This window comes from Homo sapiens, chromosome 7, assembly GCF_000001405.40.
Source record: "Homo sapiens chromosome 7, GRCh38.p14 Primary Assembly".
Classification (NCBI taxonomy): domain Eukaryota; kingdom Metazoa; phylum Chordata; class Mammalia; order Primates; family Hominidae; genus Homo; species Homo sapiens.
Window position 1 is genome coordinate 15108958 of NC_000007.14, and position 500961 is coordinate 15609918.

At 35.3% G+C, this 500961-nt stretch overlaps 1 protein-coding gene and 2 long non-coding RNA genes across 9 annotated transcripts, besides 7 other annotated features; 2 read left to right on the forward strand and 1 right to left on the reverse strand.

Moving 5' to 3' along the window:
- Positions 1–8265: 8265 nt before the first annotated feature.
- On the reverse strand, positions 8266–453058 carry AGMO (alkylglycerol monooxygenase). Of its 7 annotated transcripts, XR_001744759.1 has the most exons (17): positions 452763–453058; positions 451184–451314; positions 435815–435966; positions 322048–322151; positions 309601–309696; positions 285156–285222; positions 281883–281948; positions 281714–281793; positions 278449–278583; positions 276489–276605; positions 257183–257265; positions 256557–256662; positions 49236–49410; positions 37710–37867; positions 36687–36803; positions 36278–36334; positions 8266–8332 (listed from the first exon to the last, which is right to left on the reverse strand). XR_001744759.1 is itself a non-coding variant. In XM_017012204.2 (13 exons), the coding sequence occupies exons 1-13, from the start codon at positions 452886–452888 to the stop codon at positions 49399–49401; spliced, it is 1275 nt and encodes a 424-aa protein (XP_016867693.1). In that variant the 5' UTR covers positions 452889–453058; the 3' UTR covers positions 49224–49398. The 7 variants fall into 7 exon arrangements, 6 of the variants coding, with proteins under 6 accessions (XP_016867693.1, XP_011513704.1, NP_001004320.1 ...); XM_017012204.2 differs by lacking the exons at positions 8266–8332; positions 36278–36334; positions 36687–36803; positions 37710–37867 and having other exon boundaries at positions 49224–49410; XM_011515402.4 differs by lacking the exons at positions 8266–8332; positions 36278–36334; positions 36687–36803; positions 37710–37867; positions 49236–49410 and adding an exon at positions 49448–50506.
- LOC124901592 (uncharacterized) lies at positions 128199–203793 on the forward strand. The gene is made up of 3 exons (XR_007060218.1): positions 128199–128259; positions 201911–202089; positions 203751–203793. It is a non-coding gene; the product is annotated as an uncharacterized LOC124901592 (long non-coding RNA).
- Positions 298967–299261: a silencer, noted in NCBI's record as "tiled region #14752; HepG2 Repressive non-DNase unmatched - State 24:Quies". NCBI's record gives its function as "weakly represses a minimal TATA promoter and a strong SV40 promoter by Sharpr-MPRA in HepG2 cells {active_cell/tissue: HepG2}" and the evidence as "EXISTENCE:reporter gene assay evidence [ECO:0000049][PMID:27701403]".
- Positions 298967–299261: an enhancer, noted in NCBI's record as "tiled region #14752; K562 Activating non-DNase unmatched - State 24:Quies". NCBI's record gives its function as "activates a minimal TATA promoter and a strong SV40 promoter by Sharpr-MPRA in K562 cells {active_cell/tissue: K562}" and the evidence as "EXISTENCE:reporter gene assay evidence [ECO:0000049][PMID:27701403]".
- Positions 408956–409764: an enhancer, noted in NCBI's record as "H3K27ac-H3K4me1 hESC enhancer chr7:15557538-15558346 (GRCh37/hg19 assembly coordinates)". NCBI's record gives its function as "activates a minimal SCP1, AML or CMV promoter by ChIP-STARR-seq in primed H9 embryonic stem cells {active_cell/tissue: H9 hESC(primed)}" and the evidence as "EXISTENCE:reporter gene assay evidence [ECO:0000049][PMID:30033119]".
- Positions 438074–438624: an enhancer, noted in NCBI's record as "OCT4-NANOG-H3K27ac hESC enhancer chr7:15586656-15587206 (GRCh37/hg19 assembly coordinates)". NCBI's record gives its function as "activates a minimal SCP1, AML or CMV promoter by ChIP-STARR-seq in primed H9 embryonic stem cells {active_cell/tissue: H9 hESC(primed)}" and the evidence as "EXISTENCE:reporter gene assay evidence [ECO:0000049][PMID:30033119]".
- Positions 438625–439173: an enhancer, noted in NCBI's record as "OCT4-NANOG-H3K27ac hESC enhancer chr7:15587207-15587755 (GRCh37/hg19 assembly coordinates)". NCBI's record gives its function as "activates a minimal SCP1, AML or CMV promoter by ChIP-STARR-seq in naive and primed H9 embryonic stem cells {active_cell/tissue: H9 hESC(naive and primed)}" and the evidence as "EXISTENCE:reporter gene assay evidence [ECO:0000049][PMID:30033119]".
- Positions 449900–451243, forward strand: LOC124901591 (uncharacterized). The gene is made up of 3 exons (XR_007060217.1): positions 449900–450070; positions 450224–450356; positions 451139–451243. It is a non-coding gene; the product is annotated as an uncharacterized LOC124901591 (long non-coding RNA).
- Positions 489722–490252: an enhancer, noted in NCBI's record as "H3K4me1 hESC enhancer chr7:15638304-15638834 (GRCh37/hg19 assembly coordinates)". NCBI's record gives its function as "activates a minimal SCP1, AML or CMV promoter by ChIP-STARR-seq in naive H9 embryonic stem cells {active_cell/tissue: H9 hESC(naive)}" and the evidence as "EXISTENCE:reporter gene assay evidence [ECO:0000049][PMID:30033119]".
- Positions 490253–490781: an enhancer, noted in NCBI's record as "H3K27ac-H3K4me1 hESC enhancer chr7:15638835-15639363 (GRCh37/hg19 assembly coordinates)". NCBI's record gives its function as "activates a minimal SCP1, AML or CMV promoter by ChIP-STARR-seq in naive H9 embryonic stem cells {active_cell/tissue: H9 hESC(naive)}" and the evidence as "EXISTENCE:reporter gene assay evidence [ECO:0000049][PMID:30033119]".

Below are 500961 nucleotides of genomic sequence, written 5' to 3' on the forward strand. Positions count from 1 at the left end.
TCTAATATGGTCTTCTTTTTACATTAACTTATCAGCTTAAATGAACTGCTACTTAATCTACCTTCATTTTAAAATGAAGGCCAAAATTGTTATTGTATTTTAAGATCGTACAAAGTAGTAAAGCTCTGTATAGTTTTAAATGATGCATTTGACTGAAAGCCATGGATAGGCAACTTTGAGTGTGTGTCCACTTGGCTAGGCTCAACTCTGTTTCTCAGAATTTCCACACACCTGCATAGGCGCGTGTGTGTGTATGTGTGTGTGTGTCTCCTAATTATAGTGAGCTTCAAAAGATATTTTGCATGAGATGTAGATGGTGGAAGTGAAGCCGCAGCCATGTTTTTCATGCTCACAATGCCAGGGCTGGGGCTAATGCATGCTGTTGCTTTTCTTTTTGCTCACCTTAGCAGTGTCAGACAGCAGAGAGTCTTGCAGCTGATCCCCCTTCAGCTTGACCCAACTCCTGGGCCAAGTGTAGATCTAACTCTGTAACAAATGGCACTAACTTTTCCATGGGACACTGACATAATTGAGGTTGGTGTAAGTGAGAAGTGACACAGACTCTGTTCTGGCCTTACGGACTCTAGTTTGTGCTCATGGCTTTCCTTGCACATGCTCTCCAAACTTTACATCCATCTTTACTTCCTGACTGCCTGCCTCAGCATAAAGGCAAATCTCTGTAAAAATGTCCTTAAAAATATGTATATTTGTGTGTATATTCATTCTACTTCTTTGATTCAATTATCAAGTATGGTTTCAAAAAATGGTTTTGATGGATTTCAGGATAGGCTACTTGAGAATATGGCACTTTAGTATACTGAATATTTTAAAGTGAAGGAATTTGAGAAATGTCATGTGCAGGAAAAACTTTCTGACCTTCCCCTTATACAGGTCATGAGACCCTCATGTCAGAAGTGCCTTCCCTATACCTGGAGAAAGGAACATCCTTATCTCTGAAAATGGAAGAATGCCAAAAAGAATCTGAACAAATAACCCTTGCTAAGTTTTCCCCAGTTTACCACAATTAGCTCATACCCTTTGCCCCGTCACGTTTTTCTACAACTTTTTACTCTTCATCAAACCTAGCATGAAAATGGCCATGTTTCACTGCTTTTGTGAATCTTCATTTCTTTACTAAGGCTTCCATGTCACATAAAACTTATATTACATAAATCTGCATGCTTTTATCTTGTGTTAATCTGGTTTCATTGTTGTTGTTTCTTTATTTGTGACAGGGACCCCAGCCAAAAACTTAAAAGGGTAAAAAGAAAAAAAAAACCACATATATATATATATATTTTTTTTCTTTCTTTGAGACGGAGTCTCGCTCTGTCACCCTGGCTGGAGTGCAGTGGCATGATCTCAGCTCACTGCAAGCTCCGCCTCCCAGGTTCACGCCATTCTCCTGCCTCATCCTCCCAAGTAGCTGGGACTACAGGCGCCTGCCACCACACCCGGCTCATTTTTTGTATTTTTAATAGAGACAGGGTTTCACTGTGTTAGCCAGGATGGTCTTGATCTCCTGACCTCGTGATCCACCTGCCTCAGCCTCCCAAAGTGTTGGGATTACAGGCGTGAGCCACTGCACCAAGCCAAGAAAAAATATTTTTATATCCCCCACAGTTTATCTGAATTGGTTCTGGGTTATCTAGCACTGGTTTTCTCATGTGATTAAATGTAAAGGCAGTAATAATCCTACATACTTTAATTAAATGTCTATAGAAGACAAAGCTTTGGGTGAACAACTATTTGCTGCTGTATAACATGTTAGTGAAAATAAGGAGAATAATGAGATTCTTTCGCTACTTCTAATGGCACTGGAGAAAGCTAGGGAGAAAGTATGTACTCAGGGATTTAAATTTCCAGCACAAGGACCACATAAGAGACCTCAAAGCTTCTGTTACTTCTCTTATATTCTGTACCTATCAAGATTTCTGAAAAGCAAACTCTAAATATTAATATATAGATAACTGAATTACAACACAAATTTAATTCTTAAACCTCTCAGGATTTCTTTTGTTAAGGTTGCCATCAAGGTTTGGGAAGGAATGAGACTGTGAAAATTAGGATAGAGACCCATGGAGACATTCCACTGAAGCTGAGAACTTTGAAGCCTGAAATTCTGCCAAGATCACTCTGCCACTAGAAGTAGCCCTCTTAAATCTGCAGAGGAAGTCAGTTCCCCCTTACCTGAAGACGTTGTATTGGCTGCCCTTTAGGTACTTGCCTTACAAGGGGCTACCTATCCTTCCTAGGAACTACCACTAACCCCATCTCCTTGCTTCTAGACTTTATCACAAAATTCCAGTCACAGGAGGTCCTAAAAGATGAAATGCAAAGTTTGACCCACGAGAAGGTACAGTTCCATCATTGATGGAAATAGGACCAAAAGTAATCCCACACCAAATGAGGCTGAAATGCTTTCTTTTTCTGAGTAAACTGTAGAGGAAGTTATCCAAAGTCTTAGTGCAACTAGAATTATGTGCTGGATTTACCATGTAAGACCTGCTCAACCCTCTCATCCCTTAAATATACCCTCCAGGGTCTAAAGTACACTCTCTTTCTTATGAAAGTAGGAAAAATTTTTGAAGAAAGTCTCTCCCTCCTCTTCCCCATATTCTTAAAGAGCTCCATAGTGTCTCTTCTCTGTAGGCCAGTTATTAAAGAGGAAACTGCTATAGTTAAACAGAAATCTCTAACTACAATTAGAATCCTGGGATTGCAGGGACCAAGTAGTGTCATTTAATGTTCAAGGACCAAGTGAGCATGGTTATCGTGTTAGACACAGAGCCAGAACATTAATCAGAATAGTCTGATCCACAAAAATTTGTGTTATTGGCAACTTGATTATAGTGTCCCTAGAACTGAAATAGGTACATAACATATTGAAGCTTATTTGATTTGCATAAGTCAAAAACTCTAGATCTAGTAAATAAAGGTTGACTTGAATCACCAAAACAAAGAGGCAGGACCCTCAATCAATTTTTAAACTTGAACAAGCTTGTAGTTTAAATTCCTTAAATTCAAGAAATTTAAGTTTAAATTCAAGGAATTTAAGTTTAAACTCAAGGAATTTAAGGAATTTAAGTTTAAATTCCTTCATTTAAATTCCTTAAATGAAGAGAGGTGGGTTCCCTTAAGGAAGGACCCTTCCACTCTGCGAAAAATTTAAAGAGATGACCTTATTCTTCCTCAAAGAGACCTCTAGCCATTTACAAGAGTGACCACACATTGGAGAAGAGGAAATAGACTTCTAGGATATTACTAATTACTGAATCTGAGCCGACACTAATTTTTGCAGAACCAAAACGTTGTTTCACCAGTCCAGGTAGAAGCTTACTGAGGTCAGATGATCTGACTGAGATTCACCTCTCAATGATCTCAGTGGACCTGTTGCAGAAGTCTTGCCGCTTTTTATATAACTCAGAAAATGTATTAAAGTAATACTCAAATGAAGTATATGCTTCTGCCTACATGCAGAAAGATCCAGTTGATATTTTACCTCTTTTTAAGTGGTAGGAGGGGCCAGATGTAGCAATTTATTTTTAATCTTGGAAGAAATATCCTAACATGTCCCAGACCACCAAATTCTTAAAAAATTTTCCAAGGCAGCAGTATCCTTCATTTTTGTGTATTTTATTTTTAAACCTCTGTCACACAAGAGTCTTACCACTGTGTTTAGAGTAGTTGCTACTTCCTGCTCACTAGATCCACTGAGTATAATAACATCAATGTAATGAAAAGCAATACCATTTTTCTGGTGGCTAACTACTCTGTTTTTGAGAAGTTTGTTTAGATTCTGGTTTGCTATTAGGCTTTAGGAGAGACTGAATGCTTGACCATGACTCCCAAATTATCATGTAACTTGAGCTGCTCATCATAAATTGGATATTGTCTGACCTACCTAACCATACGTTTGTGTGTGGACAGCAAGCAGCATGCTGTCATCAAGTGAAAATGATATGTTTGAGATTGGGCTTCAGCAGGTTGTGCAGGCACTATAATTTATATGAGAAAGTTTCCTGAAAGCCCATGGTTCCTATTCTTGCAAAACTTACATTCTTTTACTCAACCTTCACCTATGGCTTCATTAGGAGTGTCTATGACTAGTTGGCTGAAAATGAATAAGTAGAGTTTGAAGTATATAAGTTCTGTTTGATAAGTAGGTGCCATCCAAATGTGACCAGTCGAAATGATATAGTTCTACTCTGTGGGGCCCTGTTGACATCAATTAAGGCAAAGCTGCCTGATCAGCAGAACTTTGAGCAATATACCCAATGTCCCTTTGTTGGAGAGAGAAATAGAGGTATGGTTTATACCAATGTATGAACTGTGGGCTAATAGTTTCACTGAATGCTGGAAAATACACAGTTAGAAAACTGGTCTCAGGGAGAAATATCTCGAGATGTATATATATATATATATATATATATATATATATATTTTTTTTTTTTTTTTTTTGAGATGGTGTCTCGCTCTGTCACCCAGGCTGGAGTGCAGTGGTGCAGTCTTGGCTCACTGCAAGCTCCACCTCCTGGGTTCACGCCATTCTCCTGCCTCAGCCTCCCGAGTAGCTGGGACTACAGGTGCCTGCCACCACTCCCGGCTAATTTTTTTGTATTTTTAGTAGAGACGGGGTTTCATCATGTTAGCTAGGATGGTCTCGATCTCCTGACCCCATGATCTGCCTGTCTCAGCCTCCCAAAGTGCTGGGATTACAGGCGTGAGCCACTGCACCCAGCCCTGGATAGATATTTCTAAGTGGACAGCAAGTTAAAGATATTTATGTTGCATGTAAATGCTCACAAATATGTGACCACAAGAGAGGAGAATTTTAATAGGTGGATAAGATGGATCATTCTATAATTCTTGTCATTATATTAAGCTTATGAAAAAATTGGCCATTGTGTCAGAAATGAGGCCATGCAACACCTACTTCTACTCACTAAGGTTAAGCTACTCACTAACGTTGAGCAACTTCTCACTGCCCAATTGCCAAATCAGATGTGAACATTTAACCTCCCATATAACATAATTTACCAGGGGAGAATTAGTCAGCTACATATTGGCAGGTTGATTACATTGAGTCATTTCCATCTTAGAAGAGGCCTTACTTTATTCTCACTGAAAGAGACACTTGCTCTGGATATAGATTTTCCTTTCCTATCCTCAATGCCTCTGCCAAAATCACCACCTTTGGACTTACAGAAAGCCTTATCCACCATCATGGTGGATACCATCACGTTATTCCACCTAACACCACTTCTGGTGAAGGACATCTTTCACAACAAATGAAGTAGAGCAATTGGTTCATGTTCGTAGAATTCATTTGTCTTACCATATTCCTTATGAACTTGAAACCACTGGCCTGTTAAAATGGTTGAATGGCCTTTGGAAGAGTCAGTTACACTATCAGTTAGATGGCACCCCCTGGCAAAACCGGAGCAATGTTTTCCAGGGTGCGGTGTATACCGTAAATCATTATTCAATATATGGTGCTGCTCTCCCATTTGCCAGTATCTAAAAATTTGTTTAAAACAAATGGAAGAAAATAACTAAGAAAAGAGCAAGAGTTATGAAATTTAAAAATAAAATCAATGTAACCAAGAGCTGATTCTTTCAAAAGATAAAGTTGATAAATATTGACCACATTGATCAAAGTAAAGAAAAAGAAAGAAAACACAAAAATTACTAATAACAAGAGCAAAAGAGAGGATGCCACAACAGATTAGACAGGCACTAAAAGATAAAAAGGAAATATTATGAATAACTTTTTTTGTAATAATTTGAATATGTAGATTAAATAAATTCCTTAACAGACATAAACTACTGAAACTCACTCAAGGACAAATAGATAACTTTAAAAGTTTTAAACTATTAAATGTATTGATTTGTGATTTAAAAGTTTCCAGAATGGAATATTTACATTCAGAAAGCTTTAATGGAAAAATTCTATCAAAATTTTAAGGTATAAATAATACTAATTCTACCCAAACTCTTGGAGAAAATAGAGGAGGATTGAACATTCTCCATCTCATTTTATAAAGTCAGCGTTACCCTGAGACCAAAGCTAGGCTAAGATGTTACAAAAAAAAAAAAAAAGAAGAAAGCTATACAACAATATACCTCATATACATAGATAGATGAATACTAAACAAATTAATAGAAAATCAAAGATAGCAACATTTCAAATATCATACCTCATAAGCAAGTCATTTTATCCCAAGAATGCAAGGTTGATTCAATTTTTGAAAATCAATTAATGTTATTTACTAAAGAAAAAACCCATAAACTTACTTTAACAGATAAAGGCATTAGACAAAATCCAAGATATATTTATGAGAAAAACTCTATAAATATTAATATAAGACCTCATAAGACATCTATGAAAAACCTGCAGCTAATATAATACTTAATGGTAAAAGACTAATTTTTCCCTCTGACAGTGGAAATAAGTCAAGGATGTCTTTTCTCACCACTATTACTAAACATCATGTTGAAGATTATAATCAATAATAAAGAAAAGAAAAAACTCAAACAACTTGGAAAACAAGAAATAGAAATGCCTTTGTTCACAGATCCCATGATGTCTATGTAGCAAATCACCAAAAAAAAAAGTAGAAGAAAAAATTACTAGAATTACTCTGTGAAGAAAGTGAATTTAGGAACTTTCCATGGTACAAAGCCAATATAAATAGTCAACTTTATTTCTACATATTAACAGTAGAAAAATTGGAAATTAAAATAGAAAATAGGGTAATTTACAATGTCATCAAAAACAGAACATCAGAACATGTAAAGATAAATTTAGTAAAACCTGAAAAAATCATATGTAAAATGTATACGCTATGAACTACAAAACTTAATGAGAAAAATCAGAGAAGATATAAACAAATAGAGATATATACCATGTTAATTGACTACAAGGAAATATTTTAAGATATCAATGCTCTTCAAATTAAACAATAGAGTCAATGCAATCTCTACCAAATCTCAGCCGGGTGTTCTGGGTAGAAATCAACAAGTTGATTTCTAAATTTACATTAAAAAGTAGAAGACTAAGAAGAGCCAAGGTATTTCATAAAAGAAGAAAGGTCCAGAAGTCACACAACCTGATTTCAAGACTTACTGTAAGTTTATAACATAGAGACATTCTATCCTTGCCTAAAGGACAAACATACAAATCACTGGAAAATAAGAAGGGTGTAGAAATAAGCCAACAAATATATGGCCAATTGATTTTTGTCAAAGACGACCACGTAATTCAGTGGAGAAAAGGGAATCTTTTCAAGAAATTATGCTGGAAAATTGGATGCCCATATGCAATAAAAATGAGCTTCAACATATGCTTCATATGACTTATAAAAATTAACTCAAAATTCATCATGGATTTTAATGTAAAACCTAAAATTATAAAACTCCTAGTAGGAATCATAGTGGAAAATCATTGTGGTTCTGGATAAGTCCATAAAAATATAACCCATGAAACAAAGTGAACAAATTGATTTCATCAAATACCAAACATCTTTTTTTTTCTAAAGTAACTATTAAGAAGCTGAGAAGATAAGTCAATGACTGGGAGAAAAATGACATATCTGATTCAAATAACCTATTTATATAAAGTACTTATATCCACAGAATTCTGACAGCTCAATTAAAGAAAAAAATGGCCCAATTTTTAAAAATCAAGAAAATATTTGAGCACATACTACATCAAAGAGGAAACATGGATGGCAAAGAAACACACTATTAGTAATAAGGGCAATGTAAATATAACTACCAAGAGATATTGCGCCTATTAGAATGTGAAAGTCAAAACGCAAATAGATGACACCAAGTGCTGATAAGGAGTACAGCAATTGCAACTCTCATACATTGCTCCTAGAAAAGCAAAATGGTACAGAAACCTTGGAAAACACTTTGGCCGTTTCTTAATATTAAAATGTATACTTACCTACATGCCAGTAATACTGTTTCTAGGCAGTTTCCCACAATAAATAAAAATACATGTCTACACCAAGACCTGTATGCAAACATTCACAGCAGCCTTATACTTTACACCAAAAATTATAAACAACCCTAATATCAGTCAGCTGGTGAGTGGGCAACTAAATTGTGACAATGGTATCACTGAGCAATAAAAAGAAGCAAACTGCTGATACATGTAATGACATAGATGGCCCTAAAAGGCATTAGGCTAAATAAAAGAGGTTACATACAAAATACTGTTACTTATAATTACCTTGATATCACATTCTAATAAAGGCAAACATACAGCCACAGAAATCAGATTAGCGGTTTCCAAGGCTTGGGGATGATAGGAGGGTAATAACTGCAAAGGAACAAGAGAGGACTTTATTAGGATCATGTAACCGATGTAATGGATACTATGTAAATGTCCATAACTGACTTGTAGGAACATTTCTAACTTTTTAGGGTAATATTCTACACCTTGATTGTTGTGATGGTTATATGACTTTGTACATTTGTCAAAATGCAAAGAATTTTAATTCTAAAAAGAATAAATTTCACTGTTTGTAAATTAGTGCTCCAATATACCTAACTTTTGAGGGAAGGAGGGGAGTGAGGGTTGAAAAAAATTACCTACTGGGTACACTGTTCAGTATTTGGGTGATGGGTACACAAGAAACCCAATCCTCACCATGACACCTATAATACCCATGTAACAAGTACATGTACTCCTTGAACGTGAAATTTTTAAAGAGAAGTAATTGAAGAAAATTATAGATAGAAATGTCCACATGGCCGCATGCTTTCTTATCTACTGTTACGTCCAATGAGAAAACTTCAGATGGGTGTTGGATTAAGCAAAAGATAGGTAAAGTGCTCAGCCACATTTAAGGGTACAGGAGAGGAGAATCTAGTATATTATGGTTTATTGATGTATTTATTATTCTCCTATCTGCTGCTCTCAGTTCTAAATCTCTTTTAGATGAGGTTTTCTTTTTTAATTGAAACTGCGAAGTTTGATGAAACCATATTTCACCCAACAATGGCATTGATTACAGACATGAAATGAATGCTTTTTAAATACCTTCAGCCAAAATACAAAAGAAATTTTCTTATTGCAAACATAATTTCCCTGTGTAATGTTGCTTGAAAAGTTGACCAACTAAATATCAATATTATAAAACAGTCAAACATGCATGAGAGTCAAGGTTAAATTGGCCGGAATTTAAAAACCACTAAAGAGAAACACACACACACACACACACACACACACACACACACATATATACAAACAGATAAATATTTCAGATAGAACATCCAAAATTCATTCAATGGAATACAATTCTATAGTCTGAACTCATTATTGGCTCAAAAATCAGATATTGACCATAATGAAACATGCAGAAGGATCTTTTAGGGGAGATTATAGTTACATGCAATTATCTGCTATTCCATTTACACTGACAGAGAAGCTATATTCTCCAGGGAGCAATTTTTACTTAGACAGAGAGTTGTCACTATTGATTATAGAAAACTGATCATGTTTTCTCAGCATAAGCTCACTTGGTCTATCACAGTTTCCCTATCTAACAAAAAACAGCTTTCCTATCTAACAAAAATCATTGACTTCCTTGTTGATTTGCCTTATGTGTTAACATTTCTAATATCTTCCGTGTAGGTATGTTACTAATGACACTTTTCATAGTTATGAAACCAGAGAAGTGATGAGTATAATTTGCCTTTGTCAACCACTGATTATCTCTGCTAAAGGAAGCTCAGCTCAATATGACTAGATAAGTAAACCTCTTTTAAAAGCTATTGGTCTTCAACCCTGGTTTTCCATTAGTACCACCTGAGGAGCTTTAAAAAATACAGAAACTTAGTGTCACATTTCCAGTTCTCTCACCCCAGATATTTCAGTGTCTTGGATAATTCCCAGACGTCAGTATTTTTTTTTTTTTTTTTTTTTTTTTTTTTTTTTTTTTTTGAGACAGAGTCTCTCTCTGTTGCCAGGCTGGAGTGCAGTGGCACGATAGAAAACACAGAATTAAGCTATTGGGGTTTTTTTTTCCTTCTTTTGACCTTTATAAGAACTAGATATGAGTGGAAAATTGATTGATATTAATTTCACTAATAGTGATTCCTCCCACCTGCTCTGAGAGCAAGACATGAACAGTGAAGGAGTTCTGGGCATCTGATATGGTTTAGATCTGTGTCCCCACCCAAATCTCATGTTGAAATGTAATCCCCAATGCTGGTCGTGGGCCCTGGTGAGAGGTGATTAGATCTCCTGCTCTGGCCATGTGAAGTGCCTCACTTCCCATTTGCCATCTGCCATGATTGAAAGCTTCCTGAGGCCTCCCCAGAAGTTGATGCTGCCATGCTTCCTGTACAGCCTGCAGAACTGTGAGCCAATTAAACCTCTTTTCTTTATAAATTACCCAGTCTTGGGTGTTTCTTTATACCAGTTTAATACTTATAATTTCTACAATCTTAAATTTTTAACCTAACAACTTTTAACTATCCTCTACTGTCTTGATGTCTCTCTTACTTCCTTACCCAGCTTAAATTCTAAGGTCAGTCATCATAAACATTTCCTTGCATACATCCTCAGCTTCCTTGCAACATCTCTGACTTTATAAAACTTGTTTGGCCAAGTATATCCAATGTATTAATCCCTTCATTCTTGCAGCTGAGTGTGGCTGGAGAAAAACACACAACCTGTTGATTGGTTTTGCTTTTAATACATGACCAGAAACCTCATATGGGCCCTTTATGCTTCCATACAATTATACTATATGCAATTATAGACATTCTTTTTCTTAACTAGACACTTTTTCCCCTAGCCTCAATCTGAGCTAATTATTTTATATCTTACAGAGAAAATGGAAACAATTAGAAAAGAACTTTTGGATATTTCCATCACGTATCTTCCAACCTCCCAGCATTAGTTTTCACACCCTCTGCCTTATAAATGTAGCACCAGAGATAAATCATGCATGCTTTTTTTTTTTTTTTCTAAATCCAGTTTCTCCTCTTCTGCACTGGTTCCTCTCCTGGATCGCCTACTTAAGAACATCTTTCCAACAATTCACACCTTGAAATCCCATTTTTGAGTGTTTACTCATTACTAGATCTTTTCCGTTGACATAGACAGTATGCTGCAATTTACCCTCTCCCTACCAAAATCAAAAACAAAAACCAAAAAAGAACAAAAAAGCTCAATTTTTTTTAGATCTTTCATTTACTGTCTCCACTTCCTTTTCTCCCATTCTCTTTGAAGTCACCCCCACTAGATTTTACCCTCACCACTCCACTAAAAATGCTTTCCCAAGGTCACCAGTGATGTTCAAACTGATAAATCCAATGGTTGATCCTAAGATCTCATTTTAATTGACATATCAGAAGCGTTTGACCCTGATGATTAGTTCTTCCTTCTTAATATATATTAATATGTTATGGACTAAATGTTTGTGTCCTCCCTGAATTCCTATGTTAAATCGCTAACCCCAATGTAAGGGTATTTGGAAATGGAGCCTTCGGGAGGTAATTAGTTATAGATAATGTCACAAGGATGGGACTCCATGATAGGATTAGTGTCCTTAGAAGAAGGAAGACTACAACTCCTTCTCTCCACCCTGTGAGGACACATCCAGAAGAAGGTCTTCAGCAAACCAGGATGTGGTACCTCACCTAGAAATAAATCAGTGTGCATCTTAAACTTGGACTCCCCACCCTCCAGAACTGTAAAAAATACATGGCTGTTGTTGAAGCCACATAGTCTACAGTATTTTAGTAAAGCGACCTGAGCTAAGATAATATATTTCTTTCTTTCTTTTTTTTCTTTTTTTGAAGTTTTCACAGTATTTCTAATGAGGTTCTTTTTTAAATTTTTATTTAGGTTTTGGGATACATGTGCTGAGAGTGCAGGTTTGTTACACAAGTATACACGTGCCACAGTGATTTGCTGCACCTATCAACCCGTCTTCCAGGTTTTAAGCCCTGCATGCATTAGGTATTTGTCCTAATGCTCTCCCTTCCCTTTCTGCCCACCCCCAGACAGGCCACCGTGTGTGATGTTCCCCTCCCTGAGTCCATGTGTTCTCATTGTTCAGTTCCCACATGTAAGTGAGAACATGCAGTGTTTTGTTTTCTGTTCCTGTGTTAGTTTGCTGAGGATGACGGCTTCCAGCTTCATCCATGTCCCTGCAAGGACACAAATTCATTCTTTTTTATGGCTGCATAGTATTCCATGCTGTATATGTGCCACATTTTCTTTATCCAGTCTATCATTGATGGGCATTTGGGTTGGTTCCAAGTCTTTGCTATTGTAAATAGTGCTGCAATAAACATACATGTGCATGTGTCTTTATAGTAGAATGATTCATAATCCTTTGGGTATATACCCAGTGATGGGATTGCTGGGTCAAATGATATTTCTTGTTCTAGATCCTTGAGGAATCACCACACTGTCTTCCACAATGGTTGAACTAATTTACACTCCCACCAACAGTGTAAAAGCGTTCCTATTTCTCCACATCCTCTCTAGCATCTGTTGTTTCCAGACTTTTTAATGAACACCCTTCTAACTGGTATGAGATGGTATCTCACTATGGTTTTGATTTGCATTTCTCTAATAACCAGTGATGATGAACTTTTTTTCATATATTTGTCAGCTGCATAAATGTAGCCAAGACAATCCTAAGCTAAAAGAACAAAGCTGGAGGCATCATGCTACCTGACTTCAAACTACGGAAGGCTACAGTAACCAAAACAGCATGACACTGGTACCAAAACTGATATATAGACCAATGGAACAGAACAGAGGCCACACATCTACAATGATCTGCTCTTCAACAAACCTGACAAAAACAAGCAACGGGGAAAGGATTCCCTACTTAATAAATGGTGCTGGAAAAACTGGCTAGCCACATGCAAAAAACTGAAACTTCCTAACACATTAAACAAAAATTAACTCAAGATGGGTTAAAGGCTTAAATGTAAAACCTAAAACCATTAAAAACCCTGGAAGAAAACCTAGGCAATACCATTCAGGACATATGCATGGACAAAGACTTCACGACTAAAACACCAAAATCAATTGCGACAAAAGCTAAAATTGACAAATGGGATATAATTAAACTAAAGAGCTTCTGCTCAGCAAAAGAAACTATCACCAAAGTGAACAGGCAACCTACAGAATGGGAGAAAAGTTTTGCAATCTATCCATTTGTCAAAGGTCTAATATCCAAAATCTCCAAGGAACTTAAACAAATTTACTAGAAAAAAACAACCCCATCAAAAAGTGGGCAAACGATATGAACAGACACTTCTCTCTTTCTTAATCTACTTTGTTCATGCCTCAATTTCTTCCCAACCCCTTAATGTCAGACTATCCATATGCTCATTCATTGTTCCTGTGTACTTCTGTATCTGCAGTCACCGTCTTTGTTCACATCAGATTTCATGGCTTTAAATAGAATCAATGCACCAATTGCTAAATTAACATTTCCAGCTCAGACTTCTCTCCCAAACTACAGATTCATACGTTCAATTGCTTATAAACATCTCTACCTGTTATTCTAATAGGGATTTCAAATCAACATTTCCAAAATGAGCTCCTAATCTGCTCACCCTCTCCCTAACCTGCTCCTCCAGAAATCTGTCTTACTCCACGTCACTCACATTTCTACCCTTTCGCTTGCTCAAGCCAAAACCATTGCATTCCACTTTGAGTCTTCTATTTCTCTAACAGTCACATCCATTCTCTAAGAAATACTGTTTTTATAAAATTTCAAAAATCTGTCCACAATGCAACCACTTCTACCTTCACAGCTTCCACCCTGGTATAAGCCACTACCATGTCTATTATGATACACTTATTTGTTTTCCTCACTTCTCTCCTGATTTCTATATTCTGCTTTAACAGAGTGGCCAGAGTGAAACATTTAAAACTTAAATATAATCATGTCACTACTCTCCTCAAAACATTCCACTCAGAGTAAAAAACAAAGTCCTCATGGTTGCCCACAGGATAGTATATAATCTGGCCCTCCTGATGCTTTCTGACATGTTTTCCTAATCCCTGTCATGCTTTCTTTTCTTGAACAACACCAGCCTCCTTACCGTTTTTAGAGCATGCTAGTTGTGCTCTTGCCCTAGGGACCTAGACTATTTTTTTCTCTTTCTGTTGTTTTCTTTTCCCAAATATCTGCATAATCAACTCCTTCACCTCCAGCAAGTCTTAGCTAGAAACTCATCTGCTCAATGATCTCTATTTTGATTTACAACTTAAATTCAACAGCTCACCCCTGAAAAGTCTATTCTTATTTACTGTCCTTTATTTTTGTTTATCTACAGAACTTCCAACATCCTAAGATAGTATACAGTTTAGCTATTAAGTATGTTGCACCTTTGTTTTGTATACTAGACTGTAAGCCATATGAGATCTGAGAAGTTATTTTTTCAATGTATCCTAAGTGCCTAGTGTTGTACTTGGCATAGAGAAGGCCCTCAATAATATTTGCGAATGAAAAAAAAATGAACAAAAAACAAAGGGATGAATGAATCATGAATGAATACTTATATTCACACAGGACTTCAAAATTTACAATGCTCTCTAACATGTTACTATACTTGACTCTCATCACAGACTTTTGATAATGTATAAATAGCTACTCCTACTTTAAAATGAGTCTTCAAGACCTGCTAATCTCTTCTCTCTCCTAGTTAGAAACATGAACATAAGATAAATTAGAAATCATAAACTAAGTTTGAGCCTGGTCATTATGCTTCACTGAAAAAAGTGGTATTAAAAAAAAGAGAAATTAGCTATTATCAATTTCTGCTGAAGTAATTTAATTGACTCAGGTTTTAAATAAAATCATTGATGAGTTTATTTAGATCACATAAAAACTGACATGAGCAGCAGTAAAATGAAGTAATTTATTCCAGTAAAGTGAGCGTACGCTTTGCTGGGACAGGTTTCTTACTCAGATAACTTTTTGTAGCACTTCTATTCAATCTGTATCAGTACCATCTCAAATATTCTTATGACGTGTCTCGCATTAGTACCTTGTAGTACAGCCAGAGTGTTTTAAAAAGCTTGTGGTTTTTATGATATTTAGAATCAAGACCTGCAGTAGAGATGGCATAACTGATTAAAAGGCAGTCCCTCACAGCCATTGTTTCCCACATAGAGTTTCACTGTGTGCCTGCACTAAAAGGCAGGCAAAACAAAACAAAACAAAACCCCAAACCGACCAACCACCCAACCAGCAAACCTGTTAACAGAATTACTCTTTGTTTCATGATGGCTGACTGGTTTTTTCCCTACCTTGCCTTTCACCTGAGCCACTTATCTCTGTGGTAGCCATGGTGCCTCCTTGGTAATGTTCTTTTTGTATGATCCAATATGCGTGGCCAGATTTTTTCCATAGTCAGTTTGGATTGCCAGTTATCACGGCAATAGAATTTTCCAACAGTCTATGTTGTGTTGTTTTGGCCTAACATGAGCCAGGATACAAGAAGAGCCCATAAAGAAATTGGGGCAATTTACAGTTTTCAATCAGGTCACTGAACTTGAATCAGATAAAGCTTCTCCTGCTTAAATTTGCTGACATATTCTCCTGTTGAAAATATTAAATTTGCTGACATACTCTCCCAGTCTTCTGATCTTTAGAAGGAAGCTAGAGATGGTGTTGTCCTCCTCTCCAACTCTTTAGAATTCAAAAGATTTCTTTTCTTTATAACTAAAGATGGACATGTTTCAACATTGGAGTGTTTACCAGATTTTACATTTGATTCAGGGATAATATCAATTAACCACTTCTCAGGATGTTATGCAAATGCTAGGATTCTTGTAACTGGATTCAGAAATTCAGCAAGTGTTCCTGAAAATAGTGCCTCCCACAAAGGCTGAAGTCATGGAAGCACTTAAGTTATAAAACTGAACAAGATACAGTGGAGCTGCTGCTAACTAGAACATAGTCTAATGGCTGAACATAGAGGGGGGACACAGAAATCAGTCACAAAAGAGAGTTTGGTAAATTTTATAACAAATTTATGAAATAATGTGAACATATAAAAAAAGGGAAGGTTAAAACAGTATTTTTGGAATGGGATGCCTTCAGAAAAGAAATGACAGTTGAGCTAGGAACCACCTACTGGGAGTATTTTTCATCGCATCCAAAACCAAGATACCTGTATGTGCAAGCTCTTGTCTGTTTTATAACCCATGCAAACAGTATTATGCAGTTTGTTCACTTTGAGAAGATATTTGATAGCTGCTTCTCCAGTTGAAATGTTGAACATTTAATCAGAAGGCAAGAGTTTGCCCTCAGAGCACAGAGGCTGGAATTGTGACTTCCTTCTTCCCTCTTCTGTGCCCTACTCACAGAATGACCAGTGAGGTTTGCAGTCTGCAGTTTGTGGCTAGAAGTGCAGTGGAGGTAGGCTTCTACTCAGACTACTACCAAGAGCCCCATAGCTTAATGCTAAGATGTGACTGATTTTGATATAAAAATCATAGAGTAATAACTTTTTAAATAACTTCCAACTTTTTGAAGTATGCCTCTGCCTCATCTACAGAATGCTTTAGCTATTATTACTCTCTTCCTGTGGCAATCCTCTCTATTTTTTTAAACACTCTTGCAATAGTGTTTATGCTTACCAGGTGTCTTCTGTTTCTCTTCCAGACAATACGTATATATGACCATCAGCTTAGAAAAAAGAGGCCTTAAGTAAACTAGCCAATCGATTGGTCCTTAAAGAATCAAGAAAGAAGATTCAACAATAGTTACATAAAAATTAGAAGGTGTTCTATCTCAAAAGGAGCAGATCCTAGAACAAGCAAAAATTAAATAGACATGGGTATGAATCCTAGCTCTGTCATCTATATGAGTTTAGACAAATTATTTAGTCTCTGTGAATCTCAATTTTCTTATGTAATAGAGAAATATCTCCTACATTTAAAAATCATTGTAAGCGTTAAAGAAAATATCTGTAAGTCACCAAATACAGCACCTGGTACTTAACAGGTACTTAATAGTATATTAATTAGTAATGAATGCTATTCAAATGCTAGGATTGCTTGTAACTAGCTTCAGGCATTTGGTGAAGTACCACAGTCTACTCCAAAATGAGCTAGGAGCTAGGCACACAGAAGCCTCCTTCAGATGAGACACACATAGCATAATAGAAACTACACTCAGTTTGAAATGAGAAGACTTGGGTTCTGATTTAGACATTACCACCTACTAGCTGTATATTTTCATAAAAAATACTTAAACTCTTTAAGTCTGTTTTTTATATAAAGCCAATGCTAACATTATCTTAGTAACATTTTAAATATAAATGAGGTGTTTGTATAATGGAGCCTACACTGTGAAGTTAAAAAATATGCAAGAAATGTAATCACATCCAAATTTATATGAATCATAGAGCATGATTATTGGCTAAAAACTATTAAGTTATTGTAGTTGCCCCTTACTGTGCTCTATTACTGCCTGTAATCATGGGAAATAAAGAATGTGTACTCCTGATAGTTACCTATGAAATAAAGTTCAAGTGATCAAATCCAAAAGTGAAAAATAAACTTGCGGACTAAGCTCTGATTTTTTTATAATCTTGCCCCAATTCCTGTCTAAGGGTCTGGGGAGTCATGCCCTACAAACCATAAATTCTCATCAGAAAGGTTTTATTTAACCGTGGATATTGTGACTTACTTTTCAATCTGACTCTGGCATACCAAGGAAGAAAATCAAAATATTTTACCCCAAAGCACGTTTCTCTGACATATCTTGAAATAACCCTGCAAAGCTGTCCCTTGTGGGAAAAATCCACATTCTATAGAGAATCCTCTTTCCCCTTGTTTTCCTTCCTTCCTTTTCAGATCCAAGGAATAATCAACTAAGAGCCAGGCACCCTTTTAGGTCTGATAAGAAACATTTTACAACCTGCTGTCTCTGAAGTCTGCTATCTGAGAGCTTCCTCTGCACAACAACACTTGGCCTCCACAATCCTTTATCTTAACCCAAACATTTCCTTTCTATTGATCCCAGGTCTTCAGATAAACTCAGCTAATTGTCAACCAGAAAATGTGTAAATTTACTTACAGCCTGGAAGCCCCCTCACCAGCTTTGAGTTGTCCCATCTTTCTGAACCAAACCAATGTATTTCTTAGATGTATTTGATTGATGTCTCATGCCTCCCTAAAATATATTAAACCAAGCCGTACCCTGACCACCTCGGGCACATGTTCTCAGGACCTCCTGAGGGCTGTGTCACAGGCCATGGTCACTCATATTTGGCTCAGAATTAATCTCTAAAATATTTTACAGAGTTTGACTCTTTTCATCAACAAACACATATAAATAAATGATTTTAAGACTCATTGTTGCCAAGGTATTCTTTTTATAATATGGCACCATTGTTGCCTTTTGTGTTGAAATAACAAAAATTTTCTCAACCTTAGAACTTAACGAGTAATACGTAAATAAATCTTCAGAAAAAAATTATCTAGTATATGTTGACAGTTCTCCAAGATCTTTTGACATTGAGAGCAAGCTTATTAAATTCACTCTAATAGAAGATACCAAGGGAAATACGTTCCAAATTAATGACTGTCTCCTTTCAAAGATCAGGTAATAATACTTCACTTAGCTAGTCTAGATAAAGAAGTCTAAATCATCCCATAACAAAATTCATAGATTAAAATTGAGGGATTACTGTAGAATTATTGCTAAGAATAGCTTTTCTAAAATTATCTGCAACTGGATTTTATATTTCTATTTAAGCAATATTCTTAAGTCAATATTTTAATGAAATCACATGTTCATTGTTCTATAAAGGCTTTTAAATATTTTATTCTGTGGTTGTAAATTTAACTTCTAATTATTTTTTGAGTTTTGGAAATGTAGTAAAAATAGCTTTTTTTAGAATCCATCTGATTTCATGTTTATTTCCCATATCTTCAGGAATTTACGGTGTTTTCTTCACCCCTTTCTCCATTAGTGACATGTTTGTTCCCTCCCTCCTTCAATTCCTGCCATCCATATTCATATAATTTCCCTAGTTCTGAGCCATTGCTTGTAGTTTGGATATACAACCACAAGGTTCATATTGAATTTTGTGTTTATTTCCTCCTCTCTGTTTAGAGCATCAGTCCTGCCTTTCTTGCCCTGAACCCTGCCAGTGCCACCCAAGTTTGCCTCTTGTTACTAGTGCTTCCTACTCTGGCAGACACCTTCAGAGGAGAAAACAGGTGGCACCAATCCAAACGAGTGTGATAATAGACGTGCTTGGTTTCCCAGGTAGACAAAGAAGCAGCAGCTGTGGTTATATCTCCATACAGCTGGAGAGAAGAAAGAAAGAAAAGGAAGAGATGAATTTAATGAAATTGAACAAACTCTTCAATTTCCCAAAGTCACCAGTACAATAGAAGATATGCTGGGTGAATTACTTTTCTAAAACAAATTTTAATTTATTTTTTTATTAGTAGTCACTTATCAGTGCCTATAAAACTGTTGTTTATATGCTTGCTATGGACTTTGTGATAATTCATTTGAATGCGTAATTTGTCTTAGTTCTTTACATAAAGCTTAGCTCTCTAATTGAAGACAAGATTATTTCTTATTGTTTATAAATAATTTTGGAATCAGTGATACTCAACTAAAATATATATAAAGTAAAAGTATATAAGTATATATATCTGTATGTGTATGTGCATATGTAGAAAAAAGAAAGTTACCCATTACATCTAATCTATGCCCCAGAAATAATCATTTGAAACAGTTTAAAATGTACCTTAAAACCAAGTGTAATCTAAAATCTTATGAATATGCTTTAAGAACATTAGCATGTAGTAGAAATAGACAATCAGCACTTAAATTAGCATGAGGAAAGCCTGTTTATTAAGAGCTTGCTGTAGCTAGGGAGTCAGCCAATGTCACTTTGCTATAGCTAGGGAGTCAGCCAATGTCGCTCACATTTGGCAGATACTCAAAGGCAGTCAGGGTTGTCAAGAGCTTTATAGTGAAAAAAGGAAAGGCTTCAGGTTTCTCCTAATTGGAGGCTGTTTGAATGCGGGTGGTGGTGGGCTTACTAGAAGTGGGGCATCCTATGTGATTAGTTGGGAAGCATGTTTGGCTTTCACTGGTTGATCCTGAGTTGTGGGCAGGTAAGAGAGGGGGAAAGGACAGGTGAGCTGAAGTCTTGGACCAAGTCAATCATCAAAGTATGATTGCTACATAAGTGTGGTTTGACTTCTGAAATTAGTTGCTGCAGAAGTTGTTGCTCGGTTTCCAGGGCTGGTTGCTACAGGGTTGTAGGTTAGTGTTCTCTTTTACTTATAGTGCCTGGCCATTGTTCAGTTGTATATCCAGCTTCTCAGTTAACACATAAATCCATTTTATTTCTACCATGTAGTTTACCAAATTATTTCAGAGAACATGTATAGGAAATCAGAAATGAATAAAATATAGGAAGATAATTCTATGTGTTTCACATCACATTTAAAGAATCTTTTTTGTGTGAAAAATAAGGAAAGGCAACTCATTCTGACCAATTTAGTATTTCCCATTGTTGTGACTTATAATCACAGAAAAATAATCAGTGTTAGAAAGGTAAAGTCCATATTACTAAAGAGTCACTTAAAAATATATTCTTTAAAGACAACAGCTCTCCTAGGAATACAAACAAAGTATTAGTGGCCCACCACCTGGGGCCAGGATGAAGTATTTTCCCTTAGGGGTAGAGAATTTCATATCCATCCAATTGCATTATGGGTGGTTTTGCCCTGCTTTGGAAGCATCTGGTGGAGACTGCTTCCCAAACAGGATATTGAACAAGAGTTCTGTTCTGGTATGACAATAACCACAGGCAGATCCTGCAAATATTCATTTAGTGATAGGGCCTGCTTAACTCAATACAGCCTTGTTGTCACTTGTCAGGTAAATCAAAGGCACATAGTGTGTATTAAATGCCTGATATTATCTAAGTGTATCAGCCATGCTCGAGTAATCCCAAGGGTTTAATTTAAAGAGAGAATTAGAAAGCCTGTATTGTATAAGAGTTGGGGGTCTAGGACATATGTTCCAGAAATAGGAAATTGCAAAGTGCTACATGCGATTCCTCCCCCTTTGCAATTTTAATATCTTAGTTTATTGGGCATATGAATCAAACTAGAAATATAGTTTTATTTTATTATAGTTAGCATAAAATATATTTAAAATTGCTCTCTGTCCACCCAGCTTTGTTTAGAGTAATGATTTTCAAATTATTATGATAATTATATTTCAGAACTCTTAATATTTATTTTCCTTTTTTTCTTTCATGTTTCAAAGTGTCATGTCTTTTAATCTCTCACTTACCCCACCTTTTTTTTTCTGACAATAGTCAAATTCTATTTTTATTATTTTTGTTATTGTTTTGCTTTTTTCTCTCCTAGAACTAAAAATAATTTTCCAGAACAAGACATTTTCTTGAATGTTAATAGCGTATTTTCAACATCTTTCTCCACTCCTCACTCTCCACTCAGGCCCCCTAAAAATGATAAGCCCTGGAAATTGTTTAAAACATTGTTCTATTACGATATTTCACAAAAAGGTTCTCTAATTGCTATAAAATGTGGCAAAGAATACTACAGCACAAGAAGTGGACAAGGAAAGGAACGATTGAAAATAGGGGAACAGATTAGGATATTAATAGTTAAATTATGTTAGCTATATAATTGTTAGAATTAATACACTTTGCTATTGGTTTTATAGTGAAGAATATTTTGTGTTTGTTAAAATATTGCTTAAAGGAATACAGAAGTGAGAAAATACAGTGTTGAAATGATGACATCACTTTAATCTCAGTGATATGTCTGGCATTTATGTGTGTGCTATGTATATATACAAAGATATTTATCAGGAGTGAGTAATACATGAGCAATGCTTTTCATTTTTTTCTTGAGCATTCCATCTGCTCTATTGTTTGAAATAATTAACTTCCTTTAACATAGAACCTTGGCTTATGAAAAAGAATTTTAAAAGATCAGAATAATTTATTAAGCTTCAAAAACTTTTGAGCTTCTAATTGCCAATAGCTATATCATTCTGTTTCAAATTTTTGCTTGTATTTCTGTGTGTGTGTGTGTGTGCATGAAACCACTTATGTAAAACAGGAGGCAACTTTGGAAACATATATCAGAAGGAGGCGTTCTTTTCATAGCCTCATAGGAGTCTCGGTTTAAACAATGATTTCATCAACATACAGAATCTTGTTGATCTGTAGAACAGTTTTCATCATTGACGAATAAAGCAGTATTTTAGGAAGGGCATAAAGTTGCTGAATTATTTGCAAAGTGGAGTTAGAGCTCCATAACTTAAAATATAACAGGATGTAATGCTAGTCATCCCTTGGACTCCAGAACTGGTTTAAATTATATTAACTCCTGGGCAGCACAGCTCCAACTTACAAACCTCAGTGCTTTTTCTCCCTCTCCTTATCTCCATTCCAATAAGGCATAAACAAATGAGTTGACTCTTGTTAGTGACAGGGAAATAATGGCGTGGACACCCCAAAGATAAGTTGAAATCATTTCTGCCTAGACTATGGCACAAGTTGTGGATGAAGATTACATAAATTGTTTGACTACTTAGCAGAATTTGTTTTTATCCTGCATTTTTCAGTGTTCCACAAATAGTACATGATATATTCAAAACAGGGCAGTTGGAGGCTAGTTCATTAAAGGGGCAATTTATAAATGTAGGGATAAGATGTAGAGAAAGACCTAGTAACAGAAAAGCTGTTATCACACTTAGGCTTAAAAAGCCAAAGAAATTAACACACACACACACACACACACACACACACACAAACAAGGTAGGAGTAATTCCTGGCACACATGGAAGCCAAAAGGAGACAGCTGGGTAGAGCAAGCTGCCATGAGAACAACTGCAATCCTGAGTTGAGGAAATGCAACCAGCCCAAGGCAACCCCACAGAGAAGGATCTAGAGTGATAAAAATTCTGAATCCACTCTCCTGTCTGCCTCCAAGCTCCTGCTGGACTCACAATTGTCCAAATCTTATCAGAAAGCGGGGAATTAGAACACTTGTAGCTGCATGCATACAGGCCAGCCTTCTGAGGCAGAGAGGAGTGGAGATGGGTGCATAAGGGATTTGAAGAGCCACACAGAAGATACCATGCAGCACTGGAATTATTACCTGGAGGACATCAAATGAAAATTACAAGAAGACAACTCTGGTGTTCGCTGATATTAGAGGAGTATAAAAAGTGTTGACTTTATTTAGGCATTCATGAATTCATTCAACAACTTATTGTTAGCATTTAAATGAAATACTTCAATATTTCAGGCACTACTCTCAGAGTTGGGATTCAGTTTTTATGAAGCTGATGGTGTGGGAAGACAAATACTAATCAAATGATATCAGCTAATAGTGCTATAAGGACAACAGAAAAATCTGATGTGACTTAGGGTTGCAAGTTTCCTTTTAGGTACAATTGTCAGTGAAGGTGTCTCTGAGGGGATGACACTAACTCCTGGGCAGCACAGCTCCAACTTACAAACCTCAGTGCTTTTTCTCCCTCTCCTTATCTCCATTCCAATAAGGCATAAACAAATGAGTTGACTCTTGTTAGTGACAGGGAAATAATGGCCTGGAAGGTGATACAAGCAAAGTGGATTTAACAACATGGAGGCAACTTGTGACATCAATTTAAAAATCTTGGGAAAGTGATCGTGGCTGAAGATCAACTGGGGTGAGCTGAAAATAGAATGTGAATCAAGGCAGTGAAGACTGTACTCAGATTTTAAGGAGGGAAAATTAAACCATAGATAAATGACAAAGACAATGTGAAGTCAAGGAAGGTTTTTCCCTTATTTGTTTTCATTTTACAACAGGGAGTTATTACAGCTTATTTGTCTGTTAAGAATGATCTGATTCAGGGACATGTGAAGAATTCAGGAGAAAAAGCTCACAATTACAAGTGCTAAGTCTTCAGAAAGGCAAGAGGGATGCAAGAGGGGAGCACGGTTATAATGGTCAACCTTTGACAGAACCATTTCACTATGAAAACAACTGAGAAGGGCAAGAATATGAGTCTAGATATGGTAAGCAATTACATTTACTGGGAAATTGAGCATTTCTTGTAACTTACTCCATTTTATCTATAAAGCTGTGTCAAATTAGCTATTTAGCTTTTTGAGAAGGTTTGAGGAGGGAAGAATAAATGTGACATAATCCTGTATGAGAGTGGGAAAGAGTATGCTAGGAAATGATTGACAAGCAGTGCAATAACCTATTTAGGAATTGCAGGCATAACTTCAGGACAGTAACTGTTCCTTTTGTGTAAGTGTCTGTAGCAATATCCAGCTACTCAGGTAAAGACAAAATGAAAGTGGACAATTGTTTTCAACAACTGAACAGGTGGAGACAATAAAGGAAGATGGCAAAAGTGCTGAAATGGTTTCAGTTGAGTAGTTATTGTACGGATCATGGACTCTAAGGAAGTAGGGAGGGAAGACAACAGGGAAGAGATAGAATGGAGAGAGAATACCATTAGCTGGAGGCTAAAATCATCAGTGAAAAAGGGATAAGGACCAAGAGGCAAGTCAGTGGCATCAATAAAAATAGGTAAGTAATAAATTCAAAGATATATGAGTCAAAGGAGCTAGGATTTTTTTTTGAAGTATAAAAGTGGACTTAAACAATTGAAGCTACGCAGAGGATGGTGATATATAGGAAAAGTGACATCATCAAGCCTATAATCCCAAAAACTAAATTAGTAACTGTTTTGCCTTTGTTACACCAGAATCCAACATTACCACAACCCAGGTGAGAGTTGGAGGTGAGAACGTCCAGCAGTGACACAAGTCAGCTGTTCTGCCAGCCAAGTGTTCACTCACACAGCTCACCAACACTTCAAATGCCGTGGATCTGAAACTGAACACCTCATCTTTGCCTCCAAACTGGCTTCTTTTCCCAAATATACTGTTTCTGACAATTGTTCCAGTTCTTAAGCACATAAACTTTTGCACACCTTTCTGTTATGGTCCCTATATCATAAATACCATCGAGAGTTTGAGAACACAATTTCTTAACTTTCATTTTAGGTTCGGAGGTACGTGTGCAGGTTTGTTACATGGGTAGACTGCATGTCACAGGGGTTTGATGTACAGATTATTTTTTCACCCAGATAATAAGTGTAGTACCTAATAGGTATTTTATTTTCTTTTTTCTTTTCTGAGACAGGTCTGGCTCTCTCACCCAGGCTGGAGTACAGTGGCATGATTTTGGCTCACTGCAACCTCCACCTACTGAGCTCAAGTGATCCTCCCACTTTAGCCTCCTGAGTAGCTGGGACCACAGGTGTGCACCATGCACCACCATGCCTGGCTAATTTTTGTAATTTTTTTTTGTAGAAATGGGTTTTCACCATGTTGTCCAGGCTGGTCTCAAACTCCTGAGCGTATGCAATACGTCACAATAGATTGTTTTCAACCCTCACTCTCCTCCCACCCTCCACCCTCAAGTAGGCCCTGGTGTTGGTTGTTCCCTTCCTTTTGCCCATGTGCACCCAAAGTTTAGCTCCCACTTAAAAGGCAGAACATGTGGAATTTGGTTTTCTCTTCCTTAATTAGTTGGCTTAGGATATTGACTGCCAGCTCCATCCATGTTGCTCCAAAGTACATGATCTCTTTCTTTTTTATGGCTATGTAGTATCCCATGGTTATATGTACCACATTTTCTTTATCTGGTCTACCTTTGATGGGCATTTACGTTGACTCCACGCCTTTGCTGTTGTGAACAGTGGAGTTGGGGTTTTTGAGGAAGGAAGGGGAAGAAAGCAGTTTGATAGTGAAATTGGGGAACATAAAAGATTTTCTGTAAAACACTTCACATACACGTAACTGAGAGCTAATGGCAATTTAACTAGGGAATTAAATCTAATAAAGTCAACAGTGGAAACTTTTAGTTTACACACGAATGACGTTCACATATTTTCAGTGAATATATCACTCCATGGTAACTCTCCTTATTTCAAGATTACAGATATTAAAAAAACTAAATTACTATCCATCTGATTCCAGGAATAAATTATTTGTAGATAAGTAAATTTTAAATTAGATATATAATATATATAACACATATAATATATAATTTCAAGTATATGCATATAAGTGGAGAACAATAACATAGCTAATCAAAATTTATTTATATGAGTTTGTGTGTGTGTGTGTGTGTGTGTGTGTGTCTGCGTGTGTGTGGCATATACGTGTGCCTATAGTTTTTTCTACCAATCTGATAGCTAAGAGAATTTTTAGCATGATAACAAAGACTCATTCTGAAAATGGAACCCGGGAAGCTATCGAAGCTGATCAGAATCTTTGAACTGCCTCTCTGTTCAAGGTATCCACCACCCTCTAAATGTGGAGAACATCACCTCTCAAATTAGCATCCAGTGACTTCTCTTCATGACTGTAACATCTGCCATGATAAATGAAACAGCCATATATTTTGACTTTATGAGTTTGTCTTCAATGTTTGGAAACAGGCTAGCTTAGAAAATGAATGAAAAGGGTTGTTTTAAATCAAAAACTGCATATTTAAATCACATAATACTGCTGTAAAATCTGTAGTTTTATAAATATTCATTAATATAGTAGTATATCAAATAATAAAAACTTAGGATAAGAAGGAATTATATCTGATACCAAAGTCCTATTCCTCAGAGGACTCTTAAATGTTTCTGTTTTAATTTCTTCTGGTATTCATCTTCATATTTCAAGATAATCTGCTTATTCCTCTATTTCTTAATATGTCAACTTTAGACAATATTCCAACTTTAAACAAATGCATTAATATTCCCATAGGAAAGATGAGGACTTTTTTTTTCCTTTTACTTTCCCTTCTTCCAGCTGTCTTTCTTCAAATACTTGCTACTTATTATTTTAAATGTTCATTTTTAAATTTTGTATTTTTTAGTCATGTAATGAAACAACTATGTTTTTCTCAACATTTAATATTATATTTTTTCTTTTCTTTTTTTTTTTTTTTTGGTTTTTTGTTTTTTGAGACGGAGTTTTGCTCTTGTTGCCCAGGCTGGAGTGCAATGGTGTGATCTCAGTTTACTGCAACCTCTGCCTCCTGGGTTCAAGCGATTCTCCTGCCTCAGCCTCCCTAGTAGCTGGGATTACAGGCATGTGCCACCACGCCAGGCTAAATTAGTATTTTTAGTAGAGACAGGGTTTCTCCATGTTGGTCAGGCTGGTTTTGAACTCCTGACCTCAGGTGATCTGCTTGCCTCGGCCTCCCAAAGTGCTGGGATTACAGGCATGAGCCACCGCGCCTGGCCTAGTATCATATCTTGATGTGTCACATTGTAAAAAAGGGCTACAAGCTCCCTTACCCTTTCTTGCACCTTTCCTCCCTGCTTTTTATCTCCTAATTACTGTCAGCTGCACTATTCCATTTATATAATCAAGGTATTTACACCCACATTCCTTTCTGCAGTTGAGTCATCATTGCTTTAGCATTGGTTGACTCTAACATCTGTATTTTTTTTTTAAAAGGAGCATTTACATTATTACTAAGATTCCATTCTTCACTAATAGTGTGTTGGTATTATGCTCCTTCTCCATTGGGTCCAAAATCTCAGTCTCTGGAGCACTTGAAAATTGAAGTTTTCTGCATGAAGGAAAAATAACGTGTTTTCTTACAGTTCATAAATTGTTTTATGCCACATTTTTTTTTGCTGTATACGGCAGCAATTAATTCCTAATAGGACCGCCTTTATTGTTGTGTGATGTGTATGTGTGTGTGTGTGTGCACGCGTGCGTATTTAAGAGTCTCTTGGTTTTATTTTCTTCCACTACCTATCTCTTGTCAAGTTTTCCCCCTCCAGAATCCTCCTGTGGGATGGTTTACCTTCTAGATGTGCTATACAGGTGTTCCACAGAGGTTTCCCTACACTGAAATTCTAGCCTAAAGACTGTTCTCTAGGTTCCATGACTTCTTCTCCCTTAGTTTAATTCTTTGGCTTGCCAAATCCTATTTTCATAAGATGCCAATAAGATATTCCAGAGATGTAAGATTCTCTGGTTTTGCATGTCTGAGAATGATTTATTTGTTTACATTCCGCAGTTGGTTGTGAATTTTCTGGTTATAGAAGCCTAGGTTCAAAATTATTTTATCTTAGAATTTGAAAGCCTTCTTCTACAGCCTTCAAGTATTCATGGTTTCTGATATTTCTTACACATTTGTCGGTAACTTGTATCTCTAGAAAGCTTTGCATATTCTTTTCATCAATGCAGTTCAGAAACTTCTGAATGATGTCTACTGGAACGATTACTTTTTTATACGTTTTCCTCAGAAACTCCTGGATACTTTTTATCTGATAATGTATTTTCTTCAGTCATGAAGATTTCTCTTTGATTTTTATTTGTTATTTTTCCCTGTCCATAATTCTTTGATTTCTGTTATTCAAATTGTTAACAGTTTAGTGTTGTACTTTCAGTACTGTAGAGAATTTTGAAGAATAAATTGTTCCTCAGGGATTTGGGGAAAGTTTTAGGGGAAGGAGGGCTTGATAGGAATCCTGAAACAGATGGCAAAGGTTGTGATGCAGTGCTGGTCGAGGTGGACATGTACAATCAAGTGCAGACCAGCATACAAACCAAAGATGGAAGATAATGGATGGGTTGATTTTTTTCATGAAAGAGTTTTATAGCAGAAGATTAGTAGGAATGATGATTCACAAGAACTATTATGATCATGTTGAGGAGGTCCTTGAGTTCAAGCCCCAGAACAAATGTCACCATAGGTAAGGGAATGTCAGTGAATGTTTTTAAGCTAGGGAGTGAAATGACTAAAAGTACATTTAAAAGAGCAGAATCATAGGTTAAGGAGGAGAGAGAGGGTGGAGATGAGGAAACAGGCAATGAAACAATGTAGAAGGCTTTAACTGAAACAAGTGCTCTCCTTGCTTTATTGTTTGCTGAGAACGGCAGTCTCCTCATCACTTCTGAGTCTACAACACTCTCTGGCCCTTTGCTTAAGCCATATCCTGGCCCTCAAAGGCTATTATCCTCGCTTTCCCCCCAAATGATACTGTACACCAACTTCAAATCTACCTCAGCTCTCATGTTCCTCCATTCACTGTCTCACCAGCCCCCCAAAAAGTTAGAATTGCTCTCCCCTCTTGGATGACATTTCCTCTTTTTAGTACATCTATTATTGGTACCTTTAGCTTGCATAACTGTTACTTATTCTGAACCCGTTCCTTTCCAAAGTCCTGGAGACAGAGCACTTTGTTTTATTCTCTTATGTTCAGAAAAACTTCGTGCAATTGAAGTTAGAAAGTAATGGCGAGGTACATTTTGTATACGTCTCACGACTTTACTCTCTCCTGGATGATTTAAGTAGAGTTAAGCACAAAGCATGTAATGTAATTAGATTCCACTGTGCCACTTGGACAGGCTAAATCATAATCCCGACATCCTAAATATTGTTTGTATTCTCAGACAATGATCTGCTGAATCAGTATTCATCAAGTTTAGTGATATAAAATAAGACTTCAATTATCTATGTGAGAAAAATATCCTGCCCAAAAATACATAAAATAACCTGAAAGCGTTTACAACTATCTGCATTTCTAGGCAATACATTGCAGCACATACAATCAAGAGTCAATTAAGCTGAGAGAAGCAGAATAAACCGTTTTCTAAACACCAATGTTTCAATACTTACCCGTTCACAAATAATGTACAGCCTGAGACGGTAACATAATGAGGTCGATCAATAGAAAATTAAATCTTTTTGAATGAAGACAAAATGCCCATGGAGCCTTTACATAATAAAATAAATGTAATGTAAGGCCTGAGTCTATAAATAAAATTCTCAAAAAATTGTAAATTGACTTTTTCATTCAGTTCTTAACAATGTTATTGGGTAGTGTTTGACACATCATAAACATTATGTGTATTTATATACATTACATATATCACATTAGTAACTTATAAAGCTTAATAATAAAATAAATATCCTCCCTGAACTAACCACCCAAATTAAGATCTAGAGCATTCCTGACACCTAAATTTCTATCTGTGTCTTCCTATCTGCTCTTCTTCCTACTCTCAACCAATTAACCACTTTCTGGAATTTTAATTTATCACCCACTTGCCATGTTATTATTCTTATCACATAAAATATGTAACTCCAGGTAACATATACTTCTAACTTTGTTTCTGAGTTCTCTAAAACGGTATTATGGTGTACACTGTTATCTTTGACTTGCTTTATCCACTCCCAATTATTTCTACGTTTCATCCACATTTGGTATATGTAGTTGTTCATTCATTTTTCACTGCTTATATAGTATTCTCCTGAAAATGGGGCTTTTAATTGATTCTGATGTTGTATTCTTTCTTTAACTTTTATCTTAGGTTCCAGGGGACATGTGCAGGTTCGTTATACAGGTAAACTCATGTCATGGAGGTTTGTTGTACAGATTATTTTGTCTCCCAGGTACTAAGCCTGGCGTTCATTAGTTATTTGTCCTACTTCTCTCCCTCCTCCCACTCTCCACCCTTAAGTAGGCCCCCGTGCCTGTAGTTCCCTTTTTTGTGTTCATGAGTTCTCATCATTTAGCTCTCAATTTTTTATTCTTGGTAGTGACATTATAGATTTTTTTTTCTCCTGATGGCCAGGTATTAGAGTTGTTTAGGGGCAAGGAGTTGGTACATATTGAAATAGAATTGCTGGGTCATTTGGTATATGCATGATTAATCTTATGAGATTGTGCCAAATTTCTTTCCAATATATTCCTTTGCACCACTGCACTCCAGCCTGGGCTACAGAGCTGCTAGACCCTATCTCAAAAGACAAAAAAAAAAAAAAAAAAGAATAATACAGTATGTAAGTTAGTGGTGATTCACTTTCCTGCCATTAGTCAGCATTTAACCCAACTATATATAAATACAATGTATAGAATAAATTAAATATATTATATGTTAGAACCTTATAATGGCAGGAAATAGAATACAAGTAGGGATTCAGGCTAAGAAGTAAAACTGGACAAAAAGAGGAGATTTGAACTTGGCAAAAATAAAGTTATAAATTATATATTAACTATAGGAAATAAAATATAAATTATAAAAATATAATATCAAAAGTAAAAAATATGCCATAAAATGTAGAAAAAGTTTCATTCAGGCTTTTGAGACTGAGCTCCAATAAATTAAAGCAATAATGAATACAAATTAATTTGGTTAAGTACACCAAACTAGGTTTATACATATTTTCTCTTAGGAGTCTGAAGGTATTGTTATAACACCTTCATCCATTACTGTTGTTGGCAAACAACTGTCAGTCAAATTAATACTTCTTTGAGGAGATTTGTCTTTTCCCTCTGGCATCTTTTAAGATATTTATTTTTTCTTCTCTGTGTTTCACTACAATGCTATTAGCATAAGTTATTTTTACCTTATCTTTCAATGGTAATAGAAAATATAGTGGTAATCTCTTGAAATGTTTCTTCTCTATCATTTTATTTATTCTGTCTTCATAGGACTCTAATTAGACATATTTCAGGACTTCCATTCTCAAAATATCTTAATCTCGCCTTTACTTTTTTTAATCTCCTTGCTTCCTTGTGCCATATTGTTAGTAATTTCTTCAGATAATATTTTCTAGTTCATCGGTTCTCTCTTCAGTCTAATCTAAACTTCAACCCATATATTAAGGTTTTGATTATTATTTCAAAAATTATGTTTTTCATTCTTAAAGTTTATTTTGGTTCTTTCAAATTTTTGGATTTTTTTACATACTTTTTTGCTAATTGTTCCTTTCTACAATTTTACATTTTTACCTAAACATTTTGCATATGTTTATTTCATATTTTATATATGATAATTCTGATATCTGTAATCCTCAGGGCCCTTAAACAAACACCTGTTTCCTGCTGGTTCTTATTCATGGGTATTTGTTTTCTTGTGTGTTTGGGGCTCTTTGACAATAGGCTTATATTTAGTTGACCTTAGTCAACGACCTTTCAGAGTAAATGTGCATTTTCTCCTCCCAGGAATCAGGGAGCTAACAAATGAGACCAATTTATCTACCTTCTAGGATTCTGGCATTAATTAAATCATCTAAGAACTTTCATCTTGTAAATGGCTCATAGTCCAGTCACCTGATCCTAGTCCTGATGGATTTGACCTGAGGAGAGCCCAACGCCTTGGGAGTGCTTGTAGGACAGGCTGCAGTTTCAGTCTCAACCTCCTTTCCTGTCTTTTTGTGGTTTATGGTTTTGTCTTCTTGGAGACTTCTGATTAATTAACTAATATTAATAGTATAAAACTATGTGTTGGCGGGGCACGGTGGCTCACGTCTGTAATCCCAACACTTTGGGAGGCCGCAGCCGGCAGATTGCCTGAGCTCAGGAGTTTGCAACCAACCTTGGCAAACGATGAAACCACGTCTCTATTAAAATATAAAAAATTAGCCGAGTGTGGTGGCGGGCGCCTGTAGTCCCCCCAGCTACTTGGGAGGCTGAGGCAGGAGAATTGCTTGAACCCGGGAGGCAGCGGTTGCAGTGAGCAGTGATCGTGCCACTGTCCTCCAGCCTGGGTGACAGAGCTAGAATCCGCCTCAAAACAAACAAACAAAACAAAACACAAAAAAACTATGTGTTATGCAAGACCTAGTTTAGTTTTATTTCTCTAAGACCATTAAAGCAACTGCCTGAAATGGAAATGCTGCAGATTTTACCTTATAGATGTTAAAACACCTGATAGGTACTTCCAAGTAAAACTGGCGAATCTATTATTTGGGCTAACTTTGATATTGTCACTAAAATACAAAATTATTTTTTAATATTAAACTTATGTTTTTGTCAAATATTATTCTTTTTTGGTAAATGCCTAGAACTGAGCTAGGATTCTCACTCTGCCAGGTAACACAGCAATTTAAAGAATATGTTTAAAAAATCTATTAAGAAAGGTCACTTCAGCCAGCATTTCTCTTCCTCCCAAAAGATGGGACACTGTGTCTTTGCCTGTAGGCTTAACCTTTTGCTAATTCTCAGAGTCAAACTGCCTGATCCATGAGGTATTCATCGAGCTCTAATACTATACAGTGGGTTTCAGTATCAAGGTCGAGATCTGTCATGTTATTCTTAATCTCTAAGCCTTTATTCACACCGCATTTTGCTAATAATGACATTGTTCCCAATCCACATATTATATAAACTATATATAAGAAATAGCCACTTTTTAATCTTAAATCATCAAATTAAAACTGATTCTAAGCCTCTATCCCACAGGCTTGGTGGGAAATCCAAAGTTAGTTATTATTAGGGCCCCATTATCTTTCAAGGTCCAAGTGAAATATGGCCTGGAGAAAGAAGCAAGACCCACCAACTTATGAACCATAACAGTCATAGCTATAAACATTACTGTACAGCTCTGAAGAGGTTCTTCAGATCTAGAAAGGTTTCTTTTCATGGTTTTCTAGTGATAAAGGAGTACTGTCCTGAGGCAGTGAATTCTGATGTTTATTATTCAGCCTCCATAATTTCTTCTTCTAAACTTTACCTTTGGTGTTGTCTCATTAGTCTTTTCTCTTAATCTTTCAATTTTATCTTTTCTCCTCTACTTATCCTCATAAGCATGTTACCTAATTCCTTTATCCTGAAGCTTTAAGACCTCAAATAGCACAAAAGGATATGTGTCCTGTAAGTGGCTTTTAGTTTTGGTCCAGCAATGCAACCTTCCCTGAAGCTGTGGAATACAAAAGAGCTAGGCTACCTTAGTGAAGTAAGGGAGAATACGAGATTGCCGACAGAAAAGACAGAAGAGATCACCTTGCCACAATCATTTCTGCTAATATATACTTAATATTTATTGAATGTCCGATATGTATTAGAAGTGAAACTAAGAAACTTGCAGTTGTTATCGCATTTAATCCTCACAACCACGTTATGGAATCTAGGTACTATTATCTCCATATTACAAATGAGATACTGAAGCAAAGAGTTTAAATCATAGCTCTTGATCTCACAGTTACTAAACTGAGGAGCCAGGATATAAACCCCAACAATCTGATGATAAATTATATTGCCTTTGTTTATTGATTAGGTTTTTGATTTATTATTTTTCCCTGGTTTCTCTTCTAGTAGCCTGCCTAAATTGCCAATCTCAATTAGCATTAAATATCTTTATTTCTTCTGACAGTTTTCTCCAAGGATTTGGAGTGCTTCTGCTATTGAACGTGAAATTGATGAGTGGAAATCACTGTCTCTTTAGTTGACAGACTTTTCTAAGTCCAACATTTAGTAACAGACAGGCCACTCCACAGAATCCCCTGACGTCATGCATTGTAAATCTGATGGACCAACACGCTGTTATTGCCCTAACATATGTGACATGCTGAGGTGGTGCTCAATTTATCTACCCAATAGATATGGCTAGATTTCTTACCTATCCCTTCTCAAATTCCTTCCCTTTACCATAAACATGGCATGACACACTGGATGCCAACATCTAACTAACTGAACATGCAGACTGTTGTAAACTCAGAGGTACTTTAACAGTAAAAGGCATTTCAGACAATAATAAGTAAATATTTACACTTTAAATATTTGGTGTTTGGTACTATGGGTATATTCAGAAATATTTAAAAACATATTTCCATTCAGTGAAACAAGATGAGCAGACGGAGTTGGCACTGAAGTTTTTGTTTTGTTTTGTTTTGTCTTTTTTTTTTTTTTTTACTTGAAACACATGTAAAACATATACAGCAATAGTTTCTGACACAATAGAACAGCTTGCTCCTTAAAACTTCATGTTTTCTTAGAATGGAAGGAATGATGGTGAGATTTTGAGAATAGCTTTGGTCATCGTGAACAATTCTATTCCAGTACTAATCATTTTGTGAATGCTCAAATAGGATAGATTGCTCAGGAATTAGAAAGCCAGCGCACTGTACATTTCAAAAACTTATAAGTAGCATGCATTGTAAATTATACATTTCAATAGGAATCTTTAAGGTATAAACAGATTATCACAACACATGTATTTGGTGGTGTTGACAATCATTGACCTATTGAACTATTTTAAATTTTTACTAGTTGGCCACTATAAAAAGATATGCATCAGTGTTAAATCTGAATATCATATTTACAAATATTTGTCTTTCAAATGCACAAACCTGTCAGACCAGAAAGGCAATTAGATTCTGTGGGTTTTTTTTCTTAAGTCTAGAAACTTAGCTAACATTGGTGTTATTAGGCAGATGAGTATGCCTAATATATTCAGTCAAATATTTTATAAGGTAATCCAAAAAAAATGCACAGGTCTGACTTTTTCAATAGCATCATACAATCTTTGATTTATACAGAACAATGATGTTTTAATTACTTAAATATTAGAATACTTTTCCCAATCTTTCTGACAGAGTAGAAACTGAAAAATTAAAAAATAGTAATTAAATACCTCAAGTGTTTGTTTACCTGTTACCCAGAAAAGTATAAGAAATGCAAATGAGAAAAATAAGTCAAAAAAGGTGTGTGAAGAGGATTTTTCAGAAATCCCTAACATCTTAATACGTGTACGTGTATAGAGAATGGTACTTAAGTATGCGCATGCACGTTTTTAGTCAGGAGCAATAAATGCTTCCAAGGTACATTATATTTACCTCTAGTTGCACTTCTTCAGTTGTAATGATATGTTACATGGCTGTCTGCCCTTGCCGCTTTACAGCAGGCTACAAAGTTTAAATTACATCACCATTTAAATGTTAAGATGTTCTGTATACATACTGGTGTTAGGAATTATGTCTGTGTCTGATTTCCAGTGGAGGCAGAACAAGTGGCGTAACTTTTCTTTTTGTTTGTTTGTTTTTGTTGTTGTTGTTGAGACGGAGTCTCGCTCTGCCGCCCAGGCTGGAGTGCAGTGGTGCGATCTCTGCTCACTGCAAGCTCCGCCTTCCGGGTTCACGCCATTCTCCTGCCTCAGCCTCCCGAGTAGCTGGGACTACAGGCGCCCGCCGCCACGCTTTGCTAATTTTTTTATTTTTAGTAGGGACGGGGTTTCACCGTGTTAGCCAGGATGGGCTCGATTTCCTGACCTTGTGATCCGCCCGCCTCGGCCCCGCAAAGTGCTGGGATTACAGGCGTGAGCCGCTGCGCCCGGCCGGCGTTAAGTTTATTTTCATCAATAGCGTCAAAATATCACCTGCCTATTGCCCTATACTTTTGAAAAAAGATGAGGTAAAATAGTAAATAAATGTATTATGTCTTACCATTTTCAACTTGCTTCCTACTAATAGTATTTGAAAAGGTACTTGCTTCCTGAATGCCTGCAAAATGAAGAATGATTATAAAAATCCTATAAAATAAAATAGCACACAGTTATTTAAAGATATTTAAAATAAATGAAAATACTCTTATAGTATGAATACAATAAAACTAAATGAAAATACTGTCTTATAGTATGAATACAATAAAAATTGACTATCTTCATAAATATGTAGATATGTAGATACATAAGCTTATATGTTCAAAGTAAATAACAGAATAGAAATATATCAAGATATTAATGATGACTATCTCAAGATGGCAGTATTATCGGTAATTGTTTTTACTGTATTTTTGGTATTTTTAACCCATTAAACCCTAGTGTTTTAAAGGAAAAATAAATTGTATTTTTACCTTATTTTAAATTACTTTTCACCTTTCACGTATTTCCTTAAACTTCACAATGTCAACCTCCATTATGCTCACAGTAGAAGATATAAAGATTATTACCCGTAGGTTTTTGAGGATATTCTGTAACAGAAATTTAATCATCATTACACAATTACGCCATACAAATTGAATAATATAACCTGTATCTACTTTCTTCCAAAGCAGAGCAAATTAGAAAACTCTAATTTCATCTTCAAATGTTTGGTATAGTATGTTTTAAAGTATTGTTTATCATTATCTCAAAGGCAAGTTTATGTTAGCAATGAAGCGGAAGGTATTTGATTGTTAAAATGTTTACGCAATTATGTTTTACTTAAGAAAATTAAACAATTTTTATTCATGGAATGAGTTGATTTATTCAGTGCATTTTAATATTAAAAACTAACGAAACAGATCTAATCCTTCACTCAAAGTGTAGCTAACAAATAAAAATCTGCTATAGCACAGTTAATAATAACCACATGGTTAATTCTATACACCTTTATAATATTTGAAATATAACCATTTAATCTTATCAAGTTATGTTATAAAATATGTATTTTCAGATTCTTGGAAATCAATTCTGAAAGGTTAATATTTTCTTATTGTAAATTTAGCTTATTCAGAAACGGGTTTCTTAAAGTAAGAATGTACATAATTTATATATGAAACACTGGGCTTAATGTATGGCTCAAATATTGTAATCCCAAATGAATTACCCAAAGAAAGAAAAATGTGATAGAATTATTAGGGTTGCATGAAAACTAGGCTTAAATATTGTGTAACTTAATCATTTCCTAGGCCTAGCTCTACAGAATACGAAGTGATTTTGTCTAGACAAAGGAAGCAATCAGCTATTTTTTTTTTTTTGGTCAAAGTACCAAAGTACTCTTTGTTAAAATGAAGTAATTATGTATGTTAGTTGTCTTAGCTGAGTCTCCATTCCAGTTTTATTAAAACTAAAACCAACAAGCATTCTCTATTTTTCTTGTTATTACTTAAAGTTACCTGTACATTGGACAGGGCACGAGAATTTAACCTTTAAAGTACATGCTTTCTTTTTGGAGGACAAATGCTTCACAGATGCAAGTATCACCATAAAACATTCCCTGCAGATTGCTCTAGTGCATTCATGATCATGGCATCATCTTCTGAAACAGTAGCATCTCAAAATCAGTGAAATATTGACAGCATAAAAAGTAGCTAACACTATATTCAGTGAAATGTAAAGATTTAAACAGTGTTTACAGTAATGAGTTTCAGTGTGCCAATAAATTAACATATGTATTTTTTATAACCACTTTATTATTTAGGATATACATTTCACGAAATGTTAAAATATATACACAAAACAAAAAACAAAAAAACCCACAATGGCTTAAAGAATAGTAAAGTGCTCTGCCATGTCTGAGGTCCCAGCTTCTCCCTTCTTGTTGCTTGGCCTTCTCTGGGGTCCCTCCTCCTCAGGGTCCAAGGTGGCTCATGGTTCAGGACCACATGCCAACCTTAGAAGAAGTGGGAGGGGCAGTCAATGGCACCCTCCTGTCTTTTATAGACACATCCTGGAAATTGTACCCTGTATTAGTCTGTTCTCACGCTGCTAATAAAGACATATCCGAGACTGGGTAATTTATAAAGGAAAGAGGTTTAATGGACTCAGTTAAGTCCACAGTTCTAGATAGCTGGAGAGGCCTCACAATCATGGCGGAAGATGAAGGATAAGCAAAGGGACATCTTACATGGTGGCAGGCGAGAGAGAGGACGTGTAGGGGAACTCCTCTTCATAAAACCATTAGATCTTGTGAGACTTATTCACTATCCCAAGAAGAGCATAAGACCCGCCTCCACGATTCAGTTACCTCCCACCCCATGACACGTGGGAATTATGGGAGCTACAATTCAAGATGAGATTTGGGTGGGGACACAGCCAAACCATACCATACCCATTATCTTTTAATGGATTTCCTTGGCCAGAACTTAAATTTCAGAGCTACAGCCAACTACCAAGGAGACTGAAAAATGTAGGCTCCATTTTGGGTGGCTGTGTGACTAGTTAAAAATAAGGAACTCTGTCTCTATCAAAGAGGGAAAAATATATACCAAGAGAAACCTAGTAGCCTCTGCCATAGTCAGACGTACACAGACTGTAAAAGGCAAGTCCCTGAAAAATTGTAATGGTAAAAAAAATACTGAAACATAAAATCATGTCTTGATTTGGAGATTATACCTGCACTAGCCTAAGCATTATTATTTTGACTATTATTCAATATAAAATATGCTTGTCATAACTTCAAATTCAGGTGTCAATTTTGGAATATTTTCCAATCACTTAAGAGGAGCGGCTCAAACTAAAGCAAAACAGTCTTGCTCAGTGGTAAAGTGTATTAGAAGGAATCAATTATTAATAGTATTAATTTTATTTTTAAAATACTTACTATTTATTTAGACTTAGTTAACATTTTCCATATTTGTTTTACTACTCCTTTTTATATTTTGGACCTTCTTGGTGGAATTATTCTCCTTCTGCCTAAAGTACATATTTTAGATTTTTCTGTTAGGGTAGATTTGTTAGTTAGTGGTAAATCTCTTATGAGTAAAATGTATTTTGCTCTTATTCTTCAAAGATAGGTTTGTGGACATAGAGTTCTAGGTTTACAGTTATTTTCTATTTTTTTCAACTTTTATTTTAGGTTCAATGAGTTCATGTTCAGGTTTGCTACATGGGTAAATTGCATGTCGCTGGGGTTTGGTGTACAAGTGATTTCATCACCCAGGTAGTGAGCATGGTACCCTGTACATAGTTTTTTGACCCTCATCCTCCTCCCATGGACCACCCTCAAGTGGGCCCTGGAATCCATTGTTCCTCTCTTTATGTTCATGTGTACTCAAGGTTTAGTTCCCACTTATAAGTGGGAATTCATGCACTATTTGGTTTTCTGTCCTTTTGTTAATTTGCTTAGGATACTGACTGCATCCATGTTGCAAAGGACATGATTCCATTTCTTATGGCTGCATAGTATTCCATGGTGTATACGTAGCATATTTTCTTTATCCAGTCCACTGTTGATGAGCAGCTAGGCTGATTCCATGTCTTTGCTATTATGAATAGTGCTAGGATTAACATAGAAGTGCATGTGTCTTTTTGGTAAAACAATGTATATTTTGGGGAGTATATACCCAGGAATTGGATTAGTGGGTCAAATGGTGGTTCTATTTCTTTGAGAAAACTCCGAACTGCTGTCCACGGTGGGTAAAATTATTAACATTCTCACTAGCATATATAAACATTCCCTTTTCTCCACAATCTCAGCTCGCTAACACCTGTTATTTTCTGACTTTTTAATCACAGCCATTCTAACCAGTGTGAGATAGTATCTTATTGTGATTTTGATTTGCATTTCCCTAATGATTAGTGATGTTGAGAATTATTTCATATGCATTTTCCATGTATATGTCTTTTTTTGAGAAATGTCTATTCATGTCCTTTGCACACTTTTTTAAATGAAGTCATTTGTTTTGGCTTGTTGATTTAACTTCTTCATATATTCTGGATAGTGGACCTTTGTTGAATGCATGGTTTGTAAATATTTTCTCCCATTCTGTAGGTTGTGTGTTTACTCTGTTGATCACTTCTTTTAGCATGCAGAAGTTCTTTAGTGTAATTAGGCCCCACTTATCTATTTTGTTTATGTTGCAATTACTTTTGGAGACTTCACCATGAAATCCTTGCCAAGGCCTACATCCACAAAAATATTTTCTAGTTTTTCTTCTAGGGTTTATATAGTTGTAGGTCTTACATTTAAGCTTTTAATCTATCATGAGTTGATTTTATTATATGGTGAAAGGAAGGGATCCAGTTTTAATCTGCATATGTTTAGCTAGTTATCACGTACCGTTTATTGACTAGGGAGTCTTTTCCCCTATTGCTTACTATTGTCCATTTTGTCAAAGATCAGATAGTTGTAAATGTGTGGCTTTATTTCTGGGTTCTCTAACCTGTTCTATTGGTCTATGTGTCTGTTTTTGTACCAGTACCATGCTGTTTTGGTTATTACAGCCTTGTAGTATAGTTTGGAGACAGGTAGTGTCATGCCTCCAGCTTTGTTCTTTTTGCTTAGGACTGCTTTGGCTATTTGGGCTCTTCTTTGGTTTTATATGTATTTTAGAATAGTTTTCCTTAATTCTGTGAAAAAAATGATGTTGGTAATTTGATAGGAATAACATTGAATCTGTAAATTGCTTCAGGCAATATGGACATTTTAACAAAATTGATTATTCCTATCTTAGAGCATGGAATGTTTTTCCATTTGTTTGTGTCATCTCTGATTTGTTTCATTAGGGTTTAGATCTTTCACCTTCCTGGTTAGCTGCATTTTTAGGTATTTTATTCTTTTTGTGGTTATTATGAATGGGATTGCATTCTTGATTTGGCCCTCAGCTTGGACATTATTGGTCCAAGTAGCATAGAAATGCTACTGATTTTTCTATATTTATTTTGTACCCTGAAGCTTTACTGAAGTTGTTTTTCAGTTGTAGGAGCCTTTGGGTAGACTATGAGGTTTCCTAGGTACAGAGTCATATCATCTGTGAAGAGAGATAGTTTTACTTCCTCTCTTCCTATTTGGATGTCTTTTATTTATCTTGCCTGATTGCTCTGGCTAGGACTTCCAGTAGTATGATAAATAGGAATGAATGCTGAGAAGGCACATTCTTGTCTTATTCCTGTTTTCTGGGGGAATGCTTCCAGCTTTTGCCCATTTAGTATGATGTTGGCTGTGGTTTTGTCATAGATGGCTCTTATTATTTTGAGGTATGTTCCTTCAATGGCTAGTTTGTTGAGGGTTTTTAACATAAAAGGATGTTGAATTTTATTGAAAGCCTTTTTGTGCATCTATCGAGATCAAGTGGTTTTTGTTTTTAGCTCTGCTTATGTGATGAAGCACATTTATTGATTTGCATACATTGAAACAACCTTGCATCTCAGGAATAAAGCCTACCTGATCATGGTGAATTAGCTTTTTAATGTACAGCTGGATTTGATTGGCTACTATTTTATTGAGGATTTTTGTGCCTATGTTCATCAGGGAAAACAGCTTGAAGTTTGCTTTTCTTTTTGTGTCTCTGCCAGGTTTTGTTAGTATCAGAATGATGCTGGCCTCATCAGAATGATTCATAGGATGAATTAGGAGATAGTCCCTCCTCCTTGATTTTTTTGGAAACATGTCAGTAGTATTGGTACCAGTTCTTCTTTATATGTCTGGTAGAATTTGGCTGTGAATTTTCTGGCCCAGTGCTTTCTCTGGTTGGTACATTTTTATTAGTGCTTCGATTTCACAATTAGTTATTGGTCTGTTCAGGATTATAATTTCTTCCCTGGTTCAGTCTTGGGAGGTTGTATATCTCTGGGAATGTATTTATTTCTTACAGGTTCTCTAGTTCGTGTGCACAGAAGTGTTCACAATAGTCTCTAAGTTTTGTTTGTTTGTTTTGTCCTGTTGGGACAGTGATAATTTCTGCATTGTCATTTATAATCATGTTTATTTGAATCTTCTCTATTTTTTCTTTATTAATCAAGCTAATGGGCAATCCATCTTATTTATTCATTCAAAGAACAAACTTTTCGTTTCAGTGATCTTTTGTATGGATTTTTGGATCTCATTTGTGTTCAGTTCATCGCTCGTTTTGGTTTTCTTTTTTTCTGCTAGCTTTGGGGTTGGTTTGCTCTTGTTTTCTAAGTTCCCCTAGGTGTGATGTTAGATTTGAGATCTTTCTAACTTCTTTCTGTAGGTGTTCAGCACAATAAACTTTCAACACTGCTTTTGCAGTATCTAAGAGATTCTGGTATATTGTACTTTGTTTTCATTAGTTTTAAAGAATTTTTTTCTGTTTTAATTTAATTGTTTATGCAAAAGTAATTCAGAAGCAGGTTGTTTAATTTCCATGTAATTGTATGGTTTTGAGAAATATTCCTGGTGTTGATTTCTATTTTCATTGTGTCGTGATGTGAGAGTGTGATTTGCAGGATTTGGGTCTTTTTAAAAATCTGTTGGGAATTGCTTTATGGCAGAACATATGGTCCACTTCAGAATATGTGGTGTGTGCACATGGGAAGAATGTGTATTCTTTTGTTGAGTTATGTATTCTGCAGATATTTGTTAGGTCCATTTGGTCAGGGTTGACTTTAGGTCCCTAACATATCTGTTAGTTTTCTGTTTCAATGATCTATCTAACACTGTTAGTGGTCTTTTAGGTCTGTGATTCTTTCTTCAGGTTAGTCTATTCTGTTTTTAGTGCTTCCAATTGCATTCTGAAATTTCTGTAGCAGGGAGCTGAAATATCCCAAATATTGTCTAGTTATTTAAGTCTCTTCGTAGGTCTATAAGAACTTCTCTAATGAATTTGGGTGCTCCAGTGTTGGGTGCATATATAGTTAAGATAGTTAAATCTTCTTTTGAATTGAACCTTTTATTATTATGTAATGCAATACCCTTCTTTGTCCTTTAGATCATGGTTGGTTTAAAGTCTGTTTTGTGTGAAATAAAAATAGCAACACTCTTTTTTTGTTTTGTTTTTGTTTTCTTTTAAAATTTTTATGTATATTTGAACAGACAGAAATTCATGAATTGGGCAGCATCAAACTGTAAGCAGTTCAGGGCGGCACTGAAGGTGTGCAATGGTAAAAGGTTTTTTGAATTTATTTTTTATTTCAATAAGTTTTTGGGGAACAAGTGATGTTTGATTACATGAATAAGTTCATGTAAGATTTTGGTGCACCCATCACCCAAGCAGTGCACATTGTACCCAGTGCGTAGTCTAGTCTTTTGTCTCTCAACCCCCTCCCACCCTTTCACCTGACTTTCCAAAGTCCATTGTTTAATTAGTATGTCTTTTCATCCTCATAGCTTAACTCCCAATTATGAGTGAGAATATATGATGTTTGACTTTTCATTCCCGAGTTACTTAACTTAAAATAATAGTCTCCAATTTCATCCAGGTTGCTGTGAATGCCATTATTTCATTCCTACTTATGGCTGAGTGGTATTCCATGATATAAATATACAACATTTTCTTTATCCACTCATTGATTAATGGGCATTTGGGCTGGTTCCGTATTTTTGCAATTGCAAACTATGCTGCTATAAAGGTGTGTATGCAAGTATCTTTTTTGTATAATGACTTCTTTTTCTCTAGGTAGATACCTAGTAGTGGGATTGCTGGATCAAATGACAGATCTACTTTTAGTACTTTAAGGAGTCTCCACACTGCTTTCCATAGTTGTTTTACTAGTTTGCATTCTCACCAACAGTGTAAAAGTGTTCCCTTTTCACCACATCCACAGCAACATCTATTATTTTTTGATTATGGCCATTCTTTCAGGAGTGAGGTAGTATCATGTTGTGGTTTTGATTTGGATTTCTCTGATAATTAGTGATGTTAAGCATTTTTCCATATGTTTGTTGGCCCCTTGTATATCTTCTTTTGAGAATTGTCTATTCATATCCTTAGCTTGGTTTTTGATAGGATTGTTTTTTTTTTTCTTTTCTTGCTGATTTGTTTAAACTCTTTGTAGATTGTGCATATTAGTCCTTTGTCAGATATACAGATTGTGAAGATTTTCTCCCAAACTGTAGTTATCTGTTAGCTCTGATGATGATTTCTTCTCCTTTGCAGGAGCATTTTAGTTTAATTAAGTTCCATATATTTATCTTTATTTTTGTTGCATTTGCTTTTGTGTTTTTAATCATGAAGCCTTTGCTTAAGCCAAAGGCTAGAAGGGTTTTTCCAATGTTATCTTCCAGAATGTTTATGATTTGGGGTCTTAGATTGAAGTCTTTGATCCATTTTGAGTTGATTTTTGTATAAGGTAAGAGATACGGATCCAGTTTCATTCTTCTGCATGTGGCTTGTCAATTATCCCAGCACCATTTGTTGAATAGGGTGTCCTTTCCCCATTTTATGTTTTTGTTTGCTTTGCTGAAGATCAGTTGACTGTAAGCATTTGTGTTTATTTCTGGGTTCTCTATTCTATTGGCATATGTGCCTATTTTTATACCAGAACCATGCTGTTTTGGTGACTATGGCCTTAAAGTATAGTTTGAAATCGGGTAATGTAATGCCTCCAGATTTACTCTTTTTGCTTAGTCTTGCTTTTGGCTATGCAAGCTATTTTTTGGTTCCATATGAATGCTACATTTTTTTTCTAGTTATGTGAAGAATAATGGTGGTATTTTGACGGTGGTATTTGATGGACACTGAATTTGTAGATTACTTTTGGCAATACAGTCATTTTCACAATATTGATTCTATCCATCCATGAGGAGGCCCACTTGCACTACTTCTATTCAACATAGAACCAGAAGTCCTAGCCAGATCAATCAAACAAGAGAAATAAATCAAAGGCATCCAAATTGGTAAAGAGGAAATCAAACTGTTACTGTTTGCTGATGATATGATCATATACCTAGAAAACCCTAAAGATTCATCCAAAAAGCTCCTAGAACTGGTAAATGAATTCAGCAAAGTTTCAAAATAGAAAATTAATGTACACAAATTAGTAGCTCTGCTATATATCAACAGTGACCAAGCTGAGAATCAAATCAAGAACTCAACCCCTTTTACAATAGCTGCAAAAAATAATAATAAAATACTTAGGAATATACCTAAGCAAAGAGGTGCAAGATTTCTACAAGGAAAACTCCAAAATACTGCTGAAAGGAATCATAGATGACACAAACAAATGAAAACACATCCCATGCTCATGGATAGCAACACTCTCTTTTGGTTTTCATTTGCTTGATAGATCTTTCTCCATCCATTTACTTTGAGCCTTTGGGTGTCCTTGCATCTGAGATAGGTCTCTTCAAGACAGCATTCAGTTGGGTCTTGCTTCTTTATCTAACTTCCACTCTGTGTCTTTTAAGTGGTACATTTAGCCAATATACATTCAAGGTTAATCTTGATATGTGAAGATTTGATCATGTGATGGTGCTGTTAGCTGGTTGTTATATAGACTTGATTATATAGTTGCTTTATAGTGTCGGTGAGCTATGTACTAGGCCACTGGAGCTGGCAGGTATTCATCTTTTGTTTGTATGTTTAGCAATTCCTTAAGGATCTCTTGTAAGGCAGGTCTGGTGGTAACAAATTTCCTTAGCATTTTCTGGTATGAAAGGATTTTATTTGTCCTTCACCTATAAAGCTTAGGTTGGCCAGATATGAAATTCTTGGTTGGAATTTCTTTTCTTTAAAGATGCTGAATATAGGCTTCTAATATCTTCTGCCTTTTAGGGGTTTTGATCAAAACTCCACTGTTACCCTGATGGGGTTCTCTTTGTATGTGATCTGCCCCTTTTCTCTAGCTGCCTTTCAGATTTTTTCTTTCACATTGACTTTGTAGAATCTGATGACTATGTGTCTTGGGGATGGTTATATTGTATTGCATATTGAAAAGGTTCCCTGAATTTCCTGAATTTGTATTCAGCCTCTCTAGAGAGACTGGGAAAATTTTCATGGACAGTATCCTCAAATATGGTTTCCAAGTTGCTCACTCTCTCTCCATGTCTTTCAGGAATACCAATGAGTCTCAGCTTTGGTCTCTTTACATAATCCTATATTTCCTGGAGGTTTTGCTGCATTAAAAAATTTTTTTCTTTATTTTTATCTGCCTATGTTGATTCGAAGAAGCAGTCTTCTAGCTCTGAGATCCTTCCTCAGGTTGGTCTATTCTATTATTAATGCTTCCAATTGCATTACAGAATTTCTTTTTTTTTTTTTTTTTTTTTTTTTTTTTTGCATTCTGAAATTCCTGTTGTGAATTTTTCACTTCCAGACATTCAGTTTGGCTCTTTATTAAAATGGCTACATCATCTTTCAACAATTATACTGTTTTACTATTTTCCTTGGATTGGGTTTCAACCTTCTTTTATATCTTGATGAGCTTCTTTGGCATCCAGATTCTGAATTCTGTGTTTGTCATTTAATCTATTTCAATCTGGTTAAAAACCATTGCCGGGGAGATAGTGCGGTCATTTGGAGGTAAAAAGACACTCTGGCTTTCAGAGTTGCCAGAGTTCTTGCACTGGTTGTTTCTCATCTGTGTGGGCCGATGTTCCTTTAATTTTTGAAGTGGCTGTCTTTTGTATGGGGCATTTTGCTTTTATATTCTTTGATGCCCTTGAGGGTTTGAGTGTGGAATAAGTTGCCTTTAGTTTATTTGCTTTGTTTCTGGATACTTTCAGGCAGCCAAGGCTCAGCCCAGCACTCCTGAGCTACATGCTCTAACCCTGAGGAGTTGTAACCAGGACTCTGTCTTTGTCCTCTAGCCCCTCAAGGTGAAGCACCTGCTGTGCTAGAGGGGTTGAGGTATTCCCAGGCTATTGGCAACTACGCTCTAATGGGGGCTGCTGGTAATAGTGCTCCAGTGAGGGGTGGGGGGTCCTTGTACATATGCACACCAGTAGAGTGGCAGGGAGTCCATGTGTGCATGCGCACCAGCAAGGTGATGGCGGGAGGCTATGGGCAAGTGCACACTGGCAGGGAAAGGCTGTTGGTGAGTATGCACTGGCAGGGGTCCATCTGCAAAAATATTGTAGTGCTTAGGCGAGATCTGCCAGTGAAAGAGCTATGGCAGTGGCTGCTGGCAAGCTGAGGCTGTGCAGCAAGCAAGTGTAATTAGGCATTAACCCTGGGAGAGGCTGGCGGATAGGGGGTGCTCAGATCAGACTGGCCCCCTCCCACGGGCAAGACACCCCTGTTCTATCCAGTTCCAGCAGCCAATACAAGCTAGAGCCTTGGGGCATGGGCACCCATGGCTGTGCTCAAACCCTCTGGGCTTAATGCAGGCTGGAGTTCTGTCTCTGCCAACTCCCCAGACAGTTCTTGCCAGATCAGATGTTCTTGGGGGCTGTGGAATCTCCTGCAGCTAGGATCCTGGAGGTCAATGATGAGAGTAAGCCACTCCACTTTTGTGTCATTTACTGCTTCTCTAGGAGCCACTCAGGGCCAGGAACAAGTCTTCATGCTCGGCAACCACATGCAGTGTTGGTAGCTTCCTCACCTTTCAGCTTGGGGTCTGTATCCTCCCTCTGTCCACTCTCAGTGCCTTCTTTCCAAAGATCTGTTTGGAGTGCACCAATCTATTTCATGGCCCAGTCTCTCTCAGTGGAAAAAGCTCTTCTTAGCTCCATCTAGTCAGCCATCTTGGCTCTCCACCTTACAAATATTTTCTTTCAGCACATTGAACATATTATTTCTTTGTTTTCTATTGGCTTTCAAAGTTTCTACTACAAAGTCAGCCATCTAATTATTGTTCCTTTTAAGTAGGCTGATTATTTTTTCTGGCCATTAAATCATTAAGACAACAAATAGCACCGTAGTTTATTGCAGATTTAGAATTATTTCTACAATTATATCACAATCATTCACTTGAATTGCGGTCTACTTTATTATTATTAATAATAACACTAGTAACAAACATTTACTATGTGCCTGACAGTCTGGCAAAAAAACACCCTACCTTATTTATCAGGTTCAGTTCTCACAGCAATCCTTTGAAGCAGGCACTCTTACTCTCTCTTTTATCAAATGAGGAAGGACCATGAGGCTTAGGAGGGTAAGATACCTTCCCAGATCACACAACTAGTAAGAAAGAGGGTAGGAGAGTAAAGAGTGGAGTGACAGGGAGTTAACACAACTGTGATCAGCCCATGAGGGCAGAGTATGTGTTATGTAAATAAAAATTATCTAACATCTGAGGGGAAGAAGAGGGCTGCATTTTGTACGTGTCAACTTGGCTAAGCTGGAGGTATCTGCAGGTACATTCAAGTTTGCCTTGCTATTTCTTACTCAGCGTCCCACTCTCTTTTTGCCAGGCTGCAGGTCCTGGTGATAAACAGTGAACCCCGATCCCACACTCCCACCCCTGTAGACACAGAGGCAACAGCCTTGAAGAGACTTATCCCAACTCATCTTCCCTTTGTTTGTCTCACCTCCAAAGGGGGACAAGCCTGGCTTTCCAGATTATCTGCAAGCTTCTAACCTCCCATCCAGGTTCAAGCTTGCTGGTGACTTCTCAAATCCTCCACATCTTATTTCTCGACCTTATTTCTCTGTACTTCTCACAATTGTGTAAGGTCTAACTCCTCTCATAAATTCCTTCTGTAATACTTGCAATAATTCCATTTCTCTGATTGAAACCTGACTGAACACAGAAAGGATGTAGCTTTTAAAAATACTGCTCGAGTGTTTCAAAAACTTACTTGTGAGTGCTAGTTGAAATGCAGATTCTGGGGCTCTTGCCTTGAATATTCTGGTTGCTAAGCAGGATCCCATTTTTATTTTCAGGGGCTCTAGGCACTATTATATTCAATAGATTCTTTTATCCGTAAAAATATTAAATATTATATTTTATGACTGTATTGATATAAAGACAAATATAATTGAGGATGGATTATATTTGTTCTTCAGATTTCAAAAGAAATTAGTGCATTTTTTTAGATCCCTAAAAGTTCCATGAACCCTAGGCACCATACCTACCGTGGCTAATGAAGAACTTGGCTCTGTTACTAGGTTTGGATTGGGGTTCAGGAATATGCATCTAGCAACCTCCCTTGGCAATTGTTCTCATTAGGCAAGTGTGAGCAGCACTGCTATAGGACACGGGTGTTTCAGGACCTCAGGAAGTCTCTGTGATCACATTCTAAAAGAGAAACTATGAAAAACAACCTTTACATTTGTGAGGAGCACAACTGCAGGGAAACACTTTTTAAAAGGTGTAACAACAACAACATATAATGTCAACAAAAACAAAACCTAGCAGCCAAAAATATTTCACCTCAACTTTGCTCATTACTCATTTGGTTTTTCAGGTTTTGTTTTTTCCCATGCATGAGTCTTACTGTGGAATCACAATAGCATTCATGCAAAGGAAATAGTTTCATGCCAATGAATATGTCTTGTGAGCCCCTGGGAATTAAGGCCCAAAGGCACAGAGAACTTACAATAAACTAGGTCCATTCATAAAGCAGAATCGTTCAGTCTGTTGTGCTTATAAAGCCCCAGCATAGAATTGATTGCCTCTTATTTGTTTCCTGTCTCTGAATTAAATTTTAATCTCCTTTCTAGAGGGAGATAAATTGTATAATGTATGTCAGGACTTAGGACAGTGTTTTAATCAGTGTGTACTCCTCAAAAAAAATAAAGATAAAAATCAAGGCTGCAAGTAAATTTTATTTTGTCCTTAAAAATAAATACAAAATGTTGAGCAAAGGCAAGTATCCAGAATTGGATTCCATGTTGCTATTTTTGGGGTTGGGGTGAGGGGTAGATAAAACTACATTCTCTTAAGCAACTAATATGTGTATATCTCTTATACACATATTAGTTTCTCATAATATATCAAGAAACAAGATAATCAAGAAACAAGATTGTTTCTTGATTATATTCTCTTTGTATTTTATTCCAAATAACACCCCATGTGTTACCACAAAAGTACAGGTCCCTCAACAATGACTGATTGTGCACAATGAAAGAAGAAAAACTTGAGATACACTGTTAAAATATATTTTTAGTTATTCAAGGGGATAGGGAAATGTAAGAAACCTATTTATGATGAGGCAAACTTTGCAGACCTTGGTTGAAATAAACTTTTCAAATATCTCAAAGTTTTAGTCGGATAAAAATCTTTAAGCTCTACAGAAGTGGTAAAAGACAGTGCAGAGATTGATTGCTTTGTTTTTAATTCTTCTGCTGAGATTTCAGTTCTTCTGTTTCTTCTCACTGCATGCTCCTAGGGCATGAGTCCAGGACTGGAAAAGAACACAGGGTTACTACTTTCTCCCTAGGCTCATTCTCATTTAGAATGTACATTTAAAAAATAATTCTGTCATTGCCTTTCCTAGGGAAAACAGGAACTAAGCAAGAAAGCTTTAAAGGAGTAAGCACAACATGAAAGAATCTGTACCAACATCAATCTGAGGCATGTGGCTGTCCCACTGTCACAATATATAGAGGGAATACTAACAGGCTGCAAATGGGACAGGATAATACTTTCAAAGATATTCCAGTTGCTTCAACTTTGCTAATTTGTGAATTCTCAGAAAAAATATTTCAAAGCATACTATAAATAAGATTTTCTACATGCGATTCTCAAGGTCCAATCGGTCCATTCATTTGCTTCTAGTGACAAAGGTCCTGCATATTGTGTGGTCTCTTCTTATGATCCCTACACCCATATTATTCCTCCAGAATTCTCAGATCCGATGTATTTCTCTGCCAGAACATGCTTAAACTTGTTTTTTGCCTACTGGGCACTGGAAGCTAAAAGTGCTGCTTCACTTTTATTTATCCAGCCACCACCTTGGTGAATGCTAATATATCACTTTTGCACTATATTGGATAATGGAGCTGAGCCAAATCCCAAAGTTCTCTTGGAAACATACAGGTAATCTCATGCTAGAAGAAGAGGACTTCTCATACATGTTGATATTTTCATAGCACCCTTAAACTTCAAGGGGATTGATCACGGAACAGCGAGAAGTAGGAATTTTAACATTAACACCTGACCTTCCGTCACTACTATTTCCTTCTTCTTCATATACCACACAAGGGGCAGAAGGATTTCTCCCTTTCTCATTGGCAGAGATTTCATTTATGACAAATTCTTAATTGTGTTCATCTAATTTTATAGTAACTTTGATAGTAAATTTTGTCAGGCCTGTGTCTGATACAAAGAAGTATTAAAAACTATAAAATGTAAATCCGTAATGACTTAATATTCCCAAAATATTATTAACGAGAACTGTATATTTGTATTATCTGGGTCTATCTGTCTATATACGATTTGTCCATCTTTTTTTTTCCATTCATCTATTTGTCTATAAATCTGATCTACCTAAATGTACACATATGAAGTAACAAAACTTAAAAGGATATAATTTAATATATCTGAAAATTAATAAACTACCATAAATTCCATATGGAAAGGAACAATAATGCAAATCTATTTATAATTATCCAGTATGGTCATTCAAAAATATTTATTAGTCACCTACTTTGATGGTTAATTTCATGTGTCAAATAGGTTAGGCCATGGAACCCAGGTATTTGGTCAAATGCTAGTATAACTATTGCTGTGAAAGTATTTTTTAGATGAGATTTATCTTAATGCACTCTGTGCTGCTATAAAAGAATGCATGAGGCTGAGTAATTTACAATGAACAAAAATTTATTTCCCACAGTTCTGGAGGAGGGAAGTACAAGATCAAAAAGCAAGCAACTGACAAGGGGCTTCATGCTACATCATCTCATGGATGAAGGCAGAAGGGCAAAAGAGTGAAAGAGAGATAGAAAACAGAATGAAACTCATCCTTTTATAGGGAACCCACTTGCACAATAATGAACCCACTCCTGTCATAATGGCATTAATCCATTAATGAGGGCAGAGCCCTCATAGCCTAATCACCTCTCATTAGGCCACACATCCTAACACTGTTGCACTGGAGATTAAGATTCCAACAAATGCTTTTGAGGGACACATCCAAATCACAAGAGATTCATATTTAAATCAGTACACTTTGAATGAAGCCAATTACCTTCCATAATGCAGATGGGCCACATCTAAGCAGTTGAAAGCTTTGCAAGAAAAAAGACAAATGTTCCCCAAGAAAGAGCAAATTCTGCCTGCAGATGGCCTTTAGACTCAAGCTGCAATTATCAACTCATCCATGGATCTTCCTTAAATCTCTCTATCTCTCTCTCTCTCTCTATATATAAATATGTATATACACAGACACACACACACATACATATACACATATAAGTATATGCTTGTATAAATACACACATATGTCATATATGTATTAATGCATATATGGATCATATATGCATTAATACATATATACACATGTGGATTTTACATATATGTGTATATATACATATATGTATCCATCTATAATCCATATATATCCCTATATTCATACATATATATATATCATATATAATCCATATATGGATTAATGCTATATGTATATGTATATATGTGTGTGTGTATACATACACACACATATGTAATCACATACATGTATACCCCTCCACACACGCACACCCTATTGGTTCTGTTTCTCTGGAGAACCCTGAGTAATACATATACCATTTGTCTGGCATCCTGTTAGTATGTGGCCTGCACAGATGAACAAGACATTGTTCTTGTCTTCATGAAGATAATTGTTTGCCTCAGAAGGTTAACTTCAGATAGGTTCTATTCAATATACAGCTTTGGATATGATTCGTCTCAGTGTCTCCACCCAAATCTCATCTCAAATTGTAATCCCCACATGTTGAGAAAGGGACCTGGTGGTAGGTGACTGGATCATGGGGACGGTTCCCCCATGCTGTTCTCATGATAGTGAGTGAGTTACCTTGAGATCTGATGGTTTTAAAAATGGAAGTTTCCCCTGTGCTTTGGCTCTCTCCTGCTGCCATGTAAGACCTGCCTTGCTTCTCCTTCACCTTCTGCCATGATTCTAAGTTTCCTGATGCCTCCCCAGCCATGCAGAACTGTGAGTCAACTAAACCACTTTCCTTTATAAGTTACCCAGTCTCAGGTAGTATATTTATAGCAGTGTGAAAATGGACTAATACACCTTTAATAATTTGCAAACAGTTTACAACTCAAGGTAGGTTTCTGTATGATCTAATCTTATCATAGGTTTGCTATGCCATTTTAGGATGGGGTGATTAGAAATAATCAAAGGTGACCAGGCATGGTAGTTCATGCCTGTAATCCCAGCATTTTGGAAGGCTGGGACAGGTGGTTTGCTTGAGCTCAGGAGTTCGAGAACAGCCTGGACAACATGGTGGAAACCCAGCTCTACAACAAAGACAAATAATTAGCTGGGTACGGTGGCATGCACCTATAGTCCCAGTAACCCAGGAGGCTGAAGTGGGAGGATCTTCAGAGCCCAGGAGGTTGAGGCTACATTGAGCTGTAATAGCACCACTGCACTCCAGCCTAGACAACAGACTAAAATGCCATCTCAAAAATAGTAATAATAAAATAAGAAATAATAAAAGGTAATCACTATCTCTTTCTCTGTTACTACAAATGTCAACATAGAAGAGCCTGAAGTCAGATAAAGTGATACCTCCAGCTTTGTTCTTTAGCTTAAGATTGCTTTGACTATTTGGGCTGTTTTTGGTCCCATATAAATTGTAAAAGATAGAATTTTATTGCATCTGTAGATCACTTTGGCCTCTATGGTCATTTTAACTATGTTGACTCTTGTAATGCATTACCATGGGATGTTTTCCCATTTATTTGTATCATCTATCTGTGATTTCTTTCATCAGTGTTTTATAGTTCTCCTTGTAGAGCTCATTTACCCCCTTGGATAAATGCATTTCTAGGTATTTGATTTTGCGGGGGCTTATTGTAATTGAAATTGAGTTCTTAATTTGGCTCTCAGCTTGAAGGTTATTGGTGTACAGAAATGCTAGTGATTTTTGTACATTGATTTTGTATCCTGAAAATTTACTGAAGTCATTTAACAAGTCTAGGAGTCTTTTGAAGGGATCTTTAGGGTTCTCTAGATTTAAGATCATTTTGTCAGCAAACAGAGATAATTTGACTTCCACTTTTCCAATTTGCATGCTTTTTATTTCCTTCTCTTGCCTTACTGCTCTGGCTGAGTTCCAGTACTATGTTCAGTAAGAGTGGTGAGAGTGGACATCTTTGTCTTGTTCCAGTTCTTAGGGGGAATACTTCCAACTCTTCTCCATCCAATATGATGTTGACTGTTGGTTTGTCATATATGGCTTTTATTATTTTGAGGTGTATTCTTCTATACCTAGTTTGTTGAGCATTTTTATCCTAAAGGGATGTTAGATTTTATAGAATGCTTTTTCTGCGTTTATTGAAATGACCTATGGTTTTTTATTTTTAATTTTGTTTATATGGTGACTCACATTTATTGATTTGCGTATGTTGAACTACCCTCATATCCTTGGGATAACAATCCCTTGATCATGATGTATTATCTTTTTCTTATATGTTGGATTCAGTTTGCTAGTATTCTGTTAAAAATTTTTGCATCTATGTTCATCTGGGATATTAGCCTACAGTTTTCTTTTTTTTTATTGTTGTGCCCTTGCCTGATTTTGATATCAGGATGATATTGCTTTCACAGAATGAGTTAGGGAGAAATCCCTCCTCTTTGATTTTCTGAAATAGTTTTAGTAAGATTGGTGCCAGCTCTTTTTTGTGTGTTTGGTAAAATTTGACTATGAATCTGTCTGGTTGTAGGCATTTTTTGTTATTGTTGTTGGGAGATTTCTTATTACTGGCTCTGTAAGGCTATGATAAGCAAAACAGCATGGTACTTGTATAAAAATAGACACATAGATGAATAAAACAGAATAGAGAACCCAGAAATAAAACCACATACTTACAACCAACTGATCTTTAACAAAGTCAACGAAAATATAGAATGGGGAAAGAACATTCTATTCAATGAATGGTGCTGGGAAAATGGGATAGTCATATGCAGAATGAGCTTGACCCCTATCTCTCACCATATACAAAAATTAACTCAGATGGGGTGGAGACTTAAATGTAAGACCTGAAACTATAAAAATCCTAGAAGAAAACCTAGGAAAAATTATCTGGACATTGGCCTAGGTAAATAATCATGACTAAAATCCCCAAATCACATGCAACAAAAAACAAAAATAGACAAATGGGACTTAATTAAACTAAAGAGCTTCGACATAGCAAAAGAAATAATCAACAGAGTATATAGACAATCCACAGAATGGGAGAAAATATTTGCAAACTATGCCTTCATATTCAGAATCTATAAATAACTCAAAAAACTCCACAAGACAAAAACACCCCATTAAAAGGTAGGAAAGGACATGAACAGACAATTCTTAAAAGACAGACAAGCAGCCAACAAACGTATGAAAAAATGCTCATCCTCACTAATTTTCAGAGAAATGCAAATTTTTTTTCAGAGAAATGCAAGTTTAAACCACAATGAGATACTCTCCCACACCAGTCAGAATGGTTATTACTAAAAAGTCAAAAAAACAACAAATATTAGCAAGGATGCAGAGAAAAGGGAATGCTTATTCACTGTTTGTGGAAATGTAAAGTACAACCTCTATGGAAAGCAGTATGTAAATTTCTTAAAGAAATAAAAATGTAACTACCATTCAACTCAGCAATCCTGAGTATCTATCCACAGAAAAAAAATTGTTATATCAAAAAGTCACCTGCACTAATATGTGTATCACAGCACTATTCACAATAGCAAAGTCATGTAATTAACCTAAGAGTTCATCAACAGATTATTGGATAGAGAAAATGTGGTACGCATACACTATGGAATACTACACAGTCATGAAAAGAATAAATCATGTCTTTCTCAGCTACATGGATGGAGCGGGAGGCCATTATTCCAAGTGAAATAATTCAAGATATAGACAAATATCACATGTTCTCACTTACGGGGGGAGCTAAACAGTGGGTACACATGGACATACCAAAGAAAATAATAGACACTAGGGATGCTAAAAGTGGGGAGGGAGGGAGAGAATAAGGGTTGAAAAATTTCCTATTGGGTACAGTGTTCACTATTCAGGTGATGGGTACACTAGAAGCCCAAACCTGATCATCCTGCAGTATATCCATGTAACATACCTGCACATGTACTCCCTGAATCTATAAACATTAAAAAATTCTGAAAGTTACCATAAAAGACAAGAGTCTGAAGGGTAATTACAACTCAGAGTTTGAGGGTAACTTAATATGGTAAAACTACACTTCAATAGAGTCTTACAGTTCCTAAAACAATAAGCCTTATGTTTTTGTATTTAACCCTATAAACAAATGACATAGATGATAAAGTGTATATTATTTTAAAAGTCGAGAAAAACAAGCTCAAGAATTTTAAATAACTTACCCAGATGTAAAGAGTAGCATATCTGAAAAGTTTTACTGTTCCTAGTCTAGTACAATTTTTTCCATTATGTTACTTAAATGAATATGACATATAATTTAATCTCTTAAAATGGGATATAACACGTGGTTAATTGGGACATTGTAAAACTACCCAAGGTACTTTTTCTATAAATGAGAATCTATAAAAATATTTACATACATGCTTGTTCATTAAAGATTAAAATAATGGGAACCTAAAGCATATTATTGCTCCATAGTAAGGAATTAATTGAAGAATTTATTGTGTACTCATACAAGATAATTTTAAGTATACCTTAAGTGATTTATAGGTATGTATATAAATATGTAAATATTCATATGAAATCTTACTTATATCATTCATTTGTTCAATAATTGTGTACCTACCATGTGTTGAGCATGATACGTTGCTAACAAAACAGACAACGACCCCAGGCCTTGTATACATTCTTATAGGAAGTGACAGATGCTAAGTAATAAACATAATAAATAAGCCTATTATATCGATTCTAGAGACGTGAGAAGAAAAAGAGATGAAGTAGAGCCAGATAAGAAGGATCGGTGGTGCTGAGTGAGAAGAGGAGAGCAGGCTGCTCTATTAAGGGGAATCACCAGAAGGATGCTTGAGCAAAGACTTGAGATGAATGAAGAGTGAGCCCTCCTGACACGTTAGGGAAGACCACACCGGTGGATGGAGCAATGAGTGCAAAGCCCCAGGGCAGCTGGGTGTGTGGTATATTCAAAGGACAGCAAATATGCTGGTGTCGGGAGACCAGAGTGGGGAGGGAGAGAGTAGTAAAGGAGGAGTCAGAGAGGAAGAAGGCATCCATCATACAATGTCCCTTTGGACAGTGTAAGAACTTTGGCTTTTATTCTCAGCAAAATGCTGAGCTGTTTGTAGGTTTTAAACAGAGTAGGAACAGGATCCATCTTACGTTTTAAGAAAAGTTATCATTCCAGGTGCTATATTAAGAAGATTACTTAAGGAAAAGGGGGAAAAGTAGAGAAACCAGTTAGAAGGCCACTGCAGTCATCCAGTAAGAAGCGGGATGGGAGTCAAAGCAGTGAAGGTGATGAGTGGTCACATTCTTCATATATTTTTACTGTAACATCAATAGGATTTCCTAATGAATTCAGTGTGGGGAGTACATGAAGTAGAGGAGTCCAGGATGATGCAAGCTTTTAGCTTGAGAAAGTAGAACTTTGGCATTTCTGACAACTGAGATAGAGAAGTCTTTGGATGGAGCAAGATTAGGGGTGTAAGTGGGAGGTCAGGTTGCTCAGTTTGAGAAATGCTGAATTCAAAAGGGCTCTTATCCATTCAGTAGAATGTCCAGTAGATACTTGGAGAAAAGATAATAGAGAGTGATTCTATTTTTATTTTTTCCCACATTGGGAAATTTCTAATAGTCTAAACTGACATTCTAAATTTCATCAATAAGTTCTAAAAAAAATCTTAGATTCTAAATAACACCATAAATCATGAAAATTTATAGCAATCAGTGTTTTATAGAAATTAAAACAATGTCCATGAATATTGAAAAGTTATTTCACTGAAATATACTAAAAAATATTCTGTGGAGAGTTTGAAAAACACTACTTAGAAATAATGATTGGTAAATTTTGGTTATATATGGTGTTGAAGGTAAACAACTCACATAATTTCAAACATTGCTTTATAAATTAAGCTAGTTATTTAATATCTCTAAAATTAAGAAATAGCTTCTTTCGGACTTTATTTGTTCAAAAGGATTATGAAGAGACTTATATTCAATAATAATAAGTAGGCACATCACAAGTAACATTCTGCAAGAGACGCTAAAGAGTAGACTGCAACAAAAAACCAGGTGACTACATTATACTGCTTTGGCAATTACAACCTCCAAACACTAAAAGGAAAGAAAAAAATATCACGGAACATTTTTAAAGACAATTTTAACACATTTTAGCCATTCACTAGGTTCTTATATCAGACTGAAAACCAAAAGTTCGCACCTATCTAAGATTGCAGGGCTAAGATTACTATTCTGAAAGCTTTTCAACCACTTTAGAAGCCTCTCTAAGGTCAACTCAAGCAAGACATTTACACCTATCAGTGCTTTGGCATCATCAACCTGTCTTTTAGCTGTATGGCAATAAACATTTAAAATTCCAAATCCTGCACTTTTGGAAGATGTTCTGGAAATGAAAGTGTGATTTAATTTTAAATGCTGTGTCCTCAAGGAACACTTCTAAACCTTAATAAATATGGGATATAGACATCATCATTCATGGCAGGACACAGTGATCTTATCTACAGGCAATGAGCTGTCTCTATAGAATAGAAATGCTAGACCTTGGTGAACACACAAGAATCAAAGCTGGTCCTAGCAATGGTGCAGAGGCTAAATATATCTCAGCAAACATGCAAGCTCACGGGCCTTAAATGACCTGTTAGCCACACAGACATTTATTGCAGATTCTGATTGCACAGGGTGTGGCCAGTTAATACCAGCTGCACTGGCCTCAGTAAAGGTACAGGTCATTAGCCAGCACAGGCAGCTTCAGGGTACATATGCTTAGTTTGATTTTAATTTTTAACTATGCCTAGTACACCTACTGAAGGGAGAGGAGATCGCCAGCATACGCTGGTGGTAGGTCTCAGGCCCTAATAAGCTAGTGCAACAGAAGTAAAGAATCAGAAAAAGCAATGAAAAAATAAATAAATAAATAAAAAGGGCGGGGCTTTATAGCCCTGTAATACATTAATAGTTAGATCAATGTTTCCTGTTTCAAAAGCATTCATGAGGCCCTAAGCTCACAAATTTTAGGGCACCACCTGGTCAGCCAGCATGTGCTGCCCAAATTATTACCATGCATCCAGAGCTAAGACGGGAATTGTGGAGAGGCTGACCTTGAATTCAAGAGCTTGTCCACAGACCTGTGTATCATCCCTACCACTTGGTCTTCTTTTGGCTCTGCATTGGCTAATAACATACGAGAAAGAAAGATTCTTTCCTTAGGAGGCAGGCTATTTTTAAGCCAAGGCATTTTCATGAGACAATAAAAATAGTTCCTTAGACTCAGAACTGAAAAGGAAGTATGCACGCTCTGTCACTAGATGGGGCCCACACTCAATGCAGTTTTTGGGGTGTCAAAACATATGACTCAAAAAACAACAGAATGAAGATGCTTTCAGTGAAACAAAGGCACTTAGAATAAAGCTGGCAATTGGTGATGCCTTCGTTGCAAATTCCTAGTGCCACTCTCATTGGAGAAATTCTGACAGGCTCTATGGATAAACACAGTTGGAAGTCATTTAGAATGAACAATGGAACTTCAGCCTTGAAGTTGGATTAATGTTTTGACCTTGTTCAGAGGCTTCTGGGAGAGTTGTCCTAGGGGCTAATCCCATTTGTCTATTATTGGTCCCAGGTGGATAACCAGATGAGCATTGGTTGATGGGGTGGAGAGACCTCAATAAAGTGACAAATGAGCAGGAGGACTGCTGACCTTCTTCACTAAGGGAGGGAGACCGAAGTCCCTGATTGACTTTAGGTCAGGGGTTGGCAAACTGTTCCTATAAAGGGCTGACCAGAACATACTTTTGGCTTTGCAAGCCAGGTGGTCCTTGTCATAACTACTGAACTCTGCCGTCGTGCAATATGAAAGCAGCCACAGACAATATGCAAACAAATGAGTGTGGATCTGCCACTGATTTACCAATTGCTGATTACACCATTAGTTCATATTCTCAATTCGACTGAATTAAGATATTGAATCATAGGTAGTTTGTGGGCAATTGGTGTCTTTTTCTTTTTTTTCTTTCTTTCTTTTTTTTTGAGACAGTCTCGCTCTGTCACCCCCAGAGTATATTGCAGTGCTGCAATCTCGGCTCACCGCAACCTCCACCTCCTGGGTTCAAGCAATTCTCCTGCCTCAGCCTCCTACATAGCTGGGATTACACGCATCCACCACCACACCTGGCTAATTTTTGTAATTTTAGTAGAGATGGGGTTTCACTATATTGGCCAGGCCAGTGTCGAACTCTTGACCTCAAGTGATCCACCTGCCTCAGCCTCCCAAAGTGCTGGGGTTACAGGCGTGAGACACCACACTGGCCAACTGGTGTCTTTTCTTACACTTTACTTGGAACAGTTGGAGTCAGTAATGTGATCACCAAGTCCCATCTGCAGACAAGTAAGAAGTCAATGAAGGAGTTTGTTTCAGTCTTCTTCAGGTCACCCATGTATCTGAGGAACGTGACTCTATTGCTGGTTCTGGGTGGATATGATTAGGCCTTACCTGTAATTCCCTATTCCATTAACAGTGACTGGTTCAGAGAATTTGGCTTAAGCCAGTGAACATTTGTAACATGTGATGGCAACTGTGACTAGTTAGGGATGGGTACAGTTACCTGAGTTGACTCAAATCTTTTAGGGAGATTGGAGTAGATGTTTTCCCCTCTTCCACGGATATAAACAAGAAAGCAGGTTGTCATGTAATTAATGCTGACATCTGTCTTCTGACCAGGGGTGAGCAAACCTGAAGACAAAGCTGTCATGCTGATGGCCAGGAGCTGAAAGGGAGAGTGAGACGTTCCCAGAGCTCTGACTTTTGCATGAGAGTATCGACCTTACCTCTGGATCTCTTGATTTGTGAGAAAATACATTTGTTTATTGCGTGCTATTTCTGTAGCTTGTATTTAATAGTTGAAATGAGATGTATAAAAGGAGACAGAAATTTTGTAGTTGTTTATTTTTATTACACAAGCAAGAAATAATTAACATAGAAAAATATAGATAAACAAAAAGAAGGTATACCCACAATCAAGGAATAACCAAGGTTAGCATATTACAATGTCATTCTAGCTGTGCTGCTGTGTATATGCATGCATACATCTATATGCACTTTCCACTAACCAAGGCTTATATTTATTTTTATTTTTTTATTTTTAAAATTTTAATTAGTTTAAATTTACAGAAAATTTGTAAAGATAGTATAGAGTATTTCCATATACTCCATTCCAATTTAATTACATTAGCAGAGTACAGTTGTCATAATTAATGAACCAATACTGATACATTTTTATTAACTAAAGTCCATACTGTATTCATATCACCTTAGTTTTTTCCTCAGGTCCTTTTCCTGTTCCAGGATCCTATTTCAGACAGATACATTCTATGTAGCTGACATGTCTCTTTAGGCCCCTCTTGGCTGTGATAGTGTCTGAGACTTTCCTTGTTTTGAAGATCGTGATGGTTTTAAAGAGTACTGGTTAGGTATTTTGTAGAATGTTACTATATTTGGATTTGACTTATTTTTTTCCTCATATTTAGACTTTGGTTGTGGTTTTTGTTGTTGTTTTTTGTATGTTTTTTTAGATGGAGTCTCGCTCTGTCACACAGGCTGGAGTGCAGTGGCGTGATCTCAGCTCACTGAAAGCTCCGTCTCCCAGGACGGAGCTCACACCATTCTCCTGCCTTAGCCTCCCGAGTAGCTGGGACTGCAGGCGCCCGCCACCACGCCTGGCTAATTTTTTGTATTTTTAGTAGAGACGGGGTTTCACCGTGTTAGCCAGGATGGTCTGGATCTCCTGACCTCGTGATCCACCTGCCTCAGCCTCCCAAAGTGATGGGATTACAGGCTTGAGCCACCACGCCCTACCTTGGGTTACGGTTTATGGCAGGAAGACCACAGAGGTAAAGAGTCATTGTCCACACATTCTATCAAGGGTACATATTGTCAACATGACTTATCACTGTTGATGTTGACCTTGATCACCCACCACAGTAGTATCTGTCAGTATAAAGTATACACTTCTTTCCCCTTTCCATACTATACTTTTTGAAAGGAAGTCACTGTGTTTGGTCTAGATTTGGGTTGTGAGGAGTTAAGCTTTATCTCCTGGAGGGCAGAATATCAACACAAATTATTTGGAATTATTCTGCATGGGGGAATTTTCTACTTTCCTCATTTAGTGATGTGTAATATATTTAATCAGCACTTTCTTTCACTAAACAATTTACTGTATCTTTCCATGTCATAAATTATAATTTGTATCATTAAATTGGCTGTCTAGTATTATACCATGTGTGTTTTATAATTTATTTCTAACAAGTTTCTTATTAACATTTAATTAACATTAACTCCATGCCTTTTATCTTTCTATTATAAACACTGCAATAAATATCAAGAAACTTGAGAAATTTGGGGGAAAGATTCATGCCACAAATGTAAGCTGACTTTAAAGAATGATAGAAATTATGAAGAAATGGACTATCTCAAAGGTGGAGAAACCCACATATCTAAGTACCTATCTCTGTGGCTCAGCACTATAGGCCACTTACAAAACAAGTATTGAGGGCCTGGGATAACCTCAGATCTAAAATTCATAACCACAACTCAATGAGACAGTGATGTGCTCTTTTTTTTTAGATTCCCACACAAAGACATGCTAGAATGTTTTGTTCACCACAGCAAGACTTAGAGCAGAAGCTCCAGATTACATATGGAAGTTAATTGTTTGTAGTTAGTCTTCATTGTAACCCTGAGGGTGTCCCATCCTCAGATATAAAAATAAAATAAGTATTCGTGGTCACCCTTTGTGTACAAGATTGCCAACATTCCAGGCAGAGGTACAGAGCTGTCCATAGAGGATACGTCCCCAGACATCAAGTGAATCTCAATAAGTACATTTAAATAAGTTGAGTGTATAGCATACCTTTCCAATTCAGCTTTCTTCCAGAGCCATCACTGGGTTCAGGTTGAAGATGGTACTTAGTTACCTCCAGTCCCACAGAGAGGGCCACAACTGGGATTGCAGCAATCATTCTGTAGACCTCCGAAGAGTGAGGCAGATTCAGTAATCATGCCTAGATTGACTAAAGCATCAACACTTAAAATAAAACCTGCCATGTGACTTAGTTATCAAGTTTCTGATATTTATTGCGATGTTCCCTAAGACTTTGGTGGTTGAGTACACTTTTTTTTTAATTGAAGTTCCAGTGAGAGAGACCCAGAAGAGTTCCTCAAACTCCAGTCCCAGTGGATTTTGAGGGCTCAGCAATTAAGCTTCTCTGATGCTCCAGAGGTGTGAGGAAGAATTATGCTTATGCTTATCTAGAATCCAGAATTGGTAAAGAAGAAGCTACAGGTGAAGTGTGAAGTAAAGAAGTTGAGCGTCGCGGAGACTTGTGTGGGGAGAGCTCATGGAAGAGGATGGCGCTGTGTTTCCCTAGCCTCATTTTCATTCATACACAAACACTACCCAGCAAATATTTTATATCTGAAAAACCTTACAATCACAAGTGATAGGCACAAATAACTTAGTTGGGAATCAAATCTCAAAGATAAGGGCTTCTCAAATAACTAGGTCTCATTACATATCCTTATGACATAAAATATTTCTTTATAGCTTCTTTTCCTCTATACTTTTTACTAAATCTGTTTTCTTTATTGAAAAGTAAATATGTTACATAAATCTATTGAATACATTTATTGAAGTAAATCTATTGAATATATTTGTTGAAGTAAATCTATTGAATATATTTATTGAAGTAAATCTACTGAATATATTTATTGAAGTAAATCTATTGAATAAATTTACTGAAGTAAATTTATTCACTTGTATCACTGCAGAAGGCCCAAAGGCATGCACATAAACTAATTCAAAGGACATTCCTATTTCTTGAAAACAAAAACAAAGCCCAAAGAAATGGCATGGTATATCTGATTTGATAGGAAGGGATAAAATGTCATTTACTTTTATGGACTAAATTGTTATTGCTTGGCATTTTATATAGTATTGATTCCTTTTAAAGCCACATTGATTTCTTAAATAGTATGAGCAAGATCTAGCCCCTGTAACACAAGTCAAAATTAAATTGTCTGTCTGGTCCCTCGATCATCACCATGAGATTCAGAATGAAACTACAAATTAACAGGGCAAAGAAATGTGAAGACAATACAATAAAAAACTACAAATGAAATATAAAATAGGTAAGGATAAAAACTACTATATTGTAATGTTATACATTATAGAATCATAACCATATACTATTAATATGGTTAATAGAAAATGGGTTAAGGAATAAAATGGAAGTTAGGAGTTTAAGTTTACAAATTTCCTTATTTTACATAGCAAAGAGCCAATAGATATAAATTTGAAAATTTAGTTTAAAGAAAGGTTTTTTTTTTGGTATTTCTTTCTTTTTTTTTTCTATTGTTTCTCTTATGTTTAGTGGGATCTAATTTTTAGGAAATATCTTTCAGGTAAAGAAACATTTAAAACTCATGATCCTTTTGATTTTATTTTTAAAATTTTACAAATTTCATGTTATCTTTAATACATTTTAAACTTTAAGATGACATGAAGAATATGACCCCATTTTATGTTTCTCTTTTATTTCTGTTTAGAGATGTGAAAAGCCTGAGATGATGTTTGTAAAATATTGGGAACACATGTTTCTTGATGGTAGCATTTGGGGACTTGGTAATTTCTTTTTTACATTTTTTGGTACTTCTATGTATTTCTTGAATGTCTGATATTAATATATCCCCCAAATATATAGATATGCAAATTAGATATAAATAGAAATAATAGATAGAAACATGCACTGTACCTTTTGTGTATATACATCCACAGATATGTAAATACATAAAATCTGGAAAACTAAAGTTAACCCTTTTACCTGAGAAGTGAGGAGTGGTGGTATTAGGGGAGGAACGATCACTTTTTGATCTGCATGTACTATTTGCATTGTAATGTAATCATATATTACTTTTGTAATTTTTAAACAGAGAATAAAAATAAATTTTAAGAAAGATACTTTTCTCCATCACATGCTTGATTTTATCACATTGGTAAAAGCTCAAAGAAAAAGATGGACTCCTTGGTAAGCTCTCCAACCCAGCTCAGTGTAGACAAAATGTGTACTTTACAGTCTGTTTTACCAGATAGGAGCGTTTCCTCAGAATTGTGTGCTCTATACTCCCATAGAAATGCATGAGAGGTCATTTAGACACAAAATACCCTGTGTAGACCAAGCACTCCCAGATCTAGTTAAAGATAGAATGGAGTAGTAATTACAAAGTAAGCATACATGCCTTACTGGGCACACCTATTTTAAATAAATGTGGAAAAAGACTAGCTAATACATTCCAAAAATATTTTTTCTATGAAAAGGACATTCAAAGATTGAATTAAATTATTTTGGAAAGCATATTTTCTTTATGTATCATCAATCCAAATGATAAAAAAAATTCAGAGAGCCTGATAGGCAAAACTTGAATATAAGCCAAACTTAATTCTTTTCTTTTATTGTTTAATGTTCAATAGTTTGAATCATGAATCCTATCTAGAATGAATGAGTTTTAAAGGATATATTTGCAATATATATCCTTTAAAACTATTGCAAATAGTTGTATTTGCAATAACAACTACTGAATTTAAAAAGGTTTACAGGATTAAAAACTTACCTAACTGTGTTTTCAAGCAGTTAGACAATGGTGCTATTAAAATGGTTAATGTACTATATATTCATAATTTTTAATTTAAATTTGGGTTTTAAATTTAATTAGCTTTTATTTGCCTTCAGAAAGCAAACATATCAATATATTCTTCCATTTTTCCAATAGATGTCAGTATCAAAAAAGAAAAGAGCTACTTTAACTATCTTCCAGTACAAAAGGGAGTATTATTTTCTCTTCTTTCCAGTTTCACTTACTCAGAATCGCCATAGTTAGTGTAAGCAGCAGTCTGACAAAGAAGAGTAGTTTTAACACACACTAGTTATGATTTTGGGGGGAAAATTCATGTAATTAATTTAGATAGGGATTATGGTGTTTACAGTGGAAGAAAACAATAAACATCTGAATGTTTTCCATGTAATCCCTATTTCTATATACTTATTTATTTTTGGCTCTTTTATTCTCTCTCTCCTATCTGTGTAAGGTCTAATCCCTCTTCTTTTGTTTACATCTCTCAATGATAATTCAACAGATGATTTTATGTCCAAAAAAAAGGAGGTTACATATTTCACATGGCATTTTAATCTTTAAAACACAATTTTTAAATGATAATAACATTAGTAGTCCTTGTCATCCATTCTATTTTCACTGTTATATAACTTTAATTTACTTTAAGGAAAGCATAGTATATAGATTAAATATTATTTTCAAATTAATTCATCAACAAATATGGAATTCAAGGCTGAAGAAAATTGAAAATTGAGAATTCTGTTAAAAATGGGAAAGGTATTTACTATGAAATTTGTATTATACATCATCAGTATCCATTGAGTTTTACTAAACTTTAATATGTTATATACATCACCGAGCAGATTTATTACTGATACATGGAACCAAGATCACAAGGAAGGAATGATATCTTCGTATACAAAGAGTAGCGATGTAATGTTGTTGGGAGCAATAGGTAACGACATTTATGTCATGTCTGCCACTTTTTAAAATTGCTATCATTACACTAGTCTAAATTTACGTTTTCCTATTTTTATGCTTCAAGATTTATACTTAATTTATCAAAAGCAAAATGAAAAGCAAACACATACAGTCATTATTTACATTTCCTTTTATGTGATTGCAGCATCAAAAAAGTTTTTTATCCTGTTTCTTCGGGCTTTGTTCCTCTTTCCTCCTCTGCATGATGAAGACTGGAATATAGATGGACTAAGACAGAAGCCATGTTCAAGTTTCCGATCTACAACTGACTCAGTTTTTCCCTTGAGCACGTAAATATGCCAAATTTTTAGGATTCAAACTGAATATTTAAAGAAATGTTTCTTCTTTGCAATCAGAAAGGATATTTTATACAATGTATGGGTGCAGACAGGAAGTTTTATTATTCACTTTCTCTTGTATCAAGAGAAACCACAACATGAGAATAGTTTTTCCCCCTGCTTTATTGAGGTTATTTGACAAATAAAAATTATATATATTCAAATGTACAATGTGATGACTGGATATACTTATGCATTGTATAATGATTACCAAAATCAAATTAATTAACACATCCTTCACTAGACTTAATTTATGTACTAGTTGGGTCAGGGGCACTTAAGCAAATTTGTGTTAGCAAATTTCAAGTAAACAATACAGACTTATTAGCTATAGTCAACAGGTTGTACATTAGATCCCCAGAGCTTATTTGTCTTAAAACTGAATATTTGTAACATTTGAGAGAGAAGTTTTGGTGTTACTGAAATCATAGGCTTCTGACAGAATTTGCAGGATGCTATACACAACTAAACAGAAGTATAAACAATAGTTTCTGGGACCAAGAGTCAAAAAGACATGGGTTATTATGACTTACCACTGCTTAATCACATGACCAAGACATGTCATTTAATCTTTCACAACTAGATGTCTCATTCTTGCCTAGCAAATAAATGTCTTGTGAAGATATTTTTTAAAGAATTTCATAAACATAAAAAGGTAATGCAAATCTGATGCTTTTAAAATAAGGGGAGGAAAAAACATGATTTAAAAACATTTTTTTTGGATCTGAGAATACAACTGCTCCATCCAAATTGTTAGAAATTAAAGGGCATAGCTACATTGCTTTTAATGAGATGAAGTCTTTGCATTTGAAACATACCAAAAATTTTTAAAAATGAAAAAGTATATTAGGTAATGAAAAGAATGAAAAAGATGTTTCTTTGTTTGTTTGCACAAACAAACTTCTCTCTGGCCTTTATTTCTCTTTAAACTAGTTGCTTTTATTTTTATCAAAGATACACTGTTTCATTTAAAAACAGTCTTTCTGCCCATCAACACTTCTGTTCTTCCTGAAGCAAATGCTCTTGCTGTTTTCTGGTTTTAGTTCCAGTGGTTTGTACCTCAATCTCTAATTTTTTAAAAACACTTTTTCTTGATTCACAAAATGTAGATATTGTCTGCTGATTTCTTCTTCTGGTAGGAAAGTAACAGGATCACATTTGTTACCCAGTACACCTCTCTTTTTCCTCTACTTCAGAAGACTTTATTCAACCTCTGTTTTTTAGCCATTTGCCATGAATAGCATGTCTTAACTCTTACTCGGTAGAATAGAAGATATTTGATCTTCCATAATTCTCTTTACTTTTTTAATCCCCTTCCACTCCCCTGCTTATCTTCTAAACCTCCAGTTTTATAATTCTAAGGTAAAAATATATACTCTCCCTTCAATAGACACAATTACATTGTCTACTATTTCTATTGGGGGATTGTTAAAAGTAAAAATCAATAAAGAGTGTTTACTACATAATGATATTGCTTTCTTTTATGACTCCGATGTCCACCATATGTCTCTCAATAAAAAATGTTTGGGACACAAATTAAAATCGATTTTCATTATATATCCCAATAAATAGTCAATTATTCCCAATGTCTTAATTATATTGTTCGTTTTATGTACTCCACTCTTCTTACCCCTCCTCAGCCTGCAGAACTCCTTCCTGGTTCAATCCTTATTAGTAGTAGTTAGCGTTATCCTGGGACATCCTGGTACTGCCCTTTTGGGGGAGTGGAATATACTGTTCCTGCCTTACCATCTCCTCTTTTTATTCAATATTTGGCCAGAATATGTTCTCAAATAACTCTCTAAGAAGGGAATTTTCCAGAGAAATATTCTGAGTCATTGCATGACTAAAACATCTTGATTCTAACTACTGACTTCATTGATAGATTGGCTGATACAGAATTCTAGGTTAAACTTTCTTGTCTCTCAGGCCTTTGAAGGCATTATTGCACTGCTTTCCTGCAGAGTAATCCTTTTGAGAAGTCTGAAACTCATTTACTGCATAATCTGTCTTTCTCTCTGGAAACACTTGGTTCCTTAGTTCATGGGAATCTAGTGGTGATGTGTCTGGTTGTAGACCTTTTTTTGTTGTTTTGTTGTCCTGCTTGTATAAATCAGTGTTTATCTTTTGTTTTGCTGCTTTTTTTCCTCTATCTGGTGTTTCTTCATGCCTCTTTCCATCTGAGAAAGAGGCTTTATTAAAAATGGCTGTATGTACTTGGTACATAAGTGCAGCTTCTTGACTCCGACATTTAGATTTTAGGTGGACAAGAAGGACTGTTATGTAACATTTTGCAAGTAGTAAATACCAGAAGGAAGGAGGCTTTCTTCTAGGGTATTGTTTTAGTCCATTTTCTGCTGCTATCACAGAATACTACAGTCTGGTAATTTATTTATTTACTTTTTAAGTTTATTTGGCTTATGGTTCTGGAGGCTGGGGAGTTCAAGACCATGGCATGAACATCTGGCAAAGGTCATCATACGGCAGGAAATGGCAGGCAGAGGGACAGAAGGGCACTCAAGAATGTGAGGCAGAGGAAATCAGACAGAATTTGTCCTTTTATAAGGAGCCCATTCCTGTAATAATGGCATTAATTTATTCATAAGGGCAGAGCCCTCATGACCTAATCACCTTTTAATAGTCTCATTTCTTAATGCTGTTACAATGACAAATTTCAACATCACTTTTGGTGGGGACATTTGAACCACAGCATTCCTTCCGAAACTCATGTCCTTCTCACCTATAAAACACATTCATCCATCACAATAGGGGCCATAACATCAGTCGGGAGCCATCACAATAGCCCAAAAATCTCAACTTGCTATAGCATCAACCCCAAAGTCCATAGTCCAGAGTCTCATCTGAATCAAATATGAGTGACACTAAAGGCACCCTTTATCCTGAGGCAAATTTCCTCCAGCTGTGAGCCTGTGAAATCAAACAAATTATCTACTTTCAGAATATAATGGTGGGACAGTCATAGAATAGACATTCCCATTCTGAAAGTGAGAGCTATGCAAGAAGAAAGGGATGACTTGTCTCAAGTAAGTAAAAAACCTAAAACGGAAAGCAATATTAAGTCTTAGAGCTCCATTTCCTAAATTCTGGGAACACACTAGGGCAGGGGTAGAACTCCTGAGGTCTCAGGCAGCCCTACCCCTTTAGTTTCACTGGGCTCAGCTCACAATTTCTGTCTCTTGGGTTGAAGTTGCACACTTGTAACTCTACATTTCTGGGGTCTCAGAGAAAACCCTACTCTCATGACTCCTCTAGGCACTGCCCTAGTGGAGATTCTGTGTGTCTCTGCTCCTGCAGCAGGTTTCTGCCTGAATCCCCAGGCTATATGTGACATCATTTGAAATCCAGGTGGAGGCAGCTATACCACAGAGCCTTTCCATTCTGTAAGCTTGCAGAATTATCAACCGGTAGACACTGCCATGGCTTTTACCTTCCAGAGCAGGAGATAAAGCCACACTCAAGTTCACTTCAACCATGGCTGGATTGCCACAGGGGTACTGTGCTAGAACGAGGGGATGAGAATCCCAAGATGGCTCTGAGTGGCAAACCTATGGGGCATTCTCTGGGGGCATATCCCAAAACCATTTTGCCCTCCTAGAGCTCTGGGTTTGTGATGGGAGGAAAACCTCCAAGATCTTTGAAATGCCTTTGGGGTCTTTATTATGTTGATGACTAACACCTGGCCCCCTTCTATCCACAGTAATCTCTTTAGCAAAAGGCTGCTTTGCTACACCTTTGGCGTTCTTTCTTGAATGTGCATTTTTATGTCATCAGGCTACAAATTTTTCAAATCTTTCTACTTTGCTTCCCTTTTAATTAGAAGTACAATCTTTAAGTTATTGCTTTGCTCTAGCATCTCACTGTATGCAGTTAAAAGTCACCCTATAGAAGCCTGAATACTTTGCTATTTAGATATTTTTTTTCATATTCCAGTTCATCACTCTAGAGTTCTGAATTTCATAAAGTCCTAGAACATGAACACAATTCTGCCAAGGTCTTTCCTATTTTGTAATAATAATAGTCTTTACTGTAATTTTTAATACTTTGTTCATTTCTGGTGAGGTGTGAGACCTCACCAGAACGCCTTTTACTATCCATTTCTACCACCATTTTGGCCATGACCACTTAAGTGATCTCTAAGAAGATTTAGACTTTCCCTACTCTGCTCTTCTGAGCCTTCACTATAATTTCACTTAATGCTTCATTCACAGCAATCTAGGCCTTGTCTAGTCTGTTCTTCCAAATTCTTCCAGTCTCTATTCATTACCCATTTCCAAAGCTGTTTCCACATTTGCAGGTGTTTGTAACAGCAGCAGCCCTACTTCTCAGTATTTATTTTCTGTTTTAGTTCATTTTCTGTTGCTATCGCAGAATATCACAGACTGGGTAATTTATAAAGAAAAGTTTGTTTGGCTCACAGTTCTGGAGGCTACGAAGCCCAAGAGCAGGGCACCAGCATCTGGCAAAGGTCATCCCATGATGGAAGGCAGCAAATGAAAGGGTGAAAAGGCTCACAAGCAAGGGATACATAGATAAAACTGGGATGAATTTATGAATTCAGCTCATTTTATGTAAAGCCCCTCTCCTGTGATAATGAACCCACTCCCTCAATAATAGCATTAATCTATTCATGAGGGCAGATCCCTCATGACCTAATCACCTCTTAAAGGTTCCACCTCTTAATATTGTTACAAAGACAATTAAATTTCAACATGAGTTTTGGAGAAGACATTCAAACCATAGTAGGTACCAATTCCTAAATTATTCACAGTTCATTAGAGAAGAATTCTCACTTTTCCTTTCTAAGGAGGTATCATCTGGCTATTATCACTTCATGCTAAGTGTAGAGAGGTCTTTCACATAAAATTTCAATTGACTGTTATTTTAATGCCCACATTTTATTCCTACTTCCTATTTCTATCAACTGAGACTCTTTAGGGACAAAACTACTTCCTCCTGAGCTAGAGCCCCTTCTACTCTCATTCTTCACTGGACCCAAACGAAACTATTTTATCAGTCACTACCCATATATGAATTGGCTTTCTAACTTCCAAAAAGCTTCTATCTTTCTAATCATTTCCCTCTTATTCTACTCCTATTCTATTTTTGTTCTAGATACATACCTTTTATTCCATTGCTCTTAATGCAATAGGTTTTCAGAAAGGAGATAAGCTTGTAGGTTCAATATATTATATATATTATCTAAAACTGAAGCCCTCCATTATTCCTTCTTTAACTTTAATATTCACTATAACGGAAAAATTCTAGACATTTTGGAAATATTATTTTTGATGGTAGTGTTTTGTTCTGATTTGCTTTATATAGTTTTAGTATGTACAGCTCCTGAGAAAGCAAACAAGAAATACTTTTACTGCATTGATTGATAGTGGGTGACATAGAACTCAGGGATTTCCAAAGGTTTTTAAGGGTGGTGCAGATAAAATCTGTAATCTATTATTATATATGAAACATATATTGTGCACTCATACTGATAGCAGCATTATTCACAATAGCCAAAATGTGGAAGCAACCCAAGTGTCCATCCACAGATGAAAGGACAAACAGAATTTGGTATATACATCAGGAATATCATTCAGACTTGAAAACGAAGGGAATTCTGATACATCAGTAAATCTTAAAAAATTATGCTAAGTGAAATAAGCCAGTCAAAAAAAGGAAAAATATTACATAATTCCACTTGTATGAGGTGCATAGAGTCATCAAATTTATTAGACAGAAAGTAGAATGGTGTTTTCTTAGGTTTGGGGGAAGAGGGAAGTGGGGAGTTAGTGTTTAATGGGTACAGGATTTCAGTTTAGGAAAATGGGAAAGTTCTGCAGATAGACAGTGCTAATGGTTACACAACAACGTAAATACATTTAATGCCACAGAACTGTGTACTTACAAATGGTTCGAATGATAAATTTTGTTATATATTGTACCACGATAAAAAATTAGGAAAAAAATCAATAATACACTGTTTTTATTTATTTATTATTTTATTTGAGACAGATGTCACTCTGTTGCCCAGGCTGGAGTGCAGTGGCACATTCTCAGCTCATTGCAACCTCTGCCTCCTGGGCTCAAGCGATCCTCCCACCTCTGCCTCCCGAGTAGCCGGGACTGCATGTGTGCACCACCATACCTGGCTAATTTTTTGTATTTCTGGTAGAGACGGGGTTTCACCATGTTTCCCAGGCTGGTCTTGAACGCCTGAGCTCAAGTGACCCACCTGTCTTTGCCTCCCAAAGTGCTGCGATTATAGGAATGAGCCACTGTGCCTAGCCTCAACAATACACTTTGTCTTAATGGGTTCCGACATTGCTATAAATAAATACCTGAAACTGGGTAATTTATAAGGAAAACAGGTTTAATTGGTTCATGGTTCTGCAGGCTGTAGGGAGCATAGTGGCTTCTGGGGAGGCCTCAGGAAACTTTCAATCGTGGTGGAAGATGAAGGGGCACATCTTATAAGGCCATACAGGAGGAAGAGAGAGAGTGGAGGGAGGTGCTACATATTTTTAAACAACCGTATCTCATGAGAACTCTATCATGAGAACACCAACAGGGGATATCCACCCCCATGATTCAATCACCTCCCACCAGGTCTCACCTTCAACATTGGGGATTACAATTTGACATGAGATTTGGGAGGGGACACAATTCCAAACCATATTGCACTTCTTTTGTTCAAGTATACTTTTTTTTTTTATAATGATGGCATATATGAGCAACTGAAGAGGGGTCTGCCTTTATATGTCTATTCTATCCTCTTGATATATTTTTCTTGCACCATTTTGACTTTAAAGAAAATAAAATTTTCTCATTTCCAAAGCCCACAAAACTGGAAGAAGATTCAAGTAAATGGATCTTAACTAACATTCACCATGCCCCATCCTTTCTGCAGGGTGAAAGAACAATAGACAAGGTGTGTGAAGTTTGCAAGTATTCATGTTCTTATTACCTATCATAATATTCTGATACAATTTACAATAGACAAAATGTTAATTTTATGCTTAATATGAACCACTGTTCTTGAAAAATGCAGGCAATATTATCAACCGCATCCTCACTTAAACAGAGTTGTTTGCCTATTGTCCTTGGCTTTCAGTTCAGTAATCTAAGATTCTAGAGTCAACACTTTTGGTTCTTCTTCAGATTCTTACATTTAATGACCACTTGACTTGTAGAAAGTTGCTTACACTCTGTAAGTCTCAGTTTCCTCAACTGTAAGATGGAAGTCATTGCTACTTAAGAGAGTCAATGTGAGGATTCAATGAGTTAAGACACATGATGAATTGGTAATCTGTAGCATCTATCACCTTTTAAGGTCAAACTGCAATTAGAGAAAATTAAACCTTTAAGCATCAAATAGTTGTATTCAAATAAAAAATATATAAACAAATTATTTTTAATGTCACAAGGGGCTAAACAAAGACAACATAAGAATTTTAATAATTGTGGTTTGTTAAACACATAAAATTTGATAATTGTCCCTTCCCAAGCACAGTTTTCTATAAAGTGATTGTTATTGTTAAGCAAATTTTAATTAGGCAGAAATACTCAGCATGTTTTAATAAATTGTTAAAAACAATATCTCCTGGGAAAGCACCCTTTTATTTAATTTAATCTCTTCATCTGCATCAATCTGAATATTTTAACAGATACCATATACTCAATATATATCAAAAGTCTCAATGTAAATTCTCAAAAACCGGAGTGCTCATTTGAACTTGAATTTTTAAAGCTTTAAAAGAAATTAAAATGTCATATTTCTTTGGAAAAAAGAAAAGTAAAAAATGTAAGGAAGGAAGGAAAGAAGGGAGGGAGGGAGAAAGGGAGGAAAGAAAAGGAAGGAAGGAAGGGAGGCAGGCAGGGAGGGAGGGAAGGAGGGAAGGAGGAAGGAAGGAAGGAAAGAAGGGAGGGAGGGAAGGAAGGGAAGGAAGGAAGGAAGGAAAGAAGAGAGGGAGGAAGAAAGGGAAGGAAGGAAGGAAAAGAAGGAAGGAAGGGAGGGAGGGAAGGAAGGGAGGTAAGAAGGAAGGAAGGAAAAGGAGGGAGGGAAGGAAGGAAGGAATAGAAGGAAGGAAGGGAGGGAGGGAAGGAAGGGAGGTAAAAAGGAAGGAAGGAAAAGGAGGGAGGGAGGGAAGGAAGGAAGGTAGTAAGGAAGGGAAGGAAAGAAGGAAGAGAGGGAGGGAGGGAAGGAAGGAAGGGAAAGGAGGAAGGGAGGGAAGGAAGGAAAAGGAGGGAGGGAGGGAAGGAAGGAAGGGAAAGGAGGAAGGGAGGGAAGGAAGGAAAAGGAGGGAGGGAGGGAAGGAAGGAAAGTATTAAGGAAGGAAAAGAATGGAGGGAAGGATGGAAGGAAGGGAGGAAGAGAGGGAGGGAGGAAGGGAAGGAAGGAAGGAATGAAGGAAAGAAGGGAAAGAAGGAAGGAAGGGAGGGAGGGAAGGAAGGAAGGAATGAAGGAAAGAAGGGAAAGAAGGAAGGAAGGGAGGGAGGGAAGGAAGGAAGGAGAAATGAAAGAAGGAGAGAAGGAAGTATAAGGGAGTCGTGAAAGCTACAATTGAATTGTTTTGTTGTGCAAGTACATTTTCTACTATATAATGGTGGCACCGATAATAAAATAAAAATCTATTCTTTCAATGTTTTTCAGAATATAAAGAAAAAATATTCATATAAGGTTAAAATTTAGGGAAGTTTTTTTATATTCACATTCTAATACGGCCTACTTAATTTTTCTTAAATGCCTCCAAAAATACCATCATCTTATTCTTCAATGTTCCATTTCAGTTAAATATTGATTTTAACTAATTTGATCATACTGTCTTTCAGAAAATAAATATAAACTAAAAGATATAATATATTTGAATTAGAGAATCTAAGGTACTTGTTTTACTGGCCTTTCCACTTGCCTGCCTGGTTTTGACAGTAAAGTACATTAGGTTTCAATTTTGTTCTAACTTTAGAACAAATACTTGTTGAAAAAACTACCTATGAACATATTTCTGTTTCTGGTAGGTAATGAATGAGGTCTAAAATCCCTGAACGTGCTTGACATCTCCTAAACCACGCACTTTGGTACTAGGTGATCTATGGCCCTAGGATAAGTGGTTCTTTCATGAAAAACTACGGGGCTTCTGTCTCATGACTGCCAGTCGGCATCCCAAGGAGGCAGTCCTGCTCACGGAGGCCAGGTGTCAACCAGAAGGAGAGAAGGCAGATGATTTGTCTGAAACTTAATCATAGCCTTAGAACTTTTCATTTGAAGATTGGAGTCCAAAACCCTGGCTGAGGCACTGAACCACAGGTGAGCAGTGAAAATCACAATCTATAAAGAATATGTGCCTTGTTTTCTAACAGAATGAGGTTAATGGATTTTCAGTACCACTGTATTTGAGACTTATTAAATTGGCCTAGAATCAAAATTAATTAAGCAGTTTCCAAAAGTTCGAGGTATGCTTTCTTCTCATCCAGTCTTCTAAGTATAGCTCTGCCTCATAATGATTTTCAAAACTCTGTATACAGAATTTTAATTATCTTCTTACAAAAGCTATTTTGTGGGCAAGATGTCTAGTTACAAGTGCTGTAGACTAAAACAAATCGACCCACAAAGCTCATCTGTGAGCATTTGATAGGTACATAAATATTCTTGTCACTCTCAATACCTTGGCCATTGCAGTCGGAGACTCTCCCCCTTATTGGAAAAGTCAACTCTAAGGCTGGTTATTGCTTCAGTAATATTCTGTTGGTAATAAGCCACTTTGTAAAGCTTTGTTCATGAGTTCCAGAGAGCATTTGGCTTCCAACAATACAAAGGACCACTGCAAGCATTTTTGGTCAGTTTTGATTGAATGCAGATTGCAGGATTGTTTTGCTAGACCACATTACTCTTTCAAATGTTTCTTCAGTAGTTGCATATTACTTTCTAATGATAATCATTTGCTTTTCCAGAGCCCTTTGGCTCCTGATGTTTTACAGTGAATTTCCTCAGAATCCATCTCTGTCTTCACTGTGCTTCCCTCTGGGTTAAGAGGAGGCCTGTAGCTCCTAGTCTTTCACATGGCCACATGAACAAATGGCTGCAAAGAATGAGTAGGAAGAAACCCATGAAAACCACCCAACTTAGGCTCTATAGAGGGTGATGTGCAAAGTAGAATGTTTCTTATAGTTGCAGAAGGAAAGAATTCTAAGAGCGTGCTATGAATTCTATTTCATGACATTTAAAAATTGTTTTTAATATAAATTTTATAGCTCTTAGAGTTCTTATATAACCCAAAAGGTAAACTAAAGGTTAGGCAATTCAGTTGGATGTTTGGGCCTAACCAGATCCCAGTTTTCTTTCATTGTCTGCCGCCACCGCCCCCACATGCTTCCTTCTCATTCCACTTCTGGTGGTCCCGGCGCACTTTGCAGATGTTTCTCCCACACAGTGGAAACATTCCCTAATGTGTCCGTAGACTTCCAGGCTTGGCTCATATGGGAAAAGGAAAAATTGGAGAGAAAGAATACGTTTCTGGATTGGTGTTATTTCCTTTCGGGCCTTTCAAAAGTGCTGAAATAGAGAAGAAATTTAATTTAGACCTATTCATCTTTCCCACGCTGCTAGCCATGTAAATGGTTTATAAAGTAATTTTCTTTTTAATTTAAAAATGTAAATAAACAAATAAGTGAACCTTGTCATTCAGTCTTTCAGACGTCTCAAGATAGCTATCTGATGTTAGAAAATTTTATAGAATTGTGTCTATGTTTCTTGCTTTTAAAATAAGAGTTGCTATCAATGCATCAGTTACTTGGAAAATTAGAGTATCTATGGTTTATTCTACATAAAGCTTAAATACTGCATCCTGTAATTTTCAAATAATTTTCATTAAGAGATATTTCTTCCCTGTTTGCACATTGCATATGGGACACCAGTATGCTGAAAAAACAGGACTCATAGATAAAAAAGGAAAATAACGATTTGCATTTCCTCCATTGCCTCTCCAGCCTCTCTGTAGAGCTACTTTTTGTCCTTGGATGACATCTTGGGCAGCATCTGTATTTCACACGTCCTTTCATAAAAATCCTTTCATCACGTTAGTCATAAAAAATATTCTCCATTCAGAAATTAGCATGCCAGTGTCCATATTTGAAAAGCAAACTTCATTAGAGTTTTTCCCTCTCCGGTACCACCCCTTCCTCAATTTGCCCTGCTGCCAGTGGGAAGTGTGCAATTAATATGTGTATGTGTGAGTGTGTGTGGGTCTGTGTTGTGTATTGGGAGTTTGGTCTTGGTTTTTCTTTACTCTGTTACATCTTCTATCTCTCCTGAAGCCCAGAGCTCATTCACCATGCAAGTAGAGGGGAGGAGAAGAGTCAAGAAAGGGCTTTCCTTGCTACCATTCATTTTCAGACTGTTTTCCTCTTGTCTTGTTGGTGTTTAAAGTTACTCCCCATTAGGATCTCTCGGGTAAATTCGTGACAAGGATTAACTCCCCCCCGACTGCCCATGCATCTGGCTCCAACCTCACACCAGCATCTAGCTTTAAATCTTAACAGTGCTCAACTGACATTATGTCTTTCCAGACACCTTATGTCTGTTCTCACACTCACTATTCTCCTTTTAGTTCACGGCAAGCTTGCAAATGAGACCCGCTGCCATGAACGAGGCTACTTCCCAAATGGAGACACTGGCCACTTGGGTAGACTGGTATGGGTCAAACAGAGGTTCACGAAGAAGGGCGCAAACTTCAATGGATGAATACTATGGACTTTATTGACCTTTCTGAAGCCCCAGTTGCCAGGAGGTCCAGGTTTGAATTTGGCAGTCCTATCACTAGTTGTATGATTTTGAGTAAACTGCTTAAGTCTCACTCAGTTTTCTCAGCCAAGAAAAGAGTATATTACTATTTACCTCATAAGGTTATTGTGAGGATCACATGAGTTAGTGAATGTAAGATACTAAGAAGAATAGCTGGTACATGGGAAGTACTATGTAAGATTTCATGTCCATTATTATACTTACAATAGTATAGTAATATGTCCATTACCATACTTGTACTAAACATAAGTATACTGTCAATAAGGACATGAGTCTGTAGTTAAAGAGAGATTTATGAGCCAGATACATACTTTTGGTGTCTTCAAACTGTAGATGTGGTTAGTATAATGAGACTGGGTGATAACAGCTAAGGAGTGAGTATAGACAATTAAGAATTTTCAAGCACTGGGCTCTACATCCTGAGCACTGAAAGGATTAGAGTATGTGGAAACGAGAAAATTGCATCCCAAAAGGCTCATGAGTTCATAGAAAAGCAGATAAATATAACGTCTGAACTGAGGTAATACAGTCTTTCAAAGACAGTGTGGTTAGTGTCAGATGCTACTGAGAAGACAAAACAAGTAATGGCCATGAACTGATCGTTGGAGTTAACATCAGCATTGTTCTGATTTTGATAAGAGCATTTTTAAAGAATAGTGGAACAGTGAGGGTGAAAGCAAAACCAGTTGTGTCCAAGAGAGAATCGGAGGAGATAAATTAGAAACAATAATTACAGACAACTTTTTGAATGAAATTTGAGGTAAAATGATGGAGATAAACATGGCTAGCTGGAAGTAGAAGTGAGATGAAGAAATAGTCTTTTAAAAAGTTGGGGAAAATAGCATTTTTAAAATATTTTGAAGGATCCTAGAAAGAGCATTTATGTGGTATTAAATTCCTCAGAATTATGAGAAGAGGGGCATTGGGGAAAATGAGAGTGGGCCACCATCAAAAGGCTTTAAGAAAAACCCAAGACAATTAGGGGAGAAATCCAGGGAGGAGTAAGAACTGCCATGAGGGAAATGGCCTTATTATTAATGAAATTTACAAATAGGGCCTTGCAAGACTTCCTAAAAGAGAGAAGATTCTAACTGATTTTAAGTTTTTTTTTTCTTTTCCAGTGAATTAGGAAAATAGACTCATTTTATAAACATTTTACAGCCTCTCTTCCATTAAAGAGCTGGAAAGAAACTCAACTTTGTGCTATCATAGCTGATTTTCCATTTGGAGCAACGAATGCTAGTGAGATAGAACTGGTATCTTTTAACTGAATGCAAGGTCCTCCAGCTTTGGAGCCAGCACATTAATAGCTAATGCTTCACTTTTTGTTTTTTGAAGTGAAGTCAGCCAATAAAATGTTAAGGAACAGCATCTTCTTTCCTATCAGCAACATTCACAGCGCATCGCACCTTCCATACCACTCCAGGATCTCATCAAGACACAAAGTTGTATATTGAATTTCAGTTATGAAAATATCTAAAGAAAGTCAAGTTTTAGATTTGATCTTGTCTTCTCATGTCTTCGAGCGCTGAGATGTAACAATAGAAAAAGCTATTTCTTGTTGAATTTTTAAGCTGATAGTTTACAGTTTTCAGAAATGTAAACTATCAGCTTAAAAATTCAACAAGAATTTTTTATACTAGTTGCTTAAATGTATGTTGTTTACCATTTATATTTCATAATAAAGTTAAAATCTAAATTATTCTTAAGACTCAGAGTAAGCAGTTTCCTTTTGTGTTTTGGGACCTTCCCTGCTGTTCCAAGGAGCTACCCATATCCATATGTACCAAATGACCTGAATTTCCTGAGGTGTTTGTGTAGTCCATGTACTCAAGATTTTTAAGTGCCATATATATATATATATATATTTATATATATATATATATATATATATATATATTTATATATATATATATATATATATATATATATTTATATATATATATATATATATATTTATATATATATATATATTTATATATATATATATATATATATATATATTTATATATATATATATATATGCAGCAAACAGCTGTTTGCTTTTTAATATCAGAAGAAATGCACATTAAGGAACTACCTGAGATTCTTTACTCTTCCAAAAGAATAAAAGGAAGGCCAAAGAAGCAGGTTATCAACTAGTAAGTCAAAATGTGGTGGCCTTTATAAGCACACAGAGAGTAAAGTAGATCATACTTCATATAAAACTTTGATTTCTCCATAGTGGAAAGAATAAGGGAGGTAGAAGAAATGGAAGTAACAGAATAAAATATACAGCAGAGAAAGGACAATAGGCATTAGAAAGGGCAGGATGTCTGAAAAAATAAGAATTAGAATTTGTAAAATTCTTCTAAGATTCTTTTCCATTTTTTGCATTAGAATTGTCTGGCTCCCTTCTAAGGTTGTCCCCATTGACTTGATTCTAATGAACATACTATGAAATAAAACCTTATTAATTCATTACCAACGAAATACAAATTATTGAGTAGTCCATATCTGATCAAAACAGAAAGAGTTTTATTACTTTAAAATATAGAAGTAATTTGGATTAACTGATACAGGAAAGTCAGAGTTGCAAAGGAACACAGACTTGATCTGGACCATTGCTCTCATTTTTTTTTTTCACTGAAGAACCAAAGGAAAGAATAACCAGACTGGGTTTTGAGGCTTGTTTTCTAAAGACCTCTTATTCACTTCCCATGTCTGTTCAGGGTCACACATCTAGTAAGTGGCTAAATTGGCATGAGAGTCTAAACACAATTCTTACCTTAGGTTTCTGCAACCAAGCAAAATTCATCTTCAAGAAACTCAATTAATGGATTACTTACTATATGTGTGCTGACAATTAAGGCATTTCTTTGGGAACAAAGTTATTTTAAGGAGCTTAAAGGTGACCTCAGGAATTTCCATGGAAATATTACATAAAATTTCTATTTTAAATAAATAGAAAAAGGACAGTTTCTTTATAGAGTGGGAAAGAAAATTTTAGACCATTCAAGGATCAGCAATCACAAGCATGAAAAGAAGTAGAAACGCTACCAAGTAACACGATATCTTGCTAAATGTGGGAAAATATATGAACCCTCTTTTCCTCTAGAACAGGGATTCTTATATTTTAGGTTGCACATAATCCCCCTAGGAACCCAGGTACTTGTGTACATACCAGAACGTATCTCTGAGGTCTGGATTACTTCAGTCTAAGATGGGCCTTGGGAGTAACAGGTGTTTTGATGCAGATAAACCACAGCCCACAAATTTGGAATCAATGACCCAGTCAGATGACATAGTTGAGACTAAACACCAAACTACTGAACATGAACTTTTGTCAGATATTTTTTATGTATTATAATTGAATCTCTTATAATTAAGGGCAACGAAGTAAGTCTTCGTCAAATTGAATGGATTCTTGAAACTGTTCAGTGATGAAAATCATTGTTCTTCAAGGGTCTCAATAAATTAGCTTAAATTTTTAAAATCACTTTACTATTAAAAGTTTTTTTAAGGCACTAAGTCATTCATTCTTTTATTTGCCAAGTTAGTATATTTAGAATGTAAGATATTGAAAGTGCTTAACTCCACTTCTGACTCTTCAGCCTAGACACATCAAGCAGTGTTAAATAATGTAAAAGAATTTTCCTCTCTCTAGCATATTTATGAATGGCTTACATAGGTTTTACTGGTAGAGTGATTGTCTAAATCATTGATCGAATAAAATCTCTCACTCTCACTCTCCCTCTGTCTCTCTCTCACACACACACACACACACACACACACACACACAGAGAACTATTCATCAAAAATCTGTTTTAATATGTTGGCAAATTTATACAATAGTATATTCAAAACTGTTTCCAAAATAAATGTTTTTCAAAACAAGAAATAACAAAACCATGTTAATATGGAGAAGAGGCAGAAGTGTGGGATTCCCGACCAAAGGCCCCACCTTCGAGCCTGGAAACCGTGACCCTAAATGAGAAGTTATCCCTGTTTTCCTGCCCAAAATGTTGCTTTATCCAAAATCACCCTGGCCCGCCATGCCCCCCACATCCTGTACCCATAAAAACCCCAAACCCCAGGCTCCACAAGCAAAAGAGTGGAAGAGTGACAGAGCAGCATGGCAGAGAAGGAGAGAAGAGAAGGAGCATCTGAACACTGAGAGGAGTTCGGCTGGGGATGGTTGGAGAGATCAGCCACAGGACAGCCAAACTCCAGGGAAGGTCATCTTCCCACTCTATCTCCTTTCTAGCTCCTTTCTAGCTCCCCATCCATCCCACTGAGAGCCACCTCCATCACTCAGTAAAATCCTTGCATTCACCATCCTTCAAGTCTGTGTGACCTGATTCTTCCCGGACACTGGACAAAGGTCCAGGTACCAAGAGCGCAGGGTGTAAAAAGCTGTCACCCTGACTCTCCACTGAGCTGATTAACACTTAGCCATCCCTAGACAGCAACTGCTAATAGAGCATTAATTGTAACACACCCTTAGACGCTACTGTGGTTCCAGCGCCCAAAAGTGCCCGCCCTGGCTCCTGCACCTGTCCATTTGAGTGTTCCCCCTCCCATAAGGAGTTTGAGCACCAGGAGCCAAGCAAACTAGCCACACCCCTGTCGTAAGTCCCATAAGGGGGTCAAGGAACTTTCCTGTTTCAATGTCACCAAAGCAAATTTTTAAAAAACCTTCACACTAATCATCTAGGTTATAGAATATTAAAAATGACATAAACAGAATAATTATTCTTAATATATACTCTAATCAGTTTTCTTAGTCACTTCTATCTTTAATAGCATGCCAGTGGCATTTTTTGAAGATATTGTTTCTAATATGGTGTTATTATTTTGAATTTTTAAAATAAAATTATCCGTATTCTTATTCAAAGTTTCATCTTATGGTTAATACATTCAAAAGTGTTGACACTTGCAATTGACTTTTCTCTGCATAACACTTATATTCTGAAAATACTATCCATACAGGTACTGAAGTATCTAACAAGCTATAAAATACAGCAAATGTATGATATTTTCTAATTTTTCTCTTATTAAGTGATATAATTAACTCCAACATATGTCATAGCTCTTGTATTTTTGCCTACATTCAGAATAACGTTTCAAAAATATTTTACAAAACAAAATTTATCAAGTAATTTGTCTTATTTATTACTTGTTAATTGTTTTACCAAATTTACAAGCTGTGAAATTATGGCTTTTTAAATTCTGTTCCTTCTTGGTACATAATATAAGTTTATCTCTTTTGAAACAGAAGTTTCATCAATACTCTCAAGCTTCAACTTTGGGTGTCAGAGTTAAATCTCACTTGAAGTTGGAACTCTTATTATATAATTTGTTCAGTCCTTTCCTAGTTTAATAGGGATCAATTTCAATATCTCCCTGTTTGCAAGCTTCGTTTTCAATAAGTGAAATTCACTAATAACTTCAGGAACAAAAGTTTTGTCAATCTTTACTGATATTTGTCTAAAGATCTCCAACTAGTTCTAAACAAATGCAACCAAGTTTGACAGAGTCTACCATAAAGTTCAGTAACATGAGAGGACACAGGTTTGATTTAGAAAATTTTTTTCAAAGTCTTACTCACTTCTAAAATCTGATGTCTGGCAGCAAAACATACTTTTATTTTGATGTATTCTTTTGTATTTAACATCAATTGTACAACAAATAAATTTCTAGGCAATTTGCAACTTTGTATACATAAAATATTTTTAAATTTTCACAATATACCTCTCTAAATACTATTATTTTTATGTCCAACACAAATAATTTCAAGAAATTTTTCTGCTAACAATCAATCTCTTAATTTAGAAAGAACACTGCTTTGTATTACTACACTTATCCACCAAAATTTCTGTTCATACTATCTCTACAAAACAAATATAATTTTATTTTCAGTATTAAACTTTTTAATTTGTAATGATCAAGTGTTTCACATTTGATGGGATAGGCTGTTAAAAATTACTTCAGTTACATTAATTGAATGAAAATATTGATCCGTTTGGAAAATCAGATGGCAGTGAGATGAAACTGGTATCTTTTAACTGATTGCAAAGTCCTTCAGCTATGGAGCCAGCACATGAATAGCTACTGCTTTATTTTTTGTTTGTGCACAAGGTAATTTTAATGGTTAAATAAGTAAAATTAAAAAAAAAGAAAAATATATATAAGTAAAATAACTTAAAAGTCTTTTAATCTGAATAATGATGCATTTCAGAGAGTGCATATGCCCTCTGCAGTTGCATGTGTTAGATCTCCCCTTTGAGCATGAATATCTTAAAATGAGTACAAACTTTCGAAATAGATGCTGATACTTCTTCAGCACACTTATTCCTTCTGGTTTTTGTGCAATCAGTAATATCACTGATCTTCCCCCACCCTGTGAATAATATAAGTTGATAAACATTTTATGCAAATTATATGTTTAGCATAAGTTTTATTCAAAAGCAAATCAGTACTTAGCTTACTAAATATGGAGTTATTAATTTGGTGGGGAGGGGCTCATGGCATCCTGATGATTTTATGCATCTTGCAGCCTATTACGTAGGCCAAGCCAAGGTTTCCTAGTGTGCCGTGTGGCTGCCAGGTTCCATTTTTAGATGATCTCCAATACCCCCTGTCTAGAGAGAATTAGCCCCCTTTAGGCTCCGATTGTCTCAGCAGACATCATTTTACCAGCAAGTTAAAATGCATGCTGTGTACTGCCTCAGAAGGGGATGTGTTAGTTGCATTTGTCTAATGTCTCTGAAAGGGATGTGTTGGTTGGATTTGCCTGAATAGGATAAGGGGAGGAGAGAAACCATTATGTATGGACATCTTTTACATTTAACTTTGTGTTACAGGGAGAGCTCCCTTCAGTGAGCACACATACCTCACACTACTACAAGAGACCCTGGAAGAAGCCAGAAGTGTAAAATAGGGATCTACCAAACCTAACCCCCTGTATATTTTAACACTAAAGCAGTCATTGTCTGGGATAGATACCTGAGGTTCCTTGCCTCATGCCAGGGAAATTAAGGACATGGAAACACAAAAGAAGTGAGTTGAAGAGCAGAGGTTTAATAGGAGCAAGAAAGAGAAAAGAGAATAGCTTTTTTCCTTGCAGGGAGAGATGGGTGCCCCAGTGGGTCTTCCGTGCCCCTGGTAAAGTGCACAGGGTTGTACAGATTGGCTTGAGGAGGTAGTGCCTGATTTACATAGGGCCCAAAGATTGGTTGGACCAGGTGTGACGCTTACATAGTACTGCGAAGAAGCTTGTCACTCCACCCTAATCTTTTTATTATGCAAATGGGTTTTGTACTTGGCTGGCGCCATGTTGTCTGCTCCTTACCGTACACGTGGTTAGCAAAGAAAAGGGAACATGGAACCACCGTTTTGAACATGCCTAGTCCCCAGGTAGCCCCTTTCCTATTGGCACAACTGCTGGCATTTACCTGTGCAAGCTTCTAGCTTGCCTTTCCATGACTGCAGCTTGATTTTACAGACTGCTTTTTGTTAGAAAAGAAAATGATTTAGGAGCTGCTTTTCTTTAAAAGGAAAACCTTACCGAGGACTTCCTTATCCTCATAATCTGCCCAAATAATGCCTTGTTAACTCCTGTATCATTACCATTATTAATAATCTTCCATTAAAAATGAAAAATCAGACAAATGCAAACAGGACCTATGGTGACAATATTTTTCGACCACATCTCCATTCCCCACTCTACCTCCATTCACTCTCCAGCTTGCTGATGCTTACATAGTATTTACATTTTCTGGCTCAGTTCCTCCCCTTCCCTCCTCTCTTTTCTTTTCTTTCCCCCTCCTCTCCCCTCCCCTCTCCTCTCCTTTTTGACAGAGTCTCGCTCTGTCACCGGGCTGGAATGCAGTGGTGTGATCTCGGCTCACTGCAACCTCTGCCTCCCGGGTTCGAGCGATTCTTCTGTCTCAGCCTCCAGAGTAGCTGGTATTACAGGCACCACCACCACATCTGGATAATTTTTATACTTTTTTTTTTTAGTAGAGAAGGGGTTTCACCATATTGATCAGGCTGGTCTCGAACTCCTGACCTCATGTGATCCACCCAACTTGGCCTCCCAAAGTGTTGGGATTACAGGTGTGAGCCACCACGCCCGGCTGGCTCCGTTTCTTTTAAAATGTATGCAAAATGATCTCATGTGAAACAGAAAACTTTGGTGGCATGTCTAAATATCCATGCTTACTTAATCAGTATTACCTCTCTTAATTAACATCTTTGCTATAGAAACAATATTCTCTCACACTGCACAACTTTTCTGCTTATTTCTAAAACTTGACAGGAGGGACAAGAGAAGTTCTCCTTCATTCTAGTTTGGCTGTAGCTTCTGCAGCTTATCATTGCCAGAGGTTTGAAAAATATAGAACCTTTGGCACGTCCTCAGTCTTACTAAATTCAGTGTTCCCAACAGTCATTTCCGTTTCTAAAAAGATCCACAGGTAATCCTGATGCATAAAGCAAAGACTGTGTCTTCCTGGTTTCTGTAATGTAAATCAAGACAAGTTGTAATTTGGGGCTTACTGCTGTTAAAATGAAGAAAGAACATGCCCAAGAAATGAAGTTATTATGATTCATGGATATTGGGGTGCCTGGGTGGTTGAAAATGTTTACATAAATAGTGCTAGAGTTGTAGAATGTCAAAAAGAAGGCACAATCTGCAAGAGATAAACATCAATGCTTAATTTGCTAATTTTTTCTAATTGTGTCTTGGGGAGGAAGGAATGTAAGTTGTTAGGAAGAACGGATGGCAGAACTGGAGTGAGATTTGAAAAAAATGTTCTAATAATGAATAGAACGTTTTTTGTTGTTGTTTTTTTTTTCCACTGAGGCAGGCTTAAGATAGAGCCAAGCTGCTTCCATCATGTTGCTGAAAATTATAACATAAAAAATGTTTTAAGATTCTGAAAGTCAAACTAGTCTGTTTTTTGCTATTTTATCTTGGGTTTCTGGAGTCTATGACTATGAGAACATGGGCGAGACATTAAAAAGGAAGCTTATTTTCTATTGTTCTCCCGAATAAATCCTATTACTGTACACTATAATGTATACCATATGTTAAAGAATTCCAGTCAATGATTCTATTGCAGATTCCACACTGAGGGATTAAATTATATAATCACTAGTAAAAATGAAATTTGAAAATATTTAATAAACTATCATGTAAGCTGTTAATGTTAAATACAAGGGTTTATATACTTTAGCAACTAATTGAACATCTGATTCATGATTAGGAATGCACATATTGCTAAATATCAGGACTCTGAGACGATTAGATTCAGTTTAACAAAAATAATTTGATGGAATGAGATGATATGGAAGTAAATGGCATAACTAATAGAGCTAAGGTAATGAGCAAGTCTGGAGGAAACTGACAAGTCCTGTAGCCTCTTTCAGACATATGGCAATCCTATAAGTAAACTTACGATGTTGCCATTCTTAGAAGGTTTAGAAGTTCTGGACTCATTCACCCTGTCAATTAATCTTATGACTAAAATACTTATCCTGAGAACTTTTTTTGTATCTTGGAGCATCAAATTGAATTGAAAATACTCTGAACTTAAACTCCTCAGCTTATACTTTTAAAGGCTTGCCTTATTCAGATGTCTGACATCGTGGAATGGGGAAACATCATGGACTTCAATGTTCGACTTCAGAGAGTTTAAATTTTATTTTGGTCACTTATTACATTTCATGGGCCTGTACAAGTTATTTAACCTCAGACTCAAAATTATCTGCTATAAAGTAGTGTTAACAGCTCCTAACAGGATTGTAGAGACTAAATAAAATAATACTAATAGAGGACTACTCATTAAACAAATGCTCCTTTCCTCTATCTTTTCTTATGGTAGATTAGGAAAAGTAAATATCTTCATATGATTTGCAAAGTCAGTTTGCATCTCTCCGATAGAAGTGGTGAGTAATTGACGAGTCCTATTTTTAGGGCTTTCCCGAGAGAGAGAGAGAGAGAGAGAGAGAGAGAGAGAGAGAGAGAGAGAGAGAGAGAGAGAGACAGAGACAGAGAGAGAGTGTGTTAAAGTCCTTCCAGTAAGCATACATTACATGGTATCACTCAAGATCAATTTACAACATTAATAATAGCTGTATGTTCTGTCATCATGTATTAGTGCTCTGCAAAAGAAAACTGGACTGGAAAATTAGCAGGGTTAAAGAATAAAGTGAAGAATAAAGTGCCTTGGTTAATAATGCACAGAGGCCCTAGAAATGTAATCGCCCAATGGGTTCATTGCCTGCTGCCAGGACAGAGCCGATTTATCAAGACAGGGAAATTGTAATAGAGAAAGAGTTCAATTCATGCAGAGCCAGCTGAATAGGAGACTGGAGTTTTATTATTACTCAAATCAGTCTCCCTGAAAATTCGGAGACTGGGTTTTTTAAGGATAATTTGGTGGGTAGGGGGCCAGGGAATGGAGAGTGCTCACTGATCAGGTCAGAGATAAAAATCAAAGAGCCTTGAAGCTATTCTTGGCTGAGTCAGTTCTTGGGTGGGGGCCACAAGACCAGATGAGTCAGTTTATCCATCTGGGTGGTGCCAGCTGATCCATGGAGTGCAGGAGCTGAAAAATATCTCCAACACCAATCTGAGGTTTCACAATAATGATGTTATCCCTAGGAGCAACTGGGGAGAGTTCGAATCTTGTAGCCTCTAGCTGTATGACTCCTAAGCCTATTTTCTAATCTTGTGGCTAATTTGTTAGTCCCACAAAGGCAGCCTTGTCCCCAGGCAAGAAGGGGGTTTGTTTTAAGAAAGTGCCGTTATCATTTTTGTTTCAAAGGCAAACTATAAACTAAGTTCCTACCAAAGTTAGCTCAGCCTGTGCCCAGGAATAAACAAGGACACCTTGGAGGTTAGAAGCAAGATGGAGTCTGTTAGGTCAGATTTCTCATTGTCTTAATTTTTTCACTGTTATAATTTTTGTATAGGAGGTGTCTGGAACATTACCTGTCTGGTAACCACTCCCACTTTCATTGGCACAAATTTGTATCTTGAAAATATCTGTATTTCTAATAGAAAACCATTCACAATCACAGTGAGGTAAACCCAAGAGAGAAGAGAGAGAATAGACAGAATTCAATTTACTCAAAGAAAACTGAACTTCACCACAAAAGGATCTTTTCTCATTTGGGGGAATTATTTATTAACATTTCTATTATTAAACTCATTTTTAGGCTAATCCTATAAATTCACATATATTAAAGCATATACACATATTTATGTATCATTCCTTGGGGAATCATTAAGCTCTTCTGACATACTAAACAACTATGTAAAGATTAGCAAAAAGTCTCTTTTCTTTGCCATTACTGAAGAATGTGTTTTACCCACTGAAAAGTCTCTAGAATGTAGAATCAGGGTCTTGAGAATGTTTATGCCTTAAATTTCCTAATTTCAAGCCAGCAGAGGGCTCCCTACTGTAACATGATTCTGTATATGTATACAAAATTCTGTGAAAATTGTTGTTAAGGGACAAAAGCAGGATTCAATATATGTTATAGGCTTACGTATTGTCTATAACTATGTGTTAAATTAAGAAGTATAAAAAGAATGAAGCAAAGCCAAACCCACTTCTGATACTTGAGATAGAATGTGTTGCTTTTTCATCATGCAAAATTTAATCTTCCTCTGCTGTTCCAGTTTGAAAACTAAATATGCTTCAATTCTGTATCCTCAGTTCACATAGACACCTGCAGTCTGATTCTCTTAATACTCTATATTTTTGTCCATTCAAAGATTAAATAATGTATTGCTAATATGAGATTATCTAAGTCAGGCTCCTTAACCCAGTGATACATAGGCAAAGCTCAATGAAGAACAGCATTAGTTTTTTTTAGTACATGTGTCTTTGATTATTTAAATTATTAAATTTTATTATTAAATTATTAAATTTTAACTTGATTTCAAGAAATATTGGATAAATGAAAAATAAAGATTTTTTTTTTAACTTTTTCCAGTTCTCATTCTTTGGACTTCATCCTGCTTATCCCTGTCAGTTCCCTCCTAACGAAACACTTGGTGGATTTTTACAATCCCAATGAACAATGTACACACAACACCTTGGGTAATTTTATTTAGAGAATTAACATTGTTCTGATAACTTTAAATAATGCAGAATTGCTGCATGCTGCCCAGTCTGCCAAAACAAATTGACCAAGCATATTAGAGAAATGTATGACAAAGTAACCTGTTGAAAAAACTAATTCTGACAAATTCTGTTCATTTTTCTTTCAGTGATGTCTTTTTTCTTTGAGACGGAGTCTCGCTCTGTCGCCCAGGCTGGAGTGCAGTGGTGCAATCTCCACTCACTCCAACTTCTGCCTCCCAGGTTCAAGCGATTCTCCTGCCTCAGCCTCCAGAGTAGCTGGGACTACAGGCGCACACCACCATGTCCAGCTAAATTTTTATATTTTTAGTAGAGACAGGACTTCACCATGTTGGCCAGGATGGTCTCTATCTCTGGACCTCATGATCCGCCCACCTCAGCCCCACAAAGTGCTGGGATTACAGGGGTGAGCCACCGCGCCTGGCCTCAGTGATGTCTTTTTCTGGAATGCAGCTTCTTAGGTTATATGGATTGCAAAGGTAACTGTGGCCTTAGGAAGACAACCAATGTAATACATTTTTATGACTACAAACATGTATCTATGCATAATTTTAGCAAACATCAAAGGAAACATTGTTTTCAAATTGATGTAAAGGCAATATTCCTTCTTGTTTTTACTGTTTTTAAGTTTCATCCCTTCTTTTTATACTTGTCATATAAGGCTATCAGTTAATATAACATCATTATATTTGAAATCTTTTTTTAATTGTAGTAAAGGGGGGAAGTAACCAAAACTGACTTTAATTTTTAATAGAAAATAACAAATGTGAAAGGCAAACAATAGTAAATAAGTAATTTTACTTTTCATTGAAGAAATAGTTCATATAAGCATTACATAAAATAATTACATTTTAATATGCAGTCATAATATGCGTGTGGACAACTCATTAAAAGAAGAGAATTATGTACAAATTCAGGTTATTTCCAAGGGTGAGAGGTGAGTTGTTTCATGCTTCTAACTCCCCAGAAAGCAATGCAAATGGAAAAAACAATCTGAAGAAATAAAACACAAAGAGAAAAAAAAATTAGAAGTGAATCAATACTATTGCTCAACTGAATTAAAAATATTTCCCTAGAGGAAAATGAACATGGACATTTTAGGGAGTCAAGTTATTAAATTAAATCTAGCAATTGTTCACTGATAGAACTTAGCCAATTTAACTTAAAACATGGTGTGTGAAGACAGGAGCAGGAGTTAAGAAGTTTTATTTCTGTGGCTTGTTTCTTATATTCACAAATCTGGGTCATTTCAAGGAATGAGGCTAGACAAGTTAGATATTCAGACATTTCTTCTGACATTTGGAGATACAGCATGCTGTATGCATTATACTAGATGATCTAATTGCTTATATAGGTTAAGAAACCTTTGGAATAGGAGAAGTAAAAACACTGTTAAAGAATCCCTCCAAGTCAGTATGATCTAGCTTACTATGAATTTCGCCCAACGTGAATTAAATTCTAAACACTGCTGATGATTTACCTCCTCAGTCTTTTGATTTTATCAGGTGTAAAAATGTAACTGCAAATTTCTTTCACACTGAAGACTTAACTGAATCATATTAAGCAGCCTGAAAATTTCATTGAGTTTGTTCAATCCAGGCTCTGGTCATGGTCTTTGCACCATCAGATTTCCCAAAAGTAAACACTTCCCTATGCTCTTACCTAGGCACCGACAATTAAAACTATAGGATTGCTTTCCTGATCACCATTTTAGGTGGTTGGGTAACTGGAATGATGATGAAAGCAAACAATGCCAAAACAACCAGAGTTATTGGGATAGCTGTGCAGGAGTTTCTCTATATTTTTCATGTATGTGTATACTTCCCCTCCATACTATTAAAATAGGACCAGATGCCTCTCCCCAAGAAGAATATCACTATACCTGGAAGATTCACTGAAATATACAAAGAGAGAACATTTAATTAAGAAGATGAAGGCATGGGAGCATTCTGGTGTGGGGAACTCCGGTGAAGTCAAGACTGTTAACTGAGGACAGCTGTTAACTCACAGAAAATACCTTGAACTATGCTGATTTTGCTATTAAAGCATGAATGAGGAAAAAACATCACCAACAACCAAAATACAAATGAGCAAAAAAAAAAAAAAAAAAAAAAAAAAAAAAACCCTCCCAAACAAGGATGTTTCCATTTATGAGTGGGTTGTTCAGTTTCATATGAACCTCCTGGATCTTTCTAGAGAACCATCATCCTTCACATTAGTCAGGTTGATGGACTTCTTCAAATTCATGCATTCCTTTTAGCCTATAACACCCACAATATGAAAAAATACTAAAAATAAAATCAGCAGTTATATTGAAGGAGAAGTCAAGAATAATATTAACGTCTTGGAGTTGCCTCAGAAGTCAAATACAATATATTTAAAGGCTGGTTTTGATTTTGTTTCTTTTGACTGTAATTCAAGAGAAATGACCTCATGGCACTTCTTCTGATGGTGCCAGGTAAAATAATACTGCGCTGGGGGGAGTATTTTTGAAAGCTCTTAGACTTGTGCAATGAGTTGCATTTGTCCATGAAAATGGGTTAATGCTGAGAGGGGCGCTGAGAAGATAGCTTTTCAAGTGAGACAGAGATGATAAATCTATAATATCAGAGTAAATAATTTACTTTAGATCCAGAATATTCAGCAAGCAACTAATACATACCTTGTGTTGTGCAGGGTGCTGGAATCTAAGCTATATTTGGCACTAGAAGTCTTTATTGGTTACAAGGATGATCTCCCTGAGGGAAGGCTGAGTACAATTACTTCAGTGAAACCTCATAAGTTGTATATAAAGTTTTCGGAGTATTCTCATAAATCTCATAATTCTCCTCTTTTCCATTCTCAATTCCCCTAGACTATCCATACTTTCATCTCGACTTCCAGTACTATTAAAAATTTTTACCTAAATAGGAAGTGGAAAAGATTACAAGTCTAGTTATGCCTTGTTATTAATCCACCACTTTCCACTAAATCTTTCCACCTTTGAAACTGTGATTCACATCCTTTATCCTCTAGGACCTACCTCTAAGTAAATCACAAAAATCTTCCCTTTTCCAATTATCTGAAATGCTTTCAAATTCCTACCGAAAATGCAGTACTGAAGTTAGCAGTCTTATTTTTTTTTTCTTTTCTTTTTTTTTGTTTTTTTTTTTGCTTGCTTGCTTGTTTCAGGCTCCTATGTGTTATCCCTTCAAAGAGATGTACAACTGGTTAAGCCTAGGAGTCAGGATCAGATTATATTAATGTGCAATGAAGACCTTTGCTTAGGCCAGCACTGTCCCACATGCCTTTATTAGATTATGTCATCTAATTCTCATGACAAACTTTGGTGTACTGGTATCCAATTTGGCAGTGAGACAGTAGGAACTCAAAATTCATGTGGTTATACCAAGGAATCACAAAACTACTAAATATCAGAGCTAGAATAAAGTTTTACATTTACCCCAAGAAAATCTAACTGCAAAACCTAGGAAATCATTTCAAAGAATATGAACATCCATAGTGAATTCATTTCCTTTTCTGTAGTCATCACCTAGATTTTCCTAGTTATTTTTCTTCTTGTGTCAGTAACCGCTAGGCTTCTGAGACCTTTTCACTATCAATATTTTAAGAACAAATTTGGAATTTTTATATATAATAAAATCCAGATTGGCAAAGGATCATAGAAATAAAATAACATAAATGTGCCCTTCTAAAAATATGTGACTCTGAAATATTCACCATTCCATTAGAAAATATTTCAGTAGAAGAAAACAGAGTTAATTTTACACTTTAGAATATATGTGTTTATATATAAATATTACATACAATGTATAGATTCAAATATATATTGCACTATAATTTTAAGCCAGAAAATTATTTAACATAGAGTCAATATAACCACCTGATTACCGTAGTCACTCCATTTAAAATTTTCCTTGTCCAACTGTTCTCTTGATTTTTGTATTACGCCATTTATTTTAGGTCTCCTTAGTTGATTAGATTAAATATGTCACTTTACTTGATAGTTCATTAACACATTTCTCAAATATTTGTTAAATAAATACAGAATTCCTACTTAGGCTAGTGAAAGAATAGATGAAAACTGTAGACTTCTTATTTTGCAATATTTGTCTCTAATCTACATATATGATGTTTCCGGATACATACAAACTCAATGCACACTTATTGTATCCTAGTTCTAGGCAAGTCCCATGATTTTAACAGCTGGATTCTAAATATAAAGCAGAGGAAGTTCATTCTTAGTGTCAAGCCGTCCTTGTGCTAACACATCATTAGTGGTCCTTGTCTTCAGGCTATTTCCTTGACTTCCCAGGAACCTCAACTCTGATGCCTGAACTTTTGGCCTGTACAGATGCTGTCATGTTTCCACCATGCCTTTCCAAAAAGTTCATCAATTGGCAGGTGGCTAATCTGTCAGTAATCCATATTAAAATTTTAATGGGGACTGGTGTTTTATTCTGCTGCTCCTCTCAGTTATGTGTGTGTGTGTTTGTTGCTTTTGTTTTAAGAGACAAGGTCTTGCTATGTTGCCCAAACTGGACTCGAACTCCTGGGCTCAAGCACTCCTCCCATCTCAGCCTCCCTAGTTGGGCCTATAGGGACATATCATCTCACCCAGGTTTATGTCTGTGTTTTGAGAGGCCTTATTCAAAATGGCTCTAATGAAGAGGAAATCAAGCATCTAATCTTAAAGGAGAGAGAATAGTGTGCTTGTTGCATGCTCTCAAATTGCAAACCCTCAAATTACAAAGAAATGTGGTGGATTTGACTTATACCTATGTACATATCTGTCTCTTCTGGTTTTAATACACTTACTATATTTATCAATAAGCAACCAGAAGAGAAAAGAAAAACAAATATCACTTTGTGCAGTGGAAAGTTCCAATTACAACTAGCTAGGGATCTTCCACAGCCTTTGTGGTAGTGATGAAATAAGACTTTTCAAATAATTCAGCCTTCAGATAAGCTTACAAATAAAATGAAAGCTTTAATGTACTTGAATAATTATTCACAAGAGAAAAAAAATCTCTGAAATTGCTAATTTTTTTGGTCTCCCAAACATGTATTTATGTCACAAAGATTAAAATAGAAAACATTCATTGAGATATATCTTATTTAATTTTATATGGATTGCCAGCAGTGGTATGAATATGTATATCCCTGAATCACTAATAAGATGAATAAACATGTTAAATGAGCTAAGTCATTTTGCTGAATGATAAAGTCACTTACTCTACTTTGTAAAGGAAGAAATTTGAGTTACTTTAAGTATAAAATGGCATTTTCGTGAAGATGTCAGACTTAGTCATTTTACAACAAATTGAAGGGTTATTACTATTTAGTGAATTATATGTTTTCAGCCAAATATAGGTTTATATACTTATTTCCTAAAATTTCCCTAAAATTTTTAAGAATTAGAATATTAGAATAACTATTTTGTATTCTAAACAAATGTATACCCTGGCCCTAAATGGAAGAGTACATTTTTCTGAAAAATTGTTTCTGTAGTATCAGTGAGGTTTATAAAATACCAGTTAACTATTTAATAGAACTAAAACAATCGCAACAGTAAGAATTGATTTAAAGGAAACACATTAAATATGGAGTACTTTTTTCCTAAATTATTTAAAGAAAACTAAAGGTAATCCTTTGTTAAATACACTTTTTAACACAATGTTTTGGTTTTTTTTGAGATGACCATTGTCAGCTGTACAGATAAGAACCCAAAGAGAGATTAAGCCTGAACTGCTCCAAAATATCTCTATTTCCTATGAGCGCAAGAGGACAAATAAGCACAATGGAACTAGAATATAAATTAGAGCCAAATGTACCATAGCTCTTTAGGAACTGGAAACATCAGAAATACATTAGATAATTATAGATTTTTTTTCTAGAATTTTGCAAGAACCCAGTTTCACAAATGCCAACTTACAAGAAATTGAGAATTGTTTTCACTTTGAAAATATTCTATATATACAAACATATTTATTCATATTCAGAAAAAGGGAAAGAAAATGTTGAAGAAATAAATTACAAATACTGCATCTATGACTTTGAAATCTTGCATTATCTCTTTGTGCTTATTTCTATACCCCATTCAAGAGAGAACACAATCACAGCTATGTTTAATATGAGGCCTTTTAAGGTTTTTTCCTATCTAAATTTTAAATCAAACAGTATTACATTAGTTTATAAATATATATCACAGTTCTTAGCTGATGAAAAACAATGTAAAAAGAAAGTTCATGTGAATGACCATGTGATAACATCACCTTATTGAAAAGAATATCAATAGTATCAGAAGAGGTTTTTGTGTGCTTGTTGCACACCTTATTGAAAAGAATATCCTTCAATCAATAAGTATCTACTGATACTCATTTTCTAACAGGAGAAAATACTAAACATAACGCAATCAAGTTTTAAAAAGATAAATACAAAATACACATTAAAACAGAGTTTTCACTGCTCCAGCTGAACTCCGAAAATGGAAACATCAGATTTTCACTATTTTACTATTTAATGGGGGCAAAAGACACTTATAATTAGAGTAACAAAAAGTACTAGCTTAATTTACACAACAAATGCAGAATCTTTCATTTCACGCATTATTTCAGTTCCCTAATTTTATACAATTATTTACTCACTTCTAAAGGTCTAAACTGCCTAAGAAAGTGTGCATCCTTTTGGACACTACTACAGAAGAGAAGCCTATGGTTCATCCAGACCGCATTTCAACTATCACGATAACATTTGAAAACCATAAATATTAGCCACAAGATTAGAGATCATTTAGAGGTCTCCAGAGCCTACCCATAATTCAGAGAATATACTTTAATACGGTTGGCATGAATTAGCTACTGCACATGTAAACCCATCTGGTTAAAATTGTATAAACCATAGTTAGCATAAAGTGAAAATAGATGCTACCTTTCTCAAAAACATCTGTGAATTTTTAATCTTTGATTTGGAAGTTATGAATAAAGTGTTTTTAAAAGATGGCCCTAAAAATTCCAATATTACCAACCCTTGTTCTAAGAGAATGACAACTCAATAATGTGGATTTTTAAATTGTCTTTGAATAACTACTAGATTCTTGCCTTTCCTTATAAACACCGACACACTTCTATTTACATTGTTTTCCTGGAGAATTTCTAAATATTTTGATACACATACTCTTGATGTTCTGACCTAACTTCTCAATTTTTACCAGCTTAGATTGTTATATTTTTAGTTTAACTTTGTCAAAAGGTCAGGTACATAGACACTAGCATAAAGTGAAAATAGGCCGGGCGTGGTGGCTCACGCCTGTAATCCCAACACTTTGGGAGACCAAGGTGGGCAGATCACGAGGTCAGGAGATCGAGACCATCCTGGCTAACATGGTGAAACCACGTCTCTGCTAAAAATACAAAAAATTAGCCGGGCTTGGTGGCGGGCACCTGTAGTCCCAGCTACTCGGGAAGCTGAGACAGGAGATTGGCATGAAGCCAGGAGGCGGAGCTTGCAGTGAGCCGAGATGGTGCCACTGCACTCCAGCCTGGGTGACAGTGCGAGACTCTGTCTCAAAAAAATAAAGTAAAATAAAATAAGGAAATAAATAAAGTGAAAATAGATTTACCACAACTAACACACAGAGAAAACTTAGAGACAACCAAACTTGATTATGTCTGCGATTTATAAATCATGAATCACAAATTATGCCTGTGATTTATAAATAATGAATATATTCATGGGGTGTCCAGAAAATGTGCCTTGTTTAAATTGAAGCTTGAATTTGTAGTTTTCTAATCATCCAAGTTCTTAATGCTACAGAAGAGTGACTTTTTGGACTTTTTCTTAAACACTACAGGGCAGAAACAGTAAGGATACATAGAGAGAGGGTTGCAATAAGGTCAAATTAATAAAGGACCAAATATCATTTGTGAGAAGAAACATTTGGAAGAACACTGACCATCATGTTGGCATAAGTATCTTAGTAAAGGTGTACTTTAGAGAAATAATCTTTTTCCACCAATAATCTTCCTCTGGTGCTCACCATGGAACCTCATGTTCTTTACTTTTTATGGATATGAGAAGAAAATTTTTTAAAAATCAGGGCTATAAAAAACTTTTAAGAATGGTCTGTTTTAGTTTTTATAAAGTTGGGAATAAAACAAGAGCAGAAAAATAACAAGGCATTTGGTGAACATTATACCTAGCTTGACTCTCTGCTGAGATTTTTTATGCATTAAAATTAGTGATGGGCAAACCATTCAAAATAACCTGCACCCATGCTCTGAAAACTATGATAGCACTATTTTTTGAAGTATAAGATAGTTCTGTGAATTTAAAAATTCTTTAACTTTCTTATTTTACTCATATTTCTGTAAATAAGTTCTAGCTACAAGTAGAAACAATTTCATTTAATTTTTCTGCATACGCCTAACATTGGCACAAAATTGTTTGCCTCATATCCAGCATGTTTTGAAACAGAAGATTTTTGAATAAGATGTTGCTGGATTCATCATAGACCTTAAGTGTCCTAACAGAACTCTCTTGAATGATGAGAAACACGACATTTAATCTAAATTCAAAGTACTACACTTTTCTAATACCTTTTATTACTGACCACTAAAATTTAAAGCATTTACATTTTAAAACCAGAGGTTTGTTTCCATAAAAAATTATCAAGAAAATAATTCAGTCCTAATCTTCTACCAAAAGGTCATTTTTGTGCTAAATGACTGGCAGTGTCGCCCATTTCCTCCCCAATCCTGTTATCACAGCCCACCGATTTTCAGTGTATTCCAAAGAGCAAAATGTACTTCTGGCATTTCTCTGACATAAATAAAGAGTCTAAGGCATCTCACATGGATAACAGTTTTCAATACTTGATGTACAAAAACTTCAATCTGGAAGAGCATGTGTTTACAAATGCAGAATAGCATGCAATACTGCTTATCCAGGATTTTTAGTGTGCTGTTAAACAAATTATTTGACTTTCTCTACCATGTAGGAAACAAAAAAAAGTCTCAAAAAATGAGGTTTTTTTTTAGGGAAAAAATGCCATGTTTACAGAAATCACAGAGATGTCTGGTTTTAAAAATAAGACAGCCTATCTTGAAAAGATATGTTTTGAAAAGATTCTTTCGTATTGTTTTTGTTTATGTCAAAGGGATGATTAGAGCCCCAGTAAATGGGAACCTCCCAGCATACGCTAATAGAAGGCCAGCAGCCCACATACGGCTTGCAGCTTGGGGGATTTCTCTCAGTGTTCTGCCAGAGATGGGACTGCACAAATGGTTTCTCGCCTAAGTCTCAAGTCATAAACTGCAGGACCAGCCATGCCAGAACTGGACCCAAGGGTATACAGAGTCTTGACTGATGGGAAACAATGACTGGTTCCTAAGAAAGCCACAGCTGCTTTCCTGAGAGACACCTCAGATGCCTGAATTTTCCCTTACTTTCCATTTTTGACTACCTGTTCTGGCAACAATTCCAACAAAGGGAGAGGCAGGCAGCAGGCACCCAGCTGTTTTCAATAAGACTTGGCAATATAGGTACTGATTACATAAACACTACAAACATTCAAAGAATATATTTTCTCCTTTCAAGCTATGAAAAAAGGTGTGAGCCTGTATCAACACCTCACATCTCTTCTACTCCAAATGATGATGATATGATGATAATAATAACTTTTATTATTAAAACAAAGATTGTGAAAAAAACCTATCAACTGCTGGGAAGGAGCTCAAATGATACAGAGTATTGGAAAGATGTGAAATCTCCACATTTCAGGGACAATAATTTTTCTTTTTCCTTATGAAATAAGATTAAAGTGTGCACTTAATTTGATTGATTTCTCATTTTTCCCATGACCCAGGCAAAAAGCAATCAGATATTGCATTACCATTTGCATTACATTTTCTTTTTCATATGTTCAAAAATATAATTTAAAAACCTTAACATATGCTACAATCTCCAGGTAAGTATATCAATGAAATAGTACATAAGATCCTCTGCTAATATTAATCTGGAAGATGTTGATTTACTTTTTAAGTCAGATGGACAGAATTTCCTGGCTTTTAAAAAATATGTATTCACTTTCTGGATTTGTTATTTGGAAACTGAAATTTTAAATAACTCATTCATGCTTATAGGTAGCAGATGCAGAGTATTTTAAAAAATGATTCCTATATTTGACATACTAGAATAAGAATTTACCTAAAGGAATTGGAGCTTCAGTAATCTATATTACTAGGTAACTAACTGTTCAATTTCCTGTATAACGGAGTGATATTCCTATAACAGAGAACAGAATTGCATTTAATTTTCTGTCTTAAGATTCTTATTATTTTTATCCCAATAATTCAAAATAAATCTTTGGCTAGGCCTCTTCTCCTTAATATGTCTATTGTTTCTGTGATAATTTTCTTTCCTCCAAGGTGGTAGAATATATTATTTGATCTGGGTTTTAAATTAGACCCTTTCAAATAAAAATAAGTACTGAATAAAAGCAGCAGAGAAAATATTTTTCAAGTTGTTTATGAAAACCAGCTTTGGATAAAGTGATACTGTTAATTCAAAAACTTAAAGCTATTTTACAGAAAATAACAGTGTCATAAGTAAATTAGTGAATAGACTAAGAAAGATATACTGCATACACATTGCAATTACCATAACTTGGGACATAAAGGGACTGGTAAAACAAAAGAAAAAAAAACTCTGAAAAAGGAGTAAGCAAACTAGGATGTCCCAGTTCAACACAAACTATTTTGCCTCAAGAGGTCAATTTGATTTTGTTTCTGTATTTATAAAATGGGAGTATTAGCTTCCCTGATTTTTCACAGGATTTTATTGAGTATTGACTTACTTTTTTAAATTATAAAGTATTATAAGAATATAAGAGAGACTATTATGCTACTATTCTTGCTTAAAAGACTCAAATTAAAAGTGAAAACAAAGTGACAGATGTGACATAAATTGTAAGTAGATTTTGGAACATGAGAGATTTTAGTCAACTCTTTCTCGTTGGTGGTCATAAGTTAAAATGATGCCTTTAAAGCTGCGGCTATATGATAATTGCTGGGAAAATAGAATTCTGCAAAGTGGCATAAAACTTTAGTGGGTAACTATTACAATTATGGATTGATCATTTGTTTGGAGTATTTCTATTATGGACCCTGTCCTTTTACAACATGGTGTTCCATGTTTTTTTTTGAGTTTTTATACAAGCCTTTTGAAACACATTTTAGTGTCTTAACATAATTTTTATTTTAATTCCTTACTTATGACAAAAATATGGAATAATTTCTAAAGATCCTCCCACTCACTATTACCAAACTACTGTTTTGTTCTTTCATATTTCATTAAATTCCCCACTCATATATAAAACTATGTCCAAAATAATTATTTTTATACAGATCTTTTTCAGGGGGATCTTGAGCAACACAATGGAAATACATGCATAAACATTTTCTACAAAAAACAATTTTTTAGTTATAGTGTTTCTTGAAGTATTTTTTGACAAACATAAAAAGAATAACATTCAACAAAGCTGAGTCAATTTTGAGCAGAACCACAATAATGCCATGATACATTTTTGGACTAGCGAATTGACAGCAGAACTGCAAAGGAAAGGGCCAAACTTGAAGGACACAATGGAGGAAGAAAGGTCAGAAAAATGCCTTGGAGAATTATTGTTCCATATCTTTGCTGTATTCTAAACAATGCTCTGCTAGACAATCAAAACTCTTGAAAACCTATTAAAATGTTCAGTCCAGACTCAATGTAGGAAAACCTAACATATTAAAGTCACAAAATAGTAACCCTTCAAATTTCTCTAAAATAAATACATTATTCTATCCATTCACTATTTATTTAGTGTTAGGTGTGGAGTACACACACACACACACACACACACACACACACACACACACAAATAGCATGGGACCTACTTCAAAGGTGAATGGTTGTATAAAAAGAATTACATCGAATCAGTCTCTATTAGGTTGTATTCATTCACAAATATTTATCTCACTCTTTTTTTATGCCAGGCCTTTCACTCTTGGCAGAGATGTTACTGGTGAGTAATACGGCCCTGAGTTTTTCATGAACATATATTAGATTTGTACAGACCTTATTTCTAAATCTTCAGGTAGAATTATCTTTATAATGTTGTCATTCAATGAAAAAAGAAAAATATTTTACTAAAATGAGATCAATCCCAGGACTATATTACATTTTCTACTGACTTAGCTTACTTGTAAAATGAATCATATCTAGCACAGCTATCTTAACAAGGTTCTTACAAGGGTAAGCGATGAATCATCTTCATCTAGCAGGTAGAGTATTCCCTGAAGTAACCATGATTCAGTGCTTTGAGTAGCATTTTGGGGATACAAACGAAGTCAATTTTACAGTTCCACCTTAGGCAAGTTATTTAATCCTGCTATGCCTCAGTATCTTCAGCTGAAAAAGATACTGAGCTTACAAAGAACAGCTTACAAAGTTGTTGCAATGTTCAATTTAAATAAGGTACATGAAAACTTACTACAGACTTTCATACGTGCAAACATCAACAAACGTCAGTAGTTTCAATTGATTATATTGTGTTATTATTGTCAGCATTTACATTAGATCAGCATTTACAGCAATGTTTTCCAAACTTGGCATTGAAAATGTATCATCGAAGTTCTTCCCCTCATTGGATTTAACTTATTTTGTTCAATTATTATTGATATGACACACATAAAAATAGATCTTTTTTAAAATTCATGAGATAAAACAAGTATAAATAAAAATTCTATTTTTTTTTCCAACTCAATGGATCCTCTCACCCATCACTTTTGAAAACCACAATCAAAAATATAAAGAAGTCTTCTATGTTCCAAAGTTTGATATCCTAGAAAAAACATTGGCTGAGCACCACGAAATGTGGACTCTCATCCTTTGGGTCACAAATAGCTGAATTGTTTTATTTTCTCAGGACAAGCAGTTTATTTGTTCAATGCGAGGGTAGAAATAGAAAATCTCCAAGATCTATTATCAGTTCTATTATGTGAAAAAAATAATAAAAATGACCAACACAATATTAAAAAAATATAAATTTCCCCAGATAGCCTCCAGGAAAATTTAAATTTATAATAAAAAGGATACATCAGAAATATTGGTTCTTGTCCCAGTTTTTTGCACAATAATGTAATTGAACAGTAAAAAAACCCTGAAAAATCCTTTTATAAAAGCATCCTCCACACATTTGAAGTATGTATAGAGGATGGCAAAGAATGGAAGAGACAGATTCCAAAATCGTCAATTCCTAGATATCAAGATTCCTGATCTCCTCGATGGAGATAAGCTAGCTTCCTGGCACTCTGCTTCCCAAAATTTTACAAAGTTAGGATAGACAAAAGTATATCCTAATAACTTAGTGGATATTGCCAAAGGTATGGTAGATAAAGCATCAGCAGTAGCAATAACTCTTATGAAAATTTTGCAAAGGCAAGTACTCAAGTAAAAACATGTAAAATGAACAATTTTGATGGTTACTGGTAAATGATGGAGTGCTTCAAGGACAACAGAAATTTCACAGGTAAAAACATTTTGCTTGTTTGTGTTTATAGTTCAACAAACACAGATTGGCCATTAATGTATTGTATATATCCAGTAACAAAATTAAACCTTTAAAATATTTAGTTTTTACATGATCCATAATTTGTTGCTGTTTATTTCTCTCTTCAATGAGACATAAAGGAGGGAGAGAGACAGAGAGGAAGAAATTACTAGAATTTCTAAAAATAATTATGTTATGAAAAATCTGTAAAAACAAATCCACGGGGAATTTGTAACCAATATTAAATATTGAATAAGAGAAAAATCACACTTTGGGACACTACGAATTTTCAGAAAGTATCTTTGTAGCTGAAAATGTGTTTCTGATTATGTCAAAGGTATATTTTATGGATTCTGGAGAAATGTGTTAATAATTCTCATGGCTAAGTAAAAGCAAAAGAGACCTCTTTGGTTAGCTTCTGAAGTTAGCACATGCAGCAAAAGTTATGCAGAGTTAAAATTACCCTAGAAAATCCCTTCAATAACCCCTAAAGTATAATACACATGGTTTTGTATATACAAACGCTTTATGACAATTTTCTCACACCCTCAAATTTGAGAACCATTGTGCAAGGCTGAGGAAAGTAACCAAAGGAAAGTCTATATGCAGGTTTCTCACAATTCAAACCAATCCTACCTTTGGGTCAAAGGGAAAAGAGCAGAGGAAAAAAATGGATGAGGAGCTCTAACATGTTTCTACTTATCTGTAGGGCTTGCTACTTTTTATTTTTAATATTGAACCTTATTACTCGAATACATTTTTAAAGGATGTGGTTGCTTTTGCGAGGGTCAAAAAAAGAGTGGAATACACCTTGCAATTGGTGGTAAGTCGTAAATCCTGATAATAGCTTAAATGCACAAATGATGTCATTCTACTTTATCTTAATACACAGAAGAATATTTAGTTTGCCTTCTCGGACATAAAAAGCTTATTTTAAAGCAATGCTTTAACTGCCTACATCTTTTTGTATCTCTTGCTATTTCTAAGTGCATCTTTGACAGCAGTGATCCTATAAGAGCCTATGCCAACAGAAATTTTATTTCAAACTTTCAAATGAATGAGTCCAGTATAAATTCTGTCACAACACATGTAATATATCAAGACCTTCTGTTATAAGTAGAGTAAGCTAATTTTAAATCGAATACTAGCATTTTCTTTCCCCAGTGATGATCCTCTGCAATAAATCAGTCCACCACAGAGTATTTACTACAAGGGTTCTCCTTGTTATGAAGCAAGACTCGTAGAGAAACTTACACAATCCTGAAATGAGAAGACTGTTGTGGCCCTTGGCAATTTCACAAGGAGGAATATTAACTAAATTCATTATAATTGGCTAAATTTCTCCACAATTTGATCAAAAGAAAGCACATGTATGTGGAAATTTTATTTTTCTTTTTTTTCCTCTCTTTTTTTTCTTTACTGTGATGAAGTGAGTTACCAGGTCCCCCAAAGACCTGAAGACTCAACACAGCTTGAGTTGTACACCGGAATTCTCCCCCATGAGTTTGGCGGCTGGGTCAGTAGGAATGATATTAGTACATTTAATTTTCAAAACACACACAGTGGAACAGATGTGTTTTATAGAGACTGCAAAATGAAGGGGGTCTGCATATTGTTTTGGTACTATATGGTTAGAGATCGCTGTATGAATCTAATTCCTGCTGATAATCATAACTTGTCTTTGTGAAAACTAGTTTATAATATTTGTGTATAGCACTATGGAGAATATCAAAGCTACCAAGATTTGAAACAGTGCAGCAGGAGCTCCAAGACTTTATGTAAATTAACCCCACAACATGGAACACATTAACTTGAGGGTTTTAGGAATTTGGAACTCAGAATGCCTAGGATGTGGGCTTAATTGAAATGCAGTATTATGACAATCAGTTTTTCTCTAGAGACAGGATTTTTTAAGGTGCATGCGAATGTATAATTGAGCACTGACGTATTACATCATGGTGATACATTTTTAAAAACCCGTATCGGCTTCACAGTATTTATTTCACTGAAATACCACTGGTCATTCAAAGATTCCTCCTTTAGTAACAAGCCATCTGAATAAATGAACAGTACACTGAGGTGAGCCAGTCAGCTCTCAGATGGGACCAGACCTCAAAGGCTCACACATACACAAAGCTCTTCTTCTGGAAAAAATGTTCCTGGGTTTTCAACATAAATCAGGGTCAACACATAATACAATCACACTCTAGTGTATTTAAAAGCTGGAAAACAGTCTAACTAGGACTGTGATGCTTTTAGCAAACTTTCAGGCCAAACAGCAATCAGAAAGAGTATTAATGGCTTTGGCTTTGTGATCAAACCCTGTCTCTGTTCTTGTCCACAGAGGGGTTGCCTGCTTTCCTGGGGAATTGTTAATGGGCGTTAGAAAACTACACTTTCTGCACTGCTATAATTTTATAGGGTTCCTTTTTCTATGTTTTTTTTGTAAACTGTAGACACAAATGAACATAGTGGTAAGTAACACTAAAATCCAAGAGCCTTGATTTTCACACTGTAACAGTTAATTTATTAAACTTTCACGGTCAAAGAATAAGCCAAATCTTTCTACTGGAATTCTATAGGCATCATTCATTTGTAGTAGTAATGAAAAGATTAAAGAATAATGATAAAAAATAATGAAGTGTCACTAAAATTCAATATAATAACAAAACTCATTTGGTCCAATTGCATACTGAATTCAAGTGTATGTCAAATAAAATCAAGTTTTTTTAAGATATAAAATATAAAGTATGAAACTAAAAGTTGCTTACTGCATGGGAGATTTAAGAACTCTAGGATCAATAGATCAACACATATCAATTGAGCATGCATTACGTTCCTATATAAGTGCAAGAAACAAAGTGAAAGAAAAAGTGTGTGTGTGTGTGTGTGTGTGTGTGTGTGTACACATGCACACATGCCCAATCCCTTTGACAATGTTTGGCAATGTGAAATATAGATGTACATATCTCACACCCTCAAAGGGGCTGGGACTTCCATAAAGTGTCCTAATTCACAGACACAAAACTCTCTTTTACTATAAATAAATACATCATTTGAATACCTAATATATAGCTTACCTTAAAAGAAAAGAAATACTAGAGTCTATGGAAAACGAGAAGGTGAGGAAGGAAATACAGTTGAAGTTGTGATGTTGCAATTGAGCCATGAAATGTGACCTTGAATCTATGAGGGCTGTGGTAGATGGAAATGATAATTTTCTTTCTACAATTTGTCATATGAAATTGTTGGGGCCCCCAAAGAAAGAAATGTTAAATACTGTAAAGATGTTCCCATATCCCAAGGAACATGGGAAGCCCAGGGATATTGACAATCTCAACTGAGGAGGAGTTCATAATAAAAATTTAAATGCATGAACACATACATAATCTCTCTCTCTCTCTGTGTGTGTCTCTCTCTCTCACATGCACACACACAAGAAAAACAAAGACATCTTGAGAGAGACTTTAATATGTGCAAGAAATGGAGAATTTACACCACAAATATAAAAAGTAATGAAGAAGCAGGAAAGATATTATAAAGTAAGTTTTAAGTTTAAAGGGATTAAAAATAGAAATAATGAGAAACAAATAAGGGACTAAAAATAAATAGCAGGTAAATTTAAACATACATCAAATAGAAACATCTTAAATTAAAATATAAGATATTGAAATTAAAAATCCAATGAACTGGCAAATAAAACTAATCACTCAGAAGAAAATAATGCAAGATGAAAATAAATACTTGGAGATATGGAAGTTAAAATGAAAAATACAGTGTGTCTAACTGAAATTCAAGAAAGTAAATGAGAAGAATGGTGGAGAGGAAATAACAATAGAAAGCAAAATAGAATTACTAAAGACCAAATACTGGTATATAAATGGCACACTGTTAATTTATTGTTCGCCATAATTTATGAGAAATATTATTATTTATTTATTTAACTTTATTTTCGATTCAGGGGTACATATGAAGAATTGTTATGTAGGTAAACTGTGTGTCCTGGGGGTTTGGTGCTATTAAATAAAACTAAATGACAACGAATATACTGCATATCAAAATTGAGGGATACAAGTAAAATTGTAGAAAGAAAATTATTAAATTTATCAATAAGAAAAAAGACGTATAAACGGTAATATATCCAAACAATTAAATGCTGTAGATGATAAAAATGAAAATGAAGTTTCATATTCCAATGTGGAGAAATTTCAAGAACAAATTTGAGTGAAAATGTAACAGTGTGAAATTATTTATGTAATTTTTTAAAAAGCAGAAGGCTGCTATATTAAGGATATATAGTGAATAGAACTATATCTTCCTTCAGAGGAATGAGAGACATTAATACTATATTGACTATGGTGTGTGTATGTGTGTGTGTGTGTGTGTGTGTGTGTGTGTGTGTATTTTGTGAATTTTTGTTTTACGATTTTGGGCCATATGTTTTAGTTCTTTTAATGATGACTCTTTCAACAGTTCTTTCAGTTCTTTTAGTGGTTAGTTCACATAGTGATTGCAATGGACAGGAAGGAAAAGAATGTGGTTGAAGGGAGTGGGCTTCCAATGTTCAGATAAAAAATTCATTTCCTTTAAAAAAAATCTTAAAATATATTAACTCTCTGTAAGCTTGGCTAATATACAATTTTGGATATTTTATTTTTTCTGTATTTTTGAAAAAATATATAGTTTAAAAATACTTATTAATTTAAAAAAAGAGTTCAACAAGACCTGTGAATGGTCAGGAAAGCTTCAGAATACAGGTGATATTCCTGCTGGCCTGAGAGACAGATCAGACCCGAGGTGGCAAGAAGAAAGACTAACTCAGTTGAAGCATGGTGCACACAGTCCACAATCAACCTTTTGGTAGAAAAGACAGGCCTGACTCTTTTTCAACATATTTGGAATTAACAGAAAAATTGAAAGAGAAGTCCATCTATGGGGCTATTCAGTGCTAGACTGAATAAGGTGAATCTTATTCAATGACTTTGAAGGATAATGCCATAATAAAAGTTAAAATATGTAATATGAATTAAATAGGAGAACAAGTCAGGTAAAGCTGTCAGAATCATGTTAGATAAGAGAAAGTATTGTAGCTTCATACATTTACTGATCAAATTTGTATTAAGTACCTCCATGCACTAATTATCTACACAATGTTCATTAGCATAAAGGTGAAGATTAAAATACTTATTCAGGAAATAATTATTTATAAAATTACAATAATCACCCAGGCCATTTCTACTCTTACGGGGTTTGAATTAGTGCAGATAATACAGATCTTTGCACAATTACAATGCAGTGTGCTGTGTGCAGTAGAGACATCTAATATAATCTAGACAATCAAGGAAAGTGGCAGAATGAAGTGCTGGAGCACAGTAGTTGTTCAATTAAGTATTTATGAATGGATGATTGCATGATTACATTAACTAATATTTAAAGTGAGACAAGAAAGATGAAGAGGAGTTTGCTAGCTGAACACAGGAGGAAGGAAAGTTTTGGGGCCAGAAACAACAATCCAGGAAGGAAAAAAAGACAATTTTTTTTTTTAAAAGAAATTAAGAGACATTCTGAGAGGTCTGATCCTGAGAAGCACAAGTAAAGAGTAAAGAAGGATAAGGCTTGTGTAAGACAAGATAGGTGATTGAAGCGTTCTCATCCTGGAGCTATGTGATTCGATTTACTCTTCAGCACCCAGGCTGTGGTGTGGAGAATGAAGACTGGCTAAGTGGGTAAGTGGATGAGAGTCCTGTTAGGACACCATCTCAGTAAGCTGATGATGACAGTGGCCAGAGGGAAAGTAGTATTGGCTATGGGGATGGAGAGAAGAAGATGGATTTAAAGGATTTGAGGGGATTACACTGTGAAAGTGAATGAGTTCTCCAAGGAGTATATACCTAAGAAAATATATCTATGCTCTCCTGATAATCCCCTAACATCTTTCCAGACAAGCCAGATGGCTTATTACATGTTTCCTGCACACACCCCAGATCTTTCCTGTTGTACAGCTCCCTTCATACTCACTTCCTCTAATTCTTTTCTTCAATCCCACTTCTTAAAATCCCACCCGTCCTTGAAGGCAGGCCTCAATGATACCTTGCTCATGGAATCTTCTATGATGTCCATTCTTTTATACAATATATAATCTCTGCTTCCTCTAAGTCCTTAGAATTTTTGCCTTATTTCTTTTATTGCATTACATACTGACTGCTATAATGGCAACTGAACATCTTATGTGTCCACCTGACTGTGCCTTTTTTTTTTTTTTTTTTTTTTTCCTGGAGATGGAGTCTGGATCTGTTGCCCCAGGCTGGAGTGCAGTGGCTTGGATCTGGGCTCACTGCAACCTCTGCCTCCTGGGTTCAAACGATTCTCCTGCCTCAGCCTCCCAAGTGGCTGGGATTACAGGGGCCCGCCTATCATTCCTGGCTAATTTTTTTTTTTAGTAGAGACTGGGTTTCAATGTGTTTCCCAGGTTGATCTCGAACTCTGAGCTCAGGCAATCCGCCCACCTCGGCCTCCCAAACTGCTAGGATTACAGGGGTGAGCCATCATGCCCGGCCCTGACTGTGCTTTAAGGCCTGGAAAAATATCAAATATGAATTGTTCCTATTTAAAGTGCTTGGCATACTGTCTTGTGCATGTTAAGGACACAGTGATAATAATATTTATTCAGAAATAATATAAATCCAGTAATATTTTATTAATATGAATATATAAATTATCTTATTAGAAAATTAACCTTATTTCAAAACCATTTAAATTTAGAACCGATTGTAAAACCAAGCCCAGAACTGGAAATTGGCTAATAACAACATATGCTATTATTATTACCATAAATAGCATATATTTTCAGGACACAGATCTAAAAATCTGTCCCCTGAAATTAATCTAATTATGTCCCCTGAAATTAATCTAATTTTAAATAAAGTGGGTGTTCAAAGAGATATGTAGGCTGAAAATGATGATGCTATTTTCTGTGATGATATTCGTAAATCTTATAAAATAATGAAAATCATAAAAACATTCAAGAAAGTTGGAAGACTAGGAAAATACAATGAGGATGTCAGAATGATGAATAACTTGGTGTTGTTTTACACCTCCAAGAAAAGAAGGAGAAAGAGGCAAATCATGTAAATATTTTCTGTTGTTGTTTTCTCAATCAGTATGCCTCCTTGGTAGTGGGCTCACCGAAAATGTAGGAGAATCATTTGGCCCCTTTTACCTTCTGGATATTGAGGACATGTGTGTCGGATCAGAGTTACAGGGTGACTTCCATGAATCTATTCCAGCCCCTCTGGAAGTAAAGGCCATCTGTCAGTTCCTTGAGCCAGGGCTGAGCTCTTGTAAGTCATCTAGCAAAACTTTGGAATCTGGCTGATAATGCTGATAGCTAGAAAGCTGCCTTTTGTGAAATAACAACTTTACCTACATCATAATCACAGAAAGAGAGAAAAAAAATGACACGGCTAAAAAAAAAATTCCTCCTTGTTTTTCACTTTAAATTCTTTATTTCCCTTGCTGAGACAAAGGGCAATAGTGGTGACTATAGACGTAATCCCCTTTCCTCCTAAAAAATTCAAGTACAGGGTTTTGGTTTCACAGCAGTCAACTCTGATATTTCTTCTCCTTGGTGAGAAGCAGGATATGCTACGTGGCTTTTGTTTGTAGGCACACTGGAAATTGTAGAATCCCTTTTAAAGAGAAAATGAGCATATGGAAGCTCTTTTTTGTAAAACTATTGTTCAAATGAATGTTAAACATACCATCCACAAAATTAAATTTAAGCATCTGCTTCCTTCAAGGAATAGCCACTTGCCCTTCCCCTAGAGAAAAATCCAACAAAGGAAACATAGTTATTCTTCTATTGCAGTATCCGTGAACTAGAAGATAATTGTTAGATATATGTTGTGCAATTTCACCAATTTCATAACAATTTCTGTATGTAAAAGGCAAATATTTTTAATATTTATATAGCATTACGTTTTCACTTTCCAATTATTTCAAACTTCACAACAAAACATATAGAGTGTTTACATAATTTTCTTATGATTAGTTATTCAGTTTGGAGAGTAAAACTTTAATATAATCGTGCAGTTTTCCTTTGAAATCTTTTCGTCTAAAATGCTATTATTGGAGGATAAAGCAAGATGTAAGCTTCAAATTAGTCCAACTTGCTACTTTTTAGTCACTTTATTAAAGCATTTTGGGAAGAAGAGTTAATATTTCTGAATCCAAAATGTTTAACAAGTTATCTAATAACAGATTTTTTTTGGTCTAGGTATTAGAATCCTGACATTACTCAATAATTGGTGATTTATTTAATTAATTAGTTCACAGATACCTGAAATGTAGCCTCAACTTTTGATTTTGGAAGTCAGAATGAACTTAGAGCCTGATGAACAGCAAACATAGACAAAAAGCTCAAAATATTTTGAAAATAAAACTGATAGAAAAAGAAAGACAGTGAGTGGCTAGAGCGATTGAGATTTCGTGATCTTTAGCATTCACTCAAATATTCCCTTAAAGCAAAAACATGTTTTTCAATGTTAGTCATCTTGCTTTTTGGCTAGTCATTAGAAATGGTCAGTAGTTATTAGCAACCATACCTGTATATTTCTTTATAGAAGAAACTGTTATGTCTATTAACCTATCCTCTTCATTTGTTAAATAAATTATTTTCCCCATTTCTTTATAATGAACATTTTCAAACTTACAGAAAAATGGAAAGTTTGGCACTACAAATACTTCAGCCTCTTTCAATTTTCCACATATATTTTTCCATATGTGGTTTCCCCTATCTTTCTCTCTCTGTCTCACTCAAAACATTTCTGAATATTTGAAGTTGCAAATACCTAGAAATTTACCCCATATACTTTAGTGTTCATTTCTTAAGAACAAGGATTTTCCCCAACATGCGTAACAAAAATATCATCAATGAAACGTAGTTAACATTAATATAATTATCTAATATGCAGTTAATATACAATTTTTCCAAAATGTCTCAAAATATGCCCTACTGATTTGTGAATACAGATGCATGAGTGTGCATGTCTATGATTGTGTGTAATGTGTATATACTCAACAATGAAGCATTTCATGTAGTTTAGTTTTATATTTAATTCAAACACCACTTCAAGATTTATGTGTAGATAAATCATAACAATTAGAATACAATAATTTCACAATAATTTTAAGTGAGTGCTCAAAAGGCTATTTAAATAAAATACTGAAATTCTTCAAGACCTACAGTAAGAAGTGTTATAGTAACTGTTACTTCTGACTTGATCATTATTGCTGTTCAATTTAGTATTAACACTATAGGTTACTAGAAATACCATCATTATTGATATCTAAGAGACAACTAGCAGGTACAATTTTTGATAAAATTGTAGCTTCAGTGATATCATTGCATTATATTGAAATGCTCCTTTATCCTTATAAAAATACAATTTTCAGAACAAAGTGATTTTCATATAGATATAAGAATGAACATTTGTTAAAGATTCTATTCAATGAGGAAACTAGGTAGATGCTATAACTTTTTAAAAAGAAAATGTAAAGAACAGACACATTTATAGAATATTAAATGTCCAATAAGGGAGAAATATTTTTTCCACAGGGATTGGGGTTAAGGCTAGACAGGACAGAATTTACATGTTTACATATAAGAATTATTGGAGTTATAAAAAACTCCCATAGAATAAGACTCTGCTACATGAAGAAGTCTTCTCTAGCACCTAGACAATGCATAGTCTCTGAAGTACATAATTTTTCCTATATCTTTATTAATACCTGCCCCATCCATTTAAAATTTATTATACACTTAATATCAGAAAAATATTCTTGTTATGAAATTTGAATTATCTTGATCTATACAATTAATTAATCCTTGACAAAATTTAAAATAAATTATGAATATGTCAATGTCACAAATGTTTTCATCAACAGCTTCATTGGGAAATGTTCCAAAAATATGTACTTGAAACAAACTTGGCTGGAGGCTATCAAGTAAAAACTTTATTATTTAAAATTCTATTATGATGAACCTCTGGCATGTAACATTTATTTATGCTGATGTGTCAGAATTATTATATGTGGGTAAAAAGAATAAAGAGAGATCTAAATTAAATGAAGAAGTCAGAGAGCATCTCCTTCTAAGAAGGTATGGTGAGTCTCTCTATGCACAGGTTTCCAGAGTTCTGGAATCAGATTATGAGTAAAAGAAAAAAAAAATACGATTCACAGAACTACACTCTTGTCAGCAACCATATACTCTAGCCAAATCTTTCACCTCTGTTGCAGAATGAATATTTGTGTCCACCCTCACAAATACAGATGTTGAAATCCTAACACCAAACTGATGGTATTATGAGGAGGTAATTAGGTCATGAGGGTAGAAAGCTCGTGAATGGGATGAATGTACTTATAGAAAGAGATAAGAGAAAGCTTGCTTCCCCCACCCCTTTTTGTCTCTCTGTCCTCTCTTTCTCTCTCTCTCTCTCCTCTCATCAATGTGAGGATACAAGAAGAAGGCTATCACCAGAAACTGGATGTGCTGGCACCTGGGTCTTGGACTTTCCAGCCCCCAGAACCATGAGAAATAAATTTCTGTTGTTTAAGCCATCTCATCTATGGTATCCTATTATAGCACTCAAACTGACTAAGGCAAGCACTGAATGTCTTATACCCCTCCCTTATTGCCTCATGTCCCTGAAACTCTCTATGCTTGAAAAATCTTTTGTATTGTTTGAGCACCAACCACTTTCCTTTCCTAACTCAATTAATTAAATAGAGCTGTCCCAAGGAAATATAAAATTATGGTTTGGGCCATGAATAGGAGCAAAGCAATTAGCAAATTTGGCAGTATAGGCAACAAGGTCTAATTATATTTACAAATTTTAAAAAAAATGCTTCATATTGCACATCTAGTGATATTGGCACAATTTCAAATTTTTAATTTTTTAACTTGTGATAAAAATACGCATTTTGATTGTGGAAATTTCGGACAGTAGGAATATTATATATAAAAAATAAATGTCCTAATTCACAGGTAGAAGGAAGAGTTTGGGGAGACATCATTAACATTTGGTATACTTCTTTCAGTCTTTTTTTTCTTTTTTCTTTCACTTTCTTTTTAAAATTTAGTTCATGTTAAAATTATACTAAATATATTGTTTGATACAGATTTTTATTTACCATCAGACGAACATTTTTCCATGTGATTGCATAATCTTCAAAAATAAGATTCTTAACAATTGTGTAGTGTTCGACTGCATGAATGCTCACAACTTTTATCCGTTCCCCTGAAGTTGCATTCCAAATGCTCCTAAAAATTTGCCTTTATAATTAGATGATGGTAATCTCTGTAAAAATATCCTTCAGTTAATCTTTGTATTTTCTTATGATATGTTTTTGTGGTTTTAATTACTATGTCAAAGATTACAAATGTTTTAACTTTCTCAATATGTTTTGCTCCAAATCCCTTTAAAATTATAGTATAATTTTAATTATTATTTCACATGATTATAAAATTGTGTGAAAATTTACCATCCTACCAGAAGTATAAATGTATAAAAGTGTGTACATCTCATTACACCTACATCAATCTTGGTAATATCCTTTTTTAAAACTTACATTAATATGAGAGATAAAAAGACAGACTAATAACTTAAGTTGAATATTTTTTTATAGCTGTTAATATTATTGAGCTTCTATTATGATTGTTACTCATGGCAGAATAAAAACTTAGCATATTCATGTAAAAGGTCATTTCTTGCTCATAAGATTAAATAAATATATCTTTGTTCATAAAATATTTAGGAAAAACAAGCTCAGACATAGTAAACACATTTTCTTAAATATTTAAGAGTTGATTAATCTGATAGATTCAAATTCTTATATTCAGTCTGTGGCTGTTTTTGACATTTTTTTCATAATTCTCTTCTTACCCTGGCAACTTGGCATCTAATCCACTATCTATCTGACACACAGTACATTTTAAAATAAATATTCATTGAAAAAATAAAAGAGATAAATCAGCTTCTATGATGATGTGTGGTTTCTCATTTCATGTTTCAGATGTGTAAATGTGGCCAAAGTTTATCGTTGCTTTCTTTGCCCCAGTCCTGTTCATCACCTTCCCTAAGAAAAACTAGCCTTTCTCACCTTAGATTTTACTGGCTAAAATCTTATCAAACCTGAGCTTGGAGGATTTCCAAAAAGCAGAACTTTGAACTCTATGTTACCTTTTCATGGCATCTGATAACAAACTCTGTATTTTAAATATCACTGAACTAGCTCCATATCTAAATCAGACCAATGCAACAAGAAAATTATGTATGAGAATAAAACCAATTAGGTTCTGAATTACAAGGACTCTGATGTTTAGCCATGTCAGACATGACCTTAGAAAAGTCAGTTAAGCTTTAAGATGACAATATTTTTCTGACACCAGTTCTGAAAAGGACATTCTGTGTTGATTTCTAATGAGAAAATAGTAGATACAAAATCAGTTACAACAGAATTTTCTATGGACCCCACATTAACAAATAATCCTTGATTTTCCAGTCCATGACTAAGCATATGAAGCCATGCTAAATTTTTAAAGAGTAGAAATATGGGGTTAGAAGTACTGTTTAGGCAGATATGGAGCTTAAAGAGAAATACTCTCTCTGCATAAGACCTTTATTATTAACCCTGAAGAAAACAGTCCTGAAGAATGTCAACTAGCTCACTGACCCACAGCAAATCATTTTGGCACCCAACAGTACATTCAATTATTGTCAAACCTTGATTTCTAACTATTTCATGGGGACAACACTGGATCTTGAAAATTACAGATATAACTCACTATTAAAGTCACTGTCTGAAGAATTTTTATATTCATGAAAAATAGTCTGGCAGAAAACGTCATTATAAAATCAGTAAAAAGAAAATGCAAGAAATGTATCTCTCAAAGTCAGTATTTCCAACAAAATACCACCTATAAGAGAAAAGAAGAGAAAGACTCTTAATTATGGTTAGGGAAGAATGTTGCGTTATTTCCTGAGTAATTACTTGAAAAATCCAGACAAACGCAAAAGTCTCTTCCTTAACTTCATCTTTTTCCTAGAACCAGCTTACCTCGATTTTATTGTTTTTTTCTTGCTTAATTGAATTAAATTGGACATAAAGCCACCTTTAACTTTGAACTCCTGCATACCAAACTGCAACTTAACTTAGTACGTAACCAAATTGCAGTCTAACATAAGAGTATATTCTCAGTAACAAATAGCTGAGTATCAGCCAATCACATCAAGCAAACTTCAGCCAATCACATCAAGCAAACTTCAGCCAATCACAAGCTGCCTACTGATCAACCATGTCCATGTAAGGCAACGCTGTAACCAATCAAGCTGTGTATATGGTTATTTCCAGTTTCTACCTATAAATACTGAAACTGTGCCCCAAAGAGTTAAACAAACAAATATATCAACAATGACAACAACAACAACAACAAAATGGTGAAAACGGTGACAAATATAAATTCTTGAGTTTATAGGATGGCAGATTAAAAAAAAAAAAAAGAAGCAACTTACAAAAACACTAAAACTCCCTCAGCTTATAAAATACAACTGGCTAAAATCACTTGGGACCAATATGGCCAACTGGAGTCTGCACAAAATAAGGATGCTGACATTATGGCTGGAATTTCCACTGCATGTTTCACGGTAACGCCTCCTGAATTTACACGTATCATCCATGAGGTAGCATGAACAGTAAGTACACATGCCCAAGGACTTTGACTTTCCAGACTTTTCCTTTCCTTCTACTAATCAACTACTAGTTCCAGAATCCACCCTCTAAACCTTTTCTAATAAAGTTAATGACTTAAAATCAGCACAAGGTGACAGATTTGAACTGGACTTCTGCCTCTTTGTAGGTCAACTTAGAATACAAAGCTTTTCTTTCCTCAAAAGCTTGGTATTAGAGTATTGGCTTCTCGTGTGTTGGGCAGCGATCCCCTTTTACACAGTAAGAATACTGACTGCCCATGTTGCTGGGTGGAGCTCTCTGAACTTCTACTGGGACAGGGTGCTGCCTGATTCATGAATTCTTATTCATGCATATAAACTCTGCTTATTTTAATTTCTTTAAAGTTTTTCTTTTAACACTCCTATTGTTTGGAATAAAACTCCATTTTCTTTCCATAGTATTTCTCTCCACAGGAAATTAAAGTCTACACTTTTCCAACAGATAATAGTAGAAGTCTACTTTGGTGGGCAAGTGATTAAAAAAAATCCATCTTAAATTAACAGGTAGTTTGAGTGACACGTGGTCAAAACCTGAGTTGAAGGCTTTCCAAACGATAAAAATACTCCACATAGGGCATAGAACATCTACAAGATTCATAGAGCTCAAGGAAATGTAATTTAAAACAATCTTGCTAGCTATAGAGCTTAAAGGAGCTTGAAGGAAGGCAGAATATGAAGAAAGAGAGATGTATGGAAGGAGAAGTAAGGGAAGGTTGAACAAAATGGGCTGGAGAAATAGTTGTGAAGGAGTCAACTGAAACAGCCAGAGTACACAAGGAGAAAATAAAATATGAAGGGTTAGGCAGAATCACATATTGCAAATGCAGGACAGAAAAGTGAAAGAGCAAGTCATTAAGAGAAAAGGAGGAAGGAAACAAAATAACTAAAGTAAAATAAGTAAAATATACCAAGAGATATAAATGATCACTTAAAAAATGATCTGGCATTTATTCATGTTTTGCCATAGTAGTTATCTGCCAAAGCTGAAATTATAGTATTCCTCTGTGATTTGTTTTGATAGATTCAGCCAGGTGCATTATCTGTAGGCATTCTCATCCAGGAGAAAAATTAGCCAATCATGGATCTGGATGTAAATTTAAGGGACAAGAATAAGTAAAAGCTCTCCAAATGATATTTACGCAGTGGTCCAATCAAAATTGCATAAATTACTGAGTTCGACTGCCAGGAAAAGGGGTTAAATTTAATACAGCTAGACAGCTGAGCAGCTGCTTTCAGGATTTAAATAAAAACAAGCTGAAACTCCTGCTGTCAGACCAGTGATATATGACTTGTAATGGGATGTTTCCAACCTTTACTTCCATATGGCTGCCTACACTTTAGGTAATGCTCCCTGCCTCCAGTTCAACCAACTTTTCAGAAAACATCTGGGTCCCATTCCTGCTCCATTAGCTACAATGTTGCCTCCGACAAACACAAATGATTCATTGGACAACAACTCTTCACTTTGGGATCAAATTAGGGAATTTCATTGATAATTTTATCATGTCTATAACCAGAGGGAGTATATACGAACATGGCACATGTTCAATTTATGAAATTTCTTCACACAGTGTTCATACTACTAGGGATAATATATTTAAGATGAAAGGTGGATTCTAAGGGTTCGAATACAAAAATAAGATAAAATAAAATAAAATAAATAAAAGCTATCCTCACAAGGTGGGGTTTTTGTCTCGCTACTTTCTTACTACTTCAACTAGAAACTTCTCCCCATCTACACATCCCCTCATCCTTCCAAAAAAAAAAAAGAAAGAAGAAATAAAAAATGCCAAATAACCCTTTGAAAAGTGAGTTCAGTACAGGGGAAAAACGTGAGAACTTTTTGCCAACTTCACAAAACTTTCACCCATTTCAAGTTCAAATTAAAAATGGATTCCTTTATAAGAATTATGGGAAAATGCGAAGTATACACATATATATAACTAATTATTTATATATATATTATATTATATATAAATTATATATTATAATATATATAAATAATTAGTTATATATATAATTATTAGATCAAAGTATTTGTGTGCTCTGCAAATCAAACCAAGTGGGAGGCTCACATCTCCTAATAAGATATTTGATACTGTAGAATTCAAAATGTACTAGATGTTATTCTGTAAAAGGAATTAGAAACATTATCTAATACTTTGTGATTGTGCCTCCGATTGTCATCTTGTAACTCCCAACAATACTTAATACAAGCCATATTTCTCATTTTAATTCATTGAAACAAAATTAAAATTATAATTTATACAATTTACATTAATTTCTTATTTTAAAACAATAAATGTCTACACATAGGCACATACAAAATTTCAAGCCAAATTTTCTTAAATTATTGCTTTCCCCATTAAAGGACTTACAACAAAGGAAAAGAAAAGAGGAGGAGGAAAATAAGAAGAAACAGTAATACCAGCAGCAGCATATTGGTGGCTGGATACAGAAGTTTTGAAAATTTTGTGACAGAAATGGAGGAAACCAGACAAAAGCCCTTTTTCTTAGCAAGAGTATAAAAGTGCTTACATTTTTTCCCCTTACAGTTACAAGTTTATTGGTTGTCTGCAAAATTTAAGGTAAAAAAAAAATTACCCATAAATACAATCGAGGAGTTCATCTCCTGGGAAAATCCTACTTGAATCTAGGCAATTACAAAGGCCTGACAGGTCCCACATGGGACCTATGTCAGGGACCTGTCCTATGGCAAGTCCTACAGGGGAAGCTCCCCTCCTCACACCAGACTTGGTGCACAGAGAGTGTATCACAGATTCTGAAGATATTTTCAGTAAAAGACTCAGGCCCTCTGTTGGGTCATGCTCTTTGACATATTTACATTTCTAGTACAGGCAATTTCATTCCTAGGTCTCTTTATCTGAGGCCTTGTGCAGAAGTCTTTTTCAGGTGGCTCTGCAGAAACCTCCTTATAAGGGAAAGAGAGAGAAATCTCAAAGACACTTTTCCCCACTCTGACTCGGTCCACAGTACTTCTCACTCCTCGCTCTTCCCCTTTGCTCTCTCCCCACCGCAGAATCCATGAAACTCCTAGAGCCTTTTGTTTGGGACTCCCTCAATATTGAGAAGACTGCAGTACCTCTGCTCATCCCATTGGCCCTCAAACTGTGTGTCCTTCCATGGGGGAAATGGAACGAGGGAAGTCATCACTTTCTCTGGTGTTAAACTCTTGCTTATTCCACTGCACCATTAATGCTTAACTCTTTCATTTTTGGCTTGTTGCTTTAATCAGCTATTTTAATTCAGGGTGGCTCAGTTCTCTTTCTCAGCTTATTGAGTCCTAGATCATGATAGTGAACCAAGTTCAAGTTCATTTTCAATTTAGAGCTTCATCAGAAGAGTTTTCTGGAGTGTAACAAAATATAGACTGCCACCACTCCCCTGCTTAATTTCTCCGTAATTCCTAAATATATCAGTGTGATGGTTCTAGTAGGGCAAATGGAAGTTGCAGTAGGACAGGGATGTGGTCCTATTTCATTGGGAAGCTTGCTCCACTTCCAATGTCTTTTTGTCCTTTTTGTTTGACAATCAAAACTTATGAATACGATAGTTTGATGGACTCTGCTTCTATACTTATCTCTCACTTCCCCAGCAGTGAGTCAATGTATTCTTCCATGGGCCCCAACATTCTCTCCCTATCTCAAAGCATAGATCAAATTGGCATCCCTCATATCATGAGCTTTCTTTGAAATTCCCTTTTGTATTTAACACAATGCAAATTTTGCGTTATATTTTATAATGTCAGTTTAAAATCAAATAATGTGTTACACATCACACCATTTGAGAAAGCATGTGACAGTGTTTATTCAATAGCTTTGCATAATGAATGATCATAATCAATTGATATGAATGTTCCATTTTGCAAAGCAAATTCTAGTGGAGCTAGTCAGACCTGGGTTAAGATTATAGATCTTCTAGGCATTACTAAATTATTTGTAAGGATAATGTTACTTGTCTTGCAGCGTTCTGTGAGGGTAAAATGATATAATGTGATTTTCAACACCTATTTCTTCCCTTTCTTTTGCACCTGTTTTCATATGTGGCTGGTACAAAGCTGTGCAGCTTTGTGGCTCAGGTATAACAGGAGTGGTCAAAGTAACACAAATCTGACAATAAAAAATAATAAAGTAGTTACTTATATATTTATCACAGATTGTTAGAAAAATGCCAAAGGTGGGTTATGCACAGAAAACAAAATGCTCTTAAAATGCTCTTTAAAATTGCTAATTTTCCATATTTCTCCCCAAAGTCATATTTGTCATATAATTGTATCTGTTTTCAATCTCTCTCACAAAATCATAAGCGATTTTTTATTTCTCATCCTCCCACCTGCTGAAGATTTTCTTCTCGTTTCCTCAACTATTAAAGAGATCTTTTCAATGCAAGAAATCTTCCCTTGCCTACGCTCTACATTATCCATTTGCTCACTCTGTACAACAGTATCCCAAGACTCTGGCTAGAAATTTCAATCTCCTTCTTACAAGACATGGGAAGTGGAGGTGCCACAAGTATCCACAATATTTTAGGAAACAGGGCTTGTGAAGCTAAGTGACTTGCACAAGGTCATAGCTTTCAGAAGTAAAAGATAGCTTTTCCCTTTTCCCCCTTCTTCCTTCTCTCCTTCTCCCCACTGTTCTTGTGCCAACGTTCTTTCTTAGTAAACCAAACTGCCTTAATCTTATATCAATATATCAGAATACATGCGGCATAAAAATGTGAGCCTTGCACCACTGCTAATTTGATGGACAAGAGGATTGGAGAAGAGCTGGTAGTGATCAGTTAATGAATGTCAAAGTACATTATGAAGAAAAGAGTTCTGCCTTTATAAATTGGAATGTCTATGCTAAAATTTAAAGAATGTGTGCTACACAGCCATGAATAAAACATCTGCCAATGAGTAGAATACGAATCAAAGGAAGTTTTACCCAACAAAATTGCCTCAATTACAATTCAACACTTCAGTACTCTATAAAAATACAGCAATTACACCAATATTTAACTTTAAACATGGAAACCACACACACACGCACACACACACACACACACACACACAAAAACTAAAGAAAAAACTCCATCTGGTTTAAGCTATCACAAAAGTAGATAGTCCTAGCAACAGCAAGTAGGAGGAAAGGAATTTAGGGTAAAAGAGGGAGAAAAAGAATGAAGAAGTTCTAAGAGAAAACTGAACAAAGCATTTTAAAGAGTAAACAGAGGCTATAAAATATAAAATGATTGCATAGATGGAATTTTATGCCATGCATCCCATTATAAAATCATACTATTATTCTAAGAAATAGCCATGTAGGTTTGATTCATATTAACTGTCCGCAAAAAAAGGCAAGAATTCTAAGAGATAAATTGGAGACACCAGGGAAGGAGAAAGGGAATTAGTAGCCTTAAAAATCTATAAATTTCCACATGAGGACATTACTTTTTTAATTTGGACTACTGTTAAGAAGATTTATGAAAAGCATGTTAAAATCTGTAAGGTATCGTGAATCCATCTAAATTACCAGCCACAGGTTGATAGTGTAAACACTTGGCTGGATTGGGTATTAGGAACCACACTCACTTCCTGGAGTCACAGGAAGTGATTCCTTGAACATATGTGTATCATCCAAGATCCAGGCAGAAAAACACAGCCCTCTCCAGGGAGACTGAGGGAGGGATTCGAATACGGAGAAGCAGTTACAAAAATGATGTCAGAGAGTAGAGGGTACCAGGGAATGGGGAGAGGTGGACTAGGGAGCTATTGCTTAATGGTTACAGAGAGTTGTTTTTTTTTTTCCCCCCTTTGGATGATGGAAAAGTTTCGGAAATAGTGGTGATGATTACACAGCATTGTCCATGTACTTAAGCATGAAAAAGTCAGGAAACGGATTTAGGAGCAAAGCGATTAAAGCCCACATAACACACATTGCTGCAGTATGTAGTTGGGCACATCACAAATGATTCTGGTGAAACGTAAGAATTTAAGATACTATAGAACATATTAGGCCAGGTGCAGTGGCTCACACCTGTAATCCCAGCATTTTGGGAGGCTGAGGCGCGTGGATCACGAGGTCAGTTCGAGACCAGCCTGACCAACGTGGTGAAACCCTGTCTCTACTAAAAATACAAAAATTAGCTGGGCGTGGTGGTGCGCCCCTGTAATCCCAGCTACTTGGGAGGCTGAGGCAGGAGAATCACTTGAACCTCGGAGGTGGAGGTTGCAGTGAGCCGAGATGGCGCCACACTGCACTCCAGCCTGTGAGACAGAGCAAGACTTCGTCTCAACACAAACAAACAATAACAAAAAATATTAGAGAAGAACAGGTCGAAATAAATCTTCACCTGAAACTTCACTACTGACTACAACTTCCGAAAATGAGATTAAATATAGTCCTTCCATCCACTTGCTTTCTGACCACAAGTAAATTTATGTTTGTCAGATAAATAATAACTTGAATCTTCCAAATTGAGGTTCATGATTACCTTTCTCAAAGGGGACTTAGCTATTTCCTTGCCATTCCTAAGACCCTTATTCTGTGTAAATGTCTATCTCTCCCAAGGTTAGTGTCACATTTTTCTCTATATCTTCCTCACTTTCCCCCACACAGCAAAAGTCCAAAAATATCTTGACTCCTTTATCTGCTGATGGCTTAGTTCACTTGGATACCGGTCTTGCCTACATGCAAACTAGTTTCAAGATACGCTAAGAGAACAAGTTTACAAAACAACTCTTAATGACACACCCACGTTTAAAACCCAATCTCTTTTTGGTTTTGTTTTGTTTTTGTGTTTTTCTTATAGCATAAAATCTTAAAGTTGTTGATCTATAGCTGGGGTCAGCAACATTTTTCTGAAAAGGAACAGCTAGTAAATATTTCAGGCTTAGCAGGCCATATGGTCTTGGTCACAACTACTCAACTATGCCATGATAGTGCAAAAGTAACCATAGACAGTCTGTAAACAAAGAGGAGTTGCTATGTTTCAATAAAATTTTATGATCACTGAAATTTGAATTTTACATCATTTCATATGTCACTGAATATTATTCTTCTTTTGACTTTTATTCTACAATTTTAACATGTAAAAAGTGTTCTTGGCTTGTGTGCAGTACAAAAACAAAAGACATGCTACAGACCCTTGATTTACAACATAAATTTATAAAGATCTGGTCTCTCCCTACTTTTTCCGTTTTAGCTTTTCCTAATCTTCTCCTACCCTATGGTTTTGCTATGCTAAGATACTTGCAGTTCTCTGAGCATATCATACCATTTGCTGAAAACTTCATCTGCCTTGAATGACTCCCTCTTCTTTCTATAGATTCTGCAAATCTATAGAAAAAGAGATCCTCCTCTGCTCAAAAAGATCCTCCTCTGAGACTCTCCCCCGGGTCCTTTGAGTTGTGTTTTATCCAACATTTCTTTTATAATCTCTCTTAATCTATAATATATATATATCTAAACATGACTCTCACTGTATTGAAATTATGTACACACACTGTCTTCCCCATTGGCGCTTTCCTTAATGAAGACAAAGACCTTGTTTGTGTTTTTGTCCCTAGAATTTTGCAAAATTTTGAGAGAATGGCGAATGTGTAGTAAGTGTCCACTGAATGACTAGAGTGTTAATTACTTAAAATGGAATTCAACTATTTGCTTTATCAAGTAAGGTTGAAATTTAAGGTTTCTTCATTTATCCACTAGTGAGTAAGTTTGATTCAGAGTATTATAATTAAAAATTCTCTTCAAATTGGATGCTGTTCATAGACGACTAACACAAAGACGGAAAGTACTGGTTCTTGTTTGTATAGTTATGATCAGAAATAGGCCGTTCTGATTCATTTTGTATTTTAGAGACTAAATTAACTACTGTTTCAGAAAATAGATCCTAAAGAAAGAAAATAGAGATAGGGATTGTTATAGCCACTAATAGCTGTAGACCTTTGGGGGCATGCAGTCGAAATGCCCAGAAACCACACTGGTGACTTTTTCTCAATTTAACTCTCTTTGGATAGAAGAAGGAAGCAATTCACTTTGGAAAGTAATTCAAAACATTACTTTTATGGAACAAATGTAAGCAAGCTAATGTTGTGATTCAGACTGCAAAATTTGCATCATTTTCTTTTTAAGAATAAATCAGGAAATTCTACAGAAATTCCCCACCAAGCGTGGCTTATTCTTCTCTGCCCTTTGGTTTACTTTACAGACAGATTCTTAAAAACATTATTATTAGTGGATGGGACCTCAAGAGCAAGTTTAAAATACACTTCAAATGCTATAAAGAAATATTAAATAAAGGAAAATGATATACTGTTCTCTATTTCCTGAGCAAGAGGGGAAAGCACAAGGAATTCAGGTTACACACTGGAAAATATTGTTCATGTATAAAGATTTAAAGACATTGCAATGATTCTGTAACTGAAGGCAATAATTCTTAAGGAAAAGGTAAATTTCTATCAGTTTGGGGTGGTTGAATAATACTCTGTCTAGAAATAATTAACAAGATTTTATATAGTAAGATACCATTTTATAGATCTTGTAAAAACTACATTTACATTAAACTACATAAAAACTACATTATAATTTATAAGCATGACTCCTTTTTTAATGAATTTGAAGGAGGACATATAATGATTATGTGTTTATTAACAAATATGTCAGTAACAAAAGGGAAGTAGTTTTGCTAGGTAAGTGTGGCAAAGGAAGATAAAGAACTCTGTCTTGAATTATCTACATCAGATGTTAGATGTGACAATGCTGTTTCAAGATCCCTGCTTCGACATGGACATAAGAAATATACAGAGACAATAATCAGTTATAAGGCTGAAATGTGTAAATTAATAGCTTAAACAGGCCAGTCATCGATGATATTATTGAAAGATCTGATCAACTGAAAGATGAGTAAGATATATGTTGAGGATATATGATTTAAAGATGCAGATTAGGGTGACTTCTCATTGCTATCTACTGGAAGTTGCCTAATTTAAAACAAACAAACAAACCACAAGAACAAAAAAAAATGGAGTCTAGTTACTAGTTAGTGATTAAAAAGCTCACCTGATACTATGATTATATGACAACCAAACTGAAGGGCATGACAAGCACACCTCTGACCTAAAACCTGATCAACTAAGAAACGGCCATCTAAGAAACTGGTAAATAAAAGTGTTGGTAAAACAAAAGAAATTGGTAAAAAAAATAAAAATAAAAAATAGTACTCAAACAAACATAAAAAATGTAAAAAGTGATGAAACCTTTATTATTGAGGCAAAGAAAGATCCTTTGAATACCTTTTTAAAGTAAGCATTGTGAAATCAGTCTCAAATGTGCTTTGTAACTCTTGGAACTTCCCTAAAGATTATTTTGCTGTGCAGCTCCGTATGTGCATATATTCACACCAGACAGTAGACAGAGAACAAGAGGAAGCAGATTCCAGAAGCAGCAGCTGAGATCCAGTAAGTGTGCGTGGAGAAATTGTGTTTACCATGTTATATGTTCTTTCTTCTTTGGAGGGTCAGGCTTGTGTCAGTGTTTTCAGAAACATTTTCACTAGAACAGATGAAAGTAGCACAAAGGAAGGTAAGAAGCTCATGCAGGCTTTCTTTTCTTTATATTTCCTGTGTTTGTCATTTATGGAATAAGAAAGGTCTAGTGACCCTTTAAGATTTTGCCCACAGTTCTGTTACAATGTCTACAGAATATACTTCGGTTAGACCTAGAGAGTGTTTTTTTTTTCTTGGCCAATAGAATAATTTACATGTGGAATCTCACCACATGAAACTACAGAATTTAAAGTCTGTTTCAGAAGGTAGAATATGAGAGAGCAGGGAAACTAAAAGATATCCTTCTATAATAAATCAAGATAAAAGTTAGAATGAACATTTCCCTTGTGGGTTTAAAATACCTATAATTGCCCTTTAAATGATAGCAATACACACACACAAATACACAAATACTGACCAACACAGTCTTAACGTTCACCTCAGCTTGACCAAAGTGTAGACAGGCTTTCTTCTTGACTGTAGGCTTCAACCTCCCTCCTAACCTTTCTCTTCTTATGTTAGAAAACAGAATTGTAAATTATTTCTCTGCCCCTTTGAATATAAACCTTCTTTCAACTTCTTGACAATTTTACAACTCCATATAGTCTTTCTCAGAGATCCGTACCTCAGGAAAGACAGGGCTCTTATTTATCCCAGTTTCTGTGGGAAGGTAGAAGCCTAACTTTGATTAGTCCCACATCAGCAAACATAGATGGCCTAATCACATTGACCAGCCTCTCCCTTAATGACCTACAGTGCATTTCTATTAATTTTCCCCAGCATTTAAACCCACTTGCTTTTTGTTCCATTGGAGCTGAGGTCAATTTCTCTCTTTTTTTCAGTAGTATTGACCCTTATATCAATAGTTTGAATAACTTTTTCATAGGCATTTAAAACAAGTGTCTGTGGCAATTTTTCTTTTTCAATACACACACGTGTGTGTATTTTTAAAGAAAATAATATTTCCAATTATTTATATTAGGAATTTCTTAAGGCATACAAAAATACAGTTAAACAGAAGGAATAAGTTATAGTATTCAAAAGTTCCAGGTGAAAATTATAGTTAACAATAATTTATTGAATATTTTGAAATAGCTAGAAGAAAAAATTGTGTTTAATATTCCCAACACGAAGAAAATAAATATTTGAGTTGATAGATATCCCAAATATCCTGATTTGATCATTATACATTATACACAGGTATCAAAATATCACATGTGCTCCCAAAATATGTACAACTATAATATTAATATAGCAATTAAAATAATTTTAAAAATTTTAATTTTTCATTTTATTAATAATTTAAAGGCTATAGAAATAGGTTAAAACACAAAGGCAAAAAGGATTATATAAATTAAAATTATTATATGTGGAAAATGAAGGAAATTCTAAGGCCAATGTTCAGAGAAATGGAGAAAGTACAAATTGCACCAATTAAGGGAAAACTTCCAATTTTACATTCTATTACAATAAATAAAATGCATCCCTTTTATGCAATAAAATGTCATAGAAAGTCATAAGTATAGTCAGATTTGAAATATAAAAAATACATGTACTAGGAAAACATAACTTTTAATAATATGTACCCCCATTACTATACACCAGGCGCAGGCGCTATTTAAAGTTGTTTGCATATGTAAACTTTTTATTGCACATAATGACTTTTTGAAGTATTATCCGCCATTTTACAGATGAGGAAACAGAAGCACAGAAAGAATAAATAACCTTTCCAAGGTCATGAAGGTAGTACCTGGCAAACCTAAAACTTAAATTCAGGAAGTCTGGTTCTAGATCTGTGCCCTCAATGTTATTGAATGCCTGCTCTCCAAGCACCATCAACACAACTTGTTGATGAGAAAAGGCTGAGATTGTTGCTTACTGTTCAAAGGGAAAATATCACAATGAGAGGTTTTGCAGTAGTGACTTGGCTAGGATCAGGTAAACATCAAGATACAAACAGTATAGGATCCATAGGAACGTTTAGATAATGATATTTGATGCAAAGGATTTAAAACTTAGGGTACAAAGTGTCTGCTAATGAGTTCCATTGCAGATGGATTGATTGGGAAGTTCCTGTTATGAAATATTAAGCAAGTTGCTTGGGTTAGAGTCTCCAGGGATAGTAAAATCATGCTGAAGAAAACAATGGAATAATTAAGTCATGTTACCATATATAGCAATCTCTATGAAGGTTAGGTAATTCTGTCTTCAATGTCCAACAGTGTATATGGGTATGTGGTTCTCTACATTACTTAAAAGAACCCTATAGCAATTCGTGTTGTTATTTGAAAGCAGTGTGCCTGTATAATTTATCTTTCCAAGGTTGACATTTCAGTATGAGTTTAAAGCCCCATTTATGTTAGTAAGCCAATGAGGATAATTTGTAAATCAATCAGGGCGTTTTACAATTTCATTTGCTATCAATCAACTCTATGTAGGTGTTTCTTATTATGTACACTTATTAAGTACACTTACATATTAAAAATATGTAGGTGAACATATTTTGAACACACTTGAACTGAATAACACTGTTTAATGAGCCTCACCGGTTTTCAGCCTTAAATGCAGACCTTATGATTTTGTCTAGGACATGTAAGGACACGCTGTTTCCACATGTGTATTTCCTTATCCATGCATTTTGAAATTAGCATTTTCCCTTGCAAATACCTTGTTGCTTTATCTTTTGTCATTGTTTTAACTCATTATGAAACAACAACTTCTGCTGCAACTCATTACGAAACAGTAACTTCTGCTGCCAATAGAAACGTCAAAAAGAGAAACATGCTTTTTCCTAACAATCAAGCTACATCAAAGGGGTAATATAATGAAATAAACATCTATTTATTCAATACATGCTAACTACCTGGTGTGTTAGGTCTCTTCATATTAGGCTTGCCATATTTAAAAAATAAAAATACAGGACGACAAGTTAAGTTTGAATTGTAGATAAACCATAAATATATTTTTAGCATAAATATGTGTCATGCAATATTAGAACGTATACTAAAAAATTAATTGCTTGTTTGAAATTTAAATTTAATTGAGCTTTTGTGTTTTATGTGCTAATTCTTAGTGACCAGCCTTCATCTGACAAGAATTGAGAGAAGCTGAACCTACAGAGGACACATTTTTCTATCTCAGTCATTTTGTTCTAAAAATGTTCCTTCTATCATTTTCTTTCATACACGTAGGCTGCCAGTTTCACTTAGGTGCAGAGATAAAGACTGATCTTTAGTATCTTTTTATCCTTTACATGGACATAACTTAGTCTTTCTTAAGGTTAAAAAGCAAAATCAACCTGAGAATGTTATATAAAACAAATACTTATTTTGATAACTTTTACAATCACTCTCTCATATTCCACATTTCTAATAAATACAGATACTGCCTGTTTAAAATTATAATCTATAGGGCAATTTTCAGAGATCTAAGACATTTTTAAAGAAATGAATAAATACCAACAATTCCTGAACACATGCAATATGCTCAGATCCGTATTAGAAGCTTCAAGACATTGTTTTAGAATTTTATTATTTAATTCTTATAACATCTAGGTGATTTTTTTTTCCAATATGAGAAAGCTAGTTCAGTGGAGTTAATTCATTTCCTTAGGCTACAGGAATTGTAAATAGTGAAAGCAAAATTTGAACTAGGTCTTTCTCCATCTATTAAACACATTTTGTCCATTTTATCAGCTGGATCTAGATTCCAATGAGCTTTAACCACTATATTAAATACATGTTGCCAAAAGAAGAAATCATCAATATCAGGGAAAGTCAGTCAGTTCCTATCAGGAAAAGTGAATATCCCAGAGATAGAATGCGCTCACTCTGGTAGGTATCAAGCCAACATGGTAACATCTATCACTCAAGTAAAGACTAGGGAAGTGGCTCACGCCTGTAATCCCAGCACTTTGGGAGGCCGAGGCGGGCGGATCACGAGGTCAGGAGATCGAGACCATCCTGGCTAACACGGTGAAACCCCGTCTCTACTAAAAATACAAAAAATTAGCCGGGCGTGGTGGTGGGCGCCTGTAATCCCAGCTACTCGGGAGGCTGAGGCAGGAGAATGGCATGAACCCAAGAGGCGGAGCTTGCAGTGAGCCGGGATAGCGCCACTGCAGTCCAGCTTGGGCGAAAGAGTGAGACTCCGTCTCAAAAAAAAAAAAAAAAAAAAAAAAAAAAAGACTAGGGAAGACACAGAGTAGACAGTCCTTAGGAAATAATGATCACCATGGGAAAGCAAGGTTCCGTTCTTTTGACTTTGCTGTGTCCTTCCCTCCATCCTAGTAAAGGAAGACAACTGACATGATGAGTCAAAGATGAAGAGATTCACTGGACTCTCATAATTTTCTTTTATCTCTTGACTGTGAGTTTCCCCAAAACCACTGTGTAACAAAATACTAAAAATGTAATGGCTTAAAAAATTCCCATTTATTGTTACATAATTTTGTGAGTCAGAAGTCCAGGTAGACTTAGATGAGTTCCTGGCTTAAGGTCTCAAAGGTCAAAAGGTGTAGACCAGGCTGGGCTCTTATCTGTAGGCTCTGAGGAAGAATCAGCTTCTAAGCTCATTCAGTTTTTGGAAGAATTCAGTTCCTTGAGGTTACGACTGAGTTTCCTGTTGCTGGCTGTTAGCTTCTACAGGATGCCCACATTCCTTGTCACATATATTTCCTCCCTCAATCTTATAAGTATGCCACATGGAATACTTCTTAAGCTTGGAATCTCTGAGACATCCTCTTCTGTTACCAGACAGAGAAAACCCTGTGTTCTTCAAGAGTATAATTAAATTTTTCCCCAAAAATCCCTCTCTTTTGATTAATTTAAAATCAATTTATCAGTAGCCTTAGTTTCATCTTTGTCATACATAATCAGGGCATGATATATTATCATATTCACAAATCTAAGTTTAGGGCAGAAAATCATGAAGGACCATTTTAGGATTCTGCTTACTACACATGATCTCTTGAACTCAAGAAGAATTAGAAGAAATTTCAAGATCATCTAGTTAATGGATGGATCTTCCAGATAGTGAGAACTAAATTTAAGTCCTAATTCCATCCATAGACAAGTACTTCACATCACAAGGTTGTAGGGTAAAATTGGGCTTATTTTTTAACCACAGTGTTTGGAGTAAAATTATCATTGGTAAATGGTAATGTCAATAGTCTTAAAACTAAATGCTGGAGGAAGAATACAAAAGATTGGTGAGGCTAAGCTGCTAACTGGTGGGTGTAAAGATCCAGTATCTAACCTGGGCATATTGGTCCCAGAAACCAAGACTGTTAAACTGATCAACAAATAACTAAGTTAGAAACTACATCAGATAAAAGAGTTAAGCATTTCTAGGAGTAATCAATAAAACTGAGATAGAAATAGAGAAGGACCTAAATATTTACATGATTACCACTTTCCCCACTGCTGAGTAAAAAACTTCAGGGGAAAACACATGATAATCTTAATATACAAAATATAAAATAAATATGTGAAACAATGTCACCTGATAATTATACTAGTTATTTTAAAACAATAAAATGATTTAATCTATTGAAATATAGAAATAAGATAAATGACATTAAGTGTATATAATGATGAATGCTACTACAATATTTTAGGAAGTTCATTAATCTAAGATGTGGGACAGATTTTAAGTCAAAAAATAAGCATTATTGGTAAGAACTGGGGCAAGATGTCAGTGGGGGGAGGTGAAAGGAATTTAATGTATCACTTTAAATGGCTATTCTATTATTTTGTGTTAATAATTGTATATGTGTTAAAATACAAGAATTTAGATACTGAAAATATCTTTAATATTAATATATAAGACTTATTAATATACATAGGTCAGTTCTCAAGGGATTGCTTTTATAATCCTACTCACTAAATCCAAATCATCAGGAAAATGAACATCTTCAAATTAAATCCAAGTTCTTTATAGAGCTGGGTGGTAAATATTTATCAATGTTTCTTTGTTCTTCTAAGCAGCTACAGCATTATTCTCTAGACTATTCTGTATCTGTAGACCCAAAAGAGCATCCGGTTAAAATTCATAGACCCTGGTTACTTAGAAACCTTATGAGCTAGATGTTTTTTTTTTACAAGTTAGAGCAAAAAGTTAAATCAATCCAGATCCATCTATTTTATTCTCTGTTTGGGAATTGGAAGAATCTCTGTTTTTCTAGTGTTGGCGTATGACGGATAGCTATGGATAATGTAAACGTCACTTGACACTAAGCTGAGATGAGTTTGCATGATCGTGGCTGGAGAGTTTCAAAGACAGAAGTTACACAGTGATCAAAACACATACCAATTAAGATTTAAATTGGATTTTAAATATTTTAAGTAGTAATATAAAAACCATTGAGTTGTTTAGTCAAATAAGGAGATTTTAGCAGTCATCAAACCCCAGAAATATACCAATTCCAAAAATGCACAATCTGTGTATTTTTTCAAAGCACGAAAAATTTCAGGGCTATAATAAACAAAAATGCCCACAATTACCTCTAAGCCACTTGTCCGGTTTTGTCTGCCACTACTCTCTCCATTTATACTCTAGGCAACTACTTGATACTTTCTAATCATTTTCTAAACTTCCACTTTCCTGCTTATGAGATGTTGATTGTTTTAATATGGAATGATCTTCCCCTGTATTTCCATACTTTAGGTCATAAATCAAACAACCTGTCATCCTTGAAACATCCCTCCACTCTGCTGAGCTAGAAGTAATTTTGCTCTTTTGTCCTTTCCTAAAAGCATTTTGTTCAGATCTCCTAGCAAACCCTGTCTGAGAGACAAAATGGTGTACATATGTTATTGTGAGAGTTAAGAAAGAAGGGAAAATAAAAATGCATATATATAATTTAAATTTGTACAATAAATAGAAGGATACAAAGCATAAAATGTGAGAGAAAATAAACATTCTCAATGTGTCTACCTTTGTCCACTTGATTTTTAGAACCAGGTGATGATCTGCTCAAAATATATTTGAATATATAAAAGACTACCTTGATTCATTGTTGATTGTTTATGAACATTCTCTCCCTTTTTTTGTAAAGTTCCTCTAAAAAAGAGGCTATAGACTGTATATCTTTTTTATCTCACGTCTGACTTTGTATAGTTTATGCATTAAAAGCACTGCAAAACACCATTACCCGACTCCTAATCCCTCCCATTAGGGTATATTCTAGAACAAAAGCTAATAAATGTCAATGCAAAGAACGCAAATCTTTATATTCTATAGAAATAATGGTGTACTATAAACAGATTGATGATGAGACCAGTACTTCTTTTCTGACTTAATCAAAGACAATAAAGTATTTGCTCATTCTTTTTTTTGTTTGTTTGTTTGTTTTGTTTTTTTGGAGACAGAGTCGTCTCGCACTGTCGCCCAGGCTGGAGTGCAGTGGCGCGATCTCGGCTCACTGCAAGCTCCACCTCCCGGGTTCATGCCTTTCTCCTGCCTCAGCCTCCCGAGTGGCTGGGACTACAGGTGCCCGCCACCATGCGTGGCTAATTTTTTTGTATTTTTAGTAGAGACAGCGTTTCACCATGTTACTCAGGATGGTCTCGATCTCCTGACTTTGTGATCTGCCTGCCTTGGTCTCCCAAAGTGTTGGGATTACAGGCGTAAGCCACCACGCCCGGCCAGTATTTACTCATTCTTAAAGAGATAAATGTGTAACTAATTGACTTAGTATCTTGGAAAAAATACATATCTCATTCTTAGACTACAAAAGAAAGCATCTTCAAGTCTAGGAAATTAAAACTAAAGGTTAGCCTGTGGACTATCAGGATAAGAATGTATTCCAGATCACCTTGAAGTTCCAGTACCCTAGTAGATTAGGGTATTGTACATTATATGGTACATTTCATTACAAATTTAATGTTTCCTTTTTCTTTGACTACAATGAAAGATGTCCTCTGCACCAACTAATCTCCTACTCTACCAGATTCCCAATGTCGTCATCACTACCTATCCCTTTTCTTGTTGTTGTTTTCCCTGAGGTCTGGGAATAATATACCTCTCTTTCCCCTTTGACCAGGGGAAATGCTAAGGATAGTCTAAATTAGAGCCTAAGCTAGTCTAATTGGCTGAGAGGGAGTTTGAGATTTGCAGACTTCTAAATTAGTCCTAGATTCCTAATTAGCTCAACAGGGAACAAAATTGCATTCAGCCTTCCTTCCTTTTTCTGATCCTCCCTCAACTTGGCAAGGCAATCTGCAACCCAAGAGGTTCAGTAAAAATAAATCACTATCATAGAGGTATTGTGCACCATAAATATTCCAAGACTACCATCAGAAACCTGCAAATTGGGAGTTTCATATACATGTTCTGAGTGCCTAAAGTTATGAACAATTTTCGCTACTAAAAAGGAGAAAATGCTACAATGATTACTCATGATAATTTAACCACTTTTATTTTTAGTTAAAAATATTATTTAATTCCTAAGTACAAGTCTAATTTGCCAATCCAGAAATAGCACAAATGCTTGGATTTTCCTCCTTAGGATTAGTACAGAAACCAAAGATTAAAGGAATAATGGAGGAAAAGAAGGGAATCCCCCAAAGCATTAAATAATAGGTCTGCATATTATAGGTCATCATCCCCAGGCAATCAGACACTACATAAATGTTTCCATTGTTCCTTTCCTTTATTGCACATACAATGAAACTGTCCAGTACGATTAAGAGATGTCTTACCATGGAAAATAAAAGCATTTTCCTTGAATACATCACTGAAGGCTTAAAAAAAAGCTGATTAAATGGCTCCTCTGTTTCATCACAAACTCTCTTTTACTAAAGATAAAGAAATCATGTAATAATTCAAACTACATTTTTAGGGATTAAGTTTTATGCCAAAGTGATTACACATTCCAGCGTTAGCTCTCTAAGGATGCTGATTTTACATAATAGCTTCAAGTGGTTAAAATAAATAAGCGTTTTTTCCAAACTGAATAGGCTGTATTTGGTACTCAAAAGACATTTGTTTAACTAATGAATACATTTGTTCCTGTGAACTGCTGTTATTAAAACAGTCTCCAAAAGATGTTTTATATATTGACATTTTGGAGAAACAACTACTGATAAAATCCTGTTTTTTATATTCTCTGATAAGGTAGATTTTTTAAAAAATTGCCATTGGAGTTCATAGACAATGACTTGAAGTTTATTCACATTCCACAAATGATGTTGCATTCTTCAACAGAAAACAGAAGCTATCAAATAGAGCTTTCTCAAATTCTTGTAGCCCCAAATATACATCCCCATACTTCATATTTTTACTGTTTTATCTCTACTTTCCATGGTAACGGGGTCTTCAGTTGATGATTCCTCTCCTGTACTGAAGACCCAATATCATATTCCTTCATAATATACATGGATGCATGTCAAATGCCTTCTTTCTTTCTTGAACCTAGCACTTCTCACTTTCTACCTTTAAACAGGCCTAAGATTCTCTCAACCTCCCCTTTCATCCTGCTTCTAGCTAGCATTCCTCTTCTCCTCTTGAAAGCCAAGCTTCTAAAAAGCATATTCTATAGTTAAATTCTCCTATTTTCTGGCTTCCCATTGAACCTCAGGGCACACTAGAAATCTATTTTCCATCATTCCTTCCCGCTCAGCCCCCAAGTAGCTGGGATTACAGGCATGCACCACCATGCCTGGCTAATTTGTGTACTTTCTGTAGAGACATGGTTTCAACCTATTGTCCAGGCTGGTCTCAAACTCCTGGGCTCAGGCAATTCATCCACTTAGCTTCCTAAAGTAATGGGATTATATGCATGAGCCACTGTGCCCAGCCTGAAAAAAATTTATTTATTAGAACATTCATCTCACAGCACTGGTTATCCTAAAAAAAAAACTGAGAAACAAATTAAATGTCCAACAGTAGAGAAAGATGTTTATCAATACTAATAAATGCTAAACAGCTATTTAAAAAAATGCAAATAATTATATGTATTTATATTTACAATACATTTTCATGTTGAAAGTGGATAATATTTTTCTTTAAAATTTATTAAAATTTCAAATGCTGAAAAGATAAAATATGATAAAACAAGGATAGTCTCCAAGTTATAGTTACATTTTGTTAATATATGACTTGGAGATTTCACACACACACACACACACACACACACACACACACACACACACACAGAGAGAGAGAGAGAGAGAGGGAGAGAGAGGGAGAGAGAGACAGTATATCCTTTTACACATATGAATAGCCACTGCTCCATTAGCATTCACCACCAAAGCCATTTTCTGACAATCCTCAAACATACACAGACACATTCACAGTGAAACAGTTCCATTTCAATTGCAATATGCTGTTTACAAAAATAACAAAAAAGAAAAGGAGCATATTCTGAAAACTAATAACAAAATATTTTCCCAACATGACTAAATTATATCACTTTATTATATACTTTAAATACTACCAGTGAAAGATTTAATTATTCATTTTTTCATTGAATAAAAAATTTCCATATACACCAAACCATACTAGACAATGGAAATAAGTCAATTCAAAATTGAGTTTGTGGTAGAGGCAGAGATCCAAATGACAACTCAAAAGGCTCTCTGATAGAAGAGTGCATAAAGTACACAGAGGATGAATGCCTATATTAGTCAGAGAATGTATTGAGGGAAGAGGAAGATCAAACAAAGCCTCTTAGAGAAACTGAAGTAAGTGAAGTCTTAAAAAGAAGAGAGGAATTAGTCAAGCAAGCAGAATAACAGAATGCTTCGAACAGAAGAAACTATAAGCATGAATGTAGCTGATGTAAGATGTAGACAAGAAAATCATTAGCTGTTGTGGTGTAAGACGAGTTTAAACATGTCATAAAGAAGTGTCACAAAATCTGTGATCCAGCACCATATATATATATATATATATATATATATATATATATATATATATATCTTCATCTTCAATTCTAGTCTAAAAATAATTATTTTCTTTCTTTCTGAGCATTAAATTAATGAAATTCCTCTTGCCATTAATATATAGCATACAAGAGGATCATATAGAACATGCTGGAAACAGAGACTGATCACAGAGAGCCCATGGAGAGGTGGAAAGCTATAACAAATAAGTATTTTAGAATAGGTTATCTAGACCAGAGATGGCAAGGACTTTCAAATTAATTGCCAATTTCTATTCATTGGGAATATCTGAGTAAAGAAAAATTCCCATTCCCATCTAGACCATTCCTAAGGGCAAGTGGTGACTTATGAGTCTTTTGTTCCACCTTTCAAAAGAAATTTCTACCTGCTCCTCAACCAAGTTCAGTGGTAATGAGTGATGCCCACAATTAATGACACTTGCTATAAACACTGAACTTGAGAGTGGTGACACACAAGACACATATTGTCCCATGGCTATTTTTGGGCTAGAACATAGGCTGTATTTGGAAGAATGACAGGAAATGGTGCTGAATGGGCATGTAGATGCCATCATAAAGTTGTTCTGCTATTCTCAGAATTCTTGACTTGAGCCAAGTGCAGAGTCATTAAAGAGCTTAAAGTGAGGAGGCAATCTGATAATCCTTGTTTCTACAACGCCAATCACTGCAATGTAAGAAAACGTCCTATTTTACTCTCTGATTTCTTTGTAAGACTCTAAGTTCTTTCTTTGATAAAAAGGGAGGATACATAAATCGGTATGCTAAGTGGAAAACACAGTTTAACAAATGAGTATGGATAACCTTCCTTTCCAATATTTAAAGACACCAAAGAACCTACAATACTATGTAGGGTTGGCCAGGAAAATAGGATGAGCATTAGGTGCCATGGATACCAAGAAGGTAGAGTTGTTTTCATATTTTTTCAAGAAATAGTATTCATGTGTGTGAAATTTTTTGAAACAATCATGTTAAGAGCTGAATAATGGCTGCTGAATTTAACAATTGGAAGGTATATCTGACTTTAAGGATAGAATATTAGTGATGTATGGGTGGAATTCAAACTGCAGTGGGTTTAGGAGTGAAGAAGTAGCTGACAGAATATAGCCTGTTCTTGTGTGTAAGTGTGGAAAGAGGGAGAAGAGTAACTATGGAAACATAAAAAGTTGAGGATAAGATTATTAGAATAAAAATCTCCCAAAGATTAAAATACCTATAGATAGATGAAAAATATTTTGTTATTTAGAGTGTATGACACTTTAATTTGTCATTGTTTTCCTGCTATCCCATATCTCTTGTTTTGAGGAAATGATGATTTTAATCAGGGCAGAAGGATATTTAAAAAGGTAATTCTGAAGTATGACACCCTTTTCCATAAAAAGTCATTCTCACCTGAATGGAGTATGGAATAGACTTTATTAGAGCAAGTCTTGGGTTAATATGAAGGCTGTGGATAATCAGAAACAGAGTTACAAGGATGTGATGGGGGGGAAATAAAAGGGGTGGTGGGATTTGAAAGATGAGGTACATCTATTTCCCCAAATTTTCTAGATCCATAGTCATGTCTGGGAGATGGGTAGGAAACTATCTTCTCTCAAAATACTTTCCCCAGATGTGAAATTGGGAAAGAATTATGACTTAATATCATAGGTTCAATGGTTTCTAAAATTTAGCTTGAGAACTTTAGGTTTATACCATTTCTCTTAGGAAAAATGTCTAAAGAAAGGTTTTAAATCTTTACTTAGAAACTATTGTTTGATAAACAGTCTTTTCACAAGATTGCACCGGTCAGTATTTATTCCCAGCTAGTAGACAAGTGATTACATTCCACTTGTGAATTTATCCTTAATCTTTTAGTAAGTGTAGTTGAAGCCTTCAACAATTTAATATAATTGTGCTGTTATCACATTTTGTAAAATGATTAGCTAAAACCCAAATTTCATATTGTTGGCTGACCCAAGCTCCCCTAGTTGATCCCTATAAATGAAGTCTGTGAAATCCGCTGCAATTAATTTTTCTTAATGATAAAATTGGTTATCAAAAAAGTATTTATTTATATTCCCACTACTGTACAAAGAATCCTAATACACTCAAGACTAGACAATTAGTCTTCCTTGTTAAGAAAATCAGATTCATATACATGAAAAATTAAGGCACAACAGTAAAGTAGCAAAACGTGTGTAATTACTAAGATGAATAATCTGTTTATTTTGTACTAGGTAGAACCAGAGTCTGATAGCATTCAAGCATTATTCTCAATATCTGATGCTTTGATAATGTGTTACAGTAAGGAGAAGTCTCAGAAGGAATTGAGCCTAAATGGAAATTGAAGTACACACACACACACTAAACACACACACACACACACACACACACACTCTGGTTTATATCACTAAATTAATTTGCAGATATAAATATGAAACTGAAGAAATCTGGAGATGACCACTGGAAAATATTCAACCATGGCTCACGCCTGTAATCCCAGCACTTTGGGAAGCTGAGGCAGGTGGATCACCTGAGGTCAGGAGTTCCAGACCAGACTGGCCAACAGTAGAGGTGAAACCCCATCTCTACTAAAAATGCAAAAAATGAGACCGGCATGGTGGCAGGTGCCTGTAATCCCAGCTACTCGGGAGGCTGAGGCAGGAGAATCGCTTGAACCCGGGAGGCAGACGTTGCAGTGAGCCGAGATTGCACCACTGCACTCCAGCCTAGGCAATAAGAGCAAAACTCCATCTCAAAAAAAAAAATATATATATATACCTGAATGTGTTAGCAGGAAAAAAATTATTTCTGAACCAACAAAGTTTGCTTATACATATACAAAATACATATATATTTTTATACAGGCCTGTTTTGCTTAAATATATTAATATAATATTTGATAGCACAACTAGAATATTAAATACTTTAGCCCAGCTCAAAATGCTGCCTCTTTCTTTGGGACAGCCTTTCACTGGTCCCATTAGCTATACCTTTACTTCATGGCCCTGTTTCTTTGTCCATAGCTCACAAATTAAGGAGTATACACATGACCAATATGAGCCAATTAGATACCCTCCTAGAGATTTGGAATTTTGAACTTAAATCAGAGACTGAGGGGTCTATAACAATCAGGTACCAACCAGGAAAGTAAAAACTGTCCTGGGAAATTAAAACAAGATAACTTAATGCAGAACATTTGTTCCATCTGTGATGAAAGAGCTAAGAAGCCAAAGAGGGGAGAGTAAGTCAATGAAGAAAGGGAGCAACTACATTCCTAGACTTGAGAACAAAAGAGGGGGTGGTATTACCAGCACCACTGGAAACAAAACTGTCAGAAGTCTCTGTCCTTGTGAAGTTAATGTTCTAAGAAAGCAAGATAGATAACCATTATAAAGCCTATTAGTAGGGTGACTTTTTGGTCTCTACTAAGCATTTAGATTCAATGGACTGCCCAGTCTACGCAGAAGGATCTAGGACAGGAACCAGAGCTTACTAGAAGGCTAGTGTTAGACATTCCTCCCAGTTGAGTCCTTGCAGCAGCCATGTAGAAGATAACAGAAGTAGCAAAGTGAGGCACGGGGGGCAAGTGCAAGAACTAATGGACAACACAGCTTTGCCTTACAACTTCATGCCCCACAGGAATTAATGTTGCCTTTAATAATTCCATAGGCATAACTTTCAGTGTTCCTTGCAAGAGGCATGCTAGTTATAAGACTCCTGACATTCAGATAAGCCCAAAATATAATATGTTTACCAGGTTATCTGTAGTTCATTCATAGTTTGCTCCCATTCTGATGTAATTTACTAATCAAGGGTCATTATTAGCATAGGCGATTGTGCTTCATAACACAGTTGACACCATCTTTAGGTCTTTTCATGGAAACAGAGCCAGAAGTTTAACTGAAGATCTGATTCCCATGCAGTGAGGAAAGGGGGTTTGTTAACTCATTTACCTACAATAATCACAATAACAAACATAAATTATATAGTATGTAAGAAGTTGGTAAGTATTATGGAGAAAAGGAACTAGAGAAGGATCAGAAGGGTTAGTAGTGGTGGTGCTTACAATCTTAAACAGGGTGGTCAAGTGTGATGGGAAAATTCTAAGATCGGCTCCATGAGCCCTGCCTTCTAGTACTCATGCCCTGTGATATTCCTTCCCTTTGAGTGTGGGTGGAGCCCATGACTTGTTTATAACAAATGGAATATGGCAAAGGCTGCAGGATGTCAATTCTGTAATTACATTACATATGACTGTACTGCCTTTCCCTTTCTGGCTTTGAGGAAAGTGGCTATTTAGAAAATGCCTATGTGGAAAGCAGCTGAGGGCAAACTCCAGCCAAGCAACAGAGGCTCTCACTCTAATCCTATGAAGAACTGAATGACACTGAACACCACGTGAGCTAGGAAATAGATCCATCCCCAGTCAAGCCTCAGATACGACCACAGCTCTGGATGCTCGATTGTAGGCTTACAGAGGACAAGGCAAAGCTATGGTGATAACTGTCAGAAGCTCAGTTAAGAACTTGTGATTCTTGAAATGCCTGTTAGATTTCCAGCTGGAACTGTTGCATGGACTGAGCTGTGTAACACTCCACACTTAAGCCATTTTAAGAAAAGAAAGAATCAGTAACAGATACTGAAAAAGGGTGGGCGGGGGCAGTAAGTTGAAAGAAAAGACAAGAGATCATGACATACAGAGAGTTAAGTGAAGAGAATGTGTCCAGAAAGAGGATGTGATCCACTATGTCAAATGCTGGTAAAAGATAAAATAAATTGAGAACCCCTAGATTCAGTAGAAGTCATTGATACACTACACAAGAACAGATTCAAAAGAGTAGTGAAATTAAATTTGATAAATGGGCAGCAGCTCATGGGATGAAGAACAAAGATTCATTTGCTATTGTAGATATTAATTTGCTATTGTTTTGAGATGAAAGAAATAACGGCATAGAAAAATTGACAACATGAAATAGAGACAAAATTTCTGGAGTGCTATTTTTGTGTAGATGAGAAAGGATTGGGCTTTTTCAAAAGCAAAGGCCTGGGTAGGAACAAAAAAAGTGTGCATTTCAGAACTTAAGAGGTAGCTATTTATGGAGATGCTAATGTTGGTACATGTGAATTTACCAAAGTTCTTTCTTTTATTACTTTGACTTTCCCAACTAAACAGGGAGTAAGACTATCAGCTAAAAATGAAGATGAAGGGAGGCTATTAGTCATTCAAGTAGAAAGTGGATATAAAATAATTATCTGGAGAAGGGAATGGATGGGAAGAAGAGAATGATTTCTGAGCAAGGTGCAGGGCCAGCTTGCATTTCCTAATAATGAATTTGAAGTGAGATGAGTCAGGATGGTATTACATCTTTTTTTAAAATGGACACATAATGATTATACATATTTAGGGACTACAATGTGTTGTTTCCATATGTCTACATGGTATAAAGATCAAGTCATAATAATTAGTATATCCATCACCAGAAACGTTTATTATTTCTTTGTTGTGACAATACTGAAAATTCTCTCTTCTAGCTATTTGAAATATACAATCCGTTATTGTTAGCTATAGTCACCCTACTGTGCAATAGAGTACCAGAACTTATTCCTCCTATGTAACTGTAACACCGTAGTCATTGACAAGCCTCTTCCCATCTCCTTCTCTCGTCTATTCTCCCAATTCTCTGGTAACCATTATTCTGTTTTCAATTTTTATGAGATCAATATTTTCAACTCCATGTAAGAGTAAGATTGTGTAGTATTTTTTTTTTCCTGTGCCTGGATTGTTTCACTTAACATAATGTCCTCTAGGCTTATCATCCATGTAGTCACAAAATGACAGGCAAATATGATAGAATTTTATCATTTTTATAACTGTATAGTATTCCATTGTGGATATGTGTAATATCCATATTTTCTTTTTATTCTTTCTTTTTTCCATTCATCCATTGATGGGCATTTAGACTGATTACATATATTGGTTATCTTAATAGTGCTACAATTTTCGTGAGAGTGCAGATGTCTCTCTAACATATTGGTTTTATTTCTTTTCAATATTTACACAGTAGTGGGATTTCTGGATCATATGTTAGCTCTGTTTTTAACTTTTTGAGGAACTTCTATACATTTTTTCATAATGGCTGTGCTAACTTACATTACCACTAACAGAGTATCAGAGTTCCCCTTTCTCTACATCCTCGCCAGCATCATTACTTTTTTTGTTATTTGATAATAGCCCTTCTAACTGAGGTGAGGTGATATCTGATTGTGGTTTTGACTTGCATATCCTTGATGGTTAGTAATGTTCAGTATTTTTTCATACACCTATTGGTCATTTCTTTATAGAAATGTTTGTTGAGGTCTTTTGACCATTTAAAATCAGATTAATTGTTATTTTGCAATTGAGATGCTTGAGTTCCTTATAAAATCTGGATGTTATCCCCTTTAAAGAAATAATAAAAATCAGAGCAAAAATAACCAAAATACGAAAGATCAATGAGACAAAGGGTTGTCATTTTAAAAGATAAAGAAAATAGACAAACCTTTAACCAGCCTGAAAAAAAAAGAAGACTCAAACAAAATCAGAGATGAAAAAGGGGACATTACAACTGATACCACAAAAATACAAAGAATCATAAGAAACTACTATAAACAATTTATAACAACAAATTAGAAAACATAGAAGAAATGGATAAACTCCTCGACACCTACCATAATTGAATCAAGAAGAAATAGAAAATTTAAACAGACTAATAATGAATAAAAATATTGAAGCAGTAATAAAAAGTGTCAATCAAAGAAAAGCCCATCACATATACACCATGGAATACTATGCAGCCATAAAAAAAGATGAGTTCATGTCCTTCGCAGGGACATGGATGAAGCTGGAAACCATCATTCTCAGCAAACTATCACAAGAACAGAAAACCAAACACTGCATGTTCCCACTCATAAGTGGAAGCTGACCAGTGTGAACATATGGACATAGGGAGGGGAACATCACACATTGGAGCCTGTCCGGGGAGGGGAGGGAGGTTAGGGAAGGGATAACATTAGGAGAAATACCTCATATAGGTGAAAGGTTGATGGGTGCAGCAAACCACCATGCACGTGTATACCTAAGTAACAAAACTGCACGTTCTGCACATGTACCCCAGAACTTAAAGCACAATAAAAAAAGTTTTTAAAGAAACTGATATTTTCGCTGCCGAATTGTACAAAACATTTAAAGAAAGACTAATACCAGTTCTTTACAAACTATTTCAAAAAAACTGAAAAGGATTGCATTCTTCCGAATTCCCTCTACAAGGCCAGCATTGCCTGTCTCCAAAGCCATGTAAGAATACAAAAAAAAAAAAAAAAGAAAGAAAGAAAAAGAAAACTACAGGCCAATATCCGTGATGAACACAGATGCCGGAATTCTTAACAAAATATTAGCAATCAGAATTCAATAGCACATTAAAAAGATCTTCATAATGATCAAATTTTATTCATCCCAGAGACGCATAAATGGTTAAATATATGCAAATTAATAAAAGTTATACATTGCATTAACAGAATAAAAGATAAAGGCCATATCATTTCTGTGGAGGCTTTTTTCTGTTCAAATTTAGGTAGGTAGGTACAGAAAAGGAATAGGTGAATGTTTGAAATTGGCCAGGTTGTGGTTTTGTAAAGCACCATGATGAAATAAAGACAGCAAGACGGTTGAAAATATACACAAAGTGTTTTTAATGACTGATCATGGGATTCAATCTGAATAAGAGAGAAGAACAGATATCAGGGAGGTGAAGATAATGAAAAGAAAAACACTCCATCAATTCAATGCCGTGGTATAGTGAAAAGATTATTACAGCTAAAATACTTGAGGTGGTAAACCCATAAAATAGGAGGTGCTGACCAATGAGGGGGATGTATGAAAATCAGAATTTGGAGGTGGCAGCAGTTATTGGTAATGACAGAATCTTTGATATATCCAAGGAAACGAGAGTGTTCAGGTAGGAAAAAGGACTGAATCACTGGAGGTGAGCAGCCAGAGTTTTGTAAAGAACATCTCCATGTACAGTCATGTACCACATAACAACATTTCAGTCAATAACAAACCACATATACGGTGGTGGTCCAATAAATTGTAACAGAGCTGAAATTTTTATTTTTATTTTTTATTTTTTTGAGACGGAGTCTCGCTCTGTCGCCCAGGCTGGAGTACGGTGGCGCAATCTCGGCTCACTGCAAGCTCCGCCTCCCAGGTTCACGCCATTCTCCTGCCTCAGCCTCCCGAGTAGCTGGGACTACAGGCGCCCACCACGACGCCTGGTGTCGTGTGACGTGTGTAATTTTTTGTGTGTGTATTTTTAGTAGAGACGGAGTTTCACATATTAGCCAGGATGGTCTAGATCTCCTGACCTCGTGTTCCACCCACCTCGGCCTCCCAAAGTGCTGGGATCGCAGGCGCAAGCCACTGCACCTGGCTCAGAGCTGAAAAATTTCTATCATCTACTGGTTTGTGTTACAGTTGCCTACAGTGTTCTCTACCTGTAGAGACACATGCTGCACAGGTTTGTCGCCTGGGAGCAATAGGCTAAACCATATAGCCAGGTGTGTAGTAGGCTATTCCACCTAGGTTTGTGTAAGTACTGTACACTCTATGATGTTCACCAACAATTCTAAGATGGCATGGGAAAATCATAAACTGTTTAACTGCCTTGTATCCAAGAAATTCCTACAGAGATACCAGAGAAAATAAATAAATAAATAGGTAGGCATTCCATGGTGTTCTTCTTGTAAGCCTCTAAACAAAGAGGTGCATTTCTTTTATAAGTCTTACATTTGTATTTCCATGATTCTATACTTCTAAAATGAAAGAATGATAAAAGCAACTGTGGTTATTTTTGGCATATGTTTTTGTATGCTGCGGTTTTAGTATAAATTTTACTTTAAAAAAAGTTTCAAGCAACATGGATAATAATTCACGAACTCTAAAGGGGTGAAAAATGCTTCAAATGCATTATTTACATAAACCATATAAACAAATATGGAATAAGTGGCTAAGAAAGATAACTATATACAACATAGGAAGACTATCTCAGGTATATTTTTAATATACTCCAAATAATAAGGTATGAACTTGATACCTACTATGGACATATTAATATTATAATGATTTAATGCTGTTTTAATGTAGAATAAAATTTTGGATTACTTTATTGAAATATTAATTCACCTATATTCTTATAAGAATGAGATATTTATTATTGATATTGCATTGACATTTGGGCCATAGTAAAGAAGCAAATTTAAGTGAGTATCAACTTTCCTAATTGTAAATATAAAAAAAGATAAACTTCTACATAAGTGAGGAGATTCTTTTGCAATTTTTCCCCTCTGATGATTAGAAATACAATTGCCTTGGGGCAAATAAATTCTCACAAAAAATCCAGTGTAACAAGAATAATTGAGCTAAAAGATGTTACATATTACTTATCAACATAATTCAGCTGAAACACTATCTGTTTAGGAAGTTACAGTAATAAGAAAGATAATTAAAAACCTGGGTGGGAGACAGGCAAGGAAGGATTTAATAGCTACTCTATCTAAATGAAATCATATGTTTTCATACCACTTTTTAAAACTTCTGTGTGCAACTGTTGTGGGCAGTGGAGATTACCCACCCGTTTAATAGTTTATGCTAAAACATAAAGCTGCTTCTTAGAGCCACACCCAATCACATATCCCAAACAGATTGATTTTATGGAGTCTTTTCTTTGTAGTTAACCAAAACCGCATTTTCAATGATCTATTTAGCATAGTATGAAAACTCAGAATAATAAACTAAAAACACATGATTCTCCATTCTTCATTAGAGCGATAACATTCTCAACCGGATTGCCATCTTATAACAACACTATCCGTATAAATTCCTAGTATTAATGTACTATTTTAGGTTATAATTTCATAACAGCTAAGCTATCATCTTTAGTTATGAGCCAATATCTTAATACTTTTTTATGGCTTTCAATTTCAAAGCACACAATCTGAAATAAATTTTGAAGTGGAAATAGTTTATGTGGGACCAAAGATAATTGTTTTTTAATTATAGGCTTGGTATACTTTTCTTTTTTTGGGGGGGGTGGTATGTTCTTTCCTTCTTTTTCCTTTAGTTTTTAGATAACCAAATTACCTGTTGATTCACTGTCTGTATTTAAAAATACTGATTCGTGGTGGCAGGCGCCTGTAGTCCCAGCTACTCGGGAGGCTGAGGCAGGAGAATCACTTTAATCCGGGAGGCGGAGCTTGCAGTGAGCCGAGAATGCACCACTGCACTCCAATCCAGCCTGGCAACAGAGCAAGACTCTTTCTCAAAAAAAAATAAAAAATAAAATAAAAAAAGAAAAAGAAAATTCCACTTCCTGGCTGAAGGCCAAGCAACATAAAACCAGTGCACTAAACAAAAACACAACCTAGGACCCTCACAGAGTCCCCTCCACTCCCTTGCTACCTCTACTGGAGCAGGGGCTGGTATCCAGGACTGCAATATCTAAAGACAGATCACATCACAGAACTCTTTCTAGACACTCGCCAGTACCATCCCAGAGCCCTGTAGCTCTGCTGGGTGGCTAGACTCAGAAGAGCAAAAACAATCACTACAGTTTGGCTCTCAGGAAGCCTATTCCTTAGGGGAAGGAGGAGAACACCACAACAAGGGAGCACTCCACAGGAAAAAAGAATCTGAACAGCAGTCCTTGAATCTCATAGTCTACCTAAATGAGAAGGAACCAGAAAAACAATTCTGGTAATATGACAAAAGAAGGTTGTTTCACACCCCCAAAAGATCATCTCAGCTCACCAGAAATGAATCCAAATTAAGAAGAAACCTCTGAATTGCCAGAAAAAGAATTCAGAAAGTCGATTACAAAGCTAACCAAAGAGGAACCAGATAAAGGTGAAGTCCAAAAGAAATCAAAAACATGATACAGAATATGAAAGAAAAATTCTTCAGTGAAATAGATAGCATAAATAAAACTCAATCACAATTTCTGGAAATGAAGCATGCACTTAGAGAAATGCAAAATGCACTGGAAAGTCTCAGCAATAGAATTGAACAAGCAGAAGAAAGAACCATAGAGCTTGAAGACAAGGCTTTTGGATTAACCCAATCCATCAAAGACAAAGGAAAAAAAAATTGACAAATGAACAAAACCTCCAGGAAGTCTGGGACTATGTTAAACATACAAACCTAAGAATAATTTGTGTTCCCAAGGAAGAAGAAAAATCTAAAAGTTTGGAAAACATATTTGAGGGAATAATTGAGGAAAACTACCCCGGCTTTACTAGAGATCTAGACATCCAAATACAAGAAACCCAAAGAACACCTGGGAAACTCATTGCTAAAAGATCATCGCCTAGGCACATAGTCATCAGGTTATCTAAAGGCAAGACAAAGGAAGGAATCTTAAGAGCTGTGAGGCAAAAGCATCAGGTCACCTATAAAGGAAAACCTATCAGATTAACCGCAGGTTTCTCAGCAGAATCCCTACAAGCTAGAAGGGATTTGGGTCCTATTTTTAGTCTCCTTAAACAAAACAGTTATGAGCCAAGAATTTTGTATCCAGCAAAACTAAGCTCCATAAATGAAGCAAAGATACAGTCTTTTCCAGACAAACAAACACTGAGAGAATGCACAACTACCAAGCCAGCACTACAAGAACTGCAAAAAAAAAAAAAAAAAAAAAAAAAAAGCTCTAAATCTTGAAATATATCCTGGAAATACAAGGTTCAAGATAGAACCTCCTTACAGTATAAATCTCACAGGACCTATATAACAATAACACAATGAAAAAAAAACCCAAAGTATTTAGGCAACAAATAGCATGATGAATAGAATAATACCTCACATCTGAATATTAAAATTGAATTTAAATGGCCTAAATGCTCCATTTAAAAGATACAGAATGGCAGAATGGATAAGAATTCACCAAGCAAGTGATCACACAACTGCACTCCAGCCTGGGTGACAGAGCGAGGAAAAAAAAAAAAAAAAAGAATTCACCAACCAAGTTTCTGCTGTCTTCAGGAGACTCAACTAACACAGAAGGACTCACTTACATAAACTTAAGAGAAAGGGGTAGAAAAAGATATTCCATGCAAATGAACACCACAAGAGAGCAGGAGTAGCTATTCTTTTATCAGACAAAAGAAACTTTAAAGCAACAGCAGTTAAAAAAGACAGAGAGGGATATAATATAATGATAAAAGGACTAGTACAACAGGAAAATATCACAATTCTAAATATATATGCACTTAACACTGGAGGTCCCAAATTTATAAAACCATTACTACTAGACCTAAGAAATGAGATAGACAGCAACACAATAATAGTGGGGGACTTTAATATTCCACTGACAGCACTAGACAGGTCATCAAGACAGAAAGTCAACAAGGTAACGGTGGACTTAAACTATACCCTACAACAAATGGACTTGAGATATTTACAGAACATTCTACCCAACAACTGAAGAATACACATTCTATTCATTAGCACATAAAACATTGTTCAAGGTACATCATATGATGTACCACAAAACAAATTTCAGTAAATTTAAGAAAATGAAAATTATATCAAGTACTCTCTCTGACCACAGCGGAATAAAATGAGAAATCAACTCCAAAAGGAACCCTCAAAACCACGCAAATACATGGAAATTAAATAACCTGCTCCTAAATGATCATTGGGTCAACAATGAAATCAAGATGGAAATAAAAAAATTATTTGAACTGAATGATAATAGTGACAAAACCTATCAAAACCTCTGGGATACAGCAAAAGCAGAGCTAAGAGGAAGGTTTATAGCATTAAATACCTACATCAAAAAGTCTGAATGAGCATAAATAGACAATCTAAAGTCACACCTTATAAAACGGGAGTAACGAGAACTATCCAAACCCAAGCCCAACAGAAGAAAAGAAATAATCAGAGCAGAACTAAATGAAATTGAAACAAAAAAAATACAAAAGATAAATTAAACCAAAAGCTTGTTTTTGAAAAGATAAATGCAGTTGATAGACCGTTAGTGAGATTAACCAAAAAGAGAGACGATCCAAATAAGCTCAATTAGAAATGAAATGGGAGATACTACAAGTGATACCACAGAAATACAAAAGATTATTCAATGCTACTATGAACATCTTTATGCACATAAACTGGAAATCCTACAAGAGATGAATATATTCTTGGAAATACACAACCCTCCTAGAATAAACCAGGAAGATATAGTATCTCTGAACCGACCAATAACAAGCAGTGAGATGGAAATGATAATAAAAATATTGTCAACACACAAAAAAAGTCCAGGACCAGACTGAATCACAGCTGAATTCTATCAGATATTCAAATAATTGGTACCAATCCTAGTGACACTATCTAAAAGATAAAGAAAGAGGGAATCCTCCTTAAATCATTCCATGAAGCCAGTATCACCCTAACATCAAAACAAGAAAGGACATAACAAAAAAAAGAAAACTACAGACCAATAACCCTGATGAACATAGACGCAAAAATTATCAACAAAATACTGGTGAATGGAATCCAATGACATTCCAAAAAGATAATCCACCATGATCAAGTGGGTTTCATACCAGGGATGAAGGGATGATTTGACATCCAGAAATCAATAAATGTGATACACCACATAAAGAGAATTAAAAACAAAAATCACATGATAATCTCAATAGATAAGCATTAGACAAAAATCCAGCATCCCATTATGATTAAACCCTCAGAAAAACCAGCATAGAAGGGACATATTTTAAGACAGTAAAAGCCATCTACAACAAACCCACAGCCAACATTATCCTGAATGGAGAAAAGTTGAAAGCATTCCCCCTGAGAAAAGAATGTCCATTGTCACTACTTTTATTGAACATAGTACTGGAAGCCCTTGCCAGAGCAATCAGACAAGAGAAGGAAATCAAGGCCATCCAAATCAGTAAAGAAGAAGTCAAACTGTCACTGTTTGCTGATGTGATTGTATACTTAGAAAGCCCTAAAGACTCATCCAAAAAGCTCCTAGAACTGGTAACTGAATTCAGCAAAGTTTCAGGAAACAAAATTAATGTACACAAATCAGTAGCTCTGCTATACACCAACAGTGACAAAGCTGAGATATTAATAACTCAACCCCATTTACAATAACTGCATAAATAAAATAAAATACTTTGGAATATACCTAACCAAGGACATGAAAAACTTCTACAAGAAAAACTACAAGACACTGCTGAAATAAATCATAAATAACACAAACAAACCCCATGCTCACGGGTAGAATCAATATTTTGAAAATGACCATACTGCCAATAGCAGTCTACAAACTGAATGCAATTTCCATCAGAATACCATCATCATTCTTCACAGAACTAAAAAAAAATCCAAAAATTCATATAGAACCCAAAAAGAGCCTGCATAGCCAAAAGCAAGACTAAGCAAAAAGAACAAATCTGGAGGCATCACTTTACCTGATGTTATACTATAAGGCCCATAAAAATGGGCACATATATCAATGGAACAAAACAGAGAACCCAGAAATAAAGCCAAATACTTACAGCCAACTGATCTTCGACAAAGCATACAAAAACATAAAGTGGAAAAGGTTACCCTACTCAACAAATGGTTCTGGGATACCTGGCAAGCCACATGTAGAAGAATGAAACTGGATCCACATCTCTCACCTTACAAAACTCAACCCAAGATGGATCAAAGACTTAAATATAAGACCTGAAACCGTAAAGATTCTAGAAGATAACATTGTAAAAACCCTTCTAGACATTGGCTTAGGCAATGACCTCATGACGAAGAACCCAAAAGCAAATGCAACAAAAACAAAGATAAATAGTTGGGACTTAATTAAACTAAAAAGCTTCTGCACAGCAAAAGAAATAAACAGCAGAGTTAACAGACAACCCAAAGTTTGGGAGAAAATCTTCACAATCCATACACCTGACAAAGATTTAATATCCAGAATCTACAGAGATGTCAAACAAATCAGGAAGAGAAAAAAAATCCCATCAAAAACCAGGCTAAGGACATGAATAGACAATTCTCTCAAGAAGATATACAAATGGCCAACAAACATATAGAAAAAAAATGTTCAACATCACTCATTAAGAGGGAAATGCAAACCAAAACCACAATGCGATAACACCTCACTCCTGCAAGAATGGGCATAATAAAAAAAATAGATATTGGCATAGATGTGGTAAAAAGGGAACACTTTTATACTGTTGGTGGGAATGTAAAATAGTAAAACCACTCTGGAAAACAGTGTGGAGACACCTTAAAGAACTAAAGTAGATTTACCGTTTGATCACCAATCCCACTACTAGGTTATCTACCCAGAGGAAAAGAAGTCATTATATGAAAAAATAATTTTGCACATGAATGTTTATAGCAGCACAATTTGCAACTGCAAAAATATGGAACCAGCACAAATGCTCATCAACCAATGAAGGGATAAAGAAATATGGTATACCATGGAACACTACTCAGCCACGAAAAAGGAATGAAATAATGGTATTTTCAGGAACCTGGATGGAATTGGAGACTATTATTCTCAGTGAAGTAACTCAGGAATGGAAAACCAAACATCGTATGTTCTCACTTACGTGTGGGAGCTAATCTATGAGGATGCAAAGGCATAAAAATGATACATTAGACTTTGAAGACTCAGGGGAATAGGTGGGGCGTGGTGAGGGATAAAAGACTACACATTGGCTACAGAGTACACTGCTTGGTTGATGGGTGCACCAAAATCTCTGAAATCACCATTAAAGAATTTATTCATGTAACCAAACACCTCCTGTTCAGTAAAAACCTATTGAAATAAAAAATGAAAAATTTATAAAAATAAAAAAATTAAATATTAGAAAAGAGAAGAAAGCAAAAAATATTTTAGTGTCATATTTATGAATTAGTTGTGTGCATCTAAAATAATGACCAATTAAAAAACAACCTTTTAAAAGACTGGTAATTATTCATTTTCAAATAATTTTAGAAAAGCTTAAAATATATATTTTACCCCTTCAATCATACATCATAACTACGTCAAAAATGGCATGAGACTTTCCTTACAGTGAAATAATTGCCATATATTCTATCTTAAATTATCTGCAATAAAACCAAAGTAATGGACAACCCTAGACCCAAAATATTTTAAATTTTATTTGGGAAAAAATGCACCCTAGATTAATTCATCATTAAGTCTTTTCTATGATACTAACTAGTATTGAATGCAATAAGGCAGATTTTCAAACAAATAGAATAATATCAATTATTATTTCTATTCTCATTTAATCTGACAAAGGTCTAATATCCAGAATCTACAAGGAACTTAAACAAATAAAGCAAAAACCAAAAAATCCAATTAAAAAATGGGCAAAGGACATCAAGAGATATGTCTCAAAAGAAGGCATACAAGCATTCAACAAGTATATGAAAAAGTGCTTAACACCACTAATGATTAGAGAAATGCAAATCAAAGCCACAGTGAAATACCATCTCATACCATTCAGAATGGTGGTAATTAAAAAGTCAAAATATAACAAGTGCTGGTGAGACTGGGGAGAAAAGGAAACACTTATACCTTGTTGGTGGGAACATAAATTAGTTCAGTCACTGTGGAAAGCAGTTTGGACATTTCTCGAAGAACTCAAAACAGAACTACCATTCAACCCAGCAATCACACTACTAGATATATACTCAAAGGAGAATAATTCATTCTATCAAGAAGACACATGCACTCTTACGTTCATTGCAGAACTATTCACAAGAGCAAAGACATGGAATAAACCTATGTGCCCATCAATAGTGGACTGGAAAAAGAAAATGTGATATGTATACACTATGGAATACTATGCAACTATTAAAAAAGAATGAAATCATGTCTTTTCAAATAAGATGGATGCAGTTGGAGGCCATTATCCTAAGTGAATTAGTTCAAGAACAGAAAACCAAATACCACATGTTCTCACTTACAAGTGGGAGCTAAACATTGAATACACATGAACATAAAGATGGAACAACAGACAATGGGGACTATTAGATGGGGGATGGAGAGAGGGAGAGAAGTGTGGGCTAAAGAACTACCTGTTGGGTACTATGCTTTCTGCCCTGGTGACAGGATCGCTCAGACCCCAAGCCTCAGCATCACGCAGTATACCCATGTAACAAACCTGCACATGTACCATTTAATCTAGAATACACTATTAAAAAAGAAAAAAGAACAGAATAGACCAAAGACTGATTACAATGTTTATATTATTAAAAGCAAAATTTATAAGCAGATCAAAAGATATTCAAAATAACTGTCACGGAAATGCAAATCAAAACCACAGTGAGATTCTATCTCACACCCATTAGGCTGGATACAATTAAAAAAAAAATGTTAATTTCAAAAACAGAAAGTAACAAGCTTTTGCCAGAATATAAAAAATTGGAGCCCTGCATGCCATTGATAATAGTGTAAAAGGCAACAGTCACTGTGGAAAATACGATGGTTCCTCTAAAACAATTACTATATGATATAGCAATTCCACTTCATAGTGTATACCCAAAAGAATTGAAAGCCATGTCTTGAAAAGATAACTGGACATCCATATTCACAGCAGCATTCTTCACAATAGCCAAAACATGGAGTCAGTGTATGTTCACCAACAGATGAAGAGATAAGCGAAATATGGTATACACATACAATAGAATATTATTCAGCTTTAAAAAGGCAATACATTCTGATGTATGCTACAATATGGATGACCCTTGGTGACATTATGCTAAGTGAAATTAGCCAGTTAGAAAAAGACAAATTCGATATAATTGCACTTATATGAGCTACTTATAGTAGTCAAAATCATTGAGACAGAAAGGAGAATGGTGGTTGACAGGGGATCAGGGGAGAAGGAATGGGAGTTATTGTTTAATAGGTACTGTTTTTGTTTAATAGGTATTGTTTAATAGGTATAGTTATTGTTTAATAGGTATTGTTTAATAGGGAATGTTTAATTATCTTGTTTAATCCACTTTTAGTTTTGCAAGATGAAAAGAGTTCTGGAGATGGACGGTGAAGATGGATGTTCATTATAAATGTACATCCTCTCATTGAAATAAACAAAAATTGTCAAGATGGTATTTTTATGATATGCATATTTTACTGCAATGGAAAAAGCAAAAAAAAGTAATTTTAACAACTTCAAAGGGCTCATGTGAAAGATTTCTTTCTTATAACTTTATCACATTAAAATTTTACTAAATGAAAGTGTTTCCCCCTGGACAATGCTTCATTTCTCTACCCATATGTCTTATTGCTGCTTCTATTTCCATTTGTCTTCTGCTCAGTGATTGTCAGTTTCAGCTGCTTTCTCGGGTGCCCACAGTATCAGAAAAGTATCCTAGTAAAGGCTGAGAGGGAGATACAAGCTTTTTATTTAATGTAGGGAGCTTTCCTTGATGAGTTTTCATTAAATTATTCTCCTCACTGATATAAACATTACAAATAAAATTATTTCTATATTCTTATTTTATATATTTGCCTCACTTATGTTTAAGTATCTAAAAAAAAAATCAGGAAATTCCAAGAATCTGACTGGTGCAACAAAAATATTCAGATGACATCACCTAATATTTACAGAAACAAAATAAAGGACCTACTACTATCAGTAATCTCAAACTAGACTAGCCAATTGTCGAAATTCCACAGAAGAGGCAATCTACTCTCTAAAACAGTGACATAATGTGATAATAAATTCCTTTACTTTTGCCAAAATGGCCACTTAGTGGAAGAGAGAACATAAAGAAAATGAAAAACTACTTTATTTGACCTTCTTATGAAATCTTCCTCATTAGAGGCGTCTACTTTGTTTCAGAGAATTTTAGTGATAGGTTGCTTCTCATTAAGGGGAAATCCCTTGTGACTTAGTTAAAAACATTTGCAAAAAATTGGCAGAGATTTTATGTGCTTGAACTAATCCTCATTATTTTCTTGCTTTAAAAGTATTTCCAGTGATTTCTCTTTGTTTCTCAGAAAATATACTATGTATAATTATAATGAGATATACTGACTACACTGAAATGTTCTATACATTAGTCTAATGATAGCTAGTATCAGTATTAAGTGAAAAAGACAGAATAAAAACTCCATCTGTTTTTAAACATCATGAAAAAAAGTGAGCTTCTCAAATGATAATAATCTTTAAAGGCAAAAATGCATCAGAATGATTACATTGACATGCACCAAAAATGATTTTATCCAATCCAATCTACATTTCCCTTCATTCAATATTTTACTTATGTTCACGACAGTCATTCAGGGACAAATTGGATTACACTGGTCTGAACAACAGTTCACACTTTTTCTGTTCCACATCCATCTTTCCTTTGTGGCTTACTATGGTACTATATTCTCAATTAGTAGGGCACACAGCTTCTACCCATTTTAATGAGTAAGAGAAGATGGAAGATAAAAATGAGTGCACATATGCTCAGAAACAGAAACTGGAACATTGAAGAGCAGTGATTACACAAGCTGAAGGGAAAAACTTGTAACAAAATGGAAAGTTAACACTTTAGGTCTTGTTTCCCAAAACGCTAAAGCAGAGTATTTCAAGATATTAGAAATATTTCTAACTCTAAGAAATGTAGCAAAGCAATTTATAACAACTCCGAGTAATGCCAGAGAAAATGTTATGTACTAAAATATAATGAATCTATTAAATTTTACTCTAAATTAAATTTCTTTGTTATCCATCTCAAAACTGTTACCAAACATTTAGTGAACAACTATTGTGGGTGCCAAACATAGGTTGCATGATAATAAAGAAATATTTTATCTGTTAAGAGAAACATTAATATGATACCAAGAGTTATTAATTCTGAATCTGTAATTGATAACATGAATCATATTAGGTTCCCTTTCTGATTGCCTGTTATTAATATGTAATGAAAAAACAAAATCAATATAGTCTTATGAAGTCTCAGTTGCCTTACATGTTTAATCAGGATTTGGATCCAGACTGTCTTTTGCATTTCTTTAAGGAATACTCTAAGTTTTAAAAGCCTTTCCTTTATTACCTCTCAAGATCATTTATTTCAAAATCAAACTTTACTTAATCCCTCACTGTTACCTCTTCCCGCATCTCATACCATATTATTCCCAACATGGAGCCCAAAATCCTTTTGGAGTCTGTGCAGATTGAAACAGATATCTACTGGCTGTTATCAATATTTCAAAAAGAAAAATGTATGCATGCATTCCATATGGTCATGCAATTATATTTATTGTTTAGTTGTGAAGGAGTCTGGAATTATATTAATTCAGTGTGAGATTGTCAAATAATAAAAACTAGCAAACTGATTAATACTTTGTTTTAAAAGAGTGGATACATTGAGTGTGGAAATTTTCTGTGAAGATAAATTGAAGTGGTAAAGAGCTGGAAAATGATACATAGTCAAATAAAGTTGTTCTTTTTTTAAAAAAAGATGGGTAATATTAATATATGATCTGCAAAGGTGGGGGAATATAAGAGAGAGGGATGGGGATAATGTAGGCATTTGGATGAGGCAGGTGGACTAGACAATGTAAAGATGAAATTATTTTGACTTGTTAGATTATTTTCTCTATTTTGCGGTAAGGTCAACAGATGAATGTGGGAATGCATCTTACTAGGACTTGTAGTAGTCATGACTGTTGAAGCTGGGTGTTGACTTGAGTTTTGAAAATATAAACAAACAATGAGGCCAGTAGCATGGTGGTGGATCGTTTTACAATGGTTTAGCTTAGGATTGAGCAAATTTCTTCTATAAAGGAACAGATAATAAAGAATTTTTGGCATTGTGGGCCATACACGTTTTGTTCCACTATTCAACTCTGCCAATGTAATGTGAAAGTAGGCATAGATAATGCAGAAATTACTAAAAGTGGTTGTACTCCAATAAAACTGTATTTATAATAATAGGCCGTAGTCCACTTAGTGTGCTGACTCCTGATTTAGCAGCTTGTGTGTGCAAGTGAAGGTGGAAGATACATGGATATCAATAGTCTTTTCTTCCAGTGAGTATAACGCAATGAGAGAAGTGCAAGAAGATTAAGGGTGTTTCCAAAAGATTTAGGTAAATGTGTTGTAATATAGACTCTAAGTCAAGTAAAAAGGCAAGTGAGCACATGAGAACAATGATGGACAAGGATTCCCGGTCCCAATAGAATCAGAGAATGCTAGGAATGAGGATACCAAACTCAAGTGAGCTGGAAAGACAGGAGGCGGAGGTGAAGGTTAGATAGGGGTGCATGAAAGGGAGATTATCCAGAGATGGGGGTAGTTATTGAGGGTAATAAGGTCCATAGGATAGGTGGTGGAAATGGCATGGACAGGAAGATTATTTTTAATTTAATTTTATTTTACATTCAAGGTGGTACATGTGCAAGTTTGTTGCACATTGTTGCATATTGATGGGGATTGGGCTTCTAGTGTATCCGTCAGCCAAGTAGTGAACAACGAAACCAATAGGTAAGGCTTCAACCATCATCCCTCTCATACCCTACTCCCATAAGAGTCCTCAGTATCTATTATTTCCATCTTTATATTCATGTGTACTGATTGTTTAGTTCTCACTTATAAATGAGAACATGTGGTATTGGAATTTTTGCTTCTGAGCTATCTCACTAAGGATAAGGGCCTCCAGCTGCCTCCATGTTGCTGCAAAAGACATTATTTCATTCAATTTTATTATGAAATTAGTATTTCATGGTGTATATATACCACATTGTTTAATCCAGTCAACCACTGATGGGCATCTTAGTTAATTCTATGATTTTATTAGTGTAACTAATGCCGCAAAAAAGATATAAATGCAGGTGTCTTTCTGATATAATGATTTCTTTTCCTGTGACTAGATACCCCCATGGTGGGATTGCTAGTTCAAATGGTAGTTCTATTTTTAGTTCTTTGAGAAATCTCCACACTGTTTTTCATAGAGGTTGTACTAATTTACATTCCCACCACCTTGTAAAAGGGTTCCCTTTTCTCTGCAACTACGCCAACATCTGTTGTTTTTTGACTTTGTATTATTATTTTATATAAATAAACATTCTGAATGGTATGAGATGATATCATATTGAGATTTTAATTTACATTTCTCTGATGATCTATGATGTTGAGCATTTTCATATGTTTGTTGGCCACTTGTATGTCTTCCTTTGAGAAATGTCTGTTCATGTCCTTTGCCCAGTTTGAAACGAGGTTAATTCTTTTTGTCTTGTTGACTTGTTTGAGTTCCTCACATATTCTGGATATTAGTCCTTTGTTGCAAGCATAATTTGCAAATATTTTCTGTCATTTTGTAGATTAAACAAATTTAATCTGTTGATAATTTTTTTTTTTTTTTTTTTTTTTTTTTTTTTTTTTTTTTTTGCTGTGCAGAAGCTTTTGGGTTTAATTAAGTCCCATTTATCTATTTTTGTATGTGTTGCATTTGCTTTTGGGATCTTCTTCATAAATTCTTTGCCTGGGTCAGTGTCCAGAAGAGTTTTTCCTAAGTTTTCTTCTAGGATTTTTATAATTTCAAATCTTATATTTAAGTCTTTAATTTTTAAGTATTGAGTTAGTTTTTGTAAATGGTGAGAAACAGTGGTACAGTTTCATTCTTCTTCATATGGCTAGCCAATTTTCCACACACCATTTAGTGAATAGGGTGTCATTTTCCCCTTGTTTATTTTTGTCATCTTTGACAAAGGTCAGTTATGTGTAGGTATGTGCCTTTATTTCTAGGTTTTCTATTCTGCTCCATTGATCTATGTTTCTATTTTTGTACCAGTACCATGCTGTTGATGTTCTAGTTACTACGGCCTTGTAATATAATTTGAACTCAGGGAATAAGATGCATCCAGATTTGTTCTTTTTGTTTAGGACTGCTTTGGCTATTTTGGCTCTGTTTGGGTTCCATATGAAATTTAAAACTGATATTTCTTACTCAGTGAAAAACAGTGTTGGTAATTTGATAGAAATTCATTAAATCTGTAGATGGCTATGGGCAGTATGGTCATTTTAACGATATTGATTCTTCCATCCCATCATATGGGATATTTTTCCATTTGTTTATGTCATCTGCAATTTCTTTCTTCAGTGTTTTGTAGTTCTCCTTGTAAAGACCTTTCAGCTTCTTGGTTAAATGTATTCCTAGGTATTTTATTTTTGAGAGGGCAATTGTAAATGAGATTGAGTTTTCATTTGGTTCTCAGGTTGATCATTATTGATGTATAGCAATATTAACTATCTTTTTATGTTAATTTTGTATCTTGAAAATTTACAGAAGTCATTTGTCAAGTCCAGGAGTCTTCTGAAGGAATATTTGGGGTTTTCTAGGTATACAACTATTTCATGAAGGAACAGGGATAATTTCACTTTCTCTTTTTCAATTTGGATGCCTTTTATTTCTTTCACTTGCCTGATTGCTATAGCTAAGACTTCCAGTACTATGTTGAATAGAAGTTGTGAAAGTGGACACTTTTTTCTTGTTCTGGTTCTTAGGGAAAATGCTTTTACATTTTCCCCATTCAGTGTGATGTTGGCTGTGGATATGTCATATATGGCTCTTATTCTTTCGAGATATTTTTCTTCAATGACTGGTTTGTGGAGGGTTTTTAACAAAAAGGATGCCAAATTTTATTGAATGCTTTTTCTACATTTATTGAGATGACCATATGGTTTTTGTTTCTAATTGAGTTTATGCAGTGGGTCACATTTATTGATTTGCATGGTTGTTCATATTGTTAAACCATCTTTGCATCTCTGGAATAAAACCCAGTTGATCATGATGAATTATCTTTTTGATGTGCTACTGGATTTACTTTGCTAGTATTTTGTTGAGGATTTTTGCATATATGTTTATCAGGGATATTGGCCCTTTTTTTCTTTTTTTTATTATACTTTAAGTTCTAGGGTAAATGTGCACAACGTGGTTTGTTACATATGTATACATGTGCCATGTTGGTGTGCTGCACCCATTAACTCGCCATTTACATTAGGTATATCTCCTAATGCTATCCCTCCCCCCTCCCCCCACCCCACGACAGTCCCAGGTGTGTGACACTCCCCTTCCCGTGTCCAAGTGTTCTCGTTGTTCAATTCCCACCTATGAGTGAGAACATGCGGTGTTTGGTTTTTTGTTCTTGGGATAGTTTCCTGAGAAAGATAGTTTCCAGCTTCATCCATGTCCCTACAAAGGACATGAACTCATCATTTTTTATGGCTGCATAGTATTCCATGGTGTATATGTGCCTCATTTTCTTAATCCAGTCTATCATTGATGGACATTTGGGTTGGTTCCAAGTCTTTGCTATTGTGAATAGTGCCACAATAAATGTATGTGTGCATGTATCTTTACAGCAGCATGGTTTATAATCCTTTGGGTATATACCCAGTAATGGGATGGCTGGGTCAAATGGTATTTCTAGTTCTAGATTCTTGAGGAATCGCGACACTGTCTTCCACAATGGTTGAACTAGTTTACAGTGCCACCAACAGTGTAAAAGTGTTCCTATTTCTCCACATTCTCTCCAGCACCTGTTGTTTCCTGACTTCTTAATTTTAATGATCGCCATTCTAACTGGTGTGAGATGGTATCTCATTGTGGTTTTGATTTGCATTTCTCTGATGGCCAGTGATGATGAGCATTTTTTCATGTGTCTGTTGGCTGCATAAATGTCTTCTTTCGAGAAGTGTCTGTTCATATCCTTTGCCCACTTTTTGATGGGTTGTTTTTTTCTTGTAAATTTGGGTTCTTTGTAGATTCTGGATATTAGCCCTTTGTCAGATTAGTAGATTGCAAAAATTTTCTCCCATTCTGTAGGTTGCCTGCTCACTCTGATGGTGGTTTCTTTTGCTGTGCAGAAGCTCTTTAGTTTAATTAGATCCCATTTGTCAATTTTGGCTTTTCTTGCCATTGCTTTTGGTGTTTTAGGCATGAAGTCCTTGCCCATGCCTATGTCCTGAATGGTATCGCCTAGCTTTCCTTCTAGGATTTTTATGGTTTTAGGTCTAACATTTAAGTCTTCAATCCACCTTGAATTAATTTCTGCATAAGGTGTAAGGAAGGGATCTAGTTTCAGCTTTCTACATATGGCTAGTCAGTTTTCCCAGCACCATTTATTAAATAGAGAATCCTTTCCTCATTTCTTGTTTTTGTCAGGTTTGTCAAAGATCAGATGGTTGTGTGATATTATTTCTGAGGGCTTTGTTTTGTTCCACTGGTCTGTATCTCTGTTTTGGTACCAGTACCATGCTGTTTTGGTTACTGTAGCCTTGTAGTATAGTTTGAAGTCAGGTAGTGTGATGCCTCCAGCTTTGTTCTTTTGGCTTAGGATTGACTTGGCAATTTGGGCTCTTTTTTAGTTCCATATGAACTTTAAAGTAGTTTTTTCCAACTCTGTGAAGAAAGTCACTGGTAGGTTGATGGGGATGGCATTGAATCTATAAATTACCTTGGGCACTATGGCCATTTTCACGGTATTGATTCTTCCTATCCATGAACATGGAATGTTCTTCCATTTGTTTGTGTCCTCTTTTATTTTGTTGAGCAGTGGTTTGTAGTTCTCTTTGAAGAGGTCCTTCACATCCCTTGTAAGTTGGATTCCTAGGTATTTTGTTCTCTTTGAAGCAATTGTGAATGGGAGTTCTATCATGATTTGGCTCTGTGTTTGTCTGTTATTTGTGTATAAGAATGCTTGTGATTTTTGTACATTGATTTTGCATCCTGAGACTTTGCTGAAGTTACTTATCAGCTTAAGGAGATTTTGGGCTGAGACAATGGGGTTTTCTGAATATACAATCATGTCATCTGCAAACAGGGACTATTTGACTTCCTCTTTTCCTAATTGAATACCCTTTATTTCCTTCTCCTGCCTGATTGCCCTGGCCAGAACTTCCAACACTATGTTGAAAAGGAGTGGTGAGAGAGGGCGTCCCTGTCTTGTGCCAGTTTTCAAAGGGAATGTTTCCAGTTTTTGCCCATTCAGTATGATATTGGCTGTGGATTTGTCATAAATAGCTCTTATTGAGATATGTCTCATCAATACCTAATTTATTGAGAGTTTTTAGCATGAAGGGCTGTTGAATGTTGTCAAAGGCCTTTTCTGCAGCTACTGAGATAATCATGCGGTTTTTGTCTTTCGTTCTGTTTATATGCTGGATTACGTTTATTGATTTGCGTATGTTGAACCAGCCGTGCATCCCAGGGTGAAGCCCACTTGATCATGGTGGATAAGCTTTTTGATGTGCTGCTGGATTTGGTTTGATTGGTCTATGTTTTTATTTTGTGTTGTTGTGTCCTTTCTTGATTTGAGTATCAGGATCATACTGCTTTTATAAAATCAGTCAAGAAAGAATCTCTCCTTTATTTTTTTCAGTAAGTTTGGTACCAGTACTTTGTACATTTGGTAGAAGTTCAGTTGTGGATCCATCTGGTGATGGGCTTTTTTTTTTTTGGTAGATTTTTTCATTACTGATTCAGTTTTATTACTAGTTATTGGCATATTGAGAATTTCTAATGTTTCCTGGTTCAATCATGGGGTTCCAGGAATTTTTTCCATTTCCTCTAGGTTTTCTAGTTTGTGCACATAGAGATGTTTATAATAGTCTCTAATCATTTTTTTTTCTGTGGTATCAGTTGTAATGTCACCTTTATAATTTCTGATTATACTTGAATCTTCTGTTTTTCTTCATTGAGCTCATTAGTGGCCTATCGATTTTTTTTTATCCTTTCAAAAAACCAACTTTTCATTTTGTTGATCTTTTGTACCATTTTTTCAGTCTCAATCTCATTTAGTTCTGCTCTAATGTTTGTTATTTCTTTTCTTTTGCTAGCTGTGGGTTTGGTATGTTATTGATTTCACAGTTTCTGGAGGTGCAAAGTTAGGGTATTAATTTAAGATACTTCTATCTTTTTAAGGTAGGCATTTAACACAATAACCTTTTCCTCTTAGCACTACTTTTGCTGTATCCCAGATATTTGGTATATTAATATTATGTCTCCTCATTCAAGATTTTTTTGAATTCTGCTTTAGTTTCTTTCTTTACCCAAAATTCAATCAAGAGCAAGTTATTTTACATGAATTTGTGTAGTTTTAAGAGTTCATACTGGTATTGATTTCTAATTTTATTCCACTGTGGTATAAAAAGACATTTGATATAATTTCAGTTTTTTTAATTGATTGAGATTTGCTTAAGGGTCAACTTAATCTCATGTGGTTGACTCTGGAGAATGTCCCATGCACAGATGAAAAAAAATGTATATTCTGTAGTTGTTGGAAAGAATGTTCTATAAATGTCTATCATATCAATTTGCTCTACAGTCCCCTTTAAGGTTATAATTTCTTTGATTTTCTGTCTTAATAATCTGCCTTCTGTCACCAGTGGGGTGTTAAGGTCCCCACTGCTATTGTGTTGCTATGTTTTCTTAGGTTAAGTAGTATTTATTTTATGAATCTGGGTTTTCTGGTGTTGGGTGCATATATATTTAGGATGGTGATATCTTTTTGTGCTATTGAACCATTTATCATTATATGATGCTTTTGTCTTTTTTTTTAACCATTGTTGGTTTAAAGTATGTTTTATCTGATATAATAATGGTTATTCCTGCTTGCATTTGTTTTCCATTTGTGTGATATGTTTTTTTCCACCACTTTCAGTCTGTGGGTTTCTTTCGTCATTAGGTAGTTTCTTGCTTGCAGCAAACGGTTGGGTCTTGTTTAGTCCAATTTGCCACTGTGTATCTTTTAAGTGGAGCAGATAGGCCATTTATTTTTAATGTTAATATTGATATGTGAGGTTGTGCTTCTGTCCTAGTGTTGTTAGCTAGTTGTCTTAGTGTTAGCTAACTGTGTAATTGCTCTATAGGATCTGTGAGCTTTGAACTTATGTAATGTCTTTTTTGTAATGGCAAGTGCTATACTTTCTTTTGCATGTTTAGAACTCCTTTGAGCATTTCTTGTAGGACCAGTCTAGTGGTGACAAATACCCTTAGCATTTGTTTGTCTGGGACAGACTATTTCTCTTTCATTTATGATGCACAGTTTGGCAGGATACAAAAGTATCGACTGGCATTTTTTTTTTTCTTTAAAGAGGCCAAAAATAGGCTCCCAAGCTCTTCTGGCTTGTAAGGTTTCTGCTCAGAAATCCAGTGTTAATCTGATGAGATTTACATTATAGGTGATTTGATGTTTCTCTCTAGCTGCTTTTAAGATTTTTTTTCTTTCAGGTTGACTTTGAATAATCTGATGACTGTTTTCCTTGATGATATTTGTCTTATATATTATCTAGCAGCTGCTCCTCAAATTTATTGAATCTGGATGTCTACATCTCTAGCAAAATCAAGAAAATTTTTCTTCATTATTCACTCAAATGTGTTTTTCACATTTTTTTACTTTTCCTTCTCCCTTCAGAAATGCTTATAAGACATAGTTTTAGTGACTTTATATAATCCCAGATTTCTTGAAAGCTTTGTTCATATTTTTAAAATCCTCTTTTCTTTATTTTGTTCTGTGTTAATTTGAAAGACTAGTTTTCAAGTTCTGACACATTTGTTCTGCTTGGTCTAGTTTATTGTTAAAGCTTTCATGTGTAATTCCTTAAGTGAATTTTTCATTTCCAGAACTCTGTGCCATTTTTCCTTTTTTTTTTTTTTTAAGATATCTAACTCTTCCTTCATTTCCTGGATTGCCTTTCTGGTTTCTTTGTGTTGGTTTCCAATCTTCTCTTGAATCTCATTGAGTTTTCTTACAATCTAAAGTTTAAATTTTTTATTTGCTGGGTGTGGTGGCGCACACCTGTAATCCCAGCACTTTGGGAGGCCAAGGTAGGTGGATTACCCGAGATCAGGAGTTCTAGACCAGCATGGCCAACATGGCAAAACCCTATCTCTAGTAAAAATACAACAATTAGGTGGGCATGGTGGTGGGTGCCTGTAAACCCAGCTAGTCGGGAGGCTGAGGCAGAATTGCTTGAGCCTGGGAGGCAGAGGTGTCAGTGAGTACAGATCATGCCATTGCACTCCAACATGGGTTACAGAGCAAGACTCTGTCTCAAAAAATAATAAATAAATAAATAAATAAATAAATAAATAAATAAATAAATTATGTGTCATTTCTGCATTTTCACTTCAGTTAGGGTCTATTACTAGAGAGCTATTCTGATCCTTTGGTGGTGTCATGACATTCAGATTTCTCATAGTCCCAGAATTCTTATGCTGATCCCTTCTGATCTGGAGAAGCTGACACTTCTTGCTTTTGGATTTGTTTTCATTTGGATTGGATTTTTTTTTTCTATTTTAAATTTTCTCCATCCCTTGATGGTGAGACAATAAAGCATGTTGGATAGGATCTTCTGGCTTTGTTCCTTTAGCCCTGTGCACTTCTGTCAGCAGGTTTTATATTGGATTGTGCAGTTCAATCTATAGGCTAATAAATGGCAATTACAGGTAATAGCCAATTGCAGTAAAAGCAGATGGGTATGTACTTGATCTTTGTTTACCATCAAGTGCTCTCTGCTTCAGACAATGGGCTGGATAGAGGTGTCCATTGTGCCCCGAGTTTCCTGTTCAGTGCAGGCCCAGGTGGGGTCAGGCACAGCTGGCTAAAGCTGGAACACCTGGCTTGCCTATGATATCCCAATGATGACAAGGGCGCTAGCCCTAATAGGGGTGTCTGGAGAAGCTCCTAGTGAAATGCACTGAGGTCTCTGTGGAGGTGAGGGGTCTGTACAAGTTTTACATCCAAGATAGACAGAAATGAGATCTGTTTCCCTATCATACCCCTGGTCCCAGGGCTCATGACTCTCAGGTTAGATGCATACTATAGTCTACCTCCAGGCCACAGTGTAACTGAAAGCCGTGGAATACATCTGTCCCACAGCTCTACACAGGAGGGGTTTCAGGGCAGAATCTCTTCACTCAGTCCAATACAGACAGCTTTGTGGCTCATCTGATCTCCAATGCAGTAACACTGCTGCTTCATGTACAGAAGGGGAGTGACTTTACCTTTCAGAACATGTGGGTGGGCATTAGCTGAGGTGGTTGTGCCAGCAGTTTAGGTCAGCCTGACCTTAGGACCCGGGGAGAGTGGTCAGATGCCAGCAGTTTTGGAATGGGCTAGGCAATTCCACAGCTCCCAAACATCTAGATGGCCCATTCAATGGCATGTATGAGTCCTCAAGGGACTGGACTGGGACTGGGCCAGTGAACTAGTTCTCAGGGCCCCAGAATTCAGGTGCTGGCTGTGATAGGGATGGGTGACTGGCCTCTAGGCCACAAGCAGAACTCTCAGGTGAGGGCAGGCAGAACTCTCGGGTGATGGGAGCTCTAGCGCGTTTCACTGGAAAAGGCAATGCCTCCTCAGCTGGAGCAATGGAGACTGGCAGCTGTGTAATACACAGCCTGCTTGCATTTTCCTCTCACAGAAGTGGTAGTAGATTTCGCTGTCCAGAACATGCAAAGGTGCCCAGCCTACTCACTCCCTCCCTGGTCCAGGGCAGCCGGGGCAGTGGTGGCAGTGGTGGCAATTGCTGTGGCAGCCAAGGACATATTGCTGCCCTCTGGGGACAGGACTCTCAGAGGAACACCAGGCTGCAGCTATAGTACTCACATGGGGACAGGGTGACTCCACTGAGGAACTGACACTGAAGCATGGACCCCATTTAGCAGTGGGTTGGGGAGGCGGGGAGTCGTGTGGTGTGTAGTCTGCCCACTCCTCTGTGGATGGCTGTGGTAGTTGTCTTTGAGTCACATGAAAGTGCTTAATCTTCCCACTCTGAGAAGTGGCAGCTGGTGCTAGGTTGCTTGGGGAACAAAAACCTGTGAGATGCCACATGACCTTGAGCAATGCCTGTGTACAGTCTTCAGGCAGCTCCCTGATTACTCTGCAGACCCAGGTTTGGGGGAGGAGGCTCTCCCCCGTCTAGAATTGTAAAGGTCCATGGCAGAAGTGTAGAACCCTGGGGTTCTCTCACTCATCCCTTCCCTGCATTAGGGGTCCTCTCTCAGCTGTGCACTGGTCCCAGCTCAGCAGGCTGCCTGGCTTCACTCTCCTCTGCTTTCTCTGATTCCAATTGCCTATCTGATGAATTCCAGCATGCTCTCTTAGAAGATCTACTTGAATTGTTAACATTTACTTGCTATTTTGATTCCTCTCCATGACAGAGGTGTCCACTAGCTGCTTCTAGTCAACCATCTTGAACTGGAATGAACACTGGTTGTTTTTTTTTATTTTTTTTAATAAGCTTTTTCAAAACATGAAACTGATTTGTTTTGTTTTGTTCTCAAGGTCGTGGATTGGAGGCAATGTTAACATGCCCCTCCAACTTGGAAAGACAAACTGGTGTGTAGAGATTTACACTGTGAACTTTTTTTCCAAGCAACAATGCAGGAACTTAACAGGAACACTGAAAGAAACCACAGACCCTTTGAAAGAAGCAGCAGGCTGCAGCCTACACCATGAGCCATGCAGAAAACTGTAAGCCTCCAGAGTAAGAGCTGGGGATAAACTGCCTCTAGGATTCACACTCCCTTGTGGGAACCTGTCAATCCAGGCCAAGGGAGAAGTCTTTCACCATACCCAGTGCTGGAACTGATTCAGAGAGCACTGGGGAATATCAAGGAAGAAGCAACAGTAGGGAGAGCCTTGTGTGCATTTTCAATCTCCAGCATGGACCGAGGGAAGTTATTCCTGATCCTGCCTCACAGGGGCCTTGAAGAAGTCTGCCAGCTAAATCAGGCAGTGGTCACAGGTTGAAAGAAGCTTCCAGCTGAAATTAGTGATATAATCTCAATTGAGGATGAACTCCCTTGGCCAGAATCAGGGGGTGAGTGAGAAGCCTACTGTAGCCACGAGCACAGAAATTGGGCACCCCAGGTTTGCAGGTGGACTGGGAGGGGAATGGTCTGAAAGCTGTGGTTGCTGTCTCCACCAGGAAGGTTTATGGCCTGGGTCAGATTTTAGTTCTGAGCACAGACTGCCTGAAACTTAGCTAGCTGCAGCTGGTGGAGCAGTGTGGGTGTGGGACCTGCCTTGCCAAATGCATGGAAGCTGGGTGGGGCTTACTGCTGCCTGCTTACTCCCCACTCCCTGTGCCAACACTTCTTCACAGCAGAGGCAGCTGCATTCTGCCCTGGAACATGACCCCAGTGTCCAGAGAACTGCCCCCTCACACCACAGGGGCCACAGTTTGCCCTGGAAGCAGAAAGCCAGAGTGCAGGCCTGCCTGACCCAGCCCCCACCTGGCTTTGTCCCTCCACCCACCCTGATAGCTTAACACAAAGGACAGAAACTTTTGGCAGCTCTACGGCCCCACCTATAGCTTGAAAATCCAGAATACCTCTCCTGGGTAAAAGGCAAGCACACATCCCATTGCTACTACTGCAGCTGGTGCCCTTTGCAAATGCCACCTCTTGGCTGGAGGCCAACCAACACGGTCCATCACAGCATCTCTGGGTAGAATAACCTACACCCAGGAAGAAGAAAACTTGTATGTGACCTCAGCCATCACCATTGCCTACAGGACCTGGCTAAATACGTGGTCCTGAGTTTGTCCATGTGACCAGTTCATTACTACTACAATCAGTATCTGAGAAAGCCAACACACTATGGCTATTTATAACCAAAGGATCTCTAATGTAGATAGAGTCTACATCACTCTCCTGCCCGTTGTTGGGATACGTGAGGATAGGTCACATCACTGGATTTCTTGTAGACATTCCCCAGCACCAGCCTGGAGTGTGGCAGCACCACTGGGTGGCTAGACTCAGAGGAGCAGCAGCATTTACAGTAGTCTGGCTCTCAGGGCCTCCTACTCCTAGGGGAAGGGGGAATGCAACACATCATGGGAACACCCCATGGGACAAAAGAATCCAGATGGCAGGACTTGAGTCCCAGAACTTTCCACAGGTGGAAAGTTTCATTCAGCAGAGACACAGGTGCAGTGCTAGGCTCAGCAAGGAAAGTCTGTAGTTCCACCCCAATAGTCAGGCAGCCCTGATGCTCATGAAAGGTCTTGGAGAAGGAGACTTCTTTCTCCCCTTGTCCACCACTGCAGATACAGCTGGGGCTTCCACCATGGGAGCTTGGCATGGGTTTACCTATAGACAGCCTTTCTGGAATACTTCAGGGTGTGGCTGCATCTCCACAGGAGAAGGGCCCTCCAGGTTCAGGCTTGCACAAGGAGTACAGTCACAATTCCTCTCTACTTGGAAAATCAACATTCCTGTAGATGAAAAGAGGTGCCTCTCTGATGAATAGCCAGAACATTGGGTCAGGAGTGTGTCTGGGTCAGGAGTGTGTCTAGGAAGTGGATCACTTTCCTGCTAGCCTGGCAGGAGAGCTGAGGTGGCGCCTACTCTTTCCCTGACAAGACTTCAGTCTATTCCACTGAGAGCTCCTCCATGCACTTCTGTCAGGACAGAGGCATTTGCAATACCCATTGATGGACACCTGCTTTTGCCACACCAGTCTCTACCCAGGGACACCACTCCTACTGGCCTGAAGCCTAAACTATTCAACCCAGTAAATAAATTATTGAGGGGAAAATAGATTTTTAAATAAGTGTACACCACAAGAGAATGAGATAAGCCTCAAGAAACTTCTGCCATTCCAACCTCACAGGAGACAGTGAATTTGCTCATACACCAAACACATTGCTACTACAATGAGCATCTGAGAAAGCTACTACAAAAAGGCCCTCTATAGCCTAGGAACCCATACAGGGTCTTGACCTCTGAAAGCACCAAGAGCAGAATTAGCTTTCAATCTGCTATAAAAATTAAATTCACATCTCCAAGGAAAAATAAAGAAATTTTAAAAAACAATAAAATCAAAAATAAACTAAGAAATAATTAGAACATATAGTCTGCCCAAATAAGAAGCAACCAGAAAAATACTTCTGGTAATATGACAAAACAGGATTCCATAACATCTCCAAAAGATCATACTAGCTTTTGAGCAATGGATCCAAACCAAGATGAAACCTCTACAATACCAGATAAAGAATTCAAAAGGTTGAATATTAAGCTACTCAAGGAGATATCAAGAAAAATGGAAAACATAAAGAATATAGAAAAATGATTCAGAATATGAATGAAAAAATTTATAAAGAGATAGATATTTTACAGAAAAACCAATCAAGCTTCTGGAAATGAAAGATACATTTAGGGAGTTACAAAATGTAGTGGAATGTTTTGACAACAGACTAGACCAAGTAGAAGAAAGAATTTCAGGGCTTGAAACAAGTCTTTCAAGTCAACTCAATCAGAAAAATAATAAAGAAAAAAGAATCAAAAGAAATGAGCAATGTCTCCAAGAAATATGAAATTATTTAAAATGGCCAGACCTAAAAATAACTGGTGTTCCAAATAATTGGTGAGGGAGAAGAGAAAGCAAAAACATTGGAAAACTTATTTGATGGAATAATTGAGGAAAACTTCCCTGGCTTTGTTAGGCAAATTTAGATGTCCAAATACAAGAAGCTCAAACAACTCCTAGGAGAGTCATTGCAAAAAGGACATCACCGAAGCATATACTCATTGGGATTTCTAAAGTTAACATGAAGGAAAGAATTCTAAGAGCAGTGAAACAAAAGCATCAGGTAACCTCTGAAGGAAAATCTATTAGACTAACAGCAGACTTCTCAGCAGAAACCTTACAAATCAGAAGTATTAAGGTCTTATCTTTAGCTTCCTTAAATAGAATAACTGTCAGTTAAGAATTCTGTATTCAGCAAAACTAAATTTCAAAAATGAAAGAGAAACAGTTATTTTCAGACAAACAAATGCTGAGGAAATTTATCACTACTAGACCAGCCCTACAAGAAATGCTAAAAGTAGTTCTAAATGTTGAAACAAAAGTCCTATATGAAACATAATAGAACCTCTTAAAAGCATAAAACTCACAGGGCCCATAAAACAATAACACAATGAAGAAAACAAAGTATCTAGATAACATTTTGCCTGAAATAATACCTCACATCTCACATTAATGTTGAATGTAAATGCCCTAATACTCCACTTAAAAGATACAGATTGGCAGAATAGATTAAAACCATCACAAACCAAATATGTGCTGTCTTCAAGAGATTCATCTAACATATAAAGATTCATATAAACTCAAGATAAACAGCTGGAAAAAGATATTTGATGCAAATGGAAACCAAATGTAAGCAGGAGTAGCTGTTCTTATATCTGATCAAAAAGACATGGAAGAAACAACAGTTTAAAAAAAAGACAAGGTCATTATATAATGATAAAATGATCAATTCAACAAGGAGATATTATAATCCTAAATTTACATGCACCTAACTCTGGAGCTGCCAGATTTACAAAACAAATACTACTAGACCTAAAAAATGAGATGAATAGTAATGCAATAATAATGGGGAACTTCAACATTCCACTGACACTAGACAGATCTTCAAGACAGAAAGTCAACAAAGAAACAATAACTTACACTACACTCTAGAACAACTGGACCTAAGAGATGTTTACAGAAAATTCTACCCAACAACTGCAGAATATACATTCTTTCACCAGTACATGGAGCAGTCTCCAAGATAGACCATATGATAGGCCACAAAACAAGTCTTAATGAAGTTTAAAAAAAAATGAAATCATATCAAGTACCTTCTCAGACCACAGTGGAATAAAACTAGAAATCAACTCCAAAAGGAACCCTCAAACTAGACAAATACATGAAAATGAAACAATCTGCTCCTAAATTATTTTTGGGTTAACAATGAAATCAAGATGGAATTTAAAAAGTTATTTGAAATGAATGATAATAGTGATGTAATTTATCAAAACCTCTGGGATACAGCAAAAATAGTGCTAAGAGAAAAGTCTGTAGTGCTAAATGCCTCCATCAAAAAGTATAAAAGATCACAAATTGACAATCTAATATCATACCTCAGGCAACCAGAGAAACAAGAACAAACCAAACCCAAAGCTAGCACAAGTAAATACACAACAAAGATCAAAGCAGAACAAAATAAAATTGATACAGAAAAACAATACAAAACATCAATGAAACATAAAGTTGCTTCTTTGAAAACAAAAACAAATTGATAGACCATTAGCTAGATTAATCAAGAAGAGAGAGGTTTCAAATAAGATTAAAAATGAAAATGAAGACATTACAACTGACACTACAAAAATACAAAAGATCATTTGAGACTACCATAAACACTTTTATGCACACAAACTAAAAAATCTAGAGGAAATGAATAAGCTCTTGGAAACGTACAATCCTCCTAAATTAAATCAAGAAGAAATACAAACCCTGAACACACCAATAACAACCAGCAAGACTGAATCAGTAATTTTAAAAAATGCCAACAAAAATAAGACCAGGGCCAGATGGATCCACAGCTAAATTCCACCAGACAGTCAAAGAAAAATTGGGACCAACCCTGCTGGAACTAGTCCAAAAGATTCAGAAGGATAGAATCCTCCCTAACTATCTATGAAGCCATTATCACCCTGATACCAACACTAGGAAAGTATATAACAACAACAACAAAAAAGAAAACCACAGACCAATATCCCTGATAAATACAGATGCAAAAATCCTCAATAGAATACTAGCTAACTGAATCCAACAACACATCAAAAAGATAATAAATCATGATCAAGTGGGTTTCATTACAGGGATGCAGGGATGGTTTAACACATGCAAGTCAAAAAATGTGATAAATCACATAAACAGAATTAAAAATAAAAACCATATGATCATCTCAACAGATGCAGATAAGGCATTTGATAAAATCTAGCATCACTGTATGATAAAAATCCTCAACAAACTAGCCATAGTAGGGGCATACCTCAAAATAATAAAAGCCATATATGATGGATCCACAGTCAATGTCATACTGAATGGTGAAAAGTTGAAAGCATTCCCCCGAGAACTAAAACAAGGCAAAGATGTCCACTTTCACTACTTCTATTCAACATAACACCTGAAGTCCTAGCTAGAACAATCAGACAGGAGAAAGAAATAAAGTGCATCAAAATTGAAAAAGAGGAAGTTAAACTATCATTGTTCACTGATAATATGATTGTATAACTAGAAAGCTGTAAAGATTACTCCATAAGACTACTAGATTTGATAAATTCAGTAAACTCTCAGGTTACAAAATCAATGTACACAAATCAGTAGCACTTCTATATACCAACAATGATCAATCTGAGAATCAAATCAAGAACCCAATTCCTTTTACAATAGCTGAAAAAACTAAAATACTTTAGGATATACTTAAACAAGGAGGTGAAAGATCTCTACAAGGAGAGCTAAAAGAAACTGCTGAAAGAAATCACAGATGACACAAACAAATGGAAACATATCCCAGGCCCTTGGATTGGCAGAATCAATATCATGAAAATGACCGTACTGCCCAAAGCAATCTACAGATTCAATGCAATTCCTATCAAAATACCAACATCATTTTTAACAGAACTCGAAAAAATATCCTAAAATTCTGTGGATTACAAAAATAACCTTAATAGCTAAAGCAATCCTAAGCAAAAAGAACAAACCTGGAGGTATCACATTACCCGACTTCAAATGATACTACAAAGTCATAACTACCAAAACAGCATGACACTGGTATACAAGTAGGTGCATCATAAACCAATGGAACTAAACAGAGGGCCCCAAGTAAAGCCAAATACTTACAACCAAAACTGAGGCTTGAGAAAGCATTCAAAAATATAAATTGGGGAAAGGACACCTTATTTAATAAATGTTGCTGTGAAAACTGGATAGCCATATGTAGAAGAATAAAACTGGATCCCTATCTCTCACCTTATATAAAAATCAACTCAAGATGGACCAAAGACTTAAAGCTAAGACCTGAAACTATAAACATTGTATAAAATAGCCTAGAAAAAAGCTCTTTTGGACATTGGTCTAGGAAAATAATTTATGACTAAGACCCCAAGAGCAAATGCAACAAAAACAAAAATAAATAGGACCTAATTAAACGAAAAAGCTTCTGCACAGCAAAAGAATTAATCATCAGAGTAAACAGACAACCACAGAATGGCAGAAAGTATTTGCAAACTATGCATCTGACAAAGAACTAATATTCAGAATCCACAAAGAGCTCAAATAAATCAGCAGGAAAAAAAACAAATAATCCCATCAAAAAGTGGCCAAATGACATAAATAGACATTTCTCAAAAGAAGATATACAAATGGCCAACAAATATATCAAAAAATGCTGAACATCACTAATCATCAAGAAAATTCAAATTAAAACCACAATGAGATACCATCTCACCCATGCAAGTGTGGTCATTATTATAAAGTCAAAAAAAGAATAGATGTTTGTGCAGGTATGGTGAAAGGGAATGCTCATACACTGCTGGTGGGAATGTAAATTAGTAAAACATCTAAGGAAAACAGTATGGAGATTTCTCAAAAAACTAAAAGAAGATCTAGCATTGTATCCAGCAATCCCACTACTGGGTATCTCTCCAAAGGAAAATAAGATATTATATCAAAAAGACATCTGCATATACATGTTTGTTAGAGCACAATTCACAATTGCAAAGATATGGAACCAATCTAAGTACCCATCAACCAATGAGTGGATAAAGAAAATATGGTATATATACACCATGGAATATTACTCAGCCATAAAAACAGAATGAAATAACATCTCAGGCAGCAACTTGGATGGAGCTGGAGGCCATTATTCTAAGAAGTAACTCAGAAATGGAAAACCAAATACCATATGCTTTCACTTATATGTGGGAGTTAAGCTGTGGGTATGCAAAGGCATACAGAGTGGTATAATGGACTTTGGAGACATAGAAGCGGGAAGATGAGAGGGAGGTAAGGGATAGAAAACTACATACTGGGTACGATACACACTACTCAGGTGATGAATGCAATAAAATCTTAGGTTTTACCACTATACAATTCATCCATGTAATCAAAAACCATGTACATCCCCAAAGCTATTGAAATAAAATATATTTTTTAAAAAACATGAAACCATGGGCAAAAATTAATAGAAATTATCAAAAAATTTGGGACAAGATTAGCAATGTTATTTCATGACTTCTGTAACTAGAAATGTCTCATATCTGATATTTCCACTCCTATTTTCTTTGCCACCGATATGTCCTCCTCACCACGCAGAGAAACATTTTCATTAAATAATTTACCCTGTTCAAGAATATAAAATATTTACTCTGAACTTCTCTATTTGGATCTTGTGAAAATCAATAGTTTTGTTCTATTCTGAACAAAAGGTAGATTATTTAACCTATCTTGCTAAGAAAGTCATGATAGATTTCAGTCAATTTATGAAAATTTACAAACAAAATATTTGTAGTATGTGTACTATATTTTAAAAGTGAGTTGTATCAATTTAATCCAAAACACACTGAGAATTTGTCAATATGTACATATTTAAAACTACTTACATGTAGGCACCAGAACTTTTCGAAATAATTTCACTGATTTATCAAATGTCTTCATTAGCATCAATGAATACTTTAAATGCATTTTAACGTAGCTAAATTTTTTTTTGTATGATAAATCTGGTCCTTTTGAATACATTACCAAATGTTTTTCAATGTAAAAAGAATTTTCTCCAGAATTCTAACCTTTTCAATTACTGGCATTTTGAGTCAATCAACAGTTATGTAGCCATAATTTTTATTTTTCAGGTGCTATGGAAATCTTGACTCTCAGATTAATTTGACTAGAATAGCTGTCACTTTCTAAAAATGATAATGATTTTGAAAAATAACAATAATTTTATTGAATTTTTTTTTTTAATGGCATCTGGCTCTGTAGCCCAGGCTGGAGTGCATTGGCACAGTCTCGGCTCGCCGCAAGCTCCGCCTCCCGGGTTCACACCATTCTCCTGCCTTGGCCTCCTGAGTAGCTAGGACCACAGGCGCCCAGCACCACGCCCGGCTAATTTTTTTTATTATTATTATTTTTAGTAGAGACGGAGTTTCACCGTGTTAGCCAGGATGGTCTTGATCTCCTGACCTCGAAAATACAGTACAAATTTTTAAACATATACTTTTCTAAACATTGTTTTCCTAGTAAAACATTAAAATTTATAAATATAAGGTATAATCCTACTTAGCCAGGGTTTTATGGTGAGCAGGAACTGCGTTTGTAGATGCATTTCTTATCACGAGGCATTTCTTCCTGATAACTTATGATATTATGAATCTACATAAAAATGAATCTTTTATTTTTTGTTTCCCTTAAGTAGGAAAGATGAAAGAATCATTCTAATAACTTATAAAGGCAGAGTCTTTCACATCCAAATCAGTCTATGTACATATTTACTCACTAAAGAATTCAGACATGAAAGGAGAAAGAATCCTATATGCAGTCTTACAAATCTGCAAATTTCTTATGCCTTTATAAAGATTCTGATGCAAATTTTTTCAGTTTAATTTTAATCACCACTTGTACATGCCTTCAAATTAAGTGACTGAATGTGTTATAGCAATAGATTTGAGGAATAAATCATCCTGAAAAAAAAAAAAGAAAGAAAAACTATGCATGGAGAAGAAAGAACATTAACATCTTTTTAAACAGAGGGCTTTAAAAAAATAAAAAATAAAAAAAAAAAAAATATATATACACTCTTATCTCTTTAAAGCTTCCGTAAGTTTTGGCAAACATCACACCAGTTTCATCCAACTCCTAAACCTGGGAGTTGATCCAAAATTCTGGTAGTCAGAGATTTGCTAAGTGTGCTGTTGTTCTATTACCTGACATTTTTGGCTTATTTTGAAACATTTTTTCTCCATTCTTTAAATTTTCTTTTCCTATTGTTTTCAAATCTTAACAGTAATGGCAGAGCTATTTCTTTCTTCTTATTTACAAAAAAAAATCTTTACTGTTACGGCCCCATACATAAAGCAATTTACTTGTTTCATAATTTAAATCATTAAAATATTTGCTTTTTGTTTTGCATTATGCCCTCAATAAGGACGTTATTTTTAAGTTTTCAGTAAATTACACGAAATAAATTTATTTAGAATGTTAATTGTTTCTTTATAGAATTAAATGATAAATTATTTATTATCAAATTTATGAATGTATGTATAGCTGTCTCTATAAGATTCCGAGTTTGTTTTCTAAAAAAAAGTAGGTACATTTTTAAAAACAATATTTAATCAAATATGCTTATAGACATAAAATTCCAGCTATTACTAGTAAGTAACAGTATTACAATAATGACTCTGGTTTAGCCATTTCTTAGGTAATACATGCTTTGTGGCTCACCAAGTATATATTATCTCCAAAAAAGAAATTTAAAGGTCTAATTGCATAAGCAGTTCATACATAGGTTCTAATAAGTTTATAATATTTTTTAATAATAGATATTATAAGTTTATCTATGGAATATTCAGTACTAGCTTCTACCTACTTCCCTGGAAAATAACGTGTCTAAGGAGTAATTCAAAGAAAGAGGTAAATACTGAATTATTGTATTTAAGCTAACTTTTTTCTGTGGCTCAATTAACTGATCTGTTAAAACAGAGGAAATGAACATTGTTTAAATAATTACATTCATTATAGTAAAAGGTAAATAAATGAGTATTCTCTTGGGTAGGGATCTACATGCCTAATTCTTTGTCTTAATTTTTCACTTTTGAGTGGCTGTTGTAGCATCACATCCAAGAGTATCATTTATTCCAGAAATCTTTTTTTTTTTTTTTTTTTTTTTTTTTAGATGGAGTCTCGCTATGTTGCCCAGGATGGACAGTGCAGTCTTTGGTCCACCTTAAGTTGATTTTTTTTTTTTTTTTGAGACAGAGTTTCACCCCGTTGCCAGGCTGGAGTGCAGTGGCATGATCTTGGCTCACTGCAACCTCTGCCTCCCTGGTTCCAGTGATTCTCCTACCTCAGCCTCCTGAGTAGCTGGGATTAGAGGTATGCGCCACACACCTGGCTAATTTTTGTATTTTCAGTACAGATGGGGTTTCACCATATTGGTCAGGCTGGTCTCGAACTCCTCACCTCGTGATCTGCCTGCCTCGGCCTCCCGAAGTGTTGGGATTACAGGTGTGAGCCACTGCGCCTGGCCAAAGATCTCTTAGAACACTTTTCTCATAGATGATTAGTAGATGTTGAGGGTGTGGGAGCATAGAAAATTTTCTAGGATATATTGTTAAGGAACTTTTGGATTAAATAAAAATCTACGAAATTTTCTCTTTGAAGGACTTCTTAAAGCCTAAGAGAAGATAATCAAATACACTCATTATTATCTTCTTACTAGCTGCAGTTGAATGGCTCTCATATGCTTTCTGTTGTTCTAAGTGAGGTCCATCTTGAACATAAGGAACAGGGACTGGGCCTACATGTGGTCACATAGAGGAATGGGCACCAGGCAGTTGGTTTATATCATCATTTGGCATCATTTGGTGAATGTCTTATAGATAGTGTTTAGATTAGATAGGTCACATATACCCACATTCCATTTTATCAAATCATCAAAAAAATTATTTAAATTGTACCTATGTCAATATTTCCCAAACTTTCGTGATGATTTTAAAACAATCTGAATGATAGTTAAAAACAGGTATTTTGAGATCTTACACTAGACCACCTGATTCAGAATCTGTAGACAAGGGGGCCATTAATATAGAATTTCAATTTATTTTTCCAGGGGTTCTTATTAAGAAAAGAAAAGCTAGAAAATAATATATTAGGATGGATAATAGAGTCTAGTCAGCCAAATTTAGCTCCGTTTTTTCGAAAGTGCATTTTATTCATTCTTGTGTGCAATAAAACTCAAGCTTTACAAATTTTCTGGGTGGCAGTAATCCCTCTGCATATACTTAGAATATAATAATATGTGCAAGTCTGATGATATTTACAATTTCCCTTAAGGTCCTTAGATGGTGCACATTACGTTTCTTATGGCATGTAAACTTTTAATTTATCTTTTTAAAATTAAAATGTTTGTGGTTAAGTCTAAGGTAGGTGTATATACCTACATTAAATATTAACTCACACATACATAACTATAGAGATATATCGACAAAATTAATGCTTTAACAACTTTTATCCATTATATCCAATGGGAAACGTTACGATTCTATAACAGATTATATATTCCTGAAACATGAATATTTACACAAAGCAGATGTTTTCTTCAGCTCTATTGTATTTCTAACTTTGCCGGTATAGTGTTCTTCTTAAGTATGACTCAATATTTGTAATATGAAATTTTTTAAATTTGGAAAGTATTCTTTGTTTGCTTAAATATTAAGGAGAAAGAAACTCTTTAGAACCCATGGAATAGTATCATAATCTTAAAATTTCTTTTTTCAATTTTCAATGTATTCATCACACACACACAAAAAAAAACTTGTCAACTGAAAAGCTTTTTGATGCTAAGAACCCTGCTAGGGTTGAACAGTGGGTACAAAGAGAGGATTGAAACAGAATACCTAGCCTAACAGGATTCACGGCCTAGCACAGAAGATGAACATATAAATGCATCGTAGAAACATCAGGGGACAAATGCCAAGAAGCTAGAGGCCTGTGGGCATCTGGTAAAAACTCATAAAGGACATAACCTGAAAGAAGAGCAATGAAGGCAAAACAGGAGCTTCCTTCTGGAGAAGAAAGGGAATAGCATTCCCGGATACAGTAGGGGGAGCTCAGGAATTGGACATGACCTGTGTAGATTGTGGTGACGGAGTGTGACAGGCATGAATGCGACCACGTGTCAAGTATAGAAGACTCAAGTAAGCCAATAAAAGAAATGCATTAAAAATTTCTAAGGTGAATTTAGACTATAATCTGCAGACAATGAGGAGTCAAAGATTTTTTTACAAGAGTGATACTGTGAGGTGGGAGGGATGAGAAAATAATACAAATTAGAAGGAAGCTGTAATATGCTGTGCAAGAGGTGATGAGGGTTTAACCTGGAGGATTCAGAGCAGAGATTCTTCATCTTGGCTAAACATTTGAATCAGCTGGGGAGCTGCAAAAGTATAATGGCCCAACAGTACTTTAGATCAAATACAGCAGCATCTCTGAAAGGGGTGAAACCAAGGCATTTGTACTGTTGAGAGCTCCCTTGGTGATTCTAATGTGCAGCCACAACTGAGAAGCAATTACATTGTCGGTTCTAGTGGGCTGAATGGCTGACGCGTTTGGGTGATAAGAGCAAGGAAAACGTAAGATTGGTTCCAGAGATTCTTACTGGAGGAACTAAATTGTTCAGCATTAACAATGATGCAAAATATGAGGACGACTAGTACTGTGAACATGATAGTGAGTTCAATTTTTAATATTTTAAACTTAAAGAAAAGCATGTTACAATATTGTAGAGGTTCTTTCTGCACTTGTTTATAAAATATTATTTTTGGGAGAAGGAGAAAAGCTCCTACGGACAAAATAAAAAGAAAGACAAAGAAGAATGTAAATATTAAGATTTCTATCAATAGAATCTCTGAGTCTCCAGCCTCTGGAAATACAGTCTCCTCCTTTTTTTTTCCTTTTTTTTTTTTTTTTTTTTTTTGAGACATAGTCTCACTCTTGTCTCCCAAGCTGGAGTGCAGTGGCGTGATCTCGGCTCACTGCAACCTCCGCCTCCCAGGTTCAAGTGATTCTCCTGCCTCAACCTACCGAGTAGCTGGGATTACAAGCACCCGCCACCAAATCCAGCTAATTTTTTTTTTGTATTTTTGGTAGAGATGGGGTTTCACCTCGTTAGCCAAGCTGGTCTCGAACTCCTGACCTCAGGTGATCAGCCCTACTTGGCCTCCCAAAGTGCTGGGATTACAAGTGTGAGCCACTGCATCCGGCTCTTCCTCCAGTTTAGCCTGAGTTGTTTATTATTTAGCTTCAACAAACAATCACATATTCATTCTATGAGCCAGGTTTCATGGTACAGGCTCAACAAAAGACAAGTAAGACTTAGTTTCAATTTTACTTAAAGCTTATTATCTTCCTTCCAGACTCTGGCCGCTTATATCCCTGTCCTTCATTAGTAAACGTCACTGAGGCAGGGCAGGATTTACCTACCCAGAAGCTGGATAATTCTTACAATGAAACACTAAAACTAAAGGAGAGATCTAGAATTAAACAGCACTATTTATCTCGTGTTGCTGATAGATTTCAGCATATAACTAAACCGGGCGGGTTAGGTAAGGTGAATATGTGGGTAGGGGGATAAGAGTGAGAGAAGGATTTATTTGCCTCCAGATGATCTCTGCATGCGTAATCCTAGTAAAGTTCAGATTACCTCTATGCACCAACCTATAATTTATGTAAGTTATAAAAAAATGTTGAAACAACAACAACAAAAACTACCAGGGTACTAGTTACAAAAAACTGTTAACATCTCAGCTTCTACTCTAGTTCCTCACACCAATGATTAAATTCGATATTCAGGTGTTCAAAGAAAGATCAGTATTTGATAAGTGAATAATAATAATGTAAACTACGCCTAATTCTTTGTATTTTTGTGTGGTTAAGCAGTACTCGGCCTTTTTGCCAGTGAGTATTAAACTAATATTTTATGCAAGTGCCTTGCTTAAAATAACACATTGTCTTCATCATCCCCAATTTTAAATACTTCTGTGTTCCTAACACTTGTGTATATTTAAAATGTTGTATAAAATTTAAAGTATTCAGAACACACAGAGGTGCAATATCTCTGAAGAAATAATGTTATTAGGTAAAGTTGAATTTAACAGAAGGTCTAAGTAAAGAGATGTTTAAGAAAGGAGAGTTTATAGCTTAACAGTGACTAAAATTTATTAATAAGTAGATGTTTTAGCTCAAAGTATTTACATTTAATGAATAATTAAATTTTTGAAGTTCAAAACCTTGAACAGGTTCCAGAAAATAAAGCAGGTTTTTCAAACTATGTGCCAAGAAGCTAGTAAATACTATTTAGATTCATAGTAAAACAGAGTCGGCATTTAATCATAGTGGAATAGATATAACCTTTAAGATATTATTTTTTTCTAAAGATATTATCACATATAATACAAACCCACAACAACTTAGCTATAACATGCTAGAAATATTCCATTAAAATTGAAAGCAATACAGATATATCTCCTAATATTTCTGGAGGTCCTTAAAAGTACAATGAAAGACATGAAACAGAAATGAGAAATAAACACAGAAAAGCAAGAGAGTAAATTGGTCAATAAATTGCAGAACAACATAAATGTAGAATAATATTTAACATACCAATAATTTCAAATTATAAAATACAATAAAACCTCAATTTCAACAACAAAAATACAAACTGAATAGGAAAAACTTGAAAAAAATGTGTGCGACATGTATTTTTAAAGGTCTTAAAATAATACTACAAAATATTTTCCTAAAAATGTGAATAATTTAAGATAAAGATAATTTGAGGCGATGGGAAGGCTGATTGCTTTAAAGGTGTTAAGTGTTTACATATTTATTTGGAAGATGAAAACTGTTCCTATCTAAACATAATTGAGAATTGTTCGAGACTTATTAAAATATTCTAAAGTGTATCTAGAGATTTATCCTGATGAATAAAATATCTGACAAATGGAAAGCAATATGTAGGCTGCATATGATAATTTAATACATTATAAAGAAAACATATGCAACTGAAAAGTCATGAAATTTATCGAAAAGTGATACTTTAACAATGAATATGAAAACATAATTTTAACTTCCACGTCATAAACCTAAATAATGCCTAAATAAAATAATAATTAAAAATTATGGAAGAAACTAAAATCTAATAGGGAACCAAATATATTTTTTAAATACCTCAATAATAAGAGATGTATTTCTCATTATTCAAACTATGAACATAATTATAATTGCAAAAGAAAGGAGGAACAGTTAATAAAAACATCCATATTGAAATATACATATAAAATTAATAGCTACACAAACTATGAAAATATTTTTAGAATATAAAACAGAGAAATGATTTGAGTATTTGTTGTATACAGGCCTCATTCATATTAAGAAAATATATACTCCTTTAAGAATTAATGGACCAAAAAAGCCTACAAAGAGAAATGTATCTATTTATTTCTTCAAAAAAATATTTATTGAGCACAAACTATAAGGTAAGCAAAGCACTGTTCTAAATCTGAAGAAAGGGCAGCAGATAGACAATAAGCAGTGCCCTTAAGCAGGACAGATTGACATTAAACAAGATGAGAAATTGTGGTTTAATATATTAGAATACAATAATTGCTATGGAGAAAAAGAATGCAGAGAAAGAAGAAATGTGGGTGATAGTGGGAGGAGGCAGACTGTAGCTTCCAATTAACAAATAAGTAGTTGGAGAATTACAATGTAACCTAAAATTTAATCCTCGCTATTAATAGTATAATTTTGATTAAAATAATATATAGATGTTTTGAAAATAATGAAAGTTAATGGGCAACTATCATTCATGAAAATGTATAATGCTATAATTCTTTCCAAAAGCAAAGTGGTATATTTATCAGAATTCTTAAGAATGTTCATAACCCTTGACTCAGGAATTCCAATTCTAGAAACTTAACTGAAGTAAACAGAATTAGAGAAATAGCTTTTAAGAAATGCAATGCTCAACGCAGTTTTAACAGTCAAAATGTTAATAAATTTGGAATTGGGAAGACTGAATGTCCACCAATATTTACACAGAGCTCAATGTTATCCTTATACACATATTTTCCGTGGTCATTAAAAATTATGCCTGCAAGACCTATAAATACATGGAAAATATTTTTAAAAATCAGATAATTTTGTTGTATATAAAATTTTCTTCAATTATGTTTACATATGGAAATGTTTACAAGCAAAACAAAAATATTTCAGAAAATAAAATATGTAGAAATAATTTGACTTAAGATGTTAGTCTTTTTTTTCTAGAATTACAGACTTTTATAGTGAATGGGACTATACAATCACTAAGTTTAACTTCTCAACCAATATAGTGCCACTCCACATTATGCCTAAAAAGAGTAACTCTTTAGCTAATGTCAGAGATAGAGGTCCACTCTCTGCAAAAATAGACTTCTACGTAACTTCCATGTTATCCTACAAGCCCTAAGTTTATCTGACTAAATTACAAGTTCCAGACTGGGAACATATGAAAGGATGTAAGACAAGTGCCTTACTCATTTGTCTAACCACATAGAATTTTTCCAACTAGAAGCGTGATATTAACAGTTTCTTCCCTGTGCACCATCGTTGAAGTCCAGATGGACTGGACTGTACCGTCACAGCTAAATTCCCTTGCTCACAGTGCCATCCTTTCCAAGAGAAGACAGCCACTCTTTTCTCACCTCCTTGTTAAATAAAGTCTTCCTCATGGTTTACATCATGGTTTTTATCCTCCTTATTTAATAGTATAAATAACATTTGTAATAATAAGCATAATAACAGCAATACAAACACATTATAAAAGGACATAATTAAGAAGTAACTAGTGGAGATACTTAACAAATGTAAATTCTGTTAGTCCCTCTCTACCCCAAACCACAATGTAGGTACTTTATTTCACTTTTCCAAATTAGGAAACTGGTGTTCAGGAAGACCAAATAACTTGCTGCAGTAACACAACTACAAATTTAGCTGAGCGGAAATTTGTCCTTGAGTCTTAAAGAAGCCAAAGCTAGTGTTTTGTGGTTCTTTCTTCCATTTTTCCACATCATCATAACCTTCCTAGGATCCTTCAGCTAGAACAAATCTCTTTTCCGTTTCTCAAATGTACTTTGAATGTGAATTTTAGGCTACCTTGTATAATATTACGGCTATTCATACCTCTCTTTCTCATACCACCTAGCCATCTCTCTCTGTCTCTCTCTCTCTCACACACACAGACACAATCAGTACAGAGAAGAAAATATTTGCTCAACAAATACCTGCTGAACTGACCTAAAGAGAATTCCAATTAACCTATCACCAGTAACCCTTTCTTAGCTGTTTTAATTTCAGTATGAAAGATAGCATAAGTACGAAATCCCCCGAATCTACCATCAAAGACCAACCCTACTGACACAGAACTGTAAAAAATGTAGAGCAGTGAAAATGGAAAATAATTTTAATACTTCTAAAGGACAAGAGTACATAAATCCTAGGTGGTGCTACATTTTACTATTGTAGTTATTGGCATTATGGAATAAAGTTTTAAATGGACTTTTTTCAAGTCAAATATCATTACAGAAATGGGGCTATAACTGTACACTGTGGTAAATTTTCAGCATCTAATGACTCATGAGTGCTTGCCAAAACATGCAGATTTTGAAAGAAAAAGTTCAACTCTTTTTTGATTTACTACAGAGTAAATCACAGAAAAGTTAGTGTTGCATTTGGCCACGAAGTTGAGAATAAGATACAGAAATTAGCAAAATAAAAATATCTAACTAGCTTAATCCTTTTCCTGGGAAAAGAAAAATATCTAACTAGCATACCCCCCTTCCTGGGAAACTTTGATCACTACCCTGTGAAAGGTTTTCAAACAATTATGAATGTATTTGCTCTAAGAATATTTCCATGAAATTATTGTCATATATGGAAAGAGAATTATATGCATTTAATGAGTTGACTGGAAAGTAGGCAAACATGAGTGAATGAGGTTTGTATAAAGAATAAATAATAGATATTGAACTAACATAAAATCCAAATAGCCAGGAAGGCTATTCTTATTGGTTAAATATTTCTTATTACAAAGAATGCTGAATTCAATGTTCAAAAGAAATGTTTTAGTCCATTTGTAAGATCATTACCGTCTAAAGGCAATACTTTAATTCTAGGTAAGTCAGTAACATATCCCATTAAAGGGAGCCATACAAATTTATGTCCTCTGTGTTTTGAAGAGGACATGTTATAAACAAACATATTATGTTATGTTATGTCCTCTTTGTTTATCTTTAAAACTGAGAAACAGATAGACTACTTGTGTATAACAAGCATCATACTGGCAGAAAATAACAAGTTTCCTTATAATTGTATTAATGTGATAAAAAATGCAGTAAGAATATTTAATTAGCTCAACACATAATTTTAGCTATATCGTCTACTAAATCAGCTTTCTCCCGTCTTAATCATTTGCCTTCATACCACTTCAATCATTCAACCAATGTGATCAACTGTATCCTCTAATTATCTCATACCTCTTTTATGATTTTCTTGTGTGTCTGTGTGTGTTTGTTTTTGAGACAGGGTCTCACTCTGTCACCAAGGTTGAAGTGCAGTGGCACAATCATGGCTCACTGCAGCCTTGACCTCCTGGGCTCAGGTGATCCTCTCACCTAAGCCTCCCAAGTAGCTGAGACTACAGATTACAGGTGTGTGCCAACATGCTCAGATTATTTGTGTATTTTTTGAAGAGACTGGGTTTCTCCATGTTGCCCAGACTAGTCTTGAACCCCTGGGCTTCAACAATTCACCAGCCTCAGCCTCCCAAAGTGCTGGAATTACAGGGATGAGCCACCACACTCAGTCTATGTTTTTCTATATCAAGCCACTCATTAATTTTAAGCTATAGCCTATTAATTGTCATACCTGCCTCCAATCTAATAGAGAAACAATGACCATTCTATTCTTTTGTCTAAAATTTATTACTACTGATTTGGAATACAACTGCTTTAGTATAACATATCTTCTGATTTTCTTATTGTCCACCCCTCTAATTCATCACTCTTTGTCTCGCTCACAGTCAACTATTTTCATTTACCTTAACTCCCCGTGATATTTCACACCTCATGTCTGTTCTCGTTATTGTCCCCCAGGACTCCCTACTTTGTGATTTCTAAGTATCTTTCAAGACTCAGCTCAAGTGTTACCTCTTTTTGAAATTCATCTCTAGCCACTCTTTCATCAACACCCCAGTAGTTGGATTCTTCTTCTCATGCATCTTTTAAGGTTAGCTAGAACTAAAATTCAAAGTGTGTTTTTTGCTACATATGAGTTATTTACTCTGAACAAGTTAACCTCACTATGCATCAGTTATCTCATCTGTATAATAAATATAATAATATAATAACAATATAATATAAAGGTTATTGCTTCAGTGAAAGTAAAGTACATTGCCCAAAATATTTAGGTCTTTTTCTCTGACCTGTGCTGTTTATACTTATGTAATACTGGTAAGAGTGGTTTGCCCTAATTTATTTTTTGTGTCCCCGAGCAGACTCTCTGAACACCTTGAGAGAAAATATGTAGTAAATTACTCAACTCTATCTCAGCACCTAATCTATGAGTACTAAGGACTGATATCCATTTCTCATGCGAGCATTCACTAAGGGCTAATGCTGTGTTTCATGGATTGGAAGTATATATTATATGGCCAGGTGCGGTGGCTCATGTCTGTAATTCTAGCACTTTGGGAGGCCAAGGCGGGCAGATTGCCTGAGCTCAGGAGTTCTAGAGCAGCCTAGGCAACACGGTGAAACCCAGTCTCTACTAAAATACAAAAGATATTAGCTGGGTATGGTGGCACACACCTGTAGTTCCAGCTACTTGGGAGGCTGAGGCAGGAGAATTGCTCGAACCCGGGAGGTGGAGGTTTCAGTGAGCCAATATTGAGCCACTGCACTCCAGCCTGGGAGACAGAGCAAGACTCTGTCTACATACACACACACACACACACACACACACACACACACACACACACACACACACACACACAGTATGTTTTGTGTTCAACATATCCTTTCCTCTTACTTAGCAGACAAGAACATGTAAAGAACAGACTATATGGGCAAATAGTTACAGAGGGAAGAAAGCTGTGAATACTATTAAATAGAAACTGACCAAAGCATGGAATTTGAGAAGAGAAAAATATTTCCATCTTGACAGGGTGGAAGAATGGAGGAAAAATAGAATTGGAAGTAATAGAAAGGAAATGAGGAAGATTTTAAGGAGTCTATAGCATTTGAGTTGATACTTGGAAAGATAGCTAGGATTGGAACAAAGAGATACCCAAGAGATCAAGTTAGAAATATCAGATAGAGGGGAAAAAATTAAAGCACAGTGAGGGAAGTGCTGAGTATGTTTAGTTGCTAGCAAATAAGTCTACTAAAGTTCACAATAGCAAAACTGGTTAGTGTCTTTCACCAACAAACATAGAGTCCAGATTGATGGTTTGGCAGCTTAACCAAATTTGGGTATGTTGAACATCAAAGCATATTCTTAGGCATAGCAGCTACGTGATGGGATTAAATTATCACAGTTGTACTGACATCTTCAAAGCCTTGAACAAGTGGCTGACACATTCATTGTTATTTAATTAAGGTGAAGAAAACTGAAAAAAAAATCAAGAAAATGCTTGCTACAGTTATTTTAAAACCCTTAAAGAGTGAAAGCACAGAAATAACCTTCAAAAGAAAGCAGCAATTTTTCTTCTTGCTGGTATCATTTAAATACAACACTCATACTACACTCAAATGTGAATAGTAACAGAGCATTACCTCATCTGATGAATGGAAGAAGCTATTTTTCTACCGCTAACTGGCATGAGAAAGAGTAAAACTCCTGGAGGAAATTAGCAAATCTTAAAGGTGTGGATGACATTCTGTAGCACTGCTTGTCCAAAAAAAATGACACAAATTACAGCACTGAACTCTAAAGCCAAACAACAGCAAGCACTCTCTCCATGGCAAAATGTACTTTTTTCCTAGGATTAATCTCCAAACATGCCAAAATTTTAGTGTCAATTTGCTGTATATTACAAGCATCACTAAGGAATCAGCTGAATCTATCTGTCTCTCTCTTAAATAGACACACACATATACACAGAGGAACTTTCTACTGGAGAACATAAGAAAACACCTTTTTATGCTCCAGAAAACAATCATACATTTAAGAAATCTTTTCTATATTTATATTATTTCAGTGATTGCATGTGTTTGTGGGTGAAATTAAAAGTGTTATTGATACTAATTTAAAAGCAAATGCTGGCCGGGCGCGGTGGCTCATGCCTGTAATCCCAACACTTTTGGAGGCCAAGGCAGGTGGATCACTTGAGGTCAGGAGTTCGAGACCAGGCTGGCCAACATGCTGAAACTCCCTCTCTACTAAAAATACAAAAATTAGCTAGGTGTGGTGGCACATGCCTGTAATCCCAGCAACTCGGGAGGCTGTGGCAGAAGAATCACGTGAACCCAGAAAGCAGAGGTTGCAGTGAGCCAAGATCACGCCACTGCACTCCAGCCTGGGAGACAGAGAGAGCTTCAGTCTCAGGAAAAAAAAAAGAAAGCAAATGCTGAATATGTTCTCAAAATGAAGGCAAATACTGTTTGCTTGTTTTTTTTTAAACCAACTAAAATTATACAACTAGTTCTCAATACATTTTCTAAAACCAATACAATAAGTGGTAATTTAAAAATCTATACAGATGAATATGTAAGCAAAAGCATAGGAATGCTAAAAGGCTGAATTCACAGTGTTGAAGGTCCACGATACTTTTAGAGGATAATAGAAATGTTTTAATTTTCATTTCTTTTAAAAACCCAAGAAAAAATGACTATAATAATATTGGATACATAACAGTGAAACCAATCTGAATTACATACATCTTTTTAGAAACACTGTTGTATAATATAATATTTTTACTGTTAAATTTTTAACAGCTGAATAATTTTTTATTATATAGAAATGGGCTCAAGAAGGGCTCAAGAAGGCAAAAGTGCCTAAGGCTCATGAAAGTCAAAATGTCATCCTGCCTGAAGTTACTTCTGGTGCTGAAAGAAGGGAAATAGTATCAGAGGAGAATAAGTAAAGAGAGCTCCTCAACTTTTTCTTAATGTTTTATTTACTTAAAATATGTTAAGTGGATATAGTATAATGAGATTTGATAAAACCCTTTGTGGTACATACAAGTTTGCCTGTTTTTGCTAGCATTTTGTTTTATAATAATTCACAATCAAAACATTAATTATCCTTTTGAGTCAATGAATTAATTGGTACTTATTAGATTTTTAAGGATAAAATTTGATAATTTCTCTTGAAGATAAACTATTAGTTTGGTCTTCATCAAATATTTTTTACCTCTGAAATAAACATTCTTTGGGAAAAAATGTGTCACATCATGAGAAATTTGATTTTAATTTACAGAATTCTTCTTCTAACCAAAAATTAGACCATGAACTTTCTTCAAAAATTATATTGGTTATGGACTTTTAACAGGGTATGAATAAAGTTGGGGTCTAATAAAGTTGGTATGGCAATAAAAGGTATACAGTATTTCCACCAGATTTTATTTCAAAATTTATTATTTTGTTCTAACTCTAGAACTTAATAAGAACAAACTTCAAAATATAATACAGAAATTAAAATGCAAAGGTTCCTTAAAGATTAAAATCTTTGAAAATGACAATTAAAAAATACATAAATCAAGGAGACTGGCATAGAGCTTTTAGCGCAGTACTTGTTACAAAGCAGGTATTTATTTTCTAATATATTAGCTGTTTTCAATTTAAAAGTCTATTTTCACTAGACTGTAAACTCCATGAAGAGAAGCCTTTTTGTTTTGTTTTGTTCATTGCTGTACCTCCATCATATGGTACGGTTGCTGGAATACAGTATGTGTTCAATTCATGTAAGTCATGGAGCAGTCAACTAGAGTTAAGCTTCATAAAGATAGGACTGAAGCCATGAAATTGTTACTGAGAGTAATAATTTCTGCAGGCATTACATCTTGACTATGTTTGTAAAAAATAAAGTCAGGAAAAGTATCTATATATTTGTAATCAGTACAAAACCACTGCAAACTTGGTTGTATTCAGTGAGTAAATCTAAAGGATCTTGAAAGCTGAATGTCTGGGATGGTCAATGAAAACCCAGGAGGAACAATCCACACAGGGAGAACAGAATTAATTGTATTCTTACAGCCATTTCTCAAAAGACAGCTCAAAATGCAGATGGTTTTGAAAAAAAAGTGCAGCCCACAGATGATATTAAGATGGCGGCACAGATGCAGAGAGAAATGTATCTTAATAGTGACTTTATAATATGCTGAAAATACCAAGGAGTTTTCAGAATGGTACATTCAAATTATAAAATAGTATCTATCCCCTAAATTTTAATTAAATGTCAGATTTTCTGTATTTTTGGCTTATTTTTGTATTTAAGATACATTAGGTAAAAATAAAGATCTTTTTTAACATAGAAAAATACTAGCAAGATGAATGTCTAATTGTGTATTTGGCATCAAACAAGGAAGAGAATGGAAAAACAGAAAAAAAAAAGAGAGAGAAGGGGTGGTGAACATCTGGGGTGGTTTCTTTTCTGGAAACAGGAACAAGGTCATATCCCACCCAGTGAGAAGAAATGACCCCCTAAAAAATGTAAGTGATCTTGCTTGACCTGTGACGCGAGCATGGGGATGACCTCGGCTGTTTAACTGCAATGTGTGTTTCTTGTTAGAAAAAGTGAGAGAGTTGTGCTCTGCCATAAAAGAATGTGAGGAATATGAAGGTGCTAAAAAGCAGAAGAAGGAAGTGGAGCATGGGGAACTTGATACAAGCTATGGAAAAATGAAATATTAAGTTAGCCCTGACTTTAGAAATGTTTGGTAGAAAAGAAAGATACAAGGAAATACATGTATGTATACTCTTGTATGTTTACCCCCACACACAGCACATACACATATATTCTTGTTGCTGTGTTTAATTGTGAGGATCAATTCTTTCTCTGATAATCTCTTAAACTTTTATCGTTAAAATCATGATATAGACCTGGAAGAGAATAGGTCTGTGGGTATATCTCTAATAGCTCAAAATATCCAATACGATTTTCCATGAACTCCTAGAGGCCCAAGTCTAAAATAACAAACTTGTGTTAGTTCAATTTTCAGTCCTTTTACATATAACAATGCCACGTCAATGCCTTTATGCAATGCTTGACGGCATCCTCTTAATTTTTTATTCTATGAAATAAGTGGGCTCTCTGCTCAAAATATTAATAGCTGGAAAATTCCCCCATTACAATACAAATGAAAGTTAACTTTAAATGTCTTGACCTACATAAACTCCTAACATTTGTTTCATCTTTTAAAGTCTCTTTCATCCCTTTCTCTTCTCCAGCTCTCTCGATCCCCTCAACTCCCTTGAGGTCTTCTCCACAGAGCCCCATTATTTAATAACAGCGTACCCAGCAAACAGCTGTGGAAGGGAAGAATTGGATTGAAATTCAAGGCCAAACCAGGACAGAAATTTTGGGTACAATCTCAAATCTGTTGGTATAAAGAAAACTGAAAATTTTTGAGTTTTCAATTTTGCTATTACTAAATGGTGGTGATTTAGGGTTTGTTACATCAGTTTTATTACAGAAATATAAGGAAGATAAAGTGGAAAGATTTGGGTTTGTCAAGTTATTTGTAATAAAAATCTTATTTATTCAGTTTCGTTATGAGTCAAGGGTTCGGTTTATCTGTTTCAAAAGTCCCTGATTCGTACTTTATAGGGCCATGATTTGTCAACAGTCCAATGAACTCAAATAAACCGACATATTTATTTTATAGGATGTTGTCTGCATGAATGGAGATGAAATTACTAGTAAATTGTCAACTAAAAAATACAGAACTGGAAAATGATAAGCCTTCCTCTAAGCCCACCATCATATATTCTCATGAAAATCTGAGGCATTATTATTATTCTTTCAGTTACACACAATGTTTAAGAAGAAAGTCAACTATAACAAATGATTTAGTTAAATCTTGGAGAGCACACTGGATAAAAATTTTCTCTTGCTTCCCCCTTCCCCCAGGGTTTCCCTCCTGCCATCTCAAAGCAGGATGAGCTAGTTGACATTGAGTAGTTAAAATCAAACTTAATATTAAGAATATATAGTTATATTTGAAATATATAAATAAAAGTGTTACTAGAAGTGATTATCCAGTAACTTGTGGTAGCACCTATCTTAGGTACTTATTCATCATCTCACCATGGATTTTCTCCTTATTTTCCTTTTACCATCCTGCTATTCTCCACCAGAGGGCAGGCAGGGGCAAGGACAAGGCAACCTTGTCAGGCAATCTGGTTAAAAAAAAAAAAAAAAAAGTTTGATAGGACAGGAAGTGAAAAATATTGCCTAAAATAAGGTTTGAAGATTATCTGCCAATTTTGTATATTTTTCCATATCCCCATCTCTCCTTGATATGGAAAAATGAGGATTGGCACTTATTGTGAGCAATTTGAGTAAAGTATTTTCCGTGCATCTGGGTTCACTGGTGAAACATGAATGATCAAAGTTCAACATGTTGCATCAATTTCTTTTCACCTGGCAAAATGAGTTTTTGTGCCAGTTTTTAAACCTTGTGTTTTCTGTAGTTACTTCCTGTGAGTCGAATGGTTATATTAAATATGAGTAACAATTTATAATTTTACTCTGACAGAAATTACTTCAAAATTACATTCCTATATATATATTTATATGATTTGGCTGTATATCTGATCTAGAATTTGTAAAGAAGATCTGGATTTTACTGTAGACATGCAACTAATTTACTAGGGTACTATAGTTATATAAGCAACTCGGTTTCTACTGTGTCATTATAAATGAAGACTAGAATTCTAGAGAAATCATACGGAAGATTCTGTGAACTGTACTTGTTTTTCCTCCAGAAAGGCACTAAGAATGTGTAATGAATCATTAGTAAAATGGCACTATGGGTACATGAACGAACCTAAAAGAACAAATCTTTTTTTAAAGACTGATTTCATTTTAAAATTCCAGATAACAAAATTTTAAAGCAACCAAAAAATCAAGTATCTTATTTTTTTCTGGTAATTCATAAATTCTAAACATTTAAATATGACTAACATAAATTTTATGGTAACTATAAAAAGTGTATCTTTTGATTAAGAAAAACTTTAAAGAATAATTTAAAGGCTAACAGATTGCATCCTTCAATATCTACTTTAATTAACCGACTGCCATTACTCACTTTACATTTCCTTTCACATCACATTGTACTCATCTTAAATGGAATCAAAACTTTGACATGCACTGACATTGACTTCATTAAATGCAACGTTTTGACATTTTTGAAGGTCTTTTTTTATTTCATACTAATAAATGGAAAGGGTTTTGAATTTCAATGGCTGAAAGGAAGTCAGATTTTAGTTATATGAATCCAGGGTAACTTCATTCATGGATCAAAAAGACCCCTTGGGGCTTACAAAATCTTTATTATTTTCAAGCTACAAAAAAATAGTTTGGTAGAGAACTGGATAATAGGAAACATATTCTTCTGCAATCAATGCACTTTGGGGTGGTTTCCAGCTGTGAGACAGTCACTCAAACTTAAAAGTTCTCCAAAGTTCTCCTTGGCCTGGAGCCCAATTTCACTTATAACAGAATATGACTGTGTAAAAAAAAAAAAGCATTACAAAATATGGCAATTTGTGTTACCTTGCTAAAAAGTTAATATGGTTTATGGCACTATTAAGGATTGTTAATGCTTCAAATAGTTAGATTTTAATGTTTAGAATTAGCACAATTTAAGTTTTCACCTACTATTTTAGATTGTACTAGTTCTTATAGGCTGAGGAATATGTCCCTAAACTAAGATTTCTACTTTATTATGCTAAGTATGCCACATTGGAAAGGGCTGTTGGAGAAACATAAATTATTCAGTTAGTGTATAAAATATTATTACAATAAGTTATAATCATAACAGAGGTAATGAACTCTTTGTATAAAATAGTTTGCAATATTAAATGCATACGTTACAATCATGAGAAATAATCATTAAAGCATACTGAATTTTGGTGAATTTTAATATAGAAAGTTGTACAAAGATCTACACTTAAAATTATTCAAAAACGAAATAATTATAAAGTGATTCCAAAAAATAAGTTTCCATTTGTAATTTTGCAGTTCACCCATCACTAATAGGACAAATCTACTAGTAATGATGATGACATTCATATATTACAATATCTTATTATCCAGTCTAGTTATCTAGTTGTTAACAGTCTTGTGAGAGGTGAGGACATAATTTATATTCCCTTATGACAGACTGTTCTGCGGCCATAAAACGTGGGAATCCTTGTTTGACATGACTTGTCTTCAAAAGCCAAGCCCATCTATTTGGAAGAAACCTTGAATCACCAATTTTATCACATGGTAAAAAGTTAAAATAGGCATTTACCATTACTTATAAATATAGTTCAAAATATTTAATCTAAAAGTGACAGTGCCAGTGGTGAATAAAACTTTATTTAGATGGGCTAATCAATTAAACTCTAAAAGAACAGGACTCTAGTTGATTTGTTTTAAAACTAGTAAGGATGTTCTGAAATAAATCAGTAAAGTATACTAGTTTTTTTTTTCTTATGAAGCCTATAAGAAGGACACTATAATTACCTAATCATATAATTGTATTAAAGCAAGGAACAATAAAACATTTCCCAAGGTGATTGCTTCTATGCATATAGTTTCAATTACTATCTTCAAACTGACACTCAAATTTACACCTCCAGCTCTCACCTAGTTTCCTAAGTTACAGATTTGCAACTGAGATTTGGATATCTCACAGTAAACATGCCCACAAACAAACTCAGTATCTCTCCTTTCAGATCTTTGCCTTTTCCTGGGTCTCCATCTCAGTGCAAATATGGACTCACCAATTCAGAAATTTACAAGACTAAATAAGACCCATACCTCCTTCATATCCCACCTCTGAGCAATCAGTAAACAAGTGTGATGGAGTTTTTATTTTATGTCTCTCTCTTGTCAATCCTATTAGTTCCTAACGCCTAATGGTTTGACCTAACTCTATTCTCTCCCCACTTTCTAAATACCTGGAATTTCCCCACAAGCTTCAATACCTCCAGGCTTGCTGGTCCTCACTACACCCCTTCAGTTTTCCATCCATTACCCACAGGCTGCCAGGAAACATTTCCAAAAGAGCAAATCTATTTATGTCATTTCTTTATTTAAAGTATGTCTGTTCTAATTTCAGAATGGAGTAAATTCTGCTTATCCTGTATGTTCATCCCTTAACAATCAGACTTTTACCCCTCACACAAGCACCATCAATCCAAATCCTTGGTTACTCTCTGAATATAAATAATTTGTTATAAATTTGCATATTTTTTCCTATTTAAAAATTTATCCTTGTTCCTTTCACTACTGACCTTACCCCCACACTTCTTTTTTAAGGTTTTGCTCATTCACCTCATTTGAGAAGACTTTTCTGACCTGCCAATGTCAGATTTCACCTCTATACTCTTACAGCGTTTGCTTACTATCTACCTACATCATGGTGTTTTTCACTATGCACAGTAACTGTTTGTTGTCTCATTTGCTTGTATTAACTCATTTGCTTGTCATATTTGCTTGTCTCATTTGTTTGTCTCAATTTACTGTAAGCTTTCTAAAAACAAGATTTATGCCTTTAAATTATTTTTCACCAGAGCAATGTTTCACCAAAATGTTAAACAATGAAACCACTTAAAACTTTTCTGTAACCAAAGCTCTTGGATTTTCCTGTATCTGTTGATATATTATTACAGCACATATAATGAAAATATAACAACTAATGTGTTATGTTTTATAATTCTCAAAGGCCTTCACATAACTCTTGGAAGCCACCAGTGTTTTTTACATATTGTGGATAAAGAAACAAAGTTTCGCAATGGTTAAATAATTTACCTAAACACATTCAGTCAATGTATGGTAAAACAGATTCAATCCAATTTGTTAGACTTCAAAGTCCAGACTTGTGGTTGGTCAAATGGAGTGATTTGGTTTGAATTCACAACTTAAACGCTTACTATTTGTTAATGGTAAGCAACTTTACTACTCATGCAATTATCCCAAGTATTCAGGCACTGGGCTGAAACCATTTGCTCCATCAGCCACATCAAGCAATAGTTCATCAGCAATAGTTCCTTAGACTAGTTATTCATTAAACACTCAGTATGAAAGAGACATGGCCTTTATAGGAAGACAAGCCCTGCTAAAAATCCTTTGGGGGAACATCTTAATTGCAACTACAGGCACACGTAATGAAGAACTATCGTTATCCTTACTGAGCAGTTTTACAGACAGGCAAGCTGAGTAGGGCCAACATTTTTTTTCCATAGGAGTACATCTCCAAATTTTTGAGTAGGTACCAATAAAAAAGATGATCAGCAGAGGGGAAATACTTTATACATTCTTAACAGCTCTCTGTGTTGTGAGAATCTTCAAATGTATCAAAAGAGTTATAAAACAAACTTTCTGGGTGGGATAAAACTAAGCCAACTTTGAAGTCCAGTGCCCTATTGAAATGTACTTTTCTCCATTTCCCCTAAGCGTCAACATAAGATCTCATCTAGCCAATGTAAGTCAGGTGTTGTTTTCATTGAATTTTATTTTTAAAGAGATATGCAAAATGTTAGAAAAGACAGGTCCCTAATTATTAGTTTTCTATATAATGTAGTAATATTGTAGGTGCATATATATGTATGTGTAGATTTGTGTATATATCCTCTCTAAAATAGACTATTAGAGAGAAAATAACCTTAGTTATTATTATATTTATTCCTCATCATTTTAGAGAGAATACAAATAAAGCCCAGAGAAGTTAACTGGCTTGCCTAATGTCCCTCAATCAAAGATCATTATGCCATTTAATAAACATTGTTCCCCATCTTTAATAAATATGTTATCTATTGGAAAGTATACTGGCTCCAGGTTCAGCAGAAGTAAGGTTTAATTTTCCCAATATCATCTTTGCAGGTTTCCAAATTAGCACTATATACATTTATATCCCTTCAGCTTCATATAAATTTTATGATGAAAAAATATATCATATTCTGTCTGGAAGGAAATATTTGCTCATCATGGTGTGTCACAGGATTCCACTCCCAAGCTCCCCACATGCTTAGTGCCTGTTCTTTCTGGATTAGCAGCTGCTATGAGCAAACACATAGCAGTGAGGCTGACGAACTTGGCACACTTTAAATAGATCAAGTTTGGTTTTAATTTAAAGAATAATTTGATTCAGTAATGTTATTTAAACAAATGCAAAAGTGCTCAAAAAAATCACATGTAGTAAATGATCAAAGCTGTGGTTATTCAGGTTTTTATTTGCTAAAAATATCAAGATAACATTTTTAGCAAAAATTTCATTCTTAGCTGCATGACTCTGGAGTAAGGGGCCCCTGCAAAAAAAATTCAGTTTCTATCCTTTGCCAGAAATAAACATATTTGGTTTCCATTTGGAAAATTTTGTCTTTTAGCTTTAAATCAATCTGGATTTAAGGTAAGGAGTATCAGTTACTAATACTAAAAAACAAAATTAAATAATTGGATCAGACAAAAAAGTCCTTATTTTCCTATATCATGTTATTATAATATTTTAAGTAATAATGTGTCTAATTAGAAATTTGGAAATTATATTTTTGTTATTTTCATACTTTTAATATTTAACTACATTCTTTATAAAATGAGGGAGTGCTTCTATTTCTGGTAAGGCAGAGTATACTATTATCCTATTGCTGCTGTTTCAAATAGCCACAAACTTAATGGCTTAAAAACAACACAAATTAATTTTTTACAGTTCTGGAGGTCAGAAGTCTGAAATGGGCCTCACTGTTCGAAAATCAAGGTGTTGGCAGGGCTGTGTTCCTTTCTGGTGGCACTAAGGGAGAATCTGTTTCTTTGCTTTTTCCAGCTTCTAGAGGCTGCCCGCATTCTTTGGCTCATGGCCCTCTTCCATCTTCGCAGGAGTAATAGTGAGTCCTTCTCAGATCACCTCACTCTGACTCTCCCGCCTCCCTCTTCCATTTCTAAAAACACTTCTGACGGCATGAGGCCCACCTGGACAATGTAGGATGATCTCCACATCTCAAGGTCAGCTGATTTGCAACTTAACATATTCACAGGTCTGGGAATTAAAACATGGACATATTTGGGGGACCGTTATTCTGCTTCCAACACAAGGTGAACAACTCTGCTACTAAAAACAAAACCAAAAATGCTAGATTAAAAAAAAATTATCAAAAGCACTGAAGAGCTAACTAGAGAATTATAGAGCCCCAAATCCAAACAAATATGGAAACTCATATAGCGCAAAAGCTACTTTTTGGCTGAGGACATCTGTGCTCTAGTAGAGGTGACATTTTTGACATTTTCACTTAGAAAAATAAGTAAAAATCCAGGAAACATGCCAGGTTGGGAATCTAACAGAAAACCCTCCCCACATTAAGCTGGAACCTTAAATGATCCTATCCTACCTTTCCAAAACCAAGTTAGTACAGAGAAAGTTGCTTAGGCCTGAGCAGAGGTAGTAAAAAAAAAAAATTTCAAGAAGCTGCAATCGCAAACCAATCCGGGCTCAGATGTGCAGCCAAGTTTGTATCAGTTAGGTGGACCTAACATCTGCTTTGGTAAAACCTCCAGCTGCCTGACCAAAGCAAATACAAATTCCCTCTGGAGGAAGTCACCATCATTCTATGTCTTAATAAACCGCTATATAAATTTTTAAAAATCAGGGACCAATACAAAATAGGAGGTAATAAATTTCACAAGAAAACAAAGCATTTAAGTGAGAACACACACAAACAGTGGAAAATAGAAATTGATCTGTTGAAATTATCAGACATATATTCTAAAATAATTCCACTGGCTATATGTAAATAAAAGATACATTTGAATCTATTTTTAGGGAAAATTATGCTAAAAATGATATATTTTAAGAAGACAGAGATGCTAGTAATAAAAATTACAATAACCAAAAACTGAAAGTAAATGGATGGGTTTAATATCAGATTGTAAAACCAAATTAGATACACCTGAAGAAAGCATTTGTGAGCTGTTATGAAACTCTCCAAATGCATCACTGGGAGAAAAAAATAGATGAAAAATGAAAAAGAGAATGAGACAGGGAGAGAGAGAAAGAAAGAGAAACAAACTTAAGAGACATGGAAGATAAGAGTTGAGAAAGTCTAACAAACATGTAATTAGAGTTCCAAAAGGAAAAAGAAAGAGAACTGGGTAGAGGCAATATCAGAAGAGTAAAAAGCTGGAAGTCTTCTAGGACTGATATAAAAATACAATTTAATAGCTTCAAGAAGCCAGATGAATTCCAAGCATGATAAATAAAAAGAAAGCCAAGCCTAAGTACATAATATTAAAACAACAAAACACTAAAGACAAAAAGGAAATGTTTTAAGTTGCCAGAACAAGGGGAAAATAAAAGGCAAGTTTCCTTTAAGTAATTGAGTGTTAGAATGAGGGCTGACCTCTCAAGGGAGTCATGGAAATCACAGGACAATCAAATGTATCTTTAGTGTGCCCAAAAAAAACAGCTGCCATTGTAGAATTCTATACCCAGTGCATGGCGGGGGCGGTGGGGGGAGGTTATCAGGGGGAGGGACAGGGCTGTGGTGGAAATCTTTCAAGAATAAAGTTATAAAGTTGTGAATCAAAGTATTTTAAGACAAACAAAAACTGAAGAGTTTACTGCTATCAGACACTCACTAAAAGAATTTTGTTTTTTCCCCCCGAGACAGAGTCTTGCTCTGTCGCCCAGGCTGGAGTGCACTGGCAATGATGTCTGCTCACTGCAACCTCTGCCTCCTGGGCTCAAGAGCCTCCTGAGTAGCTGGGACCACAGCTGAGCACCACCATGCCCAGCCAATTTTTATATTTTTAGTAAAGACAGGGTTTTGCCATGTTGCCCAGGATGGTCTCAAACTCCCGAACTCAAGCAGTCCACCCACCTCGGCCTCCCAAAGTGCTGGGATTACAGACATGAGCCACCACATGCAGCCAAGAATTTCTGAATAATGAATTTCATCAGAAGAAAAGTGATCTAATATACAAGGTCAGAGATAATAAAGAATGCAGAGAAAGATATTGGAAATACAATACATGGACATATCTATGGGAACATTCACTGTGAAACATAACTAAGATCAATGTCTTGTGAGGCTAAAAATGAAAACAAGTTTTAAGTACACAAAGAAAACTCCTTCGATGTTTTGTAACAATAAAGGCATGTTTCTCACTGATCCCCTGTAGTAAAAGTTTTCTTAGGAAAAATAACATCCCCCATCATTGACTTTCTATTAACTATATTCCACACACGATGCTAAACATTTTACAGTCACTATCCATAGTCCTGTCAGGGAGCTAATATTAAACTCATTTACAAATGAGGAACTAGAACAGAAGTTTATTTTGCTGCTTAAGTGTTCAAAGATTCTAAAACTACTAAGTACTTTGGCCCATATTCAGTCTTACTTCTGTCTGTTTCAAAAACCCACATGTTAACAGCTAGGCTTCCTGAAAAGGATGGGCAATTTTTACCAGCAGATGTGCTTATATTTTGCAGAGTCAAAGGATTTCAGGTTCTGGCAAACACTAAATGTGATTCAGTAAAGAAATTGCTTCATGAACTCAAACAGAAAGGAGAGAGATAAGAGGAGATAGAGTAAACTCATAGTAATATAAAATGGTTCCCCCTTATCTACAGGAAGTTTCATTCCAAGACCTCCAGTGGATGCCTAAAACCACGGATCATACCAAACCATATATATACTATATTTTTCCTACACATACATGCCTATGATAAAGTTTAATTTATAGACATAGTAAAATATTAATAACAATAACTAATAATAACATAGTACAATTATAGCAATGTTCTGTAATAAAAGTTATGCAGATGGGGTCTCTCTCTCTCTCTCAAAATACCTTGCTGTACTATACTCACCCTTCTGCTTGTGTTGATGTGAGATGAGAAAATGCCTACTTGATGGATGAAGTGAGGCGAATGACATAGGTGATGTAGTGTTAGGCTAATATTGAACTTCTGAAGATTTGTCAGAAGGATCAGCTGCTTTCCGGTGATCCTGGATCATCAAGCCATGGCAGTGTTGATGGTTGGATGTCAGCAGCAGATAATGTTGATGACTGATGGACAGGTAGCATATATAGCATGGATAAGTTGGACAAAAAGGTGATTTACATCCGGGGTGAGACTGAGCAGGAGGGTGTGAGATTTCATCAGGCTACTCATAATGGTGCACAATTTAAAACTCATTAATTGATTATTTCTGGAATTTTTCATTTAATATTTTTGTAGCACAGTTGATCATGGTAACTGAAACCACAGAAAGCAAAGCTGCAGATAAGATGGGACTACAGTAATGATATAATTGAGTCATACATATATTTTGTTCAGTAACAGGAAAATAGGACAAAAAATCCTTGGTATATATGTATGCTTAAAGTTTATAAATGTTGATTTTATATACCTAATTCTTAAATTAAGACTAGGGAAACAGTTATATTGTACTTTAAATCACATTCTAGTCTTTAAAAGTTTAACTGGATTTTCCTGACATTTAGGTTAATCTGAAGTTTTTAGTTCACTGGAACACTGCATAATAATTATTTAACTTCAAAAATGTTATTTATGACATATCAAAAAACAATATTCAAAAATATATAAAATAATAGTGATGTGGGTAGGGCCTCTCTAAAGATGTCCAAGCCCTAATCCCTGGAACCTGTGAGTATATTACCTTATATGACTTTGGGACTTTGCAGATAGAATTAAGCTTATGAATCTTAAGACAAGCAGATCATCCTAAATTATCTAGGTACACCCAATCTTATCAACTGAGCCATCAAAAACAGTGAACTTTCTCTTGCTAGAGGCAGAATAGAAAAAAAAGATGTGACATAAGGGAAAATCAGAGAGATTACAAAAGTGAGAAGGATTTGGCACATCATTGCTGGCTCTAATCTGTAGGGACCCCAATGTAAGGACCGAAGCGACATGTTTTAGAGATAATACTAACCGCCAGCTGATAGCCCGCAAGAAAAATGGGAACCTAAGTCCTATAACTACAAGGAACTGGATTCAGCCAACAGCCACAAAGAGCTTGGAGTGAACCTTGATTTTGCCCTTGTGAAACCTGGAGCAGAGACCAGATTAGCCAAGCTTGACGTACAAAGACTTCTGGCACATAGAGGTATGAAATAATGAATTTGTGTTATTGCAAGGTACTAAGTTTGTGGTAACTTGCTATGGAAGTAATAGAAAACTAATACATACAACAAAATTTTTAAGTATGATTGAGATGAAAATTAAGATATAAGCAAAACTTACATGGATATTTGCTTTTTTTTTTTTTTTTTTTTTTTTTTTTGAGACAGAGTCTCACCCTGTTGCCAGGCTGGAGTGTAGTGGCGCGATCTAGGCTAACTGCAACCTCCGATTCCCTAGTTCAAGCGATTCTCCTGCCTCAGCCTCCAGAGTAGCTGGGATTACAGGCATGCGCCACCACGCCCAGCTAACTTTTGTATTTTTAGTAGAGACGGGGTTTCACCATGTTGGTCAGGATGGTCTCGATCTCCTGACCTTGTGATCTGCCCACCTAGGCCTCCCACAGGCATGAGCCACTGTGCCCAGCCATTTGCTGTATATTTAGCTCTGAAGTTTTTAGCAACAGAAACAAACAGAAAAGTTCTAGTTCTAAAATTAATAGACATCTACATACATGAGAGATATAAATGAGTTACTCTGGTTGCATAACTATACCTGTTATTGAGATAAGAGGAAAAGTCTCTATTATAAAGAGGACCATAGCAAACAATGTCCTCAACCACATTCACAAAGAGAAAAAAACATTTATTGCACCATTTTCTATAAATTACCTAATTGTAGGTCAACTACACAATGACTCATCAATTTAGTAAATGTTAATAATACAAGACCATTCTAATATCTACTATTTTGATTATCTAGGGAAATAATTTATAAATGATGTTTTAAGAAGCAGTACTTTTGAGAGATATTATTAGAGGTAATATTATCAAGCAGAACAGCAGGCACTGGTTTCCAACGCCAGGGAATGACCCTAACTACATAAAGGATAGCAAAGATCATCAAAATGGCAGCCACTAGAAATAGAAGTCCCAACACTTGTGCCCATTGCATCTTGGTATTGGAGTTGCCAAGGGAAAAACAAAACACAGTAATGGAGAGGACAGAACACTTTAATTTACATATTGAAGAGACTAGGCAACATCAGCTCCAAGAGTATGCATCAGTCCCCCATAACCAGCAGGTTCCTCTCCCACCCCACATCCACTGCAGCTGATGTAGGGCAATTGGCTTACATGCACCCCTCTTCTGCCACAGTAGAGGAACTCCACACTCCCTGCCAGTGGCGTCTGAAATACAGAAAACTGGGGGCCCACTTGAGGGCCACTGACTCAGAACAAAGTACTCATTGAGTCTGAAACAAAGATCTACTCAGTCAAGGTGATAAACCTGGCACAGGCTGTGTGGGCTCTTTATCTTTTGATAAGGAAGTGTTACAGGCCCTAGGTTCATCTTTGCTTGGCCAAGAATGGGTCAGAAGACTTCTTGTATGAGACTGCCTTTCCCAACAAATATACACACACACACACACAAGTTCATTATTCAGATAACTAAGCAGAGGGGATAATAATAGATACTTTACTGTAAAATAAGTTAAATACTTTAACAGGCTAATGTATTTAGTAACGTTTCCCCTCTCACTGTTTAGCGAAAAATCCAAGAAAAAGAAGTTACAAAGTATATTTCAGTGTAACTGAATAAATAATCCAACTTTATAGATTAATTGGCTTTTAAATAACATACATTTAAATTATTTGATTATTTTAGACAGTATGTAGACGTCATAACCCACTCTGCCCATGGCACTCTGATTTCATGGTAATCAAATCAAACTGTCTTCACAGAAAGAGAATATTCAGCTTTTTGCTCTCTGTAATTGGCAGGATGAACATAAGCAAAAGGAAATGCATCAAGCATATCCACATGTGGCATTGTTATTAAAAAGTCAGTATTTTAAAAATACTTCCAGTTTACAACTGTATTTTCCCTTGATTCATCAAGTGAATCTTCTTTGTGATTCCCATTTTCAAAGTGGTAACGTTGACTTTCAACTTCGTAAATTCTGTCATTTCACCCAAATCAAGGAAACATTTCAGTACATTGGGGATCAGTATTAACTTGAATCTTCATCCTTCAGTTTAAGATTATTTTTATGGTAACTCCTGATTTGCATTATATCTAATGTATATAAGGTATGAATTTATGACCCGGAAAAGTAGTCAAGTAAAAGCTTATTTGAATGTAACCTGACCATTGACAGATGTCTAGATGAAACCAGATGCCTATATTTAGTGTTGGGACATAAAAATAAACACGGACTAGAATAAATCATGATAGAGTAATCCAGCTTGCTTTATTAAATCAGGAGTGGGGATAGGCAAAGGGGATCAAATTACACTCACGTTGTTGGGTATAATATCACCTCGTAATAAGAGAAGTGTCCTAACCTATTGGTTTGTCTAAAATTTCTTACCATTTTAAACACCTTTTAAATCCCCTTATGATCTTGACTGGAGTGAACATGAACGCATTATTATTATAACTACTAATGGTAAAATAAAATATCCCAAAGGACTTTCATTTATTCATTACTTTCCAAAGAGATTCAGAAGTGATTTAATTCAAGTGTCTGTTATAAGAAGTAGTAGAAAACAATTTGTCACACAATAAGACAATGGTGGTATTCAATGAATGGCACCATTGCATAAATTCCACTAGAAGAGATATTGAAAGGTTTATATTTTTGTCATATATATATATACACACACACACACGTATATATATATACACACGTATATATATACACACACACGTATATATATATACACACACGTATATATATATATACACACACACACACTATATATATATATACACACACACGTATATATATATACACGTATATATATACATATATTTTTTTTTTTTTGAGAGCGTATCTTGCTCTATCACCCAGGCTGGTGTGCAGTAGTGCAATCTTGGCTCACTGCAATCTCTGCCTCTGGGGTTCAAACAATTCTCTTGCCTCAGCCTCCCAAGTAGCTGGAATTACAGGCATGCACCACAATCCCTGGCTAACTTTTGTATTTTTAGTAGAGACGGGTTTCACTGTGTTGGCCAGGCTGGTCTCGAATCCTGATCTCAAGTGATCCACCCGCCTCAGCCTCACAATGTGCTGGAATTACAGGCGAGAATCACTGTGCCCGTCCTACATGTTTAAAAGATTATGAAGTCTTGGCATTATTCTTTATATGAGTTCTATTCTGATAAAAGGTCATCAATTTCAGATTTCTGCTGAAAAAGATATTCTGCTTGAATACAGTGTATCACTCAAAATGGCATTATTTAAATGGATCAGTTTAAAGATAAAAATGTCTTACTGATCTTGAAATCCTAATCCACATGGTCAAATAAGCTGATATGATTGACTCAGACAAAGTTCACAAGCTAGTGTCAAAAGATGATCCTTGAGCATATAGAAATTAAATATTATGAAATTAAGGAAAATATGCAGGATCTAATACTCTTCCAGCCTTAACAGAAGAATATCATGAGCTTTATCTGTAGGATCCATTTATGAGGAAATTTAATCATAATTTAACCTTTTAATTTAATTAAAATATTTTTAAAAATACGGGCTAGAATTATATTCTACATTGGCTCAATTTTTTTCTTTGTTTTTATCAATCCTCTTTTACAGGTTGCCAATTATGCTTTCTAGCTAAGCAGCATTTTTGAAAACTCTAAAATCAGGCTTCTTGATGCTGTCCACAAAATCCTCTCTACTGCCTTGCTAATTACAACACTTGATTGGCTTTTTCTTGTGACGAATCTTACTTGATCATTCTTATTGGTGATAGTCACTGGCATCTTGAAATGCTATCTCCCTTTGTCTTCTCTGATTCCTCCTTCTTTATTCTAAAGTTGATTATTGCCAAACTCTTTCATCGGTTTCTTTTTTCCTCCTCCCGTTTCTCTACTGGCCTCATTTTGTTCTACCTTTGTCTTATTTCTATTTTTCAAGAAGTTGATTGTTAATGCCTCAGCATAGGTTTTATTTTTCTGTAATGGCAATCTTGGCAACCAATCCCTGCAAAAAAGCTACTAAAAAAGTGAGATAAAATAATTTTAAAATATGGTTGAGGGAAATTAGTGATGTTAGTGTGGAATTACCAGAGTAGGAAATGGGAAAGGACAAAATCCAGAGAGGTGAGTTCAACTTTCATGAATATTTTGTTCTCATGGAGTTTATCAACTGAAAGAGGCTAGAATAAAATCAGTCTAAAGTCTTTCAAAAGAGAGGCCCTCATAAAACAACCCTGAATTTGGACTGGGGATCCAAAGAGATGTACCCTAGGATAAGGATATGAAATAAATAAACAAAGCTTTGCATGCTCTGAAGCTTGGTCTTGAGTCATTATGGAGAAAAAGTCTCATGTGTCAGGGTTGAATTAAAGTTACCTGAATTGCTAGAAATTTTGGCAATGGTAATTTACAATTCACATTGGGGGAAAGTGACGTTTTCCGAAGACTCAAACTTATTTCCATGAATTAAACTTTAAATTTAATATCCATTACACAATCAAAGATTACCAGAAACACACACACGGAAAGATTCCATTAGTAAGCAGCAAGAAAAATGACAGGCAATGGAATAGACTCACTTCCAACTCAAAACTGGAATTATTTGACATAATTATTATTATATGTCTTTAATATTTTTAAGGAGATATATGCCAAGCTTTAATTTGAGAGGAAGAAAGCAGTATACAGTTACATAAAAGATTTGGAAAAGGATTATCTAGATAGTATAAAACTAAAAATATAATGTATCCATAAAAAATGATGAGTTCATGTCCTTTGTAGGGACATGGATGAAGCTGGAAACCATCATTCTCAGCAAACTACTGCGAGGATAAAAAACCAAACACCGCATGTTGTTCTCACTCATAGGTGGGAATTGAACAATGAGAACACTTGGACACAGGAAGGGGAACATCACACACTTGGGCCTGTTGTGGGGTGGGGGAGGGGGAAGGGATAGCATTGGGAGATATACCTAATGTAAATGACGAGTTAATGGGTGCAGCACACCACCACGGCACACGTATACATATGTAACAAACCTGCACGTTTTACACATGTACCCTAGAAAATAAAGTATAATAAAAATATACACATAAAATAAATAAATAAATAAAATATAATGTATCCTAATGCAACTGAAGAAAGTCAAAAACAAATTTTCACAGTAGCCACAGAGAAGCCATATATTTTAGTCACCATTTCTTATTTCTGGATTCTTTCCCAATGTTTCTCATACCAAATTCTGTAACAATTTAGAAATGTTTCTACTAAAGACTCTAAATTGATTATGATTAACTTTACAAAAAAGTTAAAAAAGAACTTTTGATATCTCAACTCTCCTTCATTCATGCATTAAAAGATTCACATGGCATCTTCATAATTGGGGAATAATAAAAAGGAGTATTAAATATAAACTTAAGAGTTTATTTTCTAAATGGTTAGAATTTCAGAGAAGCTGAATTTTTTCATATTTGTTTATCCTGTCTTTCCTGGGATATAAGCTAACAACCATCATTAAATGAGACGATATATATCACATAATGTTATATATGCCTTAATAAATGGATGCATACAAACAAACTTGAAAGTATCTACAAATTAGGGAAATCTATTATTTTCTTTCTAAACAAGGACCTCAAGTTGAAACAACTATGTTTAACATAATTTTCAAATATATGTTACATTTGGATGGTATAACTTTAGTTTTTTAAAACAATAAAGTTTAACTGTTGTGTGACTTGCACAAGTTAAGGGTTTCAGCAAATTGTCTGAAATACTTTTGTAAGGAAACTCTCCCTCACTCCCAACCACCCACTCACCCTGTCCTAGCAATACACAGACAGAGACAGAAACAACTTTTGAGAGGACTATTTCATACAATATTTTTGTTTGTTTTGCAGTTGTGAAGTTCAAAAGCTCCAAAATCCCACTATTTTTGTTGCTATTGTAATTCTTAACTGAATTGGCCATAAACCTAACTGGAATTAATAGAATGCTATTTCTATTCCTCACTTAGACAATTTAGGGTGAACATTCATACACTTTTCTGCTATATACACATACATACGTATATAGATAGATTGTTGGACAAAGAGGGGCTGCCACAAACCCCAAACGGATGTTCTACATTATGCATGCACCTTTCTAAAACTCTAAAATATATCTAATTCCAAACACTTCTGACACTAGAGGTTTCTGAGTGAAATACTTTCTTGTACTAAACAATAGTGAGAATCTGTTGGTGGCGAAAGTTTGTAAGTACATCGTCACCTTCAAATAAGAACAGATATACCCAAAATTTACATATGATAAGAATGGAGTTCTTGAGAATGTTTTTGAGGGGAGTAGAGCCAGAAGGAAATGGTAAGATAAAAAAGATACTCATCTCTACACTTAGCATTTGTAGATAAGACAATTTGCTTAAAGTTTTGAATTTAATAGTGCAAGATTTAAACATTTATAAAAGACATATATGATGTCTACATCTAGAAGACGACTTCTACGGAACAAAAATCAAATTTAAATTTTAATACAAAAAAGAAAGAAAAAAAGAGTGTTGAGGTTCTTTCAATAGGTTTTTCTGTAACTTGAACTCAAAAAGATTTAAAAAATATGGCTAGATTGATTATTATTCCCCATAGGCTAGTAAATAGTCGATTTTTCTATACTTTAACCTCCATACCAGACTCACTCTTCAGAGCCCTAAATCTTGAGATATAATAATGAAAAATTGGAGGTCTATTTAATACAATTTTTTTCTTACTGGGTTTTTGAGAATTATAAATTCATTAAAAATGAAAATAAACTAAGGAAAAGAGGTTAGGCTTTTTTCTTAAGATGCCAGCTAAGAATGGTGGCATGCACATGTAGTCTCAGCTACTCAGGAGTCTGAGGTAGCAGAATTGCTTGAGCCCAGGAATTCAAGTTCAGCCTGGGCAACATAATGAGATCCCCATCTCTAAAACAATTAAATTTCTAAATAAAATATTGAAAAAGAATCTAATTACTAGAAGATAATTTACATCCTTGTTAAAGATAAATATATAATATAATGTAATATAATATAAGAAATACCAAGGTACATATCATCAGACGCCACTTAAAAAAACAAAAGCACTAAGTAAACTTTATAGAAAACTGGCAGATATATGCCATACCAGTTGGGAAAACAATTGGGATCCAAGGGGTTGAAAAGAATAAAATAAGTTACCAAAACTGAGTAGTTCATATAAACATATATATACCTGTGTGTGTATATATATAAATATATATATAAATATATATAAATATATAAATATATATATAAATATATATAAATATATAAATATATATATAAATATATATAAATATATAAATATATATATAAATATATATAAATATATAAATATATATAAATATATATAAATATATAAATATATATAAATATATATAAATATATAAATATATATAAATATATATAAATATATAAATATATATATAAATATATATAAATATATGTATATATAAATATATGAATATGTATAAATATATATAAATATATAAATATATATATAAATATATAAATATATATAAATATATATATCACAAAATTATCAAAACTCCTTTCCTGATACAGGAAAAAATATGTATACACATACATGTGACACATAGCACAAAATTATAAAAAAAAATGTGACACATAACACAAAATTATCAAAACTCTTTCTTGATACAGGAAAAAATATATATATACACATATATGTGTTTACATATGTGTGTGTGTGCATATATATATAACACGTGTGTGTATATATATATGTATTTATTTTTTATTTTTTCCTGTATCAAGAAAGGAAATTTTGTAGGTCGTTATGTACACAACTGTGATCATCTTGAGTGACTAAGGGAAAGAAATTAGACTATCTAATGTTTAAATAAGCCTAGTTAAAGATCAGTGCAATCCTTGGAGTAATAAGACTTCTTTATAATTTCCAATATAAAGAGATGATAAGCGAATGATCTTGTTTCTCACAGTGCAGATGAAGAGCAAGATAATTTTGCTTATTGAATAATCACCATGAGCAGTTACAATTTGCCCTAAGAAAACATTTCCAATAGTAATTAATTCTGACTGTTTAACTTTTTGTTTGTATATTTATATTGTTTATTTTTGTTAATACATTGATATAAAAGAATTGGAAGAAGTCAGACAAAGAAAAAAATAACCAGCATAGAGAGATCCCATCACCTTCCTTTCAAGGGGGATAAAAGATAAAGTGTGAGGAGAAATACAGTGTATACAATAAATATGTCATATGGAGATGGTAGGAGGGATATTGTCAACATTATACTTTTCATTTGAGTTTTGTCTTACAATTTCATGCTACAGAAGACTGCTAAAATTTTATCTAGGTAGGTCACTAAAACACTCCCAATTTCTTATAATATTTAGACAGAAAATAACGCGCTGATTCTCATATGATTCCAAGCTGTCTCCCGAGCTTGCAGTGCATGACTTTTGCCAGAGCAAAGGGCTATGGGATGGAAAAGACTGCCTCCTGACTCTGGGCTTCAGAGCAGCTTTGCAGCTGTTAACAAGGAAAGCCTCGTGGTATTGTGCTAGATGATTTCATGACTTTCTAATCATTTTTAAATTGTGAAATTATCAAAACAGACACGAGATGTTGCCAAATCTGTGTTTCTTTGCTTTCAGCTTGTTTTAACTGCAAGCAAGGGTTTGAAACGTCAATGTTCTTGCTACTACCTCAGAGTAAGCCACATTTAAAACTCAAGCTTGCCGCAGACATTTCTATTTTGAAACTGTGGCTTTCTTTAAAACTGTAATTTGTATTAAAGTGCATATTTATGTAATTGTTCTATATACTACCATATGTTGCTGTAACAATGTATTAGAGATACAAGCGTAGTAAAAATAAGACTACTTTAAGCCAATGTTTCCATCAGACAATCATCAGTATTACTCCAGCGCAGCAACCCAACACTCAGCTAATACAAACTGGCCTTCAGACCAGGCTCTGCTCACTCACTTTCACAAAGAGGCAGTAATAATAATGGTGTGTGCCATAGTTGAGACAGAAAACTGCATCAGTATCTCAGACTTTTAGACGTTGGTATCAGGCAACCCTGTCCCCACGTGTTTGTCTCCCAATCCTGTAAGTTCCAGATCCCAAGGTCAGCTCTCCTAGTTGCTGATGTTCTATCTTTTAAAGCGCCCATCTTGGGTTATTCCTACTATTACAGTAGGATCTCTCAAGGCATTTTCTTTATAAGCTTTGGTTTCTTGTTCTTATTTAGATGTCCTGAAGTGCCTTCTTGATTTCTTTTTTTCTCTGGCTTCAGACCCCTACATGGCCAGAGGCCCCAGGGTTTTGCCTTTCTTCTCCCCCTCATCTCCCTCACTCCTGAGGTCTGTCCTCTAATGTAGTGGCCCCCAACCTTTTTGACACCAGGAACATGTTTCATGGAAGGCAATTTTCCCACAGATGGTGGGGGGCGGTGTCGGGGAGAAGATACGGTTTCAGGAAGAAACTGTTCCACCTCAGATCATCAGGCATTAGATTCTCACAAGGACTGCGCAATCTAGATCCCTCTGATGTGCATTTCACAATAGAGTTCGAGCTCCCATGAGAATCTAATGTCACCACTGATCTGACAGGAGGCAGAGCCCAGGCAGTAATGCTTATTTGCCTGCTGCTCACCTCCTGCTGTGTGGTCCGGTTCCTAATAGGCCACCAACCAGTCCGTGGTTGGGGAGTTGGGGACCCCAGCTCTAGTGAATCTCTGTAGGCCACTCCAAACCAAAGTAAAATTAAAAATTAAAAAAAAATTTTTGAGTTTAAAAAATTCAAATACCTAACATTTTTAACATGCTTTGAAAACCCCTCAGGAAGCCCTGTAATTGTTTCTTATTGGTAAGTAACATTTGAATAAAAAGAACTTTGTTTATTATACCTGATTTTAATTTCACGTTTTGAGAAATATATACTGGATAGATAGATTTAGTTTCATGCAGTCATGTTTAAATTATATATCCAAATTAACTTGCATTATATATCTGCATCGTGACTTTACTTGGAAGGCATTAAAGGCTAATAAATAGTATTCACTATATCAAATATGTACTTTCACACATATCTAAATAATTATATATTAGCATTTCTACATTTAATAATTTTATTTGTAAAATTTAATACATAATATTATCTGCAATTATTTAATCAGTGAGCGTTCAAGGGCATGTCAGATTAAGATTAACCTTAAAAAGCTTATTTTTAATTATTTTCCGTTGTTTTTTAAACAAACTTCTCTCACAAAATTTACATCCAAGCTAACTGGTGAAGAATAAAACATTACACACCTATACATGCACACATACAAAAGGACTCTATTTCAACAGCACATCAGGCCTTTAAAATATAAACAATCAAAAAGGAAAATGGTTGAAACAGAAAAAATAACTCAAAACTTTAAAAGAAATGTCATGTAAAAAGCAAAATGCTTAAACTGAAAATATAGCATTGTACCTTATCAGCTCACATTTTACTTTTGAGTCATCCAAATTTTGTCATCCAATTATTTTTGAACCCTGTATATTAATTTTTCATTAGGATTATCTTAATAGGAAGTTTTATTATTTTTGCTTTTATACAACATTTTACTATAGCAATTTATGACATCTTGACTTGGTTGTTCGCAATTTGTTTCTGTCCCCTTTAATGACAAAAAGAAGAGGAAGAAGACGGAGGAGGAGGAGGAGAGGGAGAGCAAGAGGAAGAAACAAACCAAAGAATAAAAAAAGTTTATAAATGAGCAGTCACTGCAGTAACTAAGCCAAGTTTTATAAAGCAGAGGAAATATTCTCATTAGAAGCAGTGCTAAATTAAATAATAGATACAGGTTTTTTTTAAACTGGGATATTACTCTTAGAAAAAATATAAAACTTAATTTATGATCTCCTCAAGACACACATTCTATTTATTAAATACATTTGAATTAAAGGGGGGGTTAAGGAAAATGATAAAACTTACAGTTAACTTTTACCACTAGATGGAGCCCAGGCATCTATATGGCAAAACTCCCACTGTGTTTACATTTGGCTGTATTTGATTACTTACTGAAAATGACATATAATCAGTTTAACCTGAAAGGGGTAAGGGATGATAGGTGTTTTTTAGAATATAGCGTCTTGGCAAAATGTAAATTGATGAAAAGTGAACATGACTTCTCTTTAGAATCCTCCCTCCTGAATACAGATCTTCCATCACATAAAATACACAGACCTCTTAACTTTTGTGCCTGCCTCTTCGCATTCTACCTATTTTGGGAAGGCCTCTCAAGGATGCTTACTAATGCTCTTAAGGTTATTCCAGCTCCTCTTGCCTTACTCTTTTCTGAACCCACTGATTAATGAAATATTCATTCTTGGTGTTGACCATATATTTCTCTTACGTGTGCTTACAGTAATTTCACATGAAGAAGTGGCTTTCTCTCCCCATGGCAGAATTATACCATAATACCTATGAAATGGATATAAGCTTCAAAAATACAAATGGCTAACTTGGTACAAACAGATACCATTCATTTTGTTTCATCTTTAGGCCTCTGGGAAGTCTATGTACAAAAGGCATAGCGAAAAAGAAAAAAACAAAAACAGAGATTTGGTGCCCTCTGCCATTAATAATTAAACTTCCAGAAATTATCTTGGAAAAGATTACCAAACTAGAGATCCAGAACCAAGACAGTAAAGTTTTATAAGCTGCTGCAAAGTTTGCCATTTTCCAGAGGCTAGAATTTGGCATTTTTTGTCTTAATGTAAATTGTTCTGTTTTTGATCAATGCTGAAAGTTCATAACATATAATATTTGTAATTTTGTGAAGGCAGAGATTTGAATCCCATATTGTGTTACGAAGCCTTTGTGCAATGAGTGACCCTCTGAGCTTAAGAGTAGGTCTAATTACGTTCCCAGAACAGGCATCATAACCTGGCTCGGTTTTCAACTTGCTGTTCTTTGGAAGAAATGTTTTTGGACTCATCTACTACACCTCTATTTGATATTTTCTAGTTTATATTTGCATTTAGTGGAAAGACAGCTAAAAATAGAAAATGCTTGGGGCTAGGTTTCCATGAAGAAAAAGAAATAAGTGTTGGAGAAGACCAAACATCTTGGGATATGGCAAATTAATCAGCTACCAAAAGGCATGCTTGGAACCGGATACAAAAAAGAAAAGCAGCAAGTGTAGGAATGACTGGGGCTGAGTCTCAGACATCTTTCTGGAGCTTCATTCACTCACATGCAAAGATCATTTGTTCAACACCTAGAATGCATCAGCCACCAAATTAGGACCACACATCCATAAATATTAGACAACTGAGAAATTTAGGAGTTTAATGAGAAAAGGAGATTAGAAAAGAGACTACTATAGCACAGTGATATGGGAACTATAAACGACAATGGGAGACTATATAGGAAGGTTATTTACGTTGAGGGTATATGTAATTAAGCCCTGAGGGGGAGAGAAAGAGAGGTTTTCATGAAAAAATGATAAACTGATTTCTTTCTTTTTTTTTTTTTTTTTTTTTTTTTGAGACAAGGTCTCACTCTGTCACCCAGGCTGCCAGGCTAGAGGGCAGTGGCTATAGTGTTGCCATCACAGCTCATTGCAGCTTTGACCTACCAGCCTCAGGTGATGCTCCCACCTCAGCCTCCTGGGTAGCTGGGGACTACAGGTGTATGCCATGTTGCCGGGCTAATTTAAAAAAAAAAATTTTTTTTTGGTTGAGACAGGGTCTCACTATGTTGCCTGAGCTTGTCATGAACTTCTAGGCTCAAGCGATCTTCCCCCATCAGCCTCCCAAAGTGCTGGGATTGCAGGTATGAGACACTGTGCCTGGTCAATACACTGAGTCCTTCCTTCCTTCTTTTCTTTTTTATTTTTTTTCCAAAGTCTCACTGTCGCCCAAGCTGGAGTACAATGGCACAATTTTGTCTCACTGCAACCTCAGCCTCTCAGGTTCAAGTGATTCTCCTGCCTCAGCCTCCCAAGTAGCTGGGATTGCAGGTGTGTGCCACCACACCCGGCTAGTTTTGTATTTTTAGTAGAGATGGGTTTTCTCCATGTTGGCCAGGCTGGTCTTGAACTCCTGACCTCAGGTGATGGGCCCACCTCGGCCTCTCAAAGTGCTGGGATTACAGGCGTGAGCCACCACGCCCAGCCTGATTTCTTAAACAATGAATAATTGAGGCTAAGTAAGGAAGGAGTCTTGTGATTGAAAAGCAAGAAAAGGAGATTCTTCCCATAGGAGCTGTGTTAATTGTAAGAAATTCCCTCTTTCTGAGAGGGAAGTACAGGAATAATTGAAAGACCAATCTGTTGCTGAAGAATCTAACCATAGCTAAAAGGGTCTTATTTTGCTATGCCTCATGCCCGGAAGCAGCCATTAAGGGTTTCAGAGGACAGAGGGAAACTCACATTTTTATTTCAAAGTAGTCAAACCAATATTTCTTTTGAATGTGAAATTTCAGTGAGCCTTTTAAAGGTCAAATTACATTACTCCTCTGCTCACCAATTTCCAAGAGTTTCCCATATATTACTGACATTGGCCAAGTCTCTCTAGATTTTTATTCTGGTGTTAACCTCTCTGAGGCATTTCCTTCTCCTTTTCCTTTCCATCATCCCTTTCCAACCACAATGATTTTCCATTTCTTTCCTGAACACACTCATCTTTCCATACCAGGTCTTGGAAGCATCCTTGCCCTCTACCTGAACCTGAACTCCTATTCCCTAAAATAGCAGTATGGTTTGCTCCTTTACCTCCTTCGGGAGTTTGCCAAGAGTTCATAGAAAACACATACATCCTTCACTATCCTTCCTCCCCTGCACCTCAAAAGTGCTTATCCTTTCCCCTCTCTTTGTTGTCCCACATATTGGACTTACCACTATGTGCATACTGTATATTTTATTAACTTATTGCTAGAAAACATCTTTCTCTACTGGAACGTAAACTCCTCAGGGGCTTCGATATTCGTCTGTATTGTATTTGATATACTTTAATTGTTTCGGTATACTAAATACCCAAGACAATTCTTGACACATAGTTGCTTCCCTTTTTCTTTCAGTGAATTAAGCCATTGGTGGCAGAAACAAGTTATGAAAAGTCTCAGAAATCCAGGCACATAGGTGATGAGGAGCACCAATTTAAGTTTAGTAGTGCAGAAAAAGAAACCCTTCAAGATTAAGGTGCAAGCTCCCAGAGGACATGACAAGAAATTGTCTATCCTTGTGTGGCCTTGAACCAGGCAAACAAAAAATACGTCCTTAGTGGGAAAACATTTGTTTTTAAAATTAAAATGACAGAACAACAGTTCAAACATTTCTCTTCTATCAGAGAGGAATAACCTAGGAACAAGCAGGTGCCATTTTCATATAGTTAACATTTACTGATACTAAAGGCGTCGCTTAATTACACCTATGTTATTCTTGATATATCCTGTCCATTATTATGTTTAATCCTCTCAAACCCAGTGTGATTTGTTTTCCCAGAGAATCAGAGATTAAGTAACTTAGTCAAGAGTATGGGCTAGGAGTGGATGTCTTCGGAATTCAAAACTCTCTCTGGGAATTCAGATGCTATTTGCTGAAGTGGGTAAGGAAGCTTCATATCCCACGAGCATCCTTACTTTGTTGGGTTTGGTAGAGGGTTGAGCTGCGGGTCTCTAAAGTTAACAGAGTAGCAGCACTGTGCTTTAGGTCAGAGGACTGAAAAATGAACAATATGCAGATGCTGCACTCAGGTAACTAATGGTCTAGTGGAAGGAAAAAATAACTAATTTATAGAAGTTTAGGGCATTGTTTTGGATAACTAAAATATAGAATTATTTTCTTTTTTCTTTCTATCTCTATTGAAGTTAATATATAAAATGATTTCTTAAAAGTTTTTGAGATTACTGTTTTAAGGATCACATTATTGATATTGCAGTCACCAGGATAAGCTGAATAATTTCAAGGTGTTTAAAAAGTAATACATCCATCTGCCAACCTACTAGTAGTACTAAAATAATAAAATCCTAGACTCATAATTTAATTGTACACCCCTTCCTTGAAATCATTGATAAACATTAACTTTATGTATGGGGCAGGAATAAAAGTAGAAGCAATTGTCTTGGTTTCAGAAATGGGCTTGTTCTTATACAAATTAAATTCTTAACTTTATCCTTCACTGAAGTCCTGCTTCTCTGCTAATTTCACTGTCAAAAACAGAACTGATGACTTAGTAATACAATCTATATGAACAAAAGACAATATTTTGGCAGTCATGTATGTCATCATTTTTGGATTTGTGTTACTAGAAAGTTTTGAGATTTTTGAGGTTAGGCACTCCCTTTACTTCAAATTCTGACCTTTGAGCGATTTGAGTATCTACAGAAGCCTTCCCTTCTGTTTGCGCTCACCAACTACACATATTTTTTCTGGGAGAAATACATTCTTACATACTTTATCTGCCTATAGAGACAATATATTTTAGTTGCTAATATCAGGAATTTTAAAGTCAAGCATTCCTGTATGCAGGTCTGGGCTTGCTAGTTATGTGACTTTGGACAATTTACTTAACATCTTTCTAAGCCTCTCCTTATTTTTTTTTAATCTGCCAAATGGAAGTGTAGAAATCCGCTGACAAACTGGTCTTAATGATCTATATTTTATGGCATTCAAATATTCTGTAAGCCCCTCCCACAGTGAATTGGGACTAGGTTTGTGTGACCTACAGAATATCATGGAAGTGATCTTGTGTGACATCTAAAGTTAGGTTATAGAAGGCATTACATTTTCCCCCTTGGCCTCTTGGATTGTTCTCTCTGGGGGAAGCTAGAAGCTATCCTTTGAGAACCTTTGGGCAATCAAGCAGAGAGATCTATATAGGAGTAAAGGAGGCCACTCCATTAATAGCCAGTATCTTTGTACTAGCCTTGTAATTGGATCCTTCTGTCCTACTCTAGCCTTTAAATGACTTCGTCCCCAGGCAAGAAAGAATGAAACTGCAAGGAGGATATGAAGAAAAGAACTGCTCAGCTAAGCCCTTTTTGAATTCCTAATCAATAGAAGCTGTGAGAAATAAAAATGATTATTACGGCTTAAGCCACTAAGGTTTAGGATAATTTGTTACACAGCCATAATTTCTGGAACAGGGATAATATATTTGTGGTTGAAATGTTGTGAGAATAAAATGAAAAAATATATATAATGAGATTTAAAAATGTGTGTCTGTGTGTGTGAGCATGCATGAAAGCATGAAGCCAAGTGCTTAAAATTCAGGGAAAGGGGTAGAAGCCCTGTGTGAAAACAGGCTGTGTTCCTGTAAAGATTTTTGCACTCTGCAGCCAACACTATGTGTTCACTAAAATATATTCTCCTTTTTGGCTGAGATAGATTATATTTCCCAGGCTCATTTTTAGTTAAGAATTGCCGACCAGGCGCGGTGGCTCACACCTGTAATCCCAACACTTTGGGAGACTGAGGCAGGTGGATCACATGAGGTCAGGAGTTTGAGTCCAACCTGACCAATGTGGAGAAACCCCATCTCTACTAAAAATATAAAATTAGCCAGGTGTGGTGGCCCATGCCTATAATCACAGCTACTCAGGAGGCTGAGGCAAGAAAATTGCTTGAACCTGGGAGGGAGAGGTTGCAGTGAGCCAAGATCACACCATCGCACTCCAGCTTGGACAACAAGAGTAAAACTGTCTCAAAAAAAAAAAAATTGCCATGTGACTAAGTCCTGCCAATGGAATGGGAGCAGAGGTGAAATATGCTGCCCCAAAACCTCCAATGGGCAATCTTCTACTTACCTTCAATTCTTCTTTCAAAATGGAGACGAGTGAAATCATAAGATGGAAGGAGCCTAGGTACCTAACAGACCACATAAAAGGATACACACTAGACAGGAAGGCTAACATTGGTCTTTTTCTGAGCAAAAAATAAACTTACAATCGTGTTAAGCCAGTAATACTCTGGAGTTTATCTGCTACAGTAAGTATTGTGGTGTTGACTAATACATACCTGCACTTGACACTGAAACCTTTCTCCCTATCAGGACTCCCCTCCCTGTTGTTAGCCTACTCTGTGCCTGGTTCTGGTACAGCATAGACACTAAATTGCAAGAAATTGAGTTCATCTAAACTGTTAAACGTAACATGGAGACTAAAGGTCTGTCTCGTCTGGAAACTTCATGGAATGAAGCTAAAAGACACCATGTTTTCAGACACTGGGTTCATGTACTTCACATCAACTTTTCTCTGTTCTAATGTACTCATTATATCCTCTAATATATCACCTAATGTTTCCCCATCACTTGCCCAACATGGCTACAGCTTCTGACCCATCCTGACCTGACAACCTGATTTTCCCACTTAGAAGCTGTATGACCCTTGGCAAGTAAAAATATCATGTAAGATTTTCACTGTATATTCTAAGAATAATTAATATGAAATGAGATAAAGTAAATGAAGCGAGAGACCCATGAATGTACCTGGTACTTATCAGGTGCTTAATAAACAGTATTTATTGTTATTCAAAATAAAAATTATTTATCAAAATGGCTTATATTTATTAATAAAATGAAAATATATTTCACCTTTTTAAATACATAATGATATTTAAAATCCTACATTTTCCTATCCTAATACTCTGACAGATATTACAAAATAATATCAGTATATTGCATTATGGTATACATTTCATGATGCTTCCTGGGCATATGAAAGTTAAATGTATCAGTTCCTTTGTTGTGCTTCTCCCTGCCTTAATTTGAAATCTCTCTGGCAACAGAAACTCTTCATAAACTCTAGAAGGAAAAGCATATAGTCCAAGCTTATAACCAGAAAATTGAACTCAACTCTATTTTATCATAATATCCTGCGCTAATGTGATGATACAGCTGACAAAATTTAACAAGCTTGCCAGTATTTATTACAGAGCACCACTTTGTAGCTTGAAATGGATACTCATCCCAGCAGGTGTCAAGACTCAGCAACAATCCACTTTTAAAGTTAAATGCAAAATACACACTGAAATTCTACAGAGAAAACAACTTCCCTTCTTCCCCACACACATGAAAAAGGCTTCGTGTGTACTATTCACTAATAAGGTGCACTTATAAATGAATTGGGAAAATGTTTTTCTGGTCTTAGAAACATCAAAGTCCATTTCATAAGTAAGAAATAAAATGTGACTTTTAACAAAACAAACACCTTGATGATTATTTTTTACCACATTAACAAGGGATTTAGAGTCCTTATGTTTCTTTTGAACTTGGTAGTAAGTTTCACTGTGTTTAGCATGTTGATGTTAAACATGGCCCTGACAAGTGCTAATGTATACCCTTTGGATTACTTGATACTCTCTATAGAGACGAACTACTGAATTTAAAAAAAAAAAAAAAAGAAAGAAAAAAAATAAAAAGAATGTTTCTGCCTTGAGTTCAAACATTCAGTTGTAAATAACATGACAAAACAAAACCACCAATATTTAAAGTGCTTGGAAAAGTATTGATTATGCAAATTATCTTACACTAATCTAGACATCACAATCAGTGATTCCCAACATGACTGCAATAAATATCAAAGAAATGTAGTTACAATAATTGTAGTTTGGTATTTAGTGGTCATTTTCTTTCATAGTATCCCAATTCCTATTGCATGTATTCCTAAAATAATAATTCTTCCAGTGTTCTCAATATATCAGCATTTATGGACTTAATATTTTAAATTTTTATTAAAAGTTACCATAGAATACAAGTAAGTCCAAATGTGAAGGAAGCAATTCAACAATGGAAGAAGTTTATTTTTCACAATACCAAGGGAGGTTCCTGAAGGCAGTAATTCTCTAAATGATGTAAAAAGTAGTTTTACAAGTGCCTATATTTTCTTATTACCTTTGATATGTAAAAAACTCATAACAAAGGCTTTAAAAGTCACAAAAGAAAAGATGTAAAGAGAAAATAAGGATTCACAAAGCAAATTTGAAATGCTAAACATCATATTGAAATGACATATAGAAATGTAAAATCTGAAATCTTTCTGAAGTTTTTAACAACATAAAATTATCAAAAAAGTGTTATTTATAACCTTGGTGAGTTTTTTTTTTTTTTAAATATGCATCTGCTATTTATTTACAATTACAATTATCTGCTTTCAAGTAGTCCTGTCTTTGGGTCATTTAAAAAATTAAGTCGCTTCATTCTATTCTCCTTCTGTGATATCAAAGTGACTAAAACGTAGGTGATTAGAAAACAGCAATCTGTCAAAACTTCAATCCTTTGCTTTTCCCTAGGGCAGTAGATTATTTCTTCATCAGAATATCTGTTAGTTAATACCAAAGGCTTTGCCCAACTTCAAAGCAGAGATATTAAAGGCTCACTTTCCACTACAAGGCAGGTGTATTTTTATTAGCTTTCTCTTTCAAAATTGCTATGACTTCACTTGCGGATATCCCGCCAACAACCATTATTGAAAGCCTTACTATAATTGCTAAGTTACATGCAATGTCTGAAGCACAAAACCAGTGTCACTTACAACCCTCCAACAACTGACTGAAACCAAGTGTTACATCATTAAAGCTGAATTACAACATACCCATGGCGTGTTTTCCATGTGTGCTATATTTTAAACAATAGTAGAGCAAAACCTAGCTATAAATTCACAGATCCCCCATTTGTTCAAACTCATGAACAATAAGAGCTGTCCGAGAGCCTTTACTGGCTCTATTTTAGTCAGAAAAGTCATGCACCAAAATTAAATGTCTGTTTGGATTTTTATTGGAGATGGAAATGCTAGCTTTATGTTGTAAATTTAAACAACCTGCCACAAAGGGAGACTCACATTTGTATGGCTTGGGAAGCCGTATTCATCTCTAATTGCTTATAGTAACACAAATAAACTAATGTAAAGTGTTCCATTTCTTAACTGGTTTCGTGTAAAATAAATCAGCTGAAGTGATGATGGCATGAGTTTTCAGTGGGTTAGGATTAGATTTCTTTTCTTTGATAGAGCTGGATGTGGAATTCATGCATTTAGCTATTGTTAATGAATAGGAAGTTTTCTGTAAATTTATGAAAATTCAAAAAGACATTCATTAATACTGATGAAAGAAAATATTGGCAGCAAACTCATATTACTCTTTTTTGATCTAATTAAGTTCAACCCATTTGAATATTTGGTGATCTAAGTGGAAATATTTCTTCTGTCATAGTGGTATGCAAAGCAATTATAATTACTTTTTTAGAAAGGTCGACAACTTTTTTATTTGGCTTCAGTGATTTTATGGTGCCTAGATTCCACCGGAAAATATTTAGTCACTCGCTTACTTGGATAGAAATCCGTCACCTGGAATAGAAATCATGGTAAACCTGCCAGCATCTTTGTGCAGACAGGCCCTGAAAATATATACTAGCGAAGGCCACTGCCAAATGACTTGTGTCTGGCCAGCACTACCTTTGAAATGTTCTCTGCATACCAGTTACTGTTAAGATTTATTATAGCATGTGTAGATAAATATATTTCAGTTTTCACATCTATAACTTAGATAACACGGTAGCAATGTACACACTACATATTACCTTTCTTCAGTTGTGGTTTCAGTAGCCATTCACAATATTCGGATTTCTCACCAAAATCTAAATGTAGTCTTCGTGTTATTTTAAATAGATCACACTAAACCAAATGTAGGGATTTACCATTGTTTAAAACTAATCCAGAGAGAAATCAGTTTAACTTTGTAATATATCTCCATCATGAGAAACACATCATAGTAAGTGGAAGATCTACTCCAAAACACATTGAAGACCTGGAGCCCTGTAAAAATATATAATAATCTGAAAGCTAACAGGTTGTCCGCTATGTGAGGCTAATTCAACTACTACTATTCCTTCTATTTATTTAAATTCTTGCATTCACCTGCAAACAAAATAACACATACTCCCCCAAAATTTCTACAGGTCATCTCTTCTAACACATTCAATTTCAATTTATAGCACAAATTATGATGGCAAAAGAAATTCATAACATTCACCAAAAAAAAAATTATGCTCTTACCACAAATGTATGTCCACCCAGTTCTTTTGTTTATTTAGAAAATCTCAATGCCAACTAAATCAAAGCAGCTGTACTATTTTAAGGTTTATTTGTTTTCTTTAAATTTGGTGAACACTGTACTTTTCTATAAAATCGGTTGACTCAATATGGCAAAAAAAAAAGAAAAAAAAACACCAGTAACTTTCAGCATACCCACTTGTTATTCTTCATCTTGAATCCCAAAATCAATCTTACTAATTCATGTAGAAGGACTGCTGTTGAATAGAAGATATTTTACACAATTGCGTGTTCCTAGCAAATGATTTTGGGAAATTTCAATTGTCATTTAAATGTGTGCCACCGAATATATTAATCACATTCTTTAGATTGTAGAATATGGGCTGTTATATTCATCAAGTATTTGTAATTCTGCTACTTTGTGTGTTCTGATACATTTTGAGAAAGTCATGGAGAAACTAAACTGTGTTATTTCTAATTTCAACATGGCTAGTCTTAGGTTATAATAATTACATGATTTAAAAAAGCATTTATTAAGTAATTACTTATCAGGCTCTACATAACATATATTTCAGGCAAATCAAGATGGCCTAAATTGTATTTACATTTAGACTATAGAGTAATTTTCTCAAACCACATAAAACCATTTTGACACCTGGTCCTTTTAAAGTTCATGAACTTCAACATCTGAAAACATGTGTGAGATTGTCAAACATTCCAGTGCCCTCCCTGGGGGCACTCAAACGTATGTAACTGTGTATATCACAATATCATCATATGCCATCAAATTTTCTTGAAAGGAAATTCCTGGATCATTTTATCAGGTTAGCAAAATGTCACATCCCTAAATCCGTGGGATAAGGAGCAAGGACTTTTGAATGAGGAAGAAGTTTATATTGCAACTACAGGCTTTCTAAAGTTTGGAGTCAAGCATGACCACTCTTTCTAAATTCCTTTGTATTCAAAAATAAAATGGTGCCAAAGACTGGAATAATGCAGGAAATATGCAAGAAGGAAGGCCTTAAGCCAAGAATTACTTTTTAATAACAGAATATATTTCATAATTATATAATTCATATTCTCAATCATGCCCGAGAAAGAGGGAGACAGTAGGGAAGGGGACAGGCAATGAGAGGAATGACTGGCCATAAAACAGAGGAGGGTCTGGTAGCCTTGCACAACTCAAGGAGACACTTGAAATCAATCCCAGCTACTCAGCTATTTATCTCTGCCTTGCCAGTGATCTTCCCAGCTGAGAAAAGGATTTTGGAGAAAAGGGCAGGTGGGAAAACTGATTAAATCTACCACTACAACACATATGTAGAGAAGAGGTCATTACAATTCTGCCTGGGAAAATGAGAGGGCCAACTGCAACCCACCTGCTCACCCTCAACAATCCTAATGCTTGATAGGAATAGGTTCACGAAATGCAAAGCAGCATCAGTCAAGGGGCAAAAATCTCTGTGGCAGTCTTTGTCCACCTGCTTCTGAGTGCAGCGACTGCTGAGTCTCACCAGCTGTTTCTTACATTTAGCAGATTGCTAACGCTTTTAACCAGGGGCAGATATATTAGGCACCTGGGCTCCACCTTTGCAACTGTGACTAGCAAAAGGAAGCTTCTCTCCAGTGGATTCTTAGCTGCAGCAATTAGCTGAGGAAAGCGATGAAAATCTCCAAGGCAAACATAATAGGTGATCTGGGGTTGTAATTAAGCAGTGACTTTGGACAGCTCCAGGGAAGATGTGACCAAAACTTTATCTCAGGTGGAAAGGAATGTTTTATAAATTACTTTTAGAGTATGTTCATGTATGTGAACAAATGTAATTAATTTTTAGCATCTAGAAACTCCTGAATATGTATATTTTATGTTTTCTCTGTGTAATATTATAATTAAATTTTTTAAGTAAGGTGGAATTCAGATAAAATAAATCATTTTAAAATATACAACTCAGTGGCATTTAGTATATTCATGTTACAAGACCATTACTGCTACCAAGTTGCAAAACATTTTCATCACCTGGAGAAGAAAAGGTGAATTTTTACACATTCATCTGATAGCTGAACATTTAATAGTTATATACATTAATTTTTAACTGTAGAGAAGGACAATATAATTGCATTCTAATCAGTCAAATTATTGTTAAACAAAAAATTTTGCAGATAAGTTTCTGTTTTTGAGATTTGGCATTGTGATGCTCTGATCTTATTTAATTTAAAGTCAACATTTGATAGAAATGTACCTTCATGAGTCTTCCATAGGTACAAATTTCCTCTTTCCCCAGTGCAGTCTCTGTTCAGGTACTGGGAGACCTAGCACTGCTATAGTTCCTAAAAACTGAAACAACTTTAAGACTAATAAAATATATATAATATTTCTAAAGATTTATCACTGTGCAAAGGGAGGAAGGGCTGAAGGGCTATATACAGCTAGTTGAATTTACTCCCAAAATTGTCATTCCACTTCTACTAGTCATTTAACCTCTTGTAACTACTGGCCACTTTTCTTCCTCTGGAAAAGGGTGCTCTAATCTTGCAGCATTTCAATGTTACCTTCAGTTTACATGCTTCACTCATCAAAATAAAAACTACCCAGTGTCTTTATATGTTTAACTGTAAAATAAGCATTTACACCTTAAACAATGTGGACAGTAGAAGGTTGGTTGGCAAGTGGGGAGCAGCCTCAATTCTCCAGATACATTTTTATACCTAGCTAAACAGTAGAAACACATGGAAAGTTTGTGTCTAAAGATCTTGGGTATTGGAATCAGCATCTTATAATTTCTCCAGGTTACTGTAGTAGCGGAACTGCAAGCTATGGAAACCACTGCTCTTCTATAGCTCTTTCTAGCAACAGCCATCAACTACCAGACTAACCATGAATAAGTCCTACAAGAGAGATGGGAGAAAGAGGGAGAAGTATCCCAGATCATGAGTACTAGTTGATCAATTCATGCTGAGGGGCCTGCAAAAATATCTACAGGGCCAGAATTCACCACACAAAGCCCTGACATGGAAGACAAAGTTTGTGTAAAATCATACTTATTACTATTTACAGAATTAGATATCCAAATGGAATGCTGTCATTTTTTTAATTTGAAGACATGATTGTAATTAACACTGAGTTATTTGAGGATAAGTACACTTTAATTTAAATACTTCTGCATATACAGTGTGATTATGCATATAATTATATCTAACAAAATCCAAACATAATTTTAGAGGATGTTCAGCTGGAATTATGTCAGAAGAGTCTGCTCCAAACTTTGTCAATTTGCAACATTATATGTCAGAAATGAGTTTCCATTATTGAAAAATAGGGCTTGCTGCATTTTATGCAGAATGTCAGGGCAGTCCCATTGAAGAAATTAAATGTATTAAAGTTATATAGACTGTTTACAGTATCTTTCCCATCCCTGTATGAAAATGATGTAAAAATCTAGGGACACCAATATCCCTTTATCCTTAAAGAAAATACCTTAGGCAAAAATCCCCCCAAAAGTTCCTGTGTTCAGCTACCATTAATCCAATGAAGTTAGTTAATGAAAGCATGATATTTCTAAAAGCAATTTTTTAAATCAAGTATCAATCGTAATTTTTAGCCCTATTCTTCAGAAATTGCTATGTTCATTATTAATATTTAGCTAAGGGTAAACAATGTTACATTTATAATTCAGCCCATAAGTTATTGGATATCAACAAGTGACTGTGACTGAGGCATAGATGGAAGGAGCATAGCACAGATACAAGTACAAGTTGAGTATTCCTTATCCAAGTTGCTTGAGACTAGAAGTGCTTAGAAGTTTCCGATTTTTTTGGATTTGGAATATCTGCATATGCACAATAAGGTATCTTGAGGATGGAACCCAAGCCTAAACTCAAAATTCATTTATGCTATATACACGTTATACACATAGCCTGAAGGTAATTTTATTTTTCCTTGGAAAGGCTGAATAAATTGCACGTTACACACCTGCAGTTTGACTGTGACCCATCACATGTCACATGAGGCCAGGTGTGGAATTTTCTAGTTGTGGTATCATATCAGTACTCAAAGTTTTAGATTTTGGAGTATGTCAGATTTTGAATTTTTGACTTAGGGATGCTCAACCTAATTACTTTTAAGACTTCAGGTCGGCTCTTTAGAGGTGCCAGAGACAATCTTACTACATAACAAATTTTGGGCTTCATAAACTCCTGTCACAGGCCAGGAGGCCTCGGGGGGAACAATGGTTTCCTGGGCTGGATCCAGTACCCTCCTGCTGTGTGCAGCCTCAGCACTTGGTGCCCTGTGTCCCAGCCACTCCAGCTGTGGCTAAAAGGGGCCAAGATACCACTCAGGCAATGGCTTCAGAGGGTGCCAGCCCCAAGCCTTGGCAGCTCCATGTGGTGTTGGTCCTATGGGTGTGCAGAAGACAAGAATTGAGATTTGGGAACCTCCACCTAGATTTCAGAGGATATATAAAAACACCTGGTTGTCCAGGCAGAGGTGTGCTGCAGGGGTGGAGCCCTCATGGAAAACCTCTGCTAGGGCAGTGCAGAAGGGAAATGTGGGGTTGGTGCCCCCACACAGAGTCCCCACTGGGCACTGCCTAGTGGAGCTGTGAGAAGAGGGCCACCGTTCTCGAGACCGCAGAATGGTAGATTCACTGACAGCTTGCACCATATGCCTGAAAAAGCCACAGGCAATGCCAGCCAATGAAAGCAGCTAGGAGGGGTGCTGTACCCTGTAAAACCAAAGGGGTGGAGCTGCCCAAGACCACGGGAATCCACCTCTAGCATCAGAGTAACCTGGATATGAGACATGGAGTCAAAGGAAATCATTTCAGAGCTTGAAGGTCTTTGACATGTCCTGGAGACATTTTCCCCTTGTCTTGGTGATTAACATTTGGCTCCTTGTTACTTATGCAAATTTCTGCAGCCTGCTTGAAATTTCTCTCCAGAAAATGGATTTCTTTTCTACTGCATCATTAGGCTGCAAATTTTCCAAATTTTTATGCTCTGTCACCTCCTGAATGCTTTGCTACTTAGAAATTTCTCCCACCAGATACCTTAAATCATTTCTCTGAAGTTCAAATTTCCACAGATCTCTAGGGCAGGGGCAAAATGCCACCAGTCCTTTTGCTAAAGCATTACAAGAGTCACCTTTGCTCCAGTTCCCAAGAAGTTCCTCATCTCTATCTGAGACCATCTCAGCCTAGACTTTATTGTCCATATCACTATCAGCATTTTGGTCAAGGACATTCAACAAGTCTCTAGGAAGTTCCAAAGTTTCCCACATCTTTCTGTCTTCTTCTGGGCCCTCCAAACTGTTCCAAGCTTTGCCTGTTACACAGTTCCAAAGGTCCTTCCACATTTTCAGGTACTTTTACAGCAGCACACCACTACCCAGTACCAATTTACTATATTAGTCCATTATTATGCTGCTAATAAAAACATACCTGAGAGAGTGGGTAATTTATAAAGGAACAAGGTTTAATGGACTCACAGTTGCACATGACTGGGGAGGCCTCACAATCATGGCAGAAGGCAAAGGAGGAGCAAAGGCATGTCTTTCAAGGCAGCTAGCAAGAGGGTGTGTGCAGGGGAACTGACCTTTATAAAACCATCAGATCTCGTGAGACATATTCACTATCATGAGAACAGCATGGGAAAATCTGCTCTATGATTCAATTATCTCTCACCGAGTCCCTCCCATGGCACGTAGGGATAATGGGAGTTACAATTCAAGATGAGATTTGGGTGGAGACACAGCCAAAGCATATCTGTATCTCGCCATGAATGCTCACTTTGCTTTTAAGTCTTCTGCCTAGGTCACAGGCTGAATCATAGGATGCATTTAGAAAGCATTTAAACTCATGTGACTGGGTGAATTGCCTCCAGTAAGCTGAGAGTAGATACCCACAGAGTTAAAAAAAAAAAAAAAAAAAAAAAAGGACTAAGTCCTGAAGCACTAAGAGACTTAGAGATTGGGAAGAAAAGAAGTCTCTAGCAGCTGAGAAAGCCATGGTCAGCAAGGGAGGAGTAAAACCTGCAAGTGTGCAATGCTGTGAAGACCAGAAAACAAAGGAGGGAAAGGTCAAAATTGCTGCTCCAAAATTAAATTGAAATGAATTCATAAGTGTCTTCCAAATTCTTCTCTACCTAAGCAAAGTATGTTCATCTTTAAAATCCGGTGCTAATGACTTCATTGGTAAACTCCCCACCCATCCCAACCATCCCTTTTCCCTCCCATTAGTCAAAACCAGGTTTACTAGTATATTGAGAGAAAGGCTTTATATTCAACCTCATCATATCATTTTCTTCAAGGTTTTAGCCAGGTTCCTCAATAAAAATGTTCAGAATGGAAATATCTTGACTAACAGATTTCGGCTTTCTCTCCTGATTTTGCGCGCGTGTGTGTGTGTAAAAGCTTGTTTCATTAAATACATATTTAGAAAAGGAACTGTCATCTCATTAATTTTCTGATCAACATAGTCAAGGCTTTTGTTCTTTATGTGGGAGTACAGTATAGCTGCAAAAAAAAAAAAAAAAAAAAAAAAAATTGATCTGAATTCTACCTCTACAACTTATGACTATATGACATTGGATAAGTTCATTAATTCTCTGGGCCTCAATATCCTCATTTGAGAAGTGTGGTTAATAATAGGTACTAAAAGGCTTCTCTGTGAGGAGTAAATGAAAATGTATACTTAGAATGGAGCAGACTCTTGATAGTAGGTACTAGTGTCATTCCCTTTTATGAATGTTTTTTTCTGACAGTATCTGAAAAGGTACCTAATATTATACAAGTGGAAAACCTTAAGAAAATTTATACTTTTATATTTTCCTATAGCAATAATTGGAATCTAAAATTTATATGATATTCAGATTCTGAAGACATCGTGTTCAATTGTATATTGGTGTGATAACATATCTCCCCACTCGCCACTGTAAAATGATCAATTCTTTTTATTATGCCCCTTTAATGACAGAATGTAGTAATATCTTTAATAGAAAATTATCTTTCTGCCAATGAGTTTACCTCTCTATTCACCCTTATTTTAACTCAAGCTTTCAATATCTTGCGGAAATAATTATAGACAACATTGTGTCAAATATTTAACTCATTTTTTATCCCACTACCAAGATGCCTCTAAGTGATACGAAATATAAGGCAGACAGCCCCAAATCTTAGGATTAAGAGATTTTAGAATGAAAGGGGCTGGAGAAACAGTTAAAAGATTTTTTAGTACATACAGGTTTACTTTTTGGCATCTATAATATCTTAGTCTTTCAGGACTTATTACTATCAGGTATAGAAATATAATTTGAAAGATCAAATTACAAGAGTAACATCAAAATTCTGAATCACATCCACAGCTTGTTACCAACCTCTTTGCTTCATCTCACCGCTGTTTTATCTGTATATTCTTGAAAATGACATGAGCTTTGTGGTTTCAGCTTACATTTTGCTGTAATATTAACCACAAGCCTCTAATAAAATTGTATTTGGTGTTAGTGTCTACCTTTCAAAAGTGATTTTGAATCACAGAAAGGGAAGCAGAGAGATTCATTTATTACCTAGTATTGAAATAACGGACAAAACTTGCCTTTCTTGTAGTATGTCTTAAGCAAGCATAGTTTAAAAGTTGACATTTATACTCATTCTCTCATGTACACAAGGAAAATGAGATTTAGAAAACAATAATAATATTTTCCTTTAACTATCCATAAAACTAACTGGAAGACATTAGCTATCATTTTATTTTTACAGATTTTGGAACTTAAAAATAGACACTTGTCAGACATGGGGATTGATATAAATTAAAATGTAAAATTCCAAGTTTGAGAGTAAATCAAGAATTTCTTGATTACTCATTTAGAAAATGATGCATATTTTTGGTAACTGATATACCTGAAGCATCTAAACAATGTATGGCACATAGAAGGCACTCAACAATATTTGTTGAATGAATAAGTTGCATAAATATGTAATTACAATATTTATGTACCAATTTCTTTAAAAATGTTTAGTCTTTTCTCCAAAAAGCTAAAGCAACACTTACTGAGGTGCCAACGCAGCTTATTTTCCAACAGGACTAATTGTTTTCAATGTAGATCTGATCTTCATAGTAAAAACATTTTATAATTTAAAACTTAAAATCTGGATGCTAGGCCAGGTATTGTAGCTCACTCCTGTAATGCCAGCACTTTGGGAGGCCGAGGCAGATGGACTGCTTGAGATCAGGAGTTCAAGATAAGCCTGGGCAACATGACAAACCCGTTTCTACCAAAAATACAAAAATTAGCCAGGCATCCTGGTGCACGCCTGTGGTCCCAGCCACTCAGGAGGCTAAAGTGTAAGGATTGCTGGAGCTTGGGAAGTTGAGGCTGCAGTGAGTCGTGATGGTACCACTGCACTCCAGCCTGGGTGACAGAGCAAGATCCTGTCTCAAAGCAAACAAAAAACCCAAAAACACGTGGATGCAGATTTTCTTTGCTCTCAAGAGAAGACTTTTCCATTAGAAATATGGTAGATGCACTTGAGTAGTGTGATGCGTTTTCATCAGTTGAATATATCCCTAAACTTAAATAAAACATCTGTCAACATTTTATCTGAATGCGTTACCTTACTCTATCACATCAGTTAGATTTATCTCCCTGTGGAGACTGTTGTTTTCTTGAGATGCAAAGAATGAGAACAATTATCCTAAATCTTTCAGTTTTCTGGTTCTATGGCTCTATCCTTACAGTGACTGTCCTCGTTCAAGCCACTGTCACATCTTTCCATGTTTACTAAAATATATTTTAATAGGTTTTCCTGTATTATACCTACCTCCACCAATTTCTTCTTTACAAAACACAAAAATGCAAATCTAATCAAATGGTTTCTATGCTTAAAATTCTTCAATTGCATCAGTAGTATGGCCTGAGAACAAAATCCCAAGCTCAAGTGCACTGTATACCCATCAGTTTCTGATATTATTCTTAGTAATTTTTCTAGTTTTTTTCTCTTGCTGTTCTTCCCATTTTATGGAACACTCCAGCCATAAGGAACGATTTTCAGTTCCCCAACATGGTAAGCAATTTCTCACCTCCTGGCCTAAGACCAAGCTTGGTCTGGATGCCCTCCCTCATACCCTTCAGTTGTGAAAGCAGCATGGTGAACTCACACTCAAGATACAAATCATCACCTCAGGAAATCTTATCACATGCCACAGCTGGATTATTTATGTTTCCCTTCTAAGTTCTTTTGGAGTGTGCTGTGCATAACATTGACATAGCATTTTTCAAACTCTACTGTAATTACTATTTTATTTGATCCTCCAGATTCTTAAAGACTGGGAAAATGTCTAATTTGCTACATTCCCAATATCTATCTTGGTACTTGGTACTGATGTTGTTGTTAGCAGTTTTTAAATATTTACCATGTACCCTAAGTTCTTTATACACAGAATTTCATTTAATTGTTACAACAATCCTAAGGAGTCAACATTATTATCTGCAGAAAGCTTGATAACTTACTTATCTATATTCACCCATCTGATAAATCTCAAAGCCAGGACCTCAATTTGTATGAGTCCTGACCCTCTATTCCTCATTACTACAATAACAATTCCCTTACAAAATTGGTACTTAATTTTTTTTTGAGTATGTGAGTAATGGCTGGATCTATTAATCCAAGTGAGGGAAATGAAACATCAATGTTTTAATTCCAATATATTAACTCTTATTAAAAACGTTAGTACAATTATTGATCAATATAGCTGAACATTTTCCTTTTAAAGCAAAGAGATAGTCATTGAAGTATATTCTGCTGTTAGTATCAAGAAAATGCTGATTCCCGCTTGGTTGGTATAGCCAAAAATTCTGTTAAATTCAGATAAGTTTTGCCATATAAAAGCTATGCTTTTCAAACTGGAAACAGGCATCTCAAACTGCATATACAGTATGTTAACTTTCAATCAGCAATGTAAACAATGTAATATAAGCATTACATGGACTCTACATTAAGATAAACCAAACCACTTTTGCTAAGACAGATGTAATCACTCAAATTCCATTGGGAAAGAGGTAACAGCATTATTTGGTCTAGTCCCGAGTACTTTATTTAGTAAATAACTTGGGCTTTGTAGATTTGTTTTTTCATGACACCTACTTCCAACATTTAAACTAATAGTGTTTCACGTGTTTTGTGCTTAGGATTTAATTGTAAAACAGGCCATTATTTAATCTTTTTTCATTAGGATGTTTTTAATTGATATTTATTTTCATTAATCCTTCTTAAATAATACGATATAAAAGCAACACTGTATTGTCACTCTTCTTTATATTTCAAGCCTCCTAATTTTTGTATCATAAATCTTAAAAAGTAAAAAAAAAAAATACCATAAAGAAGTTATACTCAGAAATATCCAACCATTTTATTTTAATCAAGATGCTCATTTTAAGTGTTATTCAAGAGCTAAATCCAAAAATCAACTTGACCCTAAGTAATATATGGCTTTGGAAAACATTTTAGTGCAGAATATAAGCAAAAAAACAAGTTGTCTGAATTGAACTGTATCTTATTATTATGATTTTAAAATTAGAACTTGTTTAAATTAGTAGTAAGTAACTATTTTGTATATCTAAATTTATATTTTATGTATATTTATTTCTCATTCATTCATGGAAAAACGACTCTTTGGAGTGTAAATATAGGCTCCTTTTTTAAGTATGTACTACATTAAGATGAATCAAACTTTAAATGATTCTGTGAAAAGTTCTCTTCTATATCCATTTGAATATAAGTAGGTACTACATTAAGGTGAATGTAGGTACTACATTAAAATGAATCAAACTTTAAATGACTCTGTGAAACATTCTCTTCTCTATCCATTTTCCTGTATTGCAATTCTTCTCCCCAGAGGATTCCAATGTTACTGTCTTTTTGTATAATTCCTGTTCAATTGTATGCACGTACAACCGTATATACATACATAGATTAAAGGACCTAGATCTATTTCCTGGCTCTTCACTAACCGTGTAACTGGCCAACAAACTTAACCTCTTAAAGGCAGAGCACATTTGTGAATTGTAAATGCCAAACTAGATAATTAGGTTTCTCCCACTTATAAAATAGCACAACTGATGAAAGCTGACAACAGCTCCATTTATTTTCATCTGATGTTTAAACATGCTTCTTTAATCCATGATAGAAAGTTAGTTATTTACCTCTATGTCTGAAAGCCACAGGGATTTATGATCTTATCTGTCTCCTCTATATGTCTATCCTACTTGATGTCTTATAGCTTAAAATAATTAAAACCTCGCCTAGAAGATAATTCATGACTCAAAAACATCCTCAGTCCGAACTCACTGATTTCCCAAAAAAAATGTGGGCGCAGTGTGGCCAGATCTTTGAATTTTTCAAGAGAAACCACTAATCCAAGTTCTTAAAATCTCCTGATTAAAAAATGTTGGTAAACTATAAAATTTTAATTTTAAAATAAATAGCTCTGTGCAGATCAAGCAAAGTATAGACAAGTGTTGTATTTAGCTTATGACTCCTGAGAGTTTCAGTCTAGAACCTGCTGACTGATAAGGAACTAAATTAAATACAGTCTGTATAAATACTTTATTAAATACAGTATCATCACCTTGACACAAGATAGAGGATACTGATGGGAGACTAGCCCTATCTTTATGTCAAAAGCAACTGCTTATAACTTTTCTTGACTTTACTCTTACTAAATATAGTTTACTCAGCTCTTGATCTCAAAGACATTTTCCTGAAGTTAACTGTTACTTTTTGTGACTTTTGATCTTCCAGGGTAACTTGGATGTTTATCATGTTATTGCCCCTTTATATTAATGGTAATATTGTATCAGAGATGGAAAGAACACAGAATCCCTATTGACATGTAATCCAAAAGGAACAGTTTAGCACAGTCTCATGTTCTCCCAAAGGTCCATATCCTAATGAGTCAACTCCAACTCCAAAGGACACCTGAACTCATTCATCTGTATCCTCTGTCTTGGGAGAAACCCTCATCAATATACATCAATATAGTGCTAAAGTCAAACACATACTACTTAAAATGATCCTGGCCGGAGATAAGCAAGTGAAATTGCATTGAATGATCGATGAAACTGTTTAGGCATCAATAGGAAAAAAGAAGCCAGAAAAATGCTATTACCAGAAAAAAATGATTTCAGGATCAAATGAAAGAAAGTTGTATGAAGACAGTAACACAAATTTGAAAATCTTAAGTAAAATTAAATGCCTTGGAATATCCATTATAATTATTCAGCAACATTTCTTCTCAAATTTGTATTTTTCTTCTTTCTATAGCTTTGGCTAATTTCTTTCCATTTCTGCTTTGTAACACTCGTGTATCTGTGCAGTCAGAGAATCTACTTTTTTAAGGCTGTTTTTACTAGAAATAAATATGAGTATAGCATCACTCTGTTTTTCACTTGAAGGTTTTTCTATGGAATAATGGAATAAGCCAGAGCTAGATGCTCCATTGCAGGTTGAATTAAGTCCACTATTTTGGTTGGTTTAACAGTAAATGAAAATCACATGCAAAAATTACCCATAGCCTTCAGCAATCATCTGAAGAATATTTAGCAAACTGAAAAAAAAATTGCACCGTGATTTCTACATAGTGTCACTAATAAAAAAGTAGAAAATAGAACCTCAAAGTTCTTCTAAATTAGCTGCCTAATGCATTTTGATTAAACACTTCCACATGCTTATTATAAACCACTAATGTGATTCACATTGTGACTTATTTCTATGAGTGACACCTCAATGATTTATAAGTAACACTTTATGAGTACAACATGGAAGGAATATATACCTTTGGAGGCCTTTACTAGAGGCACATGGACAATAATCATCTTGCTAAATGTTCTATATACAGGCCTATCATCAGTTCTTGGCACAAGGACTCTCAGAAAACCTTCTTTAACACCTGTTGTCATTTACATTAAAGATAACTGGCTTTGGTATTTCAATATCCAACATTCTCCCACTAACAGATTTGTCCCAGGCTCCCTAACGATCTGAGTTCATTTTAACTTATCTGGAACCACTGTGAGTGCCATCCTTGCCAGAAGGTTTATAGCAAGCAAAATGTTTTGTCTACTTTGATTATTCATTTTTTTAGATTGACTTTATAGGTTGAAAGGGCATGGTGGTGATTACATGCAGACACAGTTAAATTCTTGCAAAGTAGAATTAGATTCACTATTCCCTCCGTTTTGTTTCTATGTTCTCAAACACCATATACCAAAAAATCTCATAGACCCAATACCTACCTCATTTCTCACAGGTTCCTAGAAATCCTATTCTTCTCAGTGAATTAATATACAAATGGTGTATTAGCCTATTCTCATGCTGCTATGAAGAAAAATACTCAAGACTGGGTAATTTATAAAGAAAAGAGGTTTAATTGACTCACAGTTCTGCATGGCTGTGGAGGCCTCAGGAAACTTATAATCATGGCAGAAGGCATCTCTTCACAGGGTGACAGAAGAAAAGAATGGGTGTCAAGTGAAGTGGGGAAAACCCCTTTTAAAACCATCAGGTCTGGTGAGAACTCACTATCATGAGAACAAGATGGGAGTAACCTCCCCCAGTGATTGAATTACCTCTTACTGGGTCCCCTCCTATGACATGGGGGGATTATGGGAACTAAAATTCAGGATGAGACTTGGGTGGGGACACAGCCAAATCATATCAAATGTGAACAAATGGTAACTATTTAATATTTTTTATATCCCACATCCAATATGGAATCTTAAACACTGATTATTCTCTTGATTTCACAAATCATGAAACTGAGAATTAAGTGGCTTTCCTCACAATGTTAATTCATAATAACTGTGTTTCTGGAACCTGGGTCCAGTTTTTTCTCCATTTCATCATAGTAATTTAAATACTTGTTCAAGGATAGACCAATCCAGTGTCAGATAGTGTCATAGACAAACACCAAGCATGAAGGATATTATTATACCTTCTTGTGCTGTACATTAAATCAAATAAAATTATGTATAAATATTGAGTTTTGGTAAATATTCAGCAAATATAAAATCAGTTAACATAAAAGCATAAATTGTATAAAAAATCCACATTAGGTTTTAATCTGTATCCATCAATGTCCTTGGAGTATGTAAGCATGAGAGATGATGATGCCACTTAAATAGCAAAGTTATTAGAGGTAGATAAGAGTTTTAAGCAGTAATTCTCTGGTAGCTAGCTGCTTTTCTCTTATATTTAGAGAGCTTACAGTCACACCTGATACCTAGGAAGAAAACTCACATTGAGAGTCAGAGAGAGTAGATTTCTGTTTTCTCCCAAGTGAGAATGTTTCAACTGTTCATGGGTTCAATAAAAAAGAGCTGGAATTTGTTCCTAGATCTGAACGCATTTAGGGAAAGCTGGCATGAGGGATATTTTACCTCAGAGAAAAGGAATGAACAAATTAGTCAACTTTTCCTTTCTGTGACAATTTGATCATAGGGAAGTAAATTCCAGAATATTGTTAAAGGCTGTGTATAGTTTCATTATTTTATCTTAATAAAAGGAAGTTTGGCTTACCAATAATGTGCTGAGCATATGGAGAACATTGAGAAGAATAAATGAGGCATTATTTTGGAGAGACAGTAATTAAACATTGTTCAGTGTTGTTTCTCCTTGCTCTTCTTGTTGTTGGTATGTGTTACTCTGCCCAACAAGTTATTAGGCAAAAAATGCTTTTTAAGAAAATTTAGCTCACTGTGGGCATGCATGAGATAGTAGGCATTCTAAGCAGCTAATTTTTTCAGCCAAAGTTATCAGATGGCTAAGAAAATTGCAGTATAGTTTAGGTATAGTTGATAAGAAGGTTGAATTTACTTAGTTATAGCAGGTAGTAATCTTCATTCTAGAAACTAAACAATTCATGGGCAAATGTCTGCATAATGGGAAAGGGTCCTCATGAAAATGCAAATTTAAACTTATCTCTATTGTTTTTACATATGTAGATAACATCAGAGGAGCAAAAACAAAATCTCCCCGGCTCACTTCTCCGCCATTATGTAAGTAGAAATTGCAAGACTTGAAAGAGATATAACATATACTTAAAATACCATTTTGATTACAGAAGAGGTAGTTCAGGAAGCTAAACCCCTATATTTAACAGTGATTCTCAGGGGTGAGGAGAATTTGATAGCATTTCTTAAAGGCATGAGTGATTAGTAATAAAAATGTGCATGTAAAATTGCCTCTGATTTTTAGCCAGCAGAAGAAAAAAGCAGACATCTAGGAAGGATATCATGTGCGTATCATGTACATCGTATCTTGTAAAAAAGAAAGTCTAAATACTTGGAAGTGCCAGGTGACAATCCAGATAGCTGAGTTGTTACCATGCTTTTCAATTTGGCTTTAGGAAAATAATGACATGTTCATGCAATAGCAGCTACTACATTTTAAGTGGACACATAAATAAAAATAAATTTATAGCAGCTTATCAAATGCAATTCTTTTTAAAAATAACAAAGTATACGGCTAGAGATAAAAACAGTAAGCAAACATATTATGCAAATTATTTTTAAATCTGTTTAAATGAATCATTGAGAAAGTGTTAAAATACAAAGATGAATAGCACTATGGATTATGAATCATGTGGAATATTTATTGTTACACAGTAACATATGAATTCGGTAATATTGACCTAATAAAGCCCAGATAGCATTTACATTAGAATCTGCAAATAAATAGCTTGTTAATTCACATTATCTTCAGAAAATGGGTTTGATTTCTATTAACCTTGACTCTTGTCAAGCAGTTAATATGACAGAAGAAATAACAAATGCTCTTTTACCATTAAGCTATAGCAAGAAGACCTCTATTTCCAGTATTTAGAACCATTTCACGGACTGTTAGGGGAATCGAAAGATCACCCCGCCATAGATCTTCAGTTTGCTCATTATGGATGAAATAAATATACAATCCAAATTTAACTTCACTTTCAAAGGCATATAAGATGGCCTCCCTACTTGTCCTGCCTATTTAAAAAATTTTTATGACGGTAAATAAACCCTGGAAAATTCCTTCTCAGATTTTACCGCCTGAAACTGCAGCTGTTGGCTGCCACTATCACAGTCTCACAACTACAAACTCACGTGCAAACCTCATCAAGGGCAGACATTTCTAATTGATTCCAGAAGTATGTTTTTTTTTTTTTTTCCTTAGATCAGGGTGCAAAGGAAGAATAATGAGCAGCTTTTCAGAGGGAACTGGGCGTTTGGGTGTTCAGGGGAGGGGGTGGTGCTTTTAAAATCTCAGGCTTGGCCAGAAATGCGTGGCAATTTTACGGTCAATTGGCGGGAGCATCTGGAACCAGACATTCTGGCCTTGAGTTGATGGTAGGGAAACCAGCTTACAGGCAACAGCAAGCCCATAATGAGTCCCTGTCATGTACTAGTGGAAACCACGTTGACGGTCTGCCAAATATCCATGCGCCTTTTTCTCAGCGACAGGATTCTCCTTAGAGCCATTATCTAGTATCTGAAATCTGTCCACTTACAGATCTTCACCTGTTTTCGCTATTAAAGACAATGCAAAAACAAAAGCTAAAAATTAGAACGTGTATGTGTTTAATTCCTTGTGTGCTGACATGGCTCTATATCATAAGATTGTGTTTACTTTCATTTGGGGCATATATTTCAAACGCAGCGGCCATCTTGTTACTGCATGGGGAGTGTCGGATGCGCAGGTCATAAATCATAGCACTGCGCACGGCACACTCAGACGAAAGGAGGTGAAACGCAGGCCCTTTGTTATTTCAAATGTAGGACAGGTGATTATTTTTAAAAAGGTGGGAAGGGGGCAGGGTTCTTTTTTAAATGTCCAGCAGAAAACCAAGGGTGGAAATAACTTCTTAGGAGTAAATGATGTTTACTTTAAGCTGCTGCTCGTAATTCACCACGCTGACGTTGGTAGATTACATCCACGAATAAGTCATGTAATAATAGGACAGCCATGAAAAATGTAGAGATGTGTCAACAGGGTGGAAACTGGTTCCTTGGTGAAGAACAAGCCATGCAGAAAGCTGGATTTCTAACATTCTCAAATCTCTTTTTATCCAAACAATCTAATTAATGGGGATTGTATTCATGTTATAACTCACTCAAAATTCCTAGGCTTATGATGTTAAACTAAATTCAACATGTTTGCTCTTAGTTGATCTACTCTTGGGGGGAATCCCTGCCTGTTTTCAGACCAAAGTAAAACAAGCACAAAAGCAAGACTAAATGAAACAAAACTACTCAACTAAAAGAAAAAAGAAATGTATTTAAAATACTTTTTTAAAAAACTCAGTATTTTTTGGACGTGAAATTTTTCCGAAAACACCTATGTTCTGATGATTGCAGTATGTGTGAATCAGAAATATATATTAGTGTTGCTCAAAATAGACATAATATTAAAATACATTAAACTGACAGTGAACAAATAGTAGAAAATGACATCTACTTGAACAAAGTATTATTTGCAAAAGCAACTGCACTTGTTGGATGCCTGTGTTGGTACTTTAAAAATAACAGCATATGGGAGAAGGGACAGGTGAGTAAGAATATAAGCTATATTTGTGTCTTTTAATTGCCTTAATAAAGATGATGCATAGAAAACTATCATGTATTATTCTCTTAGGTGTGGATTCAGTATTTTAAAAACCCATACAAAGCCAATACATTTTGGAAAATTTCATGTGATAGTTTGCAATTTACTGTGTCAAAACTAGTCTTTTATAAAGCAGAGAAGCAATACTATGTTCTAATATTGCTTAATTTTACTTCCAAGTATTTTGTTGTTCATGGAAAGAAAAAGTGACCATTTTTAGAAGGAATACAGGAAGAGGACAATGTTTTTTTAAAGGAGACCACAAATAAATCACCCCAAATGGCTTATTTTCACCTTCAACTTAGCCCCACAACTCAGTCCATCAGTTATTTTCTATGTACCATTACAGAACAGTAAAAAATGTGTACATGATAGATGTATATCACGAATGAGATAAATATATATACGTGTATACACGCGTGTATATACGTACGCGTGTATATACACGCGTGTATATAGACGTGTGTATATAGACGTGTGTATACACGTGTGTGTATACACGTGTGTGTACACACGTGTGTGTATACACACACGTGTGTGTATACACACGTGTGTGTATACACACGTGTGTGTATACACACGTGTGTATATACACACGTGTATATATATATATATATATATATATATATATATATATATATATAGCTCCCCTCATAGGACCTGCAACAGTAAACATTTGTTAATTGCATGTGATGGAATGATACATCTTGAGAAAGACTATACCCTTATATTCTAAAAATATTCATAAGGGTGGTAAGTGAAAGAAAACAATTTTTTAAGTGGCGGGATACTCAAATTGAGTTAGAAGTTAAGAAAGAAGAAGAAATGCAAAGCTTTATTATATTAACACAAAAATATCAAAGAGGATCTGCTAATAACCCCAGTGTTTACGTTTTACGCTATTCCCTGAATTTTTTCTCGTAATTCACGAGAATTTGTTTTCTAAAAATAAAAATATATTATATCCTATAAAATATATTCTCATATGTTACATAAAGGTAATTTTCAAATATGTTAATTTATAGCATATAAAAGGGATACAATCTGGGACTATGCTAGGATGAAGTGGCTTATGCTCACTTATACATGGCTAATGAACAGGTAAAATGATAAATATTTGGCCTATTGAAGAGAAGATTCCTGCACTCACTAACATAGTACCATGGACATAGATTTTCCAATGTTTCAGAAATTTTGATATGATGTAGGGTGAATTTGGGATTAATTTTAAATGTGAGTATCCTCCCCTATACAAGAATAGAGAAAAATCATCATCTGTGCACTTAAAATTAAAACAGTAAATCTTGCTAAAGAAGCCAATATTGGCTGGGCACGGTGGCTCACGTCTATAATTCCAGCACTATGGGAGGCCGAGACGGGCGGATCACAAGGTCAGGAGATCGAGACCATCCTGGCTAACACGGTGAAACGCTGTCTCTACTAAAAATACAAAAAAATTAGCCAAGCATGGTGGCGGATGCCTGTAGTCCCAGCTACTCGGGAGGCTGAGGAAGGAGAACAGCGTGAACCTGGGAGGTGGAGCTTGCAGTGAGCCCAGATCATGCCACTGCACACTCCAGCCTGGACAACTGAGTGAGACTCTGTCTCAAAAAAAAAAAAAAAAAAAAGAAGGTAAGATCATGGAATTAATTCAAATTATGTATTAGCTTAATATTTTTGCATAATTATAGCCTGTATTCATAACCCTCCCCAGGAGTTGTACAAATGGAAACTGGTTGTTAGAGGAGGAATTGTAGCTGGATATATCAGCACTATATGGAAAAAATTGATGTCTATCTGAATTAATAATAATGGATGGTATAATAGTACCATCTTCATACATAAAGGGGAGTATTGTATTATATGGAATTATTCTGTGGAAATAAAAACCATTTGCGTGCAGTCCAGGGGTGATGAGACAAACTACAACCTGGGAGAAGATACTTTCAATAAACATAAATGACAAAGGACTGATATTATAATCATACACAGAATTTCTAAAAATCAAGAAAAAGAAAACAATGGGTAAAAGGTACAAAAAAATCACAGAAAAGGAAACACAAATTCCTTCAAACATAATGATCCACCCACTTCAATAGTAAACAGAAAATAGTAATTAGAAATACAATCAGATACTACTTAATTTCCCAAATGGACAATAGGTTAGAAATCTGACAATTACAACTTCGGTGAGGAAAGGTCCACTGATAGAAGGACATTTTATAATCACTTGGAAAACAACTTGGCATCAGCTAAAGAATTTAAACAAGCACATTTGCTACAATCCAGCAATTCCCATCTAGATGTATAAACTAGAGAAACTCTACATACATGCAATGTGCACTAGATGTGTAGATGAATTTTTATTGCAGCATTGCAATAGAAAAAAATAGAAACAAACACTAGAGAATAGACAGATATGTATAGTCAACAGTGAACCAATTTACAGGAATAGAAATGGATACAAGTACAGGCAACAAAAAGAATACATTTTAAAAATAAACATTTTTGCAGAAATTTTATATAGCATAGGAAACTATATATAAGAAACCATATATAGTATATAAGATACCATTTTATTGTACTCACAAATTTTAAAAAATGAAATAATATATTGCTTAATGATACCTTGAAGAAAATCTGAAAAATTAAAATCATGGAAATGATAAGCACAAAGTACAAAATAACTGTTCTATCTGTGGAAATATGAGTGGTATCACACAGACAGCAGATAATACAGTGTTATTAATACTTGACTGGTATTATATAATTTTATTTAGAATGGTGTTTATTTTATCTTTTATAAAAATGTATCTAATTTAATATCTCTCAAATGCTATATGAAAAAATGTGATTAAAAATATTAAATAAAACTAATATAGCTACTACTTATAAATGCAAACTTTGTACACTTTATAAAAATATTAGGGCCCGGTTGCAGTGGCTCAAGCCTGTAATCCCAGCACTTTGGGAGGCCGAGACAGGCAGGTCACCTGAAGTCAGGTGTTCGAGACCAGCCTGGCCAACATGGCGAAATCCCCTCTCTACTAAAATTACAAAAAAAAAAAAAAAAAAAAATTAGCCAGGTGTGGTGGCAGGTACCTGTAATCCCAGCTACTCAGGAGGCTGAGGCAGGAGAATCGCTTAAACCTGGGAGGCGGAGGATGCAGTGAGCCAAGATTGCACCATTGCACAGAAGCGAGACTCTGTCTCATGAAAAAAAAAAAGAAAAAAATAGACATTTGGATAATACTGAAATAGATGAGTCAAAATTGCTCTATACTATGAATATTCGTGTGTGTGTGTGTGTGTGTGTGTGTGTGTGTGTGTGTTTCACCTTGAACCCAAAAGTACGTATATAGCAGACTAGCATACTTACCATGAAACATTGTTGAGGACAGTCTATTCCTTACATTCATCTTGTAGCCAGATAAACAGTTGAAATGACTCATTTAGGATGACTTCAGACAAACATTCTGTGATGACAATACACTAACCACCACCGTGAGATGAACCCAAGTAATAAATAAAACCTCAGCGTGGTAGACGGATAAAAGGCCATAAATTTATGTGTGCCCTTTTGCAATTGATCTTACTGCTCTTCAAATCAAAAGAGTTTATTTCCCCACCCTTTGATTTTCGGCTGGTCTGATAATTTGTTTGACCAATGGAATGTAGCAGAAATATATAGAGTCTCTGAGCCTAGGCTTCAAGAAGCCTTGCAAATGCAGTCTTCAGCCTTGCAGATTTTGCAACTGCAATGTACAGAACTTGGCCTGGCCCACTAGAGGGTGAGAGGCTATGCGGACAGAAAACAGTGCGCTCCCTTGACAGCCAGAGAGAAGTCTTTCCACATTCGCTTTTATCTGAGCTGATTATGTGGAATACTGCTGAATGAGTAGGCCCAGGTGAACGCAGCAGAGAAAACACCACAGAAATTGTGAGAAATAATAAATCTTCATTTGCTTTAAGCCATTAAGTTTTGGCTTGGTCATGCAAAAACAGATAAATGCCAAGGAAGCCTGAATTTTACCAAATAAACACATATATACATACCAAAGAAAAGAAAGGAAGAGAAAAAAAGCAAGACAGGAAAAGGAAGAACCCATGAAAGTATGAAGTTTGCTAAGAACTGTTGAATCTTCCTTCATTATCTGATACATATATGTTGACATATTAACTGGGTAAAACGAGACATCTGAATATGCATCCCTTGCATTTTGAAGTCAATGAACATTTAATTCACCATTCTATTTAAGAGTTGAAATTACAACGTGTTCTTCTGAAGTTTGGCATGTAACAGCTACATAGCAGGAATTGTCAGTGCACATTTAATATTTATTGAATAGATCAATAAAAATTGAAGAGTCTTAAGGTTGCTGCTTTGAGTATTGGTTTCTTCTGCACATAAAATGGCTGAGGCAGCAAATTGTTAACCTTGGGTTAATGCTTTTTCAAAAGAGCTGCCCAGACGAGATGATAACGTGGAAAGGATAATAAGAAGGCATAATAATTAGATTGCAGAGTTGGAAGACAAGTAGGGTGTTTCCTAAAGGGTGAGATACGTACTAATTAATGTTGGTACTCCGTGATTTCAGTCAGAACTGTGAATTAGGAGGGTAAGAATCCCTCCAGGGATTCCCTTCTTAGATGCAGGTGGGATTTTCTGCACTCCAAACTCAGTCCCTCCCCAAGATAAAAAGACCTTAAACTTCCACTCTCCTGAGCTTAGCAGGGACTTCTGAACCATTGAGAAGGAAGCAACCCAAACCCACTCCTAGATAACTCAAATTCATGTATTCTCTGACATTAACAGCAACTCCCAGAACATGTCTTTGTGGTAAATCTCTGTCACCCAATGCCAGCAAGAGAAGGACAAGGAAGCGCCTCTCTGAGTTTTAGGTCTGTTCTACCTGTCTTAATTTTGCTTGCTTTGCCTTTATTCCTTGAAGTATTGGGGATGATGACCTAAATGTAACATTTTTAAAATAAAGCAGGGGTTGGGATGGAAATGATAGAAGCGATTTTAACAATGGCATTAAGATAAATATCCCCATATTACTGGATGATCCTATTCAATGCCATTTTTATAAGGATTTTATTTTCAGATATGGAGTTTTATAAATTAATTAGATTTAATCCCAGCACTTTGGGAGGCCAAGACAGGCGGATCATGAGGTCAGGAGATTGAGACCATCCTGGCTAACATGGTGAAACCCCGTCTCCACTAAAAATACACAAAATTAGCTGGGCATGGTGGCAGGAACCTGTAGTCCCAGCTACTCGGGAGGCTGAGGCAGGAGAAATGCATGAACCCAGGAGGTGGAGCTTGCAGTGAGCCGAGATCACGCCACTGCACTGCAGCCTCAGCAACAGAGCAAGACTCCGTCTCAACAAAAAAAAAAAAAAAAGAAATTAGATTTATTATTTTTACTCATATTTACTTTAATTTTTGCTCATAAATTGATGACATTTTAAATTTATGCTTTGGGTGTTTCTAATGTGTGGTTTTCTATTACTGTAGTGAAAACATTTCATTTAAAAGAAATATATTTACATTTTTTAAAATGAAATACCTTAAATATAAACATTGAGAAGAGTCAAAGTGGCCTACATATATATCATGTATGTTTTTTTGTAGAAGTAAAGTTTTTTGCAAGCAGTTCTTAAATATGAGTCCAATGAACAAAGGTAATCTTTCATACAACTCAGTTAGAAGCAAAGTTATCTGCTGTGTCTTAGAGCCATCATTTTATTTATCCTAAAATACGTCAACAACTAAACTCCTACCCCTGGTTCATTTCTCACTAAGCTGGGTTGAGTAATCCACATTTGCCAAACAAGTTCTAAATAAAATGTTTTATTGTATGTTACATGGTCACTGCAATCATGACTAATTTGTGATATATGAAATCATAAAATACAAAAAATCCTGAAACCTTTCCATATGATAGTGTATTTGAATTATAGAAAAATACTATAAATTCATGTTCCAAAGACATTTTTAATACTCAGAGAAACTAACTGGGAAAAGGAGAACTTATGTGTTCCTTACTAAGAATCATCACATGTGCCCTACAGCCTGTGCTTTTATTATATTCTCAGTAGTAATTATAGGAGTGGTAATGTTAGTTGTACTGAAGCTTTTGGCGGAGTAGGCACAACATACTGCACGCACATTTACAGACATTATTATAAGTACTTTTTGTATGTATAATCTTATTTAATCCACATGTCCACCCACCAAGGTAGGTACTACTTTTATTATTCTCATTATGCAGAAGAGAAATGAAAGCAGACAGAGGTACTCAAAAATCTGGTTGGAATGACTGATAACAAAATTAAAATAACTACAAGCTTCAAAGGAAGTATTACATCGTTAGCAATAAGTACACTCGACCCTTGAACAACTCGGAGGTTAGTGGGGCCAACCCCCCGTGCGGTCAAAAATTTGCCTATAACTTTCACCTCCCCGGAAAATGTAGCTATTAATCACCTACTGTTGACCAGAAACCTTAGTGGTAACATGAACAGACGATTAACACATATTCTGTATGCTGAATGTATGATACACTGTATTCTCACAATAAAGCTAAAGAAAAGAAAATGTTAAGAAAATAATAAGGAAGAAGTAGGTCATCATAAAGGTCTCTTTTTCTCATCATCTTCATGTTAAGTAGTCTGAGGAGGAGGAGGAAGAGGTGGGTTTGGCCTTGCTATCTCAGGAGTGGCAGAGGTTGGAGGAGGTGGAGGAGGTGGATGAGGTGTAAGGGGAGGCCGGAGAGACAGGCACACTTAGTGTAATATTTATTGAAAAAAAAATCCACATATACATGGACCTGTGCATTCAAACCCTTGTTGTTTAAGGGTCAATTGGATCCAAAAGCTATAATAACTGCCAGGATATGGTCAATTCTTAAGGCAGGCAGTTCTGAGATTAATAAAGAGTACGTACGCATGCCCTCATGCCCACACCTGAGAACACATGCAGATAAAATCAGGTTATGATCCTCATGAAAATAAGAAGAAAAAACCAGATAAATTATAAATAAAGCAGAAATAAGCAGGCAAAATAATTCCCATGCCTTCTTCACCTTAGTGATGCCAGCCAGCTATAGCTAGAATATTGGCATTTTTAAAGAATCCTGGTTTCTGGAAATCATTTGTTACTAAGTGATGCCTTATATGAATAGGAGCCATAGGACACTGCTAACACAGCTTAGAAGCAGCGTCTCTCCACAGTGGGCTGCTCACTGTCACTGTCATCAGCACAATGGTGTCTTTGACTGAAACTGTGACAACTCTAGGGTCATGCAGCCATATCTCTCAAATATTTCCTCTCAGTACCTATCACAAAACTCTGAACATGTGAACTTAGTTGAAAAAAAAAAAAAGATCTTTGGGAGGCCAAGGCAGGCGGATCACCAGGTCAGGAGATTGAGACCATCCTGGCTAACATGGTGAAACCCCATCTCTACTAAAAATACAAAAAAATTAGCCGGGCGTGGTGGCGGGCACCTGTAGTCCCAGCTACTCAGGAAGCTGAGGTGGGAGAATGGCGTGAACCTGGGAGGCGGAGCTTGCAGTGAGCCGAGATCGCGCCACTGTGCTCCAGCCTGGGCAACAGAGCGAGACTGTGTCTCAAAAAAAAAAAAAAAGGTTTTGAGATTTAGATTAAAGGACATCTATGCTCATTAAAGAATACATTCATCACCAAATTAAAAAAAAGAAAGAGAGAGAGAAAGAATAAAACCATTTAGGTAACAGCACATCAACATAACCACTAATGAAGTGTGGTTATATCTTCTTACAATCTATTTTCTCCGCATCGAACAGTTTATGCAAAACAGATAAATAACTTTGCCAGAAAGAGGATAACTATAAATTTGATAGGCACACACCTCCCAAATAATGTAGGAAGACTATTACCATGCAGACTTACTAAGTTTGACTTATATAATAAAATAATACAACAGAAAACCTCCAGCTAGCCTTCTAGATAGAGAAGAGTCACAGGGTTGCAAGCTGATGCTACCAATATATACAACATTGATTTATATTATAGGAGAAAGGGGATTTATTGCTTCACTGACATTGATTCTAGTGATAGCTTCAAAGAAAAATGAAGAGAATATAGTGTCCTTATAGTACAATCACTCCTAGTCAGTCAGCCCTAATTCATATTGACTGGAGTCACTGAGGCCATTTATTAGGTTTCTATACTTATTGTTTGAAGAACAGTTTTAATAAAAGAACAGTTTTATTAAAACTCAGGTAAATGGCAAAGATTTACATAAAGTTTTAAGAGATACAAATATGAAGAAAACACAGATTTGAAATTCATAATTAATAATATAAGAATTGGTAACTGGTTGTAATTTTTACCATGTTTAGCTTTAAAAAGAAGTGGAAAGGCTACTTTCCAGATTAAAAAAAGATTGCTAGCAAAATATTTATCCAGTCTTACGTTGCCATCTCACTTGACCTCTCAACAGAGAAGACTTGCTCAAGTTTAATCATTAATGGCTTGTGGTTTTAATAATAATAATAGTAACACTCTAATAATGGTAATATGAACAATGATAACTGTAATTTATCAATTTCTTCCTATGTTCTCTCCTTTGTGGCACTTCATTTTTCCACCAAACCATGTGAATTAAATACTGTTTTAACATTTTAACGAAAAATTCCAGTGGCAAGTCCCAGGCAACATCTACTCTTGAAGAACTGGCCGTGCATGTGCCCAGATGGACAGAAGCAGTTTCTGGAAAGAGTAGCTAAGCACCCTGAAAGATTTTTCCATGAGGTCCTCTTTTCCTTGGATCATAAACCAAAGATAATCCAGAGGTAAATTATTCAAACCACGTGTCTTTTCAAAATTCTTTTGCAGTTAAATTGATAAGACATTTTACTATAGCTCTTTACATTTTCCAAGCTACTTTTGCTATATTTTGCCACAAGGCTTGAGGTAGATGAGTATTATCATCATTACATGGACGAAAATGTACCTTGATCATTAAGAGTTATAGTGTCAGACTTCCTGAGTTTGTTCCCTGACTTATTCACTTAATAGTTATGTGCATTTAGACAAGTTGTGTACACCCCTCAATATTCTCATTATGAAGATAATGGAAGTAACTACATCATAGGTTTGATATGAATACTGAATGGAATAATACTAGTAAGGCATTTAGAACGTAGTAAGAGCTCAATGCATGTTAGCTCTTATAAAACCTATTTTACAGTTGAACAACCTGAGGCACAGAGTCCAAAGTCACAGATACAGTGTCAGGACCAAGAATTCATAGCACTGACTTTTCCTTCAACATTGTTGTTCTTCCCCACTTCTCATTCTAGCTGTCTCCAAACTTGACTTGGGGATCTCAAGGCAGGCCAAGGCCAAATAGTTATTTCAAATGATCCTTAAGTTCATATAAAATAACAGTAACAACAGTGCCTAACTTTTGTGGAGCACTTACTATGTGTTAATCACTGTGCTCAATTCCTTACACATATTCTCTTATTTAATCCTCAAAATCCTACTTAGATGGATGTTATACTTCCTCCTTTTACAGACGAGCAAAGCAAGACCAAGAATAGGTAAGTGGTGAAGTAATTGCCAAAGAACACATAGCTACTTAGTTCTTAAGCCAAGAATCAAATTCAGGCAATACGGCTTCAAAGTTCAAGTCTTTACCATTTACTTTTATCTATTAACTAAATAAGTAAACTGCCATCATCTTATCACTAGCGTTCATCACACTTAAAAGCTGGACATACTACATTGCCCTCCACCATCTCATCATCAAAGAATACCAAATGCAGTATGTTTTTGTAAGCAAACATTCCCACATATTTACAACACTGGCTAATGTAAGGAACCTATGTTCTCTATTTCCTTCTGGTGTGTGTAAGATAAACTATCACCATAAACCTAAGAGTACTCTCATTAAATGAAATTATTGTCTTTCATGCCTTAAATTAGAATGTGCCCCTCATCTAAGGTGTTAAAGTGCCATTTTCTTTGATTTTATGATTTTTTTCAGCATGTATATTTCTGAATTTTATTAAATATGTATAATTTATGATTATTTTGCTTTTAGGTTATAATTTGAAGAAACAAAATGAACATACACATTAAATCAACTGTAATGCAGAATATATTAAATTAGATGATATCCAAGATCCTGATACTAAGATAGTATGCTTCACGGTTTAAATTCACATTATATATATAATGTGTATATATACCCCTATGGTTTAGAGGTTGAGAAGTTTTAAAGGTATCAAAGAATATTAATAAAGAATCTTCTGCTTCTTCCTTTCTTCTAACCACAAAATTCACCTTTTCTTCCCACAAGCAACATGTTAGGTTTTGTTTATCTTCCTAGATATATTTACATACATACAATAAAATACATTTATATATTTATATACCGATATCTCCCTCTCCCTGTTTTTATACTTATGTGCACTGTATGGCAGGATACTTCACAGAGAATCCTGTATCATGTTTTACTGTTAAGATTGCTCCTTATTGGTACTAAAGGGTTTCTTGTGTTATTATTATAGATGCATATTTTACTACTTTATTAATGAATAATAATTTCAAATAGTCCTCCATTCATGGCCTTTAAGTTGTTGCTAATCTTACGTCATGACAAATAATGCTGCAAGGAATAATATTGCATATACACCGATTCGCGTGTGTGAGTATATCATTTCAGTAGCACCAATTCCTAGAAGTGAAATGCCGGGTTAACGGGTATGTGTATTTGCAATTTTGATAGATATCTCCAAATTACCTCCAAAGGAGTTGTTTCAATTCATAATCAATATTAAATAATGAAAGTGTATATACTGGGTTTTTCACTGATGCTAAGAGCGGGGGATATTAGTATTTATGTTTAATGCTTAAATAAAGTTATACATTGCACATTCTGGTGATGTTGGCAGGTGTCTTGGCACCAAAGTTAAACAATATAACCCTGAATTGCAAACATAATACACTCTCTATTAATGCACTAGTGATGAGAAAATAAATGTCTTTAACAGCTGCCTAGATTCTAAACAATAAATATAGACCCAAAAGTTCAATGCAGTTCTTGGAAGATAAGAATTAACCATCACAGAAGAACATATTTTTCAGCTGTAGAAAAATCCCACTGACTTCAGTGACTTTATTTCTGTAGAATGATTACTTTTTACAGGTAATTGACAAGGAAACTTGATTGCAATTTTCACCTTAAAAGCTTTAAAAAAATCTCAAACGGCAGAGTCTCTGCCAAAAACTTCTTGTAAAATCAATTCTTCCACTTCTTGAGAACCTACTACATGGTCTGATTTCTTTATAAAGGTTGTGTAATGTAATGTGTCCAACAACTCTATGAGGTTGATGATATCAATCCAACTTTACGGGCCAAAAAACTGTGGCTCAGCAATATTAACTAGCTCAGATGACACAACTAACAAGTACTGGTAAGTAAAAAAAAAAAAAAAGATCAAGATTTCCCACATGTACTGGTCAGAAATGAAGTAGAGAAAACATCCTTGAATGAATAAATTAAATGTGCGATAGGTATACGCCATCCTGTGGCTACCTAAACAAATGTCTTACCTCAAAAGCAGATGACAATGAAGGGACAAGAGGCTTCAGGTGACCAAATCGGTACAGCATTAAGAACATCAAGCAACGGAGAGTTTCCATAATAGCTGCCTTGGGTCTGAAATAAAATGTCATTAACATGCATTAGCTTTAAATATGCTCTTTATATGTTCACATGTTATAATTAATATAAACTTCTCATTCTCAAGAAATACCTAGTATTTTAATATATTTGAAAAGCATGTCCCCTGAAGCAATTTGAAAACAGTGATTAAGAAAGAACACTCATCTTTTTCGGGAAAATCTGTTCTTCATCAACATATTGCTTAGTTTGAGCACTGATGAGTTATGAAGTTTATTTTCAGCTAATAAATATTAGGCAACTAAATTTCTAGGGTTTAAAGTAAGTGAGACTCTTTTCACTGATTTAATGTCTTCATACTTCATTCATTTAAAAAATGAGTAGTTAGGAGAACTGATATAGTTAACTTCTCTAAAATAATGAGAAGTCAAATACCAAAATTTTATATTTATTTTTAAAACTACACTAGTTACATAATATACTGGTATTTTACCACTCTGTGGAAAATTCTTGAATTGAGTAAAAGTAAAAACAATGCAAGAATTTCACTTCTTGCCTTTGATCCAGAAGAAATCCAATGGAAGTCAAGGTCAGGATAATGAAGCAAACCCTCAGAAGGAGAGTAACTTGCGACAGTGCCTGTCAAACAAACACGGAGATCAATGGAGCCGTTAGAAGAATTGTTAAAAGGTACACGAACGGTTAAAGCTTACAAAACAGCCCAAATTTTATGTCCTGTTGCACCACTTGTCATTGACACTTTACAGAAAGCTTGACTACACAGAAAACATTTTGGTTTTCTTAATGTCTTTCAGTTCCTTGTTGGACACTTGGAGAATTAGACAATTCCATAATGATATTTTGCTTAAAGTGTTCATCATCATTTAAAATTATCCTTTAAAGTTTTGACTTTTATAATTTTTTGAAGCATGTGAGTCCCCACATATGGATAAATTACTCACATTTTAATGTATAAATACTGTATTCTAATTAGCCATTTTTAGTATAACAAAATCTTTGTGGTTTCAAATGCAAAGCTTTCTCTAATATAGAAAATATTTAAAGGAGACTGTGTTTATGAGTGAAAACATATATATAAAGGAGATTACACATATACACTCATATTTGATTCAATCTACATGCTCATATATACATGTCAAAAGCTATCTTTTTAACGCTTAAACATTAAGCATTAGTGTGCTCTTCATGTTAATATGGCAGAGTTTTGTAAACTAAATTAAAACTTACTGATATATTGGACTTTGAGCCAAGGGAAAGAATGAGTACTATCTTTCCAGGTATCTTAAGGGTAAAAGCTTATTCTAAGACAGTCTGTCCATTGAGATTATTAGATTTCTAACTTGCAAATATGCTTTGTGCTCCAGAAGAATTAGAGGAAAAGCAGATACTAGAATTCTAATTTAAGTACATGTACGGCAGTCTTTTTTTATTGTTTAAAATTCTTTACATTCTGTATAAAAACTAATTCTTTTGGAAAAATGAACCATTTACAGTTTGTTTTTGGACTCTCAGTCAAAGGACTTTCCTTTAAATATTTGTCTCAATTTTAGTCTGGTCTTTTGTACTTTTCTTTAGGAAAAATGAATTAAAGGGTACAGTTGCATAAAGTGGGTTTTTATCCTAATGTACTGGAAATAAATGATAATTTTTTAAAAAAAATTATCTTTTGAATCATTGTAACAAAACATTTTTGTCAGAATTATAAAATTAATATGCATTTAATTTATATATTAAAATTTAATGTTTATTGAACATCTACTATTTTACAGCTTCTATGGCATGTGTTTCTTGTACTTTAATTTTGTTACATTCCCAATAACTTGGCAGAGTAGTTGTCATTATATCGGCTTTATTTTTAAAAAAACGCAAACAATCTGGGAAACAAAGGATTATCTAACTTTTTCCATCATTACACAGAAAGTAAATAACGCCTCTGAAACTCAAAATAGGCCTGCCTGATCACAAAGCATGATGACAGTAGAATACATATGAGCAATAGATTTAAAGGAGCTAATGGCAGAAGTCTAAATTGAGATTACATAGCCAAAGTTTAGAGCCAGGTGAATACGACTTCAGATTAAAAGTGGATCAGTAAATTCAAAGTATTGGACACAGTTCCTGGATGAGTTCCCTACTCACTGGTGGAGCTTAAGTTCCATCTTTATGAAAACCCAGAGGTGTGATACAACAGATTGGCTAAAATAGTGCCCAAAACATTATGCAAGCACTCTTTCCTTTGTTTCCCCTTGAAATGAATATAAGGAATTTCACCTATTAGCTAATATCCTTACTTGCAACTCAACTGCATCTGTCCAAAGTTATACACAGTAAACAAAAGCCACCAGTCACAATTTTTGCTCACATGCAGTACTGTAGCTTCATACCTTCTTAAAAACCAGCCCCATCTCTCACGGCCAACTTCCTGGAATGGCAGCCAGAATTGTCAAGAGATTTTAAACCCTCCAAAGCAATACTTTAGTGGAAGAGTATTGCTGAGTGGTCAAAAATCTGAATACAAAAGGATTAGAATGTTTAGGAATAGGGGCACAATGATAGGTATTAGATACAGGATGGGTGAGTCAGTGAAAGCCAGAATGTCTTAGACCAGAGCAAGAGAGTGCTATTAATATTTTGATATGTGAAGGTCGGCGATGTCCACTTAGGAAGAATGAGACCAAAAAAAAAAAAAAACCAGAAAAATATTTTCCTGGTGGTAGAAGTAACTAAGGTTTGTTACTTTGTTTGATTAAAATGGCATCTCTCACTATATTGCTTCATTGTGGTTTTGGCGGGGAAAAATTTACATATAAGGGAGAAATGATTTGTGTCAAAATCTGTAGTATGATTGCAAATGCTCTTTAAGAACACAGAATTTGTTTTTCAAACCTATCACCCATGTAAACATGAGCAAATTATTTGACATTTTAAAGCCTCAGCTATGCGTTTGGTACATTTGAAATAAAATACGCGTTTGGCAAGGACTGTAATCTTATTAAATACTTAAAAGAGTGTTTGGCACAGAGTAAAAAAGTCAATTGATGGTCATGGTTAGTATTATTGTTACTATGTTCAGGAGCTTAGGCTAATCTTAATTACAATAAGATGAGCAACTGAGAAGCATAAATAGAAGTTCTAATTAGCTCTTCCAGATGTCACAGGAAACTCACAGATGAAATAAGTACATGTATTTACTTTGGTTAGGAAATCTATGATCCCTGGACAATACAAATAACTCTTTACCAAACTGCATCCTGACTACTGGACTCAGAGTGGAAACCAACTTGATGCAGGAATCCACCACCTAGTCAACATCTCTAACTGGTGAACGGGCAACTGAAACTTGGCATGACTAAAACACTGCCTTTGAGCTCCTCCTCTACAACATATATTCACTAGTTTTCTTCATCTTAGAAAATGATACCTCCTAGCCTTCTGTTACTGAAGACAAAAACCTGTGGCTGGTCCTTAACTTTTTCTGTCACTGTCTACTTCTAATATATCAAGAGATATATTTAAAATATATCCAGAATAAAAGCATGTGTTACAAACAGCACAATTAATACCCTATTCCACCCCAAGATGATCTCCCCAACAATTGTTGAAATACTCCCCTAACTGGTCTTCCTACTTCTAAAATTGCCTGTCCACCTACCACAGCCCCCAACCCACAGCATGCAGAGTGATCCTTTTAAGCTTATGTGAGATCATGTCACACATGTTCTAAACCCTCCAGGGGCTCACTCAGAATAAAGCTCAAAGTCATCACTCTAGCCCAAATACGCCATACCCCACTATTAATCCCTAGTGTTCTCTCTTTAACTCAACATAAGCCATGCCAGAAATTTTCCTGTTCCTGGACATGACAAACATTTTCCCCACTCAAGTCTGTTTCACCTACTATTCCTCTGCTTGAAATGACTTCCCCTAGTGATCATTAGGGTGCATTTCATTCAGGTCTCTATTCAAATACATGTCCTTGTCCCTCCGACACAAAATAGTACTTCTCCATAACTCTCTGTAACCATTTTCTGTTTTATTGCTCTTCATATGATTTTCCACTTCTATACACGTATATATTTGTTGGTGCATTCTCTGTTGTCTGTCTCCTCTTGCTAGGATGTAAACTCAATGAAAGTTTTTATCTCTTCATTCACTGTCGTATCCCAAGGGCCTAGAATATAGAACTCAATATGTTTATTGAAAGACTGATAAAATGTTTATATTTGTTTTAGTATTAATACATTAAATGTTATTACATTGCTAATATGTTATTTTGGGAAAACTGAATCTATTTCATTTTTTACAAATTCAAATTTTATTTTAGGTTCAGGAGATATATTTGCAGGTTTGTTACATTAGTATATTGCCTGATGCTGAGGTTTGAGATAGGAATGATCCTATCACCCAGGTAGTGAGCATTGTACCCAACAATTAGTTTTCCAACTTTTGCCCCCCTCCTTTATTCCTTAGTCCCCAGTGTCTATTGTTGTCATCTTTATGTCCAGGGTACCCAATGTTTAGCTTCCATTTATAAGTAAGAACTTGCAATATTTGGTTTTCTGCTCCTGCACTAATTCACCTGGAGTAATGGCCTCCAGCTGCATTCACGTTGCTGCAAAGGACATGAATTCTTTTTCATGCCTGCATAGTAATCCATGGTATATATGTAACACGTTTTCTTCAACAACCAATCCTCCGTTGGTGGGCACCTAGGTTGCTTCCATGTCTTTGCTATTGTGAATAATGCTGCGATGAACATGAGTGCATGTGTCTTTTAGAGTGATTTATTTTCTTTTGGATATATACCCAGTAATGGGACTGCTGTGTCAAATGGTAGTTCTAAGTTCTTTGAGAAATTTCCAAACTGCTTTCCACAGTGGCTGAACTAATTTACATTCTCACCAACAGTGTGTATGTGTTCCCTTTTCTTTTTAGCCTCACCAGCATCTATTGTTTTGATTTTTTAACAATAGCCATTCTTACTGGTGTGAAACAGTATCTCATTGTGGTTTTGATTTGCATTTCTCTAATGATTAGTGACGTTGATAATTTTTTCATGTTTGTTGGATACTTGTATGTCTGCTTTTGAGAGGTGCCTGTTTATGTTCTTTGCCCATTTTTTAATGTGGCTATTTGTTTTTTTCTTGTTGATCTGGTTAAGTTCCTTATAGATTTTGCATATTAGTCCTTTGTCAGATGGGTAGTTGGCAAATATTTTCTCCCATTCTGTAGACTGTCTGTTTACTCTGTTGATAGTTTCTTTTGCTGTGCAGAAGCTCTTTATTGTAACTAGGTCCCATCTGTCAATTTTTGTTTTTGTTGTAGTTGCTTTTGAGGACTTACTCATAAATTATTTCCCTAGGCCAATGTCCAGAATGATCTTCAACAAAGTTGACAAAAGCAATGGGGAAAAGACTCCTTATTCAGTAAGTGGTAGAGGGATAGCTGGCTAGCCATATGCAGAAGAATGAAACCAGACCCCTACCTTTCACCATATATAAAAATTAACTCAAGATTGATTAAAGATTTGAACCTAAGACCTCAAACTATAAAAACCCTAGAAGAAAACATTAATACAATTAATCAATAATTTAATATTAAATATTTAATAACAATGTTTTATTTTATTTTTGAAACAGAGTTTTACTCCCATCACTCAGGTTTGTAGTGTAATGGCACCATCTAAGCTCACGACAACCTCCCTTTCCAGCCTTAAGCTATTCTCCTGCCTCAGCCTCCAGAGGTAGCTGGGACTACAGGCACATGCTACCGTGCGCACAGCTAATTTTTTTTTTTTTTCTTCGAGACAGAATTTCGTTCTTGTTGCCCAGGCTGGAGTGCAATGGCGCCATCTCGGCTCACTGCAATCTCCGCCTCCTGGGTTCAAGCAATTCACCTGCCTCAGCCTCCCTAGTAGCTGGGATTACAGGCACCTACCACCTTACATACCCGACTAATTTTTTTGTATTTTTAGTAGAGATGGGGTTTCACCATGTTGACCAGGCTTGGTCTCGAACTCCTGACCTCAGGTGATCTGCCTGCCCCTGCCTCCTAAAGTGCTGGGATTATAGGCGTGAGCCACTGAACCCAGCCAACGGCTGATTTTTGTATTTTTTTTTGTAGAGATGGGTTTTCACCACATTGTCCAGGCTGGTCTCAAACTCCTGGACTCAAGTCTGGCCTCAGCCTCCCAATGTACTGGGATTTATAGGCATGAGCCACCACACCTCATCTAATACCAATATTTTATATTCCTCAAACTTTAAAATAAATTCAACTAAATTATTCAATCAATAGTTTAATATTAAATTATTAAGTGTTTCTAAATATTAAATATTTAAATATTAAGTACCTTAATATTTATCCCTTTAATTCCTTAAAAAACAGAATATCCCAAAAATGAGTTTAAAAGAAACTGAGAATATTGAAGAGGGAATTCAACATAGAACACATATGCTTAATTTAGGGTTCATTTTCCTATGGAACTTAAGTTTTTCTATATAGTATCCTTTGATAGACTACTAAGGGAGATAATCAGTTGAACGTCTCTAAAGTCTAACATGCGGCTGGGTGTGGTGGCTCATGCGTGTAATCCCAGCACTTTACGACGCTGAGGTGAGCGGATCACTTGAGGTCAGGAGTTCAGGACCAGTCTGGCCAACACGGTGAAATCCCGTCTCTACTAAAAATACAAAAATTAGCCAGGCATGGTGGCACACACCTGTAGTCCCAGCTACTTGGGCAGCTGAGGCAGGAGTAAACTACTGTTTGAACCTGGGAAGCAGAGGTTGCAGTGAGGCAAGATCATGCCATTGCACTCCAGCCTGTGCGTCACAGCGAGACTCTGTCTCAAAAATAAATAAATAAATAAATTCTACAAATTCATTCCATGAATATATATTGAATATGTGCTGGGCACTATGGTAAATATGAGTTTGAGTAACCAAGAACAACAAAATCCCTGCCCTTGAATTCATACCACCTTAGTATTTGCCCGTAAGACCACTGGCCAACTACACTAGAGCAAAAGAAAAAAAAATAGAATTTATAGGTTTTGAAGACTATAAATATTTAGTCTCCTGTGTTTTAAACAATATGTGAAATCACACGTAGCTTATTAGTTTTTTATAACAGGGAGGATTTTATTTTTTCATTTAATTTACTCCCATTTCAAATTATATACTGCTGGTTTATCTTTCATATAAAGTATCTCTGTCCTAAAGTGCTAAATTGAAATTATTCTAAATTAGTTCCATTTTAATTTGGACGTATGATCGGTTCTTAATCACAGAAAGCATTTGGGAAAGATCATAACCATAAATAGCTTTATGAGGCAATAAATTATTTTTCCTTTTTAAAAATTATCTGTCAAGTTTCACTACTGTGTGGTGGCTCATGCCTATAATCCCAGCACTTTGGGAAGCTGAGGTCGGCAATTCACTTGAGGCCAGGAGTTCGAGACCAGCCTGGCCAACATGGCAAAACCCCATCTCTACTAAAAACACAAAAATAATACAAAAATTATCTGGGCATGGTGGCGGTACTTGCCTTTAATTCCAGCTACTTGGGAGGTTAAGGCACAAGAACTGATTGAAACTGGGAGGAGGTGGTTTCAGTGAGCTGAGATGGCACCACAGCACTCCAGCCTGGACAACAGAGTGATATTCTGTCTCAAAAAAAAAAAAAATTATTTGGTAGCTCGTTTTCATAGGTTTCCCAGTGCAAGGATGATGGTTTACATTTGCAGCCCCAATTACGCCTGCAGAACCCTATCTACTCCAACTTTCTTTAAATAGATGGGAAAAAAATACTTAGGAAAAGGTATCATTAACAACACAAAAACAGCAGAATTACATGTTTGACGCCATGTTACTTAATCAATGAATGTGTGGGAATTCTTCTTTTGCCCACAGATATTATAAAGAAGAAAGCCCTTTTCTTCTTGAAGAGGACTATCACTGTCTTACTCTTGCATGGGAAAACCTTAGGGGTCAATACAACCTCCTCTCACATTTCTCCACCAAACAAACCTCACAAAGGAGGTATCAAACTCAGTCACTACATCCTAAAATAACAGTATGTTTCCATATGAAAAAATTCTTTTTTTAAACTTTATGCATTGTCAAAGATGATTTGATAATATTTTCCATAATTTTATTCTAAGGCTTTAGAAATGAAAATCTCTAGATTTTCTTATTAAAACAAGTTGGTACGTTTTTAGTAGTTTCTCTAAAAGGTGCCTGACAAGGTCTACAAAAGTTATTATTTTGATTAATGCTCATCTTCTCAGACATCTGTAAAATGAGGCTAATATTGCCTAACACTGAAACCTCTACAATCTCTGCTGTGAAGGCAGCAGATTGGCTTTCTTGGCATACTTATCCCTGCTGCCATTATTAATATCTCTGCAGCTCTGAGGGCCCCAATCTTCCAGACACTGTGAGCTTGCGGATTTGTTATGCTGAATCCGAAGGCTTGAAGATGCTTCTCAGTGTTACAACATAAACACAAGAGCAGAATCCAATGTGACACCATACTGCAATGTATAATTATATGTGAGTCTCAAGAATCTGTCTTGAAAGAATTTCTTGCTCTTTAAAATAATTGTCAATATTGGCTATCTTATTCTTTTCCCTACTTTTTCAGAACTCCCTAGGTGGCTACCACTAAAGCATACTAAGAGGAATATAATTACAGTAAACATTTGCTAGAATTTCAAGCAAGAAGCAAACATAATAAATATATCAAAGGTGAAAATATATTGGCTAAAAAAGTATAATTAACATATAGTTCAAAACATTGAATTGACATGGAGTTCATCAGTTTCTACAAAAAATTGTAAGAAATAAAAGCCAAAGATTACATTGTATTTTATAAATACCAAAATATTAGATATGTAACAATTATATTTGACACTATGGTTCTACTCCATTAAAATATGAATGTGTACCTGATAAGATAGAGAACTTCACCCTCCTACCTGGAAAAACAAACAATAGCAATATATCTGAAATGATTGTTTTCAAATCACAGGGCACAAGGCAAAAAAGAACAGCGATCTCAGGGAAATAGGATACAAATGACATGATCCATATTGCACCAGTTTCCCACCTTGAGAGTTTCTAGGTTACAATACAGAGGGACCCAGAGGAGCTTGGTGGATTCCCTGAATTGTGGAGAAAGAGCCAGGATTTGAGAGAAACCAAGAAGGCTAGCATTTGGAAAATAGAGTACCAAAAAAGGAAGAGTTATGCATAGAGAACCCTAAAAATTTGCAGAGTGTCGGTCAAGTCTTTAGCAAGTCAGCTCATGCGTGATACCCTGAAGAAATTATCCAAGGGCAAAAAAGGATCAGAGTTACAATGCCCAGTATGTGTGTAATGCATACTCCTACCAGACAGACTGGAAAATCTCATGATTCACTGGACATTCACTAAGTAGAGAACACCAAAGGGTTGTGCCTCAGTATTGGGTAGTAATTGGTCCAAGACTGAAAACCTCTAGAAAAGAAAGATCCTACAACAGTTGCCAAAAGAGTCTGTTGTTAACATATTATCTTTTTTGAATGCTCCATAAAACTATTTTGTGGGAGCCACTCTGAATAATCTGTATTTGCCTCAAGATCAAATTTCCTTGCACTTTTAATAGGAAACTTTTATTTTCTTACTAAGAAACAAGTGGATCTACAAACTAAATACCTTTTCATTATTTTCCAAAATACAGAAGAGAAAAGATGTTAAAAGACTGTTTCAGAGACAGATCAGACTTTCTTTCTAAAAGGATTTTTTTTTTTTTTTTTTTTTTTTTTTGAGACAGAGTCTTGCTCTGTTGCCTAGGCTGGAGTGCAGTAGCACAATCTTGGCTTCTGCACAACCTCTAACTCCTGGGTTCAAGTGATTCTCTTGCCTCAGCCTCCAGAGTAGCTGGGATTACAGACACCTGCCACCGCACCCAGCTAATTTTTGTATTTTTAGCAGAGGCGGAGGTTCTCCACCTTGGCCAGACAGGTCTCAAACTCCTGACCTCAAGTGATCCACCCACCTCGGCCTCCTAAAGTGCTGGATTACAGGCGTAAGCCACTGTGCCCAGCCTCTTCACGTGGAATACTTTTAATGAGGAAATGTAACTCCAAAGAACTGCGCATTTAGACTTGGGAGTTTCCAAAACAGAATTAAATTGCTTAATTTTTACATACACTTAACAAATCTAAGTGAGGTTATGATTTAAATTATGAGGAGGTTATCATTGTGTTTGTTATGTAACTTTTTAAAGAAGCTGCCTGATCCTCACCAAATTAGAAAACACTTATAGTGATATGAAGATATATTTAATTTCAAAGTTAACATTCTATTATTTGATGCATATACTATTAAATGTGTAATTTCCCAGTTTATCAATGTATTTAAATGTAGTGGACAAAAAATAATGTATTTAGGAAAATACAATGATCACTTTTCTACATTTCTGTAGTCTATGCTTACTTGAAAGGTAGCTTTTGTTAATAGTCTTCCGTTACTACAAATCCATTACATTCATTTCATGCCTTTGTATTATAATTGATGCTCATTTTGGCCCACATTCCTTTTTTTTCCCCCACATTACGTAACTTAGTTACCACCGAAAATCTTAAGGAAATGAAATCCCAAGGGGATAGACTAGAGAAAAACAGTATACCCTGGACATTGACTTGAAAACTTTCATGAAGAACCTAAGCTAGATCTAATTTGTGCAGGTGGCACTCTCTGCTGTAAGAGTCGACCAAAATATATTGATTTTTTTACAGGTTTTTTTCAGCAGCTTTATTAAAAAACGCCAACATGAAAATATTAGTTACAAAATTGTAGTGCCCATAATGTTTTACAGAGTATGGCATTCAGGGGAATTAAAAACCATAAAAATGTTTCCAAATTTATATTGGATACTCTCAGATGCCCTGTAACTTGAAATATATCATCAAAGTAATCTGTGTTCAAATGTATCTGCAGTAACTTTATTACATATCCTATTATAAGACCTTATTGAATATTCAAACTGTTTTTTGTGTGTTTATTAGTTAAAAGAAGCATTGCCTTTTCAATTTTAGTTTGTAGAACATGCTAGTGCAATACATATTATACATATTTTTATTTCCAACATGTACTCATGATATCACCCCAGGAAGTGGACACTGGCAGCTGAGGAATTGATTTTTCAAGGATTACTAAACCAAAATCAACATAAAAGTCCGTGGGTCATATCACTAAACTAAACACTATATATTTAAATATATGCTTTGCAAGTTTCAGTAAGAAAGGAATGTGTCTCTTACACCTTTGTCGTGGCCATCAAATTGCTCTCTTGACTCCCAAAGTTATTTATATAGAACTTGCATACATAAAACAAGTAAGTATTTATCTTCTCTAATATATGCATAAACAGAAAAGACTGTGGGACCACAGCAGGGTCCCCAATTACAAGTCAGCCACAACTTTTCTGTGTGATTATTGGCTACAGTGAATCTGGAAAAAAATATTGCTGTTGGATTTTAATGTCTTTGTATGCTTTTAGACATCCCTGAGATTAGAAAGGCACTATAGAATTTTGCAAATAAACAACCTTTCTTCCTAGTCACACAGCATGTTCTCAGCAAAGAAAAACACATGTGGGAAACAAGCAAATACAACTTTCAAAATTAATTTGTGTCAGGAATGAAGCTGTCTCCAACTCTACTTTCAGTTTGTAAAGGGTTTCAACACTTGATATTTCTCTTCGTCAATATATCTACATGAGTTTCTCATATATTTTTTCATGACAGTAGAGAAATCTTGAGAAAACCATGCTGTAAGTCACATATTTTAATGTACACAGTGTCTGGCTACATTTTTACCCAGGAAGCACTCACTCATGCCCAGGCATTCAAATGTTAATGGCCACTATTTCAAATTTAACATGGAGGCTCACATAGCTTAAAATGAGTAAGTCTCCATCTTTTGTTTCTATGAATCAGTATAATTTATTTAGAGATTTTATTTAATACAACTAAGAAAAATCAACAATGCGAACTGTACTCAACATTGGTTAGTATATCAACAGTTGGATATTTAGACACAGATGACCCTGGCTTTTCTTTTGGTCTCATTCAACTATTTAAGCTCTATTAATGATGTAGATTTTAGTTCTACTTGGGGAGAACATATTAAGTTAATATATTAAACAAAGTAGTTAAGTGAGGGGTTATGAGACCTTACTTAAACAAATATGAAGTCTAAGCATTTTGGTGGTTTGATGTTTAGGTGTGCACTGCCAAGCGTAATGTGGTTCATGCCACAGTTATAAAAGCTTTGGTCCAAAAAGAAATTCTTGGTTTCAAATTTTGTCATTTTGGGGGCTAAAGCCAAATAAACCTGGTACACTATGCAATTTGTTTCATCATTAGCTCTAGCACAGGTAAGAAAAACAAACAGTAACTATATGTCCAATCATTACATTTTCAAAAAACTTCTGGCCCCATAGTATCCTAGTTCCTGCATTTGCTTCACAAAATGGAAACAAGAATCTAACTCATTGTTTTCTGCTACAGTAATACAAGTCGATTTCATGTTTCCCTGTGGCTTTTTATTTTAAAAAATTATATTTGGACAGACAGCACATACAAACTTATCTATTGTTTAAAATTTGGGTTCCTATATGAAGAATAATTTGGTTACTAACTTTGAACACACGCACAAAATAAATATATATGGACAACACCAATCATTAAAGTTTTAAAATAATGTTAAAATTAAAATGGTTTTTGTTGGTTTAATGTCTGTTTTGTCAGAAACTTGGGATTGCATCCCATCCTTCTGTTTTCCAATTGCTTGGTAGTGTTTTCTCCGTCCCTTTATGGGATCAAATCAACAAGGATTCCTAACTATCCTAAATATGTATGCACCCAACACAGGAGCACCCAGATTTATTAAGCAAGTTCTTAGAGATCTTCAAAGAGATTTAGACTCCCACACAATAATAGTGGGAGACTTTACTACCCCACTGACAATATTAGATCATCCAGACAGAGAATTAACAAAGATATGCAGCACCTGAACTCAGCACTAGACCAAATGGACCTGATAGATACAGTCAGAACTCTCCACCCAGAGTTCTGGGTGGCAAAATTCTATAGTGCCTTTCTAATCTCAGTGATGTCTAAAAGCATACAAAGACATTAAAATCCAACAGAATTTACATTCTTCTCATCGCTACATGACACATAATCTAAAATCAATCACAAAAATGAAAGTAAAACACTACTCAGCAAATGCAAAAGAACTGAAATCATAACCCACATTCTTTCAGACCACAGCACAATTAGAAATTAAGACTAAGAAATTCACTCAAAACCATACAATTACATGGAAACTGAATAACCTGCTCCTGAATCACTTTTCGGTAAATGATGAAATTAAGGCAAAAGTTTCAAAGAAGTTCTTTGAAACTAATGAGAACAAAGACACAACACACAACATACCAGAATCTCTAGGACACAGCTAAGGCAGTGTTAAGAGAGAAATTTATAGCACTAGAAGTCCACATCAAGAAGTCAGAAACATCTCAAGTTCACAACCTAGTATCACGACTAAATAACTAGAGAAATCAAGAGCAAAGAAATCCCAAAGCTATCACAAGACAATAACCAAAATCACAGCTGAAGCAAAGGAGATTGAGACATGAAAAACCATTGGAAAGATCAACAAATCCAGGAGCTGTTTTGGGGAAAACATTAATCAAGTAGAAAAACTGTTAATTAGATTGATAAAGAAGAAACAGAAGATTCAAATAAACAGTATCAAAAACAAGGAGGTTATTATCAATGACCCCACAGAAGTACAAACAACAATCAGAAAATATTATGAACACTTACATGCACATACACTAGAAAATCTAGACGAATTTCCTGGATACATACACCCTCCTAAGACTGAACCAGGAAGATATTAAAACCCTAAAGAGAACAATAGTGAGCTCTAAAATTGAGGCAGTAACAAATAACCTACCAATCAACAAAAGCCCAGCACCAGACAGATTCACAGCTGAATTCTACCAGAGGTACAAAGAAGAGCTGGTACCATTTCTACTGAAACTATTCCAAAAACTTCAGGCCAATATCCTTGACTGACAGTAATGCAAAAATTCTCAATAAAATACTGGCAAACCAAATCTAGCATCACATCAAAAAGCTTATCCACCATGATTAAATGGGCTTTATCCCTGGGTGCAAGGTTGGTTCAACATACACAAATCAGTCAATGTGATTCATTACGTTAACAGAACTAAAGACAGAAAGCATATGATTATCCCAATAGATGCAGAAAAAGACTTTCTTTAATTCGACACCCTTTCATATTGCTCATTTTCAATAAACTAGGTATTGAAGGAAATTGCCTCAAAATAAAAAGATCCATATAAGACAAACGCACAGCTAACATTTTACTGAATGGGCAAATGTTGGAAGCATTCCCCTTGAAACCAGCACAAGACAAGTATGCCCTCCGTCTCTCACCACTCCTATTCAACATAGTATTTTAAGTTCTGGGCAGGGCATTCAGGCAAGAGAAAGAAACAAAGGGCAACAATAAGAAGAGAGGAGATCAAACTATCCCTATTTGCAGACGACATGATCCTCTACCTAGAAAACCCCATGGTGTCAACCCAAAAGCTTCTTAAGTTGATAAACAACTTCAGCAAAGTCTCCGGATACAAAATCATATGCAAAAATCACTGGCATTTCTATACACCAATGACAGTCAAACTGAGAGCAAAATTAGGAATGAACTCCCATTAATAATTGCCACAAGAATAATAAAATACCTAGTGATACAGATAACCAGGGAGGTGAAAGATCTCTAGAAGGAGAGCTACAAAACACTACTCAAAGAAATCGGATATTGACACAAACAACTGGAAAGCCATTCCATGTTCATGGATAGCAAGATTCAATATCATTTAAATGGCCATATTGCTCAAAGCAATTTATAGAATCAATGCTATGCTTATTAAACATTCCTCACAGAACTAGACAAACATTGTCATTCTTCACAGAATTAGAAAAAACTACTTTAAAATGCACATGGAACCAATAAAAGAGCCCGAACAGCCCAGACAATCCTAAGTAAAAAGAACAAAGCTGGGGACATAACATTATCCAACTTTGAACTACACTACAGGTCTACAGTAACCAAAGCAGCATGGTACTGGCACAAAAACAGTCACATAGACCAATGGAACAGAACAGAGAACTCAGAAATAACACTGCACAACTACAACTATCTCATCTTCAACAAACCTGACAAAAACAAGCAATGGGGAAAGGATTCCCTAATTCAATAAATGGTGCTGGGATAACTGCCTAGCCATATGCAGAAGATTCAAACTGGACCCCTCCCTTACTGCATATACAAAAACTCAGCATAGATTAAAGACTTAAATGTGAAACCTAAAACTATAAAAACCCTTTAAGACAACCTAGGCAATACCATTCAGGACACAGACAAAAACAAAGATTTCATGATGAAGACGCCAAAAACAATTGCAACAAAACCAAAAATTAACAAATGGGATCTAATTAAACTGAAGAGCTTCTGCAAAGCAAAAGGAACTATCAACAGAGTGAACAGACAACCTACAGAATGGGAGAAAAGTTTTGCAAACTATGCATCCAACAAAGGTATAATATCAAGCATCTATAGGAACTTAAACACATTTACAAGAAAAAGACAAGCAATCCCATAAAAAAGTGGGCGAAGAACACGAACCTTTCAAAAGAAGACATACATGCAGGCCACAATCATATGAAAAAAAAAAGTTCAACATCACTGACTGTTAGAGAAATGCAAATCAAAACCACAATGGTGTACCATCTCCCACCAGTCAGACTGGGTATTATTAAAAACTCAAAAAATAACATGCTGGTGAGCTTGTGGAGATAAAGGAATGCTTATACACTGTTGGTGGGAATGTAAATTAGTTCAATCGTTGTGGAAGACAGTGTGGAATTCCTCAAAGACAAAGACAGGAATACTATTCCACCCAGCAATCCCATTACTAGGTATACATACAAGGGAATATAAATCATTCTTTTATAAAGTTAAATGCATACATATGTTCACTGAAACACTATTCACAATATCAAAGACATGGAATCAACCTAAATGCCCATCAATGATAGACTGGATAAAGAAAATTAGGTAAGTATACACCATGGAATACTATGCAGCCACCAAAAACAATGAGGTCATGTCCTTTGCATGAACATGGATGGAGCTGGAGGCCATTATCCTTAGCAAACTAACACAGGAACAGAAAACCAAATACTGCATGTTCTCACTTGTAAGTGGGAGCGCTAAATGATGAGAACACATGGACACGTAAGAGGAACAACACACACTGGGGTCTATTGGAGGGTGGAGGGTGGGAGGAGGAAGAGGATTTTACTATTGGGTACTAGGCTTAATACCTAGATGATAAAATAATCCATACAACAAACCCCTCATGACACAAGTTTACCTATGTAACAAAACTGCACATGTACCCCCGAACTTAAAATAAAAGTTTAAAAAAATTAAGATGGCTTTTCTCAATACATTATTCAATAATCTCTATAACAACTTTCTGAAAATCTATTTAGCAGGATACATTGCATACACAATTGGATGCCCAGCCAAAACATATCTCCCATTTCTTTTGTACTAATACTGTGCTGATTTTGTCCAGGTATATACGAGGAATGTGCTCGGGGGAAGTGAGTACCACTGTATCCTGAGGGCAAGAATTATACTTGGTATAATTTACTCATGGTTAAATTCATGACCTGATGTTAGTTATGGGTTTAGTGTGGGCATGTCCTGAAAAATGAGGCATGAAAGGAAGTTCGCTCAGAAGAAATGTGTCTCCGTGTGTGTTTTCCTTCTTAAATAAAATGAAATAAAATTAACAAGATGCTGTAGAAGTATTGAATTTGCTGCCTTTGGTCAAAAGCTGTAAGGGCAGGATGACTGGAGTTATTGCAATTATTTTATGATAACAAAATCCAAAGGAATTAGAGAAGCCCTTTTAGAAGCGCTGCATGTTTGAACTGCTGAAGTAATCAATCCTGGAAACACTTGCCATATTCCGGACAAATTTAATTGAATATTCTGTTTTTTTAGAGCAGAAGACACCTAATGGACACTCCTACCATAGATATCTTAATTAAGATGTTATCCTACAGGCATTTTTATATGTCACTAGGTGTTTATAAATGATTAGATACTTTGTTTGAAAACAAGTTCAAATCACGTATTTATGTGTGATAACATCTATTGTTATATAGATGTAACATTTGTTATTTTTGCCTACTTGAGCCTATTTGCCTTTTTCTATAATCTATCACCTCAATTTTTTTTTCAAGCCACTCTGTTGTTCTTCATAGACCATGAGGATCCTGTGTAGTTGACCCTGCCCTCCCATTCGTAGGCTGGGTACATAATCTAGGACCACATACATAGATTCGTTCAGTGATGTACAGATAAACTAAGCCACAACATCAGGCTCAATTTGGGTATTTTCACTTGTGGGGTTCTTTGAATGGCAGTATTTTACCTAGAGCAAGTTGGTAGCCATCTTGCCACCATGAAGGGTCACAGTTTACAGGAGAATTTGCACTCAGAAAAGCATAGCTGTAGGAAGTAAAGAAGATTCCTGATGACATTATTTGCCCTCTTGGGTCCGCACTGTCTAAAGAAGCAATAGTCCCAAACTTTTCAGTTACGTTAGTTAATAAATCCACTCTGCGTTGAATTTCTGCCATATACAATAAAAAAACAATAAAAAAAAGTCCCACCTAACACTCCTGCCTAAAAGTCCTGCTCAGGACCTATTTCAAGAAACCTCCTTTCCTTATAATTAACTATATAAATCATACAGAATATATAGAACTGTTACAGTAACATCTTCATACTTAGATTATTACACTGGTACCTAACTAAAATAATTCCATAGGTCTTATATTGAAATTATTGATAATCCTAGATTAGATTCATTTTTCAGCATATATTATTTATTAATTTCTTTTACTTATGGAGTTTTTAACTAGATAGACTCATGCCTATCAATAATACACATTGTTGTTTGAAAATGATTTATTATTCTCTGTATTCACTGAATGTTAATCCTATCTTTATTCATTTAGGTTTTTTTCCCGGATTGTTGTATTTTTCTTTTTAGGCTTTTTCAGAGTTCTTCATATCTGAAGATAACATCTCTTCCATGTTTTTAATCTGTTTATGTATTGACTTTAGCACTGTGTAATGGATGATTAATTTAGTCCATCTATTTTTTTTTTCGTTTGTTTGAGACTGAGTCTCGCTCTGTCCCCCAGGCTGGAGTGCAGTGGCGCGATCTCGGCTCACTGCAAGCTCTGCCTCCCAGGTTCACGTCATTCTTCTGCCTCAGCCTCCTGAATAGCTGGGACTACAGGGCCCGCCACCATGCCTGGCTACTTATTTTTGTATTTTTCAGTAGAGACGTGGTTTCACCGTATTAGCCAGGATGGTCTCGATCTCCTGACCTCGTGATCTGCCCACCTTGGCCTCCCAAAGTGCTGGGATTACAGGCATGAGCCACCACGCCCAGCCTCAATTTAGTCCATCTTTTAATGCACTAGTTTAAGCTGCTATGTAAGCCATTGAGTGTTGCATGCTAGTTATATTTTTATATTTTTAAAGTTTATTTTAATTACTTTAAAAATGACAGCTAGGACAACTATCAGAATATATGTTCAGTTGCCTCACTGGATTCATATATTGTCAACATTTTTAACTCCTTAGGTGTCTTTCAATTTTTGCTAGCTGTTCTGTGCATTTTAATAATTACATTTTTGTATATTTTATCCATCAATTTTAAGTGTCCTATACACCTTAAAGATAGGCGTATCTTAACCACCACTTTGCTACACCTGTTTCTTTCCAATATAACTATTATTCAGAGTTACCATGTAACTTTCAACATTGCTGATTCACTGAGGTTTTTCATGGGGTGCTTACTTTATTGGTAACAAGGTATAAAAACAGCATTTTTTTAAACTCACCTGTGATTCTATTTTCTACTTCACCTACTTACAATTTAGTTACCTTACTGCTTTCATGTACCTTTTTGATCTACTGTAAATTTTTAATGAAGAATACAAATAAATCTATAAAAAATACCTGTTTTTCTCTTTTTTTTTTTTTTTTTGCAATTTACAACATATTTTTATATACGTTATTTTTGCTCTTTCCAAAACCTAGGTAGTATGAGTATTCTTTTGTGGCCAAAAAAAAATGATCCCCAAAGTGGCGATCCCTGAACTAAATCCTGGTCTAGTGCTCTTCTATTTGCACCAGACAAATTGGAATATTCTGAATGTTTCAGAAATGTCAAACTAAAGGAATTAAACTCTACACTGAAAACCCTTTAAATTCTATCAGGGAATTCTCTAAGTGAAGGTAAGTATGTTGAAACTGATGAAAAGTGTAATTTCCCACACATTTAATTCTGACTTCTGAAGTATTTTTATTGTAATTGTTTTAAAATTTGTTTATGGCAAATAATTTCTTATTTATCACACAGATTCACAGCATACCACTCAGTGAACATTCTGCACAGAAGCATTTTGGATAGAATTCATTCATTTACATTTAGTAGTCTAGAAGATTTGTTTTACCTATTTAAATGTGAGACGTTGCCAAAATTACAGCAGACCACTACAGAGAATATATGACAGCCTTAATATGGGGAGCTTATTTTCATTTTCAAACAAAGTAACAGATAATGTTCTCACACTACTTAAAATGGATATTACTTACAGCTGTATCTGCAAAGGTCTCTTCATAAAATGCCAACATCAGAGCAAACTGTACAACTGTATATATCTTTAATAGCTGAGATGAAGATGATGAGAAGGGAACTTCTTTGCCGGTGACCTAGGGAGACAAGAACCATTTCCTTTATATTGCTCCAGACTCATTTTTCTTACTGAAATTCACACTAAGAGATATTTGAAAAAAGTATCTGCTATTTTTTTTAAAAAAAGACAAACATAATTTTTAAAAATAGAAACATGTCTAAGTTAGGAGACTTTCTCATTTTGAAAGCATTACAATTATGACGTAGTCTGCCTTAAAGAGCAGCATAAGAACTAATTCAACAATATGTGCAAATAATAAAGAGAGCCAAAATGCATGGGATGTATCTTCCCTATTTGATATGTCCACGATCACATCTGGCGGCAAAAGCAAAGTAAAAGAAAAAACAGAAGGTGCCAGATGTGGTGACTCACGCCTGTAATCCCAGCACTTTGGGAGGCCGAGGCAGGCGGATCATTTGAGGTCAAGAGTTCGTGACCAGCCTGGCCAACATGGTGAAACCCCATCTCTACCAGTAATAAAAAAATTAGCTGGGCATGGTGGCACACACCTGTAATCCCAGCTACTCAGGAGGCTGAGGCAGAAGAACTGCTTGAACCTGGTAGGCAGAGGCTGCAGTGAGCCAGGACTGCATGACTGTTCTCCAACCTGGGCAACAGTCCCAAAAGAAAAAAAAAGAAAAGAAAAGAAAAAAAAGGTGATCTTGGCAGTGTAGGTAATCATGCTTCAAAGAAAAATACTATTTTATTGGAAACAACTTTTCTAAAGTTATTTATTGGAAACTTTGGAGAAGTTTTTCCAATAGACTACGTTTCTACTCTAGCATTTAAGTTTCCCCAAAATGCTACACATCTATATTTTTTAATGCAGACTCCAGCACTCACATAACTTTAAAATACTGTACTCACTTTGAGTTATCTATTGACAAAATGAAAAATAATAAATCGATCATAGCAAACAGCTTTTTGGAGTTGAAATATAAAAATTATTTCACCTATATCAAGTTGGTGGATTGTTGCACAATGAATTGTGAACATAAACGGAAGTGGGAAACTTATTCCTAGCGGCGTTGGTAACTGAATGAGAAAATGTCATTATTTAGATCAGGATTTTTTCAAAATAACAGTATTTAAATAAAACATCTTATTTCCTTGAAACATCACAGGCTAACTTTTGTACACATAGTATCATCCTTGAAATTAAGAGTAGTTTACTCTTCCTATTGTTTCTGCATTACTATACATTTATTTGATAAGAAATCACAACTTATATTCTAAATGATTAAAAAGCACCTTCTCTTTCTTCCCCAGAAGAGTAATTTTGGGTTAAAACTGAATTTTTCATTTGGGTTCTGCTGTTTTAAAGATCTTTTTTATTTTTGGTTTTCAATGTGGTTTCTGCATTTAATTGTTCTACTCTACTATAAAATGAATATAGTTATGGTTTGACCCAAAATCCACACTGTCTTAATGTGACTTTAGATACATCTGTTCTGGGGGCCTCAGTTTTTCATGAGTGGAGTTAAGTTTAGACTGGCTCATTCCTAAGGCTCCCTCCGTCTCTAGTGTTCTAGGACTCTGTGTCTGAGCTGCATGTATTTGTGAAGTTATGCCCTACACAAAGGCAAGCGTTCAAGTCGATATGAAAACCAGCCTCTGCAGCACTGCTCCACAATCTGTGCTCCTAGGTAAAAGGCAGTGTTCACCTGGGAGAAGGCACTCCTTTAATTGGCACAAAGTTGGTGGATACTCATTAAGTAAGTTATGCACCACAGGACTGCATCTGACTGGGGGAACATCTTTTTACAGATTTGCATGAAAACAGCGTATGTACAGGCTGGCTGTAGACCTGACAATATGAGACAATCTTCACCATCTCCAATTCTGTGAACTCTATTTACCTCTGGAATTTCTTCACTGAGACCAAGTCTTGGTTTACCTGGACCCCATCCCGGTCCCTTAAATATGACAGAAAACTTATTGAAGAATCCAGGTGTGGCCCAGAATGTAGTCCATATGGAAAATAAGTGATGGAACTAGAAACAATAAAAAAAGAGCTTATTTCACATAAGATAAATAGGAAAGATTAAATACCAAAAGTTATGTATATTATTTTATTGTTCAAGGTAATTTACGTATTTAAAACGTTATGCCTGATTAGAGCAACAGAAATGTGTAATTGCATTCCATGCTGTAATCTATTCTATGCACTGTATACCATTAAGTGCGTTGTTGTCAATATATCTAAAGTTCAATAAAATTATAATTTTGAAATGTAAAAACAGGGCAATTGTTTAGACAATCAGCAAAGTAGGAAAAAAATGAGTTAAGAGGCTTTGCTTCCAATGGAATTAACTAGCACCCTGTGCACTCAACATCCCTCCCTAATGACACATTCTCTTTTTTTTTTTTTTTTTCCCCAAGACAGAGTCTCGCTCTGTTGCCCAGGCTGGAGTGCAGTGGAGCGGCTTTGGCTCACTACAACCTCTGCCTCCTGGGTTCAAGTGATTCTCCTGCCTCAGCCTCCTGAGTAGCTGGGATTACAGGTGCCTGCCACCATGCCAGGCTAATTTTTGTAGTTTTAGTGGCGACAGGGTTTCTGTTTTGGCTTTATCAGAATTTGTGATTTTGCTAGTTTTCAATGAGTTGAACCATTAAGATTATAAAAAATAATTTAAAATTGCTTAAAATATGACAATAAGGAATCTGAAGCAATTCAGAAATAATTTAGAACCATTTATGCCTAGTGTTCCATTATTGGAACCCTAAGCATGTGGGTTACTTATATCCTACTGCTCAAGGTCATCGCCAAGCTCTAATTGGAAAAATTAAAAAAATTGCAACCTCAGGCATATGGGTTAATGGAATAGATCTGAGGAATAGGTAAATGTTAGGTGGAAGCTTCGCCTGGGGCTTTGCAATAATAATAATACAGAAAACCAATGTGCGTAGAAGTTATAATGTACATTAATATACTTAATTTGTTTTGTAATTTTGGAAACTGAGTACAGTTTTGTTTCTATCATTCTGGACACAAGCCATGAGAAATATATGGTAATGTTTTAAAATAAAATATTGTTTTTCACTTATTTATTTCCCAATGCTCTGAAAATGTGTGATGACAAAGGAGGGCAAGGTCAATGATTTACGCCTAATAATAAGGAAAACAAACAAACAAACAAAACCCTGTGTCTGTTGGGAGCCATCCTAAGTTGCTTTGATGCCTCTGCAGAATAGGTGAGAAATTTACCTGTATATAAAGGAATGGAAGTGAAAATAAGTGAATATTTTTCTAAGTTCAAGTATTCCTAATTATCACAACTTGCCGGCTTGACATTTCTGACAATGTAAGTAAACATGTAGAAGAGTAAACCTTAGACCCACTTGTGGCAATTACTATGCTGAAGGAAATGTGAGGGGGAAAGACCTAGAGAATTGAACCTAACAGTTTCAGCAGCTGTTCCTAAATACCTGTGATTTTCTGACCACCATTCCTCTCAAAATACTAATCATCCCACTATGTGTGCAGCTCTTATTGTATTTAATATTCACTTTCTCATTCTGTCTCAATTATAAATGCCGTTTTCCTCAGCAAGACTGTACACTCCCAAAGCCTTGCTTCTGAAAGAAATCACCCATCAACTGGCAGCACTGGCATCATACAGAGGCTTGTTTAGAAAACACAGGATCTTGGACCAGACCACAGAACTACTGAACAGAATCTGCATTTTAGTAGGATTCTCTGATTCACATGAACATTAAGTTTGCAAAGCTCTGCCCCTAGAGGATAGAGATGAAGGTGTCTCTTTTTTAATGACTGCAATAAGGAGACAACTCCTATATGAAGAAAAGGGAGCTTTCAGTGTACCATTTCTCAATTGGTTTTATTTACACAAAGCTTATTATTAAGAAAGGATCCAAAATATTTGCTTATATTCTCCTGAGGTGTATCATATTCTTAGTAAGTTTAATCAAGATACAGACACAGATAGAAATGCCATATAGTTGAGAAGAAAGAAGAGAGATAACCACCTTTCTTCTTTTGGTGTACGAGGAGATAAAAATGCCTTTCACTGAACAACTGAAGGGAATTTGTTATGGCCCTTTACGTAAAGAGGCAGCACTGTGTATCAGTTAAATTGAGTTAAGCAAATCTTGGGCTTAGCCTTTCAATCCACCTTGGTTAAGTTTACAGCTAACAAGTTTTCAAACTTTGGGTCAATTATTTAAATTCTGAGAACCTTGGTTTCCTCCATCAGAAAATGGGAATGAAAAGAGCCACTACTTTATAAGGTTTTAGTAATAGCTACATTAAATATTTTTCTGCTGCGCTGTTAGCAGTGCACATAGTAGAAGCTCAATAGATGTTAACAATTTTGTTATTTCAACTTTCAGTGAAACTCGAAGTAGTCTGGAAAAGCTGACCCAACATGAGCCAGTAAGTTCCTCACTTACCGAATGTTGTAACCAGTCCCCCGTACAGAGCTGTCATTGACCCACCTCTTCAGCTTTTCAAGTATTCTTATCTTTTTCTCATTTATGAGTGCCTAACCCCAGGAGTATTTGTGGTGGTCTGACTCTGACGGATCAGAGCTTCACAGACATTCCTGATTTCTCTAGTGCCAACCATCGAGACCAATGAACAACCAGTACCACATGTCTAAGAGAAAACTGGTCCAGTCCAACAAGTCTTAGCAAGCGAGGTAATGCACAGACTTAACCAATCTGTAATAGTTCCTGACACTTGGGTCCAAGAACAGTAACACAAAGGCCTCACGATGAATTTCTAACCAGAGTCATGCACCCTGGAAGCAAATATTTTTCTTACTGCGGGATCAGCCTTAATTATACATGTTACTATTGCTCCTACTGAATACATGAACATATTTCAGGTCCATTCTGAGAAAGGATATGTTTAGAAGCCACTTTATTTTTCATTCTAGGCCATAGACATATTTGAAAATTACTTGTTTTAAAATGTATTTTGCCTGATTTGATTCAAACTTTTGCTTGTGTAACAAAGAGTTATTTGTAAATTTTTTAACAGTTAAAAATTTTTTCAGGTTAGTGTAATATACTTTCACTTTTCTACAGCTGATTTTTCTCTTAACTATAAGATTTATGAAATGATATAAATGAAGAAAGAATAAAAAACAAGTATGTTACCTGCACTTTGATTGGTTCAAATGTATTAATGGGATGTGTTAAGCCATATACAACTTTTTCATTTTCTGCTTCAAATGTCCCTGGAAGATAAATATAAAGATATGAGATTTGGCTTCCTGTAAAGTAAAGGAGCTGATTTAATTTTTTGATTTTAATACATTTTACTTACCAAAAATTTTATCCCAAATAATAAGAACACCAGCATAATTTTTGTCTATGCAATAACGATTTCTGCCTATGAGACAAAATATTAGAAATTTTTTTTCAGAAAAATAGTTATGCTTTTTGAGATACTTCCATCTTGTTTTTTAGAATATATTCATAAAATTCAGATTTAAACAGGGTACAATTTCCCTGGGAATGTCTTCTCATTTATAACATCAGATTTTATTGTCTAATAATGGAATTTTTATTTTTCAATTAATTATACTAAAAAGGGGAAGTGTTTTCTTAAAGCTAGATGCATGCTTTCTTGTCACAGTTTTTCAGTATAAAAATGGAATAAATGTAAATAATTTTTTCAGGACCATTAAAGAATAAAAATTAAGAATTAAATGATACCAAAAATTATAAATGAGAAATAAAATCAGAAAACGATGTATATAAATGTTTTTATTTTAAATTTTTGATGGGATGTCTATCCTTTTTAACTGCATCTGTTTCAGGAAGGAAATTTTCTAGAGTTAGACCTGACTAGTTTTTTTAAGATCATAAAAGCCACAGTAAAAAATAAACTACCCTTAACTTTTTCAAAACTCATATCATATGTATTTTTCCTGCCGCTAAATAATTATAATGCAAATAGCTGGTCATTATTTATTTAATACATTTTTTATAAAACTTAAGTAGACATAATGATATCCACATGACTGTAAATCTTAAGAAAAAGAATAATTAATTAACCAAGCCATTACCCCAAGAAGCTCAACTATCCTGTGTTCCCATTCCTTTGCATGGTTTCCATGCATGCAACCACACATTTGAATGCACAAATACAAAGAAAAATCTCCCATAGTATAAAAGGAGAGAGAGATTGGCTGAACAGATGCAGACACCGTTGCTATATACATGCTTTAAATAATGGTTCTGAATTAGTAGGGAAGCATTTTGCCCCTTAAGGAACATTTGGCAATTTCTGGAGACATGAGTAGCCACACCTGGGAGGGGATCCTAATGACATCTAATGGGTGGGGGCCAGTGACGTTGCTAAATTTCCCACAGTGCACCGAACATCCTCCACAACAAAGAAATATCTGTCCCAAAATGTCAATAGTGCCGACGTTGGGAAACCCTGATATAAGCAGGCGTGGGCATGCGAAGATGAAGTCAGAGGAAGTAGCAACTGTTTCATTTGGTAATGTGGACTTGTTCTTCTCGACTTCCTATATTTTTTATTTTTTAATTTAATTTTTTTTTTGAGATGGAGTCTCACTCTGTTGTCCAGGCTGGAGTGCAGTGGCGCCATCTCGGCTCACTGCAAGCTCTGCCTCCCGGGTTCACGCCATTCTCCTGCCTCAGCCTCCCGAGTAGCTGCGACCGCAGGTGCCGGCCACTATACCCGGCTAATTTTTCTGTATTTTTTTTAGTAGAGATGGGGTTTCACCGTGCTAGCCAGGATGGTGTCTTATCTCCTGACCTCGTGATCCGCGATCCGCCTCCCAAAGTGTTGGGATTACAGGCGTGAGTCAACATGCCCGGCCCTATTTCCTTGTATATAGAAGGAACTGCAAGTGTATAATCCCCTTGGCCTCTCCACTCCCCAATTAGAGATACTTCTTGACTTATGGAGTGGTTATGTCCCCATAAACCATCTAAATTAAAAAACATTAAAAGTCAAAAATGCTTTTAGGCTGGGTGCAGTGACTCAGGCCTGTAATCCCAGCACTTTGGGAGGCCAAGGAGGAAGGATCATGAGATCAGGAGTTTGAAACCAGCCTGACCAACATGGTGAAACTCCATCTCTACTAAAAATACAAAAATTAACCACACGTGGTGGCTGGCACCTGTAATCCAAGTTACTTGGGAGGCTGCAGCAGAAGAATCACTTGAACCCGGTAGGCGGATGTTGCAGTGAGCCCAGATTGTGCCACTACACTCCAGCCTGGGCGACAGAATGAGACTCTGTCTCAAAACAAACAAACAAACAAACAAACAAACAAACAACTTTAAATACACCTTATCTACTGAACATCATAGCTTCGCCTAGCCTGCCTTAAATGCGCTCAAAGCACTTACATCAGCCTGCAGTCCTAGACAAAAATCATCTAATACAAAGCCTGTTTCCTAAGTGTTGAATATCTCACATGGTTTATGGAATATAGTACCGAAAGTAAACAGAACGGCTATATGGGTTCTCAAGGTATGATTTCTACTGAACATGGATCACATTTGCATCACTGTGAAAGTCGAAGAATTAAAAGTCGAACCAATCATAAATCAAGGACTTTCTGTCCTCCCTGGAATTGGAGAATGACTGTTGAGTTTGGAAGAGGAAACCGCCTGTGCCCTCTGATCTGGCCTCTCCCCTTCTGGGGAGTCCCCTTCTACTCGACTCCCTGCCATAAAGATAGGGACCTGCCCTTCTTGGAAAGGCAGGGCTTCAGGGATTCAGGGTTGCCGAGGAAGACTGGAAACTTATAGAAACAGAACAATAGCATTTACTTATGTATTCATTTTACTGGCTTCCTTCTCTCAGTATTGTTTGTGAGATTTATTCATGCCCTTGCATGTAGCAATGGTTTGGGCATTTTCATTGTTATATCCTTCTCCATTACATGTATAATATAAGATTTATCTATTCTACTGCTGAAAAACATTTGAATTATTTCTATTTTTTCTATCACAAATAATGATGATATGCACATTGCTATATAGGGCTTGGGGTACACAATGTAAACATTTTTGTTGTTACTTAAGTTGGTGTCTTTAAACGTTAGGCACTTGTCACTTGGGATTTTCTCGTCAGGGAAACGCAGCTTATACTGAGATTGTTCAACGCCTTAGGCAGGAAGGTGAAGTGTTGTTTATTGGGCTCTCCTTAAATCAAAACAGTTTTCAAGACCACTAACTCTCTGACTATAGATAGGAATGACCTTCAGCACTGGGTCAAGAAGTAGCCTTTGACAGAATCCTTTAAAACATAAAATGTGTATTTCCTCAGCTGGTTAACTCATTTTCTACAACAGTGGAGCTAAGATTTAGGTAGAAAGAAAAATCCAAAAGTCAGATAGATAAATCCCCCTACCCCACCCCACCCCACCCCACCAGTTCATACTTTGGAGATGAGGCTTGTACCAAAGAAGATAGAAAAGAAGAAACTATTATTTATTTGTAAAATGTGTGCTGACTATATTGGGAAATTGTGATTAAATGAGATTAAGGAAAATAATAATGCAATTTTTAGAGAAATGAAGAAAAGAGAGAAGAAACAAAACTTCCTTACCATGATGAACCCTATGATGGCTAGGAGTATTAAGAATCAGTTCCAAAGGACCAAGGTTATTGATGACCTGTTTAAAACAGAAGGAATATTTATACATGTAGTTATCATTAAATGTGTGTTAGTATATAAATGCTCACATTAGAAACTCACATAAATTAAGAGATATTGCGAATTTCAGGGTTGGTATCAGAGAGTGGAAAAAAGTTCCACTGAAATCTGGAATTCATATAAAGACAATAGTAATCTCAAAACTCTATTCTGAGACGTGGCATGGTGAGTATGGTGTCGTGGTTAAGAGCTAGACGACTTTCAGTTCAGCTCCAGGAATCTCCACTTACTACTGTGTGATCCTGGGGAAACGACTAGGTTTTCATATCTCAATTTTCTCATCTTTAAAATGGAAATAGTAACATATCTACATAATAACGTTGTTCTGAGGATTATGAATGTTACTGTATTACACACCACTATCACCAAGGCACACTACCCTTAGATTTCATGTTGCATTATAGTTTTTGCCTTCCAACTATAGCTTTATTTACGGGAGCAGGGTATAACTAGGAGAGTGAAAACAACTGTGTTATGTTTCCCGGAGTTGTTTCACCCTGTAAATCAGCCATGCAGCAACGACTTACTATTGCATCAGTAATCTACGGCATTAGGGTGATCCTACTTATTCAAATAGAATCCTAAATCATCTCTTACCTTTAGAGGCATGGTCTACCATTACATCTTAGAGGCACAATTCGAAGTCAAATATATAAAAAGGCCTTTTTTCACAATTAAAGTTACTTCAATATCTGGTGCCTAATTCTCACATTTCTTAGATTCCCCTAGTTCTGAGTCTATAAATTCTAAAAATCATAGAAACCAGGTAGGTGTCATGAAAAAAGTATAGCAGCCCAGATGTAAGACATTTGGTATGTTACATGAATAATACTGGACAATTTGAGATCTTCCACCAACCATGGCAGATACCAAGATATTTTACTTTTCTTTATTCACAATCTAAACTGATTTGTTAGAGCCTACCAATGACAAAATCAATACACTGTTATGATATTTTAAGACATGACTCACTTTTAGGGTTAGCTTCCGTTTGGAGGACATATGAGGAATAAAGAAATGAGTTAAATGATGCGAAAGGGCAAAATAGTCACTGACAATTATGACATTGATATGAATTTGATAAGTCAGTGTCACGGGAAGAAATAGAGATAAGACTGCTTAAAATTAAAAAAAATTTAAGATGCATAACTAAATTTAAGGTGTGCACCTTTAGATATCGATTTGAACAAACCTAACATAAAAGACATTTTATAGGCAAAAAACAAAAATTTATAATAAACAGGGTATTAATAGGAAAAAATATTTTCATTGGGAGTTATAATAACATTGTCATTTTGTTAGAAAATGCATTTGTTTAGCGTTGTATAACTGAAATATACACGACAGCTGATCCAGATTATGCTACGAAATATTTTGGCAATGAAAAAACAAAGAAAAAAGGACAACTGATGCAAATTAATCAAAATCTTGAGTTTTGAAACAAAATGGATATATAAATTTATTGTTATTCTAATTTTATGAATGTTTGAAAAAGTTTGTTAAAAATTTAAACTGCTAGTAATGTCCATAAATCCTCACTAATCCAACTGAAAATAATAAATTGCCTAAGTCTCAGACATATCTCTAATACAAAACTCTTTATCTAGGAGCGTTTGTTTTTTGACAACCTCTGGCATTAAAACACCCAATTTACAGTTGCTCAATACATGTGAATAGGTGGGGTGACCATATCCTCAGCTTGTGGCATCACATCCCCTCTTGAAATGGAAGCTGTGGCAATGTTGCCACATATCAAAGCGGATCCTTCTCTGGGACAGGAGCCATCATCATCATCATCTCCCTATTAAGCACATTGTTTACCCACCTGAAAAGAGTTCTTGTCTCTCTCCCTGTTGCCCAGCTGCTAAGGGATTTCCACTTTCCATTTCAGAACGGACAGAAATATTTGCATGCAAAAGACTGTAAACCTTGTTTTATATGTCAATTTAGCCCTCCCTCGTCCAGAAATGGTGGGTTCTTGGCCTCGCTGACTTCAAGAAAGAAGCCCCACGGACCCTCGCAGTGAGTGCTACAGTTCTTAAGGGCAGCTTCTCCGGAGTTGTTCTTCACACATGTCTGCAGTTTCTTCCTCCAGGTGTGTTCCTGGTCTCGCTGGCTTCAGGAGTATAGCTGCAGATCTTCACAGTGAGTGTTACAGTTCGTAAAAGTGACTCGTCCTGAGTTTCCTTGGTTCAGTAACCTTGCTGGCTTGAGAAGTGAAGCTGCACACCTTCCGGGTGAGCATTACAGCTCATAAACGTGGCAGGGACCCAAAGAACGAGCAGCAGCAATACATACATTGCAAAGAGCAAAAGAACAAAGCTACCACAACGAGGAAAAGGACAACAGCTTGCCGCTCCTTGCTTGGATCGCCAGCTTTTATTCCCTTATCCGGCCCCGCCCCCTCCCCCACACATCCTGCTGATTGGTCCACTTTACAGAGAGCTGATTGGTCCACTTTACAGAGAGCTGATTGGTCCACTTTACAGAGAGCTGATTGGTCCACTTTACAGAGAGCTGATTGGTCCATTTTACGGAGAGCTGATTGGTCCATCTTACAGGGAGCTGATTGGTCCGTTTTACAGAGAGCTGATTGGTCCATTTTGAGAGAGTGCTGAGTGGTGCGTTTACAAACCTTTAGCTAGATACAGAGTGCTGATTAGTGCGTTTGCAATCCTTTAGCTAGACAGAAAAGTTCTCCAAGTCCCCTCACCTGATTAGTTAGCGACTGAGTGCTAATTGGTGCATTTACAAACCTTTAACTAGACATAGAGTGCTGATTGGTGCGTTTACAATCCTTTAGCTACACAGAAAAGTTCTCCAAGTCACCACCGGTCCCAGAAGCCCAGTTGGCTTCACCTGTCACTGGCACCCGCCAGGAAACTTTGCGGTACCTATCCTGGGCACTCCCGCAGCCCAGAGGGAGCTCTCCCAGACAACCAAGAGGAAAAGTGGGGAAGCGAGAAAGAGACGGAGACCCGCCGTCCTGGCCTACGACCCCGCGAAGAGGGAACGGCGGTCCGCGCATGGTACCCAGACCCTGATCAAGCCCAGCAGGCGCCGGCTGGCCGCGCCCAGTGCGCGGTCCACCGAACCCGCAGCCGCCCGGAACCCGAGCCGGCCCGCGAGCGCCTCGCGCAGCCCCGGCTCCCGCACCTCTCTCTCCCTCCACACCTCCCCGCAAGCAGAGGGAGTCGGCTCCGGCCTCGGCCAGCCCCACAGAGGGCCCCCCACAGCGCAGCGGCGGGCTGAAGGGCTCCTCGAGCGCGGCCAGAGCTGACGCCCAGGCCAAGAAGGCGCTGAGAGCTAGCAAGGGCTGCTAGCACGTTGTTACCTCTCACTACCTACCTTACTTTCCTCCTTCCTTCTTTCTTCATTCCTTCTTCCTTTTCTCCCCACCTCTCCCTCTCTTTCTCTTTCTTTTTTCTAATCTGGGGTGCTATCCACTATTTTTAAAGTTATTTCCATGAGAGATATATTTTGGCCTACAAACAGCAAAACTTTGGATTAATTCATACAATGGAGCTCATTTATACACCAAAGATTATTTGTATTTTTAATTTCAGGAGTTTAAAATACTGTGAATATATAGCTCTTATAAAAGAATACACTCCTATGAAGTAAAGCACACACTGTTAATAACCAGGAATTGGGAAGAAAGTACAGATAAATAACCCTGTATTTTATTGGACTATATTGCTTTCTACTTGGTGAAAAACTATTTGTTAAGAAAAATGGTGGAAAATAGAGAACAAGAAAGTGGGGGATCCTCAGCAGTCAGGACATTGAAATCTGATGCTTTGGTTGGGCTTTGTATCTATGACAGAGAACCAGATGGGAAAGGAGAAAACCAGTTTACCCTTGTTTGTTTCTTTGGTGCCCAACATGTGTTACAAAAACAAACAACAAATGTGGGTGGAGAGGACTACACTGACCAGCTTCTGCTCCCCAGATGAATTTCTGATCCTAGGCCCTGGCGTGTGTGCAGCCAGATGTAAAGCCACACAAATGGTGAGTGCATGCAGATGATTGGAGCCTTGGCTGAGTGCACTATTTTTTTTTAATGTCAAGCTCTTTATTGCGGTGAAAATCTTTTGCTCCTGCAGGCTAAAGCACGGTGATAACAATATTGAAAGTTCGTTTTTTAAAAAATAGTTAAAAGCCAAGTACAACACAGTCAACCACAGATAAATTTCCTGGTAGTGCCTATGAGTACCTTGGAGCTGGGGAAGACCACCTCTGAGTGAGAGATGATTCATCATTCTGACAGCCCAGTCAGAACCTCTCATGTAAAAAACCCTTCCAATTCAAAGTCATGGAGAATTCATTAATATTTATTAAGGGTTGAGCATAACGGCTTAATTATCGCCTATTTTTGCAAATTCAGGCATTTGGCAATTCGACGACGTCTAGCTTTGAATCACTTCCTGAAAATATGTTACTCTGGGAATAATTGTAGCAATTCTCATTTTTAGAAGTTATTTGTTTGTATTAATTTTTTAGACATAGATGGGTTTATTTAAATTATCAAATTTTAGGACATACAGAGGGCTTCAATATAACATAGTCCAATACTTCATTATTTTTAAAAAACCCATAAAACTGAAGCTCAGAGAGGTTAAACTACTAGTTTAAGTTTAATCAGCTTGGAATAAGCCATAAAGCCTTTCCGATTTCAGCTCATGAATCTTTCTACTTATCCATCATATTGTTTTTAAGACATACAGCAATTTTCCATTGAATAAAAATAATTTAAACTTTTACAACTTTAATAGAAAATGATAATTCCTTTTGTATTTCATATTAGTTAAAATGATGCCAGGTATTTATAAAGATCCCAGGGATTTCAGCTTCTAAACCTCCCCATATGGTATTTTAGGGATTTTTGCTGCTCCTTTGGTCTCTGAAGCAATGCTCTAAATATTGTATTCTGTAAGTTGTTTTTTCTCGGTCTTACAACTTGAGAACTATGGATGCCTAGAAGGGCCATGAAGGGGTTCAGAAAGTCAGGAAGACCCTGAAGTTTTAGATGAAATTTTATAAATAAGCACCTATGATATTTTTCTGGGGAGAAATTCTACAATTTCTATTATATACTGAAAAGGAAACATGAGTTCATAAAGCTTTAAGAGCCAATGTTCTAAACAGAGTTGACTAGGTTATTTCCTTTGCCTTTCTTAGTTATATTGTGTTGTCAGTTTACAGATAAGTAAAACCTGAGTGCTAATTTCTCACCCAAACTTCACAGAAACTTAAAACATTTTTTGGGGCACATTTTTTAAAACTGTTAAATTTTTCAGACTATTTCTTAAGCTATTTTATTTGTATAGTAACATCATAAATATATAAATAATACAAATAACAATTTTGTAACAGTAAGCTCCATGATGACTCACTTTCATTCAACAAAAATGCTCTGGACAATTTGTTGGAATGATCACAAACTCCTCATTTCTTCCTCTCCAGTCTCTGGTGAAAGTGGGGAAGAAGAGTTAAATATAAAAGCAAGAGAAGAGGGAGCCATAAGACCGTCGTTATGTCATTTCCCCTGACCAAAAATAAAATGAAACCAAATAAAAAGACTCCTTGTAATGAACCAAACAATGTCCAAAACTTTCAGAGTTCAAAGCTGTTCACATTCTTTCTGGATAGTGATTTCTAATGTTCTCTTTCTTCTCCGTCTAAGACCTTAACCTTCTATCTTACCTTTTGGAATCCTGCTTTATCTTCGAGACCAATTCTCCAAGCACTCTTCTTGATTTTTCCAATGAGTTTTGTTTTCCTTTCTCTGAATGCATATTGAGAGATCATTAATTCTCATGTCTTCCAGTTCTTTGTGCTAGTTACTTGTTTTCATTTCTCATACTATATTGCAAGTTTCATGAGGATAAAAATTGTGCCTTACCATTCTCTGTGTCTCTCAGGTCACATACAACATTGCTTACACATCGTGATTGTTTGACAATAGTATATTCAATAGATAAATCCCCCTTACTCCTCTCATACTCTTATTTCTTTACAGCAGCGGTTCTCAAATTGGGGTGATTATCACCACCCCCCCAAGCAATTTTTAATGTTTGGAGATAATTTTAGTTGTCATAACTGGGAAAAGTGCTACTGGCATCTAGTGAGCAGTGGTGGGTTTAGTGCTGTTAAACATTCCACAATAAATAGGACAAGCCCCACAGTAAGAATTATCTGGTACAAAATGTCAATAGTGCTGAAGTTGAAGAATTCTACTTTGTGGGTATGAGTGTCATTCCGTGCTCTAGACCTTTACTGTTCAGGAGGAAAACACTGTATAATTTCTGTGTTCTAATCTGGGAGTTGGTGAGAGGAATGTCGTAGGGAGTGAGTGTGGTGGTCATTACCAGGACCAAAGGCAAAGCATGAGTCTGGAGCTCTTGGAGTTTGAAGCCAGGAATGAAAGTCCGAGCATGATCTTTGATCAAGTGAGTTGGGCAAGTTAAGATAAAAAGCTAAAATGAAGGAGCCAAAACAAACAAACAAATAAACAAAAGAAACAAAATCACAGAGCAAGGAACTGTAAAACTGGATAATAAGGTGATTAAATTCTGGTGATCATTGGCAAGTGAATACCATAAATTATTTTATATTATCTGAGTTCAGTTTTATGAGAGCTTCAGTTTCAAATGAAAGTAGCCAGAGATGGAAAAGTGATTATGAAATTTCTTTTGAGAATCCTTATGATCCGCCCTATCCTGCACTTACACATTAAGTTGAATAATGTAGAGACCTAAAAGGTTAATGAAACTCCCATTGTATCTAGGTGACCAGTCTGAAATAATTTTCCTATGGAAATTGATAACCTATGTACATGTGATAAATTAATTAAATGCTTACTCTGATCACAATTTTTTTCATGATACAATTTTCAGAAGTTTTCTCACTACCTTACATTACCTAAAAAATGTAATTCTGTGTCTTGTGTCTTTCCCATTTAAATTGAAAAATACTTTAGAGTTGAATTCTACAAAGCATCAAAATAAATATTCTAAATAAATGTCCTGTCTGAAATTATTTTATATACAATTAACTTATTCTATTCTATATAATTCATAATTATTTCTCTTGATTCCTTTGATTGGCAAACATTGACTAGTTAGATTTTTGTGGCTTGGTTAAAAGTAGAGATGCAATTAACTGGTGATTTTAGTTACAGAACAAGACTTATCTTCATCAAAAATATTCAGTTTGTTCAAAACAAATTATTTCATTTGTTTGAATTGCTTGGAAATTTGCCTCCTCTTACCTCATTCTGACTATTGAGGTTGGAGAAGAGACTTCCTAAATATTGGGAATGTCACATAATATTTCTATTATTCAATTTTTACATCTGCAAATGGATACTAAAATACTAGAATATGTTATTGAAAAGTCATAGGAATATTTATAACCACTTACTTTTCAGAAAGAAGGCATGCATCTATGGTTAATTGTAAAGTTCATCCCAAATAAAAGATGCTTACAAATATTTATGATTCTTGTCTGAGAGGGAAAAATCATAATAGGGAAAATATATCCTAAAAAGCATGTGTTTTACAGAACCCTCTTTATAAACATGCATGTGCAAGATGATATGCTAAATGCTGAGGAATGACTGGGTTTGGGTGAAGTGAAATGAAATCTCATAGTGGAATAGATGTCTGCATTTTGATGAGCATAGGTTAGAGTGACAACATTGACTATAACTAGTCAAGACTTTTCGTTACAGCGTCATGCATGAATGATGTTCCAGCGGAGCCCAGACCACTGTGGGTCTCCTTATTCACTGCCACCAGTATTGAAGGGAAATACTAAGCCCAGCTTCTCATACATTTATTATCTGATATGAAAATCTTTGTCATGTTAGATTCAGCTGAGAAAGATATGCTTAAAATGAAGTTTGAAAATGACAATTTTTAAAGATTAATTTTCAGGTAAATTAGTGACAATTCAGTGTAAGCCAAGTCTAAAATTAAATGAACTAATATGTACACCATAATTACTTGGCTTTTTCCTGGCCACTTTTCTTCTCCCACACCTCACTTCTGTTCCTCCTCCTCCTCTTTTATTTTTTTCTCTTTCTTTTTCTCTCTCTTCTTCTTCTCTTTTTGTTCATTTATTCTTTCATCTATCTATCTGTATCCATCTATCTTATCTATCTAAACGTGTGTGTGCATATGTACAAAAATTTATTTGGAAAGATCTTTATAATTCACTATAGGCTCATGCATACTTATCTAAAAAGTGTGCAGTAATAAATATTTCTGTGCTCCTTCAATAAGATATTCCCATATTCTCATTTGCAGATGGAAAACCTGAAGGGCACAAATCTTATGTATTATAGTCATATATTTAACCTTATTAAATATATTTATCATTTAATAATAATATATATTAAATATATTAAATATAAATATATATTAACCTTATTAAATATATACAAATATATTTAATAAATATTAAATATTCAAATGCTGAACAATTACTGTTTTAAATACTAAACTACCAATAAGGGTTTTCTATCAACACTAGCAATAATCTATTTCAGAGCGTTAAAACCTGTATTTATAAATTCTTATCAAAATCTCTTACTCAAAGCTATTTGCATAACAAGAGAGCAAGATGTCTCTTGTCAGCCAGTTCATTTATTCTGCAAATATTTATTGAGTTTCTAGGGACTTCACTAGGTTTTAAAAGTGAAAAGAAATGATGTAATACACAAGCATTGCCTGAAGGAAATTTACACTCCAATGGACCCTTCAATGGAAAGTTTAAACTGTATCAGAAAAAAAAGATTTTACAAACAAGTTACCTTTTCCACATAATTTTGTTTTCCTTTGGGACTGATGAAAAAAATCACTCATTTTTCTTTCTTTTTCAATTACTATTTCGCAGTAGAGATATTTGAATTTATAATCAATTTGAACTTATAATTGGCACAAGCATTGTCTAATAAGAAGCAAAATGAGTTCCCTTTCCAAGTCTCAAGCTGAAAATTAATTTTAGTGTAGATGTGTGCTTTTATTTAGTTTCCTGTAGTGCAGATTTGCAAATACTCTCATTGGTTATTACTGAAGAGAATTTAGATTATTCTTTCTTGCTCATAAATTTCTTCAACTGATTATACAGAAATTGAAATAATCTGTATGGGTTTCATTTATTCTCTGGTTATTTATTGAGTACAAGGTACTGCAGTAAGATCTTTCAAGACGTCATAGAGTGGAACAATGGAAATTACATTTTAATGTCTACTAATTTATGTATTTATTAACTTAAAGGTAGAATAAATGACAACATCAGCATTTATTGTTTGAATATACATAAAAATATGATTTTATACTATCAATAAAATCTACAGCAATTCTAATTTAAAGTTTTAGAAAAAGAATAAAATCCATGAACACTATAAGTCAACATATTAAAATAGTTTCTTGTTCTGAATTAGTTGATCTTTAAACACTTATTGTTTTACTTGTTACAAGCTTAATCAACCTGAATGTTTATGGATACATTTATATTATTGAGCATCTGGTGATGAAATGTAAAAATAAAATCTTAATTACTTCTTCCACTATTTCTGCTGTGTTAATTCAAGACAACCACACAAGTATTTAGACAGATGGTAGTGGCGGCCATATTAGCCTCTGATTTATCTGCAGGGAAGGAAGAGAAAGCAGAACTCTTAGGATATGTGCTTGTCTGCCTAGTTTCACACTTTGAAATGCTGGACAAATGCTGATTTATTCACGGCCAAATGTTTTCCTGTTTGATTAGACAGTTTTCTACTTCAGTAAGCATGTAATATGGAGGTAGCTGAATTTCCACACTAAGGAGTGAAAAAACAATATTTATAGTTTGGAAATAAAACAATCTGGAGGAATCAGGACTGTTGGGATCATAAGGAGCTTCAGAGGGAGTAAATTTCTGATGAATCCATACCACAGGGATAAAGAGTTAAAGGCTTAGTTTTAATGAAGAATGGGACTAGGTTATGTTTATACAATAAACAAAAGTTTTAAAGGACTGCGTTTATAATAAATTATCTTGAAGGCTGATTCTTGTCACTTATGATTACATTATTCTTCAAACAAAAAGACAAGAGCAGGACAAGTTAGCATTTTATTTGAATTTGTTTCAGCATATCTTTTGAATAACACTTTTGGTTTCTACTTGGAAAAATGAACACAAGTAACTGTTAAGCATGTTCCCTCAAAGGAGAATAAGTTATTTTGTTATTTTTAAACAACACGGAGTAGATTTACAGAAGAAAAACTGGAAACATTTATAGGTTTAACCATCTCAAACTTCATCCTTATGTAACATCATTTTATATTTACAGGTTTAGGCATCCAGTGATAAATGGAATCATGCTAGTATGAGTAATAATAACATTATTTTAAAAGAAGGCAACTGAAAAACTGAAAGGTTAAGTAATCCGTGTCCAAAACTCCAATCCACAGTCTTATGGTACAAGCTCCATACTTTTGACTCTTTCTAAAGCTCACTGTATTGTGACTGCCATTATGATCATATTCCCAATTTCAGATATGACTTCTACTGCTTAGTCAACAAATATTATTGATTGCCAACCGACTATGTGCCTGACATCATCTGAGCATTAGATACTTTAGTAAACAAAGCAAATACGAATCTACATTTTAGCTTCCATTCTCGAATGTTAGATCGCTTTGTCATCCATTATAAACTTTTATCTGTTAAAAAATATTTTCAGATACTAATATTTTAAAGTCAAATATTATATAATACATTCTCAAACACTAGATTAGAATCTATAAGGACTTACACGTCTTAAGTTCATTTGCCCTGTCATTTCCATTTTCATAGCTTCCTGCTAAGGACAAGCTATCTTACTAAAGCATATCCTTTCCCTTGTCCTCTTAGGGATTAAAAAATCTATATTATTAATACATCCATTCTGACTCAGGTCTTTCCTATGAGTACATTCTTCTTGTCGCTTTCTCTGCCTCCTGACAATAAACAAACATATTGTAGACAATCTACTTAACACAATCAGTGCGTTCATTCATTAAAAAGATGTTTGCTGGTGGTGATCTAAGTTTTATACACTGGGAAAACAAAAATTAATACAACATAGTTATTATCCTCAAGATGTTTACTATCAGCTTCTATGTTCATGATGCTCAAAATTTATTCCATTTACATTCAGTCTAATGCTTGTTCAAAATGCAAATTCCTACCTTCACTCACCAGAGATTTATTTTACGTGGTTCTTGGAAGGGAGCAATCATTCTGTATCTTGATAAGCATTCACATTATTCTGATGCATGCAGGTGACCCTACCCTTGCTTCAATTCTAGTTCGGACTTTATGAACCAATTCCAGAATGTAGTCATTTGGCTTTTTCAAAATAAGTACTATTCATTGAAAACATATTATGTTCCTAACTATGAGCTTTACATTTGTTATTTCATTAATCCACGTAACACTCTTATGGGTGAGTATGATTACTGTTACTTAACAGATTTGGAAGCAAGGTCAGAGAGTCTAAGTAAGTTTAGCAAATAGTCATATTCATTTATTCAGTCAAAAAACAGTCTCTTTTGGGTTCTGAGAACAAAGCAGTAAACAAGCTGGACAAATGCCTAATGAAGCTAAAATAGGACAGATTTCTCTTTGATTTCAAAATGTATAATCTTATTCATTATGTCATACTACTCTCTTATCCCTGAAATGTTCTCTTCTTCAATTTGGCAAATTAATTTCCATCATGTTCCTTGTGTCTAAGAGCTTAAATTCCAATCCTTTCACAACAGACATTTTTTAATAAAGATTCATGAAATTTTAGACAGTCCAGCTTCAGGTAGCTCAGTAAAACTCTTCTAACTTTGGTTCTTTATTTTCTGTTGGGAAAGAGTCACTACAACCCAGCAGATTCTCAAAGGAGGGTGTGATCCTAAAATTGTTAGCGACAAGGGTGCCAGTTCAGGTCAGAAGACTCAAAAGGCCCCTTTGTTTGGAATACACACACACACACACACACACACGTATATTCCATATAAGTATACATGTACACATATGTGTGTATATATATGGAATATACATATATATGTGTATATATATGGAATATACATATATATGTGTATATATATGTATATACACACATACATATGAATATACATATATATGTATTCCATATGTGTATATATACACATATATACATATATGCGTGCATATGTACACATATATACCCACGTATACACATATATGTATATGTATATGTGATCCTAAAATTGTTAGTGACAACGGTGCCAGTTCAGGTCAGAAGACTCAAAAGGCCCCTTTGTTTGGAATACACACACACACACACACACACACACACACGTATATTCCATATAAGTACACATGTACACATGTGTGTATATATATGAATATACATATATATGTGTATATATATGGAATATACATATATATGTGTATATATATGGAATATACATATATATGTGTATATATATGTATATACACACATACATATGAATATACATATATATGTATTCCATATGTGTATATATACACATATATACATATATGCGTGCATATGTACACATATATACCCACGTATACACATATATGTATATGTATATGTGATCCTAAAATTGTTAGTGACAACGGTGCCAGTTCAGGTCAGAAGACTCAAAAGGCCCCTTTGTTTGGAATACACACGCGCACACACACACACACACACACGTATATTCCATATAAGTACACATGTACACATGTGTGTGTATATATATGGAATATACATATATATGTGTATATATATGTATATACACACATATATATGAATATACATATATATGTATTCCATATGTGTATATATACACATATATACATATATGTGTGCATATGTACACATATATACCCACGTATACACATATAGATATATGTATATGTGATCCTAAAATTGTTAGTGACAAGGGTGCCAGTTTAGGTCAGAAGACTTGAAAGGCCCCTTTCTTTGGAATACATATATATATATATATATGTATATACTTATATGTATACTCCATTATATTTATATAAACACTAGAAATGCATACATGAATAAGCAATGGGGTGATGAATTATCTGAAAAGGTAACTGTAGAATAGAAGGAAAGATTATTTTACATAGAACAAGAAATGTATAGGATTTCCATTAAAGATGGGCTTCAAGAGAGAACAAGAAGCCAAAGGTGTCATCAATATTTGATCTTGATGTTGACTTCAGAGAAATGGAAGCAAAGTAGAAGAGTAGATGACTTAAGGTGATGAAAGGCATAATAAAATACATTTTAGATATGCTGATTCAGGGTAGTAGCAAATATTTCTAAGAATATGTTAAGTAAGGTATTGGAAACATTGATTTGAAACCCATAAGCATCTTCATTAATATTTAACTCTAGCAATAATTATCAACAATCAATAGAATTTTTTATTTAAATACAATGCTTATTAAAATTTATGTGTGTGTATATTTGTATGTTTAAAATGTTTACATATACACACAAACACATAATAAATGAGAAACTTTTTTTGCTATCATGGAATTCAGAGAATAATGAGAGAGAGAGTTAAGCAACAAATACAACAGAGTGGCATAAGAATTAAACTTCACTATTATTATTAATAATTAGATGCTTCCCATGTGCAGAAACTAATGTGTTATCTAATTTATCTCTCCAAACAGAGCTCGTGCTCCTAACTCTTAACTACCAATATGGAAATAGAAATACACACAGAGTTAGTGTAAAGAAAAGTGCATCGAGCTCTTACTAGGAGGTAAAAGAAAGATGTTGCAGAGGAAGTGGTAATTGGGTTGCGTCATGAAGAATGTTTTAAAAAAGGTTATCACAGAGAGAACATGTGCAAATACAGATAACCCCCAAGTATTTCAGGAAGCAAATAGCAGGGCAGTTTAGCTGTACTGGCTGACTTATGGGATGGGATGGGAGTTGTAAACAAGCGTCATTTTCTAAGAGCCCTGAAATCTGTTAATGAATTTAAGGGTTTTGATTTTATCTTGGGGACAAGGGAAAGTCATTTAAGAAATTTTTTCTCATGTTAGGAGCACCCTAATATTATTTGGGTTCTAAAATAATCATCACAATTGTTGTATGAAAATATATAGGAGAGGGCAGAGTGTGTAGGTGTAAAAAAACCAGAATTCTGTTGTAACCATCTATGTAATTGATGAAGGATTATAAATTCAGGCAGGGCAATAGAGATGGAAAGGCAAGCGGTATTAACGAACTATTTAGGAGGACAACTCAACCAGTGTATAATGACTGTTTTAAGAGTGAATGGCTGTGTTATTAACAATTATGCCAGAAAAAATAGGTACACATTGGGGCTCTTCCAAGCAAGCTGAGACATATGACACCCTAGCTGTAAGAGATGTAAAATCAATGATATAGGATTTCAGAGGAGGAAAGGAGAGAGAATTGTTTACCAGGCTTTGAATCATGGTTCTGCTACTAACTAGCTGCAACAACAGTAGGCAATTACATAACCTCTGTATAGTTGTTTCCTCACTTTGAGTGGGGACCATGGGTTGTGTGATAATTAAATAAGTAAATACATGTAAAATAATTAGCATAATGACTAACACATGGTCTGAGCTATATAGTGGTTTGTTCTTAACAGGGGAAACATTTTCTGGGGAAGGGAGAATTTGAGTTGGGCCTTGAAGAATGTATGGAATAATAGCATATGGAAAATATGAAAAGAAGAGAAAATGCAAAAATTGGGTATTAGATGAATTTGAGAAATGGAAAACGGTCCAGTATTATTGAGCTGCACAGTATGGAAAGTAATGAGACATAGACCAGGAGATATAGTGGGAAGGCGCTACACAAAGAACATGAAATGAAAGGAATTTAGACTTTATTCAGTAAGCAATAGAACATCACCGAAGTATTTCATCAGGGCTGGCCTCTGAAAATAGGTTAGATTTTAAGATGGGGGAAGTAAATGTGGCTAAAGTATGCACAATTATTTGGTACAGGAAGAATTACAACTGATCTTGGCCTTAGCCAATGACCTTGATCTTTTAACTCTACCATATCAGTTCTTTGTGAACTCTGCTGCCACCCACCAGGGTCTAACAAGTGAAACCCAGATAAATGTATTGTTTGAGGAAAAAGTGTGACAAGTGAATGAAGTATGGTCAAAATTTTTCTCCCATGAATGCTGTGTTGCCTTACATAAATCATAGAATATCAACGTTCTTAGCCTTAAAAGGAATGGGGTTTGATCACAGAGTTTGATGAATATAAAAAATTTAGTTTTCTGACTTTCTATTAAATTTCTAGAATGGTTTCCTGCTGCATATATGTCTACTCATACCCTTAAAATAAAGCCCCATTACTGAATTCATTCTTTACAACCTGTAAAACTTTAATTATCCTTCAGAGATTCAAATTATTTTGTGAGAATTAAGAGAGCAATTTTTGCTTGCACGTACTGGATGCTTAATACATGGTGGCTATTTATTACAACATTAAGATCAGAAATGACCATTGTAGAGGGAAACTGCATAGTGTAGTAGATTAGAGCAAAGAATATGGAGTCTGACTACTTTGTACAAACCCTAGGTTTGACACTTACTAATCATATGGCCCAGGGTGAGTTATTCAGTATATTTAATTGGAGGTAATACCACTACAAATTCTAATGAGTTGTTATTGAAAATTTAATGTGAAAATACTTCCTGAAAAATAATGAATACTGGATAGGCTCACAATAAAATAAATAAATAATAAATAAATAAATAGAAATGATACTCATTAAATTTTCTTTGGAATATATCAGTCCAATTCTCAGTAACTATAAGTAACTGAGAATTCTTGGGCTGAGACCACTGTAACTGTGCTTCTAAACTTCAGTCCTTTTAAAATATATTCTTCAAAATTAGCTACTTCTTCATGAAGAAAATTATAACTCTTTTTCCACCATTTAACTTTTTTTTATTATGTACATAAGACTAGGATACTTAGTCTTATGTGTAGTAGCAAGATGCTACAAGAATAGCAATAGATTCTCACAAATGTCTGTGGACCACAATAATTGAAATATTTTAAAAATATGTTGAACTTGTCATATGTAATAATCTGTACATTAATCAGTTTACAGATCAAAAAATAAATAACAAAAAAACCCTAAACAATGTACTTTATGATTAGAATCTCAAATTTTTATAGTTAAGAATGCAATTTTTTTCCCTAAAGTAAGTTGGGGATTCATTAATTATTTAAGTCTTAAATTTGATTGCATTTATTCATATTAATAATTCATATTAAACAAAATATCTATTGCATTAAAATTATGTCACAAAATGTATGTGAATAATCATGATGCCTAAGAGTGGTAAGTGACATACAGTAAAACAGGTATCTATATTTCAAAAAAGATAAAGTAACAATGCTGAAAACATTTTTTAGTACTTTCTATGTGATAAATTACAAGTAAGTAAGATCATTTCTATAATGTAAACTGCATCTTTCATTTTGTGGCCTTAGGGATTAAATTGCCTGAGTTCAACTCCAGATTGTATTTGTTACTATGACTGTAAACTTGGGCAGAGTTCTTTACCTTCTTTGCCTTCTTGTGCTTGAGTTTCAAGCATTATTTTAATTGTTAGATTGAAATATGAACTACATTTTTAATCCTCACAACAATGTATACCCTATGGTTGAATGTCCCCTCTGAAACTCATATTGAAACTTACTTGCTATTGTGACAGATTTAAGAATTGGAATCTTTAAGATGTGATTAGGTCATTAGGGTTTTGTCTTCATGAATTTATTAATACTATTACTACCTAAATGGGGAGTGAGTTAGTTATGTGAAGAATGGGCTCCTGATAAAAGGATAAATTTGCACCCTATTTGCTCTCCGTATTGCATGATTGCTTGCCCTCTGCCATGTTATATCTCAGCATGAAGGCCCTCAACAGATGCCAGTACCTTGATCTTGGACTTTGTAGCCTCTAGAACTTTGAGCCAAATAAACTTCTATTATTTATAAATTACCCAGTCTGTGGTATTCTGTTATTGCAACAGAAAACAGACTATGATACTTTGTATTGTTATAATCCTCATTACACACAGGAGGAAACTGAAGCACAAGAAGGTAAAGAACTCCGTGCAAGTTCATAGGCACAGTAACAAATAAAATCAGGAGCCAAACTCAGGCACTTTAATCCCAAAGGCCACAAAATAAAAAATGCAGTTTACATTAATGAAATGATTTACTTATTTGTAATGTAAGTTGTTTTTTTAAAAAGCATGAGATGACTAATTGTGTATTTACAATATTCATATTAAAGTTTTTATAATCATAGTATATGAAATATTAAAAAAAATCTCCCAGGCAACATATTCCTTTACACAAAATAAATATTTAATTTGATAACGAATATGTGCCAAGTAGATTAATAATTCCAATACATTTCCTATCTACACAAATGGTGAAATAACAGCTACAGAAATTTAATATTCACTAAACATGTTTCTCTACAATCATTACTTAAAATACATATCACAAATAGTATGTATTTTTTTCTTTCTTGATGTGTTATTTAAAAGATAAATAGAATGGAGATAGTTACCTAAAAAAAAGTATCTTTACACATGAGTGGATCTTGAGTAAATTTAATATAATTTTGAAGATTAGATAAATACTCTTAGACTTCCATTAATTTTGGATGCTAAAGGGCAATAACCAAAACACTCTATTATCTGTGTCCTCAGAAGTCAGATCTTCTAAGTCTCTGCTCATCCTGCTACCACTCTATTGCGTTTGCTGCTATAGAGTAAAATTTTTCTATTCTTCTCTTTATCTGTTAGCTTCTGAAAACTTCTGCTTTCTATTATTTCATTGTATATATTACTTCATAATTCTGCTGCACATTTCTTATGCTTTCTCATTTTGCACATTGCATCCTTGCAGCTCTCTTGTACTCTGATTTCTATTGCCCTTTACTATTTAGGTATCTCATAAATATATCTCCAGACAAAAGGACTAATTGGGGCAGTTATTTGAGTATAGAGTGTTGCTGAGAAGAATTTGTTTTCCTGATAGTTTGTCAATTACATCACTGAATGGGCAGTGTATGCACTAGGTTAGGAGTCGTAGGCCAAATTTAAGGATACCTAAAGTGACTGGAAATATAAGGGGGAAATCCTAGAAAGACAGGGACCACGGAAAGGGAGCCATAATATCTGCATACAAAGTGCCCTCAAAGCCTGGCTGACTCTTAAATTACTCACATGTAGGGCAAGACACTAAGAAACCTGATGAAAAACTCAGAGGTTGAAAAGTTGTAAAATTGCTAAGCAGAGATTTCAATTGCTGTCTGGTGCTAGCAAAAGAGAATTTAGAGTTCAAATCCTGCCACGTGAGAGGGGCTTTGTAAACACCTCCAGCATTTCATTATTTAAAAAAAAAAAAAAAAAAAAAAAGACAAGGCTTGCCCTAAAATTGAAGATCACCAAGGATAAGGAATATGCCCTAAGGCTAAAGGCGGTGCCAAAAATCCCCACATATCCTAACAATGTATAAGTCAAAGTCTCCAAAAATACAGGGTAGTTAGCCAATTATTTCACCACCTCCTAGAATCATAATAAGGAATGGTCAGATGGACAAAACAGAATCTAGAGTCTTTACAACAAATCTGCCATAATGATTTACATGTAATATTGACAATAAATTACTAGATGTACAAAGAAAAAACACAAATGCGATTCATATCAAGTAAAATAACAGTCAATTGAAGTAGACCTGAATATGAACCAGATATTGGAATTAGCAGACAAGAATTTTTAAATAATTATTACATTTAGGACATAAAGGCAAAATAGTCACAGTAAGTGAAAGAGCCTCTCAGCAGAGAAAAACTGTTTATTTAAAAAAGCCAAATTCTAGAACATAAATGTATAATATTTAATGTGAGAAATACACTGAATGGATTCAATAGCAGCTTGGAGAAAGTAGGTAAAAGATTAAATAAACTTGAAGACAAATTAATATGTTATTCAATCTGGATACAAGAGAAAGTAAAATCTTATAAATTACAGAGCATTTCTGATCTCTAAGGTAGTGTCATACAGAATACACATGTAATTGATGTTCCCAGAGGGGAGTAGAAAGAGAAAAGGACAGAAACAATGTTTAAGAAAATCATGACCAGGACCCCTTAACTCCAAATTTGATTTTCAAAGCACATACTTGTAAGCCCCAGATTAATGTTTTTTAAATACCACAGTGGCACGTTGTAGTCAAACTGCTAATATTTTAAAAGGAAGAGAAAAATTTTGTAAACATCTAGCAATGAAAAGACACATTATCTATGATATAATAATGATATGAAAATTGAATTATTAGAAAAAATAAAAGTTTAAAGACAATGAGATAAACTTTTTAAAGTACTGAAAAAAATGCAACAAAGGAATATCCATTAAGAATTTCATATTCAGAAAAGTATCTTTCAAAAATTAAGGAAAACATGACATCTTAAGGTAGACAAAAACTGAATAGATTTGTTGCTACAGGTCTGCATTACAAAAGATGCAGTTTTTCAGTCTGAAAAGAAATAATAACAGTTGAAAACTTAGGTTAATGGAAAGAATGAAGACGATTAGAAGGTAAACATCTGGGCAAATAAAGAAGATTAACTGTTTTATCTTCTTGATTCCTTTAAATATAACTGACTAATTAAATCTAAAATAATAAAAACAATATTTTGGGATTTATTTATTTGTTTATTTTTTATTATTTTTTTAGACAGAGTCTCACTCTGTCACCCAGGCTGGAGTGCAGTGGTGTGATCTCGGTTCACTGCAAGCTCCGCCTCCCAGGTTCATGCCATTCTCCTGCCTCAGCCTCCCAGGTAGAAGGAACTACAGGTGCCTGCCACCACACCCAGCTAATTGCTTTGTAGAGATGGGGTTTCATCATGTTAGCCAGATTGGTCTCGATCTCCTGACCTCATGATCCACCCACCTCAGCTTCCCAAAGTGCTGGGATTACAGGCATAAGCCAGTGCACCCGGCCGTATTTTGGGATTTATAATGTGAAAGATTAGCACATGTGAGAATGCTAGCTAAAAGGTTGGGAGGGCTTAGATTGAATTATATTACTATAAAAGTCTTACATTTATGATAAGTATTATATTAATTCAAGGTAAGATATGATAGGAATGCATATTTAATCCCTAGAATAGACACACATACACACACACACACACACACACAAAGAGAGGGAGAAAGGTGGGGAGAGAGAGAGAGAAAACAAGTCAGTAGAGGATGCCTACATTTTACTTTAGCCACTTCTGTCTTATACCATCTAGCTCCTTGCCAGAGCAATAAGGCAAGAAAAAAAATAGCACAAATATAGGGGAAAAAAAAGAAACAAAACTGTCTTTATTCAAAGACCACAAAATTATGCATGACAAAAATCCTAGAGAAAATTAAATTATTTTACAAATGTGTGAATAATGCATCCTTTAAAGCTATGATAATCAATAAATTGAGGAACTGACATAAAGGGAAACAAATACATCAATGAAAGTGAGTATGAGTCTAAAAATAAATACAAACATATGTGGTCAACTTTTTCTCAACAAGTCATCACGGACATCTAATGGATTTTTTTAAGTCTCTATAATAAATGGGGCTATAGTGGTTATGTACAAAGAAATCTGGCATCTTGATTCTACCTCATACCATATGTAAAAGTTAATTCAAGAATATCACAGAATAATGGTAAAAGTTAAAACTCTGAAATTTTCAAAAGTAATCCTAGAAGACTATCTTTCAGAGTTTGTGATAGTCGAAGATTTCTTAGAGAATATTTAAAAAAAATAGTGAACTTCAAAATTTAATATTTCTGTTCATGAAAAGTCATCAGTGGTGCAATCTCAGCTCACTTCAAGTTCTGCCTCCCTGGTTCATGCCATCCTCCTGCCTCAGCCTCACGAGTAGCTGGGACTACAGGCACCCGCCACCATGCCCGGCTAATTTTTTTGAACAGGCTCACTCCTGTAATCCCAGCACTTTGGAAGGCCAACGCAGGCAGATCACAAGGTCAAGAGACCGAGACCATTCTGGCCAACATGGTGAAACCCCATCTCTACTAAAAATACAAAAATTAGCTGGGCATGGTGGTGCGTGCCTGTAGTCCCAACTACTTGGGAGGTTGAGGCAGAAGAATTGCTTGAACCCAGGAGGTGGAGGTTTCAGGGAGCTGAGATGGTGCCACTGTACTCCAGCCTGGCAACAGAGTGAGACTACCTCAAAGAAAAAAAAATATCATTGAATCATTCGGTTCAAATCTTCAATATCAAAGAATTAAGTTATTTATCTGCTACATTTCTCTACTCAAGCATTACATGATATATACATAAACAATGTGATAATAAATTTAAGATAAAACAAAGGTAATAGTGTAATAGTATCATTATATGATTGCTAGTGTACTGTGAAAACTCAGCTAACACCCAAATAACACCTGACATCTAAAAAAATACTTAAAACCTTCCACAGTTTTAAGTTAAAAACATGTATTAAATAAAAAGATTTTCTTGCTATCTTTAGTGAATTCACAAGAAGAGACTATAACTGAATATGTGCTGCAGAGGCTTTAGATCCATGAACAATACACAGACAAAAATATAATCAAAAAAATTAAGCAACAGAGTAGAGTTTCAAGCCAAATGTTTCATAACTTTCAAAAAAAGAGGATGACAATAGACCTTGTTGTTTGTTTTTCTTTTCTTTTTTTCTTTTTTTTTTTTTTTTTGGAGGTGGGCAGGGAGTCTCCCTCTGTCGCCCAGGCTGGAGTGCAGTGGCATGATCTTGGCTCACTGCAAGCTCCGCCTCCCAGGTTCAAGCAATTATTCTGCCACGGCCTCCAAAGTAGCTGGGACTACAGGCACGCACCACCACACCCAACTAATTTTTGTATTTTTAGTAGAAATGAGGTTTCACCATGTTGGCCAGGCTGGTCACAAACTCCTGACCTCAGGTGATCTGCCCGCCTCTGCCTCCCAAAATGTTGGGATTACAGACATGAGCTTCTGTGCCAGGTCTAGACTTTGTTTATTTATCAAAATAACTCAAAAGTAAACAGAAAATTTCTATAAACTATTTGGTACGTTTTATGGCCTATTTTTTATCTCACAGTCTTTCAAAAATGTGATTTTAAGGTTTTTTTCCTTCCTTTTATTCTAATGTGATTGATTTTAGGAGAACTGAATCTTCTTCACTTTCAAAAAAATCAGTATCTTCTTAAGATCATATTCCCCTTAGAGTGAGAACTGATTTTTATGGATGTTAGGAGAAGTGAAACAATTGTAAGAATGAAACTCTATTCAGGAATATGCAGGGCTCTTTGGCTAACATGGTCATCTCTACAGCTCGCATATCATTTCTGTCAATGGAGATCCAAGTATGATGCCTGATATTAAACAGTATGCAAGTGGCCTATAGGGTTTCATACAATTTACAGTACAGGAAAACATAAAGTGAGTATCTTTCTAGACTAAAGGCTGTCATTTTCAGTTTTTACTTTTTACTTATTAATCTGTGTATTAACTCTTAATTGAAAAAAGCAAGACAAGCAAATGATAAAAATAATTTTAAAAAAATACTTAATACTCCTCCCACTCCAGTCCTCTATTCCATTTGTCTTTCTCTCCAGAAGCAGTCATGGTGTCCAATCTCTTCGCTCTCCATCCTGAATTATTCTACTATTTGTAAACAAACTATTCTATGTTGTGTATAATAAACGAATGTAACTACACGGTTGAGAAATATTTCAGAAATGTTTTCACGGTTAATAATACAATTTAAAATTCCAAGATCCAAACCATGAATTTCAGAAGATGTGTTCTTGCTTCCCATGCAGATCAACTGTAGGAACCCACACATAGTAAAGTATTTTGAAAAGCATAAAGTGTAACACAAGGGGGAGGTTCTAAGCATTGCTTTTGAAGTGGAAATGAAGCCACTTGGAGGTTCTTGGCAAACAGGAATAAGTCTCACCAGTGGCTTTTCTCCACTCTTGCTTTACTTCATGAAATGGAACTCAAGACCTAGCTCATGGCCCTCTCATCGGGACACAGGAAGAGGTGAAAGTGACTGAGGCACTATTGTTCTGTATCCAAACTAATACCTGACCCGACACATGGCGTGACCTGGAGCAGAGCTGCTATAAAATGTAATTCTCCCTTAACCCCTCCATGTAAATCATCAGAAAGCTTCCCTCCACTGATTTAAACAAATTTGGTCTTTGACCTCTAGAGTCAGAATTGGCCGCAACATCTCTTTCAGATGGTTGTGGTATTGAGTGTTTGATGTGTGTTAAGTATCATAAAACACAATACTATTTCATGATAGATCTTCAAATAATGCTACATATGTCCAAAGTCACGGTAACAGTCTCTTTATTCCAAGTAAATCAGTAGCATAAAATACTGCAGGTTAATGGAATAATGCACTTTGTTGTATCAAGATTTCACATATAATGCAGCTGTGATTTGTAGTGTTGTTTAACCAGTTGCAACACCTGTCAACATGCTTCCTCTAGTAACTTCAAAAGGCTTCCAATAAATACCAAATGTTTAAAAGAGTGCTTGTGTGTATAGGTAAGAATTTTTCTAGGTCTGTGATTTTTGGTATTTTAGCAATAGGATTGGTACAAATATTCATAAACCAATCAGCTGCTTAATAATTACAAACATTCAAATCTGACAGTTTGAAATGCCACGGAAGACTCTAAAATTACATTTCTTCAGGTTTTTTTGGAAAAAAATTAACAATATACTGAACAATTTTAAATAAAATTTAATCTCTGTAGTTAGAGCAAGTTTTCCAATCAAAAATTATTTTCATAATTTCTATACAATTTTTAAGGGTGTTTCAAAGAGTTTCAACAGATTATAGATATATTTATATATACACATATACATATGTTTATATCTCTGAATTGAAATGAATTTCAACATCTCTTGGTAAATAATGTTTAATAAACTGTAATACAGGAAGATATTGTATTGAATATAGTATTAAAATGTTTTGGCACTTAATAGTTCAAAAAATTGTTTTATTTAATTGAGACCAACTGGCCTCATTGCTTCTTATAAACTTTGCAATATATATTCACTAAAAACGAATAAAAATGAACAGATGTTTCTCCTTAGAAAAGGCAGACAAAGATTTTTCTTACACAATAAATCATCTGCTAGTGGATTTCCAGGACATTGCTTCAGGCTGTTTAGGTATAAAACTTACAAAGATAAAAAAAAGTTTTACCTCTGTATGGATCCAAAATTGGTAAAGAAGATTGAATTGAAGATGAACAGCATATACTGAAGGGGGTATGAAGAGGGCCAGGGGAGAGTAGAAAATCTGAAAGAAAAAATTAAAAAAAAATTAATTTGCATATATGAATTCTCAATGCTTTGTTAATGGTTCAATATTCTGAATGCATATTTCTTTAGGAAATATATCTCATACTATATACTGTATATTTTATTGCCATGTTTACTTTGCAACATTAATTTTCCTCATGGTGATACAGTTACAGACATGTTGGAGCTAAGGCCACTGGACTTTGATTTTGCATTTAATATTGTCTAGTTAAAATATTATATGTTGTGTGTTATTTCCTTAATTTTAAAAAGGTTGGATGTGTTTTCTGGAATTAAAGGGATGTTTTATGTACACACAAATACTCTCTTTATGTTAAAAAATGTAGGAATGGATGACTTTATACCTTTGACAGCTCCCAAATTCTGTATTATTACCTGGCATTTTCAATAATAATGTGAAATTATAATAAAATAAATTAATTTCATACAAGGAGAGGACAGCATATACTTTTCCTTTTAACTTGGTTTTTGTATGATTGATTGATGACATCATATCTCTTAATTTTTTCGAAGTTATTAGGAAGGAGGTATGATATGGTTCCATGGTGAAAAAAATTTTAAAGGTCCATATTACGTAATAAACAGAAATGCCTCTTCCTTACAAAGACAACTTATGATTAAACCACAGAACTGGTTAGAATTAACTAATAAGCATGATCTGCTTGTTCTGCTAATGACTTTGATCCCCAAGAGTGGTTTCATGCTGGAAAGAAACATTTTATTAAATGAGAGACTAAATAACCAAATGAGAATAAAATGAATCTGACTTTCACTTTACATTTCTAATTTTATAGAGTTTATACTTCTGAAAGACTGGATGTTTTAAAAATATTTCTTCTGAGTATTATAATTTTATTTTAAAGTTATTTTATGACATGTTCTCAGTTATGCAAAATGTAATTTCAAGGATGTTTAGCAATGATTATACATGTAAAACTCGTCTAGTTCTTGTTTTGAAACTTGTCATAAAAATTTCAACTGTCATCATAAGTAGAATGTTTTTTTTTTAATATAAACATGTTATTAAGCAATGGATTAGATTAGTGAGAAAAGAATACTGGGCTCTCATTCAAGAGATCAATTTTTAGTCCATGTTTCCACTAGAGACTCTCTCTGTGATACTCCCTAAGTTCTTAAGCTTCTCTAGGCTTCAGTTTCCTGAAATTAGTGGCGGAGGGGAAAACCATTTAAAACATAGTCATCCTTTTTGTTCCAAAAGATCTGTGATACTATGATTTGATTGTTTCATAATACATTAAAACAATTATCTCCCAATAGGTTAACAGCAAAATACTTGCAAAACATATATGGCCTATGATATAAGTCCTCTAAGTTGAGGAGTGTTTTGGAATCTCCTCTTTGAGAGCTGAGAAAAATATGAAACAACTTTATTTTGGATGCTTAATAAGTAGTTCTGTTTGGAAAGACTATGCATAGCAGATGAATATTTATAGTTCATTATAATTTCCCAAAGTGTGGAGAAGCAGTCCCTTGAAATAATGACAGCTATTATGGAAAAAGTGGTTAAAAGATCAGATAAGTCGTGAAGTGGTAAATTAAACAACTGAAGTTTCTTTAACACAGGTCTTTTAAGAGCTTTTACCATGCTAATGTGAATCACAAGTCTATTAGCACACAGAATACTTTCTTGATGAGTTTACCATAGGATTAGATTTTCTGAAAACTCATTTTATGAAACAGTGTGCTAAATCTTATATATCAGTAATATAATGAGGAACTGACCAATGGAAAAATAAGCTCACTATGAATTCCAAAATACTATATTTCTAACAAAAAATATAGGTGAGGAAATAATTCACATGAATCACATGAGTGATAATTTCTTATGATTAATACTGTTCTAGAAAAAGAATCTAATGACACAATCAAGGTTCTAATTTTTACAATCGAAAGCAGCTTAGTAAATGTGGTCCAGGTAGGAGAATTCTCACTTTTCTTCTCTACCTCCAAACTTTGCATTTCCGAATCCTATATAACTTATAAAACCAATTTAAAGGCCACTTCCATTATAAATCTTTATATGGTACTAAGTTAACTGAAGAAATTTCTCCATCCTCAAACTCAGAGTAACTTGGTAGCTGGATTAGGCACATGATACCCTTTACCAAATACATCCATATCTACCATGCATTCAAACCCATGTCATTCTGACTCTTAGTTTCTTTAGCTTTAAATTACACTGTCTACCCTAGGTCATTTTATTGTCTTGTAGAAGTCATACATAATAAGGCTATAATGGAGAAAAACAACCCAGACCTATGTGTTTGAGGAAAGAATGAATACAAGCCTGAAGGCGATCTAAGGCTAACAGACAGCAGATGAGTGGATTTTATTCTCTTACTAAGTGAACGTGGCGAGCAGGGGTTGTGTGAGACAGTATCATGAAGCAAGAAACAATATGGCATTTAGGGGAAGCTAAACATATTTGCTATTGTAGAAGGCGTTGGAGAGTAGTGTGGCTAGAAATCAGGTTGGACCATGGGATTTCTTGACAGACCTCAGGGAATCCATGAATCCCTTGATGCCATTATAACAACGTGTGAGCCTGTGTGCGTGGGAGAGTGTGTATTTTTCTCAAGAAACAATTGATAGCCTTCATCAGCGAGTCTTCGGTATGTCTGTGCCTCGCCACAGCCAACACAGAAAAAGAATTTAGACAGTGGCTAAACCAGAGAAGGGAGCCATTTCAAGAAGCTTGGGCATAAGGAAACAATTCACATCTTTTTAAGCATGTAAGAGATGGAAAATATAAAAATATGTTTGGAACCTATTTCAATAGCCCAGAGAAAAGTGATGCATATTTAATCACAGCAGTAGCCATGGGGATGGAGAGATAAAGTACATGCAACAGATTTAAGGATTTGGCAGCTGTTAAACATAGGAGTTGAGAGGTAAATAGCAGTGTCGGAAGACACCCAGATTTCTGGCTTGTCTGTTGGTGATATTGTTCACCAAGAAGGTGGACAGGAGGAAGAATAGGTTGTAAAGTTCAACTTGGGGAATGTCGTGTTGGGGTCTATGGGGTGTATGTCCAGGAGGCTATTGAGTAAGATTTTGGAAATGTCTGGCTGGAATTACATCTCAGGGAATCAGGAAGTGTCTTGGTTGAACTTGTTGATATGGGTGTCATGCAAATATCAATTTTATTTAGCTTACAGGTGTGTCCACAGTGGGAAGATAGTCAAAGATGCAACTCTATGAGAAGTCAGAAAGAGTTGCAGTAAATGAGGCTGAAACAGGACAGTCTCAGAGGTGGGAAAGATCTGGTACCTAGCATCATCAGAGATGATGAGAAATTTTTAAGAGACAGAGAGAAGACTCCCAGTTAATGTCCAAGTGAGATAGGAACTGAAAAAAAATAAGTGAGATGGAATTTGCAGGTATGAATCAGCAGAACAGTAGGCCTAGAATGCAGTCCTCAAGTTCACAAACCCAAGTTAGTAAGTTTAAGAATCAGCCAGAGGAGGTAACAAAATGAAAAGAGGGATTACCTCTATGTTTCTCTGATAACAAAAAAGGAGACAGCTGGATGTATTCCTTCAATAAAACAATGGATGAGGGAGGAGATATTACCTGTTTATTTTTTTTTAATGTGAGAGATCTTACTATATTTATGGCTTATTCAGAAGGAGCCAGTTGAAAGGAAGAGGGAAAATGCCAAGAGTATTTGATAGCACAAAGTCCAAGAGAAAAAAAACAGTAAGGTAAGAGCAATGTCACCAACCTAAGGATTAGACCAACGGAAGAGAGGTGAACATTTTCTATAAAACTAGAGGTAAGAATGCATGTTCACTTGTGAGTTCATGAGTTTTAATTGAAAATGTATGAACAGGGAAGACCAGAGAAGGGAAACTGAAAAAAATAAAAAAACCCTCACATTTCTCTTTGAAGTTTTAAATATGTTGAAGAGGCAGCAGTGGGGAAGAGATCTTGAGGAGACAGTGAAATTCTAAAGAGTTTCCCCAAGGTAGAGAGGAGAAAATAGGGCAGTCTCATGTCCATGGCTTGGTACGCAGTATTTAGGGGTCAGGTGTATCTGAATCCATACATGGAGGGGCACGAAATTGCCAACCTGGTACAAGAGGAAGCCTGCAGCACTCAGCAATCTGGATGTGGGAGTGAAGAGGGTAGATGACTGGATTTACTCATGGCCTGAAGATTTCAAGGCACAGGATTTCAGCAGAGGATGCAGACTGTGCTTCACAGAGTCATGGAAACTAGGCTTCTTAGTTTGGACGAGGTAAGTAAAGTGAGGAGGCAATGACAAACAGAAAATGTAGGAGGTGAGAGAGTAAAGTACTCCACGAGTAAGCTGCTAAGCAAATGGCTAAACAGCGTAAAATTACTTTTAAATAAATGAAAAACGAAAAAGCTTTTGGACTCTAGAATTCATGTCTACTTTATTTTAATAGTTGAAAAATATTTCATTAACATTACTAATGTACATATTTCTAGGATTTTCATTTATTTTTACATTACTTTAGAGAAAAAGCAATTTAAAAAAATGTTCATCCGAATTCAGAAACTAAAGATTGAAGAATCAAATAGCATGTGCCACATTCCTTAAGTCTATGATTAGTAATGACACAGATCAAAATTACCTGATTATAGATAGAGAGCATTGATCTCTGTCCTTAAGACATATCTACTTAGATTTTATGTTTGAAATAAGAGTTTGTGTTTCTATTTAGAAAGTCATTATCTTTAAGTAACCTATGCCTATTTTTCTGGTCCCATTTCTATGCACTTAACCATTTCCTTTTTACCCCATTCCACCATTGTATACATCCTATATTCTAGCCACACTCATACTGTTATGAGTTGAATTGATTTTCATTAACATGGTGTGGGAGACCCTGGCACCCAGTACCTCAGAATGTGTCCTTAATTGGAAATAGCATCTTTATAGAGGTAATCAAGTTAAAATGAGTTAATTAGGTGGGCCCTAATCCAGGAGGACTTGTCTTTTTATATACAGGGAAAATTTAGACACGGAGATAGACATGCACACAGCGAGAATGGCACATGAAGACGAAGGCAGAGATCTCAGTGATGCATCTTCAAGCAAAGGAACACCAAAGCTGCAAACCACCAGTATTTAGGTGGGGGGCATGGAACTGAGTCTCCCTCATAGCCCTCAAAAGGAACTAACCCTGCTGCCATCTTGATGTCAGGCTTCCAGCTTTCAGGACTGTAAGATAAATTTCTGTTGTTCTAAGCCACCTAGCTCTGGGTACTTTGTTACAGCAGCCTCAGGAAATTAATACACATGCCATACATTTTTATTGTTATTCCTAAAATGTATTATATTTTTCTATAATTTTGTGTTTTTACAGATGTTGTCCTTCTACATAATATTCTATCTACAACCTCCTCCATTGCAAAATTTTATTCATTACAGATTTGCTTCAAGCTTTATTTCTTCTATGAAGCTTCCCTTGACCCATAGCGGTTCTCAGTGCAAACACTTCTCTCTAAAACCTTCAAAATTTGTGGCAATGGCTGTTCAGTTACATGACTCCCTCCAAGTAAAACCATCACCTTGAGAACACAAGCTCACTTCTTACTTATCTTTATATCCCCAATCTCTGCCACCATGACTGGCCCTGCTAGTCAAAAGTATATGTGGAAAAAAATGGGTGATGCACTATCATAATAAGAACAATGACACATAAAGGAGGTTAAATTTTTAGCCACTTGTACATTTTAAATATGTGGCAATAAGACAATGCAACTTTAGAGAGAACTCAATTTGCTTCCTCTTGTTTATCCTTCATTAGAACTATAAATGACTATCAAATCTCTGTAAAGAAAAACACTGAAAATCAGAGAATAATTTTATTTTTTACCAAATTTCAAAATGACTTTGAATATTTCTGTAAGCTACAGAATAATTAATTCCATTTTCCTGACGCATGCTAGCATTAGTCTTTGATACTAGCAATGATTCAAACTATCCAAGAGCCTCATTTCTTTAATGGACATAAACTTTGTCTTATTAGTCATCTTTAAGTGCTGGTTGAGGGTGAAGAAGGAATGCCTTGGAGTTCCGAGGCAAAGTTCTGAGAAAAGTTTTGTTTCTTTACTTCATGGGGGCTTAATGCATGCTTTCCTTTTGTGACAAAGAGTTATGAGAATTTATCCCCAGTGCATTCAAATGCATTACATCAAAGTTGTTAGTTTCTTGTATCTTTATTTGTTCACATTTGTCTTTATATAAGTCCAACTCCCACATATTGAAAAACAGTCTTTGCTTATGTAGTTTGGCAGGGAGTACAATGTAATAAAAAGATCTGAGATTTCACTAAGGTTTCTCTGCAGTCTCATATGTAATATAAAAATAATATCACACATAAGAATCATACTTGATATGTTTCAGAGAATTTCCACACTCATAAATTAAAGTGATCTTCAAAATAACCACATGAGAAGGCAGAGTAAATATTAAGAGGTCTATTTCATATGCAAAATCACTGAGACTCAAACATTAATTGATCGGTTCAAATTAGCAAAGTGAGTAAACAACTAAGCTAGCGTGGGACTCAGTTTTCTTTATTTCTAGTCAATTGCTATTTACTGTTTCCTAAATATAAATGAATATATTTTTAAATTATTATGCTCAAATATAATAAGATCATCATTGATTTACATATTCTCCATATGATAATGTAATAATGTTATTAATGAGATTTTCATAATTTGATGTTATAATTGTATTTCTTTTCTTTTTGTTTATTTTATTTTTTTTTTTTTGAGAAAGAGGGTCTTGCTCTGTCACCCAGGCTGGAGTGCAGTGGAGCCACCACGAATAACTGTAGCCTCAACCTCCAGGGACCAAGTGATCCTCACATCTCACTCAGCCTCCTGAGTAGCTGGGACTACAGGCGTGCACCACCACACCCGACTAATTTATTTTATTTTTTGTAGAGACAGCATCTTGTGATATTGCTTCGGCTAGTCTTGAACTCCTGGGCTCAAGCAATCTGCCTGCCTCAGCCTCCCAAAGTACTGGGATTACAGGCATGAGCCATCACACCCAGCCCAATTGTATTTATTTTTTCTGATGGTGGGTAAAATTTACCTTTTTTAGGGTTGCTAATATGTTATAAACATACTGTGCTAAATCTTATAAAATTAATTTCAATACCAACGTAGAGAACATAGCAATTTTAAAGGTGGAAAGACATGACAGAGCTAAAAAATTCACTCACTCTAGTAATTTCAATTAAGTTCATTTGTCATTAATTTATTATGCTTTTGAGAGAAATACTAAACTCTTTGAAAGCAGTTAGCTCACTATTTTCTGTTCAATACTAGCTTTATAGATAAAACAAATATGTTCAAATATATTTTATTGCAAAAGGTAAACAAATTATATATCCTATACTGTAATTTTTGGAGTGTCTATTAAATAAAAATATTTAAATGAATAACAGATGTAAATTATTTCACACATTCTACCTTTTATTAGTTTCACATTGGCCTGACTCTAGTTAATTTAGCAAAAATATTTCCATTGCCAAATTTATTTTGACAACTATAATACTTTCTATTTCATTCATTTATGTAACATACATTTATTAACCACTAATTCTGTAGTAGACACTTACATATACTAGGTATACAGCAGTGAAAAATAGACTAATTTCTTTGAAAGTTTATAGGCCAACATAAATAACAATAATGAAAAGCGTTAACTACTAAAATAGATAAATGCAAGGGTTTTATGGAACCAACCAACCAAACAAACAAACAAAAACCAAAATCTTCCCCAGGCGCGGTGGCTCATGCTTATAATCCCACCACTTTGGGGGGCTGAGGCAGGCGGATCACTTGAGGCCAGCAGTTGAAGTCCAGCCTGGGCAACATGGCAAAACCCTGTCTATACAAAATACAAAAAAATTAGCTGGGCGTGGTGGTGCCCACCTGTAATCCCAGCTACTCAGGAGGCAGAGACAAAAGAATCGCTTGAACCCAGGAGGTGGAGGTTGCAGTGGGCTGAGACACACCACTGCATTCCAACCTGGGCGACAGAGTGACAATTTGTCAAAAAAAAAATTTTTTTTTTGGAAGGATAGAACAATCAGAGGTAAAGGGAAAATAATTTTCCAGGCAGAGGTAATGGCATGTGCAAAGAAATAGCAATGCATTATGGCATGGTAGATTGAGAGAAGTGAAAATCGTTAAATTGGAGATGGGATGAAAATGGGGTGTGTGGAAGATGAAACTGGAGAGACGAAACCAAGTTTTGACTAGCTCTGCATGTGATAAGGAGTCTATTATATTCCTTTCTCTAAACTATAGGCAGAGTTAGCTTCATTCGAATGGTGGTCTGAAAAGGAAACAGTGGGTGATGGGTTGAGGGATAAAGAATGAAAAAATGAAGAGTTTCTTTAGGATAATATCCAGTTAAAAGTAATATTGGCTGATATATTTGTTGCTCTTTATAATACTCTAGGATTCCCAGGAAACAATGTCTACTGTTGATGGCTCATTCTAATATTTTTTCTATAGTAGATACATAATGTATAGTGGCTCTGAGTATAAGCACGTACACATGCACGTGTAGCTGTGTTTTTTAATAAACTATTTATTTTATAATAGTTTAATATCTTCAGAAGTGTTGCAATAATAACTCAAAGTGTCGTCCTGTATCCTTTACTTGCTTTCCCCTATTGCTAACACATTGTTATGCTGTATTTGCCACAACTAAGAAACCCACAGGTACATTAGTATTAATCGAATTCCACACTTTATTTAGAATTCACTAGTTGGGATTTTGTATGTTTAATCCCTAATGTTCTTTTTCTGTTTTAGAGTTCCATCCAGATGAAGAATTTCTTTTTCACGCACTTTAGTGCCTTTGCTCTGAATATAAAATTTCAGCATTCAAGTACTTTATCTATAATGTCAGAAAAAATGAAGTTATAATCCTGATACTGTAATATTTTATATGACATCCATGAATTTAAACACATTTTATTATTATCATTATTTTATTATTAGCAAATTGGATAGAGTATTATTCTTAAGACATGATAGTAGGATGTATAATCAAAGATTGAAGTGGCATGCAAAACCATATATTGCAGTGTATATGCAGTAAAGAAGTCTCACTTAAAATGGCACTCTATCAATAGCCCTCCTTGTTGGTGAGTAATATTAAGCTTAAAATTGGCTTAAAATGCAAATAATATGGTTAGAAATTCTAGAAAGTTGAATTCTTATGTGTAACTTCTTCAAAAGTTGTGCTGTTCTAATTTTCATAGTAATATAGAAGAAATATACTTAATTTCACATTTCAATGTGAAATGAGCTTAATTTCACATTTCATTTCACAGATCAATTTTCTTTTCAAAGATGCGGCCCATTTATTATTTGTCCTAAAATACATTGTTACCTTGGTAACTGCTAAATTATCGGCCTCATGTAACAATGTTGGTGAGAAAAATCTTGACAAATGACTCAACAAAAATGAAGAGACCTGAAGTGTGCCCTATAATTTTGATGTCTAGGAAGTCCTCTTAGAAGTCTTTAACCATCACAGGCCCTTAAAACATCTCTCCTATCTTCCAAGGGACCTAGAAATGCTAGGTAAGAATCCAGGCTGACTTACAATCCCTATATCTCATTTCCCACCATGCAAGTTCCCGCAGTCCCCTTCCAAAAATATTTAGCAGCTTGTCATGCATTCTCAATGTTCGTTGCCTTATTCAGCACATTCCCTAACAACATGGCATGAGTTTGTAAAGATAAATTATTCTGGCAATAAAACAAGTGTGAGTCTCATTTTACATAGATTTTTGCTGCTTTGTTACTTTGTATGCATTGACTTAATAAAGAAAAGGACACAAGAGAAACCAAGACAGAGATTACAATAAACTGGACTCAAGCTCCAACTTGGCATTGCTCAATACTGATGTTGTGGGCTTCTTTAAGATTCATATTTATAGCTTTGAAAATAGATGACTTAAATATATCATCTCCAAGATTTCTTCTAGTTCTGAAGTCAATGATGCTCTGATAATTTTTCCCTTTGATAATTCCTCAGGTAATTAATTAACTGCATTGATTTCCCCAGAGCAACTTCAAATGCAGCTACTTCCTTTCTTGGAGGCTTTCTCTCTGAAAATGCAACTACTGGAGATTTCAGTTGTCTTTAATAAAAGAGAAATATATAAGTCAGAAGAGAGTAAAGATTTTGGAGACCAGCCATATATCCAGCCTATATATTCAGCCTTTTGAAAAGGCTGTATTAATGCAGCAATTTTTTAAGAAGGGAGGATGAACAGTACCGATTTCCTCCATCACGTGCCCTGTTTTCCCCCCATTAACTGCTCTGAAGCCTTAATCCAGTCTTGAACTATACAGTTGTAAAATAGGCAGTGATTTTTGTTTGTACTTAATCATCCAGAGTTCCAGCATAAGCTATAGGTTATGAATATATACATATTTCCTTTCCACATATATTGCTTAGAAGTGTTTCTTCAATAGTGCCTTCCCTACCCAAATTCACATGTTGAAATCTGAGCCCTAATACCCACTAAATGTGACCTTATTTGGAAATAGGGTTGTTGTAGAAATAATTAGTTAAGATTATTAACTTAACTAATGGTCATGCTGGAGTATGGCAAGTCCCTAAACCAATATGCCTGGTATCCTCCTAAAAAGGACATGTGGACAAAGAAACAGGAAGAACGCCATGTGAAAATAAGAATTACGTTGTCACAAGCCCAGAAAGAACCAAAAACTAAGAGAGAGAACCAGAAAAGATCCTTTCCTAGTGTCTTTATAGGAGCATTGCCCTGGCAGTACCTTGATTTTGACTTGACTTGTGGCCTCCAGACCAGTGAGATAATAAATTTCTGTTTTTTTAAGCTACACAGTTAGTAGTATCTTCTTATGGCAGCTCTAGAAAAAGAATACAAGCGTCATCACAGGTGTATGGTGTGGGAGTTTGAGGGTGAATTCCTGTTAAGATCCATTCCAGGAAATGTATTAGTAACATCCCTGGCTTATAGATTTGTTTTGCCTATGCTGCTGTTTGGGTTAGCACACATGCCAGTGTATTTTTCTAAGGCTTATAAAACATCTGGTTTCAAGTACTTGGCTTTATCATTTACTAGCTGTGTAATTAACCTCACTGATCTTCAGTTCCCTGAGAATGATAATACTTGATCTAGAGAACCATAGGCTTATTTATGATGATCAGAAAAGATAACATAAGTGAAAAACAATATGGAGGCATGTAGAAGAGCATTTAGAATGCAGAGATTAAGATCAGGGGTCCTGGAACAAGACTGCAGTTCTACTTTTTCCTTTATTAGTGGTGTGACTGAACTATAGACTCAGCTCTACTATTTTAAAATAAGAGCAATAATAATTTCTGTGTATGAAGGCTGTTGTGAAGATGAAGTAAGTCAATATATAAGGAGATTTTAGAAGAGTGGCACATAGTACGTACTTATTAAATGGTATCTAACAAAAGTACCTTGCAAAGTATTTTGAACCACGGAAATGTTTGACCATTATAATTTATAGTTAATAAATAGCTTATTGATTTTACACACCAATATTAAGTATGTATGATTACTGATTTTACGCATCAGTTACTCTGACTTTCTAGCTCACTGTTCAACATACATTTCAGTATCATGTATTTTCATAACCAAGAAGAGCTAAGCAAGGAAGATGACAAAAAAAGGGATATTATCAAGTAGATCAGGATTTCCCCATGAGTCAAAAGAACTCTACAAGTAGAGGCTATTTCTGGTATTCATTAATCTTGTAATTTCCTTGTGTGAGAATATTTTAGAGCCAAAAATTTTTGGATCATGATATTGATCTATTATGATAACAAAAAGCAAAGCATTCAACTAGATTTTAGAGAATTAGTTGTTTTTTTTAAAAAAAAAAAACAACTGGTTTTTTTTAAAAAAAAAAAAAAAACTGGTAAAAGTTTTTACTGAAATCCTTGTTACATATATTTAAATGGAGATACCTTATCTATACATCACCCTCCTGGGTTACAGTAAATTAAAAAATAGCCATTCACTTTCTCACATTGTCGTATACTTTGAGTTTCTGGGTCAAATAAAATGCTTCTATTGAAAAACAGCATTTGCTTCATGTGTGTCTGGCCTTACAGAAGGAAAAGAAAGATTTTAGCATCTGGCTTTAGAAAGAAGAGAGAAGCATTTTAGTAAAACACCTTCTATTAGTTTTTTTTTTTTTTTGAGGAAATAGAAATAGCTGAGACTTAAAAACAAATTAGATTACCATGTTTATTCCATTTCATACAACTTACCCAGGAAGTATATATCTGGAGGACAGACTGTCTCAGTGCTGTGGATAAGTTATAGTCTTCAGAACTATGATGTGTTTGGTGTCCGGCCCACATAATATTAACTTCTGCAAAACACATAATTTGCAATGAGCCATGAGAATAAGAACAAAGCAACTTCCATTTTCAGTTATGCATGCTGCTCTGTTGAGTGAGGAAGAAAAATCTGGAACATCTCTGTAAAAGCTGGCCAATATAATTATAATTAAAATATGCTGCCTGAAATAATTTTTGGAACCAAAGACTGTATACATTGTAAATAAATAAAAATGAAAGCATAGCCAATAAATATGTATAGTTTATATGTTATAATTAAATGCCTCCAACAAACTGACATTAATTCCAAAAGTTATACTTTGCTAACATATTATAATATGACAGATTATAAAAGCTAGCTGGTAATGTTGTGACAATACATTCAACGGATAGTGATGATTTTTCAGCGTGTGATAACATGTTTCTAACTAAAGAAAAATTGTCTGATGGGAGAAATTGGTATGGAAATTTTGGAATAAAATATTAATGAAATTATTTCCTCATGGCTTTCTGAGAAGTCTCAAAATCTGTTGGAATAAGAAGAAAGCATAGCATAGTAATATTTTGCACTAAGTTCTCAGGTACTCTTTTATTTATAAAAAGATATTAGCTAACAGTTACCTATGGTTTTCCCATACCTTACCAAAATACTAAACCATTTCTAAATTTTTCCACATAGTTTTATCTGTGTTCATAAAAAAGGAAAATGATTGTTGTTTATTTTCATCAAGCACTATACAGATTGCTCTCATACTGTCTTGGAATTCATACAGACTCCAAAGAAGTGTGGTTTTTAAAAAAATTTTTACAACAAATATGACACTGCATTGATCCCCTAAGTAGTTGACACAGAATAGCCCAAGTCATTTTTTATTCTGCCCATATTTTAAAAATTGTATTGCCATTTTTCATTTCCTAACAAAATTATAGATCGAAATGTCACATTATACTCTATTCAGTTTAAAAAAATCTGTTCTTAGCTAAAGTAACTTATGTTTAGTCTTTTGCTACAAATCCAGGAAATGGAATTAGCTATGTGACATGATCATCATATCCTTGCCAGTATAGGTTAGAAATTAAATCTTTTAGGCTTGGATGTATAGGAACTAAACAGTGAAGCTAGAACTGGAAATATCAGGTTAATTTTCTTTGCAGTTGCCATATACTGACTGTTAAAATGCATGGTACATAGTAGAATAATTTTAGAAGTTTTTATGAAAATCATGGTCATATATATGTGTGTGTATATATGTATATATATATATATATACATACATATATATATACACACACATATATATATACACTATCTGGGTAAATTTTGGCCATTGCTTTCAAAATGAAAGTTCTCTGAACAGTCTGTATAGAGAATTACCAAACAAAATTGTTAAAGAAAAAAGGTCTTGGTAAACAAATGATAGCTCATAGATATAAGAAGGACTTAATTCTGTATAATAAGGAATATTATAAACAGAACTGTGGTTAGTCTTATTATGAACAGATAACAAATGCCATTTTTATTAAAGTCATATATTTTTCAATGGAACACGTATTGTCATCAACCACAGCAGATATGTAACTTAGATCCCAATTGGTTGGTGATTTAATTATTTTAATCATTTGTAGGAAAGACATTGTATTTCTATGCTAGCAATTAAGGAAATTGTTCTTACACAAAAGAGAACTACTTCACCATAATGACCTCTAAAAATATGCAGTCATAATCTTTGAAATAACACAGAACCAAATTATCTGGTTTATTGATAAGCCTAATGGCTGTACATAAGAAATATAAAAAGACCCTTGTGGCACTTTATATCTTCAGATGTTAGGTGGACGTTGAATAAGAGGTAATAAATTTGATGAATCCCCTAAAGTTTAAAAACCGCTTACAGATAGAGATCCTGAAGTAATCTAAACACCATTTTCTCTTTAGAACATACCCACTGCTGAACATTTTATAACTTATGATTTTATAACTTATGACTTATAAACCTTCATTGAAAATCAATACATTGTCTAGTTTTTGACCTGTCAGGATTTGTTTTTAAAAAATTCATTCTAATGCATCCACAAAATGAGTTAACAAGAGGATGAGCTAATCAGATGAGGTTCCATTAGAGAGTCATAATATATATTGGGAGCCACTTCCTTATACCCTCTACAGAAGCTAAACGGTGAAACAAAGAATCCACAAAGGTGGAGGTTAAAGATCTGTCTTTCTAGTTGTTTCAAAAGCATTTACTTCCTATCACAAACTGTGTGTAACACAAGCCTCATTCAATGAGGTACAGCTGTGCAAACAGGGCACAGTAACAGCATCCTACTGCCTCACCTCTGTCACTTTTCAGAATTGGTAAAAAAAAAAGAAGGAATACTGAATTTGTTTCACAGTCTATATTCAGCTTATTGGAGGTAAATTATTTTCAAAAGTGATTATGAAAATGCATTTTATGGAAAGTTATTCCAGTAGTTCTTTTGTGAACAAAATGAGAAAAACTTAATGCATTTATATGATCATCTTCCCTAATACTTGAATTGATGAATTATCTGTTTTAAGAAATGAAAACAAATATTAAGAAGGAGAAAAAGATATTATTTAGAATAAGCTTCTCTCTGTGAAAGACTTCATATAATTATACATTCTGTTCAATAACATTTTTCTTTTTCTATACGAAAATTATAGATTATATTAATATATGTATATGTTATTATAATTTTTCCATGATATAATTAGAAATGATTATGCTGCTTTCTAGTGCCAAATGTAATTCTGTATATTTTATTAATATATTGGCCAACACTTCCATTCATTTGGCCAACATTTTATGTAATGTGTGTGTGGTCTGTGTTGTATTTTTGAATTTCTTTTTCAATTTTTTTATGAAGATGTAACTTACATACAACAAAATCCATCTTCTTTTAATGTTCGGCTGTATGAGTTTTTACCAAATGCAGCTGTTTAATGATTACTGCACTCTAGATACAGAACAATTTTATTACCCCAAAGAGTTCCCCCACCTCCTTTTTGTGGTTGTGGTAGTCAGACTTCAAGATGGCTCCCTGCTTCAGATAATTCAAGTTCTGGACTTTGAACTGATAATGCAGTGGGATGAAACTTTTGGGAACAGGAAAGAAGTGAGTGTCTTTTGAATGTGGGAGAAATATGAATCACTGAGGTCCAGAGGGCTAACTAGGCAAGGCATCCTCTAGAATGGCCGCCATTGATTCCTATCCAACGGTATTCATGCCTTTTATAATCTCCTACCTTTGAGTGTGAGCCAGATTTAGTGACTTTCTTCTAGTAAACAGAAATTTAGCAAAGATGATGGGATGTCACTTCTGATATTAGATTTAAAGAAGACAGTAGCTTGTGTCTTGGGTGTCCTCTCATACTCAAACACTCTCTAAGAAAAGCTGGCTACCTTGTTATGAGCTCCCTTTGAAGAAATACATATGTCAGGGAAGTGGGATAACCAGCCAGTAAGGAACTAAGCTCCTCAGTCCAAGCCTCATGAAGAACTGAATTCTGCCAACAACCATGTAAGAGAGTTTGGATGCAGATCCTTCTCCATTTGAGCATTCCAATGACACTGCAGTTTGCAAAGAGCTGAACCGACTCGCAGCAACCTCCTGAAAGAACTTGAGCCAGAGACATTCATCTAAACTATGCCCCAATTTCTAACCCACAGAAACTATGAGATGATAAACGTTTCTTGTTTTAAGCTTGTAACTTGTTACAAGCAATAGATAATTAATGCAGTCGTCAAAAATCCCTCACTCCCACCCCCACCCCATTCTCAGTCCCTAGTATCCAATGATTTGTTTTCTTTCCTTTTAGTTTTGCTTTTTTGAGTGTATCCTATCAATAACATCATACAGTATTTTTAGCCTTTTGAGTCTGTTGTCTTTTTTCATTTAGCATAATGCATTGAAGATCCCTTCATTTTGCTGTTTTTATGAGTAGTTTTTTCCTTTTTATCATTAGTATTCCACTTCAATGACTATATCACAGTTTTGTTTTGTTTTTATCTATTCATGAGTTGAAGAACATTTCAGTTGTTTCCAGTTTTTGACAGATAAAAGTTCTATCAAGTAGTTATCATAGAGGTTTTCTGTGGACATGAGTTTTTATTTCACGTGGGTAAATACTTAGGCGTGGGATTATTGAGCTGTATGATATGCCTACATTTACCTTGTTAAGGACCTATCAAATTGTTTTCCAAAGTGGCTGTGCCTTTTTTTTTTTTTATTAGTACCAGCAGTGTGTGAGAGTTCAAGTTGCTCCACATCTCTGGCAGCACCTGACATCATTAATTTTATCTGTATTTATTTGACAGCCATTATAATAGGTATGCAGTGGTATCATGTTGAAATTTTAATTTAGATTGCTGTAATGGCTAATGACAATGGCTCTATGTACCTAATCACCATCTATGTATCTTCTTTTTGAAGTGTCTATTCAAAATTTGTGCCCATATTTTAAATGGGTTGTTTTCTTAAGTTTTGAGACATCTTTGTATCTTCTGCATAAAAGTCCTTTATTAAATATGTGATTTGCATTTATTTTCTTCCAGGCCATAGCCTTTTTTTTAAATAGTGTCATACAAAGAACAAAAGTTTTAATTTTCATGAAATCCAGTTTATATTCTTGATGATTTTATTTAGTTTTCTGGTGTATATAACAAAAAACAAAGGTAATTTTGGAGAAATTTTTCAGAAAAATTAGAAATATCTAAATATCCAGAATGTAACCCTCCTACATATATTAAATATCTAAAATGCACTTTAAAATATGTTCTCTCCTATCTTGTCATCTATGAAATGGAGGGACATGATCCTGTATGTTAATTCAAGACATAAAGACAAGTCTACAAGAAATTTTCACAGACATATAAGATAGCCATTTAATTCCCAATAGTGGGCAGGCCAAGAAGTCTTGGCGCAACCTTGGAATGATGATGTTGGTTTCACTCATAATCTGGAAAACTCCCTAGTTATAAAGGAAGAAATATTATAGGCCTATTTGCAAAATGGTAGTGATGCTTGACACCACTGAAATCATATTGCTAGCACTTTATGCAACATTTAGCATATTGTACGATGACTATAGAACAGAAGAGCTATGCCTTAGTCCATTTTGTTCTGCTGTAACAGAATACCTGAGGCTGTGGAATTTGTAATAAACAGGAATTTATTTTTCACAGTCCCTGTGCAAGTCCAAGATCAAGGCACTGGTAGGTTAGAGTTGTTTCTGTGCTTCGAAGATGGCATCATGAATGCTGATTCCTTCTAAGTGGAAGAACGTTGTATTTTCCCAAGGCAGAAAAGCAGAAGAGAGTGAACCCACTCGCAAAAGCCCTTTTATAGGGGCATTAATCCATTCTTGAGGGTGGAGCTTTCATGACCTAAACACCTCCCATTAGGCCCCACCTCCTAACATTGTTGCATTTGTGATTAAGTTTCTAAAACATGAATTCTGTAGGAGACAAATAGTCAAACAACAGCGAGCTGCATGAGTCTAGAAATTACTTAATCCAAACTTTTAATTTTATAAAGAAAATAAAATTGAAAGTAAGAATGGAAAAAAAAGAGTTTTATTAAAGAAGGAGAACATGTTTCTCATTGTTCTCTTTCTCAACAGTGACTTATTTGATACACTCTTTCCTCTTTTGGATTTTGTTTTAATCCTTCAGAAATGGAGGTGACTGGGTCCAAGTATTCTCTGGGACAATCATGGCACATCTTTGGTAACTTCCATATGTAAAAGGGATTAAAGAGCTCAACACATGCTATTAAATGATAGTGCGAAATTTCTTGAATTGTAGCAACGGTCTTTAACAAGATATCTAAATATAAAATATTAAGTTTTTAAGTTTAGATTGAAAACAATCATCCCTTTGAACTTGGAGGTGCCCATATAAATGAATCCTTTAAATTTTGTTTTGTCTTTTCTTAATATCAAAGCTTAGTTGATAAATAAATATAATAAATAAATTGAGCTAAGTAAATGAAATAAAATTAGTAACAGACTCAAGCTACCAAACTAAAGTCTAACTAAAAAATATAATAGCCCATGAATAACAATAAATATACACTAATTTCTTTCACTATTCTTTATTCATTGAATGAACTAGAAGTGTCATCAATTTTATCATCATAACTCATTCACTTCCTATAGCAGCAAATACAGTTGGTGATGATAAAAATAAATGGCATTACCAATTCATTCAGTAAGTAGAAACTTTTGTCTTATAATTTTTCTATTCTATCCTTGCTCACTTAATATCAGAACACAAATTAAGTATATCTAAAACTACCAAATTAATTAGAATAAAATTTGTAAGTTGGCTGGGCCTCCATATTTTTGTTCCACACATTTTGTATATTTGTATATATCCATATGTTCAGCATGATAGAAACCAGGCTTCTGAAGGAGCAACCAAATTTTTTCCTTTTTTTTTTTTTTTTTTTTTGAGACGGAGTCTGTCTCTGTCGCCCAGGCTCGAGTGCAGTGGTGGGATCTCCCCTCACTGCAAGCTCCGCCTCCAGGGTTCACCCCATTCTCCCGCCTCACCCTCCCAAGTAGCTGGGATTACAGGCGCCCGCCACCACGCCAGGCTAATTTTTTGTTTTTGTATTTTTAGTAGAGACGGGGTTTCACCGTGTTAGCCAGGATGGTCTTGATCTCCTGACCTCGTGATCCGCCCGCCTCGGCCTCACAAAGTGCTGAGATTACAGGCGTGAGCCACTGCGCCCGGATGTTTGGCCACATGTAGACATTAAATAATCTCTCTAGAAGAGTAAGCTCCATGAGTCTTTAGGAGTCACTTTAGGATGGAGCTAAAACTGTGGCAAACACTATACCTTCCCTTTATTCTATCCCATAATCACACTTTAACATATTTTTTCTTTTTTATTCGTGTTCAGATGGAAGCTTTTAAGTTCTAGTATGCAGAATTTAAAAAAGATGTCTCCATTTGTGTGACAATATTCTCAACATTTAAACAAAATAAAACGATAGATTTTTAGTACGAAGTAAAAAGTACCTTAAGAATTTATCATCTTTTCAACCTAAACTTTTGTTTTCATACAATCGAAAAGCAAGAACTAATGTAGGGCTTATTGTCATTTGAATAAAATACTTAAAAATCTAAATTATATTGATAACAATATTATTAGTAATAATAATAAATATTAGTGATTATAAACACATAAGAGTAAGAAAGCTTATCATGTAGGGAATATTTAGAACACTTTACAGGTATTAACTCATACATTTCCCAGAACTGAACTAGAAGGTAGATATTTATATAGTTTCCATTTTATAGATGAAGAAATGGAGATACAATAATATTTAATAACTTACATAAAGTAATGATTATTTTTCATGTTGCATATTAACACTTTTTTATTCATTACAGAGACTATATTTTCTAGCCCCTTACCACCTTGATAGGTTTACGGAACTGTTTCATAATGATGCACTGTGAGTGATAATAACATGTTTTACTTTGAGCCAAGGTAAAGAACTCGTGTGCCTTCTTCACGGTCTCGCTGTTCCTCTGCAACAGCAATCAACATGACGAATATTTAGCAGAGGACACTAAGGCCCTAGGGTACGCAAAGACACCAGATGGAAGGATTCTGGGTCCCTGAATGACAGCATGGAGCAGAGTACCCCCTGACCCATACTGAACCAGGCTGTGAGTGAAAAGTAAATATTCATTGTGCTAATTCACTGGGATTTGCTATTGCTCAGTGAACTAACTACAATACATCCTCACTATTAATTTGTTGTTATTAATACATGTGAATGTGATGCAATAACCACAAATATAGAGTGATTTATCAGTCTATCTTCTTCACTCAGTTTCTTACAGACTGTGTTCTATAGGGAAAGCACTTCCTAGGAAACTAGTAAGCTGGTGCCTATGTTTTTAAAAGTAACCAACTAGCATAGCTCAAAATAACATTTTCTTATCATCAACCTTCCAAAATTACTGCTTCAAAGGGATATCTATAGAAAATCGAGAACATGACCGGGCACAGTGGCTCACACCTGTCATCCCAGCACTTTGGGAGGCCAAGGTGGGCATATCACGAAGTCAAGAGATCAAGACCATCCCGGCCAACATGGTGAAACCCCATCTCTACTAAAAATACAAAAATTAGCAGGGCGTGGTGGTGCACACCTGTAGTCCCAGCTACTAGGGAGGCTGAGGCAGGATAATCGCTTGGACTCAGGAGGCAAAAATTGCAGTGAGCTGAGATTACACCACTGCACTCCAGCCTGGTGACAGAGTGAGATTCTGTCTCAAAAGAAATAATAATAATAAAATCCAGAACATATCCTGCAGCTTTTTCCTCCCTCCCTTCTTTCTGCTACCTTGAATCATTCTTCACTTTGTACTCTGCCCCTTGCCTTTGGGCAGTTGTGTTTAACAAAACATATCAAAGAAAGAAAAACAGGGCTCATATCTTATCAGTAGTGGCTGCAAGTCCCATTTCCATTGTCCTCTTACAGTGCCCACTTATTTTTAACATTGTTTCTGGCCTTACACCCTTGTTCTTTGAGCATCACTGTGCTTTGAAAAGCCCAAGTCTGGCTACTTGTTTTTCCCAAAATGTAGGTTAATTTTATTATTGTGGACCAAAGACCCACCATTATATTAGTTATGTATGATTTTATTTTTCCCTTTACTACCTACAAATACAAAGAGTTGCGTGATATAGTGTGAAACATGCCAGATCAAGGAGGAAGAGCAAGAACTTTTGAACTTTACCAGGAGCTCATGTTAGGAACTGGGATGAGACCCCCCGACCCTGTCTCTTGCTTCCAATCTCTCCCCACACTTTATCTAATCCCTTCCAAACTAGAGCCCTGTCCAAAACCACAAAACACCAAACCAGCTGTATTTTGAAAATAAATGTGTATTTCCCTTAGCCTGACTCAGGCAAGTGAAAGAGAAAGCGAGAGGGGGTTTCTGATCTCACTGCAAAAACAGAGAAAGAGAGATGCTTGTGGGCTTCCCAAGCTCAAGGACTAACAGCAGTCCCCTCTTAAAATATTATTAAATATGGTACTTATGTCCAATAAGTACCAGTGTTTCCATTTCATGATGAGTTATATGTCTTTATACAGGCAGATCTGAGAACACAAGCTCACAAACATGCATTTTGTTGAGAAAAGGTGCTTCAAATTCCCAAAAGCCAGTTTACAACCAAGATTTCTAAATACCACTCAATCATAGGAGAGTATTGCTCATATATATGTTTTGGAAACCAGAAAAGGGAAGAATGAAAGTGAATCTGTGAAGAGAAGGGAGAAATGAGGTTCATTTTCTCAAGAAATTAATGAGACAGAGAAAAGCCACAGTGTAATTTGTATACACACATACATTGTGTGTGTATTGGGCAACTCTGTGTGTATTTATGTATATTTGCTAAGGTAGAAAGAACAGGTATAAAAACACACATAGTTTCATCTTATTTTCCATATTTAGGTGTTACAGATAGGTAGTATGGTGCTCATGGTTTCACCTATAGGCAGATAAGAAAGAAACTGTGTTAGTTACGTGTGAGAGCCGAGAGAGCTCCACTTTATAGTCGTCATTCAAAGCAGAGTGAGCTTTATTACATGTTGCCAACCTCTGTAACACTTGCAACCCAGGAGATGAAGTGATTCCCTACTAACCAATAAAAAATGTGTAATTTTTAACTTTATTGTCCAATCTATTACAAAGTTATATTTAAGGTTAATGGAAAGTAATGTTATGGATAAGACAGTCTGATTTCAAGTTATACTCCTCTTTCTCTTAGCTCCATCATTCCCATTTGTATCCATCACCAGTCATTTGTGTGCTGCTAATGGCCAAGACCCAACAATTACCTAGATCTCTGGATTCGAACTTGGACTTCCTTAGCCCTAGGCCATGGGTCTGGCAATTTGTTAGGGGATCCTAAATAATATTTTTGATGACATGCATAAAGAGCTTTTCCTCCCTCAACAGAATATGTGTTATTTAAAACAAAGCATTCTAAAGTAGTATGAATATTGGAATTTCCAGAAATGTAACAGGCCAGTGAAGAAATATTTTTGGATAAGGGAGTTTACTACACTTCTCAAACATAAGGAAAACCAGTCCTGTACATAGGAAAACTGTCCTTCTCTGCAAAAGTTGTCATGATTAGATAAAAATACTTTGAAATAAAAGTTATCAGTACTACATTATAAAATAATTATGAATTTGACAATTTTTATGTTGCATGAAAATCTTTTATCTACTTAATGAAATCGAATTCTGGTGCACTTTGTTCCTGGTTGTCAGCACTAACATTAACACCGTGAGTTTGGTTTTGGTGCAGTTAAGGATTTTATCATGCTTAAATACATTCAAAAGGAGTTCACATGCTTTACATAGATTGAAAGCAAGAAATCTTCCAAAGTATTTAATGACATATATTTGGCAGCCATAATAACCTGAGTAGCACAATTAGGAGGCAGAAATCATGGGAGAACTGTCTTGATGTCAATAGAGTTAGCTAGGATTGGCAAGCACTCCTACGACGCTCCTCCCCTGCAGCACGTTTGCCTGCGGTAAGACACAATGAACTTCTACCATATTATATTTGGAACAATGCTTTCTATAATTTGTCTCCACAAGCTACGGAATCCATTTTGAAAGGAGACGAACATAAGGAAAGCAAAACAACCAGGAATTCTTAGGAAAAGACAGGAAAATAGAGAAAAAAAGAGCACTGAAATCACTAGGTAGAAAGTAACTGCAATCTCTCTTCATTCCTCCCTAATGAGCCTCCTGAGTGGATGTATATTACCCCTGTCAACAAAATCTTACCAGGATCTCTTTGCTACTAATCAGGACTTCCTATTGGTCTTAACATTTGTCTTGGTGTCCTGAAACCAACTTTAGAACGTCATAGCAAATGAGTGTGGCTTTCAGAATAGAAACTTTCAGTGTTACTGAATTTGCAAGGAATAAGGCTGTGTGTCCCCTGAAAGTGCCAGATTGAATCAGAACTGAATGTCCTCATCAAAACAGATTGGTCTATCCTTTGTGAATGATGTCATGCACATTAGCATTGTTAGTGGTCTTTGAAGAAGCAATCTGCCCCTGTGATAGATTTCTGTCTGTGCATTTAGAAACTCTATTATTACCAATTATAGATGTTGTTATTTTGATGACTTAGTTTGTTCTTTCTTCTATGCCTTTCATGGTACTCCTCAAATCTGAATGTATGTCTGGTTTTAAAGGTGGCATACTAATGACTATCAGGTCTTGCTACAACAGGAGGAAGAGGTCTTATGTAATATTCTTTGACTTTTTGGCATTGAGAGATGGAAGGTTTTATGTAGGAACATTTCCCCCATTATTCTAGTACAGATAACCTCATGTCATACCCTTATATTCCCCAACCTTGACCCTTGAATGACATTACATCCAAACCCAAATCTATTTACTAACTGAATTGATTCCCTTCTGCCCATGCTTGCTCTTTTTGTTTTTTGATCTTATAGTGATACAGGAGGAGGGCAGGGAAGTGCTGGGAGGGAAAGGCGTGGTCCCTGGTGAGGGCTCCACCCCCGGGGCCTCTACCCACAGACCTAGGTGAGGACAGGCACTCCTGCCTTCATGCCCAAATGTTGCATTTCCCAAGACCACCCTGGCCTGCCACACCCCCATCCTGTGCCTAAAAAAACCTGAGAACCTAGCAGGCAGAGACACAAGCAGCTGGACATCGAGAGGAACACACAAGTGGAAGAAGACACAAGCGGCTGGACGTCAAGAGGAAGGCACTGATGTAAGAGCACACCAACAGATGCTAGCAGGCAGCAGGCCATCAACAAGCAGAATGATGTGGAGTTTGGCTAGGGAGGTCAGAGGATGGCCTGGGCCACTGAGTGGCCCCATTCCAGGGAAAACCAACTTCCCACTCCATCTCCCCTCTGGCTTCGCCATCTGCTGAGAGCTACTTCCACTCAATAAAACCTTGCACTCATTGTCCAAGTCCACGTGTGTTCCAATTCTTCTGGTACACCAAGGCAGGAAACCCTGGGATACAGAAAACCCTCTGTGCTTATGATGAGGCCGGGGGTCTAAATGAGCTGATAAACACAAGCTACTTACAGACGGCAAAACTAAAAGGGCACATGGTAACACATGCCCACTGCGGCCTCAGAAGCTGTAAACATTCACCCCTAGATGCTGTCGTGGGGTTGGAGCCCCACAGCCTGCCCATCTTCATGTTCCCCCTAGAGCTTTGAGCAGCAGGGCACCAAAGAAGCAAGCCACGCCCATCTCATGCCCTGTAAGGGGCCAAGGGAACTTTTCTTGTTTCAATACTTTGACTATTATACCTTTAATCATTCCCCTCCTAACACCCACCAAGATTTCATTATTGTTTTTCATCAATCCACTGCATTGTCAGCATCCTTCCTTTGCTGTTCTATAACTACTTCCCTAGATTGATGCCTTATTACCTCAACACCATTAACAGGTATTCAGTGAGCCATATCTGTATATGAGCTGTGCTGTCCATGTGCACTCAAAATCTAGTGCAGGCATCAGCAAACTGTCACCATAAAACAAACCCTGCCTACCACCTGATTTGTACATCCAGAGAGCTAAGAATGATTTTTACATTTTCAAATACCTGAACTAAAATCAGAAGAGTAATAGTTTATGACACATAAACATTATATTGAAAAAAATCTGTATCTTCCTCCTTCTCATGTACTGTTCTCTGAGCTTTTTGAACACTCTCAGCATTTTCATGGTCCCCTCTCCTTGTGCCATCTGTCAAAGTATTCTTCGTCTTTCAAGAACTATTGCATATGTCATTTTCTTCAAGAAACTATCTTTAGCCCTCCTCAGCCAAAAGTATTATGCAATGCTTATTATCCCTAGGTAGACCTAAGGACAGTATTAACATTACTAATACTCTACTATTTTGTATCCACCACTATTTCATAAGCTTCTTAATGAGAGGGAACTTATTCATCTTCGTATTTTCCACAGCATCTACCGTTGTTTTTTATATAGTATCGAATATATTTTTTTAATTAAACATATGCTAATCAGGTAAAATTGGTTCATATCCATGATCAATAACCAAGTCACACTATTTTATTTGCTAAATACATGTATTTTTGTTAGCAAAATTAATCCTTTTTGTAATATTCCTTTCCCTTTACACTGATTCCCTCTCCCTAATTTCAGTTATATCCAAACATTCCACTTTGGAAATGTTTGCTTGACCCTCCCATTCCCTAATTTGTTTTTATCTCCAGCATGAGAAAAGAATGAACTATTTACTCCCTTACCTCCCATTCTTTCTTAAGCTCATTGTTAAAGTCACTTGAATCTTTCCAAAGCAATTATTGGCCTTCTTGCCAAAACCAAAGGCCTCCGTTTAGATGCCGTTGTATTTGAACTTTCTAAAACATTTGATCACTTCTTCTGTTTTGAAAAATCTTTTCCTTTGGCTTGAGTAACATTCTTTGCTCCTGATTCTCCTCCATCTCTGCTCCAACTGGGTGCATTTCCTTGATTTCCTCCCTTGTTCTCATCTAACTTTAAAAGATCAACTCTTGTTTTTCTCAACTCCTCACTCTGCTGGTTTTTCATGGTTGTCCTATCACCTACAATGACTTCAATAGGCACATATCCAAAAGTTGATGGCTCCCAAGTATGTATCTGCAGCTCTCTGTTGAACTCTAGACCTGATTTCCTTTTGGAAATTATATGCATATTATTCTCTGAATCTATCTCATTGCCTTCCTGCTTTTCCCCTGTTTTACTTTCTTGCTTAATGGCATTATCATCATCTTGATCACCCAGGCCAGGGAGCTGACATCTAGGGAGGACTTCAAAGATGGAACTCAATCTCAGAGCTTTATTGTATCTTTCTGATTTCTCTTTATGTATTTGTGAAGTTCTTAGCACATAATCAGGCAAAAGCCAATATTTTTTAATAATTTTTTAAAATACTGAACATTAGCTTGTGATAGTGTCTTTTAAAACACTGTAGCGAACATGTCTAAAACTTGTTTCTTACTAACAAACAATTGTATATTTAAGAAAACTATGAAGAGAAATGTGAAAAGGCAAAGGTAACAAGGAATAACATCAGTATTGGTGTAGGTCAATAATAATGTGTAAGATATTCTTCTATCAAAGATTTAATATTTTAAAAGAAAAGTTCATGAAGAACATTCAAAACTATATTGGACACATTAAACTTCTATAATGATGAGATAGCTCTCAAAGGATATTTTCTTCTATTTCAACAAAGTATATTCAATATTATCACATGATATATTGCTGTTCCTTTGGTCCTGGGGTTAGAATATCAAACTTGGAGCCCATCCCCCTATATGCTATTTATAGATTTCTTAACCATTTACAGGATGCCACTACCAGAGCTACCTCATTTGCTCATAATTAAGCTTATCCCATGATAAAATTAATCCTTAATTGAAGATATTTAATAGATCATTTTTGATACACTTTTGAGATTGGGAAAATATGAATGTGATATATTACTCTTATTAGTCATAGTTTCTCTTCAGAAACATCAAACATAAAAAAACAAAGAATATGACTACACCAAATGTCCCAGACATTTTTAAGTTCCCAAATAGAGAAGAAAGAAATGGTTAAGACATGTAGGGATGTTCATATGGTTCTGTTGCTGTGTAATCCTCACCTGTTCTTAAAATCTAAAGGAAGTCAATCATGGCTTCCATGAACCTCTTCCCTGCCTCTCTTCTGCCACTCCAAAGATGTGTGGTCCTACTGTAAACTGGACTTAATCCTATTCCATCAAATACAAGAAAAAAAATCGTAATTGAAAAAATAACAATTTCCTTGGAGTACCATTTTGTATTTAAATATCATTTTGAAAACAAGTTGTTGAAAACATCTTATAATATCATTAGTGTCAGGAAGTGTTATTTTCAAAACTATCGTACATGTGATGAAGATCCATTAAATTGCAAAATATTTAAAAGATCATGAAGCAAAATATTGTCAAAGCCTAAGGCCCATGTAGAACAGTCAAATAACAGCGAGTAATGGATAGCTTGCCTTGATCTCTGAGCTTTGCAGTGCAATGTGAATTTGGGCAGCCACAAATCTATTCATAGATAACAAGACAAATTAATATAAATTAAAACAATGATTTAAGTACATTTCTCCTAGTAATTCTCTCTTTCCCTGTGATCAGCTTGTATGAAACATTGCCCATCATAAATAGATGCAATTATATAAGTCAACTTAAAAATATCAATAAATGACCAAAAAAAACCCCAGCTCTCCTGGTATTGCAGAGTTGCATAATATGATTTCCTACAATGATGTCACATTTGACGCTGCACACCATGTGAAGAAGATTAACTGTACCCAAATTGCATTCTTCTGTAAGGCCAGCTGATATGCACATGTAAAACATGAAACACACACATACTTTGAGATGAAATTAAATGATTCTCAAATGCTATGCCATACATAATTCAAACCTCATAAATATCCACCTTATAAAGAATAGATTGCATTTAGTTGTTTTTCTAAACAACCAACATGGCAATTTAAGTAATTTCAGTGCATATTTATCCTTGAGATACTTATTAGAAAACTGCTCTGGTAGCATTTTTGGCAGTTAGATAATGCCTCGTTTGTTCTTTGTAAAGAGTTTTTATTTTCATGTGTTCTTTCTGGGCTGTCTTTAAGGAAAGATTGATGTCTGGTGTCACTGCTAGGAAGTGCAAACTGTTCAGGTTCACTGCAATCTATGTCCTCATTCTCTTGCTCTGCAGGATATCACCTACTTTGTCAGCCAATATCCAGAAGGGAAGTTCTTTAATGGCAATAAGTGATCCCAATGACATCTTCCCCACAATGCTCAAAGCTCTTAGTAGTTGGACACTGAGGCACCAAACGATGAGATGAAAGGGAATAAATGAATATTGTAGCTGAAAGGTTAGATAAACAGCAGTAGTACTCTTTTAAGTTCCAGACATTTTTAGCAATGCTAAAAGAAATTGAAAAGTCAAAGTTTCCTCTATCATTAAAAGTTTTCCTAAAACATCAGCCTCATAATAACCTGGGAGAATCTTGATCGACTTAATGACATCTTGACCCTTTTTTCCCAGACGTAAGAGTTTAGTGATCAATTGTGTTAATAATAGCAATTGTCAGTATGCATTTTAGAAGTAATTTCTACATTATAACATGTTCCAGCTATACCTCCACCCCTATGGAGAATAGAGCAATAGGAATGAACACTTGCAACATTAAGTAAAATGAAAGGAATTCACGTAACTTGACATAAAACAGGTGTTTAAGAACCATTGAACCCCATAGCGGGATAAAGTGCTATTATAGAAGCAAGACATTCAGAAGCTGTGTGACCATGGCAGAGTCATTCAAAGTCTGCAATGTTCTCATTTCTTTTCTTTTTTCTTTTTTTTTAGATAGAGTCTAACTCTGTCACCCAGGCTAGAGTGCAGTGGCACGATCTTGGCTCACTGCAACCTCCACCTCCCAGGTTCAAGTGATTCTCCTGCCTGAGCCTCGCAGGTAGCTGGGACTACAGACACACGCCACCACACCTGGCTAAATTTTTTTTTTTTTCAGTAGAGACAGGGTTTCGCCATGTTGGCCAGGCTGGTCTTGAACTCCTAACCTCAAGTGATCCACCTGCCTTGGCCTCCCAAAGCACTGGAGTATAGGCGTGAGCCACCGGGCCCAGCCTGCAATGTTCTCACTTCTATGAGTGAGTTAAGGTATTATCTTTCATAAAGAACCATGTACCTATATTCACAATATCAAGCAGAAACAGAATGGGGGGTTTTGTTTCTTATAGATTATTTGAATTCTGATTGATATAAACAAAAATTCTTTTGATTGCTTCGGGTTACAAATGTCAAAACCACCAAACCCAGTGAAAACAATGCAGTGTGTAGGGATTTGACTTTGGTCTTATTAACTCTGTGCTTTAAGCAACAGACCTAATCCTTTGAACCATCCAATGAAATGAACTGCTATGGGCTGAATGTTTGTGTCCCTCCAAAACTCATATGTTGAAATCCTTACCCGAGAGGTGATCGTATTTGCAGATGGGGCATTTTGGAGGTGGTGCCCTTTGCAAGGCTATTTGGAAGATAATTAGAAGCTTAGGGAACGGGATTAGTGCCCTTCTAAAAGAGACTCCAAAGAGATCCCGCACCTCTTCTGCCATATGAGTTTACAATGAGAAGATGGTCATCTATGGACCAGGAAGTGGGCCCTTACTAGACACCTAATCTGCTGACTTCTTTATCTTGGACTTCCTAGACTCTAGAATATAAAAAATAAACTTCTAATGTTTATAAGCCACTTGGTTTATGGAATTTTGTTATAGTAGTGCAAAGGGACTAAGATATGAATGTTAGTTCAATTTCAAGTAAAAGCTTTAAGCATAAAAGTTCAAACTGACCCTAAAAGCAATGACTGATTTCTCCATAAAGTTTAATTTTTTTTTTTTTTTTTTGCCTAGGCCATTGCCAAGATTTTAGAAAATATAAGCAAAATTCTGCCATAATTTTAAATTTTGCTTTTGAATTAAGAACACTATAAATCCACTATTTTCTAAAAGATGGAAGAAAGAGTAAAGACTGAAAAAATGTGTGCAGTCAGCTGTGAGGAGAGTTGAAGGTGGTTTGAAGGTGAGAGATAAAAGATAACATAAATTGAAAAATTAAAATGTGTAGAGATCTGGGCAGGTACCTGAGATTATTTTTGTCAATCCTTACAATGTGTTAGTTCTTATTGTCACTGTTTTAAGGAAGAGGAAATTGTAGAAATGACTTTTCAAGATCATAGCTACTAAGTGTTAGAGCTGGAGTTTAAATCCAGACCTATTTGGCACCAGAGCTGGCATTCTTTCCGGAGTTATGATACAGGTGTTTGCCCTCTCTTTTCTATGTGAAAGAAACTACAGATAAGTAATGCAAAGTTTGTTGTTTAGATGGAAAAAGAAGAGCAACACCTTCATACAAAAAGGTAAACAATAAAAAATAGTAAACCACTAGTGCCAGATTAGTTGTGCAAACATTATTTATAATGAAGTTCAATATACAGCTGAGACTTGATTGACCAAGTTAATCCTCAGAAAGGGATAGAGTTTCTGTCTGAATGTTAAAATAATAATTCCCTACAAGCCTGAAATTTAGCATATTAAGAGTGCTTCTCTTTCTCTCTCTCTCTCTCTCTCTCTCTCTCTGTACATGTATAAACATATACAGCCATGTGCCACATAATGCGTCTCTGGTAAAGGACAGACCACATATATCATAGTGGTCCCATAAGATTATAACACCACATTTTGATCATCCCTTTTCTATGTATAAATATGTTTAGATATACAAATAATTACCATTGTCTTACAATTGCCTACATTATTTGGTACAGTAACATGCTGCACAGGTTTGTAGCCTAGGAGCAATAGGCTATACTATATAGCCTAGGTGTGTAGTAGGCTATACCATCTAGGTTTGTGTAAGTACACTCTATGAGGTTTGCATAGCAGAATTGTCTAACTGCACATTACAGTGCAGTATATCTGTTATAGTTTGCATTCTTTCAGAACATAGACATTGATATTAAACCAGCAGACGTTGGTTTAAAAGTACTACTTATTTTTTTAAAAATCACGTTATGTGCATTTTTAGGTACTATTACTAATGAGTAAAGTCAAGTCCACAAAATATGAACAACTTAATAATGTCCCACTTAAAAAGAAAAAATGGGATTTGAACATCACTTGTTTTAAATAAAGAGGTACCACTTAAATCACATTTTAAGAGCACCTGTTTTCAAATTTAACAACAAATAGTGGTAATACACAGTCACTTAAAATGAATTTCTGTTCAACTCTTTTTTTCCAATTTAATTTACATAATCATGCAACTTGGTTATTTAAAACCCTTAGTAAATTTTTAGTAAAGTATTACAAATGTAATTGATTGCATCAACTAAACATTTTAAATTTCTATTTCAGGGCCGGGCGCGGTGGCTCACGCCTGTAATCCCAGTGCTTTGGGAGGCCGAGGCGGGCAGATCACGAGTTCAAGAGATCGAGACCATCCTGGCTAACACGGTGAAACCCCGTCTCTACTAAAAATACACAAAATTAGCCAGGCATGGTGGCGGGCGCATGTAGTCCCAGCGACTCGGGAGGCTGAGGCAGGAGAATGGCATGAACCCAGGGGGCAGAGCTTGCAGTGAGCCAAGATCACGCCACTGCACTCCAGCCTGGGCAACAGAGCGAGTCTCCATCTCAAAAAAAAAAAAAAGAAAAAAAATTTGTATTTCAGTTAATTAAATTTACTGAAAATATTAATTTTTCCTTAACATATTTATGCTAGTGCTCTGAAAACTTTACCACAAATATTTGTTGAAATACTTTTATGTAGAAAGAAAGGACCAAGACTATCTTTGTAGTTCAGAGAAATATTTACACAAATAATATTATGAATTTTGGTTTGTCTATTCATAATCACAAACATACATACACACACACAGCAAGTCTGATATTATTCTGGATGCATAAAGCTCTTGGCTTCTACAATTTAGCAAATAATGTGCCCACAGAAAAAAATGCTCATGAATGTATGTAACTTCCTTTGGTTTTACTGAAAGGCCTATTGCTGACTTATTCACTCTCCTTTAATAAAACCAACTCATTAGGCAAGTTTCCTACATTTGAACAACATAGAAATCCAAACATGAATATTAATAATAAAATTAAATAATTTTAGGCAATACTTTGGATGGGGCAAAAATGAAATTAGAACTAAAGCAAAGAAAAAACTTCAATAGATTATGCTAACTGTTGTTAATGATTTAATAACATTGTTTTATATCTGTGAATAATGAAGGTAAATATGTTAGAAAAATTGCCTATTGTCACATTTTATTATATGAAAATTAAAAAAAAATTAGCAGAAGACATTTAAATTCCATCCTTTCATCTCTTTCATCCAGAATTTTAGCTGGGTTTCTGTAGCCTTTTCATTAAGGGAAGCAAACAATTTTATAGAGAGAGGTATATAGATACATATTTGTCAGTGGAAATGAAACCTGATATGATATAAAATTATTTTCGGTGTAATGGAAAATCTAAGACTCAGAGAAGATGTTTATAATTTTTGCCTATATTTGAAGAAGATAAAATGATTCCAATCTTTATAAAATTGGTGATGAATTCTGGGTAATTACATACAGTAGTTAATAGAGAGTGCCTCAGACTAGTTGGGCTGCTATAACAAAATACTTTAAACTGGATAATTTATAAACAATGGAAATGTATTGCTCACAGCTCTTGAGGCTGGGAATTCTAAGATGAAGTCACCAGCAGATTCAGGGTCTAGGTGGGGGCTTGCTCACTGTATTCTTACATGGTGGACGAGCAGACAAATTCCCTCAGGTCTCTTTTATATCATAATTAATAAATATTTTCTATGACCCCTCTATTTGTAAAACACTGCTTATCCTACACAAAAATTAACTCAAAATGGGTTAAAGACCTTAGTATAAGAGTGATAAAAGAAAAACTTCGGCCGAATTAAATTTAAAGGAGTTTAATTGAGTTATGAATGATTTGCAAATTGGGAAGTCCCTAGGATCAGAGCTGATTCACAGAGACCCCACCACAGCAGAAGAAGATTTATAGACCAAAAAAAAGGGAAATGACGTACAGAAATGGGAAGGAAGGTACAGAACAGTTGGGTTGGTTACAGGTTGGCATTTGCCTTACTTATTGGAACACGGTTTGAACACAACACTCAGCAGTGTATGAATGGTTGAAGGACAGCTGTTGGGATTGGCCAAGACACAGCTATTGTTAGAGGTGCATACTCCTAAGTTAGGTTTTCAATCTTGTCTACCTATTAAGCTAGGTTGAAGTTCATCTACAAGGATTCAAATATACAAGTACAGAGTCCTTCTCAGGCTATATTTAGATCACTTTAACAAGAGATAAAACTATATAACTCTTAAAGGAAAATATAAGTGTGTATCTTCATGACATTGGATTAGGCAATGGTCTCTTGGATATGATACCAGAAGGCCAAGCAAAGAGAAAAAAAAATAGATATACTTCATCGAATTTTTAAAATTTTTGTATATTAAATAATACTATCAAAAAATTGAAAAAACAATCCACAGAATAGAAGAAAATGTTTACAAATAAAATATCTGATAAAGGTCTAGTATTTGGAATATATAAAGAACTCTTACAACTGAAAATAGAAAAACACACAGTCTTATTTTTAAATGGGCAATGTATTTCAATAGAAATTTATCCAAAGAAGATATACAGATGTTCAGTAAGCACATAAAAAATGCATAATGTCATTAGTTATTAGGAAAATGCAAATCAAAACCACAATTACATACCACTTTGCATCTATAAGATGGCTATAATAAAAAAGATGGACAATATTAAATGTTAGTGAGGATGTGGAGAAGTTAGAACACTGAAACATTGCCGGTGTGTATGTAAAATGGTGCAGCTGCTTTGGAAAACAGTTTCGCAGTTCTTCAATAAGAAGAACAGTTACCATGTGATTCTGCAATTCTGCTTTTAGGTATATAGTCAAGAAAATTTAAAGTACACATTCACACAAATCTTGCACACAGATGCACTTCACAGCATTATTTAGAGTAGCCAAAAAGTGGAAACAACCCAAATGTCCATGATAAATGGATAAATAAATTGTGGTATATCTATACAATGGAATATTAGCAAGCCATAAAAGGAATGAAGTGATACATGTGCAGTGTGAATGAACTTGGAAATGTTATAGTAAGTGAAAGTGGCCAGATACAAAAGGACTTATCGTGAATGATTTCATTTATATGAAATATTCAAAATAGGCAACTCCACAAAGACAGAAAGTAGATTAGCGGCTGCCAAGGGTGAGGGAGGGAGGGGAAATGGGAAGTCATTGCTAATGGGCACCAGATCTCCTTGGAGGTGATGAAAATGTTCTGGAATTAGAAAGTAGAGATGGTGGCACAACCTGTGAATATGCCAAAAGCCACTGAATGGCACAGTTTAAGAAGGCAAATGTTATGGTATGTTAATTATATCTCAATAAATTAAAATAAAAACTTCTGGGAAGGAGAGTAAAGAAAGGGGAAAAAAGAAGCTTTTATACGTGGTCTTATAATATGTCTTTTCACTTAACTAAAGCAAAAGGAAAAACTAAAACCAAGTCTATTCTAAGTAATGTGGACCAATAGATGACTGCCTCTTGCCTTTGAAACAACTTCACAGTGTAGTGGAGAAAGCAGACACAGTGTAACAGAACACCGTACAAGTCAGGCTGCAAAAAGTGCTGCCTTAACAAACAGTTGAGATGTAAAAACAGGGAAGAAGAAAAAGCAATTCATTCTAACACAGAGCTAGAGATGGTTTCACAGAGCAGATAAATTCAAACCAGGTCTTGAAGCATTTCTCCGGGTAAAAAAACTTATTTCAGGCAAAGGAAAATACCAAAGTCAGAAAAACCTAGAAGGTGAAAAACATCTGGAGAACAATGAGCACTCCTGCAGGCTTAGAGCTTCAGCTTGTGGAGCTGAGCAGGTCAGCACAGGATATTTGTGGCAGCAGGGTCAGGTGAAGGGTCTGCCAACAGGTTTGGAGGACACAGACGTGGCTTCTCATCCCAGCTCCACTATCTAAGTTGCTGTGAGACCTTCCACAAAGTAGCCACTCTGAGTCTCAGGGATTGTTTTTAAAATATATATTTTTTATATTTTATTACACAAAATATAATGTTTCATTATTATATAATATCTATTATGTAATATATAAACATGTAATTATATATTATATACCTAATATATATTTTAAAAGTATATACATAAAATATGTTTATATATTTTTTATATATATATACCACTAGAGAGAATTTTGAGAGAACTTAATGACACATGTGGAATGTTACCTTATCCTCAGCCACATACTAGGTATACATAAATATTATTTTTCTCTAGAAAAGTAAATATATGCTCATTGTAGAAAATTTGAAAAGTTTAAAAAAAGGAAAAAAGAAACACACACTAACTTAAGTTCCAGAGGTCTAACATACAAGTGTGGGGACTATAGTTAACAATACTGTCTTGTATACTTGAAATTTGCTTGCTTTTGCTTGAAATGTGCTTGAATGTGCTTGAAATTTCCCAAAAGAACAGATCTTAAGTGTTCTCACCACACACACACACACACACACAAACACACAAACACAAACACAAAGTGGCAACTATGTGGAGAGACAGATATGTTAATTAGTTTGACTGTAGTAATCAGTTCACTATGTATAACAAAACACCATTACATACAACTTAAATATACATGTTTTCAATAACCTTTTTCTAAAAAAACTATTGACCTATATAAGATCGTCATTGTTAACATCTTAGTGTGTAGCCTTCCAATCTTAGTGTGTGTGTGTATGTGTGTGTAATTAAAGATTATATGGAATATATAATAAAAATTTTCTATTATCCTCAAACATTTTCAACAGTTCCATAATGTTCTCTTTTTAGTGTGCATTTAACCTAATTATATATATGATCACCATCGTTTCAAAAGCTTTGACTCTTCTATCACCATAGATACTCATGCCTTAAATATTTTACATTTGTATCAAAGTAATACATATTGCAGTTTTAAAAGTTAAATTTTACATAAGGCATATAAACAAAAACAGCAAACCTTGACCCAACCTTCCCTACCTCTGATTCCCACTTACCAGATGCAACCGCTTTGAACCATTTTAGCTTCTGCCTTTGGTACTTTTCTCCATGTTGTTAAACGGCATTCTTCCATTAGTATTTTTTAAGATATTTTATATGTCAACTACTCACAACCTGTGCTACGGTAGATGCAGATTTACTCTTTAATGCTTGCATTTTCTTTCTCTCTCTCTTTCTCACACACACACACACACACACACACACACACACACACTTTTTTCATGTCCTCTCAATAGAGTTATATTATCATTATTTTTGGTAAATAAGTATGAAATGTATACATTTTTGTGACTATGAAGATGTTGTGCACTGCTGAGCTATGCAGCACGTTATGATGTTTTCTTCTTCCACATTTGGTTTATGTTGGTTTGTTTCTTCTCTACAATCTATCATTAGTTTATTCCCAAATTCTGCTGCAGAAATATTCTCCTATTAATATATTCAAATATATCCACAGTCTATGAAAGTTATGTATTTATTTTTGGACATCATTTATGGTGACTTTGGGTCACCAGCTTCCTAAACTGATGACTCTCAGGTTGGCTTCATATTTTTCCTAGTAGGATTTCCCTCCACCATCAATTGGAGGTTTCTTTAATCTCTCTCCTGATGGTTTTCCTTTTTACAAGATGCCGCTTTATTCTCCTCTATTTATTCCTCCTTGTCTTGCTAAATATTTCCTCTAGTCCACAGAAGGGAAAATATGAAACCAGCAACTTCTGAAAATATGTTTATTCTATTCACATGCTTGATTGATAGTTTATTTAAGTATATAATTTCAGGTTGGGAATGATTTTCCTTCAGAATTTTGAAGGCATTGATACAGAGGCTCCTAGAATTCAGCTGCTCCTGAGAAATCTCATGCCATTTTGATTCCACCTCCTTTGAACAGTTGACCTGATTTTGTTCACCTCTTTGGAAGCTGCTAGTTTACGTTTCTATTCCCAATATTCTAAAATTTCACAATGAAGCATTTAAGTCGAGATTTTTGGTTTTTTGTTTACTTACTTGAGGCATGCTAAATTTGAAAACTGCCTTCCCTGAGGTCTCAGAAATTTTCTTAATGCATTTTTTTATGATATCCTGCTTTCCATTTTCTCTATTCTTGTTTTTTGGAGAAAAACATGTTGGCTATGCTTCAGACCTCTTGCACTAATTCTCTAGTTTTCTTATCTATGTCTATGTTATTTCCATTTAAAAATTCTATCTTATGGAAGATTTTCTCAAGCTTATATTCCAAACCGTGTTTGGATAATTTTATTTCTGTCTTCATATATTTAATTTCTCAAACTTCACTTTGTTCTCTGTATTTTTGTTAGATATAACATCCTCCAGTTTTATAAATACAATACTACTCTAAGATGCTAGTATAATGTAATTTTAAAACTATTTTTATGTTCCTTGCATTGTCTCTGTTTCTCCTGTTTCTTTTGTTGTTATTGTCACTTGGTTTTTATATTGACTTTTACCTTTTTCAATTACTTTGAGTCTCTACACATCAGGAAGAAGTCTTCCTATTGTTGGCTTTGAGAATGATTAGAATTTTTCAGGGATTCTTGAGGCCAGTGAGGACAGATTTATTAAGTTTTCCTATGTTCAGGTTACTTCTCTTGCCCTCAGCTCTACCTGCTATCCACAAGATCAGGGGATCTTCTAGTTCGTGGATATCAGAGAGCAAGATTTCATTCTTCTCCTGAGTAAGGAAATAGTTCGCTCAGCTGTGCTGACAATCTGGGGATCACTACTTCTTCCACAGGATTTCAACTGGTCCTTTAGTTTTCTACTTGATCTGTACACCTCTTTCAGATGCACATGTGGTTTCTAATTCTTGAAATTTTCTGGAGTTCTGTGGTGCAGTTCATCTTTCACCTTGGCTCTGTGCGCTACTATTTTGGGTTTCAGCTTTCTTGATTTAGCTAACAAGTTTAATTCTTGTCTGTCAACTTCCAGCTTTCAAAGTTTTGTTGCAGTACCTTCCATTTATTGCTCAATGTTGTTGGGGGTTAATGCCTCTTTTTGTCCATCTTATTACTACAATTTTCAAGAGGCTTCAGAAGAAGCAGAAATGAAAGCACATGTTCAATTAGCCATATTTATTGGAAGCCAGTATCCATGTTTTTCTATTGTAAACTAGGATAATAATATATGAGGTTATCCTTTCATAATATTTAATAGTGTAATATTCAGTATTCAGTTGCTTTTTAAACAATGAACTTTAATGTTCAAATGAAGGTTTGGAATTTTTATTTCAAGCCTATTAATTTTCAAACACAGAACAGGAAATACTGATTCCTTTTGTATTCTATGCTTCAAAATCAGTGTTTTCTAAAAGTCTACTGTAATTCAGTGTTCAGATAACTTTGATAAATGCATATTTCCCTTTTTAGAAATACATGACATTCATTACAATAACAATGATTCAAAGCTATCCTGCAGTAAAGAAACATAGTTAATTTTGTTTAATCTTGGATTTCTTAAACTTAATTGACAGTTTAACAATTTTTCTGCAAACTTCCTAACAACATCCAGTAGATTTGTTCTGTGCAATACATTCTTAGAAACCCTACTGTGAATTCAAAATTTTACTCGAGTACATTTTGCCCAGGCATCATGTGTAATTATCATGTATTGCAATTATGATGGTTTATTTTAAATGTATTACAGGACTGCTTACAGCAAATTAGCTTGCCATGGTAAATAATACTTCTTGCCTCCAATTTGATTAATAAGTTTGTCAAAAATAAGATCCTACATTTCATTCTTTAAAATACATATATTCTTTTTTAAGGGTTTATGACTGAAAGAAGTGGTAATAATATTTAGAATACTATCATCTGGCATGAAAGCTAAATTTTATTTAGAAGATGCAAATCTGAAGAGTACCTTACACCTACCATGAGATCTACTTTAACCAAGTTCTATAGTTAATTCATAAATCACATCTTTTCCAGGCTTTACTCTTTGGTACAGACACATGTGTTGAATATCTAACCCACTAGTGATGCTTAAAATTGACATTCCAATTATAAATTATATGATGAAATAAAATGGGGGTAAATTTGCATAAAAACTATTCATAACTAGGAAGCAAAAAAGAGATTATTTAACTTGTAGGACTGCTTATTCTCTCACTTGCCTACAAGAAAGCATCACTTGATTTACCAAAGTAGCTATTTTTTCTGCTGTTAGCTCTTAACCAAATATTGGCACTTAAGAGCACCATCTCTCCTTCAGTGGATCAAGCCAAATACAACTACAGCCCAAAAAAGACATCCTGTCCCTCCTTCAACAGCCAGGAGTCTCCTCTCACAGTTCCAAGGAAAAACCAGAACAAATATTTGCAAAGATTTTTGTCTTGTAGCAAAAATCGGCATTAATAAAATCATGTTTGGAGGAAAGTGCTGAGAGGGTATATAAAAACAATATTGTAATTTCAAAGTGGGAAACATTAATTCATAATGTGCAGGAGTATTTTTAGATGGCACTGACAGTTTGCATGAAGCTTGGGAGTGGTGTGACTTGCTTTCATAGGAAAGGAATGGCCTAGCCTGGGAATTTTATTGGCAGATATCATAGCTTAAAAATGCACATGGGATGTCTGTCTTATAAAGCAACAAATATAATATTTTACTTGTTTTCACTTTATGATAGGAATCATTATGCTTTTCTCATTATTCATCTCACTTTTGCTAGACAGTATTAAACAGAAGTCTGCACATTATCTTGGATTTTTATGGCTCTCTATGGTTTGCAAAGTACTTTCACATACATCGCCACCTTTAATCCTTGCAACAACTGTTGAGGGTATTATTAATACCTCTGCTTTATCTAAGAGAAAACTGAGCATCAAAAGGGATTAGTGAATTGCCTAAGACGACACAACCACAAAATTGCAGGGCCAAGTCAGGAACCCTGGACTTCTGTTTCAAATCCAGAGAGGGCACTCCCCTCTACCACCATTGCAAGATGTTCTTCCTTCTTATAATTAGCTTTCCAAAACTTCAGCTTACATTAGTTATTTTCCATCATATATCAGATTGAAGCATACAAAATTACCTTTTTTTCAGGTCAGAAGAGGAATATGAGCAATTTCAAATAGTTCAATCTAATGCATATAGAACCCCTATAAACATATTTGATAATCTGCAATACTGCCCACATACAAATGTCCTATTTTAAACTATATCACAAACATTTAAGAAGTGGGTTTTTTTTCTTTTTGAAACTTCAGTTCTAGCACTTTAGTAGTTCAAGCTGTGTCTATGCAGACACACACACGGGTTTCGTCAATTTGATTGATTTAGTTAAGCCAATTCAAATAAAATCACCCAATGAGTTGTTTTGAGTGAAAACTGTTTGCTTTTGTTTTGTAGTGAATAAATCAATATAGTCAGTTTAAAAGGGTTCGTTTATGCAAAAACAGCGTAAGTGATGCAGTGAGAAAAGGTGCTTCTGGGCAGGAGATCCAGAGAGTTCTCAGATGGCAGATGGCCTTTTTGCAAGGCCTCAGGATGCTGAGAGGGAGGGAAGAGTGGTTATGTTCCGAATGCTCTCATTTCCTGCCCTCTCCCCAGGGAGGCATAGATATCATCAAAGGTCCTGGAATGAACTTTTCTGAATCTCAAAATAATTATTTTCCAAACTTAAGGGATTGGTAAAATTTTGGTTTGATCTTTAAATGTGTGTATGTGCGTTTGTGTGTGTGTGTGTGTGTGTGTGTATGGTTGTCAGTCATTAAAAAACATCACACCACCCAAGTCATGAATTTAATAATTTTTGCTCATAGATTTTATAATGATTCTAAAACAGTTATTTTTTAAAACTGCATGGACTGTATTTGACTCAGTTTAAACTAAATGATAAAAATAAGGGTAAGAATGAGATACCTATATTTCAAGCTATGTGAGTAGAAAAACTAAAAATTATTGTTTAAGATAGAGGTCGCCTCATTAATTACACTGAATTCTATCAGATACCATGTTTTATAAGAGATTATTATTTCATTTGACTGTATTGAGATTAAGATTTATTAAGAATTATCATTCATTGATAATTCATTTACTGATTAAATATTCATTTATTTATAAACCAGTACCTGTTGAGCACTTACTATGTGTATAGCAAGTTTACCTACGTACTTTGTATCCCTGGGGACACAAAAGATGCACAAAGTTTCAAAGTAATTATTTACCCAATTTCCCCTTTTTTTTTTGTTTTTTTGAGAAGGTGTCTTGCTCTGTCCCCCAGGCCGGAGTGCAGTGGCGTGATCTCTGCTCACTGCAACCTCTGCCCCACAGGTTCAAGAGACTCTCCTGCCTCAGCCTCTTGAGTAGCTAGGATTAAAGTCTAATTTGTTGTATTTTTAGTAGAGATGGGGTTTCGCCATGTTGGCCAGGCTGGTCTCAAACTCCTGACCTCAAGTCATCCACCCACCTCACATTTATTTTTCTTAATGAAACTTTTGTATCAAACCTTAGATGGAAGTCCATACTTTTAAATTTTTCACATACTTAATATCTGCAACCACATATTTTAAGGCTATGTTTTCTTTATAAAAAGCCTCAGAAATGAACAGAATATATTCATTATTATGAAAAATATTTTATCTTATTTAAATCAGATTGTGTTCAATTATACTTGCTTTTCAGAAATAAATGTGACTCTTACATATTGTGTCAAAAATTTTAATTTTAATAAGATATTAATGAGATATAATAAATTAAATATTGACCTAGGTTTTATGCTAATTTAGAAATACAAATTTTAACTCACATTGACATGATTTTAAAATAAGGCATTAGTGAAAAATATGCCAAATATATACCATCAGCAACCTTTGTAGCAAACTGATCAGAGAAGGTTGGAAGAAAAATAAAATGTATGAAGTACTCCAGATAAAATATGAGACAAAAAGAAGCAATCAATAACTTTTAAATTGGAAAGTAATCTGAATTCTTGATAAAGCTGAAGTGATTTATTATTAATGAAATAATGATAAATTATGATAGTTATATGATTCCTTCCCTGAGTCATAATCAAGAATTATGTATTAGTATGAATTATGTTGTAGTAATTAATGCTACAGGCATTTGTTGTGGGCCTACTGTGTGACCTAGTTGTTGTTGAAGAAGACAGATGTATTTCCTGCTCTAATAGGGCCCACTATTGTTCAAAATGTATGGCTATTTTATAAGGCCCCTAGATAAGGAGATATCTCCAGCTGAAGCCTGAGTCATGAAACATAAAGTTATTGCTTCAAAGTAATTAGAAATATCTGCCACCCAGTCAACTGCCTCATTATCACAATGCTGTATGCTTTTGAGATTGGCCTAATATTTATTTAGAATTTTATATATAAAGATAATCATAAATATTCCATATTTAACCTTCCATATGTAAAAAAAACTTTATACCCCTTTTCTATTTTCAAAAAAAAAACCATGATAAATAAAGGCTGTAGAGAAACAGCACCCTTAATATTTCTTTTCAATATTACAACTTCATTGTTAGCACCTCTGGATAGTAGTAATCATCATGTATTATACTTAAGGTCAAGAATAAAGAACTTTAGTGAAAAACTAAAGGAAAAGGTGGTCTACTCAAAAATTAGGATGGTCATGAAGAACTTATTTTATTTGAGCTCTCCTTTGTCAATATCTGAGCAGTAGGGGTTCTCATTAGCATTTATCAAATCTTCCTGCAGAGACACCCGATCTGCTGGTCTCTCTAGAATGAGCATGTCTTTTGGTATTTGTTGATCAGACCTCTGGGAGATCAGAAGGAAAGCACACTCAGTAAATGATTCAGGATTTTAGAATTCGTTTCCCTTGCCAAGAAACAAAAAGCAGAGTCTTTGGGGGGCTGAAAAGCCACATATTTACACATGTATATACTTGAAGAAGTATAGTGCAAATTCCCAGGGCTCCTGGGAAAATAAGAATACTGTTTTGTGGTTATATTTGGCAAAAGGACCAGAGATTCAATGTCACGATAAAAAAGTATTACAAACATTAAAATAAATGAAATAGGACCTTTTCCTTATTTATATACCACAAATGGTCCAAATAATTCATAATATTTCTTCAAATGACCACAAGTCCACAAACTTTAGGTTGAAGGATATTAAGTGGGACCCAGAAGAATCCTACTTGGAAAAGGTAAAAAAAAATTCTAAAATTAAAACAAGACACAAAACATGCATGATGCTGTAGGTCCATTTTATCACCTACATAAACATAGAATTCTAAATAAGACAAGTTTCGGAGAATATCAGAAAGCTAATTTCACTGCAGTTATTCCCCGGTACCCTAAAGTATGCATCACACACTATTTTAGCTCAAGAACTGTCAGTTGAGAGTGATATAAAATTTTTGTAAAGTGAAATTATCACCTTCTAATTTACTTGCTGCAGAGACAGATTCAAGCTTAGAAAAATCTAATAAAAGTTATTTATTGTTTGATTGCATATAAATCATCAAATTTATTATTTTGCTGGAAAATCAGTTCTACTATTGCCAGAGACTTTTTTCCCTGTCGTACACAACATTGGAAAAGTTCTACTATTTAAAATGTCTGATTAAGTACTAAAATATACAAAGAAATAAACTGTAAGCCTTCACTACTGAACTCTAAAAATAAAAGTTAATAGGCGTGGCTAAATTATAGTCATGCAGGTTGCAAGACATGTACGAGCTTTAGATCTATATCTGCCCTAAATCTATCTACATTTCTGGTTCACTCACAACAAAAAGTTACAAATTTCTATTCACAAAACTTTTTCACCAGTGCAAGAAAAATTAAGCTCTATCATGTGATTGGCTAAAATGCCCTATATGAAAACTTCATATATGCAATCAATATACCAAATAGAGAAATATTGATTCATAAATGAATCCATGCAAAATAGGGAAAGAAAGAAAAATGAGTCAGTGAACAAAGTAGAATCACTCATGTCTGCCCTAAAAGTATCTTCTAAAACTCAATGAGTCAAATTTCCTGGAGGGCAGGAGAAATCAGCAGGTATAAGCTACACAACGTCAGGTTGTTTGGATTCCCCAGGAAGGACCCTTTGCCCAGAATTTCACTGTAAAATGTGAATCAAGTTAGCTGGATGGAAACATCTGGGGTATAAGATTATCGAGAGTGGATAACTGGAATAAGATATAAAAATAAGTACATTCCATTGTCCTTTCTTCTGAATTACTGAGTAAAATTTTGATATGCTTATTAAGGATGTAATGATTCATCACTCTACAGTACTTGTTTAAAATATACAGAAAGTATTTATAAGAGGCCAGATTGCAAACAGAGGCTTTTCTGTTGTTGTTCTTGCTTGTCATAAGTAGAGGTAATGGACATGGACCTCAATAAAGAATTTTACTGGAAGCAGTGAAAACATTACAGAATTTTGTTTACTTGATGCTTACTTCTCTCATTTTCCTACTAGGGCACAAGAAGCTGAACTGTATTTGTGTCACAATAGCTGCCAAAAGGAAAAGGCCAGAGATTTTTCCAGAACCTCTCTTACACACTCACCCAAACTGGCGACACACACACATGTGCACGTACACACATACAGAAATAAAATAATAAATTGAGTTGTCCTTAAGATTCTACAGTTGTACATTAATTCTATGTACTTTCGAGCAAAGAATTAATAAGCATTTCTTGAATACACTGGAGATACAAGAAAAAATAAATTACATAGGGTCCCCTTCCTCAAGAAGTACATCCAGGTATTTTTTTTCAATGTACTGCTTGAGCCAGTGCATCTATCTAGAGGTGTGAAATTGGACAATGCAATAATCATTTGGAAAGAGATAGAACAGTAGCAAAATTTGAGTTGAGCCTTTTCTTTCTGTCTGAAGTATACAGAACTACTACAAGTGATGAAATTACAGTTTGAATGTTTGGTTGTAGTACTGCTATGACCATTTCAAACAATTATGGCTTGGAAAACAGAATAAAAGTTTCAAAGCTGTGCTTGATTATTTTTAGTTCTAAGTCTGGATAAAACCCGATGCTGTAAGATTGAGAAATCACCTTCAGAATATTTCAATAGGGCTGACTGAAATTTTGAGCATAATTTGGCATACTGAATCATGAGAAAGTTATTGACCAATCTCTTTCAATAATATTCTCTAGTAATAGCCACGGAGATTTCTTACTCTTTCACTAGCTTGCTTGAAGAAGGTAAGCACAGTCCCGATCACTTACAGAAACTCTTGTCCACACATTCCTTAATTAAAACAGAAATAAATGCACACCCATTAGAGTTCTTGTTTCTGCAGTGCTGTGGCTGAACTGGAGTGGGACCAGGAGGTTACCAAAGGCTTTTAGCTCATCTCTCCATAAAAACATGTAATCTTAGCTAGAGCTATTTGGTCATTTGCCATAAATAAACTAGATGCTTGGCTGCTGACACTCTTTTAAATATTAAAAATAACTTACAGATTAAAACATAGACTTGAACTTGTGCTTTTAGGCAAACTAATCTCCAGCATGCTGCATGTGACATGGTATATCTGGAAATAAAAAAATTCCTCATAAAATCACTTTTTAAACAAGTAAGTCGTACCAATGTTCACGAATTACTTAATTCCTCTGGTAGTTTCTCTATTATTACACTTCCTCCACAACCCATGAAGACACTGGCCACATTAGTTTCAAAAAAGTTAGGTGATTAATCTAAGAGGAACGTCTTCTAATATGAAAACTTTCAGTGAAATGGGCCTAGAAAAATCTGAGGTGAGGTTAGAGGTTATTTGAGACTATAATGTCATAACATTGCTTGTAGACAAGACAGCAGTTATAAACATAGTGCATTGTGTTGTAGTTGTGAGCACAGGCTTTCTTCCTAAAAAGAGTCACCAAGTCTGACTAGAAAAGAATAAATACTGTTAGGGTAAGGCCAAAAAAGCAATTATGGAACTTCTTAATCCCCAGGAAAATAACTCTTGAATAGGAAATAATAACTTGATAGCTTGTGATTAATAACATAAGATGAGGCAATTTTGGCAAGAAGCAATGTTCTGTGTTCACTGCGACTAGCAAGCACAGACCAGAAGTCAATGACTGCTCGACACTTGCTAAGTCCATGTTCCCACGTGTCATTTTCTGTAATTAGAGAAAGTAGCTTAGGAAGCACTATCTTTTACTGGAGAAATTTATTGTAGTAGTAAGAGGACCTCAGAAAAAGCTAAAAGTCTTTACTCTGTGTGTTCTGTTTGGTTTTGTTTTTGAGTAGCCTTTATGCCCCTACTTTCGACAAGCTAAGGATTACCTATTGCGAGCCGAACTCACCAAATGTGGGCTCGCCAGGACCAACCCATGCCACTCCCTCTCTTCTCAGCACTGCTCCCCAGAAACACACTTTCCTTGAATTTTAAATCAGAGTAAATATAGAAGTCTTCCGAAATTAGAGTGTGTGTGTGCGTGTGTGTATATACACACGCACACACACATATATATGAATAAATATGTGAGACAAGATGACTTGGAAAACAGAATAAAAGTCTCAAAGTTGTGAATTTTTTTGAGACAAGATCTTGCTCTTTTGCCCAGGCTGGAGAACAGTGGCATGATACTGGCTCACTGCAGACTTGACATCTGGGGCTCAAGCAATTCTCCCGCCTCAGCCTCCAAGTAGCTCGGACCACAGGCACGTGCTACCACGTCCGGCTAATTATATATATATATTTATATATATATATGATTTTTTTTTTAGAGACAGGGTTTCCCTATATTGCCCAGGCTGCTCCAAAACTCCTGGGCTCAAGCAATCGTCTCTCCTCAGCCTCCCAAAATGCTGAGATTACAGGCGTGAGCACCACACCTAAGTCTCATATATTTAAGAGTCAATCTATGCTTTCAATCATTGTTTATCTGTATTTACTTGATAACCTGTTCCTACCAGTCAATAAGGAAAAGCATAACACAAAATTAATAGTTCAGTCTTTTTTAAACTACTCCAGATGACTATAAGAATACCCTCCTAAATCAGTAGTCAGATAAAATTTCAAGAATGCAAATGGAATAAAAATACTAAAATTTATTTTCTCATTCATCTAATTATTCATTTGTACTGAAACACCTAATATGTTAGCAATACTTCTTTATAAGTTGGGGGTACAAAAGTGAATAAAAGGGACCAAAATCTTGGTCCTTAGGGATCTCATGTTTTATTTTTCTGAAGCCTACTCTCTAGCCACTGAGCTAATTGTTGCTGGTACAATGGTGATGATAACAGTGATGGCAGTGATAATAGTTCATATTTACTGGGTGCATATCCTTTAATATTCATAACAGCTCTATCTTTATTCTGACATACAAGTGTAGAAATGGAGCACAGAGAAATGAAGTAAATTGTTCAAAACACAAAGTAATTAGTGGGGCCAGGATTCAATTCTGGGTAATCTGAATTTTATGCATCCTTGCTGCTCGTAAGCATTTTTTTGGTCTAGTGGAGAAGACAAGCATTAATTTAATGATATAATGTAGTTAATGTTATATGCAACATATCACCGTGAGCACTTTACTGCTATTAACACATCTAATTTTCACAACTTCCTGAAGTAGGTAGCATTAATGGCTCATGTTATAGGTGAAGAAAAGCTGAGAAAGATTAAGGAACTTGCCTAGGGTTTTATAAATGGACATGCAGCATATAATAATTTAAGAATGGAGGCTTTAGGGCTAAACTACCTAGGTTTGAATATCTGCTCATCTGTTTATGAGCTGGGTGACATTGAATTCTCTGTGACGCAATCCCTTCATCTGTTAAGAGGACTAGATTGTATATAAATCATAGTATCGCTAAGGAGTTAAAGAAATTATTTGTAAAGCATTTCAAATAGTTTTAAATATTCTCATTTTAAGTACTGTGTCAGCATTGGATAAATAAAGGATACAGTTGGTTCAAGCAAAATTATGAGTCCGGATTCCATACTTTGCGTTAATTGTACTGTCTGTCTTCTACTATGTAAACAATTGTAGGTAAGGTTACCAGGGAAATGGAAAGGAGGAAAATGATTAGTAATGGACAATGATTAGTAATGATTTAGCAAGGTAAGGACAAATTAGAAAAATAAAACAGTATTTAGTAGAGTGAACCTGATGATTTTTAAGTACTGTTGCAATAATATCCTAAATTATGGATAATATAGTTCTATAATACTGCTGAATTTAAAAATATATAACAAAGAGTGAAAGAATGTAAATCCTATTCAGTGTAATAGTCTCTGGGGATTTTATATGGAAAACGCAATCCAGACAACAATAAAATGTTGTACTCTTCCATGCCTAATAGATGTGTTGAATTCACTATGGCTTCCCCAATTTCATGAGGACATGTGGAACATATTGAGTAGCTAAGGCATACATTTAGGGAACATTAAAGGCCTAAGAGCAAGGGGTTTCTAGTGTTGGAGGCAAATTTAGCCAAACCCATCAGATTTAACTCATGTGAAAGGAAGGCCAGAATGGCAGTTACAATATTTGTTCTGACAATATAATTAGTTACATTATTTTTACTAGTTTTGATATGGGTGTTCCCTAATTAACCTTGTTTCAACTGAAGACATTGTAATGTTTTTCCTTTCCACAAAACAAAATCAAAAGCATTTTAAATACACACAAAAGGACTAAAACTCCACAAAGGTGCATGGGAATTTAATAATAGCAGGATTCCTGAAAATATTTACACCCCAACACTGTTTCTATAATGGTTCTTCCAGACAAATAGAAAATCCAGAATTTTACACAGCGTATTTGCTCCATATTAAATAACATGTATCTGTATTTTTGGAATATTATTTCTCAGGCAGTTATGGGATTTGTTAAATAAATCTACATTTGAAATCACTAAGTCTTATTCATAATTCTATAATTTTAAGGAAATATAATTGAAGATTAAGATATTTAAACCCTTTAGAAGAGTGACTTCATATGCCCCGGTTTTAGGGAAATGGCCTTCCTTCAATATAGTACGGCTCTGAAATGCTGTTTCACCCCTGGATCCCCGTACCCTCCCTGCCACCCTCCCAAACAAACTCAACTTCCCCTTTGACCTCAGCAGACCTAATAGTCTGTTTCTCATTTGTAACTCTTCCTTTACCAAACTTAACAAGATTTTCTAACAAATCTGCTCACAACAGCTCTCCTCCCACTTCTTGACTGAACAAGGTGGGCAATTCACTAAATTTTCATATACTTCTGGGGATACCTCCTCAAGAAGATACTGAATTTAAATGCTGGCTTTAGTTGCTAATCCAAAATGGTGATGGCAAAAATACTGTTGTAGCTGTTACATCCCTTGTAATATTCTTACAAGTGGCAACACTAAGTGAGAATTGCTTTTGTTTTTACTTTTCTCCTGGATGATGACAATACCAGACACTGGTACCAAGATTACTATACCAAGAAATTTTTTCTATACGATTCAATAATTATTATTTATGAATATTCAAAGCAAACTCACTTACATTTGAAATTGTCTATGTTATCTAATAATTTCACTGTAAAGAAAATGCATAGTCATATCAATTGTATAATTATATGTACATGTATAACACATAGCTGTACATGTTTTAAACATGTAATAATTATACATATGCATTTAAATGTATGATTCATATGTATATATGCTTATACACACAAATCATATATATATGATTTTGTTGTAAATTTGATAAGAACGTGCCTTAGAGATATAAATTCAGATTATCTTCAAAGTATAGAGATATGTATTCGCATATTACATATATGAACATAAAATACACATAAATGTTATATAAATACATATGTGTATATGTGTGTGTTTACTTACAGGAAGTTTTATCTACAAGAGGTTATGTTTGACTTGCTTATCAAATGTCTGAAGCTTGTGCACGTTTGTGGATTGAGGTAATCCGGGCAGAGATGGATGATTTTATGATTCAAATTTTGTTTTAATACTGTAAACTGTGAGATAAATTTCATTAAAATGCTGCTCTTGTTGGTTTTTTCCAATATCTACTTTTATATCAATAAAAATATAGCAATTAAAACACAGTAAATTAAGAATTCTATTTAAATTACAGGTTGATTTCTGCTTTCTTTTTCTTCCCAATTTGCATACATTTAAACTCAGAACATATTTAGGAAGTAAGATTTTTAATGTGGGAATGTACGGGTTGTTTTCGTTGCATGTTACACAGTGAGTGTATAATAAATTGGTTTGTGTTGATAAGTTACCACAATTTAAAATTATAGCAATCTAGACCAATCTCACATGTGCTTTAGAATTGCTCTATCTTCTTGCAGACTGCTCTTGGCAGTAACAGGACTATTTTTTTTTTCATCGTCAAAAGCTAGGAACATGGACCGTCTCATAAAATAATAAACTGATGTCACATTGTTTTAATGTATTACAGCTCAGGAAAGTTAGTTAAAATTTTATCTATAATATCTAAGACATGTTTATATAAAGTTAAAGCATATGTAAAAACAAAACAGCAACAACTAAACCGACTATAACAAAATAAATCTATGTACTGTACCATTGATTATCTGACTAAATAACTAGGAGTCAGAGACACACATGGGCTCAGCCACCTGCTGAGACACTTACTGGATAAGTAACCTTGGCTGGTCAGCTGTGTTCCTCACGCCCCATGGCAAGAGGTCATTTGAAATAGAACAGTAGAAATCAAAAGAGATGAGGGCATTCAAGACCATCTTAGCAGTGAATTGACAGAATTTTGTGATTGTCTCAATGTGACAGAATTAGAAAAAAAAAGTTAATGTTCTTTTGGGAGACTGTGGTTATGAGATGGTGATGATATTAAAGGAGATAGAGAATACATAAGGAAAGCCAGGAAGGAAGAAGTTTCCATCTTAACACAAGTTAATTTTGAAGGGGCTAGGAGATATCTAGGAAGAGATGCCACAGTTGGAAATATGATTAGATCTCAGGATAGAGAGAGCAGGTGAAGATGGAGACTAGGATGATTGTCATGTGTCAATTATACGTAGGCATAGAATATGAGGAAAAACAAAAGAATGGATGATATTATTTGGGATATTATTTGGGAATACTTATAGGTAAAAGAACCAAACAGCAAAAACCCAATAAAAACAACTTTTTAAGATTTTTCCACTCCACTTTTTAAGGCAAAAAATGTGGAATAGGTGAATGACTGAGAGAGGGTAGTCAAGATGTAGAAGAATTAGGAGATGTCATAAAATGGAAGGCAGATGGATATTCAAGAAAGATAGCATAGCATGTGAAGAGTTGAAGTAAAGAGATAAAATAATATCTGGAAATATGCTCTGATATTTAATCATTAGAAGATTATATTTAACCATTGTAGGAAGAGTTTCTGGTACACTGCTGGAAACAAAAACTAGATGGAACAGTTTTTAGGAGTAAATAACAAGAAATTTGAAGAAAGTGAGGTAATACAACATTAATGGTCTAAATAGTCATGTTGTAGATTTATGGCTTCTTTTTTCATCTTTCTCTTTTTTTCTGTTTCATGGGCTTATACATTTTTAAGTAGTAAGCAATAATAAAGTCAAATTGTTTCTAAAATTTTTCAACTTCAAGTATTCATAATTAGAATCTTAATAAATTGACTTTTTACAGATTAAACCTCAATTTTCAGCTATATTAAATTAAATATGGAAAATCCAGTATTGACTTATGTTATCTAAGTGGATCTTCTTCCCTCAAACCCTTACAATGCTGAAATTAAACATTAAGCAATCTTGTATCACTTAAATACTTTCCTGGTTTTTTTCACTGTTCTTATTATCTATTTTTTAATTCTCAACATAAACATTACTTTTTGTTACTTTGAAAGAGTTTGAAAGAACTATAGTTTCAGGAGAGATAAATTTCACTGTTCTTTGTTAGAATACCAATAAACATAAATACTTACTTCAAATGTACTCTTATTATGGGAGAGCAAATAGCTAACACATTTCATTTTCTCTAATATAAGTATGTATATATTCTTTCAGAATAATAAATATATCCATCATTTTAGCCCTAAGTTGTATAGTTTTTAAAAGCATAGCCAGATGCTTCTGGGCCAGCCATATGCCTCTAAGTAAAAATTAAGTACTCATGGAGATACATTTGCTCTCTGGATTTAGTGATATATTGCAACTCCAGCACATTAAAATGGACAAATTTTCCTAAGTGGTTTATTTATACCTTTGGAACAGCATGAACATAAATCAGAATTGTGCCCAATTGTCATCATTATCATTTTTCCATTTCCTCTATCATGCTTTGTATTGATATCCCACACTGGTATGATCTCACAACTCTGCAAGCTGGAGGTGAGCTATTAAATACCTTGGCCATTGGTAGACAGAGGTAATACTCTGAAGTATAGAACTCTAAATTTAATGTTTTCTGACTTCATCGTATATCTGAACATGAGGTTTAATGCAAATAGTAAAAAGAAAAATTCAACATAATAATTATGAGTCTACACAGGACCTCTTATAAGCATATTCCATTCTCTATAACTATAAAAATGAGATCATTACCCAGGATCTTTCTTTCTACTTTAATTATCAATAAATAATGTCATGGTTGTCATGTCTCAACCACACTTGGCAGGGCATAGAGGAGAATCTGTATTCTTGAATATTGTTTAGTAGCTTTAACTATAAATGAGGATTACCTTACAATAAAGCAGCATTGTTTTAGAAACAATGTTAGCTTTGTGATTAATGAGGTGATGGATGAGGAACATATGACTGTTTCCAGGCTCATTCCAGCATTTTTCTTAACTTCAACCTCAGCCAAAACTGTCAGTACTAATGACAAGATGACCAGATAATGTTTCACCTGTGAGTGGGGATCTTGACTGCAATTTAAAATTTCCAAAACTTCCACAAGGTACAGCTCTTATGTAAAGCCAAGATTTTTTTTTAATCTTCCAAAAAGCTTAAAAACAAATGGGATTGCAAATCTCTGAGGAGGAAAGAAACAATTCAGATTTCACTCTTGGAAGTCTTAGAAGTATAGGCTGATTAGCAAGGTGACTGTTGCCCAGAGACCAGAGCATGAAAACAAAGAATATTTTTAAGAAGAATCCTAACAATAGATATGAGCCTAATATTGAGTGATACAGCCATTCAAAATGCTGAAGCCTATAATTTTTGATGAAAACGTTTTGAAAGGTGTATTAAATTCTATCATCTCATGGTAGACATTAAACTCCTTGAGGTTAAGGACTATGTGTAAATCAAATGTATAAACTTCACTCTACCTGGTACTCAGTGCTGTGAGTTCCTGTCAACCTTTGGGTTGAAGTTCTGGCTCAGCGATAATAATCACAGTGTCATAAAGACTCATGCAATGGTTGATTTTCTAATGAATTCATTGAGTAGAAAGAATAATTGACAAAAATATGTTCAAAAAGCTGAATGGAAATGTATTTCTTAAAAGGAAAGATCTTCAGTAAACTCAGATGTATGCAATTAGCAAACTATTTTAACACATTTCCTCATCTTTGAAATGAAAATATAGAACTAAATATGGGAAGTCATTTCTAGCACATAGAACAACTCTGGAATCACAGTACTTTAGACCTGAAAGAAACCTCAGATGTCACCCAGCCGCAACTCTCAACTTTATACATGAAAAGTAAAATGCAGTGTTGCTTTGAGAAAGAACACACAGACGTGCTGTAAAATCACAGAAAGAATTAAACGTCACAGTTAATTTAAAATTATTTTGATTCAGAAAAACATACTTGTTTGATGTTTTAAGAATATTATGTGATCATATTTTCTGACAATATTTAAAGGAACATTGTTGTGGTAATATTAGCCTATACACTGGCAATACCACTATTTTTACATTATGAATACATTATCCAACCAAAATAGTCTATCGTTTTATGTGAATTTACTCTTTTCTGAATTATCCCATCATATTCAATGTGATGGAGTAGCCCTAAAAGTGACTTTTGGCTGCAAAATTAGAACAAAAGCAAGTAGGAAACAAAGCAATAGGAAATCCATTGTCCTCTTTTTCAGCAGCACAGTGAACTCTTCATGATTGTTGTATGTTTCACCAACATGACCAAAGCTAATTTTCCTCAGTGTAAAATATCAAGAAATATCAACAATTCATAAATCTATATTATAAAATATTTAATTAGAAAGGTGATCCCAGAGAAATACAAACCACAATCAAAGAATACTATAAACACTTCTACGCAAATAAACTAGAAAATCTAGAAGAAATTGATAAATTCCTGGACACATACACCCTCCCAAGACTTAACCAGGAAGAAGTGGAATTCCTGAATAGACCAAAAGCAAGTTCTGAAATTGAGGCAGTAATTAATACCCTACCAACCAAAAAACGCCTAGGATCAAACGGATTCACAGCTGAATTCTACTAGAGGTACAAAGACGAGCTGGTACCATTCCATCTAAAACTATCACAAGCAATAGAAGAAAAGGGACTCCTCCTTAACTCATTTTATGAGGCCAGCATCATCCTGATACCAAAACCTGGCAGAGACACAACAAAAAAAGAAAATTTCAGGCCAATATCCCTGCTGAACATCAATGTGAATATCCTCAATAAAATTCAACACAACTTCATGCAAAAACTCTCAATAAACTAGGTACTGATGGAATGTATCTCAAAATAATAAGAGCTATTTATGGCAAACCCACAGCCAATATCATACTGAATGGGCAAAAGCTGGAAGCATTCTCTGTGAAAACCAGTACAAGACAAGGATGACCTCTGTCACCACTCCTATTCAACTTAATATTGGAAGTTCTGGCTAGGGAAATCAGGCAAGAGAAAGAAATAAATGGTATTCAAATAGGAAGAGACGTCAAATTGTCTGTTTGCAGATGACATGATTGTAAATTTAGAAAACCCTATCATTTCAGCCTAAAATCTTAAGCTGATAAGCAACTTCAGCAAAGTCTAAGGATACAAAATCAATGTGGAAAAATCACAAGCATTCCTATACACAAATAGTCAATCAGAGAGCTAAATCAAGAGTGAGCTTCCATTCACAATTGTTACAAAGAGAAGAAAATACCTAGGAATACAATCTACAAGGGATGTGAGGGACCTCTTCAAGGAGAACTACAAACCACTGCTCAAGGAAACCAGAGAGGACACAAACAAATGAAAAACATTCCATGCTCATGGATAGGAAGAATCAATATTGTGAAAATGGCTATACTGCCCAAAGTAATTTACAGATTCAATGCTATCCCCTTCAAGCTACTATTGACTTTCTTCACAGAATTAGAGAAAACTACTTTAAATTTCATATGGAACCAAAAAAGAGCCCATATAGCCAAGACAATCCTAAGCAAAAACAACAAAGCTGGAGGAATAATGTTACCTGACTTCAAACTATACTACAAGCCTACAGTAACCAAAACAGCTTGGTACTGGTACCAAAACAGAGATATAGACCAATGGAACAGAACAGAGGCCTCAGAAATAACACCACACATCTACAACCATCTGATCTTTGACAAACCTGACAAAAGCAATGGGGAAAAGATTCCCTATTTAATAACTGGTGTCGGAAAAACTGGATAGCGATATGCAGAAAACTGAAACTGAACCCCTTCCTTAAACTTTATACAAAAATTAACTCAAGATGGATTAAAGACTTAAACGTAAAACCCAAAATGATAAAAGACCTAGAATAAAACCTAGGCAACACCATCAAGGACATAGTCATGGACAAAGACTTCATGACTAATACACCAAAAGCAATGGCAACAAAAGCCAAAATTGACAAGTGGGATCTAATTAAACTAAAGAGCTTCTGCACAGCAAAAGAAACTGTCATCAGAGTGAACAGACAACCTACAGAATAGGAGAAAATTTTTGCAATCTGTCCATCTGACAAAGGGCTAATATCCAGAATGTACAAAGAACTTAGACAAATTTACATAAAAAAAACAACCCCATCAACAAGTGGGCGAAGAATATGGACAGACACGTCTCAAAAGAAGACATTTATGTGGCCGACAAACATGAAAAAAAGCTCATCATCCCTGGTCATTAGAAAAATGCAAATCAAAACCACAATGAGATACCATCTCATGCCAGTTAGAATGGTGATCATTAAAAAGTCGGGAAACAACAGATGCTGGAGAGGATGTAGAGAAATAGGAACGCATTTACAGTGTTAGTGGGAGTGTAAATTAGTTCATCCATTGTGGAAGACAGCGTGGCAATTCCTCAAGGATCTAGAACTAGAAATACCTTTTGTCCAAGGAATCCCATTACTGGTTATATACCCAAAGGATTATAAATCATTCTACTATAAATACACATGCACACATATGTTATTGCAGTACTATTCACAATAGCAAAGACTTGGAACCAATCCAAATGCCCATCAATGACAGACTGGATAAAGAAAATGTGGCACATATACACCATGTAATACTATGTAGCCACAAAAAAGGATGAGTTCATGTTCTTTGCAGGGACAGGGATGAAGCTGGAAACCATCATTCTCAGGAAACTAACACAGGAACAGAAAACCAAACACCGCATGTTCTCACTCACAAGTGGGAGATGAATAATGAGAATACATGGATGCAGGGAGGGGAACATCACACACTGGGGCCTGTCGGATGTGGGGGGCTAGAGGGATAGCATTAGGAGAAATACCTAATGTAGATGATGGGTTGATGGGTGCAGCAAACCGCCATGGCATGTGTATACCTATGTAACAAATCTGCATGTTCAGCACATGTATCCCAGAACTTAAAGTATAATTTTAAAAAAAAAGAAAAAGAAGGAATTTAGATTTATTAAATGTAAATCTTGTCATGCTTTTTCAACTTATTTAGATTTTTTTAAAATGCAACTGAACTAGATGTGATTATGACCCAAAAATGAAACTAAGTAAAATTATTTGAAAGTAGGATTAAAAGAAGATGGAATGAGCTATAAGTATAAGCAGTTATTTATCCCACATAAGATCTAAACATATTTACTCATTTCTGTGAGCATCAATTTTCAAACCATAGGGTAGAAATGCTTCCAAATCATGACGTAATAGAGCATCAGCAATGCATTGGAGTTTAATGACCATGGTAAGTGAGATAGATGCTGGGTCTGGTTTAAATTGGACTCAAGACAAAATTTTTGGATGAGTAAGCGACACACTGTCACTTTAAGTGGAAGCTTATTGATAGATAATATGTACAAAGTGAGAATATATTTTGAAGTAGAAATCGAATTTCACTTCAGGAATGGAAGATGAACTTATTATCAAGAATCCTTGCTGCTCGAGTAAGCAGAGGACATTAGAAACGGATTGTGGAAACCAAGGTAACAGTTTTCCAAAACAGTATCTAACATTTCAAAGATTTCTGTGAGGTCACTTTAATCCACATATGGATTGTATCATTCTTGACATTTTACTGAAAGTAGGGAACTATAACTTTCATGAAAAATTCAGTCTTTGAAGATATTCTTTCCATGGAATGCTTCTTCATGCCCCAGTTTGTGCTTATTTTACAAGAAGCTCTAAGTAGGGCAGAACATGGATAAGGGCGGTGGTTGTTTTATTTTCATCTTTCTATGGCACGAAGTAAGTTATTATCTCTGTAACATTTTCTTCTCAAAGTTGAGAGAAAAATACAATCTGGGTTTGTGGTGATAATTGTTTCTTTTTTTTCTTTTTCTTTAGTGAATAAGTCTTTCTGTTTAATTTGCAGTCTCTAAGAGGGCAAGTGCAACAAAAACAGTGAGCCCTTTTCCTTCTATCAGCTTTGAAAGTTGTTCGTTAGATTATGTCGGCTGGACTTTAAAACATTTTGAAACACATCTCCAAATATTATGAAACACGGGTAAAACAAAATAGCTGAAGGTTTGTATCAGTTGAAGGACTTTGCCTGTCACAGAATTTAATTCAGCCCTCTGAGGCTAATTTTATTATTTTATGGATGAGGAAATGGAGAAACAGAGATGGTTAAATGATATAAATGAAATACCTTGCTTGCTAGTTGATCTAGAATTTGAATTCTAGCATTCTGAGTCTAGATACCACTTCTTTATGATCATGACCAGCTTATTATCTGAAAATCTACCAATACAAAGTTTCCTAATAATCTGAGGGTCCTCTTTTTCATTGAATGGCATCAGTTTGGGTACTCAAATTACGTATACACAGAAAAGGAATTAGCCTATCACAGACTATTTATTTTAGAACATTCTTTTTTTTTACAAAGAGAACTTCTCAAAATTGCTCTACGTGTTAAGCAAAGTTGAGAATTTTAAGTTAAAGGTATGAATGAAACATTAAAATAAATATTGAAGAACAAAAACAATGTATAGAAAGATATACATAAGGAAGGGTCTTTTGGGTGAGTGGTTAGATGTCACTGAAACAGTTAACTAAAATGGGTTATAAAATATGTCCCATAGACAGTAACAAATGCTTTCATCAAATACTTGTTACATACACAGTCACTCTGTCTTGGTATATGATCGTATCATGTTTCAAGGTGAAAATACATTCAACAAAGCAGCATATAATCGATGTGAATGAATGAGACACTGGTGCAAGGAAATGCGAACAGATTGGCAGCTGCCAATAGAATTTTTAAAAGTTTCTTAGTTTGCATACATTGAATGAAAAATTCGGCAATTCTTGTGGGCTACCAAATATTTCTGTGCAGCTTGTATCTAAAATACCAATGTGCAGGCAGTTCACTGATGTCCACTAAGCCAGTAAAGTAACTTACTGTTTCAGATATCAAATTTGTTACCATTAGTTACCTCTAGAAATATTATAGCCTTGATCACCAGACACTCAAAAGTGATTCTTCCTTTCTTTTCTAATTTTGTCATAGCTCTTCTTCAAAATCACTGTTATAAAATTGGTTTCTCATGTATGAAAGCAATACAAGAATTAAGTCAATTTTCTAAACAAATCAATAAGTAATCACATAACTCCTGGTGATTCTGATACACAGCCAACATTGATAACCACTTCTATACTGGATATTCGTTGAATTTTGGGTCACATGGAAAGCAACACTTTTCTTACTTGTAGAGAATCCCTAAGTATGAACAGGTAGAACCACACCTTTCTCCTGTGTATATTGAAGGGACACATATTCTTCAGAGAAATGTTCCTTTTTGGGTCAGGTATCATCCACTCAGGAGTGTAAAAAAATAAAAGTTGTTTGTGATTATGGTTCAATACTCATGGATGACTTTAATACTTATGAGTTAGATATCGCTGAAGCCTTAATTAGAAAATGGGCATGGAAGAGTGGAGAAAGTCCTGGACTAGAAATTAGAAGAAGTTGAATTCATGCACTCGACTTGTTGTCTAATTTGATATATGACCTTGAGCAAATTACTTAACCTCATCAACCTTTAACTTGTTTGTCTATGAAACTAAAGGCTAAAGCTTGGTAATCTCCAAGGGTCTTTCTTTAAGAAGAAGAACTGTATCAACCAAGAATCACTGAAAATACATTGAAGTACAGGGGAAATGTTTAACTGCTTTATCCTTTCCAAACTCACTGTGGGTCAGACTGTAAAGTGATCGCTGAAGCAAACCAGCTAATATACTTTACAAAAACCAGGAGAGTCCAGCATGTGCTCACAATGTGGCTGTGACTTTCCCATCTGCTGACAGACATCAGATCTTGTCATTAGCACAGTCAATGGGGTGCAAAATCCTGTGGAATTTGCTGAACTGAATAGAACACTACACATCACGTTGGGAACCTCAGACGCTGGCCATGTCAAGCGTTGTCATCACTGGTCATGTTCCTGTTCTCACTCCAGGGCCAGCCAGAGAGTCTGTTTTTTGTATTAAAGCCTGTTCAGGTCAGATAAGATCTTAAGCAATTACTTTGATTTATCAAGACTTCTCTTTCATTTTCAAGTTAATGATTTGGTTTTGTATTGATATTGTATATTGAAAAATATACACCCCAGATAATTAGCTTTATCCTAAATTTAGTGCACTAGAGCCCTAATCGGTCATGCTGTTCATCATCTAGGATAGGTATGGGAAACTTAATCTTGTATAGTAACTTTATATACTGTTATGGAAGATAAACGAGCTAATAAACATTGCACCTGCAGGTGATACAGCTCTGACATTCAAGTTAGAAACATGATTGTTCATGCATAGTTTTCATCAAAATAAATATAAATATCTGCATAGACAGTGCAAGGATATATTGTTTTACATAGAAGTTTCTATGTAGAAATTACGGACATTAAATATGATATAATTCGTGTGAAAAAGAGGGGACAACCTAAAATAAGAGATGCTCTCATGTTTGTGATAACAGAGTTGAAGGTGACAAAAGTACAATGGGGCAGGGCCAAGAAAGGGAAGAAGCCAATCAAAGTTAAGCAAAATCTAATGGATTGAATACACAGGTGATATCAACATCATTCTAAGTCCACAGAAACTTAGAAATGAAAAGATCTTAGAAACAAGACAGGGAAGAAAATAAGTTTCTGAAGGATTAGGTCACTCGCCTTAAGGTCGTAAGACTAGAACTAGGATCTCCAGACTCCTGAGCCAATGTTCTTTTCACTATCGCCCATAATCACAGTTTTAGATTATGTAAATATTTCCACAGTATGTAAATCGTTCAAATTTGAAAGGGATCATCATGGTTTTTTTTCATGGATGAAATGAATGTAATGAAAACAAAGCCGTGATTTGGGTTAACATTTGCGAATGCAATTTAGTAAAAGTCTCTTAAATAAAAATTGACCTGTTTTCTCACACATCATGCTTTCCATCAACCCTGAAGGCCTGCCTTGTGCCAGGGTTGTGCTAAATGCAAGGGATACAAAACTGAAGAGGACATGGGCTCTGCTCTTTGAGCATTTCCTCCTTAGTAAAGGAGACAGGCATATAAATAGATAGTTGCAAAAAGATAGGTAGGAGTGGTGATGAGAGCTCAGTAACGGCTAGAATTCAAAGAAAGAACTCGATTAGGAAGGATGTGCCCGTAGGAAGGATTTTAACTTATGTTTAGGCAAGTCAAGAGTCAAAGGGTGACTTAAAGCAAAAAAAAGCAACATGAATCTGTTCATTTAGGAAAGTTACTCTGCTTTGTTGTGGCAACAGACAAGAGAAACGAGAAGGTGAGACAGCGGGGTAATCAAGTCAAAAGCGGTTACTATAGCCTGAGAAGATGTTGAGCCTGAAATAAAAGGCATAGAAGAATCTGAGGCAGTAGTTACTTCCGAGATAGGAATACCCATCTCAAGAAGAAATTTAAAAATCACTGTAAATTGCTAGTGCGAGTAATTAAGGATTATCTAGATGGAGTAAAGAAGCTTCAGTTACGTGGAAGAAACTTTGGGTTTATCAGTAGAGATAAGTTCTGTTAAGGACATCTTCAGGTTGAGAGTCTTATGATTAATGCAATAATGTTTAGAGTCAGTTGAATGTAACTTCTACAGTTTGCAATGAAGGAGTAAAAATGGGATTGAGTAGCCTTCAGTGCATAGTTGATGGGGTAAAGAAAAGCACTAAAAGCAAGAAGAATAAAGACAGACTTGGACAACAACATAGATGAAAGATTCTAGCACTTTCTACAATTAAGTTATAATTAAACAGCAGGATGTCATATTTAGGGTGAGGGTTTTGTAAATTGTCCTGATGTTGCCTGGAATTCTCCTTTCTGGCTACATACCAATTCAAACACTTCACAAAATAGCTGAACTATTTTGCTTTAAAGTGTTAAACACGTTTGGATGAAACTTACCTTTATCTGTTCTCCCATTTCACAAGAAAATTTTATAGTTTGGATCTTATAGTCTTTTTCTAAGTCTTTGCCATTACATAAAGAAAATTATTGTCAAAGCACCTGCCACTGCTACAGGAAAGTGACAATGATTGGTTGAAGGCCTAGTCAAACACCACCTAAGATTAAGGAAAGTTGGAACTAAGTTTGTTTTGGCCATGGTGAGTCACTAATGAATAAAAAATCCTCATAGTTATAGATTCTTGGGCATCAGAGAGAAATAAAAGCAGCACATTAATTATGTTCAAGCATAATTAATGTATAAACATTATGTTTATACACAATTAATGTATAAACATTAACATGTTTATATACATATACATTAACATTAATATGTTTATGCATATGTTTATACATATGATATATATGTCAACATATCACCACAGAACTGTGGGCTGAAGAAAAATTACTTGTAGATTTTAACTTTTTTTACTGTTTCAAAAATAAATGGTGGCATATAAAAGGAAAACAGGGAGAAAAAATAAAGCAAGAGCTGACATTTTTAATACAAAATGTTTTATTGCCAGGATCCTATCTGCATGTCCTAATAATGGGCAGGTCTGGAAAACTGCAACGGAATCTTTGTCAGTAGGAAAGGACTCTGAGAACACTTTGAGGGTGACATAAGTGTTGGGAGTTACCAGGCAGTCCGTGAATCTCTGCCAAAACCATTAAAGCTTAACATGAAGAAGAGCTAGACAGTTTCCTTGATTTTTAAAAAAACATAAAGCATTGCTAATAATAAAAAGAAATATTTCATAATGATAAAAAGATCAGTCCACAAGACAACTGTAAGAGTTCTAAAGCATATACACCTAACTCCACAAAATAGCTGAACAACATAACTTCAAAATGTATAAGCAAAAAGAAAAAGAAAAAACTAAAGGAGAAATAGATAAATGTATATTCAGATAGGGAGACTTAACATACCTCTCAAAAACTGATAAAAGAAGCAGGCAAAATACTTAATGAGAATATAGAAATTAGACCAAGTTTTGTTAATTGTGTTTTCAGGATCCGCCCATACAATTCTTTTCAAGTGCCCTGATGCATTTATGCATTTTCTGGGACTAAATGTATTTTTTTTTTTTTTTTTTTTTTGCTAAATCAGGTTAATGCATTTCAAAAGATGGAAATAGCAGTGTATGTTCTCTGAACACACTGGGACTAAGACAGGAATCAATAAGAAAAATCTAACTAGAACACTCCCAAGTGTTTAGAAATTAAGCAATGTAGTTGTAAATAACTTGTAAGTCCAAGAAGAAATCACAGTAAAACATAACATATCACAAATTGTGGCATGCAGATAAAGCTGTTCTCTGAGGGTCATTTGTACTTTTAACACACATATTAGTGGAAAACAAGGCTGAAAATCAATGCTATCCATATCCACATGAAAAAATCAGAAAAAAAGAAAATGAAACAGAAAAAGAGAAAGAAGAAATAAAAAATTAAGAAAATAAATAAAAAGAAACAGGAAACAAATGTGTGGTACTCAACCAGACCAAAAGATGGTTTTCTGAAAGGTTTGAAAAAAATCAGTGCACCACTAACAAGGCTGTCTAAGAAAATATAAGGAAGATACACATTACCTATAACAGGAATAAAACCTAAGATATCACTAAAAGTCCTACAGATCTTAAAAAAAGTTAATGGGATGACATAATTTCATGACAATATATTTGAAAACTTTAGTAAATTGGACAAGTACCTACAAACAAAAATATATCAAAAAGGAAATAATAATTAGAAAATCTCCACGGTGACTTTTTTTTAGAGAAATTGAATCTGTAATTAGAAATCAGCCCCATACTAAATACCCAGGACCAGATTGTTTCACAACTGAATTACCCCAAACATTTAAGGAAGAAATAGTGACAAATTTAAGCACTGTAGAGCAGAAAAAGTAGGGACACTTGTCATCTCTGTGCTGATACTAGCATTTCTTTAGTAACAAATCTAGAAATGGAAATTATAAAAAGGAAAGTTGTAGGATAATCTGTCATAAAAATAAATGAGAAACACTAAATATATCAGCCTATGTAATGATATACAAAAAGGATAGTATGGCATGGGCAATCTGAGTGTATTTCTATTCAGGTGGGTTTGGTTAATGTTAGAGAAATCAATAAGTTCAATTAATCATATTTTTCAAAATTCAGGGAAAATAATATAAGCATGTCAATAGATGTAGAAAATTCCCTTGAGAAAACACACATCCATTCATGATTTTTTAAAATTAACAAATTTGGAACAAAGGTAATTTCCTCTATTTTATAAGTATCTATCTTTAAAATACTCCTTTATTGATTATTTTACCAAAAGTACTAATAAGTACAGTGAGGCAAGAAGAAATCAAAGTTGTAATGGTTGCAAAGAAGAAAATAATACTGTTACTGTAGCAGACATTAGAATTATGTATTTAATAAATCCAAAACAACTGTAAACTTTTAAATCTGAAAAAGAATTTAATAAGGCCATTGAATACAAGTTCAATATCCAAAAATTATTATATTTATACAAACTAGTATGAAGCTATTAGAAGTGATATTTTTAAATGGTACAATATTTAATGATATAAAAAACATTAAATTGCCTGTAATCCCAGCACCTTGGGAGGCCGAGGCGGGCGGATCACGAGGTCAGGAGATTGAGACCATCCTGGCTAACACGGTGAAACCCCGTCTCTACTAAAAATACAAAAAATTAGCCGGGCGTGGTGGCGGGCGCCTGCAGTCCCAGCTACTCCAGAGGCTGAGGCAGGAGAATGGCGTGAACCCGGGAGGCGGAGCTTGCAGTGAGCCGCGATAGATCGTGCTACTGCACTACAGCCTGGGTGACAGAGCAAGACTCTGTCTCAAAACAAACAAACAAACAAACAAACAAACAAAAAACCATAAAATTTCTAGGACTAAAACTAGCTCACATGGAAAAGCCTTTTATACAAACAATTAGAAGGAATTATTGAAAAAATATTAACTAGATGGAGGTAAATACCATATTCTAGATTGGAAAACTTGATTCTGTAAAGATATAAACACTCACAAATTGATTTATAAATTCAATACAATTGTAATTTTAAAGAAAACTCAGTATTTTTTTTGAGGGACTGTGCAAGATGATTAAAATTTATATAAAGATTCAGGGGACCATTCCAACAAAAAAGAAAAATAAAAGTTAGAGAACCTAACCTACCTAATATCCATACTTATTAAAATGCCAGTATTTAAGTCACGTTGTTATTGGTGCAAGGATAGAAAAATAATGCTTCAATGAACGTTCCAATATATATCTTTTTGTGCACATACCTATTCATTTTGGTGAGTATAATCCCTGCAGTAGAATTTCTGGGTCTTAGGATATACATATAGTTCTAATATACGAAGATATCATCAAAGAGCCTTCCAAAATGATTGCACCACTTTATATTTTCACAAAAAAGACATTGCAAAAGCCCTTGAAGATGGCTTAAAAGAAAATAAAATATTAATACATATGAAATGTTGAAGTAGAGGCAGAGTAAAGAAATTATTATAATTATTATTATCATTATAGATCATCAGCTATACTCATTGAAAATATTATATCCCATTCTTTGGCCTGGTACAAAATGTATCGTACAAATTCATTTGCATCAAGTTCAAAAATGGGAAAATTTAATTTCCAGAAAGATAGACAGTAGTGGTCACATTGAGGAGTTAATGACTGACGGGAGCCATGACGGAGATATCAGGTGTGCTGAGGAAGTTCAAGATGGCTATCTGGATGGTGGATATATGGTGTGTTCACATTGTAAAATTCATCCACCTGCTCACTTAGGATTTATGGACACTTTTGTATATATGCCATACTTCAAAAATGTTTACAGGAATTTAAAACATGAAAAACTACCAAGTAGGTATTCCGCTCTTGAAATGTTTTGACAAAAAACAATCTTTCACCCAATCCAAAAAAAGACACGGCAGTAAACTGAACTAGTTCTAGAAAAGTACTAGAAACTTAAGTTATTAAGAACATGCTTTGATAAAGGGGAAGATAGAGATGGCAGGGGGTCAAAGCATTTCTAAAATTATATGAGAAACAACAAACTCAAAATGTCTCAGAGGAGGAGGAAAGAAATAATATCACATACTTTAAAGAGTAATTGAAGACAAACTTGTTTAAATAGTTTTATGATTTCTGCAAAGCTAGACTTAGACATCAACGAAATATGTAGAGGGGTAGATGAGAAGTTCTAAGGGGTGGTTGAGTAGGAAGAAGTAAATGAGGTAGGGATACAAGATAATGTGATATAAGTACAGAGATATGAGAAAGAGGGTAATAAGAAAAATATGTTTTACACTTTGGGAGGCCGAAGCGGGTGGATCATCGAGGTGAGGAATTCGAGACCAGCCTGGCCAACATGGCAAAACCCCGTCTCTACTAAAAATACAAAAAAAAAAAAAAAAAAGAAAAACATTAGCAGGGCGTGATGGCGGGCGCCTGAACCCCAGCTACTATGGAGGCTGAGGCAGGAGAATCCCTTGAACCTGGGAAGCAGAGGTTGCAGTGAGCCGAGATCATGCCATTGCACTCCAGGCTGTGAGACAGGGCAAGATTCTGTTTGAAAAAAAAAGAAAAAAAGAAAAATGAAAAATGAGTTTTAAGTAGGAAAAATTGAGAAGAGTAAATGAAGAGAGATACAAAAGTGATTGTCAACAATATCAGTTCAGAAGATGGAAACAAAGAAGCTCAAATTACCTTTATCTGTAGTCATGTCATAAGCTTTTAGCAGACTTAATCAATTTTCTCATGTTCAGATGAGGTCTCTGGGGTGGTTAATGCTTTTTTGGTCAGGGAACCCTGTTCAATGTTAACAAATGCACTTTGCAACCCATTTCTTCAAGCATAACAGAGATTATTTCTCCCATGTTTGCGGGGGAGTCTTAGAGAAGTTAGGGCCTGATGGAGATTGATGGCAGCCTTGGAAGAAAACGTAGATGACGAATTACAGGCTTCACACTCTTAGCACGGTGCCCTGTTGATCATTACCAGGATTGTGTTACTCCTTCTCCCTGCTCTTAAGATCAAGGAAGGATAATTTTTGTTTACCAACAAGGCTGCTCTCTCGGTGAAGCATTTTTTCTTTCCCTATGTAGACCTTCATTTCAAATTGACCTTATTTGGGGTTCCAAGATCTAAAATATTCTAAGGGTTTAGGCATAGTTATAGAGTGATTTTCTGGTCTCATTCAAGTGAAGTTCAATTATACTTTACCACATCTTTACTATTTCTGTGTTTTGGATTAAGAAATGTTTGTCATCAGAAGTTCTGAGCTTCAGAACGATTAGAATAGTGTGATTGCAAAGCACTGCTTTTTCCACTGCAGCATGCAGCCCATGTATTGGATCATTGCTATAACATTTGGAGATAACGCAAACTGCCCTCCAACTGTACAGAGGTGTTGCTATTACATTTGCAAGCAGACATGGGCTATAACATTAGTGTTCAGTATCTAGCTCTATCAGCAAGCTCAGTGGGTCCAGGAGCAACATATCAACGTGGAATTTTCTGACAGTAACGGGTACCATTGTGATTTAGGAGGCAGTATTGATTCTAGGAAGAGATGTGGCTATGTACAGTTCAAACCCGTGACCCTGGATTTATTAAAAAAACATATTTTCTCAGGAACTGAAGTAAACAAGCTTGAGAAAGTGACAATATCTGGTAAACACGAACACATGCAGATTTTGTTTGAGGGAGCAAAACATTCAAATGACTGCTGAATTTTTTGTAAGCCATCCTGAATAATTACATAAGAGAAAAAATATCCACAGCTTAGATTTTGTAAAAAAGAAAATTTAAATGTAAGCAAACTGACAAAATGTGATAGTTGAAAGGAAATAGTACCATAATTAAGAGACCACAGGTTAAATTATAAGACACCAATTACAACACACTGTACATTGTAATAATAATTTTATTTTATTTCCATGGCAAATAAAAATAACAATGTTCGCTTTAGATTTCTAAGAATATACTTTTTAATTTTTATTTTATCTTTAGAAATATCACGGTAATTTTGACTAAAACATGTCCATGAGTGGGGGAATACTTTTTACTGCTAAAAAATAGACAAAATCATTTTGCGTTAAGTAGCTTGTTTCTGCTCATTTCTGCTTCACACATACAAAAAAATATGCAACTGAGACAAAACAAAGAACCACTAAGGCAATAATGTCTTTCTTTGGCTGTCCCATTTCCTTGACAACCAACAGGCGCATCCTCCACCCCTTCATCCCTCTCACCATCTCTGGAAGAGCTGTTAAAAAACATTCAGATTGAGTAGATAAAGCAAAGTTAGGAATTAGTAAAAAGACATTAAATTACTTATTTTAAAATTTGCTCTAATCTATTATGTTTAAAATAATGTTGGGTGAAAGTTCCCTATCAAATATTTTTAAATAAAAAGTTATATTTTACACTCCAACTTGGTGAAAAATTCTAAATGAACTGTAAGAAATAATTGAAATAAAATAGCAAGATGTAAATGTAAAACAAAATAGAATCACTTAAAATGTATATTATAATAAGACTTACAGTCTTGTCATTAAATGGGGCAAAAATAAGGAGGCCAAAAGCAACATATGGTTATATAAGTGTGATTGGGGCATCTATAACCTCCTTGTGCTGGCAGGTTTAACTTAGAGGGTAAGTGCATATATTAAATAAAATTGAATAATATACTTAATATAGTAAAGATTAAGATTACAATTGCACTTTCATAATCATTTTGGTATCAAATCAACTGGACAGTGATTTGATTCATATATCAGGTATCATGTTTTGTTTAGGCAAATAACTTAGATATCTAATTATTTTAAAATACGTATGTTTAAATGTTTCAAACTCCCTAACAAGCAGGATCCCATTTTCTCCCTGAACATTATGAAAACTAACAATAAACGTCCTTATATGATTTAAACATGTTTCTTAATCCCATCTTTTGCTTTACAATCAAACCATTTTGCCAAACTGTGTCTGATATTTTGGGGAAAAAAAAACACATAAAATGGGCATGGCTTTCCAAAGTAATGAAAACTATATTCAGAGCCCTTGAAAGTATTTGGAAACATTTTATAAGTTTTTGGAATGTCAGTGGCAAGTAAAATATATTTTCACCTACAATGTGATTAGAATAGACACTGCTAATACTACATCATCTCCTGAGAAAAATAATCTAACACAGTCAAAAATTTCAAAAAAAAATCTATAATTCAGGCTTAAGTCTTCAGCAATTTCTCTTTTTAACAATATGCATAAAATTTTCCCCGAGATCTGTTTAGAATGAGGCTCTGTTTCTAAGAAGGAAAGGAAGGAGCACATTTTATTGCTGGCCCATAAGCAAAGAGCAAGGCATAAAGCCACCAAGTTTATTGAAAAGTGGAACACATTTTGCCCAAGTTCTTAAGTTATTCAACCTGAGCTTTTCAGCTGAGCAGAAGGTAGAAAGCAGTTTCTGAATATTACACACCTAGTGAATTTGTTTAGCTTTGGTTATTAAAAATGTTTAGAATTGTAGTTTGTTGGCAAAATTCTTTTTTAAAAATTGTTTCTACTCATTAATCATTCACAATGCATACTTAAAGCCAGAAACTTTAATGCAAAAGAAGAAAACTGTTTTTGCTTTTGTCTTTCAGAGAAACACACTAAAGCACATTTGGCCTCTATAATATTCTTTATGTTAATGGTAAAATTTGAAGACTACTTTAAGCTAGCAGCCTCAATAAATTTTAAACAAGCCCATTCTTGGCATTGTCTAGTTAATTATGGAGCATATAACATAAACCTCATTTCATCATCTGTTTGGCAAAATATAGGGAATTATTGGGCTTTGACCTAAACTTAGAAAATCGTTGAGAATCACAGCAAATATTTCATTTTTAAACGACAAAGTACTTAATAGTGCTGAACAGATAGTAGGTACTTAAAAACATTTGAAGATTATTGAATTTGGATTATCACAAACTATTCCTAAGATAACTAGCCAGGCAAGAAAGATTTTACATTTGCATATTTGTGCCCAAGCTTAGTTACATAAGGGCACATTCGGTTGTTTTTTTTTTACAATTAACCATGTGTAAATAATAATAGAAATATAATTTTTACCAACTATTTTCTTTGTTATGCTAAAATGAACAGAAGAAGATGACAATATTTGATAAACTGTGTGTTGAGATGGTTTACTAAAGGTTGGGATTTCTCTTCAAACTGAATGACTTGGAAAAGTTACGATGTGACATATCAGTTTATCCTTACTTTTATTTGCAATAGTTGATAAAATACAAGGATTCTTACAAATCATATACTATATCTTCAAACTAGTATGAACACTGCCATAAAAACATGAACTCTTAGCTTTTAATGATTGTTTTTAAATTTGGGAAAGTCTCTTAAACATGTTCAACATAAATAATTAAGAAACATTACTTTCACAATTGTCATAAAGTGACAACAAAATAACAAAGTTATTATAAAACTTTGTAGAATCATGAAGAGCCCTTTATGGGGGCAGGGGAGAAAATACTAAATAGCTTCACAAAAACTTACATAACTTTAAGAATTTTCTTTAATTCAGAGGAAATAGAGGAATGTAAAATTAAAAATGTTATTAGAAGCAGGAAAGCAGGCAGGAACTGAAGCTGTGCAGTGCAGTCTTGGCTATTGTTATATTATTGCAGAGTCCCATAGGCAATCTTCACATGTACAGTACATCCTGGACCTTTTGATGCTTTTGTCCTCCCTCCAACCTGCACGGCCAGGAACCTTCAGCCAGGAAAGATTTATGGAGCTCCCACTAACAGGGTCAACCTTGTTTTATCACCAGAGGCCTTCTTCGTAAAAATAATAACATCCATCTACTGCTCTGTTGGGCTGATCCTCTTGGCATCAACACTTTGTGTTTATCTTAACAACCAGTGCACACACAAAGTCCCCAGTTGAAATGAGTGCGTTCATCAATTCTACCAGGCACAGTAGCACAGACTCCTGTGGTTTGTTAACCCGACATCATCTAAGCTAATGCCTAGGTCAGTGTTAGCATACTTCAAAAAGTTGATATAGTTTGTACTTTGAGATGAAGATATAGAGTTTAAAGGAAAATAATTTATAATAACAAAGGTAACAATATTTCAACAGAATCATGAGTAAACAGCCTCAAAATGCAACGTAGATAATTAAAATATTACAAATTACTAAATGGAAAAAAGTTAAAGTATCTTAAAAAGTGAATTATTTTTAGAATTTATCCTTCTCCGTGCACATGGCACACTGAATGGAAAAATATCTAATTTAAGGAACTATATCAAAAAGATATTATAACAAAATCTTGGTTCTTACTTTTAGAAGTCTTAAACAAACAATTTTTAAATATCAGATTTATATGAAATGGACTATTGTGTTGTAAGCATTAAAGATTTTCAGATGGGAAAAGCTTGCTCATTTTTAGCGACTCAATATTTAGGATATTTCATAAATCAATTAAATTATTGTTCCTGAAATTTTGATAATTTGTTTAAATCATTCATTTTACTCTCTGGTGGTATAAATGTGTGAGGTTTTACAAAATGTTTTGGGATTTCCTCTTGGAAAAGAATGTGCATAAAAATCTAAAGAAATCCTCAATATTTTATAGTAGTTGCATAAAGTAGTTCTTTCACAGAGATCATTCTTAACAATCTTGGTCCCCTGTGCTATGATGAGAGAGGCTTTTCATGGGGATTTGGCCAAAGGTTTTTTCTAGAGTTAATACTCCCACTCTTCTTCCTTAAGTGTGTTGGGATTATTAACATCCGCAACACAGACAGGAACTTGGTTTTATGCCTCAAGAAAAGAATGGATCTTTTTTCATATAATGATCTGCAGTGCAATTACCAATGAAAAAGCAATATTGTGCACCATAAACTGAACAATCTGCAAGGAACATTTTAGTAATAGACAATTCAAAATGCAGAGAGCATAAGGAATTTAAATCAAATGAAGAGGAAAATTGATATAAGAAAATAAAAAATATCCCACCATTTCATATACAAAGTAAACCTGAGGAGCAAATAGAATACCTGTTGTCTGCCCTTTGAGCTCATCAGAAACTTATGTTTAAAAAGAAAATCTTATGATTTAAAAATCAAATGTTATACAATGCTTGAAAGCAGTTAGTAATAATCTAACTTGATGAAACCAGTTATGCATTCTAGTTTAGCTCAAGCATGAATATTTTGTTAATAATGTCCTCTATCACCAGGACTTTGTGCCAAGTAGAGGAATAAAGGAAAATCCTGGTGGTTTAGCATCTGTAAATCTGAGAACTCTAATCTGCCCATTGTTAAATTAAATGGAATTACATTTATACACTGCTATATTTATTTATCAGTCTCTGAATCAACAAAGATGCATCAAATACTGTTATGTGCAGGCCCTGGAAAATACAGAAATGACAGCGGAAAGACCCTTGTCCAGTAAGAACTCATGGTTTAGTCGAGGGGCTTGGTGGGGGGAGTAATGAAATATGAGCAATACATAATTATTCAGTGTAATATGTGCAAAACTAGGCAAATTATACTGGGTGTTGTGACTTAAGCAATGCTAAGAAAAGTGTCATGCCTACGGTGATCTTAGCATCACTTGCTTAACTGGTTTCACACTGGTATTTATTCTAGTTGCCCTCCATTAGTTGAGATTGGAAATAAGTAAGTACACTGAAATTTCTGTTATTAAACCCTTAAATTTAAGTATAGTACTTATTATGTGCCATACCACAAAGTAAGTGCTATATAAAAAGTTCTAAGGACTTTAATACTATTAACTCATTTAACTCACTTCATTATATTAGCAACAGAAAATAAATCACCATGTCCTATGGCTAAAATGTAACGACACAACCCAAGATGAAGCCCCAAAGGAAAAACAGATTATCATGTGATACACTGTGAGAACATGGTATTCACCAGTTCATGCAAAATTCACTCTTTCGCATTTGTGAGGACTGAGGACCTCAGAGCATACCAAAAGAATTAAGACAGAGATGAAAGAAAAATTATCTCAGGGCATTATTTTTCTACTTGTAGTCAATGAACAGTATGTAGATCTTCACAGAGGAACTAAGCCATTTGGTTAATCCCAAAATCAGAGGGATTTAAATCTATCACCTTTCAACTGGTTGGGAGAAGGAAGGTATTGTCTTGCTTCCACACCCATTACTCTATTTAGACCAAAGTTAGAAACATTCGCAGTGCAGTTTGAAAGTAAAAGATAGTGAAAGCCAGGCTCTTTCCTCCTAAGACCTTGCATTGTGGCAACACCAACAGTGGTAGCATAGTCAGGGTGGAGCATTTCCTAATTTCTAAAGTGGTTTCAAAAATATCTTATTTGATACTCAGTCCAGGATTGTAAATAGGGAGATATGTTTTTTAATTGTGAAGTGAAATGACTGGTTTGGCATAACACAGCTAGAATCTAATTATCAAAGAAGTTCAGTGGCTTTTTGTGCCACCTACCCTATATCCAGAGTTTGTAGTTCCTTCCTGGAGTTAAGACTAAGTCCTACTGGGCTACTAAAATGGGTAAATGGAACCGATTGCAAACCCTTGCAAGTCATTTTGAGGCCCAATACGAAAAAAAAAAAAAAAAAACATTAATAATAAATTCAATCATTAGCCATAAAGAACGTCTAGACTTTCCGCAGGGCTATATAAGTCCTATGGAGACCAGAAATAGAATCTTCTAGAATTGCAGGTTCCAAATTGTGTCCTTAGGTGCTTGTGGTCCTCACAGTTCAAATGTACCTACACTCAAGAGTACTCCTTTCCTTTCAGTCCCCCATGCTCCCTGAATGGGTTTGAATAACTATATTGAGGAGGTTTTTATTATTATTATTATTAATTAATTTTTTACTAGGTCATAAGGTCAGTGAAGACAGAAACCTTCTTTATCTAGTTCACCGTTGTTTCCCCAACACTAATATAGTGCTTGAGACTTAGATGGTATGCAATATATCCATGTTGATTAAAGGAAGGAAGGCAGGAAGGTGGGGAGAAAGAGAAAAAGGGGAAGGAAGATGCTTCTGCAATCCTGCTTCTGTCCTAGTCCTTTTGCAACCTCTCCTTTTGGTCGCGCGTTGGGTTATCTTACCAGCCCCTCTGTCTTCTCCTACATCTTCAAGGAAGTTTCCATTTTTGAAGCCTTGACGCCATCACTTTCGTCTCTTATGATGGGACATTCAGAATGTTTTACAGGTGTTTTACTACTATAATCAAAGCTGCTATAAGCATTTTTCCCATTATTTCCTTAGAATAGATTCCTAAGAGTGGAAGGGTTGTTTCAAACTTCATGTGTAAACATTTTAAGGCTATAGCTTAAGGCATTGCCAAATTGCTGTAATAAAGGTTTATATCAGTGCTTTATTTTTATTGTTATATAATTTCAAACTTAAAACTTGCAGACAAGGTACAAGGAACTCCCATATAATTGTTATCCAAATTCAGCTTGTTTGTTTTTTTTGCGTTTTGTCCATATGTTTTGTTAGTCTCATTCTTTCTTTCTCTGTCTCTACTACCCACACACGGACACACACGCGCACAAACACACAAAACACACACACACACACACACACACACACTTCTTTTTTTTTTTTTTTTTTTTTTTTTTGAGACGGAGTCTCGCTCTGTCGCCCAGGCTGGAGTGCAGTGGCGCGATCTCGGCTCACTGCAAGCTCCGCCTCCCGGGTTCACGCCATTCTCCTGCCTCAGCCTCCCGCGTAGCTGGGTCTGCAGGCGCCCGCCACCACACCCGGCTAATTTTTTTGTGTTTTTTAGTAGAGACGGGGTTTCACTGTGTTAGCCAGGATGGTCTCGATCTCCTGACCTCGTGATCCGCCCGCCTCGGCCTCCCAAAGTGCTGGGATTACAGGCGTGAGCCACCGCGCCCGGCCCACATTTCTTTTTCCCTGATCATTTGATAATATCTTAGAGGCCTCATGCCCCTTTACCCCTGAATCCTTTAGAGTGCATATCCTGAGAAGAAAGAGATTCAGTTACACAATCCCAGTACAATCTTCAAAATCAGGGCATGGTTTGACAGACCTTCATGTGTAATGTATGCTTCTCTTTTTTTGTTAATTTGTGGGAGTACATAGTAGGTATAAATATTTATGGGTTGTATGAGATATTTTGATATATGCGTGCAATGTGTACTGATCACATCAGGATAAGTGGGGGTATCCACCACCTCATGAATTTTTCCTTTGGGTTACAAACAATCCAGTTATACTCTATTAGTTCTTTTTAAATTTAATGTATATTTCTTATTTCCTCCTTGACACTGGGTTAAGGAGTTTAAGGTCAACAAGTGAATCCCATGGTGCCATATACGTCTAGGATTTGGCATAGTATACTACACCTAATGGGAACTAAATAAATATCTCCTGATAACTTTCTTAAGACAACAAGAAAGGGGCTTTCCGCAGGCACTCCTCTACTAAGTTTTAATTTGAAAATAGAGGCTCATCAAAATGAAAACATAAGTGGTTCAGGATATTTGAGCACAGCTATGCTCAGGCTGTGGCATATGTTAAAACTGAATTTCATACCAGATCTAGAGCATTATGCTTGATTATATTCATGCTACAATTAAAGTAATTACTTCACTTTAAAATTAATGCACTCTAAATATGTTTAATGACTGAGATTAAGATATGCAATTATAGTATAAATACATGAAATGATGTTGTGGTGTGTTTATACTAATTACTATGTGTCGGCTAAAATAGCTGGAGTGAACACTTTAATAAGCACCCAGTAAAGCTGCTCCCAGCCTGTGTAGCAAAGATGCTCCTGGACCATGTGCCACATGGGAGAAGCACTGTGGTTGGAGCTTTAAGTAGAGAAAAAAAAGTTGCCTTTTTCCTCGTCCATTTGATAGTTATGTCAATAAATGGCTAATGAATAGGAATTGCCTAATGCATGAAAATCCTCTTAAGTATAACAGAAAAGATCTTGACTTGAGTGCTCCATTTTGCACAAGCATAGAAATACAGACACAATTTACCAGAATAAATATAGTGTCCTGAAGAAAATGTAACTCTGCAGGCAAAGCCGCTTCTCTCTCGCAAGCCTGTTGCAAAATTCCTTAGGTCTCAGACTTACTAAATGCAAGTTTTGCACAAGCATAGAAATGCAGAGTGTATTTCCTAAGAAGAAAGACATTTTTACAATTTGCCTGAGAAGGCAGCTGCCATAATTGTAAATAAATACTGATGAATATAGCCTTGCATTTGCTAAGCCTAAGACCTAAGGAATTTTACCAGTATAACCTGAATTATGACTTTTCATTTGTTTGCTTTAGCAAATAACACATAATTTAATGTGTTATATGTAATAATATAAACCCCCATCATGATGCTTTTGCTAATACATGTTTGCTTTATAACGTTTTGCCTGGTGCTTCAAAATATTAACATTTTATCACCTTAAGCTCCAGGACTCAGAAGGCTTTGGTTGTTCCCAGAGAGTTGTAAGATTTCCCCTTCTCTTCTCAAACTTACTTAGGCTTGGCAATGCCCAATAGTTTTGGCATTCTTCCAATAACTACCCTTTCCTTTTTATGTTTATGCTCCACTGTGTTTCAGAGATAATTCAGTCCATGTGTTTCTGATTCATTGACTCGTATGCCATCAAAGTACTGTTGCTTAGAATTACTTGATGCCCAGGTAGTCTTACTAAGCCAGTTCATACATCACTTCTCTTTCAAATAGAAGGGGGGATTTTGTAAGCTTTACAAAGTAACTAGCAGGGAAAGTGTGTTTGATTTTAAATTCCTGTAACTCATAGCTTCCCATGTCTCAGTTTTTCAGCACATTTACTGTCTTAGTCTGCTCAGGCTGCTGTAACAAAATACCATAAACTGGGTGGTTTAAACAAGTGACATTTATTTCTCACAGTTCTGGTGGCCGAGAAGTCCAAGATCAAGGTTCTAGCAGATTTGGTTGCTAGTAAGGCCTTCTTCCTGGCTCATAGACAGCCAGCCACTTTCTCTCTGGGGCTTCATACAGCTTTTCCTTTGTAAGTGGGGATGGAGACTCTCTCTCTCTCTCTCTCTCTCCTCTCTCTCTCCTCTCTCTCTCTCCTCTCTCTCTCTCATTCTCTTGCTCTCTCACTCTTCCTCTTCTTCTTCTTATAAGGGCACAAAATTCATTGTGAGAGTCTCATTGTCCTGACCTAATCTGAATCTTGGTCACACTCCAAGTACCATTACTGGAGATTACAGCTTCCACACGTGAATTTTGGGAGACACAAATACTCAGTCCATAACATCTACAAAACACTGGAAACACATTAAAGAGGCAATAGTCTTGGATATAGATTTGCACAGCTTGGGTGGAACTGCAAACAGCATCACCCCTCTCATGGAGATGAGTGGAAAGGCCTCAACTCCCATATGATCACCTTACCAACTTGAGAGGGTGACACCACAGTGAGAAAGTGAGAAAAGCAATTGACAAACTAAAACTAAGATGTGCCTGATCAGCTGCAGAACCAGTTTTGCCACTGAATAAATGATTGGCTTTGTGCATCAGGGTTATAAAGAGTGCTGAGAGTAAATCAATGTTATACCTCAACAAAAAGACAAATTACTGTATTTCAGATAAATATTCTTTTCAGAGAAAAGGGCAGGGATGCTTAATATCTATTATAAAAGGCTTAGATTCCCTAAACTCAGGGTTTCTCCCCTGTAATGTAACATATTGTGTGTCTTAGTGTCACCTGGCATTTTTTCGTATTTGCTTGTGAGAATTGAGGCTGAGGAATCAAAAAAAAAATGCTAATACTATTCCTACTGCAATTGCCACATGAATGATGGGCAAATGAACAGATATGAAATAACACAAACACATGAAAAAGTTCATTGTAAAATCTAGCGAGTGGGTGGTTATGTGAGTGTTTTTATGTAATTTTGTCAACTTTTCTGGTTTATTGAAATATGTATAATAAAATATTGGTTACATACATGTTTTTAAAAATCTTACTTCAATTGGTCAGAAATTGAATGAAATTAGCAAAGCGCACTTGCATTACCTCACCCTGAATATTCATTTGTTCCCTGTCATTTACTCTTTTATCAATTATTGAGCAGATTTCCAACCAGCCGAAACCTCTGAGGTACTTTAGCAACACCTGTTGTCCCTCAAATGCCCCATATACTTGAGCCTATTTCTCTACTATCCAATCTTGTCTACATTATATTCCATTCTTGGCCAGCTCTTTGCTGGCTATAAATTTTGAGATGGATTTTATAAAAAGCTTCTTAGGTGTGCCATAGAAGAAGAAGATATGAGCTGGAAGTCAGAGGACTGGAGCCCTCACCGTAGTTCTCCCACTGATTCCTACAATTAGCCAGTGTTTGTTGAGCAGTGAGTAATTTTTGAGATAATTTGACACATTTAGTTCTCACAACAACCCTATCATTCCTATTTGACAGATGAGAAAAGGTGAGTCAGATAGGTTATATATTTTGGTAAGGGTTTCATGATACAGGCAAGATTTGAACAGTGACTTGTCAAACTCCAAAGCCTGGGACTACAACCACTTGTTTGTATTGTCCCCCAAGCCTCATTACTTCTTTCTTCCTATAATAAAGATATCTTATTTCACAGGAATTTTTTTAACATCACATATAAAATCTAGTTGAGAAACTATATTTTAAATTTTATGGAATTCTATAAATGGAGGTACAAACATCATCAAGGCATAGAAAACTCCACACTGGCTTTGAGAAGTGAAATACAGTGTGGCATCCCATAACAGCAACCCCTCAGAAGAATACCTCCTTGCTTAACAATTAGACTTTTTTACTTTGACAATTACAACACAGTGTGTGTGCATGCACCTTTAGTCCTATTAACACTAAAGCTCACACAAGAACACAATTAATTGATTCATTCTAAAATCATATATTTATTATTGCAATTTAACAGAAGGACTTAATGACTATATATTTCCTCAACTCAGTGGTTACTAAAATCGAAAGCCTACAAAAATCAACATAAAAAAGCATTTTTGGGTCCATCTCTAAGATATTCCTATAGATTGGGTTGGATAAGCTGAATTTGAAGATTTTAGAAGCCTTACTGGGTTATTTTGAAAACAGCAGATTTAAAGACCAATGCCTCAACAAAAAGAAATATGTTTGGAACAATACTTTTATGGGCATCATATCATGCTTGATGGGAGAAGTATTTGGTAGCAAGAAGACTCTTCAAGTTATACTATGTATACTGCACCCACAACACACACGATAATTAGCTCGGTTCCCCTCAGTGAATTAGATCACAGGGATTAAACATACTATGTCAAAAGCTTATAACTTACAATAAGGCTACCTAAATGTCAGTTGTATTTATGTTATGCGGGAAAAACACCTCAGAATACAAAAGCTATCCAAAAGCCAATTTTTCAAAAGAAATTATTACAATTACTTGGCACACAAATAACTTGTTACAATTCTTTGCTAAACTTTTTCATCTAGAAAAACAGTAGTAGTGATAATTTATTTTGTATACTATCAAAGAAAGGTAGTTAGTGGGGATATTTAGTAGTTTCAAGTCTAACTATTTTTTGCATCAGAAAACTGATTAATACCTTTTATTGGAGATATTACTCTGCTAACTTACATTGTTTAAGTCATTGTATACATACAGGAAGCAAAAAATGACTTTTCCATGCTAACGTTTCTGCAGTTTGTTACAGATGAAAAATAGTTTCATTTTGTGTGCACAGAATAAAGAAGGTTAGAAGGTTACAAATCATGTTTGTATAAGGTATTACGGCATCTCTCCAGTCAATTGGAAAATTAAATTTATGGATGCACTGACCAAATCAAAACAATGTGCTTTATTTTTTTCTCCAGAAAATCTTCAGCCCAAATAGCAATTTGGCTTCCTATTCCTCTACTTAGAAAATGCGTTTTGATTTACTACAAGTGTCTAATTTAATCAAAGATATGAACATGTAAATGGTATCTGGTTTCTGTTTTATTGTGTTTTCAGAACATAAATGAGAAACAGTGAGAAACGTACTTTCTGAAGACATCTCTTGTATATTTTCTCAGCAGTGCTTCTAGATTTCGAACTTTTTCAGAAGCATCTAAAATGTAAGAAAGTTTTATTTGATATCTAATATGAAACAGTCTCTGAGATAAAAATTATTTCATCCCCAAAGAAAGTATGAATTTGCAGGAGATATACATGCTGAGAGTAGAAAATATTAGCATGCATAGAGTTACAGAATTCTTCTTATTCTTGTGTTTAACATTGAAAAACACTTAAAGTTCCAAGTTATGATTCCTAGATCTTTTCAAAGAAGATCATTGTGAAGTGAACACCTAGGGAATGATAGATAAAAACTCCGATACAGCACATTTCTGCCTGTCTTTTCCGTCTAGAAGTAAGCTTAAGAGCAATGTGCAGGAGGCTTTCATCCCACAACAGCCTTTCTATAAAGGAGTCAATCTTACCTCAATAAAGATGTTTTTTTAAAAAACAAAAATTCCACTCCAGTCACTCACCTTTTGTGTGCCTGAGTAGAACCAAACAAAACTTTGAAGCAAACCCTCACCTCTACATGTACGTAAAAAGTTGTAACATACTTCATCATTACTCTGATCAGAGATGTTCCAACTGGCTTCCAACAGAGTTTATATGCTATTAAAATTTTTTACCTATCAGGCTGGCAAATATCTAAAAGCTCAACAATACACACTTTTTTGGAGAAGTTGTGAGAAAACTGGCACTCTCATGCAATGTTGATGCATATACAAAATGGATCAACCCCACTGTAAGGGAATTTCCAATAACTATCAAAACCACATATTCATTTCCCCTTTGCGGCATCCTTTCTAAAATCCATAATGTCTTAGATCTACATTTCCAAAAATGAATAAGGGATATATGCACGAGGCTATTTATTACTTCCAAAGACTGAGCTAATTCAAATGTTCAACAATAGAGAACTGCCTGAATAAATTATGATATACCCAAAAATGTGCAATGCAACTGTAAAAGAGATTAAAATGTTCTCCAAGATATTTTACTCAGTGAGAAAAGCAATGTACAAATTAGGTTTATCATATGCAATTGTGTGAAGGAATGGGAATATTATATGTATTACGCACACACACACACACACACACACACATATATATATATAATATATATATTTTTCCAGAAAAAAGCAATTGGATTTTGAAGTAAGAGTTAGTAAAAATGTTTACACAGATGGATAAAGACAAAACTAGGTATGAGTATATATGTTGTATATGAAAGCAAATGCTCTCTGAATGTACATTGTCTTACAGTTTTGGTTTTGGATGCAAATTATCAAATTAAAAGAGAAGATTAAAATTTGTAAAAGCAATTCTTAAAAATTAAAAATAGTTAACAAATGAGCTTAACTGAATACCATGTTAATGACATACTAGAGAAGTCTTATTTCTAGTGCTTTTAAACTGAGTCTTTTGAGTGTCTGTCCCAGTCAGGGAATATTCAATGGACAAAAAGAGCCACAAGGAGTTTAATGTTGCATTAAGTGGCCTTGTCTTTAAAGAAAGTGGAATAAATCAGATAAGTAATGGTATTAATGTCATTAGGAACCAAATTTCTCATTGTAAGTAAAAAGATTTTTAAAAAGTAATCCAAGAAGGAAAACCCTACAGTATTTATTTTTATTTGAAAATAAGAGTATCGATTCATGTGCTGTATATGAGTGTGTGTGTGTGTACATTTTTTGATATCAAGCTTATAGAAAAGTTTCTAGAATAGCACAAGAAACTCCCATAACTCTTTACCAATTTCCCAGGAAAAATATTTTTAAAATATTTTTTTAAAGGAAGAAAAGAACCAACTTCTGAATTCATCCATCTTTTGTATGGTTTTCCATGTCTCAGTTTCCTTCAGTTCAGCTCTGATTTGAGTTATATCTTGTCTTCTGATAGCTTTGGGGTTTGTTTGCTCTTGTTTCTCTAGTTCTTCGAGCTGTGATGTTAGGTTCTTAATTTGAGATCTTTCCAACTTTTAGATGTGGGCCTTTAGTGCTCTAAGGTTCCCTCTTAACACTGCCTCAGCTGCGTCTCAGAGATTCTGGCATGTTGTATATTTGTTCTCATTAGTTTCAAAGAATGTCTTGATTTTTGTCCCCTTAACTTCATTATTTACCCAAAAGAAGCAGGTTGTTTAATTTCTATGTAATTGTATGGTTTGGAACAATTTTCTTAGTATTATTTCTATTTTTATCACACTATGGTTCGAGATTGTGGTTGGTATGATTTTATTCTTTTTAAATTTATTAAATATTGTTTTATGTCCAATTGTTTGGTTGATTTTTGAGTATGTGCCATGTGGTGATGAGAAGAATGTCTATCCTGTGGTGTTTGGCTGGAGCGTTCCATAAATGTCTATTAGGTCCATTTGGTCAAGTCTTGATTTCAGGACCTGAATATATTTGTTAATAATCTGCCTTCATTATCTGTCTAATGCTGTCAGTAGGGTGGCAATTAAAAAGTAAAATTTTCATAGGTGAAATACGACATTTGGGGTTGCCTTCATAATATTTTAGGCAAAAAAGTAGATGCTTGTGATGAACAAAATAAGAATGGCAGAATGTTGATAATTTTGAAACTGATAATGAGGACCTTGGGATATATCATGGTATTCTCTCCACTTTTGTGTATATTTGGAAATTTTTATTAAAAAAAAAATCAAATGTGAGAAAAATGAACCAATTGTTTTAATGACTGGTTTTAAGTCAAATCAAATTAATATACAAGAACTCCATTATTATGCCCTACAGAGGAAGATGAGAGGTGAAATAAAAGATAATACAGTGACAAATGCAGGGATGGTAGACTTATGATGGTAGGCGAAAAATATTGATAGCATAGGATTTTTTAATTTAAAAATAGGCCTAGGACATTAATTCTAGTAACAAATTGAGTACAATTGAACAAGAAAATGGAAAGCTACATAGCAGGAGAAAAACAGAAAATCTCTATGAAAAGTTGAGTCTGTCAAGATGTAACAATCCAAGAATAAATAATCCCAGGGAAATAAATCAAAATGAGCTGCAGAAAAAAAAATTGATTTCAAGGAGCTTTCCCTATCAGGGTAGTTAATTCTATATTTAGTTAAAATTGCCATATCATTTTTCCTTTAAAAATAAATGTCATCAAACTTGCCCAGAGAATATAAAATGGAAAGAACAATTTGGAGGCAGTATGCACTCTCAAGTCTTGAAGTCCAGAATCTAAGCCCGAATCTCAGATTTTGGATGACAATTATCCTGTTAATCCATTTGTCCTCTGTGGGCATTTTTTTCCTCATCTCCAAAGTGAGGGATATTAAAGAAATTATCTCAGTGTTCTATGATTGACATTCTGAATTATATGACCCAAGTTTATTTTTTCTTGCCTCTCCAAATTTCTCTGATTCTTTTGCACTGTTTCAGACTAGAGGAGATCAACTGAGTCCAGCCTTGCCCCTCCTCCTTCATTGCTAAACATTCTTTCGCTCCCCCCAAGTCCCCCACCCCTAAATACACATTTCTGGCAGCATGGGTGAATGCAAGAGGCAGGAGGCTGAGAAGCAATTTATAATCATATATACTGCTGCTGTCACCTTGGAGAGAGAGACAATTTATAATAAACAATGGACCTCTTAAAATTATCAAAGCAGTGGTCCTCAGCATATGGGGTCAGATCTCCAGAGAGTCGCTGATGGTTTTGAGGGTCTGGCTAGCATTTGTATCCTGTGTTGGCTCCTCATAAAGCTCCCTCTCACCTCTTCTCCTGGATTCTGTAAGGGCCACCCTAGGAAATGCCGGGGTAAATTAGTCTAAGCAATAAAAGATGAACTACAGAAAGGAAGACCTCAGTTTGGCAACTAAGATGAAAAGCAATGCTTTTGGTGGTTAGACGCTAGGTATGAAGAAACAAGAATGTGAAAAGCAAATCAGGTAACGTATTGAATGAAATAGAGAAAATTCTTTTCTTTCTATTTTGATGTAGTCACTAATGGGCTAGAGAGTTATGTGTGATATGGTAAAAAGAACATTGATTTTAATACCTGAAGACCTGTGATCAAATTGCAGTTCCATCCTGTTTTAGATTTCTGCTTCTGTGCTAGTAATATAGACTCAAACTTAGGGACATAGAACGATAATAAAAATGATTTCCCTCACATACCTGCCTTTACCTGTCTACACCAATGTCTCAAGGCCACCATTACTGGTGTCATTTTTGGAACTGAGACATTGATTCAGAGGGACAAGACAAATTAGAGACAAACTGACCCACCACTTTAAGTCATTCATTCATTTTTTTTCAATTCATGTATTCATTCAGTTCTTTCCTCTATAACCTACTCCACACAAGACACTTGGATAGATGAGATGAGCCAGGTTAGAAGGTACACCTGTTAATCTGGGATAGAGATGATTGTTGAACAAAGAGCTGGTGTCAAGCATACATTGTGTCACTTAATGCTCACAAGCACCTTGAGAGGGAGGTTTTATTATCCAGATTTTACAGATGAAGAAAGTAGGATGAAAAAAGATAAATAAATTATCCTTAAAAGATGAATACATTATAGCTGCTGGGTCACAGAGCAGGGATTTGAGAATAGGCTTGCTTATTTTTATTTAAAAAATAGGCTTAGGACATTAATTCTAAGTCTAATAGGAAGTTGAGTACAATTAAACAAAAAAATGGAAATTTATGTAGCAGAAGAAAAACAGAAAATCTCCATGAAAAGTTAAATCTGTCAAGAAGAAATAATCCAAGAATAAATAATCCCAGGGAAATAAATCAATATGAGCTGCAGAAGAAATAACTGGCGTCCATTTGTCTGTATTCCATTCATCTTTAAACCATTTATTGATGTATTAACATATTTCCAAGAATGGCGTAACACAAATATTATATTTGAATGTCATTGAAATAGACTTAAAATTATAATAGAAGCACTTTTTATTTGTACAACATGAGTCAGGGCATGCAAGGAACATAAGCATTTACTCATAGTCTCTGATAATACTGCAAACTTTTTTCTGAAATCACTGAGAAAAAGTGAATCCCATTTCATGCCCTCATTTAGAAAATGATAAAAACATATTTTACTCTGTAATAAGTAAAGTAAACATACTTTTATTTTTCAGGTTACAAAGGGAGACTGATTCTGCGTAATTCTGAAAATCATTATGTCTTGAATTGTCCTCAAAGCAATGACAGAGGCAATTCCACACAGTTTATGTAAAAGCCCTCTAGTCCTTTAAGGAGAAACTTAGTCATCCAATTAATACCAGTAGAGGGAGTGGAGATCTAAAAAGAATACATTTTTGGATGTAATATAAGGAAACTGTTTTTTAAAGGCAATGGTTATTTTCTGACCCAGCATACCAACTGCAGAAATAATGCTTTTAATGCATAAATTCTAATGTAAATGCTATATCTTCTCCTTCCTTCTTTAGTTGAATGCATCAAAATTTGTAACTAGAAACTTTATAAAGATAAATGTGAGGAGGGAAAAATTAGGGCCACTACTCTCCAAAGAACATTTGATATGTTCCAAGCCTGGCCTTCTCTGATGGTTTCTACAGTGCTGCGTATTAAGAAGCAAGCCTTTAATCTGTAAAGATGAATTTCAACCTCAAAACCCCCACTGGTTTAATGGAAGTGACATAGCTAACATGTCACAACAGTTTTTAGAAAGGTACTCCTGAGTGTCCAATTATTTTAAGTGCTTTTCCTACTCACTGTCGCTCAACTGATCATAGTGGATTTATTTGGCAATAACATTCCTCTGACATGAACTTCCGGAGGAATTGCTCCATAATTCAACCTCAGTTAATGTTGCCTTAAAAATTAAGTGTTTCCGTAAGTTTTAAATAGATAACAGTACTTTCTAACAACTACATTCTTGGATACAAGTTTATCCAGACAGGGTTAAAAAAAAAAGTTGGCAAGAAAGGTTTTTCCTTTTCTAGTTAAAATAAAAAAAAAAAAAGGGTTAAGGGAAAACATCCTGTCATGAGTCCTAGAAGAATGTCCCTAATCTGGAACTGAAGACTCAAATCATTTCTCAATATTCCCTCAATAAATGTGAAATGGTCAGTTTAATGTTCATCTCTTTCAAAAAATTATTAGTTATCATACTATAAAATATCATCAGTAATCATTCCCCTTTCATCTTTGAAGTATTTTTTTCTTTAGAATTCTTGTGTGCTCCAGGTCTTCAATTTTGTAATGCCAATTTTAATTTCATGACTATTATGTACAGCATTAAACTTGCTTGCTGCCCCAAAATAATCTGTACCTCTGATTTTATCCACGTTTCAAGTCAAATCATCTATTGCCAAACTACTACATTTTTTCATGTAGTGATATACGAATAGATGGAATTACTACATTGTACTCACAAAGAGAGCTATGATGTTTACTTAAAATAACAGGATTAAGAAATTAAGGCTATTTACTTTATGTTCTTCTCAAGGTCCTCAGGATTTATGAGTAGTATAGATGATGGGCCATATAGCCAAGGTAGGATGAGACGGAGACCTTGTATTCATGTAAGAGAATCCAAAGCTAAAACGTGTCTGTCTGGTTGAAATGCAGTCAACAAGGCAGGAGAATTTAGAGAAATCTGTGCGTACTCAGGCATACAACTAAAACTACTCCTTGCCACTCAACCAAGCAGGGAGATGTTATTCCTATATCATTCTAATGAACACAAAGTCTGTGTCACTCTCCCTTCGATTCGTTTCCTATTATTAAAATAAACAAAAATAAGCATTGGCCTCTACTTTTTGTTACACAGTTGTGAAAAGTCTTGAGTTTTTGTTCTTGGGGACAAAGAGAACATAACATGAACATAACAAGTGTGACTACTTCTGAAAAAAACAAACTAATGTTAAATTCCCATGCAGACATAATTTTAAAATATTTTGGATAATTTCTGTTTCTTCATAATTTTTGAAAAATATTTTCCTTGTTTAAATTATTAATAACAGAGTCTAAGAAATCCAAATAGACTCTGTATTTCTGTTTTTAAGAAAAAAAGTAAAACAAAAATTACTATCAGATGAGTCTTCTGATGACTTTTTAAAGTTTAATAGTTTCAGCATGATCCAAAATTCAGTACTTTAAAATGAAGAGTTCACCTACATAATTGGCAATTTGCCAAAGTTTAGACAACCACAGTGGCAAATTTAGAAAAGAACCAGAAAATACAATTTTGATCTCATAAAATTCAAAACTACCTAGAAAGAACATTCATTTACATTTGAACAGTGATTTCCCTTATTTTTATTAACATTCAAAAGTAGAGTCAAATTATTCAATTTACTTGGAAACAGACTTTGAACTCAGATACTTGAATATTGCTCAAAACCTCCAAAGATACACTGAGTAAAGTTTTCATAATTGAGCATTTACTCTGTGCCAGAAACTGAATGTAAATGATATGCATTATCTACCTTTCTAATTACTATTACTTTTTTTTTACAAATAAGGAAACTGAGGCAGAGGTAAGTTAAGAAACTGGCTCGAGTTACACAGATTCTAAATGACAGAGCAGAAATTCAAACCCCAAGGGTCAAGTTGCAGAGGCCATGCTCATAAACAGTACAGCACTTGCCCTCTATGTGTTTATGATACTAACATTCGTTTGTCTTTATTCCATACATCGGCATTATTCCTGGAGGACAATTACTCCCTGATAGATAACTATTCCTCATACTATATGTGTGTTTATGACTGTTTTTGTTTTGAAACTCAATTCAGTATTTTCTTTTATATCTTTGTTTGTGTAACAAGAACAAAAATAAAGCCAAGTTTCTCAAATATTATTTGGCAATTCTATTGTACCTGAAATAGTCTTCTTCATCTGCATATTAACTCCAATACCACTGTAGATGCAGAAACTGCTACAGCACATAGGAAATGGAAGATTCAGATAAAAGTGGGACAAAATATAGAGCCAGATCTCAGAAAGTGTGAGATGAGGTAAATACACACACAGACACACAGAGAGAGAGAGACAGAGAGTCCCTAAAAACAACAAAAAAGAGCTCTAATGCTGTGAGACTTAGAGAGCTACCCCACCATACCCCTTTCTCCCAAAGTTAAAGAAAATTAATTTTTCCTAAAATGAGCAAGAAAAAAGAATTGTGGTCTCATGTACCAAAGATCTGGCTGGGTCATTTAAAAAGAAAAGGAAATAAAATTTCCATCATTCTATTGACAATGGTGCTTTATTTTTTAAAAAAGAAACAAAGAAAAAGGAAAGGAATAACATATTTATGATAGTTAAGGAAAGTGTGAGCCAAGGATTTTATATGCAGCCATTCTGACTTCCAAGTACAAACTGCTACAAAAGTCAAGGACAAAGTGCTATCAGCATATACAAACTCAAGAAATATTGTTCTCAGTGGAATCTACTAAAGAACAAGCTTCAGAAAGCCACAATGACTGGAAAATTATCAACATAGGGATGGGTAGCATGAATATCAATACTAACATTGCAAAAAAAGGAATGCACAACAGTATGACCCCCCTGAGGAAAGAAAACAACACTACGGCTCAATTTATCTTGTCCACAAAGTCAAACTTGAATCTTATCCAGCCTCTAGAACCTACCAAGAATTCATAGGAATTACGTAGGACAGAGGCATATGTTTAGCTATACCACAGGGAAGGATCAACAAAACCTAGATAGCTGGATGTGGGTGGAAGAGAGACACGATGCCTTCAACAAATAAATTACAAGGAAATGGAAATGGAACTTATGGTTTAAAATAAATTTAACAAATAAGGTAAAAATTGCAGCGTCATAACTTTACTGCATCCTTATTTAAAAACTAAGCCACAAGAATTTTAAGACATTTATGACACAGTGGTAAGTTTTAACACTGAATAACTAGTTGATGATATTAAGAAATGTTTTTTAAACATTTTTACAGATCAGTCAAGTGGATATGTTAAAAAAAGAATTTTTAAAAAGGAACAAAAAAGCATATTAGATAGATATTACAGTAAACTATTCACAGATCAAGTGAATGCACTGATACCATGTCTGAGGTTTGCTTCACACTAATTTTGTGGGTGTGGATGTGGATATGAAAGGGGTGGGATAGGTCCTGAGGTGATGACTGCTGGGATGGGTGATGACTCTCAAGTGCTCACTTTTGTCATTGTTAAAAATGTACCGTAATAAAATTTAAAATGGAAATAAAATGAGATTTTCAAACAAGGAAAAGTTGAAAGAATTTGTTACCCGCATATCTGCACTTAAAATAGCACCAAAAGGGAGTTTCCGGAGAGGAAAATTATTCCAGATGAGCACGAAATAATGCAGGGAAAAAAATTAGTCCCTAGAAAATGCAAGCAGGTAAATCTAAATGAATATTGTTTAAAATAATAATACTTGTGAGGTTGAAATATACATAAAATTAAAATATCTAACAAAAAATGACCAAAACTTAGAAGAATTAATGGAATTATTTTGTGATCCTTGCATTGTCTGGGATGTAGTAAAAACAATAACTTACATTCAGCTGCGATGAATCATGGATGCAAGTTGACATCTGTAAAGTAACTGATTCTTTAGAAAATCGGAGGCTATAGTGGGTTGTTTGTTTTCATAAACAGTGGAACTATTGAAATGAATTTGTTTGAGGAAGCTGCTCCCTGCAATAAAAACCCTCTTTCATATTCATAACATGTTCTGTTAGGAAGTGGGTAATAAACATATGCAGGGAACTAAAAAGTGTATAAAGAGATAAGAATATGACAACACCAATTGAATTCAATCTAGTCCACAAGAGAAACAGATGCCAGGGAAAGTTCACCAATAAGAATGCTCGCACAAGACAGCCTCTGTACACTGCGCACAGTGGGAGATAGTCCACTTCTCATCCCTCACCTGTACTAGCTTTAACTTCGTATAGAAAAAAAAAAAAGTTTTTTTAACATTTAGAGAGGGGAAAAAAAAACCTAACCATATCTTTTGCCACATTCTGTTTAAGTCATGTAAATAATAATGTATGGATATTTAACACATAAAAATATACCATAATACATTCCATTCAGGTGAATGTAATTAAATGTATGTCATGCTTTCTACATAATTTAGTTTATTTTAAGAACATGGGTAAGTAACAAAAAGAAATTTAGTCAAAAATGCTAAAAATTGACAAACCAACTTTGCTTATTTGGAAACTATCCCTTACAATTCTACAGCCCTTAAAATTCTGGCACAAATTACTGCCTTTCAGGCTCACAGCTATGCAATCAGGTAAAAGGAACCAGTAGTGTTGTTTCTAATTTTTAGATTTAAAAAGGGAGACTCTGGAAGACTAAGTAATATAATTAAGAGCAAATAATTAGATACTACATTGAGAAAAGGAAATGTTACACTATGGTACTGGTATAAAACCATACACCCAAACCAATAGAACAGAACACAGACCTCAGATATAAACCTAAGCATATATGGTTAACTAATTTTCAACAACACCAAAAATACACAATGGGGAAAGAACAGTCTCTTTAATAAATGATGTTGTGAGAACTGTAGACCCACATGCAAAAAAAAAAATAAAAATGAAACTGGACAATTATCTTACACAGTACACAAAAATATCAATTTAAGATGACTTAAAAACTTGAATTTAAGACTTGAAACTGTAAAAATACCAGAAGAAAACATATGGGGAAAGTTCCTTAACATTGACCTTGGAAATTTTTTTTCTTGATATGACACTAAAAGCTCAGGAAACAATAGTAAAAATAAACAAATAGACTATATCAAACTGAAGTGCTTCTTCACTGCAATCAACAAAATGAAAAGGCATTCTACAGATTCAAAGCAAATCATCTATCTAATAAAAGGTATATGACCCAAGATATAGGAGAAACTACTCATCAGTAAAAAAATCCAAATGACCTGATTAAAAAATGGGCAAAGGACCTGAATAGACTTCTTTTCCAAAGAAGACATACAAATATCCATCAGGTATGTGACAAGGTGCTCAACATTACTAATCATCAGGTAAAATCAAAAATGCAATGAGCTATCACCTTACACTTGTTAGGATGGCCAGTATATATATTTTTAAAAGGCAGTAGATAACAAGTATTGGGGCGTGTGGAGAAAAGGGAACCCTAGTACACTGTGAGTGAGAATGTAAATTGGTACAGCCATTATAGAAAAGTATGGAATTTTCTCAAAATATTACAGGTAGAACTACCACATGATACAGCAACCCTTCTTCTGGTTAACATATCAAAAGGAAATAAAACCAGTATAGGGAAGAGATCAGCAGTACCATGTTAATTGCAGCATTATGTCAAAGAGACAAGATATAGAAACAACCTAAGCATCTTTTGTTTTGTTTTTGAGATAGGGTCTCACTCTGTCTCTCAGGCTGAAGCACAATGGTGTGAACATGTCTCACTGCAGCCTCCACCTCCGAGGCTCAAGTGATCCTCCCACTTCTGCCTCCCTAGTAGCTAGGACTATAGGCATGCACCACCATGCCTAGCTAAGTTTTTTTTGTTTTGTTTTGTTTTTAGTACAGACAGGATGGTGCCATGTTGCCCAGGCTAATTTTGAACTCCTGGGCTCAAACAATCCTCTCGTCTCCACCTCCCAAAGTGCTGAGATTACTGACATGAGCAACTGCACCTGGCCCTAAGCATCTGTTTATGGGTAAACGAATAAAGATACTGTGAGATGCTGTCATATATATATCTATATATATCATATATATATGTCATATATGTGATATATATGACATATATAACATAGAAAATTATTCAGTCTTACAAAAGGAGATCTTTCTGTTTACAACAACGTAGATGAACCTGGAGGATATTAACACTATTTGAAATAAGCCACAGAAAGAAAAATACTGCATCATCTCACATGTGGAATCTAAATACATCAAAAACTGTTAAGTCTCTACTTAACGTTATTGACAGTTTCTTGGAAACTGAGACTTCAAGCAAAATTATGCATAAGGAAACATTTTATTACAGGCTGATTAATATAAACAAGAGTTTATATTATAATATAATGTTAATGTTATAAATATAACATATAATATATGTTTATGTATATATGTATAAATATATAATATAATGTTTATATTATATGATAATATAAACAAGTTCCTATGGCTTATTTCTGGTCACAAAAACATCACCAAACTTCTAAAAAAAGATACACAACACTTCTAATGTTAAACATTGACATAAATGTGAACTATACATACATTTAAGAAAGACTAATAGTAAAAAGTAAGATCGTGTTCACCCACTTACTCCAGTTCAGTATCATGGGTGGTTGGAGCTCATCCTGGCAGCTCAGGGCACAAGGCAGGAACCAGCCTTGCACAAGGTGCCATCCTATCACAGGGCACTCACACACCCACCCACATGCACTCATGCAGGACCATGTAGACATGCCAGTGAACCTAATGAGCACATCTTTTATACGTAGTATGAAAGCAAAGTACCTGTAAAAAACCCACACTGATGTGGGAAAAACATGCAAACTCCTCACAGACACTGCTCCTGGCCAGGAATCAATTTTTTTTCTCATCAACATTATAACAAAATGACTTTGAACAAAACAACTTTCTTTGGGGACCTGCTGTAGAAAGAAACAAAGGATAGAGTGGTGGTTATTAGGAGCTGGAGGGCAGAGGAATGGGGAGATGATGGGCAAAGGGCACAAACTTGGACTTATAAGATGGATAAGTTCAGGAGACCTAATGTACAGCCTGGTGACTATAGACAAAGTACTGTATTGTATACTTGAAATTTGCTAAGAGAATAGATCTTAAGTATTCCCATCCCCCAAAAGTAACTATGTGAGGTAATGCACACGCTGATTAACTTGATGTGCTAATCATTTCACAAAGTATACATGTTTCATTGTACATGGAACATGTTGAATATATAGTTTTATTTGTCAATTATACTTCAGCAAAGCTGAAATTCTTTTTAATTAACTTACAAAACAAAAAAGAGGAAATTTGGACACAGACATCCACATGTATAGAACAAAGACCACATAAAGGCAGACAGAGAAGGCAGCCATCCACTGGCCAAGGAGAGAAGCCTCTTAAGGAAACCAGCCCACCAGACACCTTAGTCTGGGACTTACTGTCTCCAGAATCATGGGGAAATACATTCTGTTCTTTAAGCCAAGAGAATACACACAAAAAAAAAAAAGAAAGAGAAGAGAAAAGAAAATGAACATACAAAATAATTTTAATAAGATAACTATGACTTCTTTTGTAGCAGAATGGTATCACTCATACAAATGTTGCAATTTGAGACTGATACAACAGTTACAACTCTTTAATTGTACTAACCTCTTGTGTCATCTTCTAAAATAAAATAGCAAGCACTGATCTCTGTCATACAACACTAATGATGATGTCTGATATTTCTTTTTTAAAATTTATTATTATCATTATTTAGACATGATCTCACTCTGTTACCCAGGCTGGAGTGCAGAGGCGCCAACACGGCACCAACCTCCACCTCCCAGGGCTCAAGTGATCCTCCTGCCTCAGCTTTTCAAGTAGCTGGGACCACAGGCGAATACCACCATGCCTGGCTAATGTTTCTGTTTTTTGTTGAGTCGGGGTTTCATCCTGTTGCCCAGGCTGGTCTCGAACTCCTGAGCTCAATCAATCCACCCTCCTCGGCCTCCCAAAGTGCTGAGATTACAGGCGTGAACCACTATGCCCGGCCTAAAGTCTGATACTCCTTTTTCAATTGATAAGTATGTCAACTAGAGGTTTGCCTACATATTTAGTTGAATTGACTATTTGGAGTGTCTCACATATTGTCACTTAGTAAATTGCTTGCTATTTACTATATGGATTGGTATTCTCAGATAATATTTTCTAGAAATTTTTCTATTTCAATGTATTTTTATTTCCCTATAATTCTTTGGAGTAATGTTAGCATTGGCTCCAAGTACTATTCAATATACATGAAACCGCACTTTATTCTCTATGTTTGCTATCTTTTTTTTCCTTTTTCCTTTTTCCTACTATATTTTGTATAGTTTCTTTCAATCTACTATTGAGTAATGTTCTCTTCTGCTTTATAATCTGTTATCAGATCTGAGTACTCAATTCCATTTTCATAATTCTCATCTCCAGAAATTATTTCTTTTGCAAATTTGCATGTCACTTAAAATTGTTTTTGTAATCTAATTACTTGTGAGATTGCCTTTATTTCCTTAAAGGTATTACACATAGTTGTTTCATAATCTGTGTCTGATACTATTGAAATCTGCAGTTGAGTTTCATTTTTCTTTTGTTTTTGCTGATTGTCAAGCATAATTGCTTGTCTGTTTGTGTGCCTGATGTTCTTTGATATGTGATGGTCATTGCTATTGAAAAAATAATTGAGACATAGACGAACATTACTATTTTCCCAGGGGCTTTTACTTCAGTTTTTATCAGATACCTATAGCACAACTTTAAACCACAAAATGTTGTGGATACACCTGGCATTGTGGATTTTGACTATAATTATCTGTTCGGGCTGGTGTTTGATTTACAAACTCTCTGAGGCTATTTCTGTTTTTTCTTTCTTTATTTCTTCTATTTCCCCAGAATCAAGACAATATTTTCTTCACATTCTGGTGGGAGTGTGGGTGAGGTGGTGGATTTATAACTTTTTGACCCTTACCTTTGTCAAGTCCCCATCAAGGCAGACCCTGAGCTTTTACTCCTACTCTCTTGTCCCCCAAGACAATCAGGATCACTACTTATTTCCATGGCTGTTTCTGCAGGCTTGCCAGTGGCCACACAATAAATGTGGGTTGGAAAGCTACCTTAATTTTCTGTCCTTATTGTTTTCAAGATTGGGCTTGGAGATCTCTCACTATTTTGGCATCTCTCTGAAGCTAGCAAGACAGTTTTTATTTTTCATCCAAGAGTTTTAATTGACCTCTAAGAGGAAACCATTGCTAAAGGAGGAATCTCTCTTCAGTATTTGACACAAAAGATCATTATCTTCTCCTTGAAACACTTTCTTCACTCTCTTTCAGGACTTCACGCCACCACCCTTCTGTGATATTTTTATGCTGCTTCCCTAGTCTAATTTGCTGGTTCCTCCTATGACCCCCAAACACTAAATAATGGAAAACAACAGGGCTAAACTTTTGGAGTGTCTTCTTCCTCCAGACCCATTTCTTTGGATCTCAATCTCTCTCAAAGCTTTTAATACCACCAATATGCTAAAGATGTACAAGTTTATATCTCCAGTCTGAATCTCTTCCCTAAACACCAGTCTTAGATCCAACTTCCTCATTGACATTTCCACTTGGAGGTCTGATACCTCAATTTTAGCATATCTAAAATTGAACTCATCAACTCCTGGCTTATAAAATCTACTTATTGTGCTCTTTTCGGCTTAGCCCGCTTTTCTTTTCTCTGTTAAAGTTTCTGAGATTGACTATGGTATCAATAAGCCAAAGCACCTTAATCACTTAGCACTAATTCTTACGGATTCTGGAATAGTCACCACATACTTGTTATATATGTGAATGATAATAATTAAAACAATGACCGTAGTATGAATATGGTATTTAGTACCAGCCACTGAACACACAATGATTTCATTTAATCTCACCAAACGTTGAGAGATATATAGTATTTATGCCCATGTTACACAGAAAGTTGAGGCTCAGAGAAATTAAGGAATTTGTACACAACTTAAATATCTTCTCTAATCTTCTTTATAAAATCACTGCTCTAAAAATGAAGGGCATTTAAAAACTTGGAAAGGAAGTAAAGAAATGCCTTAAGAGAGTATATGAATATGTGAAAATGCATTTACATCTTCAATAAAAGAATCGTCATATGCATAACTACTTAATGTCATCAAGAAAGGGAAAAAAGTTCTAGTAGTATACTTTGCATGAATAATTGAATTAAGCTTTTTATTCAGCATCTCTTCCTCTTGTCTTTTAGAATTACTGGTTCAGGTGCAGAGACTTCTCCAGAAATGGGTTCATCAACTTTTGGGCAGCTTGCTCACTCCCTCATCTACCACATCTCTGTGCTCAAACACAAATAAGGGAAGGAGAGAAGCTACATCATCTATGTTAGGATTGAGAGGTTGCTGTGGGAGATGGGAGGCAGTGAGTGAGCTCAGCAATGCTGCAACAGTTTATCAAGTGTTGGCCTCCTCTTTCTGCATTTTCTCTACTCACCTTTTTCTCTCACCAATTGTCTGTTTAGGCACGGGAGGAAGTTAAACCCTAGAGAAGTAGCTCATCCATTGGGTGAATTTACAGAGGATGAAAAGGAAGCACTATGACTTTTAAAATTATTCTTTCAATGTGAGGAATCACTTCTGTCTGTTTATGCTTCTGAAACTACTAAAAGGTTTTACTCTGGGAAAACTCTCTAGTGAATTTCCACTGACAACTTTCTCTTTAGTAAAGACCTCCTTCCTAATTCACTTTGAATCAGCTTCCTGTTATCTGAGCAAGTCATCATACTTTTACTTTGGACATTATTTTTCTCTCCAGAATTGTATGAGCTTTAGGAAAACACAGAACCCAAACGGTTCCTTTCTCCCCACTTCTTCAGCTGTGTATTGGAGCTCAGCCAAAGAAGTTCAACTTGAAATCCCAGAGCCCGTTAAATCCCTGGAATTAGAATGTGCTTTGTTGTCATTCCCGTGGATGTACGTTTTGGCTTTTAAAAAGCATGCAAGGCATGGTAACCATGTGGAACATAAAAGACAATTTTGCTGTATATGAATGCATATTTAAATGAAGGCAATATCTGTCTCCAACTAGAACATTCCTGTGTCATGCTCCAATAGCCTTCTCATGTAGAAAGACTGAACTTTTCTTGTTTTATATTTTAAGATATTATTCATAATAGTTTCTAGGAGAATTAAGAAATATATTTCAAAAAGCACAATGTTGTCCTGTAGGATTTATAAGCAATGAAGTCATTTTGTTATTTCTTCAACAGTTTTCTTTAGCCTGAGTTAACTCAGAATATTTTCAAGCTGTTGATGAAGATGTTTAGTACTGTAGACAGGGTATGTGCATAGGAGTAGTTGGGAAGATGCTAGACAAAGGATATAAAATTTCAGTTAGACAGGAGGAATAGGTTCAAGAGATCGATCGTACACCATGGTGACTACAGTGAATAACAAAAATAATAAGTATGTGAGGTATGATGTAAATTACTTTACTACAAAAATAATAAGTATGTGAGGTATGATGTAAATTAGCTCAACTGAGCCATTCCACAATGTATACATATTTCAAAACATAATGTTTTACACAATAAATATATACAAATTTTAATCAATTAAAAATAATGAAATTATTGGAAGTAGGCCAAACATCATAATGTTTTAAATAACAACAATAAAGATTGCTCATACTTAAAAAAGGAAGAGAGAGAGAGAGAAGGAGAAGATGGTGAGGGAAGCATGTACAAAATCCCCCAATTATAGATGAGTAAATATTTTTTAAATGATTCATTTCTATTTTACGGTAAAAATGAATTCATCACAAATGTTCATCTACATATTACAAATGATACAGCAAGTTTTATCATTTTCCAAGTCTCAATTTTATTTAATTCAGTTTATGACCTTTACTGAACTGGTTTTACATATATAAGGTTTTTTAGTGCACTGTTAAATGGTTTAAAAAGATGAAAAAGAAATCTGTTCCTTTAAAAACCTTAAAAAAGTCGGATTACTGAAGGCTGAATGATGTGTTTACTATTTACAACTTCCTTTGTAAAGATGCAGGTATTGCATTCCTTGTCTTTTAAATTGTAACCTTATACATCTGTTGAGCACACATCTGGACACTTAGCTCAATTCATCATTTCCTTCTGTATATCCAAAAACTGTCAGTTATTTCACAGGAGACTCAGCCCTTGGGAGAAGTGAAAAAGTTACATCCTTTTTTTTTTTCAGGTTTTATAAACTCTTCCTTACCTTTTTCTGCAGGATATCGGTGAGTATAAAAATAAGCAGTCTGAATTCCTTCTGGCTCTGGAGAGAGCAGGATGGGAGGATGAGGGGCAAGGGCTTCATTAACATTTGCTTGTATAGAATAAAGAGAAAGAGTCTCCACATGAAAGAACAGACATTGACTGTCCAAAGTCATAACACAAGAGTCTTTTTTTTTTGACAAACTAAATACAATTTGAATGCAGGAAGGAAGCAGCTTGAACACCACTGAGAAAGATCAACACTTTTAAAAGATGAAGAGCTTATATTTGATAATGTTAAATTTTTCAACTCATCAAGACAATATAATGATTTTGAAAGTGTGTATTGTGCATCTAATATCATAGTCCCCAAATATATAAAGTCAAACTTGATGGAATCACAAGAAGGACTTATAATGAATTAATCATAATGCAAGACTTTAGCACACCTCACTCATTAAATTAAAAAGATAACAAAATGGAAAAGAAGAATAGTGTGATTAAAAAATTTAATCTAGTGTGGGGTGTGTGTGTGTGTGTGTGTATATACTTATTTTTTTATTAAGGCACCCAGATTCCCGAGCAAGATGGTCGAATAGAAACAGCTCTGGTCTGCAGCTCCCAGCGAGACCAATGCAGAAGGTGGGTGATTTCTGCATTTCTAACTGAGGTACCTGGCTCATCTCACTGGGACTGGTTAGACAGTGGGTGCAGCCCAAGGAGGCCAAGCAGAAGCAGGGTGGGGCATCGCCTCACCCGGGAAGTGCAAGGGGTCAGGAACTCCTTCCCCTAGCCAAGGGAAGCTGTGAGGGACTGTGCCTTGAGAAAAGGTGCATTCCAGCCCAGACGCTATGCTTTTCCCATGGTCTTCGCAACCCGCAGACCAGGAGATTTCCTTGGGTGCCTACACTACCAGGGAACTGGGTTTCAAGCACAAAATTGGGCGGCAGTTTGGTCAGACACCGAGCTAGCTGCAGGAATTTTCCTTTTTTTTTGTACCCCAGTGGTGCCTGGAATACCAGTGAGACAGAACTGCTCACTTCCCTGGAAAGGGAGCTGAAGCCAGGGAGCCAAGTGGTCTTGCTCAGAGGATCCCACCCCCATGGAGCCCAGCAAGCTAAGATCCACTGGTTTGAAATTCTCCCAGCCAGCACAGTAGTCTGAAGTTGACCTGGGACACTCGAGCTTGGTTGGGGGAGGGGCATCACCATTACTGAGACTTGAGTAGGTGGTTTTCACAGTGTAAAAAAGCCACCAGGAATTTCGGACTGGGCGGAGCCTACCGCAGCTTGGCAAAGCCACTGTAGCCAGACTGCCTCTCTAGATTCCTCCTCTGTGGGCAGGGCATCTCCGAAAGAAAGGAAGCGGCCCTAGTAAGGCACTTACTACATAGATAAAACTCCCATTTCCCTGGGACAGAGCACCTGGGGGAAGGGGCAGCTGTGGGCGCAGCTTCAACAGACTTAAACATTCCTGCCTGCTGGCTCTGAACAGAGCAGCGGACCTCCTAGCACAGCACTGGAGCTCTGCTAAGGGACAGACTGTCTCCTCAAGTGGGTCCCTGATCCCCATGCCTCCTGACTGGGAGACACCTCCCAGCAGGGGTCAACAGGCACCTCATACAGGAGAGCTCTGTCTGGCATCTGGCAGGTGGCCCTCTGGGACAGAGCTTCCAGAGGAAGGAGCAGGCAGCAATCTTTGCTGTTCTGCAGCCTCCACTTGTGATACTCTGGCAAACAGGGTCTGGAGTGGACCTCCAGCAAACTCCAGCAGACCTGCAGAAGAGGGGCCTCACTGTTAGAAGGAAAACTAACAAACAAGAAGCAGTAGCATTGACATCAACAAAAAGGGCGACCACTCAAAAACCCCATCCAAAGTTCACCAACATCGAAGACCAAAGGTAGACAAATCCATAAAGATGAGGAAAAAACAGTGCAAAAAGGGCTGAAAAACCAGAATGCCTCTTCTCCTCCAAAGTATCACAACTCCTCGCCAGCAAGGAAACAAAACTGGATGGAGAATGAGTTTGATGAATTTACAGAAGTAGGCTTTCAGAAGGTGGGTAATAAAAAACTCCTCCAAGCTAAAGGAGCATGTTCTAACCCAATGCAAGGAAGCTAAGAATATTGATAAAAAGTTACAGCAATTGCTAACTAGAATAACCAGTTTAGAGAAGAACAGAAATGATCTAATGGAGCTGAAAAACACAGCATGAGAACTTCCTGAAGCATACACAAGTATCAATAGCCGAACTGACAAGCAGAAGAAAGGATATCAGAGAATGAAGATCAACTTAATGAAATAAAACATGAAGACAAGGTTAAAGAAAAAAGAATGAAAAGGAACAAACAAAGCCTCCAAGAAATATGGGACTATGTGAAGAGATCAAACCTAGGTTTGATTGTTGTACCTGAAAGTGATAAGAAGAATGGAAAACACACTTCAGGATATTATCCAGGAGAACTTCCACAACCCACCAAGACAGGCCAACATTCAAATTCAGGAAATACAGAGAACACCACAAAGATTAGCCTTGAGAAGAGCAACCCCAAGACACATAAAGGTCAGATTCACCAAGGTTGAAATGAAGGAAAAAATGTTAAGGACAGCCAGAGAATAAGGTCGGGTTACCCACAAAGAGAAGCCCAACAGACTAACAGCAGATCTCTCTGCAGAAACCCTACTAGCCAGAAGAGAGTGAGGGCCAACATTCAACATTCTTAAAGAAAAGAATTTTCAACCAGAATTTCCTATCCAGTGAAACTAAGCTTCATAAGTGAAGAAAAAATAAAATCCTTTACAGACAAGCAAATGCTGAGGGATTTTGTCACCACCAGGCCTGCCTTACAAGAGCTCCTGAAGGAAGCACTAAATATGAAAAGGAAAAACCAGTACCAGCCACTGCAAAAGCATACCAAAATGTAAAGACCATTGTCACTATGAAGAAACTGCATCAACTAATGGGCAAAATAACCAGCTAGTATCATAATGACAGGGTCAAATTCACACATAACAATATTAACCTTAAATATAAATGGAACAAATGCCCCAATTAAAAGACACAGACTGGCAAATTGGAGAAAGAGTCAAGGCCCATTGGTGTGCTGTATTCAGGAGACCCACCTCACTTGCAAAAACACACATAGGCTCAAAATAAAGGGATGGAGGAAGATTTGCCAAGCAAATGGGAAGCCAAAAAAAAAAAAAAGAACCAAAAAAAAAAGAAAAAAGAAAAGAAAAATGCAGGGGTTGCAATTCTAGTCTCTGATAAAACATATTTTACACCAACAAAGATCAAAAAAGACAAAGAAGGGCATCATATAATGGTAAAGGCATCAATGCAACAAGAAGAGCTAGCTACCCTAAATATATATGCACCCAATACAGGAGCACCCAGATTCATAAAGCAAGTGCTTAGAGACCTACGAAGAGACTTAGACTCCCAGAAAAAAATAGTGGGAGACTTTAACACCCCATTGTCAATATTAGACAGATCAATGAGATAGAAAATTAACAAGGATATTCAGGTTGTGAACTCAGCTCTGCATCAAGCAGACCTAATAGACATCTACAGAACTCTCTACCCCAAACCAACAGGACATACATTCTTCTCAGCACCATATAGCACTTATTCTAAAATTGACCACACAATTGGAAGTAAAACACTCCTCAGCAAATCCAAAAGAATGGAAATCATAACAAACAGTCTCTCAGACCATAGCGCAATCAAATTAGAACTCAGGATTAAGAAACTCACTCAAAACTGCACAACTACATGGAAACCGAACAAGCTGCTCCTGCATGACTACTGGGTAAATAATGAAATTAAGGCAGAAATAAATAAGTTCTTTGAAACCAGTGAGAACAAAGACACAACATACCAGAATTCTCTGGGACACAGCTAAAGCAGTGTCTAGAGGAAAATTTATAGCACTAAATGCCCATAGGAGAAAGTATGAAATATCTAAAATCAACATCTTAACACTACAATTTAAAAAACTAGAGAAGGAAGAGCAAACAAATTCAAAAACTAGCAGAGGACAAGAAATAACTAAGATAAGAGCAGAACTGAAGGATATAAAGACATGATAAATCCTTCAAAAATCAATGAATACAAGAGCAGATTTTTTGAAAAGATTAACAAAATAGACTGGTAGCCAGATTAATAAAGGAGAAAAGTGACAAGAATCAAACAGACACAATAAAAAAATGATAAAGGGGTTATCACCACTGATCCCACAGAAATACAAACTACCATCAAAGAATACTACAAACACCTCTATGCAAATAAATTAGAAAATCTAGAAGAAATGGACAAATTCCTGGACACATACACCCTCCCAAGACTAAACCAAGAAAAAGTTGAATCCCTGAATAGACCAATAACCAGTTCTGAAATTGAGGCAGTAATTAATAGCCTACCAACCGCAAAAAGGCACAGGACCAGATGGATTCACAGCCGAATTCTACCAGAGGTACAAAGAGGAGCTGGTACCATTCCTTCTAAAACTATTCCGAGCAACAGAAAAAGAAGGAATCCTCCCTAACTCTTTTTATGAGGCCAGCATCATCCTGACACCAAAACCTGGCAGAGGCACAACAAAAAAGGAAAATTTCAGGTCAATATCCCTGATAAACATCAATGTGGAAATCCTCAATAAAATACTGGCAAACCAAATCCAGCAGCACATTAAAAAGCTTATCCCCCATGATCAGGTTGGCTTCATCCCTGAGATGCAAGGCTGGTTCAACATAAGCAAATCAATAAATGTAATCCATCACATAAATGGAACCAATGACAAAAAACACATGATTATCTCAATAGATGCAGAAAAAGCCTTTGATAAAATTCAACACCCCTTCATGTTAAAAACACTCAATAAACTAGGTATTGATACAACGTATCCCAAAGTAATAAGAGCTATTTATGACAAACCCACAGCCAATATCATACTGAATGGGCAAAAGATGGAAGCATTTCCTTTGAAAACTGGCACAAGACAAAGATGCCCTCTCTCATCACCCCTATTCAACATAGAAATGGAAGTTCTGGCCAGGGCAATCAGGCAAGAGAAAGAAATAAAGGGTATTCAAATAGGAAGAGAGGAAGTCAAATTACCTCTGTTTGCAGATGATATGATTGTATATTTAGAAAACCCCATCATCTCAGCCCCAAAATGCCTTAAGCTGATAAGCAAACTCAGCAAAGTCTCAGGATGCAAAATCAATGTGCAAAAATCACAAGCCTCCGTATACAAACAATAATAGACAAAGAGAGAGCCAAATCATGAGTGAACTCTCATTCACAATTGTTACCAAGAGAATAAAATACATAGGAATACAACTTACAAGAGATGTAAAGGACCTCTTCAAGGAGAACTACAAACCACTGCTCAAGGATATGAGAGAGGACACAAACAAATGGAAAATTATTCCATGCTCATGGATAGGACGAATCAATATCATGAAAATGGCCATACTGCCCAAAGTAATTTATAGATTCAATGCTATCTCCATGAAGCTACCATTGACTTTCTTCACAGAATTAGAAAAAAACTATTTTAAATTTCATATGGAACCAAAAAAGAGCCTGTATAGCCAAGACAATCTAAGCAAAAAGAAGAAAGCTGGAAGCATCATGCTACCTGACTTCAAACTATACTACAAGGCTAAAGTAACCAAAACAGCATGGTACTAGTACCAAAACAGGTATATAGAACAATGGAACAGAACAGAGGCCTCAGAAATAACACCACACATCTACAACCATCTGTTCTTTGACAAATCTGATAAAAGCAATGGGAAACAGATTCCCCATTTAATAACTGGTGTTGGAAAAACTGGCTAGCCATATGCAGAAAACTGAAACCGGACCCCTTCCTTACACCTTATACAAAAATTAACTCGAGATTTATTAAAGATTTAAACATAGGTCCTCAAACCATAAAAACCCTAGAAGAAAACCTAGGCAATACCATTCTGGACATAGGCATGGGCAAATACTTCATGACTAAAACACCAAAAACAATTGCAAAAAAAGCCAAAATTGACAAATGGGATCTAATTAAACTAAAGAGCTTCTGCACAGCAAAAGAAACTATCATCGGCATGAACAGACAACCTACAGAATGGGAGAATATTTTTGCAATCTATCCATCTGACAAAGGGCTAATATTCAGACTCTACAAAGAACTTAAACAAATTTACAAGAAAAAAACAACCTTATCAAAAAGTGGGCAAAGGATATGAACAGACACATCGCTAAAGAAGACATTTATGCGGCCAACAAACATATGAAAAACAGTTCATCATCACTGGTCATTAGAAAAATGCAAATCAAAACCACAATGAGATACCATCTCACACCAGTTAGAATGGCAATCATTAAAAAACAGATGCTGGAGAGGATGTGGAGAAATAGGAATGCTTTTACACTGTTGGTGGGAGTGTAAATTAGTTCATCCATTGTGGAAGACAGTGTGGCAATTCCTCATGGATCTAGAACTAGAAGTACCATTTGACCTAGCAATCCCATTACTGGGTATACACCCAAAGGATTATAAATCATTCTACTATAAAGACACATGCACACATATGTTTATTGCAGCACTATTTACAATAGCAAAGACTTGGAACCCACTCAAATGCCCATCCATGATAGACTGGATAAAGAAAATGTGGCACATATACACCATGGAATACTATGCAGTCATAAAAAATAATGAGTTTACATCCTTTACAGAGACATGGATGAAGCTGGAAACTATCATTCTCAGCAAACTAACACAGGAACAGAAAACCAAACACTGCATGTTCTCATTCATAAGTAGGAGTCGAACAATGAGAATATATGGGCATAGGAAGGGGAACATCAGACACTTGGGCCTGTCTGGTGGTGGAGTCAAGGGGAGGAAGGGATAGCATTAGGAGAAATACCTAATGTAGATGACAGGTTGATGGGTGCAGCAAACCACCATGGCACATGTATACCTATGTGACACACCTGCTCATTCTGCACATGTATCCCAGAACTTAAGTATAATAATAATAAAAAAGACACCCAGGAAGAATAAAAAATATAGCATTTAACTTACTAAATGGTTAACTACATGGTATGGTCATAGTAAGGTTGAGGGAAAATGAAATGTAACAGTATGTCTGAAAATGCATTTTATATGCTTTTGAAATATTTTAGATACATATAAAAATAAAAGTAAATACAAACAATTGAAGCCTAGTAGTAAACTTTCTGTTTGATATTTTTGTTGTGTATGTATTTGTATATGACATAGCAAATAATTAATATATACTATTATTATAAACTAAGATTTTCAATGTTAGACAATAGAAGTATAAATATGAAAGTGTAAGAGTAAAATGCTAAAATAGTAAACTTGAATTTGAGATATCAACATAAGATTATATATACTTTTTTTTTATATTCATATACACATACATATATTCTATCTCTGTCCACTAGGAGGAACAGGAAGAATATGCTGGGTAATGGTGTAAAAGGAATAATAGATTTTTTAAAATCATGATTTTATAACTCCAGTATAATAATTGATTCAGACGATTTTCAAAAATGAAGGCTAAAATAATTATGAAATGTTTGGTGGAACTAAGACATACCTATGTGCTAAAGTTTAATTGGTAATTATTTATAAAAAATGCTAATTTTTGACAACTAATTAAATTTTTAATGGCCCACAGGAAATTTGTATTTTCCTTACTTTATTGAATCAGTTTGGATATGCAACCATATTTTTCTAGAAACAGGTCTTTGTGGCCGGGCACACTGGCTCATGCCTGTAATCCTAGCACTTTGGGAGGCCAAGGTGGGCAGATCACCTAAGGTTGGGAGTTTGAGACCAGCCTGGCCAACATGGAGAAACCCCATCTCTACTAAAAATACAAAAATTAGCCAGGCATGGTGCACATGCCTGTAATCCCAGTTACATGGGAGGCTGAGGCAGGAGAATCACTTGAATGCAGGAGGCCAACGTTGCAGTGAGCTGAGATCACGCCATTGCACTCCAGCCTGGGGAACAAAAGCAAAATTCCATCTCAAAAAAAAAAAAAAGAAAGAAATATGTCTTTGTATGTCTTTGTTTATTTCACACACACAAATAATATATATAGAATTATATGTATGTAAAATTTATAATACTGGTGGAAACTAAAAATAAATCCTAACCCCCACTGACTGAATGGATCTCTTCTTGGTCAAGGGGACCCCAGAAAAACCTTAAAAACTGAATTCTTGGCCATGACAAAAAGGGAAGTCAGTCCTGCTTCATAATACTCCCTTCCTTTTGGAGTTCAGGCACAGCAACTGAGAAGCTTTTATGTTAAAATAGAAGTCTTCAGGCTGACAAAACAGACTCTTCATGGCAATAATGATAACGACAGGAAGCAGACAAATCCTAGGCAGATAGGGGTGGGCCCCTGGTGAAACCCGACTTTCAAACCAAAGACAGTTTAAAGCCTGAAAAACCAAGTCACAATCTTGGATAAATCTGCGGACTAGATTGAGAACCCTTCCTCCCATTTGGTATGACTTCCTCTGATTGATCCCCACCCTTCAACTATTTTACATATACCTACCCTTCCCTAATTGGTTTTTTACACTGCCATGCTCACCTTTGAGTGGTGTCTTTCAGCCTCTTTTGCATACTCACAAACCAATCAGCATGCACTCCCCAATTCTGAGCCCGTAAAAGCCCCAGCTGAGAGAGAGACCCCGCTGAGATCTGTTTCATTGTTCAAAAAAATTCTTCTCCGCCCTCTTCACCCTTCAACTTTCAGGGAGATCTCATTCTTCTTGGATGCAGGACAAGAACTCAGGACTCATCAAATGCAGGTACAAAGAAGACGGTAACACCGTGGCCCTCTGCCCTTGACCGGGTAAGGGTAGCCGCCCCACTTGATGAGAAGCAGAGGCGTAGCTGAGCCAGCCCAGGAGCCCCAGGCTGGAGAGGGGTAACGGGCTGACAGAACAGTGAGTGCACCGCCACCCATCAGGCTGCAGACAGTGGGCTAAAAGAGCTAATTAGCATGCTGTAACACACCCTCTGGGGCCTCAGGGTTGCAGGCACCTCTCTCTGGGCACCACTGCATTCCCCTCGTCTGAACACTGGAATCCACTGCAGGAGTTGCTTGCAACACGCCTAGTCCAGCCGCAAGCCCTGCATGGAACTCACTCCTGTGCCAGTGTTTAGAACCACGGGCCGCAGCTCGCACTAGCTCACTCACACACCTCCTCCCACCAGGGACTGAGTGCGCAGTCATGGTGGCCATGGGATTCACGCCAGGGTGCAAGCCAGGCACTGCCCGGCGGGCTGAGTAGATGGGGTGTCTCCTGCAGCGAACCCGGGTGGGAGCAAGGCCTGGGCAGGGGCGTTGCTGGCCGAAGGTCTCTAGCTGGCAAAGTGACTGAGAAAAATCCTGCATCATTTTGATACCAAATAATAAATAAGACTTAAGGCCCTACAAAGCAAAAGTTAAGTCTTGTCTGCAGGCCATCAATCTTGCTACATGGCATCCTTAACTTAAAACATTTCTTTTTGCTGACTCCAAGTTTTAGTGAGAGCCTTACTTCTTTAACAAATCGGAAAGTAAAGAGTCTCTTAAATTACCTATAACCTGCAAGTCCCCACTGCAAGATATCTCGCCTTTTCTGGCCAAACCAATGTATACTTTCCATGCATTGAGTTATGCGTTTGCCTGTAAGTCTTACCTCCCTAAAATTTATAAAACCAAAACCGTAATCCAGCTGCCTTGGGACCACTTAAGCCTTCTTGGGTTTGTGTTTTCCTGAGCCATGGTCACTCATATTGGCTCAGAATAAACCTATTTTAAATATTTTACAGAGCTTGCTTTTTTCCATTAACACAAGCATACCTCAGTTTATTGTGCTACACTTTATTGGGCTTTGCAGATATTGCATTTTTTGCAAATTGAAGGTTTGTGGCAACCTTGTGTCTAGCAATTTTATCACCACCATTTTTCCAACAGCATGTGCTCACTTTGTGTCTCTGTATCACACACTGGTAATTCACACAATATTTCAAACTTTTTCATTATTATTGTATCTGTAATGGTGACCTATGACCAGTTACTATTACAATTGTTTTAGGGGTCTCTCTATGTTGCCATTAAGTTAATGGATAAATGTTTTGTGTGTTCTGAGTACTCCACTTACCTGCAGTTCCCCTGTCTTTCTCTCTCTCATTGTGCCTCCCTGTTCCCTGAGACACAGCAATATAGAAATTAAGCCAATTAATAACCCTACAATCACCTCTAAGTGTTCAAGTAACAAAAAAAAGTTTCACATATCTCTCACTTTAAATTAAAAGCTAGAAATGATTAAGCTTAAGAAGGAAGGTAAGTTAAAACCTGAGATAAGATTAAAAGCTAGACCTCTTGTGGAAAGCAGCCAAGTAGTGGATATCCAGCAAAGAAGTTCTTGAAAAAAATTAAAAGTTCTAGTCCAGTGAACATATGAATGATAAGAAAGCAAAACAGCCTCATTGCTGATTTGAAACAAGTTTTAGTGTTCTGGATAGAAGATCAAACTAGCCACAATTTCCTTTGGGCCAAAGCCTAATCCAGAGCAAGACCCTAAGTCTCTTCAATTTTATGAGGGATGAAAGGGATGAGGGAGCTGCTGAAGTAAAGCTTGAAGTTAGCAGAGGTTGGTTCATGAGGTTTAAGGAAAGAAGCCATCTTCATAAAATAAAAGCACAAGACAAGCCAACAAGTGTTGATCTGGAAGCTACAGTAAGTTACCCAGAAGATCTAGCTAAGACCATTCAAGGTGGCTGCACTAAACAATAGATTTTCATTGTAGACTAAATAGCCATATATTGGAAGAAGATGCAATCTACAATTTTCATAGTTAGAAGTTTGAAAGCTTCAAAGAACAGGCTGACTCTCTTGTTTGGGGCTAATACAGGTGGTGGCTTTAAGATGAAGCCATTTACCATTCCAAATATTGCAGGGCTCTTAAGAATTATGCTAAATGTACTCTGCCTGTGCTCTAGAAATGGAAAAACAAAGCCTGGATTACAGCACATCTGTTTACAGCATGGTTTGCTGACTATTTTAAGCTTAGTATTGAGATGTATTGCTCTGAAAAAAAAAGAATTCTTTCAAAGTATTACTGCTTCTTGTCAATGTACATGGTCTCCCATGAGCTCTGATGAAGATGTACAAGGAAATCAATGTTTTGATGCCTGCTAACAAAATATCCATTCTGCAGCATGTGGATCAAGGAGTAATTTCAACTTTCCAGCCTTACTATTTAATAAATGCATTTTGTAAGGCTACCATTGCCATAGATAGTGATTCATCTGATGGATGGATATGATTTATTGAAGGCCCTGATGATCATTAGCATCTTTAGCAAAAAAAGTGATTTGTGATTAAAGTATATATATATTGTTTTTATAGATATAATGCAATTGCACACTTAGTAAACGACAGTGTAGTATTAGTATAAGCATAAATTTTATATGCTCTAGGAAACAAAAAAAATTGGTGTGAGTTTCTTGATTGCGATATTCACTTTATCATGCTGGTCTGGAGCCTAACCCACAACATCTTCAAAGTACACTTGTGTTACCATACATAATATTATATATTATACATAAGGCATCCTGTCTTGTGGTAATCCTGATCTGAAGTACCTAACATCGTTTATGAACTTTTTTTGCCAAAAAATATTTAACCTCAATCTAATCAATCCAGAGTCTGAAACTGACATCCAGTTTGCAGAGAGTTCAGAAGACAGAGGGAAACATTAAGCAGTACTAGGAGGAACAATCAGATGACTGGAATACAGACCATTTTTATTTATTTATTTATTTTGAGACGGAGTTTCACTCTTTTTTGCCCAGGCTGGAGTGCAATGGCACGATCTCGGCTCACCGCAACCTCCGCCTCCTAGGTTCAAGTGATTCTCCCACTTCAGACTCCCAAGTAGCTGGGATTACAGGCATGCGCCACCACACCCGGCTAATTTTGTATTTTTATTGGAGATGGAGTTTCTCCATGTTGGTCAGGCTGGTCTCGAACTCCCAACCTCAGGTGATCCGCTTGCCTCAGCCTCCCAAAGCACTGGGATTAGAGGCATGAGACACCGCGCCCGGCCAACCATTATTACAAGACAACTCTCCTGGACTCAGATGTAAATTGCATAAGAAAGTGGGGTTATGGCATCAACTTAAAAGACACAAAAAGACAAAAAAAACCTTGTGGATAAACATTGATTTGATCTAATTAAAACGTTCAAAACAGACATTCTCAGCTTAATTGGGGGAATTCTTAAAATGCACTGACAACATTAGATAATATAATCGATTTATTGCTCAATTTCTTAGGTATAATCATGGTGTTTTTAAAAGAAAAATGTTATTATTATTGGAGGATGCATCATGTAGTACTGGGGTGGTTATATTTCAACATACATGGAAAGTATTGAAACAAATGTACCACCCTATAATATTTAAATATATATTACTGTTAATGTAACTTCAAAAGAACTGGCATGTTGCTTGTTTCATCTGTCAATAATCTTCAATAAGTAGACACTATTATTTAATTTGGGCTACACACTAAAGTAACTGGGTAGTTTAAAACAACATCAACAAAAAAAACAACAATTAAGCTCAGGTTCTACCCCCTAGAGATTCTAAGATTCTAGTTCTTAGACTAGAATCTGTTCTTAGACTAGAATATATATATATTCTATATATATAGAATATATATTCTATATATAGAGTATATATAGTATATAAACTCTATATATAGAGTATATATATAGAATATATATATAGAATATATATATATACTATATATTCTATATATATTCTATATATATTCTATATATAGAATATATATTCCATATATACTATATATATACTATATACTCTATATATATTCTATATATATATTTCTATATATATATTTCTCTATATATATTTCTCTATATATATTTCTCTATATATATATTCTATATATATATTTCCATATATATTCTATATACATATTTCCATATAGATATTCTATATACGTATTTCCATATAGATATTCTATATACGTATTTCCATATAGATATTCTATATACGTATTTCCATATAGATATTCTATATACGTATTTCCATATAGATATTCTATATACGTATTTCCATATAGATATTCTATATACGTATTTCCATATAGATATTCTATATACGTATTTCCATATAGATATTCTATATACGTATTTCCATATAGATATTCTATATACGTATTTCCATATAGATATTCTATATACGTATTTCCATATAGATATTCTATATACGTATTTCCATATAGATATTCTATATACGTATTTCCATATAGATATTCTATATACGTATTTCCATATAGATATTCTATATACGTATTTCCATATAGATATTCTATATACGTATTTCCATATAGATATTCTATATACGTATTTCCATATATATTCTATATACGTATTTCCATATATATTCTATATACGTATTTCCATATATATTCTATATACGTATTTCTATATATATATTCTATATACGTATTTCTATATATATTCTATATACGTATTTCTATATATATTCTAAATACGTATTTCTATATATATTCTATATACGTATTTCTATATATATATTCTATATACGTATTTCTATATATATTCTATATACGTATTTCTATATATATATTCTATATACGTATTTCTATATATATTCTATATACGTATTTCTATATATATTCTATATACGTATTTCTATATATATATTCTATATACGTATTTCTATATATATATTCTATATACGTATTTCTATATATATATTCTATATACGTATTTCTATATATATATTCTATATATGTATTTCTACATATATTCTATATATACATTTCTATATAGATATTCTATATATACATTTCTATATAGATATTCTATATATACATTTCTATATATATTCTATATATACATTTCTCTATATATTCTATATATACATTTCTATATATATTCTATATATATATATTCTATATATAGATGACTGTATATAGATGACTGTATTCCAGATGACTGGAATACAGACCATTTTTGTTTATTTATTTTGAGATGGAGTTTCGCTCTTTTTTGAATACATATATATTCTATATATATTCTATATGTATATTCTATATATATTCTATATATTCTATATATATTCTATATATTCCATATATATTCTATATATATTCTATATATATTCTGTATATATTCTATATATATTCTATATATATATTCTATATATATTCTATATATATTCTATATATATTCTGTATATATTCTATATATATTCTATATATATTCTATATATATATTCTATATATTCTATATATATTCTATATATATATTCTATATATTCTATATATATTCTATATATATATTCTATATATTCTATATATATTCTATATATATTCTCTATATACATATTCTCTAAAAATATTCTCTATATATATTCTATACATATATTCTATATATATTCTATATATATTCTATATATATTCTATATATATATTCTATATATATTCTATATATATTCTATATATATATTCTATATATATTCTATATATATTCTATATATATATTCTATATATATTCTCTATATATATTCTATATATATTCTCTATATATATTCTATATATATTCTATATATATTCTCTATATATATTCTATATATATTCTCTATATATATTCTATATATATATTCTCTATATATTCCATATATATATTCTATATATATTCTATATATATATTCTATGTATATTCTATATATATATTCTATATATATAGAAAATATAAATATATATATTTTTTTAGAGGGAGTCTCACTCTATTGCCCAGGCTGGAGTGCAGTAGTACAATCTAGGCTCATCGCACCCTCTGGCTCCCCACCTTGCTGCTGTTCAAGCGATTCTCATACCTCAGCCATCCAAGTAGCTGGGATTATAGGATTACAGGTGCCCAACACCATGCCCAGCTAATTTTTGTCTTTTTAGTAGAGACAGGGTTTCTCCATATTGGCCAAGCTGGTCTCGAACTCTTGACCTCAAGTGATCTGCCTGCCTTGGCCTCCCAGAATTCTGGAATTACAAGCCTGAGCCACCACCCCTGGCCCAATAGCTTTTAAAGCTTTCAGTATGCTTCTAATGTGCAGCTACTGCACAAGTCAAACATCTAGCAAATGCTATGATAATGGATTGAGAGAACTATAATATGACTGCAATACTGTATGTTGAGTGAAGCAGAGGAAGCATCACTTCATCTATCCTAGTGTAGGTTAATGCTTCAGTAAATGTTTTGAAAACCTTAACAACCAAATCATTAAATATAATTTTTGTTTTCTACCAAAATAGTTGGTGATTTATATATGTCACCATGATCTAAAATAGATAGGATTGGTGTTGATATTAGTGTGTGTTGCATTTAATGAAAATTTTTAATTTTATTAGTAGGGTCAAGAAACGGCAAAGCCCATAGGCTCTGAGATTAACGGCCTTGGGCCAATGTATTAAGGCTCTGGTGCATTAGCTCTGAGAGTTGGGCAAGTTGCTTAAATTTGCTTTGTTTTGGTTTCCTCTTTTGTCAAAGATAGACATCATCAAGTTAGTTATTGTTTTAATTAAAGATGAAACATATATGAGAATCCCTTAGGAATACCTAGTAAGAACCTAGTAAATACTAATTAATTGTTAATATTATTTAATAAAATGACAGGTTTTCAATGACTAGTAGGACTGACACACATATTTTGTTTTGCTGTGGCTGATTCCAGTGAAGAAGATTCAAAATCTTGAGTTCTTTAGGATTTGAAAAATAGCAAGAGAGCATCTTGTCAACTATAAAACATCTTCCTAGGCTGGGTGCGGTGGTTCATGCCTATAATCTCAGCACTTTGGGAGGCCGAGGTGAGAGGATGTCTTAAGCCCAGAAGTTCAAGAACAGCCTGGACAATGAAGTGAGACCCCATCTCTACAAAAAATTTAAAAATTAGCCGAGAATGGTGGCATGTGCCTACAGACACAGCTACTCAGGAGGCTGAGGTGGTAGGATGGCTTGAGCCCAAGAAGTGGAGGTTGCAATGAGCCGAGATCATGCCACTGCACTCCAGCCTGGGTGACAGAGCAAAACCCTGTCTCAAAAGACAAAACAAAACAAACAAAAAATCTTCCTTACAACTTTAGTGAAATTCAGTGCTCATCTTTCACCCACAAGATTTTGGCAATACCTCTCAGAGTAGTATCCTTAAGTACTTTCTGTTTCAGTTTTTGGTTTTTATACACATGGAGATATGTCTTTAGAGTCACTAAAAAGATACTTGGTACTTAAGATCTAAGTAATATATATTGCCATTCCAAAGAGTTCCTGTTATGCTGTGGTTATGTATTTATTCTTATTTATCTCCATTCTCTTATTCATCAATCTATTTTCTTGGGATTAATAATGGTGTTTGTTGCATTTTCATTTGCCATTTTTCTTATGATATTTATTTAGTCAAAATATTAATCTATGACAATAACAATGTACCTATATAGTTATCTGGTTTTATTAAATTATGATTGCCTGTACTATTCATTTTTAGTAAAATTTTTAAATTTGTTTTACAGATCTTTGCTATAAATATGATTTATATATCACTGCCTCCACTCAAATATCCTCTACTCAACCTCATTTACATTCTTTGTTTTCTCTTCCTACTCATTTGGTTTTATGCTTTACGTGCAGTTCACTTTGTCCTTTTACTTAGAGTCAGATTTTTTCCTGAGCAGTATTTTCACCATGGTGGGAGCCATCAGATTCTGCATAATGACTTATTTTTCCACTATATTCCTATATTTCTAAAGAAGAAAAGATCACTGCTAATGAAATCTAATACTGATGAAATCAGATTTCTTGTTGATTTAACTACCACCTGCACATCTGGTGTATTTTTCCGGGGCTCTTCTGTTCTGTTTGTTTAACTCACAGTATAAGCACTTCACATAGAAAACGTGTCTTCTTCATTCTTCAAACAGTTCCAAAACACAGAGCTGGCATTAAAAATTTGTTTTAAAAGATGATGTAGCACAAGCTATATATTGTGATAATATACAATGGTGGGGGTATTTTATTACCAAGATTTGCAGATTTCGAGAGAATAAAACTATATACTATACATACTTTAGGACACATACTTATGGCACAAAGTTACATTTTAGAAGCTATTTTAAGAAGTATGAGGCCTCGATTGTAAAAAAAAGAACAAAATCAAATTACCCATTAGCGTAAGAGAAGAAAGAACAAATCTGTTTTAGCAATTTTTTTCAAGTCATTTCCTAGGTTCTCGAAAAGACATTTCAATCTCTTAGCTGGAAAAGCATATTTTAACAAATTAATATTTAATTAAGATGAAAGGACAACAAAAGACATTTTAAAATATAGGCAAAATGTACACATTCTAATGGATTTTATTTCTTTTAAAACCTTTCATGTAAATCTTTAAAATAGCAAATTAAAAACTTCAAGTGTTGAAAGAAAAAGGGAATACGGATAAGTTTGATTTACTAGAAAGAAATCAAATTCCATGATATTCACTTGGGGAAAAGAGACTTTCTTTATAAAAGCAAAATATAATTTTGTTTATTACAGTTGACAACTATTCATCTAGGAAGAGATCATTAGTATCATGTCTAACTTCAGTATAAATCTAAAACACAGACTGTCAATGGTCTCTGTGACAACTAAAACGTTCATTTTCCTGTAGAGGCATCTTATTAAAGACAAAGATAATTCCATTACAATTTGATAAATAGAAATCAATATGACATTCTTTATACAACCAAGTTTCCCTAGCTTTGGATTATGTTATATGATACATTTGTACATATACACAAATATATTATATCTTTATAAGGTCCTTTATGAAGTATTATTATCCCCAGCTAACAGTGAGAAAAAAATTAAGTTTGTATGAGGATAAGTAAATTTAACCCTGAATTTTGGTAAGGCAATTCTTATAACTACCAATGTATTTTAATATTATTTAGAGAAAACATAGTAATATTTATATTATTGCATTATATATAATACATTACATAAACAGGTCAGACAACATATGAATTCATAACTTTTTTACTTATGTATCAGACTGCACCTTAAGTGTTTTGTCCATTTTTACTCATTTAAACTTCTCAAGTAGTCTGTGAAAATTATACTTTTGTTATTTGCATCTACAGATAAGGAAACACAAAGAAGTGGCATAACTTGCTTAATATTACACAGTTAAAAAGTGGTAGCAATAGAATTTGAATCCAGGCAGTTTGGTTCCAGAGTCTATTATCTTACTCTCTATTTACAGAGCCTGTCTCTCGGGGATGGATTTAGATGAACATTTCATTTTCTATCTTTTGCTCACCTGTGCTTTTTTCTGCAATTTATTTCTTAGACATAAGCTTTGGAATAAGAAAAATAAGTTATTCCTATTTTTCTAGGAATGGGGGGGCATACTCTTTCTTTTTACCTTTGGAATAAAAGAATCGGAATTCAAGAAGTACATTACAAAATGAAGTTAAAATAAGAAAATTGTTTGGTTTTGAACAAATATAATAATAGTTTAGGAAATTAGTCAAACTCAACAAAAATTATGCATCTCAAACTAATTACTTTGGCATTTGAACTTACCTGACTGTTGGGTCCATCACTCTGTATTCCACAGCATGCCTCACTACCTGGCATATTACATAGGATACATTTTATATCTGGACTTTCTTCCCTCGTTAGGATGTAAGCACCCAAAGGGTAACAACTTTAAAAAAATATCTTAATTTTTGTGGGTACATACTAGGTGTATATATTTATGGGGTACATGAGATATTTTGGTGCAGGCATGCAATGTGTAACAGTCACATCATAAAAAATTGGATATCCATCACTACACATATTTATCCTTTAGGCTACAAACAATTCAGTTATACTCTTTTAGTTATTTTCAAGTGAATAATTAAATTATTATTAACTATAAGCTCCCAGGTGTGCTATCAAATACAAGGTAGGGCAGCAACTTTTATTTGTTCACTGTTATAATCCTAGCAATTAGGAGGCTTTATAATATACGTGGGTACTCAGTTAATGTCTCATGAACGACTGAGTGCCTACTTTATAGAGTTATTCTGGGAATTAAATAATATAATATGCTGTGTTATTAACACAAAACACTTAGTCTAGTACCTAACAATATAAAAAACATGTATTCAATAACAGTGGTAATATTTAAATAGTATTAACTATCTGACAGTCACTCCCCTAAGTTTTACTCATTTAAGCTTTATGAAAATCTTATGAGATGTATACTATTACCATTATTATTCCCATTTTATAGATGAAGAAACTAAGACATAGATTAAACGGCTCAAATCTCAGTTAATAAGTGTCAGTACAAAGAGTTGAACTCAGGGAACTTGGCTCCAGAATCTACTTTTTTTTACCACTATACTTGTCGCTTCTCCAAAGCCCTTCAATGATACTTGAAATTTAATTTTCTATATTACTATTAGTACTTTTACCAGCATCATCATTTCAGAAATAAGAATTTTAACAGAATCCCATTTGATGTTTATGCATACAACTATAGACTTTTCAGAAATTTGTAAATTTCAGAATTAATGGCAATGAGAGGACAGTTTATTTATCAATTTTAGAACCTGCCCCTATTATTATTGTAATTAGTTGTTGATGTCTCTGATTCACAATAGAATAAACAATCAGTGACCATACCTGTTATTAAGCAAGTATCTCAGGTACTTAGTATAGGGTTGGTACAAGATAAGTGGTCTCAAATATTTTTTGAAAAAATTAATACATAAGTAAATGTATTAATTCATTTACTCACAAATAAATGCATAAGTGAAGTCAATAGCTATAGAAATAAATATCTAAGCTGATGATTACCGCAAAAATCTTAATGTACCCTTTTAGTAATTCACACAGCCGTCTTTCATTATGCTATTTTATATGGTAACGCTAAATTTAGTCATAATTATACTTGTTCAATAAATGAAAGTGGATAGAATTCCACTTGATTTGACTTTTTTTTTGGTCTAAAATGGCTGTATTCAAATATTTTGTGTGCTAATGCATCATGCATATTTAGCGAAAGAGACTTCCAAATTCTTTTTCTGAATAAAATTACTTGGGACAAAATCTGTTTTTTCCAGATCATATTTAACTGCATATTGTTCCAAAACAATCCTAAAGTCTACTTCAAACTTAAGTGTTTTCCCTCCTGTTCCCATTTGAAACATCCCTAAACCTTCACATAACCTTCCATCTTACTTTATTTGAATTGGCTTATTTATTCATTCACTCATCTATACTTGGTTCCTGGACTTTCAAAGCATTTTCATTAGAATTGTTTCACAAAGCTAGAAGATGAGTAAAATACGTAAAATCTATCTCAGAGTGGTTAATCCCAAGGTTATGTGTGTGGTAAGCAGTTGCACGGTGGTGCACACCTAGATCTTTTGATTCAAATTTTAATGCTTTTTCTGCAATGTAAGAGTTAAATACATTACGTTCTAAGACTAAAAGAAAAACACGGCATATTTTGTGTCCCTAAAAAAATCATAAGTAAGTTAAAGTTTATAATCTTTACTCCATTTATGCCTTCTGATTTAATTTTGATTACTCATTTCACAGCTTTTAATTAAATTTCTCGAAAATATTGCACAGCCGCCCTCGGTTCTCCTAATTATTCCTGGAAATATTTCTATACTTTACAATCAATGTTCAAAAATAGACTGATGGAGATTCCTGGCATCCCTATATTTTATTTTTGTTTATGACTTCCCTGTTTAATAATTCAATGAATTTATGCTTACAAACCCTTGATAATAGCCATAATCTTTTTTTCAAATGTACTTTCTATACATTATCTACATATGGAATCTCAGAACACCAAAGCAAAGTTAGTCTGTATCTTTCAAAATGACTACAGTTGCTATTGATAAGAATATGCTATTTCTCCGAGAAAGGCCCCTCAAATCAGGCATTTTGAGGGGAAATAATGGTGACCTTTCCAGTTCATACATATTTTAAGTGCTTCAACGGACAAATGTTTAACATTTGACGTGGGATGGCGCCTGTCACTGAAATAAACTCAGAGGAAAATGGTTAACATAGGTGCCATATTTTTTGGTTGAAAGTAATGATAAGAAACTAAAAGGCATAGGCAAGTTGTTGATGGGAATTCCAAGGCTTCTCTCGTAGAGGTGCTAAATAATCCCACTTCAAGGACTGAGGAAAAGTAAGGGATCATGAGAGAAGACAAGAAAAATGGTAGTAACTCAGGCAAATACAAGGTGGAGTTTACCCTAAGTGATCCACTAAGAATACAATCACAATGTATTATTATTATTATTATTACAGACAAGGTCTCACTCTGACACTCATGCTGGAGTACAGTGGCACACTCATAGCTCACTGGAGCCTAAAATTCCTGGGCTCAGGTGATCTTACTGCCTCAGCCTTCTGAGCAGCTAGAATTGTAGGCACGTGCCACCACACCCAGCTAATTTTTTAATGTTTTGTAAAGACGAAGTCTCTCCATGTTGTCCAGGTTGGTCTTGAAACTCCTAGCCTCAAACTATCCTCCTGCCTTGGTCTCCCTAGGCGCTGAGAGTGCTGAGATTACAGGTATGAGCCAGCATACCTTCCATAGTGTATTTTTAAAATAAAGAATGTCATAATGTATAGCAAAGAGTTACAAAAATCTTAGGTATATTCTGGTATCAAAAAAGAAACACAAGTACAGAAGAATGTAAGTAATCTATTCATCAGTGCAGACCACAATCCTGGCACCTTCACAAATTAAAATAATTTCTCAGCAATACGTCTGTTTATTTTCTTTTTTAAACTGTGATTGAAATTAGGATAATCTAACTTCAACTTCTAAAGTCAGAAAGCAATGAATAACTTTAAATTTAAGAGTCATATACAGGGGTTCACTTAATCAAAATGAAGTTGTGGGAATAAATATTTGTAACTACACAAAAATTGTGATCACTACCTTGTTTACATACAGAATGAGAGGAATTTTAAAATGAATTAAGCAATGTGTTGAGGAAAAAAAGTTACAGTTTGAGGGGATATTATGGATTGCTTATTACAACAGTTTTGGATGATGATCCTGCTTTCAGGACTAAACAAAATTTTGTAGCCTCAGTATATAATCAATGCCTCAGAATGAAATATAATAGTAAAAGGTGCAACTGGGTAAATTCTTTATTTTAATTTTTATGATTATTATTATTAATTTTATTATTTTTTTAACTTTTAGGTTCAGGGGCACATGTGCAGATTTGTTCTATGTAAACAGTGTGTCATGAGATTTGGTGTACAGATAATTTCATCACCTGGGTAATAAGCATAGCACCTGATAGGTATTTTTTTGTGATTTTCTCCTTTCTCCCACCCGCCACCCTCGAGTTGGCTGCAGTGTCTGTGCTCCTCTCCTAGCATCCATGTGTTCTCGTTGTATAGCTCCCACTTAAAAGTGAGAACATGTGGTATGTGGTTTTCTCTTCCTTAGTTTGTTTAGGATAATGTCCTCCAACTCTATCCATGTTGCTGCAAAGGACATGATCTCTTTCTTTTTTATGACTGCATAGTATTCCATAGTGTATATATACCACATTTTCTTTATCCAGTCTACCATTGGTGGGCATTTATATTTATTCCATGTCTTTGCTATTGTGAATAGTGCTGCATTGAACATACACATGCATGTGTCTTTATAATGGAACAATTTATATTCCTTTGGGCATATACTCAATAACTGGATTGCTGTGTTAAATGGTAATTCTAAGTTATTTGAGGAATTGCCAAATTGCTTTACACAATGGCTGAACTAACTTGCACTCCCACCAACAGTGTATAAGCATTCCTTTTTTTTCTGCAACCTCACCAGCATCTGCTATTTTTTGACTTTTTAATAATAGTCATTCTGACTAGTGTAAGAAGGTATCTTACTGTGGTTTTGATTTTCATTTCTGTAATGATTAGTGATGTTGAGCTTTTTTCATATGAAAACCCTAATTTGTTATTCTATGTAATATATGAGGAGGCTGCCTGTATCAGTCAGGGTCCAATCAAGAGACAGAAACCACATTAGTAACTTGAATAAGGAAAAGTTAATATAAGGAATTATTAACAGGTAAAGAGGAAGTGAACTACTAAAGAGGTAAGGAGGGAGGAATTCAATGTTACAGAAGTAGCAACCAAAGAATGCAGCTACTGCCTATAGAACTGAGGGAGAGAGAACCAAGCAGGTACTTATACCTTTAGAAGAGTCCCACACATGTACTCATACACTCACACCACCCCCAGGTCTAAGACTCAGACATCTCTGGAGAGGTTGTGGCTACCACTGGAACTCTGTTGGTGACAGAGAAACTTACTAAATAGAGTATATAGATCCCAGAGTGTATGAGCTACAGCTAGTTTTTTGGTGTGGCCCCCTGAATGGCAGAGAATCTTGCCAGAGGGTGTAGGCTACAGCTGAGCAAGAGGTGAAGAGTACCACATCCCTCACATACCAAACCTCCAAGTGCCAGACAGAAAAGAGCACGCTGGAAAATGGAGGCAAGGTCTCTTTCTCATGTTCTGGCTTTGCAGTGTCCCTCCAGCCCCTTAAATTGGCAAAGTCTAGCATCAAGTGAGCTGGCAAAAGAGAAATGTCTACAGCATGCAGCTCTGACAATAGAAGGAAGGGCAAAGAAGAATAGATTTGGATAAGAGAGGCAATAAATTAATAACTGGCATGCTGGCCCTTCCCCATACTTGGTTGACACTGATACAGTTAAAAACTGTATAAGGTCACATATTTATACATAGAGTCACAAATCATAACCTCTTGTATTGTTTTTCTAAATTTGTTTATATACTATAGCATTCTGCCTTAGAACTATAAACCAAGAAATTGCATTGGTGACATTATTTATGAATTTAACTTTCTATAAAAGTATATATATAGAAAATGTATAAATTTTAAGTGTACAACCAACTCAATGAATTTTTACAAATATACGCACTCATGTAAATAGCACCCAAGGCAAGATAGAGCTTATTATCAGGACCCTGAAGGTCTCATTCTTGTTCCTCCCAAGCAGTAATTATCAGCTTTTAAAAATGTTTCCTTGAAAATCTTTACCTGTTTTCTTACATGTTTAGTGTAACTAATAAAATGTACAAAGAAAAATAATATGCCAGTTGTTTTTTTGTTTGTTTGTTTTTTTGTTTTTGTGGGTTTTTTTTGAGACGGGGTCTCGCTCTGTCACCCCAGGCTGGAGTGCAGTGGAACGGTCTTGGCTCACTGCAACCTCCGGCTCCCGGGTTCAAGCAATTCTCCTGCCTCAGCCTCCTGAGTAGCTGGGATTACAGGCGTGGGCCACCACACCTGCTAATTTTTGTATTTTTAGTAGAGACAAGGTTTCACCATGTTGGTCAGGCTGGTCTCGAACTCCTGACCTCATGATCCGCCAGCCTCAGCCTCCCAAAGTGCTGGGATTACAGGCATGAGCCACTGTGTCCAGCCTAATGCATTATTTTTATGTGGAGGAAAAGAGTGCACAAAGCTACTTTTTAAATTTAAGAACTATTTATCCTTCTATATATTTTTCTAAAATCATCAAAGCTGTCTATAATAGAACTATTGTATTGCCTTTGCTTGGTGTAATTTGACCATAATTAGCAATTTCTTTTTCATTCCAGAGGAAGAAAAAAGTATATAAAGAGCATACAGAACTTCAATATCTTGGCATAGTGATAGAGATGGAATTCAAATGTTGAGAATAAACTGTTTTCTGCTAACTGTCCCATAACTGTGAGAAAATGCGACATATATGCAACACAAACAAATGACAACAACAACAAATCTAGCAATGATTTGGAATCCTAAGGAAGCAATTTAAATACATGTAAAGACAAAATTTTAAATACATAATATATTGTTTCTTCAAAACTCACAGCATTTAACATACTAACAAATGTGAAATATGTTTTTGCTATATCATTTTGAAGTAGTGAAAGGAAAGTAATACATTGAATAGAAAAAGTAGGATTTGATTTTTTTCTTACTATATTTTAAGATGACATACGTATTTTGGAATTATTGAAATTTTTCAGTTAAATAAATCTGACCAGTTATTCAATTTTGACAGTAATCCAAGAGGCTCAAGAAATTTGATATTATATGGGGTTTTTTTTAGCCCTGTGTGTGTCTTGATTTCTAAAAACCCATTTTAATATTTTACAGTATTATTTACAAATAAAATTTAAAAATTAAGCATTATGTTGAAGGTTGATACATTTAAATAAGTTACTTTTTTCCTACTAGCTTTCCATTACAAGTCAAAAGTCTTTGAACTTACGGTTTGGCTCCATAGCCTGAAGGTTGTGAATGTTTTTCCAGAAGGTTTTCAAAATTTTTTTAATGCCTGCCTTTTTTACTGGATTCAGTTCAAAATTTCTAATGAGAAGCATACTTTAAATAGCCTTGATGCCACATTTTTAATATGTTATTTTACTTTATTGCTCTTCCCAACTGAGAACACTTATAATCAACATATTTTTAATAGTTTTATATTGGTAATATCTTGTTGATTCTTTGTTTCCTGTTATAATGGGCTTTCCAGGAGTAAACAAATTTGCAGATTTCCCAAATAAACACATCCGTGTTGGGTAGTGCGGCATGAGGAAGGTTCTTGAAAGTATGTAATATAGTACAATATAAATGCCTTCTGCAACACCCCTTTGTTGCATAGAAAATGAGGAAGATTGCCGATGAGTTTATTTTAGGGAGAAAACTACCAGTTTGAAATAAAACACAAATATGTTATTATGTAAACCATATTTATTCTTAATCATGTTTGATTTTGGAGTAGCCTTTGCATTTATATATGAGGAAATAGTGTCAGGAACTGACCTATTATGTGTCAAAGACAAAGGTTATCACGCACAAACTTAATAACTTTTTCTAACTCATATATTCACTTCAAATTGTTCTAATAAATTAAGCCTTCATAGAGTTTCATTAAGTGCACATGTTTAAGGTGGTTAACATAAACGATGCTATATTTAAATTTTAACAGCCTTGAGCATAACACAAATCCATGCTACTCCTATTTCCTTCATCCTTGCTTGGGAAGGATATTTGGTCACACTCACTCCTACACAGAGAGCTCAGTTATTCACCCTGATCTCTGGTCTCTTCTGTCCATCTGCCATCTATTTATTAGTATTATTCCAGGTTCCTTCCTCTTCCTTCCTTCCTCCACACCCACTCAACCAACCACCCACTGAAATCCTGAGTTGTGCTCTTCAGTAGTTTTTCAAGATTAGAACTTCAGAAATACTTTGGCATGCTTTTTTCTCCTCAGAGACCACTTGCTCACCTTAGCTCTACAATCATTCCTCAGCCCCTACTTATCCCTGCAGAGGTTCAGACCTAGATTTGTTCCTCATTCTTCCATTTCCCTTTCTATAACAAAACATTTCTTGGGAAGTGCAGCCAAGAATCCCAAAAAGCAAATTCAGTGAACCAGTGCAGTAAGAGGGCTTTTGCAGATGAGACATTTTGTGAAACTATGGTAACAGAAAAGTGCATATGGTCAGCGCCTAGCTGATTGCATTTTCATTTGTAATGTGGAAGTACTGCCAACAAATTGAATTGAACTTACTATAATAGAACACATTACTTAGAATTCCACACTGTTGCAGGGTCCTTCTGAATGACCCTCAATAATTGTGCTGTGAAGTTTGATATTGTGTACGTTTTTAGACTCTATCAAGCATATCATAATAACAATAATGGAAGGCAGTATATTAAAATGCAATACTGCTATAAACATGCATGTGCAAGTATCTTTTTCATATAATGATTTCTTTTCCTCTGCGTAAAGAAGGAAAAGTAGATCCACTACTGTTTGATCTGGCAATTCCAGTGGGATTGCCGGATCAAATGGTGGATCTACTTTTCCTTCTTTAAGGAATCTCCACACTGTTTTCCATAGTCATTGTACTAGTTTACCTTCCTACCAACGGTATAAAACTGTTCCCTTTTCACCGCAAAAATATGGAACCAGCCCAAATGCCCATCAAGAAATGAGCAGATAAAGAAAATGTGGTATATATTTAGCATGGAATACTACTCAGCCATAAAAAGGAATGAAATAATGGCATTTGCAGCAACCCAGATGGAATTGGAAACTATTATTCTAAGTGAATTAACTCAGGAATGGAAAACCAAACATCATATGTTCTCACTCATATGTGGGAGCTAAGCTAAGAGGACACAAAGGCATAAGAATGATACATTGGACTTTAGAGACTAGGGGGAGAGGGTGGGGGTGGCAAAGGATAAAAGATTACACAATGGGTACAGGGTACAATGCTCGGGTGATAGGTGCACCACAGTCTCGGAAATCAAAACTGAAGAACTTATTCATGTAACCAAACACCACTTGTTGCCCAAAAACCTATTGCAATAAAAAATTAAACACAAACAAAAAAACCTTTTATCCCAACAGCCAAATGTTAGGACCTTGTTTGGGTTCTGACTAATAAATATCCCCATAAAAATTAAAATTTTCATTAAAAACCAAATGGTAAATAATAAAAATACAATGCTATAGCCACCACTTTCTAATCTTTTTTAAAATTAGAAGCGAAAAAAATGTACTTCCAATAATTTCATATCATTTTTAAAATATGGCTTCAGATTTTCTCCACTTAAATTGCAAAGTAAACCTTCATTATTAATTTTTATATCCGTAAAATATACTATTTTATTCCTGTATTTATCCATTCAATAAATGTTTACTGAATATGTACTATGTACCAAACACAGTTCAACATAAGTTAACAAAAAGTCCTCATTTGCAGCTTACCATGAGCCATACGATGGAACCAGTAGTAGCCAAAGTCAACTCCTAAGAAGGCTGAATACCAAGTCCATGGAGAATCCCAAGGCAAATTGAACAGCCTGTAGTTCTCCCAGATATAAATATAACTGGTCAGTTCAATGCTCCTGAAAAATAGACTGGAAGATAAAATTCACAATCAGTGATTATATAACATTTTAGAAAAAAAATTACGCTAAAATGTTTTAGATAACATTTAAAATTAATATCTTCATATAAAAAAATGAAACTCTTTCTTCTACTTTGTGTCTTCTATGTCATTCCTTTTAAAGGCTCAAATTCCTTGGTATCAAAATCATTCACAGGAAGCTTTATTTTATTTCATAGGCATCATGGATGCCAGCTGTTTGTGCTCTCAATTTCATGAAATTTAAAAGGCCATTTTTTATGTCTCTTAAAATATTTTTCATGGAACCCATACAACATAAATAGGACAAGACTAAAACTTAATTTCTGTGATTGTCATTTCTAAATCTTATTGAAGTACATATTAAGAATTCTTTATAAAGGGAATTTAAAAGGCAGAAAATTATACATGCCCATATTTTAAAGGGTGCTGCAAATTGCCTACTGCATTCAAATATTTTGATCCCATAAAATTTGCCTTTAGGTTAAAGTTGCTTCTGTCTAAATCTATTCTCTCTTCTCTTCTTCCTCCTTCCTTTTTATTTTCTCTTTCACACACACACATACACACACATATATATTATACTTATCATCAGGTATTAGATACTCAGAGCATTTCAACATTTCTTATAAGTAATATAAACTAGGGTTTTCATAATATTAGGAAAAATATTTCCTTCGAAGTAAGGTATACAAACCTAATTAAAATAAACAATTGTTTCTAAAACTCAGACACTAGAATATATCTTGCCATCTATTTATCAAGCTTCCACAAATTTTCAGTAACTTTTAAAAACCTATAAAATGTACTTCAATTTTAGAAAGTATATTATTCTTTCTTTCAAGTTTTATATGATCAAATTTAAGATTAGCTTCTAGATGTTTTGTTTTGTCACTTTTATCAATTTGATTGAGTTGACTTTTCCTTCTATATTTATTATTAAATATAAAATGAATTAATCATTCTAGTTAATAAAGATATATTTATAAGTCATCAACAAGTTTGGTGCTGAAAATTCTGAGAAACTTCTTAAATATTCTAATTTTAGATAAAAGTGGAAGAAGTGGTGCAGATTATTATACTACCAAAATTTTTTATTTTTACAGTATTTCCCTTCACAGAGTCAGTTTCTGTGAATTAGCATTTTACTGGGTCTTTTAAAGATCCAGCCCTTTAATTTTATTCTTGAATTTAATTATTGTATGACTTTAACTGTGATTTAATATCTTTAAAATAACCTCTCATACTTTAATATTTCAAAGTATTATTATTTAATCTGTAAAATAAAACACTAGACTGTCTTATAACAGCATTAATATATGCAACTCAGAGAAATGCCAAATGCTCACAATTTTGAACAGGAGTACACATCACCACACATTAAAAAACTCAATCTCCAATTTGAGATTACATGGTTGGAAGAAGCAGTTTTGTCCGTGAGTTCAAGTCCTTGACCCAAAGGACTCATCCTGTACCCATACCACATTGCCAATCTGAGCAATACTCTGAATACTCTAGAATACATTGCTGCAGTGGCCCTGAGCCTGCTTGTGTGCCTTGCATGGGCCTGTTTGCTGAGCCATTCTTCCTGAGGGCAGACCTCTGCAGGTGTCCAAACCCCTCAACCTGACAGAGTGGCCAAGGGTGGCTATTTTGGGGCATGTAGACAGAGCTGGGGCTAGAGGTCTGGGATGTCCACACACAGGTGTGTGAGGTCCCTCCTGGGGCAGGACAAGCCATGAGGCCAAGGGTTCCCAAAGTGTTGTGGAAACTCCAAGGAATCTATGAAATGAACACTTAAAACCTGCCTTCCAAATTTTTATGAAGGTATGCTAGTCAAAGTAGGCGGTGAGAACAAATTCTACTGTAAATCTTGTTAGCTTTGTTGGTTACTTTTGCATGTTCAGATGAGGGCTTCACAACAGTGCCACTGCTGACATTTGGACAGGATAATTCTTTGTTGGAAGAGGCTGTTTGGTGCAAACGTTTACTGAAACTATGAAATCTTAAAATTGCTCACTATTGTTCATTAGTAAGGGTTACCCATATAAAATTCAAGTTTTAGGTTAAAAATGGCAAATAACATTAATTTCATATACTTCAATATAACAATTTCTCTAAAATAGGAATTCTTAACCTTAACACTATTACAATTTGGGCCAAGTAATTTTTTGTTTCAAGAGCCTTTCCTGTGCATCATAGAATGTATTCCAGCATTGCTGTTCTTTAGCACCTAGATTTAGGACCCTTCCTTCTCACCTCAGCTATGACTACAAAAATGTCTCCAGATACTTCCAAGTGTTTCCTGGGGAGCAAAATTTTCCCCAGTTGATAACCTCTGCCTTGAAACAACTGATCTGGAAGAAAGATTAAAACAGGGAGCCAAGATGGCCAAATAGGAACAGCTCCGGTCTACAGCTCCCAGCATGAGCGACGCAGAAGACGGGTGATTTCTGCATTTCCATCTGAGGTACCGGGTTCATCTCACTAGGGAGTGCCAGACAGTGGGCGCAGGTCAGTGGGTGCGCGCACCGTGCGCGAGCCGAAGCAGGGCAAGGCATTGCCTCACTCGGGAAGCGCAAGGGGTCAGGGAGTTCCCTTTCCGAGTCAAAGAAAGGGGTGACAGACGCACCTGGAAAATCGGGTCACTCCCACACGAATATTGCGCTTTTCGGACCGGCTTAAAAAACGGCGCACCACGAGATTATATCCGCACCTGGCTCGGAGGGTCCTACGCCCACGGAGTCTCGCTGATTGCTAGCACAGCAGTCTGAGATCAAACTGCAAGGCGGCAGCGAGGCTGGGGGAGGGGCGCCCGCCATTGCCCGGGCTTGATTAGGTAAACAAAGCAGCCGGGAAGCTCCAACTGGGTGGAACCCACCACAGCTCAAGGAGGCCTGCCTGCCTCTGTAGGCTCCACCTCTGGGGGCAGGGCACAGACAAACAAAAAGACAGCAGTAACCTCTGCAGACTTAAATGTCCCTGTCTGATAGCTTTGAAGAGAGCAGTGGTTCTCCCAGCACGCAGCTGGAGATCTGAGAACAGGCAGACTGCCTCCTCAAGTGGGTCCCTGACCCCTGACACCGGAGCAGCCTAACTAGGAGGCACCCCCCAGCAGGGGCACACTGACACCTCACACGGCAGGGTATTCCAACAGACCTGCAGCTGACGGTCATGTCTGTTAGAAGGAAAACTAACAAACAGAAAGGACATCCACATCAAAAACCCATCTGTACATCACCGTCATCAAAGACCAAAAGTAGATAAAACTACAAAGATGGGGAAAAAACAGAACAGAAAAACTGGAAACTCTAAAACGCAGAGCACCTCTCCTCCTCCAAAGGAACGCAGTTCCTCACCAGCAACGGAACAAAGCTGGATGGAGAATGACTTTGACGAGCTGAGAGAAGAAGGCTTCAGACGATCAAATTACTCTGAGCTATGGGAGGACATTCAAACCAAAGGCAAAGAAGTTGAAAACTTTGAAAAAAATTTAGAAGAATGTATAACTAGAATAACCAATACAGAGAAGTGCTTAAAGGAGCTGATGGAGCTGAAAACCAAGGCTCGAGAACTACGTGAAGAATGCAGAAGGCTCAGGAGCCGATGTGATCAACTGGAAGAAAGGGTATCAGCGATGGAAGATGAAATGAATGAAATGAAGCGAGAAGGGAAGTTTAGAGAAAAAATAATAAAAAGAAATGAGCAAAGCCTCCAAGAAATATGGGACTATGTGAAAAGACCAAATCTACGTCTGATTGGTGTGCCTGAAGGTGATGGGGAGAATGGAACCAAGTTGGAAAACACTCTGCAGGATATTATCCAGGAGAACTTCCCCAATCTAGCAAGGCAGGCCAACGTTCAGTTTCAGGAAATACAGAGAACGCCACAAAGATACTCCTCGAGAAGGGCAACTCCAAGACACATAATTGTGAGATTCACCAAAGTTGAAATGAAGGAAAAAATGTTAAGGGCAGCCAGAGAGAAAGGTCGGGTTACCCTCAAAGGGAAGCCCATCAGACTAACAGCGGATCTCTCGGCAGAAACCCTACAAGCCAGAAGAGAGTGGGGGCCAATATTCAACATTGTTAAAGAAAAGAATTTTCAACCCAGAATTTCATATCCAGCCAAACTAAGCTTCATAAGCGAAGGAGAAATAAAATACTTTACAGACAAGCAAATGCTGAGAGATTTTGTCACCACCAGGCCTGCCCTAAAAGAGCTCCTGAAGGAAGCGCTAAACATGGAAAGGAACAACCGGTACCAGCCGCTGCAAAATCATGCCAAAATGTAAAGACCATCGAGACTAGGAAGAAACTGCATCAACTAACGAGCAAAATCACCAGCTAACATCATAATGACAGGATCAAATTCACACATAACAATATTAACTTTAAATGTAAATGGACTAAATGCTCCAGTTAAAAGACACAGACTGGCAAATTGGATAAAGAGTGAAGACCCATCAGTGCACTGTATTCAGGAAACCCATCTCATGTGCAGAGACACACATAGGCTCAAAATAAAAGGATGGAGGAAGACCTACCAAGCAAATGGAAAACAAAAAAAGGCAGGGGTTGCAATCCTAGTCTCTGATAGAACAGACTTTAAACCAACAAAGATCAAAAGAGACAAAGAAGGCCATTACATAATGGTAAAGGGATCAATTCAACAAGAAGAGCTAACTATCCTAAATATATATGCACCCAATACAGGAGCACCCAGATTCATAAAGCAAGTCCTGAGTGACCTACAAAGAGACTTAGACTCCCACACATTAATAATGGGAGACTTTAACACCTCACTGTCAACATTAGACAGATCAACGAGACAGAAAGTCAACAAGGATACCCAGGAATTGAACTCAGCTCTGCACCAAGCGGACCTAATAGACATCTACAGAACTCTCCACCCCAAATCAACAGAATATACATTTTTTCAGCACCACACCACACCTATTCCAAAATTGACCACATACTGGGAAGTAAAGCTCTCCTCAGCAAATGTAAAAGAACAGAAATTATAACAAACTATCTCTCAGACCACAGTGCAATCAAACTAGAACTCAGGATTAAGAATCTCACTCAAAACCGCTCAACTACATGGTAACTGAACAACCTGCTCCTGAATGACTACTGGATACATAACGAAATGAAGGCAGAAATAAAGACGTTCTTTGAAACCAACGAGAACAAAGACACAACATACCAGAATCTCTGGGATGCATTCAAAGCAGTGTGTAGAGGGAAATTTATAGCACTAAATGCCCACAAGAGAAAGCAGGAAAGATCCAAAATTGACACCCTAACATCACAATTAAAAGAACTAGAAAAGCAAGAGCAAACACATTCAAAAGCTAGCAGAAAGCAAGAAATAACTAAAATCAGAGCAGAACTGAAGGAAATAGAGACACAAAACACCCTTCAAAAAATTAATGAATCCAGGAGCTGGTTTTTTGAAAGGATCAACAAAATTGATAGACCGCTAGCAAGACTAATAAAGAAGAAAAGAGAGAAGAATCAAATAGACACTATAAAAAATGATAAAGGGGATATCACCACCCATCCCACAGAAATACAAACTACCATCAGAGAATACTACAAACACCTCTACACAAATAAACTAGAAAATCTAGAAGAAATGGATAAATTCCTTGACACATACACTCTCCCAAGACTAAACCAGGAAGAAGTTGAATCTCTGAATAGACCAATAACAGGAGCTGAAATTCTGGCAATAATCAATAGTTTACCAACCAAAAAGAGTCCAGGACCAGATGGATTCACAGCCGAATTCTACCAGAGGTACAAGGAGGAACTGGTACCATTCCTTCTGAAACTATTCCAATCAATAGAAAAAGAGGGAATCCTCCCTAACTCATTTTATGAGGCCAGCATCATTCTGATACCAAAGCCAGGCAGAGACACAACCAAAAAAGAGAATTTTAGACCAATATCCTTGATGAACATTGATGCAAAAATCCTCAATAAAATACTGGCAAACCGAATCCAGCAGCACATCAAAAAGCTTATCCACCATGATCAAGTGGGCTTCATCCCTGGGATGCAAGGCTGGTTCAATATACGCAAATCAATAAATGTAATCCAGCATATAAACAGAGCCAAAGACAAAAACCACATGATTATCTCAATAGATGCAGGAAAAGCCTTTGACAAAATTCAACAATCCTTCATGCTAAAAGCTCTCAATAAATTAGATATTGATGGGACGTATTTCAAAATAATAAGAGCTATCTATGACAAACCCACAGCCAATATCATACTGAATGGGCAAAAACTGGAAGCATTCCCTTTGAAAACTGGCATAAGATAGGGATGCCCTCTCTCACCACTCCTATTCAACATAGTGTTGGAAGTTCTGGCCAGGGCAATTAGGCAGGAGAAGGAAATAAAGGGTATTCAATTAGGAAAAGAGGAAGTCAAATTGTCCCTGTTTGCAGACGACATGATTGTATATCTAGAAAACCCCATTGTCTCAGCCCAAAATCTCCTTAAGCTGATAAGCAACTTCAGCAAAGTCTCAGGATACAAAATCAATGTGCAAAAATCACAAGCATTCTTATACACCAACAACAGACAAACAGAGAGCCAAATCATGAGTGAACTCCCATTCACAATTGCTTCAAAGAGAATAAAATACTTAGGAATCCAACTTACAAGGGATGTGAAGGACCTCTTCAAGGAGAACTACAAACCACTGCTCAAGGAAATAAAAGAGGATATAAACAAATGGAAGAACATTCCATGCTCATGGGTAGGAAGAATCAATATCGTGAAAATGGCCATACTGCCCAAGGTAATTTACAGATTCAATGCCATCCCCATAAAGCTACCAATGACTTTCCTCACAGAATTGGAAAAAAACTACTTTAAAGTTCATATGGAATCAAAAAAGAGCCCGCATCACCAAGGCAATCCTAAGCCAAAAGAACAAAGCTGGAGGCATCACACTACCTGACTTCAAACTATACTACAAGGCTACAGTAACCAAAACAGCATGGTACTGGTACCAAAACAGAGATATAGATCAATGGAACAGAACAGAGCCCTCAGAAATAATGCCACATATCTGCAACTATCTGATCTTTGACAAACCTGAGAAAAACAAGCAATGGGGAAAGGATTCCCTATTTAATAAATGGTGCTGGGAAAACTGGCTAGCCATATGTAGAAAGCTGAAACTGGATCCCTTCCTTACACCCTATACAAAAATCAATTCAAGATGGATTAAAGACTTAAACATTAGACCTAAAACCATAAAAACCCTAGAAGAAAACCTAGGCATTACCATTCGGGACATAGGCATGGGCAAGGACTTCATGTCCAAAACACCAAAAGCATTGGCAACAAAAGCCAAAATTGACAAATGGGATCTAATTAAACTAAAGAGCTTCTGCACAGCAAAAGAAACTACCATTAGAGTGAACAGGCAACCTACAAAATGGGAGAAGATTTTCGCAACCTACTCATCTGACAAAGGGCTAATATCCAGAATCTACAATGAACTCAAACAAATTTACAAGAAAAAAACAAACAACCCCATCAAAAAGTGGGTGAAGGACATGAACAGACACTTCTCAAAAGAAGACATTTATGCAGCCAAAAAACACATGAAAAAATGCTCATCATCACTGGCCATCAGAGAAATGCAAATCAAAACCACAGTGAGATACCATCTCACACCAGTTAGAATGGCAATCATTAAAAAGTCAGGAAACAACAGGTGCTGGAGAGGATGTGGAGAAATAGGAACACTTTTACACTGTTGGTGGGACTGTAAACTAGTTCAACCATTGTGGAAGTCAGTGTGGCGATTCTTCAGGGATCTAGAACTAGAAATACCATTTGACCCAGCCATCCCATTACTGGGTATATACCCAAAGGACTATAAATCATGCTGCTATAAAGACACATGCACACGTATGTTTATTGCGGCATTATTCACGATAGCAAAGACTTGGAACCAACCCAAATGTCCAACAATGATAGACTGGATTAAGAAAATGTGGCACATATACACCATGGAATACTACACAGCCATAAAAAATGATGAGTTCATGTCCTTTGTAGGGACATGGATGAAATTGGAAATCATCATTCTCAGTAAACTATCGCAAGAACAAAAAACCAAACACCGCATATTCTCACTCATAGGTGGGAATTGAACAATGAGATCACATGGACACAGGAAGGGGAATATCACACTCTGGGGACTGTTGTGGGGTGGGCGGAGGGGGGAGGGATAGCATTGGGAGATATACCTAATGCTAGATGACGAGTTAGTGGGTGCAGCGCACCAGCATGGCACATGTATACATATGTAACTAACCTGCGCAATGTGCACATGTACCCTAAAACTTAAAGTATAATAAAAAAAATAAATAAATAAATAAAATAAAATAAAATAGAAAAAAAAGAAAGATTAAAACAAAGTGTAGTAGAAAGTTGAAATCATCTCTAGCTGAATGGCTTAAGTATTAGCACATGGTATCAAAGCAGATTCAACCATGGATTCAGGCAGTCATTCAATGAATTCATATGAAGAGCCTACTAAGTGCCAGGCACAGCACAAGACACAAGAACACACTATTAAACAGGGCAAATGCCACCAGCCTTATAAATATTCCCTCAGTTTAATACCTTTTTTAAAAAAATATGCTATCTTTCTTGTCAACTCCAGTGAAAATGGAAATAGGCATTAAGATACCAAGATCTCAATAACAGACTGAAGGTCCTAGAAAAACTTCCATTTGTAAAAAAATACATAAATAAATAAATAAATAATTTCAAAAACCTGCCTGAAATTGAAATACTTTTCTATTTCCTGTACAGGTGCCAGGTCTTGAGCAGACACCCAATTTATTACTCCGTCAACTGACTTATTAGGGTTAACACAAATCGAGCTGAAATATGCCTAACATACTACAGTCAAGCCTTCCCCCCACCACATCCCACACACATTAGCATGAAGCCTAACTTCCCTCAAGACACAAAGAAAGAGGGGAGAAGCTGTGGGAGTTATATTCCCTGCTTTCTATTAGCAAAATTAATTTGATCCCCTTTTATTACATATGTGAAACAATAGCCATGGAGTGCCCACAACTAAAAGCAATTCACCTAACCAATACAGCTGGGAAATGATTATCAAGCTCTGGAAAGCCCTGGATTGCAGAAAATAGCACCTACATTTTCAAAAATGTTCTCAGAAGACCTTGAATCATAAACCAAAGTTCCTTCCTCTTTCTCTTCTCAATCCCCCTTACCCCTTCCACCCTGCAATCTCAGCACATGACTCTGCACCCTGGAATTTAAACTGTCTAAACTCCATCCTGTGGGAAGAGGCATATAAAATATGTACGTATATAGTAAGCTTACTTTATCACATGAAGATGGAATACTGGGTAGCACAGGGGCTTGGAATTCCCAAATACTAGATCCCTTTTATGCCTTAAGTTTGAATGTAAGACCAGGAAAGTGATCTAAATGTAAAGAGACATTAGAATCCTCTAATTAGCAACCTGCATATAGAGAGACTTTCCTCCTATTGTCCTATTTTCTTCATGAATTCCCCCAAACAGCAGTTTTCTCTTGGGTCTGAAGTATATGTTTCAGTAAATGAAAAGTAGCTTACTTCTCTAACTAGTGAACTGATTTTCTGTGTGTTTTACCTAATATTTTTCTCTCATCACTAGAAATTTGTCAATGTTCAGTTACTACAAAAAAAGCTGCTAAGTTACTAAATTGCTATTTAGTATTAATCCTCATTTTTTACAAAATAAAATTCAGTTTTAATGTTAAGATTGAAAAATAATCAATAAATCAGAAATAAATGTTATTTGGGGATTGAGAATTAGAAACTAATTAGTTTTCAAAGTCATCTCCATCTGAGTCTACCCATCACCAGGAATAGAAGTGTGAGAGTGGGCATGACATTCACTCTTTCAGTGTCTAAGGATAATTTAAGGTATGAGATAATTAAGCTGAATGAGCCCTAAAACGACTCTCACGTTGTTGTCATTAAGAAAGCAAGTGACATTTGGTGTAATACTGTCGTTGAAAACTCCTAAGAGAGCAAGTTTCAGAATAAGTAGACTCATGTAATACACTCATACAAATCTGCCAATTTATATTATTCCACAACTGTCATTATAGCTGAGTGTTCTGATTTGGCCAGATTATACAAAACTAAAAAAAAATTAGATATTTTTATTTCTAATAATCTTGTTTTATGAGCCAGAAAATAAATCAATATTTAAAAAAGATTATTACAAATATTCTTAAAACTCCAAGAAGTTACAAATAAATTAATGTATTGGATCATATATATATATATATATATATACACACACACACACACACACACACACACACACACACACACACACATATGTAAAGAGAGTGAGAGAGAGAAATTTTTCTGGGAAATTTTGTTATTTATTTACTTCAAAATCTCTTCAACTGAATCCAGGAGTTTGCACTGCCCGTCTGTAAAGCTACTGCCACTTTTGCTCCATCTAGTGGAATATTGATTTTTGCTTGGTAATAATAAGAAAGATAATATTACCTTTACCGTCTGCAAACAAATAAAATGCGTACTACTAGTTATTATTGTTAAATGGTATCACATTCATAAAACAATCACTTACTTTAATTTCTTCTTAACAGCAACCATAAAACCATAAACCTTTATAAACACAATGTGATAGATTTGAAAGAAATGAATTTGATACATTATTTACTTTGCAGGAAATGTATTACTCAATTGAATAAACACACAAGTCCAGACTAATAAGCAGTGAACCTTGCATTCACCAGGGAAGGTTCATCTAATAGCAGTTTCTGAAGTTACGCAATTAATAACAAAGACAAAGTCTATTTATTAGTTTTCTAATGCAAATATTAAGAACAAATGAGACATTCTCTCAAATGTAATTAACAAACCAACAAGTTTTTAAAATTTATTCCCTTACATGGGGATTTTAAATAATTATTTCTAAGTTAATACATTTAGTATTAATAATAAAGTACTATTATTAACGTTACACAGATTCATTTATTTCTTATTTTGGACAATGAATTGCTGCTTATTAAAGTCATCACCCAAAATTATATACATTCATTTGTTAGGTCTGATTTGCCAAGGCAACATTTAGCCTCTCGTGCCAAGGCCCCTAGTATAAAAACCCAGTATACAATTTTTCTTTATTCTCTGGCCCCACCCCAAAGAGTCAAAAATATTTTAAAGAAGTTTAATTTCCTCCTTTTTAGTTTTTTTTTTTTTTTTTTTTTTTGATGAATTGAAACTTTCTTGTCAGGAATGGAAAATTCCATGGCAGGCATGGCCAGTAAAAGTATGCATATATATGATTGAACATTGTGGAGCTAGCTCCATAGTAAAAATTGGCAGTGACCCATATGTATTAAAAGTGCAGTGTCCCCAACTTTATTTGAAAATTTACCTACTTAAATTATCCCTCTAACCTATTGCAATTTGATTTATAATCTGCTGTTTCAACAGAATAAATGAACCCATTAAAAACAAACATACTGTAGATATTTATATCAGGAATAAAACTTCTCTGGGGAGGATGCAATTTATGGAAGCAGAAACATTGGAAGGAAGTAACAAATTGAAGTCCCAGTTTTCTAATGAAGGATTGGAAATTGAGTTCTGCTTAAACAAGCAGGAAAAAAATGTGATTATTTTTCACTCATTAACATTTAAGTCAGTAGCAGGATATTTCACAAGTTTTAGATACGTTTGCTTAAACAATAGATTTGGTAAATATTTTGTTAAATCAAGTTTAATTTTTTTACAGTCACATATGCAACTAATTGTTAGAAACGCAGATTATCTGCATGATACACTGTGTTTATCTAGAATACATAGACATATATTTTTATAAGTAGGACTAGTATCTGACTAGGAAGTCTGCCTACTGGATTTCAGAAGAGCAAAACAGATGTAAGCCTGTCCAGAATCTGGTTCTTAGGACAGATGGACTTTTATTACAGATCATGGTCTGTCCAACAGGCTTGTAAACAAGACATAATATTGTCCATCGTTAATATTTTCCTTGAGATAAAGGTTTGAAAGAGGCAGCATGTGTCTTTTCTATCAACATGGTAGGCACGCTATTAATCTTTAAGGTACCTGAAATTTTATGTAATCCTGAAATTAAGATCCTCAAAAAAAAACATGGTTTTTCTTCAAAGTCTGCACACAACATTTCTATTACATGAATGGCGAAGTGGAAAAACACGTTCGCTTTGATTTCCACTTCTTTTGTCAGAGGCCACATGCTTATTTGGAATTATTATCCAAAGCATAATTCTTCACAAACGAATTAGCAAAAGGCATACTACCATTTGTCTTGCAATCACCTATTTGAAGGACGTGGCAAGCCCCTGTTGCTAGTGTAGAAAATGAAATTAGTCCCTGGGAGAGGATCCGATCATTGCCGTGTTAATCTAACCCTCAGCTGTTAATGATTTGCACAGGGATTCCCCTTGATGCTGTGGCTTCAACTGAAATATTGTTTTAAGAATTGATGTCAAATTCTTCCTTTTTTTTTCTGAAAGGGGATTGAGAGGAATGGATCCACAGGCTCGCTTTTCCTTTTCTGTTTATATCTGGGTTTGGGATTTTTTTTTAATAGCAAAAAATAAAATAAAAATATTTTTCACCATAGTTTTATATAACAAAACAAAAAAATGCATTTTCAGATAATTTGCTTTACTGGGATCTTTCAGACAAGGCTGTAAAAGAGAAAATTCCTTGAAAAACTTTTTAAAAATCCACATTTCATAATTTAGAATTGTTCTTTACATCTACAAGGAAGAAAGGAGTAATTTGCTATTCTCATTTAAAATACTTTAGAAAAATATTCTCCAAATTAAAGTTCATAACCTTTTACCTTTCTCTCAAAGGGCACCAGAGTTAACAGTTTGTGTTAGTTTAAGGACTGTTATGAGTAGTGGGTGAAGGAAAAGAACCTCATGTTCTATCCCTGAAGGACTGGTTTGTTTTGGTTTCTTTTTTTCCTTCTCTCTCTCTCTCTCTCTCTCCCCCCTTTCCCCTTTCTCTCTGCTTTTTGGGGTGTATTTTTTGTAAAAATATCTCTTTTATTCTTGTTTTCCTGTTATAACTCTGTACCTTTTTAAAATAACACTGCTAAGCAAAAATATTGTATTGAGGATACAGTTTGTATTTCTGGTACTTACAATGTTATGATAAGAGAACAATCTAATTTCATTTGGAACAAAATCAAACTTTAAAAGGTAAAAAAAAAAATTCTGAAGAGTTCATTCAATTTGCTGTCAAATTCATTGTCAAAATGCTTAACAAATGCATTCCAATTCAGTAAAATATATGACCCATAATCGTATATACAGGGCAATTTTCAGTTATTGGGTGACGTTTATAGTTTATCAATAATCTGATTTCCATAACCTATACACTTAACTTTCTGAGAATGAGCTAAATTAACCAACTGGGTATTTTTAAATAACTAAATCTACATCTAAATCTATATACCCTTGGGCATGTTGAATGTTTTTCTTGTTCATTTCTGCTTAAAGGGGACAAGTATTATAATAAAGGAAATTATCTATAATTGTAAATTCTTATTCATGATAATCTGGGAATTAGCTGCAAATTTCTGGAGACATTATCTTCTTCTGATTTCAACTGCAAAATGCAACAATTACAAGTAGTTTTTCAGAGTAAATATTATTAATATTACTTCTACTATATACCTAATAATGCACTTTTCTCAAACACTTATTGAAAAAATTTTACTTTTAAGTTTACTTTTATTTAAACTATTTTATGTAATATATGAAATTATTCCACCTTTTTTAGATATTTAAAGTTTTAATGTTATTTTTTAAAAATCCACCTTAGCTTCCCACTGGGCGGTTAATAGAAACATTCCAAAGCAATGAGCACCAGTCAGAAGTAAAGCTCTTAAAACAGGACAAGAAGAAATGGGTGGGAAGCTGGAATGAGAACATTCATCAGCAGCTCAAAGCACAGACTTCTAAGGGAATCTTTCCTCACCCTCTGCCTCTTTGGTAAGCCCTCACGTGTTGAAGATGACTTCCATTTATTGGTCTTTCCTCTTCACACATTATAATGTACTCTTTCTAAAAAATAGTAGGTCATTTATATCTTACTATTATTGAGTCCCAATATCATCTAATTTTATCATCAACATAATGTTACAGGAATATTACTGCTTTTGGGGAAACTACATGCAACAGACATCATTCCAGGCACAGGAGCTAAAACTATTAAGAACATACACCTCTTGCTCTCAAGTTGTGTGCAAGCTAGCAGGAAGGGCTGAGAGAAAAACAGGTAAGCATCATGTCATGTGATAATTCTAGATCTGGGATAAGCACACAATTCCATGGGACTGTAGTGTAGGAATGCAGGAATGCCTAACATAAGGTTGGAAAACAGATAAAGCTTGCTGAAGAGTGTGATGTCTATGCTTAGACCTAATGAATGAATCTGAATTGGCCTGGATGGCTTTCCAGGCAGAGGGAAGTGCCTGTGGCATGTGGACAATGGCAAGTAGTAAAGCATGACAGGATAAACATGACAAATAGACAGGAGAGTGGACGATCCAAAAGCAAAGCCAGAGAAACAATGTTCTCTATAGTTCAAGACAGGGATTTTTACCTTACACTTGAGGCAATAGAGAGCCAGTGAAGGGTTTCCACTGGATTCATATTATGGAAATGCTTGGCTGCAAACGGGGTTGTACTAGAGCCAGACACCAATTAGCAAACTATTGTAGTTATTCAGAGATTTGTGTGACCTGCTCTAGGGAATGGCTACACCCGAGACAGCTATTCTTTCTGAAGCTGGAAGAGACAAAACACAATTTTAATAGAGAACCAGACCATAACTCAGAGTTGGAACCTCAATAAGGCAAATGAAGCACTCATTTCAAAGGGATATCAACAGAGTCAAGATAAATAATGTTTGCGGTGATTTTTTAAATAAGTGCAAAAAATCAATGAAGAACAAAATATCAAAATTTTAAATAATGACATGAACTGAATTTTTTGGGAAAATTTGTGTAAATAAACTAATTCTCCCATGCATTGGGTTCCTTTGCCCCTCATACTTAGGCAATTTCAGTTTTTATGCTCAGCGTTGTTGACCATCTAACTCACCTTGGAAGTCGAGACAGAACACCAGCTGAGATTGACGTTAAAGCATCATCCAGGCGACCTGGTGGCTTTCCTTTGAGAATCCAGCTGACAACAAGTTCAAGCAGCATCAAAGAAATGAAAAATGGAGTTGCCTGGAAAGGAAGTTGCAGAAAAGAGATGCTATTATGTTCCATATGAAATTATTTTACATTTCCTGATTAGTCATTTCAGAATTGAAAGGCCCAGATTTGGGAAGCCCTGCAGGAGATGGTAGACACTCATTTTAGAGGATTACTTCCTACACAGTGGTAAAGAAGTCTAATTATTTTAGACATACACTAAACATGTGCTCAAATTCTATCATCCAATTTGAATATGAAATGTAATCATAGATATAACCACGATAATTATAATATTATAAGATTAAGAGGAACATCTTCCAAATTAGTTTAAAAAATACATTTAGAATAAGGTAGATAATTAGAGGTCTATTGTCTCTACATGTATAATTTAGACCCACTTCAAGAGGCTTTCCTTAAAGATGCACATAATTCTAATTTTTCATATTAGACTTACCAGAACTATTTCTAATGATGAAATTCAAAGAGTAGAGACAATTTTCTGCTTAGAATTTTAGAGAATATGGTAATTTTACATGTTTGCTTAAAACATGATTCAGATTTTATTCATTTGGTTTTGATTTTTGTTTCACATAATAAGAGATGTTTTGAAAGCTCCACTATTGGTGATGGAGCATTGAATTTGGTTTGATATTGCAGTATAAACAATAATAATTTATGAAGATATCAGTGCCACTTTTTTTAACTTAAAAACTCAGAAAGAAAGTGTAATATCTAATCTTGAAAAAGATACGGATTTTACTCATTTGGAAGCTAATCATGAGTTTTGAAGCTTTCTAAACTGAACTCTCAATAACATATTCTATGATGTCATTTTTTTTCTATTTCTGCCATGAACTAGTGAGTGTTGTAGGAATAACTTTGATAGGGTGGGGAACTTCAGTATTCAAGTTCTAATTCTGGATATTTCCACTTCCAATCATAGCCAGGAACCAGAAGTGAAATGTGCCTCTGAGCACTTCAGAGTTTCAAAGAAAACTTGGGTCAAATTCAAACTTAGGAAGTCAGAGCTGGACCTGGTCAAGCTGCATATCCTTCATTCTGCTGAACTACTCTACCAAATGAAAGAGGAAATAGTTTCCCTGGAAGGGGTGGACAAGTGAAAGATTTAAAAATGAAATTGTTACAAAGTTTACTGATGTGGTGTAACTATTTGTCATTGAGCTTCCAATAGCTACATTTACAATGCCATGGAGTCCAGGAAAACTTTAAACTTTTGTTTTTGTCATATTCTGGAGTGACATATAAAAGAGGGAATTTACAGGTGAAGATGGCTATGGATTGTAAGAAAATTCAAGTGGAAATTCTACTTTTGCTTCACGCCTTTAAGAAACTGAATTATTATTATTAGAATGTAATCATTTGAATAATGAAAGTGAACAAAACCCTAAGGAGATTGACCTTACCATTTATTAAGAAAGCAGCAAGAATAAGAGTAGCCTCTTCCAATAAAGTCTCACCTTTTTTACATAATCAGGCACCTCTTCTAATGTTTGGAATGAAGTTTCACTGGGTTTCATCGTGTAAAACAACATGCGAAATCCCTGGGAAACTGAAACATCCTGCTGGGCTTCTGGGTTCTTCATTTCTGCCCTTGTCTGATTCCCAGCTGGAGAATATTTAGGATTCAATGCTTGAAGCCTGAGGCTGAACAAAGAGGACGAGATGTGCAGCTCAGAACAAGCTCTTTGTCAGAGAACAGCTAAAACCAAAGCTCCACTGAGAGCACACTCAACAGCCGATTCTGTGTAGAGAGACAGGAAAATACAAGGATCAAGAACAAGTACAGAGTTCAGTGGGCGCTGGGCCAGAAACAGGGCATGTGGGGGAGGGAAAAGAGGACTCATACCCAAATCAAAGTCATACAGTGCAGTTTGACTGTAGGTGGAGCAAGTTACTACTTAAAAAAGAAGAGAAAAAACATCATAATAGTGTCTCGGAAAGAAAAAAGTGATAACGCAGGTATATGTTCACTCTGAAAAACTGGATAGAAATTCAAGCATCAAGTCACATAGAAAAACCTTTTTTTCTCCTCATTTAGAAATTTACAATGTGTTCAAGCTTGTAGTTTCTTTATTTCCTACAGAGACTGTGTATAGGCGAGCTACTTAATAATAGCTTGAAAGTCAGTAAGCACTGAATATCTGGCTCCTTATTGCCTATCTATATTTCTGTATCTGAATCATGTTATTACCACTTCTGAATGTTTGCAACCAGTTTAGGGGCATTTGGCTTATTACATAATCTACATTATTTAATGGAAAATTGGCTAGTCACATCTTCTCTATTCTTCTTAGTACTTATGGGAACTTTCTGATTAAAGAAGGTGCCAAGATGTTGCTGTGAGACCTGTTTCTGTTTTACAGAAAGAGCTTAAGTGATTGTACCTTTTAAGTAGATTAGAAGGCACTTAATTTATTACATTACCAGTGAATATGTGGAGCTTGCCAGAATAGCCTCAGCTCTTTACCCAAAACAGCTGTAATCATCCTTTAGCTGCCATTTCATCATTTAAAGATGTTTACATAGATCTAATTAAAGTATCAATGCACGATTGTTTTAGAAAAATATAGAAACTATAGATAAGCAATAATAAGCTGCCCAAAACGCTATTAACATTTTGGTACATGTATGGTCAGTTTTGCTATAATGTGATATATCCATTCCTAAAAATCACTATACTGTACAAAATTGTGCAATAAAAACCACGGGACTTGTGAGAAAAAATGTGATTAGGGTAAAATACTCAAAAACTTCATAATGACCCACAAGGAACAAGAAAAAAAGGATGAGAGCCTAATAAAAATGGTAGCACACTTTCACACGTTACATGGTTAAGATATACATAAATACTAAAATAAATATGATGCTTTACCTTGAAAAAGACCTGAAACTTGTTTTGGAAATTAGGCATTGGAAGATTTGCAAACTGCAAGTTACTTTAGCTTGTTGAAATGTGGGTTATCTGAAATCAGACAGAAAGTTGCAATATGACATATGGGTGTCAAGGCTCACAACACACAGGTGAAGTGAGGGTGTTACTATAAGTGGTGGGTGTATTTTGTGCATCCTAAGCCTTTCTGTTTTTCAGTTCAGTTTTTTAAAGTTCAACTACTCTTTTTCACTGAAAATAAAATCACACATGAGCATAGGCAGTATGCTCAAATTATTTTCTGGTATATTAATCACATTGGAACAAATTTAATCTCAAAGCACATGTTATAGCAGAATTGACTGTCCTTTCAGACCATTCCCATTACCAATAAGTACATATGGACATTAATTTTTAATAAAGGTGTCTGGGCGTGGTGGCTCACACCTGTAATCCCAGCCAGTACTTTGGGAGGCCGAGACGGGCTGATCACCTGAGGTCAGGTGTTTGAGATCAGCCTGGCCAACATGGCAAAACCCCGTGTCTACTAAAAATACAAAAATTAGCTGGGTGTGGTGATGGGCACCTGTAGTCCCAGCTATTCGGGAGGCTGAGGCAGGAGAATTGCTTGAACCCAAGAGGTGGAGGTTGCAGAGAGTGGAGATTTTGCCATTGCACTCCAGGCTGGGGGACAGAGCAAGACTCTGTCACAAAAACAAAAAAAAATTTAATAAAAATGATCATAGTAGGCATACTGTTTTATTACCTGCTTTCAAAACAATTTTGGAAATTAACAATGTGATACAAGAGAAAAAAATACAAACAATATAGCTGTATATAAAGTCAAAAGTGGCAGCATCCTTTCTTCTCAATATATGCACACCTTGCACTTCACTTCATAGGGATAACATATCCTCTTGGTGGGGTTTTTTTTTTTTTTTTTTTTTGCCATATCTGTTTTTTCCTAAAAGGGATAGTTATTATCATTATTACTATACAAATACGTTTCTATATACACATAATGGTTCGATTTTGCAATGGACCTTATCAAACATAAGATACAGCAAGTTCCTTCTTGGAGTCAATAACTTACCAGGAACATTTCTTTTTTAGTATATGATTATACAGGTACAGCCTTTTCTTCGTTGTTTTTACTGGCTGCAAAAGTGTGTGTGTGCATTTCAATGAGCAAAACAAAATTATTTCTAACTTTTTAAAGCAGAAGCAATTTTATACAAGAAAAAAGTTGTTACATAGATGATGGGAGAAGTAAAAAACCAAGCAGGAACAAAGAGGTAATCTAGAGATTAGTACCAATAGGAAGCCACTACCATTGTTAAATTGTAGGGACAAATGGAGAAGGTTGTATTAGTAGGGCCCAGGGGCTATGGTCATCTAGGAAAAGTTAGAACCACCATTGGCTTGTCTAGCAAGAGTATTTCCCATGGAGCAAAGCCAATCAAAGCCAGAAATAATACCCATGGCAGAGAGGGAAGAAAGGGAAGTACTATGGCTTCTCCCTTCTTCCTGCCCACCAGTCTCCCAACAGTACTTCCCATTAGGCTATGACATGGTTGGATTTGCGTCCTGGCCCAAATCTCATGTCAAATTGAAATCCCCAGTGTTGGAGGAGGGGCCTCGTGGGAGATGATTGGATCATGGGGGTAGATTGCCCTCTTGCTGTTCTCCTGATAGTGAGTGAGTTCTCAAGAGATTGGTTGTTTAAAAGTGTGTAGCACCTCCCTCTTCTGTCTCGTCCTCCTGCTCTGGTCATGTAAGGCACACCTGTTTCCCCTTCTGCAGTGATTGAAAGTTACTTGAGGCCTCCCTAGCAATTATTCCTGTACAGCCTGCAGAACTATGAGGCAACTAAAACTCTTTTCTTTACAGATTACTCAATCTCAGATTGTTCTTTACAGCAGTGTGAGAATAGACTAATACAAGCTAAATGAGTCAAAAGCCAGTTGACAGAAAAAGCTAGAAAAAGAAGCCTGCTGAAGGTAACCTCTTACTACACACAGTGCTGAAGGAGAAAGGGAGGGAAGAATCAATCTATGGAAAAAGTCAACCAAGAACCAGCACACCATCATAACTTATTTAATTACTCCTCTATTGTTGTGTGTGTAAACGCAGTCTTCCATTTTTAACTAATAAATTTAATGCAACAATAAACATCATGGTATAAATATTTATACATTTTGCACATTTTTTGTTACATAGATTCCTAGCAGCGGAATTATGCTATGAAGATGATGTAAAATTTACCCTTTGATAATTACTGCCGAATTCCCCTTTCAGATTGCCTTCCCCTCCACACTCTTGCTAACACTGGCTATTATTAATCTTTCATAATTTTTAGCCAATTAGTTAATGAAAAAATGGTATCTTGTTTTAATTTGCATCTCACTAATGACACTGAACATCTTTCAGTACATTTATTAATGTTTTTTTGCTTCTTAATCTGAAATTTATTTTTTAATATGAGCTGCACATTATTTTATTTCATTGTCATTATTGGTTTATAGGCCATTTGTATTATAAATATATAATTCTATGTACAGTATATATATTCTGATATATGTGACAAGTATTTTCTCATTTCATATTCACTAGTTATCTATATGTTGTCATACTGCAATTGTAACTTTGTGTGTGCTGTTATCCTTTGTTACCTCTGCTTTTGGATCTTGCTTATGAACATTTCCCTTGCCAGAATTCCGTAAGAATAATCTTCTGATTTTTTTTTTTTGGAGCATTTAAAAGATTTCTGTTGTTTCAATTATCTGGAATTTAGTTTTCCATATGGTATGTAGTAATTATTTGACTTTTTACCTTGCCTTTATGGATCACAGTTCTTGCCACACCATTAGTCAGTCAATACTTTCCCCACTATTCTATGTACCTGTACTATTTCCAGGCTCTTCATTCAGCTCTATGGATGTTTTTATCTACTCTTATGCTAGTACCATGTTGTCTTCATTATTGTACTGTCATAATAAATTCTGGTAACTTGTAGAACAATTTATCATGCTTGAATTTTATTACTCAAAAATATGAAGCTGTTTTTACACATTTGCTTGTGTAAATGTTTAGACTAAACTTCAAAGCATCCTGTTGGCATTTTAATTGGAACTACATTAAATTCATGGATTAATATGGAAAGAATTGACATCGGAGACACTCAATAAATTTGTTTTGAATGAATTAATGTATATACTAAAATCATTTGAACTTAATTCTATGACTAAATCATGTCAATGCTCACTTCCAACACTTCTATTCCTTATATCTTCCATTCTTTTTTTTTTCCTTTGTACTGTTACAGATTGCACAAAGTTTTCAGGACAGTACATGTATAATTGCATACCTTACTATAATTTTTTTTGCTTATCTATGTGAAGGATAAGTTGGCTAAATATACACTTTTTGGTTCAAATAGTAATTCTTTCAAAATTCAACAGAGACAGAGCACTTTGGCTGAAGACCTGTTAGGTGAAACCAAGGTGGACAAAACACAGGACTTTGAACCTTCACATGAACCAAAAAGAGGACGCTTGTGTTAGTCCTTTTGAACGCTGCCAATAAAAGACATACCTGAGACTGGGTAATTCGTGAGGAAAAAGAGATTTAATGGACTCACAATTCCACGTGGCTGGGGAGGCCTCACAATCATGGAAGAAGGTGAAAGGCATGTCTTCCATGGGCGGCAGGCAAGAAAGAGAATGAGAACCAAGTGAAAGGGGTCTCCCCTTATAAAACCATCCGACCTTATGAGACTTATTCACTGTCATGAGAACAATGGGGGAAAGCGGCCCCATGATTCAATTGATTCAGTTATCTCCCACCAGGTCCCTTCCACAATTTGAATATGAAATGTAGTCATAGATATATCTACGATAATTATAATATTATAAGATTAAGAGGAACATCTTCCAAATTAGTTTAAAAAATACATTTAGAATAAGGTAGATAATTAGAAGTCTATTGGGACTTCTAAGTTGTGGGAGCTACAATTCAAGATGATATTTGGGTGGGGACACAGCCAAACTATATCAACACCCCGGACATTTTCGGATGTCTTCTTGTCTGAGTAACTCTGACAAGATCTGACAAGATCTGACAAGATCTCTGCTCAAAGCTACCTAGTCAAAGGAATTCTGCTGGGGATTCCCTTTTTTTTGGGGGGGGGGGCGTCTAATTCAAGGGAAAATGCTTGAGAAGAGCCTAATATGAGTGTCAGACATCCCATGAGAATGTCTTACATGAGGAACTATTTACTCTCAGTATTTGCATTTGCAAATCAATCAACACAAAAAGACATCAAAAGATCTTTATTGAAACGACATGAAAGAAACAACTGATTAGGAACCTCTGGTGATACTGATAAAGGTCCAATTTTGAGAGAGAAAACACAGTAATTTGAATAGGAGAAATTTAATATAAAGGTTTGCCAGCTGTAACAGGTAGCTGGCATTATAAGGGAGTGGCTAATAAAAGTTAAGAAAACTCAGAAGAACATAGGAATAGAAGACAGAAGGGGCAGCCACTACTCCCAGGGCTGGACTGGGGAACTTGCTTTAAATCAGCCCTTTAGGATGAAAAAGGACAGAAGACGCTGCTCACCAGGAATTTCTCACTAGAGGCACTTTCCTACAAAACCACTTGAAGAGGTGCCAGGTAAGCTACTGGCTGCTATGCATTTCAGGAACTGGGCACTGAAGAATCTGCCTGTGTTACAAGACCCTGCCAAGTGAGCATGTAGGAACAAGGGAGGAAAACCTCTTCCTTTAACAATGACTGTCTGCAGCCCACTCCTGACAAAGCTTAACGTCATGTCAGCTAGCAAAGAAAAATATTGAAAGGACCTATTTCCATTTCACAAATCAGGTAATAAAGTTTGAATTTGGAGATGAGAGGCAATAAACCTATAATTAGTACAAGACATAACACTCTTTAATAATTATAAAAAGTCTTCATCACAGTCTCTTATTTATATAACACTTAGCTTCAATGTTTATAAAATTGTAAAAAATGTAAAGGCTTTTCTGGGAAGTGTTTATGTAAGAAAACCAGAGTGGTAGAACCTCTATAATTATAGATCTGCCTTTTCTTTTGGCATCTAATATTTCAAAATAATATTAAGTCTGAGTTCAACTTGCCTTAAAAAAAAAAGTCATTCATTTCTACTTCCTGGGTGCTTGTAGAATATTTTTGTGCCTTTGAAATTAAATCATTATAGTTTTTTATATTTTGGGTAGAATATTTTTAAGAGGTGAGCGTCCTTAAACCTCAGATTTGAATCTTCCTTTGCTTTAGGGCAATTTCTGCCATTGTGTTTGTGCCTATTATTTATGTTCCATTGATTTTTTTACACTTCTTCACAAATGAGATTTATCTGTTTACCAGATACCATTTGTCTACCATATCCATTATATTGTCTGTGTCCATTTTCATCTCCTTTTTATTTTCTGATATTGTCTTCTTAAGTCTATACTTTGGGTATAGTTTTTTTTGTTTTTCTGTGTTTTTTTTTTTTTTTTTTTTTTTTTTTTTGCTATTTTCATCTTCCTTCTGGGTCTACTTCAAATTTCACAATGGCATTATTTGTTTTCTTAAATGTTTTCCTAAACTCTCTCAGTCTTCCTTTTGTATTTATTTCTTATCATATGGCCTCATTTTTTCTTCAGTTTTTTTTCCTATTTCACTTGCGTGTATACAACAGTTCTGCCTAAAATTATTCTTAGTTTCCTGGAGATAATACTCAAAAGCATGTTCTTTATCAACTTTTAATAAGCTCTTTCCCCTCCTTCACTCCCAATTTGTCTTATTGTGGATGGGTACGGGTTCTTTATGCTTCTTTTCCCCCCAACCAAAAAAACAAAAAAAGATGTGGATGAATAGTCCTTGGGTCCACTCCAGGTATACGTGGCACTTTGGAGTTTAGGTCTGTCTTATCGGTTCAGCATGAGATGGTGGAGGATAGAGCTATCACTCAGCAGCCCCAGCTATCCCAGCAGGCTTTTACAGTGAATTAGAGCTGCCATGGCACGTATCAGCTTTCCTTATTTTGATTTTGTTCTCCTTGGCCTCTACTCTTTCTATAAACATACAAAAGTACCATTTGAGATCTTCCTATAATTTGTATTTGTTGAAGCTGGGGTAAGTCCAAGGCCTAGTGTTTGGGGTAACCCAGTCAGAAAACATGGCTTTTGCTTTTGGACAAATTGACAATTGTGACAAATGAGAATTTGTTTAGAAGAAAGATTCTCAATCCATGACATTTCTAGCTTGTAACAATTGCTATAACTCCCCCACTTTGGATGGTAAATTTCTCCTCAGCTGTCATTGGCCCTCAAAGCCAAAATGACTCCAATTAGAATGTATCAATATCACTCATAGTTCTCCCCACCAGTACTGACCACATGCAGATTACAGGGTTCATCCATTACAGCAGAGGAAAGAAACTCTTTTTTTTTCTTTTTTTTTTTTTTTTTTAAAGAAACTGGGTTGAAGAAGTAGTTCATTGAATGGTTGTCTTACAACCAAGGATTAAGAGTAACATACAGAGATGCATTTCAAGGGGAATTCAAGAAAGGAAATCCTAACGTTCTGCTTGATGCTGCCATATTTCCAAACTTTAACTCTCCAAATGAGGGGACATATGGTTTGCTAGACTGTACTCTTGAACTGGTGAAATCCTTTCCTTCTCCACGTGTCTTTCTCTTTAGTCATTAGAATCATTTACTGGGAATTAGACTGGAAACCTACACTGACATGATCATCTTAAAAAGTTTGTTTATATCTCTAAAAGTATAAAATAATATATATTTACTGTAGAAATATAGAAAATGCAGAAGATTTTTAAGAAAAAAAGCACTCATAACCACACCAATCAGATTGTAGTCTCATCAATATTTTAATGAACATCTTGTATTTAGGGTCTTTTTCAGGCACATTATTTTACATAGAAGAGTTCATACTCTATGTGTCATGTGAGGTCAAGCTTTGTAAAATTTGGAAGCCACATGATGAAAAGACAAAGCCCCAAATTAGGTGTCTGAGTCTCTGAGTTACTACATAGAGAAGAGCAGCCCATCAATCAGGTCATTATATGAGCAAATACCAAATTTGTAATGTATTTTGTGTTTTATTTGTTATTATTTGAACCTTGTTCACCTAACGGCTAACAATCTCCTAACTAATATATCCAGAAAACCATTGGAGGGTTTTGAACAGAAGAGTCACATGGTCCAATGCATTGTATGAAATGATCATTTTGCTTTTTTTGTGAAGAATGGACTTTAGAGAGGTAGGCTGGAAGCAGAGGACTCTTCATAAATAGTTGATATAGTTCAGGTAAATCTTGCTTACTTTCACTAGGATAGTTGCAGCAGAAAGAGTCAAAGTGAAAGGGTGATTGTGAAAACATATTAGAGGTAGAGCTGATAAGGTTTGCTAAGAGATCAGATGTGGGGAATGAGATTAAAAGAGAGAAGACATGAATAATTCAAGACTTTGATTCAACCTGCTGAAAGAATAAAGTTGTTATTTACTGTGATAGACAAACTGCAAGATTTGGCTTAAAGCATGATATGAGATGCCTGTAGACATCAAAGTCGAGATGGTTGCACAGGTTGATATATAAATCTGGAGTTCAAAGCCCAAAATAGAATTCTCAATGAAAAGAAAAAGTACTGACAAAACTAATTACAAGCCAAACATAAGAATGATTTTCATGTATTCACTTCAATCATATTCAAATGAATAAATAATACTCATTTTTAGTTTGAAAACCAGATCTATTATATTTATTTTATTTTCATGACCATTTTTGGAGTTCAAATGCAAACATAATATATGATAATTTACATATTACTATAAATAATCTCATAATATAAGTAATTTTTAGAGAATACTGTTCATATTGTAATATATAGTATGGTAAACATATTTTAATATTAAGACATATCCAAACTGTTTTTCAAAGTGTGTGTTTAGTATTTCCATTATTACAAGAGTTCCAGTTTCTCTGCATGACTTGCAGAAATTGATATGTGCAGGTTTATTTTTATTTTTTATTTTCCCTTTCTGATTTAATTGGCTACATTATTTGTACAGAATATTATCTCCATAATAAAAAGTTAATTATTTTCCCTTTTACTACAGTCCCATATATTTTGAGGACACTTTTTTAAAGAATCTAGTTGTGTGTTGCCAAAATTTTAATATTGTCTCTAAGAGTCTTTGAATCTTTTGTATTAACACTTTTCATTAGAAAACAGCAGCATATGAAACTTAAATCACTCTCTATTTTCTCAGATCAGATTTTATTACTTTTGGCCAAAGTCCTTTCCACGACTTAGAAGGCAAAGATCAGGTAGAACATGATCTTTAAACAAATTGATGGCATACACTTGAGGTCAGAGCATAAAAAACAAATAGTATTTCAGAAGTTATTTCTTTAAAACCCCATCAAGCTAATACATCTCATTGTTATTTTAACAGTAGTCAGTGCCAAAAGAACGACTCAAAGTGCTGCATACATATCAGTGTCAGAATCTATGTAATTCTCTTTATGGGATTGATCGTGAGTCAGTCAGTGTTGGAATTAATCCAAATTCACAGTGCAGAATAAAAGAATGTGGAAGATCTCCTGAGTATTTCTTTCAGAGATAAATATGTAGATATTTCAAAGGTTCTAAGAAGTCCAGCAGCATACAAATTTATTTTAATTTGCTCAACCTGCAGTTTCTTATTTGTAATTTACTACAGCGTTCCTGTTAACCTATCACCAGCGAACGACTCTAAAAGTGCGAATTACCTGATTCGTGACTTGGGGTTGCTACTCTAACTTAGAAAGTCTATAGGACTTGTTTCTCTTTTGAGGAAATAATAGATAACACTGATATTGGTAATCATAACTAACGTCCATGACTTGGAGGAAAAATTATTATAAAAGATGTGTCTATGTTTGAAAACAAATAAGAAAAGATTGGTTCCATCATGTTTTACACTACACACAGATTGTGTTTCTAATAATGGCAGCAGATCAGGCACAGTCCTTTACCTAAGGACTCATCACAGGGACTGCTGCCTGCTGGTGACAGGCCCTGTGAACCTTCTTTTATGAGACAGAGTTGAAACAATTCATCATAGACTTAAATCCAGTTCTTACCATTCTTTAGGACATGTGGTTAAGAATGTTTCTCTAGTTTTAGTACCAAGAATAATGTGTTTCTCCTGAACGACATTTATGTTATTTAATTTTGTGGATGCTATGAATCACTTACCTAATCATGTTTCCCACTTCAGATGGTTAAATAGGTAACTTAGTGTCAAATGTGTGACATAAATCTTAAGTGTATAGAATTCAAAGGGCGGCATACTGTCTTAGTCTGTTCTGACAGCTATAAGAGAACACCATAGACTAGGTGGCTTATAAACAGCAGAAATTTATTTCTCACAGTTTTGGAAGCTTGAAGTCCAAGAGCAAGATGCCTGCAAATTTGTTGTCTTGTAAGATCCTGCTTCTGGGTTCATAGATAATCATCTTTTCACTGTGCCCTCACATGGCAGAAGAGGCAAAAGAGATCTCTGGGGCCTTTTTTGTAAGGCCACTAATCCCGACCATGTGGCCTCCACCCTCATGACACAATCGTCTTCCAAAGGCCCCACCTCCTAATATAATCAGTTTGTGTGTTAGGATTTCAACGTACTGATTTTGAGGGGAAGGGACACAAACATTCAGATCATTGCACAGGCTGAACTCATTCCAGGATTCACAGTGATTCCTGCTCATAAATATATACACACACATATATACATATATATATACATATATTTTTTTGCCTAAATCTTATCATCTATTTCACTTTGTTTTATTGAGCTTTTTTTTTTTTTTTTTTTTTTTTTTGAGAAGGAGTCTCGCTCTGTCGCCCAGGCCGGACTGCGGACTGCAGTGGCGCAATCTCGGCTCACTGCAAGCTCCGCTTCCCGGGTTCACGCTATTCTCCTGCCTCAGCCTCCCGAGTAGCTGGGACTACAGGCGCCCGCCACCGCGCCCGGCTAATTTTTTGTATTTTTAGTAGAGACGGGGTTTCACCTTGTTAGCCAGGATGGTCTCGATCTCCTGACCTCATGATCCACCCGCCTCAGCCTCCCAAAGTGCTGGGATTACAGGCGTGAGCATTGAGCTTTATTAAGTGTGTTGATACACAATGTTTTCATCTCTTCTTGTAATGAAGTAGAAAATTTAGTAAGCTAATAGATCATGTGATGAACAAAAATAGCAGTTCTCTAGTTAGATAGTGCCTCATTTTATAGGCATTTCTCAGAAGACACCTACACATCTTTATTATCCTTACAACAGCACAGATTGTAGTTAAGAAGAGCCATTATTTGGTGGGTCCAGACTGCTGGCTATGACAATGGAAAACAACTAAAGATTTTTAGGACACCAATTCATGATCCAAGCAAATTGATATATTTTTCATTTATTTTAACTTTTATTTTAAGCATTATCTCCCAAAATAAACACACATTGATATACTGATTTTTACTTTAGACTTTTTCTTGGAGGAAGATTATTAGCACTTAATATTCTGCGTAAGGAACTGTGCTGCAATAGACTTCCAATATGTAACTTCTTTGCCCCATCATGAACCACTGTGCTATTGTTGCCATCACCTAGTCAAGAATTCTTGTGTCTAAGCTGAAATCAGAAATGTCTGAAAGAAATCTTCTGTTCATCTTCATTGCCAGCACTAGAACATTATTGCCTGTCACCGTCACCTGCTCTGTTCAAAGGAATGAATTGGATGCCTCACGATCAGCTTGTTGCTTTTTTTTTTTAAACCAGTGGGTGGGGCGTGGGGACGGGGAACAACAACTTCCTAAGTCATGGATGTTCTTCAGAATAATAGAGGATAACTTACACAAACAAATCCAAAGCCACGTAGCTTCCACATCTTCCCTCCCCCCTCAGAACTATATGAAAATTTAAAAATTCTACTCGTCGAAAGTTACTGTTCTGAGAATAAAAAGGTAAACTGTAAACTCTGAAAAATGTTTACATATGCTATATTTAATAAAATACTTGGATCTGGAATAAATAATGCTGAAAATGCTAAACTCAAAAACAATTTTTTTAAAAAAAGGGCAAAAGATTTGAAGAGATGCTGTACTAAAGAAATTCATATGTCAAATAAATACTAAAGAAATGCTCAACGCCTTTAGTCATTAGGGAAATGCAAATTAAAAACACTACACACATATTAAAATAGGTAAAATTAAAAAGACATGCTAGTAAGTGTTTGTGAGGATGTGGAGGAACTGAAGCCATCATAAGCTGTTGGTAGGAATGAAAAAAATGGTACAAATCATTATGGAAAGTTGTTTGGTAGCTTCTTAAGAAATTAAACATACATTTACCAAATAATCAAGTCATTCCGCTTTTAGATATTTACCCAAGAAAAGTGAAATCATATACCCATGCAAATACCAGCACACACATGTTCATAGCACATTCATTTGTACTTATTACAGATACATCACACAATCCATAGGCTTCTTATACAACCTGCTAAAAGTTCCCATTGCGGTGTTGAGTTTCTGGGAACTATTTAATTGTTCTGTCAGATTTCCCTGCCTGTATCTGGGAGTTTCCTTTGATGCTTCTACTGTCTTACTTCCCATATTCAGTTTAACGTTAACACCTGTAAGTTTTTCTGGTAAGTCAGTATACTATTACAACCTACTAGTGGGTTATAACATCAATTTAATGGGTCATGAGTAGAATTTTTAAAAATTAGAACAGAAAGAAGATAATAAAATTATTCCAAAATTTTATTATGTTTTACCAGTGATAAAATTAATTTTATTTACAAGATTTTGTTTCACAGTCACAGACATACACTTACACAGAGTTGAATCTTTTAAAAAATGTAAATTCCAGTTACAAAATTATTGCAAACCGCTGCTTCAAATCGGACGCTTTCTCTTCATTTCTACCACTATCATACATCACACCTCTGAGCCACTCTCTACCTTCTCTTCTGCCTCTCTGCTTTCTCTCCAACACACTTTGAATCCACTGCCAGATAGCCACTAGAAAAATCTTTTTAGCATCTGAATCATATCGACCCTTTCTCTACCTTATGATTCTCCACTGGCATCCATGGCCTTTGGAGTAAAGTGATGCACACCCCCATGCCCACTGTACCTACATTTGAGGCTATAACATGACCTGGCTCCTGTTTCTCTTACCCCAGCCATAACCTCACTATATGCCTCCCACCCTTTCACTTCACTCTTTGTGATCCTACTGTCAATATCCCCATGTACCTCAGCACCTTCAAGCTCATGTTTACCTCTGCCTAGAATACTTTTCTTGACCTCTTAGCATTCCTGGATCCTTCTCATTTCTTCATGAATCAGTGTAAGTAATGCCCCACTTAGAGTTGTCTTCTTTGAATACCAACTGACTTCTGGATATCTCCAGTTGGATACTATACACGTATTTAGAATTTAACACATCGTTATTGAGCTCATTTTTGTTCATCCTTGCCTCCCTTTTCACACTACCATCAACAAAACTGTATATCTTTCCTATATCTCTACTTCTGTGAACGTCGCCACTTTTCTAGAGCCTGGACGCATCCGTATTCCTCTCATTCTCTCCACATTCACATCTATTCTATCTCCAAGTCTTTGAAGATTCTACTTCTGATACTGCCAGGTAGATGTCTCCTTTTTAATCAAATTGCTTAAGGCTGGGTGCGGTGGCTCACACCTGTAGTCCCAGCACTTTGGGAGGCTGAGGCAGGCAGATCTCTTGAGTATAGGAGTTTGAGACCAGCCTGGGCAACATGGTGAAACCCTATCTTCAGAAAAATACAAAAATTATCTAGGTGTGGTGGCACATGCTTGTAGTCCCAGCTACTCGGGAGGCTGAGGTGGGAGAATCACCTGAGCCTGAGGAGGTCAAAGATGCAGCGGACTGTGATTGGTGATCATGCCACTACACTGTAGCCTGGGTAAAGAGTGAGATCCTGTCTCAAAATAAATAAATAAATAAATACAACAAAAATAATCAAAGAGTTTAGTATATAAGTTTATATTCATGAAACAAATGAGAATATTTGAAGCATATAAATTCCTAGGATTTTTCAACTTTGTAGTTTTTATTGTCATGCTATGATATGATTTACAACATCCATACTTATCTCTACAGCAGCATAATGTCCAGTTACCGTGTGCATTCACAGCTTGGAGGATGGAGCATGAACCTAGATCATGCCTACATTAGGGCAGAGACCTCTAAGCCCAACAGTAAAGAAAGTATATCTGGAAAGTTCCAGCTCCCTAGGAGTTTCAACCACCAACTGGGCCTTGCACAGCTACACAGCAGTGCTGAACTTTATTTTTAATCTATCAATAAATTCCTGATTTGTACTAGTATTTTATTTTGTCCCTTTCCTTATATTACCCAACATTCTTTTAATATAACAAATGTTTGCCAGCTTTGTTTAAATTTCCAGCAAATTTAAATCAATTTTTTGTCAATCTCTCTAGATAAGTTGAATTAGTCTTAGCAAAAAATCTGGTGTTCTAAATTTGTTATAACTGGTTCAGTATTTCACTTGAATTTTTTACATATTAAAATAAAGTCTAGTTTCTTTGATAGTGTGTAGTCTCAGCTGAATTGAGTAAAATGCATCAGAATTTTTTTAAAAATTGCTCCCTTGAGGATGTTTATTTTTCATTAAGGAGTGAAGGTGTCGTTTCCAAACTTCTTATGTTGGAAACTTTGATAACAAGACAAAACGATATGTATATTGCTAAATGAATGGTAATTACAGGAGGTACAAAATAATTCAGGAGAGAGAAAGAAGTTTGTGTTGTGGTCAGGAAAGACTCAAGAAAGAAAGGAGAAAGGAGTTTAAAGTATAAATCAGGATAGTTCTAAAATATTATATTACTTGAGAGTATCAGATTCATCAGTTACACCATTAAAATATTTACACAATAACAGAAGGACTTACTATATTGCGATTTAAGGCTGGGCTGTAAGGTAATGAGGCATTGAAGTGTCACACATAAAATAAAAGGACAGGGTGGGTGCGGTGACTCATGCCTGTAATCCCAGCACTTTGGGAGGCCAAGGTGGGTGGATCGCTCGAGGTCGGGAGTTCGAGAGCAGCCTGGACAACATGGTGACACTCCCGTCTCTACTAAAATTACAAAAAAAAAAAAATGCCTGGTGTGGTGGTGGGCACCTGTAATCCAACGACTTGGGAGGCTGAGGCAGAAGAATCACTTGAACCCAGGAGGTGGAGGTTGCAGTGAGCTGAGATGGCGTAACTGCACTCCAGCCTGGGCAACAAGAGCGAGTCTCCATTTCAAAAAAATAAAAATAAATAATAATTGAAATAAATATATAAATAAATAAAATGACAATATATTAAGCCATTAACACTAGCTATCTCTGGATTAAAACGGTCGTGTAACAATTATTGGGGACTTTCAAACTTTTTCTGTAAAAGGCCAAGTAGTAAATATTTTACACTTTACAAACCACCCAGTTAGTCACTATCACAACTACACAACTCCATTGCAGTGAGAAAGCCACCATAAACAACATGTAAACAGGTGAGTGGGAGTGAGTTCCAGTAAAAGGTTATTTGCTCAACAGGCAGCAGCAGCACTTGGCCTGAAGGTCCTATTTTGCTAACCTCTGCTTTACACACAGATGAATTATTAGACAACTTTGATAATGATTATATATTAATTTCAATTAAAAAAAGAATTGAATATTACAAGTTTTTAAACCACATTATGGAAAAAGTAGCAAAGGAGGAGACATTTAGTTTTCATTTTCAGATATTGCTCACACAGCAAGTTAAGACAAAGAGATCAGAATTAATAAACATATGTCCATTAGTTCAATGTTTCTCTGTTGCCACAACTACAGGATCATTATATGAAATACGAGATGAGTTTGGAGGTTCAAGGGCAACTATTTGTCCAGGCTTCCCACTGAGGCGACTGAGGAAGTTCTTGGTACTGTTCCCTCCTTGCTGCTCAGGCTGCTGGAAGAAATGGCTTGGTATGAGCTGATATCCATCTGTATGTGACTGAGGTGGAGGCCACAAGAATCATGGCATTCTTTCACAACTGGAAATGGCAAAAAGAATGTGGTAGTGTGGAGGAGATTAATGCTCCAGGCCCCTCTATTTTCGCTGTTCCTCTCCCTTTACCAGGGCAGTTACAACCCTAGCTTATTAGTGTTAAAAGAAAAACTTCAGAAAAATTAAATTTAACAGCGTTTACTTGAAGAAAGAATAATTTGCAAATCAGGAAGTTCCCTGAACCAGAATAGGTTCTAAGCAACTCAGGCAGTGCTGCATGGTTAAAGAGGATTTTTGGACCGAAAAAACAAAATGATATATAGAAAACGGAAGGGAGGTACAGAAACAACCGTACGAGGCGACCACCTTATTGGAGCACAGTTTGAACAGTTGGCTGCCTGTGAGTGACAAGTATGGCTGCTGAGATTGGCTGAGACTGGGCTATTTCTTACAAGTGTAGGTTACCGTCCACTTACAAATCCAGTTACGCTTCAGTTTAGTACATAAGGAGAACCAAAATTAAAATATGTAAGGAAGCAGCTTTAGGCCAAATGTAATATAACAGTAGGACACCATAGTAGGGAGTGATAAGGGGGGAAGATGAAGTTATTTTAATTTCATAGGTTTCTTAGAATCCATTTTCCTGAAATAAGGGTGAAGTGGGACCCAAGTCTGGGATGAGTGGGCATGAGTGAGTTTATATCTACTTTGTTCTCCTCCTCCACTTAACAGTCAGGCTGCCCACCTGTATTAAAATTTGAAGTAAGAATTTGAATATGTCATAATATTAATTACCGCTCTATACATCTACCATCTGGTATTCCTATGCTAATTGATATCAAAGGAAAACACAGAAACTTATTGCAGTAAACACACTCATCTTCATCTTAAAGAAAGCAATGCTGAGGCCAATGCTGAGTTCATTGACAATTGATATTTGATAATTTCATTTATTCATTCAGAAACATTTTTCAGTTATGCATTTAATAGATTAGATTTTCATAATTTGCATTTAAGTTCTTATTTTTATTAATTTTTAAAGTATTGAATGATACTTTATTTTTATTGTTTTCTTTCTTCAATTACCATCCATTTGCAGAAAGTAATAAAGTTTACTTTCCAAGTAATTTTATTTTATTTTTTATTTTATATTTATTTATTTATTTTTTGAGACAGAGTCTTGCTCTTGTTGCCCAGGCTGGAGTGCAATGGCGCAATCTCGGCTCACCATAACCTCTGCCTCCCGGGTTCAAGCGATTCTCCTGCCTCAGCCTCCGAGTAGCTGGTTATACAGGCATGCAACACCTTGCCCAGCTAATTTTGTATTTTTAGTAGAGACAGGGTTTCTCCATGTTGGTCAGGCTGGTCTTGAACTCCCAACCTCAGGTGATCCGCCTGCCTTGGCTTCCCAGAGTGCTGGGATTGTGGGCGTGAGCCATGTGCCCAGCCAATTTCATTTATTTTTAAGGTGGAATTTATTTAATAAATAGTCTGGCAAAATTTTTAAAATTGATACTCGTATAAGTTAAGTTTGATGAATATTGCATTATCTGATCTTATAGGAGGCCTCATATATGAGCCTTCTTCTGTTGTTATTTTTCAGATAAAGACAACTAGGGGTCATAAAGAGTATTAAATTATTTAAGATCATGTTAATGATTTTTAAAAGTGACAAAAGGTGAAGATAACTATGCCTACGTTAAAAAGAACATTTACTGATCATCACTTTATTTTAAAGCTGAATAAGAAATAAAAGCTGACCAGGTGCAGTAGCTCAGGCCTGTAATCCCAGCATTTTGAGAGGTCAAGGCAGACTGATCATTTGAGGTCAGCAGTGTGAGACCAGCCTGGACAACATGGTGAAACCCCATCTCTACTAAAAGTACAAAAAATTAGCCGGGTGTGATGATAGCGTGCTTCTGTAATCCCAGCTGTTTGGCAGGCTGAGGCACAATAATCACTTGAACTTGGGAGGTGGAGGTTGCAGTGAGCCGAGATCACGCCACTGCACTCCAGCCTGGGCAACAGGGCAAGACTGTGTCTCAGAAAAAAAAAAAAAGAAAAAAAAAGAAAAAAGAAAAAATAAATAAAAGCTACCTGAGGAACCTGCAGTCCTATTAATGAAAATCATGTAAGCTCATCCTTGAGCTATAATGTGCTCAGTGCCTTAGCAGAAATAACTTCAAAGGGATGCCAAAGAGAAGGTAAAATGATGTACCTATATTGTCCTGTCTGGGAAGTGAAAAAGTGAAATTGTACAATCTGGTTCAAACAATGGAAATATTTAAAAATGTTATGAATTAGAAAGTAAGAAACTGGAATTTTCCCACCTACTGACTTCAGAGTGCTTTATATTGATTACATTTTTACATTCCATTTGATGAAAATTATTGCAGTATCTCAAGGAATTAATGATATCTGTCAAACTTGGGTGGAATCAGAAATTTAGCCCCCTTTTAAAGCAGGCAATATTCTCACTTCACTAGGCTATTCCTGACCCCTCCTTGCTTCAGAACAGAGAATCCCCAGATGCTTCCTGTTTGAATTTCTGAGTTCTGGACCTGAACTAAACACAACTCATAAAGTATAAGCTGGAGAGAGGCTAGACAGAACAATGTGAAATAAGCCTCCACTTACTGGATTTGAAATGCTATTGAGAACTGAGCCAATGCAACTTATTTCTATCATTTAACATTATCTTGGAATATTAAAACAAGCTAACAAAAAGAGAAAATCCTTGAAAAGTTGACTTTCATATTGTTTTTCCTGGGCAAACTATATCAAAACTGGCACTGCTATACTTTTAGGGATTTATATGACATTTACTATTAGTCTGGTTACCAAGTGTAGCACAGTCTTGGTGCAGAGTACGCCAAACCAAAAGCTGCCCTTTGGCCAGCCACTCTAGGTTAAATGTGGTTTCACTTTTACTGGTGTTGTGTGTGTGTGTATGTGTGTGTGTGTGTGATTGTACTTAAAAAACAAACATGGCACTGACATACCTAACTGAAAATCGAATATGCTTGGATCGGGTCATTATGACTGAGCCAACTTGCTTGGTAAATCTTCAAAGTCAATGATAAGACAAGGCCTAGTTAAAAATTATTCCTTAACATGCTACATTGACAAAATACATGTAGTCAGATTTATGTAGGTTTTAACAATGTTAAATGTAATAGCTGCTATTGCTTTTACCTCAATTTCCTACTAGTTTCTTTCTGGGAAAACTGGGTATTCCAAGTCAATAGCGTGCCACTCACAGAGCTGTAGCTCAGTTTGGGAAAGCAGCTGCAGACTGTCAGCCTGTTAATTGGGGATGAAAAAAGCATTGTCATCATCATTCTGGAAGATTATTCAAGGATCAGACATAAAGTTCTTTCTTTAAAGTCAAACAAAACTAAATTAATTTAGAAAAAAAACTCATGATATTGAGCTACCACACAGAACCCACAGGCTGATGCCAAATGCCACATTAGGGCATAATGGGAATCCCTAGTCTCTGATGTTGACCAGATGTAAATTTCAAACCGCTTACTAGTTCTATTAATAGTAACACTCTGAAAAAAAAATGCTTACGTTTTCTGATCCTTTGTTTACTCATGTTTTCAACTGAACTAATTATATCTTTTGAGGATATTTATTTGCTCAATGAACCATTTATTGAGACTTATAGCTATGGTTGTTGTAAAGATTAAATAAAATGATATGAAGCAAGTAGCAGGCACTCGAAAACCATAACTATTTTCCCTTCCTTTTCTTGAAAATTAGCACTTACCACCAGCCTGTAATTTATTATATACTAGAATTTCCCAGAATGAAAGGCAGAGAAAAGTGAAGTCGCAGATAAAATTACTTAAAGTGTGTCACAGTATTTTTTGAAGCAACAGCATTATCATTGCAGCCTATATGTCCATGCCATATTTATTGAGCATCTACTATATGCTAGACACTGTAATAAGCATAAGAATATAAAGAATAAATAAAGTCTATACACCCAAGGTGATTCAACTTAAAGATGAAGCATTACTATGGAAGCAACTCATATGAATTAAATCCCAGGGAAAATAATATTGTTTTATATAGTAATTTATATAATTTATTTACATAATTTACTAATTATATAATTGCATAATCAATTATATTTTATAAAATACAATCTAATATATAAAGATATAAAGATTTTATATAATTAACATAAAACATGACAAATGCATATTATATATTTTATATAATTACAATATAATTATTTAATAACTGCATGTATTTGAAAAAAACACTACAGAAGACATAATGTTGAAAAGCATCATTCTTCCTCTGTACCTCAGTACTATTTTCTAGAAATAGAATTCTATCAAGTTTTTAATATTTTTAATTATGCTAGTGATAACCTTGAATTATCAGTTTGAACAGTTAGCTCCTGCCCACTTGATTATTTGAGCTCATTCTTGCCATCATGTTCTTCTACATATTCTCCTTTAAATGTTGTTTTTTCTAGGATTATTTATATTAGTATTACAATAGTAATTTTAAGTAACTGATTTAAATCTCTGCTCTTGTTCAATTAACTTTCAACAATATCCCTTGCCTCCTATTTTTTAACAACTTATTTTTCCCTCCAACTTTCCCGCCAATTTCCACTGTCATGCCCCATCCTTGGTGAGCTCTTATTCCATGACATCAGTGTTAATACATGAATCTCTTTTGCAATTCCAACCAAGTCTTACAAGATTTGTTCACTCTAAAGGTTGGAAATAAATAAACAGGATCAGTGAATTATGTGACTATAAAAATATTGTTGACTGCTGGCCAAAAAATATACAAGGATTATATTTCTTTTCCTGTGTCCCAATGTCAGGAACCCTGGACTATACAAATAAAATGTTACTAACACTATTTTTTAAGACACAAACTCCACTCTTTAAAATCATGCCACATTTTAGTTTGCTTCATATTTGGAGTATAATTTACTTGTGCAGCTTTTAGAAGTTTGTTCCCCTGGTGTTTTAGATTCTTTGTTGTGTACTATTTGCCTTTATTATAACCTCATTTTTTTTTCGTATTTTTCAGTTGTGTCATGATTTCCAATGGTTCTCAAAGTGTGGCCTGCAAAATCTTGTGGTTCTCCAATACCCCTTAGGGGACTTGAAAGACAAAATTATTTTTCATTATAATAATTTACTGTGTGCAAAAGCAATGCGGGGTATAACTGGTAATAACCCGTACTAGGCATCTGTCATGACTGCACACTGGCAGTTGGGGAGAAAAAGAAAAAGCTGAATGTCCTTGCTGAAGCAGTTAAAAATGTTAAATTTATTCAGTCTCAATCCCTGAGTGCACATCTTTTTAATATTCTGTGTGATAGATTGAAGGAGTGCTTACAAAGCACTGCTGTTACACACGGAAGTATCCTGGATGCCTCTTGAGAAAAATACCTTGTGGTGGAATGGCTAAATCACATAGTAAGTGTACATTTACCTTTTTAAGAATTGCAAACTTCTGTTCAAAGTAGTCATCCTATTTTACAATTCTACTGACAGTGTTCCAGTTCCCCTACGTCCTTCGCAATACTTGGTAATAGTTTTCTTAAATTTAGTCTTTCAAATATGTGTGTAGTGATATTGTGGTCTTATTTCACATTTTCCTAATGAATAACATTCAACATCTTTTTGTTTGCTTATTTGCCATCTTTATAACTTCTTTGGTGAATTAGTTGTTCGAATCTTTTACCTATCTTTTTATTTTTTTTTAGTTGTTTTTGTTTTGTTTTAATGGAGTTTTAAGAGTTCTTTATATATTTTTATTAATATCCTGTATTAGACATATCATTTGAATTTATTTTCTCCCAGTCTGTGGCTTGTCTTTACATTCTCTTAACATTGTATGCTGACACACAGATGTTTTAAATTTTGATGCAATACAGCTTATCAGCTTTTTATGAATTGTGCTCTTTTTTTCTTATATGAAAAAGTCTTTGTCTAGCCCATGGAAATAAATGTTTCCCCTATTACAAGAAGTCTTATTTTTTTTTTATTTTCCGATAGATCTAAAAAATGTTTTAAGTTAATTTTTGTGTATAGTGTAAGGTATTGATCAATATTCATTTTTGTTTTGCATTTAAATAGCCAACTAGTTTGTCACCATATGATGAAAAGACTATTATTTCCCCATGAATTGCTTTTGAATCTTTATTGAAAAGCAGTTGCCCAGTTACAGTATGGGTTTGTTTCTAGACCATGTATTGTGTTTCATTCATGTAGTTTTCTTTCTTTAGACCAATATATGTTCTTGATTATGGTAGCTTTATAATGATTATTGAAATCAGGGAATGTTCTCAAACTTTGTTCTTCTTATTCAAAGTTGTTTTGGCTACTTCAGATCATTTGAATTTCAACCTGAATTTTAGAATTAGCATTACCAATTTCTACAAAAATATCTGTTAGGACTTTAATTGGGACTACACTAAATTTATAGATTAGTTGAACTGGAAATTCCTGAATGTCCAGGCAGAAGTTTGCTGCAGAGGTGGAGCCCTCATGGAGAACCTCTACGAGGGCAGTGCAGAAGGGAAATTTGGGGTAGGAGCACCCATATGGAGTCCCCACTGGGATAATGCCTAGTGAAGCTGTGAGAAGAGTGCGCTATGCTCTAGACCCCAGAATGGTAGATCCGCTGACAGCCTGCACCATGTGCCTGGAAAAGCCACAGGCACTCAATGCTAGACTGTGAAGGCAGCTGTGAGCACTGTACCCTGCAGAGACATGGGAGCAGAGCTGCCCAAGGCTTTGGGAGCCCACTCATGATAGTGAGTTCTAACATGATCTCGTTGTTTAAAATTATGTAGCACTTCCCCCTTTAATCTCTCCCTCTTCTGCTCCACTACGTGAAGATTATGATTGCTTCCTTTTTGCCTTCTGCCATGATTGTAAGTTTACTGAGCCATCCCAAGCAATGCCTCCAGTACAGCTTGTGGAAATGTGAGTCAATTAAACCTCTTTTCTCTATAAATTACCCAGTCTCAGGTATGTCTTTATAGCAGTGTGAGAATGGACAAATACAAAAGGGCTCAAGTTTCTACATCCTTACCAATTTCTACTTGTGCAATTTCTTTTTGAGAAAGTGATAATTGAAATATGTGACTATAATTGTGGATATTTTTACTCTTCTTACAATTCATTAAGTTTTTATTTCATGTATTTTTAAGCTCTGTTATTGGGTTATAAATATTTAGGAATGCTATGAGGTCTTAATATATATGCCCTTCATTGTTATGAACTAGAGTTCTTTATCAGAGAGTATATTTTTTTCTCTGAAATCCACTTCTTCCAATATTAATATAACCATTGCAGCTTTCTTTTGATTAGTATTATCATTGTATATATCTTTCTATCACTTTACTTTTTTATTTAATTGTGTCTTTATACTTGAAGTGTGTTTCTTACAGGAAGCATATAGATTGGTGTTGGTTTTATATCTAATCTGACAAGTTCTTCCTGATCATTGTGATACATAGTGCATTTATATTAAATATGATTATTGATATGGTTAGGTTTAAGTCTATTGTCTTTCTATATGTGTTCTACTTGTTTTGTCTGTTCCTTATTATTTTCTTTTCTTCTTTTTCTATCTAGTTCTCTACTACTGGAGAATTCTTCCATGAATAAAGCACCCAAAAAAGTTAAAATTTTTGACATAGTTTTGCTTCTAGTGACTATTAGCAGAAGTTTATATTAACATCTTTGCAAAGACATTTAATCATCCTATATAATTATTAAAGGTTCTAATTAATTAATTCATATATTTTGCAGTCTATTAAATTATCAGGATACAGGTATTGATATAGAAAATTGAAATGAACTTTTCTTTAACTCCTAACAAAAAATTTAAAGGCATGATTTTTATAACTCCTGCTGCAAACAAGTATTACATAAAATATATTTTATTGATTCAAATATTAAAATTCCAAGAAACTTTCAATGAACTGAAATACAATAGAGTATGACTTTTACAGAACTCATTAATTTCTAAACATCAGCAGTAAGTGCAAACCTTTTTCAAAGCAAATTAGAGGAAGCTGAAAGAAATTCTGACATTATGCACTTTGAAAACGGAGATGTTTGGATGACTTCAATGCTCACGGCTTAAGAGTTCTTAAAATAGGAAGGCCTGTTCTCTAGATTTCACTGAGGCAAAATTGGCATAGACCCTGGCCTGCCTGGAAAAACTCCATTGTGTTGATGTATAAAGCAGAGCTAAAGACCTGTCTCCTTGGCATAATGTGGCCGTATAGAGAAGAACGCATATGGCTGTAGTTTAAATAGATTTTTCCTCAATTAATGTTCCTGCTGCTTTGAGGTTTAGGGATTTTTTTCCCCAAAACCTTGAAAATATTTACACAACTTATGGCTAATAAATTTTTCTAAAAGTATTGGGGGAACCCATCCCTGATAATTCAATGTGAGTCCTTTTCTATTTTCCCTAAGTGTCAGCCGGTCTGAGAAATAAAGGGAAAGAGTACAAAAGAGAGAAATTTAAAAGCTGGGTGTCCGGGGGAAACATCACATGTCAGCAGGTTCCGTGATGCCCCCTCAGCCATAAAACCAGCAAGTTTTTATTAGCAATTTTCAAAGGGGAGGGAGTATGCGAATAGGGTGTGGGTCACAGAGAACACATGCTTCAAGGGTGACAAAAGATCACAAGGCAGAAGGTCAGGGAGAAACTAGAATCACCAATGAACTTCCATGTCTTGCTGTGCACGCATTGTCAGGGTTCAAGAGCAGAGAACCGGTCTGACTAGAATTTGCCAGGCTGGAATTTCCTAATCCTAGCAAGCCTGGGGGCGCTGCAGGAGACTAGTGCATGTTTCATCCCTATCTACATCTGCATAAGGCAGACTCTCCCAGGGCAGCCATTTTAGAGGCCCCCTCCCTGGGAATGCATTCTTTTCCCAGGGCTGTTAATAATTAATATTCCTTACTGGGGAAAGAATTCAGTGATATATCTCTTATTTCATATTGTTTAAGCAATTTGTGCAGTTAACACAATCATCACAGGGTCCTGAGGTGACATACATCCTCAGCTTATGAAGATGACGGGATTAAGAGATTAAAGATAGGCATAGGAAATCACAAGAGTATTGATTGGGGAAGTGATAAATGTCCATGAAATCTTCATAATTTATGTTCAGAGACTGCAGTAAAGACAGGCGTAGGAAATTATAAAAGTATTAATTTGGGGAACTAATAAATGTCCGTGAAATCTTCACAATTTATGTTCTTCTGTCATGGTTTCATCCAGTCCCTCCATTCGGGGTCCCTGACTTCCCACAACATAAAAGACTTAGGCCCAAGAAAATAAAGAAGACACTTTGGGAGGCCAAGGCAGGCAGATCACGAGGTCAGGAGATCAAGACCATCCTGGCCAACATGGTGAAACCCCGTCTCTACTAAAAATACATAAAAATTAGCTGGGTGTGGTGGCATGCACCTATAGTCCCAGCTACTCGGGAGGCTGAGGCACGAGAATCACTTGAAACCAGGAGGCAGAGGTTGCAGCGAGCCGAGATCAAGCCACTGCACTCCAGCCTGGGAGACAGAGCAAGACTCTGTCTCAAAAATAAATAAATAAATAAAAGAAAATTAAGAAGACATAATACAATGTGCCTAGAACAATAATTAATAAAACCTTTAAAGTGTTTTCTTCATTGCTGGTATCATGGGGCCTGGCCCAAATTGTTACAAAGAGGAAGCTGTCAGAAAGCATTTTAACATAAATAAATGTGAAATTATGCCACCTTTCCTTCAGAAGAGAAAATTGTGCCATGGCATTTTCTCTTAGTGACTTTTTCTGACTGCAAGGTTGCCATTCAGTATAGAAAACATTGAACCACACCATAAAAGTTATGGTCATTATCTGGGTTAGGAAGAGGAAACTCATCTTATCATCCCCAACAAGAATTTGCAATAGTGTTGTGGAAACACAACATAAAAAGATGACTCACGATAAAATGAAATAGTAGACTCCATAAGAGCTACAGAAATTGAGAAGAGTGAGCATTTAGGGACGTATCAGGTAGAAAGTAGGATGCAGGTTGTTGACATTTGTGTCAGAATGAGAATGAGAATACAATACTTTAATTGGGAGTGTGGGTCATACAATCCCGGAGGCAAGCTCTGTGAACAAATCGGTAGTTTTAATTTGCTGGATCTATGCAGGTTCTTTTCTGCAGTGAGTGAGTAATCTGAAGAGGTATTTGACAGTTACATTAGAAAAAAGCATGGAAAAATGGTGTAAGAAAATTATTCTAGCAGTGTTTCACAGGATTGATTGGAAAGATTAGAAAGTGGAAGCAGAGTGACAATTAGCAGGCATCAGCAATACCCTCAGGTGTGAGGCGATCAGTACCTGGTGGTGATGAAGGGAATTCAATAAAAAGAATGGATAAAAGAGTGATTAAAATGTAAGACTGGATATGGAGACAGAGAACAGTTGAAGTAATTATTCCAAGAGTTAAAGACCACTTTTCTTTAAGAATGAGTTCACATATCTTTGGAATTGGAAAATATGCATTTTGGAAAATAATGGTAAACTCAGTTTTAGAAACGTTGTGTTTTGAGGTGAAAGGTCAATGGGAATAATTTTGTAGCAAGTTGTGTAACATCCAAGTCAGACATTTAAATATAATGCAGTGATAATGTTAAACATTAGACTATATAGAATTGACAAATAAAATTACAAAAGTAGGGTTAAGTATAGTGTAAATTGTGTGAGATAAGTACAGACCCACATTTAAGTGGGGAGGGATGAAGCAGATTTGATGGGGAATAGGTCAGAGAGATTGAAAAACTAAAATACTTTAGTGTAATGTAAATAATGTTTTAAGGTTGGATTAACACAGTCCATGTTTTAATGTATAGTCTTATAATAGATGCCTAAGATTAAAATCTTTAAGGATTTTATGTTCCTTTCTTATTGCTCTCAGATACATTATAATTTCCTTGAGGCTTATTACAGCTTAGACTTCATATTGCTATACATTTAGCTCTCTTTTGACAGATTTATAAATGGCATTAAGGAAATGTTAATTAGAAAATTCAAAAGAGAAGAGAATTGTTTTCTTACCAAAATGTTATTTTCTCGTGGAGGCCAACTGTGTACATACACACACACACACACACACACACACACACACACACACACACAGACACACACACACACACAGAGAGTTTACTATTGATTAGCTTGTAATCTAATAAAAAAGTGAGAAAGGGCTATAAACAGATACAATGTAGTATCTTAAATACCTAAGTACAATAGGAACATGGAACTACATTTGCTTTATTCACTGTTGTGTACAAAGTATATAGCATAGTACTTGGGCCAGAGTAGGTGGTCAATAAATGTTTGACTCTAAATAAACCTTTGAGTGTTTTAGAATTGTACCTTCAATAACAGTAGACAACTTTGTTGCAGAGGAATTCTCCCATGGTTTAAAAAAATAGGTAACATGAAAAAATTATACTTAAAAACTCTATTTGATCATTAGGGAATTAAAAATTAAAATGACAATAAGATATGACTACACATCTCTTAGAGTGACCAAATTTCAAAACACTGACAAATACCAAATGCTAGTGAAGATGTGAAAAATAGGAACTTTCCTTAATTGCTGGTGAGAATGCAAAATGCTCCAACTACTTTGGAAAAAAAGTTTGTCAGTTTTTTACAAAACTAAACATACTTTTACTATATGATCCAGAAATTGTCTTCCTTGGTATTTATTCAAATGAATTAAAAACTTTAGTCTGCACAAAACTTGCATACAGATGTTTATAGTAGCTTTGTTTATAATCACCAAAAACTGGAAGCAACCAATATGTCCTTCAGCATATGAATGGGTAAATAAATTGTGGTACGCCCAGAAAATAGAATATTTTTCAGTGCTAAAAAGAAATGAGCTACCAAGCCATGAAAAGGTGAGGAAAAACCTTAAATGAGTAGTGCTAAGTTGAAGGAATCCAATATAAAAAGTTTAAATATTATATTATTCCAACTACAAAAAAAATGTGGAAAGGCAAAACTTTGTTGGCAGTAAAAATATTGATGATTGTTGGGTTTATAGTGGGGAAGGAATCAAAGGATGGAACACAGAGGATTTCTGAGACAGTGAAAATTCTCTACAGCATACTATAATGGTAGGTACACGTCATTAATGTATTTGCCCAAATCCACAGCATTTAAAACAGAGAGTGATGTACTCTTATGTAAAGTATAGATTTTTGATGACAATGTGTCAATGTAGGTTCATTGATTGTAACAAATGTGCTATTCTGATGCAGATATTGATAGTGAGAGAGATGTTGGGGTGAAAGAGCAGAGGGTATAAGGGGATTTTATGTACTTTTCATTTAGTTTCACTGTGAAACTAAACCTGGTCTAAAAATAGTCTATTAAAAAATAGGTTAAAATAAATTAAAGAACTCCAAAGTAAATGTGTTTATGGATAGGAAAATTTACTGTTATTATCCCATATTCAAGGATTAGAAAACCTACTATTATTAAGATAGCAATATCTACAGATATCAAAGTGATCAACACAATCCCTATCAAAATTCTGACAATGTTTTTGGCAGAAATGACAAAATCCAATCTTCAATTTATATGAAATTGCAAAAGTCTCCAATTATCCAAAGCAATAATGAAAAATAAGAAAAAAGTCAGACTCACATTTTCCGATTTTAAAAGTGTATTAAAAGCCATTGTAATCAAAACAGTATAGTACTGACATAGGCTTGAAATATGGACCAGTGAAATATAATTGAGAGTTTAGAAATAAAACTATAAACATCTATGTTCAATTGATTTTTGACAAGAGTCCCAAGATCATTCAAAGGAGAATGAATAGTCTTTTCAAAAACTAGTTCTGAGAAAACTGGGTATCCACATACAAAGAATGAAGCTGAACTCCTACCTGCTACCACACCACATAAAAATTAACTCAAATGGATTAACAACCAAGAAATGAAAGCTAAAACTATAGAGCTCTCAAAACAAAATGTAGGAGTAAGTATTTATGACCTTAGATTCCTTAGATTAGGCAATGAATTCTTAGATATGACACCAACACCATGAAAAACAAAAGACAAAATAAATCAGACTTCATCAAAATTATGAACTTGCATGCATCAAATAATATATTTAACAAAGTAAAAAGACAACTTACAAAATGTGAGAAAACCCTTTTTTTAATTTTTATTTTTTTTTGAGACAGAGTGTCGCTCTGTCACCAGGCTGGAGTGCAGTGGAGCGATCTCGGCTCACTGCAACCTCCACCTCCTGGGATCAAGCAATTCTCCTGCCTCAGCCTCCCAAGTAGCTGGGACTGCAGGCCTGCGCCACCACACCCAGCTAATTTTTTGTATTTTTAGTAGAGATGGGGTTTCACCATGTTGGCCAGGATGGTCTCCATGTCTTGACCTCGTGATCCACCCGCCTCAGCCTTCCAGTGTGCTGGGATTACAGGTGTAAGCCACCGTGCCTGGCCAGAAAATACTTTCAAATCATGTATCTGCAAAGAGTAGTGTCCAGAATACATAGAGAACTCTTACATAGAGAATCCAGAATACATAGTGAACTCAACAACAAAAAAGACAACCCAATTTAAAAATGGGCCCACTACTTGAATAGCCATTTCTCCAAAAAAGAAATACAAATGGCCAATGAGTACATAAAAAGATGCTCAAGGTTTGTCATTAGGGAAATTCAAATCCAAACCACAATGAGATGCCACTTTATACCCACAAGAATGGCTGACTAGTATCAAAACAAACAAAGAAAACATAAGAAGCGTTGGAAAATGTTAAGAAATTGGAATTGTCCTACATTGCTCTAGGAATGTAAACTGGTTCAGCCACTGTGGAAGACAGTTTGATGGTTTCTCAAAAAGTTAATCATAGGAATATCATATGACCCATCAATTCCACTCTTAGGTGTATACCCCCCATAACCAAAAACCCATATTTAACAAATACTTGGACCCATAGGTTTATAGCAGCAATATTCGTAAAAGCCAAACGGTAGAAACACTCCAATGTCCATCAACAGATGAATGAACAAAAATGTGGCCTCTATATAAAATGGAATACTATTCACCCATAAAAAGGAATAAAGTACTGATACACGTTAAAGCAAAAACGAACCTGGAAAACATCATGCTAAGTGAAAAGTGAAACACAAATGTCACATACTGTATAATTTCCATCACATGAAATACCCAGAATAGAAATTCATGGAGACAGAAACTAGATTGGTGGTTTCCAGGGGCTATAGAAGGGTAAAAGAGAGTACTTGTTTAATGAGTATAGTGTTTTCTTTTGGGACGATGTTTGGAATTAGATAGAGATAGTGATTGCCCAAAATTGTGAATGTACTAAATGCCACTGAATTGTTCACTTTAAAAGGGGTTAATTTTATGTTGTGTAAACTTTACCACATTTTTAAAAAGCACCCCTGTTTTAAGATATCAGAGAGCAAACAGCATAGGTAGGACTTGATAAGCCAAGGTCCTCAGGAGAAGAAAAGTGAAAATAAGTCATCCTGACATTTAGTGATAATTCCAGGCATCAACTAAGAGGCTAAATGACTGGACTGAGAGAAAATAGTTGACAGAACTTGAAGCTCAGTATAACTTTCAGCAATGTGTTGGAGCTCAAGGTGAGTGCAGGATATGGGGCAAAAATTAAAGTTCTTGTCTCCAATAATGAAGAGAAACCCAAAGAGTTGCAAGAATAAGGAAGAATTAGAAATAGATCATCCCTACAATAGATTAAAACTCAGCTTCAGATTACTTCATTCCTAATTGAATTAAGGCTATATGCCGTACCCTAAAAGAATTTCAGAAGGAAACAAATCCTTTCTGGAGAAAGACAAAATCATCCAGATCTCCAGTGCTAATGAATGTCTTTGTCAAGGTAATGAGACCAAAGATGGGGCCCAAAATAATAGACTTAAAGCGAAATTAACTGAACTATCTACCGTCAGTTTCAGTGTTAAAATAGAGAATAAAGCAGAAGGAAGAGGCAAATTTGACTTCAAATTCTACCTCGGGCATCTAGGAGGATGGCAGTGGTATAAATTGAGTAGGACATAACACAGGAGGAGTGGGTCTAGGAAATGAAAGAGCTAATAAGCTTGGATGGGGATTTATTACACTTTGAAGTATCTGTGGATTTATTCCAGGTGGAGATGTGTCCTATTACAGGAAAAGCGTCTAGGAAAACAATATTTTTTATATGTCTGGACCTGACTGTTTGCATTTGCCATCACTGGCAGCCTGGATATGCATGATGTGAACGCTTTGCCACCTGTTACTGTTCATCTGAAATAGCTATGTGGTGAAAGTCTAAAACATACAAATTGTCATATTGGTAATGAGCTCTTCTAAGTGCATAAAGGAAAAGCAAATTTATAAAAGAGAAGTGGAAGTATTACTTTACATATTTGAAGTAAAATTCATAAAACTCGTAGTCCATTTGTTGAATCTCAGTATGGTTTTCCCACTCAACTGGAAACGTGATGCTACTGAAACATCAGTATAGGCTGGAAATATATTGTCTCCTTTAGTTTGCAACTTTACAGAAGACATTCCTCTCTCAATTCCGGCCTATATATAATGATTTAATAATATTTGAAAACTGTGGATAACTAAACAGATTTACATTTTTAATTGCTTGCAAGCTTTAATATGATTTATAATTACATGAATATGCTAAATTCTATGTGATCTTTTCTCTTTCTCTCTCTTGGCATATTTACATAAAAATCCCTTTCCAATAAATGGTAATTATTTTCATGGTGAAAAATGAGTCTATAAATCACTCCTAGGCTATATGAAGAACAAATATTTAGTGAAAAATGATTAAGCCATTCATAAATTTGTTATCCAAAGGAAAATAATGCATTTTTACATTCAACACAAGCATATATCTTATAAATATATTATTTTCTTGATTATAGTAAAGAAAGTAGGGTAGAGATCTAAAAGTAGTGTTTATTTTCAATGAATAAGAAATGGGGATGGGGGACTACAAACACTTTAACTGCAGGAAAAGTTTCCACCTTGATTTTGATAGAAAAGCCAAATGGTTAGTTTGGATAATAATTACTATTATTATTTATTGAAACTTTCAGAAAGGTGGTGAAAGAGTATAAGAGCCAATCCTGCTAACTGTTTCAGAACCTCAGTTCAGCTATTTAGATTTTATCCCCTCCTGGTGTCTTTCCCTTAGACAGCTTTCTAGTGCAGAGGAGAACCTGTACCATCCTGCAGAGGCTCTGTATAAGCAGAACCTGAAAGAATAGGTGCAGGCTTGTTAATTGCGGTCAAGGAAGGCATTCCAAGCAAAAGGAGGAATGAATTCTGCCAGATAAGTGTTCAAGATAAGCTACAAAGCTACAAAAACAAACAAATGAAACTTGGAGCATTTGCTACAATGTTAGCAGAAGAAAAAAAAATATTGCGGCCAGGCCCTGTAGGCTCATGCGTGTAATCCCAGCACATTGGGAGGCCAAGGCGGGTGGATCATCAGGTCAAGAGATCGAGATCAGCCTGGCCAACATGGTGAAACCCCGTCTCTACTAAACATACAAAAATTAGCTGGGCGTCGTGGCGCGGGCCTGTAGTCCCAGGCACTCAGGAGGCTGAGGCAGGAGAATCCCTTGAACGTGGGAGGCAGAGGTTGCAGTGAGCCAATATGGTGCCATTGCACGCCAGCCTGGTAACAGAGTGAGACTCTGTGTCAAAAAAAGAAAAAAAAATTGTAATCCAAGGTTTGGAGATGTGACTGTACCACACAGAACTAGTAAATTGTGACTACAATGTCTGGGGTTTCTGGGAGTGGCTGGAAATACGCTAGGAAGATTCCTTAACATTTTCTGTATAATAATTTAATGAAATAAGTTAAAATCATTTTCCTGCAAAAATATATGAAGACATATAAGGGCTGTAGCTATAATCAAACAGACTGATATATCCTGGATTATTAAAATTACTTCTCTACATGTTTCATGTAAAACCTACTGTTGGGAAATATACATTTGATTATATTTTGAATTATAAAAATATTTTCCAATCCTTAATATGCGGCCATAATATTCATTTACCGTATATGAGTATTTTGTTAAATGTCATTTTGATTGTGAAAGAGACTCTTAGTTGAAAATTTCTGTAATAGTACTTGCCAAGTAAGGCTAAAAATACTTGTCATTATACCCAATTTCCTAGAGCTGGATTTATAGACATTTTAGAGAAAAAGCTACTAATAACAGCAAAATGTAATTCATTGACTAACAAAGTAATAGTAATTTAAATATAATATCATAGAAGCAGGAGTGAAGAGCAAACACTTTTCCTAAACAAGGGCAAAGGTTGCATCAAGACCAAAGTAAAGTATATTATAAATTTTTTGCAGAAAGGCAGGGGTAAGATACAGAAAAATAATAAATTATGCTTCATGTAAAAATATAAACCAAAAATATAGCAGACAAAATCATGTTTTTATAAAGTACTATTTTAATTGGTCTTGTAAAGCCACTAAGTCAAAACCATAAAGTGCAAGAGTTATGTCTTTAGTTTGTTCATATTCTTTGTGCAAATCACCTACCCCTCCTTTTGTGTCATGCTTCCCCTACTTAGGAACACAAGTAATTTATATTCTCATTTTTCATTTCCCGTTGTAGGGGGAAAAGTTATCACCCTAAATAGATTTTTGTGGTAATCTCCTATAAAAAAATATGTTTCCAAAAGTCAGAACTCAAAGCAATAGTTTAAGAACAGAACAATATTAAAAACTAAAGGAAATTAGGGAGCCAGTCTTCCTTGGTCCCTCCAATTTCAACCTTTGTGCCAACCTCAGAGATTTGCTCACAACTGACTTGTGATTATCAATAGACCCTTGCTCCTTCAGCTGCATCAGATGCTTGGGGGCAGAGAATATACACACAGATACCGACATTTTGAATGAAAGATAAAATAATTGCAATTTCCTATCAAGGTTTTTTTTCTAACTAAGGATCTTTAAAATGAATTCAAAACACAAAGTTAAAAAAATTTTCTAATAAGAGGCATAAAGGAAGAAATAACCTTTATTGCTGTTGACAGAAGACGACTCCCTAATCATATTTTTGATAGACCATACATATGTAAAGCTTACTTCAATCTAATGTGTAGGTGTTCTGGAGCTCTCCCTTTGACACAGGAGTTCTGTAATATTAACCGTCCCAGGATTATGCAAAAGAGCAGCATCCTGCCATTGTGCTTTTAGCAATAATAGGCCCTGTTTCCTTACCTTTTGAGTATGTTCTTATTTTGTTATAATATTTTATTCTTCCTTTTCCTTGACTGGCTGCATAAGATCTATATGGTGTATGATGTTTTTCTGAACACGGAAACTTTTTCTTCATTTGTGTAAAATGTCACAAGCTACCGACTGTTTACAAGGAGATTAGGAAGAGCAGTCCCAGGCAAATGGTGTGGGTTACAGTAGAAACTCTTAAACTTTTCTCTCTTGATAAGTTCTTTCCAGTCTCATGTCATATGATCTAGACAGATGTCGTGTTTTATTAGGAGCTAAAAATGGGAGAAGACTATAAATACGGTGAAGGATATGTAGAAGCTCCTTATGACTATGTAAGTCTAATAAAAAGGAAAAAGCTACACCTTTGAGATGAGATTTAGGCATCGTATTATCTCCTCGGGTGCAGAAAAGTGGTAAATTATATTATAAACCAGATTAGTTTTTGTCTTTTTTTAAAGCTACTCCAAGACATTAAAAGGCATTGATTGTTGAAAGTAAGTGCCTGGAACATCTTTCAGAGATGCTCCAGAATGCTGCACTCAGGTGAAAGCCTGGATAAACCCATTGACACCTACAGTGGATTGAACCTGTGAAAGTAGGACCATGGAGTGTCTGATCTAAACTTCTAGCAAGAATTTTTTTTTATAAAAATCAATTTTATTTATTAATGAACAACGATAGATAATACAAGTTAATAACAAAATTTGGTTAAGCAATGGACAGAGCAAGTCATTGAACTCCCTAGAAAGATGATCATGTAACAAGATCTAGGTAAGAGAATAGTCCTATGCAAAAGCAAGAGTAATCATTCATCAGTCAATGTTGGGTACAATTCAACGTTGGTTGTCCTATGCAGTTTTGTTGAATTGCATAGTTTATAGTCATGTTACTTAAAAATATGTAGTTACGTGATTTGCTACTCAGTCACTCACTACAAATAGACAACATAGATTAATTTTTGCCATTAAAAGTTAAATTGCAGGCAAAAGAATTTACAATCTCATAATTTCATTATGGTCTCAATATACCATATGTTCTAATTGTTTAATTTGTGAAATTAGTAATACTGTCAGTTCTCCTTGAAACCCAGGATCCATTTGTAGGATGAGAACAGTAGGATAATTTGCAAGATGCTGGCTAGCATTTATCAGCATAGAACAACACTAGACAAACTATTAGAGATAATTTAGGAAGAAATGGAAAGATATTTTGGACCCTACATTTAAGCATCAAGAGATCTAGAATCGTAGATGTTTCATGATTTGAAAATATTTCTAGTCTACGTCATTTTCCCTTAAACAATATTATGGTCCTCTCTTTTTTCTTCTCTGCTGAACAAGGGTAGCCAGTGTTGATTTGTGCTCACTTATTTTCTTAAAATATTTCAGACCATTTTCAACTTAATATGTGGGCTTGGATAATGTCCGATTCACTTGACTCGGAGAGAATCTGAAGTGATAAATATCTAGTGAAATTCGTATACTCCATGGCAGATCATGGGATCAGAAAGCGACCTCACAGGGTGAAGGGAGAAGCTTATAGCAAGAAGCTGAGTTTTTCTTTCATTCTTGACTGTTTCTTCCATCATTCGTTCTTATGATGGAATGATTAGGGTGTGAGGTTGGAGAAGGAATAAAATTTGGAGAGAAGCATAAAATGTGTTGAGGGTAAGGATTTCTTATGTTTTATCTATGAATAGCAAAATATATATTTTTGAGGCAGTTGTATGTTCTTATGGCTGCAGAAGAAATAATAAAACGTCCCAAGTCTGGTCTTTTTATAATTACTGTACTTCAGGATTGCAATAGAGCAGTACCATTGAACTTAAAATGGGGTACTGATTCCATTAAACGTACAAAAATAGTATATACTTTATTATTGACTTTAGTTGAGTATTTTTTATATAGTGATGATGTAGGGAGTTCCTTCTTGATGTTTTTGATATTTAACTACCTCATTTTCTGACACTGCAGTTTAAATGCACATTTTGCATTGTGTTCTTTACACAACAATAATAACACTTTTTTCCGTTTTCATGTTTGTTCTTCCCATAGGGTTTTGGCACTCGAACTGATTAATCTTGGCATATATTTTCAAATGATTAGGTATTAACCTGGAATGCTGTATGTGTGTATGTGTGTGCACATGTGTCCATGTGTTTTCTACTAGTGAAAATAATAATATTAGCATTTCCAAACTAAAATTCATTTTAAAATCATATATAAGTACATTTATATGCTCTCCAAAACTTTAAAAATTGTTCTTTCCCTAATGCTCCAAACTAGTATTGTTGCCTTAGGTGTTAGGGGACATACACTTCATGCAGTTACTACCTGTGGCAGATAAAAGTAATTACTGTTATTTAGGGTGCTAAATATATTGTCCTGGGATTCTTGGGGCAATGTTTTTCTGGCTGGAAACCTCTGTGGCCAGTGGCACCTTTGCCGAGTTTTGCTCAGGCCTGTTGGGCTTGTTCCTCCCACTTGGCCTGGTAGGCTGCACTCAGCTCATGCTACTCGCCTGAGTTCCACACCTGCGAAGGGTGAGTCCAGCATGGAGCGGTGAGGGGTTTGTGGGCAAGCGTGAGGTCTGGCCACTGTGCACAGCCAGACATGCTGGCTGCAGTGAGGCAGGCTGGCTCCCTGTGAGGCTGTGGCTGAACCAGTCATACTACAAGCAGCTTCCATGCTGGCACCAAGGAATGTGGTGTTGCCCAGAAACTTGGAGATGCCAGGAACTGCAGAGCCCCAAAAAGGATCTCATAGCCCTGGCTGGGGAACCCCTAGGTCTGGGGTCTCCAAAGGGCCACAGCTCTTCTCTCCTTCTCATTTCTCTCCTTCTTGTTGCAAGCAACATAGTGACCAGAGGGTGTATTTCAGCCTGGTTTGTATTATAGCTCTTTTAGTCCCGCCATTTGGCAGGTCCCAATTTCTTGTTTCATGCCCAGGAAGAATGAGATATGCAGACAAATGGAGGGTGAGCAAGGCAAAGAGGAGCTTTATTGAGTGATAGAATAGCTCAGGGGATACTTACAGTGAGTAGCTCCTTTCGGCAGCTGGCGTGTCCCAGTGAGTGTTCAGCTTCCAGCAGAGAGGAGACCCTGGAGTGGAAAGCTCCTCTCCACAGCTGGCTGTGCTGTTGTCCCTTCAGCTCTCAGCAGAGAGGAGACCCTGGGGTGGGCAGATCCTCTCTGCAGCTGGTCGTTCCATCCTCTACTTGAGTCTGGCTGGGTCTGAGGCTTTTATGGGCCTCAGAGGAGAGGAAGTGCATGTTGATTGGTCCATGGGCAGTGGCTGGAAAAAGCACAACAAAGACCCACTCAAGTCTGCTGGACCAGCTGTCTGGTCCCCAGGCTTCAGGCCCTCACTGACTTGAAGGCAAGGCTTCACCAGAGACCTGCCCTCTTTTGCCCAGGAGCCTGTCTGCTTCCTGTCCCCATTTATGGTGCCCAGGCTGTCTGTGCCAAGGGGTGCCTGCAGATTAGCACCAAACTGCCATCAGCACCCTCTCAGCCCTCCCTCCCATGCTTGTTGGTGCCCAGAGTTTAAAGGGACCATGGTGGCAAGGGGAAGGTGTGTGTGAGCACTGCCCCAAGAGTGCGCACACCCGGCTGGGTTGCAGCAGTGCCCAGGCTCTGCCCTATCCTCACTCCAAGATTGGAGCATGTATGCCAGGAGTGAGGAGAAGCCAGGCAGCAGGAGCACACACCTCCAAACCTGCTGAGGTGGGGGGCCTTCCTGAGCCCCCAAGAGCACAGGAACACCTGGGTCCACACTGTAACTTGGGCTGCTGCAGCTGTGCCCAGAAGGGCAGGGCTGCTGCCTTCTCTTAGTCCCCAAGATCACAGGGAGGCCGCCTGGGCAGCCACGATTTGGGCAGCTACAGTTGCATCCGGAAGGGTGGGGCTCCTGCCTGCTCCCAGCTCCTGCTGGCTCCCTGGAGCATGCAGCTCAGCCACACCTCCACTGCAGCCAGCATCTTGGTGGTGGCTGCTCCAGGTGGGCCACCACTGCTATCAATACTATTTCCAAATTTCAAGCATGTGACTTGAGATAATTAAATACTTTACAAAATTCGCCTCAAGATAATTTGTATTTTAGAAGTTTTGCTGTTTTACTAGATAAAATAAGAACAAAGATGGTTCATGAAAATTCTTAAAATTAATTATAGATTCAAAAATATTTTTTCTGGCCAAATGGTGTTTAAAATTGTTATTCTTTACATATCAGGGCAATTCAAAAATGTTGCTTCTGGAAAATTATCCTCTTTTTTTGGTAGCTTCATAGATTGCTAAGCTCATTTATAGAGCTTTTGGTTCAGTTGGTCTGGGGTGGAGCCTGAGAATTTGCATCTCTAGCAAGTTCCCACTACAATGAATTCTTCTGTCTATAGGTCATAATAACAAAATCCTCTTATACTGCTATAATAGGGAAATTTTTAATCTAAAGGCAATACCTCCAAATTACTCTTTGTTTTTTTTCTGTATTCTCCTTCGATATTTAAAATGCTAGTTCTGTTCATAGCCCTGTGTCTGGAAGCAAAAACTTTCCATTTCTTATTTGATACTTATAAACCACAACTTGATGAGAAACAAGATAACTAAACTAAAAGAAATTGGATGTAAGAACAAACCTTCCACTTTACGTCTCTTGGCTTTAAGAGACCCACTAATTACATGATGAGAGAGGCCTCTAGGCTTCCTTTTTGTGGTCCTGTTTGCCTTGACTACAATGGCTGACATTCTGACTGTAACCAAGTAATATGTAAATTATAATGGTTTACAATGCTAATGATATGTCCATTGAGATTAGATTGGCTAATAAGGTGAATCTGAGACCATTTCTGGAGTGATCAAAACACAGGCTTTGGAGTTCAACAGTTCTAGAGAAATATAAGCCTGAGCTCTGCCAGTTACTGGCCTCTGTGATGCTTCAAGTAATCTTCAATAATCTCACCTGAAACCTGGAACGATAATGGAATCTAGCCACTGAACTACCATGAAGATTAAATGACAGAATGTATTAGCTGTATTGCAAGCAGAAAACAGGTCACACATAAGGGCAATAACAAAGTTAGATTCATATAATGATAATAAACTGTTCTAATTGTAGCAATATTCATATTCACGCTTTAAAATTTATCTACAAGAGAATTTTCTGCTTTGCTATATACAAGTTAGAACAGTATCAAATATGTCATCATGAATCTGTAGTAAAACTGAGACAAGCTTTAATACTTCTAAAGATTAATATATTTAAAGAAAATAAATTGATCATTTTTTCCTGCAGGGAGCTGAATAGCTCTATTGAGCCCTATTTCCTGCAATTACAAAATGAGTTCCAATTAATAACTATGGAAGACTGATTCTAGTTTCACTAAATTAATTTATGTATTTTAGGATTGGCTGTCATACTTTTCAGGTCACTGTTCCTCTTTCATCTACTTTCATTTAAAAATATATAGTTGGGAAGATACTGTAGTGAGAAAATATATAACTTTGATCTAGTCAATAATCTTGATTTAAAGTAAAGCTTTCTCTTCTTGTTGATGGTGGAAGTGAAGTAGTTTAAAAGTTTTACAGCCTTGCTATGCAACCTGACCTCTGTAACACCCAAAAAATGGAATGCTTACATGCCATGCTTAAATTCCATTTTACAATATGGAATACCATTCTTTCTCAGTATAATTTGGTCATTTTAGGCAATTGTAAGCTTGACACCTGATTTCACTTTAACAGCACCTGCCCAGAGCATAATTAGCAGCCTGTTTTTTAAAAAGGACTTCCATACTGCACAGATGGCATTCCTCATACCAGACAAGCAATGATGTGTGTTGGAAACCAGCCAAACTGTCTGCAAAAAAATGTGAGAATTTCAAGATGGGCGTTTGAGAAGAAGGAAAATTTTCCCTTCTTCTCTAAATCATATATGAACATCTCTTAAAACATGATCTTAACTTTTCTACTTATTCTCTTCTGATTGCATATTATTAGTGCAATGATGTTTGAAAGATCATAACCAGATTTTCGTTTTGATTTGTGATATTTGTAGACTGCCTATTAAAAAATATTCTAGGGCTCCATTTTCAACTATATTAATTTAGATATAGAGATATTTTTTGCATGGATCTCATGCCATTTAATTCATGCAATTATTCAAAAATATTTATTGATCATTGCAAATTCTCAAATTCAGAGTCAGTGCTTATAGTTGTGCAAATTATGAATTGGGTATAATTTGCACAACTATATATATATATGAAGGGGGTATAATTTGCTTCACAATTAGCATAGAGTTATATCATTTTTACGGTGGTCTCCAGGCAATGGTAGTCTAGTGTTTGAGTCAGTAGTACCCTTTTCTAATTCATACAAATTCTGGATGTGGGTTGGTAATGAGGTTGCCAGAGACCATTCAAAGTGCTAGAGACATATACATAACAGACAGTCTCTGCTCTTATGAAACCTACACTCAATAAGGGGAAAAGATCAGTAGATAACTACCCAAGGGGTAAGAGAAAAACAATGCTGTACTTCTTAAAATGGTAGAATGTCACAGATAGTGCCATTTTGTTTGAGAAGGTCCGATATTAGCTATGTGAAGAAATAAAAACCTAAAGGAAATGAGGGAGTAAGTCAAATATATGTGGTGGAAGAGCATTCCAGGCAACAGGATTGGGAATACAGGCCTGAATGAGACATAAGTGATCTCATTGTGGGCAGAGATCAGGAGGAAGCATGAGTGATTGGAGCTGTGAGGCTATTCGGGGAAAGTGTTGGCAACAAGATAGGTGACCAGTGTGTGGCCAGATATTACAGTGTTGGGAGGCCCAGGTAAGAATCTTGGGGTTTATTCTAAGTCATTGGAGTGTTTTCTGCAAAGAAGGGCTATGATCTGATTTGTATTTTTAAAAATGTGTAAAAATGTTTCATTATGGACCATTACACCTTCACATGGTATCTTACATTTGCAAGTCACTATGAACCGCTTATTAATCTGATTTGCAATTTAGAGGGACCGCTCTAGCTGCAGTGCAGAAAATTGATTACATACAGCAGAAGAAGAATGGAAAACAGGGGAGACAGCTATTTTCATGTGTTACATTACCCTAGACAGTTTGTTAAGTGACTTCAGGGTAGGGCATTGTATTCTGTCCTCTTGCCCGGGGAACTATCTAGAACTTTTACTGCTGCTTGGAAAAAAGTCACTGTTTCATACAGCTTTATTAATAAAATTTTTTAATGCAGATGACTTTTTAAATTTTGAACATGTTCATCAAAATTATTTTGAACATCTTTAAGTCACGTTTTGATTGTTTTATGTAATCAGACTCTTGATTAGAAAGAATAACAGAAGGAACCGTAGATGCACTCAAACTCCTAAAGTAATTATTTACAAGAAATAAACTTTTTGCACGGTCTAATGACATTTTATACAATGAAAATGTATAATATTTTCAAAGTAACAGCAATAAAATAATAAGTAATGGTCAAAATAAATTTCAAAATATAAAGCATAAATGTCAGAATCAATATTGGTTTTGCCGCATTAGCTTGAAAATTTACTGGTGGAAAAATAGTAATGGTTAAACACACAGAAAAGATAAGTCATAAATGTCAGCCAGCCCTTATTAACTGCCTCTGAAGGTACTACAAGGACAGCTTTGGCTGCTCCTAGCCTGCACTTACAGAAATTGAATTGCTTTGTGCATTAACAAAATGGAACTGGGCTGAACAATGTCCATAGAAATGCTGAATAGGCAATTATTTAAAATGTTCTCCAAGATTGAGGAATATATTAACAGAAACCAATAGCACAGCAAATTAAATGATGATTGAGCAGAACATTACCTAAAATTAGTACAGAAATATTTATAGAATGAATGAATGAATTAAATTGACTATAATAAAATATTGGCCAAGGTAGCGTGAAAAAAAATTAAAGCAAATTTAAAGTAATTTTATTGTGAACAATTTCTTTGCATTAATTTTGTAATATCAGAATGTTATATAGGCTTCTCCATAATGGTGTCCACTAATAATTTAAAGTTTTTCAATAGGTGGATGGTACATTTTAAAAAATTAACAACCAAAGTCTTCATGAGGAACAAGAAATGATTTTCTATTTGTTTCTATTTGGCTCTCACTATAGCAACTTATATAATGCTTTGCATGCATGAAATGTTTAATTTTTAAATTTATTTTCTAGAGATGGGGATCTGGCTCTGTTGCCCAAGCTGGACCCCAGCTCCTAGCCTCAAGGGATTCTCCTGCCTCAGCATCCTGAGTAGTGGAAAAATTTTAGTAAACAATGGATCTTATTATCACCAATAATTTTATAATTAACATTAGCATGTACATGGGATCTTTAATACATCTGGAGTTCATTTTGATTGCTCCTCTAAAAACTAAAAGACCAAGAAAAAAATTCCCTCAAAGTATTTGTTTCTTCCTCTTCCTAAGACCTGATGCTTCTGTTAAAAGGCGCAGTTCTCACACCCACCTGCTCCTCCATGCCTGTTTCTAGTGCAGTCAAGGAAAGTTTACCACAGTGGTACTTTTTAAAGGTATATTTTTATCTTTGCAGCTCTATCTGGTGTTTTCTCAGCTGCATATGTGACTTGCCTGGAAGACATGGCTGGTAACTCCTAGAAGAAATCTAAATTTTAAAGATGTAATCATTAAAAAATACTTGTCATTATAGATAGGTAGCTTTATTGTTGTGGCTTTGTTTTTCTGTTTAAAAAAGCTGTTGATTTTGCCTTTCTAACTTTTTGTGGATATACTACTGCCCCTAAAGGAAGAAAATATGTTTAAGGGAGACATCAAAGTTTGTCTGTGTTCTTGTTGTTTTCCCCAAACCAAAAGACCTAAGAGATTTAATAATTATTATATTTGTTACTATTAAGATATCATTTGTATGACCTCCTACTAAGTGAAACAATGTAGTTATTTAGTGTTTTAGAATTTATGTATTATTAATAAGAAAAAGATTTACTGAAAATGAAATAAGATATATTCATTTAGTCTATTGCTTACATATGTAAGACATGAGTCATGAATGTATAGGTTTTTTCATTTGATCAATTTCTTTACTAATTACCTGTTGCTTTTTAAAAAATAACATACTCTGGAAATTTACCAAAGTAGCAAAATGCTTAATTTTTAACTTTATAATTTTATAACTACATAACATGACATATACATACTTAATACACTTAATATGTAAAAAGTTCTTACCAATTAATAAGAAATGAAAATGTTACAACTGAAAAAAAATTAAAAATATGATCAATAATTTAAAAACTATAATTATCAATAAATACATGAAGATGTTCAACTTCATTAATGATTGAACAAATACAAATTAAAATATGCTTTATCATCAGATTGCAAATAATTTTTAAAAATTCTAATAATTAAAATTATCCTATTTATGGAGAAATAGGTATTGGAATGAGTGTAAATTTGCAATACAAAATTGATAATGTATATTTAAAGTCCTAATAATAAACATACTTTCTTGTCCCAATAATACAATTTCTACAAAATCCCTTTATGGGAAAAATTAAATTTTACAGAGAATTATGTAAAAAAACACTTCAATGTTATTAAAGGGAAACTTGGAGAAAAAAATATCCAATAGTAAGGGATTATTAAATAGCATATCATAGATCCATAAAAAGAAATACTGTTCAGCTATTAAATATATTTATATTTTATTATTATGCAAAGAAACACCTTAGCTTACAGAGCAGCATATATGGTATATTTCCAAAATTATTTAAAAATATACATTTATACAGATATATATTTTCTAAAACTATGTATCATGTGAATAAAAAGGTTTGTCTTATATGTTCTTTTTTAAAAAAGCGTTTATCATAAGGAAATATCTGAACATGATTTAATGTATGTTAGCATTGCTTCTCAGCCTTTTGGCTAAGATCAAGTGTAATATGTTGTTAGCAAGGACACCTAAATCTATATGAGGTTTCCAGAGAAGAATATGGTCACTACTGAACATCTCTTCATTTAACCAATCCGATTTGTGGTCTGTTGTTAAATTGAATTCAAACAAGATATATCTCCTTTGATTTTTATTTCATAACATTTAGCAAATATTTTATTTCAGATACAAATGATAAGATTTTGCCCAATCATCATTCTTTGACACTGGCTACAATCACATGCCTCCAGTAAGCAAAAATTTGCCCAAAAATGTGGTAGTCAGAGGCAACTTTGAAAGGCTTATTTCACACGTTCTTCTAAAAGAAGTTGAGTTGGTGATACTTTTATAGAACGTGCAATTTCATGAGCCAATTTCTTTTTTTGCTATTGAACAATTCAAGAAGTATTTTTAAGTTCTCTATCAGTTTAGCATCCACTTTTCTTTCAACATTTTTTGCTGCTTTTAAATACCTAAACACCTGCTTACACCATATATATCTGTGATCATGAAAAATTACTGTATTTCACTGTCGATGAGTCCAAAGAAAATAATTAAACTCTGCCCTAGAAAAATAAAAGCCAAAGAAATAATCCAATTGAATTAATAGCTTGACCCTAAATAACAGTTTGAGTCCAACATTTCATCAAATAGGAAAATTAGAAGGATCTTGACTGATTGTTTTCCTTTATTGACAGTAGTATATTCAGGAAAAGGTAGAATAAACCGCCTTTCTTTAAAGAAAAACAAAGCCAGCAGTGGTAATTTTAAAAAAAACTACCTATCCTTAATGACAAGTATTTTCTAATCATTGTTTTTAAAATTAATATGTATTGAGGAAAAGAAAATTTTTAATGTTTTCAACTATAGTTATTACACATATGCAGAAACAAAGCCTATACTTAATTATAGGACAATTGATTGTTCCCAAAGCATCTGATTACTCTTTAATTTAAAAAAATACATGTCTATTTCAGTGAATCACTATTTGAAGTACAGAAATACAAAGTACAGCCTAAACTTGATATTACTATGTCCTCAAATCACTGTATCATCTCTTCCATGAAATGAATGTGACAATAATTTGTATTTGCAAATTCATTCTATTTTGGGAGCTGTTTCTGAAAACCATCTGTAACCAAAGTAAACAATATTTTAATGGGGGATTACTGAGCTGGCTGAATACATTGTGATGCAATCAAAAGTTTTCTGGAATTTTTCAAACCACAGTTTTAAGCTGCATTTGAATAAAACTTAGCTATTAAGGGGAAAAATAATTCATAAAAAAATTTTTAGTCTTAAATATACTTTCAATGTATTTAACCATCGTAAATGTGAAGATAAGAGTATTGTAAAAATACATGATATCAGAGAATTACTTAAAGAAAAAAACATATTTAAATTTTGAGCCGCATATTTTTATAGGTTCTTAGAGTTTGGTGTAGCAATCCTGTTTTCTGGAGCCATTTTTGTTCCTTTGTCTACGACTTCTAGCAACATTTTGCAAGAGTTGAAAGCAGAAATGTTGAGGTGCCCATGAGGATTGTTATTCATTACCCTGACCAGCTTTAGGCAGGAGATATAAAAACATAACCAAAAAAGCCACTTTTATGACAGTATTTGCAGATCAATCCTGCGTATTCCACGCTTGTAAGATTTGGAATGTTTGTAGCTGAAATTTATTTTTCTTTCTAGATTGCTTTTTACTGAAAGAATGCAACAAAGAGAGCTGCCAAGAAAATACAGTTATTCCCCCAAATAGTTCAAAGAACTATGCCAGGTAAGTATTTGTTGTTCATATTTTAAATATTATATTATAGTCTAAATACTAGTCACCTCAAATATGAACTGAATTATTTTAAAAGCATTTTATTAGAAAATAGGTCATGGCATAAATGGCTGCTTCTTAAAAGTCACCAGCCTCAGTGTATTTAGAAATTAAAGTGAAAAATACTTTCTTTAAATCTTTTCAGTCACTACCAGGATACTCTGTTCTTGAGACTGATTTTAACTGTATAGTTTCTCAAAACTTCTGTCAGGCGAAAATTAGCATCTGCTGTCATCAGTACGCCAGGAATTTAAGAAATGTTCTCAAAAACGAGTAGCATTGGAAATATAAAATATTTATTTTTATAACTTACTAAATATTTATTTTTATAACTTACTTTGTTTTAAGTTGGCCTCTAATCTTTTTTTTTTTTTTGAGACGGAGTCTCGCTCTGTCCCCCTGGCTGGAGTGCAGTGGCGCGATCTCGGCTCACTACAAGCTCCGCCTCCCAGGTTCGCGCCATTCTCCTGCCTCAGCCTCCCGAGTAGCTGGGACTACAGGCGCCCTCTACCGCGCCCAGCTAATTTTTTTTCGTTTTTGTATTTTTAGTAGAGACGGGGTTTCACCGTGTTAGCCAGGATGGTCTCGATCTCCTGACCTCGTGATCCGCCCGCCTCGACCTCCCAAAGTGCTGGGATTACAGGCGTGAGTCACCGCGCCCGGCCAAGTTGGCCTCTGATCTTAGTTTACTAGTCTGAGAAAAGCTTTTATTGAATTTCACAAGTGATTCCCACATTTATTACATGTAATGGCATTCATAAGCATATTAAAAATGTGATTGGGATTATTTTAAATGCATTTATTTCAAATTAAAAAAACAAAATGACAAACTCAGGTATTATGTATGGTTTCTGAAGAGGAAAATATAGTCTGACAGCAGATGGTAAATATGGGAAGTAGGAAGTAATTGGGGTCGTGTGAATAATGAGTTAAAAATATGTGGATCAGTCTTTGGAAAAACTTTGTAGTGTTCATCCTTCTGAATCCTACTGAAAAAAAAATCATCCTAACCATGATTTCATACTATTTTCAGAGAAAGGTGCTTTCATGCTGTTATGAATTTCCACAGAGCCACAGGGTCTGAGATAGAATTACACGAAAAGGGCATTATGCAATAAGATACCATGGCATGCCAGGAACCCAGTGTAGATTAAAAACAAGTAGAGTTCTTTCAGATTTTTGGCACCTTTGGAGTGAATTAAACCCAGATAGTTCATGAGAATATCTTAATTTTCCTCAAAGAATTTTAATTCCAAAAGGATATTGGGGTATAATGTAGCTAACCTATGCATCAGTTTGAAGACAGGAGGATACTGAAATACTTTAAAAAGATGGCAAGTTCCACTAATAAAAATTACTCTGGCTTCCCTGTTTGTCAGTGTGTTGACAATGTGATAATGTGTCAGGTGTCTTATGCGGCAGGCAGATCATTTTAATTCATCATAAAGAAAGTGATGTCTCTTTTCAGTCAGCCATGTGGCCTTTCCTACCACTTTGTGTTCTCTGGATCAAATTTCATTTCAGGATTGCTTAC

Coding starts and splice junctions, on each gene's coding strand:
- AGMO (XM_047420364.1), bottom strand. CDS start 452,888: ATGAAGAACCCAGAAGCCCAGCAGGATGTTTCAGTTTCCCAGGGATTT. Junction 281,794..281,882: donor TATTTGGGATAAAATTTTTG/GTAAGTAAAATG, acceptor TTTATCTTCCAG/GGACATTTGAAGCAGAAAAT. Junction 278,584..281,713: donor TTGAACCAATCAAAGTGCAG/GTAACATACTTG, acceptor TATTGTTTCTAG/TTCCATCACTTATTTTCCAT.